This window comes from Schistocerca gregaria, chromosome X, assembly GCF_023897955.1.
Source record: "Schistocerca gregaria isolate iqSchGreg1 chromosome X, iqSchGreg1.2, whole genome shotgun sequence".
Lineage (NCBI taxonomy): Eukaryota > Metazoa > Arthropoda > Insecta > Orthoptera > Acrididae > Schistocerca > Schistocerca gregaria.
The window spans coordinates 533740186-534316901 of record NC_064931.1 but is presented as its reverse complement, the minus strand read 5'-3'; the positions used below and the strand labels follow the sequence as shown (position 1 = coordinate 534316901).

General features: G+C 40.9%; 2 protein-coding genes across 4 annotated transcripts; one reads left to right on the top strand and one right to left on the bottom strand.

Annotated features, from left to right (window-relative positions):
- Positions 1–235124: 235124 nt before the first annotated feature.
- LOC126299173 (spectrin alpha chain) lies at positions 235125–359288 on the bottom strand. 2 transcript variants are annotated; one of them, XM_049990938.1, is made up of 42 exons: positions 359198–359288; positions 316079–316244; positions 315903–315998; positions 315676–315811; positions 315218–315348; positions 314856–315044; positions 314257–314445; positions 313994–314164; positions 311635–311802; positions 311279–311518; positions 309469–309657; positions 309235–309390; positions 309008–309140; positions 308736–308920; positions 304766–304918; positions 298512–298671; positions 295345–295550; positions 294989–295216; positions 293977–294111; positions 288561–288821; positions 283478–283669; positions 283138–283374; positions 282078–282359; positions 267366–267514; positions 263793–263988; positions 257831–258009; positions 257519–257738; positions 256634–256889; positions 256361–256556; positions 254124–254310; positions 250479–250609; positions 250014–250218; positions 246702–246906; positions 245214–245334; positions 244897–245116; positions 244629–244778; positions 242775–242887; positions 241099–241122; positions 239436–239490; positions 236766–237144; positions 236446–236612; positions 235125–235977 (listed from the first exon to the last, which is right to left on the bottom strand). In XM_049990938.1, exons 2-42 carry the CDS (start codon positions 316226–316228, stop codon positions 235849–235851), a joined length of 7269 nt encoding a protein of 2422 aa, XP_049846895.1. In that variant the 5' UTR covers positions 316229–316244; positions 359198–359288; the 3' UTR covers positions 235125–235848. The 2 variants fall into 2 exon arrangements, with proteins under 2 accessions (XP_049846895.1, XP_049846896.1); XM_049990939.1 differs by lacking the exon at positions 241099–241122.
- A 233-nt stretch (positions 359289–359521) lies between these two features.
- LOC126299174 (protein vav) lies at positions 359522–537102 on the top strand. 2 transcript variants are annotated; one of them, XM_049990940.1, is made up of 17 exons: positions 359522–359875; positions 404810–404985; positions 405084–405149; positions 416592–416748; positions 435379–435552; positions 438761–438964; positions 455399–455518; positions 455629–455745; positions 456872–456987; positions 457397–457454; positions 460756–460958; positions 467245–467362; positions 477817–478004; positions 483882–484013; positions 503040–503189; positions 524633–524801; positions 527736–537102. In XM_049990940.1, the coding sequence occupies exons 1-17, from the start codon at positions 359654–359656 to the stop codon at positions 527799–527801; spliced, it is 2436 nt and encodes an 811-aa protein (XP_049846897.1). In that variant the 5' UTR covers positions 359522–359653; the 3' UTR covers positions 527802–537102. The 2 variants fall into 2 exon arrangements, with proteins under 2 accessions (XP_049846897.1, XP_049846898.1); XM_049990941.1 differs by lacking the exon at positions 416592–416748 and adding an exon at positions 423495–423615 and having other exon boundaries at positions 359529–359875.
- The last annotated feature ends 39614 nt before the right edge of the window (positions 537103–576716 follow it).

Sequence of the window (576716 nt, the reverse complement as noted above, 5' to 3'; positions counted from 1 at the left end):
ACAGAAGGTGGTTACATACAGTATGGCCAAGGGAGGAACTTATTCGTTTGACAGACAGAAAGACGGTAGCCTCTTAGTCTGCTGTTCGTCATTATGGATCAATATTATATTCCTGCCTAGAATGGCTAATTCTAACTGTAAGAAAGACGTTAATTCCATAAAGACACCTCTTTGTACCTCAGCGGACCATTCGCAAAGAAGAGCGTAGTAACTGCAGGTATGTACAGTACATCAACGTCAAACGAAGAATTTTTTAAGCTCTTCAAAAAAAAATACTCACTGAGTACACTTCCATTTCATCATCTGAATAAGCCTTCACTGCAAAGTCCAAGAAGTGTTCCACAGGCCCGTACTCAAAGGTCTGGTAAACAGTGTACGAGAGAAGCAAAAAGCACTCAACATAGTAAAAAGATGGGTTAAGAGTGCGGATATAATGAATGAACGGTTTTGTAAAAGAATACTTTGTAAGTAGGCTGTTTAGGTTTTTTTATTGGTAACGCCACATAGCGCCCTGTATGAAAAATCACTGGCTGTCCTGTGTGCAGTCAGTGGCTGGTTGGCATTGTTGTAATAATCGCCATTGCAGTGTTGGGCGGCTGGATGTTAACAGCGCGTAGCGTTGCGCAGTTGGAGGTGAGCCGCCAGCAGTGGTGGATGTGGGGAGAGAGATGGCGGAGTTTAGAAATTTGTAAGACTGGATGTCATGAACTGCTATATATATTATGACTATTAAGGTAAATACATTGTTTGTTCTCTATTAAAATCTTTGATTTGCTAACTATCCTTATCAGTAGTTAGTGACTTCCGTAGTTTGAATCTTTTAGTTAGCTGGCAGTAGTGGCGCTCGGGGTATTGCAGTAGTTCGAATAACCAAGATTTTTGTGAGGTAAGTGATTTGTGAACTGTATAGGATCTTTGTCATGTTTAGATATAAGTTATTGCATTTGCTTCTGCTTGCTTTGCCAATTTCCATTTTTTTTGTCATTGCTGTTTGTGTTAATTGTTTTGTGCTCTTGCATTGCCTCGTCCTTAGTTTAGCATCTGAGCTCAGTAGATTTAAGTTAGCTTAAGAGGGGGTAGACTATATGAGAGAACGAGTTGTGATGAATTGGAAGAAATGCATTGAGAAGTTATACGAAAAATGTACAGAAAGCTGGTATAGGTAGGATTTTCTTGGAAATAAATGATGAGGTAAGATACTGGACAATAAATGATGAGATAAGAAGTATGTGAACATATAAATACAGAAAGCATGCTTGGATAGGATTTTTTTGGTGGAAACAAATGTTGAAATAAGACGAAAGATCTATGGAATGAAGTTTTGGGTCGGACTGCAGTACCAAATGTTACACTGAAAAAAAAACCTGCCTTTTCCTCTTGTGTTATCCCACTATGTGTTTATGTACCCTTGTGTATTTGTTTTCTTCCTGTCTCTGTGTACTGTTTCATAGAATTTTTTCTCTTCTAATACTAAGCTACATTCACTATGATGAGGAATACTGCTACCCTCAAATATAATTTGCATTAATAACATGTTATTTACTTTGTAAAGATGTTTACACATTATTTATTCTGTTTTGTTTTAATGCTCATGTGTGAAGTTGATGTTTCAAAAGTTATTCTGATCGTTTATGTATTTACTTATGTCATAATTCCTGTAACACTGATGTATATGTTAATTTCAATTGTTTTGTGAAGCCTGTATTACTACAAATGTTATCTGTATTGTTATGTTCTTTAATGATGTATTTTGTACCTTTGTTATTGTATTCTCATGTTATAAAATTGTAACCGACACCAGTTCATCAAATTAAGTAACTTGTAAATTACATTAAACTGCACACGTTTCTGTTGGTCATAGTATATGGAAAATATGTGTGAAGTAGGGACTGATAGTGTTTGCACGTGTGTAAATAATTCAGCAAGAGACTGGATAACAGCATTGCTGGTTCTAAGGACATTTCAAACAAATTCTTTGGGAGTGGACAAGTGGTGGTTTATGGACTTGCTATATTCTCTGCAAGACTCTTCGATGGTGATTGTGCACCTGCACAGTTGCAACAGATGGCTGCTGACCGTCTCTACAAGGACTACGGTGGGTCTGCACCTTTGATGACCCACCAATACCATTATTTCTACAAGGACTGCAGTAGGTCAGCACCTTTGATGACCCACCAGTACCATTATTTTCACAAGGACTGCAGTGGGTCTGCATCTCTGGTGGCCCACCAGTAACATAATCTCTACCAGGACTACATTGGGTCTGCTCTGTGATGACCAACCTACCAATATTCTGCAAAACTTCGACTGACTCTGCTGTGGGTTTGCTCTGTTGTGGCCCATTACCTGTCAGAATGTCAAGAGTCAGCACTGTCTTTCCGTTGAAAGGACAACACTACTTCTTCAAGACTGCATGGAAATCCACTACTTCCGTGTGCATTTTCTTTTACTGCTCAGACTTCGAGAAAAACACTGCTATTTTACTGTGATGAATCATCAGGACTGTCTTTATGGACTGTGAGAAAATTTTAGCTTTTGACCAACATTGTATCAATAAGTGTGTGCATTTGATTTCTTTGTTATTGTAATTATAATTATGAAAAATTTTATCAAATCATTATTGGCCACTGCCCAGAACAATTTGTAAAATTGTTTGTGGGGAGCATGAGGGCTATGTAAGTAGGCTGTTTAGGTACGAGAATATGAGAACGAAGTCTTTAGCGACGGCACTCTTGAATAAAAGTTTCTCGGACTTCTTGCCGCGTCAAATCTTGGTAAAACCTCGAGCTTTCGACAATATTCACCACCATCGTCATCGTCAGGAAAAGTGACTAAGCTGTTTAGGTTTTTTTTATTGGTAACGCCACATAGCGCTCTGTATGAAAAATCACTGGCTGTGCTGTGTGCAGTCGGTGGCTGGTTGGCATTGTTGTAATACTCGCCATTGTAGTGTTGGGCAGCGGCAGCTGGATGCTAACAGCGCGTAGCGTTGCGCAGTTGGAGGTGAGCCGCCAGCAGTGGTGGATGTGGGGAGAGAGATGGCGGAGTTTTGAAATTTGTAAGACTGGATGTCATGAACTGGTATATATATTATGACTATTAAGGTAAATACATTGTTTGTTCTCTATTAAAATCTTTGATTTGCTAACTATCCCTATCAGTAGTTAGTGACTTCCATAGTTTGAATCTTTTAGTTAGCTGGCAGTAGTAGCGCTCGCTGTATTGCAGTAGTTCGAATAACCAAGATTTTTGTGAGGTAAGTGATTTGTGAACTGTATAGGTTAATGTTAGTCAGGGCCATTCTTTGTAGCGATTACTGAAAGTCAGATTGCCTTGCGGTAAAAATATTGTGTGTCAGTTTAAGCACAGTTATGTATAATTTTTCTAAGGGGGGGTTTCAACTTACTACTATCATTTAACAATTTCTAAATTAAAATAATTTTCTTACGTGTTATTCTTTTATGTTCGCATATAATGTGTTATTAAAATTTGGTTTATTTTCATAAAACAAATGTGGGGCACTGTGTCGCTGGTGCACATTTTTTGTGGCAGTTTCAGAAATGTACAGCGCTCGGGTTAATAACCACTTGTCGATTTAAGTAAAAAATATTGTTGCAGCTAAGTACGAAGAAATTTCATAGGCTGGTGTTGCAAGACACGCAAACAATGCCCGTCCGTTGCAACATCACTTAATACTCCGTTTGTTCCCGCCAGCAACAGCGTCCACGATTGAAATACCAGCTGCGGTCCGCGATGTTGTGCAATTGAGGTTACACGCCTGCTTCTCTGGTGTCCGTAGGAGCGTCACCTAACACAACGGGAAGAAGGTACGTGGATGTTCTAGATTTCTAATTGCTACGTAATGATAACCACCATAGATTATTTCATTTTGATCGTTTATTGCACTTTAAGCACACAGTAATTAAACTTAGCTACCGTCTGACATGGCTATTGGATCGTAGTTTGAAGAGCAGTATTAGTGCGACTACTCTGTACTGACGCCTGAAAACGGTGAAATGTATCCACTGTTTGTCATCACACGATACAAATTGTGAGAGATTACTGTAAAAAGTTCTTAATCATTGCAAATAATTCCTGTACGGGATAGAAGCAGGAGCCGGCCGCGGTGGTCTCGCGGTTCTAGGCGCGCAGTCCGGAACCGTGCGACTGCTACGGTCGCAGGTTCGAATCCTGCCTCGGGCATGGATGTATGTGATGTCCTTAGGTTAGTTAGGTTTAAGTAGTTCTAAGTTCTAGGGGACTGATAACCACAGCAGTTGAGTCCCATAGTGCTCAGAGCCATTTGAACCATTTGATAGAAGCAGAGTGCCACAAAAATCTTCATCTACATCTACATGATTACTCTGCAATTTACATTTAAGTGCTTGGCAGATGGTTCATCGAACCACAATCATTCTATATCTCTACCATTCCACTCCCGAACAGCGCGCGGGAAAAACGAAGACCTAAACCTTTCTGTTAGAGCTCTGATTTCTCTTAAATTTGGAGACTTGAGTTTTATCACTACCTGCTGAATTGTGCACATCATTCTGCATAACGCTTGAGTAAGTGTTATCCAAGTTCAGATGTTTCCTCCTCTTACCAAGTCCACTTTCCTTCCTAGTATTAAATGATTTACATAAATCTGTCCTTTCCAACAAAAGTAAAATACTTAGTGCTGTGGATCTTAATTACTGTCTTCTTAGCTGAAAGAGAGTAAATTATTAATTTTACCGTAATACGTGTCTTCTCAGGAGTGCAATCGAGTGCACCCATGCTTAAAGTTCCTCTTAGCAGCCAGTGTAAGAAACAGCTTTTCAAGATCTGCGTCGCAATGTAGCTCTGAAAATTTATTGACGCTGTTATTGAAGAGCAAGTCAGATGGATACCATTCTAAACAACTATGCTAGTCTGTGTCGGTAGGGCAAGTTCCACAAATTTTCGCATTTCACAAAAAATAATCTGTTCATTCCAAAAGACAGTGATGTTAAACAGGGGTCGCACAGTACTGCCTGGCATTCAAAATCCTAAGTTTTCTGCTTGCTTGCACTTTGTATCGTAAGTACTAGGCGAGGAAAGATGAGCCTAACATTCACTTCAAAAATGAGAAAAATTTTATCTTTTAAGATAACAATTATTATTTCATAAAACGCTGTTCTCGGTGCTCAAATATTACGAGATTCATCTTCTTACAACAGCGTATACTGACAAAAATTAATATTTTCTTGTATCTCGCAGCAATGGCGGCTGTCGTTTCCTTTCTAACAGTAGAAGTATAACTCCTTTGATAATACGTCTTTCCGTAGTTTAGTCTACCATCAGAAAAAAAACATTAGTAAAGACACGGAATACACAAGTGTGTTAAAAATCACAGAACGCTAACAAGCCAACGATATTATTTATGATGCTGCGCTCTCGCAGATGAAAGCGATTATTCAGGTTATGAACTGACACTATATAGGGAAGGCATGTGTCAAAATTTCTTTGTTTCATCGGTAGAATACTTCAGAAAAGCAATCATTCTAGAAATGAAATCGCCTACAAAACACTCGCGCGATCCACCGTAGAATATTGCTATTGCTCAAGTGCTTACGATCCGTACCAAATGGGACTAACAGGGGATATTGAAAAGATATGGTACAAACACTTATACTTCTTATTATTGATTATGGTGATGTTATCCTGCAAGGCTTTTCTCATGGAAGCTCATGGAACCTAGAGCTGCTTATGAATGACGGTGTTCGTTATATCTGTGATGTTCGGCTCTTTGATCATATTTCACCATCATATACACAGCTCTCCTGGTTGAGTGTAGACAAGCGCAGAGATTTCCATATCCTCTACTGCCTTGGCAACGTACACTATTGCCCATATATTGCTCGTCGACCCCAGTGCTCTCGTCTGAACAAAATGGCAGAAACACCTGTTCTCATTAGAGCAAAATCCTTTCTATCGCATTCCATCGTTCAGTCATTTTCTCGAAGTTCTTCTCAGTAGCAGGAATCCGGCTGTGGAATAACCTCCCGCATCATATCGGAGAACTGAACATGTCCGGCTTCAGCAGACAGTTAATGACATATCTACTAAGGCAACAATAATTATTACCATTGTCCCTGTACACACTCGTTACCCTTGTCCATCCTTCTTTCCAATCAATCTTCCTCATTTCCCAGTATTCGTAGCTGGTGCGGTTTCTTTAAGTTTCTTTTCCCCAGAACTAGCTATATCAGAAAATATCTACTTTGTACACCTATAAATTCTTTGTGCATCTGTCAATATCATTATTGTTATTATTGTCATTATTATTATCGCTATTATTATTATTATTATTATTATTATTATTATTATTATTAGCATTAGTGCCAGCAGTAGTACAAGAACTATCAGTATTATTATTTACTCACATTGTCTCTATAGAAACTCATATCATTTTAATGCTATTTGTCATATTAAAATTGTTATTTCTTAGGTAAATATGACGTAAAATAAGGTACTGCAGGTGTGAAAACATGGTCCGGTATAAGTGAGGGCCTGGTGGCCCTAATCAGATCAGTTTAGATAAATAAATAAAATAAAGAAGGGCTGCACGAGTGGACACAGGTTTTTTACTCATGTGAGAGCAGCACGAAGATGCTGAAAGACCTGAACTTGCAGTCTCTTGAAGATAGATGCGCTCTTCTGGAAATTCTTCTTATAGTTAGCAAGTTCTATAACCAACTTTATGCGATAAATCAAGGTATATGCTACAACCCGTTACATATTTCTACCACATGGATCGTGAAGACAAGATCAGACTAATTACAGTGCAGACAGAGGCGTATAAGCAATCATTCTTCCCGCGCTCCATACGTGAATCGAACGGGAAGAGGCCCTAATTACTGGCACAATGGGACGTATCCCTGCCGCGCACTTCACAGTGGTTTGCAGAGTATAGACGCAGATGCAGATGTACATGTAGATTTCGGAACGTTCAGAAAATATGCCACCCCTGCATACTCAGTTTGACACCAGCTATACAATTTGTGCTGGTCGGAGACTGAAACCCGAATTTCCCACTTACCGTGGTAATCGCAGCTCAGTGGTTATTACAGTAGTCACATCATGGACTGTGCGTCCACTGTGGGCTGTTACGACTGCACGTCTTCTGTTTTCTTTTGGAGTGCACACCGCGTACCAGGCGGCTGCTTGGTGGGGGATACGGGTAAGTCCCTCTCCCACCACGAGGCAGCGAGTTCATAGCTCGCTCGCTGGTGCACTCCGCGTGAAGGCACATAATTTATATCACTTGCTCGCCTCTCTTTTTGCTGTATCGACATCAGTCCGCCAACATTACGCCAGAAGCATGGGTAAAAATTAACTATAAATACCTTCAGAGCATCATAAAAGTAAATAACAGTAACCTATTATTGGGACCCACCACGGACAGTTATGTCATATCAGTTACAGGAAACCTGCGAGGAGATGTCGTTGAAACGTAAGGACTCGAATGAATATGATGAAATATTAAGTAGACTTCTTAAGATCGGTGCACAACATATTAGTGCTATAATCACTCACCGATGGAAGGTATCTTCAGGTGTTGTCAGCGTCCAGACAGATTAAAAATACTCGTAAAAAGATCAGGACTGTCACAGACCTATTTCCCCGAAACCAGAGACTCGAAGGATTGTGAGGGAACAGCAAAACGTATAGATAGACATAAGTTCACGAAAGCGTTTTCACTTCAGTTAAGCAGCATTGACTGTAGAAGAATCTTTTTCCTAGATTGCACATACGAGATTTTGTCCAAGATCCCATAGAACAGTTAGAACAGGAATTAGGTGAATACCAGAGAGGCCTCTGACCATGGAGAAGCTATCCAGAGCAGATCATTAGTTTAAAATAGATTATAGGATACTATATGAAATGGAACAAACCTATGGCAAAGCATTTGTAGACTTTAAGAAAGCATATGACTGTCTCGATCGACCTTCACTAGTAAAATTTTTTTAGGTATTTGGGACGCCATCCAAAAATAATTAAATTATCAGAACTTACTCTGACCAACACCAAATCGAAAGTGAAGTTCAGAAGAGAAATTTCTTAAACACTCATAAAACGGGCTTAGAACAAGGTGACTGCCTAACACCATTACTATTAAACTGTGTACTGGAACACATACTGACAGCGTAGTACAAGGATAACGCTAGGAACATAAGAATTGGAAGTACGAAAAATGATATAAATTTAAACTACTTGGGTTTTTCTGATGATCTTGCTCTCCTATCCAAAAATGCTCAAGGAATCAGACAACAAGTTAAATCACTACAAGAATAGCACAGAAAATTTGCCTCTGAATGTTGTTGTTGTTATTGTTGTGATCTTCAGTCCAGAGACTGATTTGATGCAGCTCTCCATGCAACTCTATCCTGTGCAAGCTTCTTCATCTCCCAATACCTACCGCAACCTACACCCTTCTGAATCTGCTTAGTGTATTCATCTCTTGGTCTCCCTCTACGATTTTTACCTTCCACGCTGCCCTCCAATATTAAATTTGTGACCCCTTGATGCCTCAGAACATGTCCTACCAACCGATCCCTTTTTCCAATCAAGTTATGCCACATTCTCCTCTTCTCCCCAATTCTATTCAATACCTCCTCATTAGGTATGTTATCTACCCATCTAATCTTCAGCATTCTTCTGTAGCACCAAATTTCGAAAGCTTCTATTCTCTTCTTGTCCAAACTATTTATCGTCCGTGTTTCACTTCCATACATGGCTACACTCCATAAAAATACTTTCAGAAACGACTTCCTGACACTTAAATCTATCATTTGAAAAAACGAAAATTATGCTAGCTGATCCACCACTTGCAAACAAAATTATAACAGAAGAATAGGATATCAGATGGTTAATTTAAATATTTAATTGAAATCGTAACACATAATCTGAGACATCGATATGACAAAACAGAATAAAAATCTGAACAAAGAAAATTATATTATCAAAAACACCTGCAGCTAAAAAGCCTATCTATAGCAAAATTAAAACATTACAAAACAGTTACATAACAAGAAATAGCATAGGCAGCTATAAACCTTCTTCAATACAACTAATAAAGCAGAAACTGACAAAATACTAAAGACAGAAAGAAGAATAGTTAGGACATCTATAAATAAAGAATGTGAAGTAAATGAGCATCGGACAACGGCTGCAGATGAAACAGTATACAAGAAACTATAACCAGTAATGAGCACGATTAGGAAGAACCTGTCTCATTCTTCGCACATCTGACGAGAACACCAGAAAGCAAAATTAGCGAGGGAATAACAGAAAAATTGTGGACTAGTTGGAGCAATATTCAATGGATCACAGAAATTAAGGAAAACGTAAAAGAACTCCAAATCGCAGTAGATCTAAAAACAAACCAGAGAAAAACAAAATACTGCAGGACACACAAACCAGACTACAAACGAAGATCAATAAAAGGAGTACAGGAAGAGTGATCTCAGACGTAGAAAGAAAGAAAATATCTGGAAGTCTTAAGAAATATCGGGCAGATTGAGGAGCAAAACACACTTTATATAATAATAATTACAATAATAATTATATAGCCACTGTATTATTGAATAATCCTATTGAATTATTACTGAACTGAATGGTATTACTGAATAACAACAACTTGTAGAACCCTTTGTATAACTGCCTACAGTGGTCCAATGAAGGCCAAAATGTAAATAATAATTATAAATATTACGAGAACATTAGCGCTCTGTTATACAAGTACGAGATCACTTGACCTAATTATATTTTAAGAAGTACAATGGTAAAAAGGACTTATTCACTAATAAGAAATTTTCATACTTCAACAACGAATACGAATACATAGGCCACTAATATTAATACTATACTCCTATTGCAACTACGTACGCTAGTGGAATTTATTTTTAATGTTGAGTAGTGTGTTGGTTCGCATTAATCGGAGGAAAGCGCACACTCTTTAATTTTTTAGATGCGTGACTTGTTTCTCTACCCATTCTGTACCAGATGTCTTAAAGGGGTACATTGAAACTCGACAGGCGCTAATTTTGTAACTGATTACGAAAGCAAAATCATTAATTAATTATAAATTCTGCAAAAATAGTATCCGAGAACAACTAACTTTAATTATTCCACTTACAAGAAATCAACAAAAAGAAAAACAACTAAGTGCCATTTGGTTTGCAATAATCACTAGAGGGCATTTTCGTGAAAAAAGAAAAAGAACTTCGGAGTAACGATTCACGTGAAAACAGTTGCAACAGAACGGAGAGAGTTAAAATCCATAACGCTACAAAATACGATGAGCAATAATAGAAAACACGTTGAAATACTAGGCTGGAAAAATAAACAGAATACTAAACATCCAGAAAGGTTCGCGCCGCCCAATACAGGTTGGTCAGAAACAGTCTGAAAAGCTTGTACGGATGTTGCAGGATAGATTGTGCTGAGAAATAATTGTTAAAAAAAATTCGATAAGTTGCGCCGTTACCGCGTTAATTAGCATCGAAGTTAGCCAATCAGGCCAGCGAGCGCCGAAATTCAAGCGCCCGCAAGATACAATTAGTGTCAGTTGTTCTCATAGCGTAGATAATTGCGCACGAGACTGCTCAGCTTTTGGGTCGCGTTCGATCTTACTATCTCCCCATGTCCAATTTTTGAATCGCACTCTTGTTCGGTTTACCGAAACCAAACGAAGAACACGTTTGGCAGTAAAGCTTCTGGCGGGCAGCTTGAATTTGCGCGCGCAACGGCTTGATTGGCTAACTTCAATACAAGTAACTAGCAAACGGGGCAACGTATTTAATGTTTTCCATAAGAGTTATTTCTGACGACCTATCGTGCAACATCCTTACAAATTTTTCAAACTGTTTCTGACCACCCTGTAAATTGTGGTCACAGTTGTATGATAGACCAGTAGAGTGAACATCGACAGTGGTGCACCAAACGACAACCTAGACACGGCAGTGGCGCCACGCCGTCTTTTCAGATGAACCAGAATTCTACAGCAGCAAGATTGTGACATATGCTCTGCTCTGCGACATTGCTTCTCGTGTTAGCCAGAATACGCCGACTTTGTTTAGAATATGGAACCGATGGGTTCACGAGGATCGTACTGAACATTATGCATGATTTCAGTGGTTGCTTGCGGCCAACACCAAAGGAGGCAGATGTATTGTTCGTTCAGGATAGCACAGCTGTCACGTCCCTTGAGTTAGTAAATGGGCAAGTTTGGAGTAAGTATCACACGGAGAATGCGACGAGTCAAGAACCAGGTACTGTCAACTTGGCGACTATTGTTCAGGCTTCGCTAGGCACTGCAACAGAAAGTGGTGTGCCGATTTTGGTGTGCCGTCTCTGGATATGGGAGGGGCATTACGTCGTCTGTTCTCACGAGTCCCGTTTAAGAGTGCACGTCATGACAGTGGACGCACCCGTGAGTGGAACTCCGAGGAAAACAAAAGATTGCAGACTGCCTTCCTCATTGCCAAAATGGCCCATTATCTGGCACGATGTTATGGGGTACCAATTGTAACACAAGACGATCACTTCTGTTCTCACCGGTAATCTGGACAGCAATCGTTAAATTTATTATTTGCTAAGGCCAGTGTCTTTGCCTATCTTACAGGTATCAGTGACGCCATCATCCAACAAGATGATGCAAGGCCAAATTTTGACCATGCTGCCCTAGTCTATCCTGTCACAGTGGATGTCACTCTAGCCAATACATTCTCCAGATATCTCACCCATTGAAAACATTAGGTCATGGGCTTCCATGGAAGTGGCACCCCATCATTCGCCTTACACTATTATTGTTGAAGTTTGACAAAGCTAAAGCAGCATGGAATGACGTAGCCGTATCTGCCATCCAAGCTCAGTTCAACTGGTCGCCCAGACAGGTTAGAGCTTATGTTGTTGCCATAGGTGGAAGCTCTGTGTAGTAAATTTCGCGACTTATGTATCCCCAAATTAGCAACAAATTTAATCATGTATTTCCTCTGCTATACTGTGTACACACAATAACTAAAATTTATTTGTTTGCTATCCTTCCTCCCTGATATTTCAGTTTTAATGTTGAGCGGTGTACATCTTTACTCTCCTTCGGCATGGTGAGTGTTTTTTAGGTAACATACCTATAGTGAAACTGCTTATGTTATAAACTAGGAAGGACAGTAGCGTCACGTTACTCCAAGTTATTCTCTGACACTGCAGAAAATAGGTCCTTCAAGCTTTTTCATAAAAAAAACTCAGTAATTTTCAGTTTTGTTGTAATGCATCATAATTCTCCGCCTAAGCAGATTACGCCTTATGAAAGTTCTCAAGTACCGAAACCCAAAAAATGGGACGAATCTATCTCTGCCAATAACGTAGCAGGGGGCAGTTATGCGCTGTTTGCTACTGAGTGATCCTTGGAATCTGTTATAGGAACAAAGAGTTGTGATAAGTACCTTCCTTCGTAATTTGTTCTAGTTCCATGAGACTATCTGATCAAAAGTGAGAAGCTCATGTAACAACTCACTGCATGCATAGTTAATAGTTTCAAATGGTTCAAATGACTGAGGTCATCAGTCCCCTAGAACTTAGAACTACTTAAACCTAACTAACCTAAGGACATCACACACATCCATGCCCGAGGCAGGATTCGAACCTGCGACCGTAGCAGTCGCGCAGTTCCAGATCGAAGTGCCTAGAACCGCTCGGCCACAGCGGCCGGCTAGTTAATAGTTTGTTGATTAAAAATATGAATGTAAGATATTTTCATTAGTTATCCATATGAGTATTGCAGTGTGGCGAAGGTCTACTGGAAACAGAATCTGCAGAACAGAGCACGTGATTATGAACGGTCGTCAAGAACGGCTGATTGAAGTACAGGTTGGTTTTCTCCGTTAACTGAGTGGATTTTGCAGCTCATTTTGCCTTAGCCTCTATTATTAAACACAGATCACACGATGGATTATATGTACTAGGACACCACAGTTAAAGGTCCAAGTCGCTTGGACAACTGCCTGCTCGAGATGGCTTGGCTATGCCCACGGGCACCACTAGGTCCAGGCAATTAAAACATGTGTGTAGCTGACGACATCGAGTAGAAGAGGTCCTCAGTGTCCTTTCCGAAAGAACCGCGAACCATGAAAATAGACCAACAATAATTTGGTAAAGCTGCGTATCTACACCTCAGGTTCCGGTTTCGAGTCCCGGTACGACACACAGCTTTAATCTACTGGAAAGTTTTAAAACCATGCCTGCTTCAGTATCTCGCTTACTTTAACGGCTGAAGATTATTAACCAGGTACGTGAATTGGAGTGGCAATCATTAAAACAAAGGAGTTCTTCGTTGCGACTGGATCTTCTCATGAAATTTCAATCAACAGTTTTCTCTTCCGATTGAAAAAATATTATGTTGCCACCCACCTACATAGGGAGAAATGATCATCACGATAAAATAACAGAAATCAGGGCTCGCACAGAAATATTTAAGTGCTCTTTTTGCCGCGTGCCGTTCGAGAGTGGAACGGTAGAGGGAAAGCTTGACAGTGGTTCATTGAACCCTCTGCCAGGCACTTTATTGTGAATAGCAGAGTAATCACGTCGATATAGATGTAGATGTCACGAAAGTACATGACCCTCCGCTTACTATCATTTGCCGAAAACCTCATTTAGATACCTTAAACCGCTCACGAAATGAAATGCGTGTTACGTACAAGAGCACTTTCATACGAGAGGCTGGGCATCTGGATGAAGTGTGTCAATGAAGCCAGTCTTCTGCGCACAAAGCCGAAGAACCCCTCACTATTATTCAGATATCATGTGGTAGCTGAAGGACTTGTCCTGTGATGGCAAGATAACGAAATCCATGTTGTAGAGTCTACATATTTTATTCCAACCAAGCTTCTACCTCTAGACTTGCGCTCACTACGGTTCGGTAGTTTTGGTACAGTACATAAATGGCGTAGCAAGTGGTAAGGATATCGGTAATGCTGATACCAATGGTAGAGAAAGACACATAACTGAACGTGTCAGAGAGAAACTGGGAGCCGACGACTTCTTTCTGCGATTTGTTTCTTTGTTTTGCATGTAATTAGAACCACACATTGTTCAGTGTTAATCCACTGTGTATTTTATACTCTTACAAAATATTAATTGCATTTTATAAGTAATAAAATCAGCTAATCGAATAATTTCTGCACTTTTATATAATCAAAGCAATTACCTTTGACGAAAGTACAGTTCACTTGTAAAAATAAAAAAAATCTAGATAATTACTGTTGTTATTTTGTACTCAATAGTATGTTATTCATCATGATCAGAGGCAAGAGTCTCTTGTTATTATTGATAAGTGTGAAAGTTGATTGTGAGTAACAGGAACATGTCTTATATAAGCTCGACGAAGTATTGAAGCGATGTTTGATATGCTTTTGATCTGTGTTTTTTTTTAATTTTACGTTCTTTTTCAGGAAATTGCGTGTTTTAGGGCTGTATAACAAACCTTGACTGCATTTTTTATTTTTATTACAGCATCCCTGTGCTTCACGTTACTAATCAACAATTTTCGAATAAAACCTGAATTAAACATTGACAGTTTCAATTTCAGTATAAATATCGTTTATTTTTAAGTAACAGACAGGAAGGTAACTATGTAGGCTACACAGCACTTTATATATCCTCACTCAGTTTCTAGACAGTTCCGGTTTCTGGGGGAATTTAGCACGACATTGCTCGCATACGCAGACAAAGCGCTCGCAATGAGGTAACGCCCGATATGTATGCAACACACTTAACTTATAGGTAACGCGGTTACGATCTTAACTGACTAATGCTACCACGAAAATTACCGTAGTCTGTTCAAATGGTTCTGAGCACTATGCGACTTAACTTCTGAGGTCATCAGTCGCCTAGAACTTAGAACTTATTAAATATAACTAATCTAAGGACATCACACACATCCATGCCCTAGGCAGGATTCGAACCTGCGACTGTAGCAGTCGCTCGGTTCCAGATTGTAGCGCCTAGAACCGCACGGCCACTCCGGCCGGCCCGTAGTCTGTGATTACTTATTATAGCCTGCAGTAATCCTATAGCTCTAGTACTCGTTAACTCTAGAGGCTTCCGCAATAAAGGTCACCACATCTCATATTGCCACCGTTTTCCCCATATTCATACACGTACAGAGGACTACATTATATTTAACACCAGTGATCAACAGTGGGAAATGAGCGTAAACAACAGAGTTGCTGGCTTAACAACATATAGGCTGAATATAATTAAACTTTCGCTACTTGAGCTAGTGTAGACGGAAAACTACTTACCACAAGGATACACAACTTTGTAGGAATTATGTTCAAACTGTGCACTGCAGGATTTGCGTCGTTACTAGTGTGAGTTTCATCACTTCCCGTTAGCCGCCGATAACGGTACAGCGATGTAGGTTTGAAACACACGCATAAGTGTGCATTACAGCTACAGACACTCAACTTGGGTCTGGACGAGGGCCGGCCTTGTGGCCGAGCGGTTCTAGGCGCTTCAGTCCGGAACCACGAGACTGCTACGGTCGCAGGTTCGAATCCTGCCTCAGGCATGGATGTGTGTGATGTCCTTAGGTTAATTAGGTTTAAGTAGTTCTACGTTCTAGGGGACTGATGACCTCAGATGTTAAGTCTCATAGTGCTCAGAGCCATTTGGACCATTTTGATCTGGACGAGGGGAGTAGAGTTTTACTTGGAAACCTGTTTTATCGAAACACCAGTAATAGCGCTGCGGCCCTTCCCGAGTATCGACACATTAAAGAAATACTGAGAAGTCCTCTTTCCTGACTGTTGTTGAAGAACATAATTCGTAAATTCGAATTAACTGGCGATTTGGGAGATGATCCTGGGAGAAACCGATGCCCAGTAGTGCCAAAAATTGTTGAAAAAGTCACTGTTGGCATGACTGAGAATGCTGGTCCCAATGTGCGATCTTCGAGCAGTCCACGAAATGTGTCACGACAGTTGAACTTTCCACGGTCCACCGTTCGAAAAGTGCTGCGGACAATTGCGAAATAGAATCTCTAGTGTGGTTCCAGGTTGTCGTGGATTCAGATGGTGGTTACCCTGAGCAACGTTTGTAACCTGGAACGAAAACGTTATATGACATTAGCAAATGTTACCCTCTCATATGTTTCTTCCAATCGTTTATTCGTTATTTCTGTTCCGTGTGTCTTTACAAGTGTTTCTCCAAAGTTTCATTGCCCTACCATCACTTGTTTTTCATGGGGGTCCTCTGAAGTAGCGAAAGTTTAATTAAACCACCCTTTACACAGAAACGGGCGCGAAGAACAATAAGCAGGGACGCACTCCACGACTGGCAAGCGGCTCACTGTAGAAATGTTTCGGTAGACAAGTAACACGACACATGCAGCCAGCTGAAGGCGAAGCTCTGCGCCTCCCGTGTGAAGAAACAAGTAAAGCGAACTGGTTCAACTCATTGTAACTAGATGCACGGCTTCCCGTGCGAAAAGGCGTTACCCTGTACACTCGTACAATATACTAGTCTAGTACAATGCGTTTCTCAAAAATTTCTGAGATATCGAGGTTGAAAGTTTCACGAGCCTGTTGAATCCCATCACTGGATGTCAGCCCTCGAACAGTGACAAACACCTGTATCATTAGAAGGAATCATGTTTCTTTGGAAAGAAGCAATAATAATAATATTGGCAATAAGAATAGACGGTACTGTTGACTACAACAAAGGGATAACTCCATGACGAACCCACAGAAAAAATGGACTTCACGGACAGTTATTTGAAATCTCAAAAACTATAAGCCCTCGGGAGAAAACCAAATCACAGTTTAACTTTGGAAAAATGTCAACGAAAGTACCATAGACTCTCTCGGAAACACCTCTAATGAAATCCGGATAAATGAAGGCATCTCAGATGAATGGAAGATGACCTTCATCCACCCCCGCCCTTCTCATGACAGGGTTCAAAGCAGACCCCAGCAACTACAGAGGGATCTCACTACTAGACGTAACACATAAAACATTCTCTTAAGTCCTACTAAACAGAGCAGAACCCCAATTATACCATCAACTTAGAGAATATCAAGCGGGTTTCAGAAAAGGAAGTTCTTAAACCTCAAAAACTTTATGGCCTATATAAATCAAGAGCTACATCACATGTCATCGCTATCACTGATTTTCAAAAAGCATACGACCCAACAGACAGGAAATCCTTCGTCTCTATAGTGGCGTATTAAAAACACAAGCCTAGTCAGAGAATCCTGTATCAATGCATACTCCGAACTGAAATGCAAGGGAGAACTCTGACACTTTTGAAATAACTGGTAAACGACAAGGAGATGGATTCAACCGCTGCTATTTAACAGCGCCCTAAAAAAAAAGTAGTCAGAGAGTGGAATACGGAGATCCATATTTGAACCCGACTAGGGACATAAAACGAAGGCATCAAACTCATTTGTCTAGCCTTTGTAATGTGGTCCTACTAACCGAGACCTGGGAAGAAGGCAAAGAACAGATTCTCGAACTACAAAGAGCAGTAGAAAAATAAGTCTCAAAATCTCCTTCGAAAAGACAAAGATAATGACAAACATAAAAAAACACCAAAACATTTTAAATTAGGAAAAAATAGAGGTCGTCAAAAAATTGAAATATTTTGGTGAATGGATTAGACAGAATTCACTCGAGAAAAGGGCAAACGAATCTAGAAGAATTAAAGTTGAAGTGGCCTACCAGCTCACCAAAACCATATATAACAAAATGTTATTCCCTCTCACGAAATGCAAAAACAAAACATTACGACACAGTAATACAACAGGTAGCCCCGTATGCAGCCGAAGCACTGTCCATCACCAATCACCGCCCAGTTGAAAAGCTGGAGATCAAAGACAGGAGGATAATAAGGAAACTCCTCAGCCCGTGCTTCCTCAACAACAGATTAATCCACATCAGAAATGAAACCCTTTACCAAACTGCCGAAAAGACTCTCAGACGCAAAGAGGAAAAGAAGAATTCTTTTTGTTTATACGTTCTCAGAATGAACCCAAATAGAGTAACAAAAAAAATTTTACTGCTTCCAAAACAAGAAAATCCTGTCATATTGGTTTAACGAAACGGAGAAGGACTTAAGTAAATTCTAAATCAGGAAAATATGTTCACAGATAAAACTGTAAAAAAAAGAATAAGCGAAGAGGAGAAAGAGAAGTTTCAAGTCAAAACGAGAACTAAACGAGCGATCCTAAACTCTGAAGGAGAAAGGAAAGCAAGATCAGAAAGAATGAAACAGTACTGGACTAAAAGAAAGGAATTACAAATTGATCTACTCAACATACCCCTAAGTTGGGTGAAATGAAAGAAGAAGAATAAACCTAGTATATTCATAGCGAGGTATAACAGAGCTATAATACAGAATCATCTGTTTACCGATACAGTCATTCGCGTATGGCATGACTTGTGTCAAATGTTAGTTCTGAACGGCCATTCCATTTCAGTTTTAAAGAGGTGTGTTTTCTGCCATACTTATCAAAAATCTAATGTGTATGTCAGAATGAGTCATTCATAAAATATTCTTTGTGAAAGTCAGTATTATGTTTTCAAACTCTCACACTTTCATGCCACTCCAAATGCAGTCAACCTATCCTTGTTAACGAACAATTATTAGTGTAATAATGTCACTGCAATAACTTTTTAATAAGAGCATTAATTTATTAATAAATGCATTTTCATTCCGGATTCATGATTTCGTGTCAGGAAGCACACATTTCGTAGAAACTGATCATCGAATGAAACAGGAGTGATAATTTGCATTCCACAACGAAATGTTATGTAGTCCCTCTGTTGCTTCTAATCTCTATAAAGGATTTCGAATACGATGCGAACAGCCCTCTTAGATTGTTCAAAATGTGTGTGAAATTTTATGGAACTTAACTGCTAAGGCCATTAGTCCCTAAGCTTACACACTACATAACCTAAATTATACTAAGGACAAACGCACACACCTATGCCCGAGGGAGGACTCGAACCTCCGCCGGGACCAGCCGCAGAGTACATGACTGCAGCGCCTTAGACCTCTCGGCTAATCCCGTGCGGTCTCTTAGATTGTTAGCAGATGATGCTGTCGTTTACTGTCTAATAAAGTCATCGGAGGATAGGTACTAACTACACAATGATTAAGCAAACTATTTACCTGGTGCGAAAACTGACAATTGATTCTGAACAATAAAAAGTGTTAGGTTCTTCACATGAGTATTAAAAAGGATCCGTTAAATTTCGGTTACTCTATAAATAATGCTAATTTAAAGTTGTAGAATCAGTTAAACACTAGGGATTATGATTAGGCACAACTTAAATTCGAACTATCACGCAGTAAATGTTGAGGGGAAAGCGAATCAGAGGTTGCGATTTATTGGCAGAACACTTAGAAGATGCAACAAATCTACTAAAGAGACTGACTACATTATGCTTTTCCGTCTTGTGCTAGACTATTTCTGCGCCATATGGGATCCTTACCTATAAGGACTGGCGGAAGACATCGAAAAGGTCCCAAGTAGACCAGCTCGTTTTTTTTTTTCGCGAAATGGGGCAGACAGTGTCACGAACAAGCTACGCGATTTGGGATGGCAGTCATTAACTCAAAGCCGCTTCTCGTTGCGGCGAGGTCTTTCAAAAAAGTCACCTTTTCTCTTCCGGGTACGGAAATATTTTGCTGACTTTCAGCTACATGGGGAAAAATGACCATCGTAAAAAAATAAGAGAAATCAGAGGTCGCACGGAAAGGTATAGGTGTCCATTTTTCCCATGTGCTGTTCGAGAAAAAAGAGTTGGGTGCATGTCTCCCTTGTTAGCCGCCTCCAGAAAACAAAGCCATTTAGCGAACGATCGCACAAATCCTTTCAACTACCATATCACAACTCGAAGCAGCAAGCTTCCTGTTTTCACCAACTCTGTTTAGAGAACACGGTCGAGCGGATGATGGCGGGAAGAGAATAATCTGTCTAGCCACCAATTACTGGTGGCTGCGGTGCAGCCGCGGCTCAAGTGCGTCAGACGCAGGCGCCGGCCACGTGACTGCAGGCAGCGACCCGTCTGCGGACCGAGACCAGTTCCCAGGCATCGCCCTGCTGTAGCCACAGAGGAACGCAAAGGCCGCTAGGTCCCAGGTTCGAGCCCCTATCCCGTTCACAGCTTTAATCTGCCAGGCAGTTTCAAATAGCGACGTGTTTCCCAAAATCGTTTCATCGGACGAGGTCGTACTACGAACCCTTCTTTCAATCGTCGCACGAACAACACAATAGCACATATAGAGATGTGTAAGGGCGGGGTAGAAAATCAACTCAGATACCTTGACAGAGAAAAGGTGACTGGACCTGACAGGATATCTGTATGATTACAGATAGAGAATGCGAAAGAAATCGTTCCCCTTCTGGCAGCAGACTGTGGTACTGTCGCTGGAGGGACGAAACCTTCCATGTGATTGGAAGAATTCACAGTGCAGCCCCACATTTTCCAGAAGGGCGATCGAACAGGTATATATCGAGCGATGTGTCGCAGTGGTTAGACACTGTACTCGCATTCAGAAGGACGAAGGTTCAATCCCGCGTATGGCCATCCTCATTTATGTTTTCCGTAATTTCCCTCAATCACTCTAGGCAAATGCCGGGATGGTTCCCCCTGAAAAGGCACGGCCGACTTCCATCCCCATCCTTCCCTAATCCGATGAGACCGATGACCACGCAGTCTGGTCTCCTTCCCCAAACCAACCAACAACAACAACAACAAACAGGTATACACAAATACAGAGTTTATCATAATTATAGTGAAAACTGAAGCGGTGAAAGTATAAGAAAGAGAAGCAAACATGTTCCTGTAAACGAGGCGTTTTGCGAGACACGGGAGGGTGCTGAAAAGTAACGCCTCCGAATTTTTCACATAAAAACTATTAAAGCATTTTAAATAAAACAATTATTTTTACATTCTATATCTTTGTTCTTTATATCGACACATTTATTTCTTAACATAGTCAACCTCATGACGAACAAATTTCTTCCCACGAAAGATCACTTTGTTGACACCGTTACTGCAGAATGTTTGACTTCATTGGCGGGTCACAATCCCACCTCTGCTTACACTGCTTCATCACTTTCAAGTTAAAGTTCTCGAAGGTGTTCTTTTTTTTTCACACCTGATACAGGTAGGCCAGCAGTGGCATACTACGCAGCTCTTCCGCCACAGATGAAACTAATGACACAAAAGAAGACAATCGCAGAACAGACATGGTGGATAGACAAATGTAGACACACAAAATTAGAATACACGGAGCCGTTCACGGGCGCATAGTCCAAAATAAAAATGTTCAGACACGCGGACACGCACAGAGATGACAGATGACTCACGCGAACGTTGGAGCACAAACGATGAAACACTGGAACACTGGAACACGAACACGACGGCACACACAAACACTAGGTGATGATCTCCGGCGCGCGAAAGTTCACTATATGTGTACGAATCCAGGGGCCTGCCAAAAAGGGAAAAGGGGGGGAGGGGAGGCTGTAGATGCCAGTGTCAGAGGAGGTGGAAGGGGGAGGAAAGAAGGTAGGGGGATAGGGGAAGCCCAGGGGGAGGAGGAAGGGAAGAAGGGAGGAGGGAGAGAAGGGAGAGAGGGGGCCCTCGGGAAAAACACAGGGTGCGGTAGAGGAGGATCAAAGTTGGTAGGGGGGTAGATGGAGGGGATGAGGGCATCATCAGGGAGGGGCAGTTGGTGGAAGCCACCTTGGGTGAGGGTATGGAGAGTGGTCAGATGGTAGAGGAGGATCAAAGTTGGTAGTAGGGGTAGATAGAGGGGATGAGGGCATCATCAGGGAGGGGCAGTTGGTGGAAGCCACCTTGGGCGAGGGTATGGAGAGTGGTGAGATGGAGAGCAGGTGATATGTGGGAATGCAGGTGCGGCAGCAGACAGGGTGGGAGAGGATGGGAGAGACAAGCAGGTGAGAGGGATCAAGTTTGTGGGAGTTGTAGAGGATCCGTATCCATTTGCGGAAAAGGAGGAGATATGGGAACGGAATGAGGTCATATAGGATCCGCATGGGGGAGGGGAGACTGATGCAATAGGAGAGGCAGAGCGCATGGCGTTCTAGGATTTGAAGAGATTTGTAAAAGGAAGGAGGGGCGGAGATCCAGGTGGGATGAGCGTAGCAGAGGATAGGGCGGATAAGGGATTTATAGGTGTGGAGGATGGTAGAGGGGTCCAGACCCCATGTGCGGCCAGAAAGGAGCTTGAGGAGATGGAGTCGGGAGTGTGCCTTGGCTTGGATAGTCCGGAGGGGGGAGGGTCCAGGAGAGGCGACGGTCAAGGGTGACGCCAAGGTACTTAAGGGTGGGGGTGAGGGCGATAGGACGGCCATAAATGGTGAGACAGAAGTCGAGGAGACGGAAGGAAGGGGTGATTTTGCCTACAATGATCGCCTGGGTGTTGGAAGGATTGATCTTGAGCAACCACTGGTTACACCAAGTGGTGAATCGGTCAAGATGGGATTGGAGAAGTTGTTGGTAGCGTTGCAGCGTGGGGGCGAGGGCAAGGAAGGCGATGTCATCGGCGTACTGGAGAAGGTGGATGGGGGGTGAATGCAGCAGCATGTCCGCCGTAGCAGACGGTATAGAAGAGAGGAGATGACGGAACCTTGGGGCACGCCAGCGGAGAGGTAGAATGTGTAGGAATCCGTGTTATGGATGGTGACATAGGAAGGACGTTGGGAAAGAAAGGACCCGATCAGACGGACGTAGTTGATAGGAAGAGCAAAGGCCATACACGGTCATAGGCGCGTTCGGGGTCGAGGGAGAGGAAGATGGCGGAGCGACGGGAGTTAAGCTGTTCGGAGAGGAGATGAGTGAGGTGAAGGAGAAGGTCATCGGTAGAGGAGGAAGGCCGAAAGCCACACTAGGTAACAGGAAGGAGCAGGTGCTGGCAGAGATGCTGGTGGATGCATCGGGTAAGGATGGATTCCAGGAACTTGCTGAAGACCGAGGTAAGGCTGATGGGACGGTAAGAGGAGACAGCGGATGGCGGTTTGTCGGGTTTCAGGAACATCGAAGGTGTTCTTTAAGTTTTAAGTGAAAATCGGTTGGGGACAATTCGGGCCTGTGTGGAGGATGATCGATGACAGTGAATTCGAGGCCTCAGACTATCGCAGATGTCACAGATTTTTTGTATGGCCTGGAGTTGTCATGCCGAAGAAGAGGGTGCGCCGTGTGCGGACGATCTCTTCAAATAGTTTTCTGAGTTTCACCGACATACAGGGTGTTTCAAAAATGACCGGTATATTTGAAACGGCAATACAAACTAAACGAGCAGCGATAGAAATACGCCGTTTGTTGCAATATGCTTAGGACAACAGTACATTTTCAGGCAGACAAACTTTCGAAATTACAGTAGTTACAATTGTCAACAACAGATGGCCTGCGGTCTGGGAAACTCTATAGTACGATATTTTCCACATATTCACCATGCGTAGCAATAATATGGCGTAGTCTCTGAATGAAATTACCCGAAACCTTTGACAACGTGTCTGGCGAAATGGCTTCACATGCAGATGAGATGTACTGCTTCAGCTGTTCAATTGTTTCTGGATTCTGGCGGTACACCTGGTCTTTCAAGTGTCCCCACAGAAAGAAGTCACAGGGGTTCATGTCTGGCGAATAGGGAGGTCAATCCACGCCGCCTCCTGTATGTTTCGGATAGCCCAAAGCAATCACACGATCATCGAAATATTCATTCAGGAAATTAAAGACGTCGGCCGTGCGATGTGGCCGGGCACCATCTTGTATAAACCACGAGGTGTTCGCAGTGTCGTCTAAGGCAGTTTGTACCGCCACAAATTCACGAAGAATGTCCAGATGGCGTGATGCAGTAATCGTTTCGGATCTGAAAAATGGGCCAATGATTCCTTTGGAAGAAATGGCGGCCCAGACCAGTACTTTTTGAGGATGCAGGGACGATGGGACTGCAACATGGGGCTTTTCGATTCCCCATATGCGCCAGTTCTGTTTATTGACGAAGCCGTCCAGGTACAAATAAGCTTTGTCAGTAAACCAAATGCTGCCCACTTGCATATCGCCGTCATCAATCCTGTGCACTATATCGTTAGCGAATGTCTCTCGTGCAGCAATGGTAGCGGCGCTGAGGGGTTGCCGCATTTGAATTTTGTATGGATAGAGGTGTAAACTCTGGCGCATGAGACGATACGTGGACGTTGGCGTCATTTGGACCGCAGCTGCAACACGGCGAACGGAAACCCGAGGCCGCTGTTGGATCACCTGCTGCACTAGCTGCGCGTTGCGCTCTGTGGTTGCTGTACGCGGTCGCCCTACCTTTCCAGCACGTTCATCCGTCACGTTCCCAGTCCGTTGAAATTTTTCAAACAGATCCTTTATTGTATTGCTTTTCGGTCCTTTGGTTACGTTAAACCTCTGTTGAAAACTTCGTCTTGTTGCAACAACACTGTGTTCTAGGCGGTGGAATTCCAACACCAGAAAAATCCTCTGTTCTAAGGAATAAACCATGATGTTCACAGCACACTTGCACGTTGTGAACAGCACACGCTTACAGCAGAAAGACGACGTACAGAATGGCGCACCCACAGACTGCGTTGTCTTCTATATCTTTCACATCACTTGCAGCGCCATCTGTTGTTGAAAATTGTAATTACTGTAATTTCGAAAGTTTGTCCGCCTGCAAATGTACTGTTGTCCCAAGCATATTGCAATAAACGGTGTATTTCTATCGCTGCTCGTTTAGTTTTTATTGCCGTTTCAAATATACCGGTCATTTTTGAAACACCCTGTAGATACGTTAGACAACAGCCACGTTACACACTACAATTCGGAGCCCTCTAGCGGTAGACGGTTGAAACTTGCGGATGCGAAGCACCAAAGTCGATCGAATAATATGTATGACATGCCACATCTCAATCGATATTAAGAACAGAATAACAAATTCCGAGGCCTTACCTTTCAGCACGCCCTGATATTTGCGAATGTGAGGATAAGACCCACCACTCACTTCAGTATAATATATTGTCCTAGTTAGTAAAAATATATTTGAAGCAAACATTTCCACTAAGTGATTAGCTAACTGGGCTCCAGTTTCGCCTATGGTCCACGGTTGGAGAATGTGGTACATGCACGATTCGGCACTTCCACATTTTGCTGCTTTTGTAAGACGACATCTAACGAGCCAAAATAGTCCAAGAAGGATGGGTTGTAACTTGGCCTCGAAGATCACATAACCTCAGTCCTCATGATTTTTCTGTCTGTGGTCATCTCAAAAAGTGAAATGTACAGCACTCCATTAAGTATCTGGTAGTATACATACGAGTGACTTAAATGGAACAATTACACAAAACTTAATATAGGAAAGGCAGATGCCGAACTGAGATTGCTTAAGAGAATCCTGAAAAAGTGTCATCCACCAAGGAGATACCTTACAAAACCCTTGTTCGAACGGGGATTGAGTACTGTTAGTATGGGCGCCCTTACCAGGAACTGATAGAGGCAATAGGGAAGCATGCGGCGTGCAGCACGTATCACTGCAAATAGTACCTTGCACTTGGCCACTCATACAAGCAATGTGGCCAGCGTACAAACATTATAGTGTTATGGTAGGACTTGAGTGGATGACTTGATTAACCGGCCGCCAAGCGGTTTTCTTAATTTCATTGACTATAGTAACTTGCTGTCTACTGCCATCCAGCATGCTCGAAGTAAGTATACAATAAGAAATGATAAATCACCGTTGGTATTTACTTTATACGTTCCCGACTGAATCGATATTAACGACTATGTACCTAAATTAGCAATAAAATGTTCTTTGGTACGTCCTGTAAGAACTGTTTCAAAAGCTGCGGATAGATAATTGAATATTTGTGCAGGTCTAGAAGTACTATCTAGACAGACCAAGAGAACAGTATACAACACCCAGATTTGGATATTACAGTCATACATATAAATACAGCAGTACTCAGACACATATATACAGAAGGTACACAATGACATTTACAGGCTGAGCGTACCACAGCCTTCTGAGTGGCACGTGGAAATATAGCCAGTTAATTGTGCTTTGGTCTTCCCCTGGAATTATAATTACCAAGAGCATTATATTAACAGCACAGGGAGCTTTATCGTTGTGTTGGCATTGTTGACGAACTTGTAAAGGATTTTTTACGTTGCTATATCGTAGGATGGTAACATGTTTTGGAGGCTGCTTGGGAGCTGATGACAAAAACCCCGGGCATTACAAGTATGTTCATCTGATACATGTTCCGAGGATATCGCAGGACCTTGTGGTTTGGATCTTCTTCCTCTCTGCAAACACATAGAGGACTGGCGCTTAGGTTGAGCCGATAAAGGGGTTTGTTGAACTTCCAGTGATTAAATTTCAGCCGTGCTGTAACTGTCGTGAAGCTCCTAGATGTTTGTATCTTATTGTACCTCGCCTGTCATAATAGTGGAATGCGGATCCACCTTGTATAGGCCTTGTTTGATTCGTGATACCCAATAGGCACTACCAGCGCCATCACTAGACTTGGACCCACCTGTATACGCCGCCCACCCATCCTGATAGTGAGACAGGAATTCCATTGCTGTTGCGTTAGTGGAGTCACCGTTTTGAAACGTTCAACTGATCCTGGTATCAGTCTGGAGTGTGTCAACGTTTCGTATGGCCCGTTGTAGCACGACAGAAACAAGACTTTTCCACACCTTGTTCCTTAATGTCTACATCTCCATATATTCAGCCGCGACGGATGGAAGTTGCTCATTTATCCAGCACCTTCCGCACACACAGTAGGATGTGAGTGAATTCACGGATTTTTTCGTCGCGGGGCTTTTATTCGTCGAAATAGAGCTGTAGGAGAAATTTCTTGCAGAGTAATATTCGTCGCCACATTAACGGTTGTTCATTCGCTTCAACCAGTAATGCGTAGGTTGGGGTAGACATGAAGGCCCCAGTTCGATAGGCAAGGCTTTGTACTGCGTAGTGTCGATTCTTTGGAGCGGGCTGTCCTATGCCAATCCGTAACACATGTGTCCATAGTCAGAGTGTATTATTAGGGACCGAGCCGCGCGGGATTAGTCGAGCGGTCTAAGGCGCTGCCGTCATGGACTGTGCGGCTGGTCCCGGCGGAGGTTCGAGCCCTCCCTCGGGCATGGGTGTGTGTGTTTGTCCTTAGCATAATTTAGGTTAAGTAGTGAGTAAGCCTAGGGGCTGATGGCCTTAGCAGTTAAGTTCCATAAGATTTCACACACAACTAGGGACCGGTATAAAGTCATTGCTGTCCGTAGGTCAGAGACCCACCAAAATCCAGTCGTAACTCTCATGAGATTGCAGGCTTTTTCACATCTAGTAATGACATGTCGGATGTGAGGAGCTCATTTTAGTGTATCATCGTTAATAATCCTAATATATTGTGTTGTTTTCGTAACTGGAAAAGTATGTTCTTCTGGTACTGTTGTTTGGGGAAGTGGAAACCTATAAGCAGTAAGTATCGTAAGAGTAGACCTTCAGTCATAGAGTTGGAATCCACTTTCTGTACACCACTCATGCAGAAGTATGAGCACGTTGTGCATTTTTATATGACAGGACTAAAGATTACTGTCTTCGGAATAAATGCGTACGTCGTCTGCGTATTGTAATATTTGGATGTCGCTGGCAAAGAGATCATAAAGGTCTGTAGTATAGAAACTAAGAAGTAAGGTAGCCAAGACGGATTCCTGCGGGAGCCCTCTGCTAGTTTCTCTGGGTCCCAGTGTAGTTCTGTTTTGCAGAATGATTGTTTTCCTATTCCTCAGGAAGCTTACTATGTTACGCACGAGTGGTTTTGAAATCTGAAGTTTCTCCCATTTTTTCCCTAAGATTGACAAGAAGGTGACAAATAACTAACCATAGTAGGATTTCAGTTCTGCCTTGTTCTTTTTGAAACCCACATTGTTTTGTTAGTAATATTTTGTAGTTTTCCACCATTCGGAGCTCCGCTTAACAATCCTTTCCAATACCTTTGCCGAACACGGTAATAGGGCGATAGGTCGATACAATTAGGGCTTATCACATCTTTTTCCCGATTTTAGGATAGGGACAATACGACATATTTTCAGTGAATCGATTTTGATCTTTTGAGTCCATACACTGTTGCAAAGTTTGAGCAGCAGCAGTATCCTTTTGTGTGGGGTGTGTCGTAGCACTGGGTAGTCAATGTAATCCAGTTCCGGCGCAGTACCCTTCCTTGTCCATTACGTCAGGTGGGGCTATCAAATACAGGAACGATTCTAAAAGGTCTTCGGATGTTGGAGGCGTGCAGACGTCCATCGTCAGATCGGTTTTTATGTTTCTTATTATATTCCAGATCCTGGTTAAAGGTGTTTCTTTGCAGACTGCAGTGCAGAAATTTTGCCAAGACCATTTTTCTTTTTACTTGAATATTTTGTTGTCTGCATCTTGTGCTTTCTTAAGAGCAATAAAGTTAGTATCACTACAGAGTGTTTTGTATTTCCTTAATGCTTTCCTTCGTTCTTATGGGAGTCTGTCACATTCTGAATCTCACCAACTTGTGATGGCCTATGAGTAGTTTTATAGGCCATTTATTCAGTCAATATATTCCGAATTGACATCAGGAGCTAACCTATTTGTAGTACTGGAGTGTACCCATTAGTAGTCTCCTGGTACGATATATCATTCATCACAGCCATAATTGTGGTTGAAATATTATTGACGAGGTAGTTCCCAACATCACTATGTTGGTTGAGTGTGATATTGCGGTGGATAGGGGTTGGGACCCATTAGAGCAAGAGGAAGCAGATTTCTGGTTCGTACAACTGGTCCCCGGGAAGCATGCTTTCGTGGGGCCCTCTTTGTTCCATATAATTTAAATGTTGCTGACGGCGTAGTTGGGCACGCTGTAGGGGAGGAGGTGGCGGACGTATCGGCGGTGTGTCCACTGAAGCCACGGTTCATAGCTTCTGCGGCATTGACGTTATGGTATGGGTTGGTTGCTGTGGATCGTAGGTGGCGGTGCTGATGTTTGCATTGAGCCACTGTTGAGCCGAGAGCAGCGGGAATTCTGTGTGCTGTTACGTAATGTTTCGCTAAGGCCTGTTTCCAAACACAGCTACTGCCGCTCAGAAGACATAATTATTGACAGACATAATTTTGTTAATTTCCTTGTGTTTGAGATACATTGGGCAGGTACGAGATAGGACACTGTGACCACTGATACACAGTTTGGTTGATTTGACTTTCCATAGGCATCACTTCTGTGTGGACCTGCGCAGTACGCAAAATGGTTGAAATGGCTCTAAGCACTATGGGACCTAACATATGAGGTCATCAGTCCTCTAGACTTAGAACTACTTAAACCTAACTAACCTAAGGACATCACACACATCCATGCCCGAGGCAGGATTCGAATCTGCGACCGTAGCAGCAGCGCGGTTCCGGACTGAAACGTCTAGAACCGCTCGGCTTGAATAATTACTAACACTCGCGTCTAATATGCTTGCCTATTGCCACAGGGTGGAATCAGCCTATGTTTCTGTCTTTACTTTCAACAAACAAGATAAAAGGCCCTTTGTCGGTAGTTGTGTAGAAGTTGGTAGTGCTAGTTACATGTAGTTGGATGAGTATTCCTTGTAGGGTGGTGTCGATATGCAACACTTTCTCCATTTTGTCTCGCTCCTCATTGTGCCCTTCCTCCTCGGTGCTGCCCCGTTGACGTTTCAGCAATGGCTGCAGGTCTCTTGTAGGTGCACCTACAGGTGGTACATTTCGGTGTGCGTCACCACTGTGGGATGCGATGACTGCGCCGCTAATCACTTTCCCGATAGATGCATGAAGTACATCAGCATCCATTGCAACACAGTGTAGCTGGTTTGGCGAAGTATCTATTGCACAGGAACTTCAATCACCGCTGTCCATAGTGGTGACCGCAGTGTAGTAACAGTTTTCACGATTTGACAAAGCTTATGTACGTTTATACTCTGAAGTGCCAAAGCTTGTATAGGCATGCGAATTCAAATACAGAGATACTTAAACAGGCAGAATACGGCACTGCGGTCGGATATGCCTATGTAAGACAACAAGTGTCTGGCGCAGTTGTTAGGCCGGCTACTGCTGCTAAATAACCGGCCACTCTGGTCGATCGATTCTAGGCGCTTCAGTCTGGAACTGCGCTGCCGCTACGGTCGCAGGTTCGAATCCTGCCTCGCGCATGGATGTGTGTGATGACCTTAGGTTAGTTAGGTTTAAGTAGTTCTAAGTCTAGGGGACTGATGACATCAGAAGTTAAATTCCATAGTGCTTAGAGCCATTTTGAACTGCTGCTACAATAGCAGGTTACCAAGATGTAAGTGAATTTGAACGTGGTGTTATAGTCGGCGCACGAGAGACGGGACCCAGCATGTCCGAGGTAGCGATGAAGTGGGAATTTTCCCGTACGACCATTTCACGAGTGTACCTTGCATTCGGGAATCCGGTAAAACATCAAATCTCCGACATCACTGCACCTGGAAAAAGATACTGCAAGAGCGAGACCAACGACGACTGAAGAGACCCGTTCAACGTGACAGAACGCAAACCTTCCGCAAATCGCTGCAGATTCCAGTACCGCACCATCAGCAAGTGTCAGCGTGCGAACCATTCAATGAAACGTCATCGATATGGACTTTCGGAGCCGTAGGTCCACTCGTGTACCCTTGATAACTGCACGACACAAAGCTTTACTCCCCGCCTTGGTCCGTCAACACCGACATTGGACTATTGATGATTGGAAACATGTTGCTTGTCGGACGAGTGTCGTTTCAAATTGTAGTGAGTGGATGGACGTGTATGGGTATGCAGACAACCTCATGAATCCATGAACCTGCAGCAGGGGACTGTTCAAGCTGGTGGAGGCTCTGTAATGGTGTGTGGCGAGTGCAGTTGGAGTAATATGGAACCCGCTAATATGTCTAGATACGATTCTCACGGGTGACATGTGCGTAAGCACAGTGTCTGATCATTTGCATCTATTCATGTCCAGTGTGCATTCCGACGGACTTGGGCAATTCCAACAGGACAATACGACACCGCACACATCCAGAATTGCTACAGCGTGGCTCTAGGAGCACTCTTCTGCGTTGAATCACCTCCGCTGGCCACTAAACTTCCCAGATATGAACAGTATTGAGCATATTTGGGATGCCTTAGGACGTACTGTTCAGATGAGATCTCCACCATCTCGAACTCTTACGGATTTTTGGACAACCCTGCAGTATTCATGGTGTCAGCTCCCTCCATAACTACTTCAGACATAAGTCGAGTCCATGCCACGTCGTGTTGCGGCACTTCTGCTTGCTTGGGGGGGGGGGGGGGGGGCTGCGGCATGTGTACCAGTTTGTTTGGTCTTCAGTGTAGAATACCGGTACAAACTAGCACTGTTTACACTGTGCAAGCACTATCTGAGTAACGAGTGTGTACAGTCGGAGCTCGACCATATACTCACTTCCGCTTCTCGGAGCGAACTGTAATTTCAGGTTGAAACATGCGCAAATGAGCTAGCAATGGTTATAGCTGCTACGTTTGAATCTAGATCCAGAATAAAGGATTTCGTCATGTCATTTAGTGTTCAAAGGAGTACAGGGATACCTACTGGTGAATACATCAGATATTAAACGTTACTTTGTGTTAGATAACAAGGCAGAATGTGACGACGGAACTGCACATACGTCCAGGTGGCGTCATGAGTACAGTTCAATTAGTAATGATGCTCTTGTCTATGTGGTCGGTAGGGAAGCGAGCAATATCTGCTCGAAAAAAAAAAATGAGAAGAAACATCGCTTCCAAAACCACCAGTAAAAACTGCTGTCAATAACAATCTGCAAAAACAGGCCAATGAGCAGTTTCTCTTTATGGTTTGGTAGAGTGCTGGGCGCGATTATTCGTGGGGCTTATAACGTTTTAATTCGTTAAATGGTTCATGCAAAACCGTTCGCCACGAGATGACAAGTAATACATTTTAAAGACAAGGAATACAGCGAACTGTCGTAGACTTTTGACACACTATATATACTTGCAAATCTCACTTAAATCTAGTTTTGACTAGGCATCCTAAACGAATTATGTAATACAGTTACACGTATTAGCTTCGCTAATACTTCAATTGATCCCAATCAGATTAGTAGCATGTTTGAAATATCGCTCCTTGTACAAGCGTTAAGGACTTTCTCATCTCCAATAACTTGTTTTCTGGTGTATGAAATATCTTGGTATTAGTTTATATCTAACTCGGAACAGTGTTCCATGGTAGTCTCCTTTGGCAACAATACTATATACTCACATGACAGTGTTTAGGAGACCCACAAGATATGTACATTACGCGCGCTGCATGAAGATCTCGCGGTCCTAAATTCAAGTCGTTTGGATATTTTTGCACACTCTATTACAGCTTAGTCACAAACTAGGAACTACACCTAAAGGAATGAAACTAACTTTTTCAGAAGAAGGCGCAGAAATATATTCTCCTTACACTTGTCAGAAAGCACAGATAAATACCGATTTTGCCATTTAGTAGGATTTAAAAGTTCTTTACAGGGAGAATGCAGCACATTGTACTGGATGGAGAACTATCTTCCCATCCAGAAATAGTATTAAAAAAATAGTAACCGCTCATATTGGGACGTCCGTCCACCATGGCCAAAGTATTGATAATATCGGTTGTGTTCCAGTAAAGTGTATTACGACATTCAGGTTTAATGCTATGCATTAATGAATACCCGTATGATAGTAGCTAGAAAGCTGATTACATGTTCCATAGATAATTTACAAGATTTCTGTCGAAACGACTACATGTGAGCTATTTGTATCAATATAAGACTGCATAATAGCTATTTAGAGAGTATTAAATACCATAGTGGATTAATGAAAATGAACGTTGACTTTACTCATGTTGTTAAAAGTGACACACGAATTTAACAACAAATTAATTGTCTGTTTTCCACATATGGTGCCAGCCTTCGGTTAAATACTGATCTATAAGTAGAATTGTCCCAAATACAGGATACAAAATTTGCTTTGGTAACTGTGACACAGTTTATAGTTTTGGGTTAATGATCATAGTTTTTTGTCGCCACATACTAAACTCCTTTCTGAGTCACTATCAAACTTAGTAATGAGTAATAAGTATCATCTTATCATCTAGTGTTTCCAAAAGATGACTACTCAATATTTCCAATTGGGTTGGATTATTTATGACAAGTTTCATTGGCCAATATATATTGCAGTTAGAACGCTAAACTTTTTCTAGAGGTATCTACAAGATCCCCCCTTCAACCTCGCATTCGAGAGGATGACGGTTCAAATCCCCTTCCACCAACCACATTTAGGTTTTCCTTCATTTCCCTAAATCGCTTAAGGCAAATGTCGGGATGCTTCATTCGAAAGGGCATGGCTGACTTCCTTCCCCGTCTTTCGCTAATCCGAGCTTGCGAGTGTGCGCGACGTATTTTCCCACTGTTAGTTATCGTGCAATTAATATGTACTACCTAAGTGAATAGTTAACCCAAAAAGTTATACCACAAGACTTTAATAAAAGGAAATGTGTAAAATATTTGCAGTCTAAAAGATTCTGTAGATTAGCCCCATATCTGCGAGAAAGTTCCACGAGATAAAACTTGTAGTAATATCCAATTAAATCATGAACTGACATGGGCCTAGCAACTATCTCTCATTGTAAGCTAAAGCTATGCTCATCCCGAATAGTTTGAAGAACGCAGCGCTTTACGGAAACGGCCAAATCGAAGATAGTATGCACTTGCCTTCCTCCATCCTTTTAACTAATTAACCTAGCCAGTTCTGTGAGACGAACGGTTTAAAATGGATTACGAATTCTAAAATCCTTGCACTCCAGCGATATGAAAGCAGACCCACAGAGTAGCATCGACAGTATCGGTGAAACAAGTAGTTTCTCACGCGGCGGCAACTCCAGCGATCGTCGCAAACATGGCACATACGAATGGCCGATGGTCTGCACGAAATCAATACGCGACCTTGCGGCTGAATTGGCATTTCTTATCTCGGTACGGAAGCCTCCATTACGCGGATATCCCAATACACGTGCTACATCTCTTTCCTTGGCGTGGACTTTGCTCTCTAATTGTGTCTGTGTTACTGTTTTCAGATGATTCTGGATTTATTTATTAGTACTGAGTTGAACCTACGTTATTTGTAGTCGTAACGTTCGCTTCTGCCACGTTTTCTATCCTGATTTTTACACGGTGTGTAATAAGTAGTAGTGATCTGCCAAGTTTGTGTCAGGTTACAACATGTAAGTGACGACGAGGAACTCAAACCTCTGTGTGTTATTAGTATATCACAGATGCAAATTTTATTCAACTTTGGCAGCAGCAGCTGATGCTGCAACACCAAAATCTGCATCAACAAACTGAGAGACTGATTGAAATACTACAGATTCAGCAGAACGACTTCCTGAAGTGCATAGCAGAGCGGGACGATGTTCTTTATTGTGTTCTAAAAATCACTATTACAAGCTGGTTCTCAAATTATGACCATTTGTAGAACATATTAGCTTGTCAATTGACATCTGGTGTAGTTTGCTGTCCACTCTATTCGAGAGAAGATATGTATAGTGGCTGCTAGACTACATTTCAACCAGTGCCAGAAGAAAGTGAACCTGTCATATACATCCTGGTTGATCAATCTTAGGATATAATTTCATAATCGATTGTAGAAGCGAGGTCGATCGCGACACTTAGCAACAGACTCTTCGACACTGGCATATATATAAAACATGTTTATAAAAATAACACAGTAGTGCTCATTCCGTGGATACTATAAAATACTTCTGAATTTGTATTTTAGGGTTCATGTAAGAAATGCATATTTCGAAAGTTGAATCCAGTTAAATTCATCGCCACTTATTTGCTACCATGAAGTGAGGATGTATAACAACTAAAGATCATAATTGAATAAATGGTTTCATGAAGAATCTACTCATTTGGATAATTCAAAAATTGTGTCACGCGAAGAAGTTATGATGCAATATTAAAATTCAGTGAAACGACTGTTTTCAAAAGTACCGCTCATCCATCTAATGCTAGAGAACAAAAGATCATGTTTCTGTATCAGGTGAATTAATATTAATAAAATGTTAATCATAATATTAAATTCTCCATAAAGCTGGAAAGTCGCAAAATCAAAGACCAGTTTTGGAATCAGCACAACAGTTCCTTAAAGATGAGACATTTACACATCATTCGACAGTCGTTTTAAATTTGGAACAATTACGTTTATTTTGTTTTTCAAAGGTGTCAGAACGGGGTGAAGAAGCAGTAGGTGACTCCTTTATGGTTTCTACCACATTTTTATGCATTACTATAATTTAATACAAGAGAAAAATCTTTTGAGGTGAAACTAATATACACATGCTTATGACGTATCGACACAGTTCCGTTACACACCGCCATGTATCACGCTATTCGGAGCCCTCAAGCGGCAGAGGGTTGCAATTTGCTTCAGCAAAACAGGAAAGTCGACCGAGCAACGTACATAACATACAATACCAAAACCGATATCGATAACAGAATAAAAAATTCGGAGACATTAGTTTCCAGTGCGCCCTCGTATATTTACTGCCATCAGTGTGAAATTTTTGAAACTGCGAGTGTTGACCAAAGGATAACTCTGCTCCTACAGAATATCTTAGAACATAAACTTCATTCACGCTCTTTGGTTCGTGTATATCCTGTAACGCACCAGGGAGTTGTTGCCTGTGGGAAAGTTTGTGTATTTATGAGGTAATAACATAACTGGAAAACACATTTTTTTACAGAGTGATATGTGCACCAGGATTAAACTCCTGGATACTAATAAAATGTAAGTAATGCTTTCAAGTCAACCTTATAATGTAATTAATTCCTAAATAATTGCTGATTTCTCGCCGCAATCAGTGCTTACTTGTTTTGTTATTTTTCTTTCAACAGCTACACAACGACCCCCACAATGCTACAAACTATCATTAAAAGTCTCTACTATCTGATTATGTGTCGCTAGGTGACTTGAAACTGGTCACGGTATATACGTCAGACAACCGTAACGTCCATTTGCGAGTCAAAATATTCTAGTAAGTAAGTCTTTTTGCGGTGCCATGGGCCAGAAAGATTTGTTCCAGTCTGGCGACATAGCTCGTCCACAGCTCATCTTCCGGTGAAGCACTTGGAATGACAGCGGTGCCCCTCTGAATCCTTTTACCAGGGAGGCGATGCAGAACAGCTGGTTGGACAGTTTGGGGCTGGATGTGATGATGGCCGCTATCTTGTCTGCCATCGCTTGTAGGGCCTGTCGCATGTTCACTGGTCAGTGACATCTGAAGGATAGGGTATGGTGAAGCAAAAAATTAGTTTCAGGGTCTTCATGACGCAGTAGTCACATGCATACTGACACTTTCTAACTCAGGGATAAAACAGGCGTCAGAGTTTTGCCTCATAGAAAAATTCCTTGTCGACACTTGCTAAGTCCAGCGTCAGTTGAAGCACAATGAGAATACAGCCTAGGTAAACAACACACAACAACAACAACAGTACATAAACCAAAATACTTCTCCTTTGGAGAAAGGTTAATCACTACAAATATGTGACAGTCCATAACTGGCACTGAATTTATAAAGGTTCAACTTGGCCTGAAGGCTGTAATGATAAAGGACAGGAAGTTAACGTTCACTCGGAAGTAGAATAAATAAAATAGTGAAGGTCAACAGCCGACAGCAAGTTCCTGGATGTCTCCGTTGCAGAGGAAAACTCCCGGCAATGGTGAAGGCAGGTGCTGGTGGCTCTGTCGGTCAGTGGTGGCTGTTGTGGCATGGCACCGTATGTAGTGAAGGTTCTGATCAAGACTGCTTGCGGAACTGCAGGATAAGTTGATGCCTGGCCGAGAGCTCAATATAAGATGCCTCGAAGCGGCTTTGCGCAGCCCTAAATGCCCATTATGCACAGTGATACTAGAGGGACTATTTGCGATCAAGTGGCCTACAGAAAGAGACAAGTCTGTTTCGCCAGCGGCCTTTGGCGGCGCTCGAGCTGCTACCTACCAGCCTCGACAGCGTACAAGGTTGAGCTCTGTCGCCTGTTGATGTAACCCCTTCGTCGTACGGCGCTTCGACTGATGCACAAACTTGCTGAGACGATGCGTCCAAGGAATATGCAAACCATTTGAGTTGGTTTCCCAACGACGCACAGTTTCAGCGTATAACGAAGAAGGGGGTCTCTCCACATGAATTCCTGCATTCAAGGGAGAGACACAGGGAAACTACATTGCCTGATAAAACCACATTCACCAGCGAACTCACACATACTGCCACAACGGATGCGGCACGCAATGAATGTTTGGCTGGAGTTAGACATCTCTGATTTAGAGAATGAATTTAAATTGTACATGGATACAGATGTGCACTTGCTCGAGAACATTTTTTGACGAATTCCAGAGTGTATGCTTGGGTACATACCTTCCACCGCATCGCGATGGGGCTTTAGTGGAAGGTAATACTAAAAAAGACATGTATCAGCCTCAACTGTTGACAAATGTTGATATGGTTGTTTTTTTTTTTTAACGCGGGATTTGCGGGAGATTTTGCCAGTGCGTCCACAGGTACATCAAAGCGAATAACTTGCGACTGAGTAGGAGTACAGGGCATATGACGACTTGAGTTATATCCTTTCCTTGGATGTAAACAATCTCTACGGACAAGCCATGCAACAAACTCTGTCCTTTGAGGGGTTCTGATGGCTGTCCGAAGATGAAATCGCAAGATTGAAATATAAGATCCTCGATGTGGCTGCTGATGCTGGAAGGGGATATATCCTGAAATACCCCACCAATTTGCACGACGAGCACAGTGACTTGTCACTGTGTACGGAGCGTCTAGTCCCGCGACATGGTTCGTTCTAATGCTGATATCCATATTGGAGAACAACCAGAGATTCATTCTACACTACAGAAACTTCTAGCAGTGTCTCAGGTTGGGGATGCGACTTCTTAGAATCACCTGCAGCATCTCCTTCGAGCAGCATCCCTGGTTGAAGGAGTATATTCAATTAAACGCCGAACAGAGAGCTCTCGCGACATGTGATTTTGAAAAACATTTTTGAAAATTAATGAATAATTCTGTTTTCGGCAAAAAGATTGTTAGAAGCCACCACGACATTAATTTAGTTTACATTTGGGATGGGCGTAATGATGCAGGAGATTACGTCACCAGGACATATTTTAAGCGAGCTACAATTTTCAGTGGAGGTTTAGTCTCTATGGAAATAGCTAAGTTTCAGTGGAGTTCACGGAGCCTGTGTATATCGATATGTGTGTCCCTGACCTTCCCAAACTCCACAAGTACCGATTCCACTACAAGTCTGCAAAACCAAATTTGGCTGGTGTTCAAGTTACTTTATATGAATATAGACAGTTTCACCTATGGGGTGAAAGACTGCGACCCATATGAAGCAACTAAGTGCAACCGAAAAGAATTCGACATGTCTGGACATGTGGCTGATAATCCTTACAGTATAACACCTCATAAAAAGAATGTTATCAGCCTAATGAAAGATGGGGCGAATAGTTCACAGATTGTGGGATTTGTGGGGCTCAGATCGAAGATGTATGCATATCGTGTAGATGTAAGTGCCAGCCAGAGATGGGGTAAGAATTTGCGCTGTGCACCCTTACAAGTACTCATGACTGAAGAATATAAGGACTGTCTGTTTGCTGATGAGTCTCCTCGAATGGTGCAGCAAGTAATGTTTCGGCCACTGCATACTGCACTGCAACTAAAAGTCGGTCTGTTGCGTCATAACACAAACGCTTCATGTATGGGATGGAATCAGAACCCATCCATTCTCACACTATTCGCTTGTTTGCTTGCTTGATTTTACTATTTTGTTTGTTTGTGTACGTGTGTGTGTGTGTGTGTGTGTGTGTGTGTGTGTGTGTGTGTGTGTGTGTGTGAAATAGACGAATTGTTTGTCATAGTTGTGAACTGTATTATTATGTGTAGTATATACACAACTGCACACTGTGTGTGCTTGCAAAAAAAAAAACCAATTGTGCTTATAATTTTTGGGTTTTTGTGCATTTGTGTGGTTCTTCACCTGCTGCTGCTAGTCTCCATATACTGTAAATATTGTACATACATAAAATCATCGTCATATAATGTATCTCTGCTGCAGTAAATATTGTACAGTTGATCAGTTGCTGTTATGTAAATATAATCATTCTTTAATTATGCAACCTCTTTTTGAAAACGATGTATTTTTCCTGGCATAATGTATCTGTGCTGCTGTAAATATTGTATAGCTAATTATTTGACGCTATGTAAATAAGGTCATTCTACATTTATGCATGCAATCTCTATTCTTGAAAAAAAAGTGTTTTTTCTGCTAATAAACCATGAATTAATTTGCTATATATTTGTTGTTATTATTTGATTCTTTCACCATTTAAGTTACTGTATGGTGGACATAAATAAGAACAATTTGATAGAACATTTTTTATTACGCTCACTTGTTCAGCTTTACAGAAATATCCAAATAATTGTTTTTTGTGTATTTGAATTCAACCTGAATTGTATTCACGCCTATAGGTACAATTACATACATGGCCATGCCTTCAGCAAATTCAGCCTCCACTGACATGAAAGTTACAGGCTCGACACTTATACACTTTGGTACAGGGGGAATACAGTCACTGACGCATTGCTACACTTGATTCACATTTACACTGTTATTGTGCAAGTACTCAACAGATTCACATATGGAAGCAAACAACACAATCTACCTGTAGCAACTGATAATGCACAGTGCTGATCTTTCAGTTTAACTTTTCGATTTTTAGATATAGATTCGTATCCAGTGAGGTTGATTCTTGCATTGTCTCACCATACGTATCTACTATAGACACCTTACGACCTATGTCAGCAACGGTGTGAAAAGCTTCAAACGCGCCTTTCATCTTCCTATTCTATATACTCCTCTGCATTGCATAGTAATCTCAGTTATATCATGAATACTGCACTTTAGCACCGGCACCAGCACATTGTACATTTTCTGCCCCTACAACCACTTCAAAGTCTATGTTCAGGTGCCAAACCCACATTTACACTGTTAGAATCACTGACAGACACATTGTATGTGCTAGCGAGTAGAAATACTATTGTGTGACTTGGCTCCTGTGGTTTTATTATGACAGTCAGATGACACCAGGTCCGAAAGGTCGAGAAGACATCCTTTGTACGGCGGCTGTGGAAACATCTGAGTGTCTTCGTTCATCACTGGATCAGACGTTCGCTGCAACTGCTCTGCCAGTGCTACAGCGTAGTCTAGCAACACTGGAGTCATGTGAACTACAGCTGCTGCTGTGCGTCAGTAACGATTATCGCAATAACAACTATGTATATTGCAGTATACATTCTTACACGTATATTGCAGTATACATACTTAAGAATAATAGTAGTAGAAATAATAACAATAATAATAATAATATACACACTAGGCAGAGATCAGAACCAACCAACACACAGAAGAAATCCACAAAACCAGCATGGCAACACAGGCTACAAATCAGAATAGCAAAACTGCAAAAAGACGTCGGACAGCTAACACAATTTATAAGAAATGAAATATCAGACAAAAAACGAAAAAGGTTAGGTAAAATCTCAGAACAAGAAGCGATAGAGCAATTAGTTGAAAAGAAGCAGAAATTACAAGCATTGTCCAAACGACGTAGAAGATACAAAAACAGTGAAAATAGAAGGAAACAAAACCAAACATTCAACACAAACCAAAATAAATTTTACCAGACATTAGATAACACACACATTAAAATAGACAATCCACCAAACATAACAAACATGGAACACTTCTGGAGAAACATATGGTCAAACCCAGTACAACATAACAGGCATGCACGGCGGATACAAGCAGAAACAGACATATACAAGATGATACCACAAATGCCTGAAGTGATAATTTTGCAACATGAAGTCACATGAGCAATTAATTCTACTCACAACTGAAAATCCCCTGGAAAGGATAAAATAGCAAATTTCTGGCTAAAGAAGTTCACCTCAACACATTCACATCTAACTAAATTGTTTAACAGTTACATTACAGAGCCACACACATTGCCTGATACACTTACAGAAGGAATAACTTATCTGAAACCCAAAGATCAAGCAGACACAGCAAACACAGCTAAATATCGCCCCATAACATGCCTACAAATAATATACAAAATATTAACTTCAGTCATAACACAGAAATTAATGACACATACAACACATAACAAAATTATAAGTGAAGAACAAAAAGGCTGTCACAAAGGAGCACGAGGATGTAAAAAGCAACTGATAATAGATGCAGAGGTGAAATATCAAGCTAAAACTAAACAAAGGTCGCTACACTATGCATACATTGATTACCAAAAAGCTTTTGATAGTGTACCCCACTCATGGTTACTACAAATATTGGAAATATACAAAGTAGATCCTAAATTGATACAGTTCCTAAACATAGTAATGAAAAATTGGAAAACCACACTTAATATCCAAACAAATTCAAATAATATCACATCACAGCCAATACAGATTAAGAGTGGAATATACCACGAAGACTCATTAAGTCGTTTCTGGTTCTGCCTTGCTCTGAACCCACTATCCAACATCCTAAATACTACAAATTATGGATACAATATTACTGGAACATACCAACACAAAATCACACATTTGCTATACATGGATGATCTAAAGCTACTGGCAGCAACAAATCAACAACTCAACCAATTACTAAAGATAACAGAAGTATTCAACAATGATATAAATATGGCTTTTGGAACAGACAAATGTAAGAAAAGTAGCATAGTCAAGGGAAAACACACAAACAAGACGATTACATATTGGATAAGCATAGAAGCGATGGAAAAAACAGAAGCCTATAAATATCTAGGATACAGACAAAAAACAGGAATAGATAATAATAAGAACTAAAAGAAAAGAAAAAGAAAAGAACTAAAAGAAAAATATAGACAAAGACTAACAAAAATACTGAAAACAGAACTGACAGCAAGAAACAAGACAAAAGCTATAAATACTTACGCTATACCAATATTGACCTACTCATTTGGAGCAGTGAAATGGAGTAACACAGACTTAGAAGCACTCAATACACTTACGAGATCACAATGCCACAAATATAGAATACAACACATACATTCAGCAAGAGAAAGATTCACATTATGCAGAAAGGAAGGAGCAAGGGGATTTATCGACATAAAAAAACCTACATTATGGACAGGTAGACAATTTAAGAAAATTCTTTATAGAACGAGCAGAAACTAGTAAAATACACAAAGCAATCATTCATATAAATACATCGGCTACACCATTGCAATTTCATAACCACTTCTACAACCCTTTAGATCACATAACATCAACAGATACAAGGAAAATAAATTGGAAAAAGAATACATTACATGGCAAGCACCCGTATCATCTAACAGAGCCAAGCATCGATCAAGACGCATCCAACACATGGCTAAGAAAAGGCAATATACACACTGAGACGGAAGGATTCATGATTGCAATACAGGATTAAACAATAAACACCAGATATCACAGCAAGTTATTAATGATCCCAATACCACAACAGATAAATGCAGACTTTGCACAAAACAAATAAAAACAGTAGATCACATTACAAACTGATGCACAATACTAGCACATACAGAATACCCCAGAAGACATGACAATGTAGCAAAAATAATACATCAACAACTTGCCAAACAACATAAACTAATAAAACAACACGTTTCCACATACAAGTATGCACCACAAAATGTACTGGAGAATGATGAATACAAATTATACTGGAACAGAACCATTATAACAGATAAAACAACACCACATAACAAACCTGGCATCATACTCACCAATAAAAATAAGAAATTAACACAACTAATCGAAATATCCATACCTAATACAACAAATATACAGAAGAAAACAGGAGAAAAAATTGAAAAGTACATCCAACTGGCTGAGGAAGTAAAGGACATGTGGCATTAGGATAAAGTTGACATTGTACCAATTATACTATCAACTAAAGGAGTCATACCACACAATATCCACCAGTACATCAACGCAATACAGCTACATCCAAACGTATATATACAACTAATGAAATATGTAATTATTGATACATGTTCAATTACGTGAAAGTTCCTAAATGCAATGTAACATATACCACACAGTTAAAAGGAAGTCACGCTTGATCAAGGTCCGCGTCACTTTTCATTTTTAAACAGACATAACGTCTGAGAAATGAATATAATAATAATAATAATAATAATAATAATAATAATAGTTAGAGATGGATTGACATAATACATACCGATAATCTTCTTCTTCCCAGTTGATCTCTGCTACTGCTGCTGGCGACGGCGCTTCACGCTGGACAGTAAATGATAATGAGCATGCAATCACATTATTATAAACTTTAAAAAAATGCTCGAGGGGTGGGAATCTGAATTTCCACGGCATTGGCTGCAGAGCGGGGGTACTCGTGGTGGGGAATGCTTCATGCAAAAACAGAAGACCTGTGAGTGGCTCCTTACGTATTATATGATCGAGTGTATCTTGTATCTACATTACTTAATTTCGGAATTAGGTTATTAATATAACATTATTTGAGAATATTCACCAATTTTTTACATTCTCGTCCGTAGTGGACTGTTTTTCACGCTGAAGCTGTAAACTTAAATTAGAATATAGGAAGTATACTTCTGCACCAGATAAAAGTATTATTTTAGACGAAAAAGTTTTAAATGTCATGAAATGCGTAGCAGTCACAATGCGTAGCAGTCACAGCCATTTTCTAAGTAGCTTCGTTGATACAACTGTTAACATGACGACCACACGTTCTGTAAACCATTTATGGAAAAAACCGCTACGCAAATTAAAAGCTAATAAACTGACTCTCATAGATGTGTACTACTAAAGTTATATTCATGCAGATATTCTTCGGATTGTACAGCTGTTAACATAAATTTTCTATATTATTCTGGCCTTATATGTAATTGCAATTTCTGTAAAGCCTAATAGATGGTTTTTAGTTATACTTCAGCTCCTTGAGTGCTGTGTATTTTCAAAAACACATTAAGCTCTCTTCCTTTGTATTTTGTTTTTATAATTAACTGTCGTTTTTTCAGTTATTTCTGTTTTAATGTTTCAAATAAGCACAAGTCACTGTCCGCGCCCGATACGTGGCGTAACTTGTATAGTTATGGTGACAGCAATGTAAGCCACTGGTCCGATCAGTCTAATTGTTGTTCCTTGCTAGGAATACGTGCCAAAGGCTGCAGATGCTTTATTTTATATTCTGACGATCATATCTGCTCTAAACACTGACCATTTCCTTCTCGCAATGTAATTTTACGTAAGTAAGCTTTGTACGTCATGACAACTGTCATCTTGGTTAATGTTTTGTCATATTTAATGTTCTGTCTGTTAATTTGTACGGTTTCTCAAAATTTCATTCTGATGAAGAGATCCTTGGAGATGTCGAAACATAGGTCAGTGTACCTAGAAGTAATTTGCAACCGGTTGGCTGTGTGATTCCTATGTTGACATCCCAATTGAATTTCGCACCAATTTCGTGTCAAATCACTTAGAAATAGCAAGCTAAAGAATCGTTAAGACGAGGGCACGTGTAGTGTTACTGTCTTCCTTCTTTATTGTGGTGGCTATTCCCACAACCACGGAAATCACAACAAAGCATCAATCTTTTGCAGTACCACTTATTTTATTAAGATCTAGATTAAAACTTCTCATAGGGTTTAACACTTTTCTGCCTAATTTTGCTCTAGTCATTGGGGGATCTTTATTCTCTTAATTTGCTTTTCCTCGGTTACAAATACTGACATCTTTGTCATCTTCAAAAGACTCCTGCTGATCACTGTCACTTTAAGAAGGTGAAGAGAAATCATCGTTTACTTTACATCTGCATTGAAACTTGCGAGTTTGTTTCCACTGATTTTTCTTGTAGCTCCCGCGGATTGACAAAACTTATGCAACCTTTTCTGGTCATATCTTGGTAAGTATATCTCAGAAAAATGGTTATATGAGTTTTGAGGCTAATATTAGTGGTCTCCTCAACCTAATCTGTAGAATCCGCGTTCTTGCATTATATGTAATATCTGCCAAATAAATTCTCTGCCATAGCATTCACTCAAGTAATTTTGTTTAGTTTTACTAAGAGATGTACATTTCTTACCACTAGAGTTATATTGTACATATAATTCAATATCTCCCAAATTTTTCAACACGAAATTCACCTTTATTTGATAGTCTGTCCTCTTTTGATAAAACAGAGACATCATAACGATGCCACCGAAAAGGCTTGCTGTACCTCCCAAGAAATATAACTTTTTGCAAAGAAAATAAAATTTTTCGGTTTTGTTGTGCTCTTTTCATTCTATATGTTTACATTTGCTTTTCAGTGGATTTCTCGGAGTTTTGTAAGAAACCAGAAAGTCATTAGCACGTTCTAAAGTTTGCTGTGGTGCAGCGTTTTTCTGTGGTGCTCCAAGTCACCATCTTTTCCTTGCAACTTAAAGAATTTTGTTAGGGGTATCGTTAGTAGCATGCTTAGCTTCATTCCTCCACCATAACCACCCTTAAGCCCAGACGCAAAAAGGACATACTTTTGCTAAATATGTCTTGTTTTGATGGTGACAAAACTAACCATGATTTGTATTTATCTAAGTGCTCTTTTTTCAGATACTGTTTCTCATCCTTCCCTTCTTCCACGGATTATAGTCCGTGGAAATTTGCATTCAGCAGGAGGTTCCCAGTGATTCTGAATTATGTTTGAAAGTATTCTACCTGAGAGCTTAGTCCCAATATTTAGACCAATTTAGTTTTCATAATTAATGCCTGAATTTCAACAGTCCGCAGGTAATGATGCTGAAGAGCACATGATCTCACCATTTTCGAGCTGCATTGTGTCGTTCATTGGAGGCTCTGAATACTCAACATATTCATGTGGTCCGGAGCCGGAAAAGCAAACGTAGCACTAAACTCATGGACGTTATGTGTTAAACCCTTTCGCCATACAGGCATACACGTACACTTCGCAGTTAGCACGCCCAAGCAGCTATTGGTTTAAATAAACGCCTAGCCGCTCGACCAGCTAGACGGCTAAAGACCTCCATGAACGCCTAGAGTTTACTGCTAACGACCGAGAACGCACTCAGACTTGTCTCCTTGTGGAAGAGGCTAACAAACTAAGCCCTATACCGTGCGTATTTTGAGAATACTACGCTTTCTGAAAATAAAGCTGAGTACTAAGTTTCCTATTTAGAATAAAGAGTGCACCAGGACAGAATTTCATTCTGAATTCTAATGAAAACTGTGGTTAATCGGTTACTCAAAGCCAATGGTAAAAATGGTAATTATGTATATGGAATGGAACAATACAGTTAATCAAAGTGATGTACATTACTATGCGACTATTCCCGAACACGAAACCCAATGGCACTTGCACGTTGCCTATATAACGGCTTCCAGATGCAACAAAATTGGATTTTCTCTATTTCGGGTGATTATTGGCCGAATCTAAAACTTTAAAATTCTGTCATAATAATCAATTCATTAAGAGGTATAATCTTACATTAAAAGTTTAACACAATAAGACAAGTATTCTAAATCTTTTCTAGTTTACATCCTTTAAGTCAAATATTCAACACATTAACTCATTTGTAAAGTAATCATCATATGAATCAGTTTTACACACGACAGTTCGCTTCTTTAAAGAATCACGTATGTACTGGTAAAATACTAAAATGAATGTAAAAGGAGATTCGCTCTGTTATACAGTGACATGGACATAACATACCTAGATTTCGAATGTAAATACGGGTAAGCAGACACAGGAATGCCAGAAAATTTCCACATGCGGAAGAAAAGGCAGTTATCAGAGAAAGGTAAACATTCAAGGAAGACACCTCTGTTTTACATACGTATGTGCAGATGAATTTTTGTGATGATTATGTAAAGCAAATTATATACATACGCCACACTAAACTATACACGGACATATAGAAAAATACAAGGAACGTTATGCTACAACTGGCTCAAGAGAACTCATTCCATCAATAACTACGTCCCGAAATTAAGTAATACACATACAAAATACACTAGTGTTGTCTCCTGTTTCTTTTTTTTTTAGGGAAGAAAGATTATTCTTTAAACTCGTTTCGTCACGCAAAAATATGAAAAACTCGACACTGTCAACAGGACCAATTTGAGGCACAACCGACACATGGCACCGCTTGGGGCGCCACGCTGAGATTTCTATACGGGACGGATCACATTTAAAAGCGGCCGCGTGGGGTGCCAAGCTGAGAGGAGCTCCAAAGTGGAAGATTAGTATACAGTGCGTATCACAATTAGTAACGAAAACTGACAAGGGTAAAAGTGTACAAGGGAAAAGGAGGAGATGGGGGGAGGGGGGGAGGGGGAGCGAGTGTCAGATGATAAACCGACAGCCCTTACAGTCAAGACGGACTATTTGGATAGGCTACTGTATTCTGGGCGAGCAGTCTAACAACAGTAGGCATGATAATAATGTTGTTAGTGTCATAAGGCACGCTTCTGTGGCAGATCGGGAAACGCAGCTAGTATACCATTTAATTTTAATTCACTTTTACCTCTAGATGAAAGGGTAGGGCGATCGCCTCCTCCGACCCCCATTCCCTTTAATCCTGATCGTGCAGTCCTGTAACCATCGGATAAAGGATACATTGCGCTGCTGGAAAAAATAAACAACAAAGCGTGAGTATAAAGGATTATATTCATGAATGAATAATAGCAATATTAATAGTATCACTACTAATAACTGATGTAAAAATGGTTATTTTCAAATCTAACAATCTTCTTCTGCTTTTCGTTCTGGTCAGACGCAGTTCTTGTCCCTGCCGATGGCACTTCATGGTGATCTGTTAACCACGATGTACAAACCTCGAGCCGGCCGGAGTGGCCAAGCGGTTCTAGGCGCTACAGTCTGGAACCGCGTGACCACTACGGTCGCAGGTTCGAATCCTGCCTCGGGCATTGATCTTTGTGATGTCCTTAGGTTAGTTAAGTTTAAGCAGTTCTAAGTTCAAGGGGACTGATGACCTCAGAAGTCAGGTCCCATAGTCCTCAGAGTCATTTGAACCACATGAACAGACCTCGAATGAGACGCAGCTGGATTTTTATAATAAAAATATGTGAGGCGGAAGATTTGAGTTGTATTGGCTGACAACAAGTTGCTCAAGAGCAGTGGGACATCGCTGGAACTGGCTTTGAATATAACTAAATATAACTCTTGCAATTGCGTCATCTGTAATGTGACACCGGATGCAGACCCTGCTGAAACCTGATGTCAACAATTTTCTGCCGAATACCGGCCCTGCTACCTTATTCTTGAAAGCTGAGATTTTACTCAGTTCCTTTATTTTACAGCTATCATGTGCTCCCATAACATAAATATGTGTATCTGGTGCAAGCGTAGAGGTGACATGATGTGATATGCAGGTCAAGCGCCAAAGAAACTGGCACAGGCATGTGTAACCAAATACAGAGATATGTAAAGAGGCAGAAAACGGCGCTACGATTGGCAACGTCTATATAAGACAAGTGTCTGGCTCAGTTGTTAGATCGGTTACTGCTATTACAATGGCAGGTTATCAAGATGTAAGTGAGTTTGAAGGTGGCGTTACAATCTGTGCACAACTGATGGAAAACAACATCTTCGAGGTAGCGATGAAGAGGGGATTTTCCCGTACGACCATTTCACGAGTGCAGCATGAATATCAGGAATCCGGTAAAACACCAAATCTCCGACATCGCAGCGACCGGAAAAAGATCCTGCGAGAATGGAACCAACGATAACTAGAGAGAATCGTTCAACGTGACAGAAATGCAACTCTTCCTCAAATTGCTGCACATTTCAGTGTTCGGCCATCAACAAGTGTCAGCGTGCGAAAAATTCAACGCAACATCATCGATATGGGCTTTCGGAGCCGAAGGCCCACTCGTGTACCGTTGATGACTGCACGACACAAAGCTTTACGCCTCGCCTGAGCCCGTCAACACCAACGTCGGGCTGTTGATGACTGCAAACATGCTCCCTGGTTGTACGAGTCTCGTTTCAAATCGTATTGAGCGGATGGACGTGTACGGTTATGGAGACAACTTCATGAATCCATGGACCCTGCATGTCAGCCGTGGACTGCCCAAGCTGGTGGAGGCTCTGTAATGGTGTGGGCGGGATCCTTGATACCTCTACATACGGTTCTGACAGATGACATGTATGTAAGCATCCTGTCTGATCACCTGCATCCATTCATGTCCGTTGTGCATTCCAACGGACTCGGGGAATTCCAGCAGAACAATGCTGCACCCCACACGTCCAAAATTCCTACAGAGTGGATCCAGGAACACGATTCTGCATTTAAACACTTCCGCTGGCCACCAAACTCCCCAGCCGTGAAAATTATTGAGCATAATTGGGATGCCTTGCAACGTGCTGTTCATGAGAGATCTCCAGCCCCTCTTACGGATTTATGGACAGCCATGCAGGATTCATGGTGTCAGTTCCCTACAGCATTATTTCAGGTATTAGTAGAGCCCATGACACGGTGTGTTACGGTACTTCTGAGTGCTCGAGAGGACTCCACACGATATTACGTAGGTGTGCCAGTGTCTTTGGCTCTTCGGTGTACGAGGTGCACTCAAGTTCTAAGGCCTCCGATTTTTTTTCTAATTAACTACTCACCCGAAATCGATGAAACTGGCGTTACTTCTCGACGTAATCGCCCTGCAGGCGTACACATTTTTCACAACGCTGACTCCATGATTCCATGGCAGCGGCGAAGGCTTCTTTAGGAGTCTGTCTTGAGCACTGGAAAATCGCTGACGCAATAGCAGCACGGCTGGTGAATGTGCGACCATGGAGAGTGTCTTTCATTGTTGGAAAAAGCCAAAAGTCACTAGGAGGCAGGTCAGGTGAGTAGGGAGCATAAGGAATCACTTCAAAGTTGTTATCACGAAGAAACTGTTGCGTAACGTTAGCTCGATGTGCGGGTGCGTTGTCTTGGTGAAACAGCACACGCGCAGCCCTTCCCGGACGTTTTTGTTGCAGTGCAGGAAGGAATTTGTTCTTCAAAACATTTTCGCAGGATGCACTTGTTACCGTAGTGCCCTTTGGAACGCAATGGGTAAGGATTACGCCCTCGTTGTCCCAGAACATGGACACCATCATTTTTTCAGCACTGGCGATTATCCGAAATTTTTTTGGTGGCGGTGAATGTGTGTGCTTCCATTGAGCTGCCTGGCGCTTTGTTTCTGCATTGAAAAATGGCATCCACGTCTCATCCATTGTCACAACCGACGAAAAGAAAGTCCCATTCATGCTGTCGTTGCGCGTCAACATTGCTTGGCAACATGCCACACGGGCAGCCATGTGGTCGTCCGTCAGCATTCGTGGCACCCACCTGGATGACACTTTTCGCATTTTCAGGTCGTCATGAAGGATTTTGTGCACAGAACCCACAGAAATGCCAAATCTGGAGGCGATCTGTTCAACAGTCATTCGGCGATCCCCCAAAACAATTCTCTCCACTTTCTCGATCATCGAAATTTCCCGTGGTCAGAACCACGTTGCAACAAACCATAGAAACTCTGAATGCAATGTTTTTTTGTAGGAATTCGTTCGGTGGGTGATCAAAGTAGCACCACAAGACCTAGTGCGAGCCATATATTTGCAACGCCACACCTCGCTGGCTGGAGAACGTTCAATGGGCGAACCAATGAGAGTAAACCATCGGACAAAATAGGAAAAGGACAGAAGAACACTTTGCCATACAGGGAGGATTTGGAGAACAACCCCTGAAAGCAAAGTTATGTTCTACTGGAATCTTGGGTGAATTAGGATGCGTTATTGGCCGTTACAGCTTTTAGGTCAATGTTTCCCGACCTCTCTGAGACCATGGCTCTTGAGTGCAATCAGAAATTAACTAGTGGACCTCCACATTTCCCCATCATCATCGAGATTAGCGCAGAACTAAAATTTAGAATAAGAAATAATTTTCTTTGAAATACTCATCAGCCGGCCGCGGTGGCCGAGCGGTTCTAGGCACTTCAGTCTGGAACCGCGAGACTGCTACGCTGGCAGGTTCGAATCCTGCCTGGGGCATGGATGTGTGTGATGTCCTTAGCTTAGTTAGGTTTCAGTAGTTCTAAATTCTAGGGTACTGATGACCTCAGATGTTAAGTCACAAAGTGCTCAGAGCCATTTGAACCATTTGAAAGACTTATTTTTAAAATGACGAATGATAAATGGTATTTGTTTTCTTAGGCATTTTGTTAAATCATGAACTAATGAGTCAATAAGACAACAAGTACAGCTTATTTCTAACAACTTTTTTATAGAACGAGGAAGAGTGCCAGTGCGTAGCGAGTGCTACCTATAGGTCCTTCTGCGAAAAGAAAGCTAACTATTGACATTGATGGCGGATACTTCTTACAAAACATGCTTCCACTGTATGACTCCTCTCCCTAACGCACTTGCTTCAGTCATGCCTTACACCCCCAATTTAAAATGAACCGTGTTAAAATGTGCGTACTGTACTTAGTGTTTGTAAATCATTTTCTTGCTGGACTTCTTATTTCTGAAAATGGCTGGAATTGAAATACGTTCGACTGTCACTACTTTTCGTCTGACCACTGCCATTAATAATAGTAATAATAATAATAATAATAATAATAATAATACTGTGCATGCCCCACTGTAATGTAATAGCCATTACATAGGCTGAGCTTTAAGCATCCTCGTCCTGAGGAGTGATCGAAGACACGTTAAAAGAATAACAGTTTATTATCAAAACCAAAAGTCAGTTGTAATATCGTTGGACGAATATCCACTTAACTACTCTTCTGGCGTGGAGCGCTGAGACGAAACTGCTAATACTGCCAACTGGTAGCGCTGAGACTAAACTGCTGATGCCGCCCGATGGAATTGCCGGTACTGCTGACTTGAAGCACAGGGCGTAACTAACTCGCACGGTCCGGCGGTGGGCTGAGTAGCTGACAGCGGATCCATACCCGCGTGGCGCTGCGAGGGCATTTGACCTGACGTAGCACAATAGTGCTCTGCCAACAGCCGACGCTCTGCTTGTCGACGAGGATGGCGTTCCCAGACGCCATGGAAGCGACGCGTAACTCGGTGGTAAACAGCCCAGGCCATACAAGGAAATACCTCGGTGGCGATCAAAGCCCTTCACCCACGTCCTCGTGGCAGGGCAACTGCCCGCACAGCCTTCCTGGTGTGTCAGGCAGATACAAAAGTGCTTTCAATCAACTCTTTTATTGGTTCAAATGGCTCTGAGCACTATGGGACTTAACATCTATGCTCATCAGTCCCCTAGAACTTAGAACTACTTAAACCTAACTAACCTAAGGACATCACACAACACCCAATCATCACGAGGCAGAGAAAATCCCTGACCCCGCCGGGATTCGAACCCGGGAACGCTATTGCACGACCACGAGCTACGGACCAACTCTTTTATTCTTGCGATATGAATAATGAAGCTATTTCTGGTCTACTACGGGAACTATATACAAGCCGGAGACGACATTTTCGTCGAATATTTAAGCGTTTGTGACGCATATCTCTCAATTTTACTGTCATATTATCATGTTACAAAGTATGCATGTTGTGGGTGGACTGCATAAGCAATATGTTGTTCATACATTTGTTGCACAAGTTACATCACACTGTGTCACACGTGAAGGCCAGCATCTGAAAAAATGTTAAGATTCGTAACTCACATAATCAGCATTACAAAAAAACGGTACAAAAGACTCTGAGCACTATGCGACTTAACATCTGAGGTCATCAGCTCCCTAGACTTAGAACTACTTAAACCTAACTAACCTAAGGACATCACACACATCAATGCCCGAGGCAGGATTCGAACCTGCGACCGTAGCGGTCGCTCGGCTCCAGACTGTAGCGCCTAGAACCGCACGTCCACTCCGGCCGGCAATCAGCATTAAAGTCTTATGAAATAGTGATAATAGCAATAATGTTTCAAAAATAATTTCATGTACTGAAATACAGGTGAATCCTTTTGCTTTTACCGCTCAGAAAATTACGTTTTGCCCCTCAGGGGTTAATTACCCCCACGTTGGGAACCATGGTTTTCGATGGTAGCTTTGGCAGTACCTGCCACCGCCGCTTCCAGTGGTGATCTAGATGTTACCTCCCTCTTTCGTGTCATTATGCTCATTTCCGCTTGTCAGTATTCAATAAATCTCATATTAACATTATTGTTTCATTGGCTGACTCGTCATATTTCGGTATCATATTCCTAGCATCTTCTCTTTAAGGATTGTATGCACATTGTAGCATGTTTTATTGAGTTAGAGTAATCAGCCTAGCGTCCAGATGCTTTTCACACCACGGCTCCATAGTTTCTCTGTTTCAACGATCATCTTACAACTATTACCGTTCCCATGCGTTGGGTGCTTCACAAAGGGTGAGAAGGAGAAATCGTCTGATAACGTTGTGGCTGTTAGAGTGCTGCAACGCTCAATGTTTGACCGGTCACGGCTCACCTGTTGACAGGGGGACCGAGCCGCTCGTGTCCGGCCCCATACGACTCGGCTCGGCCAATTACTCTCCCCATGTCTGTTGTCCGGATTCAGGACACGCGGATAACCGAGCATGGCCGGTCACCGCTGGCGTCTCACCTTGCCTCGCCCCGGCTCGCTGCACTGTACTGTACAAATCGTACAAATCTAACGCCTCTCTCTCTCTCTCTCTCTCTCTCTCTCTCTCTCTCTATCTCACACACACACACACACACACACACACACACACAATGTATTTATTTCTCTCTCTCTCTCTCTCTCTCTCTCTCTCTCTCTCTCTCTTTTGATACAAAAGTAACGTTTCCAAGAACGGGTACGTGAAACAGCTAAATTGATAAAGCACTTGGAAAGTAAAATGATATATCAATAAAATCGCGGACGGAAGAGAGTCTCATTTCCATCAGAAGATATGTTTTTCCTTTCATTAATAGGAAACATTAAAGGAAACATTAAATAAGTGCTGTCCCTGTAATCTTGAAGACAACCACCTTCATAAAGAAAGCATACAAAGAACATTAAACGTTTATAGACGTAACTTGTCCAACTTTTCACTTGTTTGCAACAGAAACAAAATTATAGTTTTTGTTGATCAGCAGTAAATGACTAACGCGTTCCGGGTTTTATTGGCTGCGGCGATTTGTTAGTAACTAAAGCATCTGTCACTAGGTGCGCTTGTTGCTGAGATACATAAAATACGTCTTGCAACTGCAGCCAGGCCTGGCAGATCTGTTTCATGTTTGCTCCACCACTTTACGATGTCATTCTCATCTCCGGGATGCATTAAAATGTAGAGATCTACTTCATCTGCTGCGGATGATCTGTTGTTCCTCCATTCCTTGAAACGACCTCTCTTTCTGGTTGGTAATGATACAGTACTTGAAGGATCTATGACAAGAAACAAAAGAGACAAGTAATGCAGAAGTGATGTGGAAATCATCGAAACGTGCCCGTAAAAACGAGGTGTTTCACGTTAATGAAATACTATACGAATTATAACATTCACGTTTCTCTATAATACACTATCCACTAAGTATGCAAAAACGATTATGTTAATGATTGCATGTTGTACCTGCGTAAGTAGCACACATTTGTCACACACTGCTAAGAATTTCGTGCTTTTCATTTATTGCATGCATATTAAGATCACGGAAAGACGGCCAGAGATACGTAGCAATTTTATGTCTGGAAGTGATAACAACCTTCTCACAAACGATAGTCAAGGCTCGATTTTTAATCCTTTTTACCTCCTGTTGAAAAATACATATCTGTTAGTACACATCAATTGCGCTAGTTAATTATAAATCTATCGCGTATCATAATGAAACAGTGCTTTTAACTACAGTAATTACTTACCAGACAGTCAGTGTCATTGACACTGCAAATTTGTTGCAGTTTGTGAAACCAAAGAAGAAATAACTGGGTTGTCGGTTCTTTTTCGCCTTCTAATTCATCTGTGGCCTCTTTAAATGATCTCAGAAAATGCGCAATTTTTCAGTCTGTAAGCGCCGTCAGCAAAGCAGCAACTTCGTTATACTGAGTGTGTAAGGATTCCAGCATAGTGTACAAGCTGTTCTAGCGTGTGCAGACCTCTAGTTTCAACGATGATTTCAAAGACGAGCAGAGGCCACTTTTCTTAATATACCTTACAATGCATTTTGCAGTATTTATTGTTGATGCGATGTGCGGGGCATGATTTAACAAGAAGTTATCTTCATCGGAAGCATGGCTAAGTGCTGTGTTTAATACAATGAGCAGCACAAGAAATCCTTTAGTGATTTTCCAAGGCCTTTATTACATTGGCACCCTGGTCGGAGACAAAAACAAAACTGTGCAACATGTCCGGCGAAATGTCCCAATCAGCCATCCTCTCTTCAATTCTCCCGTCTTCTTATCGTCCGGGAATTTTGTTGTAAATAAAACATTGATCACAAGAGACCAATCTGTCTTAATGTAATGTGTTGTAAGCGCCAAATACTGCACCTGATTATGCGAATCAGTCCACATACCAACCGCCGCAGCACATGTTTTATTAATAACTTCAGCAATAACAGAAGGCATTATGTTGTTTCGTATTACATCGGCTTGTTCTTTGACAGGCCGGCCGTTGTGGCCGAGCGATTCTAGGCGCTTCAGTCTGGAACCACGCGACCGCTACGGTCGCAGGTTCGAATCCTGCCTCGGGCATGGATGTGTGTGATGTCCTTAGGTTAGTTAGGTTTAAGTAGTTCTAAGTTCTAGGGGACTAATGACCTCAGATGTTAAGTCCCATAGTGCTCAGAGCCATTTTTTGTTCTTTGACATGTCTAGTTACAGTAGAGGGATGTGGCATGACATCTGTCACGTTCCCTTCTCCATAATGCACACCTAGATGTTTTAATTCTAGGCCTAGTTCTCTGAAACCTTCACCGGAAACAGCATTAAAAGGTCTCATATCTTTAGTACACACTTTGCTGTAATACTATTTTTATTACTGCCAGCATCCCTGAAGGAGTTGTATCTTTGTGAGGTTTCTTGAAACTGTGTTGCTTTAAATGAGTGGTTCCCGACTGGAAATACAATAATGTGGAGCCGTTTATGCACGATCCGTACCCAGTAGACGCACTGTTTTCGTCTACAACCAACATACCTTCCCGTTTCTTCAATTTGTGAACATTGGTTTCAGTCTTACGCCTCACTGCACTGGCTTCCTCGCGCTGCATGTTTACAGAGAAAGACACACCACAAATGAGAAGCCCGTACTGGTTGCAGTCTCACACTGATAATTACGTGCTACGTATTCGGTCACGGCTTCTTATGCTCGGTCACAAGAACTAGTGCGGGCAGCCTATCCAGTTAGGGTGTGCTCGCCCTATCTCGTATTTTGTGCTCGCTTACTCAATCATGCAGGACTCTAGTGGCTGTATCCTAATTAAGAAGCCCCCATTAGACCAACCGAGATAACAGCAGAGGCAAGTTCTAACAGCGAGAACTAGGTGGAAGCGTCAGAATAAGTCGGCGTTCTGTTGTGGAGCAGATCTACGTCTCTCATAGTTTCTCTCAGCACTCAGCTTGATGAGTTCCCTTTATTTTGAAAGTAAATACCCACAACCAACTGATGTAACTGTTTGGCACTTATAACATGTCAAGAATACTGAACAGCAATCGCAGAATATCCTCAATATCATCTTTACAGAATGCGTTTACAGTTGCGTTCTTGTTTCTCTCTCTCTCTCTCTCTCTCTCTCTCTCTCTCTCTCTCTCTCTCTCTCTCTTTTATAACAGTCACAGTGTATATGCCTATAACCAAATGTGAGCAGGTAAATGCAGAGACCCTTAGCATTCCTTATACGTAGCTACAACGTTCACAAACCTGATTGCCCAAAGAGCTCTTCCCACATAATCTAGAACATTCGTAGAATATAATATGCACTGGCTCTGCTGTTTACATGAAATTATGACGAATGCCTTGTATAGACTCTTGACTGTTGGTTTCATTATGCTGTCGCTCTTCAGTATTCCTATGCACTGAAGTAGCGAAGGCCCTCTTGGTCTACAATTACCGATTACTCGCTGAGATGGAGGTACGCAATCTTTTCGTGCAGACTTGTTTTTCAACATTAGTTGCGACGCTACCGCCTCTTATTTCACGCATGGACGTCGCCGCAGTGTGTGGTCTGCAACGAAAACCTCAGCCAACCTCTGTCTTATGCCATCCTCTGTCTTATGACGGGTGATACATTACATTTCGCGGAGTGGTGTTGTAACTGTAGTGGTTATAAAGCTAAGTACTGGCAAAGTTGTTTGTGCACTGTTATACGGTTATTAAATTTAATAGTTTTCAGTGGTGATTCATGCTGTTTGTGGTGAAATAATTATTCAATAAACTTTTGGAAACGTGTGCTCGCTGTGTTTTTAGAGTTTTCTATGCGTTGAACACGTTTAGAAAATTCGTACTTTAGTTTTCAGCTGACGTCTCTTACTGTTCCTAGTGAAATACTTCAGAAAAATTTTCATTCACTGTTTTAACTTTGTTGAGTGTTCCAGTGGGCGCTTGAATTTTTAGTTTTAGCCAATACATTTTGTAGAGTTTTGTTGACATTGGTATTAGTTGTGGTCTAATAGTTTAATAAAAGTCGTTGCTTCCTTCGTAAACAGAGAATTTAGAGACCGCTATTGTTCTATAAATAGTTCTACTGAACTTATGTAACGTAGACGTTTGTTTTTTCCAGTAACTGTAGAATTTTACCATGAGTGAGAAGCGTGGGCTCTGTCGTAGGTTTGTGAGTAGTGGGTTACTGTATGGGATTTGTTCAAAGTATTTTCTTTGGGGGGGGGGGGGGGGTGCAGTGGGGAAGCCAGTGGGCATACTAGTGAGATCCTCTCCTGGGAATGCAGAATCAGTAGCAGAAATAAGTTGATAGAGGAGCAGGGGCGTACGATCTGTGCCCTCCAGGTGCAGTTATAATACGCAAAGGAGGAACTAGATAGGTTGAGGAGGGTGAAGGGTGCTGTGGAACCGGAACTGGCCATTGGCAAGAAGGCAGCTAGGAGGTGGAGGTATTCAGACAGTTGTACTTCGCGTATATGCAATAGATTTGACCAACTGTCAGAGTTGAGTGGAGAGGAGCCTCTTGTAGTCGTAGGTAGTTGCAAAGTCTAACAGAAAGAAGAAGGTTGTGCTGCTAGGTAGTTCACACAGTAGAGATGTGGGCCAGCAGTTGCAGGAAGTGTTGCGGAGTGAACACCAGGTCATCAGCATTGTGAAGCCTAGTGCAGGGTTGGCTCAGGTGACTGACAGCGTAGGGGAGTTATGTAGGAATTTTGCGAAGGAGGGTCAGGTAGTGATAGTGGGTGGGGCAGGGAATAGTCTTGATAGGGACAGGGAATATGATGTAGGTGGTGACCTGGTAAAGATAGCTACTCAAACTGCTGGGACTAATGTGCATTTCGTCAACTGTTTCAGCGTCATGGTCGGCCTCATCTTAATGCAACTGTTAAGCGCGTTAACGTGCGGCTGGAGAAGGCACTGATGGCAGAGGGCATGGGTCACATTGCAGTAGTGTTAGTCGAGTCTATCAATAGAACGGGTTTCACTAGGCATGGCCTGCACCTCGATAGGTATGGCAAGGGGAGGCTGGCAAAGCTTATAGGTGACAGTGTTGTGGGGCGTAGTGAGATCACTCATGGAAAAATTACTGTAGTAGTTGATGTTAGAGCTGTATCGTTTTTTAAATTGAAATCTGCTGATAGGTATACCTGCTTAAAAAAAGTCCCTTTAACTAAGGAATGACCGTCAGACGACGTCATGTTTCCAAATAGAGAAGGAATTAGCATATTTCATCAAAATATAAGAGGTATCAGAGATAAAGTTAGTGAACTGCTTATAGATGTTGACTCTGAAATTATTGGTATATAGGAGCACCACTTAAATAATTTGACAATTCTGAGGCTTCCTTTACCAGGATACAGATTAGTTGGCTCTTTTTCAAGTAGTTCCTTGCAAGGTGGCGGAGTGGATATGTACGTAAAAAGCAATATTCCATACACGTCCATAGATATATCGCAGCACTGCAATGGACAGGCATTAGAATATTGTGAACGGGCAGTTGAATTTAGTGAAACTCAACTTCTAATTTTTGTTGTTTACGGGTCCACTAACTCTGACTTCAGAGCATTTCTGCTCAATCTACTGAGGGTTCTTGATTCACTTTATAGGAAGTACCAGAAATTAGTTATATGTGGTGACTTCAATATAAATTTTGTATATAATTGTGCAACGAAAAGAATGCTGGTAGATCACCTAAATTCATATGATCTGATGCACACTGTGGTTTTTTTTTTCATTTAAGGTGCAGGGGAACAGTAGCACATCCGTAGACAGTTTTTGTATTCATTATTCATTACTAGATGGGCATTTTGTTAGTAAAAGGTTGAATGGCCTTTCAGTCCATGATGCACATATTTTAACACTAAAAGGCTTTTGTACTCAAACAGATGTCACATACAATTACAAACTATGTAGGAAATTTAATCCAACGGCAATAAAGAGTTTTTTAAATCTCGTCAAGGAACAAGAGTAGCAGGATGTTTATAGTGCCGATAACATAGATGACAATTATAATTCTTTCCTTAACACATTTCTCATGTTCTTTGAAAGTTGCTTTCCATTAGAAAGTTCCAAACGGGGCAGTAAAAGACAGCCTGGGTGACTCACTAGTGGGATAAGGATATCATGTAGAACAAAGCGAGAATTATATCAAAACATTAGAAGTAGTAACAATCAAGCTACAGGTGCCCACCACAAACAGTACTGTAAGGTTCTTAAAACTGTTATAAGGAAGGCAAAGTGTACATGGTGCGCAAATAGAAAAGCTAATTCGCAGGATAAAACTAAAACCATACGGTCATTTGTGAAGGAAATGTCTGGTCAGCAGCACAAGGTCAACGATATAAAGTCAGTTCGTAGTAAAAATATTTCTGTTACTGAGAAATCAGATATATGTACAGTATTTAACAATCACTTTCTCAGCATTGCTGGTGAATTAAATAAAAATTTAGTTTCTATAGGAAATCTACTCTCTAGGAAAATTCCTTTCCGAGACTGATGTCTGAAATACTCCTCTATGGTACTGACAGGGGGGAGATTGAGTCAATAATTAAATCACTGTAGACTTAGGACTCTCGTAGATATGATGGAGTGCCTGGCAGAATGTTAAAGTACTGTGCTGCAAATGTTAGCCCTGAACTTAGCCATAATTGTAATTTTTCCTTTAGGCGTGGTCAGTTTCGTGAACGATTAAAGTACTCCGTAATAAAGCCTCTTTATAAAAAGGGAGAAAGTATAATGTAGACAACTTTAGACCTATTTCTATGCCATTAGTGTTTTGCTGAAGTTGTTGAAAAGGCTGTGTATGTAAGGATAATTGATCATTTATATCACATAATTTGCTATCAATTGTACAGTTGGCCTTCAGAAGTCGTATAATAACTGAAAATGCTATATTATCTTTTCCCTGTGATGTACTGGATGGGTTAAACAAACAGTTTCAAACACTAGGCATATTTTCTTTTATTTAACTATGGCGTTTGATTGTGTTGATCACAAAATATTTCTCCAGAAGTCGGACCATTACGGAATACGGTGAGTAGCTCACAATTGGTTCACCTCTTCCTTTAAGAACAGCCAGCAAATCTCATTCTTCACAGTGTTGGTTCAAATGGCTCTGAGCACTATGCGACTTAACTTCTTAGGTCATCAGTCGCCTAGAGCTTAGAAATAATTACACCTAACTAACCTAAGGACATCACACACACCCATGCCCGAGGCAGGATGCGAACCTGCGGCCGTAGCGGTCGCTCGGTTCCAGACTGTAGCGCCTAGAGCCGCACGGCCACACCGGCCGGCTCTTCACAGTGTTGAGAATGGCTGCGATGTGGAGTCTGAGCAGGGTACAGTCAAATGGTGGTGCCCCAGGGATCAGTGTTGGGCTACTCCTGTTCCTTATTTATATAAATGATATGCCCTCTAGTATTAAGCGTAACTCAAAAATATTTCTGTTTTTCTGATGACACTAGCTTGGTGCAGTTCATGACATAAGTTCATGGCTTATAATCAATAAACTAACGCTAAATTACAATAAGACTCAGTTTTTACAGTTTCTAGCACGTAATGCAACAAAACTCGACCTTCTAATTTCACAGAATGGGTATATGATTAGTGAAACTAAACAGTTCAAATTTCTACGTGTTCAGATAGATAGTGAACTGTCATGCAAAGCGCATGTTCAGGATCTTGTTCAAAGACTTAATGCTACCATTTATACTATTCGAACAATATCTGAAGTAAGTGATCGTTCGACACGAACATTGGTCTACTTTACCTATTTTCATCCGCTTATGTCGTATGGTATTATATTTTGAGGTATCTCTTTCCATTCTAAAAGGATATTTTTGGCTCAGAAATAGCCGGTTCAGGCAATAATTGGTGTAATAAGTTCGCGAACCTCTTGTCGACCCCTGTTCACTAGTGTGGGTATTCTGACATGGCCTCTCAATATATATATATATATATATATATATATATATATATATATATATATATATATATATATATATATAGGGTGAGTCACCTAAGATTACCGCTGAATATATTTCGTAAACCACATTAAATACTTACGAATCGATTCCACAGACCGTGTCGTTTCTTGTTAACAATATCAATCAGCTTATTCCCAAGAATAAGCAGCTTTCACTCAGTTAATACTCGGCAGAAATCCAATCTGCATTTGGATTGCACTTCCTTCACTCTTGTGCAGAGAGACGTGCATTTTACTGCTGCATCCATTTTCAATAAGCTACCACTCGAATTCAAAAATCTTCGCAGTAATCCACGCGCTTTCAAATCGAAATTGAAGAGTTTCCTCATGGGTTGCTCTTTCTATTCTCTTAAACTAGTTCTTATGTTATATTGTTGACTGCATGTACTGAAACTTATGACTTGACTTTTTGGGTTCATAAACATTTTATTTTTATCTGTTATTACTTTTATGTTGTAATTTCATGTACAGACACGTTCCATGACCTTGGAGATTTGCCCCTCAACTTGGTTCAAATGTTCAAATGTGTGTGAAATCTTATGGGACTTACCTGCTAAGGTCATCAGTTCTTAAGCTTACACACTACTTAACCTAAATTATCCTAAGGACAAACACACACACCCATGCCCGAGCGAGGACTCGAACCTCCGCTGGGACCAGCCGCACAGTCCACGACTGCAGCGCCTCTCAATTTGGTCCTACGGAACTTGACGTGTAAGTAAATAAATAAATACGCCCCTGAAATTAAAGTAGTAATTTAATGGCTGAAATTGTATAAATTATTACTTCTCTGTTGGATCCGTAGCACACATGAGGTCAAAAATGACATTTTCTTTCATCTGGTACAAGGTTAACTGCAAATTGTTTTATTTCGCTCGTAATGATCACGTTGATTCACAACGAGCTCGTTTCGGTGGGATTGCCATTTTCAAATGTTCCCGTTGAGATGTTATACACTGACGGAAAAAAGGTCACAACACCAAGAAGGAACTGTGCGACGTAAACGAAAGATAGTAGGCGTGTTTCTACACCTGAAAGATTATGTCAGTTACAATTTCGCGCCAGTGTCGTAAGACTATCAGACTGCAAATAGGTTTGCTTTACACACGCTGTAACTATCGTGAACGTTAGTTGCCTGTGAGATTGCACGTGGTGAAATAATGACAGTCAAGAATGCCTTTAAGGTGACAAAGTCGCTATTATCAACATTTCACTGAGTTTGAACGATGTCGTGTAATAGGGCTACAAGAAGCTGGACGTTCCTTCTTCGGTATTGCAGAGTGACTTGGCTCACATGTAGTCATTGCACATGATTGCTGGCAGCGGTAGTCACGAGAATGAACGGTCACGAGAAGACACGGCTCTGGGCAGCCAAGTGGCACTAGAGGAGAGGCCATCGTATTCGGCGTATGTATCTGTCACATGGTACTGCGTCTGCAGTAGAAATCTGAGCAACAGTTGGTATCACAGGGACACAACGAAATGTTACGGTTACTTGAAGGACAGCTCGGAGCCAGACACCCTGCAGATTGCACTCCACCGACCCCAAATCACCTCCACCTGCGGCTTCAGTGGTGTCAAGCGAGAGCTCATTGGAGAGCAGGGTGGAGGCCTGTTGTGTTTTCTGATGAAAGATGATTCTGCCTCGGTGCCAGTGATGGCCATATTTCAATTAGGAGGAGGCCAGTTCATGGGCTACAACCAACATGTCTGCGTGCTAAACACACTGGACCTACACCTGAAGCTATGGTCTAAGGTGCGATTTTGTGTGACAGCAGAAGCACTCTCGTAGTTATCCTACGCATCCTGAGCGCAAGTTTGTACGTCCCTCTGGTAATTCGACCTGTTCTTCTGCCATTCATGAACAGCATTCCAGGGGGTGTTTTCCAGCAAGATAACGCTCGCTACATACAGCTGTTGTGAACCAACATTGTGCACCTACTGTAGACATGTTGCCTTGCCGTGCCAGACCTGTCTCCAATCGAGCACATATGGGACATCATCCGACGACAACTACATTGAGCTAGCAGTAAAGGAAAATAAATTCGGAGTAGGTATTAAAATCCATGGAGAAGAAATAAAAACTTTGATGTTCGCCGATGACACTGTCATTGTGTCAGAGACAGGAAAGGACCTGGAAGAGCAGTTGAACGGAATGGACAGTGTCTTGAAAGAAGGATATAAGATGAACATCAACAAAAGCAAAACGAGGAAGATGGAATGTAGTCTAATTAAATCGGGTGTTGCTGAGGGAATTAGATTAGGAAATGAGACACTTAAAGTAGTGGATGAGTTTTGCTATTTGGGGAACAAAATAACTGATGATGGTCGAAGTAGACATGATGTAAAATGTAGACCGGCAATGGCAAGGAAAGCGTTTCTGAAGGAGAGAAATTTGTTAACATCGAGTATAGATTCAAGTGTCAGGAAGTCGTTTCTGAAAGTATTTGTATGGAGTGTAGCCATGTATGGGAGTGAAACATGGACGATAAATAGTTTGGACGAGAAGAGAATAAAAGCTTTCAAAATGTGGTGCTACAAAGAATGCTGAAGATTAAATGGGTAGATCACATAACTATCGATGAGGTATTGAATAGAACTGGGGAGATGATAAATTTGTGGCACAACCTAACTAGAAGAAGGGATCGGTTGGTAGGACATGTTCTGAGGCATTAAGGGATCACCAATTTAGTACTGGAGGGCAGCGTGGAGGGTAACAATCGCAGAGGGAGACCAAGAGATGAATACACTAAGCAGATTCAGAAGGATGTAGGTTGCTGTAGGTACTGTGAGATGAAGAAGCTTCCACAGGATAAAGTAGCATGGAGAGCTGCAACAAACCAGTCTGTGGACTGAAGACCACAACATCCATTTGCTATGTAATATTACATTACATTGCACTTATGTCCAGGTGGAATGACGTCCATAAGGCATCTTGGTGCAAGTTTTCTTTACAATAATATGTCGTAATTATGAGTCACGTAGTATCCTTTGTATTGGAATATTTAGAAGAAGCTTTTGTAATAAAAGAAAAAGGATAAAAATGAAGCGATACATAAAAAATAATAGATAATACGAACCTTCGCATGACTACAAATTTACAGTCTCTGAAAGTAAAACAGCATCCCTGAACTTCCACAATACAATTTACTCTGTAAAAATAAGGCAGCGCTGGAGCTAAAACTGTCAAAGTACTATATAAAATCAATATAAGTCCAATACAAAAGAAACTACATGATTCATAATAACGACATATTACCATTAAGAAAACTCGCTCCAAGATGCGTTATGGTCGTCATTGCACTCAGAAGTAAGCACAATACAATACAATATCACATATAAGCTCCATAGATGTAAGTATACTACAACAAATGCAACATTTCAACAGGAGTACCTGAAAATGGCAATTCCGCCAAAACGAGCTCATTGTGAATCAACGCAATCAACATGAGTGGAATAAGAAATTTGCAGCTATAGGGGTTCTGACCCACTTTTGATATGAAATTGATATCAAATTAATTATGCAAATTAATTAACTGATCAATTAATTACCCCCACCCCTGATGATGTCATGGGTTTTCTCCAATTTGCACATGGGTCCCCTTCAGGAAACTCTCAGCCCCCTCCTCTCCACGTCCCGTTCCACTCCACTCCCTTGATGGCATCCAAGATGGCGGTTCAGCAAAAAAGGGCAGGAACCTATAGGAACGCTAAATCCAGTCATGTGATAGGCTTCAGCCAAATAAGAACACAGTATCTGGTGACATCATCATCTAGCAGCAGCGCGAGAAGAACCATGAAGCGTCAGCAGCAGCAGTCAAGATCCAGCATAGCCCTGCAGAACGGGAAAAAGCAGAAAAGTAAGTATCGCATATTGAATTTTTGTCTGCAGTTAGCATTATTATTAGTTGTTTCGTGTCTTGGTCTGCATGTGACGCTTCCTACTCCTTGCTCAGCGGTAGTCTTCGACCTGTCAAGGCCTGCAGGGATGACCACCAACATGTCAAACTCTGTCACATCGAGGTCCGCAGAAACCTCAGCTGCCATCTTGTAGAAACCTGCAGTGACCTCTGGACTTGCACCAGCAGCAGCAACAACCTCCAGTGTTTCCGAACTTGTAGCGACCAAGTGGGATCCTGTAACACGCCTTTCCCACATGCTGGGGCAGGACAAGGAGCTGTTATTGTCTGTCCAACTCATTGATTTGAATGATGAGGATGACCGGCCGTTTCCGACACCTTGAATGCTTCTAATAATTTCCGGGTATGCAGCCGGATCCCGTCGACATTCTGCCACGATATTTCGGCCCAGAGACGTCCGGCCATCATCATGTGAGTACACAACTACTGAAGAGCCCAGGTGGAGTCGCGGTATTTATGCTGATTCTCGCGCACGTGTTGACATGCGCGGCATAACCGAGTTGTACGTGCTGCCCTCGGTGGTGAAAGTAAAAGATCATCTAGTCATTGAGTATCGAATGACGCTGTCTATTCCGCTGTGAATGTATAATTTTAATAACAGGATTCCAATTTTTATCCAGTTGAAAGCCGTTGTCACGATTTATAAGATTATCGGCAAGATGTATTTCCACTGATTCCTTGATTACGGAATCCCAAAATCCGGAAACCGGAGCTAAAATTTTTGTTCCATTGTATTCCATTGAATGTCCCAATGAAATACAGTGCTCTGCTACTGCCGATTTTGACGGTTGCCGCAGAACACTTGAAGAAGGTTTTTAAAGAGAATGGCTACACTTCACGCCAAATAAGAAAGGCCATGCGCAACTGTCATAACAAGAAGCAGCGCACTGAGGACGCTGATGACGACTTTAAATCTACTGCGTTTCTTCCATACGCCGGGAATGTGTCGTCGAAAATAGGCCGATTACTGAAGAAGAATAAAATCAAGGTTATCTTCCGTCCACCAGCAAAGAACCGGGCCCTGGTTGGATCCGTTAAAGACGATTTACAACTGAAGAAAGCAGGAGTCTACAAAATTCCCTGTGAATGTGGCTCTGCATATATTGGCCAGACGACAAGAACTGTCCATGAACGATGTACAGAACATGAAAGATACACCTGTCTGCGGCAACCGTCAAAATCGGCAGTAGCAGAGCACTGTATTTCATTGGGACATTCAATGGAATACAATGGAACAAAAATTTTAGCTCCGGTTTCCGGATTTTGGGATTCCGTAATCAAGGAATCAGTGGAAATACGTCTTGCCGATAATCTTATAAATCGTGACAACGGCTTTCAACTGGATAAAAATTGGAATCCTGTTATTAAAATTATACATTCACAGCGGAATAGACAGCGTCATTCGATACTCAATGACTAGATGATCTTTTACTTTCACCACCGAGGGCAGCACGTACAACTCGGCTATGCCGCGCATGTCAACACGTGCGCGAGAATCGGCATAAATACAGAGACTGCACCTGGGCTCTTCAGTAGTTATGTACTCACCTGATGATGGCCGGACGTCTCTGGGCCGAAATATCGTGGCAGAATGTCGACGGGATCCGGCTGCATACCCGGAAATTATTAGAAGAACAAATACGCCGGGAAAATTTCAGAAGTCACACCTTGAATGCTGCTGGTGGTCCTAAACAGCAAGATGGAGGTCAGTACTGGTCACCAACAAATGACCCGTCCTACCAGAACATCCCTGTGGTAGCACAGGGACAGAGCACAGGTGCTGTGGGTACGAAGGAACCAAGTGTGCTCGTACTTTTCAGTTCTACATACAATTTAACTCTAGGGGGAACGAAACGTGAAATGTGGGTACAGAAGCACATCATGACTGGGGCTTTCATGTGAGAACAGAAATTGAAAATACGTCTGTGTGTATTAAAGTGCCTACTTCTAAGTTCGACTGGGATGAAATGTGTTGTGCAGAGCACTACATCAATCAGCAGATGATCACAGAGTATTATCCAACTCGTAACCCACTGGACATTCGCCTTACTGGTGTGACACTATTCATTACCACAGTGCATGACGACTCTGCACTGTATGTGAAGTTGGGTGACTTGTGTTTATGTGCAGCACGCCATAGTTATGATCTTATACGATTTGGATATTGCACTATGACTTGCTGTAGAGAGACTGAGTTGGTCGTTGCCAAGCATAGAATCCATATACAATGATGTAAACTTCCTACATATGCATAATGTACATGTTGATGATTTTGAAAAGTACCTTTGTTTCTGAATCAACTCAGACCTGAAAGAGAAACAGTTTAAATGTACATGTGAAAAACCAAAGTACTGTGAGGTGCCTATCTGTTTGAAGGATTTATTGTGTATCAAAACGCTTTATTTGGGAAATATTGTATAGGTGCAAAAAAGATGAAGAAAAATGGCTCTGAGCACTATGAGACTTAACTTCTGAGGTCATCAGTCCCCTAGAACTTAGGACTACTTAAACCTAACTAACCTAAGGACATCACACACATCCATGCCCGAGGCGGGATTCGAACCTGCGACTGTAGCGATCGCGCGGTTCCAGGCTGTAGCGCCCAGAACCGCTCGGCCACCCCGGCCGGCAAAGGTAAAGAAAGAGTCTGATGATTTTTTGTAATACTGCATCTGATGTACGATATTTAAATCAATAATGTTATATATAATCTCAAGCCGAGTTTGTGTTTTATTTTTTGTCTCTCTCACTACTGTCCAAGTATTACACTTACTAATATCATTATTTTCAGTGCTGCACCTATAATCATATTGGAGTAGACAACTGCCTCAAAAACCTCCTCACCAGTCATTCTCAAACTGAATGATGAAGTACTTTTCGTGGATATATATACACACAGCTGAATTCTCTGTGTAGCCATTCTATCTCAGTTGGTTAAGTATTCTACACATATTACTACCATCCTTACAGGTTTGTGTGTATCTTTCTATATATGCTCACTATCTGTCAGTATTCGACGAGGTCGGTATCATGGCAGGGTGGGTGAAACATCTTAGTCATAAGGATTTTGTTGTAGGTGAGTGGTCCTGTGAATATGAAAAAGGAGAAGAAGAGTGGAATACTCCTTCCTGATAATATACAAGCAATTATTATAGGTTCATCCAAATGTGCAAGACTAATGTTCTCACGATGGTGCTAACACACGTAGATGAAGTCCGATTTGAACATGTTCGCGTATTTTCAAAAACACTTTTTCAACCCAAGTATCAGCTATTACAGGAAATACTGTGCGATGTAAAAGGCGCTACATACACAACATCCAGTTAAAGCAGTGACATCCAGTAGCGGAAGACCGTACATGCTCGGCACACAGCCTATAAATGTAACTCATGGCACAAATACAGATTGGCGATAGGCAGCCTGAGAGGACACCTGGCTTAATGAACCTTATTTCCCTAAGCCCCACGGAAAAAAATCATAAATTATTCAGATAACGATAGGGGAATGTACCCTGAAATACTGCATTTCACTGATGTACATAAAATCGCAAAAAGTCAGAGCAACAAGAAATATAAATCCATTATAAAACCAATACTCGATGGTGAAAACAACAGCAGCAGCAGCGGTGACGCTATTGACATAGTGAACAATCGGGTCCCGCAGTATATATACAGGATGCTCCATTGATCGTCACCGGGCCAAATATCTCACGAAATAAGCGTCAAACGAAAAAACTACAAACAACGACACTAGTCTAGCTCGAAGGGGGAAACCAGATGGAGCTATGGTTGGCCCGCTAGATGGCACTGCCATAGGTCAAACGGATATCAACTTTTTTTTTAATAGGAGCCCCCATTTTTATTACATATTCGTGTACTATGTAAAGAAATATGAATGTTTTAGTTGGACCACTTTTTTCGCTTTGTGATAGATGGCACTGTAACAGTCGCAAAACAATGGCTCACAATTTTAGACGAACAGTTGGTAACAAATAGGTTTTTTAAAATTAAAATACAGAGAGTAGGTTCGTTTGAACATTTTATTTCGGTTGTTCCAATATGATACATGTACCTTTGTGAAATTATCATTTCTGAGAACGCATGATGTTACAGCGTGATTACCTGTAAATACCACATTAATGCAATAAATGCTCAAAATGATGTCCGTCAATCTCAATACATTTGGCAATACGTGTAACGACATTCCTCTCAGCAGCGAGTAGTTCGCCTTCCGTAATGTTCGCACATGCATTGACAATGCGCTGACGCATTTTGTCAGGCGTTGTCGGTGGATCACGATACCAAATATCCTTCAACTATCCCCACAGAAAGAAGTCCTGGCACGTCAGATCCGATGAACGTGCGGGCCATGGTATGGTGCTTCGACGACCAATCCACCTGTCATGAAATATGCTATGCAATACCGCTTCAACCGCACGCGTTCTATGTGCCGGACATCCATCATGTTGGAAGTACATCACCAGTCTGTCATGCAGTGAAACATCTTGTAGTAACATCGGTAGAACATTACGTAGGAAATCAGCATACATTGCACCATTTAGATTGCCATCGATAAAATGGGGGCCAATTATTCTTCCTCCCATAATTCCGCACCATAAATTAACCCGCCAAGGCCGGGATTTTCCGTTGCCCAATAGAGCATATTATTCCGGTTTACGTTACCGCTGTTGGTGAATGACGCTTCGTCGCTAAACAGAACGCGTGCCCAATGGCAGAACTGTACACGACGTTCAATTCCTGGTGCATAGAAATATGATACGGGTCCAATCGATGTTGATGTAGCATTCTCAACACCGACGCTTTTTGAGATTCCCGATTCTCGCGCAATTTGTCTGCTAGTCATGTGCGGATTAGCCACGACAGCAGCTAAAACACCTACTTGGGCATCATCATTTGTTGCAGGACGTAGTTGACGTTTCACATGTGGCTGAACACTTCCTGTTTCCTTAAATAACGTAACTATCTGGCGAACGGTCCGGACACTTGGATGATGTCGTCCAGGATACCGAGCAGCATACATAGCACACGCCCGCTGGGCATTTTGATCACAATAGCCATACATCAACACGATATCGACCTTTTCCACAATTGGTAAACGGTCCATTTTAATACTGGTAATGTATCACGAAGCAAATACCGCCCGCACTGGCGGAAATTTACGTGATACCACGTACTTATACGTATGTGACTATTACAGCGCCATCTATCACAAAGCGAAAAAGTGGTCCAACTAAAACATTCATAATTCTTTACGTACTACACGAATATATAATAAAAAATGGGGGTTCCTATTTTTAAAAAACGCAGTTTTTATCCGTTAGTCCTATGGCAGCGCCATCGAGCGGGCCAACCTTAGCGCCATCTGGTTTCCCCCTTCAAGCTAGACGAGTTTTTCGTTTGATGCTTATTTTGTGAGATATTTGGCGCCCTCACTATCAGTGGACCACCCTGTATACGTATTATGACGATTCCAACGAGCTAATAGATCGACTACGTCTGTTCATGGCATTAGCTGCTACAGGTAAAACAGCCCATTCGAGTGAGGTTGGGTAAGCAACCTTTCGGGGACTCCACGAACCAGCACACGAAACATATCCTCGCAAGCATGTTATGATTAAAAGTTTGGATGATTTATGGCAGGCTGATCTTGTAGATATGAGGGAATATTCACATGAGAACAATGGATTCAAATATATTTTAATGGTTAATGATACATACTCCACATTTGTCTGGGCATTATCTGTTAAAACAAAAATGGAGAGAAATGCCGTGGATATGTTTGAGAGTTTGTTGCAGTCAGGGACGAATCGATGCCTGAACAACCTCCAAACCGATCACGGTGGAGATTTTTACAATATTTATTTCAAGACCGTTATGCAGCGGTATGGAATACATCACTATTCAACATTCACCCACCTGAAGGTGAGTATCGTAGAACATCTGAACAGAACAAGAAAAGTTCAAATATGGATGCGTTTTAATCTTCCCGGCTCAAACAAATGGCCAGATATCCTCCCAGAAACAATTGCTCAGTATAATCGCACCAAACGAAGCACAATAAAAATGAGACCAATCGATGTTCGTGATGATGGACTCATGGATACGGTATTAAAATGCTGGATCATTGTAAACAGAAATTTAAGGTAGGTGATTTAGTATGTATCCCAAAACACAAGAGAGCATTTGATAAATAATACCTGCAAATCTGGTCAACAGAAATGTTTAGTTTCCAATGCGCCAAGAACGAATCCTAGAACTTATATCTTGAAGGATAGTAAACGTGAACAAATTACAGGTTGCTTCTACACTGAAGAGTTGCAGAAAATAAGTTTCCTTTAATTTACGTCTATGGTCACAAACTTTTTGTTAACAGATTACCGGTTTCGGCCTATAATGACAATCATCAGATCTGCAGCAAAAAATTGGGAAAAAAACATTAATACACTCGCAGATTGTCTACAGCTTACGTTTGTTCAAAATGGTTCAAATGGCTTTGAGCACTATGGGACTCAACTTATGAAACGTCCCCTTAGAAATATTATACAAGACTGTGCTTAAACTGACACACAATAAGTTTTAGCGCAACGCAATCTGACTTTCAATAATCCCTACAAGAGAATGGCCCGGACTAACATTAATCTATACCTTTCACAAATCACTTACCTCAGAAAAATCTTCGTTACTCGAACTACTGCAATACAGCGAGCGCCACTACTGCCAGCTAACTAAAAGAATCAAACTACGGAAGGCACTAACTACTGATAGGTATAGTTAGCAAATGAAAGATTTTAATAGAGAACAAACAGTGTATTTACCTTAATAGTCAAAATATATATGGTAGTTCATGACATCCAGTCTTACAAATTACAAAACTCCGCCATTTCTCTCCTCACATCCACCACTGCTGGCGGCTCGCCTCCAACTGCGCAACGCTACGCACTGTTAGCATCCAGCTGCCGCTGCCCAACACTACAATGGCAGACAACAATGCAAACCAGCCACAGACTGCATACAGCACAGCCAGTGATTTTCTTACAGAGCGCTATGTGGCGTTACCAATATAAAAACCTAAACAGCCTACTTACAAACTGCTGTGGTCATCAGTCCCCTAGAACTTAGAACTAATTAAGCCTAACTAACCTAAGGACATCACACACACCCATGCTCGAGGCAGGATTCGAACCTGCGACCGTAGCGGCAGCGCGGCTCCGTACTGGAGCGCCTAGAACCGCACGGCCACCGCGGCCGGCGCTTACGATTGTGACCATTAAAGGAAACTTATTGTATATACGGGTCATTGTTTTCGACAATGTCGCAGCTTGTGAAAGTTGCAGAAAAGCTCAGAACCGAATATGTTTCTCGTGGAGAGTCATAAAACGTCCAGGAGTTAGAGCACTAATCAATTGGTTTGATTTTCCTGCAGTATAAAACAGTTGGATTGATGCTAACGATTTGCTGTATGACGGCGTGCACAATGCACAACCAACGCAGTAGCATAATATGCGTTTTAGGAGACGCATTAGAGGGGGTGATGGTGTTATAGACCAACTGCCATGGAATTACACATTCCAGGATATACCAACTGTGGACCTGGAACGAAGCTTCAAAAAGACTTGCCACGAGGTGATAAGGGGGTTAATCTTCTCCGCGAAGCGTGTGCGGAACACGACATTGCATACGCTGCAAATAAAGATCTCCGAAGTCGTCACATTGCAGATATAATGTTAGCTGATAAGGCTAAAGTGGTAAGCAGAAGAAAGGACATTGGTAGCTCAACGCACTGCGGCATTTGCAGTTGATAAAACCATGCGTGGAAAAACTAAGCTGGGTTTAGGAGTGAAAGTTTCCTTTTTGAATTAGCTTCATTGGATGTTGAACTCGTACTGGCTTCGTTGGTTGGTTGTAATTTTGCTGTTGTTTACCTTCGGGTGACTGTGCATTTCTAGTTGCGAGAGGAAACAAATATATCTGCCTGCGAGAATACAACATGAATTTGGCCCTCTTTTATAATCTTCCTACAAATATGCAAACTGTTTAAATCCTGAACTATACTATTAATCTTGTTAATTAAAAAAAGTGTTAACAGTACGTTACTGGCCAGCGTAATAACGCTGATCATGATCCCTGTGCGATGATAATTTTCGTAACTAACTAAGTGATCCTGCAGTTCCACTAAATAAAAAATATTACCTTCATTGCCGGCCGGAGTGGCCGTGCGGTTCTAGGGGCTACAGTCTGGAGCCGAGCGACCGCTACGGTCGCAGGTTCGAATCCTGTCTCGGGCATGGATGTGTGTGGTGTCCTTAGGTTAGTTAGGTTTAATTAATTCTAAGTTCTAGGCGACTGATGACCTTAGAAGTTAAGTCGCATAGCGCTCAGAGCGCTCGCCGCTACCAAGTAATAATGATAAACTCTAGCACATGTTCCAGCGACACAGCTACTTTGAGCAAAGACTGTGTGCGAATAATAATCGATTCAAAATTGTCGCTTAGCGTTTGAGACATCCGTAGTATATACACCAGTGGACATTAAAATTGCTACACCAAGAAGAAATGCAGATGGTAAACGGGTGTTCATTGGACAAGTATATTATACTAGCACTGACATGTGATTACATTTTCATGCAATTTGGGTGCATAGATCCTGAGAAATCTCTACCCAGAGCAACAACCTCTCGCCGTAATAACGGCCTTGATACGCCTGGACATTGAGTCAAACAGAGCTTGGATGGAGTGTACAGGTACAGCTGACCGTGCAGCTTCAACACGATACAACAGTTCATCAAGAGTAGTTACTGGCGTATTGTGACGAGCCAGTTGCTCGGGCACCATTGACCAGACATTTTCAGTTGGTGAGAGATCTAGAGAATGTGCTGGCCAGGGAAGCAGTCCAACATTTTCTGTATCCAGAAAGACCAGTACAGGACCTGCAACATGCGGTCGTGCATTATCCTGCTGAAATGTAGGTTTTCGCAGGGATTGAATTAAAGTTAGAGCCACGGGTTTTAACACATCTGAGATGTAACGTCCAGTGCGAACAAGATGTGACCGAGACGTGTAACCAATGGTACCCCATACCATCACGCCGGGTGATACGCCAGTATGGCGATGACGAATACACGCTTCCAATGTGCGTTCACCGTGATATCGCCAAACACGGATACGACCATCATGATGCTGTAAACAGAACCTGAATTCATCCGAAAAAAATACGTTTTGCCATTCGTGCACCCAGGTTCGTCGTTGAGTACACCATCGCAGGCGCTCCTGTCTGTGATGCAGCGTCTAGGGTAACCGCAGCCATAGTCTCCGACCTGATAGTCCACGCTCCTGCAAACGTCGTCGAACTGTTCGTGCAGATGGTTGTTGTCTTGCAAAGGTCCCCATCTGTTGACTCAGGGATCGAGACGTGGTTGCACGATCCGTTACAGCCACGTGGATAAGATGCCTGTCATCTCGACTGCTAGTGATACGACGCCGTTGGGATCCAGCACTGCGTTCCGTATTACTCTCCTGAACCCACCGATTCCATATTCTGCTAACAGTCATTGGATCTCGACCAATGCGAGCAGCAATGTCGCGGTATGATAAACCGCAATCGCCATAGGCTACAATCCGACCTTTATCAAAGTCGGAAACGTGATGGTACGCAATTCTCCTCCTTACACGAGGCATCACAACAACGGTTCACCAGGCAACGCCGGTCAACTGCTGTTTGTGTATGAGAAAGCGGTTGGAAACTTTCCTCATGTCAGCACGTTGTAGGTGACGCCACCAGCGCCGACTTTGTGTGAATGCTCTGTAAAGCTAATCATTTGCGTATCACAGGATCTTCTTCCTGTCGCTTAAATTTCGCGCCAGTAGCACGTCATCTTCGTGGTGCAGCAATTTAATGGCCAGTAGTGCACATATTCCAGAAATACAAATAACTTACTCCCAACAGACTTCTTTCAGGAGCGGTGAATTTCGATCGAGTTATGAACGTTGCACGTTGTGTACTAAAGAAGAAGGAGAAGAGGAGGAGGAGGAGAAGAAGAAAAAGAGGAATGGAAAGCAAAGGTGTTTGAAGAACTGTATCTTGACAGTGACTTATGCACCTAAAAACTCTGAAGCAGTAAGGAGGGGGAAGAAGAAGAGGACCGATTAAAGAACCTCGAGCTCTGCCAATACCCAAGGCGTCTGGTGGTGTTCTTCCATTCCTCATTACAGCCCTCTCAACTCTCTCTGTTGTGGTGTTGCAACTATTGCTCGAACAGTCCAGAACGTACAAAGCCCACAAGCGCAGTTAGAAGCAAAAAGACATAACAGCATTATGAAAGCGGCAGCCATCGGAAAAGAACTATACTTGAAACCATACAGGAGAGGACTTGGTCTATTCACAAAGGGAAAAAAATGGCTCTGAGCACTATGGGACTTGACATCTGTGGTCATCAGTCCCCTAGAACTTAGAACCACTTAAACCTAACTAACCTAAGGACATCACACACAACCATGCCCGAGGCAGGATTCGAACCTGCGACCGTAGCAGTCGCGCGATTCCGGACTGAGCGCCTAGAACCGCTAGACCACCGCGGCCGGCCATAAAGGAAAGAAAAGCCCGTTAGCAGTCCTACCAGATCGGGCACTCACAAATACTGATCACTTAAGTTAGTTAGAAAAAAATTCGAAATTCCAAGATGTGTTTATGCAGGATACTTTACCAAAGACTATGTGGAAAACTGGTGAATGTGGTATTGTGAATTTAGATGTTGCTTGAGGCACCAGCACCCACTGGGTGTCATATGTTACAAATAATTCAAATGCTGACTCATTTGGCGACCTGCAACCGCCAGAAGAATTACAATGATATTCATTCGCAGAAGACGTGTGTTCTACAATTTTTGACGCTATCAGGAGTTAAATACACGCCCCTGCATGCATCTATACACCGTGTTTCTCTTGACGTTTACACTGAAGAAGAATGTATATGGAAAAGCTTAAACATTCTTTCATCAGTGGAGGTTCAGATGCAATGTCGTACACTCTCAATTGCAAATTATTTCCCACCAATTGATTTGAGCATTGGTGAATGGAGTATTGCATTTATTGGACTCGAGACTAACACCAGCATCCCACATATCACTGAGGCTAACAACAACCTGCATCTGGATATTAAAGGTCAAAAAGACATTGTGGAAATAGAACCTGGTGCATACGATATCGACGATTTAAATTAAGTGTTAAAACAGTCTGGAGAAGAGGCTTCCTGTTTCAAGATATGTGCTATGAACTCAATATGTCTAAGATCGACCATAAACGCAATTTTGGTATAACATCAACCGTTAAAACATATGTCTCTGTATCGCTCACAGATCAGAATGGTTTAGAAAATATAGGTTCATAGGCGATCCGGTAGATAGAACAGTTGCAGAGTACAAACGATTTACTGCACACATACCACTAAAAATGCTTATGGACTACTTTGAGGAAATGAAACAAATTATTAAGAGTGCTAACAGGAACTCATTCTGGTACGGAGTGCGACGGATAATAACTCAGACATTCACGGAGCTCAAGAGGAGAATATGATCACAATCAGCAACATAACATAGCAAATGCCTCGCAGCACTGTATCAGACGAGGTCCGTTAGAAGATTTTAAAATTTCTGAATGGCAGTACATATTCTAGTAACCGGAATCCGATACGATTGGGAGACGCCAGACGACCGGCCGAGGGCGTCGACGGTGAGTCGCCAAAACCTATAGAAAGACAGCTATGAACAACAACAACCACGAACGGATACGTCAGTATACAAGTCCGAAGAGTAAACCAGATCGAGAGCCTGAACGTAGCGTGATCAGCAACCGACAACGATGCTTACGATGAACAACACAAGAGCACATCAGAACATGACTGACTTCGGATCTCGCTCGCTCAAAACTCTGGCTTCATAAGCCAGGTGTGTGGGCACGGTAAGCAGCATAGCTGCTGTTCCTATATTGATCCAATCGCTGAGTGTGGGGCTTAGTAGTTAGAGCTGTCCTCTGTGAGCGTCTCTCGCTGTAAAGACACTCTTTTTGTCGACAATGGTACTGCGGGAGATACTACTTCCGCAGTAGGTTGGGACAACGAGTCGTCAGCCTGTGGTAGACCTGGTGGACCAGCGCACGGATTAAGCGGCTACCAGAGTGTTCTGCACTATTGTAGAACACCATGGCGATCTACGGAAGTGATTTCGCAGTAGGGGAACGCCTGCTTCCTCATGGAGTAGCCTCATTGGATAGCGAGGTGGCTTGTGTAGCACAAGTCGCAGCGCCCCGTTTTGGACGCGCTGGAGCGTCGCAATGAGCGTCGCTGCTGCGTTACCCCACACCACGGCCGCATATTCGAGCATCGGCCGAACAAGGGCCACGTACACGGTGAGGCCCTGTGGCGTGGAGGAAGGGTGGGTGATGGATTGAGCAGAGGGCACAGTCCACGAAGACGCCCCATTGCTCGCCCCCTGACACGACTACTTTGGAGCCTTTGTGTTTTTCTTTATTGAATTTCAGTTTCCCTTCCGGGGCGGGATGACAGCAGCATAGGCACTGCTCTTAAGCTGACACACAGTAAGTACATGATACTATGACAGGAAGACATTTAAAACAACATAAAGGAGAAAATATGGGAGAACATATATATAAAAAGGGGGAACATTATGTAAGAGAATACAAAAGGGGGTGACTGTAAAAATGGAGATAAAAATCGTAAAAAGTATATTACATAAAAAACCAAACACTTTAACGATAAAAGAACACAAGGCGAAGTACAGCCGGAGGATGAAGTCAAGCATTAAAACCACAGCATTTAACATCACCGAACACAGTACTGGCGTAGCACACTGATGAAGAAGAACAAACTGGGAGGATCTGCCAGAGGTAGGGATATGATGGAGAATGGAAGAAAGGGGGAAAGGGAGGTACTAGAGGGTGGGAACAGAATGCGAGACTGGGTGGTGGCGTGCTGAAGGGGGCTGGGGAGGAAGGATGGGAGAGGAAGACAGCCGAGGCGGGAGTGCAGAAACTCAGGGGGGGGGGGTAGAAGGAGCAGAAACCGCTTTGGGGGAAGGAGAGGGGATGGGAAACTGTGTGGAGGGAGGGGACAAGGCTAGGCTACAGTTGGTAGGAAGGGTGGATGTCACAGCGAAGTTCATCATCCAGGAGGGGGAGATGCTGGAAATTGCACTGATGAAGGCTATGGAGTGTGTGGAGGTGGAGAGAGGAGGAGGTGGATACAGCGATAGAGGTGCGGCAATAGGTGGGGGTGGAGAGGAAAGAGGACACCAGGGGGTGGGGGGATCAAGCCTGCGGACAGTGTAAAAGATGCGGATATGATGGACGAAAAGGAAGAGGAGGGGGAACGGGATGAGTTCGTACAGGAGATATGTGCTGGACGGAAGGAAGATATGGAAGGTAAGGTGGAGTGCGTGGCGTTCAGGGATTTGGAGTGCTTTATAAAAGCATGAGGGGGGGGGGGGGTTGGAGATCCAGGCAACGCTGGCATAACAGAGGATAGAATGGATGAGTGATTTTTAGGTGTGGAGGATGGTGGAAGGATGCAATCCCCATGTGTGGCTGAACAGGAGTTTCAGGAGGCAGAGGTGGGTATGGGCTTTCTGCTGGATGGTCAGGAGATGGGGGGTCCAGGTGAGGTGGCGATCGAGGGTGAGACCAAGGTATCTCAGGGTGGAGGTGAGCTGGATGGAACGATCATAAATGGTTAGGTAGAAATCATGGAGATGGAAGGAGGAGCTGGTGCATCCAATGATGATTACCTGGGTCTTGTACAGGTTGATACGAAGGAACCACTGGTTGCACCAAGTGGTGAAATTATCAAGGTGGGTTTGGAGTGTGTGTTGGGACCGTTGAAGGGAAGGCTAGAGAGCCAGGAAGGCGGTGTTATCAGCATGACTTTAGAGCCCCTGCGCTGCCAGCTTTATAGGGCCAACGTGAATGCCAATAGGCTGGCGTGGCATGCATGGCTCACGCACAGTGCTGTGGCAGCTATAGCAGCGTTCACAGTTTATAGGAGTGCCGCCTAGTGGCTGTTGTCTACGTCCATGTCTTCTTGCAGGCTGTCTAAATTGTCAGACTGGGATACCATACATATATATCAGTAACATTCCGTTCTTGGAAGCTTTTGTAATACCATATGCTACTGACGGCATCCAAAAAGCTTGGGCTATTAAAACCCCTGTTCAGATGGAGACGCCAAGGTTCATCATACTTGCGCTTCCGACCGATAGAAGGGGTAATATAGCAGCTGATTCCACTGCATTCGAAAACTGCAAGTTAACTAATGCCAGAGTCTATCCGAATTGGGAATTCTACCCACATGACAATTTACTTCTGCAGTAGAATGAAAATATATACAGCTTAGCATTTGACATGTATACCAGGTTCCAAGCTTCTAACTATGAAAGTGCTGAAGAAGAAGGACGAAGATGTCTACTGAGTCCACAGAAATTCAAGGGGCTATCACCGATCATTGTAATAGACTGCTCAAAGCAGAATTAGATAGTTAAATCTGGACCTGTAGGTGTAAAAGTTGGATTTGAATCTACGGCAAATTACCCAGAACACATTGCAGCGTATGCACTGGTCTGTATGACCGTGTGATTAGCTACTGCTTTCTCACCAGAGTTGTGCAACGAGCTGTATAAATTAACAGGAGTTGTGCCACAGCCAGACCATTCCAGAATGGTATTCAAAGGTGTGAACATCATTGCAGACGCTCAGGATTTCTATAATGATGAGTGTAGATAGCTCGTATTTAAAGATGTTGGATTTATAGCATACACAGAAGTTGAGAGAATAATAGAGACATTCTCAGCAAACATTTTATCACCGAGATTTTTCAAGTCTGTGAAGGGTGCTAGAACACGGAAGAATGCAAAGTGGTTAACACATTTCTACCATGGAATTCACTGCCATGATCCGGCATACCCTATAAGGAAGTTGCTTCGATTAGTCGACCACACGGATATCATCATCTTCGTGAAGGGAAGGATAAGATCTAATGGATGTGTCAAATCTTCAATTTTGCTGTTACTCAAGACTTGGAATTCTACAGGTGTCTTGCTCCCAACAACTCAAGAAGAATATGTGTGAAAATAGTGTTGCTGTGGCTGCTTATGAAAACGTAACACTATGTTCCATGGGAGATAAATGAATTTTTACCTCATTATATGTGTGTACTTTTTATTACTGATTTGACGCATCTCCATGTGTTTAGCCCAGATACTGTTCCTGTGATTTTCCTCAAAACTGGCAATATAATTTCAGACATATTTGCTGTAGGTCTTTGGAAGTGGACACGGCCACATGCTATCTGCTCCAATATCACAATACGAGCACCACGATAGAGAAAGTTCCATGTCACCATCTCATGTATTTTGTTTTTCTCCATCTTAAACATCACCGCCCACATGCTTCAAACTAATACCTTGTGCGTCTTGCACCATCTTTATATATATTTGTAATGGGAGGACTTTTTCTAATAACAAGAAAGACGTATGGTAGCAAATAATTATTTTTTTATTCAGATATAAATATTCACAGTAGCAATAATGTGTGACATTCACAAATATTGTTTTTTTACAATACAAGAATTAATACTACTTTTAAATTTACAGTTCTTGTTACTATTTGAATTTTTTTTACACACTCGTTCACGGTTCTTGGTTTTACAAATAATAGCACTGCTTGATTTTTTTTTTTTTTTTTGCTTTAAACTGCTCTTCTGATCGAATATTCCTATATTTCTAACAGTACTGGGTGAAAAATTCTACATTACTTCGCACTACTGATTATAGTTATTGCAGAGGTACACTTTCCTTTACAATAATGCTATTAGTAGCGAATTTCCACCCAAACAGAAGACTTAATTTGTATGCTGAAGTGGGGGTCTGTAAATGTCCATCCCAAACAGCTGCACTAAAATGAATTGGGTGGAACTCACATTTAAAACTAGTATGAGTTGTACAACTATCAGTAGGTGAAATTTAAAAAAAACCTAGACCTCTTACACATGCACTCAAGCAATCACACTCATGTGAAGTTCAAAAGAGAGAAATACTGTAAGACTATTTTTTTCTCCATTTTCAATTTTTATCTTTTATGATTTTTCTACATTTTTAAATTTGTTATATATATTTTGCAGAGTTTTCTAATTTTTTTATATTTTCTATAAATTTTTAACTTTTTCCTGTAATGGTGCTTATATACACTCCTGGAAATGGAAAAAAGAACACATTGACACCGGTGTGTCAGACCCACCATACTTGCTCCGGACACTGCGAGAGGGCTGTACAAGCAATGATCACACGCACGGCACAGCGGACACACCAGGAACCGCGGTGTTGGCCGTCGAATGGCGCTAGCTGCGCAGCATTTGTGCACCGCCGCCGTCAGTGTCAGCCAGTTTGCCATGGCATACGGAGCTCCATCGCAGTCTTTAACACTGGCAGCATGCCGCGACAGCGTGGACGTGACTTTGAGCGAGGGCGTATAGTGGGCATGCGGGAGGCCGGGTGGACGTACCGCCGAATTGCTCAACACGTGGGGCGTGAGGTTTCCACGGTACATCGATGTTGTCGCCAATGGTCGGCGGAAGGTGCACGTGCCCGTCGACCTGGGACCGGACCGCAGCGACGCACGGATGCACGCCAAGACCGTAGGATCCTACGCAGTGCCGTAGGGGACCGCACCGCCACTTCCCAGCAAATTAGGGACACTGTTGCTCCTGGCGTATCGGCGAGGACCATTCGCAACGGTCTCCATGAAACTGGGCTACGGTCACGCACACCGTTAGGCCGTCTTCCGCTCACGCCCCAACATCGTGCAGCTCGCCTCCAGTGGTGTCGCGAAAGGCGTGAATGGAGGGACGAATGGAGACGTGTCGTCTTCAGCGATGAGAGTCGCATCTGCCTTGGTGCCAATGATGGTCGTATGCGTGTTTGGCGCCGTGCAGGTGAGCGCCACAATCAGGACTGCATACGACCGAGGCACACAGGGCCAACACCCGGCATCATGGTGTGGGGAGCGATCTCCTACACTGGCCGTACACCTCTGGTGATCGTCGAGGGGACACTGAATAGTGCACGGTACATCCAAACCGTCATCGAACCCATCGTTCTACCATTCCTAGACCGGCAAGGGAACTTGCTGTTCCAACAGGACAATGCACGTCCGCATGTATCCCGTGCCACCCAACGTGCTCTAGAAGGTGTAAGTCAACTACCCTGGCCACCAAGATCTCCGGATCTGTCCCCCATTGAGCATGTTTGGGACTGGATGAAGCGTCGTCTCACGCGGTCTGCACGTCCAGCACGAACGCTGGTCCAACTGAGGCGCCAGGTGGAAATGGCATGGCAAGCCGTTCCACAGGACTACATCCAGCATCTCTACGATCGTCTCCATGGGAGAATAGCAGCCTGCATTGCTGCGAAAGGTGGATATACACTGTACTAGTGCCGACACTGTGCATGCTCTGTTGCCTGTGTCTATGTGCCTGTGGTTCTGTCAGTGTGATCATGTGATGTATCTGACCCCAGGAATGTGTCAATAAAGTTTCCCCTTCCTGGGACAAAGAATTCACGGTGTTCTTATTTCAATTTCCAGGAATGTATATTCATGCTACTTATGAAAAAAATAAGCTGAATGTATTTACACGCAGGCATACATATTTACACAGGCATCTGTATTCAAATGCACTCACATGCATACACATGTGGACACATAAACAATCACCCATGCAAGCTCGCCATACATCACACGCATACAGTATTACACTATGATGAAAGAGCCATACTATTCGGCATAGGCTGGCTCTCTCTCTATCTCTCTCTATCTCTCTCATTCACACAAACGGATTCTCCCATCCTCTCTCGTGCTTTAAACGAATAATGTAATTATGGGAGGGTTTTGATCCAGTCATCACAAATAACTCTTTTATTTCCAGAATGAGATTTTCACTCTGCAGCGGAGTGTGCGCTGATATGAAACTTCCTGGCAGATTAAAACTGTGTGCCCGACCGAGACTTGAACTCGGGACCCGAGTTCGAGTCTCGGTCGGGACCCGAGTTCGAGTCTCGGTCGGGCACACAGTTTTAATCTGCCAGGAAGTTTCATATCAGCGCACACTCCGCTGCAGAGTGAAAATCTCATTCTGGAAACATCCCCCAGGCTGTGGCTAAGCCATGTCTCCGCAGTATCCTTTCTTTCAGGAGTGCTAGTTCTGCAAGTTTCGCAGAAGAGCTTCTGTAAAGTTTGGAAGGTAGGAGACGGATACTGGCAGAAGTAAAGCTGTGAGTACCGGACGTGAGTCGTGCTTCGGTAGCTCAGTTGGTAGAGCACTTGCCCGCGAAAGGCAAAGGTCCCGAGTTCGAGTCTCGGTCGGGCACACAGTTTTAATCTGCCAGGAAGTTTCATATCAGCGCACACTCCGCTGCAGAGTGAAAATCTCATTCTGGAAACATCCCCCAGGCTGTGGCTAAGCCATGTCTCCGCAGTATCCTTTCTTTCAGGAGTGCTAGTTCTGCAAGTTTCGCAGAAGAGCTTCTGTAAAGTTTGGAAGGTAGGAGACGGATACTGTCAGAAGTAAAGCTGTGAGTACCGGACGTGAGTCGTGCTTCGGTAGCTCAGTTGGTCATTCTCGCTTCGCGCGTCGGTCGACTAGGTCGTGCTCTTAGTTCCGCCTCTACCGTAGCGCAGCGTGTTTTCCTCCTGTCAGTTTAGTGCCGTGTTGGTCTCCGTGCGCGTCGCATCGCTGGTTGTCGGCTGGTGTTTGGTGTTCGTGCGGCCCTTCCTGTCGCGGCGTCGTCTCTCGCCGTGATGTCCACCATGGTTCCCACGAAAGTTCCGCGTACAGGTACAGTCAGTTTTACCTTTGACAAATCCACGCGTCACGTCCAGCCCGGTTCTTTGGAGATACATGACTGGTTAGTCGATACAGTTAAGGTCACTACTGATCAGGTGCATACCGCATATTTCGACAGCGAATTATATGTGTTTTTTGTTAAGTTTCTTGACCCGCTCCAGGTTGATAGGCTACTTTCTCGTCATGGTTCTCAGGTACCCTTTACGCACCGTGATGGTTCCACTAGTATGGTTCTCTTGGCAAATGCAGAAGTGGTATATACGAATGTTCGGGTATTTAACCTTCCGCCCGAGGTTGACGACTCTTTTCTGAAGTCCGTTTTGCTTCCTTATGGGGACGTACGCCATATTCGAAAGGAACGCTGGTCTGCTCAGCACCGCTTACAGGTATATAGTGGTATTCGGTCGGTGGAAATGGTGGTCAAAAAACCTATTCCTTCTCACCTACAGGTATGTGGTTATAGGGTCCATATCACGTACAGTGGCCAGGAAGGAACATGTTATTATTGTAATGAAACTGGTCATTTCCGTACTAATTGTCCGCGGCGTGTGGTGGTATTAAAACCTACATACGAACAGCGTAAAAAATTGACTTTAGCTGATCTTCTCCCGCAAGGATCTCGGACTGAATCGCTCACTGTTACTGAGGGACGCAGTGATCCGTTACCCGACAACGGCCGTGATTTTCCCCCGTTGTCCTTGAGTAGGGATGTTGCTGCCCATAATTCCGATGTTCCCGCGCTGATTTCTCACAACAAGCGTCGGCGAACACAAGATGATGCGGCTGATGAATCTTCCTTATTGGCTCGCCCTTCCGATGGGCCTCCGGTAAAGGACTCTCTTTCTCAGTCGGAAATCGTGGATGAGGAAGCCACAGGTGCTATCACGCCTTTGCAGAAGCTTCCTGACACCTTATCTGACGTTGTTCCTGCTACCGCGGCAGCCTCTTCGGAGACGCCCGTGACGGAACCTGCTTCTGGTTGCCACGTGTCTTCTCCGGTGCTCTCTGACACTTCTCCTATTGACTCTGTTTCGCATCCCCCTTCTGGAATTTCTGTCGCCCCCTCTGGGTCACAGCCTCCTCCCATCAAACAACTGATTGATTCTCCAGAGCCAGTGGATCCCGTTGTTATTCACCAACTGTCCCACCGTGAACCCATGTCTGCGGACGAGTGGGATGTAGAGGCCTCTCTCTCGCAATCTGACACGGAATGTCTACATGATGCTCCTACGCAGCCGAACGCTGCAGCGTCGGCACCGCGGAGCCGCAGTCGAATCCGTAAACAGCCACGGAGAGCCGCGTCACGGCCGAAGAAAAAGCAGTGGGAAGATGAGGGTTCTGTTTCGTAGTTTTTCTCTCTGTGGTTCAGCGCTTGTTTCTGGTATGATTACTTGTATGCTGCTCCGTCAGCTGACGGCTCTCTACCGATCTTTGTTTTTCTTTGTAGGTTGAAGTTCCATGCAAGCATATACATTTCTTACTCTGAATATTAACAGAATATGTTCTGAGCTTCGGCTCGCCGCTTTGCGACAGTTTATCTATCAGTCTGGGGCAGATGTTGTTTTTTTACAGGAAGTCCTATTCGACCAGTTTTCCATTCCTGGGTTCTCGACGTTTTTTAATGTCGCTTCCGAACTTTCTACGGGCACTGCCTTGTTTTATAGAGAAGGCATTCCGTTGATGAATTTCGAAGTACTTGACAGTGGAAGGGGGATCGGGTGCACGTTTTATGATCTCAGTTTACTCCTTTATGCCCCTTCTGGTTCGGGTTGTACTACCGCACGCTCGAGTTTCTATAAAGAAGAAGTCATTTACCTGCTTCGTAAATCCCCGACAAAGATAATTTTAGGTGGGGACTTCAATTGTGTTCTACGGCCGGTAGATCAGTCTCCTAATTTTAATTTCAGTAAAGAACTCGACGACCTTGTGCGCTCCTTGCACCTGCGTGACGTGTGGGTTTCTCGCTATCCTACACTTGTGCGACATACCTACTTTACTCCCACGTCTAGCAGTCGCCTCGATCGCTTTTACCTTTCCGATTCCTTGTGTGGGCAACTTCTGGCTGTTGATGTGATACCAGCCTGTTTTACTGATCATTGCGCTGTAGCCGTTACGTTTAATTACGAGCGACAACCGGTAAAATTGTTTCGTCCTCCTTGGATGCTCAATATCGCGTATTTGCAAGATACCTCCCTTGGTATCGTCCTGGAGGACATTTGGACACGTTGTTCTCGTACTATGGACCGGTACCCGTCTATCGTGGCATGGTGGACACTGTATGCAAAACCTCACATCCGTAGGGCTCTCATGCGTTTTGGGGCTGCGAAGGTGGCAGAAGATCGACGAACGCAAGAATTTTACTATTCTGTCTTACGTCAACTGTACGATAGTGCTACGCATGCTCCCCTCCGGGTTACTGATATACAGCGCATCAAAGCCAAATTGCTGCAGCTCAAACGCATTCAAATGGAGGGCCTGCGGACGAGGTCTCAACCACGTTCCCTTCTACAAGAGGAACTGACGTCACTCTACCATCTAGTCCGTTTACGGTCGCGCCGGAAACGTGGGTGCCTTGCCTCCCTCACAACCGCTGACGGCCGCGTGTTCACCTCTCACCGTGACATTTCTGACTTCGTTTACACCTATTTTACTGATCTGTACGATACTCATGTCCCGGCGGAAACCTCTCTTGACGACTTTACCTCCTTGCTGCCTCGCGTCGTCACTCCTCAATTAAACGACGCCTTTCTGCGTCCCTTTCAGAAGGATGACATATATGATGTTGTTGCAGGATCGCAGTCCCGCAAGTCGCCTGGATTAGATGGTATTCCTAAGGAGTTCTATGTTCAATTTTGGCCGCTCATTGGTGACACCTTAACGTCAATGGTAAATGAAGTGATGCGGGGAGTCTCACTTCCTGCTCCTTTTCAGGAAGGCAGAATGGTCCTCCTCCCGAAATCCACAGGTCGACCTGCAATTGATTCCCTCCGTCCTATTACTCTCCTTAACTTTGATTATAAACTTGTCGCTCGAGCAATTAATATCCGTCTCTCTAAGCTGCTCGATACCATTATTGCCGCCCACCAAAGCTGTGTGCCTGGACGCACGATACTGACTTCCGTTCTCGAATGTCGCGATGTAATCTCGGTGGCGGCTGCCGCTAATATCCCAGGGGCTTTGCTTTTTCTTGATTTCCAAAAAGCGTTCGATCGCGTCAGCCATGATTTTTTATCGAGAGTGCTCACCGCTGTCGGCTTTAATAATGATGCTCGACAAGTCTTAACTAATCTTTTTACCGGTATCAGTGTCTCGGTGATTGTGAACGGTCACCCTACCCCCCCGGATATCGATCAGACGGGGGTTACCCCAGGGAAGCCCCTTATCCATGTCACTTTTTGTTCTATCCTTAGAGCCCTTACTTCGCCATCTCACCATGCACTTACGTGGCTGGAATATATTGGGGGAAATTTTTGCAGTCCGTGCATACGCCGATGACGTCATGGTTTTAGTACGACATGCCGAGGATATACCGCGGCTTAAGGATACCTTGGATTCATTTTGTGGTCTTGCTGGTGCTCGCATTAATGATCGCAAATGCACGTTCCTGCCGTTGAGAGGCTTTGATCATGTCGTCATTCCTTGGGCGACGGTTGTCGATCGCCATAAGACCTTGGGGATCATAGTGGATCGTAATCCGATCAAAATGGCGGCACTAAATTAGCGTGAGGTTACGAGTCGTGTTCACGGGGCGATCCTTGAACATGACCGCCGTTCCCTTAGCCTCCTTCACAAGGCACGGGTTTTAGAGACCTATGTCTTCAGTAAAATATACTACGTTGCGCAGGTCTTCCCGCTTCCCGCGATGATGGCCCGCAGGCTGAAACAGCTGTCTAGTCGATTTCTGTGGCGCCGCCATGTCTTCCGTGTCCGGTATGAAGTTGTGGCCAGGCCTCGGAAGCTTGGAGGATTGGGTCTTCCAGATATCAAAGTGAAGACGTCCATCTTATTTGCCCGCCGCAATGTTTTAACCTGTACGCGGGCTCCGCATTCAGTCACCTCTCGTATACTTTCCCGCCTCCGGCCGGCCAGTCTGACCCCTCCTGTTGATGTTGGACGGATTAATCCTAAATTGCGGCACATTCGTGAATACTTTGTACTTGTCGGTATTCTGGGTGCTGATATACTTTCTATGACGCATATAACTACCAACATGCTACAAATCCGTTGGGGTACAGCATGTTTCCCTTCTTCTGTTGAACTTGCTTCCCCGTCAACGTCATGGAAAACGGTCTGGTCTCATCTTAGTCTTCCCATTTTGCCGATGGAGATTGTTTCAACGTGGTATAAGGTCATTTACCGTCTGATACCTACTGGTGATCGTCTTTTTCGTATTGGCCTTCGTCCGACTGATCAGTGTGAGGAATGTCATCAAACTGACACCTTACTTCACAGGCTAGTTGCTTGCGGACGGGATCATTGGCTCTGGGTCCGCCGTCAATTAGCTTTTCTTACTAGAGGGCCTGAAACCGCATTCCCAGACGACATCTTCTTACATCCGGACATCTCTTATTTTCCTCAGACGAAAACGAACACGATTGTTTGGCTCTTGGGTTACTATGTCCATTACGTCATTGAAGGCGGTAATGACCCAGATCCCCGCGTTTTTCACCATTATTTGTCAACTGCGCATTGGAAATGGCAGCGGTTACCACAATACCGAACGCTTTTTGCGAATATGCTTTTTCTTGTGTTTAACCGTCAAGGGGTTGGTTAAGTTCCCCTGTGATTCCTGTTTCTTCCCTGAGCTCGAGTCCCCTCCCTTGTTGTATTTTTTCGTAATTTTTTTTTCTCTCTCTCCTTTGCATGTATATATATACACCCAAAATTCATACGGGTGGGGTAACGGGTTGGTCTTCCCCTTCAGAAGAAATGTTTTATTTGTGTTTCACCTAATTTGTTGATTTTCTTTTTGCAGCTAATATTAAATGATGATTTGACTATGAAAAAAAAAAGAAAAAAAAAGTTGGTAGAGCACTTGCCCGCGAAAGGCGAAGGTCCCGAGTTCGAGTCTCGGTCGGGCACACAGTTTTAATCTGCCAGGAAGTTTCAACTCTTTTATTGTCATGAGGTGACATACCAACTTTAGATTGCAGCACAGTGTACACCTCATGACCTTGCGATCGAATACTAGTTTACCTTACGATATGGCGAAGTTACGGCGGAGCACCGCTAACACCACCGTACAGGCACTGCTATTAGTCTTCGACCGTGAGGACGCGTGATGCCCCACATCGCACACCCTTAAGCTGCCTCTGGGTGGCCCCATCTACTATACAATATGCATATATTTTGGATATTAGACCCACAAACTCCACAATCGGTAATCCATTCGTCTCATCTTTCATTAAACCGATAACCTTCTCGTGCTGAGAACAATATCGTAAGGATTACTGGCTACGTACCCAGATGTTTCGAGTTCATTACTGTGACACCACATTACTTCGTGCGTATCACAGTTCGTCACCCACTAGATGAAGCTATCTGTATCCATATAAAGTAAATTTGGTTCCACAAAATGAGTTTTAGCAAACTCATTGTGGAAACGGTACATGCGTTGTTTGGAGCAGTCCATTATACACATTCCCAAATATATAGGTTTTGTAAGCTCTACTGAAATCTTTGATATTCAACAACTCAACAGAGTTCTCACTGAAAATAGTGACCCACTTAGAATTTTGTCTGGCAGTGCAATTTCTTACGTCATAACGCCCCTCCCATTCGGTCCTAATCAAAACAATGCGTCCATTTCTTACGTTCTGCATTTTTATACCGAAAATGGAATGACTCAATTTATAAAAATCTTTTTCGAAATCACTAATCGCACCTGCCCTCTTTCCAGTATTTAATTCCATATACTCCTTCAACCAGGGGGACTGTTTGAAGGAGATAGCCTTGGTGATTCTACCTAACTCCATCCCTAAGCAGAGACATTGCTGGAGATTATGATAACGAATTAATACCTCTGCTTGTACCCATCAATGGTCATCAGCTTAGGAACACTGCTTCCTTAAAGAACTTGCTCTGGACATAACAGCATGTCGCTTGTCATTTCATGCATACTAACAGGGTATATGAGATAATCATCTTGAGGTTGAAGCTCTTTTGTCTGTGTTTGCTTTAACAATACATATGTTTTAGGATTGGGTCCCCATTTAGCAAAAAAACAAAATTGTGTTCTGCTAAAGGTGGACTCCATCCAAAAACTTATGTAGGGCATATGAGGTCTGCCTCGACCACATACCCTACATCAGAATCAGCCACCAGACACCTTATTTTTTCACCTAATCCCTCTAATTCGTCTCGGGCATCCGTCGAAACCCACCAACTGGCAGTGACCGCATCACGGCATGCCTGTATAAGTTATTCACATCCAATATAGAATGTAGCTTGATTCAAGGAATTCATTGAACGCGCACTTTCCTTGGCGTGTCTATGGACACAATGGCAAAGCCCCCACAGATCCTGTGCTCAAAGAAAAGAAGCATATCAACACAGGCCAAAAGTTTGTTGCTGTGTCTCCACTGTCCAGTAGCGTCACTCTTTACACCACTCCAAGGGTCACTTAGCACTGACAGCAGAAATGTGAGTCTTACGAAGAGCTGCTCGACCATTCTAACCCATTCTTTTAACGCCCAAGACACAGTGATTATGCTAGCTGGACCTCTGGTACCACTCGGGAACTCGTGACTGATTCCTTAGATTCATTTCATCCGATTTTTTACAATAACGCTCCGCAATGTTCGGCGGTGATGTCAGTCAGTACATGAGGTCTGCCTGGCCTCGGTTTAGTTTTGGTTGTTGCTCCGCATTTCCAAGTCAGTCACATCACCAACAGTCGACCTGGGCAGCTTTAGAAGGATTGAAACGTCCCTGATAGATTTATTACTCAGGTGTCATCCGATGAGTAGTGCACGTTCGGCGTCACTGAGCTGTCCTGACCGACCCATTCTGCTTTTACCGCTTCTCTAGTGACAATGCAATGGTCCCCGCCTCTGGTGACATCTAGTGGACAGTTCTCCACTATACAGGGGTGTCCAGCTACCTTTGATGAGACAGTGTACTCGATTATTCACCGTTTATGTGGCTCAACCACACTCACCATTACTAACTACCTGGCCGATCGTCGAACGTAGGAATTTCTATCCGGCGCGCTGCTATCGGTTGGCTCACCAGCGGACCTGTCAAACTCAGGAGAGGCCTCACTTTGCTCAGACGAAGTGCCACAGCACCGCACTCCTCTCTCCGATCACTCCGTTCTGCCGTGTAGTGGTACAGAGAGCTGTTCTTCTGACACACTCTTTCAGTACCCTGCGCTGTCCTCCGTATCTCTCTGTTTCTACAGTAAGCTAAACTATAACACAGCAACTTCCTCTTCATCCACAATGTGGCAGAGTGTTGCGATACAATAGCATACGACCTTCGTTCTGCGCTAATACTACAGAAACGCTCACCCGTCTTGCACCACACTGCGTGATGCCTTTCCTGTTGCGTATTTGAAGCAAGATTATGGATTAACGTCCGGTAGCCAAGTACATTATTAAATATTCAAGCAAATTTTTCCAACGGCGCCCGCACTAGGGCATTGAAAATAATCAGTGATGCTAGTTGAACATTTGTGCTGGACCGAGTCTCGAACCCGGATTCTCCGCTTCTCTAGAACGGTTGCCTTAACCGCATCGGCCATCCGGACATCTCGTCATACGCCGGTGCAACGTCCCTGTCTATTCGCCCCTCACTCGCCCCTCACTCGCCCCTCACGCCCGCGAGAGAAAATGAAACCTGGTGTGCATCCGCACTGAAGGAATCATATTTCGCCGTCAAACATATAGAAATGTTACATTAGATGTAACACAGATTATTAGAGACGAAGAACTGGCTCGGATACGAGAAGAATGGCGAATGAAGTCGGCCGAGTTCTTTCCATAGTAAATATGTCGGCATCCTCTATAACTCATACAGGAAAATCATGAAAACTAAAATCAGGGACGTCGGACAGGTATTTGATCCCTACTCCTCCAGATCCGAGTAGAGTGTAATAATGAATGTACGAATTTAATGCATGCAAGAATGACGGTTGAAATCAACCACAATCTTGGGAATGGTGGTCACCTTAAGTAATTGTGGGGTAGCTAAAATAGTTTGGGTGGACTGCGATTTCAATCCAGTTTACTTTGCTAACTACTTTAAGATTGCTTGCACATTACACGATTGCCGGTCAGGGTGGCCGAGCGGTTCTAGGCGCTACAGTCTGGAACAGCGCGACCGCTACGGTCGCAGGTTCGAATCCTGCCTCGGGCATGGATGTGTGTGATGTCCTTAGATTAGTTAGGTTTCAGTAGTTCTAAGTTCTAGGGGACTGATGACCACAGAAGTTAAGTCCCATAGTGCTCAGAGCCATTTCAACCATTTTAAACATTACACGATTGCGCCCGTACGGGAAAAATCCGTACGGGTTTAAATCATAGTCGGTTAACTTCCACACTGAACGATTTAAAACGTTAAACAAGAACATCAGTTCCCTTCAAAGTGTGACCTGGTAGAGTTCTTATTATGGATCGTGAACAAGTCATTGCGTTATGGATACTGCATCGACGTCGGAGAAGATGAAGGCGCAATCGCCTTCACTGGGTTCATCCAATTAATCTAAGACTTGGGGAAGTCGGGGTTTTCTACACATTATTTGCAGACCTGAGAAGCGACGACCGAAATTTTTTTAGCTACTTTCGTATGTCAGTTGGCTTCTTCGATGAATTGCACGGGAAACTGAAGAATGTTCTGCAACGCCAAAACAGGAGATTCAGAAACTGTATACAGCTTATTGAAATGCTGGTTATGACTTTAAGGTAAGTTTTTAAATACAGTTTTGTTATTACTGGTGTTTGAACAAATATGCCATTGAAGCTAATGCTCTCAAAATATGCGTTGAGTGCTGCACATACCTCTTCCCTGGCTTTTCTAGTTGCGTTTCTGTTCTTATAAATATCTAAAGTTTTGTCCCTTAATACAGGTTCTGATTCAACTAGCGATATCAAAATTTGAGCGTCAATTCCATCCATAATGTGAAAATAAGCCATCGACACACACAAAATGAAAACACGGAAAATCGCAAGCTGAAACCAAAATGAACGCAGTAGAAATAACACTGGGGACAGCTCCCGTATGAATGAAATCGTGTAGTGTGAAAGCGTGCACTTGGTCACGTGGGCCACTGAGCCGAGAGTACAGCACGGTGCGTGCCGGTGCTGTGTGGTGAAGTGGCACTGGACGGGTGCAACACGACTAAAAAACGTGCACGTGCTGTAACCGTACAGTGTGAAAGGGCTCATGCTCTTCAAGAGTCGATAAAGAAAATTTGCCCATACTGCTTTTTTCCGTATGGGCGAAATCGTATAATGTGCAAGCAGCCTCAGGCTGAATAACATTTTACCTTTCCTTATAAGGCATTACGGCAGTGTGAAGTTGGTCTACAAAGAATTTTACCATCTAGTCGTTAGTTGCGTCAATTTTGTTACGTAAATAATTAAAAACATGGGGTACTTATTCTCTGAATATAAGGTGGTCGAGGTATAACTTGGCTAACTAAATAAAATACACTACTGGGCATTAAAATTCCTACACCACGAAGGTGACGTGCTACAGACGTGAAACTTAACCGACAGGAAGAAGATGCTGTGATATGCAAGTGATTAGCTCTTCAGAGCATTCACACAAGGTTGGCGCCTGTGGCGAAATCTACAACGTGCTGACATGAGGAAAGTTTCCTACCGATTTCTCATACACAAACAGCAGTTGATCGGCGTTGCCTGGTGAAACGTTGTTGCGATGCCTCGTGTAAGGAGATAAATGCGTACCATCACACTTCCGACTTCGATATAGGTCGGATTGTAGCCTATCGCGATTGTGGTTTATCGTATCGCGACATTGCTGCTCGCGTTGGTCGGTATCCAATGACTGTTAGCAGAATATGGAATCGGTGGGTTCAGGAGGGTAATACGGAACGCCGTGCTGGATCCCAACTGCCTTGTATCACTAACAGTCAAGATGACAGGCATCTTATCTGCATGGCTGTAACGGATCGTGCAGCCACGTCTCGATCCCTGAGTCAACAGATGACGACGTTTGCAAGACAACAACCATCTGCACGAACAGTTCGACGACATTTGCAGCGGCATGGACTATCAGCTCGGAGACCATGGCTGAGGTTACCCTTGACGCTCCATCAAAGACAGGAGCGCCTGCGATGGTGTACTCAACGACGAACCTGGGTGCACGAATGGCAAAACGCCAGTTTTTCGGCTGAATCCAGGTTCTGTTTACAGCATCATGATGGTCGCATCCGTGTTTGGCGACATCGCGGTGAACGCACATTGGAAGCATGTACTCGTCATCGCCATACAGGTGTATTACCCGGCGTGATGGTACAGGGTGCCATTGTTTACACGTCTCGGTCGCCTCTTGTTCGCACTGACGACACTTTGAACAGTGGACGTTACATTTCAGATGTGTTACGACCTGTGGTTCTACCCCTCATTCGATCCCTGCGCAACCTTACATTTCAGCAGGATAATGCACGACCGCATGTTGCAGGTCCTGTTTGGGCCTTTCTGGATACAGAAAATGTTCGACTGCTGCCCTGGCCAGCACATTCTCTAGATCGCTCACCAATTGAAAACGTCTGGTTAATGGTGCCCGAGCAACTGGCTCGTCACAATACGCCAGTAACTACTCTTCATGAACTGTAGTATCGTATTGAAGCTGCATGGGCAGCTGTACCTGTACACGCCATCCAAGCTATGTTTGACTCAATGCCCAGGCGAATCAAGGCCGTTAGTACGGCCAGAGGTGGCTGATTTCTCAGGATCTATGCACCCAAATTGCGTGAAAGTGTAATAACATATCAGTTGTAGTATAATACATTTGTCCAATGAATACTCGTTTATCATCTGCATTTCTTCTTGGTGTAGCAATTTTAATGGCCATTAGTGTAGTATTGAAAGTTTAAAGAAGCAATTTACTTCACGAAGGCTACAGAACACTGATTTTCTTTCTGCAAAAGAGACACTTCATACCATCTTCTGTTTCGAATTTGACAAATTATATTTTAGACATTTGCCAGGGTACACTTCCGACTTCTGACACAAAATATCTGCTAAGCACAATTCTGATATTGTTTGCTGCGAATCCTCCTCTTGTAGTATTTTCCCATGACAAATCTTCCAGGCCTGTGATTGTCGTTGTGTCCTCAACAATATATCCGTCTCTGTCACGTACATACATAAAGAAGCAATTTACTTCACGAAGGCTACAGAACACTGATTTTCTTTCTGCAAATGAGACACTTCATACCATCTTCTGTTTCGAATTTGACAAATTATATTTTAGACATTTGCCAGGGTACACTTCCGACTTCTGACACAAAATATGTGCTAAGCACAATTCTGATATTGTTTGCTGCGAATCCTCCTCTTGTAGTATTTTCCCATGACAAATCTTCCAGGCCTGTGATTGTCGTTGTGTCCTCAACAATATATCCGTCTCTGTCACGTACATAGTTGTGCAATACGTTGCAAGCATTGACAATGAGCACTGCAAAATGTGGCTGTACATTGCTAGGCCGATGGAACACGCTCCATTTGTTACTAAGAATGCCAAATGCACAGTCCACATATCTTCGTGCTCTGCACAATCGATACTTTAAAAAATATGGTTCAAATGGCTCTGAACACTATGGGACTTAACTGCTGTGGTCATCAGCCCCCTAGAACTTAGAACTACTTAAACCTAACTAACCTAAGGACATCACACACATCCATGCCCGAGGCAGGATTCGAACCTGCGACCGTAGCGGTCGCGCGGTTCCAGACTGTAGCGCCTAGAACCGCTTTGCCACACAGGCCGGCCGATACTTAAATATTCTTTTCTCAACTGTTAAGTGTTTTTCTCCAAAGGGTCTCAATAGGTTTTTGTGTAAGCCAAACGTTTCGTCTCCAACAAAGATGTATGGTATTTTAGGACTCTTCGTCCCTGAAAGAGGTTGTTACAAAGGTAATGGTTGAGAACCACTTTCTATTGATGTCCACAATTTGGACCTCTTAAATATCGATGAATCACATTCTTTACCATAGCTCCCTACATCAACGTAACCGAGCGAGGTGGCGCAGTGGTTAGCACACTGGACTCGCATTCGGGAGGACGACGGTTCAATCCCGTCTCCAGCCATCCTGATTTAGGTTTTCCGCGATTTCCCTAAATCGTTTCAGGCAAATGCCGGGATGGTTCCTTTAAAAGGGCACGGCCGATTTCCTTCCCCATCCTTCCCTAACCCGAGCTTCCGCTCCGTCTCTAATGACCTCGTTGTCGACGAGACGTTAAACAACACTAACCTAACATCCACGTAAACAAATCTGTACTTTGCGTCTGCTACAGCCATAAGTACGATAGAAAAGTAATCTTTGTAATTGTAGTACATTGATCCCGAGTCAAACGGACAAGTCAGACTTACATGCTTACCGTCGACAGCGCCAAGACAGTGTGGGAAATTAGCGATACTTTCAAAGTCAGAAGCGATTGACATCCACGTATCACAAGTTGGTGTTGGAATACACTCTTCTCTCATTACTGAGTAAATCGTTGCACATACTTCTTCAACATTTTTTCTAGACATTGAAATTCCAACCCTGTAGCTACAGTGCAGATCCGTAAACGTACAGCCACTCGCCAAATGTCTAAAAAAAACTGAACATTAAGTATCACATAACTTAACAATATTAAAAAAAGTTTTCATAAAATATACTCAGATAGTATATTTTTATTTATACAGGCAAGGAAGTAATTCGAAGGTGGACGAATCTCCGAGACTGTTTCGCCGAATCGAAAAAAGATGAGAAAGCTGCCAAACAAAGTAGATCTGGGGACAAAAAACGTAAGAAATACCTATTTTCAGACGAACTTCAATTTTTAAACAAGATCTACAGCGAAAAGGATACAGTAGACAGCCTGGACCCAGAAATTGAACCAGGAACACTTGACGAAGACAGGGAGCCTAAGGTCCCGGTGCTACAACTCCGATTTCTACTAACGTAAACCCGCCATACAGTCTTACAGGAGGAAGAAAACATAAGAAACCAGACGAGGTTGAGATGAAAATACTCAAAGCTCTGGAACCTAAAACGCCCTGCAGTAAGATGTCCTTCCTTCAGAGTTTAATGCCTCATTTGAAGAACTATTCTAACAGTGAATTCCTTCAATTTCAAATGGGAGTGTTAAATGTAATTGATAACATACACAAAGAGAAGTAAACAGTTCCTCATCCTCAGCCAAGATACTCCTCTTCCATGCCATCTTATCCGCCATTCCGTCAGTGTACGCCTCAGCCATCTGCAGTTATCCAACCGCAACCATTTTTAAACATTCAACAACCTTCATTTCCACCTCAACGATATGCAGAGTCTAGTTTTTCCAGTCAGATTACAACTAGCGTAGAAGAACATTCCTTGTCTCAGCATAGGCCTATATGTGGACTACGAAATCATTCAAAGGAAGCACACGATTCAACGCATGTACACAGGCCAAACCAGAAACACAGATGACATCACATGACCTGCACGAAATTGTTCACAGTGACTCTTCACAAAGTGAAAATGTTGCAAGTCCGTCTATTTCTCCTTCAGGTAATTCCTTATATTCTGATTTCTTCAGTTGATATTATCAATTTGTTTTTGGAACGTCACAAATAATCTACCAAAACAATAAACACAATCCATAATTTGATCAGAAACCTACAATGTTTGTATTTTCCGAATTTCATATTTGTTCGTAATTGTATTTTTATTGACAACATAATTTCAAATCTAGCCTAATAAATAAAATCGATCATTTTACGTGTGTTTGATTGTTTTTCCTACTATTACAATATCACCTTACTGCATAACCATCTTTCCTGTTTGTATGGTACTTTGGTAAATAGAAATATAATGAAAGAATTTTATATATGGAATTTGAATGATACAGCAATAAGAGTTTATACATGTATTATTTAGCTTCAATGGCATATTTGTTCAAACACCAGTAATAACAAAGCTGTATTTAAAAGCTTACCTTAATGTCATAGCCAGCATTTCAATAGGCTGTATACAGTTTCTGAATTGCGTGTTTTGGAGTTGCAGAACATTCTTCAGTTTCCCGTGCAATTCATCGAAGGAGCCAACTGACATACGAAAGTAGCTAAAGAAATTTCGGTCGTCGCTTCTCAGGTCTCCAAATAATGTGTAGAAAACCCCGACTTCCCCAAGTCTTAGATTAATTGGATGAAGCCAGTGAAGGTTATCGCGCCTTCATCTTCTCCGACGTTGATACAGTCTCCATAACGCAATGACTTGTGCACGATCCATAATAAGAACTGTACCAGGTCACACTTTGAAGGGTACTGATGTTCTTGTTTAACGTTTAAAAATCGTTCAGTGTGTACAGGGTGGGCGTATGGGCAAGCGGTGGGCGTTATGGAATAACAGGGTAATTTTTAGAGAAAGGTCATTTATGGCTAAAACAGGTTGAAAGGGGCTACATAGGCCTAGGGAGGTGAGGGTGAGCCAGAGCTTAGAATTTAGCGAACATTGTTTGCGAAGCTACCGAAAGTTGTTGTCTGCCAAAACTAAGTCCACAGTTCCGCAGCACCGGGAGAAGCGGGAGATGTTCAATGCTACGGGGCGCGAATCCGATTCGCGGGTGAGCAAGAATACAAGAGAGCCGGCCCGGCGACTGGCGGCCGGGTATATTCGACGCACCACGCCGCTTCCTCCGCCCTGATTGGTCAGGACCAAGCAAACCGTGCGGGCGGCATGGAACTTTCCAGAGCGTGGCCTGCTAAGCGACGCCTGGGGCGGCGTTACCTTGTAAGCACATGAGAGAGGCGCGTGAACAAAGTGCCCTTCATTGGTGCTGACTTCCTGTTACTAGACCGTGGGATGAAAGAATTTACAGGCAGCTAACACTGCCGGCCGCGGCTTGGCTGCAATGGAAAAATGAAGTTACCGCTTGGAGGCTCATATAATAAAGTAGAATCACCTATTGTCTGGCTCATCCTTTACAAGTGTGAAAATCAACCGACTACGATTTAAACCCGTACGGTTTTTCTCCCGAACGGACGAAAACGTGTAATGTGCAAGCAGCCTTATGTACTTTTCACTAGTCTGAAGAGAGCCCTTATGCAGCCACCAGCCGCGTGGGGTAGCCGCCCGACCTAGGGCGACTTGTCGCGGTCCGTGCAGGTGCAGTTCCCCCCCCCCCGTCGGAGGTTCGAGTCCTCCCTTGGGTATGGGTGTGTGTGTTGTCGCAGGTTCGAATCCTGCCTCGGGCATGGATGTGTGTGATGTCCTTAGGTTAGTTAGGTTTAAGTAGTTCTAAGTTCTATGGGACTGTTGACCTCAGAAGTTAAGTTCCATAGTGCTCAAAGCCATTTGAACCATTTTTTGTCCAGAATGTCCCACTTACGTGCTCGACTCTAGCGAAGTTTTGCTAATGAATAATAAGTTTTCTCGTAAATCAAAGAAGTTACTGTAATGTCCTTGTGCATTAATCTGCGCTCACATTGTGAAGGACAGCTGTTCATATCCCCGTCCTGTCACCCGGTATTAGCTTTCCCGTGTGATTTCCCTAAATCGATTAATAAAATGCTGTGATGCTTCGATTGCAAATGACAAAATCGATTTTTGTTTTACTCTTACCCCTTCTTTCCTTTGTTCCTTGGTCAAAAACGTGTAGCTTACCCGCAAAATCGGTCCTGAAGTCAATAGTGAAAACGTCGTTATTGACTTTCTTGTGCCATGACATGGCATTGATTTTCACAGACTGCTATCAGCCATCGAAACCTTTCAGTGACTGCTTCACCAGATCGGACGCAAGAAGATGGTGGAGTGCACGAACAGCTTCCGTTTCATCCAGTCATCCGCAAATACAGCATGTACACTGCGTGCCAGTACCTACGGAACAAGGCTTTCCCTTCCGTCTACACATACATCTACATAAATACTCTGCAAGCCACCGTAATATGCTTGGGGGAGGGTACGTTATACCATTGCTAGTCATTTCCTTTCCTGCTCCACTCGAAAATGGAGCGAGGGGAAAAGAGCTCTTGTACGCCTCCGTACGAGCCCTAGTTTCTCTTACCTTATGTTAGTGCTCCTTATGCGAAACGTACGCATTGGCGGCAGTAATCTAGTTCTACAGTCAGCTTCAAATTTCAGTTCTATAAATGTTCTCAGTAGCCTTCCTCGAAAAGAACGGTATCGAGCGATGCGGCGCAGCCGTTACACGCTGGACTCGCATTCGGGAAGACGACGGTTCAAACCCTCGTTCGGCCATCCTGATTTAGCTCTTCCGTGATTTCTCTAAATGGCATCAGGCAAATGCCGGGATGGTTCCTTTGAAAGGGCACGTCCTATTTCCTTTCCTATACTTCCCTAATCCGAGCTTGTGTTCTGTCTCTAATGACCTATCCTCTGTGTCCTCGGTGGCACAGATGGATAGAGAGTCTGCCATGCAAACAAGAGATCCCGGGTTCGAGTCCCAGTAGGGGCACATATTTTCAACGCTCCCCGTTGACTTATATGAACGCTTGTATGCAGATAGGGGTATTCATTTCATTGTAATTTCATCCTAATGACCTCGTTGTCGACGGGACGTTAAATACTAATCTCCTCCTCCTCCAAAAAAAACGTCGCCTTTCCTACACGGATCCCCATTTGAGTTCCTGGAGCATCTCTGTAATACTTGCGTGTTTATTGTACCTACCGGTAACAAATCTAGCAACCTGCCTCTGAATTGCTTCGATGTATTTCTCTAATCCGATCTGGTGGGGATCCCAAACACTTGAGCAGTACTCAAGAATAGGTCGCACTAGTGTTCTGTATGCAGTCTCTTTACAGCTGAGCCACACTTTCCTAAATCTTTCCCAATAAACCGAAGCTGACCATTTGTTTTCCCCACTACAATCCTTACTTATTTGTTCCGTTTCATATCGCTTTGCAACGACACGCCTGCATATTTAATCGATCTGACTGTCGAAGTAGCACACTACTAATGCTGTATTCGGACATTATGGGATTGTTTTGCTACTGATCTGCATTATTTTACACTTTCTTTTTACATTTAGAGCTAGCTGCCATTCATCACGCCAATTAGAACTCATCTTATATCTTCCTACGATCACTCGACATAGACACCTTCCCGTACACCGCAGCATCACCAACAAACAGTGACACATTGCTGCTCTCTCTGTCCATCAGATCATTCATGTATATAGAGAATAGTAGCAGTCATATCACACGTCCCTGGGGCACTGCTGAAGATAGCCTTATCTCTGATGAACACTCGCCGTCGAAGACAATGTACGGTCCTGTTACTTAAAATACAGCGATTTGTTTGCGTGGGGCTACCGGCAGACGAGTAACGCGATGTCGCTGATATAGCGAAGCGAGCAACTATGTTCACGGATTGAAGTAGCACCACGCTTAAACCGACGGCACACGGGACAAATTTAACGATGACGTGGCGCGCTATGAGTTTTGTACCGTCACTTCCTGCTATTTCTCGTTGAGGTGCCATTTCGTCTTGATCAACACAAAATAAGTTTTGCGATATTTCGACAACGTGTCACGTAAAATAGAACAAATAGGAAGCTACAACGCTCCCTACGTCACAAGCAGAAAGCAAGACACCGTACTACACTCCTGGAAATTAAAATAAGAACACCGTGAATTCATTGTCCCAGGAAGGAGAAACTTTATTGACACATTCCTGGGGTCAGATACATCACATTATCACACTGACAGAACCACAGGCACACAGACACAAGCAACAGAGCATGCACAGTGTCGGCACTAGTACAGTGTATATCCACCTTTCGCAGCAATGCAGGCTGCTATTCTCCCATGGAGACGATCGTAGAGATGCTGGATGTAGTCCTGTGGAACGGCTTGCCATGCCATTTCCACCTGGCGCCTCACTTGGACCAGCGTTCGTGCTGGACGTGCAGACCGCGTGAGACGACGCTTCATCCAGTCCCAAACATGCTCAATGGGGGACAGATCCGGAGATCTTGCTGGCCAGGGTAGTTGACTTACACCTTCTAGACCACGTTGGGTGGCACGGGATACATGCGGACGTGCATTGTCCTGTTGGAACAGGAAGTTCCCTTGCCGGTCTAGGAATGGTAGAACGATGGGTTCGATGACGCTTTGGATGTACCGTGCACTATTCGGTGTCCCCTCGACGATCACCAGAGGTGTACGGCCAGTGTAGGAGATCGCTCCCCACACCATGATGCCGGGTCTTGGCCCTGTGTGCCTCGGTCGTATGCAGTCCTGATTGTGGCGCTCACCTGCACGGCGCCAAACACGCATACGACCATCATTGGCACCAAGGCAGAAGCGACTCTCATCGCTGAAGACGACACGTCTCCATTCGTCCCTCCATTCACGCCTGTCGCGACACCACTGGAGGCGGGCTGCACGATGTTGGGGCGTGAGCGGAAGACGGCCTAACGGTGTGCGGGACCGTAGCCCAGCTTCATGGAGACGGTTGCGAATGGTCCTCGCCGATACCCCAGGAGCAACAGTGTCCCTAATTTGCTGGGAAGTGGCGGTGCGGTCCCCTACGGCACTGCGTAGGATCCTACGGTCTTGGCGTGCATCCGTGCGTCGCTGCAGTCCGGTCCCAGGTCGACGGGCACGTGCACCTTCCGCCGACCACTGGCGACAACATCGATGTACTGTGGAGACCTCACGCCCCACGTGTTGAGCAATTCGGCGGTACGTCCACCCGGCCTCCCGCATGCCCACTATACGCCCTCGCTCAAAGTCCGTCAACTGCACATACGGTTCACGTCCACGCTGTCGCGGCATGCTACCAGTGTTAAAGACTGCGATGGAGCTCCGTATGCCACGGCAAACTGGCTGACACTGACGGCGGCGGTGCACAAATGCTGCGCAGCTAGCGCCATTCGACGGCCAACACCGCGGTTCCTGGTGTGTCCGCTGTGCCATGCGAGTGATCATTGCTTGTACAGCCCTTTCCATTTCCAGGAGTGTATATTTGCCGTGTTCAATAGAAGCTCATATTCGGTAGGCTTTATATTATACATTACACGCTATCTGTCTATGCTGTTTCTAAGCACCAGCACATTCAATGTTTCGAGAACTAATCATAATTGATACGATTTTTTTAATAAAATGACGGAAAACTTCATATTATTGCCTAAAGAATATTCGTATTTAGTTATTTTCGAGCTATAACTCCTGTGTTATGAAAGTAAGCCGTTTTAAGACAACGACCCGTTGAAGATTCAAGAAAACATGTCGTTCTTGTTAGGATTTGTCGATGTCGATAACATTTCGGTGATTAAAGCTTCTGAAAGATTGTAACGTAAAGTAAGAGACAGATACATTCTGAGTTTGAGCACGGTGTAGTTGCCTGAGACGCCGAGAACCGAGGGTGGATCGGGAGAAGGTTCGCGTCTCGTTTTATTCATCTTTTTTTCCACCTTCGCGTTTTCTAAAGTGTTGTGGGAGTTTCCTATGAATTTAATATAAATAATTCATGTAATATTTGATCTTATGTAAGAATAAGTGCGTATGCTGTCAGGAGTGAGTTTGTTCGATTTGGTGAACTTTTACAAGCTGAGGTCCTTCGTGAGACATGTTTTTCATTTTTGTCTTATTACAGTTCCCGGATATTGAAGTTTTTATTTATGTATATCACATACAGAGCAACACGACTAGCATATAGTCAAGAAAGTAAATGCGTCTTTTAATAGGGCTCTGGGGGGGAATTTTCGAGTAATTGGAATCAAAGGAAGGGAGAGTTCAAATGGCTCTGAGCACTATGGGACTTAACATCAATGGTCATCAGTCCCCTAGAACTTAGAACTACTTAAACCTAACTAACCTAAGGACATCACACAACACCCAGCCATCACGAGGCAGAGAAAATTCTTGACCCCGCCGGGAATCGAACCCGGGAACCCGGGCGTGGGAAGCGAGAACGCTACCGCACGACCACGAGATACGGGCTAGGGAGAGTAGATGCGTAAGCTCGGATTGGAAAAGAGCACGACAGCAAATAACTTGTCTCCTTGTCTCCTTTCCAAGAAACCATCCTAATTCAGAAAGTGGGTGGTTATAGTGGGACCATGGAAACCCTAATTTTAGATAATTATACTTCAATTTGAACCACTGTCTTCCCAAATCCGAGTACAGTATCGTAACTACTGCGCCATCTCATTCTGTGAGTGTGATCTCAAAAAAAAAATGGTTCAAATGGCTCTGAGCACTATGGGACTCAACTGCTGTGGTCATTAGTCCCCTAGAACTTAGAACTACTTAAACCTAACTAACCTAAGGACATCACACACATCCATGCCCGAGGCAGGATTCGAACCTGCGACCGTAGCAGTCGCACGGTTCCGGACTGCGCGCCTAGAACCGCGAGTGTGATCTCATGATTAAAGAAATGAATGTTACAGGATGAAAAGTTTTGTGTTTGCATCATGAGAAATATTCAGATACGATCGCTACCTAGTCCAAGTAGTAAAAAACAAAACATAGTCCATTAATCCTGGATAATTTGGTACATATGCTGCACTAACATTTCCCGCAGGACAGTGGCACGAGAATTGAACATTTCAGGCTGTTAGACTACACTTGAGAGCTGCATAATGCTTTTCACTGGCTCCTAACCTCAAACGTGTTAGACTTGCGGTGTTGTATTGAACATCGTGGTTGTCACCAACAGCAGTGAGCCTTGTTCATCTCATCACATGGCTACTAGCTGAAATATCCCTAAATTCTGTCTAAAGTTGTAGCAAAGAGTATAAGAAACCATAGTTATGCTCGGAAAACGCTGTAACGTGACAGTTACAGTGGACTTCGAGGTAAGTATACTTCATTTCATTTCATTTCTTCACTGCATGGTTGGCCACATGACAGCAATAGAGGACGAACGAGTTTGAGTAATTCGTGGATCAGAGAGCCTCAGCTTCATTTTCAGTGGCCATAACGCCTGTTCCTATAGAAATACCAACCTCGCAGAGACACTGAAGAGAGAGGACATCATGTGAATGACGTGAATATTCTCCACATGTGAACCTCACGATTATTGTGTAGACCGCTGTAGGTGCTATGCTCCACAGAGTATACCTTCCAGGACCCGTCAATTGTGTGTAGAAAATAATGATAAAACAAATCTTCACAACGTCTGCTTGCATATGTAGAGACTGTCACCAGTCGGTGACAACCCTGTGCCCCATGTCATTTTCACCAGTTGCTAGAGGCAAGTGATTAATGCAAATGTCGAGACTCCACTCTCACCTGAGACCTAGTGTCATCCCGGTCTTTATCTTACATCCTTTGGGAATTGGGCGCAGGAACTTTAAAATCTCTTAGCAGCTGTGACGTGGACAGAACTGCGTATATTGTCAGTATCTGTTGGCCCACCTGACGTATTTTATTTCTCTCCAACGACTCATACCTGGTAGCCATTCAAAATGGTTCAAATGGCTCTGAGCACTATGGGACGTAACATCTATGGTCATCAGTCCCCTAGAACTTAGAACTACTTAAACCTAACTAACCTAAGGACATCACACAACACCCAGTCGTCACGAGGCAGAGCTGGTAGACATTCTCCGATTTATCACTTGAGTACGGGCCATATAGGAGCTAAAGTAGTAGCAGAGGCTGTAGCAACAGCCCGCATCTCCTGGTCGTGCGGTAGCTTTCTCGCTTCCCACGCCCGGGTTCCCGGGTTCGATTCCCGGCAGGGTCAGGGATTTTCTCTGTCTCGTGATGGCTGGGTGTTGAGTGATGTCCTTAGGTTAGTTAGGTTTAAGCAGTTCTAAGTTCTAGGAGACTGATGACCATAGATGTTAAGTCCCATAGTGCTCAGAGCCATTTGAACCATTTGAGCCAGTAGCAACATATCGTATAATCTGTGCCTTTCTGTCTGCTGCTACAATAATCGACGTCCACCAGAGTCGACAACAAGATACTGCCTATCGCAGTTGACTCGAGGTGGCAGTTTTCCTTGTTACTGTAGTACTTGTAAGCCTCTGTTCTTGCACGACTTCGGCATGAAGGAAAAGGTGGATTAGGGTTTAATGAGCTTTCGACGATGAGATCAATAGAGAAAGAGTCCAACCTCAGACTGGCAAAGGATAGTGTTGGAAATTCGCCGTTCCATCTTTAAAGGAATCGTCCTGTCATTTGCCTTAAGCAAATTGGGGAAACTGCAGCAAATCTGAATCTGACTGGCAGGATGGCCTAGGTGCCTGTGCGCATGGTTGACCTAGGTCTTAGCGCGTAGTCGGTTACCAACTGAGATGTAGTGCCTTGTATCCCGAGTACAGAAGTCGGAAGCTAGCGAGCAAACACATAAAATGAGTCATGATTCTAGCATGACACATGTGGACTCCGATCGCGCAGCAGTTCCAAGTAGTAACGGCCGTGGCCGAAAGGAGTTAGCATCTTAAGGACAATGAAATCTTAAACAATCAAAACAATGTATTCTGGAAATGTAACTTTACCTTCTGCGACTATTACGTCTTCTATTAATTAATTCTGACCTAATATGTTTAGTTATTAGTGTGAATAAAGGTGTTAATGCAAAGCAATATAATACATGAATAATTTTATGTCTATTACATGAGAATAAATTAGCCTGATAATTGTTTTTACAGAGATAGTGAATCATACTCTCAGGAAAAATTTCTAAGGTACAACTAGCCAGTCTGTTGGGTTGGATTGGATTGTTTTGGGGAAGGAGACCAGACAGCGTGGTCATCGGTCTCATCGAATTAGGGAAGGATGGGAAAGCAAGTCGGCCATGCCCTTTCAAAGGAACCATCGCGGCATTTGCCTGGAGCGATTTAGGGAAATCACGGAAAACCTAAATCAGGATGGCCGGACGCGGGATTGAACCGTCGTCCTCCCGAATGTGACTCCAGTGTCTAACCACTGCGCCACCTCGCTCGGTAGCCTGTCTGTGAGGTTGGGCAAACAAGAAACATTTTACGATAATTCCCTTACTTAAAGAGAGAGTTATTTTGATATTTGTGGATTTTATAAAATTGTTCATTTAATAAATTGATTACGAAAGCAAGTAAACTGTGACTGGTGCAAAGCAATAGAGCGGGATTGCACTGTTTTACAGTGATATAGGGTTGGCTATAACATTTCTCAGCCAATGAAAAGAGAGAAAATTCATGGCAAATTTTGTGGGCTAAAGACTTTATTTGTGAAGTCGAAAGTGCAGTTTGTAGTTCAGCCTTCATCATGTTCGGATGCGTGTTTAAGGAACTCTAAATGGAAGTGACAATTTTGTGGAATTTTGAGTTAAACTTGACCGTGGAGTGACGCAAAGTGATCGCGGCCAAGTGAGAAAGACGCGCACGCAAAACTCCGATTTTTATGTGTAAACTGTTACTTTTAAATTAACTAAAATCCGCATGGCGCACTGTACAAGTCGCGATCGAGAACTGAACGTTCAAAGGGATCGATTTGTGAAATATCTGAGAAAGCATTCTGTCACAGATAATCCGTATTACAATCCTTCAGTTAAAATCATAAGCTGGTTATTATGAGTGACTGATTGCGTATGATTGTCAAAACTGTAACTTAAGATTAGCACAGGCTTGGTGGTGTTTTTGTATCAAACAAGCAACAATATACTAAAGCTTTACTCACAAACTACCAACTACTTAATAGTTCAGTTATTCTGATACTAGAAAACGTTTGTTGCGCCCTCTAGATACGGATAGTGCGACAGCTTTCGCTACAACGTTTCGAATCGAGGTACAGTTTTCATTCTCTAACAGAACAGGCGTGTGGACTGGACCGCAGACGAAGATACAGCGAAAGATGAGTGGACATTTTATGTAAGTAGAATCGTAATAACCACAGCGCTGCACCACTATCTAGCAGCGATCAAATGCACTGATATCGCGTGTCATACCCATCTTGCATTCGGGAGTGACGCCGACGGCCATTAAAAAAATCTAACCTCTTCCCCATTTCTTGACCATTCCATTCACCGAAAAGATGGGACTGCTCTCAAACCAACAAACAGCTGTTTCTGTGAGAAATGATCGCCGTACGGCACTATTTGCCGGCCGACCCCGTGTGGGGTTGGTGCAAGTCTTTCTACTTCAAGTCTCTCCGTGACTTGACCGTCTATGCCATGAAAATGACATGTAATGGTTAGGACGACGTAAAAACACAGACCACGACCGCAGAGAATCTCCGACCTAGTCGGGAATCGGACCTAGGACCCCATAACCTAGGAGCAGCGATGATGACCACTAGACCACGAGCTATTGACGAATGCCCATCAGCGTATGTGGTAGTCCTTCCAACTGCCAAGCGGAGTTGAAGCTGCTTCGTATCATCATAGCCAACTTATGAGCGGCACAGTATCAGCACTTAGTAGCTTGTTTACACGGTACATGATTGTTAATTTTTACACTGGTTCGATTTGTACAACGGACTGCGAACAAGGCCACACCACTGCCTTTTATCGATAAGCCTGATAAGAGAGTTATTAGAGTATGTACTTTTCTTTCGGTGAGCATTCTCTTGTTTATGGGCGTACCTTCTGTATTCCTCAGACGGCCGTGTAAGCAAGAAAAAGACTGCTTCTTAATTCTCCTACGAATTGCTCCAGCAGGACATAAAACCCAGACTAAAACGAAAAAAGGGATGCAGTCACAAAACGAAACATTTTCCCACCTACGTTTCTGCGAGGCCCTTGAGCTTATAGGCGTGTGCGGTCGCTGGCGCTTGTAGCGTCGTGGACAGGAACAACTTGAATCGTGCACTACGAGCAACAAGAGCGGCTGAAAGCGCTGACGCGGGCAGTTTAATTATTGTGCCCTGGGCGACCCGGCGCCGCGCAGCGGACAACGCTACCCTCTAGCGGTCACTGCTCCAACCCGCGCTGGACGTTGCCACGTGACCGCACCTGGCTATCACTAAACAAATACTGGCTCGCCCACTCCGGCGCAGTTACGACTTATTAATTCCCTCTCGCATTCCCTTGCTGATCGACCAGCCAAATAAGGTCGTCCAGCCGGTTCTCAGTCGTTAAAGGAAGTGATACGTCGTCGGCTGGGCTCTAACACTGTTCACAGACAACGTTGTAATAACGCAGGTGTTTCGATCTTGATCTCGGCTTAAGCTATCTAAATCCTCGAACGTCATGACTCTGACCGCCTTTCCGAATCCGAGTAACCATTCTTACATGCATCCTGTAGCAGTTGATAAAGTATCGACATCTGCTCCATCACACGGAATGTCTTCATCAGTATTGCGTTTTCCGCAAACTTTAACCCAGTATTTTCTGAACGATATAAAGTCCATTATGAAAGAAGAGAAAGAAGGCCAAATTTCAAATTTCAGCTTTGGATGTACAGGTACTTAGGAAACCCGACGGAATTTAAGGGAATAAAGTCTACGGAAAGCCCACTCCCACGGGTAGATATCTCCATAAAAATCCCAGTCACCACACCAAGCAGAAAACAGGAGTGATTAAATGATTAACACACTGGAAGACCGGAATAACAGAATCTGTGAACCACGGTACTTGGAGGACGAGCTCCATCATTTAAGAAGTGCATTCAGAATAAACGGCTACTGTGAGAAAGAAATTAATACCTGTACTACACCGTAAAAGAGAAAGTTTCCCTTTCATTTGTAAGAACTGTCACAGACTCCATCAACACAGTACTCAGAAAACACGGAATTGACACAGTCTTAAAACCAGCAAGAATGGTGCGTGAATATTTGAACTCTACAAAAGCTACGCCCGCCGCTAGCCATAACATGAGTATATATTGTAAAATGCGTTGCCCGTACCCTCAAGTACCCATAGTAAAGAAGCACTGACATCCGCCTTAAAGAGCACAAGAAGACTTGTGGCCAAGCCACACAGGTAAATTAGCAGTAGCAAATCATGCAACAGGACCACCAAATTCGTTTCTCTTTTACTGTGGTTTTATCAGGACTTAATCATTACTATGCTCGGATGAACAGGGAGCCCATAGAATTTCAAAAGCACAAAAACAACTTTAACAGAAAAGAAGAAGGACTGAAATTAGACAACTTGTGGGCCTTAGTGCTAAATAAAACTTACAGCGCCAACTCTACTCCACTAGAAGCTCCTTAACATACGCCTGCACGACTTCCCGATCTTAAGAAGCGATCTGATGACGTCACGAATCGAGCTTTGCGTGGCTGAGCTTGTTTGAGATTGTAACTGCTTTCTAAGTCGTTAAACCTTCCGAAGATGTCTCCAGCGTCGAAAGGTGAAACATCTGGCAGAGAATTATGCCTTGGGCAACAGCCAAATGCCCCCAACTATATAACAAACATCACCAACAAACCCACTGTGTCCCCCATACCTGAGAACCCTGGTCTGTTGGTACGTTATGACCCACCTACATTACACTTCCACACACTCCATATTATTTCACACAGAATTTTAACCTCCTTGCCCTTCCAAACAATTAAATCATACCTGAGGTCTTCATATCCTATCTATTTTAGCCTTCCCCAGACCTGCCATTCCTTCCCACCCCCTAGCAACTACGTAAAGTCTCTTGACCATTCCCAGTTCTCCACCCACATCCTCTCATATGTCACTTCCCCTCCAATCTCATTTTCTTTTACTCTTATAAATTTATGTTCTGTGTTTTAAAGCTTCCCATATAACCGCGTACGTTAGCATGCCTCAATGGCAACACATTTTACCACTAGTTCTACAAAAGTCGAAACTTCCTTGCTTTCACTCTCCGTTTGTTACTTTCTTCACCTCAACCCGGTGCCGTACTTGCATTCGATTCCAGAACGGAGATGAACATTAATCGTGAGCTGCAACACCTCCTTACCTGACATTGGCCACAAAACGCTTGCATCTATAGGGTTGCCTCTAAAAGTGTGGCAGGTGTGGGACACGCCTTCTTCAGCCCATTATGCTTGCACTGCCACCTAAATCATCTAACTACACCGCTGAGCTACTGGTCATCTCTCTCTAAATCAAACTCCATCCGAACAGGGCTCACAAGACCCAATGGTACTGAGAGACCACCGTGTCATCCTCAGCCAACAGGCGTTACTAGATGTGGATATGTTGGGGCATGAGGTCAGCACATCACTCTCCTGGCCGTCGTCAGTTTTCGTCACTGAAGCCGTCTCTTCTCAGTCAAGTAGCTCCTCAATTTGCCTCACAAGGTCCGAGTGCACCCCGCTTGCCAACAGCGCTCAGCAGACTGGGCAGTGCTAGCAAAGCCCGATAGTGCTTAACTTCAGTGATATAACAGGAACTGGTGTTACCACTGCAGCGAGGCGGTTGGCTGTGTTACTAGCCACCAGGGAAGTCATTTATAATGGAACCCAGACTTTCTGACTTGTATTAATCCTCACAGACTTCCAAAATCTGTCAAGAAAGTCAGCATCCACTGTTTGATAAACAGACTAATAGATACGAATAGGATGTTGTGGAGGCCTTAATAGACTCGCGGACATTGGGAATTGATGTCCGTTTACTTTGGGTAAAAGGGTATGAAGATATTCTCCATAATGAAACTGTTGACCACTTCGCTAAGAGGAGCGTTACGGAAGGACAGTACCGCTAACATCAACCCACTACACAGGTTTCCACTCGACGGTCAAGAACGCTGTTCATCAGGACTGGAACTGTGAATGGATCATATCCCAACACTATAAGGGCGGCCACCTGGAGCTCATACAACCAAATGTCTCTTCTTGGCCATGGTTCACCTCGGTGAAGGTTAGTAGACGTCATGTGATCTCTCTCATCTGGATGAGGTTGGGACACACATGTTACCCTGCCCACCTATACCAGTTGAAAATCGTCGCTTCTGGATACTGTGATCAGGTCACAATGGTGATGGAGGAACTGGATATCTCTTATTGGCATGTGACAAGTACTCGTTCACACAATGGTCTCGTACAAAAATGGTTGTGACAAGCTATTCCTCCCTAGAAATGTAAATGCCTTACTTCACCAATTCAAGATTTATGATTATTACTTGCTCACGAAATGTTTAAAAGGCGCTGGTATCAAGTTTAGACCTATAAGATCTAGTCCACAGTAGTAGAGTACCGCCGGACTAGGCCTACTTTTGATAGCAAAGTGATATGCAAATTAATTAAATTGATCAATTAATTACCACCACCTACAACCACACACACACCAACTCCCACCCTCACCCCCTATATGTCATGTGTTTTCCCCAACTGACACTCCTCCCATTCCCTCTCCCCTTCTCAAACTACCCTATTGGCAGAAATTTCGAATTTTGGCAGGAACTCCGAATTTTTTTAGGAATATCTTTGTTTCAAGACTGGGCTGACATCCCACCTCGCCCCTCCTCCCCCCCAACCCGGGAGTTGGCACGAAATTAAAGATGGCAGTACTCTTTCTGGGACTCAAAGCCTGCTCCTTCTGGACAGAAAGTTCAAGTGCACTCCCCAACATAGAAACTGTCCAGATGATGGAGAGGAAGGTTAGGTTAGTGTACTTGATTTATGTTGGTTGGAAAACTTAAGTAAAGATCGGTCCTAATTAAGTAATTAATCACAAACATCAGCTTTTAGTACGCAACTATATTCATACTGCTACAAAAGAAGCGCCTAAAATCGGAGTATAGCTCAAAATTTGAGATGCCATACAACTGGTGTTATCCTGCTGTGAAAAAATTTCAATAAATACCACTCATAATTAGTGGCAGATGCACCCAAACGCTATCCGTCACTTACAAGCTGGCAGGAAAAAGGCTGGAAGGAAAGGTACTATCTTTATTTTTGTACAGGAATTGTGCTCAACTGACGAAATGCTGATGATGGGCAGAAAGGAGCTTAGTAAGTGTATTGCATGTAAGCAAACAGCTGAGGACTGTATATGTCGCTGCTTGACGTCAGAGATCGTTACAGATGCCTCCCCCTGCATTGCTCGACAATCACCGTGCAGCCCAGGTAATTAAAGCCAATATATGGTACCACAACTGATGGAAAGCGCTTCACTGTTCTAATTTCACATTGAAATTGTCATGAGAGGAAAAATTACCACTCGTAATCAATGGGTCATGATGCAACAGATGTATGGAGGACTAGGGAAAATCGTCATCCCAAAATATTGCCACAGAACAAAGGGGCGGCAGTCGAACGTATGTTCTTCCCGATGTACGGTCCTGAACTGACGAAATCAGAGGCCCTCCCTCTACCTCTCTCCCTTCACCTATGATGGGGATACAGGCTTTTTTCAAATGTCCAACGGCTACCGCACGCTGCACCCTTCTTTGCGGCATACTGGACTCCTGCCGGCAGATGAGCGGCCACTCGCCATCCATACCCTGCCCGCCTTGGGGCGACGGCGGTTGCACAGTCTAGGCAGTGGCTCTTCACAAACACAAAAGACCGTAACGCCCACTGACCAAAGCGAGATAAATGACGGCCACAACCTGCTTGTTTGTCTAAAATGTAACTGCAGCCTGGCCACAGCACAGCTGTCTAGGGCGCCCCCCCCCCCCCCCAACACTCCCTGCACACACACACACACACACACACACACACACACACACACACACACACACACATACACTAGACCATCCCCCAGACTGCTCCTGCAAGCGATCACCGTTCTGAGTTTGAGAACACTTCACTGTAACAATTGTATTCAACGTCAAAGCACCCTATAAGCAAACATCTGTTAAAATGGAAAACACAATCGCGACGATAATAATGTCCTCTTTCCACGAAAATTAGTGCAGTCTATCTTCTTTTAGTTTTATGAGCTAAATCAGTTTAGATTTTACGATCGACAGCATCGTACAATTCACATCTCTCTCTCCCCGCCGCCTCCCATTATTTTGTGACATCCAACAAAGTGAGAAAAAAACTGCAGCACTGCCGGCGATTAGAGAATATCAAATTGCAGAGGTCGGACTTCACAAATCCTATACATCTCCATCCCGCGTAAGAACGAAAAAATAACTTCCACCATCTTGCGGTGAAACCTACCGATCACTGTAGAATGTCCTTGTTATTTCAAAACCGTCATCAGAGTAAAGAAAAAGCTAGAATTTAAACTCTGAGGAAGAGACATCTATGTGAACCAATTTCTTTCAGCTTAAGGGACAAATTACACGGCCTGACAGCATCCCTCACGTTCAAATGAGTATCCATAAATAAATTGACATGCACATGTGTAATACAAACATTTCAAACACGAGAAATAACATTACAGAATACAGCCTTTCCGCCATTTGCTCACCTATCGGAGCAAAACAATCATTTATGTTCGACAACAACAATCTGTAATTCAAGAGGACGATGTTGTTTTGTACACTATGACAGATTACATTTTACCAATGCGATGCTATATAGCACTGGAATTTATTAAACAAATCGTGAGAGCATGTCTTTTAACAGGACCTCCTAACATCACGTATCACCTACTATAGAACCCAATAAGATTCCTATGATATGTCAAAACCAAATGCTGTATGCTATCAGACATCTTCTTTTTCCATACCTCGCGTCTAGAGACCTGTGTGTGAAGTTTCTGTCATCCAGACGGCAATCATTCGCAATAGCACCAGATTCCTGTGTTCCAGATTCGTAAGCAATTTGATCATCACAGAACAGCACGTTTCATGCAATCGACTCACAAGTCGGGAAAATCACTATCATTTCTAGGTTCCACAATGAGCTATAATTCAGGTGGTATCTACTTTCTAAATAGAGATCATGAAGCGTGAAATAACACAGGACTTGCGGTAACACCTATTTTTAAACAATTAATCAAGATTATAATAATAAAAACAGTCATGATTCCATGAAAATAGATACAGACGATTTCTATTAGTTTTATAAGCAAAATCTGTGTAGTTAGAGAGCATTCCGCATGTTCAAACTACAAACAGTCATGCACGAGGTGACTACATTCATTTCAGGCGTATGAAATGCAGGTAAAAATCAGCATTTATACAGTCATTTAGTACATTTGAGGGCACTCCACATCATTGTTTTCTAACATCCCCAGTGGGTGAAAACCGCTATCTGCATCCAAACGTTAACCAGTCACACCACTCTTTGTAATATAACCTCCTACAAGATCTTGTCATATATCGAAAACAAATATTGTCTGCTTGTTAAGCTCGAATATATTACATACACATGTATTGTTCCATTGGGACAGGTGGCCAGTAGTCGAAGTCGATTCCACAGATCTGTGTAAAGTTTTGTTGCCTGTACTGGACGAAGACCATATCCAACAGACTATCAATCACAAGAGAGGGACACTGAGTTGTTCTTTCATAAGCAGTTCAATAGTTCAATACATTGTTTTTCAGCTGTAACAAATGGTTCAAATGGCTCTGAGCACTATGGGACTCAACTGCTGTGGTCATCAGTCCCCTAGAACTACTTAAACCTAACTAACCTAAGAACACCACAAACATCCATGCCCGAGGCAGGATTCGAACCTGCGAGCGTAGCACTCGCACGGTTCCGGACTGCGCGCCTAGAACCGCGAGACCACCGCGGCCGGCTCAGCTGTAACACATTCAAGCAGTGTCTACTGCTTTGTACATCGCCATACACTTTGTTTTTCTACCATAACTTCGAGATCTGAGTCAGGTGCTAATCCGACATTAACGTGTTTTCATCATCTGGCTCTCACAGAAAGCTGAACATCGCATGGTGTAAACTGTGAAGCTCCCACAACACACAAGATGGTAGAAAGGCGATGTTTCTCATTGACAAAAATGCGGAAGACATTGCAACATACGGAAACTGGATGAGCCTGCAGCATTGTAGAGCGTTTCCAAACAGCTATCCAGCTTAACAGTTAATCTCTTCTTCCACAGTGACAGGGCAGCACACGTCTCAGTTTCCATTCGGAAGAGCATTGTTTTCTCATTTTGCATTCATGCACATGAATACTGTTCTGGTGTTGATCATCGCTGGAAGGTGCTGTTCACTATGCACGTAAGGAACTAGAATTAAAAAGAGCTACTGTTACCTCATCGGCGAAAAATAGATGTGGACGGCAATAGGACGAGTCTGCAGCTGTGAGAAACACTTTCAAAAAACTGTCTGAAGATGACCTCCTCGTTTAATCCCATGCTCTACAGTGACAAGTAGCAGATATCTAGTGTTTCGCCTGCTGGCATGAACAGCGTACCAGTGGCGAATGGGATGCGAAAGACACCGTCGATATGGGATGATGTACTGCAATACACACTGCATCTCATACCGAGTTGGAAATGTACGTATTCTCAATTGCACTTCCCATATCACTCGTGCTTATTATTAGTAGTTGTAGCGGTTTTGACAGATGCTGCTATGCTTCACAAGCAAACAGAGCGGTGAAAAAGAAAAGACATGAATATTTTCAATAGCTGATACATTGAGTTACCACCTACGCCCTGCTGCACGAAAATGCACACGAAGAATCAGCAACTTCTTACAAGGGAGTAAGCCCCACGATCAGTAGCCAAAGGAGATTTAAACTTACTGCTGTTTACGGTAGCATCACCACGGCTCTGGTAGCATTCCTATTGCACACAAAAGTCCTGTTCTGATGTTACGTAGTTTTTGATCATGTGTAGGATAATATAGCAATTTCGTCCAAAGACCATATCTCTAGAGGACACACCAACACTGTTAAAGCTGATATACGTAGCATTACACAACTCTCCTACAGAACACTTCACGGAATGGCTTAACTCAGATAAACGCATTGGTTCTTCTCCATAATACTTAAGGAATAACATTGCTTGTGGGGACCAACCCTAATTCCTTAATATCTATATTCGACTACATGTGTGAAAATACAGTTTTGGATTGGTATACATATGTTTTACCTGATTTAATAAGGGCCTCTGTGGGTGTTTATATCGCCTTTGTTGAAGTACGTGTTACAAAAACTCACATAGTTTACAGGGGGAGGGTTAAAACTGAATGCAGAACCTAATATTGTGTTAGCTTTTCTCCGTCTTTAGTGTCTGGGCACCCCTACCCCACCTCAAGTCCCTGCAATCCATGGTACTTTTCTCTAATTTTAGGCATTCTCTATCAGTTTACGTAAATTTGCAAGTTCTTCGCAATTTTACATATTTCGTCGCATTTCCATCAATTTTACGTATTTCCCATGAATTTGTCACAAATACATCAGGTTTTCTTCGATGTCATTTTTCTATATTTTTTTGATAATTTGCCGTATGCATATGGTCATATTGCTGGCATACATATGCGTTGTTTGATTTTACACAAAGATATTTGCGTGTCCTATACACCAACCTACTAAATATTCTAAGAATTCCCCTCTTCATTATCTACATGCAAGTATTTTGCATCATGGGGGATCATGAAAAGTATAGTAGCACTCATCTCGTACCTAGATGAGGCTCAATGAGTGGGGCGGATTGGAAACTTAAAGTCTGGAAATAAACCCGTGTACTGCTACAACATGTCAGAGAGCTTGTCTGCAGACTCATTTACCAATGAACTTGATGGAAACTCCAAGTCTGGCACAGTTCTACACGTCCATCTGACTTCCACTCTACTGTATGAGTATCAGCAACAGGGAGTTGACACGTGTACAGAGTTGATTGCTGATGCTCCTCTGATATTCTTCCCAAAAGTATATGCCCTTATTGCTTACCAGATGAGCTTCGCTACTTTTCTTTACACCTTTCAACTCTGATACGTTCCCAAAACACTCTCAGGACATCTAAAAACTATATATTTTAGGTATATATCTTTTCTTAGTAATAAGTTATTCGTTAGTTGACAGAGTGTCGACAGCACTTAGCATTCTGGAACGTGAAAGTTTCCCTTCTCCATACCTACAGAGTGCACATCCCCGGTAGCTTAATTTATAGACGAACAGTTAACAAGTTATTCATTCAAACCGCAACTATCCACCGGTGACAGCTATACACACACACATAAAGAGATTACACATGCATATTATCAATCACGAAGCCTCGATTTCAACCATTTGTACATTATTTTCGATAGTGCTACATCCTCGCAGATATCTAAAAACACTTTGCAAAACGATTGTGTAGGAGATATAGGCACATTTAAATTCATCCTGAAAAAGAGCGTAACACCTTCGATGCAAGTTATATTACCGGCATTTGGTGAGAATATTGTCTAGATTCTCCAGTAATAGCAACAAACCAAGGCATCCTTTTGCCCCTATCACACCTCTTTTCATACTCTTAAAGATCCATGACAGTGGCACATCATCATCCCAGTTTCGCTATTTTGTGTCCGTTGATGTCCGTTGATGTCCGTTGAAAGGGGCGAGATAGTCCTTCGTGTGAGCAATTCTTACGTACAAGATAGAACAGCACATTAGTCAGACGATATAGTAAAGCACTGTGCTCGAATGTACCAAATAACTCACGACCAAATGTTCTACAGATGCATTGAATTTGCTCTTATTTGTGCACTATGGCACGTCCAGATATACCAATGAGATGCTATATTGCACGGGCGTTTCCGGAATAAATCGTGAGAGCATGTCTTGTAACAGAACCTCCTAACATCCCCTAGTAGAGAACCCTATAAAATTCCTCTGATACATCGAAACCAAATATTGCATGCGTGATGACATCTCACTTTTTTTCCTTGTTCCATAACACGTTTATAACGATCTGTATGTAAAGCTTCTGTCATCCAGCAGACAATCATTTGCAATAGCAGCAGATTCCTGTGTTCCAGGTTCGTAAGTAATTTCATCATCACAGAGCAGCATGTTTCATGCAATCTACTCACATGTTGGGAAAAACACTATCATTTATACGTCTCACAATGGTTTATAATTCACGTGCTGTCTACTTTATAAATTGAGGTTATGAAGTATGAAATAACACAGGACTTGCGGTAACACTTATTTTTAAATATACAACCATGTTGATAATAATAAAAATAGACATGGATCCATGAGAATAGATATATTCGAGTCCTATTACTTTCATAAGAAAAATCGGTGTTGATTGAGAACATTCCACATGTTAAAATTACTAAGCGTCATGCATAAGGTCATTACATTCATTTCAGACATATGAAATACCCATAAAATCAGTATCTACACAGTCATTTAGTACATTCGAGGGCACTCATCATCGTTATTTTGTAACATTCAGAGTAGGTAAAAACTATGATCTATCTTCATCCAAACTTTAATCAGTCATACCAGTCTTTGTAATAGAACCTCCTATAAGATTTTACCACATCTCTCTCTTCTCATATATCGAAAAACAAATACCTTTTGAGTGTTGACATGGATCATATTACATATAAAATGTGACAAAATCACAAGAGAGAGGTCCTGTGTTGTTCTTTCATAAGCAGTTTAATACATTGATTTTTAGCTGTAATACATCCGAGCAGTGTGTGAATATAGCTTTGTATATCACCGTACACGTTGTTTTTCTACCATGACATCAAGATCTTTTCAGGTGCTAAAACGACAATAACATGTTTTCAGGAACTGCTCTCACCGAATGGTAAACATCGCATGGAGTAAACTATGCAGGTCCCATAACACACAAGATGGTAGAAATAAAACACAGAGCCGATGTTTCTCATTGACAAAAATGTGGAAGACATTGCAACATAGGGAAACTGGATGGGTCTGCAACATTGTAGAGCGTTTACAAACAGCCATCCAAAGGTGATGATCTACCGGGTGATCAAAAAGTCAGTATAAATTTGAAAACTTAATAAACCACAGAATAATATAGATAAAGAGGTAAAAATTGACACACATGCTTGGAATGACATGTGGATTTTTTAGAAACAAAAAGAAAAAAAAATCAACAAAATGTCCGACAGATGGCGCTGGACAGCAAAACGACAGTGACTGCGCATGACAATCGTGTATAAAAGGAGCTGTAATGAGAGAGAGAATCACCATCTCCGACGGTAATTCGTTTGAATACCGCCTTTCGATTGTGCCATTACGGTACCAATCGAAGCGGTAGGTGTTGCAGGTGCCAGCCAGCCAGCCAGCCAGCCAGCCCGTCAACGTGCAGCAGTCCAGCCAGCAACAGTCCCCGCAGCAACCAGCAGCCCGCAGCCAGCAGCGGTCCCCGCCAGCAGCCAGCAGCCTGCAGCCAGCAGCGGTCCCCGTTAGCAGCGGTCCCCGCCACCAGCCCGCAGGCCAGCAGCAGTCCCCGCCAGCAGTGGTCCCCGCCAGCAGCTAGCAGCAAGCAGCGGTCCCCGCTAGCAGCGGTCCCCGCCAGCAGCCCGCAGCCAGCAGCCCGTAGCCAGCAGCAGTCCCCGCCAGCAGTGGTCCCTGCCAGCAGCCAGCAGCCTGCAGCCAACAGCGGTCCCCGTTAGCAGCGGTCCCCGCCACCAGCCCGCAGGCCAGCAGCAGTCCCCGCCAGCAGTGGTCCCCGCCAGCAGCTAGCAGCAAGCAGCGGTCCCCGCTAGCAGCGGTCCCCGCCAGCAGCCCGCAGCCAGCAGCCCGTAGCCAGCAGCAGTCCCCGCCAGCAGTGGTCCCCGCCAGCAGCCAGCAGACAGCAGCGGTCCCCGCCAGCAGTGGTCCTCGCCAGCAGCCAGCAGCCTGCAGCCAGCAGCGGTCCCCGTTAGCAGCAGTCCCCGCCACCAGCCCGCAGGCCAGCAGCAGTCCCCGCCAGCAGTGGTCCCCGCCAGCAGCTAGCAGCAAGCAGCGGTCCCCGCCAGCAGTAGTCCCCGCCAGCAGCCAGCAGCCAGCAGACAGCAGCGGTCCCCGCTAGCAGCGGTCCCCACCAGCAGCCCGCAGCCAGCAGCCCGCAGCCAGCAGCCCGCAGCCAGCAGCCCGTAGCCAGCAGCAGTCCCCGCCAGCAGTGGTCCCCGCCAGCAGCCAGCAGCCAGCAGCCAGCAGCAGTCCCCGCTAGCAGCGGTCCCCGCCAGCAGCCAGCAGCCAGCAGCGGTCCCCGCCAGCAGCCAGCAGCCCGCAACCAGCAGCGATCACTGCCAGCAGCGGTCCCCGCCAGCAGTCAGCAGCCTGCAGCCAGCAGCGGTCCACGCCAGCAGCGGTCCCCACCAGCAGCCAACAGCCCACAGCCAGCAGCGGTCCCAGCCAGCAGCCCGCAGCAAGCAGCGGTCCCCGCCAGCAGCCAGCAGCCCACAACCAGCAGCGGTCACTGCCAGCAGCGGTCCCCGCCAGCAGCCTGCAGCCAGCAGCAGTCCCCGCCAGCAGCGGTCCCCGCCAGCAGCGGTCCCCGCTCGCAGCCAGCAGCCATCAGCCTGCAGCCAGCAGTGGTCCCTCGCCAGCAGCCAGCAGGCCACAGCCAGCAGCGGTCCCCACCAGCAGCGGTCCCCGCTCGCAGCCAGCAGCCAGCAGCCTGCAGCCAGCAGCGGTCTCCGCCAGCACCCAGCAGTCAGCAGCCAGCAGCGGTCTCTGCCAGCAGCCACCGGCGGTCGCAGCCACCAGCAGTCACAGCCACCAGCGGTCGCAGCCACCAGCGGTCGCAGCCACCAGTGGTCATAGCCACCAGCGGTCGCAGCCAGCAGCAGGGGAGGTGTCCCCATAGGCCAGCTTGCCAGGTCGCCCCCCTCCCCCGCGCCAGCGACAGCAGAGTTGGGCTTGGCCCCCAGTCTCCTTCGTCCTTCACCATTCTCCGTCCCCTATTACTCTGTGTCTCTCGTCGCCCTGCCCATCCTTCGTTTGCTTCTTTGTTTTGTCCTATGTTTTTCCCCTTATCATAATGTCAAATCCCACCACCTCTTCTATAGCCACCACCACTGCCATCATATACACTTCCCCCTGTGCCCCTGGCCTGCCCCTTCCTCCTCCTCCTCCATCTCCCTCTACCCCTATCTCTTCTCCCGTCCTGATCCCTCCCTTCTTGAGGCCCAGAACCTCACCCTCTTCCTTGCTAGCATTTTCCCAGTGCCCTCATCTCCCTCCTCACTCCTCGCTGTGATTCGGTCATCATCTCCCCCACCAGCCCTACCCTTCACACAGATCTCGTTTCCTGCACCCCTGTCACCTGCTTTGGCCCTCATGCCGCCTTCACTCCTGCCCCTTCCCTGCCTCCCTCCCGCCAACCCCAACCTCCATGTCACCCGCCGACCCTCATCGCCGTGATCACTCGGCTTAGTCTGACGATCACGGAGAAGGAGGTGTTGGCGGACCCTCTGGCACATCCCCATCTGGAGTTGCATGCGGTTTGCCGCATCCATAACTCTGCCAGCCCCACCCGCCTTAATTGGGTCTTTTCTGAGCACGCCCCCTCCATAGACCGTCTCCTGAAGGAGGGTGCTCTCCTCTTTAACCAACGTTATAAATTTGACCCCTCCCGTTCCCCTCCTCAATACCTCCACTGCCAGAGGTGCTTGCAGTATAATGCACACCTGATATCTGAGTGCTGCGAGGCTCCCACCTGCCCGCACTGTTAGCAAGCCCATTTCTTATGGCAGTGCTCCAATCTCCAGTCCCCCCCTCCTGTTATACCTGTAACCTCCCTCATCCTACCTACTCCCAGAAATGTAAGGCCCGACCACCTCCTACCGCTCCAGAACTCACCATTCCCGTCCGCCCTCTGGACGCCCCCACCCCTCCTGGCAATTCCCTTCGCCCACCCCTTACCGTTGAGGACAACATCAGATTTCTCACCGTCATCCTCCAAAATGTTCACCAGTTCCAGCGCCCCCACACCCTCCAACAGATATCCCTTGCCGCCCGTTCCGTTTTCCACTTAAATATGTACTCCACCTACTCCAACAACCAGGCCCATTTCACCTTCTCCTGTCTTGACACCTTTGTCTAATTTCCTGTCATGGTGCGACAGCACCGTATCCTTTTCAACAACATCCGCTCCCTTCCCGCCAACAAGAACCTCTTCCTGCACCCCCTTGCTACCCACCGCATGGATGCCTTCCTCCTCCATGAAACCTTCCTCCAACCCCACCACACCGTCCACACTTCGCCCTACCTCCTTCACCGCTCCGATAATCCCCTCCTGATTGCACGTGGCGGAGTTGCTATTGGTCACCACTGCCAGATCCCAGTTCCGCTCCTACCCCTCCTTCCCGATCCCACCGAACACCTGATCCTTAGTCTCTTCTTCCCTGGCCTTACCGTCACCTGCGCCACCATCTATGTCCGCCCTAACGCCCCTATTCCCTTTGACGTCCTCTCTGACATTGACCGTACCTTCTCCTCCTACGTGTTCGCCGCCGACCTCAACATCCATAGTCGTTCCGCCGCCCAGTTACGGCGGTTGCATCGGTTCCTCTCCTCCCTTCAAGGCGACATCACCCCCATCCCCCAGCACACCCGTCCCGAATCCAACTCCACTCCCGATGTTCTCCTTTCCTCCCCTAACCTCCTTGGCCGCATAACGTTGGATGTCCTGAAGCCTATTGGTAGCGACCATCTCCCTGTCCTCCTCAATGATTCATACGGTCGTCGCCCCTGCTCCGATCCTCGTAATGACCTTCCCCAAAGTACGTCCATGACTATTCCCATGCCGACTAGAATGCCTACCGGGATACAATCTCCACCCAGGTCGATAGCCACCCCTTCACCTACCCCCACCCTGACGATACAGCCCATGCTGCCTGCTTTCTCCAGCAGACCTCGTTTGAGGCCGTGGAGGCGCACATCCCTACTGTCGCCATCCACCCCCACCGTCCTACCTAACGCCCACAGGCTGTTCTCCTCCTCCGTGAATCCCGCCGTCTCTACTATGCCTTCCTCCACACGTGTGACCCGGACACACTATGATGCCACCGGCAACTCAAGTGACGCATTCGAAATTTGCTCTCGACTAAGAAACGCCGGGACTGGCGACAGACATGCACCCGTTTAAATGCCACCCTACCTATAAACTCGTCCAAGTTCTGGTCAGCCTTCCGTCGCCTTACCGGAACTAAACCCATCCACCTACCATCCTCTTCTCCATGATGATCACCCATTCCCTGACACCCTTAGTAAGGCCAATCACTTTGCCTTATACCTCTCCAATGTCTTTTCCATCCCCGATGATCCCCAGTTCGATTACTCCCTCTTCCCCGAAGTCTGCGATCGAACTGACACCTCTGTCCCTTCCCTCGCACCTGGTTTCCAGTACTTGGACAACATTGCACACACAGACCTCAATGCCCCTATCACTACACAGGATCTCATTGCTACACTCTGCATGAAACGCAACACCGCTCCGGGTCACGATCGTGTCACCTACCGTCACCTTCGTGAAGCTCTTGTCTCTTTCCTCTCCACCCTAGCCAGGCTCTACAATGTAGTCCTGTCCACCGGTTACGACCCCGACCTGTGGAAAACCTCCCATATCCTGATGTTCCTTAAACCTGGTAAACCGCCGTCCGCTGTCTCCTCCTACTGTCCCATCAGCTTTACCTCGGTCTTCAGCAAGGTCCTGGAATCTATCTTCACCCACCGCATCCACCGCCTCCTTCCCGTTACCCAGTGTGGCTTTCGGCCGTCCTTCTCTTCCAACGACCTTCTCCTCCACCTCACTCATCTCCTTTCCGAACAGCTCAATTCCCGTCGCTCTGCAATCTTCCTCTCCCTGGACCTCGAACGTGCCTATGACCATGTGTGACATTCCAGTCTTCTCTTCAAGCTCCAAACCTTCGCCCTTCCCATTAACTACGTCAGTCTGATCGGCATCTTTCTCTCCCACCGTCCTTCCTACATCACCATCCATAACACGGACTCCTACGCCTTTTTCCCTTCGCCGGTGTGCCCCAAGGCTCCGTCCTCACCCCCCTTCTGTCCCTTTTATATACGGTGGACATGCCGCCACCATCACCCCCGTCCACCTTCTCCAGTTTGCCGATGACACCGCCCTCCTTGCCCTTGCCCCCACTCTGCAGCTCTCCCAACACCTTCTCCAATCCCATCTTTACCGGTTCACCGCTTGGTGCAACCAGTGGTTGCTCAAGGTCAATCCCTCCAAAACCCAGGCGATCATTGTAGGCAAAACCACCCGTTCCTTCCGCCTCCTTGATTTCTATCTCACCATCTATGGCCATCCTATAGCCATCACTCCCACCCTTAAGTACCTTGGCGTCACCCTCGACTGTCGCCTCTCTTGGACCCCCCATCTCCGGACAATCCAAGCTAAGGCACGCTGCTGACTCTGTCTCCTCAAGCTCCTCTCTGGCCATACGTGGGGTCTGGATCCCTCCACTATACTCCACACCTATCAATCCCTCATCCGCCCTATCCTTTGTTACGCCCATCCAGCCTGGAATTCCGCCCCCCTACCTTTTATAAATCCCTTCAGATCCTTGAACGCCATGCTCTCCGCCTCACCTATCGCATTCGTCTCACCTCCCACACGTGGATCCTGTATGACCTCATTCCGTTCCCCCACCTCCTCCTTTTCCTTGAAAGAATTCGGATCCTGTTCATTTTCTGTAAACTCGATCCTCCCCACCCGCTTGTCTCATCCATCCTCTCTCCACAGCCTGCTGCCGCGCCTGTATTTCCTCGTCCCGCCCAGTCTCCATATCTCCACGCTCCATACCCTCTCCCAAGGTGGCTTCCGCCAGCTCCCCCTGCCTGATGATGCTCTCCTCCCCTCCATCTACCCCTCCTACCAACTTTGATCCTCCCTCCCTCTTCCTGTGTTTGCTCCTTTGGGCACCCTCCCTCCCTTCTCTCCCCCCTTCCCTCCCTCCTCCATTTCTCCCCACTCCTCCCCCAGGCTTCCCCTCCAGCCCTTCCTCCGTTTTTCCTTGGTCTCCTCCGCCATTCTTGCTTACCCCTCTCCCTCCCACTCCTCTTTCCTCCCCCTTGGCAGGTCCCCGGACTCGTACACGATCTGTGGACTTTCGCGCAGTTTCACGTGTGTGTGACGTCGTTTTGTATTTTTAGTGTCCGCCGTCACACTTCTACATTCACTTGTGCCGTAGGATTCATCAGTGTTATGTGCGCCGTGTCAACGTGTTTTCAGTGTCGTTATCGTCGAGTGTGAATGGCTCCGAGTTTTTTGTGTATCTGTGACCACTATTTTTTGCACGTCACTATGTCTGATTCTCCATTCTGTGTTCTGTTATTGTCAACACTATAGCTGAAGAGCGGCGTAGCATGCCGCTGACAGCCTACCAGATTCTTTAGGTATGAAACTAACAATAAAGGGAAAAAAAAGAGAGAGAATCAGTCGCAGCATGTTGACGTTACCTGAAAAGGTGCTTTTAGTGAAGCTGTATTATCAGAATGGGGAATGTGCTAGTTCAGCGTTACGATCCTATCACCATAAGAACACCATAAGAAGGGGATTCGAACGGGTAAAGGTCCGTTGACAAATGTAGCTGTGGCGAGAATGAAGTTCGAAGCCACAGGTTGTTTAGACGATAGACCCCGTAGTGGCCGACCGAGCACAAGGCGTAATGCTGCAGAGACAGTTCACGAAGAAATGGAGACTGTAGCGGGTTCGTCTATACATGGGAAAGTCAGCGCTCGTGCAGTCGCACGTCGCACCGGGATTCCATACACTACTGTTTAGTTGGCACTGAAGCGTACCCTCCGATGCTATCCGTACAAAATCCATCGGCATCATGAATTGTTACCTGGCGAACCGGAGGGCATTTGCGGTGTGGCCGTTTCAAAAGATGGCGGGAGATGACGATTGGTTGAGTATCGTGTTGTGGACCGACGAAGCTCCTTTCACGCTCCAAGGGTCTGTCAACGCCCACAACTGCAGAATTTGGGCTACCGAAAATCCTAGAACTTTCATGGAAACTACATTGCACGACGAGAAAGCCACGGTATGGGTTGGATTTATCACATCTACCGTTATCGGGCCTTTTTCCTTCGAGGAAATGCGTGATTCTGGTTTTGTAACTACCGTGACGGGTGAGAGGTACGTCGATATGTTACAGAATCGCATCATCCCCAGCCTGGCTGATAAACACCTGCTGGAACGCACGATGTTTATGCAGGATGACGCTCCACCCCATATTGCTTGACGAGTGAAAGACCTCCTGCGCGCGTCGTTTGGTAATGATCGTGTGCTCAGCCGCCACTTTCGTCATGCTTGGCCTCCCAGGTCCCCAGACCTCAGTCCGTGCAATTATTGGCTTTGGGGTTACCTGAAGTCGCAAGTGTATCGTGATCGACCGACATCTCTAGGGATGCTGAAAAACAACATCCGACGCCAATGCCTCACCATAACTCCGGACATGCTTTACAGTGCTGTTCACAACATTATTCCTCGACTACAGCTATTGTTGAGCAATGATGGTGGACATATTCAGCATTTCCTGTAAGGAACATCATCTTTGCTTTGTCTTACTTGGTATTTTTTGGTTCTAATAAAACCCCATGTCATTCCAAGCATGTGTGTCAATTTGTACCTCTCTATCTACATTATTCCGTGATTTATACAGTTTTCAAATTTATATTGACTTTTTGATCACCCGGTATATAGTTAATCTCATCTTCCACGGCGACAGGGTAGCAGATGTCTCAGTGTTCCATTTCGAAGAGCATTGTTTCCTCGTTTTTCAGTCATGCACATGATTATTGCTCCGATATTGATCATTGCCAAAAGGTGCTGTTCACTATGCACATAAGGAACTAGACATATAAAGTGGTATTGGTATCTTATTGGTGAAACAAGATGTGGATGGCATCACAGCATATGGAAATAGTACAAGTCTGCAGCTATGAGGAACGCTTCCAAACAATTGTCTAAAGATGATGACCTCTACATTTAATCCCATGTAGCAGATATCCAGTATTCCGTTAAGGCTCTCTCTCTCTTGCTCGATCTCCATCATGTGGTGACAGTCAATCATTAAGTTATAATCAAATGTGTACCAGTGGATGGATGGGATGGGAAAGAGATCATTGATATGGGACGGTGTAGTGTAATATACACCGTAGTTGATAACATGATCAATTTAAGCAATTTTACTAGTTCTTCTACACTCCTGGAAATGGAAAAAAGAACACATTGACACCGGTGTGTCAGACCCACCATACTTGCTCCGGACACTGCGAGAGGGCTGTACAAGCAATGATCACACGCACGGCACAGCGGACACACCAGGAACCGCGGTGTTGGCCGTCGAATGGCGCTAGCTGCGCAGCATTTGTGCACCGCCGCCGTCAGTGTCAGACAGTTTGCCGTGGAATACGGAGCTCCATCGGAGTCTTTAACACTGGTAGCATGCCGCGACAGCGTGGACGTGAACCGTATGTGCAGTTGACGGACTTTGAGCGAGGGCGTATAGTGGGCATGCGGGAGGCCGGGTGGACGTACCGCCGAATTGCTCAACATGTGGGGTGTGAGGTCTCCACAGTACATCGATGTTGTCGCCAGTGGTCGGCGGAAGGTGCACGTGCCCGTCGACCTGGGACCGGACCGCAGCGACGCACGGATGTACGCCAAGACCGTAGGATCCTACGCAGTGCCGTAGGGGACCGCACCGCCACTTCCCGGCAAATTAGGGACGCTGTTGCTCCTGGGGTATCGGCGAGGACCATTCGCAACCGTCTCCATGAAGCTGGGCTACGGTCCCGCACACCGTTAGGCCGTCTTCCGCTCACGCCCCAACATCGTGCAGCCCTCCTCCAGTGGTGTCGCGACAGGCGTGAATGGAGGGACGAATGGAGACGTGTCGTCTTCAGCGATGGGAGTCGCTTCTGCCTTGGTGCCAATGATGGTCGTATGCGTGTTTGGCGCCGTGCAGGTGAGCGCCACAATCAGGACTGCATACGACCGAGGCACACAGGGCCAACACCCGGCATCATGGTGTGGGGAGCGATCTCCTACACTGGCCGTACACCTCTGGTGATCGTCGAGGGGACACTGAATAGTGCACGGTACATCCAAACCGTCATCGAACCCATCGTTCTACCATTCCTAGACCGGCAAGGGAACTTGCTGTTCCAACAGGACAATGCACGTCCGCATGTATCCCGTGCCACCCAACGTGCTCTAGAAGGTGTAAGTCAACTACCCTGGCCAGCAAGATCTCCGGATCTGTCCCCCATTGAGCATGTTTGGGACTGGATGAAGCGTCATCTCACGCGGTCTGCACGTCCAGCACGAACGCTGGTCCAACTGAGGCGCCAGGTGGAAATGGCATGGCAAGCCGTTCCACAGGACTACATCCAGCATCTCTACGATCGTCTCCATGGGAGAATAGCAGCGTGCATTGCTGCGAAAGGTGGATATACACTGTACTAGTGCCGACATTGTGCATGATCTGTTGCCTGTGTCTATGTGCCTGTGGTTCTGTCAGTGTGATCATGTGATGTATCTGACCCCAGGAATGTGTCAATAAAGTTTCCCCTTCCTGGGACAATGAATTCACGGTGTTCTTATTTCAATTTCCTTGAGTGTATAATTAAAACACCAGCCAGTGACACAGCAGAATGCTTCCCAATTTTTGTATCATCGCTAAATCACACATCAACTTTGCAAGTACCATACACTAGATTATGAATGCAGATGGAGTACTTTGCAGTACGCCCATTTGGTCATATACACTACAGTATACTAGACAAAGTCCTATACCAATGCAGTTAGGATATCTTTAATTTTCAGCATATCAATCATAGTGCAGAATTTATGATTACAACTGGCATCTATCCCTGTGTGGATAGGAGTCACAGAGTTTTCTCGCATTTATAGGATAAAGTCAGAAATTGATACATCCCCCCACATTGTCCTTGACCAGTCCTCCATGCAACATGGTCGTCGATTTAATCTGCATGTGACCAGAAGTATGTGGGACCTACACCCATTACATTCCACACTGCATGAAGGAAAAGATCGAGCAGTGACAGTAACTACTGTTCAGCGAAGACTATTCTGCACCAAACTTACCCACAGCACCCACCGTACTGTCAGTTCTGAACTATTATTCCAGTGTCTGGAGCCAGTACCAGGAAGGTACCGTCATGAGAGAAATTATCGTAAAGCATAAACACACGCTCCTATGGCTACACAGTTCTGCACCTAAAAATGCTATATTGTTAATACCATATGGTATCCGAAATATTAGTTATGCGGAATGTAATGCTCTTAATACTCTAATGCAGGATATTTGTCCAACATCAGTCATACAACCACCCCTCATGTTTCCTACCCAACTAACTTTAAAATGATAAAACTACTTCCTTCTACACCATTCCGATGTCCTACAAAGGCATCGTCGGTGTATATCCACTGCTAGGGTTGCTTATAAACCAACTAGAACGAAGTCAGGAAACTGCTGTTCTGCCTCTTCAGAATTTAAAAATTTTTAGATGTCTCTTTAAGTCAGAACCATACGTATTGTCAAGCATACTTTCCATGGCAGTCATGCTTATTATTAGGAGTAGTGGTGGTTTCGACGGATGCTACTATGCCCTCACTAGGAAACAGAGCGAAAAGAAAGAAAAGACATGAATATTTTCAATAGAGCAGTGGGCAATTGTGATAGTGGTGTGGAGGATGGTCCAGTGTGTGTGTGGTCGCCCTACGTAGCTGTGCTCGGTTTGGTCAGGGGGCATTATGGTCTTTTGTGTCAGTGAAGAGCCGCTGCCTGGACCATGCAACCACCGTCGCCCAAAGGCAGGCAAGGTGCAGGTGGCGAGTGCCCTCTCGTCCACCAACAGGAGGCCAGTATGCAGTAGCAGATGGAAATATGAAAAATCCTACATCCCCACTGATCTTTTGTAGCATAGTCGACAGGCCGATTGCGAACCTCTGGTGCAGAGCCAAGTGGAGGGTCTGAATCAGAGGCTCAGACGAATCTGCGACCGTGCAGGCTGCAGATTCCTTGGCTGGCAAAATAGTGTGGTTGGGTTTCGGGTTCCGCTGAATAAGTCAGGAGTCCACCACATGCAGGAGGCGGCTGCACGAGTAGCAGGGCTGTGTGGCGTGGAATGGGAGGTTTCATTTAGGTTAGAGGGTCTTGGGAAAACACAAAAAGGGCTTCAGCTACAAAGGGTGCAGGCCGAACGCAGGAAGAACGTAGATACAAGAACCATTGGTATAATAGTTGTAAATTATCGTAGCTGTGTTGGAAAAGTACCAGAGCTCCAAGTGCTAAAACAAAGGACTGATGCTTGGATCGTTATAGGCAGTGAAAGCTGGCTAAAGTAAGACATAAGTTCAGCCGAAATTTTTGCGAAGAACCTAACGGTGTTCAGAATGCATGGGTTAAACACAGCTGGCGTTGGCGTATTTGTTGCTGTTACAAGTACGAGGGTTGCCCAGAAAGCAATGCACATCATTTTTTTTCTCTGCCGAAAATAACGCTATGTATGCGAAACGTTACGTATGGGTTATTTGAAGTTTCCTGAGTGAGCGTGTCAAGTTTCCATCACTCCTAACAGACTGCGTATCTCCAGGACAAATTTGGAAATTTGTGGTAAAGTCTTATGGGACCAAACTGCTTAGGTCATCGGTCCCTAAGCTTACGCACTACTTAAGCTAACTTAAACTAACTTACATTAAGGACAACACACACACCCATGCCCGAGGGACGACTCGAACATCCGACGGGGGGAGCCGCGCGAACTGTGACAAGGCACCTCTGACCACGCGGCACCTCCAGGACAGTTTCAAAATGGCGTCTGTAGTTGATGCAAGTTACAAGCAACGTGCCTTCACTGAATTTCTCAGTGCAGAGAAAGAAACTGTAGGGAATATTCACAAACGCTTGTACAAAGTCTATGGAGCATCTGCTGTCGAAAGAAGTAAAATTAGTCCCTGGGCATGGAGGGTGAGGTCATCAGAAGGCGGTTCGGCGGAGCTCCACAATTTGCAGCGGTCGGGGAGACCATCCACGGCTGTCACATCTGACATGTTACAGCGAGCTGATGCTGTCATTCGCGACGACAGACGCATTACGACTCGAGAAGACATTTTGAGGACGATGATTCACACAGTGAAGCACTGGCTCCGCCACCAGGACACGGATTGGTACCGACAGGGCACACACGACCTTGTTTCGCGCTGGAGGAAGGCTATAGAATCGGATGGAGATTTCGTGTAAAAATTGGGTGTGTAGATAAAATACCTTTCTTTCGTGTGTTTAATTCTCATTATGGTCAATGAAGAATTGTTAAAGAAAAAATGCGGTGCATTACTTTCTGGGCACCGCTCGTAATTTAGCTTGTCGCGAAATTGAAGTAAATAGTTCCTGTGAGTTAGAATGGGCAGAGGTCATTTTGGAAACCGGAATAAAATAATAATTGGATCGTTTTACCGACCTACCAATTCAGATAATACAATTGCTGAAAGGTTCAAGAACACTTGAGTTTGATTTCAAACACGTACCCGACTCATACAATTATAGTTGGTAGTGGCTTTAATTTATCCTCGATATGTTGGCGAAAATAGATGTTTAATTCCGGAGGTACACATAAAACATCGTCCGAAATTGTGCTAAACGCATACTCTGAAAATTATTTCGAGCAGTTGGTTCATGAGCCCACGCGAATAGTAAACGGTTGTGAAAACACACTTGACCTCTTAGCAACAAATAATCCTGAGCTAATAACTAGCATCAAAACGGATACAGGGATTAATATACATAGGGTTTTCGTAGCGAGAACGAATATTGTGACCCCCAAATACTCCAAAAATAAACGAATAATATACCTATTCAAATAAGGAAGTCAAAATTCGCTTGACGCATTCCTGAGAGACAATCTCCACTCCTTCCAAACAGTGTAAGAGTTGACCATATGTGGCTGGAATTCAAAGAAATAGTATCGGCAGCAAATGAGAGAATTATACCAAATAAATTAAGAAACGACGGAACTGATCCTCCTTGGTACACAAAACTGGTCAGAATACTGTTGCAAAAGCAACGAAAAAAGCATGAAAAATTTAAACGGACGAAAATTCTCCAAGACTGGTGATCTTTTATATAAGCTCGAGATCTAGCGTGTACTTCAATGCGAGATTTTTACAATAGTTTCCACGACGAAACTATGTCTCGAAATCCAAAGATATTCTGGTCGTATTTGAAGAACGCTAGTGGCAAGACACAATCAGTGTCTTCTCTGCGCTATAGCGATGGAGATACTATCGAAGACAGTGCTGCCAAAGCAGTTACTGAACACAGCCTTCCGAAATTCCCTCACCAAAGAAGACGAATTAAATATTCCAGAATTCGAATCAAGAACAGCTGCCAACTTGAGTAACGTAGAAGTAGATATCCTCCGAGTAGTGAACCAACTTAAATTACTTAACAAAAGTAAGTCTTCCGGTCCAGATTGTATACCAGTTAGGTTCCTTTCAGAGTCTGCTGATACAATAACTCGATACTTAACAATCATATACAACCGTTCGCTCGACGGAAGATCCGTACCCGGAGACTGAAAGTTGCACAGGTCACACCAATTTGCTGGAATATTAAGGAAAACAACCCAAGCATTAAGAAGGGACAAGTCGATGAGCTAAGGCAGAAGGATATTACAGGTTCAAATTCATTTGCATTGATTTTTATGGGGAGTGTGATCCATCTACTATGAAGTGACGATGTAGGAGGTGAGTGATTGCAATTCCCGTCGGTATGCCACCTAGAGACTACGGCGCGACAATTCGGATCGTAGTGTAAGAGGTAGTAAGATGACTGCTGTTGCTGTAGGAAACACTGACATCGATTTGGTCTGGCTTGTACTTGTTTGTTAATTGGCTCTCGATGTACAATAGTTGGATAAGCGTGTAAATTTGTTCCAGAACTTACTTTGTCTCCCTACTAACGTTTCTGACACTAACCTGTGGGCAATGATGTGTGTGGAGAACGCCAGCCTCCGTTTCCGACAAGATGGCCCGAGTGTTCAGACTACCAGGCTAACTATAGACAAGCTCAAAGAGCTCCTGGCACGTCGTGGCCGACCCTGGTGATGGCCACATGAGGAATTTATTTGCCACACTTCAGCTTCATTTTGTGTCATAATGTTTCATCTATCATCTAAATTTGTTGTGCAAAGATGAAGTAAAAAGATCTTATTACTTTGGGGACACTGTAGAACGGAAAAGTACTACCGCAGGACAGTGCTACAAAGACTGCACGCCAAACTAAAGCACTGAGCGAAGCTTCCAGAGACCCCACATCTAGTCCATGAGTGTACATTTTACTTTACCATCTATTTTCCCATTCCATTCACAGATGGAGAGTGTAAAGACTGACGCTTATATGCGAATTATGGTTACCCACTTTTATCAGATCGATCTCTATAGGTTTACTGTCAAGGGCCTGAAGAATATTCTTAGTTTCTCTCATAAGAGTCTGTTCTTGGAATTTATTGAACAGTACTGAGTAGTCTGTTTACATTTCGCGGCGTTCACTGCAGCTGTAGCTGTTATTAAATTATTAAATTTAATAGTTGTCAGCGGTGTTTCGTGCCGTTTGTGGCGAAATAACGATTTAATACTCTTTTGGAAACGTTCGCTCGCTGTGTGTTTTAGAGTTTTCTGTGCGTTGAAATCGTTTAATAAATTTCGTGCTTTAGTTTTCAACTGACGTTGGTTGTTGTTTCTAGTGAAATATTTCAGTAAAATTTTCATTCAGTGTTTTAACTTCGTTTAGTGTTCCAGTGACCGTTTGAGTTTTTTGGATTTAGCTAATAATTTTGTGAAGTTTTGTTGGTACTGATATTAGCTGTGGTGTAGTAGTATTAATACAAGTAGATGCTTTCTTAGTAGGCAGTGAATTTCGAGACAATTATTGTTAGTTTATAGAACTAACTCTTTATAGAAGAGTTCTACTGGTGTAACTGAACTTTGGTAACGTATACGTGTAATTCTTTTCAGTATCTGTAAAATTTTACCATGAGTGAGAAGTGTGGGCTCTGTCGTAGGTTTGTGAGTAGTGGGTTACTGTGTGGGATTTGTTCAAAGTATTATCACTGGGGGCGGGGGGGGGGGGGTGCTGTATGCTGTGGGGAAGCCAGTGGTCATTTTAGTGAGGTCCTCTCCTGGGAAAGCAGAGTCTCAAGTAGAAATAAGTTGATAGAGGAGCAGGAGCGTGATATCTGTGTCCTTCAGGTGCAGTTACAACTCGCCAAGGAGGAACTAGATAGGCTGAGGAGGGTAAAGGGTGGTGGGGAATGGGAACTGGCAGTTCGCAAGAAGACAGCTAGAAGGAGAAGGTATTCAGAAAGCTATACTTTGCCTGTATGCCATAGATTTAACCAACTGTCAGAGTTGAGTGGAGAGGAGCCTCGTGTAGCAGTATTGAGCAATTAGGAGGCATAGGTTAGTTGCAAAATATAGCAGAAGGAAGAGGTTTCTGCTGCTAGGTAGTTCTCACGGTAGAGGTGTGGGCCAGCAGTGGCAGGAAGTGTTGGCGAGTGAGTGCTATGTCACCAGCATTGTGAAGCCTAGTGCAGGATTGGCTCAAGTGACTGAGAGCATCGGGGAGTTATGTAGAAATTTTACGAAGGAGGATCAGGTAGTGAAAGTGGGTGGGGCAGGGAACAGTCTTGATAGGGACGGGGAATATGATGTAGGTGGTGACCTGATGAAGATAGCTACTCAAACTGGTGGCACTAATGTGCATTTCGTGCAACTGTTTCAGCGTCACGATCGGCCTCGCCTTAATGCGGCTGTTAGGCGCGTTAATGTAGGCCTGGGGAGGGCCCTGATGACAGAGTGCATGGGTCACATCTCAGTGGTGCCAGTTGGGTCTATCAGCAGATCGGGTTTCATTAGGCATGGCCTGCACCACAATAGGTATGAGAAGGGGAGGCTGGCTAAGCTTATAGGTGATAGTGTAGTGGGTGGTGGTGGTGGAGTTACTCATGGAAAAATTCCTGTAGTAGTTGGTGTTAGAACTGCACCTTTTTTAGATTGAAGGCACCTGATAGGTATACCAGCTTAAAGGAAGTCCCTCTAACTAAGGGCTCACCTTCCTAGGATGTAATGTTTCCAAGTAGAGAAGGCATTAGCATATTTCATCAAAATATAAGAGGTATTAGAGATAAAGTTAGTGAACTGCTTATAGATGTTGATTCTGAAATTGCTGGTATATCAGAGCACCACTTAAATAATTTGACAATTCAGAGGCTTTCTTTACCAGGATATAGATAAGTTGGCTGTTTCTCGTGGAGTTCCTTGCGGAGTGGGGAGTGGCTATGTACATAAAAAACAGTCTTCCATTTGAGTCCGTAGACGTATCACGACACTGCACTGAACAGCTTTTTGAATGTTGTGCAAGGGCAGTTGAATTTTGTGAAACTAAACTTCTAATTGTTGTTGTTTATAGGTCGCCTAACTCCGACTTCAGAGCATTTCTTCTCAAGCTAGAGAGAGTTCTTAATTCACTTTGTAGGAAGTACCAGAAACTAGTTATATGTGGTGACTTCAGAATAAATTTTGTATGTGATGGTGCAAGAAAAAGTATGTTGGTAGAATTCCTAAATTCATATGATCTAATGCAGACTATGTTTTTCCAACTACGGTGCAGGGGAAGAGTACCACAGCCATAGACAGTATTTTTATTCATTCTTCCTTACTAGATGGGCGTTCTGTTAGTAAAAGCGTGAATGGCCTTTCAGACCATGATGCACAAATGTTAACACTAAAAGGCTTTTGTATTCAAACCAATGTCATATTTAATTACCAAAATAGTATGAAAGTTAATCCAACAGCAATAGAGAGTTTTTAAACCTTGTCAAAGAATAAGAGTGGCAGGATGTTTATAGTACCGATAACATAGAATTAAATACAATTCTTTCCTTAACACATTCCTCATGCTCTTTGAGAGTTGCTTTCCATTAGAACGCTCTAAACGGGGTTCTAGCAGTAATAGGCAGCCCGGGTGGCTGACTAGAGGGATAAGAATATCTTGTACAACAAAGCGTGAATTATATCAAAATGTTAGAAGTAGTCACAATCAAGCTACAGTAGCCCATTACAAACAGTATTGTAAGGTGCTTAAAAATGTTGATTGGAAGGCAAAGAGTACGTGGTATGCAAATAGAATAGCTAATTAACAGGATAAAATTAAAACCACGTGGTTAGTCGTGAAGGAAGTGTCTGGTCAACAGTTCGCAATAAAAATATTTCTGTTGCTGATAAATCAGATATATGTACAGTATTTAACAATCATTTTCTGAGCATTCCTGGTGAATTACACAAAAATTTAGTTTCTACAGAAAATCCTATAACTTTCTTGGGAAATGCCTTTCCGAGATTGATGTCTGAAATACTCCTCTGTGATACAGATAAGAGGTAGATTGAGTCAATAATTAAATTACTGAAGACTAAGGACTCTCATGGTTATGATGGAGTGTCTAGTAGAATATTTAAGTACTGTGCTGCACATGTTAGACCTGTACTTAGCCATATTTGTATTTTTTCCTTTATGAGTGGTCAGTTTCCTGAGCCATTAAAGTACCCAGTAGTAGGAGGAAGAAATAATGTAGATAATTTTAGGCCTATATCAATGCCATCAGTGTTTGCAAAAGTTATTGAAAAGGCTGTTAATGTAAGGATAATTAATCATTTTATATCACACGATTTGCTATCAAATGTTCATTTAGGCTTTAGAAGTCGTTTAACAACTGAAAATGCTATATTCTCTTTTCTCTGTGAGGTACTGTAAACAAAAAGTTTCGAACGCTTGGCATTTTTTTTTATTTAACTAAGGCATCTGATGGTGTGGTCACAAAATATTGCTGCAGAAGCTGGAGCATTACGAAATACAGGTAGTAGCTCACAATTGGTTCACCTCTTACTTTAGCAACAGGCAGCAAAAGGTCATTATTCACAATATTGATAACGGCTGTGATGTGCGATCTGAGTGGGGTACTGTCAATTGGGGGTTGCCCCAGGAGTCAGTGTTGTGGCCACTCCTGTTCCTTATTTATGTGAAGTATGTATTACGGGTAACTCTAACATATTTCTGTTTGCTGATGACACTAGCTTGGTAGTAAAGGGTGTTGTGTCCAATATTGGCTCGGTTTCAAATAGTGCAGTGCATGACCTAAGTTCATGGCTTGTAGAAAATAAACTACCGCTAAATCACAGCAAGACTTAGTTTTTACAGTTTCTAACAAACAATTCTTCACAGAACACGCATATGATTAGTGAAACTGAACAGGTCAAATTTCTAGGTGTTTAGATAGATAGTGAGGTGTCGTGGAAAGCCTCCGTTCAGGATCTTGTTCAAAGACTTAATACTGCCATTTTTACTTTTCGAACGGTGTCAGAAGAGAGTGATTGTTCGACACCAAAATTAGTCTACTCTGCTTATTTTCATTTGCTTATGTCGTATCGTATTATATTTTGGGGTAACTCTTCCCATTCTAAAAGGATATTTTTGGCTCAGAAAACGGCGGTTCGAGCAATAAATAGTGTAAGTTAACGAACCTCCAGTCGACCCCTGTTCACGAGTCTGGATATTTTGACACTGGTCTCTCAATATATATATATATATATATATATATATATATATATATATATATATATATATATATATAATGGCCGGTATATTTGAAACGGCAATGCAAACTAAACGAGAAGCGATGGAAATACACCGTTTGTTGCAATATGCTTGGGACAACAGTACATTTTTAGGCAGACAAACTGTCGAAATTACAGTAGTTACAATTGTCAACAACAGATGGCTCTGCGTTCTGGGAAACTCTATAGTACGATATTTTCCACATATCCACCATGCGTAGCAATAATATGGCGTAGTCTCTGAATGAAATTACCCGAAACCTTTGACAACGTGTCTGGCGGAATGGCTTCACATGCAGATGAGATGTACTGCTTCAGCTGTTCAATTGTTTCTGGATTCTGGCGGTACACCTGGTCTTTCAGGTGTCCCCACAGAAAGAAGTCACAGGGGTTCATGTCTGGCGAATAGGGAGGCCAATCCACGCCGCCTCCTGTATGTTTCGGATAGCCCAAAGCAATCACACGATCATCGAAATATTCATTCAGGAAATTAAAGACGTCGGCCGTGCGATGTGGCCGGGCACCATCTTGCATAAACCACGAGGTGTTCGCAGTGTCGTCTAAGGCAGTTTGTACCGGCACAAATTCACGAAGAATGTCCAGATAGCGTGATGCAGTAATCGTTTCGGATCTGAAAAATGGGCCAATGAATCCTTTGGAAGAAATGGCGGCCCAGACCAGTATTTTTTGAGGATGCAGGGACGATGGGACTGCAACATGGGGCTTTTCGGTTCCCCATATGCGCCAGTTCTGTTTATTGACGAAGCCATCCAGGTAAAAATAAGCTTCGTCAGTAAACCAAATGCTGCCCACATGCATATCGCCGTCATCAATCCTGTGCACTATATCGTTAGCGAATGTCTCTCGTGGAATTTTGTATGGATAGAGGTGTAAACTCTGGCGCATGAGATGATACGTGGACGTTGGCGTCATTTGGACCGCAGCTGCAACACGGCGAACGGAAACCCGAGGCCACTGTTGGATCACCTGCTGCACTAGCTGCGCGTTGCCCTCTGTGGTTGCCATACGCGGTCGCCCTACCTTTCCAGCACATTCATCCGTCACGTTCCCAGTCTGTTGAAATTTTTCAAACAGATCCTTTATTGTATCGCTTTTCGGTCCTTTGGTTACATTAAACCTCCGTTGAAAACTTCGTCTTGTTGCAACAACACTGTGTTCTAGGCGGTGGAATTCCAACACCAGAAAAATTCTCTGTTCTAAGGAATAAACCATGTTGTCCACAGCACACTTGCACGTTGTGAACAGCACACGCTTACAGCAGAAAGACGACGTACAGAATGGGGCACCCACAGACTGTGCGTTGTCTTCTATATCTTTCACATCACTTGCAGCGCCATCTGTTGTTGAAAATTGTAACTACTGTAATTTCGAAAGTTTGTCCGCCTGAAAATGTACTGTTGTCCCAAGCATATTGCAACAAACGGTGTATTTCTATCGCTGCTCGTTTAGTTTTTATTGCCGTTTCAAATATACCGGTCATTTTTAAAACACCCTGTATATCCCTTACTGTCATTTCTTGTTAACAATATTAGATTATTCCCAAGAATAAGCAGCTTTCAATCGGTTAATACTCGGCAGAAATCAAACCTGCATTTGGATCGGACTTCCTTAACTCTTGGGCAAAAAGGTGTGCAGTATACTGCTGCAGCCATTTTCAATAAGCTACCACTCGAATTGAAAAATCTTAGCAGTAATCCACGCGCTTTCAAATCGAAACTGAAGAGTTTCCTCATGGGTCACTGCTACTATTCTGCCGAGGAGTTCCTTGAAAAATTATGCTGATTCTTATTGTATTGTTGACTGCGTTTACTTAAACGTGTGGACTGACTTTTTTCAGGTTCATGAACATTTATTTTTATCTTTTATTACTTTTATGTTGTAATTTCATGTACTGACACGTTTCATGGCCTTGGAGATTTGGTCGTCAATTTGGTCCTACGGAACTTGACGCGTAAATAAATAAATAAAATAAAGGTTCGCATGAGATTTGCGAAAGCATAAGATTGCAAGTAATACTGTCCAATAAATTATTAATACGTAACATGAAGAGTAACGCTTCTATTACAATCTGTTGGGGCACAACACATATTACTTCAGATCTTAAGGTGACTTTTTATTCGAGATAACGAGCTGTGGTCTGCTTTTCAATAAATTTTTGATCCAATCACAAGCTTAGTTACATATGTTATAGGAGCATATATTCTTTAGAAGGCGCCTATGTTGTACCGAATCAAAAGCTTTTCTAAAGTGTAGAAAGAAGGAATCAACTTGGTCACCTCTATCCATAGCACCGAGGACATTCGTGTATGAAGTTTGTAAGACGGACTTCGTATGACTGATGCAACCAGAATCCTTGTTGATTTCCACAGAAAAATTCGATTTATTCCAGGTAGGTTATTATTTTTGAACTAGTGATATGTAACAATATTCTGCTAAAAAACATGTGAGTGACGCGGGATGTTAGTTCTGTGGATTAGCAGTTTCCCTTGTCTGTAGATGTGAGCGACATGTCGCCTTTTCCCCTTATTTTCATTATTTTCTACTTAGAAGATCGACATCTAATCATGGTCGCGAGTGGAGACAAACTGACACACTTCTGTAGAAAATTTGATAGGGACACCCTCGGTTTAAGGAGCCTTAATAAAATTAAATATTTAAAATGCCAATACCGATTACTATGTCACTCATCTTATCAGAAGTACGGCTATTGAATGACGGCAAAATTCATGGATTTTCCTTTGTGAAGAAACATTTCGAGGCAGAATTCAACATTTCGGATTTTGTTTTGCTATTTTGTATATATAACCTTGACTTTCCCACAAGTGAACACATTTAGTGGCTGTGATAGATTGTATGTACGAGCAAAATTTTATGGGATTTTGGTACAGTTTCTCACATTGTATTCTGCGGTACTGGACTCGTGTTTAGGAGGACAATGCGTCAAATCTCCGTCTGGCTATCCAGATTTATGATTCCTCTGAGTTCCCGAAACCATTTCAGGCAAATACCGGCAGTGAGTTGTTTTGTAAACGACACGGGTGATTTTGTTCGCTATTCTCCCCATATCCGACCTCATGTAAGCTCTCTAACGATCTCATCATGAACGGAACGCTGAAATACTCCTTGCTTTCATTCCGCTAAACAAACAAATCTCAGTTTAGAGCAAGAGAAAAAGTGTGGAATGTTTTGAGTAAACGACTGTAGACAGGATACCAAATTTTCCCGTCTATACCAAGTAGCAGCATATGGAGATGAAGCAGAAGAAGAAATTGCGGTGAACAGGCAGCCAAGCAGAGCGCGGCGATCGCCTACAACAGCGTTCGTAGCTTCAGGCAGTCCACAAGTAAATCAATAAAAGGGGAGGCTCCGTGCCAGCTGTCGGCTGCCTCGCAGCCGGGCGAGACTGAGGTCATCGATCAGCTGGGTGGAGCAGTGTGCTCTCACGGCTCTGTAATAACACATCATGGCACAGTACCGAGCGGTGTACAAGGAAGTCGAATATGCAGCTCACAAACAGTGAAGTGGTTACATGTGTGCAGCCCCAAAACAATCTCGTAGTGTCTCCTTGTCGGAAAGTTTTCACTGAAGAAACATACACTGCTAAACGCACGAAATTATTGGTTTTTCTTCCTGTACTTCATTCCAGCAATCCTGAGCTTTTAAAAAATTTCAAATTGTCAAATTTTGTCTTTAGTTTGTCTTTAATTTTCAACTATTGCCCTAAATAAGGTTGATTAGAAGACAACAGCAGGGTCGTTGCTAGGCGTTTAGCTTCCCTATGCGATAACTGAAAAATGACGCCTCCTCTTTTGTACTCCCATCTGTCTTCCCGATATCCCTTCTCACTCCACCACCACCATCTACTGTTAAAAGTTTAACCATTTTTTTATTTCAATACGGATTTCTTATGTTTAGGGCCGTTTAGAAATATTAATTGTTAGATGAAAAAAGCATGAAATTAAATCTCGGGGCTGACGCAGGAAAGAGCTCTTATATATTCTGATATTCTTATTTTAACATAAGTAATACTTCATTTAAAACTGTAATGTGAACTGTAACTTAATGATTAAATTACAAACTATATAGAAGTTGTTTCTACCTTGTCATCGCACCTGGTCATTTTTATTGAAACCTGAATAATCAACCATCATCTTCGTCAAATTTTTGTATGATGCGGCAGGTACATTTACAGCTTTCTCACGAAACACAACATCAAAGTTATTAATATTCAATGTTCAGGATTACGAATGTTTCGAAGAGTTCTTGTTCTGACAATGCACGAAGCTTAGTCTCTACATCATTTAACCCAGAAAATGTCCTTTCACACATCACTTGCGTAAATGCAACTGCGAGCAAAGCGTAATACGCAACATAGAGATTTCAATATGCACTAATGTGTAAATTATACTGAGATAAGCACAGGCAAACGGTTTCTATAATTATGTCCCATCGATAAAAAAGTCATGACACTCTCTTCCTGGCTATTATTTGCGTATACATCAAATTTGTTTGAGAAAAGACAATGTAGTTCTTTTCTCGTGCTGCGAGTCTTAGATACTCAGATACAGATTTACAGACAGACACCAACTCATTTTTATGTATGGGTATGATGAACGGCACTTACCTTTTATTTCTTTTAGATGTGTTGAGAGAGAAATACAGAACCTAGCTTGTGAATACATTAACGATTATAAACAGGAAATAATAGTAGGACTAAAAACTTCAACAGAACTACTCAATACAACTGAAGCTTGACAAATGGCCAGCAGAGATAAAAACAAAAAGAGGGACTGAGGGAGGTATGGTATCAAGTCTCAGAAGTCTCGACATGACTCGAAGCCAGCGCACGTGCCCCGCTCCAGCGTTCGACAGAGACTAATCAAGGACCCGTTTGTTTCCCTTTCGTACTCAGTAGCGACTCAGTTGCGGTCGTTTTTGTTTTCATGTAGGTAGAGGTGTGTTTTATTTCGTCAAAGTAAGTAAAAACTTATTAAGGAAGTGTTCTGTGTGCTTTTGAAAACAATTCTGTGTTTTAATTTTTCCTCTTTTTTCATTTTTCCTCCTCATTTGCTCAGTTACTTCGCTGTTTGATTTGAAATTAATTTTTTCCGCCCTTTGCAGACCCTAAAATCTTGCCGCCTTAAACAGCCGCCTTCTCTTGGCTAGTGGTAGAAACAGCCCTGAGCAACAGACTTACGTCTCTGCATATAAAAAAAATCTATTAATGTGAACCTTTTGCAAGCACTGCGATTTTCACGAGGGTCTTTTTGAATTTTGATATATATGTTTAATGTGCTATTTTCATGCAGGTTTATAAACAATAATCCAAGAGACTTGGAAATGGGCTGAAACTACCAGATCGTGCTGAAAAGTAAAGCATTCGAATTTTTTGTGAGACAACTGTTAAGGCGTTTCAAGTAAAATATATTTTATTAACATTTTTACATCTCTATTCTTTATGACTACAAATCTGCAGCCCTCTGCCATTAGAGGACTCCGATTTATAGCGTGTAACATGGCGATGTGTAACGTAACTATGCTGTTGCGTGAGAAACACCGTGCTGTAACCGAGTTTCGATTTCGAAGAGATCGTCCACACACGGAGCACCCCCTCCTTCAGCATGACAATGCCAGACCACACACACGAGCGCTGCAACAATCCGACGCCTTGGCTACGCTCTCCTCTATTATTCTCCACTCAGTTCCGACTTGGCCCCATACGATTTTCATCAGTTTCCAAAACCTGCAGAACACCAACGAGAACTTCACTTTGATATTGAGGGAACGATGCAAGCAGAGGTGAGGTTGTGGCTCCGTCGAGAAAGTCAAACATTCCACAGCGACGGTATCAACAAACTGGTCTCTCATTGCGAGAAATGTGTTCGTATCCAGGGTGAGTACGTTGAGATAGAAAAACGTAGACATTAAGAATAAGGACGTAGAATGTGAATAATATTTGTTTTATTAAAAAAGTTTAAATGTTTTCACATTAAAAATTTGGTAGCATTACATTTCAGCACACACTCGTAAATAAGGTTTAATATATGATTATTTTTTTAAACAATTTACGTCATGTGCAAACAAACTTTGTAAGGATTGTAAATGGGTTGGGTGGTTGAATGCGACTTATGTGGTCTTTTAAGATACTTAAATTCAGGCGATTAATGTGAAAATTAGAGCAACTTCAATTCGTGACTAGATTTCGATACTGGGATATTTACGTTATATTTGGGCAACTTTGTTTTTCTTCTCCTTCTTTTGATTAAATTGGGAGACTTGTCTTATATTTCCTACATAAAAAGAAATAAATTGTGTTTTGCGCAAGGCTGAGTTTTAAAAAACACCAAAAAATTACAGTGGAATTTGAAAATATTGATTGATGGTATGTAAAGGTACAGATACCAATTCTGTCCCGGACAGATCGAATGAATCCTGTAGTCCCGATTACAATTACTTTGTGATTGACAGATTGCAGTGTTGCCGGCGTGGAGCCTGCCACGCTCCACAAGGCGCTTACCTACAAAACAACCAACACAGCGAGCACGTGGCGCTCGAGAAAGAACTACGACTGGATGGCAGCTGGCCCTCACCACTCGTCTCGTTGGAACGTCAGTCACTAAGTAATTTTAATCTGAGTATAACGCCTCATTGATCCAGCGAGTTAGCGTCGCTGACGGGGAAGCCTGATTGTATTAGAGGGATGCTGCTTGGCGCCCGCTTTTTGCTTTGGCGCGTGAGTCAGTCCAAAAGCACCTGGACTACAGGCCTGCGCACGGCTTGGTGTCGTCACACTTTGATGATCAAGTTGGTATCGTAACCGCGCTGTGACGCACGCTGTAGCTATTACGGACGTCAAGAGTTTCAGATCTGAAACTGCATCGTTTTTCGGTGCTTTCTTCTCCTAAATAGCCTCGTAATTAAGTTAATCAAATTTATACCATTACATAAAACAACTGAACAAAACTACTCTACGATTTGCGAGCATGTAAAATAATTTTGATAATTTATTGCAAATACGCATCTGCAGGCCTGAGACAAACAACTTTAAAATTCGTTTGTCTCTCGCCTCAGGGATATGTCTTTTTTTTTTTTTTTTTTTTTTTTTTTTTTTTTGCAGCAAAAGATCAATCCCCTGCAACAAATGCATGAAATCAAGCAACAGGGCTCATACACAATATAAGTTTTGTTTTCCGAGTTATTCTAGTATATTTTCGTCTCCAGTTGTTGTAATGGTTGTTATGTTGTTTTGTGTTAATGATTATATTACAATTCATTTTGGTAGGAATCCAAGAAATGGTTATAAACCACCTAGAGATAGTAGAGATAAAAATATTATGAATTTAATTTCAGTTTTTATGTTTTTAGCTGAATAAATCTTATTTATAAAGAATAAATTTATTTGCTTGAATAACAAGACTATGATAAGTCTTAGTAATGAATAAATAATAAAGTATAGTTCCCAGATGTTTTCTCTGACTGTTAAGGATCTGATTATTCGCCCTAACTGTCTAATTGAAGAGTATGCTAGACGTTGTCGTAAAGATGTTTGATTTAAACCTTCTATTGCCCCAATAATAATTCTTAAAATGATAATGGTTCAAATAAAGGTTCTTAGCTGAATACAACATAAGAGTATTATTATTGGGGCAATTTTTGTCATGTTATTAATGTTAAACAGTTATTTCAGCTTGAAACGCCTATGACTTCTGGATATCAGAAATGAAAGGGTGCAGCTCCAATCTTTAACAATAATCTGGGCCTGATTATTATTGAGGGGATAAATTCTGTTTTCCATCCTATTGGGCACTTTATTTGAATCAACTTCAAAATGTGCTTACTGCACGTGAAACCCATAGTACTCGACGGAATGTTGCATCTCTTGAGACAATGTTTATTAAATCAAGAAACCCGACAAAGATCTTTTATTTGCCTGATTTTCCAGGCCCGTAGGAACTTTCAACACGAAAAATTTATGTGACCTTTATACCGTCGAATGAAAATTCCGTTGAAGTGCTTTTACTTTCATCATAACGTACTTATATCTTAATGTTTCTTCCTGCATTGCTTAATGTGTAAGCACTGATTTATTTAAAACAAGTTTCAAAGGTAATTTGAGTTTCAAATTATGTCGGAAATAGCTGTATTTGTATAAATAACCTGAATGATTGATACATATTTGTATAATAATTGTCCAAAATGATCCTGTATCTCTTTAGAAAAAAATCATGGAATCTCAAAAATCTGGTGACAATGATAACGAATACTAAACATTTTCGAAACACAGAGTGAATGAATTTTTTTTTTTCAGCTCAGAGAATTTGTATGCCAGTATAAATCGGTCCATTAGAAACAGATCAGATAGATTAACACCCACAGGAATGCAAAACAAGATACTGAGATAGTTATCTCACTGTAGAAACAAAGCTGTTTCCTTATATCAGAACATAATTAAAATGAAAACAAAATACTTTCTTTCTTTAACACTAGAAACACAAATATAGTTAAAAATCACTCAACATACACCCAACATAATGCAAGAATTTAGTTTATTACTAGTATCCAGTAGGCTAAAGCAGGATCAAGAAATAACTACACAGTTCCTTAAAACTCTTCCAGAGAACAAATTGATACCAGAACATGATTACTTAACATAGGTACACTGCATAACCACCAGTGCTGTCACACTAAGCTATGAGCAGATAATGTACATATTGACAGGTACATTATTCAGAAAACTTGACACACATTTCTGTGTTGTTGTGCACAAATTATAATTCAAACATCACTCAAATAAAACTAATCTCATGCTTAGCTTGTGAAACATCTTACTGAAATACATTTGGACTTTTCGTGAAAAAATAACAAGCATGATACGTAAGAAAGATGAACTTCTCATGTAACTAAAGGTATATAAAAATCAAACGTAGTTCTACAGCTGCATTACATGTAACAAAAAATCATTTTCAATTCACAGAAATTGAACAGATGCGTCTAAGAGGCTGACAGACAGAATCAAATTACTGTGGGCATAATATAAGGATAGGAGAAGTTGCTATACACAAATTAATGGAATAAAATTCCAGTCCACAGTCATAAATGAGTACTGCAGTTAAATTACTTTAGTTCTGACAGTCTAAAGGCCCACAACAGAACTTTTCTAAACTGGATTAGGTATTTAACGTACCAAAAGTACTTAGTAGAAGTAACTAGGAAGTCGTTGTACACGCCTATTTCAATATTAATTTCATCTTGGATAATAGTGATTGTACTAAAAGTACTGGTCAAAGGCACTGTTGTCCAATATTGGTCTCTTCCCCTGATGACTCATGACGCACGCGGTTTCAGAGATGCTCGCTCGCTCACTGAAGAACACTGGCGACGTATGCCAGGAGTATAGGCAGTGTAAGCAGCTTAGCTGCTGTTCCTGCGTTGACCTAAATTTTGTCTATGGGGCCTATCTGTACGAGCTGACCTCGGCGAGAGTCTCTGGCTTTAGAGACGGTCTGTGTGGCGGCATCGGTACTGCGGAAGAGAACTATGCCTGCAGTAGGTCGGGCCAACGTGTAGTCGGCCTGTGGTGGACCTGTTGGCCCAGCCCACGAATTAAGTGGCTGCCAGAGTGTTCTGCATCATTGTAGAACACCCTGGCGATTTGCCGGAAGCGATCCCGCAGTAAAGGGATGCCGGCTTCCTCGTGGAGCAGCCTCGTTGGGTAGCCTCGTTGGATAGTGAGACGGCTTGTATACGGCAATTCGCAGTACCCTATTTTGGACGTGCTGGAGCGTCGCTATTTGCCTCGCTGCTGCGTTACCCCACACCACGTCCGCATATTCGAGAACCGGAAACAGCGATCGTGTGAGACCCAACTCGCTTTATTTGTTCATGAGACCCAGAAAATATTAGATACAGGCTCCCAGGTAGATGCCATTTCCTTGACTTCCGGAAGGCGTTCGATACAGTTTCGCACTGTCGCCTGATAAACAAAGTAAGAGCCTATGGAATATCAGACCAGCTGTGTGGCTGGATTGAAGAGTTTTTAGCAAACAGAACACAGCATGTTGTTCTCAGTGGAGAGACGTCTACAGACGTTAAAGTAACCTCTGGCGTGCCACAGCGGAGTGTTATGGGACCATTGCTTTCCACAATATATAAATGACCAAGTAGATAGTGTCGGAAGTTCCATGCGGCTTTTCGCGGATGATGCTATAGTATACAGAGAAGTTGCAGCATTAGAAAATTGCAACGAAATGCAGGAAGATCTGCAGCGGATAGGCCCTTGGTGCAGGGAGTGGCAACTGACCCTTAACATAGACAAATGTAATGTATTGCGAATACATAGAAAGAAAGATCCTTTATTGTATGATTATATGATAGCGAAACAACCACTGGTAGCAGTTACTTCTGTAAAATATCTGGGAGTATGCGCGCGGAACGATTTGAAGTGAAATGATCATACAAAATTAATTGTTGGTAATACGGGTACGAGGTTGAGATTCATTGCGAGAGTCCTTAGAAAATGTAGTCCATCAACAAAGGAGGTGGCTTACAAAACACTCTTTCGACCTATACTTGAGTATTTCTCATCAGTGTGGAATCGGTACCAGGTCGGGTTGACGGGGAAGATAGATAAGATCCAAAGAAGAGCGGCGCGTTCTTTACAGGGTTATTTGGTAAGCGTGATAGCGTTACGGAGATGTTTAGGAAACTCAAGTGGCAGACTCTGCAAGAAAGGCGCTCTGCATCGAGGTGTAGCATGATGTCCAGGTTCCGAGAGGGTGCGTTTCTGGATGAGGTATCGAATATATTGCTTCCCCCTACGTATACCTCCCGAGAAGATCACGAATGTAAAATGAGAGAGATTCGAGCTCGCACGGAGGCTTTCCGGCAGTCGTTCTTGCCGCGAACCATACGCGACTGGAACAGGAAACGGAGGTAATGACAGTGGCACGTAAAGTGCCCTCCGCCACACACCGTTGGGTGGCTTGCGGAGTATAAATGTAGATGTAGATGAACCGGCCGTACTAGGGCCAGGTACATGGTGAGACCGAGCGTGGAGGCTGTGTGGACGAGAGATTGAGCACCGGGTACAGCGCACTAAGCCGCCCCAATGCTCGCCCTCTGACATCTCGGGCGTGAGGGTTTCAGAGATGCAATTCACTACCCCGCTTATAAAGCCAACGTGGGTCGACCCCCTAGAGCGATCTGGTGAGCCGCCAAGGAAACAGTATTATTTAAACGATCGCAAACGAGTACTCAGCCTATTCTATAACCTGTATTACTGTTGTCCAATCAGTGTGTTCATTGCTACGCAATCTTTACTTCCTTATCTCTTACGTGTTGCTCTATGAAGTACTATGTTCCATAAATCGTGTTTGTTCTTGCTATAGAAAACTTGGCGACGAGTGAGGGTTACATTTTTTTTTAAAAACTTTATTTCAACTACAATAATAGTTATACATAATAACCCACTCCCTTAGTTGATTAGTGGGCCTGTATTATTATACAATGATTGTTACAAATATGCAGCTCTTAATTCTAAATTGTAAGTGAGCTACAGGTGTTACACAATAATGGGCACTACTAATATTATTGTCTATACCTACAATTAAATACTACTTCTTATCACTAAGTTCTAACATCTGCAGCGTCACATATGTGCCAGCAGAGAGTATAAACCTACTGATAATTGCCTTGCTCTTCGAGCTAAACCCGAAGAGCATGCCCCTGGCACTGGGCAGGCCAAGATGTTATTTCGCTGCAGTTTCCTAAACATAAATATCCTAGTCTAATTCCTACAACTAAGCTTATCCTAAGTCAAATCCGGTGCTTTCCATTTTGGTAGAGTTGACCCCTACTCCCCCTATTCCTGCACGCGGCGGATCCCAACTAGGGTGGAAAGTCGGCCAGTCCGCGCACAGGCGGTATGGGAACAGGGATCCAGACGAGATCGGTGTATATTTCTGAGTTTATGTTAATTCATGTCCCTCAGATATTCCATCAACACCTTGCGTGATACCTCGTTTGCCAGAGTGTTAAGCAGTTGAAAGGTATCTTCGCGTCTTAGAAGTTGGTATGTGTCTTGGTTTGATAGTCTATCTCGGAGTGTGGTTGCAACATCATTGAAGAGAGGACACTCGTAGATCACATGTTCAGGAGTACCTTCCGGAACGCCACAGTCACACGCGGGCGTTGCCTTCTTCCCAAACCGACATAGGTATGTCGGGTAGGGTCCATGTCCAGTGAGAAAGTGGATCAATCCCCTTGTTGGCTCAAAATACTTCATTTGCAAGCGTTCCCTCACGTCCGGAATGAACTGAAAAGTTCTACGTCCGGTTTCCTCCGTTTCCCAAGTCCCCTGCCATAATTCTTCTCCCCTTTTCATAATTTCCCTCTTATTTGCCACCCTCACCACCATAATGTCTTCAATTTTGCCTTGATTCCCCTTTTTTGCCCAATACCAGGCTGCTTGCTCCCTTATCTTTATATCTAGTGGGCAGAGCCCCATTATGACTAACAGGGCCCCCCCTGGAGACGTTCTATAAGCCCCCACAGATCGTAATATCATACTTCTTTGCACTCTTCTCACTGCCATGGCAGGCACAACCCTCGTGAGTCTGTGCGCCCAGACTCCCGAGCCGTAACCCACCACTGAGGTTAAGATACTATTATGATATAGTTTAATGAGGTGTGGAGGGAGGTGAAATCTTTTATGTCCTATGGAAATGAGGTTATTTAGAATTTGTAGGGCCTTTTGGGTTACGGTTTCAATGTGCCTTCCGAAGTTCCATTTCTCATCAATGATGACTCCTAAGTATCGTGTGTCACGTCTTCTTAATACTGGTGAACCGTCGATTCTGACTGTCGGGTTCCTGGTTAGTTGTCCTTTCAGCAGTAAGTAAGTTGACTTACTTGGTGAGACTGTCATTTTGGTGGTGTGGCACCACTGTTGAAGTTTGTCTATGGCCCTTTCTATCTTAGGTTCAATGTCTTCTCGGCTCCGGCCACCGACCAACAGGAGGAGGTCATCTGCGTAGGCTATCACCTCTAGCACATCCTCGCATTGTTGTAGATTGTCCAATAAAGGCTCCCTATGGATGTCCCAAAAAAGCGGTCCAAGGACCGATCCCTGGGGACATCCTTTCGTGATCACTTTACTAACTCTCTCGCTAGAGGATGATAGCCAGACCTCTCGAACCTCGCAATAGCTCCTCAGGCAACCATATAGCGGCCCTGGACACTCTTTCTCCCGCAAGCAGGAGAAGAGCGAAGGCCACCACAGGTTGTCAAAGGCGCCACTGATGTCCACCATGATGCCCACCACGTATTTATGCGGGGTTGAGCCGCAGACCTCGGCTGCTAGGGCGATTGCATCAGATGCCGATCGCCCTGGCCTGAAACCGAATTGCCTGCTGCTCATCCCGCACAAAACTCTGTGTGCCGCCAGTCTGTCAGCCAGCAACTTCTCTAATATTTTACCAAGCAAGTCCAACAGGCAGATTGGCCTGTATGACTTCACTTCCGCTGGATCTTTATCTTGTCCTTTCTTTATAATGACAACATTTGCCTTTTTCCATCTCCTTGGGAACTGTTGTTGCCTTAGGCATTCATTGTATAAATGCGTTAATGGCGCAACCAGCTGGGGGGCCAGGAATTGCACCACCTCCGCCACAATGCCATCTGGCCCAGGAGCTTTCCCTCTTTTGAGAGATTTTATGTGGGCCGCCACCTCCTCTTCCGAGAAGGGGTAGACCGCTGCATCGTTGTTGTATTGCACTTGATCCTCCTCTCGCAGTTGCCGCTGTGCTTCAGTTTCCCCGTCCGCATAGTCATCAGGCAACAGGGACTGGAGGAGGACCCCAGCAGTTTCCTGCCAGGACTCCGTCATCCCGCCCCCGTGCCTGACAGTTGATAGCTCCATAGGAGAGCGGATCTTTTCCCTCACTAACTTGTAGGGAAGTCCCCATGGATCCAGCACAAGTTGACTGAGCACATAGCGTTCCCAGCTCCGCGTCCTGACCTCGCGTAGTTCCTTTTGGAACTGTTGCTTGGCCTCCCTATACCGCAACTGCCATCTTTGTTTCTCCTGCCAGACGACACTGCGCTGGTAGTACCTCCTTAGCCTTCTGACAGACTGACGCAATTCCTCTAGTTCAGGCGTCCATGGTGACGGAGAGGCCGCCATGGCCCTCCTCCTGGTTGGTACAGCAGCCCTCACCGCTCTAGTTAGGGCGGTCACTATGTCGTCAGTTCTGTCGTTTACGTCTATATCTTGTTGTGCGTCCCCTCCCGGTAAAGGAGGAATGTCGCACTCCCTCGCTAGCCGCTCCCAATCTGCTCTATTAAAGTTATTTTGCAATTCCCACCCCATGGCCCAGTGGCACTCCCTATCCCCTATGGTGAAAGTTATTAAATTATGGTCGCTTGTGGTGGCATTCCCTATTACCTTCCAATTTTGGAGTATGTTTGTAACATTCGGTGTTGTTAGAGTTATGTCAATATTTGTCCCTTGTCTTCCTCCCGCCGTGTAGGTAGGAGGATTGCCCGGCCTATTAGCCACCACAAGTTGTGTTGCCATAATAAATTCTTCTACCTTCTCACCATTTGCATCTCGTGTGCCACTGTACCACAGGGGGGATTTGGCATTTATGTCAGCTGTAATTATCAACTTTCTCCCCCGCAACGCCGTGGTCACTCTCGTTAGGTGATCTAAGTGTGTTTCAATATTATCACTGTACTGAAAGTACATGTTTATTATGAAGACGATTCCAGTTGGGGATTGCAACTCCACGACGTTGCAGTGGGTAGTTGTGAATTGAGAGAGCGTGGTGACTCTCAGGAGCTTATTTGTTACTATTATCGCAGCTTTCGGGACTTCTCCTTTACTAATTATCTGCCATGTTGCGGCAGCAAAAGCGACCTTTCCAGCTTGGGAGTACGGCTCCTGTAGACAGAGCACATCCAATCTCCTCTCCTCCACCTCCCTTCGGAGTTCCTGCATTACGAGTCGGCTGTTATGTGTATTTAGTTGTCCTATGTTAAGCTTTGTCATCAAGGGAAGTATGTATGTATGCGGTCATTTGGCCAGGTTTTAGACCAGTCAAATGCAATTCTTCCATTGGCTAGAACTGCCTGCTCGTAAATGTTGTCTAAGTTGAATTTCTCCCCTCTCCTTTCGAAGACTTTTCGTAGCAGGTCCCGCAGGGCTCCGAAGTCGGTGGGGAGATTCACTGATTTTAGTTGGATTCTGTCAACAGCCTCCATCACCGAGAAGGTTACCCTTCTTCCTTCTTCATGTCCTACACGAACCACATGTCTCAGGGCTGTGGTCAGGGTAGCCGGCTGTTCAAGTCTTGCTAGCTGCATAGTATATTCTAAATTAGGGTAGACCCTCACAGGATCCACAGGTGGCAATCTGACCACTGGAGTACTCTGTTCGGTGGAATTTATGCTGGAGCTAGTTACTTCATTTTCTTGAATCGGTTTCTCATGTTTGTTCTGTTTCTTTCCAGAGACTGTTATGGCCGCAGGATGCCCTTGCCGTTTCTGATGTTTTATCGGCTCTGCTCCCCGGCTTTCAGAGGAGGGAGCTGCTGCTATAGGGAGATCTGTTTGTATTGCTATGTTCACCCATTGGGGCTCAGTTTGAATGGCTATATCTGTTGTTTCAGTTTTTCCGGCGCCCGTAAGCGACCTCAGAAATAACTTGAATTTACTTGCCCTCATAGCGTCCCTCCTCCTCTTGCTCGGGGATTTATGCTTCGGCATCCTGTTCGGTATGCCGAGTTCAGCCATAATCAGTTCTGGAGATTAATCTTTGTTCCAACATTCTGTATGTTGGGCAATTCCGACCTACAGCTCCGCAAGACTTCTTCCCTCTGCTTTTGCATGGTATGCAGATTTGTTTACCTTTACAGTCCTTGCGATTATGGCCACTTTCTCCGCACTTGGTGCACGCCGGCTCCCTGGTGCACAGCCTGAGAATGTGGTCCAGGTCACCACAGTTGTGGCAACGAGGTACCACGACATAGTCTCTGGTGTTGATGGCATGGAAGCCAACATAGATCCTGCCCATTGTTGTGATATTCTTCCACATCTGTGCTGTCACTTCAGCGACATGATGTACAACATCACGACCTCGTGGTCCCGTTTTAAATCTAAGTTTGAAACAATTATTAAATTCTTCAACGCTTAGGTGCTCAAAATTTTGTGCCCTGATTGTCTCTGACAGCTCTTCGTTCGTCATAATAGATGGCACGTCATAAAGTATGACGAGAGGATTTCTTTTTCTTGGTGGCTCACATTTCACCACTGAGTTCAGCTTTTGGTTCTTGAACAGCTTTTCTTTATCCTCTTCCGAGGCAACTTCTACGATGACTGAGTTCCTACTCGGTTTGATTCTCTTTATCTTTATTTTTTCCTTCACAGGGTCCACGGTTTTCGTGAATAACTCCTGTATTTTCTTTATGCTTGTGTCTTGTCCAGGAAGTGTTCTCAAAAAGACTGCCGTATCTGGCCTCTTAGTTACCTTGTTTATTGTCTCTCTGGTGGTGTTGGGCTTGGTGGGAGCTTGCGCTGCCACTGCCGCCCAAGTTTTCACTGGCTGCTTTCTTAGTCTATTGTTTTCTTTTACTAGTTCTTCTAGCCTACCTTCTAGTTTTGCATGGACAATGGCCCAAGCTGCCAATTCATTTTTAATGGCTGACATTCCGGCTTGGCTGATCTTGCCATTTTTTACAGATTGCTCCATGAGCGTAGTTATTCTGGCAAGTCTTTGCATAACTGACTCATTCTCGACCTGTCCCAGCTCGTCCTGAGGAGAGGGATCAGGCGCAGTAGACGCACGTTGAGGCGCACTCGAATCACTCGTATCTGTCGTCGCCATGATTTACGAGTGATATAAAAAAGGTGGGAGCCCGTCTCTTACCCCGGACCGGCTCCTCTGGCATTTGGGGGGGGGGGGGGACTTCTTGCAGCTCGCCCACCGACCTCGCCCCAAGGTCAAGGGCCCTCTCGAACTGCCGGGTTCAGCGCGCCCTTGCCAGCGCACTGGTCCCCATCGATGGCTCCGTCATCGGCGATTTCACGCGACGCTCCTCGGCAACTGCACCCCGCACTCCGGAGAGGCGGATGCACCTCTCGCCCTTCGCCGCCTACTAGCCCGAGTTTCCACCCTTCGGCCAAGGACCCACTCCTACTCAGGTGGCGGGCCGGTCCCCCAGACGTTCGGCGGTCTGGACCCAGTTAACCTGGCCCAGGCAGTGTCACCACCTCCTGGGTTTGGCAGAACACGCCCCGGTTACCCAGGGGCGCGGCGAAGCGCCCTTGCCGACTCGCGCCGCGATCCCACGCCGACGAACGAAGTCGCCGGCATGCAGGGCTCCTGCTGGTCTGGGCCCTGCGAACAGAAAGGGACAGATGTTCGTCCCTCGACACAGCTCCCCCTGTGCCACGCACCCTTCGCTTTCGCATCGGGTTGGGTCGCAGCTCTTCCTTTTGTCGCAAGGCACACCCGGGCAAGCCCGAGAAATGCCGAGCTTAACGTCCGGCACCACTTGAAGGCGGAAAGAGCCACTTGAGAAGGAGAGGCTATATATGACGCATCACTTCCCCTGTGGGCACGTCCGACTGGAAGCGATACGCCCCAGTGCGAACCTCTGTGCCTTACGGTGCGCCGGCGCGGACTGGCCCACGCCAAAAAACGCACCGCGAGACAACAGGTCCCACGCCAGACTTACATTTTCTCTGCGTGTTAGTGTCAGTGCTAAGTCATCCGACAAACATCTCGATGTATGAAATACTCCATCCCAGCCCAGCAGCAACCTTTCGCGGAGCAACAGCAACCTTGCAGCAACGCTCTAAATCAGGTGGCATCTGCGTGTTCGTGGCAGTTACTCTCCCGTCAGTGCAACCGTCGCCCTTTCCGGCATGTTACGAATAGGCTGAAGATTGGGACTCTTACGAGGCACATGCCAACGTGTTTAGGATTTTCACATGGGCGATGTACCTGTGTGGGGATTACAGTACAACCTTCGGCCACAGCAGTAACAGTCCGCTTGCCTCCCTTCCGTCTTGCCGCCACTGCTTCGTCCATCACGAGCGTGCTCCGTGCCCTAAGCGTTGGGCTGTTTGCAATAAGTGACGAAGGACAGGCCAAATTTCAGCCGTCTATAAATGCTCTTGAAACGTGGGGGACACAGTAGGGCCGTTGGACATAACTGTATCTCTAGAATGACTGTCTCCCGGAACATATTGTTTCTTGACCTGCGTTTAATAAACCGCCAAAAATATAAGTGGACACAGAAGCTTTGTGGCTTTAGTAAACGCACAAACGTACGTGAACTTTTAGGGCTCCCCTCCGCTCACTCAGATTTTACGGAAGTTGGTTAGCGACAACAAACAACAGAAACCGATCCTATGTCAGTTCTCCGCTCCTGTCTCTTAAAAATCTGTTGTTGGCCCCCTCACCCACTCACCTTCGTTCTCCCACTCTCATTCCTATACCGCAGATCTTTTCGGGTTACATGTGTTTAACGCTACCGGTTTCTCCATTTCCAATGAACTAATTTAATGTCAGATCAAGTTCCGTATCAATAACTGGAGCCCCTCTGCTCTGAGTTTTCGTCTCTGTTTTCTCCTGGGGCCGGCCGGAGTGGCCGAGCGGTTCTAGGCACTACAGTCTAGCTACGGTCGCAGGTTCGAATCCTGCCTCGGGCATGGATGTGTGTGATGTCCTTAGGTTAGTTAGGTTTAAGTAGTTCTAAGTTCGAGGGGACTGATGACCTCAGAAGTTAAGTCCCATAGTGCTCAGAGCCATTTTCTCCTGGGCTCGGTGGTGCCACCGGTTTTCAGGCCCACATTGTATGTATGTTGTATGTGAACCGGGGACCTAGAAACGACGGAGAGGACCCGTCACCGCCGCAGCCGCAGTGGTCCACAACCCCACGACGACTACCGCAGTCCACTTCGCCACTCCGCCGCCTCACACCGAACCCAGGGTTATTGTGCGGTTCGGCCCCCGGTGGACCCACCCAGGGAACGTTCCACAACAGACGAGTGTAACCCCTATGTTTGCGCGGCAGAGTAATGATGGTGTACGCGTACGTGGAGAACTTGTGTACACAGCAATCGCCTATATAGTGTGTCTGAGGCGGAATAAGGGGAACCAGCGCGCATTCGCCGAGGCAGATCGAAAACAGCCTAAAAACCATCTACAGACTGGCCGGTTCACCGGACCTCGACACAAGTCCGCCGGGCGGATTCGTGCCGGGGACCAGGCGCTCCTTCTCGCACCGGCAAGCCGTGCGTTAGACCGCTCGGCTAACCGGGCGGGCCAGGCCCACATTGCAAAGAGAGTCCATCCGCCTTCGTTTTTTCGGGCACGGCAGTTGCCTCTCGCGGTACGCGACTCTGACAAGGTCGAATTAGACCGTCTGACATCGCTCAGTGTCATTCGGCCTATTTCTTCCAGTGAATAGGCTACACCACTGGTCATCATTAAGGAGTTGACAGGTAAGCTTCACCTCTGCGGCGACTTCATTGTCACGATTAATGCATAGTCTGTGATAGACACACACCCATTGCGCCGCCCTAACGACTTGCTATCAGCCGATCCCTACTTTTCCAACATTGATTTGTCGGAAGCGTATCTTCAGCTCCCGCTGGATGAGGCGACTGCTCGTTGTCAGAGCACCTTTCGGCCTCGCTAGCGCGCCGGCAATTTTCCAGCAGTCTTTAGAACAGCTATTGTTGTTTCGGGTTCTTCCACCGTTCCTAGGTAAAATTACATATTACCGTATGTTGCCAGACGAATGTTGCCCAGCCCTAGCTCACACTTTTGCGTAAAAAGTGCCTTTTTCTGGTCCCCAACTTGTGACCGAGCGTTTGTCTTGCTTAAATCTAAGCTTCAGTTTGCCCGTGTCTGGCCACTTTCCAGCCAGGTCAGTGTCTCATGTTGGCTAAATATGCCTCTCAGCACGGTCTTGGTGTGGTGTTAGCGCAAAAATACGCAGTCACGTCTGAGCGTGCCATTGCTCCTGCTTCTAAACTACACTCCTGGAAATTGAAATAAGAACACCGTGAATTCATTGTCCCAGGAAGGGGAAACTTTATTGACACATTCCTGGGGTCAGATACATCACATGATCACACTGACAGAATCACAGGCACATAGACACAGGCAACAAAGCATGCACAATGTCGGCACTAGTACAGTGTATATCCACGTTTCGCAGCAATGCAGGCCGCTATTCTCCCATGGAGACGATCGTAGAGATGCTGGATATAGTCCTGTGGAACGGCTTGCCATGCCATTTCCACCTGGCGCCTCAGTTGGACCAGCGTTCGTGCTGGACGTGCAGACCGCGTGAGACGACACTTCATCCAGTCCCAAACATGCTCAATGGGGGACAGATCCGGAGATCTTGCTGGCCAGGGTAGTTGACTTACACCTTCTAGAGCACGTTGGGTGGCACGGGATACATGCGGACGTGCATTGTCCTGTTGGAACAGCAAGTTCCCTTGCCGGTCTAGGAATGGTAGAACGATGGGTTCGATGACGGTTTGGATGTACCGTGCACTATTCAGTGTCCCCTCGACGATCACCAGAGGTGTACGGCCAGTGTAGGAGATCGCTCCCCACACCATGATGCCGGGTGTTGGCCCTGTGTGCCTCGGTCGTATGCAGTCCTGATTGTGGCGCTCACCTGCACGGCGCCAAACACGCATACGACCATCATTGGCACCAAGGCAGAAGCGACTCTCATCGCTGAAGACGACACGTCTCCATTCGTCCCTCCATTCACGCCTGTCGCGACACCACTGGAGGCGGGCTGCACGATGTTGGGGCGTGAGCGGAAGACGGCCTAATGGTGTGCGGGACCGTAGCCAAGCTTCATGGAGACGGTTGCGAATGGTCCTCGCCGATACCCCAGGAGCAACAGTGTCCCTAATTTGCTGGGAAGTGGCGGTGCGGTCCCCTACGGCACTGCGTAGGATCCTACGGTCTTGGCGTGCATCCGTGTGTCGCTGCGGTCCGGTCCCAGGTCGACGGGCACGTGCAACTTCCGCCGACCACTGGCGACAACATCGATGTACTGTGGAGACCTCACGCCCCACGTGTTGAGCAATTCGGCGATACGTCCACCCGGCCTCCCGCATGCCCACTACAGGCCCTCGCTCAAAGTCCGTCAACTGCACATACGGTTCACGTCCACGCTGTCGCGGCATGCTACCAGTGTTAAAGACTGCGATGGAGCTCCGTCCGGTCCCAGGTCGACGGGCACGTGCACCTTTCGCCGACCACTGGCGACAACATCGATGTACTGTGGAGACCTCACGCCCCACGTGTTGAGCAATTCGGCGGTACGTCCACCCGGCCTCCCGCATGCCCACTGTACGCCCTCGCTCAAAGTCCGTCAACTGCACATACGGTTCACGTCCACGCTGTCGCGGCATGCTACCAGTGTTAAAGACTGCGATGGAGCTCCGTATGCCACGGCAAACTGGCTGACACTGACGGCGGCGGTGCACAAATGCTGCGCAGCTAGCGCCATTCGACGGCCAACACCGCGGTTCCTGGTGTGTCCGCTGTGCCGTGCGTGTGATCATTGCTTGTACAGCCCTCTCGCAGCGTCCGGAGCAAGTATGGTGGGTCTGACACACCGGTGTCAATGTGTTCTTTTTTCCATTTCCAGGAGTGGATATGTGTTTCCTAATTCATTCAGTACACATGAGTAAATCATAGCTTCCACAAGAACAAATAGTCACGATAATGCAGTAGATTATTATTAGGCAAGAGAAAAATATAGTATATGGTAGTAATTAGACCAGAAATGTACATTCCTGTATATGTAGCATGGCTGTAGCCTGTTGTGTTGCTCTCATAGAGAAAAGAAAAAAATTGCCAATTATATCCAGGGTTGCATAATAATCTCAAAAAAAGTGTAAACTGTATATCATACTAAATAAACTTTAGTGTAGTAGCAAATAGCTGTAAAACAGTTGCTATTGTCAACCTGCTATGACGGATCCAAACTCATCTTTTATACTTATAAACCCGAAATATCATAACGTGAAATAAAATCGACTTCAACAAAAACAGGGTCCCTGAACCCTAACCATTACCTCTGCATTACTCATCATCATCATCATCATCATCGTCTCATAAGTGACTTCAGATAATACATCATATTCGTAAGCCACATAACTCATAATCATAGGCTACACCTCATTAAATATCATCAGTAACCTTCATCATCAAATATACAAATATGTAATAAACTTCAGAATATAACTCATCTGAATTACACCAAAATAAAATTGTAAGTAGGCTGTTTAGGTTTGCTTGTTGGTAACGCCACATAGCGCTCGGTATGAAAAAATCACTGGCTGTGCCGTGTGCAGTCTGTGTTTAGTCTGCATTGTTGTCTGCCATTGTAGTGTTGGGCAGCGGCAGCTGGATGCTAACAGTGCGTAGCGTTGCGCAGTTGGAGGTGAGCCGCCAGCAGTGGTGGACGTGGGGAGAGAGATGGCGGAGTTTTGTAATTTGTAAGACTGGATGTCATGAACTATCATATATATTTTGACTATTAAGTAAATACACTGTTTGTTCTCTATTAAAATCTTTCATTTGCTAACTATACCTATCAGTAGTTAGTGCCTTCCGTAGTTAGAATCTTTTATTTAGCTGGCAGTAGTGGTGTTCGCTGTATTGCAGTAGTTCGAGTAACGAAGATTTTTTGTGAGGTAAGTGATTTGTGAAAGGTATAGGTTAATGTTAGTCAGGGCCATTCTTTTGTAGGGATTATTGAAAGTCAGATTGCGTTGCGCTAAAAATATTGTGTGTCAGCTTAAGCACATTCATATACAATTTTTCAAAGGGGATGTTTCAAAATTAACTGTCCTGTCTACATTATTGTCTACCACACGCAAAACACTCCATAGCTATAAGTGTGAAACATCCAATACTGCACACAAAACACTTGCAATGACAATAGATCCTGAGAAAAGGTAATTGTACCTGTGATCAAATATTGCTTCTGACAGTAGACAAAAAATGTATGAATGCAACAGGCTATGGACAGCATCAGATAAATGGTAAAAAATTCCCCTGAGTAACAGCATTGTAAGTCCAACGAAATAAGATAAGAAAGACAAATAGGATGTAGTGATACCAGTCCGGTAGTAATCCAAATCACAGTGTAAGTATGTTGTCTGTAAAGCTGTGTGACTGTGTCCTATTCGTGAAATTCTTTGACTTCAACGCTTTTACTAGGTACAGAGCCTTTCATTGTGGTTTTATTGGGAGGTAACATCGGACAAGAGTCATCAGAATTGCAGAGGTTGAATGCTGCGCCATTCATGACAGTAACAGGTGAACCAGAATCCAGAACTGTTTTTAATGTGTGTTTGCCAACTTGATTGGTAACAACAGGATGATAAAAATGTTTCAGAGGCTGGTCAGATTCACGTAACAGTAAATCCCTGACGTCTATTAAGAGGATCATATGCTCTTAAATATCTGCAGAATGCGCCGGCACCATCTGACGCCTGGTCCGCAGGTCATTGTTGCGTAACGTCTGTACTGTTCGGTGCGTTGGCACATGCGACTTTAATTTTTGAACAGTGCGCTGGGGTTCTGAATGGTTTTGCTTACCTTGTCGTGGATGAAAATGTGAATCTGGTTCGTTTAAGCATAAAGACTGGTTGTTATTACAGTACCCTTTATTCCTGTAATTATGATTAAAATTTCTATTTCCCTGTTTATTCCCATTGTGACCTTGAAAATGCTGGGTGCTGCCATAGAAGTTTTGCTGGTACGGCTGCTGTCTGCTGCTAAGGAAATCGTTCCTGTGTACAAAATTATTGCAGAATCGTTTTGCGAAAATGAGTGCTGCTATGGCAGCTGTTGCGGCAAAGGCTGACGTATGTGTTGTCCTGATTAGCATATTGCTGACTAGACTGTTGAAAACTCTAATTCTGCTGTTGGTAGTCATTAGAAAAACCTTGGTTCTGCAAAAAATGCCGTTGCTGATTACCACTAAAATTCTGGTTGTTGTTGTCAAAATTCATACTACGCCTTGCGTTCCCAAAATAGTTACTTTTATTGCGATTGAAAAATGTGCAAGAATGAAAGCTGTTGTGATTGTAGTGAAAATTACGAGTGTTGTTAGAAAAGTTATTATTATTATTCCGTTGAGAAAATGACTGATCAATTTCAAGTAATTGTAAAACGTCACGAAACGCATGTATGTTAGATGTTTGTTGACCTGCTCTTAAAGCACTTTTCAGATTTCCTGGAAGTTTTGAAATGCAGAGGGGAATCAAACCAGACGGACTGAACGTCTCAATTAAATGCTGGTTTTGTTGTACGATGTATTCAAAGTATTGCGTTAACGTCTCAAAATTGGAGTTGTTGATATTTGGTAAATTAAGTAATCTGTCTTTTGATTGATTGACTGATTGATTTTTAACAGGGAAGCTGAAACAGCTTAGGTCTTACTCGCCACTGCCCGCACCGAAACTAGGTTTATTGTGCGGTATCGCTCTCTGTATATCTAGTAAAGCCAACCAGTGCCCTTAAATAGTGCAAGGAGTCCCTCTACCAGTTTTTTGTTACACAATTTCTTCAGGTCTAGTTATCCCGAACTTTCCGTATCTTTTACTCTCCAGTGCCATGCATTAGAAGATTAGGTGTGTCTTTTACTGCACGCTGTGTCGTCTCAGACCAGTACGCTGCGAGGAAAGGGCTTTGGAATTCCTCAACCGAAAAACATCGCCGTGCAATAGGTCGCATTCTCGTCGACGATTCCCCGTCCAAAAAGCTGCAAATAAATTCGAATTTATGAGAGACATGTCAGTTTAGCGGCAAAGAAAAAGTGAATTGCTGAATGCAGTCCAAGGGATGTGGACAACTAGGGCCATTACGAAACACTTTGAATTACCTGACAGATAAAAAATGCTTGTAGTCGAATCCATCGATTCTAAAATTATGTCGAATCCATCGATTCTAAAATTATCAAAAGAATGTTGTCGGTTGAAAAAGGTGGTACTGTTGTCATGTGATTGTAAAAAGTCTCTTTCTCTGACCGGTTTAGTAAGCTGAGGTTGCGGAGAATGTTCTGTATTCCTATCGGTACAATGCGGGGAAAAATTATGTGAGCAGTCCGGAGAAATGGAATCGTTCTGATAGAAAGACGAGCATTAATTTCATTAAGTTCCTGTTTGATTTGGCGATTAATTTAGATTTGTCCCTGTCGAAATTTTTCAACTTATTGATATTCTCCAGTGTCAGTGAAGTGTACCGGATGTGTGCCTACAGACTGATGGTCATGGTTTAATTTTAATTGCGCTACTGTGTCGACGAATCCGTCATTTTCCGTTTTGAGATTGTCTTATTGATCGTGGATTTTAGTAGTATCAGCTTTAAGTCCCTGTAACTGTTCAGCATGACTAGGCGTTTTCTTTTGCAGAGTGGCAAAAACTTCACTGGGTACTTCCTAATTGTCTTGCCAGCTCAGTTCCAGAAGTCATATTAAGTTTTTCATCAACGGCTACTTCTCTGTCTGAAACACGCTGGTTAAAGTTGACATGAGCTACAGTTAGTTCGCTTAAACGAGATGTGACGTTGGTAACCTCGCCTGAAATATTGTTTATGCGGTCTGTTAAAGTTTTGTGGCTGTCTTTTAACTCGTCAGAGAGTGCTTTCTGATTGTCACGGAACGCATCCAAAAAAAATTTATGCTCTTCACACTTGTGATTAAGGTCTTCCAAATGAGTAGCATGTGCATCAAAACGTTCTGTAAGAGATTCATGATTTTTAGAACATTTGTCATTAACTTCTTGAAATTGCTTTGTAAGGGATTCGTTAATGTTTTTAAGTTCGTCAAAAGGAGTGAATTGTTCATCAAAATGTTTCGTAAGTGTCTTGTTGTTTTCTTTAAGTTCCTCAGCAAAACGAGTGGATTGGTCTTCAAAACGTTTATTGTTTTCGTCAGATAATGTCCTAATAGCATGTAACACGCGTTCTAAAACTGATTGAGTAAAAGAATGTGAACTGTTGGTTGTCAGAGAACGCTGTTGCGTAACAGAATTGTCTAAAAGCTGTGTCGAGGCTGGGTGTCGGATTTTGTCAAAGGCAGTGAATCTTCCATAATTATCTGGGTGCAATTACTGTAGCCAGAAAATAAAATATCAGTATTACCACAAACATTATTATCAGAGTACGGAGTCATGTGAGGATCAAGAGTGTCTACAGTGTTCGTGCATTGACTATCTGAGTGCAAAGACCCAGCGTCTTGCATTATTACGTCAGAAATGTGGTTAGTATTGGTAGCAACAGAATGATCAGCAGAGGTATTGTTGCTGTCGGTTGCATTTTGAAAGTCAGATTTTTGCGAATTCATAGTAGAGCGTGCTTTACTGATAATCGTACCAGGTGGCATGGTAATATACAAAATATAAAGACAAATCACAAATGTTAAAGACAACGTCGAGAACAACAGATGTCAAATCTTAAAAGAGATGTACAGTGTAAGTAGACAAATTGACGTTGCACCAAATTATAATAATAACTAAGACGGAGCAGTACGCAATTCCTGACTGTTTCTCAAAATATTCCTACGTCATCCGTATTGTACAAAGGTATCACCAAGTGAAAGTTCTCTTTAAATAATAAAAATATGGCTGACGTACTCTGTTTTGAATAATAAGAGCTGTGCAGAAGTAATAACAAATCGTAGTAAAAAACTGAACAGTCGTAATGAGAAGGCAAGCATTTAATACTGGTAAAATGAATAATCTGAGTGCAAGAATTTTGAACAGAATAAAAAATATTTTCGGAACACACTTGGTTCCTTTTCTACTTTTGAAAAAACCATGATCAAATAAAAATTGTAAGAGAAAGGTAGGTGAAAAATGGCACTTCATTTATAAATGACTGACTACAAAACAATTACCTTATAATTTCTCTTCAAGAAAATAAAGGTTTTCTTTACACTTCCTCCTTCTCAGATCAGTTGCCACTACATAATTATCTTAATTAAACACATTGATAAATTGAGACTTTACATTTGAAACATAACATTACAACTACTTCCTCACTTCACCACAGCTAACCACTATCTGCTACTGCGCCTACGCGCACACCAAAGATGATAACCTAACCCTGCGTTACAGCAAACAACATCGCTGCTCGCTCACATGGAACAGCACGAGAACAAAGATAGGACATTACTGAACAATTGATTAATACTCAAATGGCACCTATCAGGTCCTGTGCGGCCGTCATCTTCGATCGCTCCGCTGACGCCTCCGGTGCCGACCACTGACCTCGACGAGGACGTCGCTATGGAGATGGCGTCCCCGGTCCTGCCCTACACCCTCCCACGAGAGGGCCGACGGCGTGCCAACTTACCCCCACATCGCTTCCGCCCCTACTTGCCAGTGACTCCTTGTCACATGCTGCGGCAGCTGTCGTCAACGAGCGAATAACTGGATGACAGCGCGCGTCATTGGTGATTTCCGTGACTCGCAATCTCAGTGCCTTGTGAGGCCAGTGTTTTTTTTTTTTTTTTTCATGGTACCAGTGCGTTTTCGGTACCAGTGCTTTTTCAGTACCAGTGTTTTTTCGGTATCAGTTCTTTTTCTCTGGACAACATATTTTTTCTCTTTCTGTACCTAATGTTTTTATGTGTGCATGTGGTTTTCCCACCCCATAGAAGGGAGGAGTGATGTACCTTCACTCATGACGTGTGCAGTTTCAGAGATCGCGCATCCATGCAGTTCAGAGGCCCGCTTACAGGGGCCACCCGCGTCGGCCCCTTGGCGCGCTCTGGTGAGCCGCCAAAGAAACAGTATTATTCAAGTGATCACATACAAGTGTTCGGCCTATTCTGTAACTTGTATTGCAGTTGTTAAGTCAGTGTGCTTAGTGCTATACAAAACATGTACTTTTCTGTACCTTACGTGTTGCCCTATAATGTACTACGTTCCATAAATCGTGTTTGTGCTTGCCATGGCATCCTACAGTTATAACAACAGGTAAAAATAGTGCAAAAATAGTGCAACAGTGATTGATACTTTACACTCATTTCATCTGGCTTTCATGAAACTCCATAGCACATTGTTTATCTGTCTATGATTGTTATAAGTCACCATTAAAGCATCTTCAGGAGTCGTGTTTAGCTAAAGAAAAGAGAAAGTAGAGTTGCTCAGAATCATATATATTGGCTCAGCTACACCATTCAGAGATAATGTACTACATGAACAATGGGAATAAGTTCACTAAGGAGATAAAGGAGATGAGAATTAAATGTCTCTCAAAAAAAAAAAAAAAAAAACAGTGCTTTGAATTCATTATTGCTGTAAAACATTAAACATATAACTGAAGTGGAATCAGAGAAAAAGTTGCTAGCATACTTTCACCAAAAAAATCTAATGTGTCGTTGGAAGGCATAAAGCAGGAAGTCAGAAATCCGAAGATAATCAAAACAGACTAAAAGAGTACCTTACTAGCCACTTCCATTATTTTATCGGAATCCTTGGACTTAGGTATGTAAAGTGCAATTCACACTATTGCACATATTAACCAGTTTTTAATTGTTCTAGACTGTAGACATGATGATGATCTGTAAAATGAGTAACATCACATAAATGCTTAGAATGAAGTAGTAGATAAAAACAGCAGCTGGACATTACAAAATGAGTGCAGTAACTTTTTTTTCAAACCAAATCCCTTTCTCCTGTCATGATCTGTTTTCGTTTACTTTACATGGATAGCCTACTGTGCGTCCTTCCGGCTGTTGATGTATTCCTTGACTTTTCCAGCAAAATTAAATTTATGGAACGTGAATGAATAAAAACAATAACAAAACGCGCACAGAAAATTACTTAAAACACGGAAAAACAAGAAAAATAAGCAGGAAAACCAACCATTCCTCCCCCAATCTGTCCTCGCCAGAGCAAGATTTGTAGCGGATGCGGCTGACCCAATGAACTCTGAGTAGTTATGGAACTTTATATAGAAACAGTTAATAATCAGCCATCTGTTTCCTCGCATTATAATTATGTATTTACAGGAAGAATCAAAATAAGGTAACATTAATTACTTTTCAAACAGCACTGTCTGCTATAGAGTGGGAACATAGATTACAGGAAATTCCAGGAACTGATGCATTTCAAGGGTTCTTCCAGACCATCAAAACCAAATCCGCCTATATCTGTTCACAGATGACCAAAAACTGTCCTGTAAGCATGTAAAAACACAGGAAAACTAGTGAGAGGAAAAACGTGGTATACTAATGAACTGAAAAAATTAAAATGCATTGTACGGCTATTACATGATCACTTCACAGCGGCAACAGGTCCCAGCTCAGAGGAAATGGTTTACATCAAATATTTACAGCCAGAAAGAATTTTTAAAATTGGTGTAGAAGAAGTGAAGAAGCACAGCAATGATAGCTTAATTGGAGGGGCTCACAAATTGTATAATGCAGTTAGTTGCATTGCAGCATTACTGGAAGACGGAGATGAAAAGCGATTGTGCTTGGATGGACCAGTAACAAGTTTTCAGATTCCCCCCCCCCCCCTCCCCATGACCATCTAGGCAACTGGAGGAATTATTTGCACAAGAGAGAAAAACAGCAAGTCCTCTGGTTTTAATCTTAGTCTGTGCCTGTTTCTCTCAAGAGGTATCTACATCTACATCTACATCCGTACTCCGCAAGCCACCTGACGGTGTGTGGTGGAGGGTACCCTGAGTACCTCTATCGGTTCTCCCTTCTATTCCAGTCTCGTATTGTACGTGGAAAGAAGAATTGTCGGTATGCTTCTGTGTGGGCTCTAGTCTCTCTGATTTTATCCTCATGGTCTCTTCGCGAGATATACGTAGGAGGGAGCAATATACTGCTTGACTCTTCGGTGAAGGTATGTTCTCGAAACTTTAACAAAAGCCCGTACCGAGCTACTGAGCGTCTCTCCTGCAGAGTCTTCCACTGGAGTTTATCTATCATCTCCGTAACGCTTTCGCAATTACTAAATGATCCTGTAACGAAGCGCGCTGCTCTCCGTTGGATCTTCTCTATCTCTTCTATCAACCCTACCTGGTGCGGATCCCACACTGCTGAGCAGTATTCAAGCATTGGGCGAACAAGCGTACTGTAACCTACTTCCTTTGTTGTCGGATTGCATTTCCTTAGGATTCTTCCAATGAATCTCAGTCTGGCATCTGCTTTACCGACGATCAACTTTATATGATCATTCCATTTTAAATCACTCCTAATGCGTACTCCCAGATAATTTATGGAATTAACTGCTTCCAGTTGCTGACCTGCTATTTTGTAGCTAAATGATAAGGGACCTATCTTTCTATGTATTCGCATCACATTACACTTCGCTACATTGAGATTCAATTGCCATTCCGTGCACCATGCGTCAATTCGCTGCAGATCCTCCTGCATTTCAGTACAATTTTCCATTGTTGCAACCTCTCGATACACCACAGCATCATCTGCAAAAAGCCTCAGTGAACTTCCGATGTCATCCACCAGGTCATTTATGTATATTGTGAATAGCAACGGTCCTATGACACTCCCCTGCGGCACACCTGAAATCACTCTTACTTCGGAAGACTTCTCTCCATTGAGAATGACATGCTGCGTTCTGTTATCTAGGAACTCCTCAATCCAATCACACAATTGATCTGATAGTCCGTATGCTCTTACTTTGTTCATTAAACGACTGTGGGGAACTGTGTCAAACGCCTTGCGGAAGTCAAGAAACACGGCATCTACCTGTGAACCCGTGTCTAAGGCCCTCTGAGTCTTCACAAACTACAAAAAAGCCTTATTATTAGAGTCTTCAATAAGCATATCTGAAATACCTTGGATTATCTCCAATGTGTGCTGTTTACCTTCAAACTCCGGAGATGCACAGTTTTCAACAGACTTCAGTATATTTTCAATATTATGAAAATAATTTAGTCTCATAGGAAATTTATACATGTCTGACAAGTTGTTTATTAAAATTCCTTTATAAAAAAAATAAATTTCAAATTTCCATTATTAGCTACAGAGTAAGGCAACTGAGATACGCATCCTGGTGTGTCTATGTTTAACAAAACTTACACTTTGACGATCCAGAACGAAGAAAATTTGATTTTATGCACTCCCCCACCCCTCTATTAACTCACATGTACCGCTACATGGAATTTTATTTTCACTTTCATATTGCTCACTTCCACTCACGGCTTGCAGAGGTTGTGCTACTTCCCAGAAAGCCAGATGCAATGAAAAATAGGATATACAACCAGGAAATATCTATGAGACACATCCTCCTTTTATAGTCAGTCGTTCGAGACTTACGATTAAAATCCGTCCTGTTTCCTCATCAAAATATCTTGCTGCGCAAACAATATTTCCCAGATGGAAATATTTTTGACAGATATGTAAGCATAACAACAATCAATTTTACTATCCTTTGACAAACATTCTAATCTTGTCAGTCATGCTGTTGAATTAAGAAGAAAATGACCTTGGTACTCTATACACTGAGATGCCAAAATTTATACAGATGGAGGCAGTGTCGGGTACACAAGGTATAAAAGAGCAGCACAATGGCGGAACTGTCATTTGTACTCGGGTAATTCATGTGAAAAAGTTTCAGACGTGATTAGGGGTGCACAACAGGAATCGACGGACTTTGAACGCAGAATTGTAGTTGGAGCTAGATGCAAAGGATATGTCCGCAGTTCGTGGTCATGCGGTAGCGTTCTCGCTTCCCGCGTCCGGATTCCCGGGTTCGATTCCCGGCGGGGTCAGGGATTTTCTCTGCCTCGTGATGACTGGGTGTTGTGTGCTGTCCTTAGGTTAGTTAGGTTTAAGTAGTTCTAAGTTCTAGGGGACTGATGACCATAGATGTTAAGTCCCATAGTGCTCAGAGCCATTTTGCAAAGGATATTCCATTTCGGAAATCGTTAAGGAACTCAACATTGCGAGATTCACAGCGCCAAGAGTGTGCAAGAATATCAAATTTCAAGCATTACGTCTTACAGTCGACAGTTCACGTAACGACCGAGAGAAGCGGCGTTTGGTTAGAGTTATCACTGCTAACAGACAAGCAACACCGGGTGAAATAACCACAGAAATCGATGTGAGACATACGACGAACGTACCCGCGAGGACAGTGCGGTGAAATTTAACGTTATTGGGCTATGACAGCAGACGATCGAAGCGAATGCCTCATCTACCAGCACGCCATTGCCTGCAGCGCCTATCCTGGGCTCGCGACCACGTCGGTTGGACTCTGGACGGCTGGACAATTATTCCCTCGTCAGATGAGTCCCGAAGTCCAGATTTCAGTTGCCAAGAGGTGATGGTAGGATTCGAGTATGGCACAGACCCCACAAAGCCATGGACCTAAGTTGCCAACAAGGTACCGTGCAAGCTGGTGGTGGCTCCGTAATGTTGTAGGCTGTGTTTCCTTGGAACGCACTGAGTCCTCTGTCCCAACAGAATCGATGATTGACTAGAAGTGGTTATGTTCGGCTACTTGAAGAACAAACAACGATGGAATTTTTATGGGCGACAATGCGCCATATCACCAGGCCAAAGTTGTTCGCCACATTCGGGACAATTCGAGCAAATGATTTGGCCACCTATATCGCCCGTCTTGAATCCCGTTGAACAATTATGGGCCATAATCTAGAGATCAGTTCGTGCAAAAAATCCTGCATCAGTACCACTATGGAAGCAGCACGGCTCAAATTTTTTAGGAGACTTTCAACGTCTTTTTGAGTCCATTCCACGTCACGTTGTTGTACTACACCGCGCAAATGAAAACCGACACGATATTAAGAGGTATCCCATGACTGTTATCATCTCAGTGCACATAATTGCTTTTAAAAACAATTGACAAATTTGGTACAGTGTAAAAAAGTAACACGTTACAAATGTGCCATCCTTTACTTACCCTTGAATGATGTGTAGGCAAAAAATCCTTCCTGGGTACCGGTATTCAGCGAGCCAGTGATTTCTCAGCTTCTCGGATTTGGGAAATCGGAATATGTGCACATTCGTTTCTTCTTGGGATTTTTAATTTCCCTGGCAATAGGTACCACAACAAGGTGCACCATACTTTAAACAAGAAGTTCAGACATACGTTTTGTTCAAACACGCTGAAGCGCCAAAGAAACTGGTATATGCATGCATATTCAAATACAGATATACACTCCTGGAAATTGAAATAAGAACACCGTGAATTCATTGTCCCAGGAAGGGGAAACTTTATTGACACATTCCTGGGGTCAGATACATCTCATGATCACACTGACAGAACCGCAGGCACATAGACACAGGCAACAGAGCGTGCACAATGTCGGCACTAGTACAGTGTATATCCACCTTTCGCAGCAATGCAGCCTGCTATTCTCCCATGGAGACGATCGTAGAGATGCTGGATGTAGTCCTGTGGAACGGCTTGCCATGCCATTTCCACCTGGCGCCTCAGTTGGACCAGCGTTCGTGCTGGACGTGCAGACCGCGTGAGACGACGCTTCATCCAGTCCTAAACATGCTCAATGGGGGACAGATCCGGAGATCTTGCTGGCCAGGGTAGTTGACTTACACCTTCTAGAGCACGTTGGGTGGCACGGGATACATGCGGACGTGCATTGTCCTGTTGGAACAGCAAGTTCCCTTGCCGGTCTAGGAATGGTAGAACGATGGATTCGATGACGGTTTGGATGTACCGTGCACTATTCAGTGTCCCCTCGACGATCACCAGAGGTGTACGGCCAGTGTAGGAGATCGCTCCCCACACCATGATGCCGGGTGTTGGCCCTGTGTGCCTCGGTCGTATGCAGTCCTGATTGTGGCTCTCACGTGCAGGGCGCCAAACACGCATACGACCATCATTGGCACCAAGGCAGAAGCGACTCTCATCGCTGAAGACGACACGTCTCCATTCGTCCCTCCATTCACGCCTGTCGCGACACCACTGGAGGCGGGCTGCACGATGTTGGGGCGTGAGCGGAAGACAGCCTAACGGTGTGCGGGACCGTAGCCCAGCTTCATGGAGACGGTTACGAATGGTCTTCGCCGATACCCCAGGAGCAACAGTGTCCCTAATTTGCTGGGAAGTGGCGGTGCAGTCCCCTACGGCACTGCGTAGGATCCTACGGTCTTGGCGTGCATCCGTGCGTCGCTGCGGTCCGGTCCCAGGTCGACGGGCACGTGCACCTTCCGCCGACCACTGGCGACAACATCGATGTACCGTGGAGACCTCACGCCCCACGTGTTGAGCAATTCGGCAGTACGTCCACCCGGCGTCCCGCATGCCCACTATACGCCCTCGCTCAAAGTCCGTCAACTGCACATACGGTTCACGTCCACACTGTCGCGGCATGCTACCAGTGTTAAAGACTGCGATGGAGCTCCGTATGCCACGGCAAACTGGCTGACACTGACGGCGGCGGTGCACAAATGCTGCGCAGCTAGCGCCATTCGACGGCCAACACCGCGGTTCCTGGTGTGTCCGCTGTGCCGTGTGTGTGATCATTGCTTGTACAGCCCTCTCGCAGTGTCCGGAGCAAGTATGGTGGGTCTGACACACTGGTGTCAATGTGTTCTTTTTTCCATTTCCAGGAGTGTATGTAAACAGGCGGAATACAGCGCTGTGGTCGGCAACGCCTATATAAGACAGCAGGTGTCTGGCGCGTTTGTTAGATCGGTCACTGCTCCTGCAATAACACGTTATCAAGATTTAAGTGAGTTTGAAGGTGATGTTACAGTCGGCCCACGAGCCATGGGACACAGCATCTCCGAGGTAGCGATGAAGTGGGGACTTTCCCGTACGGCGATTTAACGAGTGTACCATGAATATCAGAAATCCGGTAAAACGTCAAATCTCCGACATCGCTGCGACCGGAAAAAGATCCTGCAAGAACGGGACCAACGACAACTGAAAAGAATCGTTCAACGTGACAAAAGGGCAACTCTTCCTCAAACTGCTCCAAATTTCAAAGCTGAGCCATCAACAAGTGTCAGCGTGCGAACCATTCAACGAATCATCATCGGCATGGGCTTTCGGAGCCGAAGGCTCACTCATGTACTGTTGATGACTGCACGAAGCAAAGCCTTACGTCTCGCCTGGGCCGTCAACAGAGACATTGGACTGCTGATGACTGCAAACATGTTGCCTGGTTAGAAGTGTGTCGTTTCAAATTGTATCGAGTGGATGGACATGTACAGGTATGGAAACAACCTCATGAATCCAGGACCCTGCATGTCAGCAGGAGGCTGTTCAAGCTGGTAGAGGCTCTGTAGTGGTGTTGGGCGTGTGCAGTTGAAGTGATATGGGGCCCCTGATACGTCTAGATACGACTCTGACAGGTGACACGTACGCAAGCATTCTGTCTGATCACCTGCATCCATTCATGTAGATTGTGCATTCCGACGGACTTGAGCAATCCCAACAGGACAATCAGGACAATGCGGCACCTCGCACGTCCAGAATTGCTACAGAGTGGCTCCAGGAAAACTCTTCGGAGTTCAAACACTTTCGCGGGCCACCAAACTCCCCAGACGTAAACATTATTGAGCATATCTGAGATGCCTTGCAACGTGCTGTTCAGACACCATCGACGTACTCTAATAACAAGCAGCACAATTTTAGAAATTTTTAGTAACTTCAACACGGGCCAATGATGTGACAGCATGTTACCCCAATTTCAGTATCACAGCTAAACCACACCTCCTCCACTATGTGAGTATCATTGCATACAAGGATAGACAGCTGTGCAGTACGTCCATTCCGAGTCCTCACCCATCTGGAGATGGACCCATGTCGACAAGCTTAGTACTCCTCATCATTGTATAGTAACAGATTCCAAAGTGCCATGATGTAATAGCAGACAGTTAAGAACAACAAGAAACAAATGATTTTTATGCACGCTGGAGCTCCAGATGGATGGAGTTCGACTCACTTTTATATAAATAAACAGAGCTATCAACTCTAAAGTATTGTTCTAGAGTCTATGTTCGGTACCGAGAAGATACCGGCAAGAGAGAACATAAACACACTCACTCCTAAGGATACAACGTTCTGCACTTAAAATGGGCTCTTACAAAAGCAAGTGTTAACTATTTCTGGGACACTATACAATTTCCGCGAAGTCGACTTGATTCTTATTTTTTACATACTCACATGACATGAGTATAAGATTGAGAACCTTGTTAGATACGTTTGCGAAGGTTTGTAGCTACTCTGTCATCAATGGTAAAGGCAGGTACTGCCAGGAGGTGTCTTGCATATGGGGGCTACATGAGTGCCTTGGAGTTCTCTGATGTCAGTTTAACAGTGGCTGTATACTCGAAAATAGAGGCAACTTTCACCTGCGTCCAGTGACGGCTCGTGGGTGTGACGGCTCGCCCGTCCGATCCCGTCATCAATGGCGCCTAGGTGAAAGGGCGGCCACTGCCCCATGCGTGCGGGACCTTAATAGGTGTCTCTGCGTGGGTTGACAGCTGATGGCCACGTCAGTTCACGAGGGCTGCCGCTAACCTCCTGTGCAGTCTAGTGGATAAGGGATGGCGGACGGTGCTTGCGTGCATCTGTTGGATTATTTTGCGAGTAGGTCTGTAGGCTGTGCAATGCGTTATGTGGACAGTTTACGATTTCGTGTCTGCACATCAGTGTACTGAATTACGAGGGTCAGTCAAAAAGTAATGCCTCCTATTTTTTTTTCTACGTTTAATTGTCAGGAAATTTAAATGCAATTACATAGGTTGAAAACCACAACATTGAGGATCATTTTGTCATTTTTCAATGTAATCTCCGCCCATCTCTACAGTTTTGGTCCATCTTTGAACAAGGGCATGTATCCCAGCACGGTAAAAATCACAGCTCTGCTTCCTAAGCCATTGACTCACGGATGTTTTGACGGCCTCCTCATCTTCAAAATGAATCCCACGATGAGCTTCTTTTAGTGGCCCGAACAGATGGAAGTCTGATGGTGCCAGGTCAGGGCTGTATGGGGGATGAGGCAAAACTTCCCATCCAATTTTGACAATCTCGTCAGAGGTGTGACGACTGGTGTGTGGTCTTGCATTGTCATGCAAAAGAAGAACATCTGCCATTGATTTTGTTGGGCGAACTCGCTGAAGACGTGCTTTAAGTTTTTTGAGGGTTGTGACGTATTGAACAGAATTTATTGTGCATCCCTGCTCCAAAAAATCAACCAGAATCACACCCTCTGTATCCCAGAAAACTGTTGCCATAACTTTCCCTGCCGATCGCACAGTTTTGAATTTTTTCTTCCTCGGCGAGCTTGTGTGACGCCACTCCATTGACTGCCTCTTTGATTCGGGTTCAAAAAAATGCACCCATGTTTCGTCCCCGGTCACAATTTTTTTCAGAAACTCATCTCCCTCCAAACGGAAGCGCTGCAAGTGTTGGGAGGCTATTGTTTTCCTTGCCTCTTTATTCTGATCGGTTAACGTTCTTGGAACCCACCGTGCACAAACTTTTGAGTACCCCAATTGTTTAATAATCGTGATCACACTGCCTTTACTAAGAGAAATAATGCGACACACTTCATCTGCAGTCACCCGACGGTCACCACGAATGATGTCATCAACTTGCTGAATGTTGTGTGGAGTCACTGCACTCACCGGCCTGCCGCTCCGCTTTTCGTCAGTCAACGGTGTTTGCCCTTCAGCTTCCTTACAACGACGAACCCATCGTCTAACAGTGCTGACATCCACTGTCACAACACCATACACCTTCTTCAGTCTTTCATGAATGCGTATGGGCGTTTCACCTTCTGCATTCAAGAATTCAATCACACAACGCTGTCTCAAACGAACATCGATGTCGGCCATCTTACAAACTTCTGCTGTGCTGCCACCTGTTGACACAGAAAGTTACTACTGCAGTGGATTGCAGAAGAAGGTTTGAGGAATGGCGCCAAATTCAAATTTTTCACTTAACTTAATTTTTTTAAGTAGAAAAAAAATGGAAGGCATTCCTTTTTGACCGACCCTCGTATTTAGGAGTGGAGGAACAGTTTTTGTATAGCACAATCTGTGACATCCGTATGTGCGTCTCACACACACACACACACATACACAAGTTACGAGAGGTGGAACAGTAAGATCTGTAACATCGGTATCCACTCATCAGAGGTGTCTCGTTAGATTGATGATAGAGAGAAAGTGGTTGAACATATGAGAGGGATGATAGCGCACTCTGATGGTTGTGCTGTGCACTAGGTCAGTTGATTTCTGGACCTCGTGGTAAACACACCGAATGACAGTAGTGGCTCAAATTGTTTAAATAAAGACTGGTGCATCATTTCGACAGTTGATGATTAGCAAGCATGTTTACAGAGTCTTTTAGCGATTCGCATGTCTGTAGGCTATGTGATGTGACCCCAAGCATGTCAGGGCAAGTGTTTTTTATCAGTGTAATAAATATTCTCCACCCCAAAATAAATTGTTCCAAAATAAACAAAGTACACTCCTTCTTCTCTCCACCTGCCCAGTGCAGGATGAGTCCTTCTCCCATGAATCCCTAGGAGGAGGTGGCAGTCGGGTGACTTAGGTTAGTGGAAGTAGTCAACTACTTCCACTAACCTAAGTCACCCGACTGCCACCTCCTCCTAGGGATTCATCATCTGACGTCATAGCCGATATCTTGGATGACCTCATCGCCGCCATCTTGGATGCATATGGCAACAATGGAGAGTGGGGCCGTATGAATTTTGTTCCAATACTATCTTGCAGATTATTATTTAACCTTGCGATTTCATGGTCGACCATTTCATTTGTTTCTGACTTACAAACGTGTAACTTTTATCTCATTCCTGTGTTTTGTAATCTATTTTCTTGCTACATCCCTGAGTTTTAGCTTCAAGATTTTTATCATTTTGCTCCAAAGCATCGAACTTAGCGATAATCTGAGCTATTCCTACATTGACTTCTTTTAATTCCTCTTCTATTTCTTATGTTTTATTATGCCCAGCATCTTTTTTCTCTTGTATTTTTGTTAATTCTGTCTGTATTTTATTTAGGATTTTCTTGATTCCTCTTTTTGTTCTTGCAAAATTAATTTCAGCATAGACCTCAGATCCTGATCATCATTCTAAGTTGGTAAACTATCAGCTGATGCTGTAACATAACTTAATGTATGTAACTCAAGTATTGGCTCATTCGTAATGTCAATGTCAGAGTCATTTTCTCTGACATCGTCATTCAAAAGAATCATTTCATTTTGACTAGGTACTACAAATCCTGGATTTACATTATCACTGTTTGCCACTAAATCAACGTTTCCACTGCCCTCATTATTGGTTAACTCTAGATTTTCAGTGAAATCATTCATGATTACTTGAGAATTCTCAATACGATTATTTTGATTGTTGAATCTGGTATTTTGAATTCATCAATAAAGTTTAGATTTACATTTTAACTTTGGTTATTTGTAACTACATTCGACATATCACTAAATCCACATCTGACTTCACCACTGTTTACTTATCTCTGTCCCACCAGTTCGTCACTACTACTGTGAGAATGAACTCCTCTACTTCTCAGAGAATATCTTATCGCCATTTCTCCAGATATGCTAATACTAATGTTCCAGTTTCAAATCTTAGACTGCTATACGCAAGCGCAACACTTACACTACTTTTCTTCCTCGACGTACTGCTGATTCTCGTAGCTGGCTGCAACTCCGCCGTCGTCGTACGCTGAAACTGTCACTTCCAATGCGCCGTGTAGTGTTATCTGCACCGGCTGCTGCTTGCCTCCGCCGCACCTGTTGTCTGTGACTGCCTCATGCTACTCTGCACGCTGCACCGTCTCGTAGCATGAAGAATCTTGAAGTGATGATTAATGACGTAATCCCATGGACCGCGCGCACAACGTTAACAATATTCGACGTATCACTAAATCCATATCTGGCTTCACCAGTTCGTCACTACTACTGTGAGAATGAACACATTCTCGTGGCACTATCGCACTTCCCATTCCTCAGTTACCGATAATACTTTCATTTTGGTCTAAAAATTTGATTTTGCGGCATCAGCTATTATAGTTGAACTAAAGTTCGAAGCCAGTTCAAACACAGTTTAAAGCCTACTTATCACAGTTCTTCTGCAGTTCTCTGGTCATCTACAGTTGACACGAATCACACAGTCTACATCTACATCTACATCCATACTCCGCAAGCCACCTGACGGTGTGTGGTGGAGGGTACCCTGAGTACCTCTATCAGTTCTTCTATTCCAGTCTCGTATTGTACGTGGAAAGAAGGATTGTCGGTATGCTTCTGTGTGGGCTCTAATCTCTCTGATTTTATCCTCATGGTCTCTTCGCGAGATATACGTAGGAGGGAGCAATATACTGCTTGACTCTTCGGTGAAGGTATGTTCTCGAACTTTAACAAAAGCCCGTACCGAGCTACCGAGCGTCTCTCCTGCAGAGTCTTCCACTGGAGTTTATCTATTATCTCCGTAACGCTTTCGCGATTACTAAATGATCCTGTAACGAAGCACGCTGCTCTCCGTTGGATCTTCTCTATCTCTTCTATCAACCCTATCTGGTGCGGATCCCACATTGCTGAGCAGTATTCAAGCAGTGGGCGAACAAGCGTATTGTAACCTACTTCCTTTGTTGTCGGATTGCATTTCCTTAGGATTCTTCCAATGAATCTCAGTCTGGTATCTGCTTTACCGACGATCAACTTTATATGATCATTCCATTTTAAATCACTTCTAATGCGTACTCCCAGATAATTTATGGAATTAACTGCTTCCAGTTGCTGACCTGCTATTTTGTAGCTAAATGATAAGGGACCTATCTTTCTATGTATTCGCATCACATTACACTTCGCTACATTGAGATTCAATTGCCATTCCGTGCACCATGCGTCAATTCGCTGCAGATCCTCCTGCATTTCAGTACAATTTTCCATTGTCCTTACAGAATTGATTACAGTTCACATTTCTCGCAAATAAAATCTACCCTCATAATTCCCAAGCACTCTGACTTCAAAGATTATCCCCACCAGGGATGCCATGTACGGCAAGTTGAAAACAGCGTGTGTGGGAGAGTGATATATGTGTGTATGATAAACCTCTCCCCTCAAAAATATTTCTTGTCTTCATACCTCCTCTTTGTTACCACAGATCATTTGTGTCACTCATTTTTACTAAGATTGCAATATACCATAAAGTATAAATATCTATGGAGTGAGCATAGCCTATTACACATATCCTCAACATCAAACTGGGCTAGTCACGTGGTAACGGGACGTCGCTGCTTGTCTGCAATTTGTGTTAACAGTGAAACTTTAATATTACACGTATTCACCTGTTTTTACATACGTTTCTATACGTTTAAGTAGTAATAACAGCCATGGTGCAGTATTGTTAGTGCTACGGATGTGAAGAGAAGCACATGAAAGGAGGACCAGTTACTTTTCATAGGTATGTACAACAAATCTCTAACATATTGATGTGAGGCGCTTCATATGTTTAAAAAGGTCGGGACGCGGTATTCTAATGTCCTGTGTTGTAGAGCAAATTTCTGCAGTTTTTTTTGTCATGTTTTTATGAGAGAAATGCCAGAGCCGGCCATTGTGGCCGAGCGGTTCTAGGCGCTTCAGTCCGGAACCGCGCTGCTGCTACGGTCGAGTGTTCGAATCCTGCCTAGGGCACTGATGACCTCAGATGTTAAGTCCCATAGTGCTCAGAGCCATTTGAAATATTTGAGAAATGTTAGATTCGGCACCCAGTACAATGTGGTTGTACAAAAATACATTATGAGTCGGCAATATGAATAAGTGCAATAGAAAACCTAAAAAGTTATTGTTGGCTGTCACTTCTTTTCCCGAACCCGAAAAAAACGTAAGTGGAACTGAGTTATGATACTTTGGCGAAAAAGCACAATACCCTTGCTCTTCACAGTTAAAACTATTTCAGTTCCAGGTGCAGAATTGTTAAGATGTCTGTAAAACGCATATACAAAGTTTCAGGATACTTCCAAAGGTGATCTATCTGTTCTAGCGAAGTAATGACACTCAAAATACGCTAAGGCCGGTATTACACTATCATATTTCTTTGTCAAAGTTAATATGTCAAATAAATTTGATGGTTAATAGGGAACTTAGTCAAATATCGCCTGTCGTCAAACAAATATGATCATATCTAGGACATTGCTGTAGATCTGATCAGAAAAGTCGCTTGTCTTCCATTCACTGCAGTGTGAAATGTTACCACTTGGAGCGCTAGCATCGCTGCAGCGTTCTGTCACCAGTAGTGTGTTTGTAAACATGGCTGCAAAGTTTAATTCGTGTGTACTGTCAAGTACCAAATTAATAGAAATGTATGAAGCTGATGAGGCGCTTTACAATGTGGGCCACACTGAATACAAAATTAGATTAAGAAGACTGGAAAGCTACGAAAAAATTGTTGAGGTTATTAACTGTGAGATACAGCTGGGTGCATGGCTGACAACATAAAAAAGAAAATTACATATATTTTCTGAACTTTCCAGGCTTCTTAATCTATTTTTGTACTCAGGATGCCACACATTGTAAAGCGCCTTATGAGCTTTAGACATTTCTATTAATTTTGTAGTTGTGGGACACAAAATGTAATTATTATTTTGATCTACAATAAAAATAGTTCTTAAGGGGACATATGTAGTTCAGAGATATTGAGGTTTAAAACTTTTTTATTACAAATTCCTTATACAGACTTACATTTCTGCATCTTTTATGCACTAGTATTACCCTGGCCCATAGTCTGTGTCTTCTTCAGTGTCACAACAGCCCAGTGCTTGTCTTCTCCTTTCCTTTTTTGCTTCTTTCATCATTTGCTGAGCAGATAACTCTGCTTCTCGTACACGAAGCTCATCCAGTTCCCACAGTCCTTTAGCTGTGTTTTGTCCAAATCTTACCCCTAACTTCTCCAGAACCTTAAGTCATTCATAGTTCCCAGACACTGCCAACTTTAGAGTCATAAGGCCAACAAATACATTTTTAGGCACACGGCACCACACAACATTACTGAAGGACTCATTCACATTCTGAGTCTTCCCATGTAAACACTTCTATAGTAGCTCAGTATCTGACAAATCTCTGTAAATAGGTTTGATTGCCTCCATTACTGCCAAAGGAAGATAATGTTTGTGTGTAAATTCATGCAGGGTGCCAGAAAATTCAGCTTGCATATATTTACACCAAATGTTTGGTGGAGGTGGACACAAAGCATGACATGGCTTTTCACCAGTTGATAGTCGATGAAATAAAGTACTCCACACAGCTCTTTTCATCTTCTCTAAATTGTCACAGTTATCTCTAATGGCCTTCCATAATATTCCTGTAATTCATCAGCTACTTTGTCCATTAGTCTTCCAGCACATTTTATTGTCTTGCCATCAGACAGTTTTGTGTTACCCAGCTTGGTTTTTAGGTTACAAAAACGTGTTCCATCCTTTTCTCAAGTTTTTGTATAGGAACATCATATGCCTTAATGTTTTGTATTTCAATGAAAGCCTTGCTGTCTCCATCACCTAAGTAATTCACATATCTGACACCTCTCTCCTTCTGCGAATGTTGTAAAATGTTAACTGCTCCTTTACCTCCATTCATCCACTTGTTCCACCATAATTTTTTTAATACACTGCTGCTTATGAAGTAATCTGTTCTTCCAGTTCACTGTACAACCTTGGCAGTACTTACTGAGAACTTCAAAATCCAAAACTTTTCCAGTGTCAATACTTATTGTAGATGAAAAACCATTTTTAGATCTAAACCCACGGTTTTGTCAGGACCCATCCACAGTAATGCTGATCTCTGTGTCACCTTCATTTTGTTCAGTAGCTTCTGATTGAATCTTCAGCCACAGCATTTACAGCATTCCCAATTGCTGTTACATATTTCGCATACCTAGAAGGTGGTTTTGGCAAATTCAACACAGTGCAGAGAACATTACCAGCCCTTGCACCTTTACCAGTGCATCTAAGGCCATATAACAGTCACACGTTAGTTCCATACAATTCATTACCTGAACACTTTGATGAAGTATGAAATGCTTTGCACATCTGCCATTTAATAATTAATTTACAGACAACACCTATTCTATCTCTAATATCCTCATAAAGTTGAACTTCATCACCACAAAGTCAGCAAGAAACAGTTTCAGAAAGAACTTGTGCAAGCATTTGCAGATCAGTAATGATGTTGTACATTATATAATTACTTTTACCACTGTCACCCATTTCTAAAGTTACTTTCCTTTTTAATACACTAGGGGGCGTGGTCACTTCAGAAACATTATTGTGGTTCCCTTCACTGCTAGCACACGCAAATTTGCGTTTCTTGAAGTTACTTTTACGCTTAGTCATTTTATTTATGTACAAAAAGCAATAGAAGTTAGCTTACTACAAAAATAGCCTATAATCGCACTATTTTCGAAAACTAGTGTAAGAAACAAAGGACTGATTTGTTTACGTGTAATGCCAGTTTCTGAGACGTAGCAGCAGGCACAAAACAAAGCAATTCACAGCCTTTTAGACTGTGTAGTTCGCACGATATGACTGCTCAACTGTGGCAGTATATGCATAGACGCGAAATTTTGCAGTCACACGTCAACATTCGAAATATTGTTTGAGGTCTCACAATTGATGATTTTAATGTATTATATACCAAAATGTTCAGGAAAGTCCAAACTATGTCAAATTTCACCGAATTTCACGCACAGTGTCCCCTTAATGCACGTAATGTGTATTGAACATTTATTTACTTTCAGATATCGGTCCTTTAGTACTTTATAAATTGCTTCACATGTTTCAGGTATTATTTTAGTTAATGTGCACTGTGGTATTTGAGTACTGTACTGTAAGCTAGAATAACTCTCTATTGTAGCAAGAAATCGGAGTGTTACTGTGAGCCTGTCTTCAGCAGATATAGCAGTTCTTAACTGAGTATTGTGCTTTGTGATATGACGAGACGCTTCACTGAGCATATACTTAAATGTATACTCATCCATTCTTAAGTAATTTATGTATGATTTGACGTCGTCTACTAGAAGCTCACGTAACAAATTTTGTTGAATGCTTTTATCGTCTCATTGTAAAACCCACGGCTTCACCAAGGTATGTTTCTTTTTTTCCCCCCTTTTTTTCCAAATGCGCACACAGTCCATTTGTGGTACAAGCAACTGCTGAGCATAATAACAAGTTGTTGTTGTCAGCCATCTTGAACTTTGACGAAAAATATGATGACAGAGTAATACCCCTATTTAGCGTCATGTAAAATATCTTTGTCAAACAAATTTGATGAATATTCGACCATATCTTTGATCAAATCTTTGTCGAAGAAATATGATAGTGCAATACCGGCCTAAGTGGTATGCGGACCAACATGCGCTGTCCCAACACCATGTGACTTGAGTAGCAGGAGATGTTGTGGACAGATTTCTCGTTCTGCGCATCTGAGCGCTCACTCCATAGATATTTATACTCTATGCAATACACGCGAGGTGCCTATTTGTTTCCACCACCCTGAGTGGAATGCTTAAGTTCTGATAAGTGTTCACCAACCTGCAGTCTTCTACAGTTGTTGTCCTCTGCCCAGAAAACAGCACGTAGGTCGTGAATCCATAATCTTGAGGCTGTAAGGAACTCTTTGCGAGGAACTGTTATTTTAGAAATGATTAAATTTAGAATCACTTTTTTTATGTTTATGCAGGATGCCACTAGCTTTTTATTGGCAGAACACAAGAAACTGCACAATTACATTTCTTTTTTTAGACTCACGACTGATTTCTATTCTTCAACAAATTAATGAACTAATGAATTAATGAACTAGACATATTAATGAACTAATGAACTAGTATCACGCAGTTCTCGACTATATGTCCAAATAACCACACATTGCTAATAAAGTCTTAACTAACACCGACCGCGACAGACATGTCTGTCTTCCGACACTGCCGAACCAACTCGGATCTTACAGCCGAACCACTTCACCCGCCATACAAGTTAGGCTCGATCCGAAGTTCAGCGAATTGCTTCGTCTGCCTTTTCGTTTTGCAGTTGTTTATTATTCTGCTGGTCATCAATACTTGTGAAATAATGGAATGATAGCACTCTATTAAGAGATGCTTTAATTTGAAATTCAGTAAATAAGCTGTTTAATTTTGCAAATATTAATAATAGAAGATTACCATTTTGTTGCGCTACTTCCGAACGCAGCAGCCAATCGCGGAGAAGGACCTCAATTTAGGCGGTCTTTCTCACGACACCGGTGCCCAACAAACCATCTGTCATCCGTAACTCACGCCACATTACGCCATCATGCCACAGCTGCCTTCTCTGCTGCTCTACAAAGAGCTTCTTGTAGCCGAATATGATGGTTGCAAAGGCAGAAATATTATAGACATTTACTAACCAAATAGGTTTTTCGACACTTCCTTTGACTTTCTGAAAACACTTAATGTTCTAAAATGTTTCTTCTAGAAATTGTTTTCTTAAATTGGCCAATTCTCAGATACTGCACTTTTTATGGAGACGAAACTGGTGTTTATCGAAAGGTGAAAATAGAACAGAGTTTTCTGACGTAGCGTGGAAGTAACAATATTTCATGACAGCGTATCATAAATACGTTCACATTCAGATGTGGTACTTAGTTGCCGTAATGAGGACGAAATTAAATTAACCCTGTTCTAACACTTATACAGTTGATTGCTAAAGTTGGTAGGGATCTCAGACAGAACACAAACGCCACGACATCTTCCGACTTCTATCGACTTAGTGGCAATCAGAATAGGGGGCGAAACTGCGAAGAGAACTTTTGCAAACAATGGTTGAAATCAGTAGGCATATTTGTCGTCAAAAGTTGGTAAAGCTCGTGCAGTAGCTGGCCATTGCCAGTCCTTGCGATTTTACATTTTTATAATATGCTTAATTTAATTTTATATTCAATTCATACGTGCCACATTTGAAAATGAACATTCCTATTCTGCCCTTTCACGAAACCTTTTAATTGTCGTCTGCCAATTCCACCATTTCTGCCACTGAGCAGGGTAGCATAGTGCCATATGCACTAGACCTATATTCGGGAGACCTCAAAGGCACCCATCCAGATTTGGGTTTTCCGTGTTTTCGCGGTTCACTTTAGGCGAATGCTGGGATGAGTCCTCGGAATAGCCATGCCAATTCCTTCCCCTCCAATACTAAAATAACCAAGAAATGTTTTTTCTCTGATCACCTTAGCTGTCGACGAGACATAAAACACTAAATGTACATCCTTGCATCTACCATAGCGACGATCGATAGGCCTACGAAGTGGGAATCGTACGTGTCTTACTACTGAGCAAGATGGAAATTGAAACTTCCTGGCAGATTAAAACTGTGTGCCCGACCGAGACTCGAACTCGGGACCTTTGCCTTTCGCGAGCAAGTTCTCTACGATCTGAGCTACCGAAGCAAGGCGCACGCGTGGTACTCACAGCTTTACTTCTGCCAGTATCCGTCTCCTACCTTCCTTTCTTTCAGGAGTGCTAGTTCTGCAAGGTTCGCAGGAGAGCTTCTGTAAAGTTTGGAAGGTAGGAGACGGATACTGGCAGAAGTAAAGCTGTGAGTACCGGGCGTGAGTCGTGCTTCGGTAGCTCAGATGGTCAGTCGGCTCTCAGCCGTGGCAGCGTGCGGACGGCCCCGCGCGCCGGCCCCGTGCTCCGCTGCAGGTTTGTTTACTTCCGCGTCGTAGCTTTAAGGCTTGTGTCCGTCCACCATGAACAACATGTCGAGCGCTTACCGCCGTGCGACCCTTAAAGTTTCCTTCCCAGCTGAACATGCGCGACCTCGTGCACATGAAGTTGAAACGTTCCTACGTGAAGAAGTTCGTTTAGATCCTAAACACGTTATCGGAATCCATTTTTCGATCACGAGTAGTGTCGTTCATATTAAAATGACAAACACCGAGGTGTGTGAAGATGTTATTCGCCGCCATACCAATGGTCTTAACTTCAAATACTCTGATGGTCACGTCGGAGCAGTAACACTTGAACTCGCAGAGTACGGTCAACGCACGATTAGGGTGTTTGAACTACCATTTGAAGTGATGAAGGACGTAGTTGTCTCTGCGTTACAACCATACGGTAACGTCATCGGTTACGTAGAGGAAAAATGGCAAACCTTCACGACCTACCACGTCCTTAATGGTGTGCGTCAGGTAAAAATTGAACTGAAAAAACATATACCATCATACCTGACAATTGGCGGTGTGCGAGCCATCGTCATGTACGACGGCCAACCACGAACATGTGCGGGTTGTGGACAAGAAGGCCACGTCAGATCCGCCTGCATGCGACGCCACCTTATCCAGACGCCGGTCGGCGAGGAAGCGTCCCCAGCGGTGACCACTCAGATCCCTGTCACATATGCCAAGGTTGCCCAGGAAGGTAGCACCTCTACACAGGGTCTTCCTGCTTTGTTGACGTCGTCTGATCAGGCAGATGCAACCGCTACTGAGATTCCTTCTGAGGTGCCACAGACGCCAGATCCTGATCTGCCACATCATCGCAGCACTGTGACTGAAATTGCTAATGAGATGGACGTTGATCCGGGAGTGGTACCTACTTCTGCTTTCCTTCAGACTGGTCCGGAGTCAGACGAAACCCACCCGCAATCAGACTCGGAACGACCTGTTCGAAAACAAGGGTCGACACGAAAGAGAAAGAAACGTAGCCGTACACCCCCTGATGAATCCATTCTACGGATGGATGCCAGAGATGCAGAACAGAAGATGGACGACAAACGGCTCTATGATGTCCAAAAGTCTGATGCGAACGACCCGCCACAGGCGACCACTGGCAACGATCACCCCTCCTTACTGCCGCCGTCGCCCCCACAAGTCGAAGTTGAAGAAAGTCTATATGCTGAGCCGAAAACTACGTCTCCTCTCCACATGGATGATGTACACAGTCGGTACCCTACCGCAGTATCAGTCTCCTGGGCAGACGACGTGGAGATCGAAGGGACTGGGGTGAACGGTGCTGATGATGGGGCGCCCCCATCGGTTGCGCCCGCGCCCACAAACTCTCCACAATAGCAACCTCTTCAGCGGACCGGCAAGATCGACTACCTCTTGCTCCTGAAGAAGCAGCTCCACCTGTGCCTGTGGGACTCCAACACCAGCATTATCGTGTCGCAACGATTAACCTCGCGACCATTCGTGCGCCCCACAAACTAGCGCTGCTCCGCGATATGATTTATGATGCGGACATTGATATTGCGCTTTTTCAGGAAGTGCATGTCGCCGATTTTTCACCACCACATGGCTTCACGGCGCATCTTTCTCCCGCTTCGGACACCGGTAGTGGTGTTGCCATCATCTTACGAGAAGGTCTTCCTGCCAAAGATGTCCTATACCTCCCTAACGGCAGAGGTATGGCCCTTACTCTCTTTGGTGTACGCATCGTCAACATTTATGCGCCGTCGGGCTCCAGCTACCGTCGTGAACGCAATGCCTTCTTCGCAGATGAAGTTACACCCTCTTTTATGGGACCACACGATGACTGGGTCATGGGTGGAGACTTCAACTGCACCCAGCGACCTCAGGATCAATTGCCGCGTCACTCACCATGCGCAGCTTTGGAAACAGTCGTGACGCGGCTACAATTTGTCGACACGTGGAGACATGTTCACGGTGATCGTTTGGGCTTTACGTACTACACTGCGCACTCCTCTAGCCGACTGGATCGCATCTACATCTCGCGATCCCTAATTCAACACACACGACAGGCTGAAATCTGGCCTGTTGCTTTCTCAGATCATGAGGCTTACTTCTGTGACGTTGTTCTCACAAGACAGGCAGTATGGCACGGACGTGGTTTATGGAAACTGAACACGGCACTTCTTAATTCACCTGACTGTCGCCTTCTAATAGAAGACACTTGGATCACATGTAATAGACGCCGTCCCACGTATCCGTCTACCATATCCTGGTGGATCCAGTGTGCAAAACCTGCTCTTCGAAAAACTTTGATCCGGTATGGCAAAGATGTCGCCTGGAGGAGGAGCACTATGGACTTTTACTACAGGATCCTACGAGAATGCTCCACGATGCCAGCCTCCCCTGAGCGCCATATAAGGATGAACCATGCTAAGGCCCAAATCTCCAATCTCATGCGAAGGCATTTGGAAGGAGCGATAGTACGATCTCGTACTGCTGATCGCATGCCTCATGAACATCCATCTATGTACCATATCATCCAAGAACGCCAACATCGACGCCGAAAATTTATTCCCGTCCTAACAGACCAAGAAGGGCGTCGCTACGTAACCCAATCTGCAATAGGGAATGTGCTTCACGCCCACTACCAGCAGCTCTACACCGCAATTCCACATTCCCCACAGTTGATCGAAGAAGTCTCACAGCTCAACTTCGGTGGTCTCCCAGGAGATGCGGCGATTGACTTGGTGTCAGAGGTGACTGATGATGAAGTCTGCGACGCGATCCGAGCAGGAACCATCAATCGCTCCCCAGGACCCGACGGTCTTCCCCTAGAATTTTATCGCACCTTCCGTGATTTGTTAAGAGTCCACCTTCACCTCCATTTGTCGGGAACTGATGTCTCCAGAAGTACCTGTGCCGGACGCTTTCATGGAAGGAATTATTATTCCTGTACATAAACCGCATGGTGGCAACAATATCAGTGATTATCGGCCCCTCACCCTCCTTAACAGTGATATGAAAATCTTCACTCGCCTTTTGGCAGCACGACTTAAAAACGTTGCCCGACATGTTGTGTCGCCAGACCAAGCATCTTTGGGAGGAGATAATAATCGCACGGCTTTATGCCGCTACAGGGATATGATCGCCGTTACTCAGGCACAACGCCTCTCTGGGGCACTTGCGTCTTTGGACTTTAGTCAAGCTTTTGATAGGGTTGACCATTCGTTCCTTACGGCCGTTCTCCACCATATGGGTTTCCCAGTCGCCGTTATCACGGTAGTGATGCGCCTTCTGCGGGGTGCCTCTTCCAGGATTATGTACAATGGCAGACTCACTCCACCGATAAAAATAGGTCGATCCGTACGTCAAGGTTGCCCTCTATCAGCGATTTTGTACCCTTTTCCTTGGAATCCTTGCTATGTGGACTCAGACAACGTTTGGTAGGGTTGTCCATAGATCGATATCGATTCTGTTGCACGGCCTATGCTGACGATGTAGTCATCTGTTTACGTAATGCCGACGAGGTTCGAGCTGTTTTGACGTGGGTAGCGACTTATTGTGAGGCGTCGGGTAGCTCTTTAAACGTACGTAAGTCACAAGTTATGTTCATTGGCACGGGACTCCCTGTGGAGTGTGTTACACCTCTCACCACCGTTGATACCATTCGATGTTTGGGAATAGACTTTTCATCTGATCTCCGGCGTTCAGCCGCCATCAACTGCCGACGCCTCCTTTTAATGATCAGAGCAGGTCTTATGGACCATCGCCTTCGATTCCTAGATATCCTCCAACGAGCTCGATATGTCGCATCCCGAGTTCCCCATGTAGCACAAGTTCTACCTTTCCCGCTTACTGTGGCACGTCGCATGTTGGCAGCGATGGCATCTTTCGTCAGCTCTGGGCTGTAGTTCAAAGTTAACTATGCAACCCTTACTCATCCCCGTGAACGAGGTGGGATAGGTCTGTTTCACGTGCCGGATAGAGCTCGCGCCCTATTTGTCAGCTCCCAGATGACGGTATGGACACGATGCCCAACGAGCCTCACTGGTCTCCTCCTGTCGGCATATACGCCAGTCGCACTGTCAGCCCCAGTGATGATCTCGGACGTTCCGGCCCAGTTCCATTATATACGATACTTCTTTCTTGAACTCAGTTATCTACGCCTCACCTTACCAAGACAGCTTTTACTCAAGACAAAGGCAGTATACAATGTCCTCCAATTAGGTAGTCCACCTAACCCGATTGAACAAAAGTTCCCCCAGGTTGACTGGCGTCATGTATGGCGCGCGGTTTTCGCCCGTTACCTTGACACGAATGTTCAATATGACTGGTACCTAACTGTCAATGGTAAGCAAATCAATCAATCAATCTCGCCTTCATCGTATCCACCTCGCCCAATCACCTCTCTGTTCCACATGTGGAGTGCCAGACAATGATGAACATCGGTTTGTTTGCGGACTGGCGGCGGAGGTTTGGCACTTGATTCGTCTTATTGTCGCTTTTCTAACGCGGGACATTCCGGATCGGATTACTCCCCTTTCATTATTATTCCCGGATCGTGAATATTTTCCTCGGACAAAGACCAATGCTGTGAATTGGATTCGCGGACATGCCATTCACTACCTATTTGGACAAACTGTAGACTCTGTACTCGATTTTTGGACTCATTATGTCCTTGTCAGTCACCCAAAATACAGACAATTTTTCTCGAACTTCCTTGGGAGTGCTTTCCACGACCCGCCTCGCAGCTGGAATGTGTTAAGCCAAGAGAGAAGGACGTTTCCTGTTTGAACCAATGAACATTTCTGAACAATTGAACAGAACACATCAATTTCGAGAATTCGTGACTCAACATATTACCAGCGGGGCGCAGAAGGCCTCTGATCAATTACACAACAAAACTAAACAAAAACAAAAAATAATAATACCGTAACAACAATAAAAATAAAAATAAAATTCAGAAAAAGGAAGATTTTGTTTGGTTTGTAAGGATAGCCCTAACCTTGATTTCCTATATTTGCCCTGGTATATAGGCAGCTCTCTGGGGTAGGTTTAGTCAGGAGCCAACGCCTGAAGTGGACCAGATTTTTTTTGTTATAGGATGAAAAGTGGCTGTGGCACTTGGTTCTTTTTTTTAGTTCCATTTTATTAAAAGGTTAACAAAAAAAGGAAAAAATATAAAAAAAGATGGTAGAGCACTTGCCCGCGAAAGGCAAAGATCCCGAGTTCGAGTCTCGGTCGGGCACACAGTTTTAATCTGCCAGGAAGTTTCATATCAGCGCACACTCCGCTGCAGAGTGAAAATCTCAATCTGGAAGATGGAAATTCTTTTCCACGTACTTTTCCCTCCGTGCTGCCTCCCCGTCCACTAACTCGATATGGTTTGAAACTAAACGTCTTGTTAGAAAGAAGTGGGTTGCAGATATGTATGCAAAATTGTTCACTGCCATCTCTCGAGTGCTACAGTATTCGAGTATTGTATTAAGCTGGGGCCCGTATCAGTTAGGACACATAGAAGAGATCAGGCGCTTCTCGTGGTTTCCAAATTGGGGAAAGCTGCGACATTAATCGATCGGAACTGACATAGACTCGGGCAATGTTACAGAACTGCATATCACCACACTCAAGATTTCGGGGAGGGGGGATGCAATATCATACTGTAGGCACACGTTTATGTACTGTATCTTCTTTCACTTTCATAGACAACTGCTAAATAACATCGAAAACTAACGCCAAGATAAATAAATAAATATCGGGTGACTAGGGCCTCCCGTCGAATAGACCGTTCGCTTGGTGTAAGTCTTTCGATTTGACGCCACTTCGACAACTTGCGCGTCGATGGGGATGAAATGATGATGATTAGAACAACACAGCACCCAGTCCCTGAGCGGAGAAAAATCTCCGACCCAGCCGGCAATCGACCCAGGGCCTTTAGGATTGACATTCTGTCGCGCTGACTTACATTTTGCTCGTTGTTGATCGCTGTGTTTGTTCGTTGCGGACGTCACCTGACATCCATTCAAGTTCGTTTGTTGATCCTTCGACTCAATTTTTTTTGTTACAGAGGCCAACAAGCTCTCTGACCGAACACGCTGAGCTACCGTGCGGGCGATGTAAGTTATCTTCGCTGCACTTTTAATGTTCTTGGTGTTTTTATTTCCAAGCTTTGGGCGTTTAATATGCTCAGACCGCGGCGTTTGAGTTCGCATGAAGAAACAGTGATGTTTCCATCACGGGTCTTGTTCTGTGACTGGCTGACATGACCAGCCACCACGTTAATTTACATACTCTATTTGTCGTACTATTTATATTTGTGTATTACGAATTTATGAATTTTAAGTGATCTAGTGAATCAAAGATCTCTCCCAACGGCGTAGCTTTTAGTACGGTTTCTTCTGCCAAAGTATCGGCAAATTTGATATTTAGGGCATGAAGCCGTACTATGGACGAGGATGCGTTTTGGAAAATGTGACGTCAATGACTAAACAAGTCACTACCCTTTAATTTCGTAAACTAAACTGATAGTTACAACAAAGGAATTGCTTCTTATCATCTATTAACGCACTTTTGCTTACCTAAATTCATTTTTTTGCAGACGAAATCAGCTCGTCTCCCCTTCTGCACCGCAAAATGTTCTATGACCATTTCATTGAAATTTGGCTGATTAGTAGTTCTTTTTCGAGAGAAGACATCGCAAGTGCACAAAATCTGTCCTCATTCATAATATTGTGCATAAATGTTTTCACTCGCCTAATGTACGGAAATAGCGTTCTGCCTCTCCTGTTGTCATTGGAAAGGTTACTATAGAGGCGCCATGCACGGATACCGCAGGAGGTTCGAGTCCAACACCGGGTATGGTCGTGTGTGTTGTTCTTAGCATAATTTAGTTTAAGTAATGTGTTAAGTCTAGGAATCGATGACCTCAGCAGTTTTGTCCTTTATGAATTCACACACACACTCTAAACATTGTACTTTAAACAAATTGACAGCTACATCCAGTTCTTTTTCTGGGAAAACAGTTTTATGTTTGGAAAACAATGACTATTCAAAGAGTTGTGCAACTGACAAGTGATCATTAAAACTGAATCGATCACTGATCTGAGTCATGATAAAGTCACAGAAGTCTCGTACACACGCCATTCATGATTCAGTGAAACGACATCCTTTTGCAGTTCGCTCTTCCTGTTCCCAGTAATCGTCAGCGTCTATTGAGGCCCTAACATGCTGGACAGAAGCTGCAAACTAAGATACGTTTTCAACAGTTTTCATTGCATCAATATTCCTTTGCTGGAGTTTGTAGAAGGAATGGCACAATGAGGCATGACTTTATCAACAACAAAAAAAGTAGCCAGAAACCTTGGGCCCCATAGCCTTGTTTATTGTCTTGTTATCATTACGATCACCATCAATGACTCTCTCTATGCACTCAACAATTTCCTTCTTGTATTCGTGTATAGTTGTTACATTCCGCCATTTGAAATTCCTTCTGATGGACTGAGGATAAGCAGGAATAAGTTCCTTCACTATCTCATCAAGGACGGCTGTGTGTTTAGCAGACTGGGAAAATAAGGTACAAATTCCTTCCAAGTTGCTGAAGCACATCCGCACTTGCTTATTGCATGTCACACAACGTTCAACCATTAAATTTGACTGATTTGCGTACAGTGAATAAAGTGAACATTTTATACACCTCTTTAATCCACTTTTGTGACCACTCATAACAGGAGCGCCATCAGTTTCTCATGTGTTTCATTTATGTTCATCTTCTCTAGTTCGCTGAGAACAGCTGCAGTTACATCTTGTGCGGTGTGACTTGTTGCTCGTACAAAGGAAATAAATCTTTCGTTAATTTTCCCCAGCAGCTCATAGCGAATTATTACTACCAGTTGTGACAAATTTGCACAGTCAGTGGTTTGGTCAACTTCGACAGCATGGAACTTGTCTTCGATAGTTCATTCCTTATAAGATTAGCACTCCGTCTTCTGGACCATCCGACCGCCGTGTCATCCTCAGTTGAGAATGCGGATAGGAGGGGCGTGTGATCAGCACACCGCTCTCCCGATCGTCATGATGGTTTTCTTTGACCGGAGCCGCTACTATTCGGTCGAGTAGCTCCTCAATTGGCATCACGAGGCTGAGTGCATCCCGAAAAATACCAACAGCGCATGGCGGCCTGGATGGTCACTCATCCAAGTGCCGGCCAGGCCCGACAGCACTTAACTTCGGGGACCTCACGGGAACCGGTGTATCCACTGCGGCAAGGCCGGTGCCTTATTAGATTTAGGCATACCTTGTAAATTTATTCCAACAGTTCATTTTGAATTGTTTTAGAGAGGCCTAAGGAAACCCGGTTTGCCGATTTTTCGATGTGCTGCTTCAAGACGGCGTCAAGTTCTGCCATCATATCAACTAGTCCTCGAAAAATTCCTGGGTTCTTGGTATTTTCTGTTTCGCCATGGTCTCTTAAGGCCAGCTCGAATTTGCCGCAAAATTTAATGCAACATACTCAAGGTATACCGGTTTTTTTAGACTTTTCATTGTATGTCTTTATGTTAAGGCGGCAAGCACTGTCTAGTGGCACATAATGTCGACTTTCCCTAGAATTGAAAATTCAATAAAACCATTTAAATGTTTATCACATAGAACGGTGTTTTTTCGCCATTGCGTGAAATTTTTTAAAGTCTGTGATATCCTCAGTCCAGGTCACTATCACTCTTTGTCACAAACGGGTAAAAGGGAAAATGCGTTTTTCACTTCACAACCTCAGGTGCATTGTACATGGTTCTGTCAAAATTTCATGTATACCCTTGCCTGGATTTGCACTGTGTTTGTTCTTCATTGATGTTCAGGTCTGGTCTGGGCGCCCCAAGTTCCTTCACTTTTATCCTATCGGAATGTTCCAAATTTTTACCTAATAAATTGCACACCGAATTCATACTGTGCTATTTTTGAACTCATGATTCGCTGCAGTTACTCGGAAGATATAATCCGTTCATCATAAGAATAAACCTGATGTAAGCAAACACAAACGTGATGATTGGTCAGAAGCCGTAGCACACGTACACTGGTGTTGTTATGCTCTTGGAAGTAGGTTGTACTTATGTATTAGATATCATAACTAACACTTGGTTCAAGAATCATGAAAGAAGGTTGTTTACATGGAAGAACTCTGGAGATACCAGAAGGTTTCAGATAGATTATATAATGGTAAAACAGAGATTTAGGAATCAGGTTTTAAATTGTAAGACATTTCCAGGGGCAGATGTGGACTCTGACCACAATCTATTGGTTATGACCTGTAGATTAAAACTGAAGAAACTGCAAAAATGTGGGAATTTAAGGAGATGGGACCTGGATAAACTAAAAGAACCAGAGGTTGTACAGAGTTTCAGGGAGAGCATAAGGGAGCAACTGACAGGAATGGGGGAAAGAAATACAGTAGAATAAGAATGGATAGCTTTGAGGAATGAAATAGTGAAGACAGCAGAGGATCAAGTAGGTAAAAAGACGAGGGCTAGTAGAAATCCTTGGGTAACAGAAGAGATACTGAATTTAATTGATGAAAGGAGAAAACACAAAAATGCAGTAAGTGAAGCAGGCAAAAAGGAATACAAACGTCTCAAAAATGAGATCGACAGGAAGTGCAAAATGGTTAAGCAGGGATGCCTAGAGGATAAATGTAAGGATGCAGGGGCTTATCTCATGAGGGGTAAGATAGATACTGCCTACAGGAAAATTATAGGCCTTTGGAGAGAAGAGCACTACTTGCATGAATATCGAGAGCTCAGATAGAAACCCAGTGCTAAGCAAAGAAGGGAAAGCAGAAAGGTGGGAGGAGTATACAGAGGGTCTATACAGGGGCGAAGTTCTTGAGGACAATATTATGGAAATGGAAGAGGAGGTAGGTGAAGATGAAATGGGAGATATAATACTGCGTGTAGTGTTTGACAGAGCACTGAAAGATCTAAGTCGAAACAAGGCCCCGGAAGTAGACAACATTCCATTAGAACTACTGACGGTCTTGGGAGAGCCAGTCCTGACAAAACTCTACCATCTGGTGAGCAAGACGTATGAGACAGGCGCAATACCCTCAGACTTCAAGAAGAATATAATAGTTCCAATCCCAAAGAAAGCAGGTGTTGACAGATGTGAAAATTACCGAACTATCAGTTTAATAAGTCACGGCTGCAAAATAGTAAAACGAATTCTTTACAGACGAATGGAAAAACTAGTAGAAGCCGACCTCGGTGAAGATGAGTTTGGATTCCGTATAAATTTTGGAACACGTGAAGTAATACTGACCCTACGACATATATTAGAAGCTAGAATAAGAAAAGGCAAAACTACGTTTCTAGCATTTGTAGACTTAGAGAAAGCTTTTGACAATGTTGACTGGAATACTCTCTTTCAAATTCTGAAGGTGGCAGAGGCAAAATACAGGGAGCGAAAGGCTATTTACAATTTGTACAGAAACCAGATGGCAGTTATAAGAGTCGAGGGACATGAAAGGGAACCAGCGGTTGGGAAGGGAGTGAGACAAGGTTGTAGCCTCTCCCCAATGCTATTCAATCTGTATATTGAGCAAGCAGTAAAGGAAACAAAAGAAAAGTTCGGAGTAGGTATTAAAATCCATGGAGAAGAAATAAAAACATTGAGGTTCGCCGATGACATTGTAATCCTGTCAGAGACAGCAAAGGACTTGGAAGAGCAGTTGAACGGAATGGACAGTGTCCTGAAAGGAGGATATAAGATGAACATCAACAAAAGCAAAACGAGGATAATGGAATGTAGTCGAATTAAGTCGGGTGATGCTGAGGGAATTAGATTAGGAAATGAGACACTTCAAGTAGTAAAGGAGTTTTGCTATTTGGGGAGCAGAATAACTGATGATGGTCGAAGTAGAGATGACATAAAATGTAGACTGGCAATGGCAAGGAAAGCATTTCTGAAGAAGAGAAACTTGTCAACATCGAGCATAGATTTAAATGTCAGGAAGTCGTTTCTGAAAGTATTTGTATAGAGTGCAGCCATGTATAGAAGTGAAACATGGACAATAAATAGTTTGGACAAGAAGAGAATAGAAGCTTTCGAAATGTGGTGCTACAGAAGAATGTTGAAGATTATGTGGGTATATCACGTAACTAATGAGGAGGTATTGAACAGGATTGCGGAGAAGAGAAGTTTGTGACACAACTTGACTAGAAGAAGGGATCGGTTGGTAGGACATGTCCTGAGGCATCAAGGGATCACAAATTTAGCATTGGAGGGCAGCGTGGAGGGTAAAAATCGTAGAGGGAGACCAAGAGATGAATACACTAAGCAGATTCAAAAGGATGTAGGATGCAGTAGGTGCTGGGAGATGAAGGAGCTTGCACAGGATAGATTAGCATGGAGAGCTGCATCAAACCAGTCTCAGGAATGAAGACCACAACAACACAAAACACTGTACCATTACAACATGAACCCAACAGAACTGATGTGGAGCCAAGCTGCGGGGTTTGGCCCGAGAAGTAACAAGACTATTACGCTCCCAGACGTAGTTGAACTAAAGCACGCAGCTTTTTCACACGTCACTGCCGAACGCTGGCGGGATAGGCTGGATATATAACGGCTCGTAATAAAAGAAAAAGAGAAAATGCTGCGCCTAGTTGGCTTCGTGGATTCTGTTGTTCAAATGGCTCTGAGCACTATAGGACTTAACATCTTAGGTCATCAGTCCCCTAGAACTTAGAACTACTTAAACCTAACCAACCTAAGGACATCACACACATCCATGCCCGAGGCAGGATTCGAACCTGCGACCGTAGCAGTCCCGCGGTTCCGTACTGCAGCGCCTAGAACCGCACGGCCACTGCGGCCGGCCTTCTGTTGTTGATTGGCTCGTTATCAACGTAGCAGGTGATACTTCCAGAACTGAAATATATTTCTCGGATTCGGATAGGGAACGAGCTAAGAGATTGTCAGACGACTGACTGTAAGTAATACCTTCAGTGGCTTCAATATTTAACTATATGGTGAAATCGTTCAATACTCTCTTACGCTACACACAGCTTATTCATAAAAATTACCATGTGGTTAAGTGAGGAATTTTCATCATTCTTGTTTTTAATTACAATAGTTCGTTAGCTAAAAACGATAACGTGTTGCGGTTTTCGTCTATTCGTTTAAGGAGTGTATTCTGGGACATTTGTAGTGTATTATTTCATTCTACTAAAAAAATTAATGACATGTATTGCTCCTCTGCTCGTCTCTTTTTACTTGTGAATTGCAGCTGGCCCCGTCACTGCAGGCTAGCTGTACCAGCTGACCGGCCAGTGCTGTCTAAGTTAAATGCGGCGGTAAAGCTGTTGTCCCTATTACCGCCCGGTCGATGTGCGCGTAACGTACAGCACAAAACGTACCCTTATTATCGTTCTTGACAGTACTCGAGATAGCTTGGCTGCAGTCCCACGTGAAACGGAAATCCAATAAAGTTCCAGCAAAGGCGGAAGAATACATAGTGCAGTGTTAACATCAGGTTTATTCTTATGATGAAAGGATTATAGTGTAGCTTACTTCACTCAGGCATAGTACCCTCACAAAACGAAACACAATCACAAAAATAACGTACGTTAATCGCGAACACCATTAGCAAACAAGGAAACTAAAGTAACGTATCATATTTCGCGCGCATTGTTGTACTAACTGTTCGTGAATCTCTCGCTTGATGGTAATACTTATTACAGTCTAAAACAACAATCGCAACACTCGCTGCTGTAAACGTTGTTACCGTTTGACATCCGGACGACACTAGCGCTCCAAGCGGCGGGAAAAGAGAACGTCAGGTGCGTCGTAAGCATATTGTTTGTTTTGTATCCCTTTCCTACGTGATTTACGAAATATTTGAATTATTTTTTTGCCTCCAAGAGTTTGTGTAATAACAGAAGACTCAGATGTTTCTAAAAATGATCCTAAAATAAGCGCGAGTAGGGATAAAAATCATGAATCCGGTGGCAAGCTACAACACATTTGTGAAAAAACACGATGTTGGATAGAACTGCAGCTTACCACGTTGACATCAAGAGCATATAAACACACAGATTCACAAGTAAGAAGCACAGACATGTACCTCTACGAGCAAAAGGGATCGACACCTCATTTGTCGTTCAGTAGGCCTGCTGTGTTTTAGCCATTGTCGCCTGTTGCCTTATTATATTATTTTAAGTGGGACAAGTAACCGCCAAATAGTGAGAGAAATATGCTGTGCATTTAAACCCCAAGTTCTCAAAGTCAATAACACTATCATAATTGCTGTCACTGTTACATTTGCCGTTAGAGACATTTCATCCAATGACATATTCACTAATTTATCAGTATCGGAGAAATGTACTTTCTGCTTTAAAAAGGGTAGTATATTGTCACTTATCCCACATTTTATTTGTGTGCCTTACACATCGCTCTGTAATGTACTCACTAGTGGAAGCATGAAACATTCTGACAAAAACCTGTACCCGAGTGCTGCAATGTAATAAATTTAGAGCAAACAATTTATTTTCCGTCTTTCCATCTCGCAGCACGTTTCTCCTTCAATAGCATTCTAATATGACTTAACAAGAAGTCAAGGGCATCATATTTTAAATATCAGGATCCAATAGTCTTCAAAATTTGCTTGTGCTTCTTCACTCGATCCTTCTGATACAGTTTCTGTTTCTGTCTGTACGTAGAATGATAAGCACCTCCCATGTCCCGTAATAGTTTTGCACGAAGTCTTGCGACCTGCACATTCTTAACACTTGACACGCTTTTGAAAGACAAGAATAACTGTACTTAATCTAACCACTTCAGCGTCAAAGCAGGTCTGTGTTGACGATTCAGATGAATACGGCACTGAAATATGGAGATTCAGATAAATGCGGCACTGAAATATGGAGAGTTGGACTGGTTGCTTCTGTTCCATAGGACTGTTTTACAGCTTTAGACGGAATATAGAACCTTTGTGGCAGTTTCCTCTTCATCGTCAGTTGAGATAACTTATTCGGGGCGTCAAGTAGTGTAGGTACTGCATTCCACACGAGTTTATTATTATCTGCATTCATGAACTGGTTTGGTTCAAAGTGTAGCGAACAAAGCTTAACATTATAATAAAGGTAAACAGGGCCTTTTTTTCACAAGACCTTCTCGTCTGCTATTTACTAGCCATTTTCCGATTAATCATTTATACACATGCAGTTGCAAGCAAATCCTGGCGACACAGTTTAGTAACATGATGGTATATGCCTTTCAGGGTCCTCAGGAAATCTAAAAAAAAAGACAAATGTGGTATCTTCTTCTTCTTCTTCTTCTTCTTGCTGAAATTTATTGTGCTACTGTCAAGTTTTTCCCCAATTCGGAAATATCGTAGATCCGAGACTGGCCTACGGGTCAGCCATAAAGCAGATATTCCTTATGATGTAACTTGTTCAGAAATTTATGTTGTTGTTGGGGTCTTCAATCCAGAGACTGGTTTGCTGCAGCTCTCCATGCTACTGTATCCTGTGCAAGCATCTTCATCTCCCAGTTCCTACTGCAACTTACATCCTTCTGAATCTGCTTAGTGTATTCATCTCTTAGTCTTCCTCTACGATTTTTTCCCTTCACGCTGCCGTCCAATACTAAATTGGTGATCCCTTGATGCCTCAGAACATGTCCTACCAACCGATCCCTTCTTGTAGTCAAGTTGTGCCACAAATTTCTCTTCTCCCCGATTCTATTCAATACCTCCTCATTAGTTATGTGATCTACCCATCTAATCTTCAGCATTCTTCAGTAGCACCACATTTCAAAAACTTCTATTCTCTGCTTGTCTAAACTATTTATCGTCCACGATTCACTTCTGTACATGGCTACACTCCATACAAATACTTTCAGAAACGACTTCCTGACACTTAAATCTATACTCGACGTTAACAAATTTCTCTTCTTGAGAAACGCTTTCCTTGCCATTGCCAGTCTACATTTTATATCCTCTCTACTTCGACAATCATCAGTTATTTTGCTCCCCGAATAGCAAAACTCATTTACTACTGTAACTGTCTCATTTCCAAATCTACACTCCTGGAAATGGAAAAAAGAACACATTGACACCGGTGTGTCAGACCCACCATACTTGCTCCGGACACTGCGAGAGGGCTGTACAAGCAATGATCACACGCACGGCACAGCGGACACACCAGGAACCGCGGTGTTGGCCGTCGAATGGCGCTAGCTGCGCAGCATTTGTGCACCGCCGCCGTCAGTGTCAGCCAGTTTGCCGTGGCATACGGAGCTCCATCGCAGTCTTTAACACTGGTAGCATGCCGCGACAGCGTGGACGTGAACCGTATGTGCAGTTGACGGACTTCGAGCGAGGGCGTATAGTGGGCATGCGGGAGGCCGGGTGAACGTACCGCCGAATTGCTCAACACGTGGGGCGTGAGGTCTCCACAGTACGTCGATGTTGTCGCCAGTGGTCGGCGGAAGGTGCACGTGCCCATCGACCTGGGACCGGACCGCAGCGACGCACGGATGCACGCCAAGACCGTAGGATCCTAAGCAGTGCCGTAGGGGACCGCACCGCCACTTCCCAGCAAATTAGGGACACTGTTGCTCCTGGGGTATCGGCGAGGACCATTCGCAACCGTCTCCATGAAGCTGGGCTACGATCCCGCACACCGTTAGGCCGTCTTCCGCTCACGCCCCAACATCGTGCAGCCCGCCTCCAGTGGTGTCGCGACAGGCGTGAATGGAGGGACGAATGGAGACGTGTCGTCTTCAGCGATGAGAGTCGCTTCTGCCTTGGTGCCAATGATGGTCGTATGCGTGTTTGGCGCCATGCAGGTGAGCGCCACAATCAGGACTGCATACGACCGAGGCACACAGGGCCAACACCCGGCATCATGGTGTGGGGAGCGATCTCCTACACTGGCCGTACACCTCTGGTGATCGTCGAGGGGACACTGAATAGTGCACGGTACATCCAAACCGTCATCGAACTCATCGTTCTACCATTCCTAGACCGGCAAGGGAACTTGCTGTTCCAACAGGACAATGCACGTCCGCATGTATCCCGTGCCACCCAACGTGGTCTAGAAGGTGTAAGTCAACTACCCTGGCCAGCAAGATCTCCGGGTCTGTCCCCCATTGAGCATGTTTGGGACTGGATGAAGCGTCGTCTCACGCGGTCTGCACGTCCAGCGCGAACGCTGGTCCAACTGAGGCGCCAGGTGGAAATGGCATGGCAAGCCGTTCCACAGGACTACATCCAGCATCTCTACGATCGTCTCCATGGGAGAATAGCAGCCTGCATTGCTGCGAAAGGTGGATATACACTGTACTAGTGCCGACATTGTGCATGCTCTGTTGCCTGTGTCTATGTGCCTGTGGTTCTGTCAGTGTGATCATGTGATGTATCTGACCCCAGGAATGTGTCAATAAAGTTTCCCCTTCCTGGGACAATGAATTCACGGTGTTCTTATTTCAATTTCCAGGAGTGTAATTCCCTCAGCGCCGGCCGATGTGGCCGAGCGTTTCTAGGCGCTTCAGTCTGGAGACGCGCGACCGCTAGGGTCGCAAGTTCGAATCCTGCCTCGGGCATGGATGTGTGTACTGTCCTTAGGTCAATTAGGCTTAAGTAGTTCTAAGTTCTAGGGGACTGATGACCTCAGATGTTGAGTCCCATAGTGTTCAGAGCCATTTGGACCATAATTCCCTCAGCATAACCCGATTTAATTCGACTACATTCCATTATCCTCGTTTTGCTTTTGTTGATGTTTATCTTATATCCTCCTTTCAAGACACTGCCTATTCTGTTCAACTGTTCTTCCAGGTCCTTTGCTGTCTCTGACAGAATTACAATGTCATCGGTGAACCTCAAAGTTTTTATTTCTTCTTGGATTTTAATTCCTACTCCGAATTATATTAATACATATTTTGGGACGGCTCCGCCTCAGAGCCTTTAATTATGAGCCGCACCAGGAAGAGATAGAAAAGATACAACAAATAGTGACGCATTTCGTCACGACGTCGTTTAGCCAGTGCGAGAGTGTTACAGAGCTCAGAAGGGGCGAGAGTGTTACAGAGCTCAAAAGGGGCAGACGCTACAAGAGAAGCGTTTCGCATCACAGAGCGGTTTACTGTTGATATTTCAAGAGAATTCTTTCCGGGAAGAGTCAGACAACATATTAATTCCTCCCACATACATCTTGTGAAATGACCACAATGAGAAAATTTGAGAAATTAGAGCTAATACAAGGGAATTACCAACAATCATTCTTCCCACACGCCATTTACAAGTGGAACAGGTAAGGTAGGGTCAGTTAGAGGTACCAGAAGTACCCACAGCCAGACACCATTCGGTGACTTGCAAAGTACGGTGTGAATCTCACTGATACACACTCACCATACAAGTACCTCCTATCATATATTGCGCCTGTCACTAGTGGAAAAGTACATAACAGTCTAACAGTGGAGCAGCCACTTCAAAATCCCAGTTTATCTGAAAGTAATATTCAGAATTTTCTGCTGAACTGATCGTCACGAAACACAGTAAAAATATGTGGGAAGCAAATGATGCACTATGCTCTATGCATTGGTAAGTTATAAAAGATTGTTGTGAAATATGCTTTTCACTCAAACACCAAAGCTATAAGAACTTCTTTCAGCGTTAAAGTCATTTGGGACTCCCCCTGACACCACAGTGCAAAGGTCGGCAGATCTGGCCTTGATAAAGAGAAAAGTTGTTTCACCTGAAACAACATTGAACTTCTTCATGTGGTGAATTGATGACTTTCCCTGTTACTTGTAATATCTCATATATGTTTGGTGTAGATGAGTTAGTGTAGGTTATAATGTTGTGTTCATAGTGTTAGATGTGGGAGAGGGATGGAAAGGGGGGAGGGAGAGGAAGAGGGAGATGTGTGTGTGTGTGTGTGTCTGTGTGTGTGTGTGTGTGTGTGTGTGTGTGTGTGTGTGTGAGAGAGAGAGAGAGAGAGAGAGAGAGAGACTGACTCTGCTAGCATAGACGAGGGTAGAATAGGAAAGGAAATGAGCCATCTCCTTTTGAAAGGAACACTTGTCTGACTTGATTTAGGGTAGCCGTAGTAAGCCTAAATCTGGATGGCCAGTTGGAAGTTACGCTGCCACCCTCCTGAATGTGAGTCCAGTATTTTAACATAGTAACATCTCACTTGGTGTATATCAAACAGTAACTGTATATTTATAAGTTTACAGCTTGTTAGATCCGAGTATGTGTTAAGCAGAGGTAGTATATGACAAACCTACTCTTTATCAGCCTGAAGGTCAACTCAACTTCATCACGGTTCTACAGGCCCTACACAAAATTCTGGTATAGTGACAGTGACAGATATGCTGTTGTAAAATGCTTTTACACTACAGGAGACATCGACCACAACAGTGTGATACTAAAATTACTGTTGAGATAGTTCAGAACTTCCGTAGTGTGTTCTCTAAACCACATGGGTCCACATATAGCAGATATGAATGTCCCCTATAGCACATAGCTTGAATAAAATAACTTGGTGATTCACAGATTGCACTTTCTGGGCAGTGATGCCAACATGCAGCCAGCTATATTTAACACAGCTCTGTATGTACCTACAACATGAGCAATACAGTGAGTGTGTGGTCCTCAGGTAAAACCTACGTCGAATGGAAAATGGCCCTCCAACATGACTCACGGAAATGTCACTCACAAAGCTATTTTAATCAAAATATAATAATGGGCCCATCAGACTGTATATGTCCTACCCAGCAGGCATTATCCTGCAAAATGCAGGGTTCATTAGTGATGGTGTGTTTAATTATCACAATGACCACATTTGGAATCACCTAGGCTTGAACCCACATGCTCTGCATGTCTCCATATCAGCAACATTTCTCAATGAATGTGTAGTTAGGGGTACTAGGTATTTAGCTAACTACATGTTACCAGAAAAACTCAATGGGCAGAATTACCTTCAGTTTCTGCAGCAGCATCTTGCAGGATTGCTTGAGGATGTTCCCTTAGGACAACACCAGAGGATGTGTTAGACACATGATGGAGAAACAGCATATTTTACTGTTGTGGTGAGATGACATCTAACACGCCAGTGTGGTCAAAGATGGATTGGGTGCAGAGGACATGTACTGTGGCTCCAAGATCACCTGATCTGTGTGATCACCTGATTTCTGTGTTAAGGCCCCCTTAAAGAACTGGAACAAAAACTTGTCAGTGCTAGTCAGTTTTGATGATGATGATGATTATTATTATTTATGCTTGGTTTGTGGGACGCTCAACTGCACTGTTATCAGCACCCAAAGAATTTTGAAATGATCCAGGAGTGTACTGTTTCAAAGAATTCAAAACTCATTTTGGCAAAGTGTACATGCCTTTATCTGAGGGTAAGGACAACACTTTGAACTCTTCCTTTAACTAGTAGTCATATAACTGTTGTTGCATTCACTGAAAACATCTGAACTTCTACCAAAGTATATCTACAACTTTTCTTAATGCAATATGGTATTGTTACCTTTTCCTAATTGGAATGACATTTACCCAGAATAAAGTCAGTGGTGGCTGGTAACCAGAAAGTTGTAGTTACCTTGCACATGGGTCATTAGCAAACTTATCTTTACCGAGACATTCTTGTTTCTAATATCATGAATTTCAATTGTATCCAATGTCACCATTAATTATGATACAACCTGTACATGTTCTGAGACTAGGTGTATAGATACCCCACCTCTTGTTATAAGCTCACTTATTCACCAGTGTTTATCTGCTTTTGACAGGTAATAATGGTAGCTGTATTTGGACATCTGTTGATTTACGTAATGACAGTGAAGTGGTGTGCCTCTCCCAGATAGTTGTGTGTAGGATAATTTGGCATGGAAAAATGATAGAATGACAGGAAAGAGCTATTATGTTTGGTGGTGCCCATGACCAAACCATGAAGTTGGTTGATTTGTTGGATGTGTCAGTATGGGCTGTCCAATGTGTCTACAAGAAATTGTGTATCATTAGCAGATACCTAATATGGGATAAGAGCAGTGGTCAGTAAATGATCCTAACCAACAGGGACTGGAGGTCAGTGCCACACCTTATTCATGGGAATCAGTTTCAAACCCTACAGGAATTCCTGCTGTCTGTGAATGTAGACTGATTTCAACCAGTTTCCAGGTGAACATGGACATTTGGAGCCAAGTATCTTGCAGAAGGGCAATGTCTGCAGTGGCACGTGAAGCTGCAGTTCAGTGGGTCAAACAACTCAAAAACTGCGCAGTAGTTGACTGGAGGTATGTATTGTGGTCTGACAAGTAACAATTTTTCCACTTTTCAAATGATAAAAGGCACTGCAAATTGATGACCCAAGGAGGCGTTTCACCCACACTGCATGGAGCATGTAGTGCTGACCAGAGATGTATTTGTGACATTTGGAGGGTGTTTCTTTGTACCATGACTTGGGCCATATCATTCAGGATACTGTAAATACGAACCAAATGTTTATTTCAACATTTTCAGTGACTATCAATATTGTCCTTCATTCTACATATTCATAATGGGAATGCTGTGAATACACAGATCTTCCAGGACCACAGCAGCCATGTTCATAGGGCTGCACACGTACATTCTTTGTTTGATGAACACTCAGGCACCCTGCCATTCCTGACTGGCCCACCAAATCCCCCAATCTTGATCCTACAGAATATGTCTGGGACTATTTGGAACAGAGGAAAATGTAGTCAACATACATACAGTTTGGTAGCTCTACATGATCTAAACATCAAATAGTGGCTTTAGCTGGATGCATCATACCCAGAGAAACTTGTGACACACTTTCTCACCAAATTGAAGACACCTCCGTGGCTAATTAGCGTGGAGTTTCTGGGGATTACTGTTTTTGTCCAGTTTTCTCATTTTCACACAATCCTACTACTGGCTACTCTTTTTTTTTCCTACTGTGGTTATTTCCATACAGTCCTACTTCCAAGCACCACAAACAGATCCTTAATTCCACAGCGAACTTTGGAACTGGCTGCTAAACTCAAAAACCGCAACAACTCATTGAAAAGCCTAGATGTAACTTCATGGGGGGCAGATGCGTGTCCCCTAAGAACTGCTATTTTAGGATTAATAGAGTCAACAGATGAATATCATTCTGCTGTTTGGTCAATTAGCTCCCATACTTGACTCGTCAATGTCCATCTACACCACACAATAAGAGTCATATCCAATTCTTTGTTCTCCATTCCTGTTCAGTGGTTATCCATAGTGAGCAAAATTCAGTTTCCTTCTGAGACATAGCAAAACAACCTTACCACATTATGGCCCATGATACTGAAGAACTGCTCTCACCCAGTCTATTGGAGAACACAGGAAAATGCTGCAAAAAGGGCAAATTTCTTAACACTGCCTGGCATGTGGCTCAAGAATAAACGAGAAACAGCTTGTACGCCAGATGAAGCGTGGAGACAAGGATAGCCCAAATCAAATCCGCACACCCATAAGATCTGTGATCTCCGTGCAAAGCTGGCCGATAACTTTCTTCACTCCAACCAAATCAAACTTAACAGGAACTGTAGTGGTGTCAGAGATGTTACTGCTCATTATCAATGGGACTGTTTAGCCTCTTCTACTTGTGATTACGGTGTTGACAGACAAACTATCACACACACCATCAACGACTGCCCTCACAAGGGAATGGCCAGACTTGCCACGTCACAACCTTTGTTGAATTTTTCTCGCTAAGTCAATTTTTTTAAAGACTGTGTGCAAAATTTTAGTTGCTGAGATGAACTGGAGGGTCAGTAAAAAAAATAATGAAATATGATACTTTTTGCACAATCTTCACATTTGAAACTGCCTGTTGTACAGCTCCAAGCTCTCTTGCTAAGCTATGCCGATGTAATCTGGGAACAAGGTGGTGCTGGCTAGGCGTCTCTCTCATCACACGAATGCAAGCAACAGTTCCCAGACTGAAAGCGATCAGTAATGGTTCAAATGGCTCTGAGCACTATGGGACTCAACTGCTGTGGTCATCAGTCCCCTAGAACTTAGAACTACTTAAACCTAACTAACCTAAGGACATCACACACATCTCTGCCCGAGGCAGGATTCGAACCTACGACCGTAGCAGTAGCACGGTTCCGGAATGCGCACCTACAACCGCGAGACCACCGCGACCGGCAAAGCGATCAGTAGGTAACTAAATATTCATAGAGGGGTACAACTCATTTTAGTTATAACTTCCTTTTCAAATTTGTATGGAGTATGTGCACATAATCATTAATTCTTCCAATATGTCTACAATAATTTTATTTGTGTCACAATGTTACACACATTTTTTGTGCTCCATGAGCATAAAGTAAGTCCAGCAATTGACAGCCCTTTGAATATCAAACATACGATTTTATGGAAAACTATGTGATAGTTAGGCATACGTCCTGACTAATATTAGTATATTTTTAAGACTGCTCTGCATATCTAATTAGGTTTGAAAGTGAGTAGAGGGAAAAGAAATAGTGCACCAGTGATTGCAACTTAAGAATACTGACATGTTGATAGACTTACAACTGCAACGACATAGCCATAATCTTGTGTGTTAATGATGAGCATGATGTTTGGTTTGTGGGGCGCTCAACTGTGTGGTTATCAGCGCCTGTATGAATTCCCAATTTTTCACAGTCCAATTCTTACACAGTCCGAAGAAGCCACTGTCACGAATGATGATGATGATGAAATGGTGAGGACAACACAAACACCTAGTCCCCGGGAAGAGAAAATCCCCAAACCAGCCGGGAATCAAACCTGGGATCCCGTGATCCGGAGGCAGGAACGCTATCCACTAGACCACGAGCTGCAATCATTCTGTGTTAATGTTCTGCAAAATGCATTCCACTCACAAAACTAAAATTCTCAGTCTATCGGTTGAAATGCATTTATCGTACCAAATCGAATCTGAAGTATCTGCACAGATTTGTCAGTGAGTTCGAAATGCAGCTGACTAAGAATTTTTATGGCTTAACTAAGAATCGAGAAGGAATTTGTCTTCACGAGATGGAAGAAATACCAAGATGCATGAAAAATGTAAAATTTTCCTTTCAATTTTTTTTAGACTTTCTGTGCATAACATTGCTCTATCCATATGTAGTGCAACTTTTTCTTAAAGGCAGGTAAAATGAATCATCCAGACAAATCACAAGTAGTGTTATGTATTAGGTTTGTGTATAATTTCATAGCATTTCTGTTTCACATGTTGGTATTCCAGTTGCTACGGGTCTATTTATTAATTGTCATTTTTTACTTGTAGTTCACTGTTGCTATTTGAGTTTACATATTGTCATTTGTAGATACTGGGTGGAGCTGTGGAGACTGGGAAATGGAGTGCCATGTGGGATTACCTCAACATTTTCGACATATTTTTCTGTTTAAGTTCAATAGACGGGTGACAGTAATGGAGACAGCCAGAAACATTTGCAAGGATAATGCCAATGGACTGAGCATGACAACAAAGTTTTCTTGTTTTAACACTTTGCCATCCGCGCGTCTCGTGTAAATGGATTCGCGTGGCGCCGGCAGCGCTAATTCGGATTACTTGGCTTGTCGCCGGCCGTTCTTCACATTATCGGGAGATTATAAATTGTTAAGTTTTACTAATCTCATCGTTAGTTCTCATAAGTTCACAACCCTGTTCCCTTACTTCATAAAATTTCGAAGATTTTACATACATAAATAAATACAAAATTGGTATGTTTCATATATTTGTTTATTTGCATTGTGTTTGGTACTTAGTATTTCTCTTTTGTATGATATGCAGCAAAACAGTCTCCAAGATGTAATGCAACTCCACAACACTTGCACATTAAGTTTGCTGTTCTCCTTTTTTGTTTTTGGAACATGCATGGTAGTTCCTTCGTTTTCGTTTCGAAAATAAGTATTAGTTGGTGTTGCTTTATGTGACCGGAACGTCTGTCAGCCGGATCATAGTGAGACGTGCGCGACGTAGTGGCAACCCCTCAAGTTTTTGCTCAGAAGCAGGTACATGGTCTTTTATCCACGAATCGGACACTTTCAAAAAAAAAAATTGTGAAATTGGAGACTCTAGTGGTCTGTAATGAAACATTGTCATGTACAGAATGCTTTAAATAATGCACAATTAAAGAGGCACATGCAAACCTTTCTTGACTATTTTATAGTTTTCCTGTATGTAGGGTAATAACTCAAACATTGGTCTACCCGATCCACTCTTCATGTATTTGTTGTAGTCTAATACACTTTCAGGTTTTTTTATTGTGTAATTGGTTTTTCTATGTTTTCTTTGAGTCTCAGTGAAAGTGGTATTATGTATTGTGAAGATCATTCGTATCGTTTTAGTTTTCGAAGCTCTCCAAACCTGTGCGAGTGTTTCACCTTTCCGTTGATGACAAGCTTAAAACACATTGACTTTTGCGCGCTTTAATTTTCACGGAAATCCTCTATTTTGCCGAATGGTCCCACAAACTCGAATTTTCCTTTGAAGTAACTTATTTGCAAGTTCTACGCTGTTATAATAATTATCCATGTTGTTTTTGCTAAAGTCTTTCCAGCGCCAGAATATATCTTGAATGAGATAATGTATCCCGTATTTGAATCACCCAGCATCCGAATGAGTATGCCATATTTTGTAATTTTTGACGGATTGTAAACTTTAAAATTTAACCGTGCACGCCTCGGTATCGTTCCTTCATCAACGGAGACATTTAGACTTGGATTAAAGGTTTCTTTAAACTTTTTGGAAAAATAATCAATTACGAATTGCACTTTGGAAAGCAGGCAGGCATTATCTGGTTTAGTGTTGTTGTCGGAGAAATGTAAAAATGATAATGTTTGTCTGAATCGGTTGCGGTACAGTCTTAGACATAAAAACTGACCGCCGGCTGGCCGCCACAGAGACGACGTCCGAATCGTTCACTTAAGGTGGCCAATAAAACTGACCGCCCCTGACAACTCTGTCCGGCAATCTGCACAATCTGGCAACACTGTACGAAGCGGAAGTGACGGGATCAAGTGTTGTCTACTTCCTAGATTCTGTCCGATTGTGTGAGCCCGTGGTCTAGTGCAGGGGTCTCCAAACTTTTTAGTCCGAGGGTCACATTGACTCCTTCACGAAGTCATAAGAGCCAAGATCTACCTAGTGGGATTAAAGCACCCTAGCACTCCATGATCACCGTAATGTAAGGCTAAAGGAAAGATGAAATCGCAAAAATCTAAGGTTGTGTGAATAGCTAGCACTGAAACGAACTACGATTTTTATTTAGTTACACAATTTTGATTGGTGGACGTACCTGACCGAAATTCTGGCGTATTTTATTCTGGCGAATTTCACTGACAAAAACTTTGTCACTGCACATTCTTCGCGAAAGCGTCCTGCAAAGTTAACGAAATCACAAAATCATTGTTAGCAACGCTATTACTGCACGACGTAACAGAGGTAGAGTATGTCAACGCATTGTTGGCAGGCCGGATACGGGGGATGTCCAGCCAGCTAACGCGGGCCGGTTTGAAGGACCTCACGGGCCGGTATCGGCCCGCGGGCCGCAGTTTGGAGGCCCCTGGTCTAGTGGATTGGCGGCACGGTAGCTCAGCGTGTTCAGTCAGAGAGCCGGTTGGCTTCTGTAATAAAAAACTGAGTGGAAGGATTAACCACTGAACTTGAACAGGATGTCTTGCGACGTCCGCAACGACCAAACACAACGATTAATAACGAACAAAATACAAAAAAAGAAGAAAAGTGGTAATCGTCGTGCATTCTAATCTTACGGTCGCCTGTTCGCGTCCAACTGTACGCTTTTTTTTTTTTTTTTACAACATTTCGGCCCTCGTCTAAAGCTATGAGTTTGATTGAACATCGCAGATAATTCGCTTCACATTCTACCCACCAGCAATAACAATAATAAGTACTTCCAGAAACAATTCCGCAGGACAGCTCGTGGCTGCGTCGCGAACAGAACAGCTTACTCTCGAGCGTTTCCTCGCGCTGCAGCGGCTACCGGCCACCGGCCAGACGCCACCCGCCGGCTGAAATCCGGCGCCGCCCGGGTGAACGCGGCGCGATGCTGTCAGTGTATATATCCACTGAAGTTCTACTTATCATCTTACAGTGAAGCATTGGATTTTGCATACCTGAAAATAGTGAACTACTGTCAGTTACAGAAAAATTGAGTCGCAAGTGGAAAAAACGTCTAACATCTGCAATACAATATTTACTTTTGGTATAACAGAGGGGTGAATGTAGAGGAGGCAGCTAGAAAGATTTGAACTGTGTGTGGAGCGAGCGCTTTTGGGAAAAATACGCTAGAAAAAGATATTCTTGTTTCAATAAAGAACGTTCTGGCATGAATGATTTTCCACATTAAAGAAGTCTCGATTACTGATATTTGTGATGGATTACCATTTAACCATCATGCGCCATTTGCATTCAACAGGTAAAGTTCAGAAGTCTGGTGCAGGAGTGCTGCATGCTCTAATTCGAAACAACAAAAATCAACGGAATGACTATTATTGAACGTCAACAGGTCGCCCATTGAGGATTCCCATGCCGTACTGTTAGTGGTGAAGATTTATGATGCCTTTATCGTTAACTTCCAAAGATGAAAGACTGAGCCCCACCAAAAGACGTAAACTCGAGCAAAGGGTACTGTGAACATAATATTTTACATCTGATAGCTCCAAAAATGTGTTTTGGCCTACGAATTCTGCCCCAAGGGGTGTGTGCATCACAGCTGGAATTTCTTGCCAACAACTGAGACACCTTTCGGCCGCAGTGTAAGAAAATCGACCGACAAAACTACATCATCTGTGTTACTGCATGATAAAGCACTCTGTTGATTTGAGAAACAAAAGTATCCAGGAGATTGATAGGAAAGTCGTCTCTCAGGCACTTGTATTGATAGGGAAGTCCTCTCTCAAGCACTTGTCCCTCTCATCATATACTCGTAAAATTTTACCTTTTCCGCTCTTGATCGATCAGCCGTCAAGGCAGTTCATTTCTAGATGAAAATACTTTTCAAACTACACTGGTTTAATGACATAGTTAGAACCATTAGGTTTCTAGAGGCGTTGAATTTGTAAACTACTTTAGCATTGTCAGGTTGTTTTAGATATCGTGAAAGGAAATTCTGCTGCTGATTAATTTCTCTTTGATGATTACTGTTGAGTTCAGTAAACTTATGGAAAACGCAATTAAAATATTCACTGTACTAATACAAATTAAATTCAGCTTATTACGGAAACAGCACGACGGCAGTTTATCTTAATAAAGCATTAAGTATCTGTAAGACGATTGAGCCTATTTTAACACGAATTGGTAGGATATTACCGACTTTTGACTTCGAAAAGGTCTGTATTTACTTCATGTCGTGCATCATTCACAAGTATTATGAAAATGTGACAGTTCATAGATAAAATTATGTATTCACAACAACAAAAAATATGTCGGCAGAAAACAAAACTGGCATTAAGAATTTTGCAGTACCGTAAGGTTTTCGCTTTAACACTAAGGTTTACTGAAAGTAGGATGACTAATTTTGCTCGAGCGTTGTCTTACGATTGCCTTATTGAGTTTGTACCTGCCTGCTTGTAGCTCTGCTACAAAAGAATTAAAAATCTGGCATTCAACGAGTCTCGAAAGGCGAACAAAAGCAGCTAGCACCTGGTAGCCCAGCATGTTACCTGAGAACAGGTTGTTTCCTAAAGTGGATTGACATCATTTTGAAGATGATTTGTTGGCAAATGTCAGTGAGACATGTGCCGTTGGTGTAACTGTTTCGGTGTGTTGAATTTGTACCAATGAGATTCCTATGAGTTTTTTCTGTCCCGAATAGAGAGTTGAAGTCTCCCATTAGTATTTTCTCGTCATCTTGGTGAATTTTGCTCATAGTTCTTTCGAGTGTGTTCCAGAATTTTTCGACATTTTCAGTGTTTTTCTTATTTTCGCTGTTGGTAGGGGCATGTGCATTGATGAGTGTATATTTTTAATTGGGGCTCTGAATGAGCATAGTCATAAGTCATAAGTCGATTGTTGATGGGTTTGATTTCTTTGACAGAGTTCATGATAGATCTGTGTTCGAGAAATGCCATGCCGAAGATTGGTGCTCATTTCGCTACGTTTTGTTACGTTTTTCTCTTGAAGATGCGATGGTTTCCGTAGTGCTAGGTTCATTGTCAGTTAGTCGTAGTTCTTGAAGAGCAAAGATGAGAATTGTTTGTCGGTCGATTTCTTATGTGAGATTATTTAGTATTCGTGTTTGGATCAATGTACGGATGTTTGGTTTTCATATGCATGTTTTCTGCTTGTAGAGAAATTTACCAGAGATCTCGGATATTCTCTGCCGTGCTAGCCTGGACTCCCCAGAATCCGAGAACACAGCTGCCGCCTATCGACGGGCGGATTGTGAACCACCTGGGGTAAAGTTGACTTCGCTTGCACAGTTCATGTTTGCTTGTGTTTCATTGGTGATACCAGGACCAGACAGGACCAGAGGGAGTTGAAGCCTTTGGAAGCAAATACTTTCAGCCGAGCTCATTGAGCTAACAAGCCGGCCGCTGTGGCCGAGCAGTTCTAGGCGATTCAGTCTGTAACCGCGCGACTACTACGGTCCCAGGTTCAAATCCTACCTCGGGCATGGGTGTGTATGATGTCCTTAGGTTAGTTAGGTTTAAGTAGTTCTAAGTTCTAGGGGACTGATGACCTCAGATGTTAAGTCCCATAGTGCTCAGAGCCATTTGAACCATTTGAGCTAACAGACGGTGACCAGAGTAGTGGTGATTTTCACTGAAACGTGTCTGGATTTTGGGTTCAACGCATTGAGTAGCCGTTCAGGATTGTGTTAGTATTTGGTTCACCCCAAGTATTTGATTTCCTCGGTACCACCCATATGAGGGAGGCTTTCGCCTATCCGCCACACAGGTTTATTATTATTATCATTATGTCATCAGCAAATCCGATATGGTGTATCTTCCCACCACTGAAATAGATGTGTATTGTTCGATTCAATGTTTCCATCACATAAATATGGGTTATAATTACGTGACATTGCCCCTAGTAGACATATTTCTCACATTTTCGTTGGCAGTTGCTAAATGTTACTCCATCAAAGGAATTATGCGCGCAGAATTGTTGCAATACAGACGTTCAAATTATCCGATTTTTTCAATTTCATTTCGATACCAGATCGTTTTAATAGGATTCAGCCGGTCAGTCTTAATGTGGATATCCGACTACGGCTCTCATCATATGATAGACTGGGTAAACCACATTCTTAATCGGACTGTTGAATCTAGATCACTTATCTATGACAGAGCCTGAATTCTTAAACACTATGGAAAATACTAATACAATGTGCTTATTACAAATACGTTATTTAAATATAAATATATGAAGTAACGAGATAACATTTTATTTACAGGGGCAGAGCACTGCAAGATTGGTTTCAGGGCCAAGAGAGGATAAAGCTGTTGCCATTTGTTACACGATCACCAAACATCAACCAGATAGAGAATATGTGGGCAGAGTTAACAAGGTCATTGCCATGTGGACCTACACATGCAAGAGACCTTTGGACGAATATAGAAAACGTATGGTGGGAAGTAAACTATCATGCTACACTATCGACGACTTAATTAAATCAATGCCCCTACGCCTTCGAGAAATCTTACGTAATGATGATGGGTTGGTTGGTTACTAAAAGTATACTCATCCACAATACCCATGTGGACATTTATCTGATAATCGGTCAAGCTTTGCTTTGTCGTAGCTCTTTAGCGTACAAGTCCGTTTACTTTCAGTCTCCTCCTTAAAATTCTTGCAATGCAAGGTAACTGAAATATCTCATCCATTCGACGCCAACTGAGGAATTGATTGGTGCATGTGTTGTTCAACACACAGTATTCGCCACCCTTACTGGAATCAATGATTGTTTGTTTGTGTGTGTGTGCGTGTGTGTGTGTTTTCGTATTCACGCACAATCTGAATCAATACCATTAACATTAGAGAGACAACCAACACTAAATATTGAATCAAATATGACTGTAAAGTATTTTAGTGCGATGGGAAGTTACAAACTGAATTTTTACCCAACCCAAGTCCTGCGTATTACGTTAAGTAAGTAAAATGTATTAACTCCATAATTCGTTAGGAGATACAGTGAGCTCTTGTCGCTGCTCGCCACAAGTGCAGCTATTAGCAGTGCCCAATGCCACCGCGATTTGTTTACATTTGCTGAGCGTGGACTGCAGCAGTCGCTTCGCCATAAACAGAAAGAAATCACTTTGGCTCTGACTGCAGTGAGCGGACATCACTGCCTGCATGTTTTTATAGTAACAAACGTGAGACTCTACTCACAGGTGCCATGGAGAAATTGCAAGGGGTATCATGTCATTAGTCATCAGAATATGACAGTGATGAAATGTCCACTCTATTTGAATCCCTAAAAAAAATGGAACTTTCTCACAAAGTAATGTAAGATAATACAAAAATTTATCTAAGACGCAAAAATTAACTGCACAGCTTTCATGCACGCAGTAGTAGCACACAAGGAAATATTATGTCTTGGAAGCGTATTTCTCATTTCCTCTTCTCATATCCACGCCCTTGTTTTAGTATGAAGTGAGAAAATAAACACGAAAAACTAAAGTTCCTGAGAAGCATATAAGTCATTTCCTCTTCTCATATCATAGCTTTTGTTTTAGTGTGAAGCAAAAAAATAAACAGTTTAGGGTTCTGAAGCGTAATATGACACCAGATTCTTATCGTAGGCGCTATCGGAAAAGCAAAAAGCAGGGAGCTGTCCATTCTTTTGTCCAACAGTCTGTTTCCTTTCGTGCATTACTACCGCTCGGAGATTCTTATTTAAGGATAAATGGGCATCACGTTCCTCAGCAGAATAAGCCTTATGTTATTGTGCTGTATACGGTGTGGGAAAAATGCGACAAAGACGAGTTTCCCTAGAGGAGTGAGGATATTTGCACAGGTCTGTATTCAGCAATGACTGCCAGCTGCCAAAACACTTCACAGAATCCATGCGGCAGGCAACATAACTGTGCGTGCACTTCAGACTTCATTCAGTAAGACGTCAGGAGATGGACGTAAACGTCAAATTAACGTCACTTTCCAAGTCGTATTCAATCCAGAATGAAGTGTTATAAAGGCAGTTGAGCGTTCTAGCAGTTACACTTTGATAATTCCCATATGAGTATTCAGATAGCCAAAAGAAACCGTTAGTGTGAAACCATCGGGAATCGCATTAATATCAAACTGCAAGAACTTGAGACAACGTGGACTCTTCTCTTCGCTGTGTGACCTATTACTGTTATTTAGGATTCTCTCCGTCCTAGGCGTAATGCAAATGGAACTGGACATTCATGAGACGTTTTCCGCTATTCTTGACAAACATCAGCAACTTGTAATCACTGCGAGTTACAACTGTGTGATGATAATGGTAGAGGTTGTCAGTAGTGGTGGTGTCGTTGTTGTCAAACTGCTTACAGTAACGTTAATGGCGGCGCACATAATTTAGCGCTGACTACCTACTTAAGTAAAGATAGTGTGATGGGCCTAAGGCGCGCAGTCATGGACCTCGCGGCTGGTCCCGGCGGAGGTTCGAGTCCTCCCTCGGGCATGGGTGTGTGTGTTTGTACTTAGGATAATTTAGGTTAAGTAGTGTGTAAGCGTGGGGACTGATGACCTTAGCAGTTAAGTCCCATAAGATTTCACAGACATTTTAACAACATAGTGTGGTGGCGTCGTCGCTTCTCTTTATTTGGCGTCAGCTTGAGTAACCCGGTTTGACGAAGATAGTACTCCAATCGCGAGCTGCTAATGATACAGTATGACAACAGAGATCATCATGCGGGTATTACATTAATTCTTCAGTGAATTGCTTAATACATACACTCCTGGAAATGGAAAAAAGAACACATTGACACCGGTGTGTCAGACCCACCATACTTGCTCCGGACACTGCGAGAGGGCTGTACAAGCAATGATCACAAGCACGGCACAGCGGACACACCAGGAACCGCAGTGTTGGCCGTCGAATGGCGCTAGCTGCGCAGCATTTGTGCACCGTCGCCGTCAGTGTCAGCAAGTTTGCCGTAGCATACGGAGCTCCATCGCAGTCTTTAACACTGGTAGCATGCCGCGACAGCGTGGACGTGAACCGTATGTGCAGTTGTCGGACTTTGAGCGAGGGCGTATAGTGGGCATGCGGGAGGCCGGGTGGACGTACCGCTAATTGCTCAACACGTGGGGCGTGAGGTCTCCACGGTACATCGATGTTGTCGCCAATGGTCGGCGGAAGGTGCACGTGCCCGTCGACCTGGGACCGGACCGCAGCGACGCACGGATGCACGCCAAGACCGTAGGATCCTACGCAGTGCCGTAGGGGACCGCACCGCCACTTCCCAGCAAATTAGGGACACTGTTGCTCCTGGGGTATCGGCGAGGACCATTCGCAACCGTCTCCATGAAGCTGGGCTACGGTCCCGCACACCGTTAGGCTGTCTTCCGCTCACGCCCCAACATCGTGCAGCCCGCCTCCAGTGGTGTCGCGACAAGCGTGAATGGAGGGGCGAATGGAGACGTGTCGTCTTCAGCGATGAGAGTCGCTTCTGCCTTGGTGCCAATGATGGTCGCATGCGTGTTTGGCGCCCTGCAGGTGAGCGCCACAATCAGGACTGCATACGACCGAGGCACACAGGGCCAACACCCGGCATCATGGTGTGGGGAGCGATCTCCTACACTGGCCGTACACCTCTGGTGATCGTCGAGGGGACACTGAATAGTGCACGGTACATCCAAACCGTCATCGAACCCATCGTTCTACTATTCCTAGACCGGCAAGGGAACTTGCTGTTCCAACAGAACAATGCACGTCCGCATGTATCCCGTGCCACCCAACGTGCTCTAGAAGGTGTAAGTCAACTACCCTGGCCAGCAAGATCTCCGGATCTGTCCCCCATTGAGCATGTTTGGGACTGGATGAAGCGTCGTCTCACGCAGTCTGCACGTCCAGCACGAACGCTGGTCCAACTGAGGCGCCAGGTGGAAATGGCATGGCAAGCCATTCCACAGGACTACGTCCAGCATCTCTACGATCGTCTCCATGGGAGAATAGCAGCCTGCATTGCTGCGAAAGGTGGATATACACTGTACTAGTGCCGAAATTGTGCATGCTCTGTTGCCTGTGTCTATGTGCCTGTGGTTCTGTCAGTGTGATCATGTGATGTATCTGACACCAGGAATGTGTCAATAAAGTTTCCCCTTCCTGGGACAATGAATTCACGGTGTTCTTATTTCAATTTCCAGGAGTGTATTACCCTCAGCTATTCAGCTGGAATGACTCATGACACAGGCACACTACGTTGCACTTTGTTAAGTGATCAGATCGCTGCAATCTTGCTTCTACTGTTCGTAAACAGTTGCATACTGGCCATTCGTTATTTGACTAAATATGCGCTACAATCTGATTCGCATGTATATGACATGGGTTAGCGCCGACACAAAGCAATGACTGAGGGTTGGATGCCGTTGAAGTCCCGTTACATTGATGGCAAGATAAATGTTCACAAATCACCTCTATTGCCTCAAAAAACAATTGCATCTTAAATATCGAAGGACTGACGGCCACACTGTCACAGCGCGTCGAAATACAGCAACGATGGCAGATGAAAATTTGAGACCGACCGGGCTTCGTACCTGGAGCTCCTGCTTACTAGACAGACGTGCTGACCATTGCACTATTTTTATTTTTTTATTTTTTAAGTCTGAGAAGGCTTTCAGCCGCAGGTAGGCGGAGGCAAAGAGGGCAGGGGTCGAAGATCCGAGGCCTGGCCACAATGCCTCCCCATATCTGTCACTGAGTAGCTGCATTATTCCCATGTATTCCATGTTTGTTCCCATACATGCCTTACATTGTAGAACAAAATTGAAGCAGTAATTAAGGTAAAATAAATTACAGGTTGCCACCTCCAATGGCGTCCGTTTCTTGTAGAACATAACTTATAACAGTCAAAAGGGTGACGGAAAAATACATCAGAAACGTTCATTCAGAAACATGTTCACAATTTAAGTTATTGTGTACTGGATGCATATGAGGTGTGTAAGGAAGTCATATATTTTTCAACAAATGAAAGAAATTTCGGGTGCGGAGGAGTTTTGACAAATTAGAACAGTTCTGACTTTAGAACCAACGTAAAAGAAGATTCCAGGAATAAAAAAAGTGAAACAATAGTATTCTGCTTCTAATCAATAAAACTGCCCACCTCTTTGTGGTCCACATAAAGCAATAGACCAAAAATTTTGAAACCATTCCTTATATTTTTTTATTCTTCTTCGGCTTAAAATGTTCTTCTGCAATATAAAACATGTACTTTTCTAAGTTAGAAGTTTTGTTTGTTAACACGTAAAACACAAACTGTCCCAGAAGCCAGGAAGAACTGTTAATCTTTGCGGACGGGTAACATTTCCAGTTGGGTTGTAAAGCTTCAGTTATCGGTAAATGACTTTCTGCGGTTCTGTTGGTAGTGCTAATTTCTTCCTATTCCAGTTCCAAATTCTGATTCTATTTTCACATTAGAACATGTGCACTACAGTTTCTACAAGCCGACATTTGTCGCAGTATGGAAATGGTCTCAATTTCATTTTCCATAATCGTTCCTCTGTGGGTATGGTTTCGTTTACAGCGTCGTACCATACGGCACTGACTCTAGTTGATAGAATTTTATTGTTGTAATTTTCCAGACGTTCATCCAGTTTTTAGTAGGTTAATTTATCAGAATTGGGTTGTGAAGACGATGTCTGGTAATATAATGATAGACGGTCCTAGTGTTGGCTTGTGCTGATGGACGTCTTAGCTGCAATCGACATGGTACTTTCGGACGTAATCTAGGCTGGCATCTATATGTATTACATTAACAGGAGCGTTCCTATCCCCAGGATCTAACGAGAGGAGCAGAAGTTTCATGATTCCTGTCTTAGTGGCATGTATTATTTTAAAAGTTAGAAATAGTGCGTCACATCCAGATTTAACGTCTTTAATTCCAAGTCCTCCGTTTCGCCTCTGTAAAGTCGCCGTGTGGAAGGATACTTTGGAGATAATTTGTTTCCACACATACCAACATGCTGCAGCTAGTATTTTATGTGCGGTGACCTGCGGTATCGGTAAGACTGCTGCGACATGACATATTTTGCTAAGTATGTATGTATTTATAAACTGAACTTTCTGCAGCCGGTCTAACGATCGCATGACATGGTCCTTCAACACGCTCCGATGACATTAAGTTTCCGCTCCCAATTGTTCTTAGTCATGCGCTTGGGATTCGTCCTTCACCACAATCCGAGCTGGAGTCTCTCTTCAGTTACATCTAACCAGTGCATACCTATTGCACTATTGTAAGAACCGAGATGCAGTATTTTGGATTTAAAATTTTGTAAATTTGTGGTAAGATATTATGGGACCAAGCTGATTAGGTCATAGGTCACTATGCTTCCCCACTACTTAATCCAACTTAAACTAACTTACGCTATGGACAACACACACACCCATGCCGGAGGGAGAAGTCGAACCTCCGACGGTGGGCACTATGGGGACACAGCAGCCAAGCTCTCTGCAGCACCTATCTATACACGCTCCTCGTCAGACGCGAATTCCCACCTTTGCCGCATACCACAAGCGCGGTACCTCCCACCCTCCCCCGCCTCATCCATTATTCCCCTCGATCGCGGCCACACTGTATTCCCGCGAGGGTTTGGGCCATGACGTGCGTCTAGCACTGAAAACTATCGATGACCCGTCGAGACTTGAATAATTATACAGGATGTTTCAGGAGGAATAGTAAATATTGTAGGAGGTGGTAGTATACACAAATTGCAGAGAAAATGCCATATAACATGTGTGCAATTTTTATTGAGGACATATAGCTGGGTTCAATGCATTTTCGTATGGTCCTTACAGGACCCAGTTGTCTACACTTCCTTGAAAATGAGCTTCCAGCATTGTTGGAAGAGGTTCCTTTGGCTACAAAAATGCGTATCTTCCTCTAGCATGACGGGGCTCCTGTACGTTCTAGTCGTCAGGTGACACATAATCCAAGCCTAACATTTCCCGGAAGATGGATCAGTAGTTGTGGGCAGTTTTCTTGGCCACCAAAGTCCTCGGACCTTGTCTCTCTGGACTTTTGTCTGCATGGATGGTTAAAGGCGAAGTCTACAAAGAAAAAGTAAACCCAAGAGCCGATTTGATCTTTCGGATTATGAATAGTGCAGCCCTCATAAAATAACGCAAAGACGACCTCTGAAGGGCACGTGGTGTTATCAAGAGAAGTCATACGTGCATTGAAGTTGGTAGGGGAATTTTTGAAAATTAACTTCGAACGTCCTCATTTGCCTTGCCTTTGAGTTTGTTAGGTTTACGTACTAACAGCTGTACTCAATAAAAACTGGACGCATTTATTTTGAATTGTTTATGCAGTTCGTCTGTACTACCACCTGCTAAAATATTTATTATTCCTCCTGAAACACCCTGAATATGGATATGTGTGTAGTGTCTGTTCTTTCGGACATGTCCGAAAGAAAAGACACTACGAATCCGGGTTGGAACCTGGTCAGGCACAAATTTTTACCTGACGCCGTTGTTCTATTTTAACGTCCATGACAGCCTGGACATCTGTCCTTCGATATTCAATTGAGAAACAAGGCTGTCTGTTTCGATTGGTAGTGTCTGTTCTTTCGGAAATGTACGAAAGGACACACACACATACACATTTTTATCATTTTTATTCTAAGTGCTATTCGGAAAATGTGTGATAGTGCCGGACTGGAGCTGCATCAACCTACTCATTTCATTGGACATAGTTGTGATTTTCTGAACAATCCCTCGTTAATAAATGACAGCGACAGTGTCTCTCATCGTTTATTTTGATGGAAATCTGCTTCCTTCTGCTCTAGCCTATACTACAGCAATGAGTGATTGCTCACATTCTTGATACCTCACTGGACGTGCTACTGCAACTGTAGCCAATGATTCAAATCCCACTGGAAAAGAATGTTTCAAGTCAGATGGTTTTGCTCCTCCCCTACCGTCACTGAAAACGATCACAATGAAATTAAGTATAGGAATCCTATGAAACTCTTGGGTCCATGCTGCGGTCCTGTGCAGACGAAAAAAGTAGTTTTTCACAATTATAGATGGAATATGTCAGAGTCCACTAATTATGGTTCAAATGGCTCTGAGCACTATGGGACTTAACTTCTGAGGTCATCAGTCCTCTAGAACTTAGAACTACTTAAACCTAACTAACCTAAGGACAACACACACACCCATGCCCGAAGCAGGATTCGAACCTGCGACCGTACCGGTCGCGCGGTTCCAGACTGAAGCGCCTAGAACAGCTCGGCCACGCGGCCGGCGACTAATTATGACTGCATTATTAATTGTTGGTTCACAGGCACTTTTATGGCGCTTATTGTAACTGTTTTTTGAATGTTAGGCCTGAAAGAACAGAAACATCAAATTTTCGCCATATGGAATATTCGAATTCACCTTAAGTCTTCAAGGTTCGAGGAAAGGCAGAATATCCGTCAGAAAAGCTGTCAACAAAAAGCCAGACCAGGCCTGTCATCTGGCGGATGTGCCAGTGGCAGTGATCTCAATAACAATATTGTACAGCAAAGATATGTTGCCAACTCAACCACTGGAGAAACTTCAAAATTGTGAATCGCGTCTGGTGAATATTCTTTCAAGGTTTGGGTCCGATTAAGACAGTAAAACACAAACAATGTACCAGTTATTAATTTATGACATTTAGTTTGCAATCAGTGCATCGATTTATTACAAGTAATTACACTTTAGCCCCTAAACCTAGTTACAGAAATGCGAATAAGAATCATTCACATATAATGAGGATCTTGCGGCCCTTAACCACCTGCAATTTTGAGACGAAGCTATAGTTGCTTCCGAGGTCACTCACAGAACACATCAGCTGGCATCCTTCCTGGCAGTATAAATGAAACTTGGCAATAGCGCAGAATATGTTTGGCAACTCTGTGACCGACGAGTTACTTCCTTGATCACAGAAGTATCCTGCTAAATTCACTTGATATTATCATGTCATTTCAATTGAATAATGTGATTTTCTATTGAAATGTGACATAAGGATATCAGTTAATGCCTTTGAGTCAACGAAAGTCGTTCCACACGGGAAATACAGCTACTCTCGTCTCCTATGTTGCGATTTATTTTCCACAGTGGCAAATGGGCCAATACGTAAGTCAAAGACACCATCTGTTCACTAGCTCGTAAGTAACATGCTTGCCTCTTCGTTATACACTGCCTTTGTTCGCCTTTCGAGACTCGTTGAAAGCCAGATTTTTAATTCTTTTGTAGCAGAGCTACAAGCAGGCAGATACAAACTCAATAAGGCAATCGTAAGACAACGCTCGAACAAAATTCGTCTTGCTACTTTCAGTAACCCTTAGTCTCAGAGCGAAAACCTTACAGTACAGCAAAATTCATAATGCCAGTTTTGCTTTCTGCCGACATATTTTTTGTTGTTGTGAATACGTAATTTTATCTATGAACTGCCACATTTTCATAATACTTGCGAATGGTACAGGAAATGAAGTAAATACAGACCTTTTCGAAGCCAAAAGTCGGTAATATCCTACAAATTCGTGTTAAAATAGGCTCAATCGTCTTACAGATACTAGATGGTTTATTACGATAGACTGCCGTCGTGATGTTTCTGTCCATTAGTTCACTGTAGAAACCTACTGGTTCTAACTATGTCATTAAACCAGTGTAGACCGAGCGAGGTGGCGCAGTGGTTAGCTACACTGGACTCGCATTCGGGAGGACGACGGTTCAATCCCGTCTCCGGCCATCCTGATGTAGGTTTTCCGTGATTTCCCTAAATCGTTTCAGGCAAATGCCGGGATGGTCCCTTTGAAAGGGCACGGCCGATTTCCTTCCCTAACCCGAGCTTGCGCTCCGTCTCTAATGACCTCGTTGTCGACGGGACGTTAAACACTAACCACCACCACCACCACCAGTGTAGTTTGAAGAGTATTTTCGTTTAGAAATGAATTGCCTTGACGGCTGATCGATCAAGAGCGGAAAAGGTAAAATTTTACGAGTATATGATGAGAGGGACAAGTGCTTGAGAGAGGACTTCCCTATCAATACAAGTGCCTGAGAGACGACTTTCCTATCAATCTCCTGGATACTTTTGTTTCTCAAATCAACAGAGTGCGTTATCATGCAGTAACACAGGTGATGTAGTTTTGTCGGTCAATTTTCTTACACTGCGACCGAAAGGTGTATCAGTTGTTGGCAACAAATTCCAACTGTGATGCACAAACCCCTTGGAGCAGAAGTCTTAGCCCAAAACACATTTTTGGAGCTCTCAGATGTAAAATATGTTCACACTACCCTTTGCTCGAGTTTATGTCTTTTGGTGGGGCTCAGTCTTTCATCTTTGGAAGTTAACGATAAAGGCATCATAAATCTTCACCACTAACAGTACGGCATGGGAATGCTCAATGGGCGACCTGTTGACGTTCAATTATCGTCATTCCGTTTATTTTTGTTGTTTCGAATTAGAGCATGCAGTACTCCTGCACCAGACTTCTGAACTTTACCTGTTGAATGCAAATGTCGCATGATGGTTAAATGGTAATCCATCACATATATAAGTAGTCGAGACTTCTTTAATGTGGAAAATCATTCATGCCAGAACGATCTTTATTGAAACAAGAATATCTTTTTCTAGCGTATTTTTCCCTAAAGCACTCGCTCCACATACAGTTCAAATCTTTCTAGCTGCCTCCTCTGCATTCACCCCTCTGTTATACCAAAAGTAAATATTGTATTGCAGATGTTAGACGTTTTTTCCACTTCCGACTCAATTTCACTATGCTTGACCGCAGTTCACGATTTTCAGATTGTGCATATTGCCGGAGTTGTCAGGGGCAGTCAGTTTTAGTGCCCACCTTAAGTGAACGACTCGGACTTCGTCTCTGTGGGGGCCAGCCGGCCGTCAGTTTTTATATCTAAGACTACATTGTTGTGCGAAATATCGGTGTGTCTATCAACGGATTTGTTGACCAATAATAATCTATCCTTGCTTTTTTTTTCAATTCCCATAACGATAGCAAGGCCCAAACCATTTTCTAAGTTTGGGTCCCGTAACGTCGACAAATTTGGCACTTTTTTCATCCAGTTTCCTTCTCCAGATACTTTGACTGTAGTACTTGTTGGTTTCGTTGCTAATATATTCGAATAGATCGTTCCCAATATATAATTCTACGATCTCCTTGACGCTCTGTGTATCTTTGAGAAATAAGTTTGGATCCGGAGATGCCGGCCGAAGTGGCCGTGCGGTTCTAGGCGATGCAGTCTGGAACCGTGAGACCGCTACGGTCGCTGGTTCGAATCCTGCCTCGGGCATGGATGTGTGTGATGTCCTTAGGTTAGATAGTTTTAACTAGTTTTAAGTTCTAGGGGCCTAATGACCTCAGAAGTTAAGTCCCATAGTGCTCAGAGCCATTTGAACCTTTTTTTTATACGGAGATCCTTTAAATTTATTATTGGTCCTCGGTAAATCAAAGTCTGACCACTGTTCACTGGCTGCTTCTTCTGATTCATCCGAATCAGCTGTCAACCGTAGCATTCGCCGAATTATTCTTGGACGTATTTCACTATCTTCCGACGAATCTGCTTCACTTTCATTTTTTTTTATATTCAGTGTCGTCTTCCCAATCGGCCAAGGCGTCCGGAACGCCAGACAAGATATCCGCGCATTCATCGTAAATAATCGTATCGTCTCTTTCCTCTGGCATGATGAAAGGGCCCAAGTACTTTTAAAAACAAAACACTTGTTGGCGTATATAACTTATTGTTACCTTAACCAGGGTGTATACGTGGACAAAATATTCCCGGATTTCCCGGTTAAAAATACACTTTCTCCCGGATGAAAACATACTTTTTCCCTGTTAACCTTTGAATGATTATGGTTTTATACACGGGAGTAGAATTTCCTGGCGCTTTATAAAACTACACACAGGGGAAAAACGGGTTTTGGAAAGATGTTTGATGTGCAGCAACATGTACGCTGCATATTTTCGTATTACGACAGTATAAATTTGAATTCCACCAAACACCGCATGTTACTTTCCGAAGCATTGGAATAGAGACTGCGATGGGCTTTTGTTAGCCACGTGATTTCGCCAGCAAATAACAGCGGGTATTCAGAGATTAGGACACGTGATGTAGTAAGCCAATAGCAACATCACTGTTAAGTAGCGCGAACACACAAACAGAAAAAGTTCATGGTTTAAATTAATATACATAGTGTTGCTACACGAAACGCAAAGCTTTCACATATAATATTGGTCTTTAAGATTAATACGCTGCAAGAGAAGCTAAGCTTTCACATACAATGTTGGGCTTTTATGCGCGTATTAAAACTTAAGATGTGTCACACAAATGTGATCGTAAAATTTTTAATAATGACTTAAATGTATGATCTTCTGGGCTCTAAATTCATCTAAATGTCTCGTCATCAAAGAGTTGATTTTTAAATGAAAGTCAAACGCTCTGTGATTTAAGTAATTCATCGTACATTATCGCACGTAGCTCCGTTGTAACTGCCAGAATGGTACTGATGGTAACGCTTTTCAAACCACCATTCGGAATATTTTCCCGCGACCTGTTAGAAACAGGTTCGTTTCCGCAGTTGCCAGAGAGTGTCAAATGACAGGCGTCACCGCGCTTGCGCAGCTACGATCTCGCAGGGAGCCCGTATATTCGGACGTGTAAAACATTAAAAGATCTTACATTATGTCATAAAATAAACAAGACATCAGAGGATACTCCAAGAGCATAGGAATTTCGAGACCCATACTAAAATGTACACATTTGTATGTCCATATTCCCAGTTAAGTAGGCCACGACCTGATATTAAGCTTTTCAATGTGGTTTTCGGGATGTAAATTTTCTTAGAGTACCAGTACTGTTATCTCATGTTTGGTTCTTTATTATGGCATAATGCCATACGTGCTAGAAGTTAAAAACGTGCACATGAAATGCAGCGAAGTGTGTGGAATTAAAAAGAAAATTTCTTTAACAAACCGACAAAAATAACTTCATTGTTCTGCAAGGCAATTAATGCTTGACTGTCAGAAAGGTGGAAATCAGAAAACTGTTTTGTTTTCATTTGACGTGAGAGCAGTAAACAAAGAGGAAACAGCAAAATCACTAAATGTAAACACGGGTGACGTGGAGACTACCCACTGTAACTCAGACCGCTCTGCGCATCAACCCCGGATCTACAATATTTCCGAACCGGTGCAATACCCCGCCACTCCCTCGAGCGTTTGAGATAGGACGTCAAAAATTTAAAAAAATCAAATTTTCAAAAATACGTTCATTTTGTGGCGCACATCTTTCTGAAGAGTCTGATGCATAAAACGTGTGTTCGAGGAAATGTAAGACATGTTATTTGGTCTCAAGTGTGCCAAAGGGCAGTGCCTCGTCTCCTTACACAGCATTCTTCTATGGCACGTAACTGTACTTCGCTCTGTGGTATTGAAACGTGTATATTTTGTAATGGATGCCATCAAACGATATTCAGGACAGTGGAAATTAAAATGTCCTGTGGTGCCACTCTTGCTGGCCGGTTTAACATCCTGTCCCTGTTCCCTCCCTCCCTCCCTCCCTCCCTCTCTCTCTCTCTCTCTCTCTCTCTCTCTCTCTCTCTCTCTCTCTCTCTCTCTCTCTCTCTCTCTTTTTTTAAAAAAGAACTCTTCAGAAAATTTGCACTCTTTATTCCCTATCAGCTAACAACTTGCTGCTTTGTGTGACATAAAATTAAATATAGGATACATAAACCCAGTAAAGACATGAGACAAGCAAGACTATACACATTCCTTCAATCCTTAGCTTATAGATTTTTTTTTCTCTTTAATATTGCTACAGCTTTACATGGCGTGCTTTCCTTTCTGTGAAAGAATCTCTTACCTCATCAAAGTTCGTCAAATGTTTTGCTACATGAAAAGTCGAAATGTCGTCTAATACTGAAAAAGCTGTTAATGCAAATAGGACCCAAGACTGGTGTGGTTTCCCAATCTGATTACGTCTATTTTGTCACACTCTGCTAGATAAAACAAAATAGGCCTTTCTAATACTGCAAAAATTGTAACACACACACCAAATAAACGAGACCGTTTCGGCACAAACGGTCTTTTTTGTAACGACAGAATATAATTCACAAAGTACCAATATCGAATTCCTTTTAGGCCTACTACAGGCAAAAAGCCTTACGTTAGGAAATAGTTTCACACTTCATTCACACGCTCCTGTTTCTCAAGTATGAGATCGAAAAGTAGTAGTAGTAGTAGTAGTACGAAATTTTTATACAAACTTGGAAACGTCATATTGTTCCATAATTTATGTGATGTCCCCGTTTCTTCTCCTTCCACGTTCTAACAAAGTCTTATCACTAATTCTGTAACTATTTCTGCCAATGTCAAAGCTTATTTGCAGGTTAACTCCACTAACTCCGCCAGAATCACCGGTTCAGTTATCCCGCGATTATGCTCTGGTTAGGCGTTGCTACATGTTCATAGAACGCGTTTTCTGCGCTTCTTCCAGAATAGAATTTAAAGTGGCTGCTAGCCGGGGACTGTACTACTGGCCCTTTCTAGTATAGCGATCTGGCCAAAAAAATTCTGTCAAAACTTCATTTTCTTAGATACACCGAGAAGGTAATACGTAATCTTTCTTACCTGTTATTCGTTTATTTCCACTCCTGTAGTCTAAATCCATGGATTTTGCTAGTAATTATAACAACGCTCATCATTCGCAAACCTAATCAACCACACAATCAGACAGAGGTTGGCATTCATCCGTTCGGCCTTACTCCACTCAGCTCGTATAGCCCCTTTTGTCTGTAGGAAAGTTTGTTTCTACGTGCGGCAAGGATTCCCCTGACAGAGGCATCATGTACACTATGCACACATTCAAAAATCAACTTACGATTCATTAAGAAATCAACTTAGAATGTGTTCAAAAACCAACAGGGATGCGTTTCAAAGTAATTTGAATAATCGATAGACTAATGTGCGCTGGATGCTAGTTGCTTTGTGAAACAAGGTTTTTTCCCCTCAATAGTATGAATTTACCCCCCACCTCCCCCCTAGCTCTGGGCCTGCTGCGCATGCAAGAATATGGCAGATTGGGTGCTCCAGTAGAATTTTTCCAGGTAGCATCTTGCTGCTTACTGCGACTGCTTACACAGCCACATTTCTGTAGCCAGAAGCGGGAGAAGGTACTACTCAACTGCGCATGGGCATGACCCCGCTCGTAACTGCTAAAACGAATCTAATATAAACAGTTGTGATGTCACGCTCATCGGAGGCAATTTGTTGTTACGGAACATTGCATAGTCTTCCGAAAGCCTTTGACATATTTTGCCAATGGCAGACGCACTGTGTTTTGTTGCTTTATATGGCGCATTTCCTTTGCAATTTCAATTTTATTTTCGTTTTTTCTCTCGTTCATGTTTTATTGTTGCAGTATTATTCTGAAATAGCGGTATACAGTAATATCCTTTGTTAGAGTATCGGTTCTTGCCAGTCAAAATTACAAAAATTTAACTGAAAGCAAAAAACAATGAAAATTTCACGGAATTCTAAAAAATTCCTGGGTTTCTCCCAGTTTTCTCTCAGACGAAAAAATTCCCGGGTTTTTCCCGAATCTCCCAGGTCGTATACACCCTGTAAACAAAACACTAACAGAACGCAAAAGATACTAAGTGCTGTCGCCTGTAACTGCGCGATACTATGCTCACGACACCACCATGTTGTCGCTGGCCACTGAGCGATACTATGCACACGACACCACTGTGGTGTTGCTGGACGGCATAGTATTAAGGAGGGTTGTTTAGATATTAGTAACTCTTCACATTCAGGGAGACCTTTGGTGTTTGATAAGATCAGTTAAATACATGAATCTACAATTATCCATGTCAATGCACTCCAGAACTGGCAAAAATGCAAAATTTGCATGCAGTGTGGAAGGTTAAAAACTCTGGTGTATAGGTAGCACATGATCTAAAGCCAAAAATCTCAAAAATAGGTAGGTGGCCATACGCGCATCTCTGCTTGTTCATTGAATGAGCTCTATTAGGAAAGTATGGAATGATAGGTCACATAATAGAAACCACAGTGAAAATCAAAACTGTTTTATTTGCAACAGTTAGCTACAACTTCCAGCTACTTATCTCCATAGTAGCCAATCCAACTTAGACGTTTGTCGTAGCGTTGTACCAACTTTCCAATACTCTTGTTATAGAAGGCAGCCACCAGTGCTTTCCGCCATTTTCTACGCTGGCCTACAGCTTGTAGTCTGTGCCAAAATGTTGTCTTCATAGCCAGTAGTTCACGTGAGCTGAGATTAAACTCAGAGGGAGACAATTACAGGCTGCATTGTGGATAATCAAACATTTTCAATTGAAAACAATGCAGGAGCATCTTCATTGCCCCTGCAGAATGCTTCTGAGAATTGTCTTTAAGAAGAAAGCGCACAACAGTTATGTAATGTTGGCTGCATAGCTTCATGTGAAATTTATCACCAGGCCCTCTTACTTGGCAGAAGTCACTATTGTTCTAGGTATCTTTATGTGCTCCCTGTGTGCTCAGAACTAAAAAAAGGAATTGCGTAACGCGATAGACGGACATACTAGAGACACTGCCCAACACACCTGTGCAAAACATCGGATTTTCATTGTGGTTTCCATTTCACGACCAATTGTTCCTTACTTTCCGAATAACCCTCATAAATTGGCTCGTTAACAACACCAACCATTCCTATCCTGTATCACTACTGGTAATAAATGGTTTCTTTATGCTAACGAAAGGAAAAAGGAAAGGAAAGGAAAGGAAAGGAAAGGGAGTCTAAATAAAGCAGCAGTTCCCAGTACAAAGATCTGGACACACCCACAAAAACTAATGTTACACATCTGGTGGAACAGCAATGGTATGGTTTACTACGAATTGCTTCCCCAACAAGTAACCATCACTGCTGACAACAACTGTGACGTCTTGCAGATGCATTCCAAGAGCGATGATCATTAAGACTGTGTGGAGTGATGCTACTCCATAACACCCCTCCACATTCTGTTACACAGACAACAAACACTATACAGGAGTTGCGTTGAGAAGTCATTCAGCAACCGCCTTGTTCACCTGATCTTGAACCCTCAGATTTTTACCTTTTCTGCACTCTATCTAACAACCTTCGAGGAACTTCCTTTCTGAATGAAAATGCACTCCAAACCTGGCTCTACTAATTCTTCACTTCAAAATCAAGTGATTTCTACAGTTACGGAATCTGAAAGTACCCCAGCATTATAAGACTGTTGTAAAAGTGAAAGAGAATATATTACTGCTGACCAAAGTCTCTTTTACATGTATCTGATGTGTTTGTTTAACTTATGGAAAATGGTATGGATTTGTACACCAAAGCAATATTAGTGTTTAGGTGCAGATACGTACTCCACACTCACCTTCGTATGTTTTTCACCTTTGAATGAATGCACTATTTTACCCTGCATTTCACTTTCAAAATTTGGCTGATCTACAATGTATATGCAAGAGTCACTAGAATCAGCATTTTTATTCTTTGCATATGTAACAGTGACCTTGTTTATCCAATAAACTGTCACTTTATCTTCGTCTAACAGTGTAATTTTAATTTCTGACTTTTCTTTTGGAGATAATTGTTAATTAAATGTGGCAATAGCATTTACAAATTCTTCTTCCATAGTTTCTTGACCGCCATGGATATGCATTCCGTAACACTGAGTGCTTCAGTTGATCCTAGCCATATGTTTCTACTATTGAAAAGTGCATCTGGAAGTTTAACCATTACCTTGCACATGACAATTTTCATGCAGTTTCTATTGATGGTTTCATTTAGCATATGTTGCATATCTCCATAGCAAACAGCAGAACATTCATAGGGTTTCCATGACCTCCACAGCGAGATTGATTGTACATCGTATTTTTTTGTTGTTGTGTAAAGTGTCGTCAAAATTGTGCGATTCCCAACATTTATCCAAGAAATAAATTGATGTTTACCAGTAAGTACTACAAAGAAAACAAATATTAGTTTCCATTTTTGCAGTTTTGACTCTTGAGAGAATTCTGTGCTGCCAGCTGGAATTTCCCAGGCATGTCACGCACTGTGGAATACACGGGTATCTGTCTCTTAATCGCAGGCGCCACGCAAGAAAGCACCATTTTTTTTGGAATTTTCTTGCAGGTACCTTCCAACATATATTGGCAGCTGCTATTTGGCTTGGATATTTCAGGTGGTGTCAACTACTAGTAACAACAATATTACAGCAAGTTTTGACATGACAAGCCTGACCATTCCATTCCCACTGAGCATTTCCAGGTTTGATGGAAAAACTGATGTATCCCCTGAGACATTTACTTGGCCAGAACAACTGCTCATTCCTTGTGAGAGGTAACACAGATCCCGATGTCTACTTCAGCTTTTATAGGTACTAAGGATGACTATATGTGAACATCCGATATATCTTGTTGTATCTTTCACATTATTTTCCTCTTGCTGATAGATTAGAATCTTTCACTTCCTCAAGTTGCTGTAACACTAGCATTCTCCCAAGGTTTCAGCCCATTTCAAGATATTCCATGTACAGTGGTAATTCTAACTTCAGATGTTGGATTTTCTGGGTTATTTCTTGCATGATGTCAAATACTAGTTAGTCCAGCTCAAGTGTAGACAATTCAACATGATTCTGTGTGGGATACAAACAATGTACTGTATTAAGACACTCACTCACTGTATAGTCAACATGTTTATCACTGAGCATACATGTAAATAACAACTTTAAAAATAATAGCTTACCTTGCAACCTTAACAACTACTTCATGCTGTTCAGCACAATATAGTAAACTTAAATGGCTACTTCACACGTGTGTCCACTCTAACACGAACCCTCCTGTCATAACTGCCTCCACCCCTACTCCCTTGTATTTCCTACTTCACTCAGCACCACAAAACAATCACAAAAAATTGCGAATTTTTAAAAATTGTCTTTTATTAACGATTTTCATTGTTTACAACAAACAGCTGCCAAACTAAAAATAAAATCTTATGCAGGCACACTAAACAAATATTTCCATTGGATAAAATCAATAAATAGATCTCTGTTTTTGTTAGATTTATAGAACATTATAACAATGTGAAAAACTGTAAAAATGTTTACGGAGTCTAGATTTTCTAATTTTACATTTTTGAGATTTTGAAAGTGGGAATCACAAATGTGGCTTTGTGGTTTGTGAAGTCTGCTCCAACATCAATCTTATAATGAAGGAAAAAATTAATGTAATACAGATTCTTAATACTCTATCATAAAATATAATTTCACAATGGCTTTCTTTACATACTCTTTTTTACAGTAAATCTGCAGAATAACAATAGAGCTACCATTAATTTTTCCATTATCTTAAGCATATAGCAGAATATTGTGCAACTGCTACTGTAAGCAAAACATCTTAAATGCATTTATCTTCAGGTATAACCAATACGTAAACACACTTGTATAAAAGTAACATAAAAGGCAAGCTATTTAAATAGTCTCTATGTTCAATAACCAAATGCAGTAAACTGTTATCTGATGAACATTACATGACATCAGTAACAAATTTCCAATTTCAGTGAAAAGCAGGTACTAAGGAAAACATGAGTATGTACTTTGCAAAATTAATACCTTGAAAATAATTTATATTAAATACTTATGCTTCAGTTCTGAAATAATGTACGCGTGAATTCAATGTAATCCAAGGCTCCTTGAATGGGTCTTTCTGTTTTTGGATCAACGTAAGGCTTCATTCGAGCAACACAGTAGTCTGCCATTTCTTTAGTGAGATTCTGAAACAGAAAATATTGTTAAGACAACATAACAATACGTAAATATGTACACATTTTTAATACAATCATTTCGTACAGAAAAGGACAACCAGGAATAGTATACTCTGAACATTCAGGGGCTGAAATTCAACGGCTTTTAAAATAATGATAAAAGTAGAACACATTTTTTTTTAGCTAAGGACTCATTATTCCTGTTCATTCTTCAGATAAATGACGGAATGCATGAATGTCAAGACTTGAGGAATGCATGAATCTCAGACTTAGCTGAACACTATCTCTGATATGAAAACCTGTTTTGCAGGAAGTCTTTTCAGAGCCAAAGCACAGCACCAATGAGGCACACAACAAAATTGACACTGCAGTTATTTATTATCAAAAAATCTACTTAGAGTTCCCAGTATTTTCTGTACTTGCAAGGCTTTATTTAAGTAACAGTCACCTATATTCTATTGCAGCAGGAATACTTACAGCATACAATTCTTCTTTAGTGACATATGGCCGATCTCCAGCTGTGATAGCTCTAAATGCATTTTCAATTTCTTCTGAACTCTGTACATTTTCAGTCTCCTTACTAATCATGAAGGCCATGTACTCTTGCAGTGACACATAACCATCTCTGTTAGGATCTACAATATCTGTAACAATTAAAAATGTTCTTAATTCATAGAAAAACAAAGTACCCCAGTTACCAATATCACATGTAACCATAGAACATTTTTAAATGACAACAGTTGCATCATTATGAATATAAATCAATCATAAAACATAGAGGAAAAATAATTACTTACCAAGAATGGCATCAAAGTCATGATCAGGTTGACCTTCTTCCACCATTGGAAGATCATAACCCAAAGCACGGAGGCAGGATTTGAATTCTTGATGATTCAGGCGACCACTCTTATCTTTATCAAAGTGTTTGAACATCATTGAAAATTCTTTGAGTGCATCTTCACTAACTCCAGATTGGTTACGTGCTTGAATTTGTTGTTCCAAATTATGCTGCATACGCATGCCTAACTGATCGAGCTGGTCCCATTGTTGTGCAAGACCAACAGTACTGTGCTCTGTATACCTATTATCCAGGATCAGGTGTTCTTCAAGAATTGCTCCCAAGTCTTCTATTCGTTTCAGATCAGATCGTCGTGCTCTGACTTCTCCAGCTTTTCGCTGAAATCAACCACAATACACACATTCTTAATCATATTAATCACACAGCATAGTCAACAGTTTTTCTTCCTCACTATTACAGTTTCTGTCTTAAATTACCATTGCGCTTATGGTAAACCATTTTGAGCCATAATTCCATTCTTTACTTTGTCCTTTGCACTGTTTCTTTTTCCATCTCTCAAGAGTGTGCAAGGGTTGACAACCTGAGCTCATAAGGATCAGATAACAATAAGAAGAAAACAAATCAGTGATAAATGAGTATGAATTAACACTGCCCAAATAATTAACCATTCTTTGCTCTGAATAATTTCATTTCTGTAGAATTTAAAATATGAAGAAAACATTTACAGTCACCAACAATGGCATTTATATAAAGATATGTCTCTCACTTCAATTTTTTAAGTATTTCCTTTAGTCACACCACAAACATATTTTATACAACTGAAAAAATAAATAAAAGTGCTGCAGTGTAGGCAAAAGGAATGTAAATGAAATAATTATGAATCATAATGATTTACTGATTAATTGATATTCAAATTGCAATGTGGTGGAGTTTACCTAGTGCAAGCAAATGACTGACAAACTGTTTTATTTTGAGTTTGCAGCAAACTGAGAGGTAGTATGAAACTACATTACTTGAAGTTCGTGACTGCACATGGGTTATTTCATGAAATATACACTGAAGTGCCAAAGAAACTGGTATAGGCATGCATATTCGAATACAGAGATGTGTAAACAGGCAGAATATGATGCTGCTTGTATAAGATAGAAAGTGTCTGGCGCAGTTTTTAGATCGGTTACTGCTGCTGCAATGACAGGTTATCAAGATTTAAGTGAGTCTGAACGTGGTGTTATAGTCAGCACATTAGCGATGGGACACAGCATCTGAGGGATTTTCCTGTATGATCATCTCACAAGTGTACTGTGAATGTCAATAATCCAGTAAAACATCAAATCTCTGACATCACTGCGGCCAGGTAAAGATCCTGCACGAACGGGACCAATGACGACTGAAGAGAATCATTCATTGTGACAGAAGGGCAACCCTTCCGCAAACTGCTGCAGATTTAAATGATGAGCCATCAGCTAGTGTCAGTGTGTGAACCATTCCACGAATCATCATCGATATGAGCTTTTGGAGCTGAAGGCCCACTTGTATATCCTTGATGACTGCATGACACAAAACTGTACGCCTTGCCTGGAGCCATCAACACTGACATTGGACTGTTTATGACGAGAAACACGTTGCCTGGTTGGACGAGTCTCGTTTCAAATTGTATCGAGTGGATGGAGACAACCTCTTGAATCCATGGATCCTGCATGTCAGCAGGGGTCTGTTTAAGCTGGGGGAGGCTCTATAGTGGTGTGGGGTGTGTGCAGTTGAAGTGATATGGGACCCCTGATATGTCTAGATACGACTCTGAGAGGTGACAAGTACATGAGCATCCCGTCTGATCACCTGCATCCATTCATGTCCATTGTGCATTCTGATGGACTTGAGGAATTCCAGCAGAACAATGTGACACCCACATGTCCACAAATGCTACAGAGTGGCTTCAGGAACACACTTCCGAGTTTAGACACTTCCACTGGCCGCCAAACTCTCCAGACATAAGCATTATTGAGCATATCTGGGATGCCTTGCAACATGCTACTCAGAACAGCCCTGCAGGATTCATGGTGTCAATTTCCTCCAGCACTACTTCAGACAGTAGTTGAGTCCATGTTACATCACACTGCAGCACTTGTGTGTGCTCACAGGGACCCTACATGATATTAGGCAGGTGTACCAGTTTTTTTGGCTCTTCAGTGTACATCTGCTATGAAATTACTGCATAGCATTAACTCCTACCTCTGAAGTACCAAGTACAAGATTCTTACTTTAAAACAAAATGAGCAGCACCTCAAACTTTTGATGCAATGAAGCATTTCAGTTACACTTTAATAAGTGTGATTAAGCTTTTTATCACCATCTACAATATGATGATGAAAGGAAAAGGTACGACTAACCAATGACAAATCTTCATAACAACAGATCTTCAGAAAAACTGATGGAAAAAACTGGAGCTCTTTGTTACAGTGCATGTGCAGACATATCTACACACAGACAGAAGCAGATTATGACTTTTCTACTATGAACCTCACAATGCAAAACTTTCCTAATGCCCTTTGTATTATCATTACATAATTCTAGAACATGTAATTCAAAGTATTTTTACTTTCTTCCACTCAGAAAAAAACCCACTTCAAATTCACGTAACATTCAATAGTTTCATTCTCATGTTTCTTACCTTTGTTGCCTCCAGCTGCTGTTCTAGAGATCCAGAACCTTCCATCATAGATGCTCTGGAAATTGAAGCAGCTAATCAATAAAAGAACACAAAGCAGTAACTAATGACTTTAATTTAATAAATTAGTTGTTCTACAGTTACCTGTCATTGGGAAACATACCATACATACAATTCCAATATAAGAGTAACCTAAGAATCCTTGCACAGTGATTCATTTTCAGTACATGAATGAATTGTGGAAATTTGTTATTTGAGGATTTCAAACAACAATGTACAGTATATTAATAATGTGAATCTTTTATCAAATAGCCTTCAGGGTCAGAGAACTTTACATACTAATTTAAAGTGCTAGTGCAAGAACCAAAGCACATTAAACAGCAACAATTAAAAATGTTGTATTCCAACAGGAAACAAATTTCGATTACCCAACAGCAATCTGAATGGGCATACATATCCAAGGGCATGGTTTCAGAAATGAGAGAAGATATTATGCAGAGGAATCTTAAAACAAGAATGAAAGATGTTCTATGAAACTAACAGCATGTAGCTCATTTCTTAACATCTCTGACAAAAAACATGTGTGCTGAGGCATTTATCACTTGATAATTTTAAAGGCATTGACATCCTTTGTTAGAAATTAACATGTAAGTAAAGCAGGACACTGCTAATGTTTTTGGTTTCTCTGCCACTGTATCTGCACATGACAGGTTTCTTTGCCAGGTATCATTTATGAGAGACTATGTCCTGTTTCACCCATGTTGTTAGATATCCAGTTTAATAATCACAAGGTTTTATAATGTAGGTATCAAACTGGTATTTCTGACAGAACTGCTGACACTGCCTTAGGTAATACAACATGCTGCAAATATTGCTAAGTCTAATAACAAATCAAACATATTCTCCAACTATTCCATAAAATCAACTTTATAGTACTTCACACAACAAAGAGATAAAAAGGTTAATGCCTGGAGTTGATATGCTGCTTTAAAAAAGCAAACACATTTGCTAACTCATTTCTACATGACAAATGGTTTTTCGCGCCATCAAGCATGCAGTAAATACAAACACAGCATTAGAGAATTGTTTTGGTATGTATCATAGAGAAGCAGGATTTATGGTCTACAACCTTCATACTCAAGACTGTTGCAACATTAACAGGCACAAGAAATTTAAATTCATCAGACAAGGCTAAAGTTAAGGAATTAATAGATATGAATCGCACACTAACACAAATGATCATACCAGTGATATACCAAACTGCTGGCTTTTAACAGTTGTGTTCCAACTGTTACTCAGCACCTCTATTATGGCAAAGCTAGCCAATATCATTCATACTATTGCAATCTGATTACTTTTTACAGAAAGCAGCTGAATGAAGTAGTTGATGATAAAAAAATGGATGTTTTGAAATTTCACACATTACATAACAAAAGTGAACTTACAAAAATGTATTTATTCATATCTTCACCAAGTAGTGGTATATCAGTTGGTATTTCCAAACACCTAGTGAAATCTTAACTTAATGTTGATCCTAGAGGTACATGTTTTATTCTCATTTCCAAATATAGAAGGAGAGGACACACATTAGATTTAGTTCTGACACTGTGTTAATTGATGTTTTAGTAGTACAACCATTCACTATCTTTGAGACAAACATATTCACCCGTCCCATCCAAGGAGTCTGTATCTGCTCATCCATTGTCGATCAAAAGGCAGGAAACGTCATTTCATTTGTAAATATATCAATTATTAGAAACAATTTTCATAGAAAGTCAAAAGAATATAAGATTAAACACACAGAGAAGTATTTTCAGATTACCATAATCAATACAGTTACTTGATCTGCAACTTTTATTTCCTGTTATGGAATGTTACCTTTAATAATGTTTTTTTACTATCATTTAATGTTACCTTAAAAAAATTCTTTAAAGTGGTGACAAGTCTACAATGGAACAGTAATATTTGGTTCTTGAATATTTCAAACGGATTGTACACTTATGTTTGAGTGCACACAATGTATGTCCAGTGCCCTATAGTTAGTTTGGATTTCAGTGTCTTCACTGCACTCCCAATATACCAGATACTCATATTAAACAGCAACTCCAAAACCTCTTCAATAGGCCACATATTTATCAGCCCAGACAAACAGTACACATGTAACTAAAGACTGGACTATGAAAAGAAGACTGAAATAATCCTTTATCCTCCAAGAAATAATGAAGTAAGCTAACACACTTATCAGTCGAACTACTTATCTTGCAACAGAGAAAAAGAGCAAATTAATGATTTAAAATTATAACAATTATTTTATTAACAGATGAAAAATAAGCCCTACATCCTGAATTTCAGATCTTGTTATGCATGAGGTATGCCAAAAAAGTAATGCACTGCATCCTTTTTCTCAGCCGAAAACTGTGCTTCAAATGCGAAATGTTATCTATGTATGTATGTATGTATGTATGTGTAAGTCTCCTGAGCAAGCACACCAAGATTTTGTCACTTCCAACATATAGTGTAGCTGCAGAACAGTTTCAAATTGGTGTCTGTAGGTGATGTACATTACAACGTGCCATCATGGAATTTCTCACTGCAGAGAAAAAAAAAAAAAAACTGGGGGGAATATTCACATATTCTTGTGCAGTCTATGGAGCATCTGCTGTTGACAGAAGCAGTTAGACACTGGGCATGGAGGGTGATATCATCAGAAGATGGTTTGGTAGAGCTCCATGATTTATAGTTGCCGGGGAGACCATCTACGACTACCACACCTGACCTAGCCCCCTCGGACTTCCACTTGTTTGGGCCATTAAATGATGCAATTTGTGGAAGACATTTTGAGGACAATGAGGAGGTAGTCACACAGTGAATCACTGGCTCCGCCACCAGGACAAGGATTGGTACTGATAGGACATACGCGCCTTTGTTTCGGGCTGGAGGAAGGTCACAGAACGGGACGGACATTACATGGAAAAATAGGATGTGTAGGTGAAGCACCATTCTCTCGTGTGTGGAATTTTCATTATATTCAATAAAGAATTGTTGAAGAAAAAAAAATGTGGTGCATTACTTCCTGGGCAACCCTCCTATTACGGAGGGTCGCCCACGAAGGAACCTGACATACATTATAGTTTTCTCAATAAATCAGAAAATTTGTAATGTGTATTTCTGTGCAGAATGACTTACTATCAGAATGATTCTGTTTTTCATGCTCAGTGAACACTTGATGCAGAACAGCATATAGGTTTTATATTGACAAATTTTTACAAACAGTACTATTTTCAATGCACTCTTAAATAGTAAATTAAATGAACAGAACTCAAAATGTTTAGGAAACAATACCTGGTCTCTGTAAGCCATTGGTGGAATGCATTGGCATGTTTTGCGAACTCCTTCCTCAATTTGTCATTTTCCTCTTGTCTCTGTGCTTCTTTAGAGAGCTCAATATCTCGTTCCTGTATTAAAAATAAAAAAGATTCCATCAGTCCACACAGCAGTGGTAAATAGTTAACCACCGTGTGTGTGTGTGTGTGTGTGTGTGTGTGTGTGTGTGTGTGTGTGTGTGTGTGTGTGTGTGTGTGTGTGTGTGTGTGTGTTCACAGATAATTTAGCTTAGTGTAGGCAATTAATTCTCCACCTGTAAGAAATACCGAACAGAATGGACACGATACCTGTATCTACTTGCTATTTATATGAGGTTCATTCAAATGAAACCTGGTCAATGCATCTATCTTTGCCTTACACACAAGGTGGCACCATGTAACTGCGGGTATGGTAGCACCAACTACTGATGTATACACACCGTTTGATGTGTATCACCAGTGTGGTTTCATGCCGAAGAGAAGGTGGTCACACAAATTATCATCCACTACCGAACACGCAGGTGAGTAAGCAGGAACAACGAGGAGTGATTCAATTTTTGGCGGCGGAGGGAGTTGGAGGCCGTGAAATGTATCAACAGATGAAGGTTGTGCGCGGTGAGTAGAGTCTGGGTCGTTCAAGTGGTGTGGAATGGAGCAAATGATTACTGGAAGACGATGCTGTCCTGGACAGGCTCATCATGTCATCACACCAGAAATGGTTGTGAAAGTGAATGCTTTAGTCTTTGACAACCACAGAATCACCGGGGATGACATCCATTGGTTACTGGGTATTAACGTGGGCACCGCACATGCCATAACTTTTGAAAAATCTGTGCACAATGGGTTCCTAACCAACTGACCACTGAACAGTGAACAGCGCAGTACTCAAATGACTGTCTTTGAATCGTCTGCAATGTTATCATGAGGAAGAATACAGCTTTCTGTCGGGTACTGTCCCACATGACGAAACATGGTGTCACCATTTTGAATCGGAAAGCAATTGTCAGAGCAAGTAGTGGAAACATGCAACTTCACCAAGTCCAGAGAAATCAAAAGCAGTACACACCAGTTCTGGTAAGGACATGATGTCCTTTTTTTGACCACAAAGGCCCACTGCTTCTGGAACGGGGAACCACCATCAATACCTAGCATTATCAAGCCACTTTACAGAACCTTAGATGAGCCAAGTCGAAACGCCAAGGCATGTTGTCCAATGGCTTTATCATTCTGTGCGTTAATGCCCGTCCACACACGACCAATGCGGTGCAGATGACATTGCAGCAATTTCGGTGGGAAATGCTGGAAGATCCACTGTACAGTCCAGACCTTTCACCATGTGGCTTTCATGTGTTTGGAACTCTAAACAAGCTGTCCCCAGACATCAATTCGCAATGGATGACAAAGTGTTTTACTGGGTCCAGGCCTGGATCGGACAACAGCCTACTAGCTGTTTCAAGGTTGGAATCGACCAGCTAGTGTCACAATGGGATAAATGTACCAACAGTTTTGGCGACTATTTTTGAGTATGTTTCCTGTGTTTTAACTACATTTTTGAGTTAATAAAATTACTACTATTACCTGACACTAGTGACCGGGTTTCATATGCCCCTTATATAACACTATAAATAAATGTGTTGTGTGGTGCCAGTACTTGTGAAATGAGCCTCAAAACCCTCTGACTACCAACAGGAAAGATCTTTAACTAACCACATACAGATTGTCACTTATCAGTGGATTTCAGAAGAATCTGGCACACTTCAAAATTTAGGAAGAGAACACTAAAATCAGTAGATCTGAAGATAACCGAAACAGCTCTTATTTTATACAAAAATACCTTAATAATCTTCTGTAGATTTCTCCATGTATCTTCTAGTGCTTCCATCGTAAACCAAGTGTATGGATTTGGCCCAACATTAAAATTCTTTATCTGCTGATCCAACTTTGCAAGGGCATCAAAATCAGCTTGTGCTGATGAAAGGGAGGCCTGAAAGAGACAGAAAGTCAATGATAACTTCAGTACACTGACAACAAAACTAGATTGAGCTGAAAACTTTGATTATACATGAAAGATCTTAGCAACATTTTTATAACAGTTTTATTACCTGAAATTGTTGATGCGCCTCTCTCAATGCCCTGATTTCTTCAATAGAATTGCAGCGAACTGGGTCAGTTAAATCTTCCTCTGCATTTTCAAACCAAGAATTAAATGCTGAAGCCTTCTTTGCAAATGTGAGATACAGTTCTTCAATCTGTCTGAACTGTTCTTGCATTCGAAGTAATTTCTGCTTACGAGCATCTGAATCTGCCAACAACTTCTGCCATCTACAAAAATCCACATTATTTTTTTGTGTTATTAGCTTTTCTGCATGCAGTAATGATCTATTTCATATGAAAAGGTATATTAATAACATTCACACACCTGGCTATTACATCAGCATGTCTCTTGAGAATCGCAGGTGTCTGATCGTGTGAAGCTGAAACTAACTGTTCTTTCAGACTTGTGATGTTCTGGATACCTTCATGTTCAAATGCATGGAGACCTATTGACAGAAACATGATGAAAATGTCTCGTTGTGACTGTATATAAGATACTGCCCAAACTTAATATTTATAGTCTCAAGTGGACAACTTTTAGAGACACAAATTTACATTTAGTCCGAGCAATCGTACGAAGTCTGTTCAAAAAAATTGTGGAACATTCGTAATTTTGCGTCAATGGTGCGTTGGAGCGAAATGCGGCTGGCATCCCTGCACATGTATGTGTTTAATGTGTGACTGCCACTAGTTTCATTGTTGTATGTCTGTGAGTTATTGTTCACGGCTGTATTGAGTAGGACGTTGTGTCACACATTTTGCAGATTTCAAGATTGCGGATTTACATGAACTATCCATCTGCATTAAATTTTGCATGAAAGTCGCGTAAACCTTTACAGAGACACACAAAATGATGCAGGAAGCCTACGGTGATGAGGGCTTATGCCAAACTCCATGTTACAAATGGTTCACACAATTTCAAAATGGCCAGACGCTCGTGTCAGGGATGTCAACGAAACTGAGCATGTTAATTGAAGACTGACTGTCCAAGAGATTGCAGAAGACTGTAGCACTACAATTGGATTGTCATGAAATCCTCACATAGCATCTTGGAATGCATCGTGTTGCTGCCAAGTTCGTCCCACAGCTCATAAGTCAAGTCCAGAAAGACCTTTGCCTTGCAATCTGTGAAGAGTTTTCAGACTACGCAAGTGAGAACAAATGTTAATTGATGATGCTATTGGGACATGTGGGAGAATGTGAGAAGGAAATGTGGCAAGATAATTCGTGGCTCTCACATCGCACTAATGCACCTCATCCTCCATACTCTCCAGACATGGCCCCATGTAACCTTTTTCATACTTCCAAAGTTGAAAACCCTATTGTAAGGACCAAGATTTACAATGATGTAAGCGATAAAAGAAAATTCACAGATGGCACTTTCAATAATCCAGCAAGAGGCGTACCAAGACTGCTTCCTGAAGTGGAAATGGCATTGGGCGTGGTGGATCAACTGTGGCGGAAAGTATTTCAAAGGAGACCATGCACTATAAGTAAAACATAAGCGCAGAAAAATTTTGTGGAACAAGTTCCAAAATTTTTTGAACAGACCTCGTATTTAACATTTGAGAATCAATTTTTTGATGGAATTAATTTGAGAACTGAGTTTATAAAGAGAAAAATATGACAATGTAACAAACATTTAGAAAAGTATTTTCTACACTCTAAACAGAAAAGGAAATTAACAATGTGACATCCTTTACAGAAACTGACAAGTTCAGGAAGTTTATGAATGGCTGTTGCTCTGACACTTAAAATGAGGAAATACAACACACACATTTAGTGGTACAATACTAATGAGAATTTTATTTACCTGCATCAAATGTCTCTTGTTTTGTCAGAAGTGTCTGCACAGTGGAAAGATCACGACCAAATTCTTCTGATCGAACGTGAGTTTCCTTATCAGCAATCCACGATTCAACAACATCTGCTTTCCACATGAATTGTAAATATGCTGAATTTTCCATCAACTTTAACTTCCGACGAGCAGCAAGTGAGGCCAAGTGATCTAATTTCACCTGCAGAAGACATTATTGTAACACTTATCTTACAAATACAGAAACAGCTTTATTTGAAGTATTTAAACTAATAATTAATGAAGCATAAAAACAACTTGTAATTAGAACACAGAAATACATCTAACTTTTTACATCTTCTTCTACAGTCAGTCATTTGATCAATGACGCAGTTTAGCACTAATGTGCAGAAGTTCACAAACTGGGAATTGCAGCAGTATTTTATAGATAAATGTCACCCAATGGCAATTGTAAAGCAAATCTTTCTTATAGGAAATAAACTGGATGATGATAATACTGGGTGGCTATCTTACAGGTTAGAATGACAAATTCTGTGAGAGGAAAGATGGTGACAGACTGTATCACTATAGTAACTCATCTAAAAAATAAAAGAAGAACTGTTCCAATAAAGGATCTGCCACGTTAGTCAAAATGTTGAAGTACACAAGAGTTGGCTCACAACTTTTACAGATCAACCCTTTTCCGATAAGAAAACAAATTTGGTCTCAGTTTTCTATGGCTTCCAGTAATGTTAAGTATCATTTATAGTCTTGTAATCTTGTAATTATTGTAGGTGACTCAGTTCTTGGGACAGATTTTCAGCATCTGAGATAGCTTTTACTCAATGCACTAGTGTAGCTTGTTTCTGAATAGAGACAACAGAAAAGCAGTCTTCTAGCACCCCCCCCCCCCCCCCAGAAAATAGGGGAATTCTTGAGGGTTGAAGGACAGTTCAATGGTCTAAACATCCTATGTACATATGCAGCCTTTTAGGATGGCTACTATGGCACTGGGCAAACAATGTCAGGTGGAACAAGAAAGGAGTTTACACCTATAGTACACTAAGAGATCCGTCTTGGCAAACGCGCCAACAGGTCCGTCTTGGCAAACGCGCCAACAGGTCCGTCTTGGCAAACGCGCCAACAGGTCCGTCTTGGCAAACGCGCCAACAGGTCCGTCTTGGCAAACGCGCCAACAGGTCCGTCTTGGCAAACGCGCCAACAGGTCCGTCTTGGCAAACGCGCCAACAGGTCCGTCTTGGCAAACGCGCCAACAGGTCCGTCTTGGCAAACGCGCCAACAGGTCCGTCTTGGCAAACGCGCCAACAGGTCCGTCTTGGCAAACGCGCCAACAGGTCCGTCTTGGCAAACGCGCCAACAGGTCCGTCTTGGCAAACGCGCCAACAGGTCCGTCTTGGCAAACGCGCCAACAGGTCCGTCTTGGCAAACGCGCCAACAGGTCCGTCTTGGCAAACGCGCCAACAGGTCCGTCTTGGCAAACGTGCCAACAGGTCCGTCTTGGCAAACGTGCCAAGAGATCAGTCGTGGCAAACGTGCCAAGAGATCAGTCGTGGCAAACGTGCCAAGAGATCAGTCGTGGCAAACGTGCCAAGAGATCAGTCGTGGCAAACGTGCCAAGAGATCAGTCGTAGCAAACGTGATTGTGAACATGTACATAAAACCACATTTGATGGCATCTATGATACTACAAGGGCAAACAGTTTCTGGGATTGCATAATACAAGATGCAACCAGAATTAATATAATTGAAAAAGCACCTTGCAATTAAATTTGACAATTGTGAAGGAGCCTAAAACAAAAGATCATGACTATTTTGCTAATTCATATTGTCATTCATTTGTATAGCCACCTCAATGTACAAATATTCCGTGGGTCCTTAAAGCATATCCTGAACTGTAACAGTATGACATTCGTCTAGAAAAAACATCACACTGAATAAACATGGGTTCAGGAAAAACTGTCCCTATGAACAAACAGCTCTTTCTTTCACACAAAATGTCTTGCAAATTGTATGTGCAGCTCAACAGATAGATTCTGTTTTCATTCAATCCCAAAAATGTGTTGACTGCTGTATCAAACTGTCAACTGTTTAATGAAATGTGCTCCTACTGCTTTTGCTTACAAATATAGGACTGACTTTAAAAATTTTTGTATTAATGAAACTAAATATGATGTTAATGTTTGGTTTGTGGGGCACTCAACTGCACGGTTATCAGCTCCCCTACAAATTCTCAACCTCTGCTCAGCCCATCTCGCCATATTCATGAATGATGATGAAATGATGAAGACAACACAAACACTACGTCATCTCGAGGTAGGTGATGAAACTAAATAGTCTTCCATGATGAAAACTCGAGAGGAAATCATTTCTAGAAGAGTGAAAAGCAAAACAACTATAATCCAAACAGCAACGGGAGATCCCTCATAGTTGATGTAGGTTTTATACAGCTGCTTCACACACACATCACAACCAATCATATAAAAATTTTATTTATGTTATGATGGCAATGCCTCAAGTGTTGCTATAGCTCTATGTGATTCTGGCTTTCAGGCAATACAGACAGCAGTAGTTTGAACTGCACACTTGAAAGCTGGCAACAACACTGCCAGCTGCCTTGGATCTTCTTTTCCATACAGAGTATGTTGAGTCTCACCACTTACTGTAATGAAGGGCAGCTGTCTGTAAATGCAAGATAATGTCCACAACAAAACACAAGACTCAATTGTATCTGAGTATTTTAAAATGGGCAAACATGATATCGTTTATAGGTGAGAGGAATGGAACAATTTGTAGTTACAATGCATATATAGAAGAAACCATATACAAGAAATGTGATCTATTGCTGAATACGTTCATGTATGATAAGAGTTATCATGTAGGCATGATAGAAAATACCAAATAAATTCAGACACATCCTGTGAAGTTTTAACAGGTCAGTACAGCCTGCACAAAAGAGTAACTGAGATACTCATGAAACTTGAATGGTAATATGGAAGAAAGACAGCAATGTTTTTGTGAAATACTGTCGAACAAATTTAGAGGACTGGGATTCAAGGACGGCAATTCTATGGAATCTTTTGATAATTCTGTGAAAAGGGCAATGAGAATAAGATAAGAGATTAAGGAACCAACTAAGACCATCATTCAACTCAACAGATGCATGGAATGCAACAGGAAGTCATTATTACTGGGTTTAAGTATCCTCCACCATGCACTAAACAGTGGCCTCCACAGTACAGATCTAGCACTTTCAGTTGATAACAATTTATATTACACTTTCCTAATGCAAATGTGCTGTACAGTATATACCTGTAGCTGTTGACAACGCTGGGCAATGCTTTCCATGTGATGATTGTTGTCTGCGATTAACTTTTGACCAGCAGCACAGATATCTGCACAACGATCTCCATGTGCAGCAAAGTCTGTTTCAAAAGCATCATGTTTCTTTAGAAGGCCTTGAACTGCAGCCATTGTATCTCCATAATCTTCTACTCCCAAGAGTTGTTGCTTCTCACTGGAACATTTAATTTTCAGTTTATTAAATAAGTATAAATTTTATGTCAGAAATATTTTTTTTAATTTATTCAGTTGAAATTACATTTCCAAATCAAACTAAGCTCCACTGGTAATGAGTATGGGGACTCTGCTTGTGGTTTGTTCTTGGGAAGTTAGTATTTTGATCGACTGAGGAAGAAACATTGGCTTTCTCATTCACTTTAATAGCATGTAAATAAAACTAATTGAGTGTCAAGCAGATATATTAGTAACTAGTACCTTATCCAAGCTTCTTCTTCTTCCACTTTTGCCAAAAACTGCTGATATGTAAGGGACTCATCCAGCTTCTGACCACGAGTAGCTGCCATCTGCTTAAGCTCTGCCCATGCCTGATTAAGGAGCTTGAGACGCTGAAAATCACAATTATTTGCTGTTGATGTACAACACATTGCTGAACAACATAAAACTAAATTATATCCTCTGAGTATTAAATATTTTGTGGCATATTTATGAAACTGATTTTAAGCAGTCTCACAAGAAGCAAAATTTTACATATACATGAGTTGGACAAAAATATGGAAACACTGAACGTAAATGCAGCTGCTAGGCAAGGCTGTAGATAACACTGTTGTATTTGACCATGAACAGCACCTGTGAGATGTCCTCAATATTTTCCAAGCGTCAGTTGTGGTCAGATCAATGTTCTGCGTAGCAGTTAAGTGCATTATGTCAGGGTGTAGTGAATTCAAATGTGGACAAATTGTAGTTGCTCATATAGTGGGTGCTTCTGTAACCAAGGTAACCGAAAGTGTTTCACGATTCAAGAGAAGATTTATACCACATACAGAGAAAGTGGAAAAACACGATCTGTTAAGTCCCAACACGGACAAAATTGTCTGTTGAGTGATCTTAACAGACTGTCACTGAAGAGGATAGTGACAAGAAATAAGAGGATGCCAGTTGCAAAAGTTACTGCAGAACTGAATGTCGCACTTGCAAACCCTGTTAGCACCAAAACAATATGAAGGCAGCTCGATAAATAAGGAATTTCAGTGCGAGCTGGAATTCCAAAACCACACACCAGTGATACAAATGCCAGTGACAGTAAAATGTGGTGCCAAAGCCATAAAACCTGACTATCGAGCAATGGAAGACAGTAATTTCATCAGGTGAGTCCTGTTTCACACAGTTTCCAACTTCTGGCAGGGTTTAAATCCCAAGAGCAAAACACAGCGGGGGTTAGGTGATGATTTGGGCAGCCATATTATGGTATTCCATGGGCCCCATAATTACCCTAAAACGTTGCATTACTATCACTATGGCTGATTAGCCCAATCCCATGCTCCAGTGTTTGTTTCCTAATGTTGATGCTGTGTTCGTAGAAGACAATGCTCCTGTTCACACAGCTCACATCATCCAGGATTGGCTTTGTGAGCATGAGGATGAATTGCTCCATTTCCCTTGGCCACCAGTCATCAGATCTCAATATTCTTGAACCTTTGTTGTCTACTTCGAAGACAAGAGCGCATGATCGCTATCCACTTCCATCAACACTGCCTGAACTTTTCACTACTTTGCAGGTTGAATTGTGTAAGATTCCCTTGAAAACTATACAAGACTGGTATTTATCCATTCTGAAATGACTGGAAGCTGTTTTGAATGCCAATGTGTTTCCTACACGAGATTAGGTAATTCGGTAAGAAAATTCTCTCAGGCTTCCAGCCACATCAAGTGATTTAAAATCCACGAGCTGAATGCTCCTCAGACATTTTCAAGTGACAATGGTTATAAGATTATAGCCACGCTACCTTCAGTGATGTCATTGGTGCTTGCTCCAGCACCATATGACTCAATGCTTTCACTGTGGACCTGCCGCACCTGCTTCGACCTTCTGATGGACGAGTTCCAAGCTGTGCTTAGCTACATGCTGCCATCTTTACTAATGGTGTTGTCACAACTTTCTGTCTTGACTGGTTCTTTTATGACACTATCTTAAGAACTATTGGTCCATGCATTAACATGTCTCATCCAATGCAGTACGAGGTCCATTTACTAGGGCTTGATTTCTAAGGATACCATAGGCAGACAGCACTGTTCAATAGTATGCACAGTTTGTCCAACAAAAAAACTGTCCACACCCACATGGTATTTTACATACTCTTAGTGTTCTAAGACCTACATATCTTTCACAGACCTCATGAGCTGTTGACTTTTGCAGGTGCCCTGAAGACCGAATTGATTTTATGCCTATTTACGAGCTGGCTATCTTTCCTACTACTGAGCCACTGAATGACGAAAATGCAAGATACTTCAAGTACTCCTGAGGGGGTCTACTGGTAATTTTCTTGGGAAAGATGGCTTGCAAAATCTGACACTGATAGCCGTTTTCCATGAATACTTTATGAAAGTAGCTTAGTTTGGTAGATTTTCAGTGTCAAACAGCTTCTGCTCAATGCTTCAAGGCCCTCAGAACAGAACTGTTCTGCGAAGGGTGGCAGCAGCTGGTAGTTTGCAGGTATAGGTCTATATGGGTGGGTTTCCAGTCAACACTGATTGAGACACCCATCTGCATTATGGCAGACAAGAACGTCAAGGAATGGTAAGACACCACCCGTCTCTACCTACAATGTGAACTTGATGTTGTCAAGAAAGTTGTTAATATGTTCCAAGAATTCTCCCAGCTTTTCACACCCATGATACCACACAGTGAACATGTTGCCTACATAAGGATAAAAGCAGCTATGTATTGTAGGAGCCATGTCCACGGTATGTCCTTAAAGTGCTCCACAAACAGAGTGGCTATAAATGAACTAATGGGCTTCCCATCATGGTGCTGTCTGTCTGGTTAAAATATTGTCCACCATACAAAAAATACAATGACATTGGAGTGTGTTTTAATAAATCCACAACACTGTCGTCAATTAACTGGGAGAGCATATCTACATGATCTTTGATGGGAACGCACCTGAATAAGGACACCACATCAAAGCTAACCACCATATCTCCTCCTCCATGACACAAGCTTGTGGATTTTAAGCCACTTGATGCAGCTGAAAGTGGGAGAGAATTTTACCTGTATACACTAGACTCTCACTAATCCAGCCATTCCTTGCACATACGGGTGCTGGGTCAGTGGAAGTGATAGATTACTGAAAGTGTCTGAAATTTAGTTTAAGCATATAGGGACTATACTATATTAAATCCAAAGTACATTCATTTTCGTAGAAAACTTTGTTCTCGAGCGTTTGCATATGCAGTAGTATCAATCTCTACAAAACACATCCCGACTTTTTAGTTGTCACAATGATGATATGTGATGCTGGCACGCAACGTCTTTACAATCATTAAATCAGTACTGCATTATCTGGCTGTTGCATAATGCACTCCAGGAACATATCTTTCAGCTTAAGTCCAGCAGTGTGAGACATCATCTTGCTCTCTCTTCCTATGTCGTTTCCATGACTTTCATCACTAATATTCTTCATACTTTTGATTCTTTCTTCATTTGTTAAAATTTGATCTATCTTGCAGTTTTCCTCATTTATTCGCTTAGCAACATATTCTTGATAAATTCCTTAGAACTACTTAAACCTAACTAACCTAAGGACATCACACCCATCCATGCCCGAGGCACGATTCGAACATGAGGTCGCGCGGTTCCAGACTGTAGCGCCTAGAACCGCTCCACCACCCAGGCCGGCACGTTAGTTCACAACAATCTTGTTCCGGCATATGCGACATCATTATGTCTATGCAAAGTACCATCCTTCACTAGATGAATTTCACAAAATTACCGTGCATCATTTCTTTGTTTTACAGATAGCATTTTTATGTAAATGTGAAACTTTAACATTTTGTCTCTTTAGCACTGACATATGACAAGTACTTTTGACTGTTAAATTGCTTGCACTGGCATATCCCTACCTGTTCAATTTCTGGAACACCCAAATTTGAGACATCCATTAACTTCTCTCCAGCTTCCTGAACAGCCTGAATGGCTGGTTCATGTGATGCAAGTTCAGTCTCCAATCTCTTGTGCTTCTTTTTCAGGTTCTGAACACCAGTCAAATCGCGGCCATAGTCATCAGATCCAACAAGCAATTTCTTCTCTCTGCAAACAAGATAACATAAGATTTCAAAATTTTCTATTGTATAAAAGATCCATTGTAAATATCTATAAGCGATTTACATTTTCGATCATTCGTATGAAACTAATTACTTACATGTATAATGAAAAATTCTGGCAGGATGTAAATAATTTTGGAGTAAAGGTAAACAGCTCAGTGAATAGTAAAAGCTCTGTGCTGCTGACAACTCAATGCCTCTACTGTACTGGAATTTGTTATCTTTACTCCTAAATTATATGTGTAAGTCTTGTTTCTAAGTCTATTACCCCCCTGTGGATTTTAACAAACTTGACATCTGAGAATGAATAAACACAAAAAAGAGCAAAGTATGTTGAAGAATTATCCAAGTCACCACAAGTGCTAAAATCAAATTTATAGTGTACTTATGTGGTCTGAACACTGTGAGGTCTAAAGTAGAACATTATCTCATATACCCTTCTTCAATAAAAATCATTGTTATGGATAAAACCCAAGTTTAACAACAAAACAGACATATTCACTGATGCAAAATGTTGTGTACTCTTTACATAAATTGAAAGTAGTCAGTTTAGCTTGCATCAGATCCTTTTGTCAATAAATTTTAATTCCAAGAAAAATTAGAAAACGCTGCACAAACAACCTGAAGCCTTTACGAATACGCAAATGTAACTGTGAACAGAAATAAGCATTGCAATGTCCAAATATTGCACACATAACTGACAAGGGAAATAAATAACAAGTTAAGAAAAATAAGACTTGAATTAAAATGACTTCAGGAGTAGGCACACTGCAGAACTTGTGTACAGGTGAATATTCTCCTACATTTCCAAAAATATTATTCAGGTACATTTTTTAAGGAATGAAAGGAAACATAAAAGCAAAACAAATTATTGAAAAGAACTTTAAATAACACAACTTTTGCATAAAAGCAATTTCACAGTCACTAAATGTACAATATTCATAATGAATAGCAGCGTAGTTTGGTAGCTACCATCATTACACATGTTTCAAAGACTGATTTTTTCCAGTGACAAGAAGAAACTTTCAGTCTCATTATACTGTGTGTGATACTCAACAGAAAAAAAATGCAGGACAACACAATGAACATAATTTGCAATAATGCAAAAGGGAACAAAATACAACAGTGAACTGTTTCCCAATATACATGAGAAACACTTTCAAGTACAATACAGTAAAATGGTACAATTTTCAGAGTAACAACCTATCGCTGGCAGGAGGAAGGAAGGGGGAGGGGGAGGGGGAGGGGGAGGGGGAGGGGGAGAGGGGGAGGGAGGGAGGGAGGGAGGGAGGGAGGGGGAGGGGGAGAGGGGGAGGGAGGGAGGGAGGGAGGGAGGGAGGGAGAGGGAGAGAGAGAGAGAGAGAGAGAGAGAGAGAGAGAGAGCGTCCAAATTTGCTTCCTAGAGATTTTCACTGTATGCTAAAAAAAGAATTGTTTCTTCATAAAAGTTAAGAAAACTAACAATTAGCACTTATTTCATTAAGTTTTTGTGATTGCAGCCTGATGACATCTGATGTCTAGCCACAATATTTCAGGTGCCAAACATTCAGCCATCTTCATGAGTAAACTAACACTTTTTTCAAGATACTCCACAATTTACATCATGCTTAACTCTGCTAAGTATGAAGGATACTACAGTTCTGTCAAATGCAGCTGAGCTATTGGGAGTGTAGGTGTTTGGGATGTCCAAGATATTACTACATATATTTAACCAACTCAGGAGCAATGCCATCACAAAACAAATCAACATAATGAAAATTAATATTATAATATTTTCTGCATTTAACTTGGTGAACGTTTCAAATCTTCATACTGTAATATTGTTATGTTACTTTAGAGCTATTGCTGTAGCTATCTACAGCAATGGACAATGTATAGCAAAAACACAGAAAAAAATAATGTGTGTAAACCTTGGCATAATTTACTATGAGTTTTGATGTTTTTTACCGGTCTGTACAAATAGTGGAATCAATACTCAACTACTAAGTTCTAAACCATCCTCAAGCAACATCCAAGAACAGGTAAGTATGACTTACTTTATCCAAGATTCTTCATCTGCGATATCCCTGAAGAACTGATGGAGCGTATTCGCTTCATTCAATCTAGCCTGACGATGAGCTGCAAGATTCTTTATACGTTCATAGCGTTCATTTATTGATTGTCGTTTCTCTTGAATACTTGCTGTATCAAACTGACCACTCTCAATTAGTGAATCAGCTTGTGCATTCATGTCTGTAACAAAGGGGGTTCAATGAGTCTAAGAAATAAAATTCACAATTTACCTATCAACATAACTTTTTTGCACTCACCTTTAATGCGATCTTCATGTGCCTGTATATCAGCCTCAACAAGCTGATGCTTCTTTATCAGATTCTGCACAGATGCAAGGTCTTTTCCTGAGTCCTCAGATGTCAAAAGTGATTCTACTTCTCCTAACCAGAAATCAAGATCTTTCACAGCAGCAATATATGTTCGCTGTTTGTTGGCTTCCTTCAGCTTCACTGTTTTCTCTGTTGTTTTCTGGGTCAAGTACTCCCACTGATCTGCTATAGATGCAAGCCTGGCCTGTAAGCATACATACATATACAATTACTCCTACACACTTTAAAATTTTGGGATTATTTATAAATCTGTTAAAAGCACTGTACTATACTGAATAAGAGGAAAATTCTGCCTTTATTAGAAAAGCCAAATTACAGCTTTTTATGAAAACAAACATTAAATTTGAAAGCAACTGGACATGAAAATCATTTTGTAGCTGAGCTTGTCTACTATATCATACAACCTAAACTTTTACAAAAAGAAGGAACCATTCATCCTACAACATGCTGGACAGTGTGTAGGCACAAAACAAGGCACTAAACACACTTTTTCAGCTTTTGAATGTGTGTGGTGCTGCAGGTCAACTAGTATGAAGTGTCAATTCAGATAAGGTGGACAGGATGAATGTAGAATGGTACAGAAAATTTCTCACGGAAAGATAACTTAAATGAATGACATTATTATGAAATTAATATTGTAAAATGCAGCAACAGATTTTCACAGATGTATACCTTCATGATGGGTACTCAGTACACAGAAAAGACTATACAAAAAACTAAGTCTGCATTACATTTCCATTCACCCTGATCCTGGAAATTGATAAGATGGTTCTACTCTCCTGATCAACTTCAGAGACAAATGTAAAAACATACCTGAACTGCTTCTTCAGATCCTGCACACTGATGCTTGTCTATGAGATTCTGACCCATGGCAATTACACTCTGGATTCTGTCAGCATTAGCAGCAAGTTCTGCTTCAAAAGCTTGGTGTTTCTGGTGCTTTGATTGTATATTGGCAGGGTCCTTGTAACTTTCTTCTGTAGCTAGTTGCAGCTTCTCTGCAATCCAGTTCTCCATTTCATCTGCATCACGGCTAAACACAAAAATTATAATTTGTAACAAACGAGATCAGAGTGGAGGAGGTATCTTAAATGATAAGTTATTAGTGAGGCATCATTTCCATACCTGAACTGTTGCAGAGTCTGTGATTCGCCTAAGCGTGAGCGTTTCTCAATCAAAGCTTCTTTCAAGTGACGCCACCTGTCAAGCACCTGACAGCGCTTCTCATCAATTTGTTTAGAAGCGTAATGATCAGCACCAATTAACTGGTCAGCCAATGTCTGAAGTGCTGCAATCTTTTCTTCCTGCAACCCAAAGAAAAATGACACGTATTATTCTGGATCACAATCAAAGCATGACTCCTGTCTACTGCCCCAAGACAGAAACATGGGTAGACATTCTCGTAGGAAAATTCCACACCAGCACAAATATGCAAAATTTTTCTGAGAAAGACAAAGTATCCTTTGGAGGACACTGTCAGATAAATACTATGTACTGAAAGTACATACCTCCCATGTAGCACTAATGACATTAAAAATCTGTACTTCATCTAAATATGGAGGAAACCAAGAACACAAGTTGAATATTTTGATCAAAATTTCATAAAATTGAAGAGTGGAAAAAGGGGGGCAACTTACTTGGAACATCCTAAGTGTCACAATAGGAAACTGACTGGTTCTAAGTGCCAATATGAAAGTTTTTGCTTGAATAGTAGCACTATTTTTATTTGTGACAACGCAAGTAAAAAGCTATAGCAGCAGTATTTTAACTACTGTTTTCACATATCATACCGCAGCAAAGAAAGTGACAAGATGAAAAACAGTATCTTTAGTTTATGTCACTGAAACTTGTGTGAAGTATGCCACCATGCGCAAAAATGTAATGGAACTTACTGCCAACAATACTTATTTGAAATTTAATAGAAACTTACACTATTTTAATGTAAGTTTTATAAAATTAATCCATTTCAAGTCAAGTTATCTCAATTACTGGATTTTTGAGTGGTGTCACTGTTCTTGACATGGTGCAATGTATCATTTCTCAGTTCTATTAAATTTTATACACGAAAATAATAAAATTAAAATAAAGGAAAAAACTTAGTACTGACTTCATCTTACACAACTCCATTCTTGTAATTAGATGTAGAAAAGTTTCACAGTAAAACTACCTGTGCAGTTGTTGAAGAAATGGCATCATCAACAGCCTTTTTGTTTTGTAGATGAAGCATGGTATGTTATGCCACATTCTTTCCTCTTTTGAATACATTAACATTTTCCCATTCTTCTGTTTCTGAATAAGAATTTATATATATAGCTACTGGAGATGGATGAGTCGTACTGCATTTAGAGATCTTACACGTCTGAATGGACAGCTATGTTTAAGTAACATATTTAAAATCAAAGTAGTTGGTTGTGTGCACTGGAAGTACACGGACTGGACTCACAACTTCAACTGAGCCAACAACCTTGTTTAACTCTCGTGGAACAAAGCCCTTGCTTATCTATTTTCATTTCTTTGTAACTGCAAAATCTCAGCTCAAAAAGCTGTGCCCACTCACCAGAAACTTGTGTTTTAACTCTTCAAACCATCCCAAAATAAATGGAGGAGACTGTGTCCCACAGTATTTGGAAATCCATTGCGAAGCACTGCTTGGTACAAGGCAATGTGCCAACTAATAATGAACATTTGAAACATTTTCTTCATGGTTTGACACTTGGAACAAGTCTAGGAAGATTTAACAGTGTACCTAGAACACAACAGCACTGAAAATGCATTTTGTGAAAAATGACGCTTAGAATAGTTTCCATTTCCACTCTTCAATTTTTGTGTTCATCAAAAGAACATACCACATGGTAAAGGACCATTACAGTGAAACAGCAAAACTTCTGCAACCAAAACCTTTATTTCTATTTGTACAGATAAGGAGAAAGGTGGAAAGAAAATGGGAGGGTAGTTTTAATGACAAGGATTTGTCAATCAAGAACCAAAAGAGGAGAACCAAGGTTCTAAGGAACAAAAATCAAGATCCACACACACATGGGACTCAAAGCCCCCAGACGTTAATTACGCATTGAATGAATCAGTTTATACTTTGCTGAAGAGTAAAAAATGTGAACTAAGGAGAAACGAGGAGATTAGTGTTTAACGTCTCACTGATAACAAGGTTATTAGAGACAGTGCATAAGACTGGATTGGGAAAGTATAGGGAAAGAAATCAGCTGTAATCTTTCAATGGAACCATCTTGGCATTTGCCCGAAGCAATTTAGGAAAATCGTGGAAAACCTAAATCACAATGGCCAGACACAGGCTTGAATCATCATCATCCTGAATGTGAGTCCAGTGCGCTAACCACTGTGTCACCTCATTTGGAACAATAATTATCTCAGTATTAGACATTAACAGAGAGTGATGAGAAGGTACAGGTACAATGCTGAGGTAACTATTCTAGCAAGTTTCTCAGCTTAAGGATCAATAAATAAGAATTGTTTTGGCAATGTGAAGCTACAGTTCTTTGCACAATAATCACTCCAAAACTTCAGAACTTCACATACAGAATGTGTGTGCGACATATTTGGCTCGGACCCCTATGCTTAACACACACTGATTGCTTCAACATTCAATTCTTGTCCAATCCCTGCCTTTTTTCTTACAGCCCTATTGCACAACAAATAAAACTGAAGACACTGACCCAGTTACAATGTGAGTGGGTAACTTCCCCATCCCCTGCACAACATATGCACTTTCACTTCTAACTTCATAGTTTTCCCATTCTTTTTTATCTTTTGCCTCCTTTCCCATAGTTCCTCCTCTCTTTCTCTACACTTTCTAAGTTTGTACATTTTCTTCTTTTACTCCCCATGTCACTTCTTGTGGCTGATCTCTTTAGTTAAATTTTCTGATTGTAACTATTTTCTCTTTAGTTGTAGACAGTTAATTTTTAGAACTTTTTTTCCCTTTTGTTGCTCACCAGCATGCAGTGTCCAGATGGCATAGTGGTTAATGAGTTAATGTAGCATACATGCAGCACTTTTTAGTCCATCTTCCAACAATAACGTGACTTTTTACACACACCATTTGCTTTTGGATTTCTAATGAAGGAAAACTTGCGATGGCTTTCAGTAATCCAGCTAACTCACATTCTGTTTGCAGATGACGCTGTCGTTTATCGACTAATAAAGTCATCAGAAGATCAAAACAAACTGAAGATCAAAACAAACTGCAAAATGATTTAGAAAAGACATCTGAATGGTGCGAAAAGTGGCAGTTGACCCCAAATAACGAGAAGTGTGAGGTCATCCACATGAGTACTAAAAGGAACTCAAACTTTGGTTACACGATAACTCAGTCTAATCTAAAAGCCGTAAATTCAACTAAATACCTAGGCATTACAATTACGAACAACTTAAATTGGAAGGAACACACAGAAAATGTTGTGGGGAAAGCTAACCAAAGACTGCATTTTATTGGGAGGACACTTAGAAAATGTAACAGACCTACTAAGGAGACTGCCTACACTACACTTGTCCATCCTCTTTTGGAATACTGCTGCGCGGTATGGGATCCTTACCAGATAGGACTGACAGAATACATTGAATAAGTTCAAAGAAAGGAAGCACATTTTGTATTATCGCGAAAAATGGGAGAGTGTGTCACAGAAACGATACAGGATTAGACTGGACATCATTAAAAGAAGGGTATTTTTTACTGCTACGGAATCTTCTCACGAAATTCCAATCACCAACTTTCTCCTCCTAATGTGAACATATTTTGTTGACACCAACCTACATACGGAGGAACGATCACCAAGATAAAATAAGGGAAAAAAGAGCTTGTACAGAATGATATAGGTGTTCATTCTTTCCGCGCGTTATATGAGATTGGAATAATGGAGAATTTTGAAGGTGGTTCAATGAACCCTCTGCCAGGCACTTAAATGTGATTTGCAGAGTATCTATGTAGATGCAGATATATGTACATGAATGTCATATGGAATAATGTTCTGGGGTAGCTCATCTTTAAGAAAGAAGGTCTTCATTGCATACACATGTACTGTGAGAATAGTTCGTGATGTACACTGATCAATCATCTTGTAGACATCTGTTTAAGGAATTGGACATTCTGACTACTGCTTCACAGTATATTTATTCCCTCATGAAGTTTGTTGTAAATAATCCACTACAGTTCACGAGGAACAATGAGGTGTCTAATTACAATGCCACAGGGAAAAATGACATTTATTACTTCACATTAAGGTTGTCATTAGCAAAAAAAGGGTGCAGAAGGCTGCAACAAAAAATTTTGATCATTTATCCAGTGATATAAAATGTCTGACAGGCAGCAAAATAAAATTTGGTAACAAACTGAGGAGGTTTCTCCTTGACAGCTCCTATTCCATGTAAGAATTTCTGTTATTGTAATGTGTAAAAGGTGGTAGGTAGGAATTACTAACTCACATCTGTATAAATTTTTAGAATGTAACCGTATGCACAAATTAATTTGCGGTACAAATATACAGGGTGTTACAAAAAGGTATGGCCAAACTTTCAGGAAACATTCCTCACACACAAAGAAAGAAAATATGTTATGTGGACATGTGTCTGGAAACGTTTACTTTCCATGTTAGAGCTCATTTTATTACTTCTCTTCAAATCACATTAATCATGGAATGGAAACACACAGTAACAGAATGTACTAGCGTGACTTCAAACACTTTGTTACAGGAAATGTTCAAAATGTCCTCCGTTAGCGAGGATACATGCATCCACCCTCCGTCACATGGAATCCCTGATGCGCTGATGCAGCCCTGGAGAATGGCGTATTGTATCACAGCCGTCCACAATACGAGCAGGAAGAGTCTCTACATTTGGTACCGAGGTTGCGTAGACAAGAGCTTTCAAATGCCCCCTTAAATGAAAGTCAAGAGGGCTGAGGTCAGGAGAGCGTGGAGGCCATGGAATTGGCCCACATCTACCAATCCATCGGTCACTGAATCTGTTGTTGAGAAGCGTACGAACACTTCGACTGAAGTGTGGAGGAGCTCCATCGTGCATGAACCACATGTTGTGTCGTACTTGTAAAGGCACATGTTCTAGCAGCACAGGTAGAGTATCCCGTATGAAATCATGATAACGTGCTCCATTGAGTGTAGGTGGAAGAACATGGGGCCCAATCTAAAATGAGCTCTAACATGGAAATTAAGCGTTTCCGGACACATGTCCACATAACATCTTTTATTTATTTGTGTGTGAGGAATGTTTCCTGAAAGTTTGGCCGTACCCCTCTGTAACACCCTGTATAATGACTCGTTCCACATCATAACCACCTATCATGGGAAATGATCCATGGAAAATGTTACTTACTAACTTACTAACAGAAGAAAACACACTTTTATCTGTGAGTCACAAACTTATGTCCCTTTCACCTCTCGTTACTGGTGATCCTTTCTTTCTCCATAATTTTTAAATGGGCAGGATTCAGATTCTAGGCCCATTTTCTAGAGTTACATTGTTTATAAAACAGAGACAAAGATGTTTTCTTGGGTATAATCTAATATTTCCTTGTCACTTGACAATTCCCGTTAAGTGCAATTGTGAAATAATTAGCTATCTAAAGGAGTAAAGAAGTATATTACCACGAACTTGTCAAGAGAAGATTGCCTTTGAATCAAGTGGACAGAGTTGGTATTAATAATAAAGCAAAGATCTAATAGCAACAGCAACAGCAACACTGGCTCCTAAGAATAGTATACACTGTCTTGTTTTTAAAAGTAAACTATTATATTGGACAAGTAACCAAGGAAGGAAGGAAGGACCATTAGAGATTAACATCCTATTGACAATGGGGATTAGCCTCAGCTTGGAAAAGGAAAGTTCAAGAAATCAGAAATGTCTCTCGTTTAAGGAATCACACCAGCATTTGCCTCAAGTGATTCGTCGAAATCATACAAGACACAAATCAGGAAGGCTGGATTTATATTTGAACCTTGGTCCTTCCATGTCTTAGGCAATGTGCCACTTCGCTTTTTACAAGGGGGTGGACGATAAGTGACTATGATGACTTCTGTTCGTACTCCAACAAAATACTTACATGAGCATTTATGGCTTTGTCAAAATCTTCATGTTTTTTGATGAGAGCTTCGACATTATCTCCCTTTGAATCAACTTCTTCTGCAGCAAGAAATGCTTCCCTAGCTGACATCCAGTTTTCAGCCTGTTCACAATCTCTATAGAACAGCTGTAACTCTAAACACTGATCAAGTTGCATTCGTCGTGCAATCCAAGCCCTGAAATGCATCAATACTGTGTTAATAACTATCACATGACTTATTTGTTAGTATTTCATCAAAATTTGTGTAATTTACTCAGAAGTTGTTTTTCCCAAAATAAATTTCAATAAATGTTAATCAAAGCTCAAAGAAAAAAAGAAAAAGCTAGCAGTAGCTTGAGAAGACTTTGGCTGCCCTGCAGTTTTCACTGGCAAGCTTCCTCTTCAGGCCAAAATCCCCAGTTTCAGTTGCAGCATGCACACATTTATCATTTCTTATTCATCATTCTTATTCATCTACCTGGCCATTAGGCATCCCCAGACTCTTCAGTCTAACTATACCTTAGTGACAACAAAATTGTTGCCTTTTTACGATTAAATCTACATTCGGCAATTTCTAGAACATTTTCTTGCAATGAGTATTTGACACTAAGTGAAGAATAAGCTCAATATATAATCTAACAGATAATGAAAAAATGTCCTAGAGGCATACCCTGGGGAAACTGTTTGTTAAAAGAGTTATGACCCCTTGAAATCATGCCTTGTTCAACTACTGTATCTGCTTATTTTACATGATGTTACTGTAATTTCCAGAAAGTCAATTTACAAATACTTACACGAGCCTCACTGTGATTGTGATGGCATGAATTCTTATGCACAAGTCACTAAAAGTCAAGTCAAAAAACTCTTAAAACTACAAAACATTAAGTGAGTGGTAATAAATAATAGCTCTACAGTTGTTCTGAATATTTTAATTTTTACAACATTACCACTTTGATTCCCATATGAATTTGGCGACTTCACTGTTGATATGTATTCATATTATCAGTACCAGTATTTTCCTTAATATATACACTTAGCTTCAGCTTAAAATATACATTATGTAGCTTTCAAAGTCTGGTGCTCACACTGATATCGTTTTCAGGGTCACATACCACAATCGGTAAAAATGTAACCCTTATAGAAGCACATTCTTGTCTTGTCTGTCTGTCCACATGACAGTTTGGAACCCTTTTTCTGAGGAACTGGTAGATGTATCGAGTTGAAATTTATGCCACACATTAACGTCTGCACTCCATTGGTCAAGTTAAAAATGTGAAGCTTCTAAGTCAATGTGGTCATAAGATATAGACATAAATGCCACATATTTTGATACTCACAGACCCCCCTCATAAAAACCTATAGAGTACAGTATATACTTGTATAATCCATGCATTTTTTCCCAAACTTAAGGGCTAAAAACTGTGGTGCGCACATTATTCGACATATGGCTGGTACTGCTCCATCTCCAACAATAGATCCCATTATTGCATTATTGCAGCCTCAGCCTGTGATGCATCAATAGCACATTAGAAGTGAAGTATTAATGCCTTCAAACATGTTAGTAATGGCTACAAGTCCTCATTATCACTCATGCACTGCTAAAGAAAAACTGAAAATTTTTGAAGCAGCCGAGAACATTGGAAACTGTTCTGTAAGAAGAAAGTATGACACGAGATAGAACTGTATTTGTGAGTGGCGCAAAAACAAAACACGACTTCAAGAAACTAACAATAATTGCACGGCATTTTGTGGCCAAAAAGCGAAGTACTTGGGCCTCAAATAAAGGCTCTGCACTTATGTAGATAAGAAGTGACAATATGGATGCTCGGTGACGAGTGAAATGTGCTAACTTAAAGCATTGGCTTTAGCCAAAGAACTAGTTTTACCAGTTTCAAATCTAGCCAGGGCTGGCTATTAAGATTTTTAAACTGAAATGAATTAGGATTCCAGAGGGAAACTAACATCGCTCAACTGTTTCCAGCTGATTTTGAGGAAAAAATAAGGCAGTTTCATCGATACGAGATAAATCTGCGACATAAACAGTCCTATATGTTATCGCACATTGGTAATGAGGATCAAATGTCAGTTTATTTTGAGATGCCACTCAACAACACCGTGAACAGGAAAGGATAATCCAGCATCATGACACAAACTGGTGGCAGTGAGAAGCAAAGGTGTACAGTTGATGAAGTGTGTAACAGGCGATGGATGTAAGCTGCCACCTTATGTGATATTTAAAAGGAGTACTACTCTGAAAATATCACTGAAAGGCATATTAGCAAGAGTAAATCCGAAAGGGTGGATTAATTGGGTGATGCATGTTTGGCAACATCGTCCTTGTATGTTACTGAATGTACGTAACATGTTGGTCCAGGAGAGCTTCTGTGTAGATACAACTAAGGAAGTGCGACAAAAATTAAAAATGGAAAATTGACATGGCCATTATCCCTGGAGGCTTAACATCCATCCTGCAATCACTACATGTGTGTATAAATCAGTCATTCAAAGCTGCACTTAAACAGCGATACACACGATGCATGGCTGATGAAAACCACAAGTTCACACTGTGTGGAAAAGCAAACAGCCGAATTTGTCCCACATTTGTGAGTGAGTTCATAGGACTCCATTCCACAGCCACTGGTGGAAAAATCCTTCAAAAAATGTGGTATCACAAATTCAGTTGATGGAACGGAGGACGACACACTATGGGAGGACGGTGACGACAATTATTCTCCCGATAGTGGTGACGATGAAAGTGATGATGAATAGGGAGGTAAGGAGCACATGTATTGACCAAAATGTTTCATTGCACATAGGTAGGCCTAGAGTCCCAGCTGGTGGGGATAATGTTCCCCACCCGGCTAATGGGCCAGATGACCGGCCCACTGGCCAGCCAGCTGCATGCTGCTGAATTGGCTGCATTTTAACAATTTATCAATCTGTAGAAAAGCATGTGAAGATTATGATGTGTTTCTCAAGCCAATTTATATTATATGTAATTTTGAACACATCATTACGTTAGAGAAATTTTTTAAAAAATAAAACAAATTAAAGCAAAAAAAAAAAAAATTCCATCCCTCAAAATTAGGGCTCACAGATTGTTCGAGTATATACAGTACTTGCTGTTGGTCTAGAATCTTGAAATTTGGCAAGAATCAATGCTTCACTGTATATGAAAAAAAGAAAAAAATATATATTCAGAAATTTTTTAAATTTGTTCTTATATCATACAAAAGAAATTCTTTTACCATTTGTTATGCGACTTCAAACTTGAAATTAACACACTCTTGAAAGTCTTTGATTCCCCGGGACTGATATCTTCCAGTATGAACATGGAAAACAGGCAAAAATTATCAACTTCCTCGATTCCCGGATCAACTGTGTACATACACAATTAATTTTGTTTGGAGCCCTCAGAGTGAGAGTTCTACTCACACCTGGCCAATTCTCTTTAATTTAATGCCTAAATAGGTTTATAGTAAACAACTTATTGTATTCCCTTTTCCACCACTCACATGTAAACAAATCTTAAAACTTGGTAAGTACTATTGTAAATCTCACAACTGCACTTACTTTTCAAGTTCTTGACGGGCTTCTGCCATGCTTTCCAATTTTTCTTGTATCTCAACACTTGCGTAATGACCAGAATGCAAAAGCTGTTGTCCAAATAAGTCAAAAGCTTGAAATGTCCCTGCACGAGCATCTATTTCCGTTCGATGTTCCTGGAAAAGATTTTAATCTCAGTATACAAATTTGCTTTCCTTAACTGAATAATTAATTATTCACTCTAACCTTCAGTTATGAATTAAACTAAATAAACTGGCCCCACATACAGTTTTTAATAAAAGCTCGTAATTAATTTTTGTATTTTCATATTCAAAGCCAGCACATTTCAAGAAACAGTTTGCAAACCAACAACATATTAAAACAAAATAAGTGTCTACATCAAAATAATAGAGAAACAACTGTTAAGATTTCCACTTTAAAATAATTCTCTCATAATAACTTAAGGTTAACAACTGCAACTTACTAATCTGTCTATGAGCTCATAACAGAATACTACAAACTACAACCACATTCTATAGTCATCCCTCGCATGACTTTCCAATGAGACTGAAGCACATTGACACTATCGAAGCAGTTAGCTTCTCTCAACACTAGATGTCTACGCTACAGGTCAATTTATTTATTGCTAGGTTTGGAGGTGTTATAGATTACTTCTCAAAACAAAGAGGTAGACCTGCATAAGCCATAAAAATAACTAAAGGGCACAAATCACCATAATAACCGATTTTCTTAGCCAAATGTAAAAAGTGGCTATCAAACAGCAGAATAAAATCAGCAGAACACTTGCATTTATGCTATATGGAAGTGTGTGTGTGTGTGTGTGTGTGTGTGTGTGTGTGTGTGTGTGTGTGTGTGTGTGTAACTGCTTTGCTTCTCTTGTTAACTGCAAACAGGGAGGAAAAGCAGCTTGTTCAGCATGACATCTTTTACAGTTAAAACATAAATATGACTGGAATTAACAGGCACAGACAGTGTTAGCAAAGACTTGTCAAATAAAAACTAAAATCTTGCGACCAGTCAAAGTTACAAACATTCCATAAAAGCTCATGTACAACATTTTATTAGTAAACTCTGCAAAGAAAGGGCAGCAATGATACTGAGCCTTTTAAATACATTATTACCCAAATAAAAAAAATAAAAAAAGAGGATAGAAATTTAAAACTTAATTTTGCATTTCTAAAATCACAAGGCAAATGATATTAACAATGAGACACTCTTTGTTATTGTTTTACATTTAAACAACTAAAATTTATTACAATCGGTGCCCTAGGTCAATTCTGGCAAGATTAAGGAAAGAAACTGGTCATGCCTTCATACTGTAGCTTTGCTTCAGGTGTCAGAAGGAATCATCCGCGCCACCTTCCCTCTAAGAATACGCATATGAGAACAAGGTAAAACTATTAAGTTATGTAATTTCTCTGTGTCATTTAGCAATATGATTCATAGCACATTACAGAATATCGAAAGGTGCACTTCTCACAAAAGAACAGAACTTAAAAAAATGCTAGGTTCGGAATTTTTCATCACTTGCATTTTGGATAGGTACAATTTTTGCAGTATTACCTCATGAGGGGAATGGGAGAGAGAGGTGGGGCCAAGGGAAGAGAGGGGGGGGAGAGAGAGAGAGGTGGGGTGAAAGAGAGAGGGGGCAAGGGGGGAGAGAGGGGGCAAGGGGGGAGAGAGGGGCCAAGGGGGGAGAGAGGGGGCAAGGGGGGAGAGAGGGGGCAAGGGGGGAGAGAGGGGGCAAGGGGGGAGAGAGGGGCCAAGGGGGGAGAGAGGGGCCAAGGGGGGAGAGAGGGGCCAAGGGGGGAGAGAGGGGCCAAGGGGGGGAGAGAGGGGGGGAGAGAGAGGGAGGGAGAGAGGGGGGAGAGAGGGGGGAGAGAGGGGGGGAGAGAGAGGGAGGGAGAGAGGGGGGGAGAGAGGGGGGAGAGAGGGGGGGAGAGGGGGGGAGAGGGAGCGAGAGAGAGAGAGAGAGAGAGAGAGAGAGAGGTGTGGGGTGAGGGAGGGGGGCGAGGGGTGAGGGAGGGGGGCGAGGGGTGAGGGAGGGGGGCGAGGGGTGAGGGAGGGGGGCGAGGGGTGAGGGAGGGGGGCGAGGGGTGAGGGAGGGGGGGCAGAGGGAAGGGGTGAGGGAGGGGGGGCAGAGGGAAGGGGTGAGGGAGGGGGGGCAGAGGGAAGGGGTGAGGGAGGGGGGGCAGAGGGAAGGGGTGAGGGAGGGGGGGCAGAGGGAAGGGGTGAGGGAGGGGGGCAGAGGGAAGGGGTGAGGGAGGGGGGCAGAGGGAAGGGGTGAGGGAGGGGGGCAGAGGGAGGGGGTAAGGGAGGGGGGCAGAGGGAAGGGGTGAGGGAAGGGGTGAGGGAGGGGGGCAGAGGGAAGGGGTGAGGGAGGGGGGCAGAGGGAAGGGGTGAGGGAGGGGGGCAGGGGGAAGGGGTGAGGGAGGGGGGCAGAGGGAGGGGGTAAGGGAGGGGGGCAGAGGGAGGGGGTAAGGGAGGGGGGCAGAGGGAGGGGGTAAGGGTAGGAGGGAGGGGGTAAGGGTAGGAGGGAGGGGGTAAGGGTAGGAGGGAGGGGGTAAGGGTAGGAGGGAGGGGGTAAGGGTAGGAGGGAGGGGGTAAGGGTAGGAGGGAGGGGGTAAGGGTAGGAGGGAGGGTGTAAGGGTAGGAGGGAGGGGGTAAGGGTAGGAGGGAGGGGGTAAGGGTAGGAGGGAGGGGGTAAGGGTAGGAGGGAGGGGGTAAGGGTAGGAGGGAGGGGGTAAGGGTAGGAGGGAGGGGGTAAGGGTAGGAGGGAGGGGGTAAGGGTAGGAGGGGGAGAGGGAGAGAGGGGGGCAAGGAGAGGGGAGTGAAAAAAAGCTTAGATTCATGGAGGATGAAGAAATCAGCTGCATCATTTAAACGGAACCTTACCACCATTTATCTTAAGCAGTCTAAGGAATTATGGAAAACTTAGATCTCTATAGTCAAATGTGGATTTGGACCACCATTGTTCTGAATGTGATTCCAGTGTGTTCCTACTGTGTCACTTCACTCTCTCCATGGCTGAGATACCTCTTCTAGACAAAGAGTACACAAGACAGGAGGGCATCACAACATAGGAATAATCTGGCACAGAGCGCCAGAGATCACTATACATTCAACGTGTTGGCACAATATCTTTACAAAAGTACTGAATGTTGGAACAGGTGAAACTCTGAATATGCACTTCAATGACTTTCAAGATAGAAATGAAGAGTCACGTTAAGGGCCCCCCCCCCCATCCCCACACACGCACAGACACATTTTCATAAGCAAGTATAAAGGTGAAAGTCCCATTTATACAGGTAAAACTCATTTTCTGCACAGGGTGTCACTGGTGTTCCTGCGAACTTACACGTCACTGAGGGCAAGTACAAAAGGTTCTATAAACAACCAAACTTTAAAAAAGTACTTGTCTTTTACACTGAGGTGGCAAAAGTCATGGGATACCTACTAACATCATGTCAGACAACCTATTGCCCATGGTAGAGCAGCAACTCGACTTGGCCTCAACGAGTCATTGGAAGTCCCCTGCAGAAACAATGAGGTATGCTGCCTTCACAGCCATCCATAAGAGCAAAATTGTTGCTGATGCAGGATTTTGTGCACATACTGACCTCCTGATTATGTACTATAAATGTTCAATGGGACTCATGATGGGTGATCTGGATGGCCAAATTGTTCACTCTAACTGTTCAGAACCTTCTTCAAACTAATCCTGAGCAATTTTGACCCGGTGACATACCACATTGTTACCCATAAAAATTTCATTATTGTTTGGGGACATGAAGTCTATGAATGGTTGAAAATGGTCTCCAAGTAGCCGAACATAACCATTTCCAGTCAATGGTCAGTTCAGTTGGACCATAGGTCCCTATTCATTCCATGTAAAAACAGCCCACATCATTATGTAGCCATCACCATCTTGCACAGTGCCATGTTGAAAAAGTGGATCCATGGGTTTGTGGGGTCTGCCCCATGCTCAAATCCTACCATCAGCTATTACCAACTAAAATCAGGACTCATCTGACCAGGCCACGATTTTATAGTCATCTATAGTCCAACTGATACGGTCACGAGTCCAGTAGAGGCACTGCAGGCAGTGTCATTCTGTAAGCAAATGCACTAGCATCAGAAATTTCGCCGCACTCTCCTCACAGATACATTCCTCACACATCCTACATCGGTTGTTTCATAGGTTGTTTGTCTTTTAGCAGTGACAACTCTACATGAAAGCAGTTGCTCTTTGTCAAGTTTAGGCTGTCAGCCACTTCATTCTCCATGATGAGAGGTAATGCCTGAAATTTGGTACTGTTGGCACACTCCTGACACTATGTATCTGAGAATATTGAATTTCAGAACAATTTACAAACTGGAATGTGCCATGTGCCTAGCTCCAAATACCACCCCATGTTCAAACTCTTAATTCACATCATTTGGCCATGATCATGTCGGAAACCTTTTCACACAAATTACTTGAGCGCAAATGACAGGTCCACCAATGCACTGCCCTTTATACCTTGTGTATGCAACACCCCAGCATCTGTATAGTTGCATATCGCTATCCCACAACTGTCACCTCGGTGTAATTACTTCTTGCAATATTAAATCCCACATATACAAGTTTTATTATATGCGTTACATTCCTCCTCCATCTTTTCTCCCTGAACCATGTTCCTTGAAATATAACAAATAAGTGCTGAATGTATCAATTTCTTTGGGACTGCAGAGTCATGGGCACTTTGTTTCCCTGAGATGAAAAGAAAAATGAAAGAGCACTTAACACACTTAAGTTCCACAATTATTAATTAAAAGTTCCACAACTATTAATTATGTTATCTGCAAGATGGTGATAATCATTTTGTTACCTCAGACGATGGGAACGGCAATGTTATGAAATGTATTATCGATGGATTTATACAAAGTCTACTAACCTTGAAAATCACATTAATATACATAAAATCTCTGTATACTTTGGCACACTGGTTGAAAAACACACATTAAAAATAGCCTTAATCATCCAGAGTAACTTTTGCTTTTAAACTGTGCACGCAAAATACTGTGCTGTCTCATTCGGAAGTTCAAGCATTTGTTATTTCAAAAACTGAAGAACAGATTAGGTATTTCTGGAACAGAGCTGGAATTACAACACAACACTAACATGCTTCAATTACTAAACAATTATTCATGTTTGTCACATAATGTATAGTGTTTTAGTGAAATGAAGAGTTCAGTTACTAGACTGTTAACTCATGCAGTCTGTACAACAAAACACTAGCTGTTATTATACAGAGGCATGTAAGTTAATGTCAGTGGGCCAGATCAATCCAGACTAATAATATACCTGAGCAACCCCATAGCGGGCATCTATCTCCGCTCGATGATTCTACAATGAACAAACAAAATTGACATTTAAAAAGAGATTTTTTTTGTATTTCCACAATTGACTACAAGTGAATGTTACAGGGTTTGGGGAAAACAACACATATCACTGTACTGACTGTGTTGACAAAACGAAGGTAGCATTATACAGGCAAGCAAGCAACGAAAAGGAGATTAAAATGATGCATAATTATCACTGTATGAAATGTTTATGTATAATCTGTTTCTACTTTCATAATACAGTGAAACAGTGATGTTCACATTACTGTCTAAATAAGTGAGGTGAAACACTGTGACCATCAGTTGTCCCTGTACTGTTTCCCCCTTCTTCAGTGGCAGGAGAAATACAGAGACTCAATATAAAACTGTGACAGACTGGAAATGTTTCTGTGTAAACAATATGACACCTACAGCTAATAATGCCCATAAAAATTTAAATAAAAATTCGGAGTCAAAGGTATTATATGCTGCAAGAATATAATCACAGCAGCAGTAGTACGCTGTGAAGCTGCTCCCTATTCCACTGATAACATCAATGGGTATTATTGTTCTTATTTTCATTCCACTGCTCAAAACTCTTACTTCTTTCAAAGAAATTGCAAAAACAATTTGGTTAAAAACAGTGTCACACAAGGTTTCATTAATTAAAAGGAAATAGCTTCAACAGTCAATTTATAATCAATTTGAAAAGCAAACTACATTTACATAGCAATAGTTTGCTGAAACAGGGCATTGCTTACTGACTCCAAAAGTAATTGAACAGACTGAAAAATGTTCAAAATAGCTCTCTCTCTCTTACAGTCTCTCCATAAATTGCTAATATGAACAAGAACTTTAATACAGAATCACAACTGCAGTGTTATGTATTCTTTTATATAAAACTATTTATAGTAAGATCCAGTCAAGATGTCACTACACCTCTATGTTGTGCATATAAACGACAACCAGTTGGATCAAAAAGACAGCATGTATTACTGCTAAATATCAAAAAATCCAAATCAAAAACAGGTGAATCCATTCTGCTGTGACCATGACATCTGATGACATTACTGCCTTATAATTTGACATGTATTATAAATTCCATAAAGGTTTCCATTTTTACACAGTAATATGCTCATTTTGTCTGTAGTTCATAAACATTCAAAATTTAGACTTAAACTGCCTCCAATATCAAAGCATCACTGAAAAGTACAGTATAACACAAGCAATAACTCCCCAAGGTGAAGTTTTTTTCTTTTAGTTCATGCTAATAGCACGTGGCTCGGCCCATGTCAAGCCCGAGTCTGTTATGTCTGCTAAATGTCGCTCTATATCTCAAACCTGCTGCATCAAGTTGTCATAACAAGTTGAAGAGAATTGTACAATGAAGCAAATATCAGACCTTTGAAAAATGATTTCACGTAATTATGATAAGGTAAAACAAACTATCTGCCATCACAATGTTCACAACATTAACTTTTTACTTATTTCTCTTAGTGCGAACCTGGGCTGGTACGAGAATGTTTTTCCACACAAGCAATGTACTGTTTATTCCCCCCACACCCGCCTCCCCCTGCCACTCTCCGTCCAACATAAGTTGGCTTTGGCATTCCCCTTGGGTTCTTAGTGAGACCTTTAGAATAATCCTAAGTTTAGCATTTTTAAAGTAAGTATTACATAGATAAATCACTGCAACAGAAATTTCTGTGTGGTATGAAACAAAAATATTACATTAACAACTTATGTGAAGATGACATGTGGAACAAACTAAACCAACTTTGGCAACATGTGGGCGTGCATTATACTGCAACGGAATGATATTATCCATCAACATTGTTCCATGCTCCATTCTCCATTAATTGTGGTGTAATGATCCAGAAAGTCAATGAGTAATAGGCCCTCTTAGTCCAAGCAGCAGGTTGTCATGACTATCAGAGCTGGCGTGCCTGTTTGACTATGCTGTAGAAGTTTCACTGGGAATCCCTTACACATCCTCCATACAGTCATGATCTCTCCCCATGCAGTTTCCATATTTTTCGAGCCCTGAAGTAAGACAGTTGTTGCCATTGATTTGTTTTGGATGAAGAGATGCAAGCCTAGGTACAATCATGGTTCCATAGGCAACTACAATCACTCCACGAAGGCACTGATTGCCTCATCTCATGATAGAATAAATGTGTTAACAGTTGTGATGATTACTTTTGAACTAGTAAACAGGTTACTTTTCCCCCCTCTATCTGTTTTTCATTTGACAGCCCTCTTATACACTGCAAATAGTTAAAAGGTTTACGTAATATCCTTCACTCAAATGGCTATTCATGCAGAATGGGCGTCTCTACATGTAGTACAAGCTGCCTGTACAGAGTAACAATTCTTAAAGCGAATTATAACACAGCATAAACAACACAGTAAGAGTCTGCGAAAGTTATAGCCACATGATGACTGAACCACGTAACGACTGAACCCTATGAAATGTTCATCAGTATATTTATGGTCTCCCAGCACGTGTGTGCTGTAGCACAATCTGAGCTGATTTTGACTTTTTAAAAGGAACATTTTGAATAGCATTTATGCACATACCAAATGAATTACCTGAAGTTTATAATTTGCAAATAGTGAAAATTATTTTGGCACTAAATTTATACACTATCTGATCAAAATTTTCCAGACACCTGTTAGTGGGCATTAATATGGAGTGTACCCACCCTTCATTTTTATTATAGCCTGAACTCTACTGACACTATCAATAATGTGTCTGTATGTCTGCAGAGGAATGGCACTCTATTCTTCCTCAAGAACCGAAACCAGAGATGGCAATGATGTTGACCACTGAAGTTTGGGGCAAAGTTGACACACTAAACCATAAAAGTAATCCACTGGGTTGAACTCTGAACTCTGGGCAAGCAAATCCAGTTTAGGAATGTTATTTTCCACAAACTATTGTCTCACATGTCCACTTTATGACAGGGTGCATTGTCATAGTGATAAAGTCAGTCATTGTCTTCAAACTGTTCCGCTACTTTACACAGTACATATCGCTGTAAAATGTGTTTATATCCTTCCACATTTAGTGTTTTCTCAAGCACAGTAAGGGAATCACATCCTAACCATGAAAAACACTGTCATGTCATAACACCACCACCTCCATAATTCACTGTTGGCACTACATATGATGACAGGTAAAGTCCTCCATGCATTCACCAAACTCAAACCTTTCCATTGGATTGCCACAGGGTATAACATGATTCATCACTTCACATAACTCATTTCGTCATCCGTTGACCGGTGGTATCTCTTTACACCACTTCAAGTTTCGTGTAGCATCGACTACAGATGTGTGTGGCTTCTAAGGAGCTACTAGACTCTTGTATGGGCAGTCATTGTGCTAGCTGGAGTGCTGGTAGCCCTATTTTTTAACTCGAGTATAACATTTTGATGATTACATGCAATTTTTTGGAGCCATCAATGGTCGACAGTCCCTGTCAGTCAGTACACAAGGTCTGCCTGATCTTGGTTTAGCTGTGTAGTGTTGCTTCATGTTTCCACTTCAGTCACATCACAGTTGACTTTAGCAGCTTTAGAATGGTTTAAATTCCCCTTATGAATCTGTTACTCAAGTGATGTCCAATGATTGGCCCACATTCAAAGTCACTGAGCTCTCCTGACCACTGTTACTCATTCTCTACTGACAACACAATACATTCTACCTCCTCTTATACTAGCAGGCCAACCTCTCATGATGTCTAATGGTTGAATCTGTATTACACAGGGGTGTCCAGAAATGTTTCATCATTATATTATGCTATACTTTGAATTCACAAATGATCGTACAGCACACTATGGTATGATTAAAATTACTTGTCAGTTGACGTTTGTCACTTGCCACTACAGTGCTTCCAGATTCACTGCCAGCTACCATTAGGGGTGACACAAACACTGCGAATCAAATCAAAAATTGTGTTAATGCATAACATGCAGCATTGTTGGAAGCAGCCACTGTGATGTATGACAGAAATGGGAGATGCTCTGTTGACAGCTGATAGTATGTGACCAAAGATTGAACTGCGTGAGGCAATAGGTTTTGTAGTACTGAATACTCCTGTCATAACCTGAAAACAACCTGGTGATGTGCAATGCATCCAAGAAAACAACAATCAACAATCTGCAGAAGAACTGAAATCACGATCACTTTGTTAACAGCATTTAAGGATAACCTCTATGAGCAGGTGCAAAATAAAAAATGTAATTATGTTTTTGTTTGCATAACCATCTTCTGCAGCAAAATTCATGTTTTAGCGGGAAAAACAAACTAATTTCTCTCTGTCATTGGTTATTCAAAACTATCGTCACACTGGCAACACAGGATCCTGTGTTACCAATTTATGAACAGTCTTGGTTGGACCTTGGTTGCAGATTATAGGCGACACAAGCAGATCCCAAATAAAAAAAGAACGATAGGAAGAAAAATAAGAACAAATAAAAGAAGTCACAACTATGATGAAAATGAAATGGCAAAGTATTGGGGGAGGGGGGGGGGGCATTTAAACCAGTTAATGCATAAAAAAATGATAAAGTCTTTTGATGAGATTTAGAAAAATAAAAAGTTCCCTGCATTTGGCGAGATTCGAACCTTCGACCTTTTATATGTGACGTTTATGCACTAACGACTATGCTATGACATTAAACTGCAAAAGGCGGTTATACTCAGGACTCTGGCATCTGAGTCACAAAGACTGAAAGCCTTAAAAATTCAACTCAACACAATGTCATGTGAAGTTTATCTTATGTAAGCCAATCTCTCCAATTATAATAACTGCATAAATGATGCTGAATAACTTCTTGTGTGGAAGGAACCAGTACAGTAGTGTTTAGTTAGTCCTGTGTATCAAACATGTATTTCATTATGATTGTTTTGTGTGTGCACGTTCGCACGAGAGAGAGAGAGAGAGAGAGAGAGAGAGAGAGAGAGAGAGAGAGAGAGAGAGAGAGAGTTTTTTTTATGTGGTTCATGAATGACTTGAGCTTCACACTGGGCACTCCGATTCGATGAAACCAGCTACAATGCATGATTTGTCTACTATCAAGTAATTTTAATCAGACTATAGACATAACATGCCAACAGAATATCAAAATTCAGAATAAGCCTACACTGTGGGAACTTCTTTTTATATTTCAATGTACAAATGTGACTTTTGCTGTGGAAATCAGATGCATAATAAATCTCTCATTTGAGCTCCACATCTGGCCACTGAATTTACAGATGTCACTAAACTACTTGAAATAATATTTTACAGTTAACATCACTTTTTCTATGTGGGCCCCACAGCCTAAGTAAATTTCAAGAACAACATTTTATCACCAGACTGTGTATAATTTTTTTTTATCCATCACATCACAATACATACAATTAAATAAGTTTTGCTCAGTCCATGAAATATGTCTTGACATATGTACTAAAGATTTTGTAATGAGAAGGAACATTGCCATTCATCATATAGCGGAGATACTGAGTCGCAGATACGCACAACAAAACGAATGTCACAAATAAAGCTTTCGGCCCCTAATGCTTTCTTCAAAAACAGCTCTCTCTCTCTCTCTCTCTCTCTCTCTCTCTCTCTCTCTCTCTCTCTCTCTCTCACACACACACACACACACACACATCAGGCAACTGTAGCCACACTGCAAGCAGCAGCACCAGTGCATGATGGGAGTTGCAACTGCGTGGGGTTAAGGAAAAGGCTGTGGTGGGGAGAGGGAGGGAAAGTAGGGTAGGGGTGGTGGCCAGTGCAGTGCTGCTAGAGAGCATGCAGGGACGAGGTGGAGAGAGGATAGGGAAGCTACGTGCAGTCGGGAGGTCAGATGGAGGGTAGGGGAGAGGTTGGGAGTAGGGGACGGCATAGAAGAAGGGAAATAAAAAGACTGGGTGCAATGGTGGAATGAGGGCTGTATAGTGCTCAAATGGGAACAGGGAGGCTGTATGGGTGAGGATTCAGGAAAGTTGGTGATGGTGGGAAGGATCTATGTGACACAGGCTGTGAAGCAGTCACTGAAATGACAGATCTCATGGTTTGGCAGTGTGCTCAGCAACCGGGTGGTCCACTTGTTTCTTGGCCACAGTTTGTCGGTGGCCATTCATGCAGATAGAGAGTTTGTTGGTTGTCATGGGCACATAGAATGCAGCATATTGGTTGCAGCTTAGCTAGATCATGACTGGTTTCACAGGTAGCCCTGCCCTTGATGGGATAGGTGATGTTTGTGACCAGAGGTGGTGGTGGTGGTGGTGGTGGCGGTGGTGGTGGTGGTATCGGAGGAGGAGGAGGAGGAGGAGGAGGAGGAGGAGGAGGAATGGAACAGGTCTTGCAACTAGGTATATTACAGGGGTATATTACAGGGGTATGAACCAAGAGTTAAGCGGTTGGGAGCAGGGGTTGTGTAGGGATGGATGAGTATATTGTGTAGGTTCAGTGGAAGGCGGAATACCACTGTGGGAGGGGTGTGATGGATAGTGGCCAGGACATTTCTCATTTAAGGGCACGACAAAGGTAGTCAAAACCCTGGCAGAGAATGTAATTCAGTTGCTGCAGTCCTGGGTGGTACTGAGTTACGAGGGGAATGATCCTCTGTGGCCAGATGGTGAGACTTATGGAAGTTGTGGGAGATACTAAAGATAAGGCACAAGAGATTTGTTTTTGTACAAGGTTGGGAGGATAATTGCGGTCTGTGACCATGACCATGGGTGACTAGGCCACACAGAAGGGATTTCTGGGTATGGAACAGGTGGCAGCTGTCGACAGAGGTATTGCTGGTGGTTAGTAGGTCTGATATGGACAGAGGTACTGATGTAGCCACTTCTGAGGTGGAGATCAGTATCTAGGAAGGTGGCTTGTTTGGTTGAGTGGGACCAGGTGAAGCAAATGGGGGATGAATGTGGGTAAGGTGTCCTCACCCTCGATCCACATCACAAAGATGTCATCAATGAATCTAAAACAGGTGAGAGGTTTAGGATTCTAAGTGTACAGGAAGGATTTCTCTATATGGCCCATGAATAGGTTGGTATAGGATGGTGCCATGCAGGTGCCCATAGCCGTACCTTGGATCTGTTTGCAGATAATGCCTTCAAAGGAGAAGTAATTGTCGGTAAGGATGCAGTTGATCATGTCACCTAGGAAGGATGTTGTTGGTTTGGAATCCATCAGGTGTTGGGAAAGGTAGTGTTCAATAGCAGTCAGGCCATGGGCATTAGGGATGTTAGTGTAAAGGGAGGTGGCATCAATAGTGATGAGCAGTGCACCATGTGGTAAAGGGACAGGAACTTAGCAGAGTTGGTGGAGGAAATGGCTGGTATATTATATAGGAGGGTAAGTTATGGGTAATAGGTTGAAAGTGTCAGTCAACAAGAGCAGAGATTATTTCAGTGGGGGCACAGTATCCGGCCACAATTGGGTGTCCTGGTTGGTGGGGTTTATGGACTTCTGGAAGCATGTAGAAGGTGGGAGTGAGGGGAGTGGCATGTGTGAGTAGAAATATGGAATCTGAGGAGAGGTTCTGGGATGGGCCTAAGGATTTAATGAGTGGCTGGAGGTCCTGCTGGATTTCTGGAATGGGGTCCTTGTGGCAAGGTTTGCATGTGGATGTATATGACAGCTGGCAAGTCCTTCCACCAGGCAATCCTTGTGGTTCAAAACTACAGTGGAGGAGCCTTTGTCTGCAGGTAGGATTCTAGGACAGGGATCAGTTTTTAGATGGTGGACTGCAGTTCTTTCTGGGGATGTAAGGTTAGTTTGCATATTGGCGGATTTGGGGAATGATAATGAGGCAAGGTTCGAGGTTAAGAAATTCTGGAAAGTTAACAGGTGATGATTTGGGGACAGTGGGGTGGATCATGGTTGGATGGAGGAGTGAACTGAGTTAGGCAGGGTTCAACATTGGTCTTTAGTTGAGTCTGATTACTAGGGTTGGTGGCGAAGAAGTGTTTCCACTGTAGGGATCACCGGGATAAGGAGGCAAGGTCTTTAACCAAGTCCTGCATGATTGAATTTCGGAGTGGGGCAAAAGGTCAGGTCTTTGGAAAGGACAGCTATTTCTGTGGGGCTAAGTAAAGGTTCATGACAGTGTTTCAGGTCTGTTCAGGTACTGGATTGTGTTGTGGTGGGCAGGAATTTTGGAGTGTAGGGTAAAGTTCTCTCCCTTCACCCTCTGTTGAACCTCCTGACTGCACATAGCTGCCCTAGCCTCTCTCCACCTCTTCCCTGCATTCTCCCCAGCAACACTGCACTGTCTGCCACACCTACCCTACTATCCCACCCCCTCCCCGTCCCACTTTCCTCCTTACCCCCACCCAGTCACCACTCCCATCGTGTACTGGTGCTGCTGCTCACAGTGCGAAGGCCTTATGGGCCAAAAGCTTTATTTGTGACAGTGTTTTTATTGTGCCTATCTGTGACTCAGCATCTCCACTATATAGTGAGTAGCAATTTCCCTTTTTTCTAGTATTGTTACATTCCAGTCTGAATTTTCCACTGTTTGAAAAATTCTGTAATAATGTTTATATGGGACACTAATGTATTAATATACCATGTTTTTCACATAACTGTTGGGCCGGTATTACACTATATATTTCTTTGACAAATAAATATGAATCAAATATCCATAAAATTTCTTTGAGAAAGATCTTTAAAGTGGTGCTAAAAAGAGGTACTACAGTGCCGTCTCATTTTTCATCGAAGTTTAATATGGTGGACAACAACAATTTCTTATTATGCACAAGAACACTTAGCACTATTACCAACTGGTGCAATATCTGAAAGATAAAAATACAGACATCAAAAGAAAGTAAGAAAATCTATGAGGAAACTAGCACTTCAACCCATCATCTTATACATTAGTTAGGTACGCAATACCCTGGCACTTCAGATAAAAGACCAATTTCCACATTACCTAGACAATTCACGGTACAACCAATTACAGATAAACAGTCATGCACAAAAACAGTCATCCAGATAAACAAAAACCATCACTCTCAAACATAATTCAGCCATGCAAGAAGGCTGACAGGTAAAGCCCAGTGATGCTTCTAGAAGATAAACAGAGATACAGATGGGCGTACTGAGGGAGGAGAAATCACTACTGTCAATACTTCCTCTTCCTCACAGTGGAGTCTAGATTAACTAGTTGCACAGTTTCCGAGGCCTTACAAAATTTGTTTCACTGTGTATTAGTCCTGAAACTAGTGGTCCTCAAATACACAATCTGTTAATTCCCATCACAATGATTCTACATCACTTCTCAGGATTAACAGATCAAAGTTACAGATGAAGTTTCCACTACAGCTACAGTGTATAACAGTGTTGTTACCTGATGTCTTTCTAATAAAGCTTCAGCTCCAGTGACATCATTTGCGAGTTCATCACTGGAAACCAGGCCCATCATACTATTGATCCACGACATCAAATCACGATAGTCACTCAAGAAACGTTGGAGATCATATGAATCCAACAACTTCTCTTTGCGGCTATTTGCCTTTGCTGTGAGTTGAGTCCACTCTTCATTGATCTCTTTCTGTTTGGCATACGTCTGATCAGCTGTTTCTGGATGAGTTTGCATAAGCCTGTTTGCGGTTTCATCAAGCTGCCTGATCTGTAATGCAAGAACACAAATGGTACAGAAAATTTAGCAACAGTTTAATACTCCTGGTGACAGATATTACTCCCTTTAAATTTACTTCTGATCTCAACACACAGGACCACCTCAAATGATCACAACAGAGGCAATATAAACATCATAAAGTTTAAAAATGAAACCACAGGTTTTCAAAACAACACTGTAATAATTAACCTTCTTGCAACTTCTCAATTCCATTATCAGACAACTAGTGGAGTGTACAGTGTTCCTGTACATTTCTTTCTTTCTTCTTGAGAGCAGAATAGGTCCGTGAACATGGATAATGGAATTCTAGGCAATTAATGAATCTAACTTTGGCAAGAGTGGACAAGAACAGGGACAGGGGAAAAAGGGGGGGGGGGGTGCACAATCTATTTTCATACATTAACCTTCCATAATTTTCAAAGGTAAGTTCAAAATTACAGCAGGATGGTGTGGGTTTAAACATAGGGAAAAAAAGTAAATAAATAAAAATCACATGGGTGGTAAGTATAAGATTTAACATCATATATACATGTATACCACAAATTTGACCTTCTCAGAGAAAACATTATGTATATGATATAAATTAGGCTCCAAGTTGTTCCAAGTTATCCAGAAGTTCTTTGTCAGTCTGAAGTGTAAGATTTTGAGTCATACTGAGGCTATAACTAGCAGATAAACATAGATCTCACTGCTGAGTACTACATCGCATTAAATGGTGTGTGTAGAGACCATACTATGAAATTACTATTACTCATTTAACAATTATAACCTTGTCTCCCAGTGCAGCCAAATCCCTCTCAAGACCTTCGTGCTTCCTCTGTAGAGCTTGCACACTTCTCAGATCTTTTCCCAGGTCTTCATTGTTTAGAGCTTCATCTTTTTCTTGAATCCAATCTTTTGTTTCATCAACATCTCTGTGGAAACGCTGAACTTCGTGTGCAGACCCTAACTGTGTGGCCCTCTCTGATGTTAGCTGCTGCAGTGACGTCCACTTCTGATTCAAATCCTGAAACAGAAATTGTTTTTCTGAAGCCTCCATAAAAATTTGTTTCAGAGAAAGAAGACCATCAAGGCGAAGAACAATATGAAGAGAAAGACAAAAAATTTACCTCTATCTGTGTTTGTATTTTCAAGGCAGCTTCTGTCTGCCCGAGACTCATGAGCTGCATTGCTATTTCATTCATTTCTGCAAGTCTGACTTCATTTGCTTTTAGATCAGCTTGGAAATCATCAAACTTCTTTTGCATAACCTCAACTTGTTCCAGGTCTTCTCCAACATCAGCTACTTCAGCATAACTTTCCTGAAAATGAAAAGAACTATGTAAACAGATTGCTTTAAATCAGTATAACTTTAAATGCAATAATATTAAATGACAGTTTATTTTTATGAAGAAGATTACTTTAATGATGTTAGATATGTCAACTATAAAAAATGCATAAAATATTTATTCAGAATTTGGGGAAAAAGTTTTCAAATAAATGTTACTAGGTTCAACTACATATTTTGACTGTTTAATATAATACCTTAAGACCAAATTAAATTTTATCAATGAATTAAACCAGGAAGCAATTAACAAATCACGAGGAATAAACCGGGTGTCTATAGAAGACTGTCCTAGTTTCTGTAGTGTAACATAGCAGTTTAGCTTAGACTATTTTCAACAAATCGCACATCAAATTGAAGGTAAACTGACCTACTTTCTCTTACAAATGTTCAAGATAGCACCTTTAGTTATACAACACACATCGAACAACACACAGCCAACCTAAAATCCAATTCTTTACACAATTTGGTTAACGAGTCCAGAGTAATGAAAGCAATAGCCACTTCAATTCTGTGTCTCGACTCTGGCAAATCATTAGGCAGTGGTGGAATGTAGACATGGTCTTTTATAAAGCCCCAAAGAAAAACTGCATGGCAAGAGGTCATGTGGACATGGAAGCCAGCAGGGAAGAGCTCTGTCATGTCGGTCATTCTAACCTATCCAATCGTCAGGGACTTCCGATATTCAACCATTCTCATACAAAGAGATACCAATGGGGTGGGGATCCATCCTCCTACCAAATGAAGTTTTCAGGTTGACTTTCAAATTGGAGGAAAACAGAGAAGCAAAGCTGTGAGGACGGAGCATGAGTCATGCTTTGGTAACTCAGATGGTAGAGCACTTGCCCGCGAAAGGCAAAGTTCCCGAGTTCAAGTCTCCATCCGGCACACAGTTTTAATCTTCCAGGAAGTTTCATATCAGTGCACACACTGCTACAGAGTGAAAATCTCATTCTGGAGAAAAACATGTTCTTGCAACATATCCAGATAAGCCATCCCAATTATAGTAACCTCAGTGGGAGGGGTGGGGAGGGGGATAGTCCACACAGCAGACATCAGGGCACAGCACAGAAACATTTAATTTTGGGAGCATCTCTCGCATACTGTACTAGTTCATGAAAATGTTCTGCCGCCCCCCCCCCCCCCCCCCCCCCAGATACGAAAATTATGGCTATCTACCTTCGCACTTAAATCTATAAGTTGCCTTATCACTAAACACAATACAATCAAGAAAGTCATCTTCCCACTGCAACAATTCATGTGCAAAGTTGTAACATATACCATAGTCAACTGGATTTAAAGCATTTATGAGCTATAGTTTGTGACTGGGACATTCTTTTATGGACATCCTGTATTTTAGGATTACTGCAGTAAAACTTTTAAAAAAGAAAATATTTATTTTTGTTTTCACTCTCATGGAGAAACTGGAAAGCAGTAAAATCCAAATTTCAAATAGCTAATCTGCTCATGAAGAAGACCTATTGTGAATGAAAGAAAACAATACCGGGGAAAAAGAGAGAGAGAGAGAGAGAGATGCTTCCTATTGGAGAGGAATTCAGTCTTATGCAAGATACCTTTGCAGTTTTGTTTTCACCCAGACATGTTTCAGCACTTTTTGTGCTATCTTCGGGGAGTTTATTTATTTTCCTCCTGCAAAATTGTTGTTACATATTAACAATTGAAGAAACCTTTTGAACAAAATACTTATATTTGTAAAATGAGTGATTATTGTCAAACGTTTTACATTGGCTTGCTTAGAGTACTGTAGTGATACACACATCACTTTGTCGAGAGGCATAATATGTCGCTTATTTACGAAATGTCTAAAAGATCTAGTTATGTTGTACATTTGGAAATAAAGTGGATTTTTATACCAGTAGCTTTAGGTCTACTACATGATCTACAGCTTATAATCTGCAAACAGCAAAACATCATTTTATTTTTCTGTTTATTCTGCATTTCTGACCAAGAATCATTACGTATCAAGTCATTTAGTGTGTTACTTACAAGTTTTGATGATGTGGTGTTTCTACTTTGTTTGTGTTGTGGTAACATGCTTATTTCTTTCACTTTTGTCATTGCATCATTGCACATGCATTTTCTACAATTTGTTTGCCAAGTACAAAGTTTTCACTCCCACTACACGTTGTTGTGGCTATGTAGTGTTCAGTTGTTTCATGACACGTTTGTTTGTTTGGGATGTGGTGCACAGACTTGAAGTATAAAACACAATACATAGTGATTCTCAGATGCAAATGCATAGTAAACAGAAAAATAGAATGTTTTGTTGCTTGCCGATGAAAAGCTGTAGATTGTGTAGTAGACCTAAGGCTACTAGCACAAACATTCAATAGCTTTACACGAGGTATTTAAAAAAATGCATACATTCACTTTGCTTCCAAATGTACTACATAACTAGAACCTTTAGAAATATCTTAAGTAAACAGCATAGAATGCCTCAACACAGTGATACATGTCTCAGCTCTGTACAGTAAGCAAAACAATGTAAAACAGTTGACAATAATTGCTCATTTTACAAATGTTAACATGGAAGAACAATTTTGTAGAAGGAAAATAAACAAATAAACCCACTGATAATATCACGAAAAGTGCTGAAACATGTCCGAGTGAAAAGAAAAAGAACAAATATATTTTTTATAAGGCAGAATTCATCTCCAACTGGCCTCAGAGTGTTAATCAATTGTTCAGGAGGGTCAAGACATGTTCAAAGGAAAAATCAACTCAGATCTCTGTTGTTGACGATCAGTGTTCTTTGCCAAGAGTACACACCAACAGTAATCAAAATCAGACACTGATGAACTGGCTTCACAATAAGTATAATAGTTGTAATACAGTTAAAATATTTCTTCGAATCCCCAAATATGATTATACCAATAAAATTACAATTTTTGCACCTAAAACATGCCTTTCTTCCTTATGCAGTAGTGTATTAATCTTTGCCAAACTTACAGAATAATTGTATGAAATATTCTGTACAGAATAATTCAAGTTCACTCTTATTAAAACTCAAATTAAACAACTTTATTTTTTAAATATTTTCGCAAAATCCTTGAATGTCTTTAATTAAAATCTTTCAAATATATAATTCATTGACTCACTATCTGGCTTCAAGATCTCAATTACTTGCAGAATTACTTGTAAACTGGAACTCACTACTCTACAATTTGAAATACTACAATGGAAATTTCATGAAATTAGAAAAAGGAAAGAAATTTCTGATTTAACATTCCACTGATTATATTTAAATTAGAGAAAGAAATCAGCCATATCTTTTTCAAAGAAAGCATCCCTAGTATTATAGGGACATAAACCACCTTTGGATAGTTTAACATATGACTTATTTAAGGGCCCTCTTGGCATCTTACTTTAGTAAGTAACACTGCAGCAGAAATATTTCCCAACAGGTCATATTAATAAGCAAGCATATTTATGAATGCCAGCTTGTGATTTATGCCATTTAGATATTGTACGAGAAGTAATACAGTATAACCCCACTTTTATGTTCCTGGAATTAATGTTTTCGCGCCGTTTACGACATTTTTTTATTGGTCCCGTCAAATTTCCTATGCTCACAATTTTAATTTGCACCTGATTTTTTTGTCAACATATTTATAATTTTCCCGTGATTTACGCATTACGAAAAAATGTTTGTGGAGGAAATATGATGCTGGCATAATGTTGGCCATCCAGTAATGTTACAAATATTAAGTGGTTAAATTACTTGACACCAGCACACACTACTCGGCAGATTTGAATGGGTAAATGAGTAAAAGTTGTAACAATTCGTGCCGTATCTTCTGCCGCTGCCAAGCTCTACTATGTGTGGTGGCTGATGGGAGTAATTAGGTTTGTTCGAATGAAGATGATATGACCAATCACAAACAATTCCAAACTGTCTCTACTGTGCAAATGGCGTTTCGTCATTGTTATGATGATCATGACACCTTTGTCGAACCATATTTAGTGTGTTTCAGTGTATGGCCACATGGAGTGCTAGCTGACACCGTCATTCACTTAGCGTTGTCAAATGTTTTTAGTGTAAACACAGTGGCAGTTACGTATTGTGTTCATGCTGAGCGAAACGTGTTTCGAGAATTTATTCTCATTGTCAACTGCAGTATATATGTATGTATTTTTTGTGATGTTACACAAACAAACTATGTGAGTGACTGTTTGCATGTGCGTGTGGTTTTCTACGTAACTGATGAGGCACAGTACCTAATAATCTCGAAAAGACGAGTACAGTGCAAGAGATGCAGAATAACACATATTCAAACAACATACAAAATACTTATTTACATATTTGCACTTGACAATGAGAAAAATTCTCAAAACATGTTGTGCTAAACATAAAAAATACATAACTAGTGCAGTATTTCATTATTTAAATAATCAATGACATCTGCAGGCTTTCCAAAAACATCAATTTTTGTGTTTGAAATTAAGTCAAATGTTTCCACTTCCCAGACAGTTGTCAATTCCAGGCACATCAGCAGTTTTTATTCCATAATAAACCTTTATTAGATAATAAAGTTCTTGACAAGTCTTTTGATGCCTGTTATGTACATATATCATACATAAAGTGCAAGGGGGTATCATATACATAACTTTTACAGCTTGAAACATTATTTCCCATAATTTACACCAGGTTTTGAAGTCCCTTGAAAAGTGTAAAAAGCGGGGTTTCACTGTATTAGCACAGTAAATATCCGTTATTGTTTATCTTTAAAGGAATTAACTGTGCCACATTTTATACACAACAACAAAATTTTGTTAATGTCAAACACTTTTTACAAGACACCCGATGTTTACATTAGTGTTTATGGATGAAATTCAAAAACTCTTACCTTATCTTTTATCCAAGTTGCAAGTTCTGCTGCTTCACGAACCAGCACATAAGCCTTTACAGTCTCATTGAGTTTATTTTGGCGTTCCCTAGCCAAACTCAGTAACTGATCATACTGAGCTTCAATCTGGTTTTGTCTTGCTGCTATTGAATTCTTGTCTGCAAGGTTCTGCTGAGAGGCAGATAATCCTGCTTCAATCTTCTTAACATATGCAGCTGGAACAAATCCTTGACGATCATTAACTTCAACTTTCCACCAATCCTGCAATGTGCACAAAAAAAAAACTTTTATATGACAAATTTAAAATAAGCAGAACTATAGGAATAAAGTAAAACAAAAAACAATACATCACTACTCACTTTTACGTCCCCCCCCCCTCCCCGCTCTCTCTCTCTCTCCCTCCCCCCCCTTTCTCATTAAATGGAAGACTATGCCAATAAATTGTCTTTGTAACTTTTTCTTATGGCCAAACACAACATTAGGCAATTAGCTGATTTTACACTTAGCAGCTACCTGCAGATTTAAACCTTTACCTAAAAACAATATACAGGGTGGTCCGTAGTGACTTGGCCAATATCTCACAAAATAAGCATAAAACGAAAAAACTACAAAGAACGAAACTCGTCTAGCTTGAAGGGGGAAATCAGATGGCACTATGGTTGGCCCGCTAGACGGCACTGCCATAGGTCAAACGGATATCAGCTGCTTTTTTTAAAAATAGGAACCCCCATTTTTATTACATATTCATGTAGTACATAAAGAAATATGAATGTTTTAGTTGGACCACTTTTTTCGCTTTGTGATAGATGACGCTGTAATAGTCGACGTATAAGCACGTGGTATCACGTAACATTCCACCAGTGCAGACAGTATTTGCTTCGTGATACATTACCCGTGTTAAAATGGACCGTTTACCAATTGCAGAAAAGGTCGATATCGTGTTGATGTATAGCTATTGTGATCAAAATAGCCAACGGGCATGTGCTATGTATGCTGCTCGGTATCCTGTACGACATCATCCAAGTGTCCGGACCGTTCGCCAGATAGTTACGTTATTTAAGGAAACAGAAAGTGTTCAGCCACATGTGACACATCAACCACGACCTGCAAGAAATGATGATGCCCAAGTAGGTGTTTTAGCTGCTGTCGCAGCTAATCCGCACATCAGTAGCAGACAAACTGCGCAAGAATCGGGAATCTCAAAAACGTCGGCGCTGAGAATGTTACATTAACATCGATTGCACCCATACCATATTTCTATGCACCAGGAATTGCATGGTGACGACTTTGAATGTCGTGTACAGTTCTGCCACTGGGCACAAGTGAAATTACTGGACAATGACAGATTTTTTGCACATGTTCTATTTAGTGACGAAGTGTCATTCATCAACAGCGGTAATGTAAACCGGCGTAATATGCACTATGGGCAATGGAAAATCCACAATGGCTGTGATAAGTGGAACATCAGCGACCTTGGTGAGCATTATGGGAGGAAGGATAATTGGCCCCCATTTTATCGATGGCAATCTAAATGGTGCAATGTATGCCGATTTCCTACGTAATGTTCTACCTATGTTACTACAAGATGTTTCACTGCACGACAGACTGGTGATGTACTTCCAACATGATGGATGTGCGGCACATAGCTTGCATGCGGTTGAAGCAGTACTGAATAGCATATTTCATGACAGGTGGATTGGTCATCAAAGCACCATACCATGGTCCACACGTTCACCGGATCTGATGTCCCCGGATTTCTTTCTGTGGGGAAAATTGAAGGAGATTTGCTACCGTGATCCACTGACAACGCCTGACAACGTGCGTCAGCGCATTGTCAATGCATGTGCGAACATTACGGAAGGCAAACTACTCGCTGCTGAGAGGAATGGCATTACACATATTGCCAAATGCATTGAGATTGACGGACATCATTTCGAGCATTTATTGCATTAATGTGGTATTTACAGGTAATCAAACTGTACAGCATGCATTCTCAGAAATGATAATTTCACAAAGGTACATGTATCACATTGGAACAACCGAAATAAAATGTTCAAACTTACCTATGCTCTGTATTTTAATTTTAAAAACCTACCTGTTACCAACTGTTCGTCTAAAATTGTGAGCCATATGTTTGTGACTATTACAGCACCATCTACCACAAAGTGAAGAAGGTGGTCCAACTAAAACATTCATATTTCTTTACGTACTACACGAATATGTAATTAAAAATGGGGGCTCCTACTTAGAAAACGCAGCTGATATCCATTTGACCTATGGCAGTGTCATCTAGTGGGCCAACTATAGCACATCTGGTTTCCTCCTTCAAGCTAGACAAGTTTTGTTCTTTGTAGTTTTCTCATTCGACGCTTATTTCGTGAGATATTTGGCCTGGTCACGATCAGTGGACTACCCCTTATACATCACAACATTAAATTATGAAATTGTATATACACATTACCATGAGAATAATTCTGCATACTTAAATTACTTTTAAGAACATGTATCGTGTTACAAAACTCTTACACTATTTCATACATAATTCAGAAAAAAGGAGCTAGAACAACAACAACAACAGTGAGAAAGATTTTTTTTAATGTTTCAATAGAAGGAGCTTTTCATTTTCTATGGTAATCATTTTAACAGAAGTTGAATGTAAATTTCCTGATCATGTGTGAGAACTGGGAAGATTTCAACTTACTATTTACAGGCTATGAGACTCGGCAATTAAGGCGGATGGTAGAGACAGGGATTTGGGTTATACTGCTTCATCCGAAACTTGCCATTAGCAGTTATTTCGAGAATCGATCTGTGAGGGTACATCTTAAATCTACCGATTCCAAACAAACCACAACTTTTCAATTCAGTTAATGCAGAACAGGGAAATTGTGATACTAAGGCCATTATAGCATCATTGAGTGTGGGTGCTAGTAGGAATGTTAAGAAAGGGAAGAAGGTATTTCTAATCTCCAAGCTCAAAAACTGAGTATAAATTGATCAAATTCTAGAGTACACTATGCCTTAGACAGATTATGTGTAGAATAAAGATGTGAGAGATGGTAAAGACCTAGTCTGGTTCAACAGATATATTAGGAAGCTGCTCCAACAGCAAATAGAGCCTCCTGTTCAACACATACTTAAACACAGTTAAAATCCTTTAGACAAATGAAAACTGAACAAAGCAAAGGAGAAAGATATGTGGTATGTTCAATAAATTAGAAACAAAACTTCTATCTACCAACCCTATAAAAAATTACTAATAAATTTTGGTTTTACAGAAGTTACTCAGTGATGATACAGACACAGCAACCGAGAACAGAGGGAAGGGTGGAAAACTAAATTCTATCGTCTAAAATTAAGTACCAGGAAACTGTTTATGGAGTGTTTTAAAGAGGAAAAACCACATAAAACTAATCGCACATGAAACTATTCACTGGACACACAGAAGGTGCCAGACTGACTGACACACTGGAAGAATCCTCAGGCTTTATAGTCCAACCACATGAGCAGTGCTTCTCAATGTGGGACCCCTACCAGGAAAGATCAATACAGGAAAGAGAGAAGTCAGAGTAGCAGATTTTGTCATGGGTTTGTTTAGCAAGTGCAAAAGTAACATAGGGAAGCTCATCTGACGCCAACAACAGATGCTACGAGAGACATATTGTGCACCACAGTGTGTTTACTGTGAAACATACGAGAGAGTATGTTTGCAGTAGAGCCAATGAATATTTTTCTACTTTCTAGACATGAGGTGTGATCATAAAGTAGCTAGAATTTTTTTAACTTCACAGTGCTTATACATCCAACTCTATTTTTTTTTTGCGCACGTGTTTCTGATATAGGTTTCCATTTTCAGCTGTTTTGACATTTAATTTACCACTGACAGTCAAGAAGGTTAGATGTGTTTCTGAGTGCTCTCTGAATTTTTTCGTCTCAGAATAATGGATCAAAGACTTTGCATTAAATTTGGCTTGAAAAATGAAAAAGTGCAGCACCACATTTGAAATTTTGACTGTGACTTTTAGTGATTCTACTATGAGTAAGACAAGGACTTACGAGTGGTCAAGAAGACGTTTAAGACAACGACCACCCTGGACTCCCTAGCACATCAATTACTAATGACAATATCGAAGCAGCAAAGAAAATCGTTCAGGAAAATCGGCAAATCAACTTCAGAGATGTTGCTGCTGATATTGGCATATCCTCTGGCTCATGCCAAGCAAATTTTTCATATGTTTTAGGCACAAAAAATGTAATAGCAGAGTGCGTTCAAAAATTGTCGAATTTCAACCAAAAACGACATTGCGTGGGTATCATTCAAAATGCTGAATGAAGTCAAGAACAACCCAGAACGTCTAACAAAGGTTATAACAGGTGACAAAACGTGGGTATACAGGTAGGATATCAAAACCAGTGCCCAATCGGCCAATGGCAACTGCCTGAAGAGCCAAGACTGAAAATAATTCAGTAAGTTCAATCACATGTGAAGCTGCTTCTCACTTTTCTTTGATTAGAATCGGATAGTGCATCACGAGTCCCTGCCTTATAGTCATATGGTCATTAAGAAATGCTACCTGGAAGTTACATGTCATTTGCGTGAAGCAATCCGAAGGAAACAACTAGAACTGTGGCACAATATCACTTGCGGAAATTGCATCATGATAATGTTCCCACTCACACCTCAATGCTTATTCATGATTTTTTGGCCAAAAAGTAAAACCGTTATATCTTGCTTCATCCACTGTATTCGCTGGATTTAGCCCCCTATTCTATTCCCGAGGCTGAACAGAACCATGGGAGCACACTGTTTTGCCACTACTGATGAAATAAAAACAAATCACTGAAGGCGCTGATCACAATAATGAAAAATGAGTTCAAAAAGTGCTTCCAAGATTGGAAAAAGCCCTGGCACAAGTGCTTTATATCTGAGGGGAATTACTCTGAAGTGGACAAAGTAGTAGTTGATTATCAATAAATAAGGATTCTTTAAGAAAAATAAACATTCCCATTACTTTTTTCCACACCTTGTATATCTTAAAAGACCGTGAAGTAAAATCAGAGATTCAAGTTTATAGTTTATTTATTGTGAATGCAGTGGGGAAAAGACTGGTACCTTAAATTCCTACAAAACAAACTTTACACGATTTCTGGAGAAAATGCACTACTTTTAAAACAGTCAGTACTTTGATCACTTATATCATTTGTGTCCTCTTTCCAGACACAGGAGACATGTTAACAATTTTATATTCATTCACAATTCTTCAGCCCATGTTTGTTATGTCATGTACTAGCATATAAAAACAACTCTCAAATTTAAGGACATGTTGGTACTTGTGAATCATTGCTGTCAGATCAACTGGTTTAATGCCTTAAAATATTTGTCATAAAATCTATAACTAAAAAGGAATAAACAAACCTTGTTGTTTGAATTCAGAAGAGTGAGAACATCACCCTTCTTCATGGAAACCTCACGGGGTGATTTTTCTGTATAATCATACAGTGCCATAACACATTCTTTCCCTGAGACATCAATTACAGGTGTTTCTTGTTGCTGTAATCAAAATTTATTCACTTCAGTTATGTTGGCAAACTAAGAAAAATCAAAATATTACATAACCATCAAAACATCAGATTAGGAATTACAAGTGACAACTTCACTGGATATATGTGACTAATTCATAAGTCTGTTTTTTATACGGGTTATTTTGAATCACGTGCAAAGAAATTTGCAAATAGAAGTAGCTATGAATATTATGACAAGGTACCAAAAATGTGCTGGGATTTATATCGCATTCTTTTTGGAATCTTGTTACATTCTCTCAGAACATCAAATGTATCCACTGTCAGTTACAGAGTGTATGAATGATTTAGAACTAAACCAGAAGGAGGTATTAAATATGCTGCATTAACAAATTTCTCCAGCAGCTACTGTGCTTCATTTTGAAGTTTATCGTTCATGTGAAAGTGTTTCTGTAAATTGAATCTTTGGTTAGAACATTGAATTTTGTACCTTATATTGAGATTCTTTGGACATATACTTGATACTGTATACTGGACTCAGGTGGCTAAGCAGAATAAAATTCAGTAATGAATGATACTACAGATATGTTCATTTTGATGTATGTTGTAAAATGTCAGTGAACTACAACATCTACTTGAAAAGGTTATATAAAATATGATAGAAGCTAATCATACAAATTAATTATGAAATCAACAGGCACATGCATAATGCATTTTTGTAAATGAACAAAACTGAAAACAATTTAGATTTTATGAATTTGATTTGAAGCCTATTAAAATACAACTTTACAGTATATGTTTTGCTTAACAAGCCATTTTGCCATTTCAAAAGACAGCTGACGAGCATTGAAATGCAACATAAAGATATGTCTATGAGCTTGTAGAAATATACTTCAGCTAATACAGACCCTGCAAGATTGTGCTTGCTCACGGAGACTTAAAATTGTGTTTCCAAAAGCTTCCAAATCAGAAACAAGTGCCTCGTGCTTTTTGAGAAGAGCCTCACTCGAATCTTCATCCTTTCCATAGTCAGTATTACACACAATTGGTTCCTTCTCTTTCATCCATGATTCTGCTTCATTTGCATCTGCAAAGTACTGATGTGCTTGAAGTGAATCTTCCAGATCTTGTTTCCTCTGAAAATTAAGCAAATAGATATTTGCAAATTATTGGCAATTCTATTTCGAAACACAGAAGAATTTTTCTATTCCTGTTTTAGAAATGTCCATGTATAGTACAGTCAAATATAAACCGTCTGCTTTACCTGCAGAGCTTTATCTTTTAGTTGTGTCCAGTGATCATTTAGGGTTGCAACCCTCTGTTTTATTTCATCACTTGCAAAGTGTCCCTCATCCAGCATTTGCTGACCTGACTGATACACAGCAGTTATACGATTTTCATGATTATTAATTTCTGCTAAGACAGCCTGATGTTTCTTGATAAGATTCTGCACACCAATAAGATCACGACCTAAAAAAAAAATTTAAAAAAATAAAAAATTATATATATGTATATTTATGTGTATATATAGTGTCTCTGCGATTTGTTAACATAAAAAGGCATAGTTGATACTGTCACATAGAAGAATGTGTAATTAGCTGAATGATAAACACTAACTTTGCTTAACGAAGGTTAGTTCAGTATTTGCACATACAAGAGCGAGGAGCTAACCGCCTTCGGACAGAACACATGCAGTATATCTACAGCTACAGAACATTCTGTACAATGATTCTTGACATTTGTCGATACTTCTAGAATGTCCTCAAACCAAATATAGAAATTAAAATTGTACAGTCTAGGTTATTTTAAACTCGTGACCCTCCATGCAACAATTGTGTCACAACCACTACACTACAGTGCTACTCAGCTTCTTCTGCGACAATATGAATGCAATCAGGTGAGTATTAATACTGCCTTGTGTGTATCATTCAAATATCTTTTTGCATTAACATTTGTAAGGTTGAAAACAATAGTTTGAACAAGTATAAGACCGATAACCACAAGTAACAGTAAATACAAATAGAGTTGTGTGTTGTAAAATGTGACATTCAATTGCAGTAATCAGTTAAGAGAAATAAGATTTATCAGAAACCTGATGTAGCAGATAACTTTTTTTACCAATGTAATACCTGTTATCCTCCTCCCATGGCCTAACATATAACTTATTACAATTTGACTCAACTATTAAACGAATTGCATGCATACTGAGTATCGCCCCAGTTGTGTGACTGGATTCATGATTTCGTATCAGAGAGGTCCCAGTTCATAATGATAGACGGTAAATCATCGAGTAACAGAAGTGATATCTGGCGTTCTGCAAGGTAGTGTCATAGGCCCTCTGCTGTTCCTGATTTACATAAATGTTCTAGGTGATAATCTGAGCAGCCCACTCAGATGGTTTGCAGATGATGCTGTAATTTACCGTCTAGTAAAATCATCAGACGATAAATTCCAATTACAAAATGAGTTAGAGAGAATTTCTGTATGGTGTGAAAAGTGGCAATTGGCACTAAACAAAGAAAAGTGCGAGGTCATGCACATGGGTACTAAAAGAAATCGGATAAATTTAGGGTATATGATAAATCGCACAAATCTAAGGGCTGTCAATTCCACTAAATACCTAGGAATTACAATTACGAGCAACTTAAATTGGAAAGACCACATAGATAATATTGTGGGGAAGGTGGAACGAAGATTGTGCTTTGTTGGCAGAACACTCAGATGATACGCAAGTTGGGGTGGCAGTTACTGAAACAATGGCGATTTTCTTTGTGGCGAGATCTATTTACGAAATTTCAATCAACAACTTTCTCTTCCGAATGCGAAAATATTTTGTTGGCACCCACCTATGTAGGGAGAAATGATCATCATGATAAAACAAGAAAAATCAGACATTGAATAGAAAGATTTAGGTGTTCCTTTTTCCCCATACGCCATTCGAGAGTGGGATGGTAGAGAAGTAGTATGAAAATAGTTTGATGAACCCTCTGCCGGGCACTTAAGTGTGAATTGCAGAGTAACCATGTAGATGTAGATGAACACCGATGTTTCCAAACTTTAATCTATACTGAGTTGAAAAATGTACACTGGTTTCTGGATCAATGGTGGAAGAGAGAGATAAAATATTGTGAAGAAATTTTATTGTCAAAATCAATTTAAAAAATAAATAAATAAATAAAAAAATCGAAGCCTGTTCTAAATACAGGTATATATTTCAACAATTAAGAGAGAAAAATTCATATAGCCACTGCTCTTCCATGTTTAACAATTAAAGACTCATTTCTCATTATACAAGCTCGACAAATAACAATTACGATGCAAAGTACACTGCTAGTTATAGCCAGGAGAAGGTAGTGAAAAATGCGTGGCACATGCTGAACTGAAGACTGAAACAATTAATTTCCTTACTTTGTAAATTCTTCCATGAGGGAAGAGTGGGGAGGATCAATGAAAAGGTAGAGAGTTAGAAGGTATGAGGAAATTACACACATACTTCATTGAAGATAGAAAAACTTCTCTGAAATTATGATGAAGCCTTCTGAAGATTCTCTGGATCAGCAATAGTATTCTCTGGTCATTTGAGAATCATATAGGAAATCCTTTCCTGACATTAACTAAATCCGATGAGTTGTCTACTTTATACATACTTTCTCGGCACAGCGAGAGGGAGGGAAGGAAATATTGCCATTAACTGACACTGAGTATAACTCAATACCACATGCACATATGATCTCTGTTGAATTTGCCTGAACTGAAATGAAACATGAAAATTTGACAATTATAGTGTATACAACAGACCAAAAATGAAAACTACTTTAATTTTATTATTTTGTGAAACCACCTTATATCAGAGTCTTAACACACACATCATGCCCAATGTACAATTTGCATTAGCTTCAACAGCAAGTGTCAACTAGAGCAAAACACTTTTGATATTCATAACCTGCATCATCATAATCATAAAGATTTTATTCAGATATGCACTTTGTTCCACAGAGGTTTCTTTAAAATAATTTTTATGTGCTCTCAATCCTTATTTAACACCTAATTTTGCCTTATGCAGTGCAACTTGTATTGCTGCAAGTGAACTGTTGCAACAGTTGGGGCGGTGTTTGTGGTGGTGGTGGTGGTAGTAGTAGTAGTAGTAGTAGTAGTAGTAGTAGTTCAACAAACAGCAATAGTCCTAGTAATTAGCCAGTACCTTTTAAATAATGCCATACACATATTTAATTTCAGAGGGAGGGCATTCCACACAAATACAGCTACTATAATGCAACACCTGTAATACTGCAGTTACAACAACATTTTATGTACACTCTTAACTTTCATTACAAAAACAGAGTTCTGCAAAATTACTGCACATATTTAAAAACTTAGGCAGTCCTTTTCAAAACTAAGTGACAGTCACAAAATATACTAAAAACTATTAACCTCTGTTTGTAGATGCAGCTACTGGTTCCTTCTCTCTTATCCATGCTTCCTCATCTTCGATATCACGGAAAAGTTGCTGCACTTGCAGTGAATCAAGCAGGCGTTGCTTGCGGATGTTCATTGGACGTTGCAATGCAGAGTATCGTTCAGTAAGTGCAAGCTGTAATGCATAAACATTATCATTGAATCTTATACAGCACACTAGAAAACTACAAAATGTATCATTGTGTTATACTGTATATTTATTGAATATCACAATACAGCGTATGTTATAACGTCCACAGAGGATTTTGAAAACTTGTTTTAGAAAACAAGTATCGGCAGCAGAAACACAATCAACATCAACAAGTATAACCACCATTTTCCAGTAAAAGGAACATAAATTTATAAAGATTTAAAATGCATCAATCTAAGGACTGTGATAGAAGTGGAACATCAACACAATTGTTTTAGCTCTCCATAACAACATGGAACAACAATAACTGTAAATGCAAAATAGAAAGAAGGCAACTGGTGCACAATTAAAAACAACAAATAATAGAAGCAGGTAAATAATCACAAAACTGATAAATATCACAAAAACTTAAACACAGCTGTATTAAAATGCAACCAAGAAATGAGAACTGGCATGGCACAAAATGGTACCAATGCAACTCGAGAAGCAGTAAGCACAACTTTTAGTGTTTTAATATACACAAACTGAATCCTTAATGCCTTTCTTATAGCTAGACCTTTATCCGTTAACTTTGGTTTAACTCTATGTGCAAATTGTGCAGTGATAGAAACTTTTGTTTTCAAAATTAATGACAAGTACTGACAAACATCTAAAATAGGGTGAGAAACAAATTCTGATTGACAATTAGCGCCCATTTCATAGATGAATGTTAATAAATACCACAAAAATGTTTTTCATCCAATCTATTTTTATTAAATGGGATATCTGTGTCAGTGACACACTATCATATAACAGATCATAACATACACATAATTTACTGGAACAAATCAAAACAGAATAACTGAACACAGAGTTGTGAAATGCCAGAATGACAACACTGACAACAACTACAAAAATAAATACACTAACAAAAACAAAATTTTAACATCAAGGAGGAGTTGTGAAAGATAAACAAAAGTTTGTAGGCATGTGTGTATATCTGCGCTAGTATCACCACTCGCAATGAGGCTGCAAATTAGGTTTGCTTTAAATATGTGCTGTAACAGTCACGAGTGTTAGTTACCTTTGAGACTGGACATAGTCAGTTGCTGTTAGTCAATAATGTCTTTAAGGTGACAAAGACACCACTATCAACATCTCACTGAGTTTGAGCGAGGTCATGTAATAAGGCTATGTGAAGTTGGATGGTCCTTTTAGCGATATTGCAGAAAGACTCAGCAGGCAAGAAGTCACTGCAAATGATTGCTGGCAGCAGTGGTCGGGGAAGGTACGGTTGCAAGAAGAACAGGCTCCAGACGGCCATGTGGCACTACCGAGAGGGAAGATCATTGTGCTTGACGTATGGCTGTGGAGCACCACTCTGTATCTGCAGCAGCAATTCAAGCAGCTTTAGGCTCCACAGTGTCAAGTCAGAGGTCATTGGAGGATAGATTGAAGGTCTGTTGTGTTTTCTGATGAACGCCAGTTCTGCCTCGGCACCAGTGATGGCCATGTGTTGGTAATGAGGACAGGTGATCTCCAGCAACCAAGCTGTCTGCGGCCTAGACACACTGGACCTACACCTGGAGATATGACCTAGAGTGCGATTTCGTATGACAGCAAATTTGTGCATCAGTCTAGTGATTCAACTCTCGTACTGCCATTCATGAACAGAGTTTCATGGGATGTTTTCCTGCAGGATCATGCTTTTCCACATACTGCTGTTGTAAATTATTATGCTCTACAGAGTGCTGACACGTTGGCTTGACCTGCTCCATCACCAGATCTGTCTCCAATCGAGCATATGTGACAACTCTACCATCATCCACCACCAGTATTAACCATTTCCGTATTGACCGACCAAGCACAATAGGCAAGGAACTGCATCGCACAAACTGACATCTGGCACTTGTACAACATAATGCATGCATGTTTGCATGCTTGCATTCAACATTCTGATTTTTATTCATGTACCAACATTTCAAATTTACAATAGCTTTTCTCATACTTATATTAACCCGTGATGTTGCAGTTAATCACTTAAATATGTTACCTAGACAAATGTATTCTCAAAATCTCCTCAATGTACATCAATTATTTCTTGCGTTGGGATTTTTTTTCCATCTATAAGAATTTAAAATAAAAATATTACTCATCTCTCTCAGAGCTATACTTCCTTTTTCACTATAGAAAGAGAGATTGGTTGAGGATTGTGGAAAAGGGGCATTGGGGAAGGGGAGTCATGTCACTCAGACCCTTGGCTGAGAGCAGATCACCCATTGTGGTGAGGAGGAAAGGAAAGAACGAAGTATCTTGCTTTCCCTCATCTCTACAACACTTCCACCTCACAACACGTGTGTCGTCCTCACAACCTACAATCTGAATGGCTTGCCTCTCCTTTCCATATTTCTTTGTGCAATCCCTCTTACCCACCAGGAGGAGGAGGAATGTATATTTTAGAAAGCTAGAAGTATTAATTTCTGTTTTATGTGATTCTATCTGCAGCAGGAAGTTGCTTCACCTAAAGATAAGCACTGGCCAGCATTTTAGTCATGCTGTAATTTGAACCATTTTCTCAACTGAACTTTGTTTTATTTAATATAAAAATTTACTTCATTTTAGAAGATTTAATAATGGGTAAGGTGTCAATCACAGTCAATTAGGAGAAATTGACATTCACCTGGAATGATTTGAGAGATCCATCATTTTCCCAAGTCAAAGATGGTTGGATCAGGTAAAAACTCCTGCTCCTCCTATACGTGGTCAAGCTTTTATAATTCCTTGTGCATTTTAAAGACGTGTAATTGCAACAACACCATCAGGGACTACTCACATATGAATGGTACTGTCCCACTGCACAATTAAGCTGACAAATAGCAACCCTGCAGGAAATAAAAGGAGTTTACCAGAAGAAATATCATAACTTCAGTTGGAAAATCTGTAGTTTGTCATCAACAACCCTCAGTTCTGGAAGCATATACAAGATGTATGTTATAAAGCATCAGAGCTCTTCTGATCAATTGAAGATGTACCGGAAACAGAGACCGCGCCCTTGACTTGCATTCACTGAATATATGCTGCCAATCACAAATGACTTAAGCAAGTGAACGGGCTGCAATGTTAGTGTAGGAATTTTTAGCGTGTTAAACAGAACCTACAAGAACTTTATGAATCAACACAATGTACTGCCTGAATGGCTCCTTTTTTAGATTATAAATCTTTTTCCTGTTTGAAGACAGTATCAACTATTACCCCTTAAGATATAAAAGAACGAAAAATGTGAAGTAAATAAGTTTCAGTGTATCAGTGATGATGATGATGATAGTAGGTAGTTAGAAAACTGTAATTGTAACTACATTCAGCTACTGCAGGACATGAATATGTAACTGCTGCTAGTGATGTAGATCTGTGTCACTAACTGTGCCATCATTGTAAGAAACTTTAATATCAGAACAATAAGGATTGTGTTTAACAATACTGTTTTCATGTTATTCACAGATACATTTATCCTACTTACAATGTTCAAACTCTTAGCCACTACAGTAACAATTCTAAAGTTCTACATCTACATCTACATCCATACTCCGCAAGCCACCTGACTGTGTGTGGCGGAGGGTACCCTGAGTACCTCTATCGGTTCTCCCTTCTATTCCAGTCTCGTATTGTACGTGGAAAGAAGGATTGTCGGTATGCTTCTGTGTGGGCTCTAATCTCTCTGATTTTATCCTCATGGTCTCTTCGCGAGATATACGTAGGAGGGAGCAATATACTGCTTGACTCTTCGGTGAAGGTATGTTCTCGAAACTTTAACAAAAGCCCGTACCGAACTACTGAGCGTCTCTCCTGCAGAGTCTTCCACTGGAGTTTATCTATCATCTCCGTAACGCTTTCGCAATTACTAAATGATCCTGTAACGAAGCGCGCTGCTCTCCGTTGGATCTTCTCTATCTCTTCTATCAACCCTACCTGGTGCGGATCCCACACTGCTGAGCAGTATTCAAGCATTGGGCGAACAAGCGTACTGTAACCTACTTCCTTTGTTGTCGGATTGCATTTCCTTAGGATTCTTCCAATGAATCTCAGTCTGGCATCTGCTTTACCGACGATCAACTTCATATGATCATTCCATTTTAAATCACTCCTAATGCGTACTCCCAGATAATTTATGGAATTAACTGCTTCCAGTTGCTGACCTGCTATTTTGTAGCTAAATGATAATGGACCTATCTTTCTATGTATTTGCATCACATTACACTTCGCTACATTGAGATTCAATTGCCATTCCGTGCACCATGCGTCAATTCGCTGCAGATCCTCCTGCATTTCAGTACAATTTTCCATTGTTACAACCTCTCGATACACCACAGCATCATCTGCAAAAAGCCTCAGTGAACTTCCGATGTCATCCACCAGGTCAGTGTTTTCTGTCATTAGCCACTACATATTATTACTGACTACGTTATAAGCTTTCCTCCACATCATGCTTTCTTTCCCAAGAGATTGTGCTGCCTGCCTGCAATTACAGCAACTGCCAGCTCCATTAATAACATGCAATAAAAACCAGACTAAATACATTGTAACTATTCAGAATGAATTTTCACTTTGCAGTGGAGTGTGTGCTGATTTGAAATTTCCTTTTAGATTAAAATTGTGTGCTGGACCAGGACTCAGGCCTGGGACCTTTGCCGCCTCAGGCAAGTGATATACCAACTAAGCTACCCACGCACAACTCACAACCTGTCCTCACAGTTTTCCTTCTGCAAGTGCCTCCATCTCCTAGCTTCCAAACTTACAGAAGTAGTTCTGCAAAACTTGTAGGTAACTAGAACTTCTGTACAAAAGGATGCTACAGAGACCTAGCTTGGTCACAGCCAGGAGGGATTGTAAGAGCACCTGCCTGTGGAAGGCAAAGTGCCAGATATGAGTACTAATCTGGCAGGAAGTTTCAAATCAGCACACACACACTGCTGCATAATAAAAATTCAATCTGGAAACAATGATCCTCACAACCCATTGTATCATAATAAGGTACCTCATCAGTCATTCATTTCCGAATAATTATGAATATAACTTTAAATATGTGATTTTTTATTTGTATATGTACGTCTTCATTAACAGAAGTTCATGAAGCTGTTTTGGTTCCTTTCAGCATGGAAGCAACGAGAAACTTGTGTGAGAGAGTGATCATGTGTGTAAACAAATGGTTCTTTTCTTACTTCTGACTATAAAATTGCCTCCTACACTAAGGTGTCACTTGAGCAAATTCCTTCCTGTATCATCAATAGCATCTTCAGAAAACAAGCCACATCCATGAAGTTCCAAAACTGAAGGCAATCTTCAGGCCACAACTACTCCAACGATGGGGATTATATAACCCTGCCTTCACCCTTTCTTCCCAACCTAGGATGAAGCAAACTACATCTGCATTTTTGTCATCATCTTTGACATTCTGCCCTTCTCTTTAATGGTTTCAGCCACTGTTAGGGCAGCAGCTGCAAAATTAACTGCATCTTCCATGTGAAAAATGCTGCCCAAACAAGAAGATAGACAAAAATATGCGTTTCCAAGCAAGTGTTATGATATAGAATTAACAGTTGCACCCATAATTCAGTACCGTAATAACATAATTCCATAATAAGAACACACTGTATTTTGACACAAGAAGCAAATTTTAAAATGGCAATAACAGACAGAAAGGTTAGAGATGCACTCATATGAAGGTTTCAGGTGTAGAGCCGCACGTCCCCTACTGCGCTGTCCCATCCACAAGGAAACCTCCACCACTACCATTGACCGCCATATACAGCACCATCAGCACAGCAGGGTCCAAATAATTTTCTGCGCACTCTACCAGTCAACCATATCATGTTTACGTATCACCCATAGTTATTCCCTCCAAAGCATACCAATTAATCAACTCCCATTTGTTGCAAGTTGCTGTTTATATATGTTCACAATAACTGAGAAACATACTGCACAGTGTTTCTTTTATTAACAAGCTGTAAAACCAGTATTATTTACAGATATCATTTTGATGTTTCAACAGTTGGAGAGATATAACAGATACAAAAGAGGAAACAAGATAAATAAGGGACATTACCTCCTTAGCTTTTATATTGTCGGCATCAAAATGTCCTCTTTCCACAAACTGTGCTGCAGCAACACGAATGCCTTCAATACGATCTTGATGCGAAGCAACGTCTGCTTCCAACAATGCATGCTTCTTCTGAAGATTCTGCACACTTGTCAGATCCTTAAAAGCAATTTAAGTTTTGAAATTATTGTATATAGAGTAATTTACCGCTAGCAATAATAGTATTTTACTGACACACAATCACTGAAGCACATAAACTACAAATCTCTTTTTGGAGACTTTTTGGCAACACCAACAACAAATATCTGTGGTAGAGTAAATACGTTAATTACTCTACAACTTTTCTGATCTTATCTTCTGCCATAGCAGTTTTGTAGTAAATGAGTGGTGACTTACAAATGTAGCAGCTATTTTTGGCAAAATTAATGCACATTTTTGGAGAAATTAATGTCTAACAAATTTGTTGGTGTGGCCTTTATCTGCAATAAGTGCATAAACATTCATTTTATAAACAGTAAAGGGGTTATAGATAAAACAATAATAAAAGAGTTTTTACTCTCCAAAATAAAACAACCTCGAGGAATGCTGCTTTTTGGAAAAAATTCAAAAGTTCTTTTTGTAAATTGGTTTTGGCTTATTTGTCTTTTGGTTGTATTAAACTTTCAACAAATGACAACTGATTGTGTCGAGATGTGCTTTTGCGATTTAAGGTGTTCCTTGATATTATCTTTCTTTTTCCAACCAATTTATTGATAGCAAATCTGTAGATCGCTGGTTTCAAAAAATTAGCATTAAAGCCCTAATTAGCATTTTATAGAGATATTCCCTGTACATTCATAGCTGTGCAATCCAAACTTGACAACATTACAGATAAGAGCTTACAAGATGCTTAAAGAAGAAGTAGAACTGAAATTACCTCTAAGCACTAATTCCAAGACATTTCTTGGAATGGTTGCTGATGGAAATAAGTGAATCTATACAAATTTAAATAAGATGAACAATTTTGCTTGCCAGTTGTTACCAACTTTAGCTAGCAGACAAACATATACATTTCTTTGATCCAGGGCACCACATTTCTAACATGCGTGTGTTTACACACACACACACACACACACACACACCAACCATTCAATTGCTCAAAAATTGATGTCACAGTTCCTCCGAGCCATAATCTGTATGTAGGGGTCATCCACTGCAGTAGTAGCCTTGGGCAGCCTGAGCGAGGCATGCCATCAACAGTTCCTGTCTCTCTGTATCTTCTCCGTGTCTGGACAACAACACTTTGCTTCACTCCAAAATGCCTGGACACTTTCCTTGTTAAGAGACCTTCCTGGCACAAAGTAACAATGTAGACGCGATCGAACTGCGGTATTGACCATCTAGACATGGTTAACTATAGACAACATGAGCCGTGTACCTCCTTCCTGTTGGAATGACTAGAACTGATCAGCTGTTGGACACCCTCTGTCTAATAGGTGCTGCTCATGCATGGTTTTTTACATCTTTGGGCAAGTTTAGTGACATCTCTGAACAAAGGGACTGAGTCTGTGATACAATATCCACAGTCAACATCTATCTTCAGGAGTTCTGGGAACCGGGGGGATGCAAAACTTTTTTTGATGTGTGTGATATCAGTCGTCAAAAAATTATTGCTGTTTTTCAGATGGTGTGGTTAGGCAGGATACTAGAAACACATCTTAAATTGCAGTAGCTGAATATTTCTGACAAGCGTGATGATTACTTTCACAGCTGTGCACTGAACATTTCATGTGTTAACTGGCTGAACACATGTTCCATCAAGAATTTAGATTTTTCCATAGAAAATCTATTACTGTGAAATTGCTCAATAACTCACTCCATACCTTTTTTTAAAGCATAATTATACTTTTTGCCATCATTATTGCAATAATTTGAAATATATGAAAGAACTAAAATCAATATGAGAAACTAACCTTGAAACTTTGTTCAAGATATACCAAATAAAAATCTGCCAGTAATATTTTTAATAATGACATAAACGGCTGGTCTTCTCAGCCTGAAATTTTTCTAATTGGCTGGTCCTCAAAGTGTTAAATTTTGAATGAGTGTCAAATACTCCGTGACTTAATAAATTCATTGCACATTCCAGACATAACATGATTCATCTTGTGTAATATGAAATTTACTTTCAAAGTAAAGATTCTGAAACCACAATGCACAATATTTTTCTGTGGCCTGTTATAGTAAATATTTGTGATGTCATGCTCATCAAAAACAGTTTGTTGTTACAAAATATTGCATGCTCTTTGCCCCAAAGTCTGACACATTTTGCTGTTGGCAGAAGCTTGTGTGCGCTCTGTGATTTTTTATTGTTAATGGCATATTTTCTTTGCAACTAAAGTTTTATTTTGATGTTATTCTCTGGGTTATGTTTTATTGCTGCAATATTATTCTGCAGTACCGGGCTAAAGTAAAATTCTTTGTTAGAGCATCAGTTCTTAATAGTAAAAATTTCAAAAATTTAACTGAAAACTGAAATAATGAAAAATTTCTTGAATTGTCAAAAAATTTCCATTTTCCCAGATGGGAAACAAAATTCCCACGATTTTCCTGGACCGCTGGGTGGTCCCAGGTGTTATACACCTAATTAGACCTCCAGTGAATGTGTACACCAGAGGGTTGAGTAAGAGGAGGAATAAACAGACACTATCAATGTACATTTTTATTCCTCCCTTGAAAATTACACATGAAATGTGGTTCAAGATTAAACCTTCTAAAGAAAAGGCACCAATGAGTAAGTGATATTTGTAAAATCATTTGAGAGAGTAACATTTCTAGTGAGAGCATTTAATATTATGATTTTTTATGTTACAGGGTAAAAAATAAATAAAAGGAAATTGAGTTACTGCTAATGTGAAGAGACATTGGTGTAAAGAAGAGAGTTATTGTTGGGTGGGGGAAATAAGAAACTTTTCACTAGTAATGAAACATAAGGAAAACTTCCTTTCAAATAAAAATAATGAACAGAGAATAAAAAGTTATGCTAAATGACCCATTGCAATTAACAAGAGACCAAATCCTAAGAACCACCAATTCAACAAGCTTCAGTGTTCTTTATTTCCTAATTCATAATAAAATTAATTATTTAACAAAACAATATACCAAAGATTCCTGGAATTTTCATTCTCCCATCAGAGAATAGGAAACTATGCAGTTACTGTTACCCAAACCCTTGGGAACAGAAACCAGATCTTTTACCACTTGACCTGCAATGGCTTTCCCCACCTAAGTATATCTTTAACTGACTGAACTCACTAAATGTTCGGAGAGGAAGTGGGTGGAAAAAAAATTTCAATGTGGGTTTGATAAACAAAATAAAATTTCTTTGTCTTCAAGTTCTCAAACAACTTCTGTGGCCTGAAATGGAACCTGTGTCTGACCCTTAAACTCCATTTCTCTAAAATAGAAACATACCAGCCTAAACAATTTTGTATTTGTTACTGTCCGTCCAATGATGCCTGAACTAGCATGTTGAAATGTTGGGTCACAAAGTCTGGCTATTCCTTATGAGCTCACAACTCAAACTTCCTAAGCAATTAAGTCAATGAAAAGTTTGTTTACACATTTTATGTGCTTTTCCTCTGCTTATCACTTCCTTTGTATCATGACTGAAGTCTGAAAAGTAGTATGAGAATAGGGAATATTTCAGGGAACTGCAACTTCAATATTTTGAAACAATTCAGAACTAGAGAAACTAATTATTTTTGCAACAGAACACTAAAATTGAACTGATATATAAAAGTGAAATATGAACTGGTCAGAGTAGGCAGTTGGATAGGTTCAATAGAATGACACTCAAAAAGGGAAGTGTCCGATTTAACAAGAAAAGTGTGGAAGCGATTATAACATGTTTTGAAATCATTGCATAGTAATGCTGTACATATTTCCAAATTACAATCAACTGTACTTTAAGATTTTGGTTCAAGTTCATGTGTACCTTGCCATAGTCTTCGCTCATCAGTTGACCCTCAATTTCTGACAACCACAATTCCACATCCTCAACCGTTCTATTGAACTGCTGCTGTTGAGAAGCCTCTTGTAATTTTGAACCTTTCTTCTCTGTTTCTGAAACTAGTGTCTCCCACAACTGCAAGATTTCATCCATGCGTGACTGGATTCTATCTGTAATAGTAATAATAATAATAATAATAATGCATTGTTTTGTAATAGACATGCCTAATGTAAGTGGCTATGGATATGACTACAAACCTGATGCATAGTGATTTGCTTCAATCAATTCCTGTCCAGTGGAAGCAATCTCATCCATTCGTGACTTATTGGCATTAAGTTCCTGTTCAAAGTTTTGATGTTTCTGCACTTTTCCATTCAGATTTGTGGGATCCTATAAAAGGATTGGAAATATAAAGTTAAAAATATGTAGCCAAAAGTCAGTGTTAATTAAAAAGTTTTTACCCTTATTGTAACTGTCCACTTACAAGATAGCTATCATCAGTGGCAAACTTTAGTTTCTCATTGATCCAACCTTTAGTTTCATCACAGTCCCTTTCAAACTGTTGGAAGCGATTTGAGTCTTCGAGAATTGCTCTACGCTGGGCTGATTTCTCTAGCAGAGCTGAACGGCGTTCTAAAAGCTGCAACCAATCATTAACATTAGAATTCCTCTCTTGTCTCTTGTGAATGAAATTATTATTCTGTTATATACTATTTACCATTGCTCTACGTTGTGCAACATCATCAGCAGCATAATGCTGACCCTCTATTAATTTTGTGGCAAATTCATCAAGTGCTTTTATTTTCTCCTCTTGTGCTGCCAAAGATTTCTCAAAATCTTCATGCTTTTTAATAAGTGCCTCAACAGAGTCTAAGGAATCACCAAGGTCTTCATTAGCCAAAAATGCCTGAAACAGAATAACCATAACATATTTAGACTGGACTGAAATTATGGATACAATTTACAACATCTTTCACTTGAAGACACACAAAACATCTCTTGCAATCTTTATTTATGACTCTTAACTGCACCATGAAGTTTTGGTGCGACTCCAGTATCTTCTTTCATGGATGGTCGATTTGGGGGAGGGGACAAAATAGCGAAATCATCTGTCCCATCGGATTAGGGAAGGATAGGGAAGGAAGTGGGCCATGCCCTTTCAAAGGAAACATGCCCTTTCAAAGGAAACATCCCAGCATTTGTCTTAAGCGATTTAGGGAAATCATGGAAAACCTAAATAACGACGGCCATACACAGGTGGAATTGTCGCCATCCCAAATGAGAGTCTAGTGTTTTATTCTTTTTTCATGATTACGGTAGATTTTAGAGATCAATTACTATGCTGACACACATCAACTTAATACCTCTCCTATCTTTCTTAAGAGGCATGCTTTTACAGTTGGTGTAATCACACAACAATTGATTTACTCACAAATCTGAAGAATGCATTTTTTTCCATTATTATTAATTAATGAATTTTCTGAAACTTTAAGACACTCACTTATCTCTGAACTAATCCTTTTGTTCTACTGGCACTGAGTATTCGAAATCATGGGAAAGTGACTCAATTCTCAGCCTTATGCACAAACAACTACTCTGATAGTGATCTGAAGCTTGTATTAATTTATTTTATCATTTGTCAGTCAACAAAAGCAGCTAATATAAAACATTATATTGGTTTATTATTTCATTTCTTTTTGTCGGAAATGTGTCACTACCAAACTGGGATTGTGCCAGATTCCACGAAAGCCTAATAGCACTTTAAGTTTTTACTTTAAAATTTCTATGACCCACACTACTTACACAAATTGCACTCATCATCGATAGTACAACTCTGTTACAGTGTCAACTGAACAATATACTCCATATGCCATTGTTACTAAGAATGGAAACAATTCCTTACACTTTATTTGCATACCTAATCTGTTAACAGTTACAAGATTGTTTTCTGTTTTATCTTAATTTGAGAAACTGAAAAACCTCATCTCAACCAGCAGTGTGTACCCGTAAAACATGTATCCTGCAGAGTGTGTAGCTGCAAATATACCCCACATCAAGCATATGAATGCAAGCAAAAAATGATCAAACTGTATCTATTGACATATATTCAAAAATAATTTCTCCGTCAATACAGTTAAACTTGGTCTGACTTTGTGCATAAACTATCAATTGTGACATGTTATTAGTGCAGCAGGCTACCTGCAGCAACTAAAAAACTAAGATCACAGCTGCTGGAAGGCAAATAATGTTATTTTACTTAAAACTACCTACCTTTAAGTCTTAAAAAACTAATTTAGTTTTATAGCTGTGAAACTGAGCACGACTGTAGAAAATGGATCAAGAAAATGGTGAGAAGGGAACACTCAGCAGCAATTATTATTTACAATTCAGCACAAAATTGTCACTTATCATTTACTTCCTATCATAGTAGGGGCCTAGTAATGGTACAATGTACCTTCCGCCACAGATCATACAGTGGCTTCCAGAATATATATGACGATCTACATGTAAAAAATATGTTGCCATACCTCTTGTTTGGCCATCCAAGTATCTGCCTGTTCTGTGTCACGATAGAAAAGTTGTAAATCCATGCACTGCTCATAAAGAATGCGACGTTCTTCCCACATAGACAACAATGATGCTTTCTCTGAACTCAGAACACCAAGCTTATCTTTTACTTCCTCAGAGGCATAATGACCATGTTTTAATAGTAGCTGCCCAGCTTCTGCTGTTGCTCGGAAACTGTCTTCCCTTGCATCAATTTCACCCTATGGATAGAAATGGTCAGCTCATTAATTAATAAGAATGTCTCATATTTAATTAAAACAATCCACCAAAACATTATGTGAAACATTTCTTTTCATTGTTTAAGCAGTATAACAACCTTATGTTCTTGGTGTCTTTCCAACAGTGCTTCAGCACCTGCTACATCTTTGGCTAACTCATCTGCAGATATTATTGCTTTCATGTCATTAATCCATGAAATTAAGTCTCGGAAGTCTGCCAGAAAACGATGCAAGTAGTATGATTCATCCAACTTTTGGCGACGTTCCTGTAAGGAAGCAGGTAAGTGAAGTAGGTAATCATGTGGCAAAGTTTCAGAATAAATGTTACAGTTTTATACAATTTTGTCCTTTATGATCAGTTTTTTAGTCAAGCTCAAATACATTTGTTTCTTCTTGACCAGTAATTCAATTGAAGTATCCACCATAACTGTAAAAAATTGCAGCAAACCCCACTGAAAATAGAAACAGCATTTTTCTACATAAGAACAACATGTGGAGTTATTATTTTTAGTCAAAACCTTCTCATGAAAAGTAAATTTTGTTGTATGTGCAGAATACTCGGTTGGCAATAAAAACATGCTGATGAAACATTTACTTTACAATTTACATAAAACTTAGCATATCAGCAACAAGAAGAAACAGCAATACTAATTATATAAAGAGCTTGCACAAAAACATTTTTTCCTTCTGTCCTACGAGTATGATATCTTTTGAATGTCGAGCATAGCTACACTATGTGATCAAAAGTACCTGGACACCCCCAAAAACATATATTTTCCATATTAGGTGCATTGTGCTGCCACCTACTGCCAGGTACTCCATATCAGCGACCTCAGTAGTCATTATACATCGTGAGAGAGCAGAATGGGGTGTTCCGCGGAACTCACAGACTTCAAACGTGGTCAGGTGATTGGGTGTCACACGTCTGTTTGCGAGATTTCCACACTCCTAAACTTCTCTAGGTCCACTGTTTCCTATGTGATAGTGATATGGAAACGTGAAGGGACACGTACAGCACAAAATTGTATGGGCCGACCGACCTCATCTGTTGACTGACACACTGCTGACACTTTCAGAGGGTCCTAATGTGTAATAGGCAGACACCTATCCAGGCCATCACACAGGAATTGCAAACTGCATCAGGAATCACTGCAAGTACTATGAAAGTTAGGTGCACGGTGAGAAAACTTTGATTTCACGGTTGAATAATCACAGTACACAATGTGGCAATCCAATGGCAGGGTGTGGGTATAGTGAACGTCATCTGCCAGTGTGTATAATGTCAACAGTAAAATTCGGAGGCAGTGGTGTTATGGTGTGGTCGTGTTTTTCATGTAGGGGGCTTGCACCCCTTGTTGTTTTGCATGGCACTACCACAGCAGAGGCCTACACTGATGTTTTAAGCACCTTCTTGATTCCCACAGTTGAAGAGCATTTCAGGCATGGTGATTACATCTTTCAACACGATTGAGCACCTGTTCATAATGCACGGCCTGTGGCAAAGTGGTTATACAACAGTAATAGCCCTGTAATAGACTGGCCTGCATAGAGTCCCGACACGAATCCTACGTAACACTTTAGGGATGTTTTGGAACACCGACTTCATAGCAGGCCTCACCAACCGACATTGATGCCTCTCCTCCGTACAGCACTCTGTTGAGAATGGGCTGCTATTCCCCAAGAAACCTTCCAGCACCTGATTAAATGTATGCCAGTGAGAGTGGTAGCTGTCATCAAGGCTAAGGGTGTGCCAACCCCATATTGAATTCCAAAATTGCCGCGCCACGAACTATTCAGCCATTTTCAGCTAAGTGTCCGGATACTTTTGATCACATTGTGTATGTCTCAAAGTTTTATTTCCTTTTAAGATATTATAATTGGGTAGGGGAAAATGGTTAATTTTAAAATAATCAAAATGACTATGAAAATGTAAAAGTGGATAAAAACTACTTAACAAATAACCTCTTTTATTCTTTTGTAAATGGGAATAGCTTCTGTGTCCAACAATGGCCAATGCTAAGTGACTATACAACAATGAAACATAATGTGTTTAATAGTATTTTCGCTATTTCCACCAAATATAAAACCATATGAGTTACAAAGACATTTAATACATTGAGAGTACTTCTGCTGGAGTAGTTCTCATCCAGTACATCAATATATCTTTAAGTGGCGCAAGACTGAGCTTAAGAGAGGTTTTCTCACAATTATCTTTCAACACACACTGACATTTCTATAATTAATATCTAATCAGTTTGAATATTCCAGGAATGTTCTGTTATTGGTGACTGTAACAAAAATATTTAATGTATATCTCATGTATCCGGAAGCCATATGTGATTTATGAACCAGATAGTCAGTCATGAGAATTAACAGAGAAAAAGGGGGGAAAATGACATTGCAGTTACTGTATTTGTAATTGCTTTAAATACTACACTATTATTATGCAAAATATACCTCAGCTTTTCTTGTAAGGCTCTCCCAATAAGCAACAATTTCAGCTCGTTTTGCCTGAATCTGGTCAGCATGATCTGCATGAATACCACATAAGCGATCTGCTTCCTGCCCAAGAGTAGAAACTTTATCTTCAAGTGCAGCCAGATCTCGTTCGACACCCTCATGTTTTCTCTGAAACGGGAGGGAAGAAATACTGTACATAAAGATAGTTACCACAATACAAATAATGAAGGTGTCAGTGCAGAGTGAGAAACTAAACCAACCTGTAGTGTCTGAACACTAGCCAAGTCACGTCCATAGTCATCAGAGGACAAAACAACATCTTTTTCTGAAATCCATGCAACAGTTTCATCAGCATCCCTATTGAAACGCTGAATTTCATGAGCACCAAATAGTTTTTCTTGGCGCATTAAAGCCAGCTGCTTAAGATGCATCCAAGCTTCATTCAGTCCCTGCAAGAAATCAGACATTATAATGAAGAGAAAAAAACAAATGTGTGATCTGTAACTAGTATTTCATGAATATATTCCTTGTTATCAGCATCCAAAAAATGAAAAGTTGAATTTGTCCCAGTGGTTCAGTGAGCATTCCTCATGTGTCCTCCACCAATATGATCATGGCTCAACATGTTCATGTTTTGGTTAAAAAACATGAGCTGTATCAAGCAGAGGCCTTTCAGTGAGGGTGTGAATTTATATACAGATGTATTTCGGACATATGACCCGCTACAATTCACTGAATCAGCACAAAAATTTTAAACTGTCATCAGAAAATACTTCTGCCCATAGATGATGATTTATTTACAGTCTATAGTTGGAAAAACATGTGTTAATGAAGTAACAGAGTTGTTAGAAAGCAATACCTCTTTCCGTTGACTGATAGTGTCTCTCTCTGGGTGTCCTTCCATAATTAACTTGTCAGCTAGTTCGTTAACTTCAGTGACACGATATTCTTGTGAAGCCATATCCTTCTGAAATTCATCAAACTTTCGCTGCAAGACCTCAACATGTTCTAAATCGTGGCCAAACTCATCAGTCGTCACAAATGTTTCCTAGTAAGAATGGAGAAAATAGACAATCATCACTCCTTCATTCATCACCGCCGTAACGTGCATTTTACATGGAAATGCTTCAAATTAATCAAAAAATTGCCAAACTCTTGCCCAAGTTCAAAATAATCAGTATAACAACACACAAAAAGCTAAATTCAACAACATAACAGTACCTTATCATTTATCCAAAACATGACTTCATCACACTGACGTAGGAACTGGACAAGCACCAAAGCTTGTTGCAGCTTCATACCCTTCTCAGCAAGTTTGGACAGAAGAAGTTCCCAAAGACGATGCAGTTCATCTTTAAGCAAAAAATGTCCACTATATATGCCATTTAAAAAAATACATAACTTTTGGTATATACTGGGGAGCCTCTATCTTTATGATTACTTTTCCCCCGTGTCTTTTTGTATGAGTTTACACTATTTATTCCTCCATCTAACTTTACATTTTCTCGTAACTAGTAGGCAAGCTGAGATTTATTGTATTTAAGATTCCAAAAACTAACAATGATACAATTTCAGTAACAACACTTTTTTACTACAGTTATTTCCTCCTTTAGCATGTAAAAATAAAATTTTGTATTTGCTATAAAAATAAAGGGTCAATATTTTGAAAAATAACTTACCAAGTCGCCTACGAATAATGTCTGAGGCAAAATGCCCCTGATTGATCATTTCCATTCCTGTATTATCCAACGACACAATGGCGTTGCTATGTGCTGCCACTTCAGCTTCAAAGGCTTGATGTTTCTGAATCTTTGCCTGGCAAAAATAGAACAAAATTGTGGGTTCTGGTGTAGTGTAGATGCAGTAATAATAAATTCAACATTACTTACAATAAATTAAACAATACCTGTAAATTTGTTGGGTCTTTGTAACTTTCATCTGATGCTGCTTGGAGTTTTTCATTGATCCAAGATTCGAGTTCATCGGCATCCCGTTTGAAATACTGAAAAATATTTGCAATTAATGAAAACAGATGCTCTCACAAAACATTGCTTTTAGGACATTATAGATATAATTAGTTACCTGAAAACGACGGGAATCTTCGAGCTTTTCTCGTTTGGATCTCGCTTCTTGTTTGAAGTCGCTGTATCGGTGTAACACCTGCTCACGGCGTTCCTGAATATCTTCAGCTGTTTCCAATATTTTGACTTCTTTAGGTGTTATCTGATCCATTTTTTCGGTTCGACTTCTGAAAAGCACAAACAAAAAAGATAATGTTACCCAAGGCAGTGCATGAAAACTGCACACTACCAAATTCAACAGACAATATACAATTATTCTGAATATAACCTTGCTCAGTGTGTGTTACAGACACAGGGGCAACAGCAAAAAGCAGGTATCAACTGATGATGGCAGTAAAAACACACGTGCAATGGAATTACATGTTTGAGGTACAGTTATAGGAAAGATTCTGATATTATCCTACTACTGATGTAGTGCAGTAGACAGAGGAAAATGAGAGAGTCCAGATTGGTTTCTAAAATTAACCCCCACCCCCGCACTCCCCTCCAGCTAATGCATTACCACACTACCACTGATCATTAGCAGAACCCGTCTACCAGCAACACCAAAAATTAGTCAAATAACAATTTTAGCACAATAATTTGTGTTTTATTAGAAATCAATGATTAAGTAGTAGTATTTGGCATGAAACAGCAAAAATTAATCACATTCCAGTCTTTATTAATTGACTTAATTTTGTATTTATTTAACTGTAGGTTCATTTATTGTGAAGAGAAAAAAATCTGGAAGAAGCTTCTAGCTAAACCATGCTCAATTCAGTTGAAATTCGTAAAGGATATACCTAAGGGATTGTCAAAGTCCCAAGCTGGTTGGGGGGTCATGCCCATAATGAGTCCGTTCTCAACTGGGGAGATCCAGAGACCCTGTTGGCCAAGGTAGGGTTTGCCAAGCACAAAGACAAAATCTCACCGTGTATGGATGGGTATTATCTTGATGAAATGTAAGCCTGTGATGGCTTGCTATGAAGGGCAACAAAATGGTGTGCAGAATGTCATCTACGTACTGCTGTGCTACATGGGTGCCGCGGATGACAACCAATGGGGGTCCAGCTATGAAATGAAACGGCACCCTTCACCATCACTGTTGGGTTGTTTGGTGGGTGACAGTCAATTTGGTACCCCATCACGAGTACAGGGAATCTCCTGACACGTTTTTGGCCTGCTATCTCACTAAATAGGATAGAACTGTCTTCAGTGAGGAGTCCCACCTGGAACTGAACCCCGATGGTCAGCGCCACAGATGCTACAGTTCTGAATAGGAGCATTGGTGCCGCGTTGTGATTAGGCGGCCCGCGAGTTACAGGAAGCATTATGTGAATTGGGGTCGCAGGTCATCAAAGGTCAACTTGCCTGGTCTAAGTAACAACAAGACGAAAGTACAGTTTGCAAAAATGTGTTTCTCATTACTGAGAGGATGTTTATGAGAACCTTGCTGGTCACATATCACCGGTGCTACCTGGCAAATGAAACAAACCAGCTAATAGCCTTACAATTGCATTTAACCAGTCGGTTTTGTATCTTTGACAGGCGAAAATAACAAGCTGCTTTGTGTTTCTAGCTGTGGCCATCTTCTGCCACCTCAAAGCATGAGCTTTGACAATAAGACTGCTTCAAGGTCTCTCTAACTGTGAACTGTTACTTTGGTGACTCACAATTAAGCAGTCTCCTGAAAATTGGGCACAATAAGGGCGCTTGTCTACAACAAGACTTCTCTATGTCCTCCAGCAGGTTTAATTTATATGGTTGGTAGTGATACACTGTCGCGAAGGTGTACTGTTAGGAGACATGTTTGAATGTGTGTGCATGACCACGAGCCAGCGAATTTGCTGTTAGTCATCAGTTGGGCCCGAGCTGTTGTTCGTACTAGTGCGTTTTCGTGATGAGTGCTGAACTCATTATTGATCATGAAGTATTAATTGAGTTGGTGGAAAACGACCAGTCTGTTGGGATAAAATAACTTACGTGCATAGTAAAATCATACTATCAATGACTCTTCAACTGAACACGGCAATTCAGAATTATGCCATTTTTAAAGTGAACTGCTCCAAATGTAGACATATCTGACGAAAATACTGCAGATTTTCTATATGAAGTCATGAAACTTATGAATCCCACTGGGTCTAACGGTTCAAAGACTTCTGAATTTCCAAAGAAATCCTGAGCTGTTTTTTGTCATTTTCGTATAAAAAAATCATTTTCATTTATGGTGGCTATCTTAAAAGAAAACAATTGCAAGTTATTTCAAATACATTCCCCTTATGTTACAGGAAAATAATTTTTGCACAGCAAACTGACATACCAGTAAGTAAATTTACTTTCTGCACTCATCTCAGTGCAGGAGACATTTTACGAGGGGAGTATGCTACTCCACATATTTGTGTTTTCATATTACACATGAAAACACAAAATTTTAAACAGCTTCTCAAATGTTTCTTTTGACATTGAAAAGAATTAACATGCTTTGTGACATATTGTCAGGCTTTCATACAGAGTACGGAAAGTGCCAAATTTAAATTGGTCTGCAACCAGTAACTACTACACAGATGCTATCTTTTAGTAAAACTAGTCCAGTGCACTGAGACTGCTAATACTCATCATATCACAGCTGCGCAGACAACTTGAATGGAACATTTTCCGCGCACTTGCGTATGGATAGACCACCCGTTTTCCCACCGCCTGCAGAGATGGTGTTCACATGAAGTAAAACACTTTTTTTTTGTTATGAACTCCGGGGGGGGTCTTTCCCCTTGCCATTACCATGTTTTTGTGATCAATGAATCTCTATCACCATGATCAGACAATGAAGATATTAGTTTCCACTTCATAATCTCTGAAAGTGATCCAACAGCACTACACAGGAGCAAGAGAAGCCCACACCAACAGCAACAATGTACAATAAAGAGATTAGGCTACCCAAAGAAGGGGAGTGCTATCAATGCAATAGTTAAGGATTTTCTTCAGTAACACGTAGTAGTTTGCAAAGTGAAAAGCCAGTGACAGTTCATAAATTCAACACTATAGAGGCTTCACAGTTTTATTCACGGGGAAGTTTATTAGTCGTGACAAATTAAGGTTTGTGCTACAATATGAATGTCATAACAGAATCATTACATTACAGTTTCTGAAAGAATTCTGTGATATTTCAAGTAACTGAACTTCATCTAACTGTTTTAATCCCCATTTATGGATATTTCAATTAGCTGGTACGAAGTCATATTGCAGCCACGATCCTTTAAGAAATCATACCTTCCCCCCCTTTCCCTTCGCAACAATGGTGGTGTTCCTACATATCCCGTGGGAAACTTTCATTTGTAATCTTCAAAGGTATTACGGGAAAAAAATCGCAAGATCAAGAAATAATGTAGAGTAACAAAATTTCCAGGAATATATTTGTCTAGTTAACATATTTAGGTGATAACACTGGAAGATAACAGGTTAATGGAAGTGTGAGAAATGCCATTCCAAGTGTTAAATTCTGGTACATTAATAACCGGTGTAACCGCCATAATGTTGGATGCATGCAAATGTGTATTCATAATGTTGCACACAAATATGTCAGTCTGTGGGATGTGTTTCATGCCTGTTGCACTTTGTCGGTCGATATCAGGGATGGCTAATGCTGGCTGTTTATGACGCTAAAGGTGTATGATCAGGGTGAACACGCGGACGAGGAAAAAAAAAGCTTCCCGGATTTCCCGGAAAAAATACACTTTCTTCCGGGTGAAAACATACGTTTTCACTGTTAACTGACAGTATATTTTCTCTCGGTACTGTATAACATAATTCCTTTGAATGATTATGGTTTTATACACGGGCGTAAAATTTACCGGCGCTTTAGAAAACTAAACACAGAAAAAAATTCATTTTGGAAAGATCTTAGATTTGCAGCAATATGTACGATGCATATTTTCGTATTACCAAAGTAGAGGTGGGTCAAACGGTTATTCTGGAGTAACCGTCATCACAGTTCCAGTTATTCTCTGATAACCGTTATTGTTAACGGTTATTAATAACTGCCAAGTTATTTTTCGCTAGCGAATACGGAATACTCCGAGGGACTACAGTTAAATAACGACATAGTTGGAATCCATCAGTTCAGTTATCAGTATAACTGCGAGTAGTGTGAAATGGCAGAAATGTCGTATGAATCGTGTCATAACCTTAACTTATTAACTCCGGGTACATTTTAGTTGATGTTAGAACGATTATTAGTGTTTCATATTATATGTTTGTAGGTTATCGGTCGCTATTAGAAATATTATCTTCGCAGCTGCGACAAAGTACGCGAAACTTCGCCACAGCACTGTTTAAGTAAAATGTTAACAACGTGCGTTTTTAAGTGTGAAGTAATATGTAATCTGAGTACTGTAGGTTAAATTCGAAGCTTAATTTCTTGTGCTGCTCACATAATAGAATAAAGTGTACAGCCTTGAAATACAACAAAAAGTGTACGTAATGTGACAGATTCGTTTACTCCTGTGCTGTAAAAGATAGTCCTAGTGGGGAAAGTGTGAGTACGCTAATCCAAGTTTTATGTGAGATTTGGAAACTGCTCGATTTCTCCAGCTACAGCATGTTTATAACATATGAAGACATGCAGATCGAAAAGGTTGACAGTGTTAAATTTCTGGTACTACAACTCGTTAATAAATTCAGTTGGGAAGGGCATACCACATTTTTTCACTATTATTTCATAAGGGAGCATATTCTGCGGTAATTGATTAAACATAGCAAAAGTTTTTCGCATGTAAAAGCATGTAATAAAAATCGTTTGTGGTATAAATTCAAGAACATCATGTAGGAACCTGTTCAAGGAACTTTGTATTCTAACTACCGCATCCTAGTATATTTATTCCTTAATGAAATTTTGTTGTAAGTATTTCCAACCAATAGCTCAATACATAATATCAGTACTAGAAATGGGAACAGCAAGCTACATAAAGACCTAAAATCACTTATCTTGGTCCAAAAGGCGTCCAAAATTCAGGAACATGCATTTCCAATAAACTGCCAGCAAGTCAGCAACCATTAAAAACTTGGTTTCAGATAAAGCACCGTTTACAGTGTGTTTGAAAGACTGTTTGTTACAGAAGTGTCTGATTCCACCCGTCATCAATATGCCGGAAATGGCTATTTTAAGTGTGTATGACGTCACTACATACACGTGGCAACAAACACGAACATACATATAAATAATACAATAACATCTCCTACCAAAAATACAATCAAACCAACAGGACAACTGCGGGAAATTGGGGGTTTTAGCGTGAGGACAAGCTAGTAAAAAAAAAACAGCACTCTGCTACACCAACAAAAATTTGCAGGAACCGGACACTTCCCTTGAACAATATAGGTCAACCATAGGTGCCTATACCAAAAAACCAATACCCACAACTAAAGGTACGAAAATTGGAATCGGTCATTTCCCTTGACCTACATAGGTCAACCTCCAATGACGATACTAAAACAATAACACATACAACTATGAAAATGGTAATCGGACATTTCCGGTGACCTATATAGGTCCTCCACAGCTACTGATGCCAAAAAACCAACACCTACAACTGCAAAAAATAAAACCACAATCCCAGAAGTCCACAAATTAATCATCCCTACATAAATTAAATCAAATTCAATACTCCATAAATACACAAAACATCACAGCTAGAAAAAAAAATTAATTACCACAAGCAAATTGCGACACTGCAAACTAGATCGGGCAGCCCCCCCCCCCCCCCCCCACACACACACACACGCACGCACAAACCAACTCAAACACCATGCCGTAATGACATTCACACGCCACAACACCTTTACGTCGAAGCAGACAGGTGGAATCAGACGCTTCCATTGACCCCTCCTCCTACTCTGTAGATGAATATCATAAAAGAGACTGATATACCAGCTTAGGTAAAAATTCTGCTATATTTCAGTTTTGACAGCACTTTATTGCAACAGTCAAGATCGGGTATTCTGTGTATGATAAATTTATTAAAAGTGCGTAACTGTGTTTTATTCTATCAATTCTGTAAATATTGGCAGTTACTGTAATATATTCACATATTTTGACAATCTCCTGACAAATGATGAGGATAATAATTATTATATTCAACTGTATTATGTTATACTTTCTGACATGTTATTTGTCATTCGCGATGGCCAGCGGCTATTTCCGAAGAAGTACGTAAATATTTGTTCGCTCCAGTAACTATCGTCTCTGAAATATCACTGGAGTCACTGTATCAGGAACACAGATACAGTTATTCCGTTACCAATTTCCAGGTTACCTGTAATGGTAGCCCGATAACTGCCAGAGAGCGAGAACTGTGAGCCAATAACGATAACTGCCAGAGGAAAATACCGATCTCTGACAGTTATTTCCATAGTCGCTCTAATTCCTTATGGTACCTCTCTTTATACAGCCCGTCCAAGCTAAATTGACATATGAGGCGGTGGCGTAAGGGAACGACCGTACTTGTTAATGCCTGTACTGCAGTTATCAGCCACCGCTCGGACATTAACTTTATTTAATTGTTTGTGCTAAAAGTAACGTACGCGCATGATATAGTACACAGTTCTTATCAACAGATGGCGCGCAGTCTCACAGTTATTCCCATGGCCTATAGAACGCCTACCAAATGGTCTACCCTCTCCCTAGTTCCTAGCCAGATCTCCGATGAGTTGACGGGAAAGCGTAGTACGATCTTCGGTCAACAGATAGCACGAGGCACTGTTGACATTGGACAGTTATTGAAATAACTGCCTGTATCAGAGAAACGGTTATTTCAGTAACCGGTTATTTCTAACAGTTACGTTATTTTTTGCCACCTCTATACCAAAGTATAAATTCGTATTCCACCAAACACCGCATGTTACTCTCCAATAGAGGGGGCAAAAAATAACGTAACTGATAGAAATAACCGGTTACTGCGAAGTAACGGTTACTGCGATAACCCTTCCTCTGATACAGGCAGTTATTTCAATAACTGTACAATGTCAACAGTGCCTCGCGCTATCTGTTGACCGAAGATCGTACTACGCTTTCCCGTCAACTCATCGGAGATCTGGCTAGGAACTAGGGAGAGGGTAGACCATTTGGTAGGCGTTCTATAGGCCATGGGAATAACTGTGAGACTACGCGCCATCTGTTGATAAGAACTGTGTACTATATCGTGCGTCTTCGTTACTTTTAGCACAAACAATTAAATAAAAGTTTATGTCCGAGCGGTGGCTGATAACTGCAGTACAGGTATTAACAAGTACGGTCGTTCCCTTACGCCACCGCCTCATATGTCAATTTAGCTTGGACGGGTAGTATAAAGAGAGGTACCATAAGGAATTAGAGCGACTATGGAAATAACTGTCAGAGATCGGTATTTTCCTCTGGCAGTTATCGTTATTGGCTCACAGTTCTCGCTCTCTGGCAGTTATCGGGCTACCATTACAGGTAACCTGGAAATTGGTAACGGAATAACTGTATCTGTGTTCCTGATACAGTGACTCCAGTGATATTTCAGAGAAGATAGTTACTGGAGCGAACAAATATTTACGTACTTCTTCGGAAATAGCCGCTGGCCATCGCGAATGACAAATAACATGTCAGAAAGTATAGCATAATACAGTTGAATATAATAATTATTATCCTCATCATTTGTCAGGAGACTGTCAAAATATGTGAATATATTACAGTAACTGCCAATATTTACAGAATTGATAGAACAAAACACGGTTACGCACTTATAATAAATTTATCATACACAGAATACCCGATCTTGACTGTTGCAACACAGTGCTGTCAAAACTGAAATATAGCAGAATTTTTACCTAAGCTGATGTATCAGTCTCTTTCACAATATTCATCTACAGAGTAGAAGGAGGGGTCAATGGAAGCGTCTGATTCCACCTGTCTGCTTCGACGTAAAGGTGTTGTGGTGTGTGAATGTCATTACGGCACGGTGTTTATGAGTCAGAACATTCATGGATGGATTTTGTGTTAGTGCTGCTCCATTAAGTCTGGAAGCATTCTGTGATCTGTATTTCCTGCCATTGGAAAACAATCTTTGGCACTAGAGAAAGTGCACAAGAAAGATGCTGTATTTCCATCAGAGCTAAAAAGTAGCATGTGTCTGCTGGTGTACAGTTTGGAAAAGTTTTCTTTGGATAATTCTTATTTTATTAATTATGTCCCATAGATTATTTCAGCAAATCTTATCAAAAGTATGAGCAATGAGTCAGTTTGCAGGATATGTATACATGATCAGTGTAAACAATAATCGACTAGTTCTACTCATGTAACTTCACTGATAAACTAGTTTTTATCTTAAATGTTTGCATCCTCTAAAAAGGGTGGAAGAAAGTTGTTGCGAATGTTAGGAATTTTCTGACCATCATTAATTCATTTTAGGAAGACGTTCTTGGCTTAGAGGCAGCAGAGCACCTGTCCTAACAGTGGAAGTGGTGAACCAGTATTTGATATGATGTGCAACAGCAGCTTACGTGACTAGCCACTCGTGCTGTAGCGTATGGCGTTTATAAGGAAAATTCCAGAATGGCCAAATATGAATGGCATTGCGCACTAACCACATGACCTAGAGAACAGTACAAGCAGTGAGCAAATAATTTAGTCTGCATGACACTCATCTGAGCAGGATTTAGTTTATTTCTCTAGCTTTGGCCATAGTACGTTGCACGTCGGACTTGGAGTCAGAGTTAGTTCATCGTAGAAAGAACTTGTAACTATGGGAGCGTGCCTGGGGTACTTCCAAGCAATGAATTCACACCAGTAGTTCAACATTTCTACACCGTTTCACGAGCAGTCCTACCGAGTTCCATACTCTGCAGCACTCAAAGCTTCCTTTTCAGCTGGGGTTGGGGTTACAGCAGGTGGCCCACCATCAGTTAACCTCTTTCAGTCTCATCATTCAAAGTGAGGTCTTCTGCCGCTTATCTAGTTGTCGTTCTCATTCCCTTTCAGGACATGACAAAGAATCATACAAAAATCATAGCAAAATTAGCTGCAATTCTTCCTATTGAGTACAGTGAACGTGCACTTATTGATTAATAGAAACTATTGACACTAGAACAACAAAAATCGGGTAGTGACAAGAGCCCAGTGGATTTTTACAGTATCAGCCTTTTGAGAAAAGAAATAACCTATTGATATGAAAATTATGAAGGCTGCACTTACATGTTTATTTGGCAGTGCATATGTAGAAAAGAGATTCTCATTGTTGGAGAACATCCTGAATTAAGACACTGCAAATATATGTGAGAGAGCATGTTATGTCAAGTTGAACAAATATATCTGTAGGACGACAATACATGTAAGCCACAGAGCACGTAAACAAGGTAAGACGAGTGTACACTGTAACAGTCAAATCGGCACCGAGTCCAAGTCAAGCGGCCGCTGGCTGGCTGGCTGGCCGCTTAGGTGGCGCAGCTGCTGCATGGTTGGCAGACATCGCCGCATGTAGAGGACACGTGTAACTTTGAAAGATCGGTGAGTCACAACACTTTCCCCTTCGAATTTTTTACACTGGTCTTGATGGAGGTGGCCTGTAGATTGCTAACGTCCATAGGTATTGTTTGACTGTCCGTAAAGTCTCGAGGAGGTGGCGGCTTCCCGTACGGACGGAAGTGTCCCCGAGGATACCGAGTCGAGATCACTGGAGACGTAGGGGTCGAATCTGCTGGGGCCTCGTGCACCAATCTGCCCGTTGCGGCACGTCCGGTTGTTATAACAAAACACATGGGCGATGTGTCGGCGTCCGTAGGAGGAGGAGGCGAGTAGAGTTGCTCCGACAGATGATGGTCATCTGGTTCCTGCATGGGCACATCCCCTGGTGGCGTCCGCTCTTGTGCTGGTACCGAGATGATGAGAGGGCTGCGTTGTGAATAATGAGAGATGCCAAGATTCCGAGCGTCAGGTAGAGCCGAAGGTGGTGTAGCGGCATTCGGAACAGGTGTTGCTGGCACACGAGGCCGAAGTTGGTCCGAATGACACACTGCAACACCCGTGTCCGTCTGGATTTCATACAGGCATCGGCCACGGTGTCGGAAGATGCGGCCAGGACTCCATTTTGGCCGTCTGTCATATACCTGTACCCATTACAAGGTCGCCAGCAATGAACCAGCCAAGCGAAGGCACCTGCGGCAGTGAGGTGGAACGCCGCAGAAGATGAAGTAGAGTTCGGGACTGTCGGCCATGTAAGACCTCAGCCGGGCTGTGGTCGCCCATGGGGGTGAAACGGTAAGAAGCCAGAAATTGGAGAAGCGCATCAGCAGCAACATAAGGAGTTTCCTCATCTGAGCCTTAAATGTGCGGACTAGTCGTTCAGCCTCACCGTTTGACTGTGGATGGAACGCATGACGCCACAGTGACGGGCACAAAAATCCGCAAAATCAGAAGAGGCAAATTGCGGACCATTATCAGTAACAAGAGTAGAGGGAAGGCCTTCCAAAGAGAAAATGCGAGTTAGAGCATTTGTGGTTGCCGCGATGGTAGGAGTCAATTACGAGTAGCCAATAAGTACCTAAAAAAGGTCCCGCGAAGTCAGCATGAATAGGGTCCCACGGCTTCTCAGACGAAGGCCACGGTGACAAAGGTGACTTTGGGGCGGCGGCCTGTGACGCACAAGGGCCGCTGGCAGCGACCATGTGTGCGATTTCAGAGTCTATACCAAGCCAGTACATATCACGGCGCGCCAGGGATTTTGTGCGAGAGACACCCCAGTGCCCTTGTTGAAGGAGGCGCAACACCGACGCACGATAAGACGCAGGTACAACAACACGTGGCGAAGCATTGTCTGTGGAAAGGAGGATAACACCATTCCTAGCCGCAAGGCGGTATCGCAAAGCGTAGTAGTTCTGCAATTAGCGGACGTACGATCTGGCCAACCCTTCTGAATACAGCGTAAAACCCTGGAGAGGGTAGGATCAGAACCCCTAGCAGCTGCCAGCCCCTCCCCGGTGATGGGGAACCCGTCCACAATCCGCTGCTCGGCAACGTTCAGGTGGAAACACAAAAGTTCGTGTTTGTCCCTATCGAATGCCAGATCAGGACCCATGGGAAGGCGAGTAGGGCATCAGCATTCGCATGTTGAGCCATCGGCCGGAAATGAATCTCATAATTGAAACGAGACAAGTAAAGATCCCAACACTGGAGGCGGTGTGCAGCCTTGTCGGGAAGCGACGTTGATGGATGAAACAAGTGGTTTGTGGTCCGTAATCGCCGTTGATCTGGAAGTGTCTCTCCAGCTCAATCTAATTTCAGCCATACAGGTCAATGTCTCAAACTGATGTCTCATTGGAATACATACTCGATGAGTATGTTGCATGTGCCACCATTATTCAAATTTTTTGTTCCTAACAGGATCTGAGAATCGTAATTGTTTTGTTAACTTTGACTGAGAAAGTTTGGCATTATCGAAGGCTTCATTTAACTGAGTAAATATCACTAGCAGTGGCTTAACCAATGAAGAAAATCTGTAGATGTCATGTAACAATCATTTATTTAGAATCAGCTGCATTCAGTTTCATAAAAATAAAGAAAGGAAGTTGCTTCTCCAATATCATCCAGCAACTATATTTTAAAATATGCAGGTAAAAGCACCACATACTAAAAATCATGTCTTTGTCTTTCAAGGGCAAACTCAGAAGAAACACTTCCAGGAAACATTACCTCAAAGGTTCCTTTGACATCTTCACAACTAAGTTCCCTCCAATCATTTTCGAGTACTGTCCTTGAAACAGCTTGTCTAGCAGAATAAAGCTGAACTGACAGTGTAGCTCCAAGAGACGAAATTACGCCATCATTGCAACATCCAAGACACGTTGAACGCAAATGTAGTCGTGAAGAACTCAGTTTCACTTTACATTGCTCTCTTAATCCTCTGTAACACTGAAAACTTTTGACTCCTCTTGAGCCCTATCAGATTTCAAGTTTTCAGTAACTTTGGATACCTCAGTAACATTCACATTGTAGAGATCAAGAATCATTTTCTGGTGAACAAGGGTATTAACAGAGTTATGAGTCAGAGCATTCTTAAGGGCAATTTTCTTATTTTTCAACCCATCTGCCACAAAATGTTACACAACTGGCCGAAAATCTTTTTCATGTCACATTTTTTTAAAAGTATAAAACTGATTTATATTTTGATCTGTAAAACTCACCAATTTGGAAACTATTGAGCTCTACTGATTTTACTGACCAGTTTTCATCACTGAAAGGCACAGCACAATGTAAGAACATAACTAAATGCCGACTCTCTTGAAATAATGAAGAATGCAAGGTAATGCCCACAAAATCTGAGATAGGTACCCACCTCACAATTACAGATGATGGTAGCTTTAAACTATCCTTGATATGCTGAAGGAAATAACTGTTTAAAGTTGGCACTAGGCATAAAATATCATCCGAAACTGCACTAACTGATTTTTCTGACAATATTTTGAGAAATTACTTAAGGAGCCCATACAAATTGTAAATGACTGTCATACCATACTCTGCCTCTTATTGACAAACAATCCTGAGCAAATGGTGAGTGCCACAATGGAACTGGTTGGTTGGTTGGTTAAGGGACGAAACAGTGAGATCAGTGGCTCAGTCAAGAATGTGCGCATCTTGAGTTTGAAATTTGATTGAATTAGAAAATATGTATGAGTGGTAAAATTAAGACTGAAAGCAATGTTTCTGGCAGAACTGAGATATAATTTAAAGAGAAGTAAAAGTAGGTACGTTGGGTTGCTACATGTCAGAGCAGACGAGGTGACTCCCTGGACTCACCTGTAGGTAGGGAAAACCCATGTGAACTGACCCCTGCCAAGCCAATTAAGGGTGAAGAGTTACAAAGTGAAGAATGATTTCTAGGCAGAAGACTCGTAATAGTAAATATAGAAAGGATAAAAATATAATGGACAGCAGCTAGACCAACAATAATAACAGAAGGTGGGAGAAATAAACAGGTCAGTATGTAGGTGGGGCCAATGAGTGTTAGCCGAGGCTCTGCATGTAATGGACACCATCTCCCCCACAGCTGTCCACTCCTTATCCATTATAGTCAGTGTTAACAAAAGGAACAGTGCTTATTATTCAGTGGAGTGCTATCCCTAAAACAAAATTAGGTGTGGCACAAGAGAGGCTAACTGCATCTAAAAGGAATTAACAAAGGCAGCTGGCAGAGGAAGTAGTCAAAGGTCTTCCAGATACAGCACAACACCAACCGGCCTGAAAGTAGTTTAAGACGTGTGTGTATATGAAAATCACTAACCAGGAAAAGAGAGTTCATCTGTCCACAAGTCATCTGCCAATATTACAAGTAAAGAATCTTAAAGACCATATTTAACATGGAAAGACAGAAAGAATAGGTATATCATCAGGTGAGCTACTGTCTGTGAAGCTCTGCAACCAGAATGTGTGTTTGGCGCATCGCATAAAATAAAACTATCAGTTAATCTGGTATGACTGATGAGGTTGACACTATATAATGGTGAGTTCCTTCCAGGAGGTACAGAAGGCCGAGTACAAATAGCTATAGTCTCTTTCATATTGCTAAATAGAGCAGCTCACCAGATGTTTAATCTCCAAGTGAGGAGACGTCTTGTTTGTACCTATAAAACAGTACCTGGGATCATCAAAGCAAATGTTGAGTGAGTAATTGCTCCAGCCAAACGGTCAGCCAATTCATTCCCTATGATATTCACATAACTTGGGAACTGAAGGAGGAAGGAAGGGTTATAGTGGGAATAGCTTGAAATTTCCGTAAAGTGGCGTCCCAAGGTGTTTGAGATAGCTACAGGGTCCACGATGACATTGTCTGACACTGTCAGGTCAGAAATTGGGGAATGGATCCTGGTCCCAGGGAGCCGTCAGAGGTTGGCCCACATGACAGTGGAGGGGGTGGAACTGTTTGAGCTAGTGAATGAAATCCAGCTACCTTTTTGCAACACTGTGCAAGCATCTGTTTATAATGAATGCAGTTTGCCATCACAGGATGATGGTTAAAAATGTGGACAGCTCGTCTCCACATGCGAATAGCATCAAGGCATGCCTCAGTCCACCAAGGGACTGGGACACGGTGTGGTGAAGATGAAATGTGAGGAATGGAATGTTCTGCAGCTGTAAGGATAACATTAGTAAGATATTCCAGCTGGTCACCACATCTGTGGAAATCTTGTTCTTCGAAGGTTGCCAGGAAGGAGAAAAGCCACCAGTTGGCCTTAGTAAGCTGCCATTTGGGTGTGCACGCACATGGGGTAGGAGTCAGCAAATGGATAGCACATGGGAAATGGTCGCTTGGATAGGTGTCAGAAAGAACGGACCACTTGAAACAATGAGCAATCTGGAGACGGTGGGCGGTGCAGGAGGATAGGTCCAAATGGGTGCAAGGTGTCAGAAAGCAGGCAGGAGAGCTTAAGCTGATTAAGGTCAGCCAAGGGGGCACCTCTCTTACAGGTTCTAGGAGAACACCAAAGGGATGACTCAGCTTAGTCACTGAGCAGCAGAAATGGGTGAGGTGGATGCCCAGTAAGCTGGAGGAAGTCTGTCCTAGTAACATAGAATGACAGAGGGATATAAATAGTACAAAGGGAAAAGCTCAAATTAAGAAGGAAAATATGAATTGCAACAGCTTGAAGACGAGTAGCCAGGGAGATGGGCTCACTACAATCATCATCTTGGATGAGCAGCATGACTCCCCCATCAGACATAATGCCAACCTCAGCGTGGGTGGGGGGGGGGGGGGGGGGGGAGGTGGGGGAAGGGCAAAATAATGGACCGGGAAGCAATGTGAAAGCTCAAAGTGGTTGTAAGGACGCAATTTCGTTTCTTGAAGGTAGAGTACAAATGGACGCTGCAATTCTAAAAGCAACCATAAATCCTCTTTGTTGGATCGAAGCCTGTGAACGTTCCATTGGAGGAGAGCCATGATGGAAAAAAATGAAGGGATGTCACCTCAGCAGCTGCTGAGAGCCAGCCTGCGAAGATTCATTGCTACAGGCCACAGAGGCAGGAGGATCCTGCTCCATGAGGTCCACAGAAGCATCGGCTTTCTTGTGCTGTCAACCTGCAAAGTCCAACGCAGAGAAATGATTTTTGGTGCACACTCAAGACATGGAGGCCGGCATGGTAAACGTATCATGTGGTGACACCACTGGAAAGGATCTTTTAGTCAGTGAAGGAGAAGACCATTTACCTTTGATGGACCTCTTTGAGGCTTTCCCGTTTGCAGGCAAAGACTCACGTTGGCCGGAGAAACGTAAGAAATCTTCACAGGAGTATTCCTACTGTTATTTTCCCCCCTGCTGGTTGTGTAGCTGGTGACTTTGCCCCATGAGGCAAGAGTTTGATGGCTTGTTGCATAGCTGGACGAGGGGACAGCGATGCTACCATGACACTGGGCGATTTCACGACCTCAGAGCTAAATCTGTTCTGTTTTAGGGTGCAAAAAAACAACTGGGGTCATACGTGCCAAAGTCAGAACTATAGAACAAAAACACAGAGAGAAGTTAAACAACTATACATCAGTCCCATTGACAGAAGATAGCTAAAACCAGGCATGTGGAAAAAGGCACCATACAGAAACAGAGGTCGAAAACTAAAAATTATATGGCCTTCACCATATTGCCATGGCGGATAAAAAGTAAAAAACATCTGTGTCGCCAGATGTACTCTCTGGCCTGATACAGAGCGAATAGCTCGAGCGTAAATACTGACGAGTGTGCCGGAAGCCGATATCGAAAGACACGGGTGCCAGTGACGAAGTCACACCCCACCCCACCCCACCGGCAGTCCGGGAGCTATCAGTGTATACAAAGGTACTATTGCGAAGTTCCATGCAAAGGTTGTGAAACTGAAGGCGATAGACCGAGGCTGTAGTAGTTTCCTTAGGAAGCAAATGAAGACCAAGGTTAACATGGGCTGCTTCACAAAGCCAAGGTGGTGAAGGGTTCACACCCACCGGAAAAGTTGCAAGTAGTGTGAAGTTAAACTGCCGTACAAAGTGCCGAAACTGGACTCCGTGAGGTAACCGAGAAGAGGAACAAGACCCATACTCACGATCAAAGAAATCATCAGGGGAGGAGGCATAGGAAGGGTGGCCACGCATGGCAGGCAAATGGCATGCATACTTGCTGAGGAGAAAGTCACGGAGGGAAGGCAATGGTAGTTCAGCAGCTTCAGCATACAGACTCTCAACCGGGCTAGTGTAAAAGACACCTGGGATCAAATGGATTCCACAATGGTAGACAGTGTTAAGACAGCGTAAGAGGGATGGGCGTGCAGACAAACAATGCACCCAAAGTTGAGTTTCAAATGGACAACGGACCGGTACAAACGGAGGAGGGTGGTTCGATCAGCACCCCAGGAAGTACCATTGAGGACACACAGGACATTGAGGGACTGCATACAGCAGGCTGCTTGGTGAGATACATGGGAGGACCAAGAGTGTTTCCTATCAAGCATGATCTCCAGAAATTTCGTAGTTTCAATGAACAAAACGGCAGCAGGCCCAAGATGGAGACATGGTGGGAGAAACCATTTGTGCCACCAGAAATTCATACAGATGGTTTTGTCCGTGGAAAAGCGAAAGCCACTGTCGATGCTGCAGGAGTAAAGATCAATACAGCACTGAAGACACTGCTAAGTGAGACATGTCTATGGAGAACTGCAATAGATGAGAAAATCGTCAACAAAAAGGGAGCCAGATATGCCATGTGGGAGACAGGCCATTATAGGGTTAATGGCGATAGTGAAGAAGACGACACTCAGGACAGAACCCTAAGGTACACCATTTTCCTGGATAAAGGTGTCTGACAAGGCAGAACCTACATGCACCTTGAAAACTCTGTCTTGTAAATATGCCTGAAGTAACCCAGGCAGGCACCTATGGAAACCCCACGTATAAAGAGTACAGAATATACCAGTTTTCCAGCAGGTGTCTTAGGCCTTCTCCAAATCGAAAAAGATCACATCTGGGATTTCCACAGAAAACCATTCATGACATGGGTGGACAAGTAACGATATGGTCAACTGCAGAACGCCGCACTCGAAATCCACACTGCACATTCGTTAGTAAATGGCGAGATTCAAGCCACCACACTAGCATGAATCATACGTTCCATCACCTTGCAAACACAGCTGCTAAGAGAGATGGGGTGGTAGCTAGAAGGAAGGTTTTTGTTCTTACCACACTTAGGTATGGGTATGACGGTGGCTTCACGCCAGCATCAGGAAATGTGCCCTCTGCCCAGATGCAGTTGTATGTGTTAAGCAGAAAGTGCTTGCCCGCAAGAGAAAGATGTTGTAACATCTGAATGTAGATGGCGTCTGGCCCTGGGACGGAGGACTAGGATGAACTGAGAGTATAATCCAACTCCCTCATAGTAACGGCGGCATTGTAGCACTCACGATTAAGAGAAGGGTATCGTTTGAGCTGCCTTCGATCGTTTCCGATGGAGGAAGGCAGGATGATAGTGGGAAGAAACTTTTGCAAAATGGCAGCCCAAGGTGGTAGAGGGTCCACTATGATATCCTCAGCTACTATCAGGCCGGAAATTGGGGAAAGGATCTTGGTTCCAGATAGCTGTCAGAGATTGAGCCACACGCAAAGGAATTTGTTGAACTGTTAAAAGAACTAGTGAATGAAATCTGGCAAACTCTTTTGCTATCTCCAATAACACAATGACACTTCGCACATATGTTTATAATGAATGCAGTTTGGCTGCACAGAGCGGCAGTTAAAAATGTGTAATGGTGAGCACTTTTATGTGCGCGAATTGCATCACAACATACATTTGTCCATCAAGGGGCTGGGCATGGCATGGTAAAGAGGAAGTGCGGGGCATTGAACATTCTGCACCAGTAAAGATAAAGTTTGCGAGATATTCCACCTAGTCATCACAACTGGGGAAATCTCGTTCTTTGATGGTCGCCGGAGAAGTAAAACAGCCAGCCAGCCAGCCAGCCTTCCTGCCATTTAGGCATGCACGAGGATGGGGTAGGAGTCAGCAAACGAATAGCATACGGGAAATAGTCATTCGAGTTGGTGTCAGAAAGAATGGACCACTCAAGACAAGGGGCATGCTGGGCAGTGCACGAGGAGAGATCCAAATGGGAAAAGGTGTGCAAGGAGTCGAAAAAGAAAGTGGGTGCTCCAGTGTTAAGGCAGAAGAGTTTAAGTTGGTTAAGTGCGTCAGCCAAGAGGGCACCTCTCTGAAAGGACCAGGAAGAAATGTAAAAGATCAAAGCAGGTCCTGATGGCACAATTTCGTTTCCTGAAAATAGAGTACAGGGGGATGCTGCAGTGCTAAAAACAGCCATAAATCCTCTGTGGGACTGAAGACAGCGAACACCCCATTGGAGGTGCTACTACAGGACACAGAAGCAGGAGGATCCTGCTCCGTGGGGTCCACAGAAACATCAGCTTGCTTGTGCGGTTGGTCTGTGGAGACCAACGCTGAAAAACGGTTGTTGATGTGCCATGGTAACACGGAGGCTGGCCGGGCTAAGGTACCAGATGACACAATCGAACAGGGAATTCGAGGTGACAAAGGAGAAGACCATTAGCCTTTGGTGGACTTCTTCGAGGATTTCCAGTTAGATGAAGACTCAGGCGTTGTTTGGCTGGAGGAAGTCTTCACGGGAGTGCTCCTTCTGTCCTTTCCGGACTACCGGTTGTGAATTTCGCCCATTGTCATCCGTGTATATTCGAGAGAGAAGATCGGCTAAAATGCGATCAAGCACGTAGTGGCGCACTGATTTGAAAAGATCGGACGTCTCCCGGTCGATGTCGGACATCGGCGGTCCACCGATATCGGAGCCACTGTGACTGCAGCCTACCCTACTTGTGTGTTCTTTTGTGTAAGTTACACTTGTTTGTGCCATTTTTGTACATGGTTGAAATATACGTGGCAGTACAAACTACATTAGTATGTAATCGATCTTTTTTGTGGGACAAAGTTTTTATGAGGACAGAACTAATTAGGGACTGAACCAAACGCTACATCGCCATACACTGTTCATCAGTGGGCTAATTCTGTGCCAAGACGGTTTGGAAGACGAAGTGGTGGAATTTCAACAGTGTGTGTTACAATTTTTTTCTGAAATTACAAAACGCAAAAAGCATCAGTAAAAGCAAGTGTGGCTTTTTATCCTAGCGCGTCTCATGGATACCATTCAGTACACAGTCGCCAGCCCATACTCTGCAACCCCGTTACCAAGACTTCACAGGAGTGTTTTCCTCATCACCTGCTGTGTCATACCGCTCCAAAACCACATCACTTGGTCCATTCACTTTGCAAACGAAATATTTAAATTTTCTTCTTAAACTTAATTCTGCATTTTATACTTTTGCCTATCACAATATTGTGTTTTAATTGTCTTTAGTTCTTAAATATATTTCAAATACATATTATTGAAGTCCTTTCAAACAGAAGTAAAAATTAAGAAAAAAAAATAATTTTTCTCTTTTTACTCTCCTGATTTTAAGTTGGCTGCATTCTCTGAAGAATGTGTTGCAGCACTGGAGTGAATCCTTTAATCGTACATGTAGATTGTCAAACGTTTGCATACTACTACTACTACTACTACTACTACTACTACTACAGGGTGTTTCAAAAATGACCGGTATATTTGAAACGGCAATAAAAACTAAACGAGCAGCGATAGAAATACACCGTTTGTTGCAATATGCTTGGGACAACAGCACATTTTCAGGCGGACAAACTTTCGAAATTACAGTAGTTACAATTTTCAACAACAGATGGCGCTGCAAGTGACGTGAAAGATATAGAAGACAACGCAGTCTGTGGGTGCACCATTCTGTACGTCGTCTTTCTGCTGTAAGCGTGTGCTGTTCACAACGTGCAAGTGTGCTGTGGACAACATGGTTTATTCCTTAGAACAGAGGATTTTTCTGGTGTTGGAATTCCACCACCTAGAACACAGTGTTGTTGCAACAAAACGAAGTTTTCAACGGAGGTTTAATGTAACCAAAGGACCGAAAAGCGATACAATAAAGGATCTGTTTGAAAAATTTCAACGGACTGGGAACGTGACGGATGAACGTGCTGGAAAGGTAGGGTGACCGCGTACGGCAACCACAGAGGGCAACGCGCAGCTAGTGCAAGCAGGTGATCCAACAGCGGCCTTGGGTTTCCGTTCACCGCGTTGCAGCTGCGGTCCAAATGACGCCAAAGTCCACGTATCGTCTCGTGCGCCAGAGTTTACACCTCTATCCATACAAAATTCAAACGCGGCAACCCCTTAGCGCCGCTACCATGTCTACACGAGAGACATTCGCTAACGATATAGTGCACAGGACTGATGACGGCGATATGCATGTGGGCAGCATTTGGTTTACTGACGAAGCTTATTTTTACCTGGACGATTTCGTCAATAAACAGAACTGGCGCATATGGGGAACCGAAAAGCCCCATTGCAGTTCCATTGACACTGCATCCTCAAAAAGTACTGGTCTGGGCCGCCATTTCTTCCAAAGGAATCATTGGCCCATTTTTCAGATCCGAAACGATTACTGCATCACGCTATCTGGACATTCTTCGTGAATTTGTGGCGGTACAAACTGCCTTAGACGACACTGCGAACACCTCGTGGTTTATGCAAGATGGTGCCCGGCCACGTCGCACGGCCGACGTCTTTAATTCCCTGAATGAATATTTCGATGATCGTGTGATTGCTTTGGGATATCCGAAACATACAGGAGGCGGCGTGGACTGACCTCCCTATTCGCCAGACATGAACCCCTGTGACTTCTTTCTGTGGGGACACTTGAAAGACCAGGTGTACCGCCAGAATCCAGAAACAATTGAACAGCTGAAGCAGTACATCTCAGCTGCATGTGAAGCCATTCCGCCAGACACGTTGTCAAAGGTTTCGGGTAATTTCATTCAGAGACTACGCCATATTATTGCTACGCATGGTGAATATGTGGAAAATATCGTACTATAGAGTTTCCCAGACCGCAGGCCATCTGTTGTTGACAATTGTAACTACTGTAATTTCGAAAGTTTGTCTGCCTGAAAATGTACTGTTGTCCCAAGCATATTGCAACAAACGGTGTATTTCTATCGCTGCTCGTTTAGTTTGTATTGCCGTTTCAAATATACCGGACATTTTTGAAACACTCTGTAAATTAATCGAAAAATTTAACATCGTCCACTCTTAAGTTCTCAAAAAGTATAATGAAGGTCCATCGTCTCTTCTCATGTTGACAGGATGAACCAACTGCATCTTACTACTACTACTTTTCGTAAAGCGCCTATAAAACATCAGCCACACTGATAATTTATTGCGATCCATACGCTTAGTTGTACGACACACTTTAGGAATATGTGCACAAGTGCGAACGTCTGAGATGCAGCTGTCGCTCCTAGGGCTGTTGGTGTTTTTAAAAAAAAATATGGGAATCCGATACTTCGATACTTAAAGTTTTCGGCTATCGATAAATAGAAATAAGTATCGATATATCTCCGGAGAAAATATCTATGTACCTGAATATAAAAATACCCGCTGCACATTCTAAACATACAGCTCTAAAACTGGCTGTATGTTTAAGTATTGGTTATTAATTAGATATTCTGTAAATCAACAACCTAGCAGCCTGACTGTCCTCTTTAGCACAAGAATTGAAAGGCAAACTATGCACGTTCAAGCTTAGCGATAAGAACTTTGCAACAATGGTAACTGCAGGTAAGTGGCACAACGAAAGGCGTCTGATTGGTCCGTCATTGTTTCGTCACGTATCGGATTTTCCAATACTCTTCATGTCGACTTCTGTTTCTCATTTCTGCAAACGCCGGCGATCTAGCAGTTGTGTCTAAATTACGTGTTGAAGCTAAACGTTGCAGTTTCTGTGGTAGCGCCGAGCACCGATTACGCCAGTATTTCCCCCTCACACGTCTCCCACCACCGCAACAGCCAATTCATCATTTACATTTTTGTTCATCATTTTCAGCAAGTCTTCGAAGAACCGCGGAGTGAAGAAATAGCGCCCTAGTTGACTGAAAAAATTGTTTTTTAACGCAACTGGTGTGCTGTTTCTTCACATCGGAAATAATCGATTCACACCGCCATCCCCAGTGCAATCTCTGTTCTCTTGTGCCACACACTTGCTTCACACAATCAAATAGAAACATTGGACGTGAAGAAAGTTCAAAATGTTGTAACTCTTTCACACAGTGAAAGTAAAATTAGGTCCTACTACAATTTCAAAAGAACAACTTCATATATTTTCCGAAAATCGTGAAAAAAATAAAAATATAGGCAATCGATATTCCGTTCTGATATATATCTAGTGAATTGATACCTATATTTTCCGGAAAATATATCGATATTTTATCGACTGCCAGAGTAACTACTGCCTGTCAGTTACTTACTGTCGGGTAATGTTAGCGTGCCGTTAACTCAGCAGCCGTGTGTATGTGCGTCGCGACTGAGATGTCGCAGCGAACAGACGTGGAGAGTGCGCTCGCGCGCTTCGCGAACGATGCGGCAACCGCAACCGCGCCGGCCGCCCCGCCATCAGCCGGCGCATCTATGACGACTCAACCCGCGGGACAGGGAAGAAGTAGTACCTCGACCGCGGAGACATACATGGACGCTGATATGGAATACGGTTCGGATTCGAGTGCCGCTACAGCGGAGGACGACAGAGTGGAAAGGAGCCGACGAGACCGATCTTTAGAGCGTCACGCAACGCGCCGTGACACAACTACAGAGGGCTTCAAGCAGCCGCCGCCGAAGAAACAAGCCCGCGCGAAAAACCTTACGGTTGTAGCGCGAGAGCTGGACGTGAGCAACCGCTACCAGCCTCTGCAGGGGGAGGGGGCGACCCTAGAAGAAGCTGGCCGTTCCCTCGCCGAGCAGCAGAATCAGAGGGAAGAGCAACAGCATGCTGCCAACGCATCGCACCAGCAACAGGACGACGCTCCGCCATCGCCGGGCCAGAATGCAGGAAGCCGCGCACCGCCGCCTGGTCCACAGCGACGAATCCCGCCGATTGTGCTAGTCTACAAGGAATCATATACGGACTTCAGAAACTGGCTCCATTCCACGTGTACACAGCCGTTCACCGTGCGTCAAGCCGGAAACGGCGACACGCTGAAGTTGCAACTGAACTCAATCGATGACTATGTGAAAGTCCACGACGAGCTTGGGAGGAGGGGCGTCCCGATGTACACGTTCCAAGCTGTTCGCCCTCCAACTTTGAAGACGCTCATCAGACGCATTCCGCCGTCGCTGCCGAATGATGAATTAAAAATCGCCCTTGAAGATGCAGGGTTTGCAGCTTCAGTCGTTGACCACCATCGCATGCCGGGCACTAATGAAAAGACGGGACACAGAGTCGTTGTCCTGCCCGACACGCCAGCTCACAGGAAAATATTTGAGCTGACCAGGCTGTATGACTTGGACATCAAAGTTGAGAAGCTCAGGAAGTCAAGGGGGCCGGTTCAATGTTTCCGGTGTCAGGGCTTCCGCCACGTTGCCCGCCTCTGCACCATGCCTTGGCTCTGCGTCAAGTGCGGCGGGAACCACGACAGCCGACAATGCACCAGGAGCCGCGAACAACCCGCTACCTGTGGCCTTTGTGGCGGTAACCACCCAGCTAACTACCGCACCTGTGTTAAACACAAAGAAGAGAGCCGACGTCAGCGAGGTCTTCCACCTGCTCCGCCGAGGCCTCCCAGGAACCACAGACGCTGGCAGCAACTGCCACCACCAGCACCCCCGACGCCTGCTGTGACCAAAGCGTGGCCCTCGCTGATAGAGCGGAGGGCAGCTCGACTTCACTCGCAGCAGACTGCTACGGATGCCATGAAGCAGACACAACCACCCTCGATCACGTCGACTGCCCTACCAGGACCAGCAGCACCGCCACCTTCAAGCCAGCCGACTCATCCAGCACCATCAACATCACAGACTGAGCTGAAGGACCTATTTACACTTTTGACGACCATCGCGGCGTCACTGGCAGAGGTCACCAAGACGCTGGCCCAACTACCAGCCACCATCACCGCCACTGTTGAAGTGTCGGTCAGCAGAGCCATCCAGGCACTCAGAGAAGGCAACGTCCACCATGCCTAGACACCTTCCTCTCGACGACCTTCGTATCCTCGAGTACAATGCAGACAATCTCACTCATGACGTCGCAGAACTCCAGCAATTCCTCAGTGATCATAATATCGACATCTGTCTTGTCAATGAGACTTTTCTTAAACCGGGGATCAGAAGCAACGTGGCCAATTACTGCTGCCATCGCACGGACCGCCTTACCCATGGGGGTGGCACTGCCATCTACATACGTCGCTCCATCAAACATTACGAAGTGCAGGCGCCTACCACAAGGACCATCGAAGCAACAGCGATCGTAGTGGAAACAAGGACTGGACCTGTGACATTTGTTGCGGTGTACCGCAGCCCTCGTCGCCTACTCGACCTCGACGACGCCAGAACGCTATTACGGATGCCGGGAAAGTTCCTTATAGCTGGGGACCTGAATTCCAAGCACGCTGCATGGAACTCGCTACACACGAACATGAGCGGGCGTCTTCTCCTGCAGGCTGTTGAAGAAGCCCAGGCACACGTCTGTGGCCCTGAAGAGCCAACTTGCTACCCGTCCAATGGCGCACCGGACATCTTAGATGTGGCAATTACTAAGGGAATTCCCCAATACATGACTGCGGAAGTGATCCATGGACTGAACTCCGACCATCTGCCGGTATTATTCCAGCTTCAGGTTGCGCCGGAACTTTCTGCAGGACGCCTCAACCTGAAGCACACGAACTGGGACCAATTTCGTGATTCTGTTGCCTTCTCTCTTGACGTCATCCACGACCCAGACGAAATCGACGAGACCTCCGTAGAACGGTTCGCCACTTCCATCACGGACGCCCTGGAACTGGCCACACCACCTCCAAGGCCACCTCATCGTCCACCACCGGATCTGCCACCGCACATATTGGACTCCATACGCACCAGGAATAGACTCTGCCGTGAGTGGCGCCTCACGCGCGACGCAGCACTGAAACAACGCATCAACCAACTTAGACGAGACATACGGGCAGCCATAATTGAACACCGGAACCAGCGATGGGCTGCGAAGCTGCGATCGTTTACGCCCGACCCGATGAACTTTAACTCCATCAGGTTCTTCACAAATAGACGAAGCCGGATACCGCCGTTGACAAATGATGACCGCACTGTGTAAAAGTCGGAAGACAAGGCCAATATGCTGGCGGACGTTTTCGAAACGAACTTTCGACCGCTGGACGACGGAGTTGACCCCCAGCGGGTTGCAGATATTGAAAACGAAGTTACTACCATACTTCGTGCAGCCGACGACGACGCCGACAACGACGACGACCTCATCCCTCCAGTAACGCCTGCTGAAATCGACGCTGGCATCCGGGCCTTACCCGCCAGCAAAGCACCTGGCTGCGACGACATCACGGGAAGGACTTTAAAACAACTCCCGTGGACCGCGATTGTGCACTTGGCAACCATCTTTAATTGGATTTTTGCTACGGGCAAGTACCCAGCAGCGTGGAAACATTCTATAGTGGTGGCTGTCCCGAAACCTGGGAAGAACCGACGACTACCCACCAGTTACAGACCGATAAGCTTGCTACCACACCTCAGTAAGCTCTTCGAAAGGCTCCTGTTGAAGAGGCTCCACACCATCATAGACCGCCTCCAAGTTCTGCCACCGGAGCAGTTTGGCTTCCGATCTGGTCATTCCACGACACAGTAGATTCTTAGGGCAACAGAATATATTACGTCAGCCTTCAGCAATGGAGAGTTCTGTGGTGCTGTTCTTCTGGACGTGATGAAGGCGTTCGATAGTGTATGGCATCAGGGCCTCATTTGGAAGCTTAGCGCCTTCGGATTCCCCAGGGCGTACGTCAAGCTCGTTGCCGCCTACCTCCACCAACGCACCTTTGCGGTCAGAGTAGGGGATGCACTTTCCACGGCTAGACCTATCCGTGCAGGGGTCCCACAGGGCTCAGTCCTCGGACCAGTCCTGTACTCCGTCTTTACATCGGACCTTCCGACACCACCAAGAGTCGACAAAGCCATTTACGCCGATGACACCATGATATACACGAGGGAGAAATGGCTTGAAGTCCTTGTCCCACGACTGCAGAGTGCCTGCTATGCCCTGGAGGAATGGGCAGGAAAGTGGCGCATCCGGTTCAACCCACAGAAGACGCAAACCATCATCTTCACCAAGAGGAGACCTGGCCCTCGCCGACTTCGACATCTTCGGAACCTCCGACTTTATGGAACCGAACTGCAGTGGACGGACTCTGTTAAATACCTAGGAGTGACCATGGACAAACAACTTACATGGAAGCGCCACATCGACGACGTCCGCGCTAACGTGTCACGAAGGATAGGGGCACTTTTCCCCTTCATCAACGAAGGCTCGGACTTATCGATAGCCAACGGACTGTTGATATTCAGGATGTACATTCGCCCCATCTTTGACTATGCCTGTGAGGTATGGGGCAATGCAGCAAAGACATCTTCAGCGCCTTCAATCGCTCCAGAATAAGATACTTCGCCGTGTTTTCCACGTTCCCCCGCAGTTTCCTCACCGATACATTCATGAAGCAGCCGAAGAATTGGAGGTACCGCAGAGACATAAGCAGCTTGCACGACGATTTTATGCCAGGACTGAAACTTCGACCAACCCACTGATACGACACCTTGGAGCACCGCCTCAGCCAAGGGAACGCTATGCGCGACCCATTGCCATGCTTGAAAGGTAAAAATGTAAAAAGAAAACAATCCGAAATACGACGGAATCTGCACCCAAGATGGAAACTGATTCATGCCCGCCCACACCCATGACACACAAACAAATAAAGATGTTCAACACAAACCTACCCCCCTGAGAGATGTAGGAAATGCTTACAAGTAAACCCTGCACCACCAAGCTGAAGCAGATCAGCCAGAAGAAAAGCGGAAGTAGTAGTGTGTATGTGCCAAATGCCTACCCGGCAGCCGGACAAATGTGAAACGACCCTCCGAAAATGCGGCGAAAACGAGACGGCGATCAGAGTTGTCGATCAACGTTCTACTATTAACTCTGCTTGTTTAGACCGGTGTGTTCATCCCTTCCAGATGTTCAGTCAGAGCTTCAGCTCCGTATCGTGATCACGCGATTTTTGAAAGCGCCATAAGTGAAGTTGTGATTTCATTGTGTGTTAAGAAAATGGAACATCGGAATTTAGAGCAATGAGACGTCATCAAGTTTAACACAAAACTTAGAGAATCCCCGAGTGCGACCTTCGAAAAGTAGAAACAGGACTATGGGAATTTGCCTTATAAATAGCACAAGTTTTTTATCACTGGCACGAAACATTTCTGGAAGGCCAAGAACACGTTGAAGAGGAACCTCGCTGAGAAAGACCAACTTCAAAAACCGGCGAAAAAGTTGAACGTGTGCGTGCTCTTACAGGATCAGACTAACGTTTAACAATAAGGATGATGGGTGCCCTGTTGAACATTTTCACCGTATATCAAGTTTTGACCAAAGTTTTGCACATGCGAAAGGTTTGTGCAAAATGGTGCCGAAAAACACAACTGAGCAGAAGGACAAGTGAAGAAAGGTGTGTGTTGATGTTCTTGAGAGGATTGTCAACGACCACTAATTGTTCAGTCGTGTGATATCTGGTGACCAATTCTCGAATTCTGATTACGATCCTGAGACAAAGCGGCAAAGTGAGGAGTGTCACACTGAAACATCTCCTCGTCCGAAAAATGCAGGAATGAGCTAGTCAAAGATCAAAACAATGCTTTTAACAGTTGGAGTATTGTGCATAAAGAATTTGTTCCTCCAGGATAAACTATCAAGGACGTTTTTTTACAAAAATATCCTCGAAAGGTTATGGAAAAGGGCGAATCGAGTGAGAACGGATACTGCAGACTAATGGAAGCTGCATCACGACAACGCCCACTTCCATTGAGGAATTTTTGACCTTAAAAGGCATTCATGTTCCACAGTCCCCCTATTCATCTGATCTGAGTTCTTGTGACTTTCTTTTCCCGACACTGAAAAATGCCTTAATAGGACGTCATTTTGGGACTCTGGAGAGAATACTCAAAAGAATGTGATCGACATGTTAAAGGACCGACCAGCTGAATCATTTCTGCCCTGACACAAAGATCCCGCTGGTGTATAGCTGCCGAAGGGAAACTGAGGACAACATTGTTTGAAAAAACTTTCGTAGATGAAAATTCAGTCTCATTACTTTTCTCAACAATCTCGTACGATGCTTTAGTGGGAAAGTGGATGTCGAAATCGATACAAAGGAATTAATTACTTTGGTTGTGCAATGGGACAAGATTACAAACACACAAAGATCACACTGCCACAACGAATGTGTTTTCTTCATTCAGATTCAATGCATGTCTTCCGAAAGCATCATGAAGTTCTTCGACCGACAATGAAGTTAGTCGAAAATTGCAACACATACGCAATATTAATTGAACTTTGTTAATGTTTGTAAGGGGAGGCCACGACGTGGGGGTCACAGGTTTACTTCATACTTTGTTCATCTTTAGTAGGCCATTGAAAGCACATCATGTGAAAGTAGTAAGGTGTACTACTCTGGCAATTCAAAAAAAAAAAAAAAAAAAAAAAAAAAAAATCGCAAGAGAAGTTTTACGCGTCTGTTATGTGGATTATGTGTCTGTGCATAGGTGCCAGACGTTAGAATTCCTGGTGGTAGAGGTGATTAGCTTTCGAACTTCGTAAGACGAACGCTTATGAGGCGACGGTTCGACTCTTTCAGACTTAATTGTTACTCTATTTTTTCATCACCGGTCATATTTAATTTGTGACGTTTGAGAGGCAATATAAAGAATAAAACTACATGTCTTTGCATGAAGTATTTACAAGAAATTTCAATTTTTGTCTTCCATGTCTGGATGACACATACCATGCTGCAACGTGTGATGTCGAGAGCACATCCGACGAGTAAATTGTAGATTACTCGTTTGGGCTGGCACATTGTGACTTACTATATTACAGGTTGTGCAAAACGTCTTTCGCATCATTATTAATCGATGTCTGACTTATGCTTTAAAAGCCTGTCCCTCGTCCTTGAAAATCTGATTACAAATAGCAAGTAGTCAAATAACACGTCACATTCACTACAACTTCATGAAAATGAAATATATTACCTCTCAAATATCATATAAATTATATGTTACCAGTAATGAAAAAATATAGATCAAAAAACAAATATTAGCGGGATTCGAATCGTCGCCTCATCAACGACGCCTCTTGCAACGCGCGAACACTACTCACTTGTCCCCAGTGACTTCTGACGGCCGGTATCTTCAAACAGATACATCCGTTACATAATAGACGCGTAAAACTTCTTTTGCGATTTTCTCAGAATTACCAGAGTAGTGCATCTTACTGCTTGCACATTTTGTTGTTTTAATGGCCTACTAAAGGTGTACAAAGTTTGAAATAAATCTGTTATCACAACGTCGTGGCCAACCCTTGTTAATTCTTCAAAAAACAGCTGAAATGCATCGAACAACTGTCCATTTGTACATTCTTACAAATTTCTTTCTCAAACTAAGGCCCGCAGAGTATTTGTTTTAACTCTGAATTAAAGATTTCGAAAAAATACGCATGGTACGAAAAAATGCCCTAGATGCAAAGTTAACATTTTCGAAGTGGATATTTGTGCTAAAATGCCTTTTCCTCCTTCCCAACTTATTTTCAAATTGGATCTTCCATTTTTATTGCAAATTCTGATTCTACGCCAAAAAATACCTAGGGTTTACCAAAGAGATTGTTTTCATTTGTGACAGGTAACGCTGTAGTCGACAAAATTCATTTTTTTCCGGTTTCTGAAATTAAGAACTGACCTATTTGATTCAACATTATATTTGCGATAACAATGTAAACATTTTCTAAACGGTTGACATTTTTGTTAAAAATGTAGCTTTGCAAATGTCGTTGTACAGTAAAACTTTTACAGTTAAGACACTGAAATTTCTGGGAAATAAATTACTTTTAGCATGATCCAGGAACAACAACGTGGACATAATAGTTTTCTGTTTCCATCGGGGTGCTTGATTTCTGTGAGTCTTCTTGCCTCTCACCATCGGGGTTATCGTAATTCACAACAAATGCTCAAAATGATGCCTTCAATTTCGATACATTTATTAATTAGAACTTTGAGTTCTTCTACAGAACTTAAGAGCATGTCTGGCGTTATGTTTGCGTAAGCATTTCTGATATGTCCTAACATGTCCTGTCGAGTAATTGGTACTTCTGCAATCACTGTCTTTAAGATAACCCCAGAAGAAAAAATTCAGCAAGGTAAGGTCGGCTGACCTAGCAGGCCATTTTATCAGACTGCCTCTACCGATCATGCAACCACTGAAATTGCGACTTAATTATTCTTCGGCTACTGCGGAGTAATGTACAGGACAACCATCATGTTTCAACCACATATTCTGCCGCACCTTACGGGACACATCTTTAGAAAGAACGGTAGCTTGTCTTGCAATAAGTTACGACCCCCTTCCTTCTTTCAATGTGTCTTCCAAAAATAAGAAACCGATTAGTTAGTCGCCTATGATATAGCACCAAACTTTAACAGACAAAGTACGCTGATTATCAATTTCACGTGTCCAGTGCGTTTTTTTCCACACTCCGATAATGCATGGTTCGTAAACGTTGACCCGTCGAAGAATATTACTCGACAAACTAATTGCGTGTTTCTTTGCAATTGCACGACTGCCTAGTTGCCAATTCGATTCTAAAGATTATTTACACGAAGTTCTTGATGCATGGAGATACGGTATTTGTGACGTTTTAGGGTCGCCCAAACACCTGTGTGAACAATTCCTGATTGATGAAATATTTCTCCGACACTAGCATGTGGATTGCGAGCAAACGCAGCTATTACTACGATTTCATTAACATTTTTTATGGCGTCTCTCTTCCTTCGGCACTAAACTGTTTTACAACACGACAGAATAGTTTTAAGAGATCATGAACTACCAACAAAACGTATAGCATTGATGCCAACCTCTGACAAGTTCCAACCAGGTACTCAAAATGTCCCTTTTCTGTATAAAGTGTTTCACGGTAAGGCAAAACATGTGACGCCTAGTTGGGAGAGGGAGAGAGAATGGGTATAACAAAAGAAATCATGGATTGCGAACTAGTAGTAGAGTTTAGGGTGCTTAGCTACAATAATTTCCAATCTTAAGAAAATGAAACACCTGCAGCAGTCCTTATATTGTCATTTATTGTGTAGCTACCAGTTTCGGCACATCAATGCAACATCTTCAGGTCTTAGTTGGGTCTGAAGAGGTTCTCATGATTCCATATATTCAATATATCAGTGGCCAACAACTGTTGGTCTATCCAACCAACTGTCATCCCCCAGATCTGACGCAAGAATGGACACACAAAAGCAATATTTAATTGCATCCTTGCAATACATAATATAAAATCATGGTTTATGTTATTAAAGTGCTTGCTGCTTCTTTCAGTGCATACAGCTTTCCTTATGTAGAAATGATGATCTTCACTACTCAAGGTTGAATCTAACTTTGGCTCAGAAGGGGGTAAATTATGCTGCCACAAAAGTCTTTGGTCACTTACCTAATAGCATCAAAAGTCTGACAGATAGCCATAAAGCATTTAAAAGGAAATTGAAAGAATTTCTTAATGGCAACTCCTCCTCATTAAATGAATTTTTGGATATAGTAAGTGGGTAATTTCCCCAAACCCCACAAAAAGTATCATGTAATATTTTGTGTAATGTAATATCTCGTATGGACACCTTTTATTAACCTGACATGTTCCACATCATTACGAAGTGTCGTATTCATGATCTATGGAACAAGTACTAATATAATCTACTCCCCAAACGCATGCTGCTCCCTCTTTTAGTCCCCTGTGCACACTTTCACTTAATACAAGTTTTTCTTATTGTGAAGATTGAGATGTTTTTGTTCCTCTTTGTAAGTTGTGCAGTCTATTCTGTTTGCTAGAAATGAGGTTCTCAGAATACGTATGGAATTTAAATTCTCACCACCAATTCTTTTCCGTTTTCTTCTTTTTGCGTCCCTTACAATAGTAAATATTCTTTCAGCTTCAGCATTAGAGTGTGGAAGTGAAAGAACCATCTTAGCAAGTTTACTGACATTTTGAAAGCAGCTGATGGTGGAAGTCTTTCAACTTTTGAGATTTTGCTCCACATACAACCCAAGTCAATTTCTGAAAGTTCCTTCTTCCTATACGTGGCATAAGTGGAAGACTTCTCCATTCAACTGCTAAGGTATTTATATCAAATTCTCCAAACTTTGAAGCAACACATGATACATCCTTTACCTTCCGTAAGCTGCTAATGCAGTATTTGGCTCTATGACTTAGTTTCCAAAAAATTAATCCTGTACAGGTATCAGTTTCTTCAGTTCTTTGGTTGCTGCAATATGGAAATCAAAGCATTTGAGTCTTAGTTAGATTCCCTTTTCACATTCTCTAAGGGGAATTCGTAATAACTGTCCACATCCTGTGCCACAATAGGCTGTTCCTAATACGGGATATAATAGCATGGTAGAAGTGTATTAATCTTGTGCATTTCAGTGAGGACGCCAGGGTTAGGAAATTCTGAGCAATGTTTTAAATCAGACGCAAAGAATCTTCTGAAAGACTGTGAATTAATATTTTCCTTGATTGGAAAGGGGTGTCAGAACTGTTTAAGTAAACCAAATCATACCTTAGAAACAACATGTAAACTTTAATATACGAATTTTCTAATTTGCAAAGAATCATTTCCGCAGACTTTAAGTTATCTTCAATAGTTGCTAACTGGAACAAAAATAAAAATAAATAAATAAAAATAAAAAATTCCAATTTTCCAGCAAACAAACAGCACATGCATGTTAAACAAGCTATGGTGCACACGATATTTAAGCACGTTTGTATATTCGAGTCTTGAAATTCTTGTAAAATAGCACAGAATGTTGCACTGGCAGATATGTGGCTTGCCACTGACCTTATTAACCCTACACAGATCTTGGAAGCTGTTTACATGCCTTGCTTGCAATTAGAGCAGATTAATGGCATATACAGTTGAGAACAATCAGATTTCGTCCAATATTTCAAAGTCCTGTTATGGCACAATTATAACTTCCCACTGTTACAGACGTATTGTCACAAGCCACACCAATTACATTTATAATTGGAATATCCTTCTCTTCCAACATGCTCTCCAGAGCTATGAATCGGTTTTCTGTCGAGCAGCCTTTGGCATACAAAGGGATCAATTCCAGAAGTTGCGTGTTCACATGTCCGTCAATTGGCGACGCACATCTCACTAAAACGCACATATGTTATTTATGTGATATGTCTGTACTCTCGTCCACCAGAACAGAAAATTTAGTATCATTTAGTAATACCTTTTTCTCTTCCTGAAAAGTATTTGTCAAAATGTCACGCAAAATGGGAGCCATCCCACGTATTGGCAACACTGCTTACAAGTGCATGAGAGTTCACACGGTACCTATCTGTGACAGGTATGCCTGTCACTATAATGAACATTTTTCCTTACAAGGGTTGTGGATTGTATTCCATCGTTAGCCGAATAGTGGCCTGTTCCACTTCTGATGAGTGATTCAAGGGGACTCACCGAAATCTAACATGGTGATGGTGAGAGGACTTGCCAAAATCAATTGCAAAGGAAAAAACAAAATTCGTCGACCATAGCGCCACCCACCTCGAAGGGAAAAAATGGATAGGATAAACCATAGGCAAATTTTGATGTAGAATCCGAATCTCCAAGAAAAATGGGGGAGGGGGGGTTCGAAAATGAAAATTTGGGGGAAGGCAGTTTCAGCACAGACGCATGTACCCTTTGAATATATTAACTTTTCGTGTAGAACCTTTATCGCATGATGCATATTTTTGAGATATTTGATCTTTCCAAGTTGAAACAAACACCCTGTATATTTCTTTGATTATGCTAGTTTGCTTCTAGTCCCCCTGCTTCACCTATCATACATTTCTTGTTTCTAAGGTAGCAGAAGTACATTTTGTCTATAAAGTTGTTCCTATTTCCAATATTAAGCATGTCACTAATCTCGTTTCTGCTGCTACTCGATTTTTCTTCTTTCGTTTGTTTACTTTTAACACATTGTGCTCACTAGACTGCTCATTCCATTCAACAGGATCTATAACTCATTTTCCTTTCTCCACGGGGTAGGAAAACAGACACTGAATAATATTAATATAATTTCTTGCCCAATATTTTAGTGCTTTTCAAAAACTTTTTATACCTATATTGTTTCTTCAATACACAGGCTAAATAGTACAACAGGGAAACTTCAGTGTAGTCTTACACTCTTCTTACTGCGGACATGTGTCTCTGGGTCTTCATATTTATTGTTCCCTCTTGTTTCTTCTATATTTTGTATACTACCCATTTTCTCCAATAGTCCGTTTCTATTCTTGTGATCGTTTCAAACACCATAAATCATTTTACATTGTTGAATACTTTCTTCCATCATCAAGTAGATTTTCTGAACTGCCCCTCCGAGTCCTTTATCTTTCTTAAAGCCAAGCGAACTGTCAAATAACACAACCCTCATTTTCCTTATTATTCTTTGATCAGCAACATAAATTATGTGCTAAACTGTACCTAAAAAGAACAAATTCTTTTATATTGTTCTGTGATCTCCCTCTGTCTGCTGTAAACCCTAACTCCCAAACACACCAATCTATGGCACAAAGTACATGCTTTGCACTTTAAGTTTCGTATCCACTGTACATTAACTGAAGCAGCACACAGCTGAAAAAAAATTCAACTTTGCAACGAACAAAAATCTTGTTTCTCTATTCACTCACTCCTGACTGATGAGACATTTTACTGTGTCTGGAAAGTACAACATCCAAACCACACAAACTGATTATACTACACGTGACATAACTAAAATATTGCTTACAGTCTGCAGGATAGCTCACTGATCCTCACATTACTGCTATAGCTTCAACAAAACATTTTCAGTCAATTTGCTTTTACTTTTCACTCTTGCTCCAGTCTGAGCTCTCACTCATTCTGTTCAGTTGGTCTGCTTTTAGGTTTGTCATTATATTCACTTTGCTCATAGCCTTCCACTAGTGTAGCTAGTCTATTCTTCATACCAGCCTCAGGACTTTTTTGAATAGCATTTCTGTTTGTGTAAACCAACCAAGCTGAGACAACTTTATATATATAAAAAATGAGCAACAGACTATCAAAACTTATATTTGATCATTTGAACAATGTTTGTGACTAACAACAACTTTGTGACTTTTTCTTCATAACTGTGTGTGAAGCAACGTATGTTCACTTACACTGTACTGTTAAGGTTTTACTTTTCAAAGAAATAAGAACTATTATAATCCACATACGTCTGTACTAACTACCTGTGTGTAGACATCATTAGAGGCTGTACGAGACCATCGTCATCACCAGTAGAATCCTAGAAACATGATTCAAGATAGGGAAACTTTCAATTTTGAACTTAAAAAGAAGCTTCTGGCTGTTCATTTTAAGGATAAGTCATATAACAGCACTTTTAGGTGGAAATCCAGCAAAACTGCACAATTACCAAGGCTTATTCTGCAACAGATAGTACTAGTTTACACGGCATATTGGCAATGTCTACAGAATAAAACAATAGCACAAAGATTTAACATCCCACTCACAATTAAGTCACTGGAAACAGAGCACAAGCATAAAACGGAGGAGGATATGGAAGGGAATTAAGCATGTTAATCTTAAAAGACTCCTGCTGGCATTTGTCATATGAAACTTAGGGGAATTATGGAAAATGTAAATCTGGACAGAATGCAAGGATTTGAATCCTGATCATCCAGCAAGATGGAAGTCCAGCATATTAAAATACTACGCCACCTAGCTTGGTCACTGTGAACTACACTGAATAAATATTTGTCAAAACACTTTTTCAAACTTATTAAAAATATCAGACCACAGTAGGGGAAAAAGGGGGTTTTCCTTGGGGACATACATGTACCCATGGGATGTGCAATCAACAATTGTCATGAAACATTCATTATCTTCTCCAACACACAACAAAACTCTCCCATTCTGTCTAACCTAGTCCTCAGGCTATGCTACATATTAGTTACCACAACCACCATTAAAGAAAAAATAATGCCAATGGTAGTGCACTGACCACAGCAGAATGACAGTAAAGCAAGTTTCAATGCACCGTACATTACCAGTGACCTTCACCAACTGGTGGTAACAGCTTCCTGCTTATAGAATCCGGAGTAAATCATAGTTAACAATTACTTATATCTACACTGTTCATACTGCAGCAATTTGGCAAATAAGTGGAGGTACCCTATCTGTTTTCAATTGTGAAAAGGCTAAGAGAAAATTCAACATTTTGGTCTCCATTTTCTTGTTGCCCATTTTGGTCTCTGTATTACCACTGTGTGTGACCTGTTAATATATTCTAATGCACAACGTGCTAGCTTTTGAGATAGGGACGTGGATCAAACCTGGGTGGCACATTTAATGACATCAGGCTGATACATCAGCCAGTTTGAGTATGGGGTTTAGGTGTTTTTCTCAAATTCATTTAGGCTGGTCCCTCTGCCTCAGAGAATATATTACACCACCAGTTAAAATATGTTAATACACAATTCACAGACAGATGGCAACTGCAGCTTCCCCCTTTTAGGTTACCTTTGCAAATGTCACTAGAAACTGCATCTCAGCAGATATTAAATAATAAAATATGCCAAATCCTGAAAAGCTGACCCATGCTATATGGAATAAGCACTAGGGAAAAGAAAGAAAGGTGTTATTTTAAATTTTTCTGAGCCTGCAGCATTATAAATGTCTTGTAAGGGCATTATATGTATGGTGAAGACAACTTATTAAGATATTATTTTGGCTTCATGGCCATTGTCAAGCTATTTCCACAACACATCATTAACAGGATCACTTTAACATCTTATATTGCTGCATATTGTAGGTGTAACATACACTAAATTGTTATTTTCTCTAGATTTGTAACATCTCCGTGGGGGAATTTGTTGGTGAGCAATATTCGTTATGACATATTTAATATTTTCCATAAGTTTACTATACATAAGACAAAGAAGTTATCAGTGTATGCTGTCCACCAATTTTCCTTCTAATGACGGTTTTTCCACATTAATTTCTTAAAGTTCTTGAGATAGTACCATCTTTAATTTTTCTGCTTGGTATACTCATAATTGCTGCTTAATTTGATCCTACTGCTGCCTAAATTAAATTATTATAGCTGTTGCCTGGGAATGACTTCCTAACCTATTTTACTGAAAACACTGATTATTCTGGTTTTGTGGCCCTCTGTAGCTTGTCCCTGTTACAACTACACTCTTATTACCAATTCCAGTATGCCTGTTTCATCACCAACAAATCTAAAATCATAGGCAGATTGATTAACTTGCTATTTTAAGTAACTTTTAAATGAAGGTATTGGGACAGTTTTGCAAAAAAATTTACCCCACACATTAGTTATAAAACTGTTACCTTCTAAATCCATAGCTGGGTGGCTGAAATAAACTGCTGGCAAACAAGGTATTGTTGAAGTTCATAATACTGCCTTTCTGTTTTGAAAAATAACATCACAGAGTACTTTATTTATGAAGGTTGTGGTGACAGACTGAACAGTGGCACTGGCTGAGTTCTAAGTTAGATTTCATGGTGATGGCTCAGCTGTGAGCTGATGGCACCAACAAATGTGTAATAGCAATTATCTGTGTGTTTTTATAAATCATGCATTCCCTCTGAAACTCTGTCTTCTCTCTGCATTTTGGAATTTTCAACTTGTAATATGTTTGAATGTACAGTATTAATAATAAGAGCATCCCCAACCAAAAGCCTGTATTCCAACAATACTTTGGTATTTTAAATATGCACTATTATACAATGTTATAATTTCCACAGTGGTCATGTAAAGCTGAGAAATAGTTGCTTTGTTGATTCCAAACAATGGTCAAAGGTTATGGTTTGCTCAGAATTCTTTACTACTTCCTCCAATACATAATAGCAAACTTAGGTATTCTATAAAATTTGCAGTTGTTGCTGCAGATGAATCTGGTGAACAGTAGGAGTCAATTACACAACCTTTAGCCTATGCTTGCTAGTTAACCCTGTCTAGGTGGCTGTGCACAGACATTCAACTATGTTGGCATGAAATTAATGTTTACTGCTAGAAATAAATCACCTCCCATCCCATACACTGTGCCTTTGATAAATATTTAGGTCAGTCATGTATATCTCCCAACTATTAATTTCTGGTTTTAGTTAACTTTCTCGTTATTACAGAAGCTGGATTGCTTATCAAAATTGGAACAAACTTTCTGCAAATGCTTCCGTAGTTAATCACTTATGTTTCAACATTTTCACCCGTTGAAAGCACTGGAGGGAGATCAATACAAATAATTTGGAACTATTCACATCTTAATTTATCACTACTGAATGAACAGTCACCTGATGGAAAACATCACTGGGTAGACTACACAAACATTTAATTGCAGTGGTAGTCAGCCTTAGACATTTAGACAAAGTCAAACTTATTGCCCTATGTCACAAATTTATGAAGTCCTAGGTTGTTCCGTAACTGATTCTGTCTCCAGCCTCTCACTTTACTCAGAACCAGAAGTCTTTGGTCAGTTCTAGAAAACTTATGCAGACCGTATGCTTATCATAACACCATTAGCAACACAGCAATTTTTACTTTCGGAATTATTTGTTCTGACACTGACCACAATTTAACATTGGTTGTACGAATGGGGTATATTGAAATCTATGATATGGAATTTTGCTTTGACCAGAGGTGCCAAGGGCAATTAACAAGCACTATGGCTGCAAGTTGCTATGGCCAACAATTGGGCAACAACAAGAAGTTAACTTTTGATAATATTGTAGTGACAGGCTGACCTATAACAAACATCAAATATGTCACAGAGGCAAACTTGTGTTCTTAAATGATGGTTGTACAAATTTATCTGAAGGCCATGGTCTAGCTGTTGTAAAAAAGGTGACAGTTTGGATGCAAATTGGCAAAGCAGATGAATTTCTTACACTCACACTCTAAGCGTTCTGTAGATGTAAGCTTATGATGAAACCCCGTATTTTCACACTGTAGACTAATGCCTTAAAGTTTTAATATTTAAAGGCATTAATAACAAAAACATTCTTGCCCAAAATTCTCATCTTTCCACTGGAGTCTCAGTACTTTTGTAGTTAAAATATGGATGACTGAATGATGTAATTGTTACCGTATTAGTAAATGTAGTGTGTTGGGGCTTATGGGCGCTCAACATCGAGGTCATCAGCGCCCTGACACACATTAAAAGGAACGAACGTGGACAGACCGAAGAAAACTAAAGCACACACTCAAAGAAAGAAGGAAAAGGCTACATAAGAAAGTAAAACCTAAGGAAAGGGGAAACATAGCAACAAGAATGTCACAGGAAATTGTTACTGGCTGGCCACTTACATAAAATATGGGCTAGCTTGTCACACAGTGAGCAAATTAAAATCCTCTCCCTAAAACCTTTGTAAAAACATTTGACATGGCACAGAACCTTAAAACTTTAGCCACATTCGTCCGAGTGTTGCCTAAAAGAGATGGCAGGTCTGCTGGCAAGTCAGCTGCGGCCCGCTGGTCAGAAAATAAAACGCAATCCAATAAAACGTGGCGCACAGTGACCTGGACGCCACAAGAACCACACAGTGGAAGGTCCTCTCGCCGGAGCAGGTAGCCATGTGTCATAGGGCTGTGGCCTATTCGAAGCCGAACCTCGTCCCGTCAATGGGGCTGAAAGGAAGTACATCACACACGCGTTATGGGCTTGACTATACGGAGCTTATTGTCAGTCACTTCCAGCCACTCATCCTCCCACCGACGCATAACCCGTGAGCTCAACAGCGAGGTGAGTGCCTGCAAGGGGATAGCACACTGAGATACGTGTGGGGCGAGACACGCCTCCTTGGCTGCGAGATCTGCCCTTTCATTCCCAGCAATGCCAACATGCCCCGAAACCCAGCAGAAAGCTACAACCTTCCCCAGTCGCTGTAGTCGGAGGAGGGCATCCTGGACGGTCTGGACAGTTTTGTCTGCCGGATACAAACGTTGCAATAAGCGAAGGGCACTGAGTGAATCGGAACAGACAAGTAATTTAGGAGAGGAAGAATGTCTGACGTGCTCCAGTGCCCGCAAGATCGCAGACAATTCTGCATCAATGACAGTGAAAGTCTGAGGCAGGCGGACCTTGAAGACACGATCTGGAAAAACAACTGAGCAACCAACAGAATCCCCCTGTTTTGACCCATCCGTAAAAACAGCTACATAGTCGTGGTGCTCAGACAAAATGGCAGAAAATGCTGCATTAGAAACGGTGGCATGAGTGCAACCAACTACTTAAGGAGTTAAAACCTTTAACCCCAAAGCTCCTCACCACTGCTCACTGTTTCTGTACCCTGTATTAGTAAATAACCCCCATTCAAACAAATCAGATTAAATAATGTTACACAATACTTCTATGTAGACATGTTCAACTGCTGCTGAGATGGTCTTTTCATCACACAGTGAGTTTCCTGGGTATACTCACATATTTGTCCCTCCTACCACTTGATACTGTTTCTCTAGAAGGAGTTAGTCATTATTTCTCATAGTCAAACAACAAAACATTAATAGCTCCCTCTGTATGTACTATCACCTGGAAAAGGGTTTGGAAGGCATCCCAACAGGAGAAGTGTGTCACACTGTCTCAAATTAACTGTCAGTCTTAGACAGCACTTCGTACTTGTTGGTACGGGCACTCTCATGAAACTGCTATCCTTGTACAACATCGAGTCCTTGTGGTACACTAATCAGTAAAGCCATACTGGTTGGCTAGTCAAATGTAGTGTATCTGTTGGTTACAGAAGATCATGGTAGAAAGGGTAAGGGGGAGGGAGGGAGCAGTTGACAAATCCTCATGACACATTGAGTCTCTTTATTAGTTTTCAAACAAGTACTAAATCACCTTAACAGCATGCCACACTTCTGATCTGAATGATAATACTAAGTTAATAACATGTATCCAAATGAGTGTCACCAACAGAATACTATTTTCTAGTACATTACCCACAACAAGACCTATAACAGGCTCAAAATGGCTACATTTCACCTGTTCATACTCTTTTCATGAAATATTTTGTGTATGTTGGTACATAATATTAGGATAAAACCATACAAAGCACCCACATTTTCTCCAGACAGACAGAATTGACTTTTGGAGTCTTATCACTGTAACATTTGCTTTTCTTGCATTACTTAATGCCATTTACTATCAGACATGAATATGGATCATGCACACAACAGTATTAGTCTAGATTCAGTAGAAATCAGAATGACAATCAATTTTTGTCCTTTATTGACCACACCCCTTCACTTGACAATCAATGAAAACTAACAGAACAGACAAACTGATTGCTTATGGGGGAAAATGACCTTCAATTTTGGCAAATATGTGACCACTATGTATTCAAGCAAAAGACTATATAACATTAGCTGACTCATATTAGACATGCACAAAGAAAAAAAATTCATGCTGAAGCTGCTTACACTTCTGACAGCATTACATACAATGGAATGTTAATTAAAGCAATTGTTTAGTTTCAATACACATCATACCCTTTATATACTACAGTTACTTATCCATAGCCTGTTCATGTATATCAAAATCTAACATGTGGCACAGCCTGTCATTGTTACACATGTGACACAAAACCTTTTACAATTGATTGCAAATTAATATTTGTTTGAGAAAAAAATCGCATTAGTACACTTGTCATTACCACAAAGGTTTACTTGACTGCCATAGTTTTGGTCGCCGTATCAAGATCACCCATCATATCATTGAGGGAGTTCAAAATGAAATGTTAAATAAAAACTACAATGCAATCATTTGTTTCACGTACACAAAGTTGGACATAACTGACCATCTCCTTAAAATGTGAAAACGGAAACAGTGTGAGCAAATGGGTATCAAATACAGAATCACACTTTGAGTGACATTTTGAAGGTTCACAACAAAGATGGGCTTTACAATTATGCAGAAGTGAATGAATGAATAGTGAAATGTAAAACTGTTTCTTTTCTCCTTTGCCTTATTCACTTATTTGTCCACACTAAACACATAGCAAATAAATAAATATCTTCTACATAAATATTAACGCAAAGATGGCAATATATGTAACAAGGTTAAGATGATGAACTAGTTTAGAAGTAATTGTTATCCGCCAAGTACAATTTTGGTATATTACCCCACAAATCGTAGAAATAGCGGAAATGTCACTTAGCTAGGACCCCAATATGAAATGTAAGGAGTTAATCTTGTGAAGTATGACGAAAACACAAGAAAATTTGCTCACCTCTACAATGCTACCAACAACCCTTTCTGGTGGCTACCAAACTTCAAACTTCTGTTTTAAAAGGAACCCCAATGCCTGTCATGTGACCAAGCACGGAGCATTGATTGGCGAGGTGGGTGTGGTGCAGCCGTAAGACTACTGCATTGCTGTTTTTATGCAAGTCGATACATGCGGATGCGCTTGCCACAGAATAAATACATATTAGGATAGGCTGTTATAGATTTTACATGGACCGTGCGAACTGCATAACTACTATTATTCTAAACTCTTCATTACTGAGAACTACGAGCTTCTGTATACTGTACCAATAAACTGAAAAGTACATAGTTAACAATAGACAATTTTGCGGAAATTAACACATTTACTGGTTAAAGGTACCTGAAATTCTGCAGCGAATCTCTCATATTTACGCCTGAAAATGACTTTAATGCTGTATGATATAAAGAACTAGTCCATAAAACTTTATTATTAACTAATTTTTCATAGCACTGTTAGGTACAATACGCCCTTTTACCCATGGGTGTGGCAGTTAGTGAGCACCTATACACTAATAATATTGGAATTACTCATTTCTCTACAATTTTAATATGTTTACACCCACAATATATATAAATACGCGAAACGTACATACCAGACACCAGATATCCCAAATAATTTCACTTATTTCCAGGTTCGAATCACATTAACACAAACCACACTCGACACTTCTCCACTCAAGTGAGAGATAACGTCAGAGAGTGACATCACCACTTAACTATATCGATCACCACTGAAGGCAATATGTACGATATTAAAATCGAAGAACATGAACGTGTGATTAAACTTCGAAATAAAATAGGATAGTAGCCATATAGCTGAATAAAATATAAACATGTTATTTGCAAAGTAAGTCGCCCCCTTTACTAGGGGTGATGTTTATGTATATGTTTAGCAGCGAGAGTACTGTCTACTATGTTATCTTTGCTTGGGGTGGAAATGTCATGTAATGTGTTGTTAGTTGTGTTTATATGCAAAATATATCGGCTATAGGAGGCAGTAAGCAATGTGAAAACAATTGTAGTGCCGTACAATAAATTGAGTGTAGAAAATGGCAGTACAGACATCTAACGAGCCGTGGAAAGAGTGTTCAAAGTGGTTGGTGAGGTGCGATGTCTTAAGACCTGATCACAAAACGAATTGGTTAGACGCTTCTGTACACGATTTAGCATACACACTTAGGGATGGTGTCCTTCTGTGTAATTTGCTCAATACACTGGAGCCAGGATGCATTGATATTAAAGATGTTAACCGGAAGCCTCAGATGGCACAGGTGAGATTAGCATGTTTTGTTTTGAAACAACAATATTATGTTAATAAGCATAACGGAAAATACATATATAAGGCATTGCGTAAATAATAGTGATTGTAAACTATCATATACAGTACATGCTCGACTTTCACTGTAGTATTCTTCGATGTATTGCATCCCGAAACGTTTCATCATCCATAGACATTTATATTCCTCAGTGCGTCACATTACTTAAGCTTCACTGTCAAATTGTTAAGGAAGTGTTTCATCGAGCCCTGGATCTTCTAAGTCTGCTTATAGAATCTTATGATCATCAGAACAAGAGAGAAGCCAACTTTTTGTTACCGAGCCAAGCAATTTTCACAATTGTTTCAAATTTATACTAAGTACCCAGTGTTTACCATTAAAAATGGTAGAAATTGTATTTTGGTTCCTTTAGCCCATGGGTAATCTGCCTATTGTTTACAGCATATCATTTATAATTTACTTTATTCGCCCACAAACCGCTTACACAGTTGCATTTGTCATATCATCTTAATACAGAGAACGAAACAAGTTAAAACGTCAGTTACTTCATGGATATACCCATCTTCTAATCCACATGTCAAGATAACAAAGGGTTTATGTGTTTATGCAATGCGTTTTTTTATGCATGCATACTTAGAAACAAGTTGATGAAAACAAACTTGATGCGCTATTTATTCCTATTGTTTGAATTCCATTCTCTGGTAGAAAATAGGGTACTGTGTATATTTCTGCATTATAACACTTATTACATTATTATTGTTTCAATTCCATTTCTTTGTAAGAATTAATGTTCTGTTTGTATTTCTACATTATAACATTTATTATGTTCATATTGTTTCAGTTCCATTCCCTGGTAGAAAATAGTGTTCTGTGTATGTTTCTATGTTATATAATTTATCATAGGTATGATTTGTGTAAAATTGAACTATGAATTACGTCCTCTTTTGAGTAATAATTTCATATAGTAAACTGTAAATAGTCTGCTACAGAAATTTCATTTTTTACCTCTATGTGATTTGGCTGGTAAGTATATTACTTTACTGATTAAAGCAATCACTATTAGGAAATAGACCAATAATTACTTATGGGTCATTCCACAGCAAAGGGACCAATATTAAAAAGTGTTCCGACTCGACCATCTCCAAATCTAATGAAATTTTGTATGAAAATTCTACATGCTCTTTGAATGTTATATACCAAATTACTGACCAGTATCCTCAGTGGTTGAATTCTTAAGGGATTTTAAAGAGAGGCTACTCACCGCCATATCATGTACGAAGGTGAAAATGTGTCAACCTTGCTAGGCTTCTTTAAACGTTTAGCAAACATTTGGTCATTTTTAATATACATAGACAACTTTTAATGCTGAATCACACCGTGGCAAAAATTAGGGATTTAGCCATACCTAAATATAGATACAAGCCTCTAAAGTGGCTAAAAAATTCGTTGCACTATTCTCAGAGCCATGGTTTGACTGAACACTGCTACTTTTCATATGAGCCAATCATGCCAAAACTTCAGATGGCTATTCCTACCTATGATGTCTATATATCAATCAACTTGAATTAGTTCTGGATGCCCAAATGAAACGATATGAGTCTGCAAAGTTGGCCAAAATTTTATGATATTTTTGGGAGGGGGGGGGGGGGGGCAATATCGCAACTGTGTCTTCTTCAATCCATTTTTTCTTGCCATAGCTGAATAGTGTCTTCTTTAAGCGTTCAAAGGTATAGTGTTTAATTTCTGGCTCTTGCATGTTAATGAGTAAGAATACCTTTCAAAAGTAGGGAACATGGATTACTGATTGAAGTTATAAATAAAAAATGTGTAATTGTAGTGTCTTTTACTGGTATAAGATTTTCCTGTGGTTTAGGTAAAGTAGCTATGCTAATAAGAAGTGTTTTTACATTATTTTACGGTGTACAATATAAATATGATAAAATCTCAGAAAGTGTCCTGATGTTTATAACATCTAGACGGTCATAATGGAATGCTATTTTGCTTTAGAAGGTTGTAACCCTACAATGCGATGTCAGTCTGTTTCCATGAATCGCCACTTTCAATTGCTCCTTTCATTATTTGCAATTTTCACAGTGTCAGCCTTTTGTTTGGTGTAATCTTTGATGTTGACACTGCACTACATTAGTGTTAAGTGCTGAGTGTTTGAATAATCAATAATTATTGTTGTAGCTGAAAGTAAGCTCTAAAACAATATGTTTTGATAGCCTAATTTGTCATTTTATATAAAAACAACACTGAATATTGTCTGAAGTCATTGCACATTCTGTCATGGCAAGAGGTAACTACAATCAGTTAAGGAAATTTCACCAATTGACAAGGAGCTTCTTTATTGTAGCTCTCAGCTTGGTTGTATGGAAGATGCTCACATTTTTTCATACCAGAATGCCATGTTGATGGCAAAATTTCAGTTCCTGCAGAATTTTTGCAACCCATTTGGGGGGAAAAAAAGGAAGGAAAAAAAAACAAAAACAAGAATACTTGAACACCAGTAAACACCACAGGTTTCTGACTAATGAAGTTTTTAAATCTGGTCAGAAAATTTGTACCAAATGTAGACATGAAGTGCCCAAAATAATCATCCCGCCAGGATAAGCAAAAATCAAAATCCACTAACAACATGGGTGTTGTTGATGCTTGTTTTACTGCTAATACTTCACTATCATCACGTGGAAGAATCACCACTAAAGCTTCAACAGATCAGCGAAAGGGATTCTAGGGGATAACGCCCAAGGCAGCATTACTAAGGTAATTGCAAGAGTTGCTGGAGTGAGCCAAGTAGTTACTGCTCAGATACAAATGGAAGAGTGCCATAAATGTAAAGGTATGGACATCTTAATTGCATAACTTAAGATTAAATTTCATACTTCAAGGAATAGCAATAAAGTTCAAATTTTGACCCTGGGCCCAAATAGCTGCACTACAGAAAAAATGGCTAAATAATTTGCTGTTTCAACTAAGATGGTGAAGGCTAGGAGACTAAAGATGGAAGATGGGATTTTGGCAACTGAAAAGAGGAAAAATCTAATTGATGGAAATAAAACAAAATGTCTTCACTTACTTGGAAGATGATGAGTTTCCTTGTTTATGCCCAGGCAAAAAGGATTGTGTTACAGTAAGAATAAATGGGGAAAGATTCACAAGGAGAAATGCCTGCTCCTTTGTAACCTTAAACAAATGTTCATTGCTTATTGTAAAGCAATGTGGAAATGAACTAAGCTTCTCAAAAATTTGTGAGCTCAGGCCGAAAGGGTGTAGTACAGCTAGTGCATCTGGATCACATTCAGTATGTGTAGTTCATCAAAATGTCAAATTAAAGTTGGCTTCAGCAACATCCAGTCAAGATAACTACAAGGATTTGATGAAAAAAACTGTATGCAGTTTGTAATCAAAAAATTGTATGCTCCAACTGTGTGAGTAATGTCCGGAAGAATTTGTGACTAGAGGCTTTTCTTGAAGACTCTTTTAAAGCCTATGAACCTGAAGAAACAACGGAATACAAGCAATGGGTCCATGCTGGCAGATACACATTGGAGACTTGCCAGAGAACTGTTGAAGATTTCATGGAGGCATTGATTTTGAAAATTACGAGTTTAAAAAGCCATCAATGTGTCAGAACACAAAAGTTTATGTCTTAAGCAGCTAAAAAGAAATCTTACAGAAAATGAATTAATTATATTGACAGATTTTGCTGAGAAATATTCATTTGTTGTTCAGGATACTGTGCAAGGATTCCATTGGAAGAATAGTCAGGCCACATTTCATCCACCTGATGTCTATTTCGATGGCAAAGAATGTCAGATTATCAGCATTTGTATGGTCAGTGAGTGTTCTGTCACAATACCACTGCTGTCCTTGTGTTTCAAATAAAGTTGATTGCATATTTAAAGACAAAGACTGAAAATATTAATAACATTTATTACTTTATTGCTGTTCAATATGAGAATTTCAAAAGTTTCACCAATTTATGCCTGCAAGAAAGGGATTTTGGTATCACTGCCAAATGGAATTTTTTTGGAACAAACCACAGTAAATTGCCTTGGGATGGCATTGGGGGAACAGCAAAAGGACTTGCAGCCAGTGCTAGTCTGCAGAGGGCCTTAGATAACCTAATATTGATTCCATATGGTTTATTCAAATTCTGTAATGGTAGTATTCCAGGCATAAAGCTTTTCTGTGAACCAAAAGAAGAAATTGAAAAAATTCACCCAGATCGAGAAGCAAGGTTTACCATGGGATATACAGTATCTGAAACAAGAGAAAATCAATTAATTGTAATCAGCTCAGAGGAAGCAGTTTTTCCAATGATGCTACAGCATTCATAGTTAACGCCTTTGAAGCAGATGAAGATATTCTAGCAGTCTCAATTCCAAGCTTACAACCAGGACTGTATGTTACTTGTATGTATGGCAATTTTTGGTGGATTGGAAACATGTGAAGTTTCACATGAACAACAAGACGCCTCATCAGCTTTATGCACCCACACGGACATGCTCTTTCCTTCCACTAGCCAACTGCTAAAGATACCTGCTGATTTCCTGATCAACAAATCTACATGACTTTAGAAGCCCCATCAACATCATCACCAGGAAGACAATACAGTTATCAACAATCTGTCATTGACAAAATTGTAGAAGGGCTTAACTGAATATGGAACTGACTCTTTAGTATTTTTATTCTGCAAATTTGCTGTGTTTTGTACTATACTTGTTTTAATGTCATGTGTTAAATCAATGTTTGAAACTGACTTATACACTCAAATAAAAATAATTGATTATGGGACTTAATGAGCAAAATATTTGATTTTTCAATCTTCTTGAAGTGCTAAGATAATAACTTTTGAAATGTATTCTTGCTCATTAAACTGAAAGATCCAGAAATTAATCACTATCTCTTTGAAACCTTAAAGCATACGTTTTCCATCTGTAGCAAGAAAAAGAGGATTGAAGAAGATATATCTGAGGTATTGCCCCCCAGAAATACCCTAAAATTTGCAATTAGAAAATTGTGGCCAACTTTGCAGATGCATATCTTTCAATCTGGCCATCCCATGTTAATTAAATCTTGTTGATATATAGACATCATAGATATGAATAACCCTCTGAAGTTGTGATGTTTGGTTCATATGGAAAGTAGCAGTGGTCGGTCAAACCATGGCTCTCAGAATAGTGCAACGAATTTTTTAGACACTTTAGAGGCTTGTATCTATATTTAGGTAAGTCTAAATCCCTAATTTTTGCCATGGTGTGATTCGCCATAAAAAGTTGTTTATGTATATTAGAGCAAATGACCAAATGTTTGCTAGAACATTTAGAAAAGTCCAGCAAAGTTGGCACATTTTCACATTCGTACATGATGTGGAGGTGAGTAGCCTCTCTTTAAAATCCCTTAAGAATTCAACAACTGAGGATACTGGACTGAAATTTGGTATGTAGCCACTAAAGGCCATGCAGAACCTCCACACCTAATTTCATTAGATTTGGAGATGGTCGAGTGGGAACTCCTGGTCCCCTTGGAGTGGAATGTCCCTTATGCTGTAACTTTCCCTTAAAGAGGTTTAACAGTTGTGTAACTCTTACTGTATGTCTTTACAAAATTCCATGTGCCAGTAATGAGATTAAATGTGTCACTAATGATTAGACCTACGATCTTTACTACTAAAATGTGAAAAAGCTTTTTGCAAAAAGACGTAATATTAAAGTGAAAAATATGGTCAAGAAAGTACCAATTTCAAATGTGAACATTTATTGAAATATGCATATGCAAATCATTAAATCAGAAATGTCCCACTTTTTGCACTCAGTGACCTACAAATTTGTAAACAGAAAGGGCATTCTACATCAACAGACACAAGATGTGCATATTTTGTTTTAAAATGATAATCAGTATTCCTGTTCAGCACCACATCAGTTTTGGTCGAACTTCTGTTCTTTGACTCCTTCAAACGCATCCTTCCGTATGCCAGAATAGTGCACTGTGTGTTCCTCCAAATGTGTCATGGTTATTGTCGGGAGGAGGGGTCATGTATGATGTAAAGTTCATCTCACAGTTCTTCTTTACACAATAATTTTTTAACCTTTGATATAGTAGGAGAAAATATGTAAAGATCTGCGTAATACTTTAAATTTATTATATGTAGATGCTGCAACTTTTAACAATGTACCCCATCTACTAACAATGAGGAAATATGGTAAAGGCAGTTAGAATATACATTTTCATACTGGCAGGAGCTTTTTTCACGATTCCTTAAGGCAAGATATGAAATTGATTCGTATATGAGTATTTGTAATTTTATTTCTCAAAAACTCGATGAGTAGTGTGCACTAAACAGCTTACTCATTTTAAGTTGCAGAACATGGACTTGCAATTGGAAATACTAGCTTTCTGTGTGAGTGCTAGCTATTCTTTATATTTTTCTCTTTGAGGTCGCAACTCCAACTTGCATTGTTGAAACTTTTCATTATGGTAGCATTGTCAGTTTTCTCAAGGTAAAAAGTTAACAAAAGCAACTTGATCTCCATGCAGAGGTCCTACTGACTAAAATATCCATACACATTGACCTTTTCTGTCTGTCAGTAATTTCATCTACAATGAAATATACTGGGGTCATCAACTAATGTTTATCTGATTTGTGATACTTTTTTGTTGTATACTCATTGGAAACAGACTGCATATTTGCCTAGATATGATACAACATGCTAGAAATGCTGCCACTGTTTCATAAAGAAATCACTTACTTTTTGATCTTGAAAATGCCAGTGTTTCTCCTGTAAACTGCTCTCACAGTACTGATACCATGTTGTAGTTCCTTATTCTTGACATGTTCTGTGCTTTCCATATGCAGCTGAACATGATTCTGTTGGTGCTTTTTACCAGTAACAGCTAAGATGTGCAAATGTTGCACCTTGCAACTGATCTGTCACCTTGAATACTGCCATTGCTAAGCCATTTAACAATACCACCTATTCTCATGACACTCATTTAAAGTTTGGGATCTTTGCTGGAAAGAAAAGAATAATTAACCCTGCAGATGAGCACCACAAGCTGCACAGTCTATACTTACTGCTGTTTGTGACCCACTGAACCTCAAACTGCACCTGCTTGTTGTGAGGTCACAAGGTGGACACCCTAAAAACAGTCAGCGAGGTGACCATTGTCAGAATTGACATACATAGTTTTCTTTCGAGGAATTTTTTTGAGTTCTGAATTTCACTCACATAAAAAGTAGAGATTAGCATTTATTTTTTATTTAATTGATTTATTAACAGTTTTAATTAATATTTCATTAGTTTTCTTTTATAATATTTTTTATAAATTTATTTTGGGCTGTTACTGATGATGAAGTGATAATAGTGGTTTGCATTTATCACATTCTACACTCCTGGAAATTGAAATAAGAACACCGTGAATTCATTGTCCCAGGAAGGGGAAACTTTATTGACACATTCCTGGGGTCAGGTACATCACATGATCACACTGACAGAACCACAGGCACATAGACACAGGCAACAGAGCATGCACAATGTCGGCACTAGTACAGTGTATATCCACCTTTCGCAGCAATGCAGGCTGCTATTCTCCCATGGAGACGATCGTAGAGATGCTGGATGTAGTCCTATGGAACGGCTTGCCATGACATTTCCACCTGGCGCCTCAGTTGGACCAGCGTTCGTGCTGGACGTGCAGACAGCGTGAGACGACGCTTCATCCAGTCCCAAACATGCTCAATGGGGGACAGATCCGGAGATCTTGCTGGCCAGGGTAGTTGACTTACACCTTCTAGAGCACGTTGGGTGGGACGGGATACATGCGGACGTGCATTGTCCTGTTGGAACAGCAAGTTCCCTTGCCGGTCTAGGAATGGTAGAACGATGGGTTCGATGACGGTTTGGATGTACCGTGCACTATTCAGTGTCCCCTCGACGATCACCAGAGGTGTAGGCCAGTGTAGGAGATCGCTCCCCACACCATGATGCCGGGTGTTGGCCCTGTGTGCCTCAGTCGTATGCAGTCCTGATTGTGGCGCTCACCTGCATGGCGCCAAACACGCATACGACCATCATTGGCACCAAGGCAGAAGCGACTCTCATCGCTGAAGACAACACGTCTCCATTCGTCCCTCCATTCACTCCTGTCGCGACACCACTGGAGGCGGGCTGCACGATGTTGGGGCGTGAGCGGAAGACAGCCTAACGGTGTGCGGGACCGTAGCCCAGCTTCATGGAGACGGTTGCGAATGGTCCTCGCCGATACCCCAGAAGCAACAGTGTCCCTAATTTGCTGGGAAGTGGCGGTGCGGTCCCCTACGGCACTGCGTATAATCCTACGGTCTTGGCGTGCATCCGTGCGTCACTGCGGTCCGGTCCCAGGTCGACGGGCACGTGCACCTTCCGCCGACCACTGGCGACAACATCGATGTACTGTGGAGACCTCACGCCCCACGTGTTGAGCAATTCGGCGGTACGTCCGCCCGGCCTCCCGCATGCCCACTATACGCCCTCGCTCAAAGTCCGTCAACTGCACATACAGTTCACGTCCACGCTGTCGCGGCATGCTACCAGTGTTAAAGACTGCGATGGAGCTCCGTATGCCACGGCAAACTGGCTGACACTGACGGCGGCAGTGCACAAATGCTGCGCAGCTAGCGCCATTCGACGGCCAACACCACGGTTCCTGGTGTGTCCGCTGTGCCGTGCGTGTGATCATTGCTTGTACAGCCCTCTCGCAGTGTCCGGAACAAGTATGGTGGGTGTGACACACCGGTGTCAATGTGTATCTTTTTTCCATTTCCAGGAGTGTATTTCTTTCATCACAACATGTCAAGCACTAAAGCAATTTGGCACAAAGTGTTATGGTACCAGTTTCAGTTCTGTTAGATCAACAGCTGGTGTGTAAACAATAATTTTTCCAATGAAAATAAATTGCTAGAAAGTTAATAATACTCTCAAATACCTTTTGCCTCTTTACGGGCAAATGATTTAGATGAGAGGAGGATGACAAGGAGAAACTAGAAAAGCTTTTAGGGTCACAGATGCCAGACAGGATGATCAATGAGGTTGAAGATCCCCAATATGTGTGTGTGTGTGTGTGTGTGTGTGTGTGTGTGTGTGTGTGTGTATGCTGTCATATGAAGACACTAAAATTTCGTCCTAATTTCAAGTGCTATTCAGAGCACCTGTAGTATGGTGTCACTTAGTTTGAGGACAAGTGGAAAGTAACTCAAGGGCACTTAACAATATTTTACCAAATAGAGAGCAGAAGAAACATGTAAGTCTGTCAGAGAAAGAATGCCAATTTTTGAAGATCATTGTTGATTGTGAAGAGGATTTATTTCCAATTCGATAACACAAATCTTCAGAATAACTCTTTCATGTAACGACCTATTTGAGATTCAGTGATGCAAATCTGTTTCTTTTACTATTTTTAAAGCTGTACAAAGTTTTAGATACATGTCTTGCATAAGAAATTCATTCAGGCCAAAACTCAAACATTTAACAATGGGTCTGGAAAATAGGATGAACTAAAGCTATTGTAAGAGAGTTTAAAGTGCACTAGGAGAAAAAAAAGCTATGAAAGATAGTGACTCTGAAAAAAGAAACAGAATGTGCACCAAAATCACAAGAATGTTTATTTTGCAATAACAACAAAGAAATACAGATTGCAGCACCTAAAAGTTCTAAGTCTGTCAGTGGCATCATTTATTAAGTTAAAACAGCTCTTCATAAACTGTTCAAAATTCCGTCCGCACCACATCATTTTTGTTTTTGACAACTTTTCAGATTTAATCAATATCTGATCTTAGTTTCAGAATGACTTTGGTTCTATTTCTAATTGTATATAGTATTATGTCCAGTGTACCTCTGTACTTGTCCAGGTGCACTATTGGTCCACATTTTGTGTGCTGCCTTGGGTAAATGATCATTAAAAATGTCAACTTGTTAATTATCAGTCACGGTATGGCCATGCATATGAATGGCGATACTATATTGAGTGTGAGTTGGTTGTTCTTTATTTCTCTCATTTAACTATGTGCTATACGGTTCTCTTATGAGTGTTACGAATTTCTGTCATGGTGTTCATGTGTCTGCCTTCAATAGCTTTTCTTAATATAATGCCATCATTTTTGTAGAACACAATGAATACAGGATTTTTACTTGTTCTGGTATCTAGTGACCTGTTCATTGCTGATGTCCTTTTTCAAAATTTTTCAGAAGGTAATGTATTGTAGAATAGCAACAAAAACATCCTCAGCAAACCAAGTTTGCGTTTCAAAAAGTTTTCTCTATTGAGAATGCCATTTTAATGTTCACTCGCCAGATTTTATAAGCATTAAGTAATGAAATAGTACCAGTTGGTATTTTATGCATCTAATCTAAGACATTTGACTGTGTGAATACAGTATTCTCTTATATGAATTGAAGCCTTGTGGGATTGGTGGTATAGCCAACCAATGGATAATGTCATATCTAACTAAGAAATGCAGAAAGTCATTCTTAGTAATTCAACCAATATAGTCTGGGGACATAATTCTGAGGGGGAAGGGGGGGGGGGAATCACGTTGCCCCCCCCCCCCCCCCTCCCACGGCTCAATCAAAGGTCCAGTATTGTTTCTCATCTATGTAAATGATCTTCCATATAATAAACAACAAGCAGAATTTTTTTTTTTTTTTTTTTTTTTTTTGCAGTTGACACTAGCATTCTTATCAGTCCAAGCATACGTAGAGAAACAGAAGAAAAGATAAAAAGTGTCCTTAAAAATACCATTGATTGGTTTTATGCAAATGTTCTCCCCCTCAGTTTTTTGGAAACAGCATTTTCAGTTCTGCACATCCAGGGGTACTACACCAGTGATAAGTGTAATAGATGGCAAGGAAATTATAAATAGGGCGTAGACTTAAATAGCCTTAGGTGTCCATATTGATGAGAATTTAAACTGGAAAATGACATTTTGGAATTCCTAAAACAACTTAACTCAGTCACATTTGCAGTTATAATCAGTGCAAAACTTGGGAGGATACAAATCAGTAAGTTGACATATTTTGTATATTTTCAGTCAATAATGTCATATTGAATAATGCTCTGACGGAACTCATCGTTAAACAAGATAGTTTCATTGTGCAAAATACACTGTAAAAATAATATGTGATATTCACCCACAGTCCTCTTACAGACATCTCTTAAAGGGGTTGGGCATTCAGGCTACTGCTTCATGGTATATTTATTCCCTCATGAAGTTTGTTGGAAATAATCCACTACAGTCACATTTCAAAAGGCACAATGATGTACATAATTACAATACCAAAAGGAAAAAAAGATATTCATTACTCCACATTAAAGTTGTTCTTTGCACAAAAGGAGGTGCACAATGCTGTAAAAAAATTTTTTGATCACTTACCCAGTGATATAATAGCAGAGTAAAATTTTAAAACAAACTGAGGGAGTTTCTAATTAACAATTCTTTCTTTTCCATAGAAGAATTTCTATTACTGTGATGTGTAAAAGGTGGTGGATAGCACTTACTAACTCGCAAAGTCTATGTATCTTTTTTCTCTTTGAGGAAAAAACTTAGAAATGATCAGAATGTAACCATATGTACAAATTAATTTGTGTTGTTATTGTTGTTGTTGTTGTTGTTGTGGTGGTGGTGGTGGTGGTGGTGGTGGTGGTGGTGGTGGTGGTGGTCTTCGGTCCTGAGACTGGTTTGATGCAGCTCTCCATGCTATTCTATCCTGTGCAAGCTTCTTCATCTCCCAGTACCTTCTGCAACCTACATCCTTCTGAATTTGCTTGGTGTATTCATCTCTTGGTCTCCCTCTACAATTTTTACCCTCCACACTGCCCTCCAATATTAAATTGGTGATCCCTTGATGTCTCAGAACATGTCCTACCAACTGATCCCTTCTTCTAGTCAAGTTGTGCCACATACTTCTCTTCTCCCCAATCCTATTCAATACCTCCTCATTAATTATGTGCTCTACCCATCTAATCTTCAGCATTCTTCTGTAGCACCACATTTCGAAAGCTTCTATTCTCTTCTTGTCTAAACTATTTATCGTCCACGTTTCACTTCCGTACATGGCTACACTCCATACAAATACTTCCAGAAATGTCTTCCTGACACTTAAATATATACTCGATGTTAACAAATTTCTCTTCAGAAACGCTTTCCTTGCTATTGCCATTCTATATTTTATGTCCTCTCTACTTCAACCATCATCAGTTATTTTGCTCCCCAAATAGCAAAACTCCTTCACTACTTTAAATGTCTCATTTCCTAATCTAATTCCCTCAGCATCACCCAACTTCATTCGACTACATTCCATTATCCTTGTTTTGCTTTTATTGATGTTCATCTTATATCCTCCTTTCAAGACACTATCCATTCCGTTCAACTGCTCTTCCAAGCCCTTTGCTGTCTATGACAGAATTACAATGTCATCGGCGAACCTCAGTCATTGGCGAACCTCAAAGTTTTTATTTCTTCTCCATGGATTTTAATACCTACTCCGAATTTTTCTTTTGTTTCCTTTATTGCTTGCTCAGTACACAGATTGAATAACATTGGGGAGATGCTACAACCCTGTCTCACTCCCTTCCCAACCACTGCTCCCCTTTCATGTCCTTCGGCTCTTATAACTGCCATCTGGTTTCTGTACAAATTGTAAATAGCCTTTCGCTCCCTTTATTTTACCTTCAGAATTTGAAAGAGAATATTCCAGTCAACATTGTCAAAAGCTTTCTCTAAGTCTACAAATGCTAGAAACGTAGGTTTTCCTTTCCTTAATCTTTCTTTTAAGATAAGTCGTAAAGTTAGTATTGCCTCACGTGTTCCAGTATTTCTACGGAATCCAAACTGATCTTCCCCGAGGTCGGCTTCTACTAGTTTTTCCATTAGTCTGTAAAGAATTCGTTTTAGTATTTTACAGCCGTGACTTAATAAACTGATAGTTCAGTAATTCACATCTGTCAACACCTGCTTTCTTTGAGATTGAAATTATTATATTCTTGAAGTCGGAGGGTATTTCTCCTGTCTCATACATTTTGCTCACCAGATGGTAGAGTTTTGTCAGGATTGGCTCTCGCAAGGCTGTCAGTAGTTCTAATGGAATGTTGTCTACTTACGGGACATTGTTTCAACTTAGGTCTTTCAGTGCTCTGTCAAAACTCTTCCAGCAGTATCTTATCTCCCATTTCATCTTCATCTACATCCTCTTCTTGTCCTCAAGTACATCGCCCTTGTATAGACGCTCTATATACTCCTTCCACTTTTATGCTTTCCCTTCTTTACTTAGAACTGGGTTTCCATCTGAGCTCTTGATATTCATACAAGTTGTTCTCTTTTCTCCAAAGGTCTCTCTAATTTTCCTGTAGGCAGTATCTATGACTCGTTCCACATCATTGCAATCTGTTGTGCAAAATGATCCATGGATCATGAAACTAACTAACTATAGATTTTCCCATTTTTTATAACAAAATATTTTAATCTCTATAGGTCTTAACAAAAATCTTCACTTTATGCAATATTCATGGAAGGGGAATATCAAAGTAACTTCACAGCTCTTCTGTTAAATACCCAATGCTATTATTTTTAAGTCAGGAAAGTTCTTGTTCATGTCATCTGTGACATAAGCTCTTTGAAGCCGTCTGTGAGCTTCTAAGCCATCTGTGAGGCTCTTCCGAGGAAAATTGTGATAAAGAAGACTAGGTTATAACAGTTTTGTCTGCAAGAACAATTACGCACTTGAAGATTACTTCAAGCGCAACAATGGAAATATTTTTTCATGTAGCTGTAAAGTCTACATTAGTGTTTGATACATACCATAAACCTGGATGTAGAATCCTGTGGAGTATGTTAATACAAATTTTGGCTGTGTAATTCAGAAAATTTGATGGTTACATATGGGTGTAATTATGGGTCTCTCTACACATAGTGACATTACAGACATCATGGTCATCTTGTGACTCGTACAGGTGACAAACTATTTGCGTGTCTAATTGCCAAAAGTGCTCCCTGCAACCAGAGGACAATTCATTAAATGTCAGTTATTTTCAGTATTTTCACATTGCTTTTCTTGTGGTAAATGCCTCATGAAGTTTGGGCTGCAGACCAACTAAAGGCACTTTAGAGACAAAAATGACAAACCTACTTGTGCATACGAGCAAGGATGTGAATGGGCACTCCTTTAATAGTTGCCATAAAGATATAATACACCTCTCAAGTAAAAATGAAGAGCTTTTGCTCTCAATACAAAAAGGATAAAGGGGAAATTACTGGTGATTTATTATTCTTATAAAAAACACCACTTTGTAGCGATAGAAATGGAGACCTTGACCACAATATTAACAGTAGTTTTGTCATTGAGTTATACTTTGGCCTGTTATTTAATACAAATATTCAGATTCAACTTAGGAAAGTATGCATTATTATGTTCTTTAGCAGTAGGCACCCATTTTAGTCCTACACATCTTTGAGTACCATCTATCAAATTCTAGAATTGGTGATCGTCAAATGCCCTTATTAGTTCAAAATTAGAATAAACATTTGTCTGTACTAGCCATTGTTTTTTCTTCTTCTTCTTCTTCTTCTTCTCCTTCTTCTTCTTCTTCTTCTTCTTCTTCTTCGTCTCCATGTGTTGCTGCCTGTTTCCTCATACAATTTTACATCAGTTGCTTTGCCACTTATGCCATATGTGGCATACATTCAGGAAGACAGCAGTGTGAATGCCTGTACAGTCAACAAGATTTAGATTGTCCATGGTTCCTCTACATTAGATTAATTAATAATTGTTCCATGGATCGTGAATACAACACTTTGTAATGAGGTGGAACTTATCAGTTTAACAGAAAGTTGCTTTCCTTGACATAATTCAATTTTTTAATAAATTTAAAATTACTAATTAAAAATTCATCTATTGAGTGGAAGGAGTTGTCATTCAGAAATTCTTTTAATTTGTTTTTAAATGCTGGTAGGCTATCTGTCAGACTTTTGATGCTATTGGGTAAGGGACCAAAGACTTTTGTGGCAGCATTGTGCCCCTCTTTCTATGCCAAAGTTAGATTTAATCCAGAATAGTGAAGATGAGCCTTTTCCTTAGTGTTGTTGCTATTACTTTTGGATTGGGATGAGTTATAATTACAATTTTCATAAGTGAATATCTATATTGTGAAGCTGTTGTAAATACCCTTAGTTCATTAAATAAATGTATGTAAGATGATCTTGGGTGGGCTCCAGCTATTATTCTGATTACATGCTCCTGTGAAATGAATACTTTTTTCTGTAATGATGAATTCTCCTAAATTGCTTAAGGCTGATTCAAAACTACACAGTGAGCTACTATGGCTGAAACCAGTGTTTTGTTCATGTAAAATGCTCCAGCGACTGTTCTGGAACTTAAATGGTTCTTGACTAGATAAAGCAGTCATATTCTCATTGCATGCAATTTGGGACATGTTGTGGCCAGTGTGAAGGTAAAATGCCATGGGTCACCACACATAAAGAATTACTGCCTGGTACTACTACAGATGAATCGAATTAAATCTTTCAAAATCAATTTCTAGCATGCTTTCTTACATTACAAAATACAAGTATAAAAACTCATGGAGCAAGGAACAAACATATTTTATTTTCATATTTCAGCGAGAAGGATGGTAGTCACTTTGTATCACTATCTGCTGTACGTTCTGGCTGTAGTTAATCACCACCACTTTAATGGAATTGTTCAAGTGTCCATCTGTAATCCTGTTTATGTTTTTTTTTTATTTTAATCACATTCATGTTAGAAAAAGAGGTCTTACAACATAGGTAGAAATGAACAACGCTTTCACTTTTAGTAGTCTAGTACCACATACTTTTTTTTAAAAAAGAAAACAGAAGGGTGCAGGTACATTTAGAAATATAGAGCACAGACTTTAGCAACACTTTGGGTTTGTTGCTATTTAGGCTCCATTCCTGCTCCAAGGCTGTCTTCTTGAAAGTGGTTTATAATACAAGTCCAAAATTCTTCTACATTGACATTCAAGAAAGCGATGCAGTAAAGTGCGCCAGAAGTACAATTTTTAAATCCTAATAATGTACCTGAAACTTTACCCAAAGTGCAATATAATTTCAGCATTATTATCACTGTTTGGTTGCAATGAAGAGTGATTTTCCAGCTTATTATTCAAACAAGGGCAGTGTTTGACACCACCTCATCTAAGTAATGTTGTTGTTTTTTTCCCCAAAACTCAAGCTTTACTGAAAGAAATGGTTTCCTTTAAGTCCTTGCACTTGCCTTGGAGTAGTCAGTGTTTTGAACAAATGCCTCTGACCAGCTATGAGCTTCCACCTAGCCAGGACCATTTTCTTGGGCCACCAGCGAGCACTATTGCTCTACACTGATAAGGATGCACCAATGTCACCCTAGTAAGAACTCTCCCAGTGTAAATAAAGTTCATTTATTCATTCTACCTGGGGCATGTTAATTGGTGTGGCTCTCTCAGCCACAATGTAAAACTTGGCAATGAGGAGTGGATTTCATCCCACCATTGACTGTTAGTCTTTTTTGTACTTTGCGTCTCGCCTAGTGTAGCTGACCTCTGTGCAGTACTTCGGTCGGTTGCTGATTTTATTATTTTCTCTCATCGCATCATGTGTCTCATTCAGTATGGCCTCACCACCTGTGACCGTATCGATGCTACTGCTGCTGCTACAGCACATGCAACACAACAAAAAACTTCTACAGAAGCTAACCTGCATGCGTGCTCCAGAGTTGACACCTACACCATCGCTTACAGCCAAGCCCATCAGCTCCTTGCAGCTGGCCAAACCTGGCAGCTGTACATGCTATGCCCTCACTTTGTTTACAGTTTTAACCACTAGTGTCATAATTCGGTTCGTTTTGGGAAACTTTCCACACAGAGACTGGCATTGAATGATGCAGAGATGTGAAAGGAACTGGCCAAAACATTGTCTTGGTGGCTCAGTGCTACAGGTCCATTCTTATCCCCAATCATACTTGGGGTACCATCTTTGTCAGACTCATCATTTTACACGTATGAGTTTTCTCAGAAGTTAAATGTTTTTGTCTTCGAAAACATGTCTCGGCCTATAGTGCACCCCTTAAGTTAAATGACTTTTACTAGTTCCTCTGTTATTGTGAAAGGGGTGTTACAAAATATCTAACTGTGCAATAACGATGACCTCAGTAGATTCACCAAGTTGAAGTGCAGTATATCATCACTTGCATCATCCGTTTTCAGTTGTGAAACAGTGTTTTTACTTATAACCTAAAATCACATCATCAGTGTGTTGGCAGAAAGGTGCATAGCTTTTACAGTAGAAATTATGCAGGTTGTACCACAAAGGAGTTGTGGATTTCAAAAGCTCTAAGATTAATAGATGAGAGTACATATACAAGAGTCATTGAAGTACAGTGTGTTTCAGTGATGACATCATTGACGATGTAATCGATAAGTCGAGCTATTTCCCCACCCATATCCGTCCTCCATCAGACAAAGGCCAATTGTCCCATGTATAAAATAATGGGAAATTCCAATTTTGGCGTGATTTTCAAAAAAATAGACCAACGGCACCAGTGCGCTTCTTACGGAAGTAGGGCTGTTGTCCTAAATATTAGATGGAGGGAAATGCCAGATGGTGCATTGTAAAGCTGGCTGACATGGAATACTGGCTCTGGCTCTACAAACTAACAATCCAAGACTTGGAATGCTAGCAGCACCAGTCTAACAATAACGTCAGAGTTCAAGGTGACTGATCTGGAATACAAGATGGTGATCGATCAGGATGACTGGGGTACGTATACTGGAACCAGCTCTGTGGTGTCACAATCCACCTCAGACCTGTCAGCCTGTTTATAATGGTGTATAATTTAGCATACTGGCCCAGACTTGAGATCCTTGGACAGGTTCTATGTCATCAGATTCCAAGTTCTGGAATACTGGATCCACAACGTGTGAGACAAAGGATGTTTCTGCGTGTCCAAACCTGTCTGCTGGACAAAGAAAGTCGTACTTGATATTTTTTCCAAGGTAATATTCACTCAGAGGTGTATCGGCACTGTATACTGCTTCTCGTAACTCTTTAAGTTTGATCTGCTTACTAACAACTTTATTTAAACACGCACCGTCGAAGGGAAAGGACCCTCATGTCGCCACCCAGACTTATGTCCCTAAGCTAAGCTTCAAACTGTATGCTATGTAGTGGGAACTCTTGCGTCCTTATTAAAACAAACACGACTCAAGTGAGGGTCTCTTGCGCTCGCATCGCGTAGTTTGGCGTCGCTGTACCGCCGTTTGCCGGCCGCGGTGGTCTCGCGGTTCTAGGCGCGCAGTCCGGAACCGTGCGACTGCTACGGTCGCAGGTTCGAATCCTGCCTCGGGCATGGTTGTGTGTGATGTCCTTAGGTTAGTTAGGTTTAAGTAGTTCTAAGTTGTAGGGGACTGATGACCTCAGATGTTAAGTCCCATAGTGCTCAGAGCCATTTGAACCTCTTTTTTTTTTTTTTTTTTTTTTGTGTGTGTGTGTGTGTGTGTGTGTGTGTGTGTGTGTGTGTGTGTGTGTGTACCGCCGTCACCCAGTGAATGACCCAGGCGGATGTGGCCCTCTGTCGCCACTACCATCACCGCCAGAGGCCACGCTGCGTGACACTCCGAGGCTGTACTCACACTGTTGTCGAACTGTGACGTTAGAATCCTGTAGCGCGCACGATGCATCATTATGTCGAGCCTGCTTTCACCTACATACCTAGAGCTGCAGGCGCCACATTGGACAGTAAGGAATACCCTCAGACATCCCTCGCCTCACGCCAGATACAAGTCCCGCCGCAATTGGCGTGCTTTACAAGACGAAATCTTTCAGACGTATTCATAAAACTACACGATTTTACGCTTAAACATACCCTAACTTTAGGAAAGGACTGCATCCTGTTGTGTTAGAGGAAAGTGATGGAATAGTTCTGACATTTCATAGCAAGAGTAGCCTACATGGTGCTGCATACTGCCCTCTCGGAGCTCTCCGCGCTCCACATGACGTCACACAGTTCCACGTAAGCAAAAAAGCATGCAGTGCCGCGACTCCAAAGGCCGTCTGCTGTCGTCTGCAGCCGCGATCGCCCGCTTTCTCCTGCAGGAGACGGGGATTGGAGTCTCTGACGCCCTGATCTGCAGTTTGAACGCAACCATATGCTCGCCTACTATACGATGGCGGCTGTGTGCCACGCCACAATCAGCGCGCACTATAATACGAGGAAATCTTTTTCCAGCACCTGACATACATTCACCTAGCAAATTCCTGTTGTACAGATCTCCAAACACAATGCTCGCAGAGAGTGAAACTACTACGTTGTACATCAAATACAGCATCGATTATGTCTAACACAAACAATTTATCGGTTTCCGAAGAGGTGATGGTGCTGCAACCGCAAACCAATGTGACCTCTTAAGTTGGAAGCCAGGGAAATTTGAGACTGCGAGCATTGCAGATTTGCTTCAAATTATACTGAAAAAAGGAGAGGTTCAATATAATGTACGAGTATAGCCCTCACCGGTGCATTTTTAAAGATCAGAGTCTAGGATTGATCATACTAGCGTTTTCTATGCTATTCCTTTTATAGTACACATCAACGCCCCACCTCACATCGGCTAGAGATCGATATAGTTCTTTGGACGTGTGTGCAAGCGTTGTTTTTGCGAAACGTTATTGTAAATGATTAGATGTTAAATTGGCACAATTGACGTCTGCAGTGCTACCTCACATTGTACATGACTACAAACTGACCACTAATATCGACGCAGGGAGCAAGAACACAGTGCAACACAGACGTAAATCGCTCATACAGCACACATCCAAGCCAAATCGACCAACTCTATGCTTAAATCGATGAAAATTTAACCGAAAGAAGTAAATTCCGCGTCGAACCACTACACATCCGTCAAGACTGTACATGAATGTTACGACCCTAATAGAATGTTACGATTTCGTTCGATATCTGTTTGTCATGCGTTCTGACGTTGATCGTACAAGCAACTTCCTTTACAGAACATGCCGGTGTGTGTGTGTGTGTGTGTGTGTGTGTGTGTGTGTGTGTGTGCGCGAGTGCGTGTTAAGTGTAGTGTAGAATAGGGCAGGATCAGAATTCAGCATAAATAACTGCAATGTTCAACTCTCAAGAACTGATACTGTTACTGGATTACTGTGTAAGAACCATGCAAGGACAGTGAAAATATACATCAACAATAACAATACTGTGCAGTGAGCGATTCACGTCTCACCTAAGGACCTCGCCAAAGTATCGTTACTCCATGGTTTGATGACGTCAGATGTTTCCACTGGATCTATGACAGCAGAACTGAAGGTGGCGATGCAAGATAGCTGACCTGGAATACTAGCTCTATGACGGTGGAATCGTAGACCTGGGATACGGGGACCGGCTCTGTGACATCAGAATACAGGATGACAGTCGAACATGGGGACTGGCGCCATTATGGCGGAGCTCTATGACGTCAGAATTCAAGACTTGAGATACTTGCATGAGATCACAACCCAACTCGGATCTCTCGAATGATTTATAACAGTGTAGAATTCCGTCATATTGCCGCCTCGGATGTGTATGGTCACAGCATACTGCTTCTACTAACTTTAAGTTTCTATGTCTCAACATTATACCTTAAAGAGCGAGTGAGACCGCTACGGTCGCAGGTTCGAATCCTGCCTCGGACATGGATGTGTGTGATGTCCTTAGGTTAGTTAGGTTTAAGTAGTTCTAAGTTCTAGGGGACTAATGACCTCAGAAGTTGAGCCCCATAGTGCTCAGAGCCATTTGAACCATTTTTTTAAACGGCGAGTTCTGAGCAGGTAGTCTTCAGGGCCATGTAGACTACTACTGCTTTGAAATGTCAGAACCGTTCCATTCCCTTCCTCTTACACAACAGGATGCAGCCCTTTCCTAAAGTGAGGGTGTGTTAAGAGTAAAATCGTGTTGTTTTAGGAATGCGTCTGAAAGATGTATCGTCTTACAGAGAAAGCCGATTGTGGCGGGACTTGTATCAGCCGTGAGGCGAGGGATGTCTGAGGACATTCCTTACTGTGCAATGTGACGCCTGCAGCTGTAGACTCGTAGGGGAAAGAGGGCTCGACATAGCGATGCATCGTGCGCGCTACAGGGCTCGGGCGTCAGAGTTTGACAACAGTTTACAGTCTCGGCGTGTCAAACAGCGCGGCCGGTGGTGTGATGGTAGTGACAGCGGTACAGCGACGGTAAAGCCGCCGGCACCCGGACCGTGTATCCGAGCGTTGAACGTGCCGAGTTTCTGACGTCATAGCGGGAATAGCACGCTCGGGAGTCTTTCCGAACTTGCAGAGCAATATCTGGCATGTCAGATATTCTGAGCCTGCGTCAGAGCGTTGACCAATGAGATGGCACAACGCCACCTACGTCACAAGCACGCCGTCTCCCTTCAGTACAGAGTAGTGAGGCGCCATATTGGCATTCATTTCAAGCCTATATGCCGTTTCTGAGCACCAGTAAATTGAGAATCACTGCAAAATCCGTTGTTAACTGTGTGATTCGTTCCAATAAAATAATGAGAAGCATCATATTCGTGGCAAAAGAATTATTGTAACTTGAGTATTATGAGGCTATTTGAAGGCTGCGACACACTGAAGATCCACCCAAAACGCATTGTTCTTGGTACAATTTGTTCTAATTAAATTTCAGTTTGTAACATATCGACGATTAAGGTTTTCAGCAAGAGGTAACACAATATGATTTGATGGAGAAGGTGTGCCGGCCGCGGTGGTCTAGCGGTTCTAGGCACTCAGTCCGAAGCCGCTCGGCCGCAACGGTCGCAGGTTCGAATCCTGCCTCGGGCATGGATGTGTATGATGTCCTTAGGTTAGTTAGGTTTAAGTAGTTCTAAGTTCTGGGGGACTGATGACCACAGATGTTAAGTCCCATAGTGCTCAGAGCCATTTTTGGAGAAGGTGTGTTGTTGATTTGGTTGGTTGGTTGGTTGTTTTGGGGGAAGAGACCAAACAGCGAGGTCATCGGTCTCATCAGATTAGGGAAGGACGGGGAAGGAAGTCGACCGTGCCCTTTCAGAGGAACCATCCCGGCATTTGCCTGGAGCGATTTAGGAAAATCACGGAAAACCTAAATCAGGATGGCCGGACGCGGGATTGAACCGTCGTCCTCCCGAATGCGAGTCCAGTGTGCTAACCACTGCGCCACCTCGCTCGGTGTTGTTGATTTAGCGTAATGAGTAGCGTCACTGTCCTGAACGGCATTGTTTGTTGGGGGCGGTGGTTCACGTTTTGACACATCGAAATTTGTTTTCCTAACATTCGCGTTTTTATTAGGTTCTGATACTTTATTATTAATTTAATATAAGTATAAACCATAATATTTGATGTTATGTAAATATAAGTTCACCTTTTTTTGGAGGGGTGACTTTGTTCGATTGGCTTAATCTACAGGACAGTTTGCGCTACTTGTACAAAGATATTTTGCTTCTTTTTCTTTTACGCTTCGTAATTCACAAATTGCAAAGATTCTGGCACTGGGTAGGAACAGTGATCAAGTAAGACTGACATTGGGATTGTACTAAAATGTGGGAATGATGAAATATAATGTTTATCTCATGCGGAGAAGTATTCCAAATTTGTAGCGCACTGTTTGCAATGGAACTTTTATAAGCCTGTGTCCTTATTGATTGGCCATTGTACTTTCCTTTTCGTGGACGATGGAGGAAATGTGCGTTTTAATAGATCTGACGTGGGAATTTTATGCGCGCCCGTTGAGTAAACAGTGTGATTTAAGAACTAGAAACATCCCTCAACTGCCGCTGGAGTGCATTGCGATCACGTACCGTATGCACAAGTCGCATCGTTCCTGAGCGTTCAGCAGCACGCTGAACTTGGCAAGCTCAACGTTAACGTTCGTCAGCACGCACGGTCCATGTGCCGACGGATTAAGGTTCGCTATGCGCGAGGAAGTTTGTGTGGCGATTGTTTTGATAAAGAAGCGAGTGTTCCTACTACGCAGCATGCAATTTGGACTTTAACTTGGCGGATTAAGTCAGGGTGGCGACACGGGGTTCGTTTCCCTCCCCCCAGTGTTCGTTTAAATAAAGCCGCTAACGGAGAGGTTCAAACTGAGAGTTAGGAGAGTGACCATATACCTCTGAGTGAATAAAAGGTGTACAACTTTGCTTCCGCCGTTCGCCGATAGCGGTCGAAAGAAACAGATCGCAGACGTCAGGCAGTTAGCTTGGACCTCGGCCAACATAACCTCATTCAAAACATTTGTCGATTTGTGTCTGCATCATAAAGTTGTTCTTGATCAAAAATGTCAGTTTACGAGCCTAATTCTCGTCATTAGCTGGAGGTGTTACTGTTTTGTTTCAATATGAAGAAAATAGCGGCTGAGTCCCATCGAATGCTCTCAAGTACGTATGGTAAGGACGCTATTAGTGAAAAAATGTGTCGTAAGTGGTTTCAACGCTTCAAGAACGGTGATTTTAACGTCGTAGACTGGCATAGAGGTGGAAGAGAGAATGTTTTAGAAGATGCAGAATTGGAGACTATGCTGAGTGAAGACTCGCGTCAAACTCAAGAAGAATTGGCACGATTAGTGGGAGTTACACAGCAAGCAATTTCAAAACGTCTCAAGTTTATGGGAATGATGCAGAAAGAAGGAACGTGGGTCCCGTGTGAGCTGAAACCAAGAGCCGTTGAACGGCGTTTGTGTGTTTGTGACCAGTTGCTTCAGAGGCGAAAACGGAAGGGATTTCTACATCGCGTTGTGACCGGGGACGAAAAATGTGTTCATTACTATAACCCTAAACGCAAAAAATCATGGGGATAAGGCGCTTCAGTCCGGAACCGCGCGACTACTACGGTCGCAGGTTCGAATCCTGCCTCGGGCATGGATGTGTGTGATGCCCTTAAGTTAGTTAGGTTTAAATAGTTCTAAGTTCTAGGGGACTGATGACCTCTGATGTTATGTCCCATAGTCTCAGAGCCATTTGAACCATAATGGGGATAACCCGGCCACGCCTCCACGTATATTCACGGCTCCAAGATCATGCTCTGCTTTTGCTGGGACCAGCTCGGCGTCGTGTACTATGAGATGTTAAAACCAAAGCATCACAGGTGCTCGTTATCGAACGCAATTAATGCGTTTGAGCAGAGCATTAAAAGACAAAAGGCCGCAATACAGCGAGACACAAGATAAAGTGATTTTGCAGCACGACAACGCCCGACCCCACGTTGCAAAAGAGGTCAAAACGTATTAGGAAATGTTAAAATGGGAAGTCCTACCCCACCCGCCGTATTCTGCCTCTGACTATCACCTGTTTAGGTCAATGGCGCATGGCCTGGCTGACCCAATACTTCTGATCTCATGAAGCAGGCATAAATTGGATCGATTCGTGGATCGCTTCAAAAGATGAACAATTTTTTCGACGCGGGATTCGTACACTGCCCGAAAGACGGGAGCAAGTAGTGGCCAGCGATGGAAAATACTTTGAATGATACATGTGTAGCCAATTTGTTTCATTAAAGCCTCAAATGTTGGGGGAAAAACGGCGAAAGCAAAGTTGTACAACTTGTAGTAGTTTGAGAAAATATGTCAAGTAGGACATACTTTGTCCAACAGACACCTAGACCTGCACAAACCTCCGTCTCTTAACGTCAGATAGACAGGACCAGTATTCCAGAACTCTGATTGTGACAACATAGAATCCGTCCTAGTACACCCTTGTCGTCATGTTCGATCACCATATTGTGTTCCATGTTACCCATCTCGAATTCTTACTTCATAGTAAGAGAGCCAGAATTCCACACATCTATAAATAGCTTAATAAGTCTTAGCAAGATTCTGATGTCATAGAGCCGGTGCCCAGTATTCTAGCTCTGTGCCCGTATGCCGGAATTCCACACAGTTATAAATAGCCCGACAGCTCTAGTTCATTTAGTGGACAATAGATGTGGTGACGGCATATTGTACGTAGAATGTGAATCACTTGGCCGTGGGTCCACAGATCGTTGTCTTGTGGCTAGCGTTGCTGCCTCTGGATCACGGGGTACCGGGTTCGATTCCCAGCCTGGTTAGGGTTTTTCTCTGCCCGGAGACGCGTTGTTGTTCTCATCATTTCGCCATCGTCATTCGTGACAGTGGCTCGATCGGACTGTGAAAAAATTGGGACCTTGTACGGGCGCTGATGACCGCGCAGTTGAGCGTTCCACAAACCAAACTTCATCATCACTTGACCGTGGCGTCTTAGTGGGCCAGTTACTAAGTACACTACTGGCTATTAAAATTGCTACACCACGAAGATGACGTGCTACAGACGCGAAATTTAACCGACAGGAAGAAAATGCTGTGAAATGCAAATGAATGCCTTTTCAGAGCATTCAGACGCCAGTGGCGACACCTACAACGTGCTGACATGAGGAAAGTTTCCAACCCATTTCTCATACACAAACAGCAGTTGACCGGCGTTGCCTGGTAAAACGTTGTTGTGATGCCTTGTGTAAGGAGGAGAAATGCGTACCATCACGTTTCCGACTTTGATAAAAGCCGGATTGTAGCCTATCGCGATTGCGGTTTATCGTATCGCGACATTGCTGTTCGCGTTGGTCGAGATCCAATGACTGTTAGCAGAATATTGAATCGGTGGGCTCTGGAGGGTGATACGGTACGCCTTGCTGGATCCCAACGGCCTCGTATCACTAGCAGTCGAGATGACAGACTTCTTATCCGCATGGGTGTAAGGGATCGTGCAACCAAGTCTCGATCCCTGAGTCAACAGATGGGGACGTTTGCAAGACAACAACCATCTGCCTACGAATAGTTTGACGACGTTTGCAGCAGCATGGACTATCAGCTCGACTACCATGGCTGCAGTTACCCTTGACGCTGCATCACAGACAGGAGCGCCTGCAATGTTGTACTCAACGACGAAACTGGTTGCACGAATGGTAAAACGTCACTTTTTCGGATGAATACATGTTCTGCTTACAGCATCATGATGGACGCATCCGTGTTTGGTGACATCGCTGTGAACGCACATTGGGAGCGTGTATTCGTCATCGCCATACTGGCGTATTACCCGGCGTGATTGTATGGGGTGCCATTGGTTACACGTCTCGGTCACCGCTTGTTCGCATTGATGGCACTTTGAACAGTGGACGTTACATTTCAGATGTGTTACGACCCGTGGCTCTACCCTTCATTCGATCCCTGCGAAACCCTACTTTTTAGCCGGGTAACGCAAGACCGCATGTTGTAGGTCCTGTACGGGCCTTTCTGGGTACAGAAAATGTTCGACTGCTTCCCTGGCCAGCACATTCTCCAGATCTCTCACCAATTGAAAACGTCTGGTCAATGGTGGCCGAGCAACTGGCTCGTCACAATACGCCAGTCACTACTCTTGATGAACTGTGGTATAGCGTTGAAGCTGCATGGGCAGCTGTACCTGTACACGCCATCCAAGCTCTGTTTGACTCAATTCCCAGGCTTACCTAGAGGTGGTTGTTTTGGGTACTGATTTCTCAGGATCTATGCACCGAAATTGCATGAAAATATAATCACATGTCAGTTCTAGCATAATATATTTGTCCAATGAATACCCGTTTATCATTTGCAATTCTTCTTGGTGTAGCAATTTTAATGGCCAGTAGTGTAGTTGCGCTCAGATCGTCCGCGCAACACGTGTGGGGTATTCGGCGCAGCGAGTCGAGGGGTCAGCGCTCGGCTTCGGCCCGTGCTCCTGCCTCCTGTCTGGCGAGAGCGCCGGTGCGATGCGGCGAGAACCTTCGCCTTCCCTCCTCGGTGTTTGTTTAAATAAAGATTCAAGTGTAGAGATCCAAAATCGGTGACAATACACCTCTGACTGAATAGTAGCCGGGGAAAACATGTCAAGTAGATGAGCAGACCAGCACAAACATCATTTGTCACAGTCGTCGTAGTGCCAGTATTCCACAACTTGGGTCCTGACATCATACAACCTTTCCCAGTGTCTCAAGTGTTGGCCAGTATAGACAGGCCTGAGCATGCCCGCATCTGTGGGGGGGGGGGGGGGGGGGGGGGACGACAGATCGGGGTATCTGGCCCGGGCGGCAATTTCAGGGAGCGCGAAATTTATATTCTTGAAGAAAAAATATTGTTACAGAAAGGGTGTAGCATCCAGCGCACGTTGGTCTATCGATTATTCATCAGATTTTGAAACGCACTCCTGTTGGTTGTTGAACACATTCTAATCTGATATCTGAACGAATCATAAGCTGAATTTTGAATGCGTGCATAGTGTACGTGATGTCTCTGTCAGGGGAATACCCGTTACAGCTAGAAATAAAAAGCTTTCTCTCAGACATAAGGGGACGAGGCTGTAATAGCTCTGTAAGAGCTGAGCCGAATAAACCCGAACGGGTGAATGCCAAGTGCTGTTCCTTTATGTGGTTGATTGGCTGTGCGAATGCTAAGCGTTGTTAAACTTATTTAGCCAAATCCTTAGATTCAGATTACCAGAGTGGAAATACGCGATTAACAGGAATAACAGGTAAGAAAGGCTACATATTATCTTCTTGACGTATTCAAGAAAATGAAATTTTGACAGGCAATTTTTGCCAAATCGCTACACTACTAAGGGCGGGTAGTACAGTTCCCCGTTAGCAGCCGCTTAATTCCATTATCTGAATAGCGCGAAAAACGCTTTGTACGAACTCATAATAACGGCTAACCTGTGAATAAACTCGGAATAACAGAACCGCGTGATTCTGAAAGTGTTACCGAAGTTAACCGGAGAATAAGTTTTGGCAATGGCAGGAATAGTTACAGTATTAGTAATGACAAGGATGTTTATTAGAACGCGGACGGAGAAGAAACGGGACATTACACAAATTACATGGAAGAATATGACGATTCCAAATTTATGTAAAAATTTCGTACAATTACCACTTTTCCATTTCATGCTTGAGAAACTGGAGCATATGAAGGAAATGTGAAACTATTTCCTAACATAAAACGTTACGCTTGTAATAGCGCTAATAGGCATTTGACATTGGTACTTAGTGGTTATATTCCGTCGTGTTATTTGTGTAAACGAGGTAGATAAAAATGACGATTTGTGCCAAGACACTCTCGCGTATGTGGCGTGTGTTACAATTGCTGCAATATTAGGAAGGCCTATTTCGTTTTATTTAGCAGACGGTCACAAAATAGACATAATCATATCGAAAAACCACATCATTCTTCGGTACTGTTCGTATTAACAGCCTTTTCAGTATTAGACACCGACATTTTGATTTTTCGTGTAGCAAAACGTCTGACGAACTTGGGTGAGGTAATAGATTCTTTCGAGAAAGGAAAGTGCGCTGTGTAAAGCTGTAGCAAGACTAGGGAGAAAAAAAAAATGCTGAGACGTAAGGATTGAAGAAATGTGTACTGTCTTTACTGTTCTTATGTTTCCTATATTGAATTTTATACCACAAAAGGGAAAGTTATTAGCTAATAGGCAATAAAGAGTGCAAGTTCTCGGAAGATTTCTTATTCTCCCGGTCACAAATAATCCCACCCAGTATTAATTGTGAGGGCTTTATTTATTTTTTAAGCGTAGGATGTCAAACCAAAGCAAAATACAGGACGTGCGGTAGAAGAATGCTGTGTGAAGAGGCGTGGCACTGTACTTTGGCATACTTAAGACTAAGTAACATGCCTTACATTTCCTCGAACATACATGTTTTTATATATAAACTCTTCACAAATATTTCCGCTAAAAAATAAACGTATTTTTGAAAAATCGATTTTTTTTAAATTTTTGACATCCAATCTCAAACGCTCAAGGGGGAGGGGCCACCACTATCAAGTTTTTGCCCCAGTTTGGAAATATCGTAGATCCGGGGCTGGGTTTGAGCTGGTTTGTGACGTCATAGAGCCAGTGTGGCCTCACTGGCCATCTTGGGTTTTGACTTCATAGTAAGACAGCCTCTCCCCATGAACCATGGACCTTGCCGTTGGTGGGGAGGCTTGCGTGCCTCGGCGATACAGATAGCCGTACCGTAGGTGCAACCACAACGGAGGGGTATCTGTTGAGAGGCCAGACAAATGTGTGGTTCCTGAAGAGGGGCAGCAGCCTTTTCAGTAGTTGCAGGGGCCACAGTCTGGATGATTGACTGATCTGGCCTTGTAACAATAACCAAAACGGGCTTGCTGTGCTGGTACTGCGAACGGCTGAAAGCAAGGGGAAACTACGGCCGTAATTTTTCCCGAGAGCATACAGCTTTACTGTATGATTAAATGATGATGGCGTCCTCTTGGGTAAAATATTCTGGAGGTAAAATAGTCCCCCATTTGGATCTCCGGGCGGGGTCTACTCAAGAGGATGTCGTTATCAGGAGAAATAAAACTGGCGTTCTACGGATCGGAGCGTGGAATGTCAGATCCCTTAATCGGGCAGGTAGGTTAGAAAATTTAAAAAGGGAAATGGATAGGTTAAAGTTAGATATAGTGGGAATTAGTGAAGTTCAGTGGCAGGAGGAACAAGACTTCTGGTCAGGGGACTACAGGGCTATAAACACAAAATCAAATAGGGGTAATGCAGGAGTAGGTTTGATAATGAATAAAAAAATAGGAGTGCGGGTAAGCTACTATGAACAGCATAGTGAACACATTATTGTGGCCAAGATAGACACGAAGCCCACACCTACTACAGTAGTACAAGTTTATATGCCAACTATCTCTGCAGATGATGGTAGAAATTGATGAAATTATGATGAGATAAAAGAAATTATTCAGGTAGTGAGGGGTGACGAAAATTTAATAGTCATGGGTGACTGGAATTCGAGAGTAGGGAAAGGGAGAGAAGGAAACATAGTAGGTGAATATGGACTGGGGCAAAGAAATGAAAGTGGAAGCTGCCTGGTAGAATTTTGCACAGAGCACAACTTAATCAAAGCTAACACTTGGTTCAAGAATCATAAAAGAAGGCTGTACACATGGAAGAATCCTGGAGATACTAGAAGGTATCAGATATATTATATAATGGTAAGACAGAGATTTAGGAACCAGGTTTTAAATTGTAAGACATTTCCAGGGGCAGATGTGGACTCTGACCACAATCTATTGGTTATGAACTGTAGATTAAAACTGAAGAAACTGCAAAAAGGTGGGAATTTAAGGAGATGGGACATGGATAAACTAAAAGAACCAGAGGTTGTACAGAGTTTCAGGGAGAGCATAAGGGAACAATTGACAGGAATGGGGGAAAGAAATACAGTAGAAGAAGAATGGGTAGCTTTGAGGGATGAAGTAGTGAAGGCAGCAGAGGATCAAGTAGGTAAAAAGACGAGGGCTAGTAGAAATCCTTGGGTAACAGAATAAGTATTGAATTTAATTGATGAAAGGCGAAAATATAAAAATGCAGTAAATGAAGCAGGGAAAAAGGAATACAGACGTCTCAAAAATGAAATCGACAGGAAGTGCAAAATGGCTAAGCAGGGATGGCTAGAGGACAAATGTAAGGATGTAGAGGCTTATCTCACTAGGGGTAAGATAGATACTGCCTACAGGAAAATTAAAGAGACCTTTGGAGATAAGAGAACCACTTGTATGAACATCAAGAGCTCAGATGGAAACCCAGTTCTAAGCAAAGAAGGGAAAGCAGAAAGGTGGAAGGAGTATATAGAGGGTCTATACAAAGGCGGTGTACTTGAGGACAATATTATGGAAATAGAAGAGGATGTAGATGAAGATGAAATGGGAGATATGATACTGCGTGAAGAGTTTGACAGAACTCTAAAAGACCTGAGTCGGAACAAGGCTCCCGGAGTAGACAACATTCCATTGGAGCTATTGACGGCCTCGGGAGAGCCAGTCCTGACAAAACTCTACCATCTGGTGAGCAAGATGTATGAGACAGGCGAAATACCCTCAGACTTCAAGAAGAATATAATAATTCCAATCCCAAATAAAGCAGGTGTTGACAGATGTGAAAATTACCGAACTATCAGTTTAATAAGTCACAGCTGCAAAATACTAACGCAAATTCTTTACAGACGAATGGAAAAACTAGTAGAATCCGACCTCGGGGAAGATCATTTTGGATTCCGTAGAAATGTTGGAACATGTGAGGCAATACTGACCCTACAATCTACCTTAGAAGCTAGATTAAGGAAGGGCAAACCTACGTTTCTAGCATTTGTAGACTTAGAGAAAGCTTTTGACAATGTTGATTGGAATACTCTCTTTCAAATTCTGAAGGTGGCAGGGGTAAAATACAGGGAGCGAAAGTCTATTTCCAGTTTGTACAGAAACCAGATGGCAGTTATGAGAGTCGAGGGACATGAAAGCGAAGCAGTGGTTGGGAAGGGAGTGAGACAGGGTTGTAGCCTCTCCCCGATGTTATTCAATCTGTATATTGAGCAAGCAGTGAAGGAAAGAAAAGAAAAATTCGGAGTAGGTATTAAAATCCATGGAGAAGAAATAAAAACTTTGAGGTTCGCCGATTACATTGTAATTCTGTCATAGACAGCAAAGGACTTGGAAGAGCAGTTGAACGGAATGGATAGTGTCTTGACAGGAGGATATAAGATGAACATCACTAAAAGCAAAACTAGGGTAATGGAATGTAGTCAAATTAAGTCGGGTGATGTTGAGTGTAGTAGATTAGGAAATGAGACACTTAAAGTAGTAAAGGAGTTTTGCTATTTGGGGATCAAAATAACTGATGATGGTCGAAGTAGAGAGGATATAAAATGTAGACTGGCAATGGCAAGGAAAGCGTTTCTGAAGAAGAGAAATTTGTTAACATCGAGTATAGATTTAAGTTTCAGGAAGACATTTCTGAAAGTATTTGTATGGAGTGTAGCCATGTATGGAAGTGAAACGTGGGCGATAAATAGTTTGGACAAGAAGAGAATAGAAGCTTTTGAAATGTGGTGCTACTGAAGAATGCTGAATGTTAGATGGGTAGATCACATAACTAATGAGGAAGTATTGAATAGGATTGGGGAAAAGAGAAGTTTGTGGCACAACTTGACCAGAAGAAGGGATTGGTTGGTAGGACATGTTCTGAGGCATCAAGGGATCACCAATTTAGTATTGGAGGGCAGCGTGGAAGGTAAAAATCGTAGAGGGAGACCAAGAGATGACTACACTATGCAAATTTAGAAGGATGTAGGTTCCAGTGGGTACTGGGAGATGAAGAGGCTTGCACAGGATAGAGTAGCATGGAGAGCTGCATCAACCCAGTCTCAGGTCTGAAGACCACAACAACAACAACAACAACAGTTAGACAGATGCTCGTATTCCAAGTCTCTGATTGTGACGTTCAGATGTTTGTGGCAAATTCTGAATTATTTTCCTAGTTAGTAACAAGTAGCATTTCCACCAGCTTTATTCTAAGCTACAGGTTTCGATTTTCTGTCACTGTCAGGCTTCTTACAGTCAGTGCTGCTTTTTTCTATTCAACTTTACATTTTGCCCATGTCCTTGTTAGCAAATAGTACCTTGTGGCCTGTGTAGCGTTTTTATCACAAACTAGTGCACTCCATTCATCATATAGCACTTCAGTTCTTTCTGACAGGCACAGAGCGTAATCCATAAGGTAGCATCTCTATAAATGTGAAAGTAATTCTGTCTGTCACCTTTTCACAGCTAAACCATCAAACCAAATTGGATTAAATTCGATATGGAGATAGCTTCGACCCTGAGAATGAACATAGGGTACTTAGAACAATTAAATGATTAGGCAGACGCAATAATAGTTGATATTAGGGAAACAAGGCAGCAAAAAATTTGTTGGCAATGTTCTCTTTTACAATATGCTGCAGAGGCGACAAGAGCTGTGTCAAATTTTAATTACTAATTTGTAGATCTCAAAAAGATGTACACTTAAGTCCATGATAGCATATGCTTATCATTTACGGTTCACCGTTAATCACCATTTTTGTCTTTTTATTGTGCCTGATGCAGCGAATCCAAAAGACGGAAATGGCGATTGCGGTTTAACGATGAAACATAAACATATTAATCTTTTGCCGTCTGAAGATGTATCATCACAGCAGGATGATGAGAAGACTGTTTAAACGGACTTGCACTGATGCATATCCATCAAGATATTGCTTCAACGATGATCACTAAAGAAGTGTTGCACATCTTCTGAGGGGCCACATCAGGAAACTTGCATCATATATAATAAAATGACTGTGCTAAAATTACGACTGTAATAAAATGTGTGTGTGTGTGTGTGTGTGTGTGTGTGTGTGTGTGTGTGTGTGTGTGTGCGCGCGCGCGCGCGCGTGCGCATTAAATATTTGAGTTCCACAGAGCAAAATACAGTGATGTGTGATAGAAGATGTGTTCCCATAAGAAATAGTTGCACTGAAATTGCCTGGAAGAAAAGTTTTTTTGTTCATTTCATTAAATGCAAATAATTATATCCAGAATGGGTGCTGATTGTATTGTTGACCTCTTCGATACTATTGCTGTCTTCTTCATTTCAGAAACCTAGCTATTTTATGTGTAAATGCTGTTCGTTTTACATGTTATATGGTACCTGACTGGACATGTCTGTAGGGATAATTTTGCTATGACAGACAATAGGAAGTACGTCATCTGAATTTGAATTGGGGTTTGGATTAATTTTAGTCAGTTAGTATTAGTTTTTGTGCAATTTTCTGATAGTAATACACAAGAGAAAGTGAAAGGTTAATTACTTATTGGCACAAACTGTACTTCCAATTTACCTTTTTTTTTTTTAATTCTATTCTGCAAGTGTCTCTTTAAGTTTCTACAGTGTCTTGAGTGATACATGTGGATGCTATCATATCTTAGTTCGTTAGGTAGTGTTCTGAGGGAACTATAAATTCAGGTTTTGTGTGGTAGAAAGTCGTAATGAGACTCTGCAGTGGATAGGTAGGCTTTGCAGCACGCTCACACAAATCTCTGATACGAACTCCAGAATTTGTGCTCATTGGGAAGAACTGAGGCCACGAAATTTGAATTAGAGTGTTTAAGGGGGGAAAAGAAATTAGGGTGTGGGAAAAGCTAACAGATAAACAGGTGAATAGAATTTGGTTTGCAGTGCTCATTAAGTGTCAAATTCAGTAAGAAGTAAGATTTGTTACCTGGAGCGGGAGAAGAAAAGCCTTATCCAGTGGTAAGGAAACTGCATGCAGCAGATTTGTGAGAAGAATATTTCAGCCAGATCGAAAATAAAATCTATGCTATAGAAGAATTTCTAATTTTGTAATGTGTAGAAGGCAGTTGGTAGGAATTATTAACTATATGAATGTGTTATGTGAATGTAAAATTATTCATTCTGCATCATTATGATTAATCATACAAATGATCCATGGAACATGAAACTAGCAAACAAGGAAAAAAAGGTCTTACTGCTAGATATCACTCACAAGAGGGGGGGGGGGGGGGGGGTGGAACATAGACTAATAGTTGCATGAAAAATTAGGACCAGAATTCCAGCTCACAGTGAATGTGAAACCAAGCGTGAGCCTTGGCTAGGCCATAGAGAAAAATAAGGCATTAACTTGGGTTTAGAATGTGGATGATAAGGTACTGACAGTGGCGGAAGCATGTATCAGTGTGGTCATTAATGTGAGATATAGTACCAGGAGTGTGCCATACACACTGTTAACAGCAATTGTCCACAGAAATGTGGCTCTTGGCAAGGTTCTTTAGTGGAAATGTAAGCATTGACATAAAAAAGCTGTACATTGAGTTAACTGAAAACTGGTAAGGTTGCTGTGGGCTTTGGAGAGAGCTTATATTGGAGCTGTCTCAGCTGACACTATTGGAGTGGGAATACACGAAGCATTGCCTACACGTCAATAGGAAGGAGAAAGGCAGGTTAGATAGCAAATTTGATAGCAGAGAGAATAAAGGGGGCCACTATCACATGTAACAAAATTCCTGTTACTATTGGTGTGAGATGGGCTCCTTGTTTAGGTTAACATCTTCATACAGACAGGCAGCCCTTAAAGAGATTAAAATAAATGAAATTCCAAATGCTGCAGAAATTTGTGAGTACATTTTGTATTGGGCACAAAAATATTAGAGGCCTGAAAAACAAAGTTAATAATTTTAGTAATTATGCAAATGAGCTGGGAAGAGGAACTTTACTTGGTGTACTTTGCATGCCTGAGCATCAAGTACATACAGGATTATAAATGTGAAATTTTGAAGATTATAAATTAGAAGCTTCTTAATGCTGGAGCAACATGGAGAAAGGAGGAAAATGTGAAAAAATAAATAAATGTCATAAATGTGAAAAATAATTTCATTAAAACTATGGACACACATAGTTTTTGCACAAAACACCTATATCTACACCTACGTAGATACTCCGCAAGTCATCGTACGGTGTGTGGTGGAGGGTACACTGTACCACTATTAGTCATTTCCTTTCCTGTTCCATCCGCGAACAGAATGAGGAAAAAACAACTGTCTACTGTATAAACCTCAGTGTGTGCTCTAATTTCTCATGTCTTATCTTCGTGGACCTTACATGTAATGTATGTTGGTGGCAGCAGAATCATTCGGCAGTCAGCTTAAAATGGCAGTTCTCTAAATTTTCTCAATAGAGTTTCTCAAAAAGAATCTCAGCTTTCCTCCAGGGATTCCCATTGAGTTCCTGATGCACCTCCGTAACACTTTCATGTTGCTCGAACCTACTGGTAACAAATCTAGCAGCCTGTCAATGAACTGCTGTGATGTCTTCCTTCAGTCTGATCTGGCACAGATTCCAAACACTTGAGCAGTACACAATGCCACATGGAAGCATGTTCATGTGAAGTCATACTCCTTAGTAGCAAAACAACAGTTATTACACTTTACAGATACCCTCTGGGAAAATGTGAAAGTTTTTAGAAAAAAATTTGAAGCACTATTGCATCATTTTTCTCATGAAAGGAGGCATATTTATGGTGATTTTAATTTTAATTTTTTGAAGGAGTATGAGTCAAAATGATATAAACACCTTAAGAGACAACACCTTTGTATGTGGGGACATAGTAATCAAAAGTAGTGTTCACCCAGTTTAACTGCATATGAAGCCATGATGACCAATTCACCATAACAGACAATATGTCAACTCTTAAGTCAGGTGTTAACTACAAAAACCATTAAAATAGTTAATGTGCTCACAACAGACACCTTAAGAAGAAACCTGGAAAGCATCAACTGGAATGAGGTGTAAGACTTAACAAATGTAAATTCAAAAAATTAAATCATTTCCAAGAACATTTCTCTCCACTTTTAACAGCTATTGCCCAACTAAAACTGAAATGTGGAACCAGAGGTGTGTCAAAAGGTATTGAAGTATCATGTACAAAAAGAGGACTATACAAAATTAGCAGATGCGCAACTGCTTTCATATTATAGAAGTTATTGATCTTCATTGAGAAGGCTTATAAGTAAATCAAAAAGCTTGTCAGAGGTTAATAATTCTTAAAATAAAATCAAAACAATCTGGAATGTAGTTAGAAGGGAAACAGGAAAGTCCATCAGGAAACAAGATTATCTGGTAATTAATGATAATGACCAAGTGGTCATTGACAACAAAACATATAGCAATCTTCATTAACAAGCACTTTCTTAATGTAACTGGAAAACCTGGTACAGTCAGCTCAAAAGAAGCAGCATTGCAGCATATACACTACTGGAAATGGAAAAAACAACACATTGACACCGGTGTGTCAGACCCACCATACTTGCTCCAGACACTGCGAGAGGGCTGTACAAGCAATGATCATACGCACGGCAGAGCGGACACACCAGGAACCGCAGTGTTGGCCGTCGAATGGCGCTAGCTGCGCAGCATTTGTGCACCGCCGCCGTCAGTGGCAGCCAGTTTGACGTGGCATACGGAGCTCCATCGCAGTCTTTAACACTGGTAGCATGCCGCGACAGCGTGGACGTGAACCGTATGTGCAGTTGACGGACTTTGAGCGAGGGCGTATAGTGGGCATGCGGGAGGCCGGGTGGACGTACCGCCGAATTGCTCAACACGTGGGGCGTGAGGTCTCCACAATACATCGATGTTGTCGCCATTGGTCGGCGGAAGGTGCACGTGTCCGTCGACCTGGGACCGGACTGCAGCGACACACGGATGCACGCCAAGACCGTAGGATCCTACGCAGTGCCGTAGGGGACCGCACCGCCACTTCCCAGCAAATTAGGGACACTGTTGCTCCTGGGGTATCGGCGAGGACCATTTGCAACCGTCTCTATGAAGCTGGGCTACGGTCCCGCACACCGTTAGGCTGTCTTCCGCTCACGCCCCAACATCATGCAGCCCGCCTCCAGTGGCGTCGCGACAGGCGTGAATGGAGGGACAAATGGAGACGTGTCGTCTTCGGCGATGAGAGTCGCTTCTGCCTTGGTGCCAATGATGGTCGTATGGGTGTTTGGCGCCGTGCAGGTGAGCGCCACAATCAGGACTGCATACGACCGAGGCACACAGGGCCAACACTCGGCATCATGGTGTGGGGAGCGATCTCCTACACTGGCCGTACACCTCTGGTGATCGTCGAGGGGACACTGAATAGTGCACGGTACATCCAAACCGTCATCGAACCCATCGTTCTACCATTCCTAGACCGGCAAGGGAACTAGCTGTTCCAACAGGACAATGCACGTCCGCATGTGCCACCCAACGTGCTCTAGAAGGTGTAAGTCAACTACCCTGGCCAGCAAGATCTCCGGATCTGTCCCCCATTGAGCATGTTTGGGACTGGATGAAGCGTCGTCTCACGCGGTCTGCACGTCCAGCACGAACGCTGGTCCAACTGAGGCGCCAGGTGGAAATGGCATGGCAAGCCGTTCCACAGCATCTCTACGATCATCTCCATGGGAGAATAGCAGCCTGCATTGCTGCGAAAGGTGGATATACACTCTACTGGTGCCGACATTGTGCATGCTCTGTTGCCTGTGATTCTGTAAGTGTGATCATGTGATGTACCTGACCCCAGGAATGTGTCAATAAAGTTTCCCCTTCCTCTGACAATGAATTCATGGTGTTCTTATTTCAATTTCCAGGAGTGTATGAGAATGGGTTCCATAAACATTCAGTCAATTTGAAATAGCACCAAATTTTTCTTGGGAAATCAGGGTATTAATTAATTCCCTTAACAACATCTTTACTAAAAATAGATTTTAATAGCTATTGACATGTATCACAGATAACTTCTTTCTGAAAAGTTTTGGAAAAGGTAATACATCTAAGAATGGTCAAGCACATGCACAAATATGATTCAGTTAGTCATGAATTGGATTACAGGAGCACCTCTCCACTGAAAATGGCATCTACAGTTTCACCGATGATGTATCAGAATATCTGGATGACACAATTTTTCCTGTATGGTTTTTTTTGTGTGTGTGTGTGTGTGTGTGTGTGTGTGTGTGTGTGTGTGAGAGAGAGAGAGAGACTATGAAAATCACAAAAATGAATTTCAGGGTACAGTGAATTAATGGTTCACTTCATATGTAACAAATGGGAAGTAAATGGTCATGTTAGACAGCTCATGCAATTCTTTATGATGAGTTTTCTTCTGAGGGAGGACAAGTTACCTCTGGCATTTCACAATGTTCAATTCTGGGACAGATCATCTTCATCTATATGTAAATGACCTTCCAGCACACTGTGATGAAGTTATTTAGTGGCAGTGGAATATTCAGTCATTTAATTTCGAAAAAAAGAAAACACTGTTCATTCTGTTGTGTACAGGGGAAGATATATCATCATTAATAATAGTACAGTATGAGGGAGGAAAACTGTTTAAAGTTCCTGGATGTGCTTATTTATCAGAACTTGAATTGGAAATCACATACTATAGAGCTACTCAAGCTCTTTAATTCAGCAACATTTGACTTATGTTTAATTCCTGATTTTGGTGGTGAAAGCATTAGAAAATTAGTTTGCTTTGCGTCCTTTCATTCAGTGAAGTCTGATGGAACAATTTTCTGAGGCAGTTCCACACATAGAATCACAGTATTCAATGCCCATTAACAAGCTTCATGTAGGCAGCTGTCTAAGCAAGTAAATAGTGAAAACAGCATCTACATTTACTCTCTTATGAGGTATGCTGTCAAGAATTAGGCACACTTTTAAAATAATAGTAGCATTCACAAATGTAACATAAGAAAAAAAAACAGCTTCCACTATCCTAAACTTAACTGTACTATTGCAAAGAAAGGAGCAAAGTATGCAGCAATGAAAGTGTTTAACCACATCCCTTGTGAATTAAAGGTGCTGGCAGTTAGTGGAAGTTTTAAAACTGATTTAAATAGTTTCTACTTGACAGCTCCTCCTACACCATAGATGAACTTCTGAGTAGATAGTGTGTACTTGGTTGGGATACATTTATCAAATATTGTTGCAGATTAAGACTAAAAAAAATCCATTTAGCAGAATGACCAATATGTGTTGTTTTCATTGATATGATGCACAGAACATGAAAGAGACTGTACTAAGCTAGACAAAAGCAATTGATTTGGAAACTTTCTCGCCTGTCTTTAATTTACTTTTAGCTGATTGGAGCTTGTGTTGCATAATATGGGATATAATACTCGCTGAGGCTACAGCATTCAATAAGCCACTTGTGCTACCTGTGCTGTGCCAAATGGTGAGCATGTCACGAATCTCAATCTTTGTGTGGCCGAGTTCAAATTTGGTGAACCTGTGCCCCACAAAAAAAGTCACAGGGAGTCAAATCCGGCGAATGTGGAGGCCAATCCATGCCTGCACCAGTAAATTTGGGATATTCCAAAGCAATGACTTGATTCCCGAAGTATTCCTCAAGAAAGAGAAACACTTGTTCAGTCCGATGTGGTCGGGCTCCATCTTGCATAAACCATTCAGTACCTGGTCGATCCTCTAACGCTTGCTGTGTGGCGACAAATTGTTCCAAAATTGCAACGTAACATGCACCAGTTACCGTTTCTCGAATGAAAAAAGGGCCAATAATGCCTCTGCTGCATACTGCAGCCCACACAGTAACTTTAGGAGAATACAGGGGTTTCGCTTCACACCAGTATGGCTTTTCGGAACCCCAAAATCGCCAGTTCTGCTTATTCACATATCCATTCAGGTGGAAGTGTGCTTCATCTGTAAACCAGATCGAGCCAACATCAAATCCTTCACTATCAATCATTGTGAGCATCTGATTCGCAAAGGCAACCCTTTGTTGCACAGCTGATACGGGTATGGCCTGGTGCATTTGAATTTTGAATGGAAACATGTGTAGGCTCTTTCTCAGTATTTTCTGCATGCTGGAATGCTTCAAACCAGTCTCAGATGCAATTTTACAGACGGATGACATTGGATTTCGCTGAATAATTACAGAAACTGTGGCGATATTTTCAGGCGTAACTGCAGTTTGCTTGCGGCCAACATGCCTTACTAGATCATCAGTTACGCTGCCTGTTCGTTGAAGTTTTGCAAAGAACGTACGAATGGTTTTCGCATCGGGTCCTTTTGGAACGCTGAATTGTGCTTGAAAACTTTGCCTTGTTGCCGTAGGACTCCCTTCTAACCTGTGGTACTCTAGTACCAGAAAAACGCGTTGTTCAATGGAGTACATGGTTTTAATCTCTTCCTTCGGCACACTAACCTCCTTTCACGTTTCAATAGTAGAACTGATCACTCTGGGCTTCGGATCACTATTTATACTAGGCATTACGTGTGGCGATTACAGTGCCATCTGTTAGCAGCTTTTGTAACTATTATTTCAAACTGCTGTATAAACTTCTTACAGCTTTCACAATAAACATACCATTTACTGCATTCGTCTATCGAACTTTGTTTTCGAGGTATTTAATTTTGAAATCGGGGAGCCCTTTTCTGGACACCCTGTATATAAACATCACTGTCTGCACTGCATATTTCTGGTTTGTCACTCAAAGAACAGTGCATGATGTGGTAGGTCTAGCATGAGAGGATGGGACTGGAGTCAATGTAGAATATGATCTTGTCACACTTATGTTCTCTCTTATTTTTATCTCTTCTTGTTTAAATGAAATGTGCTTTTTATTATAGGGCAGAACAGAAGCTTACCCGTTGTAGTGCAGTGAGCCATCACAGATGTTCTGGCTAGTATTAGGGTATTGCTGATCTTGTGTCATTGCCGAGCAGGCCTACAGGTGACTGGTTCATGTGTGATTTTGTTGGTCTGGTCAAAAACAAAACTGCTATCAAAGTAAATGTACATAAAACCCAATGTGTTAAATTTTCAGGATTTCCTCCAAAAATTTAGAACTGTCTATTTTCGGCTCCCTTATAGACTACATAGAGTGCTGATAGATATGGTATTGAATGTTTTGGTAGACTGTAAATAATTTAGGAATAAAGGTAATAGTTCATCAAATGGTAGAGGTACTGAGTCATCGTCAGGTGCATAAACGAGTTGAAAAGTTTCATCAGCTTACGAATGAATCCTTTTTCAAGGTAGTCAGGATGGAGCACACTGCACTCCACTCCCTCCACCACCACCACCACCCCCCCCCCCCCCTCCACCACCCCGTCCAAAACAAAATACACACAAACACACAGTGAGGACTGCAGTTCTGTGGGTAGGCTGTAGATAGGATGGCGACAACTGGTGTACAAAGTAGGAATGTGGGAGGGAAAGGCAGCAAGTCCGCAGGATAGGAATGCAAAGCATGGCCACCGACACCAGTGAGTTTGTGTAGTGCACAATGACAGGAGGTGACAGAATATCATTGTGCACTGCACAAACTCACCAGTGCCAGTACTTGTGTACCACATTCCTGGTGCCTCTCCCTCCTGCATTCTTATCCTGTACACTGGCTCCATCCCTCCACTCTCCCTTCAGTTCCCATCTTCCCCCTGGTCCATACTGCTCCCCACACCCCATTCTACCTGCAGAATTGCAGTCCTGGTATTGTGCAGTAAGCCAGCACAGTGTAACCATATGTGTGTGTGTGTGTGTGTGTGTGTGTGTGTGTGTGTGTGTGTGTGTTTGTGTGTGTGTGTGTGTTTGTGGTTTTTTCTGTCTTTTGTTATTTTTTATATGGCTGTCAACAACTGAATGACTCAACTGTTTGGTGAGTTGTTACCTTCATTCCTAAATTATTTATTTTGCCTAAAATTGTAGCAGACCTTGTTACTTGGTAACTTCTTTTGAAAGCTGCCAAATCATGAAGCATAGACAGGTCATAAGGCCACATAATACAATGCAACATGGAAGTCATCATTTATTAAGTGGAATACTTTTCACAAAAAGTTAGGTTATGCTCTGTAGTGATGTATGTATTGATGCCACGTGTGGTGTACAATGTTATCCATGTTTTGTGCAGTAACATTTACTCTATCAATTTCCACTGACAGTCATTTCCGAATGTCAGATATGTGAAAATATTTACACTCAAATGCACAAGAATAGTATGTTTGACCTTTGGAATGTTTGCAATACAGTGGGGGGGGAGGGGGGGGGGCACGTTTCCATTGTCATGAGTGCAGCAGTTGCTCTATGTTTTTGACAGTCAAAAGCTAATACAACAAAAAGTATAAATAGAAATAAATTAAAGGTTGATTAATGATTATATGAATAGTAGTTTTACTTCCCCTTGAAATCTGAATATCAGATGCTTACAAAGTGATTTACTGATTATCTTTAAAACCTTGCATGAATGGGACAGCAAATGGTCATTGCATTGACTGCAAACCAACATTTTACAGGAACTCTGAGAGTAAAGCACTTATTTTCTTTGCAAAACATTGAATTCACACTAGTAAAACCATTTCTATGTGATGACATATCAATAAATCTAACATTATTAATATTTAATTATAAATATTCCAATCTAAGACCGTCTTGGATGGGACAGGGGCTGTCATCAGTGGGACTCATGCAAAATATATACTGTTTCTGTAAGTTGAAATGAATTTTAATATATTAATTTATAGATGAATCAGTAATTAACACATTTAAACCTCACTTCCTATTTAAATAACCTTGTAGGAAAGTTTTGTTGCCTGTAAATAAGATAAATTTTGTTACAATATTACTTTCTAGTCCTGATTACCTAATTATTTTAATTTTAAAAATCAATCACTTGAAAAACTATACAGATTTGAGAGAACAGCAGGAATATGATCAAACTTGATATAGGCTACGTCCTTCTCATCAACTTTGAACGCCTTCACCGAGTTCACTTCAGATCTCATACACTTCATCTGTATTTCTCAGTTTTCTGCAAGAGCCCTCTGTGCAGTTACAGCATATCTGTATTTGGCTGATTATTATTATTATTATTATTTTTTTTTTTTTTTTTTTTCAGTTTGAAGTTCGAACAGAATAAATGTTCTTTGCATGATATTTTCAACAGCTGTCTCTCACCCTACAACTTCCTAGAAATTATATGTCTTCAGGCCTTCAAAATATGTTCATCACTCGTCTCAGAATCGATATAGATGAGAGAATGTACTCTGAGTGTAAGTTTCAAAACTTCGTTTGAGTATCTTGATATCTTGATATTCTTGCTTAAGAAGTAGAGAAAATATCTTTTTTTACTGTCATATTCAGGTAATGTTTCTGCACGCTAACGCTTTTTCCCAGTTGCTGTGTGTACATTGGACTTGACGTCCTTCATACAAGATAACTGCCTGCTGATTTTATCAGTGCTGAGTTTTGTATTTTGAGAAGATAATCATTTGTAAGTTTACAACATGAAGTTTTCTTGTGTCCTAAGAAAATCTGCTTGCTACGTATTCAGGCAAGCTCTCCAATACAAGCTTGTTTATATGAATGTTGACATTTTTGAGGAGCTGGAACAAAGTACTCTCTTTATCTGAGCTACAGCTTAGTGAAGAGACTGAAGAGGTTTGTTTGATCCTGCCTGGGAAGCACAGGTTCCCAACTCATCTTCATTGCATATGTGTTTCAGAGTTTTAGTTTGAGCGTGCACTTTGTTTTTCATTCAGCTTCTTTCTTATTGATATTCAGTTAAACATTTTTCACCAGAAGATGCATTTATTTTCTTGTTTTCCCATTTTTTTCCATTCTGTTCTTTCTTTTCCTTTATGGGTGTTGTATTTTCTGGCGTCTTTGTGCAATTTTTCTTGAAATTTTCTCATTTGTTCTGCTAACATTGTTTTCCCTATTTTCTTAATAAATGCCAATGTTAGTGTAAACCAGTGAGGCACTTATTATACCAAATTTTTAAAAAATGAGAAGTAGTATTAAATGGCTTAGATTTCAATAACAACCCAAAAAAATGTCATGGGTGGGACACAGTTACATTCAATATTTATACATGGCCATTTACATATTAAACCTTCCTTCAAGTTCACTAGATGTTTTTATTGGGGTTTCTCACTCCTAACCAAAAATCAGTAGAATTGTTATATTTGTAGAATTATGGAGTAAACTTTTTCATGTTCTTTTGTCATGGTAAGTCACTGAATTCATAGCTCTTTTTTTGTAAATTAGCTATGTCCTTGATATCTTTCTTTAAAAACTGAAGTTTGTCCAAAAGATAAGATTCTGCTCTTGAAACTTAACAACTGAAACAGTATCAATGTCTGCAACTTAAATTTAAATAGCTACCAATAGAAAAAGCAAACTTTTTGTCTTCCATCCTGATCTACAGAAGTGTCAACTTTGTTTGACTATACTTCCTAAAATAATTTTGCAATTTTGATAATTTTTGCATGTAAGTAAATTTTAACTTTCATAGATTCAGAAAACTATGACAGGTTTAATTAAAAATAAAATTTTTAAAAATCTCAGTGTCAGTTTCACATGGAATCACCCAGTGGTTAATTTAAAAAATGATTTATGACCTGTATGTAAAACTGTGCACAGCATGTCCTGATTTGTACTCTGGCATATTACAGATTTTTTTGTAAAACAATTCTGTTGCCTATATGTTCCAGTTTTTGTGCCTTCGAAACATTAAAACCTTCCTGCAGACTTGTCAGGACTGTTTTGGTTTGAAGGAAAGTGATTTATTTGAGCCGTCCCAGTTATTCGACCTCACTGATTTTTACCAAGTGCTGAATACTTTGTCAAAATTATCTAATTGTCCTAAAGTCCAAAGGAAAAACATTATGTAAGTATCATGTCTTTTTTTAAAACAGATAGTGAATAATAGATTTATTACACTCTTTATATATTCATTAACTTTATTTTTTTTTCCTTTTTTTAAAGTGGATTCTCAATACATCGAAACCGCAGTGTCTCCCAAGAAGATATTTACAAACATTTACAAACTAAGTAAGTATTCATAGTATGTCTGTATTAAAAGTAAGTGTTTTTAAATTATATTGATAAAACACATGAATTCTACCATCAACTGTAATTTCATTGAATTAGGAGTACTGTACTGAGGCTCACAGAAATGTTACATTACCATTAAACATTCTGAAACATCACAAATTAATATCTTCATTACTCGCATAATATTGTGGTTGATACTCCAAGAATTATTGGTAGGACAAAATGTGTAGGACTGAAGTCAGTAACTGAATTTTCCTAAACTCAAAATGAAGCTCTTTTGCCAGAGTTGTCCAGAAGTCTTGTAGATTGTGGTGCTTTCAATTTAGTTTTTCTAATGTATTCAGAGTGTCATATTGTCCTGCTATCTCAAAAGAAATGTGGTGATATTATGGTTGTTAATGTTTGAGTGACATGTTTTACAAAAATAGCCAAAAAATGATGGAAGGAATATTAGGGTTGACAGTGAGGTCATTAGAGATGGAGCATGAGCTCATATTGGAGAAAGATGTGATGGAATTTGTCGATGCTCTTTCAAGGAGACCATCCTGGCATTCACCTGAAATGATTTACAAAAATCACAGAAAACCTAAATCTGGATGGCTGGACTTGGAACTGAGCTGTGATGGCTGGACAGGGATTTGAACTGCTGTCCGTATACAGGCCCGTGTTGTAAAACAGTGCCACCATACTTGCTTGTAAAAGGTGGCAGCCAAGTGTAAAACTGAAATTGAGGGCAAAGACTGCTGATACAGCTGAGTTTCACTTCCATTACCTTGATAAATATCAAATAACGGGCCATGAACTGTCCATACTGTGCTTCCTCACATGTTTCTAGCTGTGCAATATATTTCAGTGCAAACACTAATAACAGAGAGAGCGTGTGTGTGTAGGTGAAACTGAATGGCATTAGAAGTCTGTTGTTCCACTTTTTACAAAATAGTTGCTTCAGTATCTTGTTAATTCAAAAAGTTACAGGTATTAACCAGACAACAAAACACTCATCCGTTTATTAACTGTCATTTACCAGAATAGGCTTGACAACATCAACTGTTAATGAAGTATTAGTGATTTTCACATTACTTATTTATCATATTGGAATACACATTCAAAGATTACAAAACTGTTATATGTTAGCATTTAAACACAGCTCTCCAGCATAAAGTAACACAAATGACAACAGCTACATACAGATATCAAGGTCTTCTATGTATTGTTATCACACCACTCGTTGCCATCAGGAAATCTTGAAAAGGACTCTTTGAGGTACATGTGGGACATATTGATGCAACATGAGCAACTGTCTGTTGTTCTGCACCACAGTAACACGATGGTAGTGAAGATTTGCCCCACTTGTGGAGAGTGTCTGCACATCTTCCATGGCATGTTTGGATGCAATTCTAGTACAAATTGCCTGAGGCTAGTTAAATCCAGCCAACTTTTCACATAGTTCCCAATACGCAGAAGAAATTCTGGATGTATTCCCCATCATTTCCCACTGCCTTTCCATGTTTTAAAATCAGCAGAAATTTCAGATTCTGATGAAGTTCTTGAGAATTCAGATTGCTCGTTAGTGTTCTTTTTGAGAGCAAAGTAAGTTTGCATCTAATATATCTTGTATGAGCTTCATCCCTTGGTACTCATGATGTGGACAGTAAGTATGATGCACTTCAATTTTGTTTCCACACAACTTCATTACTAATGACCATGCTTGTCTACTTGACGTTTGAAAACTGAGTGACACAGCTGTCTCTCGCCACCTAGTTCATCTGGTTGTATCAAGGGTATGAAGTAGGTTATCCACTATTTCTGGGTCACCACGTATTAGAAGTTCATCATATTGTTTCTCATTACTTTTATCATCCCATCATGGAATATATTGCTCCTGTTAGCATCTAGGGATTGCCTTCTTTGTTGCACTTATCATAGCTCCATCAAGCATCTCATAGTTTTTTGCTTTTGGGGAATCAAACCAAGACATTTGTCCATATTTTTGGCAAATATATCCCTCTTTGGTTTTCTAAAGTTCCATCTGGGTTGTGGAAAGAATGATAGTATTGGAGAGGTAATTTTTTCGCATTAGTTGTTACAAAGCATAGATCGAGATTATACTCCTGTCTTCAAGCTGCTGATACAAGTGTTCCTTTATCTTCTGCATCAGACACCAAATATAAGCTTTTGTTTCTGCCAGTTTACAACAGTGTGACCATTTTAATCCTCTTCTTCCTTATACTTCCACTGAGTATGCTGACTTAAAATCTCTGAGATACATGGAAGGGTTCTGTAATACTGGGATGACCTGTGGAGGCCAGGACATATCTAGAGGTTTGTATACATTTATTACTGTTAATTCCCCAAATTTTATCGTAACTTCATAGATGTCATTGACATCAGATACAGAGCATAGATGTCAATTCTTGACTGACAATTGTACATATGTTGCCACTCCATAATCATGAAGGTACATTGCTCCCTAGTAAGTAAAAGCCAGGAATTTTTCCTCTCTGGTTAATTTGATCTTCATTTTCAGCATGCGTTTTCTGAACAGTAACGACATTGAAGTTATATTTTGATAATATCTTCTCTAAGACTTGATATTTTGATGTACTTATGCCTTCAATATTGATTTGACAGTTCTTGATGAGAGCTCTGGAGTACATAGCTGCAGGTTCCTGAGAATAAATGTGTGACTCCATGTCTTCTGACAAATTCATTTTAGCCAGGAGATCTTTGAGATTATCTGGCTGCCTCTGCTTCTTAGATTTAGATATTTGCTTTGAAATTATTGTTCTTTAGTACCACCTAGAAGACACGTATGACTTACAGAATTTCACAAACGTGAGCAGTCATTGCCCCCGAATGTCCGCATAATACTATGTGAAAGAAAATTTATGAAAATAGACCATTGATACAGTACGGATTTATTATAGTGGCATGCCATTCATGAGGGAAAATATAGACTGAAAGAGCCAGAGTAATAAAGTAAAAGGTGAATGAGCATCCACCTCAACTGGAACTGAAATAACCCCATGTAGCCCTGCTACTATCAATTCAGCAAGTTGATTCTAACAAGCTGAATTACACAAAGCTGAACATGTCAAGAAGCACCTAGAATACCACTGCTTAAAAATTATGAGGAATAAAATTTACATTTTTTTTCAGATTCAGTAGAATATTTAAGTAAACAGCTGGAGTTTGACACATAATTTTCAACAACTGAAGTTTGAAACATAATTTCATAAGGTTACAGTGACATGTAAGTGATTTAGCAAATATGTTATCATGACATTCCCGCAAAATAGACCACCTTCTTTGTACTAAGATGGAAAATTTATTTGCATATCTAATATTAATTATTTCAAAGGCAACAGTGGCTGACTAATGGACTGCAGAGATCATCATGGCAGTTATTTAAGAAAGTATCCAATGGAGAAACAATTTCAACAGCAGCAAAATTTGATTGTTGACCTGTCAAGAAAATTATAGAGACACATAATACATCATTAGTTATATAAAGTTACATTGAATATAAGAAATGGAAATCACTTTTCCTTTGCGATTTTGAACATTTGACCTTTTATTTGGTACAATAATGGGTTTTCTGAATGTAATGAAGTATTTATTTAAATTTGTTTTTACATGTTTTAAAAAAGATGAATGATATTTGTAAACAATGAATCCTTTCAGCACCTAAAATATTACTTTATTTTTATGTAAGTCAGTGTAAATGTATGTGTACATGTTTTTATAAAAGTGAATTGACAAAGCCCATACTAAAGTCTAACCTTATTCATGTTGGATATGGGGGTGGCGGTCTCTACAAAGATAGGCCCTGCTAACTAAATGTATATAGTGGATGACAGTGAGCAACAGTGCCAATTAATGTGTGTTAGGCTTCTTTATATCCCTACCATGGCTATTTGAAATCATTGTTGCTTGAGAACAGCATTATAAAGTAAAGGTTTAAAATACATATTAGGAAAAAGAGAAACAATATGGTCTATTGCTAACTACCAGTTATTCGAAACATGAATGTTTTGGAAACTACCAGTCAGTCAGATGATGAATGTGATGTTTCACCATATGAGCTTTGTACCTTTCTATTCACATAAAGAAGAGCTTGAAATATTACTCAGTACCTGCGTTGTTATGAGATTATCATTTACTTGCAAATATATAGTTGCTTGAAAGTAAGTTTATGAGATGCTTCCTCAGGGTTGATGATCTTAAAAACGGTTTTATCAGTTAATGTGGTAGGGGTGGGGGACAGTTTGTTTTCAAGTAGTGTATATCAGAAATTTGTTGAAGAAGGAGGCTCCATCAAAATATTTGGATCTGTAATACATAATGATTATGCATCCAACAGTAAACTGTATTTGTGTTGTTCCTGAGTTTCCTGAAGAAAAGACTGGGCCAGAGTCCATATGTATTGAATGAAGAAAGGGGGAGATGGGGGAGGAGGAGGAGGAGATTATGGATATGGATATGGATGTTGATGGAATTAGGATGTGGATGAAACTGTTCAACTTGCTCATCTGAAAGTGTGCAGTTGTCTCCAGCAAAAATCTGTTGCCGGCTTTGAAGCCATTTTGTGTATATGCCAAGTTTTCCTCCTTAAACATCTAACAGATAAATATAGATTCGTGAGGTGGCAGTGCCACCAATGAAAAAGCTTGTTATTATAAGGTTTACAGAAAGAGAGGAGTTTGAAGTGAAATTCGAAGTTGTTCCTGTAACAATAATGTAAATTCCTGGGTGGAGCAGTACATAAAATAAGAAAAAGGCAATCACTCATTTATAGTGAATCAATGAGCGGAGCACAATAATACATAACAGAAAACAACATTCACGCCAGATTTTGAGTGCTAGCTTTTTCTCCAGCAATAGTACATGCATTCATGCACACAACAATACAGACACCCTATGGTCACACCAAGTGTCTGTGTGGTTGTTAAGTGAATGTGTGTATTATTGATGGAAAAAGAGCTAGTGCTCAAAACCTAGTGTGAATGCCAGTTACTGTGCTCCATACCTCGATCTGCTGTAGGTGAGTAGATGCCTTTTCCCTATTTTATGAAAGAGTCATATCTATGATTTTCTCCAATGTATTTGCCTATTATTTTATTCAGTAACCCAATTAAGATTTAGTATTCATTTTAAATTTCAGGCACATTTGTTCATAACTATTTATAATAAACAAAAATACATACACAAACTTTCTTTCAAATTGTATTAACCTACAAAAAAGGTTCCTTTTGAAATTTAAAACGACAAGGATTGATATTGTGAAAGTTTCTATGTTAGTAGAACATCCAGATCAAAAATGAATCACTCTACAACAGTGTTTGCTCTTTGTACTCAGAAAATGGTGATACTGATATCTTGCCACAATAATAAATTTACCGCAATATATTTCAGGAATGAAGTTGTGATTGTGCAGTATCAATACCGAATTGAGAAGAAAAACAAGGAAAAATGATGCTGTCATTTTTATTAATTTTGTCCATCTTGTCCATTTTCTCTTCCATTGGTTTTATATCGCATAAAACTGTCTTCTTGAGTTGACCATACTGTACATATAAAATAGAAAGTTACCAGAAAACATTATCATGTGGCTACATTAATAGTACCAAACAAGGTGGTGCAGTGGTAAGATATTGGACTTGAATTCTGGAAGCAGCACAACTAACCAAATTTTGATTTTTATGATTTCCCTAAATCACTTAAAGCAAGTGTTAGGATGGTTTACTTTACATTGACATAACCAATTTCCTTTCCTTACCCAAGCTCATCCTCCATCTCTAATGGCCTTGTCATTGAAAGAATGTTTCTTCCTTACAGTTATAGTATGTTTTAAATGTAACTTCAGGTTTAGATTCTTTGCAATGTTGCTCTTATTTAACTGCCACTTCTGAGTGACCCAACGGACAAAAATGTGGGATATATGCCTCCCCATAAGTAGCTCTGACAAATGCAGTTTGACAGAGTTTTAGGTAAATGTATTTACTAGCATTCTGCAAATATATGCACTTACACAAAATGTATAGTGTTAGAAAACCAATATTGTTTTAAAAAACTCACTTCAAAACAAAGTGAATTGTGTGGAACTATATTGTAACTGTGATTAATGATTTTGAAAACTTGATCTCTGTACACTTCGGGTGCTACTACTTATGCTCTTTTATCTGGTTCTTAAATTTGCTGAGAGAGTGATAAATTAAAATTTCCTTACACTCTGGGTGAAGAAAAGATAACTGTTCACATTTTGCAGTAGCAGGTTCCAATTTCCCAGCAGTCTTCAGTATGTCTTGCATGAATACGCTTAAAATTTGTCTCGAACATTCTCATATTTTGTACTGTTAATACGACCCATATAAATATTCGTTTATGTTATAGCAAGCACAAACTTGTATACAACTGTTATTCAGAACTGCATCCAGTTACATGTGAATACTCATTAAGTATTTTACAAAAACATTCAGTAACATGCATAAGTTCTGTTTTTCCAAGCTTTGACATTTCTTTTGTCATTTGAAATGCATCAACAACTTCTTACATTGTGGATCACTGAAAACTAAAGAGTGTTAAGATGTAATTTTTTTATCTTCCTAATGGAATTACTACCCATGCTATTTTATTTTGTGGGCATGTTGCTATGAGATAGTGCAGTGCTTCTATTGAGCATTGTGATGAATCAGGTTGTGCCATGGCATCAGTTGTGATCATTCTCCGCATCCATACCAGATGGTGCTGACTTCTGCATCAGTTGCCATTTTTCTCATCTTTAAGCATATATAACATAAACACAGAGTGTTTTAAAAAGATTCACCCTATTTCACAAGACTATGTCTTACACATGGATGAGGACAGAAATTTGGAATAACTTTTAACTTACACATAGGACTACAAAGATGTTATTTTCAAAATTACTGTAAAATTGCATTCACTTTTCACAAATGTTCAGTGTGCCCTCCATCAGACACATCACAAACATACAGGCACCGAGCGAGGTGGCGCAGTGGTTAGCACACTGGACTCGCATTCGGGAGGACGACGGTTCAATCCCGTCTCCAGCCATCCTGATTTAGGTTTTCCGTGATTTCCCTAAATCGTTTCAGGCGAATGCCGGCATGGTTCCTTTGAAAGGGCACGGCCGATTTCCTTCCCCCACCCGAGCTTGCGCTCCGTCTCTAATGACCTCATTGTCGACGGTACGTTAAACAACACTAACCTAACAAACATACAGGCAATGCAAACTTATCCCATAACTTTGCTGTCATCTGTAGTCCTGAATTCACATTGGTTGTCGTGTGTGTGTGTGTGTGTGTGTGTGTGTGTGTGTGTGTGTGTGTGTGTGTGTGTGTGTGTGTGTGTGTGTGTGTTTACTTGTTCTTTGTGATTATTTTTCTTTATTTGTACACTTTAGAGGTCTCCTTTGATGAGGCATACAAAGATTGTGGGTATTTTCTGCAAATTAATACTCCACATCTGATTGCCATTGCATAGCAGTTGCTATGTGGCATCAAAGTTCACAATGAGTTGTTGCAAAGGAGGCATGTAGACAAAGAGTTTTACATATCTCCACCAAAAATTTAATAAAAAATTAAAAATCACTTACCATGATATCAAATGACACTGGAGGCCAATGTTGCAATGCAAGATCCATAGACCTTTTATGCTACAGGAGGCACAGCGTCATACCCTCTGTGAAAATCATGTGACACAGTTCTAACTGAAATGGATTTGTTGAGAGCTGAGTATGCAAACCTCATTTTGTTGCTGTCTTACCACCGTCTCGACACAGTGGGTAATGAATAAGTGTGGGAGTGAGCTAGTTGCACTAAGGAGGCCGTTATGAGGCCTGTTCAAAAAATTCAGGAACTGTGTCCACAGAATTTTTATACACTTACTTTTTACTTATTCTGCATGGTCTCCTTTGAAATACTCTCCTCCACAGGTGATACACCCCTACCAATGCCATTTCCCCTTCCGGAAGCATTCTTGGTACGACTTTTGCTTTATCGCTCAAAGTGTCATCTACGAATTTTCTTATACCTCGTCTATCATTACAAGTCTTCATCCCTTCAACATCTCAACATCATGGCAATAGAACCACGCCTTATCACCAATTGTGATTCTCTTAAGAAACATCTCATTTTCATGTACACAATCCAAAAACTCTTCTCAGATTGCCAGGCAAAGGTCATTCTGGTCTCGACTCATGAGCCGTGGTACCAACTTGGCGGCAACACAATGCATTTCGAGACACAGTGTCAAGATTTCATTACTTGATCCAACTGAAATGCTTCATTCTTCTACAATATTTTAGGGAGTCAGTCTGCAATTGCCACACAGAATTTCATAGAAGTTCCTGACACGAGTGTCGTCTGTAAACGTTGAAGGGTGTCCTGAATGAGCACCTGTCGTCTGTAAATGTCGAAGGGCATCCTGAATGAGCATCATCTTTAACTTCCATCTGGCCATTTTTAAACCGTATGAACCATTCGCAACACTGAGTACGACTTAAACACTCGTCACTGTGAACAGACCTTGTATTTGTAACAACATGAATTGGCAACTTACAACTAATCCCAACGTAAACTTTAGTTTTAATGTGAAAGTCAAAATGCACCCCAAGTTTCTATCTCCATTCACGTAGAAGATATTTCTGTCTGAAGTATACAACTAATAGTTTTCAGTTAAATTATTAAGTCACATAATTTTACCTTTATACTGTAATTAATAGCCAAAGGGGTAGATGCTTGACTCAAGTCAGCTGATTTCAACCTGTGTGGCCATTTCCAGCTGATCAATATGTACAGATAGCTTGGAACAATTTATGTTAAGTCCAAATTTCCTTAAGGGGGGTAGGACGTCAAATGGGACCACTTGCTGCAGGAGAGACACCACAGGACATTTTAATTTCCACTGTCTATACTTTTTAAAATAAATTCATAAAACTTTATCAGAATGACCAGAAAGGATTCAGGACTTACACTTATAGTGGTGGAAGTTCAAAAATATATGTAAATAGTTTATTTTTTTTACATTTTTATTTCACCTTTTTTCACGTACCATTGGCTGCATTTGTTGCTATAGGTACTCTTTTCTTCATAAGTAAGGGAATTTCTTCGGTGAATTTTGCACAACATACAAACCATACTTAGAGGTGTATGAAACTCTAGAATTTTCCAAATGTATTAAAAACTGTCGTAAAAATTGAGATAATTACCTACAAAATTTGAGTTTTTTTTTTCTAAACATGAAGTTTAAAATATAACAGCACATTCATTTTTTCATAAATTAAATAATTTCTAGAGTTTCACACACCTGTAAGTATAGTTTGTATGCTGCGCTAAATTCATCAAAGAATTTTTATGTCTTCATGAAGAAAAGTGTACCAAATGCAGCCAATGGTAAGTGAAAAAAAGTGAAATATAAATGTAAAAAAATAAACTATTTGCTTATATTTTTGAACTTCCACTACTACACAGATTGTGAAACTTGAATCCTTCCCGGTCATGCTGCCAAAATTTTATGAATTAATTCGTAAAAGTATAGACAGTGGAAATTAAAATGTCCTGTGGTTCTCCTGCTCCATGACAGCCCGTTTGACGTCCTTCCCCCCTTAAATATATCAGCTACCACATATATTCTGAGCTCTATCTAGCAGTCAGCAATGTGTCTCCATACCCAGTCACTTACATTTTTTAGTGAAGAATTAAGCACATGCAAATAAATGGTTAAATAAAGGTCGCTGTGTTACAATACTCTTTGAACCAGAAGTTTAATGTCAGACTTAACATATAGCAATGTGAATGTACAGTGTTAGTCCAAAGTATCAGTGAATTTCAGTTTTAAATTATTAGAAACATATTCAATGTTTATTCAGAAGTGTCAATATTTAGAGAACAGACAATTTAAAAAATGGTAGAAAATATTTCGCACCAGCTGCAAACAGTGTAATAAAATTCAGAATATAGATGTGTTCATTTCAGAATTTAAAAATATATTTTTCAAGCCTGTATTGACATAAACATGAATGTAATATGGGTAGTCGTATGATGCAGTCAATTTAAATTATAGTAAGATAATTTATCACTCAACTCATCATCCTGCAGAAGGTGGTTGGAGAAATGTGTAACAGAGAGAAATCAGGATCATGTCACTATCTTGAAATAGGTATTAAATTTGTGTTAAATGCTATTTTTATGTAATTATATAAAAAAACAACACCTATGTTTGCATCAATTGTTTTGCTTCAGCAGTATTTTCATCATGTCCCAAGAGATACAAAACTCATCATACTAACTTATGCTAGCCTTCTTTCGTAGAATGCATCAGGCAGATTTTTAAATGTTGAACCATCCACGACTGCAATTTTTACAATTTTCTTGCCTTAATTTTACACTGTCAAGTATTGTGAATGATCATTGCCCATTGCATGACACACAACAGTTTACTAGGTTACGTTGTGCAAAATATACCTGAATCAGTGTTCGCCATGTTCAGATTTATTGTTCAAACATGGAAATAGGAAAGGAAGGTTGGAGGTTAATTTCCCATTTGCAGTGAGGTCTTCAGTGATGTGTCAAACTGGTGCAGATCTGCAGAATGTTGTAGAAGATGACACTAAATGAAATAGCTTTACTAACTACATGTTAATGATTATAGGAAAAAATAATGACAAAGAAATGTTGATTCCAAAACTTAAGCTGTCAAAATCAGTGGCACTGTTTTCAGATTCTAAATAGAAAAATGAGGAAATAAAGTTTTATGAGCGACAGTAAATACGATAAGAGAGAGAAACAAATAATTTATAAAAATGACTGTGGTATCCCAGTGTTCCCCCATTCATTTTTTCCCACTATTCTCAAACCTTTTGTTTCACTCTTCTTTTCTTTAATTCCTAGATAAGGCACCTTTACATCAGAATGCTCAAGCTCTACTAATTGTTTGATCTACCATTGCAGGACAGCTACATGATCTACTGTTGCAATATGACTGGCAGAATATATATACTCTGCAGCCTTCAGTTTTGCTTTCAAATTCAGAATATAAAAACTGCATTCGGTTGGCAAATTTTCTTCTTGTACACAATTTGTTATGATACAGAGCATTTTCGAATGTATGCCCAACAAGTATCTTCCTAAGAGTGATTCCTTCTTATTTTCATTTTATCACTCAGTATTCAGTGGTTAATATTGTCTAACTTTCCAGCTGCATGCTCTTTTATGATTCCAGGAAGCATTATGGAATGGTGTAGTGTGAGGGACAGTTGGGGTTGGAATGAGAGGGAACAGCAGGTGGTGTTTTTGTATGCTACATAATGAGGCCTGTTTTCAAAGATAAATGACTTTTGACATTTCCTTTCCTTTATGAATAACCTGTGTGAAATGATGAGGACCAATTTCCTATTAGGCACATATTTCATACTTGCAGCAATACCTCTGTCATACCAACAGTTAGTAATATTAGTGGGGAAAGCAGTGACCGCAGCTGGATGCAATTCACAATAAAATGTACTTATTTTGAAGACAAGGAAGAAGCAATCTATGAGGATCTTTGCTATGTAACAATCTCTTCTTCACCTCCAGAGGTACAAATAAAGAAACTTACCCTATTTGCATGATCGTTTAATCTTTTAGCTTGTCTGGAATGCATGCTAAGCTGCTGATACCATTGTTGAAAATACATTTCTATATTTACATGTAATTCTGCTTACAGTTTTCATTTCCTTTATTATGATATTTAAAATTTTAATTCTCTTTTCACTGTCTCTGATATCATATATAATTATTGTTCTGCATTAATAGAATATCCAGGATGGAATGTACCATTTGTTTGAGGGAAAATCACCAACTGTAAGATGTGCTGAGCAACATACAGGCACGTAGAAAAAACGAAAAATTGCTTAACTTTTGGACAGATCTTTGTCAGAAAGTCATGCAATTTTTCTTCCTGTATGCTGCCTAAGCATGTCTTGTATTAATGTAAGAATAATTATTCTTCACTAAAGCTACCCACTAATATTTGATACATATAAACACCCTTTTAAATATCATAAAGAAGAATTTTTTTTTAACTTTGTTCTTCTTTATCAAGATTACCCTAATGCTTGAAAAATGGTACAGTGTCATGCATGATTCATTTACCATCTCATTAAGCTACACGCTGATACTGTATGCTCAAAATTCAGCATTTCCAGAGATCATACACATTACTAGTTTCATTTGAGATTTCCTCATTATGGCAGTTAGTCTATCAAGATAATTGTATTATATTATTTACTGAAGAATGCAGTGCGGGTATTCAACTCCTCTGCCATTGTTAAAATTCTGTCAGTATCATCTACATCTTGGTTTTCTGGATTCTAAACTATTTCCTTTTCCTTAAAATCTTCCAAAACTTTTCTTACCTTTATTTATCTAACTTTTTCTGTAGATAATTAATTAATTGTTGTTTACATATCCTTTGTCAGTGGTATGTCTTCTTGTGGATGCAGTCCTTTTGTACTTTTTATTTTCATAACTTTAAAGTTCATTATTATTAAATGACATGATTCATTGTGGTGAACTACAGTAACAGATGGTTTTAGTCTGTTGTAACAGGAAAATTGGTGAGACCAGTCATAATATCCTCATGGATACAAATTAACAGTGAAGTCATAGAACCAATCAATAATTTTTTGTATTCAAGGCATGTGGAAAGGATGAGATGGACATCAATAAATAAGTAAATAAACAGAAGAGTAATAATGGTCGGAGTGCTTTTGGTAAATTAAATGAATTTTTTAAACTGAGTTTGCAATGTGTCTTTTGAAAAGAAAAGTTCCAAGTCCATGTGTGCTACCAGGTTTGACTTGTCTATGAGACATTAACTTTCAACCTGAAAACCATTCAAGAACAGGGTAATACAGTACGAAATTTTTGGGGAGGGGCTCAGAATTACTAGGAAAGATAGGAAAACATGCAAACAGATAAGAGAAGAGATTGGAGTGGAAGACATAATTAAAATGAAATTTAGATGGTCAGAAGCATAGCCAGATGAGGGGTTGATAGAGGGGTCAAGAAGAATTTTTCTAGCTTCCTAGATACAAGAAAAGACCAAGATTGTGATGTAAAGGAAGTTTGGTGGATGACATTAGAAAATGTGCGTGAGCTACAGAGTTTGTTTTGCTGAGGACCATAAAAAGTCTAGTGGAGGCCTTTAGTAATGGATATCAAATGTCTGGTGATGATGGGAGGGAATGAGATTTTGCATACATATTAGAACTAATAACATAACATGTAGATTCAGCATCATAAATATACACTACTGGCCATTAAAATTACTACACCACGAAGATGACGTGCTACAGACGCGAAATTTACCATAAAGGAAGAAGCTGTTGTGATATGCAAATTATTACCTTTCCAGAGCATTCACACAAGGTTGGCGCCGGTGGCGACACCTACAACGTGCTGACATGAGGAAAGTTACCTATTGATTTCTCATACACAAACAGCAGTTGACCGGCATTGCCTGGTGATACGTTGTTGTGATGCTTCGTGTAAGGAGGAGAAATGCGTACCATCACGTTTCCGACTTTGATAAAGGTCAGATTGTAGCCTATTGTGATTGCGGTTTATCGTATCGCAACATTGCTGCTCGCGTTGGTCAAGATCCAATGACTGTTAGCAGAATATGGAATCGGAGGGTTCAGGAAGGTAATACGGAACGGCATGCTGGATCCCAATGGCCTCTTATCGCTAGCAGTCGAGATGACAGGCATCTTATCCGCATGGCTGTAACAGATCGTGCAGCCACATCTCGATCCCTGAGTCAACTGATGGAGACGTTTGCAAGACAACAACCATCTGCCTACGAACAGTTCGACGACGTTTGCAGCAGCATGGACTATCAGCTTGGCTACCATGGCTGCAGTTACCCTTGACGCTGCATCACAGACAGGAGCGCCTGCGATGGTGTACTCAGTGATGAACCTGGGTGCATGAATGGCAAAACGGCATTTTTTTGGATGAATCCAGGTTCTGTTTACAGCATCATGATGGTCTCATCCGTGTTTGGGGTCATTGCGGTGAACACACATTGGAAGTGTGTATTCGTCATCGGCATACTGGCGTGATGGTATGAGGTGCCATTGGTTACACGTCTCGGTCACCTCTTGTTCGCATTGATGGCACTTTGAACAGTGGACGTTACATTTCAGATGTGTTATGACCCGTGGCTCTACTCTTCATTCGATCCCTGCGAAACCCTACTTTTCAGCAGGATAATGCACGACCACATGTTGCAGGTCCTGTACAGGCCTTTCTGGATACAGAAAATTTTTGACTGCTGCCCTGGCCAGCACATTCTCTAGATCTCTCACCAACTGAAAACATCTGGTCAATGGTGGCCGAGCAACTGGCTCGTCAGAATATGCCAGTCACCACTTTTGATGAACTGTGGTATCGTGTCGAAGCTGCATGGGCAGCTGTACCTGTACCAGCCATCCAAGCTCTGTTTGACTTAATGCTCAGGCATATCAAGGCTGTTATTATGGCCAGAGGTGGTTGTTCTGGGTACTGATTTCAAAGGATCTATGCACCAAAATGGCGTGAAAATGTAACCACATGTCAGTTCTAGTATAATATATTTGTCCAATGAATACCCGTTTATCATCTGCATTTCTTCTTGGTGTAGCAATTTTAATGGCCAATAGTGTACTTTGGTGCTACTTTATAATACCAGTACACAGTATATCTTCAGAAGATTGACTTGATGTAAAATGAAAGGATTTCCTGCTTGGCTGCCATGCTCAATATGTGACATGTGCTTTCAGTAAATTGTATTAGTCAACTTGCTACACTTGCATTCATTTGGGTGGAGCAGGACTCATCCCCATCGAGCCATCCTGATTAAGGTTTTCCATGGTTTCTCTAAATTAATTGAAGTAAAGCTGGAATAGTCTTCCTAAAAACGACATGGACAATTTCGTCTCCCATCTTTGCACTGAGCTCTTGCTCCATCTGTGATGGCCTCTTTGTCCACAGGACATTGTCCCCTGATCTACCTTTTCAGTAAAATTTGAGTGCCAGTTCTATTATGTTCTTACAGTTTAATTTACATTACCTGTAATAGTTGACCCACTCAGGACTGAAAACCTGTTGTGCAATATAAGATAATGTTCAGAGCATATTCCTGATTTGAATGTATTATAGTATGCCAGAAGTCTAAAGCTTAATCCGCAGTTGCATACAACTCGCGAAGCATAGCTTGTTCATGTGAAACAACAAATGGTTGAAAATATATCTTATTGGCTAAAGGGTCATAAATTTACTTTGTGATCAGATTACCAGTAACAGTGATAAATTTGTATTAGTGAAAAGGTCTTCAATAACCTCATTGCAGGTTTCAGGTCATCTGTTGTTACAAAGTGAGCGAGCTTGAGGTGGATAGTTAATATGGAATGAAGAGAAAATAATGTTGGACTAACCCAAGTGGGTGTAGCTGGTATGGATTGATTTAAAAAGCAACTTCACAAAAAAAAAAACTTCAGCACTGACACATTTTATAGTAATCAGATTCCATAAAAATTTATGTTAGTCAGGTGAAGCATACACTCTGGGCAGTAATTATAATAAAAAAATAAGCATAGGCATAATGTCTCAGAACGAATGTCAATTATAATGCCGACTTAGCACAAGTGCTTGCAATTTTGAGACATTGTACTTGTAATTAGTTTTCCTGTAACATAGACTGTAGTAAATATCAAAGTTGGTTGTTAGTTGATGTATCCATAAGCTAGGATTTTGAATTTAAAATTTTTTTTACTGATCAAATTGCTTAGTAATGTTACACTTTGTTCATATTGTCTGAAAACGTTTGATAATGTATGTTGTGGTTCAGTAACCTGATCCACATAATTTAAATTTTCCAGTCAGGTGAAGGTGCTGCAAACACACCTCACTATACACAAATTTATTATTTGTTCATTAAATGTTGGGCATGCAGCCATGCAAATAAAATTTCTTCCACTGATATTTTGCCTGCGTATCGTGCGGCCATCCTCACATTGAGTCGCAAGAGTGACGACAAGGTGCCAAGCATGGACATATATGCTCCACCGTGGATAAATATTTGGCAGAAATATACTTTGGTGAGCCAATAGCGTTCGTTGCAGGCCCCATAGACAAATCCTCTAGACGCTCATCCTTATTTGTCTTGTGAACTTTAGGAAGCCCATAAAATCTCTGGTACTGCACCTCGTACTTTTAAACTTCTTATGACATCCTTTGGTAGTGATGAAGCGTTCAGCAAGTCAGCAGTCCTTAATTGTCACCTTGTTGGTAGGATCTTTGTTAATCTTGCAGTATGCACCAGAACTAAGTAGACCACGTACCTCTTCCTTGTAGACTGCCTGAGGCAAAAGGCTTTAGCATTACCTTTATTAGCACAGAGGACGAATGTGTCAGTATCCTCATGCAGCTTTCATATTGCAAATCTCTCTTCCTTGAAAACATTACTTCTTTGAGACGATGTTTTTTGCTCGGCAGCTTTCACTTCTGATTTCTTCAGCTGAATCCTCTGATAGCGGTCGAACAGCTTCCTCAGTGGCACTGATAAAAGATGATGTCAGCAATGTCTTTGGAGTAGGGGCAAAATTTAGCCCTTTACTTAAGACAGATAACATAGCTTCGTCCAGATCATTAACCATCAAATTTATGAGAGGACATCGAATAATAGAGTCCACCTGAGAAGGCTGGTCTAATCGGCTGTAGTTCGCAATCTGTCTTTTGGTAGTAGCTGGCAATATATCTTTTGGTAGCCACTTCGTGAACCTAGTCATACTTGGCCCATGTCATGCCATCAATCCAGTCCCATGAGTCAGGAGATAAAACAGCCGCTATCTTCAAATGCCGATGATACAGGTGTTTAGAACCAATGACCAACTTCCAACAAGTAAAACGAATCCTTTCTGTAACAATAGCAGAACTAGCCCTATGTAAAATTATATTTACTGCAGCGTTCTTGACAAAGTGAACCAATATTGCAAATTTTGGAAAAACCCTGTGGTCCCGGCACTTCAGTAAGAAACTCAAGGAGTTCAATAGTCTTGCTCTCTGGTGTCGTAATTTATCCAAACTATGGACCCATGAAACCATCTCCTCTCCAAAGAGGTACTTGATGTGCATTTTCAACTTCTCACAGTGTAATGAATATGTCAGACATGCAGCTGTGCAAATAAAATTTCTTCTACTGATATTTCAGCTGCGTATCGTCCAGCCATCCTCAGAGTGAGTCGCAAGACTACTCATTACGTCATGAGAAGTTGACAATGCACATCAAATTTGTTATTCATTTATTCCCATTACATACTTGATATTCCAGTGCTGTAAATAGCTTCACAAAAATTCATTGGAATTACTGCAGATAATTTTCAAAGTTATGACAATACTACCAATGTCACGACAATACCCCAGTAAAAAATCTTTCTCCTGTACTGAAAGATCCCAACTATTTTTAAGTCTGTAGGAAAATGATTTTTTTGTGTGTGTGGGGGGGGGGGGGGGGAGGGGGAGTCAGAGATATTCAGTATTTGATGCTGTGTTATAATATGTTGTTTTCAGGTTAATTGTCATTATATTTTCAGTCTCTCCTTGCATATGTTGCTGCCATCATTGTTATATTTAGGTGCATAGATTGAATTAAGTTTGTTTCATTGACATTAACTGCATCTGTAATATCATATTAATTCTGTCTGAAAAATAAAGATTTCTTTTGGCACTGTAACATTATTAAAAATTTGGCGATAATTCCGTCATTGAGAGGCACACCAGTGTAGGAGAAGTAAGGGAGTAATTATATATGAGCTCACAAGAAATGTGTAAAGAGACATGAAACTGAAATACAGTTTCATATTAGCATAATGATCTATAGGATGTCTTTATTGTTGTTAAAGTATTTGCTTTTTCTTCTGTTCTCATAGTTTTATCAGATGCCCTGTCTTTATTGTGGTGTCTATTAAAGGTCTCTTGAATCTGAATCTTGGGTTGTGTATCACATTTAGTAATTAGTAGGTAAAATAGTTTGTATTTTTAGTGCTGAACCATCCTTTCTTTTCCCGTATGTAGGTAGCTTTGCACAATTTATATAATAATAGAGTGAGCTTGTTGTTCCGTTTCTTATGTGGTTTACATAGATGACCCACACAAGTTCCACACTTTCTAGCCCAATTGCACTTGTTTTATGTTATAAGTAAAATAGAAAGTCCTGCATGAGAAGTTCAGTGTCTTATGTATCATTTCATAGCAACTGCATGCCCCATCAACTGTAGTTTTGTGTATGCATGTGTTGTAGTGATGATGAACCAATTCGAGGCTTCACTGATGAAGTGGAATATGGAAGTTACTACTCGCACATCCGTAGTGAAGATATCTACCACGATCTTTGCTCCATAAGCAGTCAGTCACAGACACAGGTGATGAGAGAATTTGCTTTACCTAAAAAACTTGCCTTTTTAAAAAATATGCAATGCTGTTCCTGTCCTAAAACTGTGCTTAACTTGAGTTAACTTTTAAACTGATAATTAAATAATCCTTATTTTATACAGGCATACAAATTTATTAATCCAATCCAATTTAAGATAGATGGTGTTTAATATATAGAAACCTGTATATGTATGGGCGAGAGAGAGAGAGAGAGAGAGAGAGAAAGAAAGAGAGAGAGAGAGAGAGAAATTGTTTGCCTTTTCATCTATTTGTTGGCTTTCTGTCCCATTGGCATTTAGCCAGTTCAGCTTGTGTTTATTGGTACAATAAAGTCAAAAATTTGGATAGTTACTTGTAGGCACACACACACACACACACACACACACACACACACACACACACACACACACACACACAAACTAATCAAGCCCACGACTTCTGCCTTTCAAGGCAGTGACACACACACACACACACACACACACACACACACACACACACACACACACACACATATATACACACACACAAACTAATCAAGCCCACGACTTCTGCCTTTCAAGGCACTGACACACCTTCAAATCTCAGTAGCCCTAAGTTCATTAGTAGATTAATAGAGAGTAAGCTAGATCATAAAGCTTTGCCACTATTTTCTGTCCATGTAATACTATTCTCTGGGAGTATTTATTTACTGCGGTGTAGTTGATCTGTGATTTCCTATTTTTGTCTTTCTCTTTGCCATCCACTGTAATGTTAAAAATTGCTACTGTATATTTTCTTCCATTATTTAAACACACTGTTGTTTTTTCTCAGGTGTGCCAATGTAAAATATTTAATACAGACATCTATACTGATGTGCTGATGATGCCTCTAATTGTTTGAATACAATTGCATCACTTTGGTAATATTTCTAAAATATATAAGACAGTGTATGGCTGCACTAATATCATTACCACATAGTTGTATTCTGATCTGATTGCAGTAAATCAACACATTGGAAGATCTCTGTCCCCATTTCTTGGTATCCTAACAGTTGTCCTGTTCTGGTGATTTTTAATTGACATTCTTCAGCATTATACTTAAATATATGTAACATTCCTTGTCACTAAATAAATCTCGGGTGAACAGCCTGGTATGAATGTGCATAGGACACAATATTTTGGCAATCGACCATGTTGCCATCATCAGGTGCGCTGATGTGAAATATGTCTGGAGAAATTGAATCACATTCCTTGTCACGTCAAATCTGGGTAAAATCTTGAGCTCTCAGTTGAAAGGCTTTGTCAGCCAAAACTGACTTGTGATGACTGTTTGTAACTCACAGAGAGCTTGTGATTGGTCAACAAAAATTATAATTACATTATGCTGCCAGAGATGGTAGCCATGTGTCTGCACTTGATGGTGCTAGCACTGTTGTAGGGACATTAACAATTCAATGCATTCTACCCAGATTTGACATGCTCACTATACTTAAATGCTAGAAAATTTGCTTCACCCAACTAAACTGCTCCATTCTCTTTTGTTTATAGTCTAAGGCACTAATAAAGAATAAGAGTAACAAGGGTTTATGTTCTTGTGTTGTAAGAATTTTGGTAATGTGTGGTAAAGTATTCATGTACTTTCGTAATTGTTGTGAAGTTATAAAAACAATAACATGCAACATTAGCCAACACCACCACAGAACCACCTGAATGTCTAATGGTAGAAAATATTCTGTGAGAGGCATAAGCTTCTTCGTGCACCTTCCTCGTGCGTTACATGTCTTTAGAAACAATGTGAGAGTAACTGGTTCCACCTTTTTACTCTCAAACACATTACTTGGCACTTTCTTACCAAGTCAGAGGTATGTGGAATGTAAGTGAGATGTATATGTACAATGATTTTGGTATACTAATTCAGTTCAGGCTTCAGATGTGCGTTTTATTCTCCACAGTCATCTGTGACAATGCTTTCCATTGTTCAGTGATCATAGTTACTGAGAACTGATTTTCATCTCCTATTATTCTTTACCCATAATGACTTACATTGGGTTGATCGTGTCCTCATCACCTATGACAGCACACTGACAATTTAATTTCATTCATCATAATCGGTGTTTTTAGAAAGTCTGCAACTGTGGGCAAAACACTGCACATGTTGCATTTTTTCATGCATAGCCTTACGTGTTTCTCATTATCAAGTGTGTGTGTGTGTGTGTGTGTGTGTGTGTTTTGTTCTGCGTCTCAAGTCCTGCATGCAGTCATCTTGTTCTAGTTTTACTGTAATTAGAAAAGCATAAATGTAACTATTGTAAATTTTATGTGTTAATGTTAGAAAATAGTATTTCTGCCTTCATTGTGTGGAAATCAACACACATAGACCATCACTCACACTGTTTGTTTGTGTGAAATCAAAATGTGGTTGAAAGATATTACAACAGTATAGCTTCCCAAAGAGTTTGGATTCAGTCATACGAGTTCCATTTTACGTGGATTACATTGTTTGGATAAAGTTGTCACTTATAACTTCTATCCTAGCACTACTGACTATTTAGGTTATTGATTATGCTTTATATCTGTTTTATACTATTTTATTGCACTTATTTTGGGAAGGGGGAGGGTGGTTATAGCAGACGAGCTTAGGTCACATAAAGTAAAAGTAGCTTTTGTTACTAACAACAGAAATTTGTTCACATCTTAAAAATAAGAAAAGATAATTTCCAAGACTTGGAAATACATAAAATCATGTGTAAAACTTGAAATAAACTCTTGAAGTGTGTCATGCTATGCGTGAGAAAAAAGTAACTGGTGCAGTGTTTTGTGATTCAAACCATGAACAGCTTTCATTTTGCCTCGTGTGTATTAGATCAGCAACTTGAACAAATATCCAACTCACGGCCTACAATATTGTAAACTATCGTTTTCACTACAGCAGTGAATGAGAGTTTCATAAAGATGTTTTTAATCTATAACTTAAGTGTTTTACGTTATTTTCAATGTTACCTGTACAGGCAGCAAAGCCAAAGTAAGCCCAGAAAAATTTATGGGCTGATAGAAATGAGTAATCAGATTGAGATGAGTAGGAAGAGTGATGATAATTAAAAAAGTTACATAGGAAAAATACAGGATCCAGAGAACAATGGTTGAATAATATATGTGGGTATACACTGATCAGCCAAACCATTGTGACTGCTGCCCACTGTGATGTTGGATGCTGCCTGGTAGCATTGTGGGTACGTGATGATGTAACAAAAGTATGTTAAGTGGTGCACACATGGACGGGGGATCACTCTAGTGAAGATATTGGTTGCAAATGGGGAAAGCTATTGAGATAAGCAACTTTGATAAAGGACAGAGTATTATTATGCAGAGCCTGAGAATGATTGTCTCAAAAATGGCAGAGCTGGCCGAATGGTCACTTGCTACTGTCATGATCATCTACGGGAGGAGATAGAAGGACATTGAAACTACCATTAGGCACTAAGTGGTTATATGTCCACGATTCTTCTTGTCTGCTCTGTAAAGTAGGATAGATGGTGATCAGTGACATCTCTGTCGAAAAAGCATAATGCCGGCACACACACAAGTGTTTCAGAGTAAATCCTTTGTTGTACACTGTTGAATATGGAGCTCTGCAGCAGACCACCCCTACATGTTCACATGTTGACTGAATAACATTGTCAGTTACGAATGCAGTGGGCGTGGGACCATTGGGATTCGACTGGTGATCAATAGAAATGTGTCAGCTCTTCGGGTGAATCACATTTTGCTACACTAGGTCAGTGGTCATCTCCACAAATATGGTCATCAAAGTGAACGGTGGCTCAAAATGTGCAGCACGTAATGGACACAGACTGGTGGGAGTCATATTATTCTATGGAAGACATTCTCCTGCACCTCCATGGGACCTGTGGTAGTAATCGAAGATACTCTGACAGCTGCAAACCACTTGCAACCCTTCATGCTTAATGTCTTCCTCGACGATGTCATCGTACAGCAATATAATTGTCTCTGTCTTGGAGCCACTGTGCTACGAGGAAAATTATAGTGAACTCATGTTGATGTGTCTCGGTGACCATTGACCTATGAAACCCATCTGATTTGCTATTAGGAATCATCACTCCGTACGCAAATCAGGAGCCCATTATTTACATGAATTGTGCATAGACATCTAATGCCACATACCTCCACAAACCTACCAACGAACTGTCAGATCCATGATATGCAGAAACAATGATGTATTTTGTTCCAAAGACGGACAGTTGAGCAATTAAGCAGGTGGTCATAATGTTTTGGCTCACCGGTGTATAGGGAAAGACATGAGAGTGTAATGACTAAATAAGCCCACAAAACAAATCAAGAAATAACAGTTTGCAGAAAGGGCAAGATCTTGTGTGGTAAAAGGTATGCGACGAAACCTATTACTGGATACAGATGAAGTAACTGACAAATGAAAGCTCCAGGTCCATCTTCAGTGTCAGTTGCTCTCTGACAGATTTGTAGAGAAACAAAATGGAAGATGAAGTTTTCAAAATTAGAAACTTCTGTTATGAGTATGGGTCTCTCCCAGATGGTTTTGCTCATTCACAAAGAAAGGGCTTCAACAGACTGCTCCATTTACTGAATTAAAAGCCCAATTTCACATACAGCAAAAATACATTCATAATGTAAAATAGGATAACATGTAAAAGGGAATCAGAACTTTAAGGAGTTATTCAGGGTGTCCATAATTAAAGTTACAGTTTCAAAACACTTTAGAAATAGAGCCACTGCTTAGAAGGACATCAAATTTGAACAGCACATAATTGACATGGGAAAAAAGGCACACAAAAGTTTCACCAATAGATGACACCATGAGCGTCTTAATGTAAATGGGGTTGGCTACAAATGACAGATAAGTCACAATATAATGGCTATGGCTTCAGTTGCACACATTACAAAGTTCGTACTGTTCAATGTGTGTTACTGCAAAAGTTTAGCTATCAACAGTTGAAGCACTATTAGTTAGGTAAGCCCATCCACCACAGCAAGGTAATACTACAACGGATGGGAATAATAGGTTTTTAACTGTCCTGAGGGCAAAAACTACATAAGAAGCAAAATGATATCAGTTTTCAGTTGTTGTGGAGCTAAAAGCCACATAGAAATGAAAAATGACATTAAAAGGAAAATTACTTTGGTTTCTAATTTTCGTGAGACTGGTGTAAGACACGTTCAATATGCTGTCCACCATTTTATGTCACATGTTGTAATCGAGAAACAACAAGTTCCACAAAAGGTCGGAGTGTCTCCAGAGGTCACGTTCAGAATGTGTTGCCCAATGCATGCCTTCAGTTCAGCTACATTCATAATTGGGTCACTGAACACATCTTTCAGATAACCTCACAGGCAGAAATCACACAGATCAAGTGATTTGGACAGCCAGGTTGTAGATAAATAAGGGCTGATAATTCTAGCATTTCCAAAATGCTTCTGCAGGAACCACTTCACTGGTTGTGGAATGTGCAAAGCAGTGCCATCATGCATAAAAATGATTCTTCCCATAGTGTTTACCAGTGATGGTACAGGTAACAGGACCTGTAGAACTCGTCTCTTCGAAAAAATACACGTGTACGATAAATGGTGCTGTCAGTCTGCATTATGAAGTCACATTTGCAGAATGAAGTAGTGCTGGTTGATGTAAAGTGCTACAGGTTGATGTGTGTGCTGATTTTCCATTGCCCATATTCTGCAATTCTGTGTATTGGCGTGTCCTTGGAGGTGGAAATGAAGTTTGTCTGTCCACAAAATGTTCCATGGCCATTCATTATGCACTTCCATGTGAGCAAGAAATTCCAGAACAAACATTTGTCTTGCTTGCAGGTCAGCAGGAAGCAACTACTGAACATGTGTGATTTTGTATTTATAACAACGCAGGATGTTTCATACAGTCACCATTCTTGTAAAAGAGCTTTAGGAGCAGCATACAATCCTTCATGGAGACAGTCATTTTGGGCATCTTCGACACAAATTGAGGAACAGCCGTGTGTGAGACATCTGTTGGTGTGCATGTGCTGGCACTTACAGCTCCATCTTTTGGTCAAATTTTCCTTTTTTTCCTTTTTTTTCCAGTGGTTCTCTTTCTACAGTGCTTTGGAACTGAAACATTAATTAGGGACACGCTGTATTTTTAAACCAAAAATAGATTAGAGAATCAGTTATGGAACTCTGGATCTTAACAACATTGGAAGTTAGAAGAAACCGGGATTTATGTGTAGCCTCTATTGATTTAGACAATGCATTTCATAGTGTTAGCTGGTAAAAAGACTCTCCATGATTTGAAGATATGCAAACTGGAAGTATAGGAAAAGAATATTAAACATATACAAAAACTGAATTGTAAGTATAGAGATTGATGGAGAGCAGTGTGAAGGTAGAATTAGAAAAGCATTCATATGAGGTTGTTCATTGTACCCATATTTATTTAACCTTGTCTTCAAAACCGCTATGAAGATTTTCTGGGGAGGGGGGGGGGGGGGACCTTATAGTTACTGTTCAAAAAAGGGAAAACAAAGTTGTGTGGATATTTATTTAGACATGATAACTTTTTGACAAATATTTGGAGGGAAAGTTTGGTAAGGAAAAGCCATAGGACACTGAGAAGGAGAATAATAAGTCTGTTGCAGATAAAAGGTCATAATTATCAAGAATTGCAAGTGTATACTTAGTCCTGAAATTTCTCCTGTTTCAGTGTATAGTTTTGCAAATGTTCTTAATTTTGTTGCTGTAATAGTATGTTTAGTTATCTTGGGATTTTTATCTATTTTTTTACGTCTAGGCTTTTGTTGTTTTTATTTGTAAACAACTGTAAGTAGGTGCACTACCTGCAGAAAGTTGCTTTTTTACAGCTAAAGTGAATGGAAATCAATCTCAAGGTGTGAAACCAATGTTTTCTATAGAAACCTGTGGAAGGTGAAAGAGTTTTCAGAATGAGAAACAAGTTACTCAGAATTCTCATTAAGCAACTCATCCTTTCTATTGCAAGAACATATTGGTAGATTTTGTGTCACTGGTCAGAACGAACTTTTAAGTGTATTAGTTCAAAAGTCGTTAGAATCTCTTCATGTTTCTGTTGCCCAAGTAATTACTCTCCAACATACTGTGAGTATATTAATTAAACTTATCTGTTGCAGCCTGCAACATGCTTTGTTGACTTCACAATATTATTTATTTGTGCAACTCTTTTTACTGCTTAGCATGCTTGCCATTTTCTGAGTATGTCATAGAATATTCAGCTAAAATGTGAATGCATATTTTCATATTATGTTAGACGTAGTCTGTTACTTGTCATACAGTTTTCACTTTAGCACCAGTCTTTTTTGTTACTACCATTTCATGTTGCCTTGGTAACATCCCAGCCAATTTTCTCATACAATTATTACTGCTGTTACTAAAATGCAGTCTAAGTATATTTTTATCAAATTGATTTTTTTACATTTTTTCCAGTAGATTTCCAATCTTGTTTATAAAGACTATTGAACTAATGAAGTCTTGTTTTCATCACCATGAAAATCCTGTTAAGCGAGGTATCGTTTCTTTACTCAAGTAAAGAAGATAAAAGAAGAATTTATACTGTCTTGTAGCAACAGTATTGTATGTGGTGATAAATTCAATATTTGTGCTATCGTCCTTACCTTTTCATCATCACAGCAGATGTGATATTACTGTCTTCAGTCAGAATTCAAATAACAAGTCATGTTTCTCTGCAAAAGTAATGAATCTCAAATTATAATGGAATACAGTATCTATGGAAGCATTATTCAAGCAAGCTCAGAGGAATATACCATGTGTAGTGTTTAGTGATTATTTGGGATCACTACATTTGACCCAAAGGTTAAAACATATTTGATTAACATTAATGACTCAATCACATATACAGCTTTGACAACTATACCTATTCCTTCATATTACCAATTAGCCACTCAAACATTAATAAAATTGATGTCAAAGTGAAGGCAGTTGGTCAGAAGTGACAAAAATATATATTCAGAGTAGATACTGTTTAAATAAGGTAAAATAGTGTGTCCGGTGTTCAAAAAATAAGTGTAGATATTTCCTGCATGTTCCAGTACATCAAAAATGAAGAGCTGTAAAGTAGCTGGTCCAGATCAAATACCTGCTGAGCCACGGACAGTACTAACAACTAGATGATTTCAGGTGGCTCACACAACTCTTCAACAGTGTTTCGAAATATGATATTGTGCATAGAAAATAAGTATGCTGGTACCTTTCCTGAAAAACAAAGGAGACATGCATGATTGTGAATACTACTGAGTTGTGAACATACTTCATATATCTTCAGAAACTGAGGAAAATATCATGAACAAGTGGCTTATAAAACTAGTAAACAATAACTGAAAAACAATTTGGTTTTACCCAAGAAATGTGCATATATCAACAAACAAATGCTGTAGCCGGTATTTATGGTTATAGAGAAAGCCTTTTATTATGTGCCATGATAATTAATATGGCAGTCTTGGAATGCACACAATGTACCCAAACAAACATTATACAAGTACAGAGAGTCTAAAGAGTATTCGTCTAGGCGTACGTGTGTTTTTTAAGTAAGTCTGTGGCTTATGAAAAGAAGCGAATACAAAATCTGCAGAGCCAGTCCTGTGGACTGTACCTCAGTAAATCATTTTTATTGAAAGACAGAGAACAAAATGGATTCATAGTGATTAAAAGGTTAAAAAAGTAGAAAATTTCATGCAAGAGCTACTTCATAAAGAATTCATCTACCATTGAAATATGCCTAAAATTAGCACCCAGGGCTGAAACTTTAGCGCTGATCCACAGCACACTAGCATCAACCATTCGCAACCACAATCTGCCACCTATTGTTGTTGTTTTGAGCAGTGCCATGACAGTGCAGCTTGTAACATGAGCCATAAGGGTAGTGAGAGTCTAAACATGTCCTGTATTTAAAAAAAACTTACTCTGTAATTGTTTTCTGGGTTGCCTCTCAACTTAAGTTTTGAGTCTGAGCTTGAGGAATTTATTTTGTCATACTGTTGTGGATGCGTACACTGTTTACAGTTTCCACTTATATTACGTGTTACTAGTTAGTATCCATTCCACAGGATTCTGGTTAACGTATGTCCAGTCAGGTAGGCAGCTGCACATCCAGGAGCAGATGTTAGTTTCCCTGGCACTGCAGCAAGTTGCTGGCAAGTAGGTGTGACTGTTGCCCAGCACAAAGTGATCTTTGTTTACTGAAGTGTCCTCGGTCCCACTCCAAATTCTATGATGATGTGTTATGTACCTGTGTCGGTAGTTGTGTGGTCAGTTGATCTCCACCTTTCTGCCTGGTATGTTTCAACCCCCAAAGGTGCCTGAGTGTTGAACAGGAATGTGGACCCAAAGAGATCCTATTGCTGACTTCCATGTTGAAGTTCAGTGCTAGCAGCACCATGCAATATCGTGTTATCAGAAGTCAGTCAGTTTATAGATGAAAGGCTGGGGGCAAACAGCATGAAGTTCATCAGGTGAAGACCATCATCTTAAGTACATCATTGGCTAATTAATAAACCGTGTTGGAGCATCTAGGACATAGATTCACTACAGTGTACAATCTTGGAATCGAGTACTTACTACGGTATGCAATCTTGGAATCGAGTGCTATTACTGGGAATGCCGTTGATCCCATGACAAGAGCTGGAATGCTGGAGTATTTAAAGGGAGCGAGCCTGAAGCTCTGACATGAGGCTCGATTCATAATGACCACATGTGTGCACTTATTTTTCTATATTCACTTAACAAGTTATTAACTGCTGTGTCAGTTCCTTGCTGCATGCTCTTGTGTAAGATATAGGACTTCTTGCACTAAGTCTTAATTAGGTAATGAATATGCTTGTCTTGCTTCTTTTGGTTTTCTGTCACATTGTTAATGAATTTTAATAAAAAATTCTGATTTCTTAACTCTTAATATTCAGTGACATGACAATATTGAAAAAGCTGCCATGGACTGGACACACTTATTCATCAACTGATGAAGATATGAGGATCGTCTTAAGGGGGTAATCAAGAAAAATCAAAAAATCAGTCCTCTTAAGTTGACTGGGGAGCCTAAAGTCAAGGGTAAGGTGCTATGTGCCAATAAAGTGAGAATTACCTGTAAGGAATGCAGATGTAGTGGCTGGGTAGCACGCAAGATCTTTTGGATCATCTGAGGAAACATCAATTTTGTACAGGACTGTAGGTTCAAGAAGGAAGACTTCTGGAAGAGAGTTATATATTCTGATGAACATAGTATAACATATGTTAGTTGAATGGCAGGCAAATAGTGTGATGGGAAAAAAAAGAAAAGGAAAACCAGAAATGCTGCCGCAGTGCCCACAGTGAAACATGGTGGGGGTTCCGTGATGGGGGGTACAGCTGTTGGAAAAATGTGTTTTATAGAGAATTACAAAATATTATAAAAGATCACAAAATATATTGACATACATTGCTGAAGGTCAAGGGTAAGGTGCTATGTGCCAATAAAGTGAGAATTACCTGTAAGGAATGCAGATGTAGTGGCTGGGTAGCACGCAAGATCTTTTGGATCATCTGAGGAAACATCAATTTTGTAGGAAAATCTAAATTTTGAAGGAAAATCTAAATGCTAGTACCAAAAAAGTAGGTTTCCAAGTAAGTTATATCTTTCAACAGGACAATGATCTGAAGCATATGACTAGAAATATGTACAATACAATGAAACAACTCAACACCCCTCTCAGATCCCACATATTAAACTCATTTAATATCTTTGGAAAGTGCTGAAAGAGAATATCAGGAAAAGGCAAATTTCTAACACAAAAGACCTAAAACAAGCTCTTGCAGAAGAGTGGCACAAAATTTGATCCTCTGTAACAGCAAACTTTGTCAGGTCTGTGCCCAGACAGCTGCAAGGGGAAAGCACATAAAATATTAATTTTTGGAATTTAAACAGTGTTTTCAGCCCCTAAACGTCAAAATAAATGAATGGATGAATACTTATGAAGTAGCTTTTGAATGAGATTTTCTGTTTTGTAAACCTTGTTATCACTATGAATGCATTTTGTTCCTGGTCTTTCTGTAAAAATAACTTACTAAGGTACTTTCCACAGGATTGGCTTTCCACATTTTGTGTTCCATTCTTTTCACATGCCACAGACTTACTTTTTTGAAAAATATACAGCTAGGCAAATACTTTTTGGACCCACTGAATGTACAGCTTTGCCCAGAAGTGTTTCAGGAGCCTAGCTGGATATCAAACTCAAAGGAACTAAATTACTAAGAATTAGCAGATTCAAATATCTATGATCACTATTATAAAAGTTGATGCAGATGTTACTCGTCAGGTAGCCATATGGAACACTGACTGAGAGGGTACATCATCATCTTACACAGACCAGATGACTATGTCATGGAGAAAAAGGCTTTCCATAGCAGCGGGTAAGAGAAGACGCAGACCTCTGACCACCTGCCTGTCAGTTGTCAAAAAAGGCATGAAGAAGATGGACCTGGTCGAACAAGAATATACCAACAAAGTAAATAATACTTCAACTTTAGCAAAGCTGAATCCAAGCTACAGGACTGTGCAAGGAGGAAAGAGAAAACTCTGGTATAATAATAGTTAATAATACTAGTAGTAATAATAATAACAAAAGAAATAAACAAAATAATTTACTTGTTATCAGAGAGAGAGAGAGAGAGAGAGAGAGAGAGTTATCTGATATATGTAAGTTGTTATTCAATATCCCTCTCCCCTTGCAGATACCTGCGACTGTCACACACAGTTTTGAGAAACGTGATTATATAATAAATGAGTTAGTAGAAACAGAGAAGAACTATGTTGAAGTCCTGGCCACTGTACAGCGTTGTTTTATGAGACCACTGAGTGGTGTTCTCACAGGCCATGATTCAAAAATAATATTTGGAAGCATAAAGGTAAGGCATATGTATGAAATTTGAGTAATAATATAGCTATAGTCTATTGAAATCTAACGTGTTGTGTGGTTGTTTAAAAAAAAAAAAAAAAATAAAATAAAAAAAACACTTTGAGAAAGTGCTTTAGTTCCATAATCACAATTGCTGAGCTTACATAATAACTGTTATTAATCACTCCCCACGACCTTTCATGCAGAAAAGTCTATTACCTAGAAGCAGGCTACAATAATTTATAGTGAGTTTCATATTAAGGAGCACCGTGGTCCAAATTCCTGTATAACGATATATGTATTTATTTTTAATTTGTTGTATCCTACTGAATGGCAGTTCAAAATTTATTTAGCACCCTTCTTCATTTTCTTGTAATATCTCTTAGTATTTTCACTTTGTTTCATCTTGTATTTTTTAGTCTATTTTTGTTCAGTGGATTGCTTACTGTATATGCATTTGTGTTCTGTAGTATTGTTATTATATTGAAACATTTCTCCATAGATCCCACTTTCTTTCAAGTCTTTAGTCATTCTTTTTAGGTAGTTGTTGCAATTTGTCATTAATAATGCAAGATTTAGAATATTCTCAGTCATATATATGTAACCATAAAATTGTTGTCACCACCTACTTTCAGAATTTGCAGTTTTCTAAAGTTTTTTCCTCACTATCAGTTTTTTATTGACTACCAGTTATCATAGTTTCATTGTTATTTTTAATTGTTATGGAAATCTTAAGAGTATGTTTGTTATCTTGTTTATCTTCTTGCTGTAGTGTCTCTCCTGTCCAGATTGTGTTGATTACAATTTTCATTTTGTCTGCAAATTTACTATTCTTGACAAGTATTTTCAATACACCTCTATCCTGCACTGTGTCATCTATGATGCCAAGTTCCTGAAGCTCTCTTTCAGTTCCACATAGCCAATTGTCCTTAACTTTGATTGACATAACAAGATGGAAAATTCTTTTGGTCAGTCTGCCATCATTCATACTAATAATGTGTTGTTTCAGTTGTATCGCCCTTAGAGTTCATCAGTTTTCTCAGTATACTAGTATAATTTTATTCGAATTCCACATATGCAGACTGAACAAAAAAAAAAAAAAAACTGTAGGATTTTGTTTCCACTTTTTTGTCTAATGAATTAGTGATCTTCCACCAATTATTCAGGTTTCCTATGGACATGATGCTTGGGGTTTGATTACTGTGTTGTAATGTTTTAGTTTCGTGATCTGGGACATAGCCTCCACCACCCTCCCTCCCTTTCTTTTCACATTTTAATCCTGAAGTTTGGATGATTTTTCTGAAGGTAATTAAATTTAGGTACTCAAGATATTTTTCTGAATTGGTTACTGTAGTTTGTCCATCAGGGTACCCAGAAACACGTTCCCTGTAATGAGCTATCGTTTTAGATATTTGCAATCCACTTTTAGCTGCAATTTCATGAAGTTTGTTCAAGGGTGTGAATCCTTCATTTTCTATTGTCGGAGAGAATTGCTTGGCCATTCCTTTAACTTCTTTCTCCCAGGTGCTGTTTACTTTTTCCAGTACTGAACAATAAGGACAATAGTCTATGTCTTCATTGAACTCCTGTTCTTATATCAAAAGATTTACACTTTTTGCCTAAGAATTTAACTGTTGTTATTGTGTTAGTTAATGTTTGTTTGATCAGTTCTGTTGCTTCTCCATCATATTTTGAATTATTCTAATATGTTGAACAATGTACATCAGTGTATTAAATCAGAAACTTTTGTGTGATATAATTTTTTGTTTTTGTATCTACTATCGGTGAGTTTGCAGGCCCTTTATGGTTTTGTTTGCTTCCCAATTTAGCCCTGCCATTTCAATAATTCTTCATAACTGCTTGACTTTGTCCACTTGCAAGCTGTTCCCAGATTTTAGGATTGAAACTTTAGTGTTTGAAGTGGTTATGCCCACTCCCTTGTACTGCATCTTCTCATTTACGAAATGAAGTCTAAATTTTACCACTGTTTCATGGAGTTTCTCTGTGCTTATTCTTGTCTGTTGTTAGATAAGATTACAAATTCATTTAAAAACAGTTGGCAGTCAAAGTCAGTTTTGTTTGGGAGACTCCTACTAGTATTTATAACTTTAATCTGAATCATTTGGTACCTTCACAGCTGAATAATGTGATTGTTAATAAAAACTGCCACAGCTGTATTTTATATCCCTTTATTATGCACAAGTAGTTCCATTCTAAATCAAAATCCTCATGTGACAACAAAAAGTCACTAACAGTATCCGTAACTAGTACTCAGCAAGTGGCAGAAATGTGGAAAGCAGAAATTACCAGACATAACTCTAAAAGGCACATTCTTTAACACAACAAGTGCACTCACCACCTGACACCAGCACAGCCATTAGTGTGTGCAGGAAAAATAACAGCATGCTGCACTGTCTCACAATTAGATCTTTGAGTCATGACACCAGCATGTTTTTTTGCAAATTTGTAAAAATTATTTACAAAGACTGTTTGTGAATTTGATGAGGTGTTCATTTAGAATGAAACTGCTTAAAGCATAATAAACAAACCTGAAATACATATATAGTGGTTCTTATTAACATTCTCATTTATATATTTAGTTTGATTTTGTAATGACTTTTTCCCGAATTAAATTGTACAGTCATGGACAGATGCTATCCTGTTGTCCGACACCTACCTTTATTTCAAATGGTTCAGAATGTTTTATCTTTTGACATCATGCATCATGTCTGTAAGAGTTTGTGCTGCCTATTCATTTGTTAATGGAACCATATGCCTTTGCAAAGTCCATAAATGCAATTACTGTTCATTTGGCTTCCTCCCCCACACCCCCCAGAGTGTGATATCCATTTTTGAAAGCCTCTCAGATATTCTGCAGTTACATAGTCTATTGGTTTTCCTAACCTATTATGTAGAGTCTTACCTAGAATTTTATAACCAACAGAAAGTTGGGAGGTTTTGCTGTAGTTGTTTATATCTGATTTGTCACCTATCTTATGAATTGATGAATTAATGCACTTTTACATCTTTTAGGGGTTTTTTCTCTTTGCCACCTGTTGTCTAATATATCTTGAATGATTTGTGCAAATTTAGTGCAGCCTATTTCCAAAATTTCATTAATTATTCATCATCTTCTAGTGTAAATTCTGTTTCCTTAACTCTTAATGTTCTTTATTCAATATATAGCCTATGTTTTATATTGTATTTTTGCTGGATAGGATTTAGCTGAGATTCATGCTGGATTCCACAGCCAGTTACGCAAAGCAATAACTCCTGGCACCAGTAATCGTCTCAGTGATGTGTTTTTAAACTGGAGAGAGAAATTTCTTGTATATGGTGAATACTGCGCTAACTTAACAAAAGCACAGAACCATATTCAAGATCTGTGTCACCGCAATCATGCTATCGATCAGGAAGTAATTGTGAGTATTTCATAATGTTGCTGTCCATTTGTTTCTATTTTAGTTGACATTTCTTACACCATAGAAGAATTTTTAATGTATGTTGTGTATTTGTTTTATAAACAGTTTAAATTATGCATGTGTGTGTCTCAATTTGTTAATATAAATATATAATTAGTATTGTGTAAATAATAATTCAAAAATACTCATATACATTGTCAATATGTAGCAACACTTTTTAAAGAGAAAATGCATTGTTTTTGTGAACCAGTTGACTAATTCCAAATCATTATGAAAAATTCCAAATCATCAATGATGAACTCCACTTCAGGTGTAAAAATTATTTATTTCTAAAAAGGAAAGCACAACCCAGTTTCAGGACATGTTGCCCATCTTGAGGTGCATCTGCAAAATTATGAATCAATAATAATACCAGTCCACATGGTTCATATAATCAAATCTAAACAGGACCAATACAGATTCTTAGGAAAAAAAAACCTCTATATGTACATTAAAATGCAAATCCACAAAGGATGCGTAACTGAGGTTAAAATAGATTAAGATATGTTAAATAGTGCACCCTGGTACATGGCATGCAATGGGATATCCTCTTCGATCCTGAATTTGCCGGAGAGCCTCATACAGAGTATGACGTACATAAAAGATCAAAGGTCCCCAATTAATGAAGTGGAAACCACTGTTAAGTGGAATAAAATATATGAAGTATTTATAGCCTGATAGCCCAAATCACAATTATAAAACTTACAATGGTCCAGGCTTTGGGGTGTGCTATGCATGGATCCACATGGAGACAGATAGGTGGTCTTTTGAACACTGAAACTTCAAAAAAAGACAGTTATATTGACTGTGCCCTTGCAGCCATGTGAGGAAAACAGTGTAACCCCCTGAGTAAAGTTTGCGACTCACCAATACTGCATAGACACCCATCAGACACATACGAAACACAACTTTCAATTGAAATGCCGGCAGGAGTCATCATGTACCCACAATGTGAGCGAGTCGACTGATCATGCCGTCTGACAAGCAAGATTTCCATTAATGTACCCACCAACAACCGGTCTAAGAAACAACAAACTACCATCCGCTGCAGTGAAAGTTAACTTCTCTCTTGTACCAGTGAGGCACTAGTTATAGATTACCACGTCTGCATGTGAATACATTGGAAACCAACCAATAAGGTCAAACCAAAGTAAACTGATATCATACATGTGATGTCACTCGAGAATTCAAATAGCACAGTAGAGAGCATAGTCCCAAGTTGTCACTATTTTGTACATTTTCAAAGTTGTGGAAGAACTAGTGCAAATGAAAGGAAATTCATAAAGCACTTGTAACCTACCAGCAATTAAATAAGGAGCAGCTAAATTAGAGTTCTCCTGACCACATGAACAATGGAAAATGAAAGATCTTTAAGGTAAATTACTCACAGCAGGACTGATCAAATCAGTAAAGTCTGAAATAGAACCAAAATAATAAAAACCATTGATAACAATCGAAGCCATCAAACACACAGTAACTTCCAATTAGGAAGCTGGTAAAAGTGCTGTGGTGCCCCCAACCCACCTCCCCCCCCTTCCCCCCCCCCCCCTCGCTCCCATAAGAACTACTAATTTAATTACAAAACTGTAGAAAACAATGTAACCATAAAGTGTTATCATTATACAATAGAAAAACCCTTATGACACCAAGAAAGAGCCACAATGTAAAGACTTGCAGTGTAAGCTATATGGACAAAAAAGCTTGGCATAAACAAAATCAAAAAATACAGAATGTAACAGGAAACAGAAGATATAAAGACCCCCTATATTTGGAAGACGCTGATCAATTTTTACCAGGATGTATTAACCTTAAAGCATTGGCTGTAGTTATTAAGGTGCCCCTCTGCTTTAACTCAGTTTATTCATTAAGTGCTTTTTTGGGGTAATTAATTTTACATTTCATAATCCCAATTTCTTCTAAGATGTTAAGTGTCGGGCTTTTAGGTTGTACGTGCAGAATATCTAGATCCCTAATGACCTATAAACTATGGTTCTTGAGTGCTAGATGAAAAGACATGGTTGACTTTGAATTATTCACTGCACCATACTCCTTATACATATGACCTATTTGGCCCACGTATCTGGCATTGCATTGTGGGCACTTAATCTTATATACTCCATTGTATTGTTGTAAGGCACAACCTACCAGTCTTCATCATGTATGAAACATTGTTTGTTGTCTCAAACGTTGGGTCATTCTGCACCGAGTAGTTTAGAGGGTTTTGCTGAAATTTTTTGTGAACATTTGCAGATGTTCCCAATAAACATTGGGAAAGTTGTATGATCACCAATTCAATACTTGCAATACAGTAATTTGTTTGGCCGACAGCACAGCTTTCAAGAGTGCAAACCCAAGTCTTTGGCAACTTTGAGGCATAACATCTCTGGCAACATTTTCTTTCTTTGAAGGAACAAAACTGGGACATCACATACAGATTTTTTGTGCTCCCTTAAGTGAAACAATATTTAAAAAAGAGATTTTATGAGCAGTTTTAATGTGAATAATTTGAAGGAAATAGCTTTTTATACAGTACCTCCAAAAGTAAGTTGTGATAAATCTGAAATTTTGTGTGCAATAACTTACCAATACAAGATCTTACAATGTAAACTTTCATTCACCTTGTGATTTTCATTAGTTTACAGATTGAGGGTCAATGATTTTTGTAAAAAATGCCAAAAATGAATACATTAGCCCACTTTTACAAAGAAAAGTGTACTTTTAAACTTTTTTCACTCGAAAGACCATGATCCAAAAGAAATAGAAAAGTAGATTTTGTTTTGAAATGAGGCCATATAAGACCCCGAAAAACAGCAACAAAGTGGAGGTGTAGCAAAAATGCACTCTTATTCTGCTGGTACTGAAATCCGACCTTTATGCTTGCAATTAGTTAGTGCTTTCTGGGGAAGGTAATTTTGAAAGTCCTGATGAATAACAAGTAACCTGAGTTGTGCTTGAAAATCTATTACTACTATTTTGTCATGACTAATCATGACATATTTCAGCCAGTTTTGCTGCTGTAATAACTAAAGAATCAAACTAATTATAAACTTCAAAATTTAACAATGCACTACTAAGGTACTGTAGATCATATTGGTAAAATTGTTGAAGAACAGTTGCAACACACAGCCTGTAAACTGCCTTCAATAGCATTGTATAAATTTTGGTGACATTCATAACAATCTACCTGACAATTTGTGGAACAGAGGTTATCTTCTTAATGGGAATTCTGCGTGTGTATTTTTATTTTTTTATTTTGATGTGCTAGTTTGTTTCGTGTTGAAAGTAGTTCATATTTGTGTTCGCGTAGTTCATGACTAATGTGAAACAAACATACTGATGAATCTCAAGACTGACAAAGAGTTTCATTAAACAGCAAACCAGTCCTGATAAAGGTTTTTTTTCCACAAGGTCCCGAGCCTGATAATACATTTTATTATAAGTGTCCTATACCAAAGCTAGAAGAGGTCTCTCTTAGGATTGTAAACTTATTTTTACTCTTAAGCTACTTGAACTTTTTAGAGGTTTCATCAGTTTGCTATTGAATGTCACAAGGAGAATTATACTGCAGTTTATATTATGTCACTGATGGAGCTTAAAACACTCCCTTCACATTTAAAAATAATTGCTAGTATGGGGCCTGATATTTTCATTTGGAAAGCAGGTGCTCAATACAGAATATAAAATCAATTGTTATAGTCATCTTCCAATTGTTGATATCTGAGGAATGGTCTTGTTGTTCAGAGGTGCTGGGCTGTTTTAACTTTGTTATCATTTAATCATGATGTATTGTTGTTTATGCTTTGATTAAAGTTTTCTCATAAACCAGAACAAATTAAGTCGCATGTTGCACCTTAACTGGCAAATGCATGTACTGAAATTTTAAAGTTTTGAAACCAAGAATATTGAGGGACTACTTCAAAGTTTAAAAAGCTTTTGTGAACAATAATGGCAGCTCATTACAAAGATAAAAAGAACTGCTTGCAAAGAAGTGTGTACAAGGAAGTGTGAACAAAGACTGTGTATAGTGCACCTTTTTTTTGACAACTGTATATACTTTCTTATTACACATCAGAACATTCTAGAAACGTCTTGCATCATTTCAGTTATTTTAGTTTACATCTCATTTTAAGTGAAATATAAATTTGAATAAAAATGTATGTTTTCTATTACAGAAAAATTAAAGAACTAAAAAATTGATAATAGATTTAAATTATTACAATTTTAGGCAGTAATGTTCCAGAATGGGAAACGGATGCATCTTTATTTACATATTAATGTTATGTTATTTTACATTAAATAAAACTGGGTTTTGCAAATCCAACTACATTTCCATAATCAAATTGTAAATATTGAAGTGTTGAATAATAAGTTATGCTCCTGGACTACTTAAATAAAATTTTATAATTTCATAAATTTATATGACATTCATATGATCTCAGCAGCTCTGATAATGGCAGATTCTGGCGTTTCAGCATATATTTATCTTCAGAATAATGTCCTCACTTCTTATTCTCTATTTTAAAGTGAAATAATAGAATGACAAGTTTGATATATGTCATAGCAAGCCTAGATGACAGTATTATAGTTGTACTTCTGGAGGAGACCAAGAGGGACTTACAACACAAATAAAGAATGGTAGTTCACTTTAGTACAAATCCTTAATATTGAATACTTGGATAGAATCCATGCCCACATGAATGACAATTTTGCAGGGTGATTATAATTAAAGTTAAACTTTCAAACCACTGTAGAAATAACATCACTGGCCAGAATGACGCAACATTGTAACAGAATATTATCGGAGAAGGGAGGAAAACTTTAAGAGAAGAAAAATAAATGGTTACAAAATGTAGCATCATAATTTAATAGTGGTCAACTACAAATGCCAAATGAATCATACAACAATGCCTAAGGTGTATGTTTGACGTTAAACAAACTGTACTACTCAGTGTGCATTGGTGTACAATATGATACTGTTAGTTACGTAAGCCCATTCACCACAGCAAGGTCATACCACATTGGATTGGAAAAATTGGTTTTAACTGTCCTCAGACCAGAAACCACATAAAAAGCATGAATCAAAATAAAATCGGATTATTAATTTCCGTGTGACTGGTGCAAAACATGTTCAGTACGCTGTCCACTGTTTTGTGCAACAAGTTGAAATCAAGAAAGAGCATGTTCCACAACTGTTCAGAGTGTTTCCAGGGTCATGTTCAGAATGTGTTGCACAATGCATGCCTCCAGTGCAGCTAAGTCTGTAATCAGAACACTGAACACATCTTTCAGATAGCCCCACAACCGGCAGTCACACGGATTAAGATCAGGTGATCGGGACGACAAGGCTGTACGGAAATGGCGGCTGATAATTGTAGCATTTCCGAAATGGCACTTCAGCAGCTGCTTAACTGGATTTGCAATGTGTGGAGGTGAACCAACTTGCATAAAAATGATCCCATCCACACTGTTGGAGAGCTGGAATGACATCTTTGCGCAAAAGACCCTCATAGTGCTTACCAGTGATGGTACAGATAACAGGACCAGAAGCACCTGTCTCTTCAAAAAAATATGGCCCTATGATAAATGTTGCTGTAAACCTGCACCACACTGACCTTTTCAGGATGAAGTGGTACTGGTTGATTTGCTTGTGGATTTTCCGTTGCCCCTATTCGACAATTCTGTGTATTGACATATCCTGTCAGGTGGAAGTGGGCTTCATCTGTCCACAAAATATTCCACAGCAAATCATTGTCCACTTCCATGTGAGCAAGAAATTCTAAAGCAAAGGTCTCTCTTGCTGGCAGGTCAACAGGAAGCAACTAGTTCACATAGGTAATTTTGAATAGATAGCATTGAAGGATGTTTTATATTATTTTATGCGCGTGGCCACGTTTAAGGCCAATGTTCCTGCAATCCTCTGTGCACTACACATTTGCACACCACCACTCTTCTTCTGCTTTGCTGTGGCCACTGCTTCCACTGACACCAAATCAATTCATTTCCTCCCTCTACCAGGTTGCACACCAAAAGAACCCATCTTTTCAAATTTCTGAATCATTTTCTCCAGACCCATGGCAGTCATTGGACCAACACCTTGTTTCAAACCCTTCAGTGTCTGGAACTTCTGCGGAGTGATGTGTGCGTGGTCATCAGTCTTGTAATACAGCTTTACAAGCAGAGTGCAATCCTGCATTGTGATAGTCATGGCGAACATTGCAGATGCGAAAGGAGGAAAAGCTGTGTACTCGGCATGTTTATACCAACTTCAGTGGGTCATGCGCATGACAGGTGTTTTCATTTACGTATTGTGACACATACGGTGCCATCTATTAATCAATTTTCACACTATTTTTTTATTCTGCCATACGTTTTCCCCCTTCTCCAGTAATATTCCATTGCAATTTGACATCATTCTGAACAGTGGTGTTATTCCTACAGCATTTTGAAAGTTTAACATTAATTATAATCACCCTTTATATTTATGGTACTTTTACAGAACTCAATAACTGTTTATAACTTTGAACAATACAGAATGAAATTCACATATCACATTCAGTCAACTGTAGCTCTGGTACACAGTTCTGACTAACAATACTATCTCACTGCCTGGATTAGAACTACGGAGAGCTGCTATGAAAGTCAGCTATCACAGAGCAAGGCAAGAGACACTGCATTCTGGAGTAAGTAGGCTTCCAGCAGCGGCGGCGTATGGAACCTCTTGGGAATGTGTCTTGGTCGATGTGTCTCATTCATGGCTGCATCTGGCAGTGACTATCCTTAGCTTGTGGTTCCATCATGAGGTACTTCGGGCAATACCACATTCCCCCTGCTCCCAAACCTCTGTACCATCGTCTTGCATTGCTGTGTCATGTGACACTTTATGACCCGGGGGGGGGGGGGGGGGGGGGAAGACATGTGCTGAGTTCAAGAGGACAGCAGGTAGAACTCCAGGGACATTATGACAGCTGTCTGTGGCATACCCCAGCAGCATGATGTGTCTGTGGGCAGAAAGTCTGCAGCAGAACCACTGACATAAGAGCGCCACAGCTGATTCTCATGACGCCAGTGCAGCCCAGAGGAACCTTCAAGGGTGTAAGACGAACGTCTCAATCTTGTGTGATGACATCGTGCTCTCAGTGTCACTAAAACCATTGTGTGTACCAGAACAGATATGTGGAATCAGTGTGTACGTACGTGTTGCCACCATCCGGAGGGAAATAGCTTTGCAGCAGAGTGGATTGATGCTCCACACAAATATTGTAATAAGATAGTGTTTGCAGATTATGGGCATCCATGCCATGCCAAGTAGAATGATGTTTAATGTGTTGCTTCTACATCTACATGGTTACTCTGCAATTCACACTTAAGTGCCTGGCAGAGGGTTCATCGAACCATTTTCATACTACGTCTTTCCGTTCGAGCTCTGATTTCTCTTATTTTATTAGGACGATCATTTCTCCCTACGTAGGTGGGTGTCAACAAAATATTTTCGTATTCAGAAGAGAAAGTTGGTGATTGAAATTTTGTAAATAGATCTCGCCGCAAAGAAAACCGGCTTTGTTTCAGTGACTGCCACCCCAACTCACGTATCATATCAGTGACACTCTCACTCCTATTGCGCGACAACACGAAACGAGCTGCCCTTCTTTGCACTTTTTAAATGTCCTCCATCAATCCTACCAGGTAAAGATCCCACACCATGCAGCAATATTCCAGCAGAGGACGGACAAGTGTAATGTAGGCTGTCTCTTTAGTGGGTTTGTCGCATCTTCTAAGTGTTCTGCCAACAAAGAGCAGTCTTTGTTTTACCTTCCCCAAAACATTATCTATGTGGTCTTTCCAATTTAAGTTGCTCGTAATTGTAATTCCTAGGTATTTAGTTGAATTGACAGTCCTTAGATTTGTACGATTTATCGTATACCCAAAATTTATCGGATTTCTTTTAGTACCCATGTGGATGAGCTCGCACTTTTCTTTGTTTAGTGCCAATTGCCACTTTTCGCACCATGCAGAAATACTCTCTAGACCATTTTGTAATTGGAATTGATCGTCTGATGATTTTACTAGACAGTACATTACAGCATCATCTGCAAACAATAAGGGGGCTGCGCAGAGTATCACCTTGATCATTTATGTAAATCATGAATGGCAGAGGGCCTATGACACTACCTTGCCGAACACCAGATATCACTTCTGTTTTACTTGATGATTTTCTGTCTGTCACTACGAATTGTCACCTCTCTGAGAGGAAATCACGAATCCAGTGACTCAACTGAGACGATACTCCATATGCACGCAATTTGATTAATATTCACTTGTGCAGACTATGCCCAAGTGACCGTGGTACAACAAAGACACAACTCCCCACTGGAAAGAATGAGCAATAACAACCCATGCATCATCATTTTCTCTGTGCTGCTACAGAACACATCACCCCGTGGATAGAGTGTGACAATGTAAGAAGTAGTGACATGCGGCTGTGTGGGAAAATTTCTTTCAAACTATTCGGTCACCCACAGCATGTGTATAGCAAAACTACACAAAGAGCTGGATCAGAAGCAGTTGCTCCAGCAATTTTCCCAACAAAAAAAAGGAATATTTGGAAGACTTTCAAAATCTTAAGTGTCAATTTGATAACATGATACCTTAGAACCAAGCAAATGCTGTGTTGATACTGGCTGGTAACTGAGACAACAAGTCAGCATTTAAATGTTATGCAGTGAGGTCCTTACAAAACTTGTATTGATAATTAGAGAATAATAGAACCCAGTGTACTGTCCGTGGTGGGGCAGGCTTGGATGGAAGGAACAAAGCCCTTAAAGGCCAATGATCAATAATCAAACATAACTTTTGACTGAACAAATGCTTGGAACTTGGGTAACATTGTAGATAATGTTGAGCACCTCTTTTTCAAGTGGACTGTAATTACATTACGCTTCCTTGAGAGATTTTTAGGCAAAATCAATGGGCCTGTGAGAAAACACAGCTCCAGTCCTGTAAGAAGACACATCCACAGCCAACACAACAGGCTGAGCTGGATCAAAATGAATCAAATTACAGTGACTCGATAATGCCTCCTTTAATTGCTGAAATGTGTCCTGACATTCGTGGGACCCCATAAAGGGAATACCTTTCCAGCATGACCACTTTAGCAGAGCAGCAATTTGTACAGCATTTACAATGGATTTAATATAATACAGAAGCTTCCCCATGACAGCTTAGAGATCCTTAATGTTATGGAACAGGTCTTTAATTGCAGACAAGTGCGAATTTGCAGGATGAATATACTTTGTGTTTATAACATGTCCTAAGTATTCAGGTTTGTCTTGGAAGAAGGAGAACATTTTCTTGTTCCAATTTAAGTCAGCTTCAGCGAGCACTTTAAATAAATACTCTAAATATGCCAACTGTTCAACAGGTGTAAAACCATGACAACAATACCATCGAGATAGTTCGTTCAAGAAGGGACTTTGACTGTTATTTTAATGTTCTGTGGATCATGATGTATGCAGTAGCTGGCAACTGCTGATGCGACAGCTTCTGGTACTGGACACTTTTAACAGTGATGCGGTATGCCTTCCTTAGATTCCAGACTACAGACTGCCCTGCTGAGAAGCTCCTTATAATTTCACTAACATCTGTTGTGCAACATGTAAGCTTAAAATTCAGCTTAACTATAGAAACACAAACTGCATGCATTTCAGCTGATCCAGCTGTTACATACCATTTTGATCCGAGTTTACAACATTATTGTAACTTCACTGTCGGCCACTTTGATTCCTTTAACAATCATACATTTCCCACAAATTACAGAGCAACAGTCCTTTATGCATGCATGTCTTTGTGTCTGGAAGTCTAACTTTTTCCAGGGCATGCTCTACTAAATTCATCATCTTCAAAAAAATTTACTGTCGCTTGTGACTTCTGCTGGTAATTGTTTTCTTTGTCAATTTTCTGGAAATACTAGAATGCCCTTCTGTGCCTTAAGCTTTTGAGCACATTCCATCATTCTTTCTGATACTAAAAATGTTTGCTGTTTCTCTGGTTGTCCAGCTTACAGGTGCCAAAGTTAAAGTATGTTTCTGTTATTTATGACTGAATTCCTGCATCTTGCCCTGCATTTAGTCAACATATGTGCATAGTCAGCACTATTTTTCCACATTGCTTACTTTTACTGGCTTGTTCAGTGTGCTGATTGACACCTGTAGCATTTGCAGTTTGATTTCCAGTCAAACATTGTACCTTTTGAATTTTCCACATCACATACTGGTGCTTAGCTCTAGTACAGTTCGTTTCAGGTATGAAACGCCAATTGATGGTAAGCTAGTGTTTAACTATTCATTTGGTGTGAAGTCCCTATCTGAATGTAATGATGAGCCTCCAGATACTCATTTTATACAGTCTTGCAAGATGGAAATTTTTTTTGACATGGCTTTATGTTACGAACAAGCTGCTTCTTCTTCTCCTCCACCCCCTCCTTCTTCAGATCACAAGCTTTATCTGTTGTTTCAGTCTCAACTGTCCTGATACCTAGAGCATTTTTTTCTGTCTTATTGAGTCAGCAGCAGAGCTTCATGGTGGAGACCAACTTGGAAATATTGTCCTGCTTTTCTTCAGAGTGTTGGACTAGTAAGTCGTGTTCACATACAGGTCAGTAAAAATTTTCAAAACAGCTTGGTTTTGTTTTGCATAGAAAATTACATAACACATTGATGATCCAGCTCTTTGCCCGGTTGAGCAGGAAGGCAAGGTGTCCCCTTCTGTGTCCATTCCTATTCAATCACAAAATTATTATGTTTAAAACATCATTGGCTAAAATTGCAACAAAACTGCAACTGAATGAAATTATGCATATTTTATAAAACCAGAATAAAATATGACAAAAATATATGTATGTAGTTATGCAAAAAATAATCAAAACTTGTATTATTTCAAATATAGATCAGATTATAAACCTTGCATGATCTTATGAATCGCATAAGAGCTACCCTGAGCCAGACAACTCGCATCCAATGCAGCAAAAACAACAACAAAATGCAGATCGTTTGAACAAGGCCTCACAAGAATGAAACAAACAGAAATATGCCCAATCATTAAAGTATGTGTTGACATAGATATTTTCTATAAAATGTATTCTGCGTGAAAGTAATCGGTTAAAAAGTTAGAGATACTATATTTATGTAAAAGTGTTGAAATACAGACTTACTTTCAAACCCATAGCTGTTTAACAGACTCAATTTCGCATAAAAATCACAAGGTGCACTTCGTTATAGAGAATTAAATACCCTGTTGCCAAAACGGAATGTCTGTGAACGTGTTGATCATGGAATACCGCACATAGGGCAGATTGTTTGGCTAAAACACTTGACAGGATGTAACCCCAAAAATTAAATTTCTAAAATGTGAATGTCTTAGATTATTAGAGACACAAAAAATAAGATTATTTATGCCCTTTCATTTTTTATTAAAAGAATTTTGTAGAGCTACACACTTTAGATATTTAAAAAATAAAATACTAATTTTTTGCAGTTTTTCGAGTTTTTCCTCTCTCAAGCCCACATTACCTTCCCATGCACTGCTAAACAATTTTTAACCACAATAAAAAAATATACTTGAGTGACAGATGAATAGTATTTTCATTGCACCTCCACCATGTCATTGTTTTTGAGGGCCTTGTATGCTTGCATTCCAAAACAAAATTTGGTTTTAGGTGGTTTAGAACTTGGTATTTTTCAATGAAAATGGTGTAAAAGAGTTTGCAGAAAATACTTTTTTCTAAAAGTGGGCTATAAATACTCACTTGTAAAGCTTTTGTAAAAATTGTCAACTTCCCTCTCATTTTGTAAACTATTGGGGAACAATAGGAGAATCAAATCTTATATTGTAAAACCTTGTGTTGGTAAGTTATTACTTGCAAAGTTTCAGGTTTATCCCACAATTACTTCAGAAGATCTGAAAAGCTAAATGTCACAGTTTCTAAGATGCAATTTTTTGGCTGACTTGTCTATGCAAATTGCTCATGAAAGCCTTTTTTATTATTCCACTTAAGAGAATACAAAAAATTGTTCAAGAGGGCATAGTTTTATTTTTTTTTTTTTCCAAAAAATATTTCCGTAAATATTATGTCTCAAAGTTTCCGAAAGCTCAGTGGTGCACTGTTGGAAACTGTACTGTGGTGTCAAACAACGATTATAGTGCTGCAGGTATTATGTAGTGCATCTAAAAAGCTCGCTGAATACTATCAAACAATAAACAAAAAAAGATACAAACAAATGTTTCTTATTGCCCTTCAAAATAGTCACCACCAGCTACAACACACTTTTGACAACATTCTTACAGCTTCTGGAAACTATCAACAAAGGCCTCCTGTGGGATCAATCACAGAACGGCTGTCACACAATCTTTGATGGCATTCACATCCTCACAATGGTCACCTTTCATGGCTGCCTCCAAGTAAGGAAAGAGGAAGAAGTCCGCAGGAGTCAGATCAGAGGATTACGGAGGGTGTTAAAGAACAGTTACCATCTTCTTGGCCAGACGGATCACGCAGCGTGCAGGGCATTACCATGGAGCAGCATCCATTTTGCAGTCCTGCGAAACTCTGGCTGAACCCGCCAGATATGCTGTAGCAGTTGGTTCAGAATGGACTGGTAAAATGCAGCATTATTAGTTTGACCTGCAGGAACAAATTCCTTGTGGATGATGCCACTGTTTTCGAAGAAGGCGATCAACAGTGTTTTCACCTTGGATTTTTGCAGACTGCTCTCTCTCTCTCTCTCTCTCTCTCTCTCTCTCTCTCTCTCTCTCTCTCTCCTTTCTTTCTTTCTTTCCTTTTTTTTTGTGAGGAGAAGACGGTGAACACCATGACATCAATTGCCGTTTTGATTCCATATCGAACTGGTAGCATCAGGTCTCATCTCCCGTGATAATGGTGTTCAGAAGCAATGGATCCTGGCCGCACATGGAAATGAAATCACCAGCGGTTTCCATCTGTTTTGCTTTTTGCTTGTCTGTGAGCTTGTGCAGTACAAATCGAGAGCAGATGTTCCGCTTAACCAAATCATCGCAGACGACGGTGTGCACTGTGTCCTTGCTAATGCCCAATTCCTCCGCAATCAATCATTTGTCACCAATCTTGTGCCAGCAATTGTCACACTTTCTCGATCTTTTTTGGGCTTCTGCTTGTTGATGCCTGAATGTGACTCATCCTCAGTTGTTTCCTGCCCTTCACAGAAGTAAACACATTTTCTGCTCATGACTTCCCTTCCATACACCTGCACCAACATTCCATGTGTCTCCATTGCAGTCTTCCCCAATTTGTAGCAGAACTTGATGTTTACACGTTGCTTCATTGCACTGTGACACTTCCTCTCACACTGACTACGTCGAACTGGTCACAGTATATTTACACAGCCAGTGACCTGTAGTGCATGCCATGTATCGATTCTCCTCAAGTCTCTGAAGACCCATGCGCATGCACACACACTTGCACCAAGTTGCCATTCAGATATGACACCATTCACCAAACTTTTTAGACACACCATGTATATGTTTGTGGAAGTTAAACTTTACCAAAGGTGATTGAGAACGTGTGTGAACTTTTTCACAAAATTTCATCAAAATCTGTGATGGTTGCATGGGAACTGTTTCCAAAATTAGATCTGTTGGCATGGAATGACCCCTGTGAAACATCTGCAGCAGAACACAAAAATGCATGATTGGTAAGTATATAATGCTATAGTTCCCTTGTTTACGAGCAGGCATGTGCCATACCTTGTACACATATAAAGAGTACCTGTCTTTATATTACCAGGGTAAACATGTATAAGCACACTCACACTTTATCTTAGTTTAATTAAACAACAGTAAAATAAATTTACATGAGTTAAAACACTGTTGAATTAATCAATAATGAAATAAACTTTCAGTATATCTTTATGGACAGGAGTTACATCACAATAATGACCCATTCAAAGTATTAAACAGCACAGTTGCATCAGATGCCAGCCAATCACTTATTCGATTACTAATTACTCTTGCACAGATTGTAAACTTTTTCTCGCTTAACTCAATGTTTATTTTATATTACTGCTGCTCACTTGGACATGTGACACCACAATTTTTCACTGTGTTAACTGAAACAATAGTGAAGGAATAGGTATAGACTTGGAATAGTGAAACAACGATGGAATCATGCAAAACAATTGTATTTGTGGTTGGTGCACTTTTTACACAGGTGCCTCTGCTGAAGGGTTAAGCATGACACATTAAATTTTATAAATTTATCATGTTAAATACATAGTGTGTCTGAACGTTGGGATCAGATTCAATGTCAGGTATGTTGTAGGTTGCACCACCTTTGTTAAATAAAAGAACTGTGTAGTTTAGAATATTCTGGATGCAGTGAATTTCTATCACATCATTGAGGTAAAGCTGCTAAGACTTTATCTGTTAATTATAATTGTAATAGCATAATGTGTGAACAGCTGGTGTGTTAAAGATATTTAATAGTATGTAGTGGTAAAATGTATAAAATGATGAAAAGACAAGTGTTTTGTCTTGGCTGAATGCACTTTAGTGGCTTGTTAAATTTTCTGTTGTGCACAGAAAGACAGAACTTTTCAGGCAATGTTTTCATTTTGTTCCACAAGTGCTACAAACCAAATAAAAGGAATCTGGTTGCTAGCCAGGATGCTTTTAACCCATTACTGGCCAAAACTCTATCGGATCATTTTTTGCAAACTTTTATACATAAATATGTTACATTGAGTGATTAATTGAATAAAAAGCTGTTTTGAAGATTTTCAGTTTATTAGAATAAAAACTATAGACCGTCCCATTTTTGGGACATTGGCCAAATGCGCTATCCAAATTCACAACCTTATTCTTCAGGCATAATATTGTAAGAAACAACACAAACAATAAATAAAGAATGTTTTAATATTATTGAATGTCTATTCAGTAAGCAAAACACTTGTCGTGTACACCAACATTGCACCTATCACAAATTTTTGTTGTTTTTTTCTTGCAGTAAGCACACCTCTTCTGTGTTTGACTTGGCACAATGAAATGATTTCCAAGATCTAGTCGTACATCTGTGCTCACCCGCCCTGCTATCAATTTGCATCCATGTGGTCCTCTGTGTTTTGGTACTGATCCTGTTTTCTTTGATAGGTAAAACGTCACTATTCTCCATCGGACATCCAAAAGTGAGAGCTTCTCATTAGAGTTAGTAATTTGGTATGCACGCCATGTGCTTACTACGCAGGTATCTATCATCTGTGTGAATAAAGGCCACCACCATTTCTTTGACCTTATCCTCGTCCCATAAAGTGATATCTGCTTGTCCATTAGCTCTACGCGACCCATATGGGCACAACAATAAACGATAGTGTAACATGCCATTGTCCCATCATCGGGACGCGTAAAATATATCGATATTGCACTTACTTGAAAAAAATCTGAAGTATACGTAATCTTAAACGGACATCCATATGTTCATGACAAACACGCCCAGACAACTAAATCACAGCTCATTGTCGTCTAGGAACTACCAGCAGACATACAGTGCTGCCAACTGCGAGAACAAAAAATCAGCATGTTTATAATCTTTCTGACATGAAGTATTTAGAAAAAAGTTATTTATTTTACATTTACAGGCATTATAGCTGTTAGTTGAACCAACAGGTGCAACAATAAAGGCTAAAAGCTCCATTGCTTACGTAGAAATAAGTAAAATATACATGTCCCAAAAAAGGGACAATGGCCAGTAATGGGTTAATACTGATCCAGAATTTTCAAGTTTAATTATGACAGATTGTGGGAATTTGTATATGATACTAAAGCGAAAAAGCTGTGTTTAGAGGGTACACTTGGTTTGCTAGAAAATTGTTAGACTGGAAGCAAATTGTTGATGTCTCAATGGACACCATAGATGAAAATTGTTAATGTGTAAATGTGCCTGATTCCATACAATTAGCAAGACCTGTGTACACTGTGACACCCATACTACTGGAACCAAACTTGCATAAACCTCTTTGTAATGAAGGGACAAAGAAAAGTATCTCATTAGACGAATATCATTTTCATATCTTCAGCTGTGCACCTCTCTGAGATCAGACAGAGAATCCCAGACACCCGTGATCTGTCTTCTGTGAAGCACAATTTTGCCTTCCTTCATATTTGAGTGCCCACAGGCCACTGGACTGAGTAGGCCCACAGTTGTCAACTGATTAAATGCAAATGCTGCTTGGTTGCATAGCTTAGTTTACAGACTGGCAGGATGGTAATAGCTAATCTATTACTTGTTGTCCTTAATACCTAGTATCTTAGCTTGTATGTACTTTAAGGTGTGCAATGACTGAAATTTCTTTAATGTTTTTTCTGGTTTTATAGAAATGTGAGCAAGAAGCAAACAAAGGGAAGTTTAAACTACGAGATATACTGTCTGTGCCAATGCAGCGTATCTTGAAATATCCCTTACTTCTGGAGAAACTTATAAGTGAAACACAAATTGTAAGCCATTTTTGGAATATTACATAGATTATTTGTTATGTTTCTTTCCTTTAGTACTGAAAATTCACTTTTGATTTTTTTCATGCTGAAACATTTTTATGTATAAACAGAATCATGAAGATTACAGAGGACTGGAAAGAGCAAAGGAAGCTATGGTTGATGTAGCTCAGTATATAAATGAAGTTAAAAGGGACAGTGATACCTTGAATATCGTCCAAGATATACAGGTAGGTTTGCTTGTAATAACACTCCCATATAAAATGTGTTTTTCATTTAATATGTATTGTTCTATTAATTATTAGTTCACAACAGTTAACAAATATTTAATAGAAAATGATAACACAATTTTCATATGCACAGTAAGATGAAAATTCAGATGACTATTCTATATTGTACTGGTTATACTCATCACATTGTGAATATCTCTGGAAATTCTGTAGATTAGAAAACATATTGGTATTATCACACTGTGGAACTGAAAGTATCTTGTGCCCACGTGACAATGGTTGAGGAGTCAAACACTCATGGCCACTTGACAAAACTGGAAGCCCAAGAACATTTTATTGGATGTTACTACTGTGAGACTCTGCATTCCTATATCTCCCACATATTTAATGAGAAAAGTTTTACACAATGCATTCAACTGTCTATGGCTCAATTTGTTCCAATATTTGGTGTGTCTATAAGACAATAAGAACTTTAACCAAGAAAACTTACACAGACACACACACACACACACACACACACACACACACAGAGAGAGAGAGAGAGAGAGAGAGAGAGAGAGAGAGAGAGAGAGAGAGAGAGAGAGCTGATGCAGTAACTACAGAACCAATGCTAACTACTGTGCCCTGTGTCAAACAGAGGAACTAGCTTCTATACCCTACAAAAATATGCTATTCCTGGAGCTCATCTGTCAGTATTGTACTGGCCCGTCTTTCCACCGTTCCAATCCACAATAGTCAACAGTGGCCCCTATCCTGAAGTCATTGTTACCCACATCATTTGTCTCTTGTGATAGCTACTTTCCCTGAATCGAGATACTAATAGCACCAGGATGTACCGTTGATGTTGTGCCATGAGAAAACACATTGTTTGCACTTCCATAGAGATGAAGTACTTCACACATCAGACATGATACTCAGTCTGCAATCGTATGGACCGATACTGCACATTTTGCTCATGTTTCATTTGACTGTCACACTGACAGCCAGTATAGGGTCACATGGCCTCCCTGCCCAGTAACTATCTTAAAGTTTATTTTTCATTAATATAATTTTAGTAGATCAGTGACATTAATTATTATAATGGCTCAATCTTGTTGTATAGCAACATTTTTACAAATTTTTACAGGATAGTATATCAGACTTGAATTTGCCAGAAAATAAGTCGTTGAAAGATTATGGTCGCTTGTTGTATGATGGGGAAATGCGAATTAAGGCTCATGATGACCAGAAAGTGAAATGCAGGTAAGCTTATTTGCTGCTTTTTTTCAAAAGTTTTTCTCTTATATCTTCTTTTCATAATTTTTAGGGTAAGATTATATTTACTGGATGTTCTGACCATATATATGATCTGGCAGACATTCTTCCTGCATGCCCCGTTTTACTTGGTTGCTGCCTATTTTTGGGACAGAAGGATTCTATTATAATGTCAGTATTTTTACATTGTCACAAATAAATGCAAAAGTGTTTCATAGAAATTTTAGCCTTATTGTTGCAGCTTCATTTCCCAATATAAATTAATTTTTAAGAAATGCATAGACATAGAAATTTTTCACTGATTGCACTTGCAATTCTCATTATTTGACATACTAAAATTCAATGTGGTTTCTTTATGTGCTTAAACTGAAATCATTCATAACTTCTTTTGTTTCAGATATGTTTTCATCTTTGATAAAATAATACTGCTGTGCAAGCAAATTAAGTCAACACGGGTGAGTTTTAATAAGAACTTCAGTCGTATTGCTTGAATGTTAAAACAGGGTGTATATGACCCCGAACAACCAGGAGATTCAGGAAAAACCCATGAACTTTTTCATCTGGGAGAAAACTGGGAAAAGCCCAAGAATTTTTTAGAATTCTGGGAATTTTTCATTGTTGTAGTTTTCTGTTAAATTTTTGTAATTTTGACTGGTAAAAACCGATACTCTAATAAAGGATATTACTGTATCCTGCTACTGCAGAATAATACTTCATCAATAAAACATAAATGAGAGCAAAAAACCAAAATAACTTAAATTGCAAAGGAAATGCGCCATATACAACAACAGCACACAGTGTTCATGCAAGCGTCTGCCAACAGCAAAATGTCTCAAAGGCTTTAGGAAGACTATGCAATGCTTTATAACAACAAATTGCCTCTGATGAGTGTGAAGTCACAACTGTTTAAATTTGATTTGTTTTAGCAGTTACGAGCGGGCCAATGCACATGCGCAGTTGAGTTGCATTTGAGTAGTAGGTTCTCCCACTTCTGGCTACAGGAATGTGTCTGTTGGCTGTGCAAGCAGTCTCAGCAAGCAGCTAGATCCTACCGGGAAAACGGGGCGCCAAATTCATATTCTTGAGGAAAAAAAACTTGTTTCACAAAGTACCCAGTATCCAGCACACGTTGGTCTATTGGTTATTCATACGATTTTGAAATGCATCCCTGTTGGTGTTTGAACATTTTTTAACACATTTTAAGTTTATTTCTGAATGAATCATAAGTTGATTTTTGAATGCATGCATAGTATACATGATGTCTCTGTCAGGAGTATCCTTGTTGCATTTAGGAATAAACTTTACACAGACCAAACAGGACGGGGCTATACGAGCTGAGCAGAGAAATGCTGAATGGATGAATGCCAATCACTGTCTGGTTATGTGGTCGATTGGGTTTGCGAATGATCAACATTGTTATAATTACAAACAAAATCCATAGATTCAGACTACCAGAATGGAAATAAACGACTAACAGGAATAACATCTACATCTACATACATACTCCGCAATCCACCATACGGTGCGTGGTGGAGGGTACCTCGTACCACAACTAGCATATGCTCTCCCTGTTCCACTCCCAAACAGAACGAGGGAAAAATGACTGCCTATATGCCTCTGTACTAGCCCTAAGCTCTCTTATCAGATCTTTGTGGTCTTTCCGCGAAATATAAGTTGTACTGCAGTCAGCCTCAAATGCTGGTTCTCTAAATTTCCTCAGTAGCGATTCACGAAAAGAATGCCTCCTTCCTTCTAGAGACTCCAACCCGAGTTCCTGAAGCATTTCCTTAAGACACATGTGATGATCAAACCTACCACTAACAAATCTAGCAGCCCGCCTCTGAATTGCTTCTATGTCCTCCCTCAGTCCAACCTGATAGGGATCCCAAACGCTCAAGTAGTACTCAAGAATAGGTCGTATTAGTGTTTTATAAGTGGTCTCCTTTACAGATGAACCACATCTTCCCAAAATTCTACCAATTAACCGAAGACGACTGTCCACCTTCCCCACAACTGCCATTACATGCTTGTCCCACTTCATATCACTCTGCAATGTTACGCCCAAATATTTAATCTACGTGAATTTGTCAAGTGCTACACTACTAATGGAGTATTCAAACATTACGGGATTCTTTTTCCTATTCATCTGCATTAATTTACATTTATCTATATTTAGAGTCAGCTGCCATTCTTTACACCAATCACAAATCCTGTACAAGTCATCTTGTATCCTCCTACAATCACTCAATGATGACACCTTCCTGTACACCACAGCATCATCAGCAAACAGCCGCACATTGCTATCCACCCAATCCCAAACATCATTTATGTAGATAGAAAACAATAGCGGACCTACCACACTTCCCTGGGGCACTCCAGATGATACTCTCACCTCCAATGAACACTCACCATCGAGGACAACGTACTGGGTTCTATTACTTAAGAAGTCTTCGAGCCACTCACATATTTGGGAACCAATCCCATATGCTTGTACCTCAGTTAGGAGTCTGCAGTGGGGCACCGAGTCGTGTACATATTGCAAAAATGAAATTACAAATATTTGCTAAACAACCAGAGAAAATGCACCTGATGATGCTTAGTAGGGATGCCCTGCATACAAACATTTGGATAGAGACATGTGTTTAATGAGAGGAGGACAGGACAGGTGATTGGGTGTGGTGTTGACACTGGCTTAGGAAGACCACTGATAGCTTAAACCACATGTACAGCTACATTGCGCTGGTACAATCTCCCAGCCTCCTGCAAGGATTGCAGCCTTACTCGGTTCTGTGAAGAATGATTTATCTCTTCGTAAGGCGGGTTTGTATCAGATTCAATGTGGAAATTGTGATAAGTCATTTATATATCAGACAATAGATTCTGTTTGTGAGAGATGTGTACAACACGGAAGATACATGTGCTTACTACAGCCAGGGAAGTTATCTGTGGCAGAACATTGTATAGATGTGGGTCATTCGATGAACTACAGTGACATGAAGATTTTAATGTTTTAACGAATTATCAGTTGGAGCAGTAGGATTTGTGCAACTGTGAATGTGAAATTCGATGGATTATTCATTATGCCACAAGAAGTTAAAAATGTACATATCTCAGTGTGTTTAATTAAATGACTTACATGTTGAAATGAGGAGTGAGATGCCTGAAATATTTATGTACATCTACTTATTCTCTCCAGCTTATGATCTTGGGGTAGTGTCATTTTCATCCAGAGTTTGGTCCCTCTGTATTCCATTCTAACCTCATTCTTTTCCTCTTAGTATTCATCTCCTTGAAAACAGTCTGTTGAGTTGTATCATCTTATTCTTTGACATGCAGAGATAACTTCATGCCACACTTACTTCATACGTGCCCATGTAAAACTAAAGTGTTGAGAAGTTTTATTAGTTGACTTTGTTTACAGTTTGCCTTTTATATTCATTGTATATATAGTCAACAATTCTATTCCCATGTAGCCAAACTTTAAAAGCATAATGCATATTTCATGATCAAGATTCAGTCATTATTTATTTAACATATTCTAGTTCTAGTTACACTGCTCAAAATTTCTTGTGTTTCTTAGTATAATTTACTGTAGTATAATATGAGTTTAATATCTTGGAATGATTAGCTTTGAAGACATATTAAAACCTCTCAGGATTAGTCCAAGTAGTATGTTAGTTCCTCAGGAAGTAATTCAGTCTTTCAGTTCAGTGTTTGAAGATACATGTTCTAGATAGAGTATTTTCTTGGTTTCAGGGTGACCTTTATGCTTTTAGGGAGTACCTTTACTTAAGTGAGTACAAAGTTGAAAACACTATTAACCGTGCTATCCTACGGAAAGATTCAAGGTGGAATTACCAGTGGTTTCTTGTTAAAAAAGGTGAACATACTGCCTTTACTATGTACGCTCGCACAGATGATGCTAAAAGGAAGTGCATAAAAGCAATTGAGGAAGCGTTGTAAGTACAAAATCTATATTTAAAAATTTGTATAGAAACATTTTGTTACCCTAACCATAACTTGAATATTTCTGCATATTATATCAAACATCTCAGACTTATGGTTATTTACTCATGAAGCAGTTAAATGGCCATTTATAGCATATTCATTTTGTGATATATCAGCAGTGGAAATGTATTTTCATTTTCTGGCTATAGTCCTCATATTTTTATACATTTCTATCTCGCTAACCTTGATAAGCTATTTTATACTTGCTGCAGCTCTATACGGAAAATGTGGATGGCCCGTTGTGCTGCTTTACAAATGGTTACCTATTTTGACCTGAGCATTGTACCCTGCCTTGAGATCTTTCCTGAATTGTGTGTTTACATTTGAACTGTGGTGTACATGCCAGAGCTACAGCAGTAGTATCCTAAAAAAGAAAGAAAACTTTCCATTTCCATCAATTAAGAGAGTGCTAAGTTGAATGTAATTGTTTTAGTTTGTAGCTTTGACACATAGCATTTTATTACAAAGCATGGTTTAGAGCATGACCTCAGTTCCCCGCACACTTACTTCACACCTTTAATTGTGTAAGTAGTAAACTCCCCAACCCACAGCCTGCCAGCTGCTCTTCCATGCTTTTTAAAAGCCACTGTGCCATGTTAACACTTGTGGCTTGTTTGCTTTTTAAACATCCTCCCATATACAGGGTGTTCATGAAGTCCAGGCACTCTTTCAGTTATTTATTACACAAGAACTAAACATTGTACAGATGTCATACATATTGCATTTTGAAGAAAAACTATAAAAAGTTTTTATTTATTTATTTATTTATTTTTTATGCAAACCATGAGTGATCTGGCAGACTTCAATACAGGAATCGAATTCTTGCCATACCCGTTCCAGCATGGCATTGTTGACTGTGGCAGTTGCTTCCCATATTCTCTCTCGGAGCTCTACTATATCACGTGGCGGAGGTGGTTCATACACCAAATCTTTAATGTGTTCCCTCAGAAAAAGTCACACGGAGTGAGATCTGGTGATTGAGGAGGCCATTTCATGAAACAGCTTTCCCATTCTGTAGCACGGCTGATCCATCGATGCGGCAGCTCCATGTTTGCAACTAACGCTGACTATTGGCAAATCAAATTACCAAACTACGCTTTGGCAGTATACATGCAAAAAAAAAAAATTAAAAAAAAAAACAACTTTCAGGGATTCCTTTCAAAATGACGTATGTATGATATCTGTACAATATTTGGTTCTTGTGCAATAATTCAAAGTGTTCCCAGGCTTTATGTACACCCTGTACATTGTTATGTTTCAGCATTATCTCCATATTTCTGTTCTCATGTTATCTTCCCTCTGCCTCCTCTGTTGACTTCAGTAACTCGGTGTTCAGCACTCTTTTCCATTAATTGTTTCAAATCCCTATTTTCCTTCTTTTCTTGTTTCATGAATATTTTTCAACTCTTCTTCCTCATTACTTTCCATGACACATTTTTCTTCACATATATTATGTTTAGTCTGGCTCTACACTTAATGAATATTTTTTAACTAGTAATTTGCTTGTGCTTCATTGTCCATGCACAGAATAGTTCATTTTGATGTGGAACTGGTCAGTTTAAAGTAAGGACAACTTTGAACTGAGGAGTATATTTGTGGTGACACCACCAGACACCACACTTGCTAGGTGGTAGCCTTTAAATCGGCCTCGGTCCGGTAGTATACGTCGGACCCGCGTGTCGCGACTATCAGTGATTGCAGACCGAGCGCCGCCACACGGCAGGTCTAGAGAGACTTCCTAGCACTCACCCCAGTTGTACAACCGACTTTGCTAGCGATGGTTCACTGACAAAATATGCTCTCATTTGCCGAGACGATAGTTTAGCATAACCTTCAGCTACGTTATTTGCTACGACCTAGCAAGGCGCCATTATCAGTTACTATTGATATTGTAAATCATGTACCGTCAAGAGCGACATTCCTCATTAATGGATTAAAGTTAAGTATTCCACCAGCTATGTCCATTGTTTGTAATTTATAATTTCCTTGTCCTGTTCCAGACCTCACGCCAGCCTGCGTGAGCTAAATCGCGTGCCTTTCGGCCTCCTGTAGTAACACGGTGTTGGCTCTCCTGCCAACCACAACAATATTTATCAATGTCTGTGATATTATTTTTACTCTTCATTGCTTACTTGTCAGCCCTGAAAGCATGGAAGCATTCCACATGCTGAATTTTGACAGATGAAAGCTTTAAATTATCCTTGAAGGAGGACTTGGGCCAACAAAAATAGGGTTTACAATACATCACTTGTAGACGCAGAATGCACAGATTTGCCAGTAATGTGAATGATTGAATAATGCAGAAAAAGACCTTCAGTACTACATATGACCTTCACCATGCAGCATATCTGTTACCATTGAACACTGCATCTTTGTTGTATGTCTAATGGATTATAGTAATGCAGAATTGTTAGGCGAGAAATTGCTTTCTGAAACTGTGTCTAAAAGATGGTGATAGGAATGTGTGTTTCAGATGTTAGGTTCCAGCCTACCAAGACTAGTAAACCAAGATTAGGTTTGCCACATATTTCTCATCTGTTCCTCCATTTCTTGCCTGCTGATAATGGAAATAAGCATATTGTGAAAGATGGAGGTAACTGCATATTCTTTATAAATCTGGGTTTTTACAATATCTACAACCATTGTTGGGCACTACGGCGGAACGTTGTGCATTATGAAATGCAGTGATCTTGGCTTAAACACGAGGATAGCAAACTGGCTGACACCTCTGTGAGGCAACCAATCATATTCTTGATGTAAGCTACATGCCAAGCAGGTGTGTGGCTGTTACAGCAAAGCAATCATTAGTGTTTGACGTCTTGTGCACTTTCCACAAACCAGCTGCATTAAACTAGTTGAGACTTCTTTGGTTCTTTCTGAGTCAGCTTCCATTTCCATAACTATGGGTTGTGTCAACATTTAACCTATAAAATCTCATGGACAACTAGCCCTTATGGAAAGCCAAGAATAAAATGTTCTTTACTGACACCTTTCCACAATGTGTTTAAAATAGTTTGAAGAGAAGTTTGATCATGCAGAGAGCTTTCACATTTCTACATCCAGAGGTCTCTTGGAGGTACAGTTATTACAGGGAAATCTGCTGAGAGGTTATCAAATTGCCGAATTTAACAGAAAGCACAACTTCCCAACAAGCTTAGTTAAGCTGTTTGTAGAAATCTGATTATGATAGAGATGCACATTACCCTAAATTCTAGTAAAGTATCATGCGAAAACATAATGCAAATGAACGCTGTTGAAAAGCTAGAAGAGTAATGAGAGCTAATTGTTGAAGTGAAAGTGAGAAGAGAATTAAAACAACTGATTTAATTTTGGTTTGTAATATGTACACCAGTGGCCCCTGAGCACATTAAGATTTAGTTCATGTGCTTCAAAGTGATATTTTATGTGTTGACCCAATCTGGTGCTTTAAATGCCTATAGTTTAGCCACATTAAAGTGGCATGTAAGGAAGAAGGAAATTGTGATGAAGTCTCTTATGGATTGACTTCCTTCCTGGCTCCTCATATGTTTACCATCAAAATGATCTGTTGAAAGTCAGTGAACCAAAATTAGTAATGTGTGAAATGATCTAGACATAATTCATTAAAAAATGTTATGTACTCTAGTGCAAAGCTATTCAACTAGCTGCCAGCCAACATAAAGCAAGAAATTGAGAATCCCCATCAGTTCAAAAGAAAATAAAAAAAATAAGTTAAAAACATTCCTCATTAGTCATTATCCATTCCTTCTTCAAACTTTCTGATTATCTAGGTTCAAGGGTTGAAAATTTCTGCTAGCTATGTGGTGAGTGGCAACTTCCATAATAAAGCTGCTTGACAAGTATTTCGTTTTGTTTTTCTTGTTGTTGTTGTTGTTGTTGTGGTGGTGGTGGTGGTGGTGGTGGTGGTGGTGGTCATCAGTCTGAAGACTGGTTTGGGGCACCTCTCCATACTAGTGTTCCCTGCACAAGTCGCTTCCTCTCTGACTACAGCAGCCTTCATCCATTTGAACCTTCTTACTACAGTCGAGGCTTGGCCTTCCTCTACAATTTTTTCTGTCCCCACACCTCCCTCCAATACGAAATCAGTTGTTCCTTGATGCCTCGGCATGTTCCTGTCAAGTCACCCATTCTTTTAGTGAAGTTGTGTCATAAAAGCCTTTTGTCACTGACTTGATTCAGTACCTCCTCATTGTTTATCCTGTTTACCCATCTTATATTCACTGTTCTTCTGAAGCCCCACATTTTAAAAATTTCAGTACTTTTCCTACCTGTGTTATATATATAAAAATCCTTTTTTCACATCCAAATAAGACTACACTCCAGACAAGTACTTTCAGAAAAGACTTCCTGACACTTAAGTAATGTTAAATTAATTTTCTCTTTCAGAAAAGCTTTCCTTACTGTTGTCATTGTGCATTTTACATCCTCTTTGCACCTGACATAATAAAATATTTTACTGTCCAAACAGCAACACCTTTACCTTATCTAATTCCGTCAGCATCATCTGATTTAATTCAACAACACTACTTCACCTTTGTTTTACAGTTGTTGATATTCATCTCATAACTTGTTTTCAGGAAACTATCTATTACATTCAGATATCTTCCAGATCTTTTCCCATCCCTGCCAGAGTTACAGTTACTGGAAAATGAAAGGTTTTATATCTTTAATTCAATTTCCAGATTTCTCCTTGGTTATCTTTACTGATTTCTCCTTGTATAGATTGAATAACTAGCAAGTATTGTAAATAAACCTCAATTGTTGCATACAGAGGTAGCAATTTTATATAAGTAAATATTAACCTATCATTAGGAGATCAACATCAGCTATTTAACTCGACTCAGGAAATAGTAAACTCTTTTTTTCTCCCAAAGTTGTGGCTTTCCTGTTAATTTACTACATTACATTTATTGTTAGTACAGTGTACATAATAAGTTTCTAAGAGTCGCTTCCTTTTCTTTATGTATATCTTGATGTGTTCCATATCTCAGAAGATTCTCCATTTTAATGTGTCCCCCGAAAGCACAATGTGTGAATGGGTGGGTGGGTGGATGCGTGGCTGGATGGGTGGCAATACAACAACTATCATTAATGTCATCAGATGCAGTTGTTAGGATACCAGCAAAGAAGGTCTGTGTGTGGACACTTCCCAGGAATGTAGTGCTAGCTGCAACATCTGTGCTTAGAAGTACAGTTGAAATGAAATGTCGAGTGGCTAGGGCCTCCCGTCGGGTAGATCGTTCGCCTGGTGCAAGTCTTTTGAGTTGATGCCACTTTGGCTACTTGCATGTCGATGAGAATGAGATGATGATGATGATTAGGACAACACAACACCAAGTCCTTGAGCGGAAACAATCTCCGACCCAGCCAGGAGTCTAACCTGGGCCCCTTGGCATTACATTCCGTCGTGCTGACTACGCAGGTACCAGGGCGGACTGCAAGTACAGTTGCCACAGCTGTGCTTTCAAGTACAGCGGCAAAAGTGCTCTTGGTTTAAAATCTGAAATCTTCATCAGACAAACTACAAAGTTAATAGATATCAGTAGTGCACATAAGACCACATCTTCCCAACAGATACTCCCATGGGGCCCAGCTAATAACCTGTTGCATGCCAAATCATATCTTTCTTAACTGAGGGTTGTTCTGTGTCACTTGTCCTTAGTTACTATATTGCCTGCATACTCCAGCGAGTACTGTTTGTTTTGATGGTGGATTATTGTGTGTTTCAAATATAGTTAATGGTCGTGTAATCATGTGGACTGTACGTGGGACTCTGAGTGTGATTCGTTGTTCACCGGCTTTTTATAGGTTCCAGATAAATGTTTTAAATTCTTTTACTGTATTCATATCCTGACTGAAATTAGTGGACCACTTGTCAAAACTAACACCCAAATCAGCTTGAGAGTATTGGGAAGCAAATACTCTCAATATAACATCTTTAAAACAATAATTTAAGTAAAATCTCTATTTAAACCAGAATTTAAGTGTGTTTCAGGCCACTAAAGATACCTCAATAAATTAAGGAAAGACAAAATTTGTGTTATTCAGTTGCATATGGGCAGACAGTTGTTAATATAACCTTCTGACCAAGTTTTGTCTGAACAGAAAATTCCTACAAGTAACAGACCATGACAGATATTATTTTCATTGGTTTTTTGCTGTACTTTTTATTGAAAATATGATGATCCACCATATTCCTTATCTTCACAGCAGTTCTTTGCATCTGGCTTGTTTCAGGGATAATATTGAGCCAAGCGTTTGCAAAAGCACAGACCATAAATTTCTAATGCACTCATTTGATCGACCATCATCGTGCAATCATTGTAGTAAATTTTTGAAAGGAATGATTTTTCAGGTAAGTAGAAGAATTGTTTTTCATGGTGTTGTAATAAAGCTTGACTTTCCCCGCAATTCTTGAAAAAACTAAATTTCTTATACCTAATTAGTTCCTCTTAAATATAAGTAGAATCAGTAAGATGTAAGGCAAATAAATTCTCATAATGTTAACTCTCAAAATCCTTTTGCATGCTGTATTTTATGTATGGTAAACCAATGTATAATGCATTAAAACCTTTTTTTATCATTAGCTGCTAAATACGTTTGTTTCCAAATCTTATGGTACACACTGTGAGAGAATAATTACATTCTTTTCTCATGCTGTGTGGCCAGCTATCATAGAAGTAAGTCATCTTGTTTAATGTACTGCATGATGTGTTCCTACACCTTGGATTCAAAAGTTAATTACATAATAAATTCATTTTACTCTTTCGACTGTAGGTTGTATCCCAACTCCACCCCACTGCATAAGAGGAAAGTGCAACTGCACCATTGTGAAGGAGTATCTTGCCTAACTAAGATTTGTGTACAAAAGTGTCAATTATACATTGGTTAGGTTATTTTACCTAACTTGTTTGATGCAATAGTTTGTATTTCACAAACTGCCTAAAATTTACTGCTGATTATATTGTGATGTGTATAATGTGTGGCACAAGCTTTTATGTTTCTATTTGTCATTACAAAACACACACCTGAAACAGCAAAATAATGTATGTATTGCTGTAATAACTAAATAGCCAGTGAATTGTTGCAGTTTGTTTACTGATGTATTTTATTTAATGGTGCTCCAAATTTAAGAAAAAGACTAATGTTGGAAGGTGTAAGAAAAGAATAGCATAGATATTGAAAAACTGACAAAAATTTAAAAGCCCACTACATACTGAAACCGGTCTCTCTTAACATTCATACTATTCCTTCTATTATTTCATTTTCATTATGTGTAAATGGATGGTGTGGGGGTAAGTGCACAGTATTTTCTTTCTGTTGTAGAACTAGTTTATGGGATTTAACAATTTCTCATGGGATAAACACAACTCTCTTTTTTCCCCAGGTTTCTTGTCAGTTTAGATTGCTCATAAATTCCGTGGATACTTGTCATTATTTAAAACTCTATTACCAGTATATATTGAATTGTTGCATTTGATAAGAATGTGACAAGTTAATACAGTATTTAGAACAAAATTATATACTTTATAGAACATTTCATTTGGTAATAAATTCCAGTGTCCCAGTGTACTCCTTCAGTATTTGGTATATGCAAAAATCTTCTTGTACTGTTCTACACTTTCCTTCAACGAATTGTAATGATGTGGATGGTACCATTCACTTTTCATTGGCATTGAAATTAAATATTACTGTGCATTCTTATTTAGTGGAGTATATTTCTCTAGTTTTAAGACACTGTATTGGATTTTACACGTAACAGCATTTTTCAAACTTAAACTTCTTGTGCTGGAGCATTTTTCACATAATATTATTATGTTTCTGAATAATTTCATATCCTGTAAACAATGTGACATTTCACTTGGTGAGACCAACTAATCAATCAAATAGCCTCTCAGTATAGTCGGTTGTGTTGATCTCCTTGGAAACATGCTTGCAGAACAAAAGAATTCCCAGTCATATTCCTGATCAATCCAGATGAGATTTAATGAACAAATCATGTTCTTATTAAATATCTTCCATGATATTTGATTGAGCATAAGGTTAATAGCTGCTGCTGTGTTTTATGGACTATAAGTTGCAACTTAGTTTTTAAGCAGTTTTTTTAAAAAACAACATTTTATTATTATTATTATGAGACTGCAAAGCCAGACTAAAAAAAAAAAACTTCTAAGTTTATAAAACCAAATTGACCCTTAAAATCCCAGAAAGTCACCATCTGAACCTTTTTCTTCTTCCTCTTCCTCCCCATCATCATTTTTGTCGTCTTCACTGCCATCAAGAACGGTACCTATGCCGCACTTCTTGAAAGATTTCACAATAATTTCTTCTATCACTCTAGACCACAACAGTTTTATCCGCTGACATACTTGTTTGATTGTAGGTGGTTTTAAAGCTCCCTTCAGTATGAATTCATGTTGGGTTCCATTTGCCATCCATTTGTTCCATTCATCTCTCACATACACTTTAAATCATTTATTTATCGAGACATGAAGAGGTTGCAATTGTGAAGTTACTCTTCGCAGAATAACAGCAAGCTCTGTATTTCCTTGTCTCAATTTCTCTTTCACAGAATTTTTCATATTACTACTAAACTGATCCAGCCCAAGAAGAGAACTCTTCTCTATAAAGCACCTTTCCTTCTCTCCCACTCTCTGATAATCCATAATTTCACACCAGCCTTGTCCATCCAGCACTTGTCATGTACATGAACAACAACATCTGGCGGAATTTGGGAGGTTTTAGCATTGTTTTCAATATGTCATCTTCTGATTGTGGCCCCACAAATCGCTTTCAACTTAAGTCCACTGGCATCATAATTTTCAGTGGTGAGTCATCGGATAGATAGTGTTCTGGGTTGGTGATGGTGGGGTGGGAGGAGAAAGTGTTAGCAAGCTTGTGAATCACTGCAACTCACGTTCGACGCACTGGTGCACTGCTGCTGCCAGTTGAATCCATTGTTGCCAGATAGAGATGTGTTCTCCCAACATATATGGCCCTTTATAAGATTGGCGGGAATTTTAAATCAAACACTGGACATTTTTATACACTCCTGAATTTTGGAGGCAATTTTTTGAAGAAAAAAGTGCTTCTTATAGTCCAGCAGGTAGAATCCTGTACATAATTATATAGGGGCCAGAAAATGTAGCACATATTTTTGGTAAAACTAGAATACATTTCTGACAAAATTAGCATATATTTTTGGTGAAATAAGCATCTTAGTTAAATGATTGGAAGTATAATTTTAAAAGTTTGCGATGTTATATTTCTGAAGACAAAATTGATAGGAAAAAATTGATTGGCGATAAAATAACAACAATAATAATAAAAGGGAGCAAATCATTTTTATTCTCTATCATTTTTTGAGAGTAATAGTTGTGTCTGCAAGAACTTTTAACAGTTTTCTTCCCCACTGAAACAGTCCTTCCTTGTTTTCTTCTTTTGGTTCCAGTTAGATTTTTAGCAAATTATTGTTTCTTTTGAGAAGAGGCAGCATTTTTTTGCTGTGTGCTTCTCTGTCTTAAGGAATTTCTCAACATCATATTTCTAGTCCCACCTATTTCATTAATTACAAAATCTGCAGAACACTGATTTCAAAACTGCGGCTTATAAGCCTTGATTAGCATATTTTAGAGTCCTTTTCTGGACAGTGTGCCCCCTACTTGACAATGCTGCAGATAGAACTAAAAGGTAATTGAAGTAGAAATAAAACTTTAAATAGCTATTCACACTTGACAGAAAAACTCTCAGCATGGTCGTTATAATCCGGACTTTACAACGTATCAGGTGGTTGTGACACTAAACAAACGTGCCTAGAGGAGAGGAGTGGTGCAGGGGAACAAGTCCTAATGCCTCCTCACATGTCAGCCAGCCTGTACCTCTTGTGTTTCTGCAAAAACAGAACTGATACGTGCTCATAGGGATTACCAATCCACTCTGATATTGTATGAGTCATAGGCTGACCCCATCACAGACCAGGACCAGTTCATTCACACATTTCAAAATAGAAAAGAAAATAGCATGCTACACACAATGAAAAACAAGGTTGTGTGCACAAATCATTTGATAATGGCTACCACTCAATTGCTTTCTGAGGTTGGCATCTTCGTAAACAAGATAATACATGTAAAAAACTTCACAGAATACTAATAGTGGATAGCAGACAAACATAAGCGTTTCTTTGTTCTAAGATGCTAGGTCCCATGACAGTATGTTGCCATACCTGCTGTGAACCTTAAAGAAAAAGAGACCATATGACCACCCTCTATACGTGACACCAGATTGTATTTGACAAGTACACTGATAGGCATTGCGTTCATGTGTAGGTATAGCCCTAATTTGTTTTTTTTTTAATTTTTTTATTTTTTTTTAACACACATTCTTTTTCCAAATAGAACTTCACCAGATGGTGCCCGATACCAGTAACTAAAAATTAGTAACTTTTTCACTATTTATAAGTAGAAAATAAAACTGTTTTGAACTACCTCTGATAAACTATGACATCAGATATATTTCACTACAAAATAGAATTTATTACATAAATTCACATGTTGAGGCAGGATTTTGCATCCTAAGTATGAATATATACAGGACTTGGAACAGCAGGCAAAATCAACCATGTTAGGTATGATGGAACTACTGCTATTTGTACTGTATATAAATTAGTTGTCCTGGCCATGTAATTTCTGTAACAATCTGATGTTGTTGTTTCTCAAGTGGTGCTATTCTTAGAAAATTGTTGTTGTGAAATGTATAAGGTTGTGAAGAGAATAAACACCAGCTCAGTAAAAAAGTAAGAGAGAGAGAGAGAGAGAGAGAGAGAGAGAGAGAGAGAGAGAGAAGGTGAAAACCAGTGCCACAGGGTGAAGCGAAATTCGTGCACTTGGCCTTCGCAGCACGGCTCTTCACATGCCAGCGATAAAAAAAAATGTCTCTCACAAAATTTCATCCGGTGAGTACATCCGGCAGAAAAAGGACATTAAAGAGTGGCAATCTGGCAACATTGTAACTGCATGTATGGTAACTACCTCTGTCAGCAAAATGGCTCTGGGCACTATGGGACTTAACATCTCAGGTCATCAGTCCCCTATAACTTAGAACTACTTAAACCTAACTAACCTAAGGACATCACACACATCCATGCCCGAAGCAGGATTCGAAACTGCGACCGTAGCGGTCACGTGGTTGCAGACTGAAGCGCCTAGAACCGCACGGCCACCATGGCCGGCTCTGTCATCACATATTAGTTGTGCTGTACAGTTGGTGCTGTGTATAGACTTTTGGGTTAGTATGCAGGAGGTCGATGATTCGATTCTGGATTGAAGCATATGTTTTTTATTTGGTAAATGTAGTTCAGGTTGTACGGTATCTGACATCATGTCGTACGGTATCTGACATCATAATAATCAACAGCGATTGCAGCGGGTCCTCTAGAAAACATTTGCACTAACACTCTGCAATCGTAGAAATGGGAGATTGGTCACCTTTGAAAGAAGCCCGTTCCACATCGTGGGCGTGAATTTATTTGCACCACTTCATGTACTAGATGCGAAACCTGTTTTCTTTGTACCTTTCTTCAGTGGTTCCATAGATTAGTATTAACTATTATTCTTGCCTCATTCACGTCCATTACATTTTGTTAGGGCCTTACGTTACCAGTAGGACTAGCAATGGGCTTTGTGAATAATGTCCAAACTCGGTTACTATTTGTATGCATTATCACTGTGGTCTCACTAATTATGCCTTTCAAAATTGAATCTGGTAACCGCATGCTGTACAGTATGTACCTCAATGCGTTATTATTATTTATTATTATTATTATTATTATTCTATCAAAGGGATTGTGGAAACATCGCATCTATTACTGTTAGGAAAACAGTGTAATTTGAAACTGAACATTTCACAATTAGCGGTGTCGGGATGAATCGTGCAGAACACTATCTGTCAGAGGGGTAATGCGTGTTAGGTGGAGCAGCACACAGGACTGGCTGATGGCATGTTTATACTGTATGCGCTGTCCACCAGATAGTGACTAGTTGTGAGTGAAGTAATGCGCTCGTGACAGACTCCAGTGTACATGTGCACGGGTATTGAATTTTCTCATTGTGGCAGACATACGGCATACACAAACGTTGAATATGTGGATATGTTTCTGGTACTTGGTGCATCTGATAACCTGGCTGGTGTTGCCACTTGTGAATATGCTGCTACATATCCTCATCGGTGCCATCCAGGTAAAAATGTGTTTTGTCATCTAGAGCTGCGCCTACGAGAGTCAGGTTCTCTCCTTCCACCATCGCGTGACATAGGTCGTCCACAGACTCGCCATAGTCCAGCCACTGAGGAAGCTATTCTGGAGGTCATACACCAAGAACTTCAGGGAAGTAAACATAGCATAGCAAGGCAGCTGCATGTCTCGCAACTCACAGTCGCTAACTTGCTGCACAAGCGTGGGCTGCACCTCTATCATACTTCTATGCAACACCTGCATGTTGCAGATCGCCATCAGTGGATGAAATTCTGTGAATGGTCCCAACAATTACAGGAAGCCAATGGTGACTTCTTGAGGGTGTCTTCAATATGCACAATGCCCGCCATTGGTGTGAGGTTAACCCGCTCATCATTCGTGACCGTGGATATTGAGTTCACTTTGGTATCAACATCCGGTTTGGAATATTGGGCAACAGGTATTTGGGCCCCTACATGTTGTCTAAGTGGTAAGACTGCATGAAGGTATGTGCCTGATGCGCTGAAAGATGTTCCACTACATGTTCAGCAGAGGATATGGTTCCAACATGATGGTGCACTTCCACACTCCGGAATTAATGTGCAATGGTATCTGGTCACAACATTCCCAGGGAAATGGGTTGGATGTGGAGGTCCAGTTGTATGGCCACTACATTCACCTGACCTAAATCCCCTACATTTCTTCCTGTGGGGACACGTGAAGGAGCGTGTGTACTCTACTCTGCTGATGAATATGGAAGAATTGGTAGTGCGTGTTCATGCTGCTCTTGTTACTGTGGACGCAACTTTTCTGTGAAGGGTCCAGAGCTGTATGATCCGGAGGGTTGCGCAATGTTTGGACGTGCAGGGAGGTCGCTTTGAGCATCTGTTGTTCTGAGGGCAACGTATTCTGTTGTGAGGGTCATGCGGTCATTTATATGGACATTATTATTGTCACTGGTTGCTAGTGTGCAATATCTAAGTGCTCATATTACATGTAGTATAAATGACAAGTAGTTCGTGTTATTGTACTGTGCCATCATCTTTAGCATCTCGAAATTGATATTATTTTTGTAATTGTTGTGTCCTATGTCAGGTCATTTGTTTCACCTGTCTCTTTCTTATTTGCCTAACCACATATTTGTTATGTTCAGCATTACGAAATGTTGTAAATTTAGGATACATGTGACCTAAGAAATGGTGTATATTACAGTATGAAATGTCAGAATGAAATTAGCAAATTAAAAAAAAACTCTACCCACTGCACCAACTGTACAACATGACTAATATGTGCTGATAGAGGTAGTTACAATACATGTTGTTACAGTGTTGCCAGATTGCCACTCTTTAACGTCCCTTTTTTTTCCGGGTGAACTCACTGGATGAAATTTGGTGAGAGACAAATTTTTTATCGCTGGCATATGAAGAGTTGCACTGGAAAGCCTGAGTGTGCAAATTTTTCTTCACCCTGTATAATGTCCATATGTGGTTTAAAAATCCCTTGGCTATCATACCAACAAGAAACCAGGAGTTTTTCATGCCCATGAAATACCTTGGAATGACTATCCAGAATGGCATAAGCTGAAGCTGTTTCATAAATCAAGGTGTACGGAAGACAAAGGGCAAATTGTGATTCAATATGACAATTTTTGTAAAGTTTAGTGAGTTCATAGTAGGTAACGTGCACAAAATTCTCTAGTGACTCACGCTATAGAATCAACTGAGTATGTTGTAACTGGTCAGAATCATTGAAGTGGTTGGAAACTTCAGAAAGGAGCCATGCAGTTTGTTATTGACATCTTTAATCAATACAAAGGTGTTGTAAATATGTTTGACAGACTCTTATGGCAGATATTATGTGAAATGTCTAAATCTTGTGTACCTGACTTACATCAGGAGTCTGAGAACACAGTGCTTCCTACAGTAATGTAAGAATCATAAGATTAAAAGATTGAGGGCATGCACTGGAGTGGATAGCAGATCTCCCATTTCTTCATGATACATTTGTAAATTGTGCGAGAATACAATTAAAAAATCGGCGTGTTGTACTCTTTACTATCCACTTACAGTTGGCTGAGTAATATTAGTGTAGATGCAGTTATTTGATATGACTTTTTGGCTGTTATTTACAGACAGAAGGGAACACTACACCATGTGTACCATATGGTATGATCCTGGATTGGTGTCGCCATGCATTCACTCTGGCTGACGGCTTCCTTTATTCAGTATCCTTGGCTTGTTGCCCATTTAACCATTTTGAACCACTTCCCCCCCCCCCCCCTCCCCCCTCCCAACCTTCAGAAGTTTCAATTAAAATACACACACACACACACACACATTCATTCGTAAATTTTGCTTACGGTTGGTAACCTATCTGGTATTGTGTCCTAACATCATCACTGCAGAAAGTAGAAATGAGAATCTGCAAATTTAAAATTTTGAAATGCCACATACCTGAAGACAAAGCCATAATGCTTTGATGTGGCAGCTTTTTGACTAGAAGTTTGCTTTTGCAAAGAGTTCAGTGGTTTTTTTCCCGAAATGGTCTGTGCTTGCTTTATTCTGTTGACCCTATTTCAGCTTTTAACAACACTTCAGATGTAACTGACAAGATACTTAGCATTACTGAACATAGAAACAGAACCAAAAGAACCCTATTCACATGTTGGGGGAAGACCTTCAGCATGGTCTAAATACGTTAACACGTTTTGTTTTTGGTCACATTATAGTGCAGAATGTGGGCACCATAAACTGGCCGTTTACCACGGGCATCAACAAACTAATTTTGGCCAGCAGAAGGGATTGGAATAGTGCAGGGAAACAAATTGTGTCTCAGGGCAGCCAATCTGCAACCATATTCTGTGTTGCTACTAAAGCAGAACTTGCGACACGGTCATAGAGATCACCTATCCTTTTTGGTGTCTCACTGGTCGAAATCAAGCTCCATGATGCTCTAGGATTAGTATCTTCACTCATTTCTAAATACGAAAAGAAAACAATGAGCAGCGTGCAATGCAGTGCATTCAGTAACAACTACCGCACAGTTGCTTGCTGCTGTTGGCAGTGTTGTAAATGAGGTACTTTAGGCCCAACCTCTACCAGTACATGCTGCAACCACAGTTCAAAACACCAGCAACCTAAAACTGCCTTGTTGAAGTGTCCATATTATACCAGCTTGTGAACATTAGCTAACAAACAAACGTGTGCATCTCTTTGTTCTAGGATTATAGGTGCTACAGTTGAGTCCTGTGTTGCATTATTTAGTGTATCTTATACAGACCATTCCACCACCCAAAACAAAAAAAGAGAGCATTGAGCACACTGATATGTCATTGTGCCTGTGCACTTTTTATTTTGCAGACACGTTTTTATGCACATATATTTATAAATTGGTTTCACTAGATTATTTGCAGTACCATTTACCAAAAACTGAGTACATTTTGGGTATTTGTCTGCAGTAAATAAGATATTCCAGATGATCTCCAATAAAATTGTTCATCTCGATAGAATTCACTATGAAATAGCATGTATTATGAAATTAAACGTGTTTTTTAAAGCAGAATTGGCATCAGTATTTGAATTTATTGCAAATTGTGAGTTTTTTTTAATCCATGTATTTTTCCCAGCTTCCATACCACTGAGTAATCACATTGAGAGTCAGGTTACAAGTACCTGTACAAGTCTTTATTTCCTTCTGTTATGATTCATTCCGTAATTTCTTATGATATATATATTTATCCTCAGTTATTACTAAAACAGAAAATAAACATTCTAGCAATGCTTTATTTTTTTGTAAGAACTTTTCTGAAAAAGATTAATGTGGTACTACTAAGATGTATTCATTAACTAATGTGTAATACTGTTATTTTACCTGCAATACATTCACTTTTTCTAGTGTTATTTAGGGTACCCACCAGTTTTCTTGCCCTGTCTGTTTAATGTCATTAGGCACATTACTTCTGTCACTCACAATGAAAGTACTGTGTACTTCTAAATATGCGAAGGCCTGTTCATCAGTGTGTTAATCTAGATTAACATTTTCAACAACAAGAAAACTGACTGAGGTATTTCAGGAATTTACTCAGCACAATAAACTTAAAAACAGTTCCACATTGTCATTTTCCATGTTATCTAAGTACTCCATCTGCTGGAATATCCACAATTCATTACCAAAGCATAACACTCATTTTAAATAATTTGGTTATATTTTTAAATTCATGCAGATGTCATTGATGTGCAGTGAACTTCTTACCAGTATACTCAGCCGTTTAACGTTATTTTCAAACTTGTCATCATACTTGAATGCAAGATTTACTCATTTCACAGTAATGTGCCATATAGAGTGCTTTAAAGATGACTGTTACTTTACCACAGTGTATAATACATTATAAAGAAAAATAGTGAATAACAAAGCTATTTTTATATGTGTACCTGATTTTAAGTTATGGTTTGTTGTGCATTATGTGCCTTTCGGTACATTTATTTTTTCCTCTACGTACATCTGTTAATGTTCTGTGGACAAGCAGTTGTATGTCTTATTGTACTGTCAAAACATCAACAGGTGTTTCTAAATCAAATTTACAGGGTTACAGATGCGAGAAATGTCAAATAGCAATTCACAAATCATGCATACCATTCTCTGGTCGATGTGGTGTGAGGAGCCAACCACCTGACTTTCCTCCGAGACCACCTGTCTCAAGGACTATCCCGCCTCTTCCTAATGGAGAAACTGTGTGTTGGAATGACCACAGAAAGCTGGAGGAATACCTCTGGTACGCTCACCACAGCTGCATTTCAATATGGATATGTTAAACAATGTCAAACATAATCAGTTCCAGTTTGAGAATATGAGAGCAGAAATTAAACTTTGACGTAGTCCTGTATGTTTGGTCCATATTTTACCATCACTATGCCTAAAATATTATAGAATGTTCTTTTTTTATTTTGTTGACCTTTGTCATTTCACTAACAGTGCAGTGCACATAAATCTTGTAAACATGTTGCCTGTGATGGTTATTGTGACCAGTGTGCCACTGAATCGAACATACATTCAATAGTGCTGGCCTTTGAAATGAACCCGACAGTAAATTAAACTAACTCGCTTGGTACAGTCACTACTCACAATTTTCATAACAAGCAGCATGCCAGGATAATTACTGATAAGATTTGTTATTCATTCTTTTGAGGCCACTGAATGACATGTTACTCATAGAGTCATCTTTCTTCTGCTTTTTATGCCAAAGAATTTTGCTTAAGTTCCATAATATTTTGTTGGTGTGCGTGGCCATGACTGGAAGAGGGCAGTGGAATGCTATTTGTGCCAGATTCTGTCAGCAAACTGAAATTGTCACACATGAAAATTGTACCTAAACACAAGTGGATTGCTATCCTCTGTTGGTTTTTGTTATAGAGACGTCACTGTAATGGTGACACCAATACACAATTGATTCTTTAGTATGAACTTCCAGTATGCTGAACTAATTGCAGAACAGCAGCTTTTGTTAACCAGTGCAACAGAAAACACCCAAAGTTGCAAATTTAACTTTTATTTACTTGATGACAAGTTTTGGTTTGGGAACCATTTTCAATTCATCCTACAGGACAGCACACCAAAATTACAGTCATGTCCAATACAGCTAATAGCAAATTATTAAGCACACGTAAAAAAAATACAGAACATATTGTTTCAAGAAATATGTAACAGATAGTCAAAGTGGTACTCCCCACAAAATATAAGAACCATGCCAAGATAACAGACATGTAAGTATAACAAAGTGCAAATGAGCAGTTACAGAGCATACAGATAACTGGCTGTCTTCTCTCGCTACTGTAACAAAACCTCGGGAAGGGGGGACACTATCAGGATATAGGAAATATCTTTTTTTATTTATTACAATACTCTCCAGTCATCAAAAATACAACAATTAATATGATAACAGTACAAGTCAACAATAAAATCAATAATTTTAAAATTTGTACCAAGAACAGTAAAATACTGCAATTCATTTAACAGTAAAGCACAGCAGCAGCATGTATGATGCATATGACAAAGCTTTAATCCATGGTGGTTTGTAAAGATCATTAAATGTGAACCACAACATTAGTATTGAAAGAAAACAAATAATGTGACATTAAAAAATCTTCACCGCTTCCAAACCTTTACAAGCATAAAAACTTTATCATAACAAACCTTGCACAATTATATTAATGGTAGGCAATGAAAACCTCGTAACTCCACCTGTCCATAACAACCTCGTAATTCCAGTAATCAGCAACGCATATGCATAGAGAGATTTGAAAGTGCATGGATTTCTGTAGGCTGTCAATAACTAGGCATCTACTATATAGTTACACATGTAGAAATTTATCCGTATCACTTTATATTATCTTTCAAGAAACTGTTTTTGCTTCTCCCATAAAATTTAACAAAACATTGCCCACCATCTATATGAAGATAAAACAATTTCTTGACATCTTCAGGTGAAAACAGACATTAAATTGCAAAATTTTATTTCACAAAGCACCAAAAATTAGGGCCTCTAATGGCCCTAAAATCACATGTATTCATTTAACCAGACAGCAAGGAAGGTACCCAGGTACACAGTTTACGTGAAAGGTTGCAGCTGAATGGTATTGACCATCTTGTGGCAGTCAATGCATAACCACACTTGTGGGTATGTGAGGGTGGGGTAGGGTTGGAAGAGGTAGAGGGAGGGGGATGGGGAGGAGAGAGATAGGTGGGCAGAGACTGGAGGACTGGGAAAAGCAAAAGGGGGGGGGGGGGGGGAGATGGGGATGGAAGCATAAAGATGAAGGAGTAGAAAGAGGGGTCAAGTGGGAAAACTTGGCAAGAATGTAAAATGAAATTATTAAAATTAGACCAAAAATGACTTTATCATTTTTATAATCAAGTAAATAAGAGCTACCATAGACTAACGGATTCACAAAAGAAATCATACATATATGTCACTGAAGAGTAATCCTGTAGATAGTATATACTAACAAAAAAAGAACCTAAACTGTTTTTAAAGTAATTTATGGGAAAGACCACATAATTAACTTGTAAAACAAGCTTCATAATCTGCCATACACATCATACAACATATGCAGCGTAAAGGTACAGCAATCACAGAAATCTTAATATCCAACCAGTAGCAACCAATAGGCAACACAGACAATAGTGCGTACTGAAATCAAAGCTTATAATCTTCAATGTTTCAGCAATTGAACTGGTTTTGGTAAAAATTTTGGAAGTATTAATTTTGTTGCAGACTTGTACTGTTATTGTATTAATCATTGTATTTTTTATGGTTGGAGAATATTGTAAGAAATAAAACAGTTATTTCCTATATCCTGATAGGGCGCCCCCTTCCCAGGGTTTCCTTACAGCAGAGGAACGAGTAGACTGCTGTATGCTCTGTAACTGCTCATTGTTATACTTATGTGTTTGTTATCTTCACATGGTTCTTATATTTTGCGAAATACCATTTTGACCATTTGGTATGTGTTCCTTGAAATGATACATTCTGTATTTTTTACGTGCACTTAATAGTTGGGTAACAGCTGTATTGAACATGATTGTAATTTTGGTGTCTTGTCCTGTAGGATGATTTAAAAATGGATCTTAACCCAAAACTAGCCATCAAGCAGATAAAACTGAAATTTGCAACTTTGGTTGTTTTTCCATTGTATCAATTCTTAAGTGGGTTTCATGTTTTTAAAACTGTTTTCATTACTAATTTTAGTAGCTTCATTGAATAATCAAATGCGATAGTTCTTTATGCGTGTCAGAGCTTACATGTTGTTAAATTTGTCTTTAAACATATTCTAGTGTAAGTCAACAAATTTATTGGAGAAGTTAAAAACAAAGTAAATGGGTGGTATTTAGCTGTAATGCTCCAAATACAAAAATTAAAATATTGAGACCCAATGTTCATTCCATTAGAGGGAGATCATTCTTTTGAGATAAAATATTCTACAGTTTTATATCCAGTAACCTGTTGTATCCCATAACAGTTCAACTCAGCACAATCTAGGTTATCCCATATTTTCATTACAGAAAATCTGATTTGCTTGTCAGTTATTTTGTTGCTGAGATAGCCTTAAGACAATGTTTGCAAAATTAATCAGCAAGCAAGAAATGGTGTTATAGATTAAAAGAGGCATAATATTTTGCTGAATTATGCAAAATCTCTTAGCAAAAGATACTTAACGAGGTGGCACAGTGGTAAAACATTGGACTCAAATTTGGATGAATGAAAGTTCAGATTATCATATGACCATTTAGGTTTTCCTTGGTTTCCGTACTTCAGGCAAGGGCCAGCATGGTTCCTTTGAAAAGGACATGACTGATTTCCTTCTCATCATTACTCAATCTGAGCTTGTGCTTCATGTGTAATCCAGTGTTTGCCTGATATATGCAAGGCAGTTTAGAAAAAAGTGCCCTCATTGTAAAGTTATCCAACAGGACAAAATGTGCAATATCTGATAGAGTTTGATACTCTTGTTAAGCAGTAAATATAGAGAGAAGTTGTGTGTGATCTGTTTTGCCAAAAATTATATTATTGGTGATTACAACATGAGGTAGGAGCATTAAATTATCATGTTTTTTGTGGAAGAATATAATTATTTCCCTCTTTCTCAGAAGAAAAAATACCACATTTAACGACGGTGTTCCTTTTGCTTGTCTCATTTATTTTTCTTTTATTGGGAAACACTTAATTGCTTGCTTTGCTTTTTTCCTTGTATGCAGAATGAGTAAGTACGTTGAGATGGTACCCAGTTGTTTTTACAGGTGAACCTTGAAATCAAATCCAGAGTAGTGCTACATTAATGATGTAGGCTTTCTCTTAGTGAGGCGCTTGTAATTTATCTCTACATTCTAGGTTATTGCTAACTTCCTTTTTCGTTGTGTAATTAATTATTTTGTAAGTACAGTTTATAATTTTATGGGTACTTCAAATGCTGACAGTAATTGTTTACATCATTAGATAGCAGCATGTTGTAGCTTGTAGTTTGTTGACCTACTTTTTCTTGTGTGTTGTTGGTATAAGTATTCCTTTTTTTCACAACTCATTCTGGTCAAGTACCTTGCTCACCAATGCCACATACGTTGGTGAACAGAACACTTAAAAATGTAATCTGCATGCTCTGTCTGCCTCTAAATATTATTGTAAATACACTGTGTTTCAAACTCATTGTGGTTCGGAAATCTATGTTCAGGCTCTCAAGGAAAAAGCTTATAATCTTACTAATCAAAATTCATAACTTTCTGTCTATAGTTTAATGGAAGATGGCTGCAAAAATTATGAGTGACTGTGGACGAGATGTGCCAGTATTCAGTCAAAGAACATGTTCCATGAAATTCAATATACATACTTTGATTCTTATTATGCCAGATGTTTTTAGGATGCAAGTATGATTTCCCACCTGTGGCTAACATTGTAAGGGCATAATTCTACCAGGTATCTTCTTGTCAAGGGTTTGCTGCAAATAAACAGATGGAATACTCTCACCAATACCCACACACTAATAACATTTGTGCTTAAATGTTGTAGCATAACACATTGCAATGAATGTTTGTGCCAGTAATGCAGATCATAACAGAAGAGTGAGAAGAGCTCTGCTGATCAAGGCCCTCTGTTTCCTACAACAGTAATGGATGGAGATGAAAACTTACTGATAACTGAAAAGAAAAGAGAAACATCTGCTTGGCAGTGTCTCAGGAAAGAGAGAATTTGTATTAACCAATTATTGGTGTGTAGCGCACCCTAGTTTCAAAGGGAACAGTTCTATCTTTGTATGCCTGGCAACCTGAAGGTTATATGCTCTGCAGGATGAACTTTTATCCATGTGGCTCTTTTTCTAGTTATCTTTTCGTCATATGAAGATGTGCTTATCACATCAGTTACATAGTTTTATCATTTGAGGTCTCCATTATAAAATTTTACAAAAAGTTATGTATAAGATGTGTGCCAGATAGACAATATTCCAATGAGAGGTATACTGCATTGTAACTGTTCGCCTTAATTATGCATATTGCGACTAGCATGAAGTTCATTGCAGTTATTGCACCATCTACACATTAAGTCTGTACTTGATGTTCATTTGATAGTTATTGTTTTATTAATAATGGCCAAGTATGAAAATGTTATCATTTTCACGATTTAAATAATGAAAACTGCACTAGTTATTTATTTTTTTATGCTTATTCTCGAATAAGTTCTCAAAATGCACCATGCTAAGCATAAAAAAGTAAATGGTGCAGTTATCATTATTTAAATCATGAATGACTCAATTGCAGGCTTTCCTGAATCATCTAATATGATGAATGAAATTAAATTTTCATTTTCCTTGAGAGCTAATTTTTAGAGATGGAGGCTGATTTTCTTCTTACTTTGGGAATGTATGTCTCTCATTGCACAATTAATAACAGCACTAGCATACCTGTGAACTTGACTATGAGCATCTTTCACATTCAAACAGCTTTGCATCAGCCCAGTCTCTTTATAACATGTAACATATTACATTACCATATGATGACTTCATTGTTTGTGTGTAGTCTCATGAGAATGTTAATCACTGGTGAACCTGTTACATATTATGTTAAATTTCAATAGGTTTGTGAATATTTTAATTATCATCTCTAGGTTTGTTGGTGAAATGGGTCGAGAACGTGCAACTGCACTGTTGGCGCAAGAAGTGGATGGAACATATTTGTTGCGTATCAGGCCACAGCTGTCATCAAGGACAAATGACACTGTATATGCATTGAGTCTGAAGTAAGTGAATTGCCATCTGGTAACAGACATGGTTTTATTTCAGAAGAAGGATTAAACTGACGTTCATATCTTTGTTGTCAGAGGTATCATAAGAGTCTCTGTGTAGTCCCTTTCCATGCCTGTAATACTTCCATCCTAGCTTCCAATTTGTGTGAATTGTTAATCACTTCTGCATCTTACTGACAAAAAAAGAAGCTTCAGTGGGAAGTAATTAATAGGAAGACATTATTTTCACTCTTTAAAATATGCCAGTCACTCTCAACAATGACAAGGAGGTTATATGTGGGTACTAATGTCTTGGACATCAATATCTATGTCTGTTGTGTCACCTCTAATACAGTGCTTTCTTCCTTTCCAAAACCAGCAAAAGTGATAATTAATGATAGCTACAAAGATAGCATTAAGGCACAGTAGGTGTGTGGCATCATTAACGGAATGAATTGTAGACTTCTGATAGTGAAAAACACAGAGAGTGATAGTCTGATTTACAGTTTTGAAATTTCTCTGATAAAATGACTAAAGATTTTTGGTCTGTGTTTTGTGATGATGTTTTCTGGAACCTCCTTCAATATGGCATAGCTTCATTTCCCACTTCAAATGGTTATTAAAATAGCAGAACACGGATGGAGTTTAGAAGCCAGTGTTTCTATAAGACTAGATGTGCTCATCATTAGAGCCAGGGATACAGTTCTGCTAGAGTCTGTGAAGGCTAGCTCTTTATTCACATGAAGTGTTGAGTGCTATTGACAAGGGATTTCAGATCGATTCCGTATTTCTGGATTTCCGGAAGGCTTTTGACATTGTACCACACAAGCGGCTCATCGTAAAATTGCGTACTTATGGAATATCGTCTCAGTTATGTGACTGGATTTGTGATTTCCTGTCAGAGAGGTCACAGTTCATAGTAACTGACGGAAAGTCATTGTGTAAGACAGAAGTGACTTCTGGCATTCCCCAAGGTAGTGTTATAGGCCCTTTGCTGTTCCTTATCTATATTAACTATTTTGGAGACAATCTGAGCAGCTATCTTCGGTTGTTTGCAGATGACGCTGTCATTTATTGACTAATAAAGTCATCAGAAGACCAAAACAAACTGCAAAATGATTTAGAAAAGATATATGAATGGTGCGAAAAGTGGCAGTTGACCTTAAATAATGAAAAGTGTGAGGTCATCCACATGAGTGCTAAAAGGAACCCGTTAAACTTTGGTTACACGATAAATCAGTCTAATCTAAAAGCCATAAATTCAACTAAATACCTAGGTATTACAATTATGAACAACTTAAATTGGAAGGAACACATAGAAAATGTTGTGGGGAACGCTAACCAAAGACTTTGTTTTATTGGCTGGACACTTAGAAAATGTAACAGATCTACTAAGGAGACTACCTAAACTACGCTTGTCCATCCTCTTTTAGAATACTGCTGCATGATGTGGGATCTTTACCAAATAGGACTGATGGAGTACATCAAAAAAGTTCAAAGAAAGGCAGCGTGTTTTGTATTATCGTGAAATATGGGAGAGTGTCACAGAAATGATACAGGATTTGGGCTGGACATCACTAAAAGAAAGGCGTTTTTCATTGCGACGGAATCTTCTCACGAAATTCCAATCACCAGCTTTCTCCTCCAAATGCGAAAATATTTTGTTGACACTGACTTACATAGGGAGGAACGATCACCGAGATAAAATAAGGGAAATCAGAGCTCGTACGGAAAGATGTAGGTGTTCATTCTTTCCACGCACTATACAAGATTGGAATAATAGAGAATTGTAAAGGTGGTTTTATGAATGCTCTGCCAGGCACTTAAATGTGATTTGCAGAGTATCCATGTAGATGTAGATGAAAGTAAAATCTGCCATATTGATTAAAGTCGAAGGGAGTAACAAAGTGGTGGCTGGAAGGACAAGTATGAAAGATATCCCCTTCAACAATATTAAGAAAAGTATAGATTGCTATTCACCATAAAGATGACCCATTTAATTGCAGTCAGGCACAACAAAAAGACCATTACACATTATAGCTTTTGGCCAAAGACCTCTTCAGCAAAGAAAATACACACACACACACACACACACACATTTATTTATTTATTTATTTATTGTTCCGTGGGACCAAATTAAGGAGAAGTCTCCATGGTCATGGAATGAGTCAATACATGGAATTATAACACGATAGTAGAAACAGATAAAATGAAATATAAAAAACATATTCAGGTGATAAGTCTTAAGTTTAAATAAAGAAAATCAACAATGTAACACTGGAATTTGCTTAATGTTTTAGCTCTTCCAGGAGCTCGTCGACAGAATAGAAGGAGTGAGCCATGAGGAAACTCTTCAGTTTAGACTTAAAAGTGTTTGGGCTACTGCTAAGATTTTTGAGTTCTTCTGGTAGCTTATTGAAAATGGATGCAGCAGAATACTGCACTCCTTTCTGCACAACAGTCAAGGAAGTGCATTCCACATGCAGATTTGATTTCTGCCTAGTATTAACTGAGTGAAAGCTGCTAACTCTTGGGAATAGGCTTAATATTGCTAACAGCAAATGACATTAAAGAAAATATATACTGTGAGGGCAATGTCAGAATTCCCAGACTATTGAACAGGAGTCGAGAAGAGGTTCTCAAACTTACACCACATATAGCTCGAACAGCCCGTTTTTGAGCTGAAAATACCCTTTTTGAATCAGAAGAATTTCCCCAAAAAAATAATACCATATGACATAAGTGTATGAAAATATGCGAAGTAGGCTACTTTTCATGTTGAACTGTCACTTATTTCAGATACTGTTCTAATGGTAAATAAAGCAGCATTTAGTTTCTGAAGAAGATCCTGGACATGGGCTTTCCACAACATACTATCTATCTGAACGCCTAGGAACTCGAACTGTTCTGTCTCGCTTATAATATGCCCATTCTGTCTGATCAAAATATCAGTTCTGGTTGAATTGTGAGTTAGAAACGGTAAAAACTTACTCTTAATGTGATTTAGCATCAAATTATTTTCCACAAGCCACGAACTTATTTCATGAACTACATTATTTGATACTGTTTCAATATTACGCACAAGATCTTTAGCTACCAAGCTGGTGTCATCAGGAAACAGAAATATTTTTGAATCACGTGTAATACTAGAAGGCATATCATTTATATAAATAAGAAACAGCAGTGGCCCCAGCACTGATCCTTGGAGAACGCCCCACTCAACAGTGCCCCATTGGGGCTGAACATCACCACCACTCTCAATATTGCGGAGAATTACCTTCTGCTTTCTGTTCTTAAAGTAAGAGGCGAACCAATTGTAAGCTACTCCCCTTGCTCCGTAATGGTCCAACTTCTGCAGTAATATTTTGTGGTCAACACAGTCAAAAGCCTGCATTACATCAAAGAAAACACTTAGCGTTCGCAGTCTTTTATTTAATCCATCCAAAACCTCACAGAGAAAAGAGAATATAGCATTTTCAGTTGTTAAACCATTTCTAAAACCAAACTGTACATTTGACAGCAAATTATGTGAATTTAAATGCTCCAGTAACCTTGTATATACAACCTTCTCGATAACTTTAGCAAACACCGATGGCATAGAAATAGGTCTAAAATTGTCAACATTATCCCTGTCTCCCTTTTTATAAAGTGGCTTCACTACCAAGTACTTTAATCGGTCAGGAAACAGACCACTCCTAAAGGAAAAGTTACAGATATGGCCAAGTACTGGGCTAACATACGTAGAACAGTACTTCAGTATTCTGATAGATACCCTGTCATATCCATGAGAGTTCTTGGTCTTTAGTGATTTAATTATTAACTCAATCTCCTTCTTGTCAGTGTCATGGAGGAGCATTTCAGGTAACAGCGCTATGTGATTCCCTGTTGGGACTAGGTTTCTATTTAGTTCACCTGCTATATTCAAAAAGTGATTATTAAATACTGTACATATACGTCACTTATCAGTAACACGGACATTCCCACTACACACTGATTCTATATCCTCGACCTGTCTCTGTAGACCAGCCACTTCCTTTACGACTGACCATATGGTTTTAATTTTATTCTGAGACTTAGCTCTTCTATCTGCATACCACATACTTTTTGCCTTCCTAATAACATTTTTAAGCACCTTACAATACTCTTTGTAATGGGCTGCTGCATTTAGATCTTGCCTGTTTCTAATGTTTTGATATAATTGCCACTTTGTTCTACAAGATATTCTTATCCCTCTAGTCAGCCACCCAGGCTGCCTGTTTGTGCTAGTACCCTGTTTTGAACGTTCTAATGGAAAGCAACTTTCAAAGAGCACGAGAAAAGTCTTGAGAAAAGCATTATATTTATCATCTTCTGTATCAGTGCTATAAACATCTTGCCACTCTTGTTCCTTGATAAGGTTTACAAAGGTCTCTACAGCAACTGGATCAGCTTTCCTAAACAGTTGATAACTATATTTAACATGTGTTGCAGCACAAAAATCTTTTAGAGTTAAAATTTGTGCATCATGATCTGAAAGCCCACTCACCTTTCTGCTAACAGAATGCCCTTCTAGTAATGAGGAATGAACAAAAATGTTGTCTATGGTTGTTCTACTGTTCCCTTGCACTCTCGTTGGAAAGAATACGGTTTGCATAAGATTATATGAATTAAGGAGGTCTGCCAGCATCCTTTTCCTAGCACAATCACTTATATAATTAATGTTGAAGTCACCACATATAACTAACTTTTTGTATTTCCTATAAAGTGAACCAAGAACCTGCTCTAGCTTTAGCAAAAATGTTGTGAAGTCAGAGTCCGGAGAGAGAGGTGCTGTCTGGTGGGACCTGCAGGGACAGATAGTGGCCTGACAAGACTGCCAGCTGCAACGTCAGGAGGTGAAGTGTGGAGAAAAATAGGGGGAGTGGAAAAAGAGAGGAGCCGGGAAAGGACAGGTGGATGTATTGGCAGAGTGCAGCACACAGTGAGGATGAGGGTACATGAAAAGGGAATAGGTGATAGGACATAGTAGGCAGAAACTCAGAAACTGTTGGGTGGAGGGTAAAGGGACAGTGGGTTACCAAAGGTAGAAACAGGAATAATTTTGTGAGCAGAGAATGTGTTGTAAGGATAACTCCCATCTGCCCGATTCAGAAAAGCTAGTGGTGGAGGGGAGGATGCAGATGGCCCAGGTTGTGAAGCACCCATTAAAATCAAACATGTTACATTCAGCTGAATGTTATGCCCCATAGTTGTTGTTTTTTTTAATTCTGGGAATTCTTCATTGTTTTAATTTTTAGTTAATTTTCTGTATTTTTGACTGGTAAGAACTGATGTTGTAAAACAAATTTCACTGCAGTTGTAGCGGTTCTGCCTGTTTTATTTATTTCTTCATTTGTTGTCCTCGGTGTCTACATACTGTGTCACTACACTGTCTGAAAAGTGGGGTTTTTAATTTGGACACTGACTACTGTAAATACTATAGCCGACAGGTACACATTTGCGTTTCACTGTAGTTTACTTTCACTTTGCACAACCCTCCAATAATACAGTTATATATGTATGGCTAGTGCACTATTGTTTAAACTTTTAATAAGCCTCATTAATAGATTTCAGGCAAACCTCCACATACTGCTACAGTAGTTTTCTGTTGAACATCTGTGAGCAGTAAAAACATAGCCACATAGTTCACAGTCCTTCAAATAAATTGAGCAGTCACTATCATTGATTTAACACAAGGCCTGTTGGTGTAACACATATTTCACTGTTAACTTGATACATTGTTGTCGTTCTAAGCAATAAGCAACACAGGTTCCTCGTCTGGAACTCGGCTGTGGACTGTCTCGTGACCAAAAATCGGGCCTTGATATATCATCACAATAATTGGTGCTGAGACTACACATTGTTTGAAATTAAATTGACAGAGATTACAATTAAATCTTACTTCATTCAATTAGCTGAATACATTGAAAGTTGCATCTTTTTAAGAATTTCTTCTACTGCCAGAGTTAGGCCGAATTATTTGTTTAAATCAAGATAATTTTTGTTCCATTCACATGCACCACCACTATACCCTCTGTGTTCTTAATAGATTCAAAAAATGCCTGTGAAATACCATTCAAATCACTACCACTGCCCAGTAAATACTTGTGCACTTGTTGTTATTACAGGTTGACACACTACCAACCAGGTGTCCACAGGATGAACGGCCACCACCAAACTGTGGCCAAGAACAAACATTGCCACCCTGTGGCTCAGCATGCAGCGGAACATAACATGCATGATTTCAAAGGGTCCTTTACAACCTGGGCCATTCGGATCCTCTCCTCCACCATCAGCTTTTCTGAACTGTGTAGATGCAGTAATCCTTGCAACACTTTGTCCACTCCTAAAATCATCCCGGCCTTAACCTAAGGATACCTACCGTCCTGCACCCTCCACCCAACAGTTTGCAACCCCTCTGTCCCATAACCTCCTCCCTTTTCACTTCCCCTCACCCACATTGTGTGTTGCCCTCTGCCATTCCCCCCCCCCCCCCCCCCCTCCCATCCCCCTCCTGTCCTTTCACCTTCCCTGCTCATCTCCTTTTCCACTCCCCATTTGTTCCCCTACAGTCCCCAACAATCTCATCAAGCCACCATCTAGCCCCTGCACACTCCGCCAGACAGCACTCTTCTCTCCCCCCTCCTCCGCACCCATACCGTGCTCTCTCTCCCTCTTCCCTCCCCCACTCCAGATTGCAATTCATATAACAGCCGTGTTCCAGTCAGAGCTACCAATGATAGTGGTTTGTGTGTGTGTGTGTGTGTGTGTGTGTGTGTGTGTGTGTGTGTGTGTGTGTGTGTGTGGGTGGGTGGGTGGGTGGGTGGGTGTGGCGGGGGGGGGGGGGGTATGTGCATGTTCATTTTAATCGTTCTTGTCATAATTTCAATTTACTTGAATTGCAAATGTGGGACACCATTCTCCATTTTAAAGTCTCTGTGAAGTTTATGGTCCTCATTTTTTACTACGCATTAGGAGTGATTTAAAATGGAATGATCATATAAAGTTGATCGTCGGTAAAGCAGATGCCAGACTGAGATTCATTGGAAGAATCCTAAGGAAATGCAATCCGACAACAAAGGAAGTAGGTTACAGTACGCTTGTTCGCCCACTGCTTGAATACTGCTCAGCAGTGTGGGATCCGCACCAGATAGGGTTGATAGAAGAGATAGAGAAGATCCAACGGAGAGCAGCGCGCTTTGTTACAGGATCATTTAGTAATCGCGAAAGCGTTACGGAGATGATAGATAAACTCCAGTGAAAGACATTGCAGGAGAGACGCTCAGTAGCTCGGTACGGGCTTTTGTTAAAGCTCCGAGAACATACCTTCACCGAAGAGTCAAGCAGTATATTGCTCCCTCCTATGTATATCTCACGAAGAGACCATGAGGATAAAATCAGAGAGATTAGAGCCCACACAGAAGCATACCGACAATCCTTCTTTCCACGTACAATACGAGACTGGAATAGAAGGGAGAACCGATAGAGATACTCAGGGTACCCTCCGCCACACACCGTCAGGTGGCTTGCGGAGTATGGATGTAGATGTAGATGTAGATGTAGATGTAGATGTAGATGGTTGCCACACCTAAAGGAATGGCCCCAAAAGGGACTGAACGTACACTGATCAGCCAGAATATTACAAACACCTACATCGCAACCAATGTGTCCACTTTTAGCATGGATAACGGCTCTCTTCAAATGCCCAACAAGTCATGCAGTTTCTGAAATGCTTCTGCCAAGCTTCCGGGCCATCACAATCGGCCCTTGGTCAAACTCAGGTAGATCATGTGCCTTCCCCATTCTGCACATGGACAGCACGCTCACTGTTACAGGAAGCACCATGTGCATGTGTGAGTAGCAATCATTCCTCGCCAGGTAATGCTGCTATCACATGGACGGGATTATATTGATAATAGGTTGGTGGTCATAATGTTCTGGCTGATCTGTGTATTGAAGTGACTTAGCCACAAGTCTTGGGGAGCAGACACCACACATCTGCTCCAGTTTGATAGGGTTTGTGTGTGACTGAACTATGGATGCACAGTGTATGGATCAGCGAGATTTTCGTACATAAACATCACTGACACTGTACACCATAAGGTGATAAACTTGACCACGGGTGCTTTCAGGACTAGCCCAATACCCAGTCACTGTGCTGAAGCTGGTGAACTGTCACTTCATTTCCGACGGAAACTCCTCATTTTCATCAGACGTGTATGTTCCAGGCTACTTTTACTTCCCTCACAGCCCATACCATTGCTCATCCAGCTGTGGAATGCCTCTTTAACTGTCCATGGGCAATGAGGCCGTTTGGGAACCATGAGAAATGTGTGCTGTAGTCCCTTGCTGTGGGGCACGTACAGACTCAAATTTGGGTTTTTAACAGACTGTCTCCCTGGTTACTGCAGAGGCCCAGAGTGATTTTAGAAAGAGTGCAGTACGGGTGAGATTGCACTCCTATATGTGTGTGTAACATATTATTTTACATTTTAACTGAGCACCCAACTGTGTAGCTGTATTTACAGATGGGTCTAAACAGGGGGACTCTATTGATTGCTCTGTTGTTTTAGATGATCGTATCCTCAAGATTGTATTGCCTCAAGGTGACACTGTCTTTGTCGCATAATTATTCCAACCACTGATGCAGATGAGACATGTTTCGAACACTAAATTCCATGTACTTTCCTTTTCCTTGATTGCTCTTCACTCTCTGTAATGCTTGTACCCAGCAGATAAAGTAGTCCAAAATATACAACATGTCCTCCTCGAACTACAAAGTCTGGCAAAGGAGGCATCTTTCTGCTGGGTGCCAGGGTACATGGGTATTGTGGGGAATGAAAGGTTGGATGTAGCAATCAAGGAGGCGTGTCGTTAGTTCAGTGTGCCATCCCCCTGCGTGCTCTCACCTCAGCCTTGAGGTGCAGTCATGTGTTGATGGGAAGAAGAGTGGCTGGAAGTGACAAATAATAAGCTGCATCTAATTAAGTCCACAGTGTGGCTATGGCATACCTCCTATCATCCACGCATGTGGGATGAGGTCCTCCTTACTCGCCTTCACATAGGCTATGGCCCTATTTGGTGCTTGTGGCATACAGATCACAGTGCAAAACATTTTACTAGACTGTTTTGTTTTCGGCCCAATGGGCGGCAGCTCATTTGCCGATTGATTTGCCATCTATTTTAGCTACTTGTCAGATAAATATGACACAACTTTTAAAATTTTATGACTTGTTCCCTAAAATTTCTGGGTGCCATTTTTAATGTGTTTCTAAGATGACTGGCTCATCCATGTTTTTGGTAAGTGATCAGCCAGCCACATAGTGCTGTGAATGTCTTTTTGGTCTTCTTCTAGTCTTCATTGTGTTGAAATTGACAGTTTCCATACATCTCCCCATTTGTGGCATTGCTTTCCACCATGTGATCTAGTGTGATTGAGTGGGTGGTCATGGGGAAGATTCGGAGAGGGAGTGAATATGATTTTATCTCAATTTGCTTTTTATTTCTTTTATTGCATTTTCTGCACATTAACCACATTGTTTTCAATCACTCTTCATATGGGTGCTGATAGATAACTCAACCTACAATTTCAGATTGTATACCAGTCAGGTTCCTTTCAGAGCATGCCGATACAAGAGCTCCATAATAAGCAATCATATACAACCACTCACTCTTTGAAAGGTTTTTACCTGAAGACTGGAAAGTCGCACAAGTCACACCAGTATCTGAGAAAGGAAATAGGAGTAGTTTACTGAATTAAAAATCCATATCACTAATGTCAGTTTGCAGTAGGATTTTATAACATATACTGTGTTCAAACAGTATTAATTACTGCAAAGAAAATAATTCATTGACAAAAAGTCCACATGGATTCAGAAAATGTCATAGAATATTTCTATTCTATGACATTTTCTGAATCCATGCGGACTTTTTGTCAATGAATTATTTTCTTTGCAGTATTTCATACTTGTGAAACACCACTAGCTATTTATTCTCATGAAGTAATGAGTGCTATTGACAGGGGATGTCAAATTGATTCCATAATTTCAGATTTTCAGAAGGCTCTCAACACCATTCCTCACAAGACTCTTCTAATCAAATTGTGTGCCTATAGAGTATCGCTTCAGTTGTGTGACTGGATTCATGATTTAGTGGCAGAAAGGCCACAGTTTGTAGTAATTGAGAGAAAGTCATTGAGTAAAACAGAAGTAATGCCTGCTGTTCCCCATGGAAGTGTTAGAGGCCCTCTGCCAGTCGTAATCTGCATAAAGAATGTAGGATATAATCTAAGCAGACCTCTTAGATTATTTCATTTTGCAAAGTCATCAGATGATCAAATCCAATTGCAAAATGATGTAGACACAATATCTGTGTGGTGCAAAAAGTGATAATTGACTCCAAATAATGAAAAGTGTGAACATGAATACTAAAAGGAATCAACTAAATTTTTATTACACGGTAAGTCGCACAAATCTAAAGGCTGTAAATTCACCTACATACTTAGGGACAACAATCAAGAATAATTTAAATTGGAACGAACACATAGGTAATACTGTGGGCAAAGCAAACCAAAGACTGTGATTTATTTGCAAAACATTTGGACAGTTCTACTTAAGAGACTGCTTATAACACACTTGTCTGCCCTCTTCTAGAGTATTGCTGTGCGGTGTGGGATCCATATCAGGCGGGACTGACAGAGGACATCGAAAAAGTTCAAAGAAGGACAACTTATTTTGTATTATCATGAAACAGGGGAGAGAGTGCCATGGATATCATACGTGAATTGGGGTGGCAGTCATTAAAACAAAGACTGTGTTTGTTGCTGCAGGATCTTCTCCTGAAATTTCAATCACCAACTTTCTACTCCAATTGCAAAAATATTCCGTTGGAACCCACGTACATAGGGAGAAGTGACCATCATAGTAAAATAAGAGAAATCGGAGCTCGCACAGAAAGATTTAAGTGTTTGTTTTTCCCGTACACCATTCGAGAGTGGAACAGTAGAGAAATAGCTTGAAGGTGGGTCGATGAACCCTATTCCTGGCACTTGATTGTGAATTGCAGAGTAATCATGTAGATTTAGATGTACTTACATGATAGAACAGCACAGATACCAAAATTGAAAGCATCTGCTGCCAGAATAAGGTGTTTGTCCATAGTAAATGTAGCTAAACAGGGAGCTGCTCAAAGACACTTTAATTTCAAGAATGCTTCATGGGACATTTCTGACCAGACATGGCTGACCCATTTTTATGCAGCTGGTTGGGGAATTGCAAAATTTGGGCAGCTTGCAGTATGAGCATGGCATAATAGTTTACTTAACAGAGGAATAACTACAACTATTTCAGGTTCCACTGAACAGGCAGCTTGTTTATGGCTTCTTTGTGATACTGTATGGATGTTAGCCCTTTTTGCTTCATGTATGACCAGAGTATTTAGTGCTCAGTTCAAAAAACTGGCAGTTGTTGCGCTGACAATGCAATGTGCAGGCTTTTTGATGCTCAAATAACACCTTAAACTTTTGAAAGTGTTGCTCCCTGTAGACCCTTAGACCCTGTCACAGTTATCTCATCCAAAAAGTTTCCAAAATTTGGGAATCCCTGAATTAATTGTTCTAGATATTTATAGAAAATTGCAGGGTTGCTTGTAACCCAAATGGCAGTCTGTCATATCTAAACATGCCAAAAGATATATTAATTACTAGAATCAGATTCCTGCAGCAAGATCAAATGGTTGTTGACATCACCACTCTGCACTGTGCAGCAGTGTAGAACCAGTGAGCCAATATGTCTCCAGATTTATCAAGGACATGGGAGTCCAGCTGAAAATCAACCACTGTGACAGTGATGCCTAGACTTAACTGAGGAGTGCAGCAGTGGTCCACACAGCGACAGTAGTACCAGCCAAATAGGGTGCAGTGATGCAGCAGTTCACACAGTTTATTTCTGGACGTGGCAAACACTTGCAGAGTGCTGAGGCTTGCCACAGTCTGGTGCAGCAGTGTGAGTATGATTTATTCAGGCTGGCTCCTCTGGTGGTCATGGGTGATGATGTGCAAATACTTGTGTCAGCTGTCACTCACTTTGGGATGAAATGATGGTAAACTAAGATTTTTTTTCTGTTTGTTTGCATCTACCAATAATGAAGAGGGTGACTCACTAACTACCTTACTAACTGTACTACAGTGCACCACTGGACTACTGGACAGATGTGCGAGCTGTGATTCTGTTATTTTGTGGTGTTGATCATTTCTTTCTACTAGAAGGATATTCTATACCAACGCTATCAGCAAACAAAGCTTTTATTGAAGTAGTAACGTCATGAGATTTATTGGCTTTAAGTACTTCACTCAGTGTTGGATCAGATGACCCTGAAACCTTTCGTTGATATATCTGTCCATAGCTAGATAAACAATATTGTTACAGATTAAAGAATCAGGATAAGATGCATGATACACTTTTGCACAAATAATGACACGTATGTGCTAAACCCAGTAAGCCTGCAGCCCAAGCTGTATATATTTGCTAACTATGCTTAACGAATTTATTTAATTTCAGCCTATCTGCTATGATGTGGGTTTGGTGACATTAGTAATCCATCAACAAACCACAAATTGTGAAGAAGCTCAAACTACCAGGATCAGAGAGTGGACATAGTTTGTGAACCATTTTGTACCATTTCCTACTACAAGATAGTAAAAGTGTGCTCTGACTGTTAGGGTCAGATGTCGGACTTACCTTGCAGTAGAGAACAAGGCAATGCCGGTAAATCTCCCAATTCTCACTTGTTTCATTGAAGCAAGTGAATGCCTTGGCGATGCAGCTGTTGCCGCTGCTAGCTGCTCACAATGCTGGTAGCTGCTGTCATTGTTCTTGTTGTTGTTGTTGTGTTGTTGTTGTTGTTGTTGTTGTAACAGATGGACAAGCTTCTGTTGCAGTTATGCTTGCAGAAGCAACAGTAGCAGCTGCTACTGCTGTTATTATTGTAGCTAAAACTAGTGTTGCTACAACTTCAAAAACACAGGACCCATGATAACACGATGATTAACATTCTTATCGTTACTTTACTATGCTACCCTGTGTTCAGTATTACTCAGCACACAATTTTGCAGTTATTGGTGGAACAGGTGGCAGTTTCGAGTGGTTGGTAATGACAAAGTTCACATAGTGAATGGCTGACTACCACCAAAGTCCAAAACACAGAAAGGCCATTGTAAGCATATAAGATCAGTCCAGAGTGAAAACTGAAAGAGAAGAAACCATAAAACAGGCAATAGTTGAACACTGTATCAAATGGTTTATAGGAAGGCTTTAAGTAATAACAAGCTTTTTGCCGTATGTGACCGCACACACACATTTAAGCACACAGCTCCTCCATAGGTTATGCCCATTGTTTTCTTAACTTACACCACCTGTGGATGTGCAGAGAACTGTGGCTGGTTGCCAGCTGCAGTATCTCAAACTCCAAATTGCTACTGCGTAAGTGAGGCACCTGAATCTCTGTCGGATACAAGACCAAAGCCGTTGATCGGGATCCCAGCACCTCTCCCTCACCCCTTATTCAGCAGGCCAGGCACAAGTCTGGCCACTTTCAACCCTATGTACCAGTTAAAGGAGGGAGTGTATTTTGTTCTGCCAGTGATTCAGATTCCTGTCCAAGCTGCAGTATTGATATTGAGTCTGAGGTACTGCAGCTAGCAAACAGCTACAGTTCCTCACTGAACTCAGCCGAAATATGAGCTCATTGTACCCGGTTCTATGGAAGTGTGCAGAACTGTTGCTAGCCGTACCATATCACACTTCATAATGATACTGCAGATTGATGAGGAATCTTAATCACTGTGTGACACAAGAATGAGGAAGGCAAGTGTCAAATTTAAGTTTTTGTAAAGAATCCTAAGGAAATGTATTTTGTGCACAAAAGATATCACTTTACAAAGCCATCATTCAACAAATTTTTGAGTATGTTTGATGATCTGGATTTCATACAAAGTTTGATTAACAAAAAACAGAGAGAAAATTTAAAGAACAGAGAGAAACTTGAAATAGGTCAACCATGATGCCCTACAGAAGAGCTGTTTATAGAGATCCCATTTCAGAATATAAGTAGTGAGCTGCACATAGATGATTCCACAGATTCATTTACTTGGTATGAGAAGTCACAGAAATAGTTAACAAATATATGTTGGAGGTTCTACAAGAAAGGAATTGTAAATCATACAGAGCTTTACTGACAGAGTTGTGAGAGCTCATTTTAAAGAAACATCACTTTCCCCTACATATGTCTTGCATAATGAACATGACAGTCGAATTACAGAAATTCTAGCTTATACAGAGGGTTGTTTATAGTCTTCTTTCCCACATATCATCCACAAATGCTCTCATATGCATGTTATTGCTTACTTGATGATTTAGTTTTTCTTTTCGTAACTACTACGACATTTCCCTTATTGTTGATAGTGTTTAATTTACATAGGGTACCTATTTGGCCTTTTTAGCCCTCCTGTCTTGACACTAACATGTGGTTGTTATACGATGCAAAATTGTACACCTACAGCTGAAATCTTGCTCTGTAAAGAATTTAAGGAGTATGTTTCATTCTGATGATATGAGTGTTATACCTCTGGATCGAACCCTTCTCAAGCCATGCTCTAATAGGTATAATAGCAATGAAGAGGACAATTGAAATAATACCTGAGTAAGGAAATAGGAGTAATTTACTGAATTACAGATCCATATCACTAATCTCAGTTTGCAATAGGATTTTGGAACATATACTGTGTTCAAACATTATGAATTACTACGAAGAAAGTAGTCGGCGTGGATTCAGAAAATGTCATTCTTGTGAAACACAACTAGCTATTTATTCTCATGAAGGAGACAGGGAGTTGTGTATTGTCGGTAGAGAAGCAGTAACAGCTAATGGGTTGGTCAGGAGAGCTGAGTGACTTCAAAGTGCCACCTGAGGAACAAATTCATGTCAACCTTTCTAAAGCTTCCCAAGTCAACTGTTGGTGACATGATTGTGAAGTGGAAACACAAAGGAACAACCACAGTTAAGCCAAAACCAGGGAGATCTCATGTACCAACAGACTGGGACTGTTGAGCATTGCGGAGGTTGATTGTTAATAATTGCCTGAAATCAGCAGAAGGAATCACTCATAAGTTTCATAGTTGTACCAGCAGTCCAGGAAGCACAATGACTGTTTGTAAAGAGTTAAAAATAATAGGCTATAATGGTTGAGCAGCTTCTTATAAGCAACACATTTCTGTAATCAGTGCTAAGCGACAGTTGATATGGTGTAAAGAGGAACACCACTGGACAGTGAATGACTGGAGATGAATGATTTGGAGTGATGGATCATGCTACACACTGTGGCAATCAGATGGAAGGGTTTGGGTGTTTGATGAATGTATGGAGAACGTTACCTGTGATCATGTGCCATGCTAACGGTGAAGTACAGAGATGGTGGTGTTAAGGTATTGGGTGCTTTTCATGGTTGAGATGTTGTCCCCTTATTGCACTTAAGAAAACACTAAAAGCATAAGGATATGAACACATTTTACAGCATTGTCTACTGTGTACAAGTAAGGAACAGTTCAGAGACGATGATTGTCCGTATCAGCATAACAATGTGCCCTGTCATAAAGCAGTGAGGCAGTGGTGAAATGGACTGACCTCTCCAGCATCTCTACCTGAACCCAATGGAACACTTTTGTGATTAGTTAGAATGCCGACTTTGCTCTAAAACTCGTCATCCAACATCACTACCTCTTCTTTTGACCCTTGTGAATGAATGGGCTACTATTCCTTCACAGATATTCAGACACTTCACTGAAGGTGTCCTCAACAGAGTTTAAACCATCGTAAAAGTGAGGGGTCGACAGCTGGACACACCCATATTAATGTCCACTTATAGCTGTCTGGGTAATTTTGGACAGATAGAGTAGCCTAACCTCTCATCCCATGGTTTGATATTCTTGATGTGCTGCAGATAAAAAATCTCACTTAATAACATACAGAAACTTGAAACAGGTCAACATGATGCCCTACAAAAGAATTGTTTAAAGATCCCTCTGCAGAATATATGTAGTGAGCTGCACATAGATGATTCAAGCAAAATCCAACATGTGAACGTCATGAAATACACAGGAAACTGCAGAAAAAGGAAGCACAATGTGTGTAATGTGGGAATCTGGCATGCCACTGGGTGTGTGTTACGCAGTGGGATGGTCATTGCATCCCCTTCTTACCCACATTTGACCCCTTCTTTTGTCACCTTTACAGTGGAGATCAGAACAGCGAGGCCCAGCATTGAAATCACATTTTTTTTTCTTTTTTTTAGCTCGCTGGGGAAAACAACACATGCATCACACCTCAGAATTGACTCAAAAGGGCCACTTACGATGACATGAAGAGTGTCACTGAAACCATTCCTTTCTGTGAGGCATTGTTTCTCAGGGGTCAAAAGATAAGGTAGTGATGTGAGGTGGGAATCAAAAAGACAGTCTGCAGTGCAGTGAGCAACAGGATGGTGTTCTTGACAACCTTTGACACTGCTGACACCCCACAAATGATTCAAATCTTCTCTAAGGACATTAGAGGTCTGTAACCCCCATTAAATCTGATCACACCCATTTGGAGTGCAGTACAATTGAAATTTTACTCGGATGCACAGGGTAAACCACTAGGAACACCTGTTCAAAACCATTCATTGAAATTTGAATGCAATACGAAGAAGCAAAGGATGTTTATTCCTTTTCAACACTCCAATTTCACACCTTCCGGTAGGGGGAGGGGTACACGACTTTGAGACATGCATGAATAAATGGTAAAGGGTACCTCTGAGACCTCCCAGTTCAGCAACACTATCGGTGCCACCTGCTTACCTATTTTGAACACCTTAAAAATGTACGTGTGCAAAGACAAATCATGACGAGAGTCCTAGGTTCCTCCTGTAGGGCTATGCTGCTGCTCATACACCTGTTAGTAGGCATGTAGGCATGCAAAATTAGGGGTGGTGCAGGGGGTGCAAGGTGTTGCCTGTTTGCAAATGCCTAAGTGCCTAGGACCTCATCACAAGTTGTCTGTGTACAGATATGTTTCTAAAGTGCTCAACAAAGGCAAGTGGGTGGCACTGAATGTGTTGCTGAACTAGGGGTTCTTAGAGGGACCCTTCACTGTTTTATTCGTGCTTGTGATAATGTTGCATCTCTCTGGGCTCATGCCACAGGAGGGCACGAAACAGGTGAACTGAAAAAGTGTAAGCACCCTTAGCTGCTTTGGAGCACATTCAAATTTTCTTGAATTGTTTCAAACAGTCCCTAGTTTTTCCACCGTGTACACCAGAGCAAGAACTGCAATTGCACTGCACTCCAGATGGTGCAATCATGTTCAGTGGCATTGCTGGCCCACAATGTCCCTAGAGAAGGGCTGAATCATTTATGGCATGTTAGCAGTGTCAAAAGTTGTCAAGAACGTCATCCTGCTACCTATCACACTGTGAACTGTCGTTTTTGACAACAGAATGTGTGGGAATCAACCCCCAAGAAAAGAGGTGCTTTCATTTATGCCCTTTATGTCATCCCCTGAGACCTTTTCGTGTTAATTGTAAGTGGCGGTGTGTCAGAAATGTTTTCCTTGGCAACACACAAGAAAACTATATGATTTCAACATCACAGCTCTGCCTCCATTGCAGAGGAGTCGAAAGAAGGGGTGAAATGAGAGTAACAGGGGATGTAATTAGCTTTGCCTTGTGTGACATGTCCATGGTGGCATTGGGCAGAATTGTGGTGAAATTTGTACCAGTCTGACATCATTGACCTACCTTACACCTCACATGAACTTCTGAACTCTGGCCTTTGCTGTCTGAAGTGTCACAAAGTCTGAGGGCGGTGATGTGGGGTACCATGCTTTTGCTTTGCTACAGAGGATAGTTGTAGGCGCACTTGAGCCAAATTTCAAACTTATCTATCACAATGGGAGACAGTTACATAGTTTCACAAAAGTGATCCTTTAATTGTGTTGTGCAGTGTAGTTCCAGGTAGCACAAATAAATCCTGAATGACTTGAGCTAGCCATGAATTTTTGAATATTATACATTTTCATTGGTTTCTTAGTCACAGGTTCCCTCAATACAGCTCTTTTCAAATCAAGTACCTGTCAGGACTGCAACTGCAGAACAATATCTGTTAAGTCCAGCATGTGAATGTACTCAGGCAAAACACAAAAATCGTTATCCTTCTCCTTTTCAGTTTTAGCCAAATGACACTGGAACGAACTTTCCATTAACCTTCATTTTAATCCTAACCACTCTGCATTCAAGAGGAGGTTAAAGCTTCACTTGTTGTCAGCAGCATAGCTTCCCTTCTGAAGTATACCAGCAGTTTTCCTTCTCTGCAACAGCAAACCATTTTTTTTTTCATACTGTCAACACTATCCATGATTTTCTCATCCCTCTCTGTTTGTTGTTGTTGTTGTTGTTGTTGTTCTTTTTTCCCCTGTGTCAACTGCCAACCTTACCCTATTATTTCTCACTCTTCTGCAGACCAGGAAACTACTCCTCCAGATTTGAGCCCTTATGTACTACTTCTGTACATTTGTTTTAGATGTCATTAGTCACATTCAGCAAGAACACAATTAGCAGATTACTTAACACAATGTTAATTAGACTGATATGATTAGTATTTCTATTATTATTATTATTTATTGCCATGTACTGTGCATATTGTAATGTAACTGATAAAGCATGTCTGGTTAGATGTAAGAGAGGGCCTGGATACCCCATTATTGCCATCTGAAATAAATAAATACATAAATATTAAAATATAATTATATTGTCATGATTTTAGAGTATCACATTGTGAGGACTTTGTAAACTGATGACTTAAAATTAAGGTTTTTTGTTGCTAGTATATCAGGTTTAATATTTACTAATTTAAAAATTCCAGTGTTGCATAAATTCACTGGAAAAACTGTAAACACGTTACATTTTGTTTATTTTACCTTCTTTTGCTGTTACAGAACAGATGATAAAGTGAAACACATGAAGGTATATGAGAAAATTACAGAGAATGGAAAACAGTATTTTCTATCAGAGTCTAGGTTTTTTAAGAGCATTGTTGAACTAATAACATGCTATGAGACTTCCAGCCTTGTGGAAAATTTTTCAGGGTGAGAATACACATAAATGCAAAATTTCTTAGGTTATTTTGTTTTCTCTGTTTATGATATTCACTATCTTATAATGTTTGACAAATATAGAATTCTAGTTTGTATTTTACATTTATTACATTTATTTATTTATTTAATGTTGGCACATATCTTGGGACCTTTCTCTGAAATTATTACCATACAAGATGCTACATATTAAAGATGCTTCAACAAGGTAATTCATATTGAAGGAGTAGTCAGTGACCAGAATTGAAAATAAATCATTAAAGTAGATTTTAGCAGCAAGGATGCAAATTATGAAGTACTGTAATTATAAAATGGATAAGGTATATCGCAGGATCAAACAAAAATGTTGATGGTTTAGTCTTTTGTATATAAAGGTCCATTGCCACTGTAAATTTCTTGATTGACGCCATTGCCCTATTTAGGGTATTGGTTTATTTTCAATTAAACACTTCATTTCATGATTTAGTAATTAGCTAGCTTTGACCCCACCCCCACCCTTCCCCAGCATTATCAAACTACCTGGTGGTAAAAACAATATCAAAACTATAGCAGCTTCAAGAAGAAACAACAAGTAAAGGTTGTTACGTGTGTAGCATGATATATTCCCCACATAAATATGGGAGAAGCAACACGTGATGGGCATCCATAATAAAGAGTTTCACACAATTGGTATGTACATCAGACAATGGAAAATCCAGGATGGAATGTAACAATATTATGAAAAGGATAGTTGCTACTCACCATAGCATAGCTGCTGAGTTGCGGACAGGCACAACAAAAAGACACTTGGAAAGCGAGCTTTCAGCGAATAAGGCCTTCATCGAAAATAGACAACATACATGCATACATTCATGCAAACACAACTCTCACACTCATGAGCACAGTCTTTGGCACCTGAAGCTACACTACTGGCCATTAAAATGGCTACACCATGAAGATGACGTGCTACAGACGCGAAATTTAATCGACAGGAAAAAGATGCTCTGATATGCAAATGATTAGCTTTTCAGAGCTATTATATTTATAGTGAGTAATCATGACTTGTATATAATGCACTGAAGATAGCTACACAGTAGCTGATATCAAATTGCAATAAAAAGATTACAAATGTATGACCAATGCTGCCCTTCTTCCAATCGTGAATCTCCTGAATACGGACATGAAGCACATTGTTCCTGATGGTAGCTGAGGTAGGGAGGACATAAAATGTAGACTTGGCAAAAGAAAGAAAAGCACTTCTGAAAATGGGGGATTTGTTAATATAGACTGATTGTTATAAAAGAAGTATACCCAGAAGGACAAGAAAGATTGTGATAATTGTTGGCAGGAAGGTAAATGGTGTTACTATGAAATTATTACACTTTAAACTTTGAAGGAACAACATTTATTGCATTACATGGCCACAAAATGTATATATTAGTATGATTTTGGGTATTAGAGCATCCACAGCTGCAAGGCACACTCGAGTGTTGGCATCAATATGTATTTGAGAAGGGTGTGAGATAGGACTGTAACATAACAATGATGTTATTCAGTCTGTGCACTGAGGAAGTAGTAAAGGAAACCAAGCAGATAATTCGGAAGGGAATTAAATTTTACTGAGAAGAAATAAAAGGTTAAAGTTCTGACAATGATACTGTAATTCTGTCATACACAATTAAGAATTTGGATGAACAGTTGAATGAGATCAATAGTATCTTGAAAACAGATTATAAGATGAATAACAACAAAAGTAAAACAACAGTTATGGACTGTAATCGAACTAAATCTGATGATGCTAAGTGAAGTTGATTATGAAATGAGAAACTAAAAGTTGTAGATGGGTTTTGCCATTTTGGCAGTAAAGTAACTGATGTGATTCACGATAGGAGAAAGGGCAGCATCAGTCATAAATTTTTAATCTGTTTACTGCAGACAGATTTCAGCTACTGTGTAATTATCTTCAGTGCATTATATCCACGTCATGGTGACTCATCGTAAATACAGTAAGCAAAAATGACACACCACGAAGGAATTATCCTAATGAGATGGAAATCATTACATGTGATGTAATGATGGGCACTGAAGTGGTACTTTGGGCTGTATCATATCCTTTTTTGCTTGTTGAATGTAACATATGAAGTCAAGGATTATGACCCTTTATCGAGAAGACAAAAGCACATAGACATTGTCCATGTCTTCCAAATGAAGCCCCTCTACAGTCCTGAGGTACAGATCTATGATGAGATTTCTCATTCAAAGTAAAAAACAGAACTGCTCATCAGTCAAAGCTTTGATGGGAGTGGCTGCTTATGATACTCATCACAGAGAAGAAGTTGTGCCAGGCCTGACCAGAACATGTAGGTCCACCAGCATTGGCAAGATCTAGGCCTGTGGTGCTGCAGGCAGCTCCAATGAGAAGTATGGAAACAACAGGTCCCTGTGTCTCCAGGAGAGGGAGCAATGCCATGAGTTGTGCTGCATCCAATGTGGTATAGCAATTAGTGTCACTAGGTGGCATGTTACAAGTCTTCAGCAACTTAAGTTTGTGTATGCTGGAGTATTCATTGTCTAGATAGCAGTAGTCTTATCCAACAGTTCAGTTTTGCTCTGTCTGTATGCTGGTGTTCATAATAAACTGCTTTCAGTACAAATTGTTGTACTTTATTGATGACCCTGCTTTCGGATTTGGACATGAATGTGGTGACAAAATGACAGTGTAATCAGGCTGAAACCTTTCAGTACCCCCAGGTCTTTTTCATGTATAAAGTCTTCTTTCATGGTTCTTAAACCAACTGTCAGTGATGATTAAATTATACTCTATGCGGAATTCTACTAGACAGTTTCCTCTTTCATTCTTTCCCCTCAATCCGTTTTCTCTTGCAATTTTTCCTCTCCTTCCTTTTCGTACTATTGCGTTCCAGTCACTCATCACAATTAAATTTTCACCTCTCTTAACTATCTGAATAATTTGCTGTATCTCATCATACATTCTTTTATTCTCTTCATTTTCAGCAGAGCTAATTGTCACCATAAACTTGCACTATTGTGATAGATGTTAGCTTCATATCTGTCTTTGGTATGATAATGTGTTCATTATGTTATTCATAGTAACTTACCCCTATTCCTTTTCTCTTATTCATTATTAGGCCTACTCCTTTATTCATTATTAGGCCTACTCCTGCATTACTCCTATTTGATTTTTGTGTTGATAACCCTGTACTGACCTGCCGAAAATTCTTGTTCTCTGTGCCACTTCATTTATTCCCACTGTATCTAATTTCAATCTGCCATTTACATTTTTAAATTCTGTAGCCTACCTACCCAATTAAGGGGTCTAACATTCCACCCTCTGACCCATAGGATGTTAGTTTAGTTTTGTCTGATGATGACATTGTCCTGAGTAGTCTCTGTGTGGAGATCCAAATGGAGGACTTTTTTACCTCCAGAGTATTTAACCCAAGAGAATGTCATCATCATTAAGCCATAAAGTAGAGGTACATGCCCTCAGGAAAAAAATAATGGCTGTGGTCTCACTTAGCTTTTAGCCATTCATAATACCAGGCCAACAAGGCCATGTTGGCTAATGTTACAAGGCCAGATCAATCAGTCATCCAAACTGTTGCCCCTACAACTACTGAAAAGGCTGCTGTGTCTCTCTCAGGAACAACGAGTTAGTCTGGATCTCCACAGATGACCAACCCCCCCCCCCCCCCCCCACCACCACCACCACCACCACCTTTTCCCTCTATGTGGTTACATCTACAGTACAGGTATCTGTATCATTGAGGCATGCAACCCTCCCCAACTCAGGAAAGTCTGTGGTTTGGGATCTTAATTTGGTCACTTTACTGATTGGTTTGGAATTGCTTCTTGAGAGTCATAGAAATCTTTAGATTCAACCATTTAGCTGAATCCTTGTTTCTAAGATATGAAGGATACTGATCAATCATTCAGGAATTTTTTCAATTAACACAGGAATACAGTATTGTCTGCAAACAGAACTGACAGGGAGCCGATATTTTTGCTGATTCGCATACACTAGAAATAGAACTGGACTTACTATGGAATCTAGTGGGACACCCTATGATATGATATTTTCCAGCCAGAATTTAAAGCAATGCTAACTTTTTGTTTTCTGTGTCATAAGTGGCATTTTAGCCATTGTAGAGCACTGCCCCTAATGCCATACTTTTCAAGTTTGTAAATAAACAAGGCATGGTTTACAGAAGCCTTTGTGAGGGCTGAGGGCACAGAGACTTCATACCACCTTATTACTTTTGTTTAGCGATGTGCTCATTTTTTCCACCAAACTGTTTGCTGCATGTATGGTGGTTCTTCCATCCTGAAAACCAAAGTGACTGTTTAGGATAGTGGAATATTTTGCAATGAAGCTTTGGATTTGGGTAACAGCAACATCTTCAGGTATTTTATATATAAATGGGAGACCTGACAATAGGATGATAATTTCCCATGACCTCCCTTGGTCCTTTTTCGAAAAGTGAATAAACTTCAGCATATTTCAGTACCTCTGGAAAACAGCACTCTTCAAAAAGTTAACTACTTTAGCTAGTGGGTGTGAAGTTATGTTGTGTACTGCTTTAATAACTTTAGTGAGTGTCTCAATCCCCCTTTCTGAATTTTTGTTTCTTAATTCTAAGATTGCATTTTCTTAGCACTTTACGGAACTTTTTGAAAATTTTGTAAGGTATTCAGAATTTTCATCAAGGCCAAGTGAGTTTATTCATTGGGATAATCTGTTACACTGACATCAGACTGCTATATTTATAAATAATTGGAGCACTAAAGTCTTAACATATTCAATTAAATCTGGATTATATTTTAGTTATCTATGAAGCCACACTGGAAATTGTTATGCCTTGGGTGATACACTTTAATTTGTCATCTTATTACCTGAGGTTCTAGGTGGAAATGTTTCATTGATGACATCCAGAAAACTTTTTGAATTAAATGATCCACAGTGGCTGTAAAATACTTTTATTCAAAGTAACGACCAGTTTTGCATCAGTTGAAGATGCCTACTCAGATGATCTGCACAAAAATCAATTAAGAAATTTTTTTTTGCAAAGAATTCTTAACAATGCCTGAAGAATACAAGGTTACTGAAGTATAATATTGTATAACAGTACTTGAAAAGTACTTGCAGAGATTCTATTTAACAACTCATAGCAGAAAGGTAACTGCCTTAGAACCACTCCCCGTCATTCATGTCTAGTTATAAACATATAGCACCCTAAAAGCAGTATGCTAAAGTTAAGATGCAGGTGCTAACGTGGAACCTGTAGAAGTAAAACTAAATAAAGGCCATGTGGGACAAAAAAAAGCCGAAGAGAAGTAACACATCTAGACCACTCCAGTGTGTAAATCCATGAAACAAGAAGAGCCTGACATACCACATGGAGGAAGGCTGTTGTGAGGCAGCAGGCAAGGCACTACCTACTGCTCCATAGTGTGGAAGATCTTTACAGAAGGTGTGAAGGTTGGGGGGACAGCTGAACTTGTGCTATTATTCTGATGAACCCATCTGTCCCTATACTTCGAGATGTTGTAAAGCTACGTAAAGGTAATATGACAATCCACCCGATTATTAATACCAGAAATGGACCCAGTTTTTATCTAGAGAAGCTATAGGCAGACTATTTGACTAGGAACTTTAAACACGTGCTAAATACAACATTTCAAATGGAGATAAGCTGATTAGTAAACATTCTGACTTGTCAATTCTAGAGGGCACTTCTCTTATTTTCTTTGATAAAGGAAATGTGTATTGAAATGTACCAATAGACCAACTATATCATATAATCAGTGAGAATTGTAGGGAGTGTAGTAGAAGACTAACAGAACTTTTCAGGCTTTCCCGAGGGATGTGTTGGAAATACACTTCTTGGGTTTACCACTGGATCATATTGTGCAAACCTCACAATATTTCATCGATACAGCTGTTCGACATCATCAGGTGGTGATACATGCTGTTGTCAATGCTACAAGACGCAACTGATGACAATTGCATGGCGATGTCAAAATTTATTGGGCCAGGAGCAGGCAACACATGTGCGGGAAGTGACTCACAGTTGGAGGAAAGCCATAGTGCCCCCTGCCAGGAGCCACAGAAAAGCCTTCGCACATGTACTGTGGGCATAGACTGTCCTGCCCAATGCTACTGTGGTTAAAAATCAAATTAAATTTCAGCAGTGTGCTGCATTGAGTGATGAATTGGATGTTCTTGTTTCTCCTGTTTTTAATGTAATTGCAGCCAATGATGGATTCCAGGTACTGCTCAATTGAAAACCTACATCCCTGTTGATAAAATTGTCCACCATATGTAAATGTATGCTCTCTTGAAGAACATGGCCCCAGAGAGATGGTGCTGGGGGTAAAACTTCAGTCTTCTGGTAAAGCATACAGTGCCCCATGTCCAGGAAATGCTCTCCTACCGCTGATTTATCACGTTGCTCCAGGCACGTATGACGATGTATAAACATTCTTGCACCATTCGACATGTCTGCCCCGTATAAGATTTCCCACAGTGGCATAGTATCTTATAAATGCCACATTTCCTAAGTTCAAGATCGTCTTTGACTGAATAACTTTGATAATTCTTCCTATTCCTGAAGATATGGCACCAAAATGTGGCCATGACACTATTGCAGTGGGTTCCTTCGCAGCTTCATTTACATCCTTGCTCTGAACTTGCTTAGAATGGAGTAAATGGCATATCTGTCTATCAGAATAACTGATATGTCGGAACACCACTCTTAGGTGTTGTAGGTTACCAGGCAATCTGTCAGTATTTGAGGCCACATGTGCTCTACATACCAAAGAGCATAAGACACTACCACATTTTGCAGGATGAAGACAGCTTTTGGACGTCAAGTATAACTCTTGTGCGAGTTGATTTGTGTTAGACACTATGTCCCAGTGTGCCATCAGCTTTTCTTCTAACCATGATATCTGGGATTGGTAAGATGCCATCTTCCTCCATTTCCATTGTGAACTGTACATTCTGATGGAGTGCAGTCAGATACTGGAGAAACATAGGTAATGTCTCTGTTCAGTAGAGCCACACTGCAGATGTATCATCTACATGCCACCAGAAGCAGGAAGGTCGAAGACTTGCCAGAAGCAGTGCTTTTTCCTCAAAGTCTTTCATAAAATAGTTGGCCACCATAGGAGACAGAGTACTTCCCATGGCACCACCATCCACCTGTTCAAAATATTGGTTATTGAATAAGAAATAAGTTGAGGTAAGCACATGTTTAAGCAATGCCACAATGTCTTTCCCAACTTGCAGCTGATAAGCTTTAACGAGTCCTGCAGAGGTACATTAATCGATAAAGATACAATGTCAAAACTAACCAAAATATCCAACAATTGTTTTTTAAGCATCTTCAGACATCCTCTGAATTCTGGATGTGATGGTTACATTTACCTATGAGGCGTTGCAACACTGGCTATTAGACGAGGAGGAGACACATTGTTATGTATCTTTGGTAGGCCATACAGTCTTGGTGGAACTATAGCCTGTTCGTGCAGCACCTTAATTACGTTAGTTGGAATAGAACTCTTCGTGAGAAAGTCTGATGTTTTTCTCTGTATCTTGCCCATCAGATTTGCGATATGTAGGACCGTCAAGCAGTGCTTCTATCTCAATGTTGTATTCGGCTCATGAGAGAAGGATGGTGGCATTCCCCTTGTGGCAAATAAAATAATGAGGTCTTTGTATGCTCTCAAGTCTCGCAGGGCCTTCTTTTCTGTTGAAGTGATATTAAATTTTTTTAGTGGGGCTCGGGCTAAAATTTGACAGGTGTCCTTCCTAATCTCTTTTGCAAATCACTGTGAAGTTTCAAAATTGCCTATTCTACCCCAGCTATCACATCTCGGATTGGAAATATCCCAAGTGTTGGTGCATAGTTCGAAGCCACTGTGTCGTCCAGGATCCTATCTGTGAGATTAAACACGGTCCATTGGCATGGTTTGTTCGCTTCTTGCGGTTGGGCCTCGAGACAAGTATACTTTTTGGATGTTTGCCGAGCCCTAGCTTGTTGTTTGGACCAGTCAGCTAGTACCAAGATGACACTAGTACGCAATCTCAGAATACAACTGAGAGATTGAAAGTGATCTTTAAATGCAGTGATAGTAATTTCATGTATACCATGTGCAGTTCCTGAAAATCCACCTATTTCTTTGTGCTCATGTGTAGCCAGGCTACAAAAAGCAATGGAACTGAAGCTTACTAGTAAGTGGCAAGAAGTTATTTGTGTTAGTACCTACCCAAGCATGGGAAGATAAAGAAGAAGGTGGTTATTTTTAACTGCAAATTCTACCTGTGTGACTAATTCACCTAGCTTAGTTGGTATGCTGTAGTGACTGCAGTACAGCTGTTACAGCTGTTTGAAGAAGAGGGAGCTATCATGTACTGGCAGAATTTAAGTTCTGAGGCCAGTTTGTGAGCTGTGCCTTAACAGCTCAGTTCGTAACAGCATTACTTGTGAAAGTGCAGCACACCTCTTCAATCCACCAGGAAGATTTGACATACCACTTGTCATCTACTGTTATAAAAACATGATTATTGCATTATTCATTGTGAGCTGACCGAGACAAATGCTCAGTGAAACATATGTCCATACAAAGACCACAGTTACAAGTTTTAAGAATATAAGTATCCTACAATATCATACAAAAGTAGGACATCGACTCCTGCTACATTAGAGTTATTTTTTAATGAACTGGAGAGATTATCTTATGCCATAATGATTTATGATGGTTACAAGCTGTACCAAATCTGATTATGATTTCAAAATATACCAGAAGACGGTCTGTTAATGACTGAAACCAGTTGTGTAATAAATTTTGGAGTAGTACAGCTGTCTGCAGTCACAAGTTTTAAACATTTCTTAAAAGCTGTAAATCATTGTCTCCTCAAAATAATTTGTATTGATAATGCTTTAACTAATTTTGTATGTAAAGATGTGTGTAAATTTTGAGTGGGCTTAGATGTCTCAGATCTTTGTGCATTGTTCATTGAGCTGGAACAGGTAGACTTGAACATTTCATCTACCAAAGCCCTCATGAGAAAGAGCTTTGGCAAAGAAAACTTATTCACATTTAGTAATAAGTTAAAAGAGAGATAATGATCTTTTGATCACTGCATCTCAAGTAATGAAAATTTTTAAAAATTTCAAAATAGTTTTCAAGATGTTATTTTAAATTGTGAACAGTCACACCCAAATTTCCATATTGTGAATGAAATGGTCCACAGTGACGGTAAAATACTTTTTTTTGGAAGTTACAACTAATTTTGCATCAATTGAAAATGCATCTTTACGTGATTGTACAAAAATTAATAAAGAAAAAAATTACAAGGAATTCTTAACAATGGTCTGAAGAATACAGGAATGCAGAAAATACTTGAAAAGTACTCACAGTGTGTCTGTTTAACGACTTATAGTGGAAAGGTAATTGCCTTAGAGCCACTCCCTGCCATTCTCATTTAATTATAAATGTGCCAAAAGTGATACACCATAGTTAAAATGCAGGGGCTAGCGTAGAACCTATAGACACAAAATCTGAAAAAAGACCATGTGGGACAAAGAAAGCTGTAGACTAATAACATACCTAGACATTTCCACTGCATGAATCCAATAAACAAGTAGAACCTTACCGTGCCATGAGCAGGAAGGTGTTTGAGCAGCAGCAGGCAAAGCAGTACTGACCACTCCACCATATGGAAGATATTTGCAGGTAGTGTAAGAGGCAGTGGAATCAAAACCATCATCACATAAGGCATGAAGGGTTGGTGGTAGCTGAACTTTGTCACGAACCCACTCTACTGTTCAGGAAAAGTTATCTCCATAAGGTCACCGTTACGGTGTGGCTAATGGCTGCATAATACTTTAGTAGAGCTGGCCATGATGTCTCCTTTGTTGATGCTGCTGAGTCTGCGTTGTCCATGTGGCTTCTCGTTGTCTGGGCGATGAATCCTTTGATGCTCTGGGTCCAAGAAGAGGTGCGGGTTTTTTAATTATTACTGGACTATAGAAAAATGACGCAGTACTCCACGGTTTCTTTGTATCAAAAACACATTTATTGCCAAACTATATACACAACTACACTCAACCGTGGCCAACACCCAAGTGCCCATAAACCCGTTGTAGACCAAAGATCATGGTCGTAAGCTACAAAGAACATACAATTCCAATATCGATTATTGATCGCAACACCTAACTTAGTATTATCTTAAGCAAAAGCTTTTTTAACATGACTTTAGTGTATAATAAAATAAAATGATGTCTATTTGTCAGTTTCATTACAATAGCCCCCCAAGAATTTTGTAAGTATGAAAATGCGAACAAAATTCTGACATCAGAATAATGGAACTGCCAAGAATATGATTTTAAATAAATTAAAATTTTTAATAGAATTGTTTCCTTTTAATTATGCTAACACAGAAATTGTTATACTAAGTAAAGGAAAACATACAATTTTTAACCTTAGAGTAAATGAAATACAAAAGAAGATTCACAATTTTCACTTAGAAGAGTCCATAATGTTGTAGCACTTCACATGAAACCATTGAAAGACTAACTTTTAACTGCAGGCTTGTTTTCTTTTCTTTTGTTGCCCACTTTTTACACTACTCACAGTCTGTCCCACATTGTCCATCTACACATAGGTGACTTCCGTTAAAGGTCTGATTTCTGCATGTCCTGCAGTGCGTCTTTCCAAAGCTTAGCTGTTTGTATCACTTCATTGACTATAATGCCATGTTATCTAAAAAAATCACATACAGAGTTCACCTTTTGGTTACATAATGTTTATATGTAAGTACATGGTTAGGATGCGTAGTTAACCTTCTGGTAATGTGTATCTAATGGGAGAAGTTTACAGAATCTGTCTGAGTAACACTACAAAGTTATGAACTGGTCCAACACAGATCCTTTAAATACTAATAAATTCAATAAACATGTAATACAAATGCATCAACATATTGGGTGTAAAATGTCTTATTACAGACTATAACACTTACTTGAAGGATAACAAAATTAGATTGTTTTCAAAAGTAAAGTTACAGGCAGTTTGTTACAAGGATTCATATTCACAGTAAAAGTGCAAAGGTAAAATCATGGATGAAAGTTTTGGAATGGTATGTATCTATCAAAATTAAAAAATATTATTGCCTATGCTTTTGTAGTGGTTGAGAAAGAAATGTACAGTAATTCATGTGGTTTACTAAAAATTATTTTCTCCTTGTAGAGTTGGATATCTCAAGCACTTAAGTGTGTAGTAATTAGGACTCTGCCTTTAAGATTTAAAAAAATTAAACTTAATTGTTGCAAGACAGATTTAGTGCTGATTAAAGGCTTGCATTATAAATGACGTCTCAAGTGTGGTGTGAGAAAGTTATTACACAAATTATCAAATATCAATCAAATTGCATAAACATACAGAAATATCAAGAACATGGCAAGCGTATTACACAGAAAATCCATTGAAAACACTTCATACAATGAATACATATTAAACAAATAATAAACATTTTAAAGGGCACAAAACTGTAACAAAATCAGACAATTTTTTATATACAAAATTTCCAGTGAAAAACCTTTGTTGAGTCACCTTTTCACTTTCTCAGACTAGTCTTATCCCTTTTGTTTATACAATTTCAACGAGACAATATTCCTTAGTCCGAGAACTTTCCTAGATTTAGGATACACCAACCGGTATGCATTCGAGTGTGGATGTTCTACAATCTCAAATGGACCCATGTATATATCAAAGAATTTCTGTATTTCAGAAGTTAGAATTTTTGATTTCTCATGTGATTTTACTAAAACATAATCTCCAACTTTAAACTTGGTTGCTTTGATCTTGCCATCATGTCGTCTTTTTCTCATTTCCCCCTGTTTTATCATTGTTTCCTTTACTATGGTTTCACGTTCTCGCATAGTCATAATTGTGCATGGTGGAAATTCTACGAGTTCATTGATAATGTTGTTTGGTTTTAGATGAAACATAATTTCATGAGGTGAAAATCCTGTGGAAGTGTGCTGCAAGCTATATATAACGTCTTCAAAGTCTCGTACATGGTCACACCATGTAGGAGGTTTATGACTGCAATATGTACGACATAAACGACCAATCTCGCGCGTATACCTCTCAGCTGGGTTTGACGACGGATTATATACAGATATTTGAACATGTTTGATTCCTGATTTATCAACAAAGGCTTACCAAACTTTTGACAGAAACTGAGAACCGTTATCTGACAAGATTGCTTTTGGTTTCCCAACCTTTGAGATATAGTCTTTTTCAACTTTTGTGACTATCTCTTTACCTGTGGCTTTTCTGACATGATACAACTTGATTAGTTTAGAAAATACATCCACCATGACAAAAATGTAGCAGTGGCCACTCCTACTCCTTGGAAGCGACCCATAGAAATCAACAGCAACTAAGTCTAGAGGTTGTGCAGGAATAATGTTTTGCATTTCACCTTGACATTTTCTTTTACTTGCTTTGACTCGTTGGCACTTATCACAAGTTGACAATTCTTTTCTAACTTTCTTGGCCATATTGTAGAAGTATATGTTTTCTTGTAATTTTTGCATACACTTCTGTATGCCACAATGACCAGCTTCCTCCTCAGAGGACCTTTAAACACCTTATAGTACTTGTCTAATTTTTCATAGTTCTTTTTCCCTAAACAGCTCTTTACTAATTTCCAATCTGCATCATGGTTCTGGCTCCTGATTTTATCACACAATGGTCTAACAATTTTTTCATCTGTGACCCCTTTAATATACCTCATTTTAAACTGTTTTTCTTCATTCTGATCAAAAATTTCTGTTTCCCCTCCTACTGGTAGCCTTGATAGAGCATCCGCAACTATGTTGTCAGTGCCTTTAATATACTTAATTTCAAAGTTGAATTGTTGTAAATACAATGCCCATCTTGTAAGCCTATCATGATAGAGCTTGCATTCCTGTATATAGCTTAAGGCTTTATGATGAGAGTACACTATTACCTTATGTCCAAGTAAATAGGTCCTGAATTTTGAAAGTGACCACTGTATAGCTAATAGCTCTTTTTCTGTTACTGTATAGTTCTTTTCATGCTTCAGTAACAGTCTGCTTGCAAATGCAATTGTAGCATGAACTGTCTCCCCATTGACTTCTTTTACTTGAAATAATTCAGCACCTAGCTCATAATCACTGCTGTCAGTATGTAAGCAGAAAGGTAAATTGAAATCTGGTCTGTGTAACAGGTTCTGGGTATTCAGTTCCTTTTTTATGATGTTGAAAGCCTCTTGACAATCTTTACTCCATATCCAAACAGTGTCCTTCTTTAACAAGTTACTTAGACAGGGTGTGTTTAAGCTTTGTTTACTTACAAATTTTCTGTAGAAGCCACATAGCCCATAAAATGATTTCAGTTGTTTTCTGTTACGGGGTATAGAAAACTCTGCAATAGCTTTAATTTTGTCTGGATCAGCCAAAATTCCTTTTTCTCTTATGACATGTCCCAAAAATTTTTACTCAGGTACTGCAAATTTGCATTTTTCTAGTTGTAGTGTCATTCCCCCGCTTCTAAGTTTCTCACACGCCTGTCTTAAAAGCCCAACATGCTCATTCCAATATTGTCCAGTTACTAAAATGTCATCTACATAAATCAGTAATTTGGATACAAGTTCCTGCCCAAGCACATGGTCTAAAGCTCTAATGAATTCTGCTACCAATGAGTTCAAGCCAAACGGGACTACACAATGCTGATAGCAACGGCCATTGTACAGAAAAGCAGTGTATTTCCTAGATTTGGGTGCCAGGGGTACTTGATGAAAGCCTGAGGTTAAGTCTAGACTTGACATTAATTTTATGTCCTTGAACTTGTGCAACAGCTCATCAATGTTTTCAGGGTGGTCTGTTTCCCTGTATAAGATCTTGTTTAAAGGCCTGGAGTCAAGAACTATTCTCACTCCCCTATCCCTCTTTGACACAACTACCAGCGGGTTACTATAAGCACTGATACTCCTTTCAATAATGTCACACACTTCCATCTTATGTAATTCTTTCTCAACTGCTGTACGTTTTGCTATGGGCACACCATATGGTTTTATGAAAAATGGATCATGTGATCTTACTTGCAAAGTACATTCGTAACCCCTAACTTTCCCTGAAATGTTGCTAAAGACATCACTGTATTCCCATAACAAAGACTGTAGTTCCTGTTTTTGCTCATTGTTTGGACCACTAGCTTCGGAAATCTTTGTGTTTACCAGTGTGTTGAAATCTACTTCACTTAAATCCAGTTCTGTTATGTGTTTATCAACATATTTCTTCTCCTTTACAAGGTTTATAGTGTTAAATTTATCATTACACAAAACTGTATTTGATCTGACAAACTTGGTGGAGATACATCCCCCATTTGGTGTTGTTATGATAAGTTTTTGTCCTCCCCAGTTAAATCTTGTATCTACACTCCGAATCCATGACATCCCAAGAATACAGTCCTCACTGAGGCATGGTATAATTAGGCATCCATGTGTAAATGTGACTCCCTCAATTGTAAAAGATAACAAAGTTTGTCTTTTCACAGTTTTACTATGTTTTCCTGTAGCCCCTCTTATTTTCACCCCAATGACTGGCATTTCAATGTAATCTTTCTCACACTTCAGCTTTTTGCTTAGAATTTCAGATACTCCTGACACCTGACTCCCTGTGTCTATAAGACACTTGCCTTCCCAGGTACCAACTTTTGCTCTAATGAACGGACTACCTATGTCATTACCTTTTTGAGGCTGAACGTATTCATACAATAAATCATTTTGAATTTCACTGAAACAATGACTTTCTGACTTACAAGTACCTATATTACTGTCACCTTTATTATCTACGGCCATAACATTAACACACACATCATTAGCACTGTCACTTGCATTGATAATTTCATTAATCCAAATATTTTCACCCAAATAACATTGTTCACCACTAAGGTATTTATCCTTCAGTTGTTCAACAATAATATGTTTAGTGTTTTTCCACCAATCAGGATATAAAATTTGAGACATATTAAGAATCATTTTTCTAAAATTGCTATCATTTTTAATTGCATCACTATTTAGCCACATATTATAAAGAAATAATTCACCTTTGTTCATTGCAAATGGTAGCCTACTTGCACAGTCAGTTTTACTGTTCAGGGAATCTTTATCAACTGCCCAGGTTCCTTCGTAAGATGTTGGATTACAGAGCCTATTGATTGTGACACTGGCATTACCACCACTTAAACTGTTAATAACATCCTTGGGTACATCTACAACATGCATATCAGTTTCTCCCACAACACCTAATGCCTCCATTTCCTCTTTTAAGCAAACAAAATATTTTTCACCATCATCATGTATCATTAAATCTTCATTTTCCCAAATACTACAATCATCAACCTCTCTCTCCTGAAAACTTAAAATGTTGCTTTCACACCCAAGTGTTTTTAATTCTTTGCTCGTTAAATCAGTGTCAACCATTTGCTCACCTGGTTCCTTCATCAGTGCATAAATTCCTAAATTATTTAAACCGTTAACCTGTTGGTCCTCTGACAAACTACAAGCTTCTGCCCATTCATAAAATTCAACTAAGTCAATTATTTTCTCTGGGTCTTTATAGCAACTAATGTGTTCGTTCTTAACAGGTACTGTGTTTAGAGGGTAGTACACAGTCATAAGATAACTACTCATTACTTGAGATGTATCTCTTGGTGCAACGTAGTCAGTGTTATGGGTCCATCTATTATCTATGCTTTTTGCCCCTTACTTGTGGACCGACAATGGAGCGCATGCTAGTTTTTTACTTCATCACTTTCCATAGCATTCTGACTCCCAGCGTCCCTATGTTCATGCCAATTCCCGTTTTCAGACTCCCTGTAATTACTTCTGTTCCGATTGTTCCCAGATTGTCCTCTTGAATGGAAATTATAGTTTTCCCTTGAATGGAAATTATCATTAATATTGTGACTATTTTGTTCCCTATGATGAAAACTATGTTTGTTGGGCCTACTGTTTTCCCTCCGGTTAAAATTAGCGTTTCCCCAACTATGATCCCCACCTCTTTGTGTGTGATTGAAATAGTTTTTTTGGTTTCCCCACTTTGTCTATAATTCTGTCAAGTTTGTCCACGTAGTTTAGAAATTGTTCAATGTTGTCATCTGGTCCATACACTAGGTCCCATTGCACATCTGTTGGCAACCTTCTCTTTCAAGCATCTATCTGTGTGAGCTCATCAAAGGGTTTACTCAAATGTACAAGTTTCTTCAGTTGATTCTTACAAAACCGTTTCATAGTCCCCTGTGTTTCTCTGTAATTTGGTCCATTCAGGGACTCGCTCTTTATCCTGGCTTGTTCAGTTTCAGACCAGAACCGTTTTAAGAACTCAATTTCAAATTCAGCATAAGACATGTCCATAGAAAAATTTTGATTGGCCCATGACAAAGATTCCCCCTCCAAAAATTTTTTAACAAACTTAATTTTGAAACTTTCACTCATATTGGGCAAAAAATTGTCTCTACAACTCTGCAGAAAGTCAACAGGATGCAAACTACACTCATTAGAAAAGTTTTTAACTGGAATATTGGATAATAAAGTACATGTGTTCATAGAAAAATTTCTGTTAGCTACATCATTGCTAAATATTTCAAACTTCTGGTTTAACTCTGATACTGTACTTTTTAATTCATTAACATCTGTCTTAGTTTCAATCTCGTGGAGTTTTACTGTGTTACTGACTGTTTCCACTTTATCATCCACAAAGTTTAGTTTAGAATCTACTCTACTTTCAAGATCTACTGCCACAGCTTTTACATTTACACAAACTGTATCTATTCGACTATTAACATTATCAAAACACTTTGCATTTTTCTCTCTGTCTGTGACCAGTTCATTTTTTACAGACTGAATTTTGTTACTCAGACTAGATTTTACGTCTCCCACTTTAGATTCTACCGCCAAAATCTTTGTTTCTGCTTTGCTAAGTTTCTTGTCTATCTTTGATATATCGTTGCGAATTTTTTGTTCATAGCTCCTTCTAGACGCGACACTTTCTGATTTATAACCCGAAAACTGTCCGCGACCGTCCGATTCATGTTTAGCAATTGATCTTCATTAGCTTGTAAGCGGGCTGCAACAGTTTGATTTAAAGCTAACGATTGTTCCATCATTTGTAACAGTAATTTAATGTCCGGCGTCTCACGTTCAGATGAATTAAGACTTTGATCCACTTCTTTGACCGACTCATCTTCCGTTTTTATCGGCATGTCTGCATGTCTGGGTCCTCACTCGTGTGGTCAGTCCACTTTACTGCTTCGTTTCGTCTCCCTTGACTTCCCTGTATTGCACTTCTTCGTACCACGTGGTCATTAGACTTCTGCAAAACAGATTTCGTCAATCCAGTACATATAAATGTCTAAATCCCGGACGAGCCCCCAGTTGTCACGAACCCGCTCTACTGTTCAGGAAAAGTTATGTACATAAGGACACCGTTACGGTGTGGCTAATGGCTGCATAATACTTTAGTAGAGCTGGCCACGAAGTCTCCTTTGTTGATGCTGTTGAGTCTGCGTTGTCCATGTGGCTTCTCGTTGTCTAGGCGATGATTCCTTTGATGAGGTGCAGGTTTTTTAATTATTACTGGACTATTGAAAAATGATGCAGTACTCCACGGTTTCTTTGTATCAAAAACACATTTATTGCCAAAACTATATACACAACTACACTCAACTGTGGCCAACACCCAAGTGCCTGTAAACCCATTGTAGACCAAAGATCACGGTCGTAAGCTACAAAGAACATACAATTCCAATATCGATTATTGATCGCAACACCTAACTTAGTATTATTATAAGCAAAAGCTTTTTTAACATGACTTTAGCGTATAATAAAATAAAATGATGTCTATTTGTCAGTTCCATTACAACTTGTACTAAACTACTTAAAAAATATGTAGCAGAGTAGAGTCCCATTTATGAAAATCTGAAAGGGGACAGTTAAATATAACATATTAATAAACATGGGTGGTATTACATTTGCCCTCTTTCACAAAATATAATACAATATTAGTGAAAAGATGCAAGAAGTAAATATGGGTAGCTTATGACCTATGATAATAAAATAGTGGGTTATAGGTGGTCAGAATTTGCCAAAAGACCCCCGGTCACAGATCTGTATGTGGATTCAGGGTGAGACCAGGGAACCTTTTTAGAGCACAGTAGATATAAGTACCTAAATCTCAACCTGCATATTCTTTCGAATGTCAGTGATAAGATGATCAGTTTGGTGCAAACGTGCACTCAGTGCCGATTTTGAGTTGGAATCATTGATGTTCTGTCTAAAGCGGGTTCAAAAGTTTCTTCTCGTCTGACCTATATATTTAGCATTACATTTGTCAGAGGTGATATTGTATACTGTTGATGACATAAATTTATGCTATATTGCAGTTTTCCTATGTTTAAATTCTTGGCCATTATTCTTTAGGGTGAAAAAAGCCAGAGTTATATCTTTAGAAATAAAACATTTGCACAGAAAGGTATCCTATGGAATTTATCATCAGCATATGATTTGCTACTTGCCAGAGTAAGAAGGGTCAGAGCTCTAAAGGTCAGTGGGGCATGAGCAGTATTACGCTTCTCAAAAGTCAGTGTCGTATACATTTGAATATGCTGTAAACTGTATTATTTTGAATTCCCGATCATGAGCTTCACAGGATAATGAGACACTACACATTCTGTGGAGTACACCCTGAATTCTGTTTTTTTGAATTACAACGGGATGTTTGATGATTCATGTATAACAACATCAGAAGTGGTTGGCTTCCTAAAAATATTGTAACTGATCTCGTAACTCCCATCACTTTTGACAGATACATTCAAAAAGGGAATGGTCCTATTATCCCTTTGCTCCATAGTGAATTTGATCCTATAATGCATTTTGTTCAGACCCGCAAGGTTAACCGAAGGCGCTAATGCGCTGCTTAGAAGATGCAACAAGTCCACTAAAGAGACAGCTTACACTACACTCGTTCGTCCACTGTTAGAATATTGCTGTGCGGTGTGGGATCCTTACCAGGTGGGATTGACGGAGGACATCGAAAGGGTGCAAAAAAGGGCAGCTCGTTTTGTATTATCGCGTTATAGGGGAGAGAGTGTGGCAGATATGATACACGAGTTGGGATGGAAGTCATTACAGCATAGACGTTTTTCGTCGCGGCAAGAACTTTTTACGAAATTTCAGTCACCAACTTTCTCTTCCGAATGCGAAAATATTTTGTTGAGCCCAACCTACATAGGTAGGAATGATCATCAAAATAAAATAAGTGAAATCAGAGCTCGAACAGAAAGGTTTAGGTGTTCGTTTTTCCCGCTCGCTGTTCGGGAGTGGAATAGTAGAGAGATAGTATGATTGTGGTTCAATGAACCCTCTGCCAAGCACTTAAATGTGAATTGCAGAGTAGTCATGTAGATGTAGATGTAGATGGACTTGGGTAGGCATGACAGCCCTGGATCGAATCTGCCCGGCAGATTACCGACAAGGGATGGTGTTGTGACCAGCCTTGATGTGGTTTTTATGTGGTTTTCCACATTCCACTAGGTGACGACCAGGCTGTCCCCTTGTCCCACCTCAGTTACACAACTCACAAACATTTGGAAACATTCGCATTCTTTCACTAACATCACCCAATCCATAGTACCAAGGCTGACTTCGCTTTGAAGTGGGACAAAGGTCCAAGGAAATGATGATGATGATGAATATGAATGCATTTTGTCCAGGTCACATAAAAAGTATCACAGTCTTACAAGTGTGTGTGAAAGGTTTGAACACTAGTGGTAACATAACTTCCCTTTATCACTGTAAATTCATAAATGTTATAAGACCTGACATAGTTGCAGAACATAATTTGAGCCTACACTTTAGCCTTTGCTCATTGTCTTACACATTACCATCAGACGAAGCTTGACTGTGTATGAACGTGTTGACATGTTGATCACATCTTACTAATGACTATCAACTTCTCTTAGCCCTGGGCATACTCTAAACTTGAATAACATTTTGTCCACTGTCCTGTGTGTTTGGAAATTATAGTGTCACCATACAAGCACAGTTTAATCAGTTAACATTGAAGTAATAATATTTGCATATTATTGTGGCATGATTAAACCAATATCTGTTTTATATGCTCACTTCATGACGATCAGTTATCAGTTGCTGTTTAATGCGTCATTGCTTATTAGAACACTTACTATCTTGTTAAAGACACACAGTTATCAAGAAAATGGGGTATTCCATATCAGTAATTGTTATTAAATGTGAGTAACATCAGTCATTTCACAACAACAAGATGCTGCATCACTGTAATTGGTGGTAATAGTATAGAGCGGTTAATACAGCTCTGCGTCATGCATCTTCTGAAGTATATGATTGCTGTTAGAAGTTGCCTAGAAAAAAAATGTGCTATCAGATGCCTTCAGTAATCTGGCTTTTGTTTTTACAAAGTTTTGTAAGCACTGTTTTTAGCTGGAAAAGGCACTTTGGAATACTTCCTGTAGGTTCACAGTAAACTGTATTTCCAGTTTTAATTAGACAGCATTCACAATGCTGCTAATGCAGTACTTAGTTAAATGTATGACTAATGACTAAATGTAAATTGCTCCCCCCTCTTTTTTCTTGAAAGTTGGTCCAGCAGCAGTAGAATCCCATTCTGTAACTGAAAAACCTGAATAATATGGCTGCAAATTTGCAAAAAAAGCTGTTTTAAACCTGTAAATTCCACAAATGTGTGGGAAATAGACACTTGTTTATGTAAATGACACAAAAGTGATGCTGAAGTAAAGTTCCCGTCTTTTATCACTTTCCTTCAGCTAAATACCAGAAAATCCCTTTAACAAGAACTTAATCAATTCGTTTTCGAGTCTTTCTCTGACTGAGAAAATGTTCCACCTTTAACGATCTCACTGTTCGCTACACTAACAAAGAGACATTATAATTAAATTGCTCCACTTTCTTTTTCTTCCTATCTATTCCTCCTGCCTGATTAATCTTTTTTTCAAAGGACTGTAGATGCTTTCCTCGCATGTTTGAATCTATAATTATGCTGCTTTGATGTTACAGAAATTTGTGCATTACGTTATGTCAAAAGTCACTGTATAAGGCATGTTCGAGATGTCTTTTATTCTACTGATTTGAACAAGGCAGTTACCCCTGTGTGTGTGTGTGTGTGTGTGTGTGTGTGTGTGTGTGTGTAAGAGACAAGAGGGAGATATTATTTATTTTACATAATTTGTGTGTCATATTATTATGAGAACCATAATCAAATTACTGTGAGAGTGAGTGTTAATTCTGTGGAGATAAGAAACCTAACATGCCATTGAAATTTTGAAATATTTTGTTGTATTTACAGATTAGATGTATGCTTAATGTGGCCTTATCGCCGGATAATTGCTGTAGCTGAATATGATTACAATCCAACTGAACAGAATCAACTGCCATTGAAACGTGGGTGCCAGGTGATAGTATTAAGTAAGGAAGGAGATTTTCGTGGATGGTGGAAAGGAAAAGTCCACGATAAGGTACATAATTGATCATTTTTTGAGCTATTCAGTATTCTTGATTAAGATTATGGTGTGAACGGTGTCATTCTTAAAGACAGGTGTTGAAAAAGATACCTACAAATTGTTTATGTTTGAACACCACATATAATAATAATTACTTTCTTTGAGGAGTACATATTTTTAGTTTCACTGTAGAATTATCCAACTTACTACATCATAGGAAGTCAGTGATTAGAAATATGTTGATGCTTTCATTAAATTTAACAGAAGTAGCTGAACTTAATCATTTTAGGTGATCCACAACATGATTGTTCCAGCTTATATTCCCTTCAATAAAATAAAACCTCCATTACCCTGAACGTCAGTTTGGAAACCAATAGGGTCCTCTATGTATAGTCCAATGCAAGATGACATGTCATTACCTTACTTTCACTTTTGATTGCATCCACTCAGCCGGTTATGATGGAAAATATCTACAGGCATGGTATAGTTTGCAATTTTCACATATCACTCTCCTTACAGAAAAGCCTTGAGGAAAATTTCCCCAGATTAATGGCACTGTATCACTTAGAACATTCAATGCTGTAGACTCACAACTTTTAGCACCATGTTGTACATATGATCATATCCATTTGATTTTGACGTTCTAAAGACTTGATAATAAACACAAAAGGAGGTGCGAGACAGAATTGTTAAATGTGAGAGTCAAGTTTTGGAGATTTTGAGTTTATAATTACTACATTAGGTTTTTTTGTGGTCCCTCAAAAACCACTATAAAGGAATCCTGGGATGGTTCCTTGAAATGCTACAGCCAGCTTACAACGGCATCCAAGCAGGTACTCTATCATTAATGATTTTATCATTGATGGTACATTAAACTGTAGTCATCCTTTTTTTGTTTTTTCGTATTTCAAAAGAAGTTGTAGAAAAAAGTCAGGTTCTCAAAAATTTTGTGGAAATTGAGTTTTGAACTCTTTGTTTTTTTTTTAACTAATTGCACCATGTTTTTACTCATATTTAAAAAGTAATATTAAAAATATGTGAGCTATTGCTTATGATTTCCTTTCCTCGTTGAAAGAAATACTGTCATTTATAACGGCTGGTTCGTCTTTCTCTGCCTCTGAGTGATATCCTCCCCTGGATTTTTATTATACTCACTATATCTCAGTATTTAAAATACAGAAGAATGATGAGCATATAGCAAACTTATTTTTTCCATATTTAAATATTGGGAATGCTAAAAGAATGACACCATAACTCCTTGTAAAAAACATAATTCTGAAATTCTGATAAGATGAAAGACTAGATTGTATTTGATCAGCAGACAGCTACATTTTCATGATGCAATAAACTATTGACTATTGTTTTAGATTTGAGCTTTAACAATTTCATGATTCATGCAAAAAGCTGGGACATACAATAGAAACACTACTTTTGATAAAAGCTGTCATTTGTGAAGTGGAATCATGGCGAAGTTAACATGCACATACAACATTTCCTTAAAATTATGCATCATGAATTAACAGTGCGGAAATTCATAAGGAACGATGAAGTGAGTGTTAACTATAAAAATTTAGGCATATCAATATATCGAAATAAGGCATTTAACATTGAACAATAGCGACAGCAAATAGTCACAAATTGAGAATCATTTAAGGGAAAGGATTAGACTGGATATGCCTGAAAAAGAATGAATAGCACAGTGAGATACGGGAGAATTGGTCAATATTTAAGACAATTTGTTTGCAAACCCATTCTTCACCATTCTTCATACAATCTGCATACTAGTAATTTCTTTTTTAAGCTTTTAGGAAGACTAATTTGGTCTTGACTTATCATATAAGGCATGTGTTCAAAAGATCCAGGTAGATAATATTTATGTATACTTACATGTACGTAAAATTCTTTGATATGCATGTAAATCAATGTCTGATAGAATTCTGTCTGGAGAAATCTATTACCAGAGCAGATGTGATACAAAACTGCCATCCACTTCACCCCACTTCATCCCCACTGCTGCCTATTTTGTAGTTATTCGGTGAGATTTTCTTTCAGGTGACATCGGTCAGACAGTTTTTTAAGTTTTGTTAAAAAAATTGTTTTGTCCTCCTGTCTTACAGTATATCACTGCACTGCCAGTTTTCAGAACACTTTCCAAACTTTACACTGACCTTCTTGCTGGCAGTAACTGATGCATACATATATCTTTAATGGTGGAATCAAACTCACCAAATAATGTTGAAATTGTCATCTGTAGCTTAAACTTAATAAACATGTTAAATTTATAAACTTTAAATGTCCCTGACAAGATAGATAAATCCACATGAATAACACTCCACATTACAGAATACTTTTAGTTGCACTTTACTTGCACAACATGTATTCCAAATCAAATAGATTAATAATTTCTAACAGTGATTTACACTGAAAGTAATGTACTGAAGGGAAAACATAATTTGTATGTTCTGTGATTATGGACCAAACCAAAGAAATTTTATTCATATTAGTAAATTATATTAATTCTGTCCATTTTCATTGTATGTAGCCAGCAAGAAAAAACAAATACATCAGTTTAAATTGTTCACTGCTCCTAGGGTTGTTAAATATTTTTTTTTCAGTGGTATCTTCAGTGAATAAAAGTACAGCAGTCATCCATCCTAAAGTTCAAAATGCAAATTGTTTGACTAAAATGGGTCTTTGTCTTTTCCCCCACTTGAAAATCAGCTTACCTCACCAGTTACAGCTACTGAACCACATTTTTGAAACTACTCTATTACAAAAATGAGGAAATATAACCTATTTTGCAAATATTAAAATATCAATTATAGTCACAAAAGATATTTGACCTATATAGCTTCCTGCTTGTCACTACTGTAGTTTTAAACCTACATATGTGTCTTCTATGAACCATGAAATGAGATGCAAAATTTATTAAAATCACTTTGTTTCCAGGTTGGCTTCTTCCCAAAAAATTATGTTCGTGAACTTCCAAATGCATACAACCACAACTTTACATGAGGCAGCTGATTTTCTCAAAGGATTTTTTCCTTGAACCAGTTCTGATGAATGGTGGCAGTTAGTTCTCCATTCCATTAACTAGGATTGCTGCAGAATATGGACAGTAGGCAGAAATTATAGAGGTAGAAGGTGGTTTTTACTATCCACCTGTTTGCAGGTTACTGTGTATTATTTGGTAGTATATCATCCATCAGGAAGGATTCTGTGACTCATTTAAAGTACTGGGTCAAGTATTTCATGTAGATGAACTTCTTCTCAGAAGTAAAAAGATAATTCAACAAACACTCATATGTGTGTTGTAATCATTTGTGTATTGTAATCATTTGTGTGTTGTAATCAGTTTGTGTAAAATATAGAGCATAGAGTAAATGTGAGTGAAAACTAGAAACTACTGAAGATTGTGAGTAAAAATGTTGAATATATATAAAGATTGAATCTCTTGAACCAAGAATTTTGAGACATTCAATGTGTGTATGGTCTATTTAATGTTTGCTTGTATTACTTTGGTGCATTTAATGATTTTACAAAAAACAAAAGCATTTAATGATTTTGCATCAGGTCAATATTTAATGTCTCTGTGTGGATGGCGTATTATATGAGAGGATATGTTTGCTATTTGTAGTATTCCATTACCTGAATTGTGTGGAAGTGTGTAGCAACATTAGGAACAAAAAATGTGTGGAAGTGTGTTGATTGATGTGTAGATGGACAGTGTCCATAAGTTCCACAGCTGCTAAAAATTAAGCTGCTGATTCTATGACTGATAACTATCAAATGAAAAAATGAACATGTTTTTGTGTATGTTAAAATTTCTAATTATCTTAATGCATGGTTGATGTATTTTACCTAGTATCTTGGGTAGTTTGCTCTATATAATACTGTTGTGTGCAAACACTCATATTAGTGAATGAAGTGAACAGACAGAAGGGCAGGTGGATGCCACACAGTTATAAAAGGTGTGGACATGAATTTTCATTTTGTAAAGGTGTGCTGTTGGTAATTCTCAGTTGTTTCTTTGGTTCCTTGTGTTAGTGTTGACTTGTACATAACTGCAAATGGAAAAAAAACTCTGAGTCAAATGAACCTCTCTTTACTGTTTCTACTTTGCCAGCTACTCTAAGCCTTTTATATCTGATTATGCTATGATATATTTCTATGTCTTACATGGAATAAGCAGGCCATTATTTAAGTATGATTTTTTTTCTATTTTCTATTATATCCTTCCCAAACATGGATCCAGTCTTGTGAATATGTTTTCACCATTTCAGAAGTGTATACATGTGACATTAAAACTAAAATGTTGGCTATGTTCTGCTGTATGTAACATAAAGTATACTAGAAATGACTCTTTAGTTAATACTGTAAAGGGAAATGATCCACATGTTCCAGTGTATTCCTTCTTTATCACTCAAATGTGAAGACACCCATAAGATAACAGTTAAAAAGGGCTCCAAACCACATGAGATTAAATGTCTATTGGGAAGCACTTCATGCTGTCTTTGTAAAATGCTAAGTTAATCAAAAGCATACTTTTGTTGGTCATTGGAAGTGAAAATTACTGAACAAATTGTTGTTGGCACATGTGTTAAGAGATCTTTCACTCACCTGCTGAGATATGGGAGGTGTTTGCAAGCACACGCCATAAGGAAGTTCTCCATTCATTTTGATTAACTTGTGTCAGAAGTCAAGCCAAGCCATATTTTTGTTCTGTACTAGATTATCTCTGATGTTAACAGATGCAAGTGATTACTGCATTATATAGTCGCTGAATGTGTTGCAAGTTGCCAACACCTATAATAAAATGTACTGCAAATGAGACACTCATTGGAAACTTATTATCGGTGTGTGCATACATTATTCAAATAGAACTTCATCTAAAAGTTGAAAGAGGAAATTATTGAAAGTCTCCTTTTTTCCCAATTATGTAAGTACTATACTCAAAAATATTTTACTGTAGACTAGAGTATTATTTGTTGACTAGGTTACTTCCACTAGCAGATAACTTCATACACAATCCCTACTCCTAAAATTCACACAGTACTGATTGATGGAGCTCAGTACAACATTCTAAAATTATTATTTCATCTCAGCTCCTGTGGTTTTATCTTTTCGAATACTGGCTATTCATCCATTTGTAATCCTAGTCTGTAATGTGCACATATCAAATCCCATCCATCAGATTGTTTATGCAGGAACAATGAAACTGGCACCAGTAATCAGAAATGTGTTTTTACATGTTGTTCTTCATAAATAAATTTTACCATGATTTTCTCTGTGCATCTTAGTCTTGCATATGGTGATCTTGTGATTAAATATAGTAGTTTGAGCTTTACAATATTGTAAAGTTCTAGGGGGAATACAAACTATGAAAGGAGTAAAAGTAACTGCTCATTGTGTAATTTAAGACATTGATTGGTAAACAGGCTCATAAGCAAGCCCACCCTGGTGATGTATTGTGTCCCTTCTCTTCACCCCCTCCTTCCCTCCCCTTGTAGTTCTCACTTCACCTGGGCTACAGTACCAGGACTCTGTAGCCATCTGGCTCCGCATGTGTGTTTGTCTGTGTGTGTTTTAGAGAGAGAAAGGGAGGGAAACTTACTGAACTACACACACACACCTGCGCACATGCACCCACTCATACACTTTTACGCTGTCTGAGCATTGCAGCCCACTGTGGGTGAGAAATTGTGGCCTTTCCCTTCACCAATCCCCACTCTTCCCTCATTGTTCCTCTCACTCTACCTGACAAAACCTTTCACCTCAGGTGGGCTACAGAATAAGCAATGTGTAACCATCTGGCTGTGTGTGTGTGGGGGGGGGGGGGGGGGGGAGTTTTTAGCAATGTTTTTGACAGCTCAACACCTCACCTCAACTATATAATGAGAGGTTACCTCTACTTCTTCCACTACTTGTAGTTTTTCATTTTTGGCAGTTTTCATATCTGTTATCATGGTGTTGGTATGGGATATATTTATGATATTTCACATTTACTTAACTGGTCTACATATGTGCTATTACCTTATAATTAGACAGTATTACAGTTAAGTTTTATTTACCCTCGATGTTTCTATATCTGCATCTTCACTTTTGCATCATTGTTTAGTTTGGGTGACCGTAAATCATGCAGTGCAACATCCTTTTCTGTCAACTCACTCAATCATCAGTTACGATGTTCTTGCCACTTCCCTTATCAGTTTCTTCACCTTACTGGTTCTTCATTTCTTTACAATTACATAAGTGGATATCCCACCAAATAGTGTCCTGGCTCTTCCATTTGTTTTAACCTCAAAATAGAAAATAATCTTGGAGGTTATATTTTTTGCTCTTCCCATTACCTTTATACATGTCAGTGAGTACTGCCATATCTTCATTTGTCAGACAGTGTAGGCTTTACTCTATGTACTGGCATTTTGTTTAAAAAAAGGGTTTTCATAGTGTATTTATTTGAGACTGATAGCTGTCATGTTCATTACCTGATTATGGCTAAAAAGCATTTGTTTACACTTGCACAGTTTAACAAAGAAGAATTATAATATATCAGATATATCAGAAGTACTCATGATTAGCACGCTCTCAGTATGTTTTTAGAGGTCAGTGCCATGGGAGAGTAACATAATGGTCATAAATTTTTCAACTTAGATCTTTAAGTATCTATGAAATATTTCACCCACCAATGTGTTGATTTTAAGTATCTTAAGTGTTTAGCACTTCCTTTCAGTTAACCTTAACAGTTCATTGACTACATACAAATGAAATTCCATTACTATATGATATCTCTAAATTTGTTCAGACATGAACTACAGTGACACTTGTGTAAGTTTTGAATGTATTATGGATATGAATTTTAAGACAAAATGCTATATTATAAAAGAAACTTCTATTTTACTGTAAGTTGTTCAGTGTCCTGCCATCATGTAGTCTAATAATCGGCCTAGGCTCTTAACCACCAAACACTAAACATTGAAGGTAAACTAACTAATAATTGCATTTTTGATATTGTATGATATTCTGAATCTGATACTCTTCTATGAAAATGAAAATCTGTAAAATAATTAGCAGTATATTCATACTGTAAATTTATCTAATTGGAAATGAAATTAAAGTGAAAAGTAGTCTCAGAGTGATTTTTTCAATAGTTTTAGATATTCATTTTCACATTTTGGCTTTCCATTTCAGTTTAAGTAAATAGGGTTATTAGTGTTGGAAAATTATATATGCTTAAGCTTGACATGTTTCTTGGATTTGTAATTCTAACTACATAAGATAAAATATCAGTTTAAGCAGTACAGTTGAACATTCAGCACCTAGCAGAAGTTACTCATTATATTAATTTTGTGTGGTATTTTCACAATGACATTTTAATCAGGGCTTTTTTTATTCTTGCTAGTGGTCTTTATCCTTTTTTTTATTGTTGTAAAAATATAATATAATGAATTTTGTCCTCACAGTTATTTAAGAAACACATGTAACTCTGCACAGAACTTTGGACTTAATCAAATTCTTATTATTGAAGTAATCAAATTGTTATTGTTGGAGTTTATAACTGTTTAATAAATATGAAGAACTGTTGATAGAATTAAAATGTATGAAGAGGTATAACTTTGAACATTTTAACTGTCATATAATGTTCTCATTCACTGTTGTTAAAGAACAGTTAGTCTTGCTGGACTTTTCTGACACATTTGTGTACACTCTTTCTGACGATTTGAAGCAGAGTTGCAGCTTCCGACCATCTGACTGTTACCATCCATTAGTATCTAGTGAGTTAACCATTGTCAGTAAGTTATTATTAAAAGGTTAATCAATGACAATGTTTCACTGACTGTGATAAAAATAAATAGTCTGTAGCTGTAATGTGTACAAAAAGTTGATCATTACTTTGTAAGAGTTACTATTTCAACAGCATAATAAGACCCATAACTTCCCAAGTGACATCTACACCGTCCCATCTTGACACAAAGAAAAATTTCATGATTGACACATACCATAATTTTTGTCATTGTATCTGATACATCTATGGAATACTACAATAAGTATAACGGAGTTCATGTCATTCTGTTCAACAACATTATTTTCTAGGAAATAATGTACTATGCTACATGTAGTAACAGCCCACACTATTAGCTAAATGTCTCAGTACTGAGAAACATAAAACGCTATAGTTTCAAGCAAATAGACGAAGAATTGGTGATTATTTCTAAATGAATGCCAGTGCTATTTGCATTGTACCATTTGATATTCTGGCAGTTGCACGATATTGTCATCCTATTTCAGTTTCGTAACAGTTTTATAATGTGTGTGTTAAAGCCTCTCTAATATATCAGCAGCGTATGTAATCTTTGTAAATAATAGATGTGTTTATTGCCTTGCATTATGTTTATGAAAGGACATTCTGGTTGAAACAGTAACTTTAAAATCAGTTTCACTACTGAAATGGAGGTAATTTTGTCACACCACACAGTAACTCTCTCCCCCCCCCCCCCCCCTCACCCACCCACCCATTGATTCACACCTCTCTCCGTGTGGGTGGGTGGGAGGGGGGGGGGGCGGATTATGTACTTCTTCCTAACTGCTCCACCAGCATCATGTGCTTTGCTTGTAGTACAGTCTGCCATTTCATGATTTGTCGCTACATTTTGTGGGCGGTACCCAGACAGTTGTCAAATGACCAAGCTAAGAGAGGAAGTTATTTTAAATTTCCGGGAACTGTAGCCATATCTCCACATTCTGAGTGAAATGATCCATAGTGGGTGCAAAATACTTTCAGCTCAACTGAAGACACATCCTCAGGTGATAGATATTCTATTTAGCAACTCATAGCGGAAAGGTAACTGTCTTAGAGCCACTCTTGATGTGAATGCTGGGGAGTGAGTATAAGGCAGCTGCCATTCTGCTATAAGTTGCTAATTAGAATCTCTTATCACCTGAGAAAGCATCTTCAATTGTTGTAAAACTGGTCGTGACTCTAAATAAAAGTATTTTACAGCCACTGTGGATCATTTCATTCAAAATAAGGGAGGAAGATCATGTGCACCATCTGCATCTTATGTGACCTTTGTTTAGTGTGTTATCATATATGATCTGTTTGTGTATCATGTTTTCTGAGATGAAGACTATTAACCAGACATGCATTTGCTTAAATAATGATAGGGAACTGCCTAAAAACCACACTAAAGGTGGCCATTGGAACACCGAACATATGGTTATTAATCTACAACATGAATTCAGTCTTGGTCCAGCTCACCTCCCTTCTTGTAACATAGAATGCTATGCATTAAACTATGTCTGAAGGTCCTTCCCATGGGTGGGTATAGTTGTAAAAATGAAGTTCTCAAAAGAATAGTAGTTTGAGAATTGAAAAATGGGACTATGAGTTGTATAGTGCTCTCACACAATCATCTGGTCAAATAGCGCAAATTATAGTATGTGCTTATAAAACCAGATTATTTTTGACACTTGTTTCTGTATTCATTCTGAGCAAATCTTGAATTTCACATTCCATTTATACAGTAGAATGGAAATCAAAATTTCACCATAACTGTTATTGAAAACAAGCAAACAACTCCCATCACAAAGTCTGGTTTGTTACTGATCATGCTGGATAAATTCTCTATGCATTGCTGTTTTTACAAGTGCCTAGCCCATAAAGCCATATGTAGAGTTTAGAAACTGTGATTCGAATTTTTATAGTAAATGGAATGCTTCATTCACTGATAAAAACACTGGGCAAAATGCAGTGATTATGCACTTAGTTGTTTCAAGACTGAAACAACTGGTTCTGTTATCTAGGTTGCAGAATGGAGTCTGGAATCTGGACTATGCTATGTAATATTCATTCTTTTGGCAGCTGTACCCGACAAATCCTCTATCACCAGTATTAGATGTGCATAAATTATAAATGTCACGCACCCAAGGGTTTACAACCATGGAGCACATTCCAGAAATTATCTGTTACATTTTATCATTGTGAAAAATGTTTATTGTTTGCAGTTTCTCATTATTTTAATAATATATTCAGGATATTTTCTAGCATCTGCTAATTTTGTTGGAAAAATGGGGCGCACATAGCTAAAATAATCTTTGTATTTGGTGAATTTATGCTTAAATACAGTCATTCTGCCAGTATAGGTTGTAAACACCTAAAATCAAAATATGTTACTGTCATGTGTTGTACTGAAATTTTCTGCATGTTAATTAATGTTTGTAAAAAGCATACTCTGGATAAAATGCTCCTTTTGAAGTCATTAGACACTCTTAACAGGACTTACTGCAAATAGATTTATTTTGCTTTTTCGAATAATGCATTTCACTTCATAGTGAAACTTGCAGTCTAGATTCAAATTCAGAATCGTTTCCTTTCAGTTCATTACAGAAAAGAAGCCACATGGAAATATATTTTTGTGCTTATTCTGCGGTAAAATTACCTCCATGCATTAGTAATTATTGTATTTATTCCAGCAGGAAGTTTTATAATAATTTTCTCAATTTCTTAATAATTGCTTGTAGAGAATGTGTGGCAGCTGTTCCTGTACACCGATGACATATCATGTTATTTATGGTATGGTGGAAATTTGTTTCACTTTATTGCCCCATTATCTTAAAAATCTTGTAGTTCATGCAAAATATTGTTTTTAAACAGGATTGAAATTATGCTACACAACATAAAGGCACTCAGAGTGTCCTGCTGGAAAGACTGTTAAATAACAATTTGCAGATGTTTCAAACACATATGTGAATTTTTAGGTAACAAAATGTGCCAAAGCAAATTTATCAAAATATTAATGTTTATTGAATACATATCTTGTACAAATTATTTTGTAATTAGCATAAAATGATGTGCTGTTTGTATAATTACTCCACAGTATTTGTATATCATAATTCACTCACTGCAAATAAAATGATCATCTGGGTAATAGTACTACAACTGATCAGTTTGATATTTTTTGTACACAATGAATTTTAATACCAGTTTGATTTAAGAGTAGACTATTTTTGAGTGACTTACTAAAGTCCATATTTGTAAGGGACAATGCAGTCAAAAGGTGCAAAATACTTTGTAATACAGATTTGTAAATATCTTAGTTCTTTGTTATACATGTACCTGTGTCAGAGTATATATGGAACTGCTTAAGGGTGTGAGTGCTGCAGTGAAAAATTCAACACTGATGCCATTAAAATTTCTTCATACATTTCACAAGAAAAAAATAGGATTTAATGTTGAAGATACTACTGTCTAGAGGAAAATTCCTTGTATTTCATAATATAGACTGCATCTCTCTATAAATTGTTATAGCGGAGTAACAGTGTTGTTAGGTATACTTACAACTCTTGCAATTTCTGGAAGCCATTGTTCATAATCATAGATCGACTTACATTTTATGATTACTGTTGTGAACAACAAAATTATTTTAACTTTACATACAGATACATTGCCTTTCTCTGTTATTATCTTGCCATATTTAAGACATTTGTTTGCTTTTTGGCCTTTCTACTAAACAAGAAGCACTAATTAGTGACAGAGAAAGTATCTTAATCATTAAATATATTTCCTTATTATGTTAAAATCAAAGTAAACTTGCCAGTTACAGATGACAGGAACAAGTACTTGTAGAAAATTTCTTTAAACCTCTATTTTTACTTTGTAATAATTCCAGACCTTCTATCAAACACTGATTCTGCAATCACCTGTGGTTATTAATCAATTTTTGTGTATCTTAACTTCCATTTTAATTTATATTCTTCAAAATTGTTGTATCACTTGTAGAAACTGCTAGATGTACTTAAAACTGTCATACTAAAGTACGTGGAGTTCATAAATACTAAGTCTATTTATCATGTTATGTTGTACATAGCTGAGTTATTTGAATGAGCAGAACTGTTCATGACTATATTACTGTTATAAATTATTGTCTAAGAAATATTGCTGTCAGGCTAAGTCGTCTTTATGAGAGTTACTGTACACCATTGAAATCATATGTTATAATTGATGGTTTGACTAGAATTTTGCAGTTTCTTTTAGTTGATTTTCCCTGTTAAACATGAAAATATGTAGCTCTTCATGTTATGATTAGGTATTTCAGTTAATTACATATAATTTCAGTGGATCAACTTCATTTTACACAATTTGATTAAATATAGTGTGTATTTCCTTGTGAATTTATATAAACTTTATCTAAATGAAACTGGAACTGTATTTCATAGTAACCATCTGCTGAAATAAAATTTTAAGTGTTATATGAAAATGTTTTGTCTTTTCTGTCATAGTGTAATTCATCAAGAAAATAAACTCATTTGAAGAGATGATGGTTTTGAAAATTTGTTCCCGCATCTCGTGGTCGTGCGGTAGCGTTCTCGCTTTCCACGCCCTGGTTTGATTCCCGGCGGGGTCAGGGATTTTCTCTACCTCGTGATGGCTGGGTGTTGTGTGATGTCCTTAGGTTAGTTAGGTTTAAGTAGTTCTAAGTTCTAGGGGACTGATGACCATAGATGTTGAGTCCCATAGTGCTCAGAGCCATTTGAACCATTTGAGCCATTTGAAAATTTGTAGCAGGTGTGGGAACGTGATTTGGTGCTAGGTGTTTCCAGGGATCTTGGTACAGAGGCTTATACCATTGAAAGAACTAATGATGATGCATGTTTTGAAACAGTCTTATATAGTGTATGGTGCAAATATAAAATGAAGTACCTTTGTGTATACCAAGAACTCATTTGTTATTATAATCTTACGAAGTCAATGGGTGGTGGCAGATGTTATAAATATGGTGAATCAAAGATAATGGATAGTCTTGTGTCTGAGTGTATGCTGTGCTAGTTTGCTTGTGTACCAATCCAAGGTTACATCTGATTAGTGGAATAATTTTCATTCCTAGTATATTTGAGAACGCTGCTATTCTGAATGTTAAACATGTCAAGAACACCGTCAGCTGTAATTTCATCCCCAATTTATTGGTTACCAGTTTCAGCATTATAACGGACCATCAGCAGAATCTCTATGCCATATAATGGCAGAATTTCCTCAATGACAACTATATGTATGCCACATTTGAAAATAACCAGCCTTTGCACTAACCCTTGCTCTCACAACAATTGCACACAACGCCACTTCTAAGGAAATTCAGCTGCTATCTGGTATAGAGAGCCTGATGATGATGTACTATAATTCTGAAACTGGTTGCCAATAAATAGGAGGAGAAATTACCGTTGACTGTGGTCTCGACATTTTTAACATACTAATCGGCTGTTGTCCAGCCAGTCAGTTAAGTACAAATGGATGCATCTGAACTGTTCTAATCATTTGTGAATAAAAAGTGTTACAATGGAATAAATATATTGTGAAATGATAATGGTCCTACCTTGTTGAACTAACATTTATATTTAATAAGCCTTAGGATTTACACCACATATAATCTTAATATACAGTTTTATGGACCAACTATTTTTTATATCATTTGCTCCATATTATTATTTTGTGTTATATTAATGAATGTAAGTATGCAAAATAAACTTATCTTAACATTTGTTGCACTACATCAGCAAACACACTCCTTTTTGTTACGTTGTGCCTTTTATAGAATTGGATGAACTGTGTTTTTCATATGCTGATTGAGAGTCCATTTACAGAAACACAATCTGTTGTTTTAATGAAATTTTTGTTTACTTTTCTCTCAGTGGGTTTATTTTTTCTGGATTTAATTACGGTTCTTGTATTGTTAGCAAACAGACTTAATTTCTGACTATAAAAAAATGGGTACAAGAACAATAATTGTTGTTTCAGCATTGGTAGTGGTATCCCTGCAGTTGAAAGATGCCATCTTATCCAGAACAAACTGATTTTGACATCTTGAGATGTCTGATATTCTGCCAGATATCAGTGTCTTTAATGCACAATATTTTTGAAAATGTGACTCTACCTTCATCAGGTACCACCTGAGGTTGACTTTGTAAATGCATGTGAGATGATGCAAAATCGTAAAACACAAGGCAATGTGCCAATGTTAAAACATGGCTGTAGAGTAAACTTTTCAATAGACAATGTGGTGCACAATTTCTTTGAGTGAAGACAGATAACATATAACATGTTGCACACTTCTGAATTTGTATGGCCCTGTAGGAAAATGGAGTTTGCTTCCTGCCTTTGATGATCGTTGGTTCAAATGGCTCTGAGCACTATTGGACTTAACATCTGTGGTCATCAGTCCCCTATAACTTAGAACTACTTAAACCTAACTAACCTAAGGACATCACATACATCCATGCCCGAGGCAGGATTCGAACCTGCGACCGTAGTAGTCGCGCAGTGATGATCATTGGAGGCAGCTGCACTGCCTAGGTTGTCCCAATCTGCAGGGAAAAAATTGTACCCATGAAGCTGAGTATTTCGAGGTAAGGACCCAGTGGTTGGAAATGAATATTTTAGCTGGCTTGAGGCCTTGAATGTGAAAAGTGTATGGGTTATTTGATACCAAACTATTAATGTTTCATAACAAACAACTGCTTGCTTCATTGATTTTTGATGCTACCTATAGAAAGGCTACACATTTGTCTGTGATGTGTCCATGGTGGAGTGTACCACTCTTTACAGTTCATGACTAGTTGAAGATGGTCATCTGGTACCGCACACTGTGGAATTTGAATCCCCGCCAGACGTCATGGCTGTCGAAGACCCATATAGGTCTCTACACCATCGTGCCATAAGCTGTGGTGGCACACACCACCTGTACTGCATTTAGAGTGAGGGCGCCACAGTGGAACACGTGGTTGCAGTGGCCAATAGCTGTGTCCCCGATATAGTACTTATGCGCCTGCCTGTCGCTTAGCCAGCCAGTCTAACCTTGCGTACATCTCAGGACGTATTGCCTCGCATTACACAGCGTATTTACTTTCGTGTTTTCTTTACGAGTGGACGTGGTTGTCTTGTTTGGTTTTCTTGACTCTGTTGTTCCATTGTTGTAATGTCCTCCGTTGGTCATGTCTGTCCTCTCTTGTTGTGTTGTTGTTCGGGGTCCCGCCGCGTTTCCGTCACTTCAACCCTGCGACTGTTCCGGTCGCTGTTACATTTTGGCGACGATGTAAATGGTGGTCATTGTTGGTATGGAGGCGAAGTTGGTCTGTCTGCTGGAGCAGCAGCAGCAGCAGCAGCAGCTCATGCAGCAGAAGCAGCTCCAGTTAGACATCTTACGAAAGTCACTGCTGTTGCTAACAGACGAAGTCAATGTCCGGGACACGTTACCACAACAGCTATAGAGTCCTTGGGTGTCCAATGCTTTCCCACGTCCGCCATCATTTCCACCCTTTAATGACGCTAATGAGGACTGGGAAACCTACTTGCATCGGCTTAAACAACATTTCACAGCTTTTCAAGTCACGGACAGCTCTTTGCAGCGGTCTTTGTCTTGAGCCTCCCCAGACATGTTCTTTCTTCTCCGCAAATTGGCACCATTGCCTGATCCTGTGGCTCTCTCTTTCCAGGAGATCTGCCTTTTGCTGACAAACTATTATTCCCAACATTACCGTGTGGTCGCCTCTCGGCTGGAGTTCCACCATTACCATAAACAGCCCGGTCAATCGTATCATTCCTGGGTCACGGACTTGCAGGGTCTCATCCGTCGATGCGATTTATCGTGCACCAGTCAGCAATGTAAGGCTTCGTACGCAGACTCCCTGTTCCGGGATGTGGTGGTTCAGCTGGCTCCCAATCCTGAGGTAAGTACTGCGGCGTTGAAACTTGACAACCCCTGCTTGGAAGCGATTCTGTGCATTGCCCACTCCTTTGAAATTGCTCAAGCGGCTAACGAGCGTCTTATGGCGTGACCGTAGATGAAGGCGATCGCGGTGTCACGGCGGGTTCCGCCGTTCCGACGTCGACGTGGCCCAGCCAACAGAGGCCAGTGCCGTAGGGACTCCTTGTTGTCCGACATCTCTATGGCATCGGGGCCTTCGGTCACCCCTCGTTGCCGGGCGCATGGCCCCCTTCCATCTTGCCCACAGTGCTTTACTGCACATTTGCGGCCTGATTGTCCCCACTGCTGGAAAATGTGCACGCTGTGTAACAAGGAGGGCCACATCAAATCAGTTTGTCACAGTCGCTCGACTTGCTCCAGTCCTGCCCCTCCTGGGCCTCAAGATACAGTCCATGCCTTGCAATCGGTCGTCCCACAGGACGACCTGTCAGCGCGGAAGCTTTTCCTCACACTCCGCATTTTCACTGAGGATGTCAGTTTTCAGGTTGACACTGGGGCCACCGTCTCAATGATTAATATGGCGACATATACCTGGCTTGGCTCTCCTGCGTTGTCGCCTCCCTCTCGCCGTTTGGTCGCCTACGGAGATGGTTCCAATCCTCTTAGTGGGCAGCTCGTTGTCCAGGTGATGTACAAGCGTGTTCCCCAGCTCCTTACCCTCTTTGTCGTCGACCATCCATTGACTTCGAATATATTTGGCCGGGATGCGTTTCAGCTGTTTGGCTTTTCAATTTCCGACGAAGTTAAGGTAGTTTCCACGGCTGTTCCCTTTCAGGACTTGGACGATCTGTGCTCCGGTTTTCCGTCGTCGTTTTCACCAGATCTCTAATGTGCTTCTGGCTTTCAGGCGCACATCACCCTACGGCCGGATGCACAGCCTCTCATTTTCTGGGCCCGGTGGCCTTACGGCCAGCGGTCAAGCAGGAACTTGATCGGCTCCAGGCTGCTGGCGTGCTGGAGCCTGTCACAGTGCATGGGTGGCACCACTGGTGGTCATACGGAAACCCAATGTGTCCCTTCGGCTGTGTGGGGACTTTGGCGCTATGGTCAATGCTCAGTCCCTTGTTGACACTTTCCCCATTCCCCGACAGGAAGACCTTCTTACCAAGCTTTCCGGGGGAGAGAATGTTTGCAAGATCGACCTGACTGAGGCATACCACCAGTTCCCCTTGGATGCCGAATCTCAGAACATCGCAGTTATCAACACACCTTTCGGATTGTATAAGTACAAGCGCCTTCCCTTTAGCGTATCTTCGGCGCCGGCCATTTTCCAGCGATTCCTGGAGCAGCTTACACAGCCCATCCCTGCCTATGTGAATTATCTGGATGATACCTTGGTCACCGGGTGTTCCCGCCAGGATAATTTGCATTACCTCAGCGCCTTATTCCACGCTCTGCAGTCTGCTGGTTTACACTGTCGGCCGGACAAATGATATTTTTTTTTTCAACCGGAAGTGGAATACTTTGGCCACTGGCTTAGCTAAGATGGCATTCGCTCTTCGGGTCGTAATGTCGCGGCCATTGAGGCCCTTCCTTCTCCCAAAGACTTATCTGAACTCCAGGTGTTTTTGGGGAAGGTTACTTATTACTTAAAGTTCTTGCCCCAGGCTGCCCCCGTTGCTCAACCCCTCAATCACTTGCGTCGCAAAGGGGTACCTTTTGATTGGACCCCTGCCTGTGACCAGGCTTGTCTCTGTTCAAAGGCGATGCTGAAGTTCGCCCCTTGTCTTACTCCCTTTTCTGCAGACCGCCCCTTGGTTATGGCAGTTGATGCGTCAGCGTTCGGCATTGGGGCGTCCTTGCGCACCAGGATGCCGACGGCTCTGAACAGCCCATAGCTTATGCCTCTTAAGAAGTTGACACCAGCACAACGGAACTGCTCCCAGATTGAAAAGGAGGCTATGGCAGGGGCGCCCGCAGGGGGGAGGGGGGGGGGGAGGACAGTGGGGGCAGTTGCCCCTAGTGAGAATTCATTCAGTTTGCGAATATAAAAAATACCTGTAACTCTAGGGCTCAGTTATGTATGATTTAAAATACCTGTAAAATTACCACTAAAATAACCGGAAAAATCGATTAAATGACGTAAAATGATATAAAACATACACTCCTGGAAATTGAAATAAGAACACCGTGAATTCATTGTCCCAGGAAGGGGAAACTTTATTGACACATTCCTGGGGTCAGATACATCACATGATCACACTGACAGAACCACAGGCACATAGCCACAGGCAACAGAGCATGCACAATGTCGGCGCTAGTACAGTGTATATCCACCTTTCGCAGCAATGCAGGCTGCTATTCTCCCATGGAGACAATCGTAGAGATGCTGGATGTAGTCCTGTGGAACGGCTTGCCATGCCATTTCCACCTGGTGCCTCAGTTGGACCAGCGTTCGTGCTGGACGTGCAGACCGCGTGAGACGACGCTTCATCCAGTCCCAAACATGCTCAATGGGGGACAGATCCAGAGATCTTGCTGGCCAGGGTAGTTGACTTACACCTTCTAGAGCACGTTGGGTGGCACGGGATACATGAGGACGTGCATTGTCCTGTTGGAACAGAAAGTTCCCTTGCCGGTCTAGGAATGGTAGAACGATGGGTTCGATGACGGTTTGGATGTACCGTGCACTATTCAGTGTCCCCTTGACGATCACCAGAGGTGTACGGCCAGTGTAGGAGATCGCTCCCCACGCCATGATGCCGGGTGTTGGCCCTGTGTGCCTCGGTCGTATGCAGTCCTGATTGTGGCGCTCACCTGCACGGCGCCAAACACGCATACGACCATCATTGGCACCAAGGCAGAAGCGACTCTCATCGCTGAAGACGACACGTCTCCATTCTTCCCTCCATTCACGCCTGTCGCGACACCACTGGAGGCGGGCTGCACGATGTTGGGGCGTGAGCGGAAGACGGCCTAACGGTGTGCGGGACCGTAGCCCAGCTTCATGGAGACGGTTGCGAATGGTCCTCGCCGATACCCCAGGAGCAACAGTGTCCCTAATTTGCTGGGAAGTGGCGGTGCGGTCCCCTACGGCACTGCGTAGGATCCTACGGTCTTGGCGTGCATCAGTGCGTCGCTGCGGTCCGGTCCCAGGTCGACGGGCACGTGCACTTTCCGCCGACCACTGGCGACAACATCGACGTACTGTGAAGACCTCACGCCCCACGTGTTGAGCAATTCGGCGGTACGTCCACCCGGCCTCCCGCATGCCCACTATACGCCCTCGCTCAAAGTCCGTCAACTGCACATACGGTTCACGTCCACGCTGTCGCGGCATGCTACCAGTATTAAAGACTGCGATGGAGCTCCGTATGTCACGGCAAACTGGCCGACACTGACGGCGGCGGTGCACAAATGCTGCGCAGCTAGCGCCATTCGACGGCCAACACCGCGGTTCCTGGTGTGTCCGCTGTGCCGTGCGTGTGATCATTGCTTGTACAGCCCTCTTGCAGTGTCCGGAGCAAGTATGGTGGGTCTGACACACCGGTGTCAATGTGTTCTTTTTTCCATTTCCAGGAGTGTATGTAAACAGAATTACAGGATGAACTAGAGCAATGAAAAACTTTAAAGGAGAATCGAACTAAAATTAAAAAATGATGATAAATTTAAAAATGGTGTGTTTTTCTTTAAGAAATCTCGTTAGTTGAAAATGTGCAAAATTGTTATATATCCGTCTTACAACTATTGCCTACGAAGTCTCATTATTTTTATTTCTACACCCACACGTGGTGGAAACTAACAACAGCAAGTGAGGCAACAATGGGAATAATTAGATGAACCAGCAGTTTATTGTTAACTTTTACAAATGCATTCTTGAGCAACATTAGGCGTTTTTCCTGAAGGTACGCCCATTGTTCGTTCTTTACATATTAAAAGAATCAGTTGTGTCATAAAGGGACGTTAAACACAAATGTAAAAAAATATCTTCCTTGAAAAGTAATCTACGATACAGTATCTATATGACGAAAAATGCAAAATTAAAGATAGATATCTATAGCCGGAATATTCGAGCTTTTAGTAATTGTAAGCAACGTACATCTGATAAGGAAAGACCGTTTACATGTTAACAAACTCTGGGCATTTCTAATAAGCTATAATAAAATATAGCGAATCTGCCGATCGACAAACTACATACGTACGTGGTCCCATTAAGAATGGTACCCATGGTGAGAGTCCCATCTCGAAAATGTTGACTTATAGGGTACTAAAATGTCACCCTCTCTGTTCCCACCCCCAACTGGCAACACAATACAGTTGTACAACAAAACACACACGGCAAAATTTTATTCTTTCAAATTTCAAATAATTGTCAGACGCTAATTTAAATTAGCGTATTGTATTATGTTCCTTTTCGTTTGCCGAAGAAGTGTTCGAGGGTACTGTGTGGCCACTAATATCGCTACTTGTGTGTAGGAGAAGAGAATATTCGTCATTGGAACTACTGTCAACGAACGTGATCTAGTAGGGTGTGGCGTGAGCTACCTTCATGAGATGAGTCTTGCTATGTTCCAATAGGAACATATCGCATAAATATTTCCACATCCATCGCAAGAAACCGCTCCAAACGATCGCGCGAAACTCAAAAGTCGCTGGCTTGCGGTCTAATGTACACCGCGCTGTTTCATTGTTGAACCAAAACGCCTCCCTCCCTCCTACCACTGTGACACGATTCCAGCTTCTGTTCTTCAGTGCGGCATCACACCGCATTAAGGGTTGTGTACATTCATTGTGAGTTGTAAGTGGACAATGGTGCATGATTATGGTTTGCATAGACGTTTGTGCATTGTGAATGTAAAAGCGCAGTGTATACAGAGGCAAAATGACCGATATACGTAAGTTTATTGTACCTCATAAGCGAATGAAAACTACAAATGAAAGTGCAGGTGTCGAAGAAGATACTGTCTATGATGAGGTATCAGAGGAAAAGGGTGAGTCAAACGCAACCATCACTATTAAAAATTCCAGTAGTTGCGCTGATGGAGAAAATAAAGACGAAGCCAGTACCTCTGCTGGCTTCAAGTGCGTTCATGAAAACGGTAGTAGTATCCTGGTCAGTATTCCCGATGTCGGAAATTACATTGAAAAAAAGGATATTGACAATGCCTAAAGTATAAGACTTTATTGAATCCATGGCAACCTGAAAAAAGTTATAATTTTAAGAATGACATAGACAGCACAAAAAGAACATTTCGTCCTGACTGGCTGGCCTATTCTAAAGCAATTAATGGTGCCCTCTGCAAGTTGTGTGTGCTTTTCCGCCCACGCATAACGCATGGCAGTCATCATGGCGCATTCATAAGCCGCCCATTCACAAATTTCAAAAAGTTCCATGAATGTACAAAAATGCATATGAATTCCGAGTGGCATAAAGATGTAATACAAAAGTCAAATAATTTTATTAGTGTTGTGACAAGCAAAACTAAAAGTGTGGAAGAACTCGCCAACGAGAATCTTGCGAAATTAGTACAAACTAATCGTGCAAAGTTAAAATCACTTGTTTCATGTGTATTGTTTTGTGCATTACATGACATACCTTTAAGAGGAAAAACAAATTCAAATGCCGTATTTGAGGATTTGTTACAATTTAGATTACAGTCAGGTGACTAAACATTACGGAAACATTTTGAGGGTGCGCCTAAAAATGCTACCTATGTTTCTCATAGAACCCAAAATGATTTAATTGATGTATGCGCCGAAGTACTAAGAAATGATTTGATTAATACCATCAATAACAGCGAATCATTTTCAGTTTTGGCAGACTAAACAATGGATATTGCAGGCACAGAACAGCTTTCTCTTTCTGCACGTTATTTTGACCTTGCAACTAATGTTGTCAGAGAAGACTTCCTTGGATTTACACCATTAGCAAGGTTAGATGCAAAACATATCTCCAACACAATAATATCTACTTTATCTGCCTGGGGTTTAAATTTAGATAAAATGGTAGGACGAGGCTATGATGGTTGCAGTACGATGGCCGGTAAAATTGGCGGAGTACAGAAGAAATATCCCAAGGCTCGCTTCTATCATTGTGCTAGCCATAGACTTAATTTAGTTGTGAATGATTTGAACACCTTACCAGAGGTTAGAAATGCCATTGGTACGACCAAAGAAGGAATTTCTTTTTTCCAAGGGAGCACGCAAATGAAAGTCCTAGTTGGGAACCTTCAAAAACTGTGTGAGACACGCTGGTCTGAGAAGCATAAGTCTATAAGGAAATTTAATAATAAGTTTTTAGAAACTGTTGAAACATTAGCAATTTTACATAAAGAAGGAGATCGTGAAACTAGGGAGAAAGCCTGGCAACTTTACTGCACACTTACTTCTCCACCATTTATTGTTACATTAAAAGTCATAGCATAATATTCAGCCAAACTAGAGCCTGTCACCAATATCCTACAATCAGTAAACATTAACTTGTTAGAAGTTTCAGAACACATTCAAGGAATTGTAAAAATGTTATTGGATGACAGAGAAAATGCGGAAGCCGAATTTGAAATGATAATGAAAAGTGCTGAAAGCAACTATAGTGCACTAGAAATAGATGTCACTGGCAGTCGACAACGGTGAGTTGTTTTACGACAAATGCATCGTTCAAATCATCCATCAATTTCTGTCACTTAGTACTACAGAAAATCCCTCTTTATTCCATATTAGGATTCTCTAGTCCAGTCCTTGCAAGAACGGTTTTCAGAAGAAAACAAGGCATCTTTCGAGATTTTCTGCATGCACCCAAAGGTAATGATATCCTAAAGTGACCTAGATATGAAAAGGATAATTGAAAATATCAAAAGATTTTATGGGGATCTTTTAGATAACTTCACTGAAGAAGCACGGACATGGATCAGTATGTGAAAACGCGATAAAGTAACTGAAGGAGATATTGCTGAATTAAGCCGGACTGATCTACTGGACAAAGCCAAATTATTGCCTGCTGTAGCTTCATCCCCGCTGTAGCTTCAGCCTTGAAGATAGCCCTTAGCTTACCGGCAACCACCTGCTCTGCGGAAAGATCGTTCAGGTACTTAATTCCCACAGTAACATTTTTCTGATTGTAATTACTTAATTAGAAAGACTTTGAAACAATTTCTTAAGTCAGATGAAACATTTCTTCTAATTATTTTTAAATCTTGTTTGAAATATTATCACAGTACAGTAATTGAAAAAAGTTACACTGTATGAATTAGTATAGGCATAAGTCATGTTTGTTTGCAGCATCTCAGGCGCGTGAAAACGTGGCTAAGAACTAACATGCCAGATAATCGACTCAGTTGTTTGTGTATGGTGTCAGTTCATCGTGATAAGATAAAATCGGAGGAGGAGTCCTTTATCGAAAAAGTGGTAGATAGTTATGGGAAGGACCTGAGACGAATTCAGTTTCTGTTTAAGTAATGCAGGTATGTGAGTAGTCAAGTTTTGCACATAATTAGTAACAGAACCGATTCCACAATCGTATGCCTTCTTTTGTTCTTAATATTAAATTTACAACAGTATTTCAAACTACGTTAATATGTTTGTAACAATAAAACAGTCACATGATTCTTACAACAAAAGCTCGCTAAATTTGTTAAGACATGACTCTGTTATGGGTTGTGGAAATTACTGTGCACATTTAGTTTTCACTTTACAAAATAGAAAGTAAAGCCCTGTTTTTCTTTCACTTTTCAGGGGACTAGCAGAGAAAAGTGTAAATAGAAGGCAGGAGAAAATGAACGATTTATTCTTAAAGAGAGAAAATAATTTATTTTTACCCATTTAATAATCTGAAATTGTTGTTATTTATTTTAAGCACTTATTAACATCTCTCAGTAGTGGTGCACTTACTGACATGGCGTTGTGCCTCAAAATGTGCATTTACGAGAGTAATTCAAAATATTCGCACAACATTAACTCTTAAAATGAGACACCTTAGCCGGCCAGAGTGGTCGAGCGATTCTCGACGCTACAGTCTGGAACCGGGCTACCGCTACGGTCGCAGGTTCGAATCCTGCCTCGGGCATGGATGTGTGTGATGTCCTTAGGTTAGTTAGGTTTAAGTAGTTCTACGTTCTAGGGGACTTATAACCTCAGCAGTTGAGTCCCATAGTGCTCAGAGCCATTTGAACCATTTTTTTGAGACACCTTAACAGCAAATGTGTGAGAAACAGCGAATTCACCTAAAACCGATGTGGCTGACCCTAGGGCGTCTGCCTGTAAGAATACAGCAGAGCACACACATCTAAACTTTGCAGAGCTGCCAAATTTTATTCAGAAATGCGTTTCCAGTTTTATTTGTATCCTCTCTATGACCATGTGGAGTCGCCACACTGGGACCAAGTTTGACACATTTGCCAGTTGCCATTTACTTCAGTATTGCAAGCGAGGGTACGCCATTAACCATCCAGGCATTTGATCGATATGGCATATTGTAGAGAGATGGTAACTAATAAGTGACTGATGATAAATGAGACAATGATGGCTTGTTTGTGATAGTTTGATAATGACTTAGAAATGAGTGGTCTCAATCCCTTAGGAGTCACAAGGGCCACCTGTCTTTTTAGGCTTCATTCCTATAATACATCCCGTATGTGCCAGTTTCCAAAAATACAGGGAAGATAAAAACTGATTTTCAGCATCTTGAAGGCCTGGTCAGACACAACGCCGCAGTCTGCCTGTGCAGGTCAGGCAAGGCAGATGACCGGGGCAAGGAACGCCGCACAGGTAAAACCGGTTGCTGCTGCGTTAGCTGTCACACTGTGGAAATGGACAGAACCTCATCACATTAACAGCCTGCACATGTAGCGTGGTGTCAAAGATCTGCCCCGCGCCTTTGCTGATTCCGCCCGCTGGGATGCGCTGGACGGTCTGCCTCTTATGGCTCCTCACTTTGCTGTGGCTACCCGCCGCTACCCTGTCTTGCGGCAGGTTCTCAACTACGTGGTCCATGGGTTTCCTTCCTACGTCACTCGTCGGATGCAGTCTGATTTCAGCCCCTGGCGCCACCTGTTCCACAGGCTCTTTGTGATCGATTATGTCCATCTGTTGGCCACGGAGTCAGATGCCCATTGGGTGGTCATCCCTCCGGCATTGCAGCTTTGGGTGCTCAGTTTGTTACACCTTGGGCACTGGGGTATGTCCCATATGAAAGTTTTGGCTTGCCGGCATGTATATTGGCCCGGCATCGATGGCGATATTGAGCGCCTGGCCCGTGGGTGCACTGTCTGTGCATGTCACCAGGTGAGATCCCTCAGTCATTTGTACTCTGGCCTGTCCCTCGTCGACCCTGGGATTGCATCCATATCGATTTTGCAGGCCTGTTTTTGGGGTCCATGTGGTTAGTCATCGTTGATGCCTCACGGCCCTCGCCCAGGTTCTCGACATCGAGGGTCTGCCACACACATTGGTCTCCGATGATGGTCCCCAATTCATGGTGTCCTCCTTCCGTAACTTTTGTCAGGCCAACGATATCAAACATATCTGTAGCCCACCTTTCTACCCATCCTCCAATGGTGTGGTGGAGAGGCTTGTCCGCACTTTTAAACAACAGTTGACTAAGGCGGTCGACACATCTCTAACCACGTTGGCCCACACCCTGTTTTTGAGCACCTATCGCACAACGCCCATTGATGGACGCAGTCCGGCAATGCTCATTCATGGGTGAGAGCCACGGACCCTGCTCCATTTGATGACGCCATCCTCCTCCCGGCCCTCGCAGCGGTACGCCCCTGGCACAGCCTTGTGGGCGCACAAGTACGGGCGCAAGGTGGGTTGGACACCCGCCATGGTCGTCACGTCCCATGGGCAGCATGTGACGTCGGTGCAGACATCGAAAGGCTTGGAGCGCCGCCATCGTAATCAGCTCCGCCCTCGTGCCACCACAGGACTTATGTCGCCGCCTCTGTCCCTACCTCTTTCAGGTATCGGACTTGGTCATCAAGTCACCATCCCTGCCCCCAATTGCCGTCTCTGCCAGCTCTCTCCGCCTCCGGGTGGATCGGCGGCTCCCTCCTCCACCGTGGACTCTAGATCGGCTGTCATGGATACTTCGGGCATCCCTTCCTCCCCGCCAATAACGGTCGATGAGCCCGGCTCCTCTTCCCACTGCCGCCCGCCTCGGCACCGTCAGGGGCGTTTCTGCCCCTACGCCCAAGTTTCAGGGGGGAGGGATCTGGTGCCGCGGAATTTGAATCCTCGCCAGATGTCATGGACGTCAAAGACCCATAGAGGTTTCTGCACCATCATGCTGTAAGCTGTGGCGGCGCGAGCCTCCTGGCCCGCATTTAGAGTGAGGGCACCACAGTCGAACACGTGGTTGCAGTGGCCAATAGCGGCATCCCTGATAGGATGCTTAAGCGCCTACCTGTTGCTCAGCCTGCCAGTCTAACCTTGCATACTTCTCAGGACACATCGCCTCCCATTAGACAGCGTATTTACTTTCGTGTTTTCTTTATGAGTGGACGTGGTTGTCTTGTTTGGTTTTCTTGACTCTGTTGTTCCGTCCTTGTTGTTGTTGTAAGGTCCTTCGTTGGTCGTGTCCATCCTCTCCTGTTGTGTTGCTGTTTGCGGGCCACTCCGCAGGTCCCGCTGTGTTTCCGTCACTTCAAACCCACGACTGTTACGGTCGCCATTACAACAGTGCATTATATTTTACAGGAACTGGCAAGCAAGTATGTAATGTACTGTACACCAAAATGTCCTGCCCCAAAAACTGAATTTATGTGCAAGCAAAATTTTCAAAACGTGTCATCCCAAGTCAAAGAAATTTATTGTTGAGCTAAGAAACTTAAACTTCTACTGAAAACCTCCATATGTCTTATTTGTTAGCTAATTTCAGATTATGTTGACATTCCATAAGAAATTGCGGAAACAGTGCAAACAGGAAATAACTCGATTGATTCTGTGTACTTTGGTTTAAACAATGACTATTGTGCCAATTAAAGTCCAGAACAAAAACAGAGTTTAGTTTTGTAAAATCTGAACAAGAATTATGTAAACGGAAGAAAGATTTACTCGAAGTATGATGTATGTGCCAAACTGAAACTTATAAAAGCGTAAAATGAAAACTATTCAAAAGATTTAGAACTGATCATTAGAGTCAGTGCACCATTACTGAGGGAGATCTATGAGACTGGATGCTCAGATTTGCAAGTGAGATGAACATTATTGACTTCCAAGCATTTTCAGTATTGGTAAATGGATTCAGGAAATTATATGGAAAAGGAAGTCATGTATAAAGCCAGTCACTCACGTTTTGTGCAAAAGCACTTTATCATTTCGAGTGAAAAGAAGGCAGATTAGCTCATGCAGTCGATGAGTGCTATGGCATATTCATGTACAACAGTGTCAGTTATAAGTAACAGTAGCTTACTGTTCCTGCAGATTTATATGTGTCTTCAGGAGAAGCCATATTAATATCAAAAATTAAAAAAGAAAAGACTATTTACTTGCAAAAATCTTGTAACTTCCGTAGCAAAATATGGATAAAAGACAGAGATTCACTTTCAGTGTTATATATGTAATGTCTTCTTACCACTTGCAGTAAATAATTCATTACTTTCGTTGGACTCTTGGCCTGGACCTAACAATACCTCTACGTTTAGGACGACAAAAAGGCTGTAAATATAATTCAAATTCCACCTGAGACTAATAGTGGGATTCAGCCTCGTGATAAAAGAAATTTTCGACAGTCTAAAGCAGTTTCCAGAAAATAACTTCCCTTAGATCTTTGTCATTTTAAGTTTATCAGCAGAACAATATTGTTGAACTTCAGCCTTTTCTGCATTATCAGTTTGCTTCAACACATTTTACAAATTGGATTAAGTAATGGAGCAGAATATGCAGATCAGTAGCCATGACCATTTCCTACTACATTCCACTTTTGTCAAAATAAAACTAGTAATTACCGTGAAGTATCTGAATGCGTTAATTTTTATTTTACCAGGTGTGCCTGGTGTAAGAAAATTGTTTGTTTTCATTGTGCCATAGACACTTTGCCTGCTTGTGATGACTACTGGGTATAAACAAGGAACTGTTTAATTGTTAGTAAAATATACATTATTCATTAATTATCAGAAGATCTGTGATACAGGAATTGGTATATATATTTAATGCCAACAAATTAAAGTCCTGATTGATGGAAGTTGTCTGTAATGTAACATCATAAACTGCCTTGGTTTTTCTCTCCTCTGCTAGTCACCTGTGTAACAGTTACATATGCAGCAGTTTAGCTGTCGATATGAACTGCAATTTATTCAAAAAATTAATGAATTGCATTTTTTTGTATGGTTTAACTGTTTAAAATTCGTGTGTGTGCACCTTGGACTTCGCTGTACCCAGCTCTACGTCCTCCCACCATGGTTGCGTCAGCTTATTCGCCTACTTGTGCACTAGGCAGGAAGAGCTGTACAAACCACTGTTAACTGGTTTTGCATCAAAGATGAGTAACTTTACATACCTTTTTCCTCTTTTTTTGCAATACTTTATGTGCACCTTAGTAACTTAAATTCTGAGAGTGCATTTCTTTCCATGTATTCTTCCTGTGCGGAAAATTTCAGTGTATGATTCGACATTGTGGGTTGGACCATTTTCTTGTGAGAACATTTAGAGCATTATGGGGAGGGCCCTCCAACCAACACAGGAATTTGAGAATCTAATGTGCCACTTGGACAGAATTTGGCATAATATCCCCCAGGATGGAATCCAACAGCTCTATCAACACCAAACCGAATAACAGCATAAGGGCCAGAGGCGACCAATGCGTTATTGTCATTCTCAATTTGTGAAGCTCTTTTTGTTGGATAAATCATCCAATTTTTTGAAATTGTAATCATTTGTTTGTCTGTGCATTTTGATAATTCCTTCATGGAGCATCATGCTTTTTTGAGTGTTTACAGATAAATTCGCAGTATGAGGCCACTTTTCAGTATGACATTGCACTCTCTCTGTCCTGGATGCATATGCGGATTCGGTTGGGAAGGGTGTTACAAAGCTGTTGTATCCTTTCCTGAGGTAAGATGGCCCACAACTGTTGTAACTGGTCCTTGATGTCATGGATACTGCCACTAGGATGGTGTTGATGACTGAGCTGGTTCCACATATGTTATATATTGGAGGGATCTGGGATTTTGCTGGCCATGAAAGTACCTCAACATTACACTGCTAGTTCATAGAGACACATGTCGTGTGTGAATTAGGGTTATCCCATTGGAAAATGGCACCGTGATTCTGTCACATGAGGATGTAGGATGTGTGTGACATACCATTGTCCCATTACCAATAGCCACGACCTGAAGTCATACCCGATGGCTTTCAACACCGTGACGCCAGCTGTGACAGTGCTGTTCCTCACCTAAACATTGTAAAAATGGGACCCTTCCCTATGTCACAAGCATAACTGCCAATGATGATCATTCAGGATAATGCATAACAGTGATTCATCACTGAGCACAATGCGTCGCCATTCAGTAGCAGTCACAGTACTGCTCTAAAATAGGCCTACAGCCAATGGAGGTGCAGAAGTGATGGGGTATAATGCGCTTGGTGCTCAACATGGCGGCCTTAAATGTTGTGGTGGATGTGGTTGACTGGAAACTTGGCATTAAGTATTCCTACCCTCACGTTCCCACGCAGTGCAAAATCGGGCCTCTGTCCCACCTGAATGCCCCACAAATCTGGGTATTGGAAGATTCCATCATAAGGCCAAGTGGAGACCCATAAGAAGGCCCCTTTGAAACGCTATCAGGTGTTGATAATACTGTCTCTCATGAGTATGTGGCGTCTCCGTGTCCTTTGCAGTGATTGCTCAACATGTGACATTGTTCGTGCCCCCATGCATGCTCTACCAGGCCCGGTTACAATATTAAAACCAAAAAAACATTAATGCTCTATTGGCCGTTAGTGGAAACAAGTGATGACTTCACAGCGAAAAAGTGTAGTGGTGGCTAACGGAAATGTATGGCGCTGTCAATAAGTTCAAAACAGTTGTGTATATACTATCATCTGTTTCTGGATGCCCTCGTGAAATGTCGTGATAAAAACTCGTGATTAGCCGAATGTAGTGACCTCTATCATGGCCGACTAATACCAGTCACAGAGAATTGCAGCTCTAATCATTTTCATACCTGCCAATGATGTGTGCATGTGTGTGTGTGTGTGTGTGTGTGTGTGTGTGTGTGTGTGTGTGTGCGCGCGCGCGCAAATTAATACTGACTCCCATTGCAGCTCTAATCATTTTCATACCTGCCAATGATGTGTGCGTGTGTATGTGTGTGTGTGTGTGTGTGTGTGGGCGCAAATTAATACTGACTCCCGACCTTGTCCTCTGGATACTTCACTTTCTTGCCACACAGCGTGTATACACGAAGAAGCTTTATTTTGGATGAATTTTCTGGGAATGTATGCTTTCGCTGTTTTAACGCTATGATACCGAACATGTCTCTTGCAATGTCTGCCGCAGGAGGTTAATGAGTGGCTCTACGATGATTTCACACTTATAAACGAACCCATGGCACAGTTTGCTGCTCTTCTTTAGAGTTTATCTATTTCCTCTATAACTCATGTCTGCTAAGGGTCCAAGTCTAAGGAGCAATAATCAATCATCGCTCTGATGAGGGTTTTATAAGCGACTTTCTTTGTGAACTGGCTACACTTCGTGAGGCTTTCTACACCGAATCTGTGCGAACTCTGGTCTTTCCTACGATTGGTTTTATATTGTCGTTGCACTTTAAATCTCTCCATATATTCCCAGATATTTAAAGTATATGACTGTGCCCAATGGTTGTTCGGCAATCGTGTAGGCCTAATCAAGGGATACCCGTTATTTCCGCTTATCTATGCGCAATTCGTTATGTTGAGTGTCAACCGACAATCCCTTCACCAAACGTTCATTCTCTGCACATCTCCCTGCATTTCGTTACAATTTTCTAGTGTTATGTCTTCTCTGTATACAACAACATAACCACAATATGCCCCATGGAGCCACCGACGTTATCGACTAGGTTATTTACACAAATGTTGTCGACAGTAATAGCACTGTAAAGCCCCTATTACACGATGCGCCTAAACAGTACACCTACGCACCAACGCTCCAAGCGTGCATATCTGTAACTACAGGCTGGTTCACGTAGACCTATTACACCATCCACGAGGGATATACCTGGCGCACATGCGCAATAGACAGTGATAATGCGCGAAATGCAAACAGAACTGTCTGATCTCTTGTAAAGTCGTTCGTTATACCGCGCGAAACACAAGGGGGATCATGTGACGTATTGGAACGTCATTCATTCAAATTATTTATGTGAGTCAAGGTTCGTACTTAATAAGAAACTTTATTTATCACTAGTTATTAAGTAATTGTTAATCTCTTATGTAGGTTACTACTGTTCTTAATTACAGACTCAACAGCCGGCCGCGGTGGTCTCACGTTTCTAGGCGCGCAGTCCGGAACCGTGCGACTGCTACGGTCGCAGGTTCGAATCCTGCCTCGGGCATGGATGTGTGTGATGTCCTTAGGTTAGTTAGGTTTAAGTAGTTCTAAGTTCTAGGGGTCTAATGACCACAGCAGTTGAGTCCCCTAGTGCTCAGAACCATTTGAACAGACTCAACAGTTAGTTATATATTATGACACTGGGTTACATAGGTATATGTACTTATACAGCATTTGGCACATTGTGGACCCACTTCTTTTTGGAATTATTGCCCTGGCTGTGACAGTAAATCTTCAGATTAGGACAGAACGACGGAAAAAAAACAGACGTTGTTGACTTCGACCTTGGTTGAAAAGAACGATCGAAGGCAGTGGATTATATTCGCTGCTTAGGAAAGAATTGAGACTCGAAGATCCGCATGAATTTCGGCGCTTCGTGAGGATGGGCATGGCCTGTTTCGAGGAGATGCTGTCTATGATAGAAGATGGAGTTAGCAAGAGTGACAGTCATGAGGGAGGCTGTCGCACATTGTCGAAAGTAAGAATAAAATCACATGTTTAAACATTTTGTGAACATACCAGCTTAGATCACTAATAAGATCCCAGTAAATGCCCTGTTACGTTGCAGGATGGTTGTAACATTATGTTTCCTGGCTACTGGGGAATCTTTTAAGAATCTGGCTTTTAGCCACAAAATAGCACAGCCCACCATTTCAGAAGTTGTTGTGAATATATATACTGCAATTCGCAACACCTTAAAGCACCAATACTTAAGATGCACATGCGTTATTTGTCGAAGTTTGGAATATATATCTTTTCTCGCCGTATGCCTGAATTTGGACGATTAATGCCTCTTTGCTCCACTTCATTTTTAGAATACGAAGCAATCAATCGAAAAAAATTGCTTTCACAAACAGTTAGTATAAAAGAGTCTACTGCAGAAAGTTTTTTGTGCATTTATGAAACCTACCTACTAAAAAAAAAGAAGTGGCAAATCCCTAACACGAAAATCTGAAATTAGCCTCTAGTGGTCTAACAATAAGGCCGGTATTACACTATCAAATTTCTTTGTCCAATATCTTTGTCAAAGATATTTGATAGTGTAATAAGGAACTTTGACAAATGTCGTCCAATATTTGATCAAATCCAGGGCGAGGCCGTATATTTGATCAAAGAAATTGCCTGTCTTCTGTTCACTGCAATGCGATATGTTACCACGCGGAGCGCCAGCATCGCTGGAGCGTTCTGTCATCTTTTGTGTTTGTAAACATGACTGCTAAATATAGTTGGTGTGTGGCGTCTACCACAAGCAAACAAGCAGAAAGCACCCTTCTGCGCATGCTCGAGTTATCGCTGCCATTGCACATGCGAGGACTGACTGCAGTTTAGAACTGCTCTCTATCCTGGTGCGAGGGTAATTGTCTGCTAACTTTCGTAGTTTCTCCTATTCTACCGCTAGATGGCTGTCGCGCTAGACCAGTATCGTTCGCGGTGGATCGTCGTGTAATACCCACTTAACACTCCTATGAGTATGTTCGAAGCTTCTTGTACGTCTGATGATTTGTCTCCATTAAGAGACGTGTGTTCTATTCTCCAGCAACTCTTCAATCCAACCACGAAGCTCTGCACGCTCGTATTTTGTTCATTAAGCAACAGGGTAGGTACTGAACGCCTTCCAGGAGTGAACTTGAACACCGGTATTTGCTGCCTTCTGGATCTCATGGATGAACAGAACAAGCTGGGTTTTTATAAGATCGTTGTTTGTGGCATTAATGTTGATTGTCACAAAGCAGATTTTCGGTCTTTGAAAAGTCACCATAATAAGACAGCATAACACGTGTTTTAAAATTCTACACATGACTGAGGTCAGCGATATAGGCTTATAGTTGTTTACATTTGCTAGACGACCTTTCGTGAAAATGGCAATAACCTGCGCATTTTTCAGATCATTTTGATCATGTCGTTTGTATTTGGCGCAAAATAGACCGCTGCTAGTAGAGGAGCAAATTTTGTCATGTGTCAGTACTATATTTAATTTCGAATTGTATAGTACCTCAGTCATATCTGACGCCTTTTCTCTGTTGACGATTTTAATTATTTTGTGTCATGCAGTCAGGTATCTGTCATTTTGGCATTAGTGTGTCGATTGAGAAGAGGGAGTTTAGTATGACTTCCTTGGTAGAACAATTTCAGAAATCGAAAATTAGTATTTTGGCCTTCTTCCTGTCATCCTCCCATTAGATTGACAGACACCAAACCCTTTATCTTCTCCTCTCCCATTTATTTTCATTAATTTCCTTTTGAGGGGATGAAGACAGGAAGGTGATGGGGTATCTAAGTTGTTAACTACTGTCTGCTCAAATAAAATAAGGTGATGGGTCTTGCTTCATTTGCTACTTTTTCTAAGATCTATTGATGGTCATTCTGTGAGTAGTAGAAAAACTATGTACGAGCACATTTTGTTAGTGCAGTTTGCCTATATCAGAGGCCGGTATGCACTCAGGGGAAAACCTATTGTTCGCCTTTGATTGACAAATACTTAACCTATTGTTCTCCTTTGATTGACATGTACTGAACCTACTGTTCTGCTAAAATAATCCCTCCATTTGATTGACAGGCACCGAACCCATTGTTCCCCCACCCCTTCCCACTCCCCTCCCCCCTCAGGAAACCTCACCCCTCGCTGCTACAGGTACACTTTCACGTCTGAATTATTGGAATAGCCCCTCTCACCTTATCAATTTGAATGACTACTTAATTAAATTGCTCAATTAATTACCCTAACCCCCTCACCTCCCCCTTCCCATCCCCTCCAGCAGAAAATGGCAGGAAGTTCAACTTCCATCAGGACAATGCAACACACCACAACGAACTCAACTAACCTAAGGGAAATAGGTCACTTGGGCTACCTCCACTAACCTAAGTCATCCGACCACCACCTCTTCCTAGGAATTGGTGGGAAGAGGCCTCAGCCTGTGCTGTATAGGATGGACATAAGTCTTTATTTTGCAGGCAGTCTCTATTTAAACAATTAGAGGCAGTACCGCCATCCAGTGTGTCCACCACGAGGTCCGCAGTCAAACTAATGTAGTACACAGTACTGCCACCAGAGGGTGCTGTCATCCCTCCCATGATGTAATCCACGATGGTGGTCTGGATGGGGAAAAAATAGTCAGAAAATTACTCACTCGGTTCTGGGCTATTGGAGAGAGGAAGGAGTGTACTTCATTTATTTCAGAACAATTTATTTAGTGACGGATTTGACATAGTACATTTATTACACTGATACAAAACACACCCTGATGTGCTTAAAGTCGCAGTAAATAGTCTACAGATCTGCAAACTACTCGTAAATAATGCAGCACACTGATATGCGGAGACGCAAACAACTCTGAGGGAAAAATGTTGCTGCTCCTCTTCCCAGACTTGGGATACTTCCCACAAGAAGAGATGATCTCCGTGAAGTGGATTTATGGACACACACTACACTACTTGTTTTATGATGGCGATAAAAATATCCTTGATTTTTGGCACTTCCTTAATGAAAGCCATTGTGCAGTTGTTTACAATCTAAACTACAGACAATTTTTCTCCAGTTTTCTTCGCAATAGCTTTCTTAATCCACTCAAGAGTTGGGATGTTACTGTGATGAGGAGTTATCCATGCCTTTTCCACTCTTAGAATCAGTTATTCTCTGTACATCAAAATATGCTTGTCCACAAAATTATGCATCTACATTCTCACCAAATCTAGCAACTTGCCACTCCCTCCTTCTCGCGACGCCAGTTTCCTGGTATTGTCGGAAGTATTAATAATAATTTACACAAAAATGGAAATAAATAAATAAATCATTGGTGTTCTTTGTACGTCTACTCTACGTCCCCTACAGTTTCCTTGGTTCCTGGCCCGCATCTCGTGGTCGTGCGGTAGCGTTCTCGCTTCCCGCGCCCGGGTTCCCGGGTTCGATTCCCGGCGGGGTCAGGGATTTTCTCTGCCTCGTGATGGTTGTGTGTTGTCCTTAGGTTTAAGTAGTTCTAAGTTCTAGGGGACTGATGACCATAGATGTTAAGTCCCATAGTGCTCAGAGCCACTTGAATCCTTGGTTCCTGGGTGGTGGGTACGGGACATGGTGGCCAAGCCTGCATACTTTGACCCCATCCTTTCCTTTGGACGCCAGGAAGGTAAGATTCTTTTTTAAAAAAAGGTAAGGCGACCGCTCACGAGAAGCAGAAAGTTCGTGTCCATTTCCTGGCCAAGCTCAAATTTTCATCGTCGTCATTCAATTATACAGCTGATGGCTGACTATATTCACAACTGAAAATACATTTCATGTAACTAAGAATCATTCTCCCCTCTAGCACGGTAGAACAGTGTGCATAGATTTACGTAGAATCTGCCGATGAGTGTTTCTTGCGTTAGTATTATTTGCAGTGACGGTTCATGTAGAGGCACAGTGGAACTGCAGCATCCCCTATGTCCGTTTGATATTATCGATAATATTTGATATAATTAGTAATTTTTACTGTAATTATTTCTTTACATTTGCACAATATGCACTCCTTAAGCTTAAGGTCAGTAGCCATCGCTCAATTTATGGAAAAAATACAAGGATCTTGGCATGGAACTGTAACCTTTCTCAGTCCCGGCGGCGTTGCGTTTGACTGTTATGTTCAAATGGTTCTGAGCACTATGGGACTCAACTGCTGTGGTCATCAGTTCCCTAGACCCTAGAACTACTTAAACCTAACTAACCTAAGGACATCACACACATCCATGCCCGAGGCAGGATTCGAACCTGCGACCGTGGCAGTCACACGGTTCCGGACTGCACGCCTAGACCGCGAGACCACCGCGGCCGGCTGTCGTGGAAGGCAGTTTTTCTTTTTTTTTTTTTTTGTCTGCATGTGTTGTTCCTTACAGTGTACCATTTTCTGAAATGATTAAAGTATGGAATTAGATTATTATTCTGCTTCCAGCTATTCTATTTTATTCATTTTTTCGGTTTTTTTTATTTTATAGAGAACTGCAATTATGGGCTTTCATCCCCACGAAATTTGTTCTGTGACTATAAGTGAAATTTAACAGCATAAATTTTCACAGCCGTCTCTCCATGAGGTAGTTCCAATAATAAGCTAAATTTCGATTACGCGGTAAGTCACACAAAACTGAAGGCTGTAAATTCAGCTAAATACTTAGGGATTACAATTACAAATAACTTAAATTTGAACGATCACATAGATAATATTAAGGGTAGAGCAAACCAAAGACTGCGATTCATTGGCAGAACACTTAGGAGGTGCAACAGGTCTACTAAAGAGTGCTTATACCACGCTTGTTCGCCCTATTCTGGAGAATTGCGTTGCGATGTGGGGTCCGCATCAGGTGGGACTGACGGATGACATCGAAAAAGTACAAAGAAGGGCAGCTCGTTTTGTATTATCGCGAAATAGGGGACATTGTGTCACATACGTGATATGTGAATTGGAGTGGCAATCATTAAAACAAAGGCGTTTTTCGTTGCGACGGCATCTCCTCATGAAATTTCAATCATCAAATTTTCTCCTCCGATTGCGAAAACATTCTGTTGGCACCCACCTACGTAGGAAGAAATGATCATCACGATAAAATAAGAGAAATCAGGGCTCGCACAGAAACATTTAAGTGCACGTTTTTCCCGCGAGCCGTTTGCGGGTGGAACGGTAGAGAGACAGCCTGAAGGTGGTTCATTGAACCCTCTGCCAAGCACTTTACTGTGAATAGCAAAGTAATCACGTGGATGTAGATGTAGATGTTACGCACATCAGCTTAATTTAATAATGAGAAATAAATCAAATATTACACAAAATACAAGAATATTTTTCTCTCGCACATGTATGTGGGAGGAATTAATATGTTTTTGACTCTTCCCGGAAAGAATTCTCTTGAAATTTCAACAGTAAACCTCTCTGTGATGCAAAATGCTTCTCTTGTAGCGTCTGCTCTTTTTGAGCTCTGTAACGCTCTCGCGCTGGCTAATCGATGCCGTGACGAAATGCGTCACTCTTTGTTGTACCTTTTTTATTTCTTCCTGCCGCGGCTCGTAATTAAAGGCTCTGAGGCGGAGTCGTCCCAAAATATGCATTAATATAATTCGGAGTAGGAATTAAAATCCATGGTGAAGAAATAAAAACTTTGAGGTTCGCCGATGACATTGTAATTCTGTCAGAGACAGCCAAGAACCTGGAAGAGCAGTTGAAAGGAATGGACAGTGTCTTGAAAGGAGGATATAAGATGAACATCAACAAAACCAAAACGAGGATAATGGAATGTAGTCGAATTAAATCGGGTGATGCTGAGGAAATTAGATTTGGAAATGAGACGCTTAAATTAGTAAATAAATTTTGCTATTTGGGGAGCAAAATAACTGATGATGGTCGAAGTAGAGAGGATATAAAATGTAGACTGGCAATGGTAAGGAAAACGTTTCTGAAGAAGAGAAATTTGTTAACATCGAGTATAGATTTAAGTGTCAGGAAGTCCTTTCTGAAAGTATTTGTATGGAATGTAGCCATGTATGGAAGTGAAACGTAAACGATCAATAGTTTAGACAAGAAGAGAATAGAAGCTTTCGAAATGTGGTGCTACAGAAGAATGCTGAAGATTAGATGGGTAGATCACATAACTAATGAGGAGGTATTGAATAGAATTGGAGAGAAGAGAAATTTGTGGCGCATCTTGAGTAGAAGAAGGGATCGGTTGGTAGGGCATATTCTGAGGCATCAAGGGATCACCAATTTAGTATTGGAGGGCAGCGTGGAGGGTACAAATAGTAGAGGGGGACCAAGAGATGACTACACTAAACAGTTTCAGAAGGATGTAGGTTGCAGTAAGTACTGGGAGATGAAGAAGCTTGCACAGGATGGAGTAGCATGGAGAGCTGCATCAAACCAGTCTCTGGACTGAATACCACAACAACAACGTAAAAAGAAATGTGAATAAAAATAAAAATTGTTACTTATATCGACAGCAACCGATATTGTTTTCATCCACAGCTTCCGAGATCGCTAGGCCAATTGATAATACACCTAACAATGTTTACCTCAAAGGATAATTGAATAGAGCTCTGTAGAGTAACGTAGAATTCTTTAGAAAAAGAACATAGCTCTTTAGAATCTTCTATAAGGAACTGAAATGCAAGACATACTTATTCCAGTGTGTTATGTTCTGAAATATCGTTCATCTTCTTACATAGCTATATACATAAGCCGTCGTTTAATTGTGGCTGAAAAACTGCATAAAGGGTCACAATGAGATTAGTAAGAATAACTGTGGAAAACGACTCGTCGAAGTTCTTGAAAGTGTATAAGACTCATTTCGGTTCATGAGGACATAGATACCGCTTCCCTGAAGTTCCGGTTTTGAGCCTCTCAGTCATCGGTACATCCTGGTGCCAGACAACACTTTCGTCAGAGCCCTCTGCAGTACGGACGGAGAGCTTTGTTCTGCTACGCCTGCACGGGGATGTTACCGTTTGCCGTGTAGCGGGATCGCGCACGTGTCGTGAAGTGTTAACGTCTTCGCTCAACGTGAGTGCCCGCACCGTCTGGCTAAACGACTACGCGGGACGTTAAACAAATGCCGACGTCCGGCTTCTAGCTACAGCGTTTGCTCTGTACTCCACTACATACTGATTAATTTTTATTCAGTTACGAGCCAAACAACTTCAAATTATTCGAAACTACTAAGTAGTTTAAAAACTCAGAACATTCTTACATCCTCAAACTAGTCTAGGAGGTTCAAGAAAAGTATTCACAGCATAATACAAGAAGTCGATTTACAGCATTTAAGCCGGCCGCGGTGGTCTCGAGGTTCTAGGCGCTCAGTCCGGAACCGCGTGACTGCTAGGGTCGCAGGTTCGAATCCTGCCTCGGGCATGGATGTGCGTGATGTCCTTAGGTTAGTTAGGTTTAAGTAGTTCTAAGTTCTAGGGGACTGATGACCACAGATGTTAAGTCCCATAGTGCTCAGAGCCATTTGAAACATTTTTTTTACAGCATTTATGTTTAATCGCCATTGCAGTGTTCTACACAAAGATTTGTCGTAACAGCGCCATGTATTGATGCTATCTGCGCACTCATGCACCGAGAAAAAGACTCACTTTACGGTAACAATAGATCCTGTCACCACGTAGGATGGAACAGTTCGACCTGTCACGTGAGAGCGATGTCATCAGACCGTGTACAGCGAGAAATCGGTGTACAACCAGGAACGGTGTGCTACTAGTTCGTTCTGACAGTCCATAGACAACAGCACTCACGTTGTTCCTTGACTTTAGGAAATCATTTGATTCCGTCCTGTATAGTCATTTCGTGAACAAAAAAAAAAGAAAGAAAGAAATAACAGCATAGCTGACATCGGACTAGATATGTGACTGGATTCAATACTTCCTTGCAGACAGACTCAAAACGACGCTCTCAGCGGAAAAAAATCGACAGATGTAACGGTAATTCCAGGAGTGGCCCAAGGAAGTGTGATACAACAATTTTTTCCAGAATGAGATTATCACTCTGCAGCGGAGTGTGCACTGATATGAAACTTCCTGGCAGATTAAAACTGTGTGACCGACCGAGACTCGAACTCGGGACCTTTGCCTTTCGCGGGCAAGTTTTACAACAATTATTGTTTGCAACTTATGTAAATAATCTAGAGGGTAACGTCGAAACCTCCATACGGCTGTTTGCACATGATGCGGTTGTCTGCAAAAAGGTATCAACGTCAGAATACTGTATGGAACTGCAGGAAGAATTGCAGAAGACTGATGAATGGTGTGGATCCTGCTAGTTGACCCTGAGCATAAATAATTGCAGCGTACTGTGCATACATAGTGGATATCCACTACTGTACATTACACCATTGGTGGCAAATAAGTGGAACCAGTAATTACCGTAAAATATCAAGGAGTAACCAGCTGGAGCGACCTTAAGTGGAATGACCAGATCAAACAAATTACAGCAAAACTGGGACTCATAGGCAGAATCTTAAGGAAATGTAATTTATCCCCTACAGAAGCGGAGCACAAAACACTTGTTCTGCCAATTCTTGAGTGCAGCTAAATAGTCTGGGACTCTTACCACGTTGGATTAATAAAAGAGATGGAGAAGATCTAACGTAGAAATCTACATCTACATGGTTACTCTGCAATTCTCACTTAAGTGCCTGGCAGAGAGTTCATCGAACCATTTTCATACTATTTCTCTACCATTCCACTCTCAAATGGCGCGTGGGAAGAAGGAACACCTAAATCTTTCCGGTCGAGCTCTGATTTCTCTTATTTTATTTTATTTATTTATGTATTTATTTTACCTGGCAAGATTAGGGCCTTCAGGCCCTCTCTTACACCTAACCAGGCATACTCAGATTGAACGAGTTACAGTTTCTACAGAACATTAAGGACATATAACGTATTATACAGTATTGATGTTAAAGAAAAAAATAGAGATTATAACAGTAGTACAATGATAGTTATAACAATAAAAAAATAATCATAACAATCAAGAATAATGATAATGATAATTATTATAATAATAGTAATGACTATGTATATGAAAGTAAACATACTTTTCTTTTGTGAATGTCAGTCCTATTGTTAGTTGGGAATTTTCTCGTTATGTTCTTGCAGCTTGTGAGTTATTCCCATAGAGCAGAGACATAAGGCGATAGAATGGGGTGAAAGAGATATATAAGAGGTAGATAGGTTAGAGGAAGAGAAATAGAATGGTAAAATTCGAAGCTGTGATAGAGAGGAGAAAGAAAGAGATGGGAGGGGCACAACAATGGTGGCTATACCGTCCCTAGTATGTAAGTTTTCAAACCGGCTTTGATTCAGTGACTGCCACCCCAACTCGCGTATCATATCAGCGACACTCTCACTCCTATTGCGCGATAACGCGAAATGGGGTGCCCTTCTTTGCACTTTTTCGATGTCCTCCGTCAATTCTGCCTGGTAACGATCCCACACTGCGCAGCAATATTCCAGCAGAGGACGGACAAGTGTTATGCTGGCTGTCTCTTTAGTGGGTTTGTCGCATCTTCTGAGTGTTCTGACAGGAAAGCGCAGTCTTTGTCTCGCCTTCCCCACAATATTATCTATGTGGTCTTTCCAGTTGAAGTTGCTCGTAATTGTGATTCCTAGGTATTTAGTCGAATTGACAGCCCTTAGATTTGTGCGATTTATCGTATACCCTAAATTTATCGACTCCTTTTAGCACCCATGTGGATGAGCTCGCACTTTTCTTTGTTTAGTGCCAATTGCCACTTTTCGCACCATACAGAAATTCTCTCTAGATCATTTTGTAATTGGAATTGATCGTCTGATGATTTTACTAGACGGTAAATTACATTGTCATCTGCAAACACTCTAAGGAGGCTGCTCAGATTATTATCCAGATCATTTATATAAATCAGGAACAGCAGAGGGCCTATGACACTACCTAGCGGAACGCCAAATATCACTTTTGTTCTACTCGATGATTTACCGTCTATAACTACGAACTGTGACCACTTTGAGAGGAAATCAAGAATACAGTCACACAACTGAGACGATACTCCATATGCACGCAATTTGATTAATAGTCACTTGTGAGGAACGGTATCAAAAGCCTTCTGGAAATCTAGGAATATGGAATCGGCCTAAGATCCCTTGTCGACAGCACTCATTACTTCATGGGAATAAAGAGCTAGCTGTGTTGCACATGAACGATATTTTCTGAATCCATGTTGGTTATGTGTCAATAAGTCATTTTCTTCTAGGTGATTCATAATGATCGAGTACAGTATATGCTCCAAAATCCTACTGCAAATTGAGGTCAGTGATATGGATCTGGAATTCAATGGGTTACTCCTATTTCGTTTCTTGAATATTGGTATGACTTGTGCTACTTTCCTGTCCTTAGGAACAGAGCTTTCGTCAAGCGAACGGTCGTATATAATTGCTAAGAAAGGTACTATTGTGTCTGCATACTCTGCAAGAAACCTGATTGGTATCCCATCTTGACCGGAAGACTTGTCTTTCTTAAGTGATTTGAAGAATGGTTCAAATGGCTCTGAGCACTATGGGATTTAACATCTGAGGTATCAGTCCCCTAGAACTTAGAACTACTTAAACCTAACTAACCTAAGGACATCACACACATCCATGCGCGAGGCAGGATTCGAACCTGCGACCGTAGCCGTCGCGCGGTTCCAGACTGTAGCGCCTAGAACCGCTCGGCCAACGCGCCCGGCGTTTCACAACACCTAAGATATCTACTTTTATGTCACACATGCTAACAGGTGTTCTGGTTTCGAATTCTGGAATATTTACTTCGTCTTTTTTCGTGAAGGAATTACGAAAAGCTGTATTTAGTAACTCCGCTCTAGTAGCACCATCATCGGTCACATTTCCATCGCTATCGCGATTGGCTGTTTTTTGCCGCTGGTGTACTTTAAATACGACCAGAATCTCTTTGAGTTTTCTACCATATTTTGAGACAATGTTTCATTGTGGAAACTATTAAAAGCATCTCACTTTGAGAGCAGCACGTGTCGTCACGGGATCGTTGCGGAGATGTTCGACAATCTCCAGTCAAAGGCGCTACAAGAGAAGCGCTGTGCATCACGGAGAAGTTTACTGTCTGAGAGAGTACGTTCCAGGGAGAGTCTGACAACATATTACTTTCTCCCACATACGTCTCGCGAAATGACCACAACGAGAAACCACAATAAAGTCAAAATCTGAAAGTAGAGCTGTCAATGAAGTGCAACACTTAACACTGAAAGCACATTTGTTACGAACACCAATGTACAGACAGAGCCGAACTGAACTTTTGAACAGAATGTGCTGCTACTTACACAAACATCAAATATTCCAGACTACACAAACATTACAAACATAAGAAATTTTGAAAACTTTCTAGAAATGATAAATAATAAATAACAAGCAAACAATAAAATAGCAAATAGAACTGGTCTCAATATTTCAGCTGAAAACAAATTTCCTGAAAAATAAAAAAATGCACCAAAATTCATAGAAACACAAATAGGTAAAATAGAGCGAGTAAATAAATTTAAATATCTGTGAGAGGCTATACAACAGAATGGACTAGAAAAATCTTTAATGGATGTAAAAATTAACAAAATGGGAAGAGCATATGGTTTGAAAATAGATCTGAATGCCTAACGATGAACTATAAGATGGATAGACTAGAGGTACTCGAAAGAAGGATTATTGGAAAAATAATTGGTGCAATAAAAACTGCAGATGGTTGGAAAATAAGTAGTAATGAAATCTACAAAAAAATAGAGAGAAAACATCTGAAGTAATGGCCAAACGAAGATTAACCTTTTTCGGACACCTCAACTGAATGGATGGACATAGACTAACAAAGCAAATACTCCTATATTTCTGCAAAACGAAATCGACAATAGCCTGCATGACAGAAGTAAGGAGAGATCTAGAAAGAAACAACATCAAAGAATCAGAAACAGCAGAAAGAAACCGTTTTAAAAATAAAATACTAAATTTGGAAAGCTTTCAAAGCAGGAGAAATAGAAAATCGGGAACAACATGGACAGAAGAAAGGAAGAGACTTCATGGGGAGAAAATGAGGTAATACTGGGAAAAAAAACAGGAAACAACAACAAAGGAAGACGAGGAACTGAAGTTGTTAATATAATCGTAGTTGGTCAATAGGACTGTAAAAAAAAAAAAAAAAAAAAAAAAAAAAACTGGTGGTGGTTGGGAACTGATGACCTGCATCAGACCCACCAGCTATGCTAACTGCTATGTCATATTGCTTGCAGCACAGCTCATGGCAATATGCTACGATTATTACCGAAACCTTTTCCTCTGACTAATCATCATTCACAAAATGCTCATAAATACCATAATATGACAAAATGCATGCACACAAAAACTGATTGCAGTAGCTAACGTTGTGTAATGTCTGCATCAAGATAAGTGCTGAGGTGAAATGCACAAACTTCTTTCAATGGTTTGATAGAAGACTAACAACTGATTGAACAAACATGACTGCCTTTGAACAGGAACTGGAAATGAATGAATGTTGTTCTCTACAGCTTGTTCCCTAATGCTCAAATCTTTTCACTCCATTATAAACCAAACTTAATACACTGAAGCACGAAGGAAACTGGTTTAGGCATGCATATTCAAATACAGCTAATTTGGAAATTTACCGACAAGCGTTCTTCGCAAGCGCCATTCATGAATGGAACAGGAAAGGGGGGATTACATAGTGGTACCAGAAATACTCTCAAGCACACACCTTCAGGCACCTAGCGGGATATACACTGATGAGCCAGAACATTATGACTACCGACCTACTATTGATGTAAAGCCGTCCAGGCGACAGCAGCGTCATCTGGCGAGGAATGACTCTAGTCAGACACACGCACGGTGCTTCTAGTGTCAGTGAGCGTGCTGTCCGTGATTAGAATGGGGAAGGCGCGCGGTCTGTCTGAGTGTGACCGAGGGCTGATTGTGATGGTCCGGAGGCTCAGCACGAGCATTTCTGAAACGCCACGACTTGTCGTGTGTTCGAGGAGTGCCTCTGTGAGTGTCTTCAACATGTGGAAAAACTAAGGTGAAACCACATCCATAAATCGTAATGTTGGGAGGCCACCCCTCGTTACAGATGTCGGATGTCGTAAGCTGGGCAGACTGGTAAAACAGGACAGGCGGCGAACGAGTTGGAACTAACATCAGACTTTAATGCCGGGCGGAGTACAAGTGTTTCCATCCTAACGATGGGCCTCCGCAGCCGACGACCCACGCAGTGCCAATGTCAACGCCACGACATCAGCAACTACGACTGACATTGGCACGTGACCATCGGTGCTGTACATTGGTTCAATGGCAGAGCGTTGCGTGGTCTGATGAATCCAGCGGAACAACTTTTTGAAACTTGTACTGCGGGACAGAGAGAAGGTGGCGGCGGCTCCATTAAGCTCTCGGGAAGATTCCATGGGTCCAGTGGAGCTCGTGCAAGGCACCATAACGGCCAAGGGTTATCGTACACTGGTTACATACCACGTACAGCACTTCATGATGATCATATTTCCCGACAGTGAGGCATTTTTCAACATGATAATGCGCCATGTCACAAAACCAGGAGTTTGATGGAGTGGTTTGAGGAACACAGTGGCGAGGTCCAATCGATGTGCTGCCCCCCGCCCAACTCCCCAGATTTGAACCCGATCGAACTCAAAAGGTACTGGATTGAACGTGGCATCAGAGCTCATCGCCCCCCCCCCCCCCACCACCCACCCTAGGTATTTACTGGAATTAGATAACCTGAGCTTATAGATATGGTGCCAACTCCCTCTAGCGCCCTACCAAGGCCTCACTGATCCCATGCCACGACGCGTTGCCGCTGTTATACGTGTCAAAGGTAATCATACTGGCTATTAGGTAGGCGGTTATTGTGTTCTTGCTGATCAGTGTCGATGTAGATTTAGAGTTCGATTCCAAGGAGAGTGACAGTGTCTGATACTCCCCTCCTTTCTTCATTAAATATAACTTGACATCACATTCACATTCAGAAGCCTAACGTTTTACATCTACATCTACATGGATACTCTCAAATCACATTTAAGTGCCTGGCAGTGTGTTCATCGAACCACCTTCACAATAATTCTCTATTCTAATCTCTAACAGCACGTGGAAAAAACGAACATCTGTCTGTTTCCATGCGAGCTTTGATTCCCCTTATTTTATTATGATGATCGTTTCTCCCTATGTATGTCGGCGTCAGCAAAAAAATTTCGCAATTAGAGGAGAAAGTTGGTAATTGAAATTTAGTTAGAAGATTCCGCCGTAACGAAAAACGCCTTTGTTTTAATGATGTCCCCCCCCCCCTCTATCACTTCAGTGACACTCTCTCTCCTATTTCTAAATAATACAAAACGTGTTGCCCTTCTTTGAACTTTGTCGATGTACTCGGTCAGTCCTATATGGTAAGGATCCCACACCGCGCGGCAGCATTCTGAAACAGGACCGACAAGCATAGTGCAGCCAGTCTCTAAAGTAGATCTGTACATTTTCTAAGCGTCCTGCTAATAAAACCCAGTCTTTGGTTTACCTTCCCCACAACATATTCTATGTGTCCTTAAGAATTTAAGTTGTTCGTAATCGTATTTTCTAGGTATTTAGTTGAATTTACGGCCTTTAGATTTGTCTGATTTATCATAAACCCGAAGTTTAACGGTTTTCTTTTAGCACTCATATGGATTGCCTCAAACTTTTCGTCACTTTTGCACCATAGATATATCTTCTCTAAATCGTTTTTCAGTTTATTTTGATCTTCTGATGATAAACGACAGCATCATCTGCAGACAACCTAAGACGGCTGCTCAGATTGTCTCCTAAATCGTTTGTATAGATAAAGAACAGCGAAGGGTCTGTAACACTACCTTGGGGAACGCCAGAAATCACTTCCGTTTTACTCGACGATTTTCCGTCAATTACTATCAACTGTGGCCTCTCTGACGGGAAACCACGAATCCAGTCATATAACTGAGACGATGTTCCATAAGCACGCAATTTCACTACAAGCCGCTTGAGTGGTACAGTGTCAAAAACCTTCTGGAAATCTAGAAACACAGAATCAATTTGTGATCCCTTGTCAATTGCACACAAGGCTTCGTGTGCGTAGAGAGCTAGTTGTGTCTCACAAGAACGATGGTTCTAAATCCATGTTGACTGTATGTCAATTGACCGTTCTTTTCAAGGTAATTTATAATGTTGGAACATATATGTTCCAAAATCCTACTGCATATCGACGTTAATGATATGCGACTATAATTTAGTGGATTAATTTTACTATCTTTCTTGAATATTGGTGTGACCTGTGCAACTTTCCAGTCTTTGGGTACGGATCTTATGTCCAGCGAATGGTTGTATATGATTGTTAAGTGTCGAGCTATTGTATCAGCATACTCTGAAAGGAACCTAACTGGTATGCAGTCTGGACAAGAATATTACTATTATTATTGTTGTTATTATTATTATTGCCTTAAAATATACAGGGTGTCACTGCAGGAATGATCAGTATTGATAGATATGATAGAAACGACCATTCGAAGCAAAAAGAAGTTTCATAAACATGGACTCTCGAATTCATACCTTAACAGCTATGAGTACTTCTTCATATCTGATACTATGGAACAAATCTCTTATCCTACAAGCCCTTTGCATTCCATGTTTGAAACGTGGTAATATAGACCAAAACAAGAAAAAAAATCCAGTAAAGTTGGTCTCTAAAGTACACACTATTAGAGCTATTAACATTTGTTGATGTTCGATACTGCGACACGCATCTTTTCTGCTAAATAAATGTTCATAATTCTTCAAGTGTGAATATTAGAACACATATGTACTATAAGGATTTTTCTTGTTTCGATCCTTTCCATGTCCTCCCAAAATATGAAAAGCAAAGAGAATCCATTACAACAGATCTGTTTCACAATATCGAAGGTGAATAAATGCTCATAGCTCTTAAGGTATGCATTTCAGAGCGCATCAGTAACTATTCAGTACCAGTATTTGGCCAGTTTTCAAGGTCAGTGATAAGACTTCCAGAATTACACCTGTGGCAGTTGCGCGAAGTATATTGAAGGTGACTCCCCTGCCACCGGAAACCCACGACTTGCCCACACAGCACTCCCTCGTTCTCCTCACCCTGGCCACATTCTCTCTGGACAAACAAGTTGCCAGCTCCCCGTCCCTCCCTCTTCCTTTTGTTACTTAATACAATCTTGTTGTTATTCCAAGTACGCGAGTTTCGCCAGTCGATATCTGAATGCTGATCATGCTGAGAAGACCATAAGCAGCAGAATTATCCTATTGTAAAAGTGGCGGCAAATATTACGATAAATTGTAAGGTAAGGCACTTTGACATTTCAGTGTGTGGTTGAATTACCTTAAATTAATGACGTCACGGCATATTCTGTACGATGGCGGGAAATATTAGCAAAATTTACGAGGGAAGACACTTTGGCATTACAAATGAACGGTTAAGTACTGTATGTTAATGAAGTCATGACATAGTCTGCAAAGCAGTGGTAAATATTGTGGTAATTTAAGATGTAAACACTTTGAAATTACAGTGTATGGTTAAATACTATAAATGAATGACGTCATGGAATATTCTGCGAAATTGCGATAAATATTACTCCATCCGCTCCTCTAGGCGACTTGTGTGTGAGAGGGTGTTATTCTGGTTAGGAATGGTAGTCATTATTGCCATAGTTAACGGTCCAGAAAGCTGACCTTCAAAGTTTTGTATCTTTATTAACACAATTAGTTGCAAAATACTGGGCATTTTCAGTAAGCACTCCACCTCCCGTTTCTATTTACAATTTTAGCCGATTTTTCCACAAAATCCACTCTAATTACAAGACCGAGCAATCACCACAGGGTACAAATAAACTATTGCTACGAGGGAATCCATTCTCTGACTAATTCTTCGGGATTTTTCGCATTGCCTCAGCCCATTCTTCTGTGTCCATCTTCTTGGTGAGGTTAGCCTAGAGAAAACACTCAGCAGTTTCCTTCAGACTTGCGAAGGAGTGGAGCAATGTCAGCAATGCACTTGACACGACGTTTTCCATGAACAGTTCTAGGATCAGCTATAGCTCACACTGCTCCATCATCCGAGGAACGGCATACATGTCTGCAGCCACTAAGAGTTGCAAAGCTATGGAGCACAGTCCTTGTACATAAACGGCAGAAGTTGCTGCAGTACCTTCAGCTCGACATCTGCAATGATGATGTGACAGCATGATAATTTCCTAAAAACAGTGGCACAAGAGCTACACTTCTCATCGCTGTTTACATTTTTGGACTGATTTTCCCCCTAACACCCCCATTCCCACTCTAAGATTTATAAGTAAATATGATGTCATATTCTGCAAAATGGCGAAAAATATTAGACCATCCTCTCCTTTAGACGAATTGTGTGCGATATGGGTTATCCTTCTTAAAAATGGTAGCCAATATTACCATAATTAATGGCTGCCTTCAAGTTTCGTACCTGAATGAACGCAAGTACCATCAAAGTAAAGTATTGGACATCTTCTGTAAGCACACCACCTGCCAGTGCTACGACGGATGTTTCTTTTTCAATTTCCGATCGGTCACGAAATTGAAACCACACTCAAAATTCAGTGAAGCTTTGTTAAGACGGGTTGGGCAGTGCCTCTAGCATGCCTGTCTGCCGCATCACATCGCACTTTTCAGATCTGAGTGTACTGTGAGATGGCTAGAAAATAGGCTCCCGCCAAGTGTGAATCCTGCTGAGGAGTTTCGCCTGATTTCATGCACCCACGTAACGTAACTGTCATTCGTCTCCTTCTTTGCTGCAGTCATGGACTGTGCGGCTGATCCCGGCAGAGGTTCGAGTCCTCCCTCGGACATGGGTGTGTGTGTTTGCCCTTAGGATAATTTAGGTTAAGTAGTGTGTAAGCTTAGGGACTGATGACCTTAGCAGTTAAGTCCCATAAGATTTCACACACATTTGAACATTTTTTCCCCTTATTCATGAGAATTCGCCCACTGCAGGGGTAACGAACACACTCCTGCAGCAAATGTTTGATTACCCACCATACAGCTGGGGCCTCGCTCCCTCTGATTTTTATCTATTTGGTCACCTGACTTGCTGCCTAAGAGGACAAAATTTTGACATAGACAACCAGCTGCAGACCAGTATAGGGAACTGGAAGAAATAACAGGCCTTCTATGACGAGGATATTGGAAAGTTGAACCCACGCTATATCAGATATCTAAGTCGGAGTAGTGACTAGTTGGAAGCTGTAGCTAAAGATTGCAAATAAAACATATTTTTCTGTTTTCACTGTGGTTTGTATCTCACGAGCTATCGGAGGTTAAAGAAAATATCCTTCGTATTCGAGATTTTAGCCGATTTTTCTACAAGTAGTCATTATGCTCAGTACGAGACTGAGACACAGTGTAATATTTAAACCAATTACGTCGATATCCCGCGTTAAACAACCAGCACAGCACGATATTTTAACAAATACACTCCTAACCCATGTTAAATAACACACTGCAACAAATATGTACCAAGTCTACGTTATCCAGGCATTATCAGTGCGACGTCGCTATAAGACTGCCCCTGGAAAATCCGAGTGTGTAAACGCACAACATATCGCTATGTAAGTTATTTCGGTCTATTTGTCTCTCCATACTCCGCCAAAGACACATGCAAAAACGAGGCTGGGTGACTAGCACACTGCAGTGTTTAAAACTATCTGCTACGAGGAAACAAGCCCCTTCATTACTAATTTGTCATGACATACTTTGTTAAAAAACATTGGCATAAACGGTTCAATGTGCTAACACCTCCCATCGCTTACAACATTATATTGACCAACTTTTCCCCAGTATTCCAGATATGTGCGCAATCACAAGTTTGTAAGAAATACGTAGCAAGTTGTGCGTGTCTCTTGCGAGCCTGCCACTGTACGGCAAGTATGAGACAGCACCCAGCTGTAGCGAGCTGCCGCGTTCATGCACTGTGTCTCGATAACCCGACTCAACTCAACCAACAGTGATCACAAGCCACCGACGGTCGTAGATGAGACACCTAAACATCCTTCTAATGAGATAGAGCAGACAGTAGAGGACCTTATATGCATGCAGTCTTAAACTGATCTAATATATATTTTTATTAAGTACAAGGGTCATTCCAGAAGTCGTGGCGACTATGGTATACGTGCGAACGTGTGGCACCACCGTAATCACAGTAGATACATTCGAAAGCTCGAGGTGAACATTACCGAAATCAATCGGCAGATTGCGACCACATTCGTAGATAACACGGTACCAGCGTCTGAAACATTCAGTGTGAGGTTGGCCGTGCTACAAGATGGATTCTCTCCCACCCACGCTACTCACTAGACCACAGTCCATGCGGCTTCGGCCTCATTAAAAAATTGAGGAAACCAGTGAGTGGGAGGTGCTCTGCAAACAGGGCGGATATCCTCACGGCATTTTGGCTACAGGTGGCGCACATTATTCGAAATGCCAATAGGATTCAGCACCTACCTCATCGTTGGCAACTCTGTGTGTATGCACTGGGGGATTATTTTAAAGCATAGTAGTTGATTTTGATTAATTTTTGTTCCATTTGTACTCATGCACAATAAATTTACAGTGAGTTCCAATGTGTGTGTTTCATTTCCACCTTCACCGTAACATGCTGTACTGAATCCCAATTTGTTCATTGCACATCACGGAATTCTCATGTTGTTGCATTGTCGCAAGATATACCATAGTTGCTTGATCCATGGAATGACCCTCGTATTCCTCTCATTCCTTAGAATAATTGCAGAAATGAAGTTTTATTTACATTTTGCATAGCAAAGCTCTCCTGAACATTATTTAATGATACTGAGACTGCCGGCTCCTGTCAGATCGTTGAAGTTAAATTCTGTCGGGCTAGGTTAGGGCGGCTGTCAGGATCTGCCGAGCACTGTTGGCAAGTGGGGTGCATTCAGTACTTGTAAGGCCAACTGAGGAGCTACTTCACTGAGATGTAGCGGCCCTGGGCACGAAAACAGACAATGGTCGGAAAAGTAGTGTACTGACCTCATGCCTCCCCATCTTCACGAGCGGTCTAAGGCGCTGCAGTCCCAGCTGGTCCCAGCGAAGGTTTGAGTCCTCCCTCGGGCATGGGTGTGTGTGTTTGCCCTTAGGTTAATTTAGGTTAA

Bases quoted from the DNA above. Each gene is read 5' to 3' on its own strand.
- LOC126299174 (XM_049990940.1), top strand. From the start codon at position 359,654: ATGGCAGTACAGACATCTAACGAGCCGTGGAAAGAGTGTTCAAAGTGG. The intron at 460,959-467,244 runs GTAAGTACAAAA...GGCTTGTTTCAG, and splicing joins AAAGCAATTGAGGAAGCGTT to GGATAATATTGAGCCAAGCG. The intron at 478,005-483,881 runs GTACGCTCACCA...TATCATCTCTAG, and splicing joins AAGCTGGAGGAATACCTCTG to GTTTGTTGGTGAAATGGGTC.
- LOC126299173 (XM_049990938.1), bottom strand. From the start codon at position 316,228: ATGGATCAGATAACACCTAAAGAAGTCAAAATATTGGAAACAGCTGAA. The intron at 315,349-315,675 runs GTAAGTTATTTT...TTTTGCTTAAAG, and splicing joins CATTATTCGTAGGCGACTTG to ATGAACTGCATCGTCTTTGG. The intron at 263,989-267,365 runs GTAAGTGCAGTT...GATGCATTTCAG, and splicing joins GCCCGTCAAGAACTTGAAAA to GGCTTGGATTGCACGACGAA.